We start from the raw sequence: 474,090 nt of genomic DNA, 5'->3' as shown, positions 1-474,090 counted from the left end.
AGGTCGTAGAACTCGGAATGCTGTAAATTTAGAATATGCACGGGAAAATCAGCAGCAATGAGATATACCTTACCATTCAATTCCCCAGCAAGGTGCATTCAACTATATCTAAAAATACAAAATGCTGTACAACTAGCACATAGAAAGTCCACATTGAGATATAAAATACTGATTGATGGATAATTTTCATAAAAATATAGTGCATCAGATTGAGCGAAGACTAAGCACACCTGAGGAGGCGCGGCTTGGTGATACAAAGTGTTGATCTTATGGAGATTGCTTTATCACACTGTTCCACGCTTTGTCCGAATCAGTGTGTGTGAGTTCTTCCATTCAAACAAATAAGCAAGAAGCACCTGGATGCAAAATGCCGCATCGCGCCTCCTCAGGTGTGCATCCAGCTAAAGTTTGTCATGAGATGCACTAACTGTTTGGCGTTACGAAGTTCGCCGGGCCAGCTAGTTTGGAATAACGCCAAAGATACGCTTAAAATTAGCGTTTTTTTGCGTTTTCTCAGTTCTTCCATCAAGTAATAGACAGAAAATGTTCAAATTTGGTACAGAGGTTAAGCTAGGGACTAAAAATTTAGTGATGTGGTGACTTTAATATTTCATCAAAGATACGCCCAAAATCAGCGTTTTCCAACGTTTTTCTCAGCTTTTCTGCATTTTTCCAGTACTTTGACTTTCTGATGGAATGAAGCATGCTCGAATGAAAAATGCAGGCGAGGGAAGCAAGCCCGCTGATTTCATTTTTGGGCGATCCAGTCGGGGGTCTAAGGGGCAGAGCCCCCTGGCTAGACGGATATGGCGAGCGAAGCGAGCCTGATGGCTACTTTATGATAACTGTAATGTAGGCCTAAAACACGCAGTGAAGTGGCTTTAGAAGATCAATACGATAATGTTCTCTATCACAATTTAATCATAGAAATGTTTAAGTGAAAACGTTGGGCGCAAACCTTCTGCCATGAGGAGACAAATAAGTTTATGAAAAGCTTGATAGCTTGGATAGTGATCTGATATTTGTTACACATTTTTATTCTAAGACATAATATGTCTTAGACTAATTTTTAATGTTTCTTCAATCGGCAGGAAAACTTTGGTTTTTCAAAGTTATCTTACTCCCATATTTTGGGGTATTTTCAGAAATCAAGATAGATAACCTACCAAATTTCCTACACGAATACAGTGTAAGTTGTATTATAATAGCTACTGTACTTATGTACTATATAGTACAGTACCTGTTCGTTTTTACCGCAATCGTCGGCGTAGTTGTTAGATCTGTCGGCTTATTTGTAAGATCCCCATGTGAAAGTACAGGAGAGCTGCAAAATATGAAATATGATCTTCCGTAATATGATATTCCAGGAGCGAGGTCTCTGCCGTGTGAAACTGGCCTGACTGTACAAAAGTGAGCAAACAATTCTCAGCAGCCATTTTTTTCTACATTGTATCAAAATACTTTAGTATACAAGTCATATAATTGATTTAAAATGTATTTTTGAAACAATGAAATAGTTTTTAGACATTACTGTATGAGAAACACAAATTAAAATACTTGAAATGACATTTTAAAAGTTGATAACTTACCATCCTAGACTTCATCCATCGATCCATGCTCTAGTTAGCCTACACATCATACGTTAGACCCACTTGTACCACCGGTATAGATAATATTGAAAGGTTATTTCAGAATTATTTTCATTAAAATTACTTATTTTGAAAGAGATTTATATTTTTCTATCATTTTTGAAAGAAATTGGAATAGAATACCAATAACCTAATAACTTAATTCCTTTTGTTTTGAAGTTCAGATTGGTGTATCACAGCTTTTCAAATCCGCCGCCATTTCAGGTTTGTGAATCTGATCTCAGTTATAAAAGCTTAGTTTAGAATCAAATTATGAAAAAAACTATTTTTTGATGAATTAAATCAATTTGAAATAAAATTGATCATTTTATCAAAGAAATTAAAATTGATTGAATGAAAAAGACTAAGAAATTGGGTCAAATTAAAATCAATATCAGATCAAATTTAATGGGATAAATTGAATAACAGCTGTGTACACTCAGTGGCAAAATTGAGTCAATTTGGCAATGTTATTCTCGTATCTTTCTTCACTGCCATTATAACGTGGACCTCACTATATAAGGAATTTGAAATAATGCCAAAGATATGCCCAAAATCTGCGTTTTTTTCACTTTCTCAGTTTTATCGAGAATAAATGAACAGAAAATGTTCAAATTCACTACAGGAGCTCAGCTGGGGTGTAATAATGTTGTGTTAGAAGGAATCTATATAATAAGAGAGAGTAGGGTTGTGTTTGTTTGTGTGTTCGTTTGTTCATTTGTTCACATCAAAACATGTCAACTTGTGGATTGCATACCGGAAAAACAGGAATGATTTAGATCTCCAAATTTTGAACATAGATTCTAAAAATATCAAAATCGTGCACCTCGAAGCCCAAATTTCAATTTTCTTTCTAGATTTTTCAGAATTAATGTTTAAATTTGATTCATGGAACATCATACAGCATACCTACATTGTTGTAGATGTGTTTGTATAAAGGAAGCTCATAGAAAAATTGATACACTGGTAACAATGTGTTGCAATATGTTTTTTGATACAGGAAGCTCATGTTTCGATACCAGAGTTTTGATACAAATTCTGTCAGCTTATAGCGATATTATAGCAATATCATTCTTATAGCTTATATTATTGTGAGTTGTTAAGTTTTGAATATCAACATTTTATTGATTCTCAATCTTTTAAATTTTCGAAATGCTGTTTTTGTCATCTTTAAATATGATATTAAACACTAAAAATCATCTACCATACAACACTACCGCTGCCGGTACGATCGGTGAGTTAAATTATGTGAGAGTTTTGATTTTAAATGAAATCAATACAATAATATAGCCAACATACTATATTATTTCACTGACAAATTCCTAAATCGGTGAAATATTGACAACTTTTTCTTAACATAAGAGATGTTTTCAAGTATGATGAAGGTTAGGTACGGTACCATATGTAGCCTACTGAGATCCATGAATCAGAAATGAAAATTTGTTGAACCCAATTGAAGAGCTATATTATTCAGCTTTTTGAACAAACATTTTAAATAATACGTGTCAGATTATTTTGAACAAAGTGCTATAAATAATCATTTTCTAGCTATTTTGGGGGCGAATTCAATTGCAATCCAAAATTTAACAGCATATTTGAATATTGCCGGCATTTTCTGAAATTTATTTGAATCACTTCATAAATAGATGCAAAAATTAATGGATATTGTATGATCTGGATGAAAAGAGCAGTGGACTTTGGTAATAAATTAATGAAACAACTAAGAGTTTTATTTCTGAATCTAACCCAATCATACATAAAGTTTAAAATGATTGTTGTACATTCAAAATTTTTTGAAAAAAATCGAAAGATCCTAGGTTTGAGTCCCGAAGAAGTTTCAATTTTTTTGTTCTCAATTTTTACCCTCGAAACATACTATTATCTATATAAATAAAAATCGAGCCTCAAATTTTGACGTTCAATAACTTTTTTATGTATGTACCAAATTTGATGTTTTTTTTTTTAGTTGTGTTCGTTATGTTTAGGACCAGGTTTATGACCTATCACATTTATAATCCGATTTAAGGCTCTTTCCTACGGTCCTTCAAAGTTTACATGTAATCCTTATGGGAGAAGATTTGTGAGCTGGCCTCACACAGAAATAAGAATCAGCTGTTATATTCATAGCGTCATCCAACAGCCGTCGGTAGATCTGTTTTTCTATTTTCTTTCTTTTTACTGATTCACAAAATTTTAATTCTAATAATAATTTTAACATGTTTAGAATTTTAACATGAGTATAGCCTACTTTGTGGATTAAAGTGAAATTTTTAATATTTTTTGTGATTGTGGAGGAAGATTTTGGTTTGGTTTTGTATTTTGAAATTAATTAATCTGATAAATCCAAAATTATTGTAATACATACATTTTTTGGACTCAAAACAGTGTGTGAATTAAGTTATTATTTACATAACCTCTAGACCGTGTATTCCAAATTAAGGTTTAAAGCAGTTCTGGGCGAATGCCTGTTGCTTTTACCTGCATTGTATCTATTGTCTATGAATAAATAAATGAAATAATGCCGCGGTGCGAATGACGTTCAAACTTAGGTCGTAGAACTCGGAATGCTGTAAATTTAGAATATGCACGGGAAAATCAGCAGCAATGAGATATACCTTACCATTCAATTCCCCAGCAAGGTGCATTCAACTATATCTAAAAATACAAAATGCTGTACAACTAGCACATAGAAAGTCCACATTGAGATATAAAATACTGATTGATGGATAATTTTCATAAAAATATAGTGCATCAGATTGAGCGAAGACTAAGCACACCTGAGGAGGCGCGGCTTGGTGATACAAAGTGTTGATCTTATGGAGATTGCTTTATCACACTGTTCCACGCTTTGTCCGAATCAGTGTGTGTGAGTTCTTCCATTCAAACAAATAAGCAAGAAGCACCTGGATGCAAAATGCCGCATCGCGCCTCCTCAGGTGTGCATCCAGCTAAAGTTTGTCATGAGATGCACTAACTGTTTGGCGTTACGAAGTTCGCCGGGCCAGCTAGTTTGGAATAACGCCAAAGATACGCTTAAAATTAGCGTTTTTTTGCGTTTTCTCAGTTCTTCCATCAAGTAATAGACAGAAAATGTTCAAATTTGGTACAGAGGTTAAGCTAGGGACTAAAAATTTAGTGATGTGGTGACTTTAATATTTCATCAAAGATACGCCCAAAATCAGCGTTTTCCAACGTTTTTCTCAGCTTTTCTGCATTTTTCCAGTACTTTGACTTTCTGATGGAATGAAGCATGCTCGAATGAAAAATGCAGGCGAGGGAAGCAAGCCCGCTGATTTCATTTTTGGGCGATCCAGTCGGGGGTCTAAGGGGCAGAGCCCCCTGGCTAGACGGATATGGCGAGCGAAGCGAGCCTGATGGCTACTTTATGATAACTGTAATGTAGGCCTAAAACACGCAGTGAAGTGGCTTAATAACGTCTTCATCGGCAGATCTGGAAATCTACTACGGGTACCGAAACCCAAAAATAACTGTATTTTTTTTAAAATTCTTGCAACACAACTTTATCTCCATCAAAATACTCTCTAATAAAACGAATACACTTGTTTTAACGGTTCTTCCACTATTTAACACATTTTTGAAGTCTCCTGTAGGATTGTTAGCTGCTAGTTCCTCCCTCATTTTTTTCTTGATCTATTTGATGTTGTCAAATCGTTGTCCTTTCAAGCATTCTTTCATACATGTGGTGTTGAACCTAAAATTAGTTTCTTTGCACGCTCCTAGATACTACAAAAGGCAGGCTCACGGCAGAGCAATCCCGGCTATTTTTGTGTACGCTACCCCATGTATGCCGTACCGAACCAAAAACATTGAAAAATAATCCAGATTGTAAGGACTGGAGAGACTACGATCAAAAATGATTTGAAAATAAGTATTAAAAATCATGCCTAAAATTGACGTTTTGTGTGAATTTACTATTATTTTTTTGGGAACGTCTAATTAACTTATGTCGATTTGTTATTTGTTGATTGGCGAGAGGGGGAGATCCAGTGGGTGGCGGAAATGGGCAACATCCAAAACATGGTGAATCGCTAAACATTAAAGGTTAAAAATCACTGTTTTACAATAACTCTTGTTCGAATTTGAATGCCTTAAGGACTGTTACAAGAATTGTAATTTCTCATGGATTCTATATATTGTATCTGGTGTAGCCCGTCGGCCAAAGATGAGAATTGACCCTCCTTCTGGAACCACCATCCGAAGAGGTTGGGATGTAACCCTCACCTGCAATGTGGAAGGTAGTTCAAAAGCAGACGTCAAATGGTTATTCAACAACGTTAGCATATCTGCAAAATATCCAAATGAGATGCAAATTTCAAGTATTGTAGGTGAGTGTGCATTATTTCCACTAAAGGCAACACTGAATTGCATTCTAACAACTACAGTAATCGAACCTCTTTAGTGTAGGACAAAAATCGAAAACTTCACAACTTTGATAACAATATACGGAAAATAATACAGAGAAACTATTATAGTACTTATCGCATGATAAGAGAGAAAATATTGAACCTGGGAGAAACATACAAAAAAGAGACATGTAATTTTCGTAAAACATTATAGAATCTGTATTGGATTATAGTGGATATACTCACACTTGTCACTTAGGTACTTGCCATAAGATCACAAAATTTAATCAAATTCATATTATGATTGATTACCTTGGAAAATATAAAATATTGTTGATATAAAAGTACCGTATGAAAATTAATAGAGTCATTGGTTGTGTAATATACAGAGTGTCCCACCAAGGTTGTAACAGCCGTTGACCATAGATTCTACTCGACATTTCTGACAAAATAAAAAATTGTAAACGTTTTTCCTATCGACCTTAGTTTTCGAGATATATTGATTTTTCGATATTTTCAGAATATGCCTACTTCCAGTCATTAAATACTCAATAACTCGAAAACTACTGGTCGAATTTCAATTTCAAGGGTGTTGTTGGAAAAAGAAAAACATTTATAACAAAAGTAATGTAATTTTATTTGCTGTTAGAAATTTTCTGGTTTTTTATTAGGGCTTGAGCTTAAAAAAATGCTATTCTTCAAATTCAAAGTGAAATTTCAAACAGTTTTTTCTCCATTTTTCTCCGGATAGTTATAGTGGTTCAATATTTCAAAAACTTCTCCATTTCATAAGCTCTCGAATGAGTATAAATTCGAAAAGGTAAGTTCCTCTCTTGAGTTGCATCCACACTCTCCATACACCAATAACATGTTCAAGTAGGCTACTCAATCAAGGTAAATCCAATGATAATGAACGCGAACACTTCTCTACTAGCCAAAGTTGATACATGTCATGCCAATTTGCCAATTAACTGTAAAGCACATTGAAAACTATACTGAAAATAGGCTGAAACATACACTTCTTGTTATTTTATTCAGGATTTATGGCACAGGATATAATGCAAGTTATTGAAAAATTCGTATCATTGTAGAATGTTGAAATATTGATTGAAACGTGTGAATATTGTCAGTGAGAAATCAGGTGATTTCACACTAGGATCATCACTTCTTGATGCATGCGCTGTTTGTGAATTTCCTCATTTTGAAGGTGTTCATTCCAGATATTAGCAGTTTTGAACACTTTATCATGGAGCTTACCTCTTCGAATTTATACTTATCCGAAAGCTTATGAACAAGTTTTTAAAATATTGAAACCGCTATAATCACCCGGAGAAAAACCAAGAAAAAAATTTGAAGGTTTGAAATTTCACTTTGAATTTGAAGAATAGCATTTTTTCAAGTTTAAGCCCTAATAAAAAACTATAAAATATCTAACAACAGATAATAGTATATTTCGCACCTAGGGTCGAAAATGTACGTTTTCCGGCTCGAGATCGCGGTTTTCAAGTCCGAGACAAAGTCGAGAACTTGAAGTGTTCGAGAGCCAGAAAAACATTTTTGCCTGAGTTGCGAACACTATTTTTCGCCACACCAAAAAAAAACTTCCCAATATATAAGAAATTGAAAAATAAATAAAATTCAAACAGCCTATTTTGATGGTTTGAATCTTGGTTATGACAACTTTTACTGTCAATTAATTTCAATATTACTAGTTAATAATTTACAATAGTGACCATATTTTTATACTATTAATATTTCGAATAATTGTTTGAATTTTTATAGCTCGTGCTTTGTGCCCGGTGCAATATCTCATGGATAGATGGATGAATAGAATTTTCATTACTATTTTGAAATAATGTGATGAAAAAGTTAATATAATTGCATATTTCACAGTTTTGTCTCAAAATATATCTAAAAAATTGATTGAAATTTAAATTACGGTAACTAATATAAAAAATAGCTAATAAAAGTCGAAATTCATCAACAAAAAAAATGTCAATGACCGGAGATTCGAACCTAAATCATGTTTGTTATTCACTGAACTTTGAGTTCTGATGTATTACGTCTTTATGCTCTTGGCCATTGCATATTGTTGAACATAGGGGCCTGACTGATAACACTTAGCATACACGTAATACTGTACTGTAAACTAGACTAACTTCTAAAAAAGTTTACTTCACTCCTAAAAAGCATACAACAGACTTTGGCTCATGACTCATATTATTAAAATTAATATTATTATCTGTCTCACAATAAAATTTTGACTCTGAATTAAGTCAGGTAAAGTATGTAGGCTAGGTCTACTATAATATAGTGTATAGCAGCAAATTTGAAGCCGGTTTGCTGGCATTTTCACAACAAAATATTGCTCTGAAAATAGTTAAATCATAGAGAAAATATTCGAAGATTCAATCTTGAATGGGCCTAATGTTTTCTCTATATGGTTTAATATTGAAGAAAAATTATCTAAAAGTTTTAATAATGAATTACGGAAAAAATACTAGGAATTTTCCAGTCAAGGCTGAGTTTCACCAGTAGGCTTACCTTAAACTTCAGATCTTTGCTGTATTTTCTTATTATTATTGTTGATTGTATTGCATTAAGAAGTGGAATTCGATAATAAAAAAGAAACAATTATTACTCTACCTCACTTTTAAATATTGATACAATTATTGTACTTTGATTTCAAATTCGATTCTTCACTTTTAAATACTTGCAATATGTACCTTTCTGACAATGGACAATGCAGCCAACATTATATTGTTGAGGCTATGGAGATATCATCGTATTCTATTGTTTGATATCAAAAACACAATAATAAATATTAAATTAGGAAACAGTAATTTATAAAATATATTATAGACATAATACCACGATTCACGATACATAATTATATAGATTATTACAGTCGTTATGAGATTATCTCTCTATGATTTTTGTGAGATCGAACACGATCAGCTGTTATTCAAGGTCATTTTACAGCCCTAGGGCCGTAAAGTTTTACCGGCCTGGTCAGAAAACAATCACTTTCAGCCTCCATATGACGCACGTAAACCAGCTCATTACATCCAAGTGTGGCAAAAAATTACATTAATCTTGTTTTTCTCTTTTCAACAATACCCTTGAAATTGGAACTCGACCAGAAGTTTTCGATTTATTGAGTATTCAATGACCGGAAGTAGGCATATTCTTAAAATATCGAAAAGTCGATATATCTCGAAAACTACGGTCCATAGAAAAAAAGTTTACAGAACATTTTTTGTCAGAAATGTCGAGTAGAATCTACGGTCAACGGCTGTTACAACCTTGGTGGGACATTCTGTATAATATATTCAAGATTTCTTGTGCCACAATTTCTACTCCAATTTCTACCCATTGATGATGTATGAACCATAAAAATAATAGCTGAATTGGAAATATTTTCAAAGTTATAATGAAGAAAGTTTTTTTTTCAACAGGAGAAGAAATGATATTCACTTTTCGAATTCGAGAAGCTCAACCTTCTGACAGTGGCATATACACGTGTCAAGCAGTTACCAAACTCGGAGAGAAAAATGAAGTTTCCACTTCTATAAGTGTACCATTTCAACAGTACAGCTATGATGTGCAAAGGGGCAGGATTGGAAGTTAACAATTATATCTATATTGGAATGGAGGTTTCTAACAGAAGAAAATAAGAATGGAATTCAATAGTTTTTTATTTCATAAATCCACAACTTGTTAGAGAATTATAGAACTAACGTTTATAGAGTCAGTGGAAATGATAGGAAGGCATGGTTGCCAAGTTTCTTTTTCCATCGCCTTAAACCAGGTAAGGTGTAAAGTATTGAAGATAGCTGTAATTCAAGTCATCCTGGTATGCATATCTAATATAGCCTAATATTGATTGTTGATTCCTGTTAACAATGATAAATTCCATCGCAATTATATTATATTCAATTATAAAATACCTATATTATTATTATTATTATATTGTAATTGACGTTTCCAATTGCCATTTTTATGTGCTCAAAGGAATAAAAGCATTCTTATTCTTATTCTTATTCTTATTCTTATTGAGAATTAATATTTTGGTAGTTCATTATATTCCTTCATAGCCTACAAACGATTTGGCAACAGTGTGGAGATAGAACACAATGAAGCCATCTCCTTTGTCTAATAAAATGGACAATTTAAGGATAGCTAGCAGACCTATCAGATGCTGACTTTATAAAGTGGATCTGTTCACTAATATATTATGAATTGTGCAGAATACCCGAATACTCTGCTCATAACAAGGTGATTGAATTAATCTGAAAACTCTTTTAAATTCAATTTCGTTGGTTTACTCCCTAGGGCTATATAATTTACTATCATCTAATATCGATACGAGATACAACAATGATGAATTATTTAAAACTAATATGAATAATTGACCGAGCGAAGTGAGGTCTAAGATTCGGGGGCGCGATAGTCAAGGCCTGCGACAGTTGAGGCCTGCGACCGTAGAAGACTGATTTTCAGTCCTCTACTGTCGCAGGTCTCAACTGTCGAGCCAGTGCAAAAATTAAAGAGTCCTCTACAGCCACCCGACGCAGGCAACATTTGAGGACTCTTTTCCAGGAGTCCTATAGGGTCATAGGTCTCAACTGTTGGGCTGTTCAAAAATTAAAGAGTCCCCTACGGTCGCAGGTCTCAACTGTCGGGCCTGTATAAAAATTGAAGAGTCCTCTACTGTCGCCTGGCGCAGGTGATATTTGAGGACTCTTTTCCAGGAGAACTCTACGGTCGCTGGCCTCAAATGTCGCAGGTCTCTACTGTCGCAGGCCTCTTCTGACGGTGGCCTCGTTTGACTTCGACCCGGCGTAATGGCGTGATTCCTGAAGCAATGCTACTCAGTTTGAACCCAGCCGCAGCCAATATCGTCTATCTATCTTCTACGTATTTTCAACTTTGATGATGATTATCCATTTATTTTTGACCGAGCGAAGTGAGGTCTAAGATTCAAGTCGACGTTTTTGCATTTCTCTTTATGTTTAAATGTTTATATTTTTGTTTATATAAGCTAAATAATGCGTTCCGCAAGATTTCTTTTTAAAAAGAAATCTTTATTTTTACAAAACACAAAATTTGGAATAAAACAATTTAAACAAGTGAATTTTGATAAAGTGAGTACCTCTCGCTTCGATGTTGTAAGCAGGACTGAAGCTCAATGCGTGAGAAAGCTGGCTCCAACAGTTCCAGGAGAGTTCCAAGAAGTTGTATAGAAACTTCTGACTGCTGTAGGTTCTCACGATGTAACTCCTCCCTCCCTAAAGAGAACTTCGGGGGTTGGTAGCGAAATTCTTGAAGAAGGTTGCTGTCCTCTTTTGGAGATTCTTTTGTACACGATGAAAATCACGCAAAGAACAATCACAATGTACTAAATCGTTGTGAAAACATTGATGTCGGTGGTTAAATATGATTTTCGGAAAACTGGAGACACTTGAATGTTTTTAAATTGGTTAAAATTGTCTAAATTTTTCAAATGAATTTGGAAATCTGGAATTTGATGATCTTGAAGTTCTAATTGGATGTTTTCTAGAAATTTTGGATGTCCTCTCGTTTGGGAAGAGTGGAACAGAGGTTTTCCTCGATAGTAAATTTTTCTTTCGGCTGTATTGATGAAATAAATTCTTTGAAGTGTTGTCACAGTAGTTTTGGTTTTCGTTTCGATGTGGAAGGTCTCCAATTTTGGTAAGACTGCCAAATATTGTTGTATTTCGGGAATCCATTTGATGAGGTTCTCTTCAATTTGGACGGTGGAGAATTTACAGTTGTCGGTGGAACCAGCAGATATGATAGTCGCTTCACATTGCAGTTGTTGATGGGAGATGGCTTCGGATTAGCACAGATAGCATTTGTTATCTCCTATCAATCTACATTCTTCATACAATCCTTCAATTTTTAAAGTATTAGAACTATCAGAAGATTCCAATAAATATTTGTTTTGTGGAAGTATTGTTACAAAATTTGATTCTACTTTACTTGGAATTAGTAATAATTCAAAAAGATCAAAAGTTACCGTACTTCTTCTACAATCGGAAATTCGAGAAAATAAATGATTTCGTTCTTAATTACCTTACAATCTACATTAATCAATTTTTTTATTTCTAACATCTTATTATACTTGATTTTCAATTGGAATTTTTTATCATAGAATTTTGAAATTTTTACAAGTTGTGATGAATTTTTTAAATAGACCTCATGAGAAGAGAGAAAAATTGTGATTACCCTTTTAAAATGAAAGAATTTGCTAAAGGAATAGTTAGCGACCGAGCGATAAAGCTTCCTTATCAGTAACTGTACATCAGATAAGAGTACCGTTCTGTACTGCATATTTTCTAGAGAATTATTTAATAAAATTATAATTATTCTGCAAATTGAGCACGAATCGTTTATTGAATTACTCATTGAATTTTGAGGTTACACTTTGTTTACTACTGATCAGATGTTTTAAAGCAGCTCAAACACAGCTGACTGATTCAACATATTGTAAAATGTCATGTCAGATTCATGCAGGCTATAATATTATTTCTAAAAAATTAAAAACTATCAATAAAGGACCAAGAATTTCGAATAAAAAATAAAATGTATGTATTATTGTTGAAATTATTTATTACTTAAAAAATTATATCATAATGTCAAGTATTATTGTAACTAACTAGGTCATAACATGAACATTATATTATTGATAAGAGCAGCAGAAATTAGTTATAATAGTCTCAAACATAATAAAAATTGTATAAGAATATTCAATTATTAATTATTGTTTCAACTGAACCACATGGTGATTGAATCTCTTTGGCAGGTCTAAGCCAATCATAGTGCATAGAAATAGCACCAAAAAGGTGATCGTTTGAAAACAACATATGTTAATCTGTTATCAGACAACAAACCTGCCTTATCACATATGCTAGCACATGTACATTGTATAAGATGAACTATGTCTAGGAGATTAAGCAGTTTTAAGAGTTATACAAATTGGATTATTACCATAATTAAAGGAATTATATTCTACTGCTTGCCACTGACGTCATGTCTACATCACAATCGTTCTACCAATGGCAAATTTTCATGCAAATTTATTACACCGAGATTCTCAGAAAGAAGGTTCTAGCCAAGAAGCTGAGAAAAAGACTTCACTTCCCTTTTCAAATCCTCACCGTTCAGACCTCGTTAAAGTTACCAAGACCTATTCGTAAGATTTTCGTTCGATTTTATATGTTTTTTATTTGTGAGCCAATATTTTTAGGCTATTCTATTTGTTATTCGTAAATCTATTTTCATCAATCGATAAATCAAAAGTTTAAAGTTAAATTATCCCTTAATTAATTTGGTGAAGGAAATATTATATTAAAATTCCCCACGTGCTGAGACCGAAGCCTGGACCCGCTGCCGATCAAACGATTTTTTGATCTAAAGAAGAAAACCACGACCGTCAAGGAGTTTCACGTGAGTTATAAGTTTAAAGGGGCCCCAATCTACGCTTCGAAAATTATTACAGTGCAGAAAATATAAATTTTTCTTCGTTAAATTATTGGCCACGCCGACAAGCGCTTATTAGTTATTAAGAGCCTAGAATTTATTCAATATAGAATTTATAAGAACTTGTAGTTGATTAACTATCCTCCGCTGCCAGAACCACGACCCCGAGCATTTTTTAAAACATTTTGTAATTTATTTTCACCATTTTTCATAAACTGTTAAATTTTATCAATTGTAAAATTCTGTCGAATCATGCATGGTGTCATGCAAGCACAAGAAAATTTCTAACTCTTTTGTTAATGCTAAATTATTACCAATCTGTAAATCAAATTCTGAATCTGCACTGTGTGATCATATATTTTATTATAATATATTTCAATTTTGTTAATTCGTCTTCTGAGTTCGATTATTTCGTAAGCCTGTCAATTATTGTGTCTGATACGTTCTATATTATCAAGAACCGATCGAATACGATCAGTAAAATAATTGAAGTGAGTTGGATTTTGGAACAGGTCTAAGTGGATGTAGTGAGTGGGGCCAGATCGAGATATTTATTCTCTGTCCTTACCTGCTCATATATCAGCTTTTATCTGTTACCAACCTCGACTTAGGAGCGAATACATCAACCGTACAGCAGATGCAGCCAGAGATCATATAATTTCCTACAATAGAGCTTAAAACCCGACAAGACTCTGTTCTCGAAATATATTCCGAACGATATCTGGTCCAAGTACCATATTTCAATCCTTCGGAACTTATTAGAGACGCAGTCCCGTAAATTATCTACATCGGGATTTTTGCTCGACCTGTATGATTTTGTATGTTGTTTCATCACAGGTAATAATTTTAAGGTATCCGTATTCAGTGTTTAGCGATCGCTACACTACTTATAAAAATTTCATCACCATACAATCTGTCATAAGAAGAATCAAGGGTGAGCGAGCGTTTAGGCCTCCTGCGATTCCGACAATTGTATTGAGTCTTGTAGTGAACCAATCAGTCTGGTGTATACTTAGCGTCCACGCACGCAGTTACAAACTTTATAACCTCAACACCGTTGATTCAGTACAAGATTCACTCTACGTATGTGAGGCGTGTAAAAAACCGCTTTACATGATTTGCCAACACAACGTGGGGCATTTGAATACAGCACTACATGATTTGGCCAGTAACGTGGGACTATTTACATTCCACATCTGATTCTTTATATGTGTATCGACTTATCCTTGGAGGTGAGAGTGACTCCCCCAGGAAAAGCTTTACAAAGTTCATTGAATAATTCTTTAGTAGACATTATACTAGGGTGCAGAACGCCTACTTTACAAAATGCAATAGAATTTTCAATGTCATGAACTACGTCTAATAAAATATTATAAGCTATAAGTAATTGATCTTTATTTTTTTCTAATTCCACGAAATCGTTTAAATCATTGTTAATTATCAAAAATTTATCTTTCAATTCATTGAAGTTTTAGTTCACAAGTTTAATATTGTTTCATTGAATTCTACAATAATGTTTTGACTGAGTGAATAATGGTTTGGAATTTGATTAGCTAAATTATCTTGATTATTATACAGTTCGAGAATCAACTTATCGTATCTTTGTTCGTCATATGAGTCCAAATTAACAGTGATAAATTTTAAAACAGATCCAAAACTATTGATTAAACCTCTTTTATTGCGTTTGACGTTTTCATTGTAAAACAAAATTATTTCCAATTTTTCTTCAATAACAGACTTTGTATGGTTGATGAATTTCAAATAGTTGATTGCATCTCTTAATTTACTACTGTTTTCTGTAACGAAATCGGTTTTTGAACTTATACTAATATTTTTCCAAAAATAGTGAGAGACCTTATCATAGTAATTATTAAAATTTTCAATTTCCGAATACATTGATTTCAAATCATAATTATGTACAAAAACGTGCAAGTTATATACAAGTTTGGCTTTGCCAAGGTTGATTGGTACAATTCCAGAATTGATAGTAACATTCTTAATGCCTATTGCTGTTCCTGATTTTGCTGCGTACAGGATGAAGAGGTGCCTGGAAAAGGATTGTCATTGTCAATAGTCAGTTGAGTGGGCACTGTCTTAGGTTTTTCAATGTCATTAGTTTTGATAATTTTTCTAGGTCTTTTAATTTTGGAAAGGTGTATTACAGATTTTGTGTTATGGTGTCTCGGTACGATTTTATCTGTTTTGAGGTCTCTGTTCACAGATTCGATTTTCTCTTTGTTATATTTGTTTTTTGTCTTACTCTGTTTCTGCATATTTTTAACGAAGATATCGGATGGAATTTCAGGCAATGGTTCTCTATTCTCGTTTACTTTCTCGATAACCTTTTCTTTAATTGCTTGATTCGTTTCTCTAATGTGTTCATAGAGCTTTTTGGTTTTTTTTTCTGTGTTGATTGACATAGTCGTTCATCATCTGTTTGCCAATGTCAATGTCAAATAAAGCATTTGCGTTTATGTGTCCGTTTAGAATTTCAAATGGAGTTAGTTTTGTTATAGAGTGAATACTATTATTGTTCGCTAAAATTGCATGTTCCACTTTTCTCTCGATAGAATCGTCTTTGAATTGAGCTAGATTATTAAGGAGTCTAATATGCTCGACAAGGGTTGAATGCAATTTTTCACACATGCCGTTTGACTGGGGATGCTGTGTGCTGATAAAGTGAATCTTTATCTTATGAAGTGCCATCAATAATTCTTTCACCACATTATTAGTGAACTCTGTGCCATTATCTGAAACTATAATTTCTGGAACACCGTGATGACTGAAGAAATCCAGTAGTTTATCAACTATTTCAATTCCTTGTGCACCAGCAAGTGGATAGGCTTGTGCATAACATGAAAAACTATCTATTATTGTCAAAAATTTCCTTTTTCAAAAGTAATGCTATCAATATGAATAGTTAGTAGTAAGATATTACAGGAACAGCGTACCCAAACAGGGGCATGGCCTTGCCCCCTGTGCCCGGGGACCAGCGCCAAGGCCAACAACCCCCCCCCCCAGAGGGGACCGGCTCTAAGCAGCAACCCCCCCTCCCGTCAACCAGAGGGGGAGGAGAACTAAACCAGTTCCCTCAAGAGCGAAACCAGTTCCCCCTCATCATAGTCATAGTCCCAAGCACATGCCCACTATCAACCATTTCCCACCTGAGGTAGTCTGCTATTTCAAAGGTATTGATGCTTTATCCGGTGAGTGCCTCCATCTAGCGGCAGAGATTCCAAACTGTTGCAGAATCAGTTATCGGTTATAGACAGTACCATAGATAAAGGTTAAGCATAAGATTTCTTGTCTTGTCTCTGACAGTACTGTCATAAACTGTACTGACATAATAATTCAGTTGTATTTATCAAATCAAACAAATTGCTATTGCTGAAGGAATTGCTTACACAATTATCTAATATTCTATAAGATTTATAAAAGCTGCAAACATTATCATGTAAGGAATTTAAACTATATAACCACTTTCTTGTTTCAAGTTCCAATGAGTAATTGTAATTATAATTCAGAGCTGATTTTAAACAGGAAACAAATATAAAAAATGTACTATCCTGCTCTGTTTGTGATAGATGATTTGAATATGCATCTGAATCTAAATTGTCCTTTTCAACTGAATCCACCATTTCCTCTTCAAATGGAAAATCATTTTCTATACTCTGATTGAGAGTCTTTGGATTAGCATTCTTTTGTAATGTAGAATTTTTATCAATTTTTCTAAAAGCATAGGTGTAATTATCATTATTCAAGATAACCTGCTCTGTTCGTGATAATTGATTTGAATTTACAATTTCCTTCTCAAGTGAAAAAAAAATTTATACACTCTGATTGAGAGTCATTAGAACAATATTATTATTTTTTTGTAATGTAGAATTGATGTTCACTCTTTTAAAAGTATAGGTGTAATTATCATTATCCAAACATGAATTGAACACTGTCAAAATAATAGTATAGTTTCCTTTTGATGGACTATAAGTCGAATGTAATAAGATCACAATCCAAAAACTGCAATTGAATATAATTAACCATATCAAACTTTCTGAAACCCTCCGCACACCTCTCTCCATTCTCTCTCTGCAACAGTTCATAATATACTAATCCACAATTGGAGTGGAGAAAACTAGTTTGCAAACTTATGCAGGTTCAAACATGAAAACTAAATTTCATTTTTACTTTTTGTAAGTGGCCTACTATAAAATAGACCAGCTTTTCCACTCAACCTTCAGTCTTCACCCAGTGTTCAATGTGAGATTCATACAGAACCACCTATCAAGTGAATCCAAGGAATAAGGTAAGGCCTTTCAAAAATATACAATAAATATAATATACATACATCAAATACTTATTTCGATTCAATTTCTGATCATCTTTTTCATATAAAATCATTCAAACTTGATTTGAGATGATTAAATGAGACTAATTCAACCTTCTCCATTTTAAATCTGATATTGTCAAAACTATTTTCAAGTTTTTCCTATTGTTTCTTCAAACTATCTTTGCATGTTACCAAATCTGCCTTTCCATTATCAAAGTCAGATCTTGTTAGAACCGTTTTCTTATGCTAACATAACTGATTTTCTGAATATTCCCTAGCATCTATCTCATTACTTTTACCATGTTAAACATGTACAAACCTGTCCACAGACATGATGTAACTGAAAGGCTAGATACAACACTAACTTTAACCTTCCCTTATACATTTTTACTCAACTAGATCAAAAATAACCTCCCACAATTGATTACTATCTGTGATTGTAATTATATGATGATCATTGCTACATCCATATTCCTCAATTACAATATATAAGAATTCATATACTTCAAATAAGATTGAATACTTTAAACTTGAATTCAACCATTTACTATCATCTGACAATTCTTTATCTTTATTATCTTTAACTTTACTATCATTCTCAATACATTATTATGTATAAGACAAATAGTTCAAAGTATTATTCTTGTACTGTTCCAGGATATCACCTTATTTTACAAACAAAAAATTCCAACTTTACCAATCAAAGCAAGCATCATCCCATCAGCAATAGTGATTATCAAAGAACATCATACATTTGCAGAGAACAGTGAACTTTTGATCATTACATCAGGGAGTCATCTTACAGCAAACTTTGACTATACTAGACAAGGTATTATCAAGGGATTCCCATCAAGAGCAAACACTCAACAGTAGAAAACACTGGACTGGTGAGATCCGATTATTATTTATTATAAGAGTATTATGGAATATACATTAGAAAAAACTACAGCTATTAATGAAAATGTTGTTAAATATAGATTTTCATTCATTGAAACCCAGTTGGATTTACAGTTGATTATAACAACTTTGAAAGAAACAATATTCAACATTTTAATCAATGATTCAGTGATTTTTGATGGGAACATACGTTGGTTTATTGCTGTAAAAGTTCATCTGATAAAAATAGCACCTTTACCACCAACATTGGATGGTCAAGAACAGACTATGAACGTGGAGACAATTGCAACATTTCATAGTGCATCTTATAATATTTTTAATATAAATCAAAATACTGATGAATTAATATATCAATTTGATTTAGCATCCAGTAAGTTAAATACAGGTTTGGAGCGATTTGTTTCTCATGGTTCTGGTTGGGTGGTGAATTGTATTTTAAATTTAGATGTCAATTCTATAAAATATATCCCATTTATGGTGGTGATTCAACATATATAGAAACACCGCCAGAACTTGTCAACAAGAGAGTTCTGATAAACATTAAAAATAATGATTCATATTGTTTTCTTTGGAGCATCTTGGCTTATTTTCATTATAGACGTAGTAATTTGAATGTTTAATACTTGAAACAATTTAAAAGTGAAATTAGAACCAATTCTATAAAATTTCCAATTTCTTCACATGATATTTTAAAATTTGAAGGATTAAACCCAAACATAAGCATAACTGTCATCGCCTATGACAGTGCCTGTAAGAAATTTTTCCCATACTGTGTGACTACACACAGAGAGAGAGAGAGTATAATATAGATTTGCTTCTGCTATTTAGAGAATGTTACCCAAACCGTTCGCATTACGTTCTTATAAACACAAGTCAGAATAAGAATGGACTTAGCCGTCTTTTATGTTATTTAACAAATGGTAGAAAATCTGTTCATATATGTCCTTTCTGTTTTCATCGGTTTACATCAAATGAGAGAACTAATATTGATGGCAAGTTAAATTCACAAAAACACATTGAAATTTGTAGCAAATCAGAACAGAAAGTCAGTCTTCCAAAGCCTGGGAAGAACATTCTTGAGTTTACAAACTATACATTTACATAAAATTGTAAGTATATAATATATGCAGATTTTGAGTCTTTTATAATACCAATAAATAATGAAGAAGAAGAGGAAGAAGTAGAAGAAGTCAGAGATAGCTCAGGTGAGGGTGAGTCACAAAGATTGAGGTCTTATACTGAAAAATGCGCCAGACTTTGCTAATAATAACAAAATTCTCAGGTTTGAGACCAAAGCTTTATTCTTTCTTATATGTGGATAAATCAAATGAAATCGCTAATAAGAATATAGCTAAAGGTGTGTCACGTTATATAATTGATAATAATTTGAAATTTTAAATATAAAAGGTTTACCACCTGAAGAGCTTATTGATATCAATGAAGATTTTAATATGAGGATTGTCTATTCAATAGGAAGATTCATTAGGAATCATCCAACATATTACGTTCATATCTGCATAATGTTTTTGAGATTAGGATATCAAAAATAGCTATTTCCCCACTTGATGACGAACACTTTATTCTACCCAATAATATCAATACACTAGCTTGGGGCCATAATCACATTGAACATCATATTAGACTTGAAAAAGAGTTGAATGTAGCTGAAGAAGATAATGATGGAAATGATACAGAAGAAGTGTTGGTACAGTAAATCCCAATGCAGTGAACAGGATAACCTCAACCATATTGATTGTAATTAATATGTGTATAGAAGAAGCATGGATATGATTGAGACTTTAGTATCCATCTGCTAGTTGAAGAGAGAACAGGATAAAATGAGCAATGTACGAGAGCAGTTGGCAAATGAGTTGCATAAACCTGTCCGTAAAAACTTTATGAAAAGGAGTTATATTCTAAAAGGGGTTGATAACATGTTACAGGCAGACCTTATAGAAATGGGGGATTTTGTTAAAATGAATTCGAACTATAAAAGTATTTTAACTGTTATAAATGCATTTACAAAGTTTGCCTATGCTGAAGACAAAAACAGCTTGTGAAGTGAGTGATGCTTTAAGACCAATATTTAAGAGAAATCTCGGCATCAAGCTATTTTGTACAGACAATGGGAAGGAATTTTATAATTCTCAAGTAAAGGCTCTACTACAACATTATAAGATACATCACTATAGTGTCTACTCCAATTCTCATGCAGCATTTATTGAACGTTTTAACAGAACTCTAAAGTCGCGCATATATCATTATTTCACTGCAACTGGCAATTATAAATGGGAATCTTGGTAAGACAAGATTGTTGATCAATATAATAATTCATTTCATTCAACTATCCAAATGAAACCAGCTGAAGTAACATTGGAACATGAGAAACAAATCATTGCTGAATTGAATAAAAAACACTTAAGAAAGAGTAATAAACTTATTCGTCCCAAATTCGGGTTAGGTGATATAGTGAGAATTTCTAAATACAAAAAATTCTTTGAAAAAGCCTATGAAATGAATTGGAGTTTAGAATTATTTGAAATAGTTGGAGTTCATGCTACAATACCACCAACATATTCATTAAAAGATCTGTCTGGTGAAAATATTATTGGAAGGTTTTATGAACAAGAATTACAAAGAACTCAATTAAATGAATCTGATAGAAATGTTTACTTAGTTGGAAAGGTATTGAGATGCAAGGGGCAAAAGGTTTTAGTTAAATGGTTTGGGTTTATAGAAGTTGGATTGATAAAAAAGATCTTATTTTGAATTAATAATAATAGATATGTATTTTTCAGATATGGAGTCACACATTCCCACGACAATGTTCAAAGAGGGTATTCTAGTAGAGCTTCTTAGTAATATTATAACTGAGGTGAAAAAATATATTGGACATGATTTCCTTCTCAATGAGCTTATCTGGAATTTGAATGATGTAAATAGGAAATTTGATCATTGGGGTTATTGCAAGAGAAATCAATGTGAATGCTCAAAACTATCTTCAGCAATGCAAAAGTTAATAGAATATCTGAGTGATGATATTTTTGAAGATCATCATGTGGGAAAAGAATTTGCAAGAAAACTTATTAAAGTTTGTGGTATAGATGTTGGATTATTTTATGATGAAGACTAGTTTTAAGATGATATGAAAAGATGAAATTTGAAGGTGAAATGTATATATATTATTTCAGATTATGACGTCTACTGCAAATTTCAAATTGGAAGCTCACCGTTGTAGTCTAACAGTGTTATTGGACAATCTTATTTATGGCTTAAAGGATTATGCAAATTCAGGTCTTACATTAAAGGACTATCTTTTGTTTTTAGATGGAAGGGCTAAAAGAAAGTTTGGACATTTAAGATTCTGTTATATGCCAAAAATAGATTTTGATAAGTTAAAATGTGAAGGGAAACGCTGTCCTGATGTAACAGATACATGTCCCTGTTCTTTTCTAGCTATGAAAGTATCTATCATACAAAAGCATATTAATGAAAATGAAACTTTAAAATCAGCTGGTGAAGATTTTTCTTACAATTTATTAGAACAGTGTGGTCTAGAAGCGGGATTAAAAAAAAAGTAATTGTCTGTAGCAATTATACCAATATTGTTATTATATTTTTTGCTTTCAGAGACATGGATATCATAGCTAGAATAATTCCACGCTATGAATGTTGTATGTTGACTGTCAGATTTCGCACTATGCATTGTGTTCTTGTCCCAACTTGTCGCATTAGTGCGCAAGTCACTTTGTCATCGGTCCACTTTCACTGTGTTTTCTGCAGTTCACGGATTACATCAATTTTTTGTCATGCTACATTTGTACATTAATTTTATTGTACATTTTGGTATTATTTAATATTATTTTGGAGTATTTCCTACCGTGTCTAGACGTTTTTTACGCATATCTTTTTCATCGACGTGGCTATGCGTGGCTTCTTGCAGCGCGGTTCGTGCATGCACTGTTTCCTTCTTCACACAGCAATGGCGTAACAGTTCACATCAGCTTTTTTCCATTCTTCAATTTTCGTCGCTTTCAATTCAAAATTTTCAATTCTCAAGTTTTAAATTCATGTTTATTCAACGTAGAATGTTTCTTCCAGTGCTTCGATAAAGTTTCAGTATTTTCGGTTCGTTAGTTTGTGAAATATCTTCAATCTCAGTATTTGGTATGTCAGAGCACGTTTCATTCGTCACGATTATTTCGAATTTTTATCTTCAATCCAAATTTATTCACTTCTCAGTGTGAGAACTCAAATCATTTTTATATTACTGATTATGAAAATCAAGTTTCCAGAACATTCAACATTCAGCAACAAGTTATATGATTGAACTGAACATTCATTTGCAGTAGGCATTTTGTGGTAGGGCTTGAGGCCCAATTTCGCATTCATTCGTTTCATTGAAGTAATTCTGGTCTCGCGGGACATTATTACTGGTGTGTTGCTTGCATTCCAAGATCACACTCTCATCATTTCACGGTGCAGTCAGACGTTCTGCTCTGTATCCGTTTTTGTTAGGTTAGTCAGCTAGCTACCTAATCATTCATTGCTAGATCAAAGTATTAGCAATTTTCATGTCTACCCCGTAGATGGTGTATCAGTTTCAATCAGTTCTTTTAGTGATCTACGAACATTTGTTACATTTCATTCACCATGCCAAGCATTTGGATGGTTGTCTATTCAGACATTCACTTAGCATCAGTGTTGTGATTTTTGGCCATAGCCAACTCAATTAGCTTTGCATTTCATTCACCGTGCCTAACTTTTGGACGGTTCATTCAATTCAAATTCAGTGAATCTTCAGCTATGTTACTTTCAAGTTTATGTGTTGCATATCTCAACTGTGTCACACCGTCATTGTGTCAGTCTTGCCCGTATTGCACTGACAATAGTTAACCTGACATTACCCACTCATCGCTGTGTCGCCGCCGTTCCTGTGTCGTCTCCACTGAGCCATCGCTGTTGGCTGTCCTGATTCGTCACCATTCCAGTCCGGAGTCTGTCGCTCGGATTGATTCTTGTCCTGCTTGCGGGTCATCCAAGTCGCCGCTCTTCATGGCTCGCTGTCCAGTCCAGCTCCGGTAGCTCGCTCCGGTCCGCTCCATTTCGTGGGTCCATCCAGGTCTCCACCATCGTCCGGTATCATCGAGGTGGTCTCGATGTACTGCCCATCCAATTCAAGATTGGATCTCATGCTCTTCATGCATTTGATAAGTATTCTGTATCAATTTTGAATCATTATCAGCATTTTTCATTATTTGTTCAATTGCCTTGTTTGTTTAATTATTATTTGACCTTTTCAGGGTTTACTTGGAATTATTTATTCTAAAGTCACGATTCCCATTTGTAGACACAACTTTTTACCAATATTTTTGGAAGTATTGCAAGTATTTGTACTTTACATTTTTCATATTGACTTATTTAAATATCGATCAACTTCCAATTAATTTTTTGTTGACTTATTATTCATATTTGACTTATTATATCAAGCATTAAGATTTAGTCTAGGCCATTGTCAATTACGTTCTTGAATACAGTGTCTGTATCATTTCACTGTACTACCTATTTTATATTGTCTTTAAAATTATTAATTACATTGAATATATGCTTTTCAATTGACGTTCAACTCATGATTATTTAGTGTATCTAATAAAACCTATCCAGAACTACAAAGGTTTTAATATGTCCTGAAAGCGTTTGTCTATTACTCAAGATTTAGTATTTATATTTAATTGTTCTTTATTGTCAAACTACATTTACCTTTTGTATTTTTTGCGATTACTCATTGACCTGACTTTTCTCTATTACTTATTGTCATTTGAAGGTTTATTTTCTCTTTGAATTTATGCACTAGCTCATTACGGAGCATTACATATAGTAGGTTTTTACTTGTTCATTAGTCACAAATTGTTTTGTTTACTAGGAATTTGGTCTAGTACCTAAATTAAATTTTCCTGTTAGCAATTCAACATTTATCAACTGACAATCTCAATTTTTTACTATGTATTTTTTATTGTTTTGTACCCATGATTATTGAGTCAATTTATCATATTTCAACTGATTGTCTCAATTTTTTATTATGTCATTTTTATTGTTTTGTACTCCTGACTATTGAGTCAATTATTCGTATCTCGTCAGTCAACTGCCCTGTGTGGCATTTCCTAAATCTAAGACAATATGTCACGTTTCTCAAAGTATACAATAAATCTATTGAACTGTTTTACTTAAACCTTACTTTTATTTGGCGTCTTTCCCAGCTACTAGTTTTATTATAAATTATCATTCATTTTTTGGCATGTTGGATTTGTGCAGTAGTACAATAAATATACAATTCATACATCTTAACAATTTTTATTTACAAAAGCATTTCTTACAGTCCACTATTATTTCATTCAGTGGCACAGATCACACAGTGACATTCTCATGCGTTTTTTTGATCCAATAGCGAATTACAGAAAAACCTATGTAGACCTTGATGAATTTCTATGGTTAGTGAGACCAGGAAAAAGTGATTTAGAAAGACAGCTACATTTGAGTGTATGTTATTCTGGTAGCAAATTACTAAGTGAAAGGATATGCAGGAAATCTGCCTATGAGCTTCCTGAACGATGTTTTTGTAATTCATTATCATATTCTGTTTATAAAATTAGGGAATTCATCAAAGAAAGAGCAAAACCAGATATGGATACAGATAAACTTTTTATGGAAACAATGATTAAATGTGCAAATCCAGCTTACATTAATTTTAAGACAAAATGAAAAAGCTTTTTCTAAAATCAACTGTTAGTACATTATAAATTGAAAAAATTTAGTAATTAAAAATTGAATATATGTAGTTAATTCGTTTGCTTGTAACAGTTATTAATATGTTTCAAACATGAACATAGAAAATTGTATCATTAGCAAGGGTAGCATGTTTTGTAAAATACTTTTTTACAGTAGAAGATGAGTGTATATTCTGGAATATTATGTGATTTTCTGAATGTAGTGTATGTAATTTTTTGAGAGGTAAATATAATAGCATTTCATCTTGATTTTGTATTATTTGTGAAAAACCTGAACTGTTAGTCGTAGGTGAAGTGTGTTCATGAACACATAAGACATGAATGATAAGCAGAATCTGAAGAAAGATGAAAATGTACATGGAGATGAAGTTGAAATTCCTATTTCAAATTTTGATGAACTAATTGTCACTACAAAAATGGCTGACATGAACAAAAGTAAGCATGGCATGCTTTTTCCAAATCATATCCGATCAATAATTGTTGGTGGTTCTTCTTCTGGCAAGACAAACATTCTCCTAAACCTTATTTTCCATAGAAAAACATTACATTTTCAAAGCTTATATTTGTTTAGTAAATCCTTATATCAGCCCAAGTATGTATTTTTGGAAAAAGTCTTCTCCAAACTAAAATTCATAAAGTTTTGTATGTCAAATGATATTTCAAGCAAACCAAATCCAAATGATTTAGAAAAGGATAGTTTGGTGATTTTTGATGACTTGCAATTGCAGAAAGTTGCACATATTCAAGATTATTTTAGCATGGGGAGACATATGAATATTGATGTGATATATCTAAACCAGTCCTATGCGACTATACCTGAGCATATAATGTCACGATGTATATCGTAACTAGTGAAAGGAATTGAGTTTAGGGCTCATTTATTTGACGCTCGGTTATCTATGATAGAATCACAGGGGTCAACGAGCAAGCCAGACGCTGGCCTACCGCTCAGCCGTGCTGCGCATCCTCTCTCCCCTCCCTCTCAGCCGCTGAGGGAGGCTCGAGAAAGGCTAGTAGGAGGCAGTCTAGTTCGGAAATCCAGTGCGAGCGGTCGAGAGAGGTGAGAAGGAAGCAGCGAGCAGCTAGCAATACAGTACGACTCGTAGTTGAGTGTACTCCGAATCCTTCGACGACCGGGAGTAGTGTTTGAGATTAGGGACGATTAATCTCAGACACTGTCAGCTCCACAGCTCAACATCCATTTGGACGAGTGTTGATCGACGTTTAAAATGTATTTAGACGACGGACTACCTGCTACAACCAACAGCGACATGTCAGGTTTTGGTCGAAACCTGACTACACATTGGTACATCACCAGCGGAGCCTCAAAGTGTAAGAGAACCTCAAGAAAGGATAGGAAAAGCCTTTCCGACAACCCCGAGACCGATCCGGACTCCAGGAGAACACCTAGTGCCCGAGAACTTAGACTTCGCGTCAGCAAGAGAAGTCCAGTGAGCAGGCCTCTGCAACATGTCGATTCCATCCGGAATCGGAAGAGGACCTCAAATAAGGCTAGGGAAAGCCTTTGCGAGAGCTCCGAGACCGATCCGGACCCCAGGAGGACACCTGATGCTCGAGGACTTAGACTTCGCGTCCGCGAGGGAAGTCTAGTGAGCGGGCCTCTGCAATGTGTTGATTCCATCCGGAATCGAAAGAGGACCTCAAGTAAGGCTAGGGAAAGCCTTTGCGAGAGCTCCGAGACCGATCCGGACCCCAGGAGGACACCTGGTGCTCGAGGACTTAGACTTCGCATCCGCGAGAGAAGTCTAGTGAGCGGGCCTCCGTAACGTGTTGATTTCATCCGGAATCGAAAGAGGACCTCAAGTAAGGCTAGGGAAAGCCTTTGCGAGAGCTCAGAGACCGATCCGGACCCCAGGAGGACACCTGGTGCTCGAGGACTTAGACTTCGCATCCGAGAGAGAAGTCTAGTGAGCGGGCCTCCGTAACGTGTTGATTTCATCCGGAATCGAAAGAGGACCTCAAGTAAGGCTAGGGAAAGCCTTTGCGAGAGCTCAGAGACCGATCCGGACCCCAGGAGGACACCTGGTGCTCAAGGACTTAGACTTCGCATTTGGAAGTCTAATGAGCGGGCCACCGCAAAGAGTCGATATCATCCGGAATCGAAAGAGGACCTCCAGAAAGGCCAGGGAAGGCCTTTGCGAGAACTCCGAGACCGATCCGGACCCCAGGAGGACACCCGGTGCCCGACGACTAGGACTTAGAGAAGTCTGAAGCGCGAGCTCCCGCAGCTTACTGATTCTATCCGGTATTAAAAGAGGACCTCCAGAAAGGCTAGGGAAAGCCTTTGCGAGAGCTCCGAGTTCGATCCGGACCTCGGGAAGACACCCGGTGCCTGAGGACTAGGACTTAGTCCCAACACAGAGTTCTTTTTCACTGCAGACACCGCAGCGTTCCTACTCCTTTCATTCCACTCCCAACCCTGTTTGGCAGTGCGAAAGCATGGCACCTCTTACCTGAAAGAGGGAAACATTTCTCTAAAGTACTCAAGACCCTGTTTCAACCCCCGACGCGAACGAGGGTGGTTGACGGATGCCCCACCAAGACTCCCATCCCCTGCCGCGGCCCACCCCAGTCGCCGACTGAGTTTAGCCGGCTCAGAGCGACACTGGGAACTCTAGTAGAGGATAGCAGCGATCCAGGAGTGTCCTGGGTTTACAAACTCCACCGGAATGAAGCAGTGGAACTAGCAGCATTAGCAGGGCTACCTACAACAGGTACAATGGCGGAGCTGAGGAAGGTTCTTGTGGAGCATCACAGGAAGGCAGCAGACGAAACCAGCAATCCGAACCAGGCTAGCAATGGAGCTAGTACAAGCTACCATGAGGCGGAAGGAGCAACGGCTCCGAGGCCTCCTGTAGAGGAGGATCATCAGGAGTCTTCTAGACTCAGAAAACTGCCCGAGGAGGCATCACCAGCTTCAGATGGCGAGTCATGCCATTCATGGGTGTATCAATTGTGGAGCAGAGAAGCTGTCGATTTCCTCCTAGACTCGGTGCCCATAGACAGCACCTGTTCCGAGTTGCAGAGGGCATTAATGGAGCAGTGGCAGCGATGTCTCACAATGCAACCACTGCCTCCAGCTGAAGAGACTGTGATACAACCAGCGCTGCCGAGGTCAATGCTGGCGCATGCTGATACTGGCCCACTGTATCATGCGAGACCTGCATTAGTGAGACCAGAGGCCTCATCGGCCCACCAGTACAGGCCCCCACACGCACCGCGCTCACCAATCCGCGCTGCAGCCCCTCATACTCCATTTATGGACCCAGGGACGGTATGTGATAAAGTTAGAGGATGGAGGTTGTCCTATGATGGCAACGGAGACGCTCCTAGTTTCCTAGAGTGTCTCAAGGAGTTACAACAAGCCTACGGGCTGACAGGGGAGCAGTTGTTCCCGGCGCTACCAGAAATGCTAGCAGGAAGGTGTTCCTTATGGATCCGGAACCGAAGAGGGTTCTGGCATCATTGGAACGATTTTGTAAGGGACTTTCGGTCTCGTTATTATCCAGCAACCTACAAGGAAGACCTGGATACTCAAATCCTGGGTCGACGGCAGCGTGAAGGCGAGGCTATCGACGACTACTTAGAAGAACTTCAGACCCTCATGAGAAGAAGAGGAGATTTTTCAATCAACCACCAGCTTCAGAGGCTATACAAGAATCTTCTACCCCAGTACAAGCTGTACATCAGGGAAGCCGAAGTCTATTCGGTGGACGATCTGCTCAGGCTGGCCAGGCAGTATGAGAGGATAAAGTCGGAGGAGAAAAGTGCTCAGCAGAGGCAGAGGGCTGCAAAGCAGGAGGAGGTTCGTAAACCTGTGAAATCGCGCCCCGAACCGGAGCCTACAACAACCCAACGACGAGTGGAGTCGAATCCAGTGGGACCTGTCTGTTGGCAGTGCAATAAAGCGGGTCACTGGAGGTCAGAATGCCCTGAGATTTCTCTCTGCGCGGGCTGTGGGAAACCTCGTTCCAGTTGCGCCTGTGAGAAGGTCCAGAAGAGGGCGACAGACAAAGCCACAGTGGTGAGAACTAGGAACCAGCTTCAACTGGAACCAGAGTCGCAGTTTGACAACAGACTGTATACCACAGTCGAGGTAGCTGGCCACCAATATCGAGCTCTACTCGATACAGGAGCTGAATCCAACTACTTGAGCTTGGCAACGTTTGCAAGCTTAGAAGCGGCTGGATGTTGTGATGAATTTTTCAAATAGATCTCATGAGAAGAGAGAAAATTGTGATTAACCTTCTTAAAAGGAAAGAATTTGCTAAAGGAGTAGTTGGTGACCGAGCGATAAAACTCACTTATCAGTAACTGTATATTAGATAAGACTACTGTTCTGTACTGAATATTTTCTAGAAAATTATTCAATAAAATTATAATTATTCTGCAAATAAAGCACGAATTATTTATGAATTGCTCATTGAATTTTGAGGTTACACTTTGTTTACTGCCGATCAGATGTTTAAAGCAGTTCGAACGCAGCTGACTGATTCAAAGTATTGTCAAATGTCATGCCGGTTTCATGCAAGGTATAATATCATTTCTAAAAATTATAAAAACTATCAATAAAGGACCAAGAATTTCGAATAAAAAATAAAAATGTATGTATTATCGTTGAAATTATTTATTATTTAAGAAATTATATTATAATGTCAAGTCTTATTGTAACTAACTAGGTCAGATCATGAACAGTATATTATTGATAAAGACAGAAGAAATTAATTATAACAATCTCAGACATAATAAAAATTGTATAAGAATATTAATTTATTAATTATTACTTCAACTGAACCACATGGTAATTAAATCTCTTTGGCAAGCCCAAGCCAATCATAGTGCATAGAAATAGCACCAAAAAGGTGATCGATTGAAAGCAACACATGTTAATCTACTATCAGACAACAAACCTGCCTTATCATATACGCTAGCACATATACATTGTATAAGAGGAACTATGTCGAGGAGCTTAAGTGGTTTTAAGAATTATATAAATTGAATTATTATTGTAATTAAAGGAATTATACTCTACTGCCTGCCACTGACGTCACGTCTACGTCACAATCGTTCTACCAATGGCAAATTTTTATGCAAATTTACTACACCGAGATTCTCAGAAGAAAGGTCTAGCCAAGAAGCTTGGAGAAAAAAGACTTCACTTCCCTTTTGAAATCCTCACCGTTCAGATCTCTTTATAGTTACCAAGACCTATTCGTAAAAAATTCTTGTTCGATTTTATATGTTTTATTTGTGAGCCAATATTTTAGGCCAATCTATTTGTTATTTGTAAATTTATTTCCATCAATTGATAAAATTAAAAGTTTAAAGTTAAATCATCCCTTAATTAATTTGGTGAAGGAAATATTAAATTAAAATTCCCCACGTGCTGAAATCGAAGCCTGGACCTGCTGCCGATCAAACGATTTTGATCTAAAGAAGAAAACCACGACCGTCAAGGAATTTCACGTGAGTTATAAGTTTAAAGGGGCCCCAATCTACGCTTCGAAAATATTTCAGTGCAGAAAGATATAAAATTTTCTTCGTTAAATTATTGGCCACGCCGACAAGCGCTTTAGCATTTAAGAGCCTAGAATTTATTCATATAGAATTTCTAAGAATTTGTAGTTGATTAGCTATCCTCTGCTGCCAGAACCACGACCCCGAGCATTTTAAAAAATATTTTATAATTCATTTTTCACTATTTTTTCAAAACTGTTAAATTTTATCAATTGTAAAATTCTGTCGAATCACGCATGAAATCATGCAAGCACAAGAACATTTTTAACTCTTTTTGTCAATGCTAAATTATTATCAATCTGTAAATCAAATTCTGAATCTGCACTGTATGATAATATATTTTACTATAATATATTTCAATTCTGTTAATTCGTTTTCTGAGTTCGATTATTTCTTAAGCCTGTCAATTATTGTGTCTGATACGTTCTATATCATCAAGAACCGATCGAATACGATCATTGGGATAATTGAATTAAGCTGGATATTGGAACAGGTCTAAGTGGATGTAGCGAGTGGGGTCAGATCGAGATATTTACTCTTTGTCCTTACCTGCTCATATATCAGCTTTTATCTGTTACCAACCTCGACTTGGGAGCGAATACATCAACAGTACTGCAGATGCAGCCAGAGATCATATAATTTCCCACAATAGAGCTTAAAACCTGACAAGACTCTGTTCTCGAAGTATATTCTGAACGATATTTGGTCCAAGTACCGTCTTTTAATCCTCAGAACTTATTAGAGACGCAGTCCCGTAAATTATCTACATCAGGATTTTAGCTCGACCTGTATGATTTTGTATGCTAATTCTTCACAGGTAATAATTTTAAGGTATCCATCTTCAGTGTTTAGCGGTCGCTACACTGCTTATAAAAATTCCATCACTATACAATCTGTCATTAGAAGAATCAAGGGTGAGCGAGCGTTTAGGCCTCCTGCGATTCCGACAGTTGTATTGAATCTTGTAGTGAATCAATCAGTCTGGTGTACGCTCAGCGTCCACGCCCGCAATTACAAAATTTATAACCTCAACACCGTTGATTTAGTACAAGATTCACTCTACATGTGTGAAGCCGTTAGAAAAACGCTCCACACGATTTGCCGGCCCAACGTGAGGCGATTTAAATACAGCTTTACAATGTGCAAGGAGAACTCCGACGGAGAGAGGCACGATTTTGGCAAATGGAACCGCAGCGCGGCTGTATGGGAAGGTGGAAATCGACGGGCCAGTTGGTGTATAAGAGGGATTATCATCTCTCATCCGGAGTGAATCAGTTTGCGGCTAAGCTAGCTCAGAAATTTTCTGGGCCCTATGAGGTAGAGAAAATGTTGAGCGCTTCTGTAGTGTTGCTAAAAGGAGCTGCCGGTAAAAGGCTGATTGTTCACGTGAAGGATATAAAGATCTTGCCGCCCCTTCCCGAGGAGGAAGAGGAGGAAGATGGAGAGGAGGGCAGCGGAATGCGAGCCGGCCGCGACGGCCGAGAGGGCAACAATGGAGGAGCCAGTGTGGAGGGGAGCGGTGACGGCAGGAGGAATCGTGTAAGCCGGGTGTCGCTGCCCACTCGGCTGATGGAGTACCGAGGAAGGGTAATTCAACAACAGTAATAAGGTGAGTGGCCGGAAGGAGAAATAGCACCAAAATTTTGAGGGAAATACATTTTCAAACATAGCTCGCTTAATTATGGGGTTTGAGATAATTAATAGTGTTGGAATAGTTGAAACTAGCCGTGATATTGGAGCATGAAAAAATTATTTCTCGGTTCAGAGAAATACATTGACATTAGGCCTATATTTGAAGGTAGCATTCATAACAATTTTTTTCGAGTAAATGGTCCTGTTTAATAAGAGTCAAAATTAAGCTGAGTGGCAACCCAACCACTTTAGTTCAATTAATCAGATAATCAGTCTCTGGGCTTTATCTGTTGAGTCGGAAAATTCTTGTTGCTTTTATTTCATCTCCAACAATATCGCCATTTCATTGTCTCAGAGCTCCTAATCGAATTCTCCTTACCAAGCACGGGTTAAAGAGATGGTATTTGTATTATTTCATTTTTCAGGTTGTCAATCACAGTCTGTGAACTGTATGACGATAGATAACATTGGAGAAAATTAATTATCAGATTTTTCTGAATGATATTATTTATCCATGAGGTTATGGATTAAATGTTTATTATGATCATAGAATGAAGCCGGCGATAATTGCTTGGGTCCGTGGTAATTAGTAAATTACAATGCAGTAAATAACAGGAGTTATTTTTCTGTGGATAGAAGTATATTATGTTGCAACCGATTATTCATGGTATTTGAATAAGTTGCATGTGATTGGGAGTCATGATGCACTACAATCGTATTTTGTTGGTTTCAAATTTGATTATTTTGCTCCAATATTTTATTGAAAATGAAAATGACCAGAAGGTGTTTTAACTGAAATAAAATTTTCATTATTTCCACTCGTTTAATTTCATCTCGTTTTGAAAGTCGCTGGAGCTGTATTGGTATTACAGTAGTCGATACTCTATTGTGCTATTGTTCTAATTGTGATTTAGTCAGATTCGGTAGACAGATCCGAGTTTCTCACGGCCTGTGCATGAAGACATTTTCAGTGGCTATATTTCTATCTTCAATAAATCAATTCTATTAAGGAATTTAATAAGAAAAGACTTTGTCATCTTCTCATATTAGAATTGGCATCAGGAAATAGCATTTAACCTATTCTACAGTTCTGCCAGTTTAATCTGAATTTTGGTGCTACGTGCCTGTTGAGCGGTCGTCGTTTGCGATAACATAAAATAATCAATTTATTTTGTCTATCAAACAGATTATTCTCGTCCGATCCTGCATTGTTTTTCATTTTATTCAAGCCAATAGTTCCAGTTTATTCCTGTTTTTCTCCCGTTTATTGTTGCTTCTCTGACTTCACTCGGTCAGTCTGTTGTGAGCTACCGTGTAGTTAACATCGGGATACCGGCTATTGTGAAGCATCTTTTTACAATTGGACATTGTGATTGCTCTACTACTTCTTTCAGTCTCTCATCTCTATACAGTGTCTCTGACTTCTAATACAAACTTTTTCTAGTTCCTGGTGTATTTTCTCGAGTTGTTGACTTGTATTTTCCTCCGAAATTGACAACGTCATTGTTGATTTCCTTTTCTTCAGTGCTACTCATCTCTCTGTTATTACCTTCCTCCCTATTTTTATTATTTCGTTTCCTTCCACAATCGATTCTTCGAAAATGCCGTCTTTCCGGACCTCTTTCACAGACCAGGTGCTTCGGGAGATGGAGCGGTTGTCTTTAACCGAGAAGGCAAGGTTCTCACCTTTCCAAGCCCTTCGCACTCGGCATGCGGGTCGCTCTCCAGAAGGACTCCGGGAATTGCTGAGAAATTTGAGGAGTGACACTCTCCTCAGTTTCCCCCTGATTCGGAGGGGAGGCATTGCCCTCGACATTGTAAATCGGAGGAAAGCTATTACCACCATTTTGGATCCTGGTCACAGGACCACTACCGAAGACTATGAGGCTATCCATGCCATCATTGCCAAGTTCTGCCAGGTAAAAAAGGCTGCGGCACGTACAAGGATGGGATGTACAATGTTACCAGCACACCCGAGAAGGCCTCACCCGCTGGCAGTCCGAGCAGATCATCGGGCAGCAGCTACTCCAGCTCCTCCAGCAACAAACCCCTCCTGTGGACACCTTGCTTCCAAGGAGTTGTTTGAAGTCCTTCCTGCTCTTCGAACAGGACGCGACTGCGAGATAGTGGTCACGGTGACCCAGTCTGCTTCCGAGCCCCCTGCCGACTTCGATAGAGCTGAGGTCCTTGTACCCTCGACCTCTGCCATCGCTGACACCCCCATGGAGATTCCGGAGGTCCCCTACTGAGGATGAGGATGCCTTGCTGGAAGGAGGAGGTGGCGATTTTTCCATTTCGCAGGCATATGGGACTCCTGAGGAGGCTGTACGACCCTCGACTCCTCCCTTCGCCGCGGCAAGGCCGGCAACCCCGACTCCCCCCACCCCATGCTGGATACAGGAGAGGGGACTCACCGAGGCTTGGGGAGCGGCCTCCACTGGACCTCGTGAACTACCTGAGAGTGCCAGCTGCCTACCAGTCTCCTGCAGCCAGCTGCCGACACCTCCCCATCCTTCCGCCACCGTCAGCCATGGAGGATCGGAGGTCCTGGAACTTTCCTCCGAGGACGAGGAGGAAGGCACATTGCTGTCGCCAGCAGTCCACCTGACTGCCGCCGACTACGGACGAGGCCTTGCCGTCATAACCATTGGGGACCGGCCTTCGGTCAAGAAGATCACTCACCAGTCTTTCCGCCCCAGGAAGCGCCCTCACTCCGGGCGCCCGAGGATCCGAGTGTGTCTCCCTGATGGACGTCGGGCTTGGGTAAAGCCGTAAGTGCATAAGCACAGCACACTTTGGCAGTGCGAAAGCACGGCCACACAGGGCACAAGCCTGGCAAATGCAGTGCGCAAGCACAGCGAAGTTAGGCAGTTGCAAGAGCATGGCCGCGCAGGGCGCAAGCCCGGCAAATGCAGTGTGCAAGCACGGCGAAGTTGGGCAGTTGCGAGAGCACGGCCGCGCAGGGCGCAAGCCCGGCAAATGCAGTGCGCGTGCACGGCACTCAGTGCACGAGCAAGGCACGCAGTGCGCAAGCACGGCATGCAGTGCGCAAGCACGGCAAGCAGTGCGCAAGCATGGCATGCAGTGCGCAAGCACGGCATGCAGGGCGAAAGCCGGGCCCGCAGGGCGAAAGCCCGGCAAAGGTAGTGCACGAGCTTGAACACAGCAGTGTGGGAACACTGCAGCCAGATTGTTAGCTCGTCCGAATGTCGTGCGCAAGCATGACACATCGGTCAGTGTGTGTCTGGATTGTCATTACGCGGACGCACACTTTCAGTGTGAAAACACGGCACGCAGTGCGCAAGCACAGCACGCAGTGCGCAAGCACAGCACGCAGTGCGCAAGCAAGGCAAGCAGTGCACAAGAACGGCACGCAGTGCGCAAGCACAGCATGCAGGGCGAAAGCACGGCCCGCAGGGCAAAAGCCTGGCAAAGGTAGTGCGCGAGCTTGACCACAGCAGTGTGGGAACACTGCAGCCAGATTGCTAGCTCGTCCGAACGTCATGCGCAAGCATGACACATCGGTCTTTGTGTGTCTGGATTGTCATTACGCGGACGCACACCTTTGCGGTGTGGGAACACTGCAGCAGTGTGAAATCACGGCACGCAGTGCACAAGCACAGCACACAGTGAGCAAGCACGGCCTGCAGGGTGGAAGCCCGGCTTTGTGTCCTGTGTTACCCTTTATCCTGCAGTGCACGAGCACGGCTTGTCCAGACTGGGAAAAAATCCTCATGCCTCGCTGTGTGCAAACACAGCCCTCCAGCAGAGCGCGAGCTCTGTTTCCTAGTGTAAAAGCAAGGGCCAGTTTCCCGGCAAGTCAGCGGGCGTGTTCACACCGCAACGACTGGAGCTCTCAGTGCCAGTCGGAGGTGCTGTTCACCTTTTATGTTTTGTGTGTTTCTGTGTTCTGTGTTACCCTTTAACCTGCAGTGCGCGAGCACAGCTTGTCCAGACAGGGCGAAAATCCTCATGCCTCACTGTGTGCAAACACAGCACTCCAGCAGAGCGCGAGATCTTTTTCCTAGTCTAAAAGCAGGGCCAGTTTCCCGGCAAGTCAGCGGGCATGTACACACCGCGGCGACTCGAGCTCTCAGGGCCAGTCGGAGGTGCTGTTCACCTTTTATGTTTTGTGTGTTTCTGTGTTCTGGGTTACCCACCCATCCTGGCAGTGCGAGAGCACCGCGACTCTCACCTGCAGTGCGGAAGCACGGCGTCCTGGGCAGTGTGGAAGCACGGCGACTCTGCAGTGCAACAGCACGGCGTCCCTTTTTGCAGTGCGAAAGCACGGCGATTCCTTGCAGTGCGGAAGCACGGTGTCTCCACGCAGTGCGGAAGCACGGCGCAGATCTTCATTATCTCTTTCGAAAGCTAGGCCGAGAACGTGGCCAGATAGCTTGCTGGTTTCCTCGGACGGTGCCAATGCACTGCCACCGGTTGGCAAGGAGCCAACCTGGCGCCCAGTTTGTGCTCGGTCTTCTACGACCGGCGGTGAGGCGCCAGAATGTACTCAGTCTCTTGGGACATTCTGTCAGCCGTTTACTCTTTCCATCCTCACCCCCCCCTCTCCTCCCAATTTCTTTCCCCCCCCTTCCCTTAGTAGGAACAGTGTGTCATGATGTATATCGTAACTAGTGAAAGGAATTGAGTTTAGGGCTCAATTTTTTGACGCTTGGTTATCTTTGATAGAATCACAGGGGTCAACGAGCAAGCCAGCCGCTGGCCTACTGCTCAGCCGTGCTGCGCATCCTCTCTCCCCTCCCTCTCGGCCACTGAGGGAGGCTCGAGAAAGGCTAGTAGGAGGCAGTCTAGTTCGGAAATCCAGTGCGAGCGGTTGAGAGAGGTGAGAAGGAAGCAGCGAGCAGCTAGCAATACAGTACGACTCATAGTTGAGTGTACTCCGAATCCTTCGACGACCAGGAGTTGTGTTTGAGATTAGGGACAATTAATCTCAGACACTGTCAGCTCCACAGCTCAACATCCATTTGGACGAGTGTTGATCGACGTTTAAAATGTATTTAGACGACAGACTACCTGTTACAACCAACAGCGACACGTCAGGTTTTGGTCGAAACCTGACTACACATTGGTACATCACCAGCGGAGCCTCGAAGTGTAAGAGGACCTCAAGAAAGGATAGGAAAAGCCTTTCCGACAACCCCGAGACCGATCCGGACTCCAGGAGGACACCTAGTGCCCGAGAACTTAGACTTTGTTCCCACAAGAGAAGTCCAGTGAGCGGGCCTCCGCAACGTGTCGATTCCATCCGGAATCAGAAGAGGACCTCAAATAAGGCTAGGGAAAGCCTTCGCGACAGCTTCGAGACCGATCCGGACCCCAGGAGGACACCCGATGCTCGAGGACTTAGACTTTGGGTCCGCGAGGGAAGTCTAGTGAGCGGGCCTCCGCAATGTGTCAATTCCTTCTGGAATCGAAAGAGGACCTCAAGTAAGGCTAGAGAAAGCCTTTGCGAGAGCTCCGAGACCAATCCGGACCCCAGGAGGACACCCGGTGCTCAAGGACTTAGACTTTGCGTCCACGAGAGAAGTCTAGTGAGCGGGCCTCCACAACATGTCGATTCCATCCTGAATCAAAAGAGGACCTCAAGTAAGGCTAGGAAAAGCCTTTGCGAGAGCTCCGAGACCGATCCGGACCCCAGCAGGACACCCGGTGCTCGAGGACTTAGACTTCGTGTCTGCGAGAGAAGTCTAGTGAGCGGGCCTCCGCAAAGAGTCGATATCATCCGGAATTGAAAGAGGACCTCCAGAAAGGCCAGAGAAGGCCTTTGCGAGAACTCCGAGATCGATCCAAACCCCAGGAGGACACCCGGAGCCCGACGACTAGGACTTAGAGAAGTCTGAAGCGCAAGCTCCCGCAGCTTACTGATTCCATCCGGAATCAAAAGAGGACCCTAGTTAAAGGCTAGGGAAAGCCTTTGCGAGAGCTCCGAGATCGATCCAGACCCCGGGAAGACACCCGGTGCCCGAGGACTACGTCTTAGTCCCGACACAGAGATCTTTTTCACTGCAGACACCGCAGCATTCCTACTCCTTTCATTCCACGCCCAACCCTGTTTGGCAGTGCGAAAGCACGGCCCCTCTTACCTAAAAGAGGGAAACATTTCTCTAAAGTACTCAAGACCCTGTTTCAACCCCCGACGCGAACGAGGGTGGTTGACGGACGCCCCACCAAGACTCCCGTCCCCTGCCGCGGCCCACCCCAGTCGCCGACTGAGTTTAGCCGGCCCAGAGCGACACTGGGAACTCTAGTAGAGGAAGGTGTGGGCAAAAATCTACTCAGAATAATCAGAGAAAATACAAATCTGATTTTGATTTTTCGAATAGACTTACTTTCTCTGAAGCTAGTCCATAGAGATTTTGCAGAGTCCGATATGAACTTTAACACTTTCAAAAATATGTGTTCAGATGTTTGAATGAAGGGTAATGGACATAATTTCATCACCATTTGTACTGATTATGAGTTGCATGATGGTAGGTATAGATTAAATTTGGACACATTCTTGGATCCAACAAAGTTCAGTGATAAACATGGAGAGTTAGTTTAGCAGAATAAATTATAATATCGAGTTAGTTGTCAAACAGTACTCTTATTGAGTGTTTGCTGTAAATATGGAAGTAAGTAAGATTGTTAATAGAGGAGGTGGGGGAAGGTGAAGAAGGAAAGAATAGGAAAGATTACAGATGTGAGGGATGGTAGAGATGTGTTAACAAATAAAATTCATGATTTGAGAAAATCAATTGTTGAAAAATATAATATTCTATGAGGTATGCAATCTGAATCAGAGTTGAATTTGAAGAGAAGATTAGCACCAATTATAAATCCTCTTCAAGAATTAAAAGAATCATCAATGAAAATTAAGAAACAAATCAAAAATGAAATAAATGATTCTGAAGGTAAATTCAATATTAAGAAAGAGGAAGACCCAACTGATGATGAAGATTCTGTAGATGATGATGATGATGATGATGATGAAGATGAAGATGAATATTTCAGTGATGAAGAAGGGAAGGCTGACAGAGGGCTAGATCCACCTCCTTTAAGCAAATCTTTTCTAATTAGGAAAACCATGTTACAGGATATACTTGACAGCTATTTGGATACTTTTCATTTGTTAAAAAAGAAGTCTATTTCATAAGGTATACAGTATGATTCTAAAACAAGTTCATACTTCATGGGGAAAAAAGTCATGATCACATTTTCAGATAAACATATTTTTGTTGGAAAAGGTAAATTCAAAATAACAAGAGGTTCACTAGAATTATTATTCAAGGCGCGACCAAATGAGGATTATTGTAGCATGAATGATTTTTGCAATTATAAAAAGATTCTAATTGCAACAGGTTCACATTTAAACAGACTGGGTTATGTAAAGAGGAATAATGGAATTAGTAGGATAAAAAGGACAGCGTAAGATTCAAATCAGCTGTTTTCCCCCCCCTCCCCCTCACCCCTCGCCCCCCCATCAGCTGACCAGTGACGTCACTTGACCTCATGACGTCATCAGCAGCTGTTCAGTGACGTCATTTGAGACCTTTTCCCGCCTAAAATTTCCCGCCTAAATTTCCCTCCATCTTTCCTAACCTCAAATAAGGAGTTCCCTCCATTTCTGTTGTTGTTCCCGCCATAAGCGCAGGGGTGCGCATGCACCCCGCCTCATTTTCCCTCCATTTTCTTCTCTATCCTCAAACTACTACTATAGAAGATTTTAGGCTAACCACCAAATCTTTTTTCCCACCCCCTGGTGCAGGGGTGCGCGTGCGCGTGCGCGCTCCAAGTATTGATTTTCACAGACATAATATGAAAATAGGCTATTGAAATTAAATATTTAGAAGTATAACCTCCAACTAGACTTTTCCACCTGAAAATCTTTTCTCCCGCCATAAGCAGACTGCTAAGGCGCGCACACACGCTCAGTGTCCAAGTATTGATTTTCACAGACACAATATTGTTGTACATCTAATAGGCTATTTGAAATTTAATAGCTATTGATTTCTACCTTACCTTCCCCAGTAAGGTTTGTGAGTGAACTCACACTACTTCTAGACCCAGAACACACACACACACTGAGAGTATTGATTTGCTGTACTGCAGGTTGCGTAATTTACCCCCAGTGTTTTTCTCACCTCTGTTACTTACCTTTGTAGTTATTGATTGGCTAACAAGAAGCCGTAAAAAAGGACGCTTGTCTGTCCCGCTGGCGCTCGTGCCAGAGTATTGATTTCACACACTGTTTGTGTTGTAATATGAAATAATACAGTAAGTGAAGATGGGTAAAGAAGAGTGAGAGAGAGGCAAATAAAATAATATATATTTTGGTTAACACACACACACAAGTACATTTATTTATTCAATTGGTATTACATAATCATTGTCAATTTCAACATTGATTTTGAGAGAGAGGCAAATAAAAATAATATATATTTTGGTTAACACACACACACACACAAAGTACATTTATTTATTCAATTGGTATTACATATTCATGGTCAATTTCAACATTGATTTTTTGATATAGCCATGCAAAGCATGGACAATCTGCAATGAACATCTATAGTTATGTCTATCGGCACCAACACTATTCTGCTGTTGTGCAAGAGATTCTTGTATACATAGACGTATTTCCTCCAATAATGTAAGTAAATAATGTTCTTCACAATAGACATGTGAAATTGAGCTACTACATTTCTTTAACAGTCCATCAAGGTTTGGTGGTCTAAAATCAGAAGCATACTCACACAAAATATCAATAATTCGAACATAATCGTGAACTACACCATCTAATTGTTTGTATAGGAGAGTCATTATGTCAAACCCATAAACATAGATTTCTATTCTATTCCCTTGTCTTTTGGTTGGATTGAACAACCACCCTTCAATTGCATCAACAATAACATGTTTAAAACATCTGTAGGGTAGTAATTGCTGTTGTCCCATTAGACCACACTCCCCCCACCTCAGCCCGTGTTTGGTTACTAAACCGTTATTGGCATTCATTGTACTCGTTGTCAAACAGGTATTTGGATACGGTTGTTCAAAAAAATATTGACTAGTCACTACACTTTGACATCCGCGATCTTCACTTGACTGAAGAATTACAAGTTCTTTAGCAACTAGTTCTCCATTATTGTCTTTAAATCCTTGAATGTCTATTATATAGACACTACTACAATTATTATTAGGAGAACTTCTAGATGCTGTATATGCAGGTTCAATTGGAATTGCAGGTGATGATGGTGACGATGATGATGATGATGCGTCGTTCATCAAATTTGGTGAGGATGAATCTTCCATTGTGCTTTGTGCAGTCACTTTCGTAATTAATTTCTCCAACATTATAATCTGTAGAGAACAAGAAAAAAAACACTGTTATGAACAATATAACTACTATCCTAAATACTCTCAACACACTTGGTATATGACTGTTGCTGGCTATTTTCAATTTAGATTTATTCCTTTGTTCTCGACTAAATATGACATGCGCACATGACTCATTTCCATTTATAGATCTTCATGAATCTGGATACATTAGTTCAGTTGTGAGTTGTGCTTCATACTGTCACGAAGAGGAGGTGTTGTTTAGCAATATTAGACGACAACGAGGTGTACACCTTATCTCCATCACACTCTACATCACCCTCAATAGCTTGCAGTAGTGCTAACCGGTTAACTTTCATCAGCTAACCATCATCTTACGAAAAAAAATGTGTCGCTCGTATTGGGGAAAAATGTCTAATTGTTTGAGTCAAAATTGTTGTCAATACACAAGTGGTACAAGGTGGATTGTAGAAGTTGTGTTTGATTTCAACAATACACATGTTAGAGAACCATTTGGTTCTGCAGAGAATTTCCTAGGCTTAATGAGCAATACTTTCTTTCATGCTACCAGCATTCTTGCTTTCAACAATGGCCAAGGATTAGTTATCGAATTTCCCACAAGTAGAACGTATTGTGAAATGGTAGAAGCCATTGACCCCGAACTACATGCTTGGGTTATTATAAATATTTACTGGATATAGTCTTATAAATATAAAGGTAATACCTATTTGTAAACCATTTTCATTTTTTGTGCGCTATTGGTGGTGGTGGTGGTGTTTCATAATGGAGATTGAGAATAAGAGTAAAAAAAAGATTGAAAATGAAAAAACTGTAATAGTCAAGGAACTACACAAACCAGCTTTGAAAAACTACCCTACAAGACAGGTGACATTAAAGGGGTTAAAAGATTTACTACAAGCCGACTTGGTTGAAATGATACCCTACTCGCGACACAACAAAGGCTACAAATACATTTTAACAATAATAAATTGTCTGAGCAAGTTTGCACACGCAGTACCAATTAAAAATAAATCTGCCAATGAGATAGTCGATGCGTTTATTCCTATACTCGATAGACATGGCAGCACACATAACCTTCAAACTGACAGTGGAAAAGAATTTATAAACTCCAAGTTTGCCAATCTAATGAAACGCTATAATATTAATCACTATACTTGCTATTCTGATAAGAAAGCCTCAATTATCGAAAGATTCAATAGGACATTAAAGCAGTCAATGTGGACTATGTTTACCGAACGAGGCTCTTATAAGTGGATAGACATAATCGATAGCTTAGTTAACAAATACAATGAAAAGGTGCATAGAACAATTGGTATGCGGCCCGTCGAAGTAAATGAAAAACATGAGCAACTACTTTTGGACCAAATCGCCGAAAATCGTCGTAAATTCTGTCAAAAACTGTCAACAAAGGTGGTAGTGCCAAATTTCTATCCAGGACACTGGCAGAAAATCGAGCCCGGTGACAGAGTTCGTATAAGCAAGTATAAAATGATATTTGACAAGGGCTACCTTCCGAATTGGACAAACGAACTGTTTACAGTCACACGTGTTAGACCAACACTCCCTGTAACCTACGAATTGGAAGACTACCGTAAACAACCTATAAAAGGAGGATTCTATGCTGAGGAGCTTTTAAAAACTACTGTGCCCGAAGTGTTTGAAATCGATAAAGTTATAAAGAGACAGGGTAATAAGTTGTTAGTCAGTTGGAAAGGTTATGATAATAGTTATAATTCTTGAATCAATTGTTCTGATCTGATCTGATAATGATGATAAGTGGAGGAGGAGGAGGAAGAGGAGGAGGAGGTGGAAAAAGTAGAAGAAGAAATATTGAAACTAAACAAAAGCTACCAGTTATCGATTTTGATTGTATTGTCAGTAGAACTTTGAAACAACAGGTGGGAGGGAAAAACAAAAGACACAGTTCTCTATTTCCGAATCATGTGAGATGCATTATATGTGGACCATCAGGCTGTGGTAAAACAAACGTACTATTCAACATACTATTCAATCCAAATGGTATTCGTTTCTCACATATCTACTTATTTTCCAAAACAACATTTCAAGATAAATACAATTTTTTACGTGCCGTTATGAGTGGTTTTTCGCCGGAACTCAGTTACACAGAGTGTGACGCAAGCGAAGAAATTCCCCCACCCCACGAACTGCCCCCCAACTCTATAATTATATTTGACGATGTAATTTGTGAACAACAAGATGCTAAACGACGTTACTTCACAACGGGAAGACACAGTAATGTGGATTGTTTTTATTTGGCACAAACCTACAGCCATATACCAAAACAATTGATACGAGACAATGCTAATTTTCTAATCGTGTTCCAACAGGACCAGTTGAATACAAAACACTTGTTCAGAGATCATGTGTGCAGTGGTGATATGTCACTGGACGAATTCCAAACCATGTGCGATAATGTATGGTCGTCATCCGCGCATGCGTTTCTAGTTATTGACTGTACATCAGACAAGGATAATGGACGCTACAGACAAGGATTCGATGCATTTTTAGTCAGTGCACAACCGAAATAACTTCAGTCTAGTGCTAGTTATTGCGATGGAGGGGAGTGGAGCACTTGGTGCTGGTGGTGGTGGTGGTAACAGCAACATAAGTAAGAAGACTAGGGAAAAGAAGAAGAAGAAGAAGAAAGAGAAAAAGAACAGTAAACTAAAGAATAAATTGACAACTACTACTGAGATAAGTAAGCTGAAACGTTATATAAAACAGAAACACAAAGCACTTACTCAAGATTTATCTTCGAGCGACGAACAAAACACTAAACGAATGCAACCGCTCTTGGATCCACTCAAGGATATTACAAATCTTATTCTCAACCGTAGCGATGACAACACTTCGTCAACATCAATACAGCATCATCATCAGCAATCACTATATCCTGAAACAAATTACTTTCATCAGCAACACTCTTCGTCTACACCGTTATCTCAATCCAGCCTTGGAAAACGGAAACACAGATAATCATCATCTACTACTACTACTTCTCTTCTACCTTCGATTTTGGAGAAAAGTGACAGTGCAAAGGAGAGTGGAGGAGGAGGAGGAGACAATAACGAACAAGTGAAAAAGGAAGAGAATAGGAGCGTGTCAGCTGCAGTTTCTTCAATAAAGAGACGTTTATTGCAAGATGATGATGATGATGTTGTTGATAAAACTAGGGAGGAGGAGGAGGAGGAGGAGGAGGAATAGGATGGAGATGAGGAGGAGGAGGAGGTGAAGGATGAAGAGGAAGAGGAAACTACGTTACCTGTATCACAAACGACACTATCCGAAAATACTATATTGGGCAGTTATATTTTGAGATGGTTGAAAAAAGAAAAGGAGATTGATCAACATTTTGGACCAAGAATCAAACCATTTAGTGGAAAATATTTTCTGGGTAGCAAAGTAATGACATTCGACAATGATGGTAGTGAAATAATTCTAAGTAATCCTAAAAGAGATGAACAAACTGGAGAATTAGGTGTACGCAAGTTTCCAGTTACACAAGGACTTTGCGAGCTGATTTTCATGAAAAATCCCTACATATTTCTAGTAACTGAAAAAGATAAACGCATTTACAGACGAATTTTTAATTGGACTAATGTTTATAGAAAAGGTTATCGTACCGATGGCAAAATTGCTAATTACAATCAAATCAAGTATAAGTCAATAATTAAAAAAATATTACAACTCGCCGATGAAGCTACTCCAAAGAAACCATCAACAACAACAACAGCTGATTATGATGACCTGCTGAAAAAATCATTATCACCAGCAGCGGCTCGTACACCATTGATGCAGCAGCAAAAGAAAGTACAAGGTCGAGGATTGAAAACTCTGTACAATATTGTTCCAGACAACAGTGACAATAATACATTCATCGACTACATTTAAACGGTGTACACACGTACGTTTGCCTCGGGTGAGCATACGTGTATGGGCTTGCATTCGCACGTGTGGACACTGTTTGCTGAGGCATGTGGGCGAACCGGAACCCTGTCGGTATTTTGGCGTGCTCAAAGGCGCCTCGGGCGAGCATTGAATGTACGTGTGGACGCGATTTTGCCATACGGGTGAGGCAAAACGTAAGCATTGAAGGCGTCATAACCTAATTCCATTGGAATTAGGTTAATGAATGACAAATCAAATTGTGATCCAATAACTAATTGTAAATTGTAGGATTTTTGTAATTTTGTAGGATAAGTGGATTGTCAAATATTTAAAGAGAAACATGCATGGAGTATATAATTTGTATCATGATTAACAAATTTAGAACTGCATAATTTAAGTGAAAAAAGCTTCTCTACAGGGTTCCTACAAGAAAGTATAGCTCAAATATTATTTTACTGTGGCTATCAAATCATCTTGTGTTTGTTTCATGTTATCAATCAGAGTTGTTAATTAAAATTGTAATCTTCAATATGATATTATACGTTTTAGATAGCTAGGCTATCTATAGAGAGATTTATTCAAACTTTGAACTAGTATTCCCTTGAAGGTAAATCTTGAAGCTAATCTATTGGAGAATCTTGTTTTGTCATGTGTATGAGCAGAGTCAGTTTAAAATGGGCAGCAATTTAGTATTTGATTCAATTTATGGCTAATTTCCTTAAAGAAGACTGTCAATTTTGTGAGACAGTGTTAAGTGCTTTGATTAGGTCATCAAAACTTCTGGAATTATTGTAGAATTTTTCTTTTTTTGAGATTCAGAATAGATATTGAAAACCAACAAATGAATCGCCTAATGCCAAGAATCTCAAAGTTAGAGCCAATCGTTCTTGTGGAGTTATTGCTTCCCTCATGATGATATCATTTTTTGTTTAGATAACCAGTTGAATTAGATTCAGTATATTAACAAGATAATGTTTTGACAACCTAAGAAAGTTTAAATTGACAATATTATGTCATGTAGCAATTTATTTCCTTACTTCAACCTACAATCGTTCAACCCACCAACATCGTTTGTCAAGTTTTATTTTTGATTTTATTATATAAGTCATTGAAATAAAATGATACTGCTGAAATTTGAGATAGCTATCTTCAATGATGGAATGACGCCATTGTTGTCATGTTGTGGAAAATCTACATCTACCATGTCTTCGTGTCGTCTGCAAATCAGATAGCTTTTTGAATGGTGAGGCATACGTGGATCGCGTCCACAAGGACGTACAGTGAATGTTGAGGCATATGTACATACGATTGTTCGCGCGAATCTGTATGGACGTGTGTACAAGGCTTTACTGGAATAACCCTAATGAGTTGGTTGATAGGCTCCACCTGCTTGATGAATCACACGCAGTTGGCAATACTGGTCATCAAAACGAAATCAATTCGATTTTAGAAGAACTAATTGAAAATGGATATATAGAGGGCATTGCTCCGGCACCAATTTAAGTGAGGCAGAGGAGGAGGAGGAGGAAAAATGTGATGGAAAGGGGTTTTAACAAAAAAAGAAAAGGACGCGATTAGGTAGAAATGTGTTCAGTTGGTTGGTGACTTTTATGGTGAAATGAGGTCTAGTGCTCTTCAGTATTATCGTTATTGTCGTAGCAACAACATCAGATGCAGAAGAAGAACAAGTAACCAACTGTTAACAGAAATGGATCCTGTTGGAAACATTAATATCCGTGGCAGACGAGTTACTAATGTTGGTAATCCACGTAACAATAGAGATGCTATCAATGTAAATACGTGTAAACAGTTGATTGAGCAAGCAATTAAAGAATTTACATCTTCGCCATCAACACAATTAACAGAAGAAGAGATGATTAAATCACTGTTGAATAGTGAAACACTAATTGAAAGAGTGAGAGAAATTACAGTGTCTGCGTTTGCAATTATTGCCAATGCAATTTCAAAGGAATTGTCACACGATACTCTACATCAAGAGCTTATAAAAGAAAGACTCATTAGCAGAATGCAATAAATACAGCACTTATCGATTGAAACAAACCATTTGATGGCTGTCTTTGGAAAGGGGAAGATATTGAGTACTTGTTCTTCTTCTTCAAGTGGTGGGGGGAAAAGTCACTCAAAAAAAAGGACGTGGAATTCTGAGTGATATTTCTGGTGCAGTTGGAAGTGTTATAAATTAATCCATTGACTTATTACCTGTGGAACTCCACATACCAGGTAAAAAAAATATTCTCAACAGTATAGTGCAAGATAAGCTGTAGTCAATCTAGATATAATAATAATTATGGCGATATGTTTTTTTTTTAATTTTGTAGGCTACTCGTACTGCGGACCAGGGACAAAATTAGCTAAAAGATTAGCAAGAATGACCCAGGTGTAAATAAATTGGACGAAGCTTGCAAGAAGCACGATATTGCATACGCGAACAGTAGCGACACAGCAAGCAGAGCAGTAGCTGATAGAGAGTTAGCAGAGCGTGCTTGGAGCAGAGTAACATCTTCAGACGCGGGTCTATTGGAAAAAGCAGCGGCATTAGCTGTAACCAATATTATGAAAGCAAAATCAACTTTTCGAGGCGGGATGAGACTGAGAAGAAGAAGAAGAAAGGCAAACAGACCAACAAAACTACACAGTACGATAAGGAGAAAATGGATGAGGGGGAGGGTAGTGTCAGGTCGAGGAATCTATTTGAGACATCAACCGCAGTTACAACCATACATGGTGAGAGGAAGAGGAGGATGAGGAGGAGGAGTGGGGAGGAGCAGCAGAAGGAGAAAATGTCATCATCCACATTAAAAACTTCGATAATAGCCTTACCAGATAGAGCACTTAGCGAAGCTGATCTCTACAAGTATGCTTGTATTTTACGATTGAAAAATTTTCGTGGTGTCTTTATGCGTAATACATTACCTCTTTGTGGACCACGAAGTCAAGAGTGCGCGTGTATAAATCTTGATATACTAGGTGGACAAGGAACACATTGGGTGTGCTATGTGAAGAAGGACAATGTTGTTCACTACTTTGACGCTTTTGGCAATCTTAGACCACCACATGAATTTATAGCCTACATGCGTCGTGGACAAACACCGGCCACAACAATAGAATACAATTTCGAACATAAACAAGAGAATGTTTACTCACACATTTGTGGACACTTATGTTTAAAATTTCTTGTAGATGAAATATATGGCACTCATTTTTTGTAATCTCAATATTATGTAAGTTTGAAAATGAATAACCACAATTTTATGTAAGTTTGAAAATGAATAAAATAAAGTGTGTGTGTGATTAACTTATCTTCTCAGTTTTTTTACAACTTACCTATTCTTTAGAATAAGAGAGAGAGAGAGAGAGACTATCCTCACTCACTATTGATTTTCCGCAAAATCTAGAATATAAAAACACAATGCATTAACAGGTGTTGTCATTGAGTGAGTCAACTTTGACATAACAAGATGCTTTGTTTTGGTGGTAACAAGCCTATTTTGGTAAGTGAGTTTTATCCGCCAATAGATACTAGAGATGATGAGGAAGGCAACAATGGAGGTTGGGAGCTAGGATTGCTCAGTTTTACATGCAATAACTCAATTCCAAATGTAGAAAATGGTTTCAACAATAGGTTGGAATTTTTGACCAAAAAACCAAAACAGAAACGAAGTAATAGTACTATTAATACTAATACTACTGCTAATCGATTAGAACTTACACATGACGAAATTCTCGGTATTGGCATGGTGGATAGTTATTCGCTGTGGAGTCTACCTTCAAAAACATCACCGTCCATAGGTGGTGGTGGTGGTGAGGAGAAGGAGAAGGAGAAGGGGGGGAAAAAGGAAAAAGTGACTAAGAATAAAGAACAAGATGAGATTAGCACAGGAGGAGGAGGAGAAGGAGAACAATGGCAAAGTATATTTCTTCCAGAAGGCAGTTTCGAATTTCAAACAATAAAAGATTTATTAGAGTCTAGATTGAAAGAGCATGGTGTTAAATTAAATCTTGCACTAGATCCCTCCACAATGAAATGTTCTTTCAAATGTGATTGTCAATTAAGATTTTCGTCGGACGACTCAATAGGTAAACTGTTGGGAGTTAAAAGTAATAGAATTATAGAACCTAATTTAGAAGCAAAGAGTGACGTAGCAATGAAATTGGATAGACCTAATGTTGTACGTGTACTGTGTGATATTGTTCACGGTTCATTCACAAACGGTGTACAGGACCATGTTCTCTACGAGTTTTACCCTATGATCGATCCTGGCTATAAAATAGCTATCGTAGCAAACACTGTAGTCTATTTGCCTGTGGACAGCAAACGCATAAGTTCTATCACATTGCAAATTGTAGACGAAAGTGGACGACTAGTTAATTTTCGTAACGAACAAATCAATATTACTCTTCATCTGAGAAAACAGCAATAATGGTACTATTGTTTGTTAAACGACTTGGTGGTAATTATAGGCGAGAAGGAAGAGAAGAAGAAGAAAGAAGAAGATTCTAGACAACTATTGGATTTGCCAAATATTAATAATACAGGAACAACTAACAAAAACGTCATTCGTCTGCCAGGCACTGCAGAGCTAACATCTAAAAGTATTAATTATCTACTAAACAGAGGACTACGCGTAATTAGTACAAAAAGAACAAAGTGAATAAGAAAAAAATGTCAATTTTGGATGTAAGGAGAAGCGGACCGTTTTCAGACGACAGCATTACCTCTTATGATTTTCACACTCATGCACCCTACAATAGAAGTTTTGCAGCCAATGACGAGATCAAATTATGTGTCCAGCAAACTAAAATATATATACTATCCCATCAGAGAGTTATCTTCACTTGGAATTTACACTTACCACAACAGATGGAAAGGCAATAAATACAGCAGCATGTGTACCAGGATTTTTCGCTTTTCTATTTTCTGAAATCCGTTATGAAATTAATGGGGCTGAGGTTGATAGTACTCGAAGTCCAGGCATAACTACACTTTTGAAAAATGCTGTCACTTTTGAAAAAGATGAACAGGAGAAAATGGAGAATTCCGGCTATTATTACGATTCTACCAACGGATTTAAACCATTTTCGGTGAATGGAACAGACACAAATATTCTCGATGTACCACTACGCTATCTGATGGGTTTTGCGGAAGACTATAGACGTATTATGCTGAATGTCAAACAAGAATTAGTGTTGAGACGAGCTGCCAACGATAATGATTGTCTTAATACCGAAGGTAAAATTGACATTAAACGCCTAGAGTGGAGGATACCGTACATTGAGGTTTCTGATGAAGCAAAACTTTCTCTATTGAAAATGGTTAGAGATGATACACCTATACAAATGTCATTCAGGCATTGGGAACTTTATGAGTATCCATCTGTACCATCAAGCACAAAGCATTCATGGAACGTGAAAACTGCATCACATATGGAAAAACCAAGGTATATTGTTGTTGCGTTGCAAACTGCAAGACGTGGTGTTACGACAAAGAATGCTTCTCATTTTGACAAGTGTAAAGTGAAAGATGTACGTGTTTATCTGAATACATGTTACTTTCCCTACGAAACTATTGACGGGGATGATTCTCGAATGTATAACATGTACACACAATTCAATGGAACCTATAATCACGGAGATACACGTGCCGGAATTCCACTCCTACCAAAGTCTGCTCTACAAAAGTTGCCGTTATTTGTTTTCGATTGTTCACGACAGACAGAAACGCTGAAAACCGGCAGTGTGGACATAAGGGTTGATTTTGAAGCCAGTGAAAATATCCCAGAATCTACACGTGCCTATTGTCTCATGATCTACGATGTAATTAAAGAATACCGCCCCTTAACTGGAACGGTTCATTCGGTCTGATAAAGTAGTAGTAAGATTAAAAAAACTTTTGAGATTATTTAAAAAATATAATGTGATTTGTAAACACAAACAATGTAATTTAAAAAAAAATGTGTAACTTTGTGTTGCTAATAAAAAAACAAAAAAGGCTATAAAGCCGAAAAATCTAATTGTCTTTTTATTTTGTCTAACCAGCTATTTAGTGTATGAAAAGTAGAAGGAGGTAAAGTGTGTTCAATTACATTATGATGATGAATCCTATTATCCAGGCCGCGCATTAGTGAAATTAGAATAGTGGGGTTCAATTCCATTTCTAAGATTTATAAGATCCCAATCAGGGAAGCCTTCAGGCGTTAGAGGATAGGGCACATCCTCTTGGCGCTCTGGGAGTCGTGGGGGTAATACGGGCATGTTGCGGGTATAATCGTCATCTTCTTCTTCATAATGGTGCACCTGCTGTCTATATGTGTTGAATGAGGTGCTGCCGCGACGTCTAGGGTGAAGGAGGATGAGGAGGAGGCGGAGGGTGGGGTCATGCCGCGACGTCTAGGGTGGAAGATGGAGTAGGAGGCGGAGGGTGAGGTGATGCCGTGACGTCTAGGGGTGTAATATCTGTTAGGGTGGGAGGTGGAGGTGTTAGTTTGTGTATCGATTGAAAAGAAGGGGGTGCCAGTTAGGTTTAGTGGAACCACCTTTTGAACGGTATTAAAGTAACGATTTTTTTCCCAACTAGTGCCATTAAAGTCGACTTGTACTCCAATATCTTTTACCCTCTTTTCTTCTTCTTCTTCTTCCACCACCAAATCATCTGCCTGTATTCCGTTTTCTTCTTCTTCCACCACCACAATTTCGTTTACTCTATTCATTTTTTCCCCTGAAAAAACAATGCATGTGAATCGTGAAGAACAACACACACATACACACACACACACACACACACACACACACACCCAAATAAAAGTAGTACTAGTAGGTGAGAACATATTATTAGTTTAATTACATGAGATGATGAAGGTGATGGTAAACTGCCTTCATCCAGGCAGGCCGCCGCCGCCGGCCACGATGAGGGGTGGGAGGGAGGGAGGGGAAAAGGAAAGGAAGAGCTTGTGCTATTAAGGCGATTGCCTGATGCTGAACCAGCCATCAATCGGCCTCTTGCAATACCTGCATTTTCGTGAACTTAGCAGGCATAATTTGCATGCTAAGTGCATGCAGGGGAGTAGGAGACATAAAAAGTTGTCAACTATCCTACACATTGAACACACACTAGTGACATGATGTCGATGGTCTGGCTCATCGGGGTCAACATCATCCAGACTATCTACATCATCATCATCATCATCGTCTTGTGTGTTTTCTGTGAATAGCTGACTCCTTATTTGCACGTTCCTTCTTAAAAAGGACATAATTCTCCTCTCCTCAAAGCTACTGGTGTCTGGTGCTGAGGAAGTGGTGGTGGTGGAGGTATGTGGTAGGTTGATTGGTGAGGAAGGCCATGAATCAACATCATATAGTGTTGTTGTATCACACCTGGTGTTTGGTGCTGAGGAAGTGGAGGTATGTGGTAGGTTAATGGGGGAGGAAGAAGGTCGGGGGCTGGAAGTCGGGGATGAAGGTCGGGAGCTATAGGGAGGAGGTGGGCCATACGGAGGAGGTGGAGAATGTGAATAGGGTGGGAGGTTGGATGGTGGCTGCTCCTCATTATTGTTCATGTCTGGAAAACGACATACACACACCTTCATCAAAATGCAACACCAGCAAAAAATCAATAAAAGTTGTTGACAGAGAGAGAGAGAGAGACTGGGTCAATGAGACACTTACTAGCAAAACAAAAGATCAATAAGATGACTTACTTTGTTTGGAGACGCAGAGAGTGACTGCTGGTTGTCTGTACTTTAAGTGATCGCTCACACACAAAGTAGCCGAGTGGTTGTCTGTACTTTAAGTGATCACTCACACACAAAGTAGCCGAGTGCTCAAGAGAAGAAGAAGAGATCACACATACAAAGTAGCCTACTGCTCAAGAGAAGAAGAAATTGAGTGTTTAACCCCTTTTATAAAATATTGCCAGAGATGAGGTGGTGACAGGGGGGGCGGGCGGGCGGCAGGCAACGTCACCACCAGTTAAAATCTTTTTAATTCTGTTGACGCGTACAGCTTTTTAATTCTGTTGACGCTTACAGCTTTTTAATTCTGTTGACATGTACACAGCTTTTTTTAATTCTGTTGATGTGTGTTCAGCTTTTAATTCTGTTGATGTGTACAGTTTTTAATTCTGATTACGTGTTCGGCTTTTTAATTCTGATGACATGTACAGCGTGTAATACCCATAATTGGCCGGGTGTGCGTAATTATCGCTGCCTGTTGCCTGTTGCCAGTAAACGGATTGAGTTAATGCATTTAGCAGAGAGAGAGAGAGAGACAGATTATGCATCAAGCAATTCACATAGTTGAGAGATGACTTACAATAATCATTATCCCCTTTGACCCTTGTGATGACTTACAAGATTGTCTACTAATCATTATCCGCCCCCCCCCTTTTGACCCTTGAGATGACTGGTCTACTAATCCCCTTCGACCCTCGCCATCCCACTACAGTTACCGCCTCCACCCCACCCGCACTTTCTCCTGTTTTGTTAATCACATAAAACAGTTTCAAGATGAGCGGAAGGGTTTATTGCCGCCTGAAGGCTTAGACAGAACACTTGTCTCTCTCTCTGTGACTTACCAGCCAGCCAGCCAGCAGCCTGTGTGTGCCATTGTTTTGAGAGAAGTTGACGTGTATAAGCAACTACCATTGTGATCACACACACACTTACAAGCCAGCCAGCCAGCAGCCTGTGTGCTATTATTTGATTGAGAGAGTCTTTGTTAACAAAAAACTTCTTCTTCTTCTTCAAAGGTATGTTTCACAACTATTTGTAACATCTTCTTCTTCTTCTTATCTCATTTCAAAGTAAAAACCTCTAGAGAGAGAGAGACACACACAAACATATTTTTTGTTTTTCTGTTTGCAGACATTCTCCTCTAAGAGAAGACACATGGCAAACAGTTTAATTATGGGTTTTAATGAGCTAAAATCACCACTTTCTTTACCAACTTTATCAAAAGAGGCCAGCATAAATGCTATATACTATGGAGCAGACATCAGCAGCATCCCAAAAGCAATGCAAACTCAGATTTTAGAATATGGTGAAAATTGTGCCTCTCGCAGCAGCAGCAGCAGACGTAATTGTGCATTACTTTCTAAATTGTATGTCATATGTAGGAGACTAGATATTAAAGACCTCATGAGTATGATTGCGGCTGAACACTTGTCCTGCGCGGATATAACAGAATTATATATGCATAATCTTGACTTTGGAGAAGAAGAAGAAGATGGTTTCGATTACATTACGTTTGACAAGCTACAGCATATAGATCTTACCAAAGATTACCATTTGCCATCATGTTTGGAGCACCAGGCTTTATGTCCCTTAAATACTCTAGCAACGTTCAAATGTCGTTGTCAGGAATTTTTCGATATTACATCGCATATGTTTAAAATTCGAAACAGGACTAGATATATCGACCCATTTATTTTAAGAGAGATTAACCCGGAGAAATATCGTTCATTTAATAGAAAACCCGAAGAGTATACTTTTGATTTTATTATGAGAAGCCTTATGTATTTTCACTACCGAAGTTAGTGCAGCAGACACACTAACGTGTAAATACTAAAGTAAAAAATATTATCATAGCATTTTTTTTTTCTAGTGTAAAATTGAAAAGAACATGACACCAAATGAACGATGGACCTGTGTCGAATTACGAAAAGATATGGAAAGTTTATGCAATTTAATTAGAGATATGAAAATAACCTACTCGTCATATAGTATAGCATTGAATAATGCTAGAAGGATTGCTGACAGTGGCTGGTATCTTCCATTGCGAACTTTGCACGTGGCTCCATGTACATACAAACGTATTCTTGCGATGGATGGTGAAATCTGGTATTGCAATTGCATCAAATTGACTTTCCGATTATACCACTTAAACTTATATTTCACTCAAAAGTATAGACTAAATACACCGTCGTTTGTGAATTTTAATTGGTGGGCAGGTCTTTTCCCAAGAAGCACACGCACAACAACAAATGGAAGAAACTACGAAAATTTACTCGCAGACATAGGTAAAGTCTATTGTTTGAAGGAAGAAGAACAAGTACAAGATCAAACGTTATCATTGTGTAATAATCTATTTTGTACAGAATAAAATACCATGACTTTCACAGATGTCAGCAGCAGCAGCAGCAGAAGAATTAGTCAGAGCGATTTCAGCAGAAAACGCATCACATAAATTTAGGAGCTTACAAGAACTGATACCTGATCAGAATTACCCCATGATCAGTGCCTCTCATTTGAAAACACAACATGGTGATAGAATTCTAGTGAAACTTGAAGTTGATGGCCACAACAAGTCATACGTTTTACCAGAACGCTACTTCAAAGAGAAAATGTTCAATTTAGACGAAAAAGATAATAAAATCGACATGACTGGTTATTCAATGTCTGTTCAACCATATGGTAGAACATTTAATATTAAAGTAAACCAGAGCGAGTGTACATCAACACAATAGAAATCAAAACCAAACAGGTAATAATCTTTTTTTAATCTATTGTTACTTTGTATGTAAATATTGTTGCTGTATTATGTTGTTTCTCCCGTAGGTAATTTGTAGTAGTAGTAACTACAAATATGGCGCCAATTAAACGGAGAAGATTGGCGCAAACTGCAGACGGAGAAGAAGAAGAAGAAGAGCAGCAGCAGACAACACCTGTTGTTGTTAGTGGAGCAGGAAAGGACCAAACAGCGCATAGATATAGTCCATTTAGATTATTAGAGAATGAATTTAGAGGCTGTTTAAAAACGTATTACTATAACAATTATGCACACAGTAGATCCGGTCACGAACCATTTATAGATTACAATCCAATGTTTAATGGTTTAAAAAATTATATTTACAATTTATTAGCACACGAGTTTCAGACAAGCGGCGCATTGAAGTTTAATATTGTGGTAGAATCTACATACCAGAAAATAAATAGAGACAGTCAAGTTGTTGATGAGATAGCCGATGTTGCTTTTAAAACAATTAATTTTATAGTTACATCATTAGACAATTTAGAAAAACAGATACGCGATTCATTTTTTAATTTACTTATAGAAGAGACAAATTACCAGGGTAAATCCAGTGGTTGGTCCTTAAGAAATATTGACGGGTTAATGCTGAGAATAAATAGATACAGACCATTGAAAGAACCAAATGGTTCTTCATATATTAAGCTTCCCAACAGTATAACGTCTAAACATTGTATCATAAACCCACAGAATCAAACAGATTCTAAGTGTTTTATGTATGCATTACTAGCGCGACACATTAAAGGTAGTTGTAAATTTCGCGTAGATAATCGTTATTTTCGTTTATTAAACAACCGCAATCCAATATATAATTTCAACAACATTGATTTCCCAACCCCATTAAGTCAACTGGATAGATTCGAAAAGAATAACCCGACAGTTTCTGTCAATGTATACGGTATTGATGATAAAAATCTAATTTATCCGCGACGAATTAGCGAATCAATAAGACAGGACCACTTTGATTTGTTACTACTCATTGAAAAGGCGGACACCGATGATGATGATGAGGAAGAGGGCGGGGATGAGGGAACAACTGATGTAGCTACATGTAAAGTAGAAACCAAATCACATTATTGTTTAATTACCGATTTTGAAAAACTTGTTAGGAAACAATTAACAAAACATGAAGGGAAAATAATAATCTGCCGTCGATGTTTCATGTATTATACCTGTAGTCGAGATGGAGAGAGACGAATGAAAGAACACGAAGAATTTTGTTCACGGCAGGAAGTAACCAGGGTTTCGATGCCAAAAATTCAAGAGGACGGTTCGCCGCCATATTTAGAATTTAAAAACCCATTGAAAAAGTATAAACTACCCCTAACCTGTTATGCTGATTTTGAATGTCTTCTCGTTAAACCAACTTCATCGTCACCAGCAAACTCAGAGTCTGATGATAATGAGGATGGTGATGGCGATGATGGAGAAATTTATAGCACTGCACAGAGAAGGTCAAAGGGGGGAGGAGGGGGGGCAACAAAAATAAAGCACAATCATGTCATCATGTCGTACTGTTTATATTTCGTAAGGGACCAAACACAAATACTGGACAGTTCGCCACTAACACAGAAAATACTGTCACGTCCTATACTGTATAGAGGAGATAATGCAGGCATTCATTTTCTAACCACTTTAACCGAATATGCTACCCAGGTCATACAGTCGTTAGATGAACATCATATTGGCATGTACCCATTGACAAGAGAACAAGAGCAAATGCATTCTGATGCAGAATTTTGTGATGCATGCGAGAAGCCTTTTGAGAACAATAAGGTTTATGATCATTGCCATCTCACTGGTTACTACAGGACTGCTCTTTGCAATGCATGTAACTTACAAAGACAACGCCAAACATACATCACAGTATTTCTACACAATTCAGCATCTTATGACACCCACCTAATTGTCTCTGCACTCGGTTCTATTTGTAGTAATAAATAAACCGTAATTCCTCAGTCAAGTGAAAAGTACATATCATTTACTATACAATTGTCCAATCAACTCCATCTCAGATTTCTTGATTCGTTCAAATTTCTACCCGATAGTTTGGATTCGTTAACCTCTAACCTTTTACAACCGGCTGGTCCTAAACCTTCTATTGAACAAATAGCTGCTATTCTCAAACACACATCGAAACATTTCGAACATCAAAGTTTACCTCTTGTATCACGTAAAGGAGTTTTTCCATACGAATACTGTGATTCTTGGGCTAAAATGGACGAGGAAAGTTTACCACCAATAGAAGAATTTTACAGTTCTCTTTGTGATAGTACAATAAGTGCAGACGATTATCGGCATGCACAAACGGTTTGGAACCACTTCAATTGTCGCACACTTGGACAATACAGTGACTTATATTTGAAAACAGACGTACTACTCCTAGCTGACATAATGGAATCTTTCCGCAACATTAGTCTCGAGACTTTCAAACTGGACCCGGCTCACTATTTTACACTTCCTGGTTTTTCTTTTGATGCTATGCTTAAATACACTAAAATTAAGTTGGAACTTTTAACAGATTACTCGATGTATGCATTTTTCCATTCCTCTATTAGGGGCGGAATAGTTACGTGTGTTCACAGACATGCAGTTGCAAATAATCACTATACTGGTGTACCTTACAATACCCAAGAACCCAACAGTTTTCTAGCTTTTCTTGACATTAACAATTTATACGGTTATTCTATGTGCGCGTCTTTACCGAGAGCAAATTTTGCTTGGATGAGTCGTCATGAAATAGACAATGCTGTTGCCAACATGAAAAATTGGAGCGAGGACCAAACAGTAGGCTATGTTTTAGAGGCAGACATAGAATACCCAAAAGACCTGCACGAAGCACACAACGAATTTCCTTTTCTGGCAAGAAATCAAAAAGTTTTCCCATCCAATCAGACTCGACTCATAACCTCACTTACAAATCACACAAATTATGTATGCCACTATTTACTGTTGAAACAAGCTATAGAACACGGTTTGAAATTGACAAACATTCGTAGAGGCATTTCTTTTGAACAAAGCAAATTTCTAGAACCATACATAAGTTTGAACACACAGCTAAGACAACAGTCTAAGAATAAATTTCAGAAAGATTTCCACAAATTACTCAACAATGTGATTTTCGGTAAATTGTATATGAATTTATGGAAACAAATGGATTTAAAGTTGGTTAATAACGAGAAATCGCTATTGAAATATATAGCTCGTCCCTCGTTCAAAGATCGTTTGATTTTTGGTAAGAACATATGTGGTATTACTCTACACAAGGAAAATATTTTGCTAAACAACCCTATTTACATTGGTTTTTCGATTTTAGATTTGAGTAAAACAGTAATGTATTCGTTCCATTATGATGTAATTAGAAAGATATATGGTCCCAGTGCCAAACTCCTGTATCAAGACATGGATAGTCTGATGTATCTGATTAAAACCGCCGACTTTTATTGGGACATAAGGACAAATGAAGATTTGAAACATTGGCTGAACACATCAAATTATCCTGTAGATCACCCAGCTTATTCAACACAGAACCGAATGGTGGTTGGAAAGATGAAAGATGAATTTGCTTCTAAAGCTCCTTATCAGTTTCTGGGTTTACGGTCAAAACTATGGGCGTGCAGATTGTATAATGAAATTATTGGTCAACAGCAACAGCAGCGGCAACAACATTTTGATAAAGAAACAGAAGATAGATTAGAAAATGAACGTAAAGTGGGTCTTATTAAAAAAGCAAAAGGCATAAAACGATGTATTTTGTCACGCGAATTAACAGCACAACATCCAAAGTCTAATCAATACATTTCATTTCAAGACTATTTTAATTGTCTATTCGAAGGTACAGAGATGTACAGAAGCCAGAATTTAATTAGATCGAAAAAACATAAAGTAATGACAATTTCACAAAATAGGAAAGCGCTTAGTTGCCAGGATGAGAAACGGTATATCTGTAGTGATAAAATTAGTACATTAGCTTTAGGTCACTATAAAATTCCATTATTAACAGAAGCAGAAGAAGAAGATGGAGATTTGTCTGTTGTGTCTTCTAGTAGTGAATAATTTTTTGTATTTGTTGTGTTGCAGATGATATCAAAAATTATTAGATTAAATGTTGATGCTGTCGAAGTAAGTTACAATATTGATCATCAGTGTATGAGAATAAGACACGCAGATTCCGCGATTGTATCAGCTTGTGTTCAACAAGAAAATTGTAGAACTTATTGTGTTAGATTCATATTTAAAATGAATATAAATAGGTTATGGTTTGAAGTTGAATTGACAGTGAGAAAAGCAGATTTTACATGTGTTGAAACAATTGTAAAGTCAAACAGTGCGTCATTTTACTTCTCATCATTTCTTTTGAAAGGTGCATAATTATTTTAAAGTACTCATCAACTTCAACATTATAAAGACTCTATAGTGTGTGTGTGTGTGTGTGTGTTTATTCATGTTTTATATATATAAATCTTTGCACTTATTGTTGTATGTTACTATATAGCACTGACACTATATTTGATTGTTACATTCAGATGAAGAAGAAAATCATAATGTTTTGAAAACAACAAAATGTATGTGTTTTTTGTCAAATCAAATTTGTGACTTGTATGTCACTAACACACTCTAGTGTTTCACATATAGGTTAATAGAACTCTTACAATACACTCAATCATGTTTGTTTATCAAAAAAAGAGTAATCGAAAAAGTTTTTGTGTGTGTGTGTTCATTACCATAATGTGTTAATAAAAGAAAAAAACATAACTGAATCACACTGGCTCTCTTTCTTTCTTACTTCTCTTTCCTTACTCAAACTAAACTAAAGACAATCAGTTGTAGAGGAAAATCAATATAGCAAGTTTGCTACTTGTGACAGTATTTTTAGATGCCCCCTTTACCCAATGGGTAAGGGGAGGGTGGTATCAATTATTCAGCTTCCATTCCTGCCGGGGCTTCTTGTTTGCCAATCAATAGCTACAAAGGTAAGTGCAACAGGTAAGGGAAGACGCAGCGGTGGGGTAAGTTATGCAACTCGCAGTACATCAAAACAAAACTCTCACTTCTGTGGGTCACGGGGTAAAGTATGCAACCTGCAGTACAGCAAATCAATAATCTCAGTGTGTGTTCTGGGTCTATGCCCCGTACAAAACCTTACTGGGAGGGGTATGGTGGAAATCAATAGCTATTATATTTCAATAGCCTATTAGATGTACAACAAATAAAACAGCTGATTTGAATCTTACGCTGTCCTTTTTATCCTACTGGAATTAAATTGATGTTAGTTCAGAAACTATTCCCATCAAAAACACGTAGAACTACACACTCAACAATGGGGAAAGAATTGAATTTCTTGAAGAATATAACAAATAATAGATCATATGTTTACTATGATGATCCAAATGAGTTGGTTACACATTTGCAAATGCTATTAAAATCGCATAAAGCTGGTAACAATTCTCATTCAATCGAAATAAATTCAATTTTAGAAGAACTAAGAGAATCACATATAATATATTGATAGGTGGGTGGGTAGCACAATTAAGTTAATGTTAGTATTCTAGAGATAGTCTAGATGGGAAGATGGTAAAGTTGCGCTGTCATACTAGTAAAAAGAAGACTTACACACACAGACAGAAAGGGGTGATGGGTAGTGGTTTATTATCCACATTGGGTAATATTGCTAAAGGTATTGTGAATAATGCGGGTAGCATTACTTCAGGCGTTCTGAATAGGACAATAGACTTCCTACCAATTGAGCTACACCTTCCAGGGGGCTACAATACTGCAGTCCTGGCACAAAGCTAGACAACCGGCTTAAGGGGGGTGATCAAGGAATTAATTCCTTGGATAAAGCTTGTCGTATTCATGATATAAGCTATTCACAATCTTCAGATAACTTACCACGTTCAAGAGCAGATAAAATTTTAGCAGATAGTGCTTGGGCGATATTCAAGGATCCCAAAACAGACTATAGTCAGAAGGTATTAGCATATTTAGTCACATTAGCGATGAAGACAAAGTTGGCAATTGGATCTGGAATGAAATTACCACATATTCGTAGAAAAAGGTCAACACAAAAGAAGTCCAGCAGGAAAGGGAGAAGTGAGGGTGTAACTAAAAGAAATAGTGAATATATATGGAGGGAGGTGATTAAACGTTTGATGAATCATGCTAAAGGAAAAGGTTATTATCTCAGGCCATACCCCATCTACTTTGGTGGTGGTAGCGGCGGTGGAAGAGTATTGGATTCTCCATCTGGATCAGTGCCACCTCATAATGTGCATGGTCTATTGATGAGGGAAAGTGAGAGGAGAAGGACATCAAAGCGATCAAAACATAGAGCAAGAGGAAGATCAAGGAAAGGTAGTAAAAAATGATTGCCAAACTCAGTAAAGCTATGTCTGGTCATGATCTAGAACAATGGGCGGGATTGTTAAAAATTCCGCTGCATGGTGTGTATATGCTTGATATGCTGCCCAACAAAATCCATCATGATAAGATGTCTATTGTTAATCTGGATTCTCATACCGGACCAGGTACACATTGGGTGGCCTATGACAAACAAGGTGATAATGTATACTATTTTGATCCCATAGGCAATCTACAGCCACCATTACAATTGGTGAAGTACTGGAAGAAGCAGAAAATTGTGAATGTATTTTATAATGCTGATGAGATACAAAAACCTAATACAAATATTTGTGGTCACCTATGTTTATTATTCTTGTCTGGTCAGTTGTAACTATTTTTAGGTGGAGGTAAGTACTACTACCGCGATTACTATGGTTGTGATATCACTTTCTGGAAAGAGTAGTGATTTATATGAAAATCTACCACAAGTTTTGGATTTAGATAATAATATGGAATATGAGATTGGATTAGTGAACCTGTGGACTTTTAATTCTATTCCAAATGTTATTAAAGGGAAAAATTCCAGTTTCAAATATGGTGATCAATTTATAATGCTTGAAACAGGTTCTTATGAAATTGATAATATTGTAAAAGCAATAACAGAAAAATTGAATGTAACTAGTAAAAGTCTAGTTATACGTGGGAATAATAATGCAATGAAAACTGAAATCTATTCTGATAGACCTATTGATTTAACTCAATTGGCGCAATACCAGGTTTTGAACATAAGGTGCTAAGTCCAAATATTTGGCATTATTCCAATAAACCTGTTCCAATATCAAACATCACATGTTTAGAAGTTTCATGTAATTTGGCTTGTGGGAGTTATAGCGATGGTGAGGAAAAACATACTATTTACAAGTTTCTTCCAAAGGTTCCTCCAGGATATTTAATTAATGAGACACCAAATCCGATTGTATATGTGGGTTTAAATACACACAAGTTTCAGTGCATTAATGTCAAAGTGACTGACCAGAATGAATCTTTAGTCGATTTCAGAGGAGATAGATTAACAGTTAAACTACATATACAAGAGAAGAAGTGAGATGGGATTCATTGTATTCAAATCACATACCTCAAATCATGATCCATGCAGAGGAGATGAAACTTTTGAGAGGTTGACGATGAGGAAAAAGAGGGAGTTGTAATAGGACGTTTAGTAGAGTTTCACATTCCAACGTGATAACATCTAAAAATGCAAGGATATTAGAAAAATTAGGATTTAGAGTAAATTGGGATAATGTCATCTTCAATAAGTGAGATCTTGGATGTTGAGAGGCAAATACATTTTTTCAATGAAATAAAGAGTCTGGAATATCACACCCACACTCCTTATGCAAATCAATGCTTAACAAAATCTGATGAAATTAGAATTCCAATAAATTCTCAAGATAATATTATAGCCTTCCATGTAAATCGTTCATTCTTATACAGGGTGATGTTACATGCAAGAAGAGTGTGAAAGATGACAAGGGAGAAACTAGTATTCAAAATGCGACATATAAACTAGTAAGTAATGCAATAGGATTTATGTTTGATGAAATCAGATATGAGTTGGCTGGTCATCCAATTGCAAAGTTGCGTCTTGTAGGAATCACAAGTACAATTAAAGGCTTACTCTTGAAAAATGTATTTGATAAAAATACATATCATCTAGCAGGTTTTGATCGGGAAGGATATACTTTGGACAATAACAAGTTCACTTTTTGTATTCCATTGAGGTTGCTTCTAGCCTTTTTTGAAGATTTTCAACAAATAATATTGAACTTGAAACAAGAACTTGTATTATTAAGATCATCAACAGATATAAATAGTATTACTACAACAGATGGTCAAAGTGTATCAATCAACATTACAAAATTGCAGTGGAAAGTACCATATATACAACTTGAGGATCATGTACAACTCAAGTTTTTACGTACAAGTTTATACTGGATAGTGATCATCCACTAAAATTAGCATTCCGCAAATGGGAAATACATGAATATCCCATATTACCCAAAACAAAGGTACATAGTTGGACAATTAAAACTGTGGCACATACAGATGCACCAAAATATTTAATTTTAGCTTTTCAAACAAATAGAAAATTGCTCTTGAAGACTACAATGGCAAATTTTGACTTGTGCAAGCTGTATAATGTGAAATTATATTTGAATAGCATTTATTACCCTTATGATAATCTATTAGGTAATAAACAGTTGATGAATAAATTGTTTATAGACTTTGCAGGTAGTTATTCAAATTCACCAGTGAGTTCTGAACATGGTAATGAAATTGATTATACAACATTTACAAAAGATACACCAATTTTGGTAATTGATTGTTTGCACCAACCAAGTACATTGAAAGGATCAATAGATGTGCGACTCAAATTTGAATTTGAGAGTGATGTGCCCACTTCAACCAGTGCTTATTGCATTTTAGTAAGTGATAATATTATAGAATATACCCCACTAACATCGATGGTTCGAGAGGTGCAGTAGTTTTACCAGTAGAGCGCGTGGTGAGAGCAGGTTGTATATAACCTAAGACTGATTGAAAAAGCTCTAGTAGGTGAAGAACCATGCTATTGAGCGGAACTTCAAAATCATCATCGCGCGACTCTCTTTCATCATCCTTACTTCAAACTGTGAAGGAAGAAGAGGAGGACCAGAAGGACTATAATAGTTTATTATCGCGCTATACTGGTGACTTATCATTTGGGTAGAAGATGGGAGGAAATTGTCATTCAAAACCATCAAGGAAAGTGGAATATGCAGATGTCAGTGTACAGTGCAACTTGGACAAGGAGGAGGAGGAAGAGCAGTTGATGGAGGAGGGAGGGGTTGCTGAGGGAGGAGATGATGGGGATTGCAGCACATTCAAACAGGTTAGAATTGATGATACATTTGCTGTTGTTGAGTTTCATGGATTCAAAGATGAGAATAATCAATTTATATTAAAGAAATTTGCAATGATTGATCCTAAAGATACTTATGTTATATTACATTTCAAACTGCCATTTCCAAAATCACAGCTACCATGGAGAACCTATAGAGATGTATGTTGGTTGGAGTTTTATCATCACAAGATAAAATGGGAATTGGGTGAAATAGATTATTCTGATGATCTAATAAAAGCTTGTCTCAAAAACTATGATCGAGTATATACAAAGGGTGGAGAAAAAGTGGAATTCCTAAAGAAATTTCACAATAATGTTGAAACAATACCTGATAATTTTGAAAGGCCTAATTATAGAAAGTTCTCTGATTGCTGGACTTATGATGTTTGCAAAATTCATAATAGTATTGTTGATGGTAGATGTGCTTTATTCAGCGCTAAACATTATATGTCATTGATGTTGTCCAAGGCAGAGAAAGTATTTGGTCGAAAAGTGGATTACTTATGTGAAGCAGAGCGAATGAAAAGTATGAAGATGTGTCCATTTTATACTAAGGAAAACAAACGCAAATATGCGAGACAAGGATTCTACTACAATGGGCAAGAGGTAATTTGTGTATGGTGTGGATATCAATTATACATGCACAAGGCGAGAATATGCAATCTTACAAGTGATGTTGCTAATCCAGTAAATTTTTCAGTTCTGTTACCACTCATATAAAAGCTCTGCTACAAACAGAATCCATTCCAGTGTGCTGTTATGAACAGATCTGATCAGTGTTGTAATGGATCCCAAATGTTGGTTGTATGCTGATATAGAATTGGAATCGAAATTACGTGATTACATAGACTGGTTTGATTTATGTGAAGAAGCTATTGCAAAAGCAAAATGTGAAAATCATGATGTTATGATTGCTGAACAATTAAAATTAATTTTTCTATACACAGTGAATGTTTGTGATATGATTTTTTTTTTTTTTTTTAGATTACGTCCTAGAGACTCCAGTCATGGAGTATAAGACAAGTCATGTTATTACATAATAATTCTAACACTAAATAGTTCAACCTAGTTTAGGTTTGAGAGGAATTCTTGTACACTATAAAAAGCTTTATCAACTAAATATTTTTTCATTTGTTTTTTGAAAATCTTCAAATCATCATTACTTTTCAAGATTTGAGGTAGCTTGTTATAAAATTTCCTACCAATATAATCTGGTTTTTGTTCAAATAACCTACTATTGTGACCCATTATATGATAATCTGCTCTGTTTCGCATATTATACTCATGAACATCTGAATTCTGGATCACACCACTCGTTTTCACATGCATTACAACTTCATATACATACAAAGATGGCACAGTTGATAGACCAAGCTTTTTAAATAAAGGCCTACAAGAGTCTAACCTATTCACTTTCTCTATACATCTGAGTGCCTTCTTTTGAATCTTAAACACTCTGTCCATATTTTGTTGAGATGAATTACCCCATACTAAAATAGCATACCTAATATGAGATAGTATAAGTCCATGGTAAGCAGTTAACAGTAGTTTTTTATCATTCAGCCTAGCAAGCTGCTGCAGGACAAATACCCCAGATGATATCTTATTACATATCCTCTCAATGTAAGGATGCCATGTTAATTTCCTGTCCAATAAAATTCCCAAGAATGCTACTTTCTCTTCTTGGTCTAATTCATTTTCCTCTACAAACACATTTATTTCTCTATCCTCTACTGAATTATATTTACATTTGAATTGTAGGAATTGACATTTCTTACTATTTATTGTTAATTGCCTTTGCTTCAAGAATTGGACAATTGACTGTACTCCAGTAAAAGCATTTATTTCTAGACTATCTAATAAATAATTGTTAAAGATAAGCGATGTGTCATCAGCAAACAAGAGAGCTCTGTGATCTTTTAACTCTTTTGGTAATTGGTTCAAATACAACAGAAACAGTAAGGAACCAGAATTGAGCCTTGAGGTACTCCAGCCTGGACCTCCAGTTTTTGAGATTTAATTTTTACTATTTCATTCCCATCCACCTTGGTAAGCTCAACACACTGGTTTCTACCTATGAGATATGATTCAAACCATTTTAGTTCTATACCATCCACACCTACAGTTTTTAGTATTTCCAATAATATTCTATGGTTCACACAATCAAAAGCTTTGGATAAATCAAGAAATATTGCGGCTGCCTTCTCACCTGAATCTATTATATCTATTAGTCTTTCAACAAGGGATACTATTGCAGTCTTAGTAGATTTCCCTTTCTGGAACCCATGCTGTTCATCACATATGAAATTAATTTCTTCCAGGTGCATCAATAGCCTATTTAAAACTACTCTTTCAAAAATTTTACTTATTACATTTAGAATACTAATGGGTCTATAATTTTCAACTCTTTCAGAATCAACGCTCTTGAAAATTGGCAAAATTTTTCCTTGTTTCAGATCATCAGGGAAAATACCCTGCTCTAGTGAAGTATTAAGGAGATGCAATAAAGGGTCCAGTAATTCATTTTCACATTCTTTTAAAATTTTGCTTGAGACCCCATCCAATCCTACTGTTTTTTTGTTATTCAAATTTTTTATTATTCTTGACAACTCATCTCTTGATAATGGATGAAATTTAAATACCTTTTCAATTGGCTCAGCATTTAATGTAGTTGTATTATAAGTATTAGTGTTCAGTGACTTTTGGAGATTATATGCAACCTGTTGATAATACTTATTGAAAAAGTTACAAATGTCTATACTATCATCCATATAATTTCCATGTTCATCGATTATCCTAGGGACATTAGTAACTGTATATTTTTGAGCTGCTCTCCTATTTCTATTAATTACCTCCCAAACAGCAGAGTTAAAATTGGTACTAGTTGTTAATATTTCAGCTGTTTTCTTACACTTAGCTTTCCTCACTTCTTTTGCATAGTTTTTCTTTAGACATTTGTATTTGACTTCACTCGGAACATCCCTCACTAATTTAAATTCCTCATAAGCTTCCCTAACAATATTTCTTTGAGTAAGTATATCTTCAGTTATCCATTCATCTACTTTGTTTAATTTACTTTTTACTTTGACTTTTTTTATCGGACAGCATACACTAATGTGAAATCTTAGAGTATCAATGAATTGCTTATATTTGTAATTTAGGTTACAACTGTTATAAACACTACTCCAATTTTCTTGAAGCAGTTCCTGCTTCAAACAATTTATATTTCCTAGCTCATATTGCTGAATTTCTTTCACAAAAGTTTTTTTTCTGCTTGGATTCTGGCCCTGCAACTTAACATCTAAAATTTGATAGTTATGATCTGATAGATCTGAGCTACCTAACCTGACATTACAACCTTCTATATTTGTGAGGATATTATCAATAGTTGTCTGTGAAGTTCAAGTTACTCTTGTATATTCGTGGACCTTAATTTCTAAATTATTCATATTAATAATATCTCTAATATCCTCTGTCATTTTATCCTGCCTGGCAAAATCGGTATTGAAATCTCCTACTACTATAACATTTGTGAAACGAGCGGTTGTAATTTCCAAAAGTGTATGGAGCAGCTCACAAAATTTTTGCCAGTCTCCATTTGGTGACCTATAGATACCTAACACTGCTACCTCAAATCGATCATCAATTTTTAACCTTAGTCCTGTCACCTCTAAATCCATCTCAACAGAAAATCTCTTAACAAAATCCAGTTCATAAGTTTGGGTATGTTTAGCATTGCTAGTGAATATACATACACCACCACTTCTATGAGCTATTCTACAAAATTCTGATCTCAGTGAATAGCCTGGAATCCTAACTTGATTTATTTCCTTTATTTTCAAGCCATAAATGATTACCTATGTTATTACAGACCTATGAAATTGAATGTTCAAAAACTAATCCAAATTGAGGATGAAGTGTTGCACAATATAAGTTCATCTAACAAAGAGGATCCTTAGGGTTATTGACATTTGCAACCATGTTCAATCATGTCTGACCTTGGGATGGAACAAAGAAGAATGGTCACAGTGATGGTGAACTGCAAACCGGTTTAAACATGAAAACCTTGATGAGTGGAGGGGGGAAAACAGTGTGATACCACATACAATAGTGAAGTGGCTTTCATTCCCAGTTTAAGAACAGTTGAGTGCAGAGACGTGCTATTCTACTCCTACATGATGCAGCAGCAGCAGTTCAATTTGACTAAATTCAATGAGACATCAAGGGAGAGTATTCCCATTGTGCAGGTACATGACTTGAAGTCTGACTCCAGCTATCCAGTATATAAGGCAAGAATAGTTTGTACACCATTCGGATTGAGAAGTGTGTTGCGATTATATGAGAAAAATAAGCAAGGACAACGTGTGTTTTTTGACGTATTTTTGCCAGAAAGGTTTTTATCAGACCTAAATGGACAAACTTTGGAAAGTTTTAATAATGGGAAGTATGTTATGAGATGAATTCACCGGGAGGATAAACCATCATTGGTACTTCTGGATGATGTAGCAAATTAGATGAGGAATAAAATGGAATAGGCCTATTTCTTAGCTGTATACAAATCAATTCTCTATATTAAACTATTATGAGTTTTTCATAGTGGTTTAGTATGGAATAGATATTAATGTTTCAGTTCTGAAATGGGGAACCGTTTTAAGCTAATGCCTGCGCTTCGTACAGCACAAAGATGGGGGTATATGAAGTTGAAAGTTGATGCAACTTTCAAGTTTATATACCTACATCCCCCTGTCAGGTGGAAAGCGAAGCATATATAATAGTAGGTAGGTATAAGATTTGATTTAGTATAAGCTTGTTAGAGCTGCAGTTCAGTTGTCCATAAGTACTTCTTGTTTAATAGAACATAACCTCAAATATGTCTCATTGTTTTAGTTATTCTAAATTCAAAAAGTTGTCCAGGTTATTAATGGGAATAACTTTGGACGAGTTTACAGAATTTGCTAATAGCATTAGATTCTCACAATATTGTGTTGAGAATGATAGTAGAGTTAAGGATAATGATGATAAAGAATTGTCTGATGATAGTAAATGGTCAAATTCAAGTTCAAAGTATTCAATCTTATCTGAAGTGTATGAACTCTTAGATATTGTAATTGAGGAACATGGCCATTTCCACTATGGATGTAGCAATGATCATCATATAACAACAATCACAGATAGTAATCAATTGTGGGAGGCTATTTTTGATCTGGCTGAGCAGAAATGTATTAGGAAAGGTTGAAGTTAGTGTCTTATTCACTCTTTCAGTTACAACATGTCTGTGGACAGGTTTGGACGTGTTTCACATGGTGAAAGTAATGAGATAGATGCTAAGGAATATTTAGAAAATCAGTTAAGTGAACATAAGAAAACAGTTCTAACTAGATCCGACTTTTATAAGTAAAAGGCGGATTTGATTACATCCAAAGATAGTTTGAAGAAACAATTAGAAGAACTTAAAAGAACAGTTTTGACAATATCAGATTTTAATAAGGAGAAGGCTAGACTAGTGTTATTTGATCATCTCAAATCAAGTTTGAAGATAATTACTGGAGGAGCAAAGATTAGTATTAATAATCTATTAACTAAAGATGAGTATGAAAAAGAAAAAGTTGAATTTGTTAGTTATTGTGATGATAAAACAGCTGTAATATTTATAATCTGTTATCTCTGTTACTAAGACACATATTTAATGTCGAATAAAGCTCGTGTTGAGTCCAATTCTATTACAATTTATTCGACATTAAATAAAATAAATGGGTCCGAAAAGAAAAACGAGTAAACGTCAAGATTTAGTCAGTGAAGGAGAAAACGATTCGCAAAACCAAATGCTTGGAAAAATACTGAAACCAACAGTTTTATCGATTGACCAAGACTCAGATGAAGCACCAAAAACGTGGAGACATTGGAAGGTAACATTTTTAAACTTCTTAAAAAAACAGTTCAATCCCGAAAAAGGATGAATTGAATGTTTTGATCAATTATGTGTCACCGAATATTTTTGAAAGTATTTGCAATTGTATATCATTTGAAGAAGCTATAACAACTCTTGAAGAAAGCTTCATAAAACCTCAAAATGTAGTACATGCACGTTACTGCTTATCTAAAGCAAAACAAACCCATGGAGAATCAATTGATCAATTCTATAATAAACTAAAACGGCTAAGTTTACCATGTAACTTTCAAGCAGTCATGGCTGACGATAACAAAAGTGAATATATCCGAGACGCGTTCATCTCCGGATTAGAATCATCGAAAATCAGACAACATCTTTTCGAAATGAAATCGCTAACTTTGCAAGACGCTATCTCACAAGCACGAATGTTAGAGAATGCTGAAAACATTGCTAAAGAATACGAAACCAGTTCAGAATATGTTAACACAGTCCTAGCAAACGAGAATAAAAATACCGAGAAAACGACTTTAGTCCGTAATTCTTACCAAAAGAAGATTCAATGCAGATTTTGTGGCTATAATAATCATACTGATAATAGCCAATGCCCAGCAAAAGGACAACCATGCCTAACTTGTAATCGAATAGGACATTTTTCAAAAGTATGCAGAGCACGAAACGATAAAAAAAACCAAATGGTATCTGCCACAGTAATTTCAGCAGCAAATACCAGCACTGACCTCTCAAAATGTCTTGTTCCTATACGTGTTAATGGAATAGATACATTGGCACTATTAGACACTGGGAGCACAGCAAGTTTTATAGATAAGAAACTAGTAGTACAATCGAAGATGAAAACTATGCCATATTCCAATTTGATTACATTTGCTTCAAGTGCCTGCAACACTAAAACAACTGAGTGCGCTTTGAGTGAAATATATTTCCAGAACGAAGAATATAATGATTTTCCTTTGATCGTATTGAACAAATGTTGCGCTAGTGTAATTTTGGGACACGATTTTCTAAAGAACTTTTCATCCATCACTTTTGATTTCGGTGGATCTAAAGCAGCACTACAACTGAATGAAGACGATGACGCAAGAAGGCCTACTTATGAAATTAAAAAGTGTGCTCTAGCCCAAGCTACAGTAGAACCTGTCTCATTGTTTCGTGATCTTCAACCAGACTGTCGGCCTATAATAACTAAATCGAGACGACATTCAGAAGAGGATTACTTGTTTATGATGAATGAAGTCAAACGGCTTAAAGATGCTGATATTATAGAAAATAGTCATTCTTCTTGGAGAGCTCAAGCATTTGTTACTTCAAGAGAGAACCAAAAGAAACGTATGGTGATTGACTATTCACAGACCATCAACAAATTCACAAATTTGGATGCCTATCCACTACCACTAATGGAAGAATTAGTCAATAAGGTAGCGCAATATAAAATATTCTCATCTATTGACCTGAAATCTGCCTATCACCAGATACCAATCTTGCCTGAGGAAAGGCATTTCACCGCATTTGAAGTTGGACACAAACTGTATCAATTCAAAAGAATTCCGTTCGGAGTCACGAATGGAGTAGCTGCTTTCCAGAAAGTGATTGATCAAATCATAGAACGAGAAAATTTGACATCATGTTATGCCTATTTAGATGATATTATTGTATGCGGAAGGACCCAAGAAGAACATGATAAAAATTTAGAAAATTTCTGGAGAGCAACAGAAAAATATGGCCTCACGATTAATGAAGAAAAGTGTAAAATATCTATGGAGAATTTAACCTTTCTGGGATTCGAAATTGGTCAGGGTATGATTAAGCCCGATCCAGATCGATTGAAACCACTCCTTGACTTACCAGCTCCAAAAAATCAGAAAGAATTGAAGCGTGTCCTTGGAATGCTTGCACACTACTCCAAATGGATAAAAGAATTTTCAAAAAAGATCCATCCACTTGTGCATAATACTCACTTCCCGTTGAATGAAGAATGCAGAAATATATTTGAATCATTAAAGAAAGAAATAGGATCTGCAGTTCTAGTGCACATTGATGAAAAAGTCCCGTTCACTTTGGAAACTGATGCCTCAGATTACGCTATTGGAGCAGTATTAACACAGAATGAGAGACCAGTGGCGTTTTTCTCAAGAACTCTTTCCACATCTGAAACTAGGCACTCTGCAGTGGAAAAAGAAGCTTATGCCATTGTGGAATCAATCAGGAAATGGCGACATTACTTACTTGGACGAGAATTTACACTTATCACAGACCAGAAATCAGTTTCATTCATGTTTAGTAATAAACAAACCAGCAAGATTAAGAATGACAAAATCCAACGATGGCGCCTTGAATTGTCAGAATATAAGTTCAATATAATTTATAGAGTTGGAAAAGAGAATATACCAGCAGATACACTATCAAGAGTCTGTGCCACTGTTGGATGCCATACAGATATAAAGAAACTGATAAAAATTCATGAGGACCTGTGTCATCCAGGAGTTACTCGACTCCATCATTGGACCAAAACAAAGAACTTACCATATTCAATAGATGATGTAAAAGAAGTATGTTCCAAATGTATTACATGTTCTGAAATGAAACCACGCTATGCCAAAGGAACTGGCCGCCTTATCAAAGCAACTCGACCATTTGAACGTCTTAATATGGATTTCAAAGGCCCACTACAATCAAGTTCAAGGAACAAGTATATTTTAGTTCTTATAGACGAATATTCCAGATTCCCATTTGCCTTCCCCTGTCCTGACATGACTACTAATACAGTAATAAAACACCTTACATCACTATTCTCTCTTTTTGGTGTACCGTCTTACATACATTCCGATAGAGGAACATCGTTTATGTCATCAGCTTTGAAAAATTTCCTACTATCAAAAGGAATTGCCAGCAGCAGAACATCGCCCTATAATCCAGCCGGTAATGGGCAAGTCGAACGGTACAATGGAGTTATATGGAAAAGTGTGATGCTAGCCCTAAAATCGAGAGGTTTGAACAACAGTCACTGGGAACAAGTTCTCCCCGATGCCCTTAACTCTATTCGTTCCCTATTATGCACAAGCACCAACTGCACACCACATGAGCGGATGTTTTTACATGCAAGAAACTCAAGTAATGGAAAACCATTACCAACCTGGCTATTGACACCTGGACCAGTATGGTTGAAGAAGATGACAAAAAACTCAAAACAAGAATTGCAAGTTGAAAAAGTTGAATTAATCGAGAGTAACCCTGAATATGTGTTTGTTCGCCACAACGACGGCAGAGAATCGACAGTCTCACTTCGCCAGCTCGCCCCATACCCCACGAGTGCTGATTGATATTAAGGGGGGAAGATTGTGATGATAAAACAGCTGTAATATTTATAATCTGTTATCTCTGTTACTAAGACACATATTTTATGTCGAATAAAGCTCGTGTTGAGTCCAATTCTATTACAGTTATGATAATCTTAAGACCGGAATTAGGTTATTAAAAGAGAGTATGATGGATTATGTGTACAATAATTCTGAATTCAAACAATATGTTCATGATGCAATGTACTGATACGCATATTATCTGATAGGAGAATGTGTAATGGCTTCAAGAACATTTGACTGGGCAGAGCTTGAAGGTTGTGGCTTCACATTAGAACATAGTGTAGAGGATTTTTTTCGAAGAATTAAAATGTCTAAACCAGAGATCCCATTCAATAAGGATGATTTTTTAATGCCAGGAGAACATCGATTAAAACATTGATATGATAGTTATATCCAAAAAAAAACCATCTGACTAGGATAAAAAGTTGGTTTTAAACAAAATGATAGATCTGGATGTGGAGGGGGATCAAACTGATGGATATGGGCAGAGATAAAAGGTTGATGACTTGAAGTGGGCGGAGATAAAAGGTTGATGACTTGAAGTGGGTGGAGGTAAAAGGTTAATGACCCCTGATGCTGGTCCCCGGGCCCGGGGGGCAAGGCCACGCCCCTGTTTGGGTACGCTGTTCCTGTAATATCTTACTACTATAGTTTGAAGTTGTTTTGAAGCAGTGGGGGTGAGATTCATTTCCAAGTTCAAGGGTACTCTTTCGTATTTTGCTTTTTAGCAAAGTTTACTGGTTCGTCAAGAGTTTGAATTCCAATCATTTCATTACCGTAATAGTCTGAATGCACTGTTTGATCGTCAGAGTCATGTTGTTCTTCTTGAATGTCAAGGTTATTGTCACGTACATAATTGTCGTCTACATTTCCTATCATAGATTGATCGTCAAGTTCAGAAAAATGCATTTGAATAGCTTCGTTTATTATCTTATCTACTTCTTCACCTGTATTTTGTCTTGAAGGTCCTGGAATAACATCATTATTTTTCAATTGGATCCTAGATAGAGCATCAGCATTCTGATTCAAAATTCCTTTTTTATAACAAATCTCGTAATCATGTTCTTCTAGTTTCAATCTTCAGCGGAGAAGTTTGGAATTTGGTTCTTTTATTGAGAATAGCCACTGCAATGGTTTGTGATCAGTATAAATTTTGAATTTTTGGCCATACAAGTAGGGACGAAAGTATTTGGTTGCCCAAACTATCGCTAATAATTCTTTTTCTATTGCTAAATATCTGGTTTCGCTTTCGTTCAGGGTTCTACTAGTATAAGCTTAAGGTAAATCAGCACCATTTTTCTTCTGACTCAGGATAGCTCCTACTGATAAGTTACTAGCGTCTGTTGTTATTAAAAATTTGGATGAAAAATCAGGATATTGTAAAATTGGGTCATTACACAAAAGGGTTTTGCAATATTCAAAGCATTTTACATAATCTTTATCTTCAACATTAATTTTGATTCCTTTCTTTAGGCGTTCTGTTAGTGGTTTGGTTACATCTGCGAAAATTTTTATGAATCTTCTGTCAGTAATAGCCTAACAGTCCTAGAAATCCTTTGATTTCTTTAGTAGTTTTTGGGATAGGAAATTGTTGTATTGCTCTTATCTTTTCTGGGTTTGGTTTTACTCCTTCTGGTGTGACTATGTGTCCTAGATAAGCTACTTCTTTCCTTAAAAACTCTGTTTTGTCTGGCTGAATTTTAAAGTTAGGATTTCGTGATCTATCAAATACTTCTCTCAATCTTTGGATGTGTTCTTGGAGACTGGTAGAATAGATTATTATATCATCTAGATAGACAAGACATTTTTCGTTCTGAATACCTCTCAATATATTGTTAAGTACTCTCTGAAATGTAGGTGGGCTGTTTTTTAATCCAAAAGGCATTCTTAGAAATTCATAGTGACCTGTATCTGTGGAAAAAGCTGTTTTCACAATACTATCGGGATGCATTTGAATCTGGTGGAAACCACTTGCCAAATAAAGAGTTGTAAAATATTCTATATCTTCCTAATTTATCCAGGATTTCAGCAATATTTGGCAATCTATCATCAATAGTTTTTGCATTTACTCCTCTAAAGTCCATCACAATTCTGTATTTTTGTTTTCCGAATGCATCACTTTTTTTGGGTACAATCCAAATTGGTGAGTTCCAAGCTGAATGACTGGGTCTGATAATTTTTTGATCTAGCATATCTTGGATTTGTCTATCAACTTCTGCTTTGTAAACAACAGGATATCGATAATTTCTTGAATAAACTGGAATTTCATTGGTTGTTCTGATAACATTTTTGACCTGATTTGTGAATGTCAATTTATTTCCGTCTACATGAAAAATGTCTGCATACTCTTTTATCAGTTCTAATATTGCTTCTTTTTCTTCGGAATTCATATGTTCGGTTCTAATTGTTGAAAGATCTAATCTAGTTTGGTCAACTTCAAAATTATTCAAGTTATTACTGTTAGGAGATGAGGTGAATTTTGAATGAGGGACTAGTTCATCGTTTTCCAAATTTTCAACTTCATAAGGTCGTGTGATTGTCAATTTATTATCTTCCATTGAATTTGTAATAAGACAGATTGCTTTATTGTTTTCAACTTTTAGGATAGATTGTGGAATTCCTAGTCCAGAGAGATTTTGGTATTTGAGAAAGCATTCTACGTTTGACACGTTTTTTATCGGAATTTATATTGTTTTCTGACTACGTGCTTCAATCAAGTAAGTCCATAGTTGACGAGGTTTATTGATTCTAGAAGGTTCATTGTGTTGCACAGTTGTATTTGTAATACAGTATTGGTACTTGTTTGTTGTTTCCATAGTAAAGTTTGTTACTAATGTAATCCAATCTTACTCTCAATTTATTGCTTTATAGCATCCATTTCTAACAATAGATCGAAATCTTTATGAAAATCAAATACGAAAAAATCAAATTTTCTTCCTAGGAATGGTATTTTAGCACTGAATTTTTCTTTTGATTTACCATGGGCTGTAGTAGCTTCAAATGGTGTTGGTTTCAAGGAATCTTTAAAACCTTCATGTGCAATTACTTTTCTTATAAAGGATTACATACTTCCGGGATCAATCAGTACTCGAAAGTTCGTTTGTGGGTCTAGAAAGTAAGAGAGTTCGTTATCTTTTGTTTGCAAGTTCATAATTGAAAATTTGTTCCGAAGCTCGTTACCCCTAAAAAATGATTTTGTTCTGTTTGGTCGGAAGTCATTTGATTATTGTAATCATCATTCAATTCCAAGTTTTCAAAAATTGTTCATGAGATTCCCAGTCATTTCGGGGTGATTGAACGGTTCAATTGAGAAATTGTCAGTCAGGAGTTCGTTTTCGTTAGTATTGAGTAAATTCGTCATTATTTGTAGTGAATTCGGTTATCAGTTGATTGAATCTGGGGTTCTTTTTCGGGGGTTCAAGTTCAGTGTTTCTGGTTGAAATACTCATTGGAGTTAGTTGCGATTGCATTTGTGGTCTGTGTTGTTGACCGAAAAATTGCCTATGAAACATTGGTCTCTGTTGGTTCATTGAACTGAAGTTGCGAAATTGTTGATTGCTATTTTGATGTGTAATCATTGATCTTTGTTGTGATTGGTTTTGGAAGTTCGGATAAGTCTTGTTTTGGGGAAAGTTTTGCATTGGTCTAGTCTGAGGAAAGTGTTGGATTTGTTTAGTTGGAGGAAGTTGTTGGAATGGTTGAGAGATTGGTCTCTTATTGAGATTGAAATTATAATTACTATTTCTATTTTTGTATTGCATTTCGTTTGTGATCATTTTGAATTCTCTCGTGAAAATGAAAAGGGCTTTCGCTACTTTCTTGTTCAATTCTGTCATTTCAATATTCAACGTGAAACAATCACGTTTGTCAAGATAGCCGTCGAGAAGTACTCTTCTCACTTCAGGCCAAGCATAAGTTTTTCCACTGGTTACGAGTTCTAAAGCTCTACCTTTGAGTCTAGAAATAATAGTAGAAAATAGATATTCATTTTGAAAATCATCGGGATTCGATTGTACAAAAAACTTGGCAACTACTTTATCGCAAATCGATACAAATCTGTTTAATAATAATGGCTCTCCAGAGAATTCTGGTATCATATCCAGGAATTCTTTTTTCAAAACAGGGGTAGCAGCAGAGGGTGCTGTATCTACTGATTTATTAGGCATTCTCAAATATTCAAATGTTTTGAGAATAACCAAACTAAAATATTACAATATTAAACTTAAAATTAAGACTTACACTAAAACAAAAGCTATGCTTATCTCTTCTGATGTTCTTTTAGCGTTGATGATGCACGTTCAATGAAGAAGATTTGGTGATGATGATATCAAAGTTTGATATCCACTGCACCTCACAATGTTGGTGTTTCGCAGCTTGATAATTCACCACACTTTTCGGATGTCTAAGGTCCTTAGATTAGGAACGATCATTAACAGTTTAAAAACTAAAGATTATGTTCATTAATTACGATCGTCCTACCGACTGCACCAGCTAAATAATGCGTTCTTCAAGATTTTTTTTAAAAGAAATCTTTATTTTTACAAAACACAAAATTTGGAATAGATCAATTTAAACAAGTGAATTTTGATAAAGTGAGTACCTCTTGCCTCGATGTTGTAAGCAGGACTGACGCTCAATGCGTGAGAAAGCTGGCTCCAACAGTTCCAGGAGAGTTCCAAGAAGTTGTATAGAAACTGCTGACTGCTGTAGGTTCTCACGATGTAACTTATATATTTATGCTCCGCATTTACAGCGAAACGTAGCAATAAATTTTCATGAAATTTGACAGGTACGTTCCGTTTTGAATTTTGCATCGACATATAAATAAAGATTTTTGAAAATTTGCATTTTAAGGATTATACAAAATTGAAAGGAGTCTCCTTTGAACGCCAATGTTACCATAAAAATCAGATTTTAGAATTATTCATCATAAATCAGCTGTCTAGTGGACTATAATACTACCCGTTCAAAAAAATTGTATCTTTCCATCAACGTTAGTAGAAAGTTGACTACTAGTAGTTCTGTGAACAGTGGACTTCACGCAGTATTCTCATCCACAAGTACCTGATTGAAACTATAGACCTTATGGAAATACAGCAATAGACTGGCTTCTCCACACATCTGTGTAATCACTTGTCAGCTGATTTATGATGAATAATTCTATAGTCTGATTTTTACTTTCCTTGCCCTATTACCATAGGTAAGGAAAGTTTTGCTTTCCGAAAAAAATTAAGGTACCCCAATTTCTACATTTCTATACGTTTCAAGGTCTCCTGAGTCCAAAAAAGTGGTTTTGGGTATTGGTCTGTATGTGTGTGTGTGTGTGTGTCTGTGTGTGTGTGTGTGTGTGTGTGTGTGTGTGTGTGTGTGTGTGTGTGTGTGTGTGTGTATGAGTGTATGTGCGTCTGTGTATATCTCATCTCCCAATTTACGGAATGACTTGAAATTTGGAACTTAAGGTCCTTACACTATAAGGATCTGACACGAACAATTTCGATCAAATGTAATTCAAAATGGCTGCTGAAATGGCAAAAATGTTGTCAAGAACAGGGTTTTTAGCGATATTCTCGAGAACGGCTCCAACGATTTTGATCAAATTCATACCTAGAAAAGTCATTGATAAGCTCTATCAACTGCCACAAGTCTCATATCTGTGAAAATTTCAGGAGCACTGCACCATCTATGCAAAGTTTGATTTTAGATTCCCAATTATCAGGCTCCAGATACCATTTAGACAAAAAATTTCAAGTGGAAAAGATTGAGCATAAAAATCTCTACAATTAATGTCCAGTAGTATTTTCACCTAAAATTGAAAATAAGCTCGAAATTAGAGAGAATAAGATTATTCAATTGCAAACTGTTGATTCTATTAAATCATTCACTATTAAGAGATAGCAGACTTCGTGTGTCTGCAGCGCTATTGTCCTGTCACCAGCTGGCTCAGATCTTAGAAAAGTGGACTTGAGATGCGCGGGAACACCAGCGTCAGTTGATCAAATTTCAAAGTGGCAAGGAATGTTGTGTGAGTGCACCACATCAGATTTTTACTCTAATATTGGCGTATGAAGGAGGCTCCTTTTTCCTTCTATATTATCCATGAAGTGCAAAATTTCCAAAAACCTTGTATATATATGTCGGCGCGCAATTGAAAAAGGAGCATACCTGTCAAATTTCATGAAAATCTATTACCGAGTTTCGCCATAAATGCGCAACATATTAACATTTAAACATTTAAACATTTAAACATTTAAACATTTAAACATTTAAACATTTAACATTTAAACATTTAAACATTTAAACATTTAAACATTTAAACATTTAAACATTTAACATTTAACATTTAAACATTTAACATTTAAACATTTAAACATTTAAACATTTAAACTTTAAACATTTAACATTTAAACATTTAAACATTTAACATTTAACATTTAAACATTTAAACATTAAACATTTAAACATTTAAACATTTAAACATTTAAACATTTAAACTTTAAACATTTAAACATTTAAACATTTAACATTTAAACTTTAAACATTTAAACATTTAACATTTAAACATTTAAACATTAAACATTTAAACATTTAAACATTTAAACATTTAAACATTTAAACATTTAAACATTAAACATTTAAACATTTAAACATTTAAACATTTAAACATTTAAACATTTAAACATTTAAACATTTAAACATTAAACATTTAAACATTAAACATTTAACATTTAAACATTTAACATTTAAACATTTAAACATTTAAACATTTAAACATTTAAACATTTAAACATTTAAACATTTAAATATTTACACATTTAAACATTTAAACATTTAAACATTTACACATTTAAACATTTAACATTTAACATTTGAACATTTAAACATTTAAACATTTAAACATTTAAACATTAAACATTTAAACATTTAAACATTTAAACATTTAAACATTTAACATTTAAACATTTAAACATTTAACATTTAAACATTTAAACATTTAAACATTTAAACATTTAAACATTTAAACATTTAAACATTTAAACATTTAAACATTTAAACATTTAAACATTTAAACATTTAAACATTTAAACATTTAAACATTTAAACATTTAAACATTTAAACATTAAACATTTAAACATTTAAACATTTAAACATTAACATTTAAACATTTAAACATTTAAACATTTAACATTTAAACATTTAAACATTTAAACATTTTTACATTTAAACATTTAAACATTTAAACATTTAACATTTAAACATTGTCACGTTATTCTTTATATTTAAATAACGATTAGCCTCCTGCTTGGCATCAGTCGGTAAAGCATGAGATTTGATATAATTATATAATTAGGTCGTGGTTTTCTAATAGTATTCAGTCTTAAAAAATCTTGATAGGCCTAGGTATGGGCTTCTCCTATAACTCTTGTAATTCAATAAAAAATAAATATATATAAATATGATACTCATACAATAGTGATGAGGAATAATAAATAAATTGCACACCATAAACGTTTCATACATATATTACACAAATAATGCAAAAAATAAATCGAGGCAAGAAATATATAAAGAGCGATAAAAAATATAATATAAAAATAGAACAATAATTGAAATCAATAAAATATCACAGGCTAAATTCTATATTCTAGATTTATGGCACGAATCATTACCATGTGCCTTTATATTAAAATCATATGCATTCTTTTGCATGTAGCTGCGATATGCGCTTGCTAATACTTGTCGACTTGGACAATTCAATTAAGAATATGTGCTTTAAGATCAGCTTGATAAATTAGCCACTAATAATCCAAATATATATATATTAAAATCTCTGGTGCTTAGCAGATTTCTTTGTATCGAATATATATTTTTATCTCAGGGTGCAAGATTCGGCACCTGATGGAATAGGTAGAGCCATTCATCTAGTGAATTAGAGCTATAACAAACTATCGCAAATTATACTGCAAAAAAATTAAATATCATATGCATATGTTTTAGTAGCCTAGATTTTATACTTCTTTGATTCAATAGAAAATTCTGAACTGTATTGATCTATCTTTTTCTTTCAATAAAATACCTTTAATACTAATGTTTACTTGCGCAAGTATTACTCTTATTAATTTCTTAATTTATAATAAAAACCCTTTCGGCGAGCTAGCTTTGATCATCAGATTAATTCGAAGCACTAGGGCGCCCATCACTAATTCAAATTTATCACTCACGTGTCGAAAATCTTCTTGTAAGCCGCCGATGTCGATCCAACTCCATGTGGTCCGGGAATATGGTAGCCGGAATCGTCTCTTCCCAGGGGTTATAAATTTATTTAAAAATGAAAATGATTTCTGCTTTATAATAGCATCACGAAATCCTTTAAGAAATTTAATAATTTAATTTAACTTGAACTTTTACAAAATCATTAGCAAGGTACTACGCTCTAAAATATTTGGGGTCCTCTTATGGTGGCATTTGGCTGGCGAGTGCTGGTTCTCCTTTCTCAATTTTACAAATCTTATTTCCGACTTTCAAATTAACATAAAATTTGAATATCTTAGTCCTCCGCCATTTAGGTTCAAATAGATCTTACAAAAAATACCAAAATATTGCTTAGATTGTATGATTAATAATTTCTTTGCATTCGAGCCATATCGATAACATAGACTATACAAAGTTTTAACACAAAATCTAGTACATTTATATAATATATAGAAATATTTTTGAATTGGCCTACAGTTGCCGCCTATTAACTGCCGTTTTACTATTGGTGCATGCAAATTTTATTCGGTATTCATGCGCCTGGTAACTCTTATTTCCTGAAAACACTTAATTATTTTTATTTGGTTTATTGTTATGCTCTTTACATGCTAGCTAATATTCTATACATTAATATTAATTTCATGCTACCTAATAATTAGCCACGTGAACAGGTGTTTTTTCACATTGCACACTATTTGATTGCAATAGAGCTCTGCCAAGGGGTTTTGGTCAGATTCTACGTTTCTCGATTTGATCGATCTCTAGGTCACCGATCCGTGAATACATGTACCTAACCTCAATCTTCAAAATATTTTATATAATATTCTATTTGTGAGCAACAAAATTCCTTCAAATCCTTTTTAGGTTTTTGTATCATTTAGCCAGAACAAGCTGATGCTATCTAATCTTAGTTATTATCTATTTGGCGATATTAGCCGGTTACTTTATTTTCAGACCTATTACTGTTTCGGTTAGGGATTTTTATCTACCCAAATTCGATACCTTACAACATTTAAACATTTAAACATTTAAGCATTTAAACATTTAAACATTTAAACATTTAAACATTTAAACATTTAAACATCTAAACATTTAAACATTTAAACATTTAAACATTTAAACATTTACACATTTAAACATTTAAACATTTAAACATTTAAACATTTAAACATTTACACATTTGAACATTTAAACATTTAAAAACATTTAAACATTTAAACATTCACACATTTAACATTTAAACATTTAAAACATTAAACATTTAAACATTTAAAATTTAAACATTTAAACATTTAACATTTAAAAACATTTAAACATTTAAACTTTAAACATTTAAAAACATTTAACATTAAACATTTAAAAATTTAAAAACATTTAAACTTTAAACATTAAACATTTAAACATTTAAACATTTAAAACATTTAACATTTAAACATTTACACATTTAAACATTTAAACATTTAAACATTTAAACATTTAAACATTTACACATTTAAACATTTAAACATTTAAAAACATTTAAACATTTAAACATTTACACATTTAACATTTAAACATTTAAAAACATTTAAACATTTAAACATTTAAACATTTAAACATTTAAACATTTAAAAACATTTAACATTTAAACATTTAAACATTTAAAAACATTTAAACATTTAAACTTTAAACATTTAAAAACATTTAAACATTTAAACATTTAAAAACATTTAAACATTAAACATTTAAAAATTTAAAAACATTTAAACATTTAAACTTTAACATTTAAACATTTAAACATTTAAACATTTAACATTAAACATTTAAACATTTACACATTTAAACATTAAACATTTAAACATTTAAACATTTAAACATTTACACTTTAAACATTTAAACATTTAAACATTTAAACATTTAACATTTACACATTTAAACATTTAAACATTTAAACATTTAAACATTTAAACATTTAAACATTTAAACATTTAAACATTTAAAAACATTTAAACATTTAAACATTTAAACATTTAAAAACATTTAACATTTAAACATTTAAAAATTTAAAACATTTAAACATTTAAACATTTAAACATTTAAACATTTAAACATTTAAACATTTAAACATTTAAACATTTAAACTTTAACATTTAAACATTTAAACATTAAACATTAAACATTTAAACATTTAAACATTTAAACATTTAAAACATTTGAACATTTAAACATTTAAACATTTAAACATTTAACATTAAACATTTAACATTTAAACATTAAACATTTAAACATTTAAAACATTTGAACATTTAAACATTTAAACATTTAAACATTTAACATTTAAACATTTAAAACATTTGAACATTTAAACATTTAAACATTTAAACATATCAACATTTAAACATTTAAACATTTAAACATTCAAACATTTAAACATTAAACATTTAAACATTTAAACATTTAAAACATTTGAACATTTAAACATTTAAACATTTAAACATTTAAACATTTAAACATTTAAACATTTAAACATTTAACATTTAAACATTTAAACATTTAAAACATTTGAACATTTAAACATACAAACATTTAAACATTTAAACATTTAAACATTTAAACATTTAAACATTTAACATTTAAACATTTAAACATTAAACATTTAAACATTTAAACATTTAAACATTTGAACATTTAAACATTTAAACATTTAAACATTTAAACATTAAACATTAAAACATTTGAACATTAAACATTTAAACATTTAAACATATCAACATTTAAACATTTAAACATTTAAACATTCAAACATTTAAACATTTAAACATTTAAACATTTAAACATTTAAACATTTGAACATTTAAACATTTAAACATTTAAACATTTAAACATTTGAACATTTAAACATTTAAACATTTAAACATTTAAACTTTAAACATTTAAACATTTGAACATTTAAACATACAAACATTTAAACATTTAAACATTTAAACATTTAACATTTAAACATTTAAACATTTAAACATTTAAACATTTAAACATTTAAACATTTAAACATTTAAACATTTAAACATTTAAACATTTAACATTTAAACATTTAAACATTTAAACATTTAAACATTTAAACATTTAACATTTAAACATTTAAACATTTAAACATTTAAACATTTAAACATTTAAACATTTAAACATTTAAACATTTAAACATTTAAACATTTAAACATTTAAACATTTAAACATTCAAACATCTAAACATTTAAACATTAAGAGAAATGCCAATCCGTCGACTTGAATCTTAGACCTCACTTCACTCGGTCAATAATACTACCCATTCAAAAACATCGAACATCTTGAAAATGTATCTTTCCATCAAAGTTGTAGACAGTTGCAGCCAGACCTGATAACAGTGCTAACACTCACATTCCGGGACAACAAGTCACGGTAAGATAGGACAGAAAGCTCTATGTTTATTTAGGCTTTTTTCTAGACATTTATAAATGATAAATTATTTATTAATTTCTGATAAAACATAACAGGTCAATGTAACTTACTGAGCGCGAGGTCTACTGTTCACAGAACTACTAGTTGTAATTTTGTGATTCTCAGCCATTGCGAAGCATGGGTTACGCCTGCTTGTAAATACAAAAAAAAATTGATTTTTCATGTACAATCACCTAGGTACCTAGCTCCTGAGACGAATTTTGAAATGCTATAATAATATAATAATACAGATGGAACATGTTCTAATGATTATATCGCTAGCAATTATATAATTTGAGAAAAAAACCTCAATGATCAAGACTCAAGTTTATTTGGCCAACGATAATTGAAGCAAGTTCTTTTTACCGAGCGAAGTGAGGTCTAAGATTCAAGTCGATGGTTTTGCATTTCTCTTCATGTTTAAATGTTTAAATGTTAATACAGAGTGGGTGAAAAGTCCGAGAACGGCTTAATATCTCATAAACAAAGATAATTTGACAGTGGGTGTGATTGGGTATCCTACTCAACTTGAAAAAACTACTTTACAATGAATTCAAAAATCAGCGTCCGCCATCTTGGATCCGCCATTTTGAATGCAACTTTACTTTTTCAAATAGGAAGGTGGTCATGTGATACATGATTTCGATACGGAATTTCAAGAAAAAATGAATGGCGAATACCGCACATCGATATCTCAAACCGTTTAGAAGATATTCACATTATTAATCAATACCATTCATGTATTTCATTTCTGATTTGTATGGTACTGATTGATAATGTAAATATCTTCTAAACGGTTTGTGATATCGATATGCGATTTTCGCCATTCATTTTCTCTTGAAATTCCGTATCGAAATCATGTATCACATGACCACCTTCCTATTTGAAAAAATAAAGTTGCATTCAAAATGGCGGACAAGATTTTTAAAGTCATAGTAAAGTAGTATTTTCAATTTGAGTAACATGCCCAATCACACCCACCTTGGAATCACTTCTTTTTATGAGATACTAAGCCGTTCTCATACTTTTTTCTCTCATTTCTGCTTTGAATAGTATTGATTAATAATGTGAATATTCCCAAAACGGTTTGAGATATTGATATGCGGTGTCCGCCATTCATTTTTTCTTGAAATTCCCTATCATGTATCAATTCAATTCAATTCAAAAAGTTATTTATTTCACAAGTCTTACAAGCAATCACAGTGGTAGCCTACATCATAAAATAATAATACACTTTACAATAAAAATAAGACAATGTTAGCACCACATAAATGATAGCGATATACAAATATATATTAAGAAATATTTACTCTCGCAGAGGCATTACTGCCTGTGTGTGAGAATGAGTCTAAGGTAGGAATAGGCATATATAAATATTTCGCAGTACTTGCACAGATCGGTTATGCTTGTTGACATTTCAATAATAGTGACACTAAACCCCCCCCCCTGAGAATGAAACTAAATTTCTCCCCCCTATCCCTACGCCACCCCCTAGAAACCCAGGAAACCCCTTCCCGCCCACCATAAGTGACGTTCCCCCCCTCCAAACCCAACAAACAGACGAAGAAACAGATCACCCACAAAGGCGTGAAAACGCCAACACACACACACACCACACACACACACACACACACACACACACACACACACACACACACACAACACACACACACACACCACACACACACCACACACACACACACACACACACACACCACACACACACACACACACACACACACACACACACCACACACACCACACACACACACACACACACACACACACACACACACACACACCTCAAAAAGAGAGAATCAGGAGATTCTGAAAAATAGCCAGTATAATGATTAAAATTTGTAATAGTGACCGGTGATAGAATGTGTAAAGAGTTAAAGACTTATGATTTTATTAGTTTTTTAGCTCATTTGAATCCAGTCCTAGAATCTAAACTCTGAAGTAATCAATCTTTCACAACTCTCGCCTCTACCGATACCCCAAATCCACCTTTTAATTGCTATTTTGAATGCAGATATTTTATAGTTAATGAAGTCTGTTACAGCTATAGGTAAGTTTTTTAACAGAACATGGGCTATGTAGTATGAATTAGTAGTGAAGATGGTTTTATTTACCCTTGGCATTTGGATATTGTTATGAATTACTCTCCTTGTTGTATAATTATGAGTGATGGTATTAAATATGCCAGAATAGTTTTTGAATATGTATGTTGCCAAAGTTCTAATGTATTATTGCCTGACATCAAGCACCTCCATCTCCGCGAAAACCGCCTCAGTCAAGTAGTCCCAACGCCTCCCAAGTGCAGCCTTTAGAATCATTTTTTGTGTAATGAATAGAGGATTCAAAGTAGATCTGAATCCTCCTCCATAAGCTAGGATCCCTCCTTCAATAATTGATTGAACAAATGCGTAATAAATTTTTAGGATTTCGTTCTTGTTCAAATATTCTCTAAGTTTCCTAAAAACATAAATCATTTTTCTTAGTCTGCTGTTCTGATAAGCAACATGTGCAGACCAGTTGCATCTATTATCAATAATCACACCTAGATATTTATAAGAGTCTACCCTTGCAATTAACTCACAGTTACAAGAGGTATTGTTAATGTTACCACATGTATGCAGTTTGACCTCTTCAACTGAGGTGTCGCTAGCATCTCTCAGGGAGACCGGCATGAACTTTGTCTTACTGACATTGAGTGTCAATAAATTATGGTCAAACCATGTTTTTAATGACGCCAAGTCTCTCTTTGCCCTATTCAGTACGGATTCCCAGTCAGGCCCCCGAACTAGAACAGCAGCGTCATCTGCAAAGAGATAGATCCTGCTATTTAAGTTCAATCTTGCAAGGCTATTTACGTAAATCAAGAATAATAATGGACCTAGGGTGCTTCCTTGAATTACCCCATATTCTACTTGTTTCATCTGGCTATTTCCTCCATTTATAACAGTAAACTGTTTACGGTTACTGAAATATGATTTAAACCAATTAAATGAGTCTCCCTCTATCCCAATCAGTTCCATTTTCTTGAGCAACTTTTTCCTATCCACAGAATCGAATGCCTTGGCCAGATCCAAGAATATCAATGCACTTTTTTCATTACTTCCCAAGGCAAAATTCACATCTCTGGTTATAGCAAAGAGGGCATCTGAAATATTTTTTGATTTTCTAAAACCATATCGAGAATTAGTTAGTAATCCATTACTTTAAAGGTATGTTGTTAATTGGTCTTTTATTACTTTTTCAAGAATTTTGGAAAATACGCTAAGTAGGCTGATTGGACGAAAGTTTGAACTCTCAGTTATGTCTCCTGATTTGAACAATGGAATCACCTTTGCAATTTTGAGGGCGTCAGGAAACTCGCCCGAAGCGATGCTCAAGTTGATGATATGCAGAAGTGGATCAGATAGGCTTTGAAAGTGGGATTTCAGGATATCAGCAGAAATACAATCATACCCAGGAGCCGAACCGCCGCGCAGGGAATTCACATAACTAAGCAACTCAGCCTTGTCGATAGTGTGTAGGATCAATCTAGAGTCTACTGCGTAATCTGAGTCATTTACTACCGGTGGGCCTATAGGGTTTATTTTATCAGCTAAGTTACTTCTCACATTGGAAAAATATTCATTGAATTCTTTAGCTACATGCATTCTTTTATCCCCCGGATATGTCTTTCCTGCCGCGTACTGGTCCAGTGGAAAGGGGTCTTTGTTTTTTCTTTTACCAGACAATTCATTCACAGTCTGCCAGAATAGTTTTGGATTATTTTTGGAATCGAAAATTTTTGTTTTGTAGTAGTGGGTCTTGGTTCTCCGTATCAATGAATTCAGTTTATTTCTGTAATTTATATAATAGTTTTTAAGTTGTTGATTGAAGGGCTGGTTCCTAAGCTGTTTACTTATATTGTCCCGTTTTCTAATTGAACGTATTAAACCTTCCGTCATCCAGGGCTTCAGTTTTACCTCCCTATTGCTGAATTCCTTGATTTTTGTAGATTTTTCTATAAAGTTTTTTAAAATGGAGAAGAAAATGTTACAGGATGAATTTAATTTTTGTTCATTAGTGACAGCCCTCCAATTGTAACAATATTTATTGTTACAATTGTGAGTGATGAGAATTATGCGAATTAGCCTGAGAAGTTAGCCTGTTGTGAAAATGGATTTTGCTGTTTTGCTTTTCGGCGTTGTGTTGTGTTTACTCTGTAAGTGTGTGCGTAGAAGCTATGATCCTAAGAATAACATCAATTTTCCTGGAGCAACAGCTTAGTTCATGAGCCTTGCTTTTTGCGTTGTGTAGTGTCGACTCTATAGGTGTGTGTGTAGAAGTTGTGGGAAGATCAACATTTTTCCTAGAATATAAGTCTGGTTCACGACCTTATAAGGCAAGGAATTTATAGCTGCCTAGGAAAAATAGCTGTCACTTGGTGGGAGAATGTATCTTAAATTGTAGTTGTAACGTCCCTTTCTATTGGTGGAAATTTTTCTAGAGAATAGTAACTGCCAATCACAGTTGGTGTTGGTTAGGTCTATTTAGTATGGACGATCTCACAGCTGTCCACCTCAAGACGAGAAAAGCGAAGTGGACTCACTCAGCGTCTGTCGACTGTCATAAGCAGTACTAAATGTAGTCTGTTCAGAACTTTGTATTAATCATGGCTTCCATGCCAGCTTTAGGCTTTTTTTAGTATTTGGCTCTGGAACCTTTTGTTCCAGCAGCATTTTAGTCTTTTTGCCTCTGTAGTCGCTTTAATTAAGAAGAGAGAGAGAGAGAGTATCAAATTGTCACCTCACAATGGAGATTTTCCTCCTATAACCGCTACTAAAGGTACGTCATAGATTTATAATATAATTAAGGAAATTATCTTCAATGAAAGCTTCCATCAAAGTATTTATTGTAATGTACCGTAATTAAAGTGTAAAAATTGAGAATAGTCCTTTTGATTTGAATGGAAGATGGTAATGGTAATTCAAACTGATAAATGTTGGAAGAAAATTAACGATATATGTTTTGCAGAAATTTAGAATACCTATTAGTAGGAATTAAGATATTTGTTTGATTTAAACTATTTTTGAAGAGGAAGCTATTAACCTAAATTTCAATTACTGTTGGTTAAATCCAAACCAACGGATGTTTACAGTATATTATTATGAGCTCTATCAGTATTTTTTGGTTATAGATTTTATTGGTCCTTTGATTCTAATGAAAAGCTTTCATGATTATTTAGGAAACACCTATCATGTAATTTATTCTTTTAAATTACACCATAAATGTGATTTATGTAAGAGAACGGACTAAACTAACAACAATACTCGAAATACCTTATTATGAAGTAATTCAATCAACTTGTGAATTATGTAGGCCTATTATGGAATACTATGTACTCATCGCTTTGTGTATAGGGCATAACCCTGATTACTAATAAATTCTATTCTATTAAATCAAGATATTGAAGTAGGTAATGCCTATTTACGTTTTAAAGTAATAATCTTGATTTGAGTTTATATAACCTAAAATAGGTTGATTTTATTATATAACTGATGTTAAGTTAATTTGTATTATCCTAGTTTATTTTTTTTATTCTAACAGCGGTGTAAGTACGGGAACATCAAGTATGGGATCAACGTACGAATCTATCATTTCATGGGTTCATGAACGTGTGTCTTTAAGCCGCTGAGACGCCTCTGAATCGATGGCCGTCCTAGAAGCTTGGGGTATGCTGTCTCCTGTCCATCTGGACGTGTAGAGCTCGATCACCGAGCCTAGATTCAAATTGAAGAAACGGCTATGAGGTAACAACTTTTTTCCAAATTAAACGAACGTCCCAGGAACTCCGGATGTGACAAAATGGGTTTTAGTGACGACAGACTTTCAATCAATTAAAACGTGCGGAATTAGACTTTTTGTTAAATCATAATTTTGAGATATTATTGGGGATAGATACATTATTAATTTTATTAATTTGGTTTGAGTAATAGATTTTCGGTTGTATCTTTACATTGAAAAGTGAGGCCATATTTTCTCTGTAAGGATCCAGCTGGGAATTTCAGTTTTCTTTAAATTTATAAATAATTATAATCTTCTAAACTTCTAAAAGTTGAATGAGTATATGAATTTTTAAAGGTCCCTTATTGATTAAATTAATGTTTTAAAATAATTCTCATCTTAAAGTTGTAAAGGATCAATGAAGTTTCAAGGACCCTAACCTTTCCTAAATTGTTTTGATGACATATATTTTTGAATAGTTTTTTTTAAGGTAGTATACCATGATGTGATACTTGAGGAATGTTTGTCCTTGCAGCGTTCATGATATAAAGATACTGAATAATTATTATTGGGGGGGATTATTAATATTTGATAATGTTTTGATGGTGTTTTAAAGTTTCCAAGTGTGTTCGAAATTTAATGTTCTAAGAATTTTATGAATTTTATGTGGATCTTTTCTTAACATATGTATGGTTATTTATGATTAACTTTTGAGATATATTAATGATGATTTTTAATTCTTCTTTCTGAAATTAGAGTCCTTTAAGCTTCTTATGATTCAATCTAAAACGTTTTCAATGTGGAGCATACGGAGTAGGTTATTACCGTATTATCTATTTCAGAGATAACCTTTAACTTTAGTAATTTTGTTTTCGATTTTCATAATGTAACTTCCTTTTGTTTTATTAATTGTTGAATTTAACTGTAAGAGGTGACAATATAATTGATACCTTCTCTCTATTTCGTTGTCTCTCTTGTCATTTCTGGTTTCCCGTTCTCTAGCACTAGGTATGTTTATCAAGCATCCCTTTTATTAAGTTATATTGTGTGTGCTTCTAAATTCAAAATTCAAAATTAACTTTCTAAATTCATAGCACGGCACACAATCACAATTGCTTATAAATTCATGTAAAGATTTTTTGTCAATGAATTCTTCGTATTTTTTTTACTGAATTGATTATTATTGGTTTAGAAATTTCTAGTGCAATACTGTAATGGTCAGTCACATCCGTCATTACAACCGCTGTTTTCAGGCAATTATAGTTGTCGTGTCTGATAAAAACATGGTCTATACATGATTTACTGTTCCCCTGCACCCTAGATATTTATCAATACCGCTCATAAATCCATTTTCAAACATCATGTCTATATATCTTTCAGTTTTATTATCTGACTGCAATATGTTAGCGTTAATGTCACCCACAAGAACACAAGTTTTATTCCTATTGATAGTCATGTAATAGTTGCGAAGTGCATTAGTAAAGTCATCCAGGTCACTGTCGTGAGTACGATAAACTGTAAGAAGGTTTATATTTTTCCATGATACGTTAATTCGATACTCAAACCATACACGTCGGCCAGCTCCATCTGTCTACATTCACTCACACTCACTCCCTCCCTCACATACACCAACACTCCGTCATTCTTGTTTCTCCATCTGTAAAGACTGTCTGTAAAGATATCCATCTTGTTTCTCCATCTGTAAAGATATCGCTTGACCACCTTCCCATTTAAAAAAATGAAGTTGCATTCAATATGGCGGATCCAAGATGGCAGACCAGATTTTCAAAGTCATTGTAAAGTAGTTTTTTTCTTCAATTTGAGTAGGATCCCCAATCACACCCACCGTCAAATTACCTTTGTGTAGGACTTTTCACCCACTCTGTATGTTGCGCATTTACAGCGAAACGCAGCAATAGATTTTCATGAAATTTGACAGGTATGTTCCTTTTTGAATTTTGCGTCGACGTATACATCAGTTTTTTTTTAATTTTGCATTTCAAGGATAATACAAAAGGAAAAGGAGTTTCCTTCGAACACCAATATTACCGTAAAAATCAGACTATAGAATTATTCATCATAAATCAGATGTCTAGTGAACTATAATACTACCCGTTCAAAAACATCAAACATCTTGAAAATGTATCTTTCCATCAACGTTATAGTCCAGGCAATGAATGCTCAAAAAAGGGTAAAGAGGGAAAAGTTTGGAAGACAATTTTTGACCCCACAGTTCGGTTTAGAGTAGTGAGGAGGTAAACATATCAAAATTCCCCACCCCTACCCCCTGTGCTAAGGGGGTGGGGGTGGTTCAAAGGTACTATTTTTTGGTTTCTCGCATATAACTCGAAAATTATGCATTTTACAGACATGACTATTCTATAAGAAATTGAAGCTTACATAATTTCCTAAAATATTGATTCAACAGCTTTTCCTATATCTCTTTCACTTTCGAGATATCTGCTCTAAAAGATGTGACATTTTTGAAAAAACACATTTTCCTTCTATTTTTTGCTTTTATAACTTTTTGAATATCGATGGGAAAAATCCATGCTGATCATGAGCTTATAGAACATCAAATTCTCTTCAATTTTTTGTATAATTTCACAAGTTTACACACATCCCCACGACTGTTGCAGCGGCTTCAGTGTTGAGTGTAAGATCTACAGTTACGCAAAAATAGATCAATTGACAAAGGAATTTGGAGAGAATGTTTCGAACACAATTTTTGACTTCGCAGCTTTGTTGGGACCAGTTTGACCCTTGTGCTAAAGGGATGAGGGTGGTTTAAAAGTTGCATTTTTCAATGTTTTACTTACACGCTCATATCTTGAGAAAAATGCGTTCAACCGACATGACTAACTATTCAGAAATGAAACTTGATAAATTTTCTACAATATTTGTTTCGTAGTGATTTGTTATATCTCCACTAGTTTTCGAGGTATACGCTCTTGAAAGTGTAAAATTGTTAAAATAACAGCTTTTAATCCTATTTTTTATGTTTCGGGGCCTACAACTCTCCAACAATGCATTGTAAAAATGAATGCTCACCGTAGATTTGTAGAACTTTTGATATGTTTACCTCCTCACTACTCTAAACAGAAGAACTGCGGGGTCAAAAATTGTCTTCCAAACTTTTCCCTCTATAACACTTCGTTGACTGGGCTATTAGTAGACCTCAGCTGTCAACTAACTTTCTGTTTCCATAAGCTGAGGCCGTGATTCCAGTTTGGAGTTTAGAGTTATTGATAGGAAACATTTTTCTTTTTCAATCTGATGATTAAGATTGCAACAAATATTATTGAAAAGAAATTGATTTCTAAAATCATGAAAAGTGAGAAATGAAGTTTGTAGGAAATCAGCATTATGGTAGTTTATTTTGTCAATTTCAACACACCGATTTTTCGCCAACACGACAGCACAGAATGTTCCCTGATGGGTTGATTGGATTGGCGTATCGACGGCAGCCAGACCTGATAACAGCGCTCACACTCACATTCCGGGACGACACGTCACGGTAAGATAGGACAGAAAGCTCTATGTTTATTCAGGTTTTTTTCTAGACATTTTAAATTGATAAATTATTTATTAATTTTTGAGAAAACATATAACAACAAGTCCTACTGAGCGCGAGGTCAACTGTTCACAGAACTACTAGTATAATAATTGCTTACTCACAAAGAACCATTTATCACATGATTCAAGGCCTTGATTTCTTCAAGAGTGAACAAAAAATATCTGTAACATACAAAATTTAAATTGTTCATTTGAAACAAAACAGGAAGTTTTGTGAGAAATTCCTTGAAAATATTATTAAAGTAATAGTTACAGTTTACATTTTCTGAGCATCTCAGGCCCATTATTATTAAAGCACATTAATTATAAGAGAATAAAACACTGATGCTGTCCATATACCACTTTGTTCAAAAACACTCACATCACAGCGGCACAACTAGGTGTGGCAAAACCTAGCACGAAACTTGGCTCTGTGATGTAAAGTGTTTTTGAACAGAATATAATGGCATTGTGTCTAATTCTTTCTATTATGGAGAAATACCACATAATCTCTTCCCATACAATCAAGTTTTCAAGAGCACAACTCCTTTAATATTCTACATGCATGTTGTTCACGTATCCTTTCTCGCCTATAGTTGGTCAATCTTACTTACAAAAGAACTGTATCTCTATAGGGGTTCAAAGAATATGTGTTGAAAAGGTAAAGTTTGTTTATGATCAAAATATATCGTCGAACGGTATCGGACAACGGCTTGAGCCTCATGTCAAAGGAGCTCAATTGAATGAAAGTGTAATATCTCTATGATGAGTGACTTTCGGACATTCTGTTGTCTGATACTGGAAATTTGTATTGGATGCTCATTTTGACAATACTTCTATCAAAAATACCCCCCCCCCTTTGAACAACTAAATAGTCTACTGTTATATATAACACTGTAGGCTATTTCATATTAGAAACGTCGAGCTTGATGAGTAGCCTAACAATTAAGATTACCATGAATATAGGCTACAATTAAGAAGATATGAGATTATAGAAATTAAGAAGATGGGAGATTATATTGGAGGTTTGATCTAAGATTTTCCAAAAGCATGCATTGCGGTAATATTGATAAAATAGTTGTATAAGAACATTTTAATTTGTAATCTTCCTGCTATTACAATTAATTGTAATAATTGTACTTTGAGCATTTTCGTGTTTGCCGTTTGAAATGGAGCATTTCAATAACGTTTCTTACAATTTAATAGTTGTGTCATTACATGCTAGGTTACATGTCCAATCCATTACTGGTAGAGTAGCTCATTCACGACCAGACTATCTCATTGGACTAATTTTGGGGATACAAGCCCGTTTTGTATACACGGGAACAGAAAACATGAGAACTTTACCTTCCAGCAGCCTGGAGAGCGATGATAGAGGATGTTTGAAGCCATTTCCTCACTAATAAATCTATGCATTGAGAAGTAGTGTGTTATGAGTAATTATGAGTAGTTGATTATTGAGTAATTCTCAATGCAAGAACATACTCCATAGGGAATGCAGTTTCGAAAGAATCCAATATCAGCCGAAATGAAACGGATATCCCTTGAGAGAGCTTGCAAGGAAATTGCATAATATCCAAGAATGTTTTATGTTTCGCGTAATCAGGGGCTCCACTGAATAAGGTAAAGTGGAGTAGATATTGAATTCTATATGCATAATTTAAAATTCAATGTATCAACTGCATTATATTGAAAATAATATAAAATATGAAGGTGTGCCAAGAATTGCTTGTATAACTTTTGTTATGTTATATAATTATATTAGCAGGATTTACTTTGAACTGTTGACATTGCTTGTATAAATAACGTCGTTTGAATAAATCTCAATATTCAATCTGAAGTTTGAATCACTGATAAGCGGTAGAGATTGTCAGTCAAAGATTTATCATTAAGCAGCATAAGATTGAAGATTAATATTGCTAAAAGTAGTCCTGGTAAGAACTACCTATCTTATTAATTTAACTCTTTATTATATTAGAACAAATTGTTCATTAGTCTTTCAGACTAGATTACAATATATTTTTTGAAAAATATTTATAAAAAAATAAAAATTATGTTATCAAGGATGGAAGGCCTTCTGTATGGGGAAAAGTTAACAATATTGTCGTCAGTTGAAAAAAGTTGAGAATAGTTTAAATGGGGATAAACTCCCCTATTGGATTGGAGTGTTACCTCGAGTATCATAGAGTAGCTTGAAAAAAATCTACTGGAACCTCTTTGGAGACGACTTATTCTCAACTGCAACAATTATAGTCAAAAATAATGATCATCAGAAATGCTTTCTGATAGAGCACTGATGACGACATTCTAGTAATCTTTGTAATAATTTCGAGAATCCAAGAATAAACCCAAGTATACAGGCGTTGGGAGTTTACCGAAGAAAACATCTCAATAATTGGCTCATTATGATGACAATCTCCATATAATCGCAGCAATTCGTCAGACTAATAGCAGCATAATAATAGTTTTTCAATCTCTCTCAACTACACAATCTCTGAAATCTTCGAGACCTATTTCAGGAAGATTGGTCACAATGTTGGAGATAATTTCCTTCGCAAGAGTGGGACTAATGAGGCTGTCATAATTATATAGAATTCAGTGGTGAATTGGATCTCAGTGAATCTGATAACAGGGTTCTTTTAACGATAATTGCGTGAGCTTCACATAAAAGGGGTGAAAATGTCGCGAGTTTTTTTAAAGAAGATTTGGTTGTATTTCTGTGCAAGGCTTGGATAATTATTTTGTTCCTAGGATATTCTCAGCTCAAACGAGAAGAGTTGAAAGGAAGAAAAATCTGTTTCAAACTGGTAATCAATTTGTAAGAGATATAACACATATTATTTTAAATAAATATTGTTAGAGGGGAGTGGTCCCAACAATTCCACAATGAATAGTAAAGAGGATGAAGAGGTAAGAGTTAATACTGAAGTGAATACTGAACATTCAGCTCATATCATTCCTGTTCTTTCATCTCAACAGCGAATTGAAACCAGAATATGATAATGTTCTTGAAGAATGTAAAAGTTTTAAAAACGGTGTACGTAACTAAGAAATTCAGCTATGAGAGGAGTCATATAAATTATAGTGACCATTCATATTTATGTAGAATGTGCCCAAGTTTTCAAAAAAATTACTCAATATTCTTCTCTTTTTTGAAGGTGTGTGCTTCAAAGAAAAGCTATAGAAGCTCTCGCGATATTCAGTCGTTTTCATACTTACCGATTATCGGTTGAAACTCAGAATTTTCCTCCGATTGGCTAAGAATCAGCTGTTTCAAGCTTTCAACCAATCAGGGGACAGATCAAAGTGTCGGCCGACAATCGTTAAGCGTTAAAACAGCCGTCAGCTGAATATCGCGAGAACTCATGTAAGCTACTGATGTTATTTTTCTGATAGTATTACAACAGTGATAAATATATTGTAATATTGTACAATACAATAAGTAAAATTACAAAAGTGGAATTGACAATAATATAGAATCAGTGTTTCTCAATTTTGGAAAAGTTCCACACTATCAATATGAATTCAACAAACTATATAGGCCTACCTATATAGTTATTCACATTAATATGTTATTGACTTTGACACATTTTCCAACAGGATTGCAAGAAAATAGAAGAGATCGTATCAAATATTCTAGAAAATCTTACCTTTCTGCAGTACTATCCACCAGACCAGGTGCGCTGGAGGGGAAACTGCTTATTCTACGCAATCCTCTACATCACCGTTCAACCAGTGATAGCAATCTACAAAAACTGGCAACAGTGGAGCTTCAATTCACGCGTATCCGCTGTCGACAACCTAATCCTATCGCTGGGGATCCTTTCGTTGTCAGTGGATGTATTTCTGATGTCAGACAGATTCACAACTCTCCTCAACCTCGCCATTTCTCCATACGGTGTTGCTGATTCAGCGAAAATAACTGCTGATTCTGCACTGAAGGGTGACACAAAACCGCAGGTGATAAAAGAAACACTCCTCAGAAATACAACTGTGGAAGGATGCAGACGGGCAAATGTGATCGCTAATGTGATGTTCTATTTTTTCACAAGCTTAACTCTAATTCCCTTAGCAGGATTCGTTTCCTACCTCCTACATCTGAAACCAATCGACCAGCTAACACTCCCCTTCTTACTCTATTCACCATTTTCATTCTCGTTGAAGATCACCAACTTCCCCGAGTACACATTGCTAACTGTCGTTGAGTTTTTCTATATCTACTGTGCCGCAGTGTTAGCTAGGAGTATCCAGATACTACAGTTTCTCTCCGTGAATAATATTGTGGGTGAGATGAGGCTGTTTCATTGAATGCTAGAGAAATGGATGGTTTGGTTGAGGATTGTGACGAAAGCAGAAAAGTTGCGGGAGATGTGTTTGAGACAGTTCTACAATCGGCTATGGGGAGACTGGTCGCTCATCATCAGAAAATATTTTGGTAAGATAATATTTTTGTGATTCAGAGAATAATTTGGTGAGTAAGAAGATATTTTTTGATGTATTACAAAGTATTTGGTTAGTCAGAAAGTATTTTAGTGGGTCAGGAAAAGTGTACGATTTCAAGTCAAAAGAGGATTTATTAGATAATATTTCATCAGCTAAACAAGTTGAACATGATAACAATCCTTAGGAGAACTAATCGATTGGATTAAAATATAAAGATTTATAAAGAAAAATAAGAAAATATGAAGAAATATAAAGATTGGTTTCAAATATAAAGATTGGTTTTAAATATAAAGATTAAAATATAAAAATCACGAGTGAAAAATATCACTTAAGAAATTAAAAGTAAGCATAATATAATTATAACAAATGGATAAAATCAACCTTGAAGGGACTCGATCGATATAGCCTTTAACTATTTATTATAACCATCAATCCTCTACTTCTTTTCAAGTTCAATTGAACTCTTTCAATCTTGACATGGCGGCATGGTGTGAAGTTGCTTCAAAGTGGAATGATAACGTTCGTGTCTGCATATATGATATTCTAATCAAAATATTCTCCATGGAAAACTCAAGTTTCGATTATCATGGTATCATTATCAACTTCCAAATATTAACGATGATACTGTGAACATTAAAAATCTTTATCATAAACAAAGCATATAGGTTTTGTGAGAATAAGAAAATGTAATATATGTATACACCATCTCAGTCCGAACTGAGATGAATCAGCTGTTGGTTTAAACTCATAATCCACAAATGTAACTTCATATATTATTATAATCATAAGTTAGCGTCAAGCGTGGACGGTACTTGTGGCCTGATACTAGAGAACAGAGGGAGTAAATCCCTCTCCTGGAGGCCTATAAAATCATTTTTCATTACTTAAAATTTTATCCTCTATGATTATATACTTCAAACTAAAAACTAAACTTCAAATACTGTTCAACTTCAAATGTATTTGTAATGTTATTCTACAGGAAAGTAAAGCAGCTAAACCATGCATCCAATATCAGGATACTTTTTGTCAACTCCTACATTTGTCTTCAGATTGTGTTTGGAATTTTCATATTTCTGGTGAGTTATAAAGCGATTTGGAAATTTATTTTCATAGTCTAGATGGAGTCTACAAGTATTTCACAGCATATAGGCCTACTACTATTTGTGACAATTCAATGAAGTGAAATGGAAGTGAGGATTAAGAATGATTGTAGAATACCGTACCAAAAAAGAGATTTTCACCAATAATTGGTATATTTTTAGTGATCATGTTTGAATTGAAAATCCAGACAAAATTCTCTACTCAAATTAAAAACGTTATATTCCTGGAGATTATATTCCTGATTATTGTGAAAGATAATGGAATCCATCAATAATTATCACATTTCAAGTGAATTCATAATTAATTGATTAATTATAATCAATCATTCGTGAACTGGAATATTTTCGAATTTTTGTTAACTCTACTGAGCTTTTGAATCATCAAATCGTATGGTTTTGATAGTCTTGTATTGGTTGTTTTATACTCTGCTTTTCTACGATCCAACTATTATTTGTCCGGCCTTGTATCATTTTCCATATTGTTACTCTTGCGATGGCCAAAAGAAACGTCTGGTGACTTTAACTTCTCACAAACATTTTAAACATTAATTATCCAACCATTTTAAGACCACAAACGGTATATTTGAAACAGCAGGGAAAATGCAAAGAAAAACTGAAAAGCCGCTGGGCGAGATTCCGAAACCCTCTAGTCCTAGACTATTACTTCCAGCACATCATTAAAAATAAACCTCTGTAGGTATGAACTATTGTAGTTCAGTCATTCTTGGAAGCATAGGAGAATCGCAATTAAATTCCGGAAAAATGCCGAATACTGGAGTGATTTTGAAGCTATTTCTAGTCCTCAGCTGAACTTATGTACCGAACTTCAACATTTTTCTGTCCCTTTAGTTCTCGAAGGAGGTTCGAAGAAGCTAAAAAGCTATGGAAAGTGCAGATATTGAAAGTATTTTTGTGAAATTTTTAAACCCTTTCTTAGTGAACGTTTACAGGTCCAACTGAACTATAAACTTACATCACCATAGTCCACCACACTAGTTCACAATTTAGTTTCAAACTTTCAATGACTACTGGAACGGATTATAGTGATTCTGGTTATAGAGTCAATGGAAATAATAGGACGGCGTAGCCACTTTTATTTTTCCACCTCCTTTCCTATAGTGATTCAATATAGCTGTGGTTCAAGCTGCTCCAGTGTATCTGATATACGGCAAATATTAATTGTTGTTGATTCTTGTTAATAACAATCAATTGTATCTCAAATATGTTATATTTCACAAGAAAATACCGTACCGTATTCCATTATACCTATACAGAGTGATTCATAGTTATGGTAAAATATTTTAATACGTGATAGTAGAGGTAAAAATAAGAAAAAAAGTTCATATAAACATATATCCATAAACGCTTCATTAGCGAGCTATACAGAGTGGAAGATTCAGCCCGGAATTCAGTTCCTCTGGTGAAATACACCGATGCTGAATTGTTTGGGGACTAGTTTATGAAAAACTTATGCTGGATTCATATGGAAAAATATCTGACAAATTGAATAAAACTAGTCTGGAAGCTGTAGTGTCAGTAGTTTTTGAGGAAAAAGTTGAAATATGCAAAAATCTAAGTAGAAAAACATAGACTTCTACGTTTGATGCCCAATAACTTTCTTTAATGACCAGTAAACAAATAATTTTTCGCAATAAAAATTGTAGAGAATTTAATTCTGAAAAGAATTATGTAAGCTGTGTAAACTAAATTCAAATAAAAGTTGAATAAAATGTATTCTTATGTAGTACATTACACCACAAAAATTTGCTGTTTTATGAGGAGAGAACTAATAACTCATAGGTTGTAGCTGATTGCAAATAAAACATGGATTTTAATAACAGCTATTCCAAAACAGCTGATTTATTATGTTTTAAATAAGAAAATATTTAAAAGAAATTATCAGCTGAAAATTATTTTCAGAAATATTCTAGCTCACTGTTGAACAGAAAAAAACAAACTGTAAGTTAGGCCTACTGTAACCGCGCTGTGTTTTTTGTTTAATCTATTAACCAGTTATTTGTAACCATTCCACTTTGCTTTTAAGTGTTAACTTTTGAAAAATGGCAGGTAATCTTAGACATTCATTATTCATACTCCGAATTAGCTGACATGCATTAAATGTATGGAATGGGACACAACTGTAATAGTACTGAAGCAAGACGTTTGTATCAAGAGAACTTTCCTAACCGAGTATGTCCAAGTTCAAGGTTTTTTGCCACTATTCATCAACGTCTGTCTGAAACAGATCCTTTGATATCCAAAGAGCACATTTATGCAGGCAGACCCTGATCTACTATGACTGTTGTGTTAGAAGAACAAGTTCTTCATGAAATTTATGAACAACCAGAGAAGAGCACGAGAGAATTGTCAGTGCAGTTTAATGTGAATCAATCCATTATTTGAAAGATACTAAAATAGCAACAATTACATCCATACCACCTCCAGAAAGTTCATACTCTATTGCCACGAGACTGTATTCCCTGTGCTGGTATTTGCCGATGGTTTTTAGTAAAACTTGTTTACCAAAACTTTTTAACAACCGTTTTATTTACTGACGAGGCACACTATACAAGAACAGCTATCGTTAACGTTCACAACCAACATATATTTGTGCAGCTGAGAATCCTCATGCCATCAATCCTAATCTTCCACAACATCAGTTTTCAGTAAACATTTGGGCAGGAATCATAGGAGATCATCTACTTCTGTTTGAGCTTCCTCCCAGGCTTAATGACATAATCAACTAGTCTTTTGGTATAAGTTTAATGTCATTTAGATATGCTACTTTCATATAAAAAAAAACTTTTCATAAAAAACCGAATATTTTATTTGCAATCAGCTACAACTTATGAGTTATCAGTCCTCTCCTCATAAAACAGCAAATTTTAGTAACTACATAAGAATACATTTTATTCAACTTTTATTTAAATTTAGTTAACACAGCTTACATAATTCTTTTCAGAATTAAATTCTCTACAATTTTTAGTGCGAAAAATTATTTGTTTACTGGTCATTAAAGAAAGTTATTGGGCATCAAACGCAGAAGTCTGTGTTTTTCTACATAGATTTTTTGCATATTTCAACTTTTATCTCAAAAACTACTCACACTACAGCTTCCAGACTAGTTTTATTCAATTTGTCAGATATTTTGCCATATGAATCCAGCATAAGTTTTTCATAAACTAGTCCCCAAACAATTCAGCATCGGTATATTTCACCAGAGGAACTGAATTCCGGGCTAAATCTTCCACTCTGTATAGCTCGCTAATGAAGCGTTTATGGATATATGTTTATATGAACTTTTTTTCTTATTTTTACCTCTACTATCACGTATTAAAATATTTTACCATAATTATGGATCACCCTGTATATTTTGATCCCATAAGAAGATAGGCAACTGTATAATTTATGGAATCAATCTTGTGATATTAATTATTGAAAATTAGTGGTCCCCTTATTATATTTTCTAGTAGCCCTATTAAAATACTTTATTACAAAGTTTTGAACAACCAAAACTTGTGATATTGATATTTTAATTTATATTTTCAGAAAGGCGAGTTCATTCTGAAAGTGAAGTATGGCCTGATTGTGATCACGGTGACTATGACCGAGTACATTTTCAGCGAAAACGGACAACGATTACAAGATGAGGTAAGAATCTGTCACATTTCTGTTCATTATTATTATTTCCACTGAGAAGGTGGTCATTTGTTTTGTTTGTAAGATTTCTTTTTATAAGTGTATTTTTCATTTTTGTTTGTAATATTTTCTATGATAATCTCCCTTCTTCTGGGGGTACCAGGACGAAGGAAAAAGGAAAAGGAATAATAATAATAATAATTTTTTTTTATTCAATTTTTTCTCACATTACATAATAATAATTATGATAGTTTACAATGTTCATGATAGATCATAAAATAATAACATCTTATATTTTATCACATAATTATGTCGTGAGAATCTATTTAGATCTTCATAATATAATAATAACAATAATAATGATAAATGTACGAACTGAAAGAATTATTTAGATCTCCTATTATTATTAAGATTTTGTGGCTACCCCATGAAGCTAATTTTAGCTTATATTGGGGTATTGTTTTAATACATTATTTATCAGACTTGCAAGAGTTCATAAACATAATATAATTCCTTCTTCTTCTTGTATTTATTAATAAATATTTTTTATGATGTTTACATTTATATGTTAAATTGAGTTATATGTTGATCTTCTATTCTTCTATTGATTTGTTATGAAATAGCTCTTTATTTCTCTTTTAACTTCTGCGTATGAATAATAATATAATAATAATAATAATAATAATAATAATAACAATAATAAGTCTTCTGAAGCTTCTTTCAGCCTAATTGAAAACAAATGGTTCTTCCTGAATTTTTCTGTTGGATAGTGTAAAGTCTTAAGAAGGCCACCATCACTATCCATAATTTCTTGTCCAACTATAGGTTGGGCCGGTACCTAGTGAGTCATATCTTTCACCACTCACGCTCCGATTGGTTGTTCGCACATTCGCACATTGTCACGTCGACATTCAGCTTTCACTCGCGATCGCGATCGACCTTCCTGTAACTGAAACACATTGCAGAGCATGCGTATGAACAGTAGTATGGTTAAGTCTCGATTTTCATCCAGCGAGATGACATTTAAACGTTTTTATCATAGCTGATTAGTGGTATCGATCGTAGCCGAAATCTAAACCGCGACTTAATCGTTCTGTTCGCGCCTTGATTTATGTCGTTGATGCGACAAAACCCAGCTCTCTCATAGGCCAGCTTGTGATTGCTTCAACTATTATTTTCTTGAGCTTCTATTATCTGTCTTCTCTCCCGCTAAAATACTCTTTGGCTGAATCAAGAGTGCCCACCCCCGCCACCAAGGCCAATGACGCACCACCCCCTAAATAACCAAAATTAATTATTTTTAACACTGCTGATCTTGTTTGGGAAACCCCCTCACCCTCCAAGGAATTTGAGGGTTGCAGTATCGCCCTCCCTCCCCCCTCCATATGTGGCACCGCTGGTTGATTCGTGAATGATACTCTCTCACACAACTACATCAATCAGTTAAAATTGGTTCAACTGTTGTCATGGTGACGAATATCCTGCTCTTTCTCTCTCATTGGTAAGCTTTTTAATTGTTAAATTATTATCTACTCAACTTTATTGGTGTCATAATGAACAAAAAATCACAACTTTTCAATTAGTTAGCTTGTTATTGGTGACTTCTTATTCCTAAACTCTATTTGGCTGTCGTAATTATAAAAAAAAATATATTTTCTATTGACTCTTTCATTGAATTGGTGAAGCTTATGATTATTTGGTGAAGCATCCTTCCTATCTCCTGTCGTCATGATGTCATAACAGAATCACTGCTCTTACTTATATTGTTTAGTTTGTGGTTGGCAAAGTTCTTTGTTATTCAACCATGACGACAAAAATCATTGTTCTCTCATTGGTTTTGGCTTGTAATTGGTCATATTCTCTGTTGAGTATCTCTCATTGGCTGTAATCGTGATGACGAAATTTTCACTCTATGATTGGTTAGTGTGTGATTGACAGAAGTTTTCTATCATTTTGACAACGAAATTGTTGCTAATTCAATCGTCTAGTTTGTATTTGATCAACTTATCAGTAGCCCAACTCAAAATACTTGCAATTATTGTCATTGTCTCGCACGGTGAAGTTTCTTCTTTAAAAAAATTTCCATTTGTACAGGGAGAAGAGTTGAGACTGGCTTTGTACGAATGCAACTGGATTGGCAAACGGTTATGGTACACAAGAGCTCTGCAGATTCTCATGATACGTTCCAATCACCTACCGAAGGTTGGCCTTCATAATGTGCTTACACTCAACAGAAACAATGTCACTGTGGTATGTATTCAATTAATCACGCTTCTCAATGTATTCGTTAATTCACTCATGTATTAAGGTGATCATAGAAAAGAACTGAAGCGACTTCTCAGGAAGACTTCAAAATATTTAAAAATTAATTTAGTTTTATGCCATCTCAAGCGACTATAGTTTCAACAAGCATTGAAAAGATCAATTTAAGTTCCTATGTACCTATATAATAAGTAGAAACTCAACAAGATTTATAAAGATACAAAATAGAAAGTGATTGATGGATAGAGCCGACAATTCAATAATAGGTATAAATAAATTTACAATGGACGAGTTGATGCTCCATTTTAATTTGTGTTAATGAACGTTTCAGAAACAAAATTTGTGCGTTAATAGTTGAATCATTTTAATGATTTATTTTCTATAGTGTAATTCACTTCTAACTATTAGCATTGATTGAATGTGAAGCATCAATGCTATTTATGAGGAATTCATACAAGACAGTGAAACTCACTATAGAAACCGACCAAAAGTTGTCAATTTTATTATTTATTTATGGAGCTTATTTCAAGCCTCAGCATAGACTGAGCTGCGGATCAAACTTTGATGAGTTGAACGATAGGATTCTCTGCTTGAACATAGCCTACATTAAACGGAAATTTTCGGAGACTGTGTCTCCTTTCTCAACCGAGAAGACTGCAGTTTTGACTGCAGACTGGGATGGATTCAAAACTGCAGTCTTCTCGGTTGAGAAAGAAATATATATATATATATATATATATATATGTGTGTATGTGTGTATGTGTGTATGTGTGTGTGTGTGTGTGTGTGTGTGTGTGTGTGTGTGGTGTGTGTGTGTGTTGTGTGTGTGTGTGTGTGCGTGTGCGTGCGTGCGTGCGTGCGTGCGTGCGTGTGCGTGCGTGCGTGTGCGTGCGTGCGCGTGTGTTTGTGTGTGTGGTGTGTGTGTGTGTGTGTGTGGGGGGGGGGGGGTGAGGACGACGAGAGGGAAATAATTTTTCAGTCGTAGATGGTTATTTAGAATCAACGGTCATCCGGTGTTCAGGATTCTATATATTTCAGCGTGATTCATAAAGAGTATAATCAGAGAATAGCCATATATTGCTTATTCTATAGTATAATAATAGGAATGTTCATGTTATGGTTTATATGTATGCTTTTCCATGATCTCTCTATGGTATAATTACCGTACCTTATGTGAATTATTGTAATTGAATGGATTGACTAATAACGACTCAATTGACTAAAAAATCTATTATATTGGGAATATGGTTTATTTCAGGTAATTCGTGGTGCCTATTCCTATTTCAGTCTACTGAACAAACTGTCTTCTTGATAACAGTTTGGAATGAACATTATTGGATATATATTGTTTAGGTTTTCAAAGTTTGAAATTTGCTATCTTCAAGTTCATCTTCTTTATTTAAAGCCTCAATGGTTGATTGTTATTTACTAAAAATATTACTCTCAAATCACATCTACACTCAAATTTTATTAATGTGTTTGAATATATTTGTAACAACTCAATTTTGTCTCAAAATTCCAATTCAAATAAAATTGTCTGATCGCACGAATCCTTTATAGTTTATTATTCCAAGTATGTTTCTAAATATTGGTCTGTCTGTCTCCTATGTTCTAAAGATCTGTTATCTAGCGATAAACTTGTATTAATAGGCCTACAGTTGTTTATAGATATCATTTGATTTAGAAGTTTGATTTTGATTTGATTTGATTATAATTATGATTGTAAATGATAATGGTGCATACAGTATGAACAAAATATAGCACAAGTGTTTCATTTCATGAAGATTGACTTGTACCATGTTATTTAGGTACTCAAAAAGAATTCAAATCCGAATTTATTTATTGGTAGTCTACTCGTATAAAAACTTGTACAAAATATTGTTGGAACCTAGGACGTGTTAATAAGGGCGCATATCACGTTTGCTTCTCATATGGAGCTTCAGATTTCTAATTCACTTGTGTTTCTCATATTATAGAGCTTTATTTCACTTCGGCTTCTTATAAAATTTGCGAACTCTAAAATTCTATGCCCTGAACGTAAGCCTTACGGTAAATACATAAGAGAGTAATGGAGTAATCATATTATTCGAAGAAAAGAAATAGAACTAGACATTATTTTCAAATCGAAAACCACAAAAAAACGATACCCGATTAAACAAAGTAAATTTTCAGGTAATAGGAGATATCGCACATCCTTTTCCTGAAATACTTAATACAGTTTCATATTATCTTCGAGGATTGATAAGCAGAATTCAAAACAGTATGTCTCGGTTGTGTTTGCTTTTTCCACATTTTCTTTTTCCTCTCATCCTGTTGTTCCTTCTTTCTCTATTAGTTTCTCTTCTTGTGCATCCTATACTTCCTCTCATTTGTGGTAATTCTTTGGAAAATTTGAAGGAAATGAATGAGGAAAATATCAACTTCGATTATTTAACACGTAGTAGTTATCAGTCTATTTGTTTGTACAAATTGAGGTGTGAGGAGTGTGAGTGAGCTTGGCTTTGAGGATGGTTCATAGAAATCAACTTTTCACTGTTTTCAAGGTAAATATAAATACTTCAAGAAAAACTACTCAGTCGTTATACTTATCTATATAATAGAATATAGAGATGTGTAGAAGCAACACATATTTATTTAACACGAGAAAAGTGAGATTCACTCACATGTTTCACACCAACCATTGATATACTATACGAATCTAAGATTATTCACATCTATCAAAGACATTGGCAAATACATGTTTGACAGCTCTTGGTAATTAAAAAATTCCAACTGGATATCAGAATGTATCAATTCGATTTAAGATTTTGATTCAGAATATATTCACTTAGGAGATATTTATAATTTTAGAAAATCAGGCTAAATGTCAATGTTGTACATCAAATAGCGTGATTAATTCTGAATTGTTTACCAAATAAAATAATCGTAATTAACATGAGCTATGAGCATATATTTATATCGCAATAATGCAATGTGATTTTTGCAATAAGAACTAGTCTACTCATATATTGTCTATTTTTCTTATGAGCCGTTACCATATATGAATATGTTGACCTACAATAATCAACATAATAATAATATGTGATAAAATACCAAACCGAAACAGACAGTCTATTATTTTTAATAAGAAAGAGAAGAAAAGATGTCACAACTGGCAGATTGGGAGCTGGGAGATGGGTGAATCAATCAATACAATTTCTGGAGGTTGCATTTTTTCTCAAGAGATAAGTTTGTTTTGTTCCCGAATTTCATCGCAAATTTAATAACGATAATAACGATACTTCTCTTATTTTCAAATAGCTGCGGTTTATACATACTGTCATAATCATATTGCTACTAAGTAGAAATCCCTGTTTGAAGGAGGCTGTACATGTAACGAAAAATCCAAAGGATTGCCTGAAGTCACCTAGCCTCAACGAAAAATCTCAACGTGTGTAAGGAAAAATCTCCACATTTTTCGATATTTATTGTGATCTAACGCCTTGAGAAAGGTCTTCGGATTCTCCGTTTCGTGTGTGTTCTAAACTATTTCAGATTTTCAAAAACCTGTTTCAGATATTCTATATTTTTGTTTTGATCTCATTGACTGCCACGTACGTCAGATGTCGAACTCGAATTAATAGTTCGTGAGTAGCACAATAACATTGATCTAATTTTTTTATAAATTTATAACGTATAGAAGATTTAATACAGACTGTGATAGTGACCTCAAGTACTAAATGCTTCACATAAAGAAACAAATATTTAGCATTATTATTCATTTTCACAAGTGCTTGGAGGAGCATAAAAAAAACCATTTACTTCATGCTTCAATTCATCAATCTAACCCCTATCAACATTAAACATCAGATTGAGAACTAATTTGTACCATATCTTGATAATCACAGGAGATACAAATGTACTGTATTTCTTTCACATTAAATGCTCCAGCAAGTTCTACATTAAGCGCCACCATTCCAAATTGTAAAAAATCAATCATACAACAAAAATGAATGACTATTTATATTGGAAAACAAAATGTTGATCACGTTAAGCGAAAGTCAAGGAAAGTTTACTTTTTTGAACTTTTAACTTGTATTAAAAGTTGACTCTTTTTAACTCACACTAATACCTCTAAAGCTGACAAGTCAATAAATTTTATGTACCGTAATTATAATATAATCAAGTATAAACTGAAGAATAATTGATCAATATATGGAAATAAAATAATACTAGAATCACGATAGTGTAATATTGTAAAGAATTTACATGAATCGGCGAAGTTTGAGGCATATATTCTTGAGAACATTTTCCACTAACACAAAAATCACTCAAGGAAGATTGTTTCGGATAAGCTGCTTTTTATTTTTCAGGAACAAATCTCCTCAGCAGCAGCAGCAAGTGCTGAATAGCTGTGTGGTGCCGAAATTCAACGGCACTGAGTACTACCTAGCTGGATGCGTCGGTGAGACATGTTCGCTTGAAGCAGGTCACAGAATACCTGGAAACGGATCAGTTCTCCGCCTCAAATGTGCTGAATCATTCATTTTACGTCAAAAACAGGTCGACATTACTGTCTGCTATGATGGTCACTGGTTTCCAAAAAGGCATTCTTGTCAGAGTGAGTAGCCTACACCTACACTGTAAAGATAAACCAATCTTCATTTTTTAATTAAAAAACTCGAAGTAGATGGAAAGCACACATTGACAGAATGCGAACCGGTAGAATCCCTGTGAAAGCTCTTTATTACACATTTCCCACACACTTCCAGACCTAGGTACACACTTCCACACTGGCCTACACACTTCCAGATCAGACCACAAACAGTCTATCTGAGTCTTTGGTCTGGTCTGGAAGTGTGTAGGGCTGTCTTCAGACCGATTAATGATTTTCAGACCGTCTGCCGGTCTGCTGACTTGAACCACCAACAACAGACTGTTTGTGCTTCCGGCAACACTATTTTGGTCTGGTCTTGAAGTGTGTAGCGCTGTCTTCAGACGGCAGACGATCTCCAGTAGCTCATCGGAAACTTAAATTGCCGAAAAATGAAGATAGAGAAATTGTGATTTCAGATTCGGATTCAGTGCCCTCAAATTAATAAAATGCTTCGCGAGTACTCAAAAATAATCAAAATTGAGAATTTTTTCGATTGCATATAAAAATCATTAAATCGCTATAAGGTTAGCAGATTTCTTTTTTTCATTACAAGTTATAAAAGTAATCAATATTAGCCGATGCCTTTACAATTTATCAATTTTTTCATTATTTTTTATAATTATAACTGACAGGGCACCCGTACTTCGCTATGGAAATTGAAAGATAGATTATTTTTGAGAGATATTTATAATCCAAATTCAATCAAATCGTTTTAAATCGCGTCTCAGATTCAGCATGCAATCAAAAGTTGTTTGCTAAATAGAACTGAATTAATAAATCGATAATACAGTTTCGTCACTGTCATAGAGCATTGTATCCGGAGAGGTGCTTTCCCTACATGAAAATTTTAACATATATGTTGTTATGGGAGACGGAAAGAATAATGTAGCCTACATTATAGGAGCCGAACTACACCTAGCTATAGGCCTATCCAAGCTACATTCAAATATATTTCTATAATACTTAGTTACCCAGGAATTTTATTTTAGATGAAAGAAGGATTCTCTTATTGATTCTCGTGGTATTTAGTCTGGATTAAGAGTTAACAGATCACCTAGGTGTGATCATTAATATAATGTTCTTCATCTGATCTAATGTGAATAAATTATAGTACATTTCACATCAATGTGTCAGCATATTGTTTGAATGTGGATCATTGATGCTATTGATAGCATGCTACTGACAGTTTGAAGTGAAAATCAACAAGCCATGCATATTCTCCATTATTTTTATCGAAAGCTAGGTACCTTCTATTTTCTTTGGTGAAACAATCAATTTTCGGGGATGATTGATTCAGGGTAGGAGCGCCTTACTTCTATAAAAGATAGAAGAAAAGATAAAAGATAAAGATATAGGTAATAGAATAGATATTTTTACATTTGGGAAAGCAACGAAAGCTATTTGTCGTTTTAATAAACAACCCTTTTATTTTCCCAAGTAAATTTTGACCAAATTTTCTCATTCTTTACACACAGATTCTGCCACGGACACTTCTGAAGTTTTAAAAAGATCCTCCATACATATTATACGGAATAATCGAAATTGTTGAAGAATTTTCCGAGATCTGTCGAATAAACAAACACAAGTACCGTAGTATTGATAGAATCGGATCAATTGATAAAAGCAACTCCCGTCATAAAATTTTGTTTCATGAAACATTGAGAAGTAATAAAAATTATCCGATCGAAGCAGCAGTGCCCAATCAAGTTTTTGCACAATACTCGCTCTAGATTATAGTTCTACTAACATATAGTATGAACATTTGAATTGTTTTATTTAAGAGATTGGAAAAATATGAATATACATGCTAAAAGACGAACTTCAAACCCTTAAAAACCATCCTTAGAGTTGAAATATCGCCAAAAGATTTCTTAGTGGGCACCTAGGACCTATAAGAAAGCTATACTCCAAGCTTTCTTGCAATCCATCCAGTAGTTTTTCAGAAATCGTGATCAGTGAGTGAGTGAGTAAGTCAGTGAGTCAGATAAGAATTTTATAAGTATAGATTTCAAATAAATGTTCTATCCAATTTGAATAGTGAACTCAAATAGTAATATTCATAAGGTATTCTACTTTATGCTTGTCTGGTCTGAGATCTGGTCTTAGAGTGTGTAGAGCCGTCTCAAACGGTTTGCCGTTTGCCAAACGGTCTTGGTCTGAGGTCTGGTCTGGAAGTGTGTAGGGAACTTAAGAGAGACTTTGGGAGACCGAAGAAAAGATGGTCTCAAAATTAAGCAGGCTTATTAATAAGATAAATTTACATTTGCAATAGTCTATTTCTAAGGAGGAAGAAGAAGAAGAAGAAGGAGGAGAAAAAGGGGACGAAAAAGAAGATGAAGAAGAAGAAAACAGCAGCTTTACATATGCTTTCTCATAATAATCAAGAATAGGCTACATTCTTTATTATGAATAATCAAACTTAATCTTTCAGAAATATATTGAATAAAGGACAACTAAAACATACAGCTACTGTACTTGAAAGATTTTTCATCGACAGAAATTAATTAATTACTATCAAGATGAGAATTAATAATAGTAACTTCTAGACAATTTGTTTCCACGTGGACTAGACTTCAACACAGTTATTATAAAGTTTTTGTCCTGGAAAACTTCATATTTCAATTGATAAGACTAGATAATTATTTATTTATTCATGTAGATCACAGTTCGGAATATAGGAGCGTATAGTTCAAGCAGGTCATTCACTATCAGTAGGACCAACTCGGATCGTTTCACCACTCACGCTCTGATTTGTTCTCCAACTTTAGTCCAGTCAATGGAAAACAAAGGCTAGTCGAACGAATGTTGGACCTCCGTGTTGGACCTCTAGCTGATTCAACTCGTCCGACAAGACTTCCAACATCCAACAACCCCATTCAGGGTCCGATGTCGGATCCAACATTGAATTCTTGACCACAAGTTTGAGAACAAATCGGATAGTGAATGGCGTGCTTAATGATAATCAACATTTCTATCATGATGAATAAGATTATATAGATCTGATTGGATGTCTTCATTCAGTTAAATTGAATTTTATGTAGGCTCGGATTTAAAAGTTAAAACATGATTGCTTTTTCAAATTGTACGATGCAAGGCAGTCATCCTTTGCTTTGATTTCGAAACTTTTCGCTACCCATTTTTTAGGAACATGTAAGGCCATAGATCTGAATACACTGGATGTGGCGTGCACGTACAAAGGACAGGCAGTGAGCTGTCTTGATGACGTCAGAGTAGGCACTCAGGCAGCCATCGCCTGCAAGCAGGGATTCATCACTGACCGAAACTATGAGATGCCCAATCACTGTCTCAAAACTGGCAAATGGAAATACGTCATGTATAAATGTGCTCCAAGTATGTATATCATTAATATCATCAGTGGTTAATATGAATATTTAATGTTCAAACTTGACAAATTTGTACATTAATCCATCATATATAGGCTGTTGACCATCTGAAAGCTTAAAACCTACAAATTTGTATTTGCATGACTCACTGGGTGGGCGGGCCTACAGTAGGCCTAGTAGAATGAGGAACAAAGATTTTTGTGAGATTTGATCTTTTATTTTTATGAAGCTTGCCATTATTCCAAGAGGTAGGGGCGTTAAGTTCAACTCTTCAGCTATGATCCATGAAATTCTGAAATGTTAATCCTACTCAGTTCTACTCAGGGTCAGCATTCAATTTTATTCTTCTTATCACCCAATATGTTGGAGCTTTATCAATGTAGACTATTGAATGTAAATGACTTGATGTTGTCAAAGCTATTGGCTTATTAGAACAAATTGAGATACTAGTTTCTAAAACCGAAACTAGTATTCAAAACTGTTTGAAAAAACAGTGGTTTTTACATTCAATATGGATATTTACCACTTTATCTTCAAAAAAAACAATATTATATATGGACTCATTTGTTCGATGGAATTTTCTATGATGTCATCAACCAGTCACTAGTCTAAGAGACTTGCCATCAATTTTCACTTCGAAAGGAGTTTTACTCCAACTTTTTATAATCATTAAGGTTTATAATCATTCCTTTCTTGCTTTCTTCTCCCCATCCACCCTTTATTCTCTCTCTTTTAGCCACAATCTTTTTGTTGATGTTGTGAATACTCTTTTATTGGAAATTTGCAATAATAGTTGTACAGTAACAATATTATTTTGCTCGTTTTGCTACTGGAGTATTGGAGCGTTTGATTGACACCTACTAATACCTGTAAATCATAATACCCAATGGCATCTTATTTTCGTTGATTGTATGTATTATTATGCATCTTACATTTTTTGTTAATTATTTTAGAGTTATATAGAATTATTATCTATGTATTATTATATCTCTTATTATTATGAGAATGTAATAAAATCATGTTAGGTAGCTGTGTTATCATTATTTAAGATGATTTGTAAAACTGTAATTTTGTAACCATGTTACCATAGGCGACAAGCCTAGTAACGATTGTAAAATAAAATCTATCTATCTTTCTTCCTCTCTTTTTTCTCCCTCTCTTACTCCAAATCTTTTCTCCTTATCTATACCCCTCTTTCTTTCTCTTTTTCCTTGTTTTTCCAGTTTGTGGAGAAATGGAGGGCGATAAGATTAAGCAGGAAGGATTGAGGAATGGAATTGATACAATTGACGCCAGACAGGCACCTTGGAATGCAGCCGTCTATTTGGCTGAAAATTCAACTTTCCGTATGATATGTGGAGGGACTTTGTTATCCGAAGAGTTTATTATCACAGGTTTGTAAGTGTTTGGATTATTCATAGATTTCTATAGTGAGATTTACGTATAGTACGTAAGTCAGTGAAAATAGTAGGAAGGTATTCTTTCCACTTTGCCTTCTCCACCTCTCTCTGTTGTAGATAGCTGTGATTCGAATTTTCTGATTTCAACTTGAAATTTTGCAGAAATATTCTTCATTTGCCGAGGATGGTTAAAGGGCTATTTCCATTATCGTCAATCAATTACGAGTAGATATAATATTATAATTTCAATAATCATAACAATAATTGATTCAATTTGTGAAACTGTAAAGTTTATGTAAGATAAAGGCCAATCATATCGTTTTTCTATTGTAAATTTTTATAGTTCATAAAAATATTTATTTATAAAAATATTTATATTATATATTTTTCTTACTATAAAACTGAATTCAATCTATATGTGCTTTATACAGTCCCTTGCGAAACACAGGTTACATGCTAGAATATAAAAACTAAAGCATTAATGAGAGAGACCGAGCGAGCTAGTAAATAGTAAATCTGAAAAGTGCTGGATTATAGGCAACTGATTGTTAGAGAGTCCGTCAATCTTTGTGAAATAGAAAATTTACTATAGTGTTCAAGTTTCAAAAATTCAGGTAATCTTTCTTCTCTGTCAGCTGCCAAGTGCGTTAAAAACGAATCGGGATTTGTGAGAGACTTGTCTGCTTTTGGCGTGGCTGTGGGAAAAACCTACAAGAATTGGGACGACTCAAGAGATTCTTCGGTTGCTCAAAAGTTTCAAGTAAGATCATGAGTTCAATTTTATTAATATATGCTCTCGAATATAAGGATTCTTTATGTATTTCATTCATACCCATTATAAGTACAATTCTATTTGCTGTTACCATACAAAACGTAACTGGACTTGCTAGATGATGGGTTCAAAGAGGATATGGTTCATTGACCCCCACTATCATCTTCTTCTGTCAAGTGTGATCACACTCATTCATCCATTTATATACTATTTTATTCTCTCATTTATGCAATGAATTCACTACTTCGACAATGAATTCAATTAATTATTTTTTCAACGACTTCAAGTACTCTTTCAATAAGTTCAATAAAACTCTAAAGCTTTCCAGTGATCCTAAAGGTGCGTACAGATATACGCGCCGCGAACATGAGCAATTCACTTTTAAACAGCTGGTGCCAAGCTTTTTATATCTGTATCTTACCGTTTCTGTAAAAATACAGATATAATCAGCTGATTAGAAGTGAATTGCTCATGTTCGCGGCGCGTATATCTGTACGCACCTTTAGATTGAATTTGATTACTGAATATAGGTATCAAAGTGAAAAATCGAGTCTTGAGATCTGTCTCATTCTTGCTCGATATTTTCAAGTATTGATTTTTCCAAGTTCAGATATAATATTTCATCGTTGCTTGTGTCATTGTAGATATCCATGTCTCAAATTTATTCTTATTATACAATATTCTACAAACTGCCGAAAGTATTTTACTGTTACAACTTTCTTATGCCATTTTTTTCAGTTTCTGAATTTAAGATTTTCTGCTGTTGCTGCTCTTTTTTATTTGAATTCTACAGTTCAAAGATTAACAAAACTCTAAATACTTCCGGAGTTGAAGTGCTGTTGAGGTAGATTCCCCTATAAATTGAAACGACATGGAATTGTCACAACCACTCTTATTTATTAGGAAATTGAGAAACTAGTTTTTAGCTGCTACATCATTATTGCTCTCTCTTGTAGAGTGGAACAAATTATTTGAATCTTATCAGAAATTTCATCCTCTTTACAATCATAATTATCATTGAAATTTTATTTCGACTGATAATTTTCTAGTAATTGATGTTTTTCAAAAATATCGATAAATCGATGTATCTGCATTGTTAAATGTTATTTGCATTGAAATATATACCGTGTTCCTTTAGCGAGTAATTTTGAGGCTTTCATAGAGACCCTTTTTGGCATGCTTGATGTTTTAAATAGCAATAATAGTACTAATGCTAGCATTATCCTCTGTGGGGATTTCAATGTAAATTTAATGATAGATTCTAACTACAGTATGGTCTTTAAAAATTAGCTATCAAGTTTCAATCTTAGCTTAAAAATCAATGAAGTTACTAGACCAGGTGAATCCACTCATTGTGAAGGAACGTGTATCGACAATATTGCTACATCAATTCATTTTGAAAGGATTATCTCAGCAGAGGTTGAGCCGATGATTGTCACGGATCATTTTGCTTTGATGTTTCGCTGCCAACTTGATGTGACTGATCATATGGTTTCAGAATCTTTTAGAGGTAATAATAAGTCTAGAAGAATTATCAGACCAATATTAATTATTCTAATATTGTTAGATTTGAGTCATTAATTGCAAAAACTAATTGGCTGGATGTTTATGCAATCAGTAGTATTGAGGATAAATTTGCCTACTTCTTCAATAAATTTCTTTGTATTGCTGATGCAGCTCTTCCCATCAGATGTGTAGAAAGTGGCAGATGTCCTCCAGTAAAACGTTTGTGGTACACTGAAGAGATTAAAAATATTAAGGAGCAACAATGTTTACTTATGTACGACCTCTTTAAGTTTTCCGGGTCTGCCACTCATAAAAGCATGTATAATCAGTTGAAAAGATCTTTTTAAAAAATGGTGAAAAAGTCTAAACTCGATTATAATAACAATCGTATTTTGCGTGCTAAAAATAAACCAACGGAATTGTGGTCGATAGTCAGAGAAAATTTGAATAGGAATGAAGTGGCTAAGGGTGATAAGATATCTAGTCATACACCAGATGGATTCAATGATTTTTTTATTGACAGTGTGGATGAAAAATTGCGCTCAATAGCAGATCCTGTCCATGATGTTTCTCATTATCTTGACAATTACAAATATTCATTGCCAAACTCTTCAAAACCCTCTTTCTCTTTTCATCTTACGAGTGTTGAGCAGGTTCATAGTGTAATACTGTCCTTGAAGAATAGTGCTTGCCTTGATGTATATTGCTTGAATTCTTACCTGTTGAAACTGTCTTCTTATATTTGTGAGGTACTTACCTCTCTGTTTAATGACTGTATTATTAATGGCGTTTTTCCTAATTGCTTAAAATTTGTCAAAGTAATTCCTCTTTTTAAGAAAGGTTCTGCAAGTGAGTATAATAATTTTAGACCCATTTCCATCATTCCAGTTATTTCTAAAATCTTTGAGGTAATTTTGTATTGTCAGATTGTTGAGTTTTTTGAAAATAATTCACTGTTCTCCGATAGTCAATTTGGGTTCAGACCTAATAGAAGCACTAATACAGCTATATCTGAATTTATGGAAAACTGTATCTATTCTATTTATGAGAAGTGTAATCTACCAGGCAGCTTTTATGACATGAGCTGAGCTTTTGATACGATATCTCATCCCACCCTATTAAAAAAGCTCAAATTTTATAGTTTTGATGATTTGTCAACCAATTTAATTGCCTTGTACTTGAGTGATAGATATCAAACTGTTTTTTATGATGACTGTTTTTCTAATTATTTAAAAGTATCATCAGGTGTTCCACAGGGTTCCACACTGGGCCCTATCCTCTTTATTATATATGTAAATGATCTTCCTGCAGCAATTAGTTGTAAAAATGTAAAACCATTTATGTTTGCTGATGATTTAGCTGTTCAAATAAAGAATAGTCTCTTTGGTAGCTTGCTTACAGTGAACGAGATAATTGAAGATTGGACAGCATCTAATTCATTGTGTCTTAATAAGGAGAAGACTCAACTCTTGGAATTTGGATTTAGATTACAACCTGACAATGCAAAATCTCTTGGTATAACAGTTCAAAGCAATTTAAAATGGGACTTACACATCAAAATATTATGTGACAAACTGTCGAAGGGAATTTTTATGTTAAATAGATTAAAGTTCATTGTTGATAAGAGTGTTTTAATTTCAGTGTATTTTGCTTATCTTCATTCTCATTTGTATTATGGTGTGGTTGCCTGGGGTAATGATACGAATATAAAAAAAGTGTGTTACAAAAACGGGCAGTAAGGGTCATTGCTGATGTGAATAGTCGGTTTCATTGTGTAGATTTATTCAAAAAATTCAAAATTCTGACTGTACCACCTATTTACATTCTTGAGTGTGTTATGTATGTAAGAACTAATTTAGCAAGTATTTCTGTAAATAGCAACGTTCACAACCATTACACTAGAAATTCTGAATTTCTTAGAGTTAACCAGTGCAATTATGCAAATACATTGAATTGCTTCAAGGAGTTTGGTATGAGAGCTTATAATAAGCTTCCTGAACATTTAAAAGAGCTAGATGTGAATAATTTTAAGAGAGCCATAAAAACTATTTTAATTCAAATATGTCCATATAGGAAAGAGGAGTTTCTAATTTGAGGGTATTTTGTGCTGTTTGTATGCTTGTGTTTTGAATTTTTATTTCTTTGGATGTAAATACTTTGTATTTATCATGTTTATTTTATGACGATGCTATGCATTTTGTACAAATGTTTTCCGCAATAAAGAAATCTTGAATCTTGAATCTTCTCGAAAACCAAGGTCGATATAAAAAAAATTTTACTGGACATTTTTTTTTTTAAATTTCATGTCAAATAACTTGATTAATAATTCAATAAGAAGTGATAATTAAGTGTTATATTTAAATATAGTTTGGTGTTTTAATTTCTCTAAATTCAAAATGTTCAGCTTATATTCATTTTTGGACGAAAATTGAACTAGCATCTTTTACAGTAGAAACATAACCTATTTTTTGGACATTTTATCAATTTATCAAAATTTGAGAATGGAATAGATTTGGGCCAAACCTGTTGTTCCTTCCTAATCATATTTATATGATTTGTGATTATGTCCACGAATAAATGATAAATAAATGATAAATCTATAGTTTTTGACTGTTGCACCTTTTGTGGAACACTGTATATTTTCATTTCATTTGAAATATCAATCGATTGCAGGTGACAGAAATACTAGACGAGGCATTTTTCAGACAATTTTTTAAAGAAGATTCGGAAATTATAGATTTTGCAAGACATATAGTTGTACTGAGAGTGAAGGGTGTGATTAATTTCGGTTCTCTTGTCTCACCCGTATGTCTGGATGTGGAAAGATTGAACGAGCGTGTACCAAATTTGGTTGGCACAGTGAGTACGAGTCTACAAGTCTAGACTTTATATTTCAAGTTCAGCTCCTGGTTACTCTTATGTTCATTCGATTTAGCTGTGATCAACAATAATGGTTAATATTACAAGATCAATATGGTTTCATATTACAATAATCTATGAGAAAACCATATAGTATCTTTAAATAAGCGATTATTATACATTTATACATTCAATTATACATTTATTTATTTATAAAACAATATTACACGTAAAAAATAATGAAGACAAATTCCCCAGGCAATCCAGTGTGCATGACTATAATACAAGAAATAGGAACAACTTTATTATCAAAGAACATAGTAAAGAGAAGTACAAACAAAGCCCGACCTATATGGGCATCAAATTAATCACTTACCTTCCTACTAAGATTAATCATGAAAAAGATATTACAAGGTTCAAAAACAAACTGAAAAAGTATATCGTGGAATTAGAATTATACAGTGATGAAGAATTTTATAGTGCCAACTCATTATGTATTTAGACTACCTATTGTTGATGTATTTTGCTTTTACTTGTATTGATTTTATTATTTTGAAAATAATAAAGAAAGACGCATTCATGTACATTTTGATGTATGTTTTGAATAAAGAGATTGATTGAAATGATTGAAATTGAAATATGTATTATTCACGGTTTAGTCTAATAAATGTACGTGAAACCACGCCCAAGTCTTGTGCAATGGGGTTGTATATAGTATTATATACTATTCAAGGATAGGACACAGGTTAGTATATAATATCCTTGAGACCCATCCCCCCAATATTTGGAAAATAATTTTATGTAGTATGCTATACAATTATCTTATTTAAGGCTACTAAAGAAATATTATTTTTTGAAACAATTGAATGACTAATAAGGTTCTATTCCATTTCATTCTATTTGTTATCCAATTCAAAAATCATTGTCTTATTATGAAATCTCCAAGGGAAAATCTAAATAAGTGGCCTATTGAACACAAAAAAAATTGAATGGAATGTTAGTTTTACGTAGAAATTGCGTAAAATCGCACCAAATTGAAGGTTTATTTTTAAAATTCTCCGGGGGTCCTCCCATACCCCCTACACACCTCCGGTGTCACCCCAAGTTTAGGTGTTTTCTCCGCTAATGCTATGTGATAAACCTATTTTGACATTTTATACTCTGAAATTGAATGTAATAATTATTCAAAGGTTATCGGCTGGAGTGTAAAAGATGATAACTCAATGAGACTCACACGATTTCGAAGGCCTGTTGAAAATAACTTTGCTTGTAGGCAGAGACTAAAACCGAATGAAACTATAGACAATCCTTCAAAATTCTGCACAGAACGTGAGTAACAGTTTCCAAAATTCTGCACAGAACGTGAGTAGCAGTTTCCTGTCTGAAACACTGAGCTAGATAACTTCTGCAGGGTATGAAATGATAGAGTATCGTAAAATGATAATTCAATTAGTTCATTTTTGCTTCAAATTGCATGCTTACCACAGTAGTCTTGCCAAACAAATAGAGATTAAACACTCTGTTAGAAATATATAGGTCTATCTATTTCATTGAATAATTCACTATTCAGTTAAGAATAATATCTCAAAATAGAAAATAATACTTATAGATATGTAAATGGAATGGAATTTGGGCTTACTTAATAGATATCTATAACTTTTTACAATTACAGCTTGAAGAATATACAAAATATACAATATCTTACAAAAGCGAAAATGTTATCTACATTTTCTGCCATTTCCCACAAGCTTTATGAATTGCAAAGAAATTGATTGGAAGTAGAAAAAAAACTACTGTCTGGAACTAACTATTATAGTTCGGAAAAGAATGATTCTGAGCTGTGCCTGTTAATAGTTTTTTTTTTACTTCTTTCTCAATCATTTTAATGCCTCATATTAATTAATGAATAGATCATCACAACATGTTTTCCGGTCACTTTTCTAGGCATACATCAACTGGGAAACTTTCTTGGAGCCGGATTAACATTCTGGGAAAATGAAACACGTAAGAATTACGTGATTGGCATACTGACCGATCATTTCGATGATGTCACCGTTTATTTGGGCTACAGAGATGAGTCGTCAGCTTTTATCATCGACCTGATGCGAATCTATTTTGCTAGAGCAACCGATGTCAAATCAGTACAATAAAATTGAAAAATCAAATGAAAATATTTTAGATGAATCTCTGAAAATTCCAAAAAAATATATATTATAAGATGGTGACTATAGTGTTATTTTTTTCAACTGGCAGCATTTTTATAGTGTGCCATTAATGCTTCATATTCATCCAATGCTGACAGTTTGAGTTGAATCTCACTATAAAAATACAGATATTTTAAGTTCTTATGTAGTCATATACCGTAATTGTTCATGATTCTAATCTATTGCATTTATAAATTATAATATTAACCAGTAATCACTGCTTCATTGTCTAACATACATTTAATAATTATCTAATATAGAGTTATAAGTAAGGAATCCAATTTCTATTGTCTATTTCATTCTTATGTATACACAATTTCTAGTACAAATCATTTTGAAGGAAAATTGTAATTAGAATTGGACAAGTGAAAACATTTATTTTTTTGGTCTGTAACTCAATTAATTCAAATTTTGGTAAGGAATAGTGATTGGATCGCTTGGTTTTCTAGTCACAATTATATTAATTCATTTAGTGAGTTTAATCAAAAGTGCTGTACCATAGATAAACAAAATAATGTCACAAAAATTTCCATATTATCATTCCTGATTTCACGCTTTTAATTAACAAGAAAATTTGTTGGGAATACATAATGAAAAATTAAAATGATCATTACTAAGAACTGTATTTTGATCATTTATTACAAATTCAAACTGTATTTTAATCATTCTCATTACAACACAAATAATTGTCAAATTGTGTTGACACTACTCAACTGAACAGGATCAGTCAAACTATTTTGATTGAATTCAATTCAATAATTCTTTATTGTCATATACTGCACAAGAATACATACATAAATGTTTTCAAGCTATATGACTATAAATCAGTTTACAAAAAATATATTGTATTATCAACCAAGAATATTATTGCTATGCTATACAAAATTTGCAAGTTTTGTAAAAAAATTTGTAAGTCCGTTATACAAAATCCCGAGCCATCGCCACTGCATCGCAACCATGTTCACCATATACTATTTAATAGCAAACAACCACTACACAGCCACCAACCGATGGCCCAAAACAAATATGAAAATATAGCCCACAAAATACATTATTGATTTGCACCGACACAACAACAAAGGAAATAGTCCCACATGAGTCTTAGACTTGTGTGTGGGACGAGTGCCATTATACATTTCCAAAATAGAGCTTATTTTATCTTGGTGTTATACTAGTCTTATTCTCATTAGAAACTACCTGTATATAAAGGTGATTCAATGTTGAACTACTGTGTTGTTTTGTGAACTATCTGCCTAGCTGTTTCGGCAATAAAAGTCTGTGTATCATCTCCGAAAAATAATGACTTAACACAATTCATAGGACACACCAAAACATAAATTATCTTTAAAGAGCACAAAAAACAGAGCTAATCTAAAACACAACAGAATTAGTTCTAAAAATGATGATGCATCTCATGCTCCGTTATTTTAAATATTGCCGCCTATCGACCATTCCGGATCTATCGATATTGAAACATCGATGTGTGCAACTATCGATTTGAAGATGTCAAACGTAATCAATATTGTTTTCATAATTATTCATAACCTAAACCGTCAATCTTCTGTTACTGTCATAATGTTCTATAAAATTTTGTCTTGTTTTTACTTCATACGTGTTCAAAAACTACTTTGATCTTTGATTGATGTCTACCATTGTACATCTAACGTTTTATTTCATGAATTATGATTTCTTGTAGAATAAAGGCTATAGGAATATGTTGTAGTGAAAGAAAGCTATAAAATAGTTTATTATTAGATAATTACTCTCTCTGCTGATCTTCATCAGTAAATTTGGTAAGTTTTAACATCCGTCAAATATGTATTCCTTAATATTCATTATGTCTAAACTTCAGTAGGCTAGTTATCTATGACCATAGACTATAGTGGTCTCCAAATTAAAAAATGGTTGAAGGTAGCCTAGTCCTATTTGATCAACCATCTTTGTTGGTATAATTTATTTATGGAGGTAGGAAGGGTAGCCCTATATGAATAAAACAAACTACAGCTCAATAATTTATCTCTTATCAAATAGCCTACAGTATCTGATAATCTAAAATTTTTCTTAAAAGCTGGTCAATAATCTTAGACCGTGTAACATATAATATTTTACTGTGTAATAAGGGTCAGAAGCAGTCTATGATGGCCCGGTTGCTAAAAAGTCGGTTAAATTTTAACCGTGGTTAACTTTTTTGAAAAGACTGCTTCTCTGGTTGGTTTCTGTTAAATTAATCACGGTTAAAACCGGCTTTTGTGCAACCGGGTCTATGAATGTTGGAAATGCTTTCAATATTGTTGAGCCATCATGGTATGTTGCCAGTTGTATGTCACCAACTGTGCGAATGAGTAGCGGACAATTAGTTCATTACACAAGGAACACCAGAATTGCCGCCCAGCCGCCAAATTTTGGCATCTCAATCGGGTTGAAATAGACGGCCACAGTCTAGCACTAATGCCAACACACCTGTCATTAATTTTTTTCAGAATCGATTTAGTAAGTTATTTTGATCAAAAAGTTAATTATTAAAAAAACAATATAAATGGCCACCGTTCAACGTTTGTAATCAAAATAACATACTAAATCGATTCCACCAAAAATTTGTTGACAGGTATGTCGGCATTAGGCCTAGACTATAACACAGAAATATTCTATCGAGCTCAGCCAGCTTGCTTTACACACCGTCACCCGTCTCCACTGGTGACTTCAATCCAGCATAATTTCTTAATTTAATACGGACCAAAAACTGGTATTCCGGCTGGTGACCTAATAAGCCTTATACCAGTAACTCCGTAAACAAAGCCATAAAAAATTGTTGATTTCAGCTGAACTATATCAGCTAGTGTTTTATCATTGGTGTAGGAGCCCTACCTGTGCTGAAGTCACCATAAACCACCTGTCATGCACTATGGCTTTGTTTACGGAGTTACTGGTATAAGGCTTATTAGGTCACCAGCCGGAATACCAGTTTTTGGTCCGTATTAAATGTATGCACTGATTGTTTGTGTGCTAGTTCTGATTTATTTTGAGACCTTATGTAACAACACTATTGTTTTCATTCATAAAATCATTTTTTTCAGATGAGCATTTGGCTTGAATTTGCGTAGTTTGAATAGCTTCAATTGTTTTTTTATCATGGTAAGTAGATTAATATAAACTTGTATTTTTAGAATTTAGGAAAAACAATTTGACGCATCAAAATAATCATCCAAGAAGCTTTGACCTTTTGGAAGTATTTCATGTCTCATCTCTAATGTGAGAATTTGAAGAAGTGATTACAAAACTTTTTCTAGACAATTAATATTGCTACAATACGAGAGGAAAATTTTTTTAAGATCAAAACTTTTGATCCCTCTTATCCATTGTTTAGTCAATATTATAATATTTAATACGTTTTATAAATAAATCTTCGAAGATTAGACAGCTCACTTCAATTATCTCTTATAACCAGGCTTCTATAAACAAGCACCATTTATTGCACAGTGAGATTCACTTCAAAGTGCCATCATTCTTGATAAATCAACCTGACAAATTTGACTAATCATTCAAGGAAGGATGACTATGATTGTGATGATATAAATTATTCTTATTCAGTACACTGTTTTATGCAAATTTTCTTTCTTTTTTGCGCCTTGTTTTTTGGCAAAATAACTTTCAAATAATAGTTATATGCATCATATAGATATAATTATAAAAAGTGAAGCATCTTTAAAAAAATACAATATTTTATATTATTAAACAAAAATCCCAATTAATTTTTGTTAGCAACCCCGAAGACTTCTGCTACTACAAATATTGACAAGGAGAATAGGTATTAAAAAGATTCGCAATTATTGACAAAACATTGGATTATTGTTAAGAATTATTATTATATGTATATCCATTAGCATTTCAATAAATGCAATATCTCATTACTGTACATCTATAGCAATTGAATAAAATGACTAAAACTATGTATTTTCCAGGCTTTTGTGTCCTCTACTGTCATGAAATTACAACTCTACGTACAACAAGTGAATAGTGCTCTTGAGGAAACAAGTCAGCAGGTATTGTGAAATTCAGTTTGAACTGTCAGCATTCCTTATAAATAACATGAATGTCTCCAACTCAAGCAATGGTGACAGTTGATTTACATTATCTAAAAACTGTTTTCTTCAATCATTAGATTTGAAGGTTTCGTTTCTCTTAAATTATTTGACATTTTAAATTTTCAATTTCTCAAAACTGTTTTCAAGTCTGTTTTCCTCTTCCAACTCATATACAACAGGTTCAAATTATGTAGGATAAGCTATTCATTGATTGAATTATTGAACAAAAATATTACACTTATTTAGAAAAGGAAAACAGACATTGCTAAAATCTTCTAAACTTGAATTAAAAAAAAAAACACTTTTGAAGTGAAAATACACTTACTTTTGTAGTAACGATCGTTTCGACCTGTTGTTGGTCATCATCAGGACTGTCTGATGATGATGATGACTGATCAGGCCAGTCTGATGATGACCAACAACAGGTCGAAACGATCGTCACTACAAAAGTAAGTGTATTTTCACTTCAAAAGTGTTTTTTTAAAATTCAAGTTTAATTTTAACAGTGAAAAAGTATGGATATACAACAGAGTAAAATCTTCTATTTATTTTTGTGACAGCACTCCATGTGATACAATGTAATATTGTTGGGGTGATATTCTCTTCGTTCCAATTTGTTATTTCATTTAAACATGCCTAAACTTGCCTCTATCGATTGATTTTTTGTTCCTTAATTTAAATTTATTGAATCACAAGTATCACGATATTGGAATTAAAAACCAGGTGCTAGCCTGAAAATTCTCCTAAATCCATTGCAATAATTTTTTTTAAAATAAGGTCTTGTTCAGCTTAGAATCCACAATTTTCAGTTGAAAATAATTGATCGAATTTTGCCTTGAATTTCATCTATCAATAGTTGTTTATCTTTGTTCGTTTTTTTCAAAAAGGTATTGCAAGGGCTGCCTAGAGTGATGCGTGATGCAAAAATGATTCATCAGGAGGCGCTGATGCTAAGGGAGAAAATGCAATCAATCAGGCATGAAATAGTTCAGGTAAATGAAATAACATTTTTTTAAATGTTGTCGGATATCTGTGATGGAATCCAGTTACTTAAACCCTGATTTTCAACGAAACTTTTCTTTCCCGGTCATATTCATATGATTTGTTATTAATATCGGGGCACCGAGCTTTGCTCGTTATTTATTTATTGATAAACAGAACTCAATTCTTTAAAATGATTGAGGAAGGACTAACAGGCACAGCCCAAAACTGTTTCTTCCCTAAATTTTGATTTATACACTATAAATATTCCAAAAAGTAGGTTATGCTCCATACACTTGAATTCAGGTGAAATTTTCAGTACAAATATTTGAAAACATAAAAGTTCTAATTTAGATTGTTTACATACCAAATTGAATACGCTAACAAAATAACTCTCACTAATCACTTAGAACTGTAAAATAATGATTAAATTTGAATATTATAATATATACCATCTCATGTCAACAAATTAGATTACTGTATTTTGATCGAGTCAATTAAAATTTCTAGATTTCTCGCGAGATACGGTAAGCTAATTGATTACATAGCTGATCTCCCACACAGGCACACGCATCTTCTGTTATCGACAGACGACGAAATCATCATCTGTTTTTCCAAGGATGAATTATCCTTCTCATGTCCTTCAGCGAGTTTTCCCAGGGATGATACCTAGTGCAATCGAATTTTTATATCATAAACCTACTATATTCAAAATTTCGTGAAAATCGTTAGAGCCGTTTTCGAGATCCGTGGAACATAAATAACCATATAACCAGATAGCCAGATATAAAAATAGAAAAATATAAACATATAATATATGTTATACAGAAATTGCTCGCTTAATATAATAGGATATCCACAAATAAATAAAATAAACTCTGTTCTACTGGGCATGTAGAAACAGAAACTGTGAAAAACCCATTGGTTCTCATCGGAGTGCTCACACATTGGCAGAATAATCTGTTAATATTTGATCATAAGAAACAATGGGCTTTCTCACTTATTATTTCTGCCTAGAACAAAAAATCATTAGAAAGCGGGATTAAAGACCCACTGAAAGCCAGTGGGACACCAGAGAGCCACCAGCGGTGACCGTGTGTAGAATAGAATAGAATTCTTTATTTTCATTAAACATATATTGCAACAAACATAATAATCAGGAAACAAAATGCATACAATAGTAACATAGACAAATGTATCACATGCTGTGATACCAGGTTTGGAGGCCGAGCTGGTGACGCGTGTGTGACACCAGCCGGCTGCCAAAATCTTGTGTTTCGGCTGGTGACTATAGTGTAACTCGCTTGGACACTTGGTGTCTCACTGGTGACTGAATGTAATACGAGCCTAAGACTCAACACTTACGCGACTCAGCTCGAGAAGAGACTCGACTCTAGTCGAGAGCATGTGTTTTCAAATGGTGACAGTCGCGGAGACTAGAGTCGACTGGTTTGAGTGTCACCATTTGAAAACACATGCTCTCGACTAGAGTCGAGTCTCTTCTCGACCTGAGTCGTGTAAGTGTGAGTTGAGCCCAAAAGTCTTCTCTGCCAATCAAGAATCCTGTTTGATCTTGATAATCCATCTATAATATAATAAAGGAAATAATTAATTGGCTTATATACGTACGGAATAGGAAATTCAGGAATGACGTATCGTCACGTCTGAAGTACTGGACTGATAAACTTGGATTTTCTTGCATATAGATTCTTAATTTACCGAGAATGGTTATAGGCATATTTTAAATTCTTCAAGTTTTCAGTTTGTCAAGTTTGTCAATATTAGGCCCTCTGTGGAGCACGGATTACCTGCTAGTTAGAAATGATTTTGTTACTGTATTGATTATTTTAAAATATTTCGTTTTTAATTATTATATTGAGTTTCCAACATTTTGTTTCAGGTTGAAAAGGCAACTGGCAATTCAATGGCAAGTTTGGAGAAAATCGACAGGATAAAGACAGATCTCCAAACAGCCAAAGAAGCTCTGCATGAAGCTGATAACTGGACTCTACTAGCCACTGACATCGAAGAGGTACGAAGATTACTATGCACAGATTACTATGTGTATTTAACTGTATTTTTTTTCAATTTACTCACTGTTTTGTCTTGTTTCTTGATTCTGAATTCTGCCCAGTTGGGCAGCATAGAATAACATTATCTCTTATGAGAGCGTTCACAAGCTAGGCAGAAAACATAAACCAGAGCGGGAAGTTTTGAATGTGAATTAGAGAAAGTGTTATTCTTATATTTTATAATTCATGTAAAGGAAGTCCTTTTTACTTATTTATTTCGTATCTCATTTGTTTGCAGAATACCATCCTGGTTTTGGATTTATCGTTTCAGGTACACTCCTTGGACCAACTCGTATACATGAGTACAATACACGAAACAGAGCTGATTATCATATAATGACTCACAATAGTAGATTATTTGAACAAAACCCAGATTATATTGGAAGTATCCCAATTTTTATTTTATAACAGGTTACCACAACTCCTTCAAAATAATGATGATTTGAAGATCTTTAAAACATTTGAAAAAATATTCAGTTGATAGAGTATTTTAGAGTGTACAAGAGTTCCTTTCAAACCAAGTCTAGGTTTGATTTTCATAGTGTCGAATTATGCAAACTTAGTGTTGATTATGTATTATGTAAAATTGTTGAAATTATTAACCTGACTTTTCTTATACTCCATAACTGGAGTCCTTAGGACATAATTAAAAAATAAAAACTCTGTACTTCTCCCAAATGTCATTAGTTTGCAGAATATCATGCTACTTTTGGGATTTCTCGTTCCAGATACACTCTGTACTTACAATTATTTTCACTTCTGTTTTATTATATTATTTCTATTTTGGCAGGTATTCGAAAGTAAGAATGTTGAGAAAATCGCTGGCAAACTAGTGAGCATGCAGCAATCTCTGAATATTCTGGCAAACTCGACTGACTACGAGGATCGGAAGATGCAGCTGGAAGGCTTGAAGAATCGGCTGGAGGCCATAGCTAGTCCGCAGCTGGTGCAGGCGTTCACCGCCGGTCATATAGGTCGGTACATCGCCGATCAATTTTCAACCGACGATCAACTACTGTTAGTGATTTAATTGGTCGATACTAACCAACCATCAGTTTTTGGTGACACCGATAAATTATTTATGGTTGAATTGTTGGTGATGTAGATAAGCTAATCGGAGATCAATTTTCAACCGATGATCAACTGTTAGTGATTGAACTGGTAGATTTTAACCAACCATCAACTTTTGTTGACACCGATATATTGTTTGTTGGCTAAATTGCTGACTAGATTGTTGCTTATATCGGAAAGCTTATCAGAGATCAATAATTGATCTCTAAACTATTTCAACAATCGTCTCTAATTATTATTATTATATTATTATTATTATTATTATTATTATTATTATTATTATTATTATATTATTATTATTATTAAACGTCTCCAATTATTATCAACCAACAATCATTTGTCATTGATCCAATTTTTTGGGCTTGGCTTTTATTCGAGGTGACTATGCTTTAAATCGTTTAAATCGTTCTAAATAGCATCAATGCTAATGAAATTCATAACAATTGAAATATTGAATCTTGCAAGCAAGACTATTTTTTTAGCACTAATTTCCAGTGTTGTCAATTTTTCGGGCATGACATTTGTTAGAGGTGACTATGCTTTAAATCGTTACCATGCCTGGCTAATTATTGCCATTGAACAAATGTTGATAGTCTGTAGTGAATGTGAGTGACTTCATTTTAGATAATAATTTGATAAAATTAAACTAACTAACCAACCATCAACTTTTGTTGACGCCGATTTATTGTTTGTTGGCTAAATTGCTGACTGGATTGTTGGTGATATCGGAAAGCTTGTCAGAGATCAATAATGCATTTCTAAATTGTTCTAATTTATTATAATAAAAATAAATTCATAAAAAAATTATATAATAAATATAATATTAGAATTATAATTATTCTAAAAATTGTTTTTAAATTAATTAAAAATAAATTGTGAATTTGACATTGTTTATTTATTAATTAATTTTATCTATTCATTTATGTATATTATTTATTTATTCATTCATCGATTTAGCGTGTGTTGAATTGCAGAGGAGTCGCGCGCGCTGGTGTCAATATTCGGAGGCATGGAGCGTGTGGGTCAGCTGATCAAGTACTACGACCGCTGCCAGAAGGGCGCTCTGTGCGAGATGTGGCGCTCCACAGTCGAGGGTGACCAGGACCACACTGTCCTAGAGTGGATCACTGCCTTCTACGACATGCTTCTCAACAACTGGCACAAACAGGTTCTAGTCAACTACAATCACAACATTCTAAAATTAGAAATTCTAAAATGAATAAATAATTCAGAACATCACCACACGGAACCATAAACCTTACCCTAATCTTTTCCTAACCCTAAGGCACTTTTCATACTAGCGCAGCTCAAATCATACGCGGATATCAGGCTTTCAACTTGAGTAATGTCAGAGACCCTGGAATTGTTAAGGTTCGACCTTAAAACTCTGACACCAGACCTGAGCCAGCCAGGTCTCTCGATATTATTATTATTATTATTATTATTATTATAACCTAAATTATTCAAAACTAGCAGGTAACCCGTGCTCCGCAAGGGTCTACTTTAAAACTTTAGACACTGAAAACTTGACGTGATCAAATATTGGAAAATTGAAAATAGGCCTATAACCATCCTCGGTTAATTAAGAATCTATATGCAAAATTTCAAGTTAGTCAGTTGAGTAGATTAGACGTGATGATGCGTCAAACATAATTTTCCTATTCCGTACGTATATAAGCCAATTAATTCTTTCCTTTATTATATTATTGATAGATTATCAAGATCAAACAGGATTCTTGATCGGCAGACAAGACTTTTGGGCTCAACTCACACTTACACGACTCAGGTCGAGAAGAGACTCGACTCTAGTCGAGAGCATGTGTTTTCAAATGGTGACACTCAGACCAGTCGACTCTAGTCTACGCGACTGACACCATTTGAAAACACATGCTCTCGACTAGAGTCGAGTCTCGTCTCGACCTGAGTCGTGTAATTGAACATAATTTCCAATAGAAATTGGCCATTTTTTGTGCATTGGAATATGGGCTGAACAACAATAAATTTTCCATTTTTGACCGAATTTGACTTATGATGCATGATTTTGGACCGCCTTGACGAGCCGAGAAAAATGAAGAGTAGTACGATGAAATCTGAGCATTGTGCCAAAAGTTATAACTGTTTGAAATGTTGATCCTTGAGGTGTCCTTAAGCGCGCTTCTCCACTAGGAAATACTGAAATGAAGTGCATCTAACGGGTGATTCTCATAGAACATGATCTCATGAACTTATGTCTTTGTGCAAAATATTATTAATGTGAGGACAATGTAGTTGGTGATGATGGTTGAAGCTGAAAATTGGTGTTTTTCACAATACAAGGATCATTGTTGTCAGGTGTACCTGGAAATATATATGAGATAGAGCGCTCTACCTGATCTCAGATTGTAGAGCACAAAAATACGCCCAGAAGGATTTTGAATTATACATCTAAATGATAACAATCGGAAGATATTGTTGATCAAAAACTAAAATTCATCAAAATTGATTTTTTTCTTCAAATTTCACTCATTTTTGAAAAATTATAACTCAGTACTCATGCGAGATAGAGAGTTCCGAATAATCTCATTTTATTCAAAATTTTATAATCTAAAAAAAGGCGAGAGCAAATTTTTCTGTCCGATTACGAGATTTGGCAGAAATAGCTGATAACTGGAAAATGAGCCGAAAATACGAGGTTTTTGGGTCACCCTGTATCTAGCACAAGGAAATTTTGCATGAAGAAATTGGTTCTGAACTTCTCTTATGTACCCAAATAATATATCAAAAAATCAGAACTACAATATAAATTGCATGCACCGATGTATATAGTGACTGGACTAGCTTACGTCAGCTATAAAAACAAAGTAAGGCCACAAAGGCGAATCAGCTGATGAAAAATCTTTAAAATACGTGAGAATTTTCTCCAGAAAATTGAAATTTGAACTTCCAGGTGCACGAGATTGATATTTTTAGAATCTATGTGCAAAATTTGAAGATCTAAATCATTCCCGTTTTCCTGGTATGCAATCCACAAGTTGACATGTTTTGATGCGAACAAACGAACAACGAACAAACAAACATACGAAGAAACAAAACCTCACTCTCTCTTATTAAATAGATTATGCAATAAATTGAAGGCTTATTTTTATCAAAACTTTTTCAGTTGTATAACATGATGATTTTTACCACTTTTAAAAGAATCTAATTGTAGTTTTCGTTCATATTCACGATATTCCACTTAAATTTTCATTTTATCGAACATATAGGATACTAAAGTCTCTCGTCTTTCGGCGACCATCATGTCGAGTCGCGAGTATCGAATGAATTGATCTGAAGTGCACGACTAAAAATCCAATCAGGGATTGTCTTATCATTGGATGTTAGGATTATGATTAGTGTTGATGATAAGTTAGTTAAAGTTTAGAGGTACGATTGGGGTTAGGTTTAAGTTTTAAAATGGTAATATGTTAGTATTGTTCAGAATTTCTCAATAGTTTTTAAATTTCGAATTATAAATCAAAACACACACACGTCGAGCGTTGATGTATGGAATCGCGGTAGTGTGAGAAGTGTCGAACCTCATCGCCCATCTAATATATATTGATCCCGGTTCGATTTTCAACTTTTTGTTACTGGGCTAAAACTGCAGGTTGTAACCAGCATAACCAATTCTATTCCCTCGCCGCATGACCTTGAGTTTGTTCCTTACTGCTGCAGTCTAATAATCGGGCGTCTAGCCACCTTACATTCCCGACAGTAGGATATATTCACTGCAGTTAACTACTGCCTGTGGAGCCAGAGCCTAAAGCTGGATAACAGTGACAGTGAATAGTGGAATAATACTGTATGATTACTATAAGCTCTGGGCCGGGCTGAATGGGAAAAGTCGAATTAGAACTTGTGTGAATTATATTTGCACTGTTGACGGTCGTGTGGGAATCCCAAAGGTGAAAGGTGCGAACAAGTGGGTCGCGGTTTAGCTTTCGGTGCCACTAATCAGTTGGCAATGATAAAACATTGGATGTCACCGTCCTGAAGCTGCGTTTTGTCGTCACTTTCTTTGTTTTGTTTTCACTCATTGTGCAACTCCATGTAGATCCATAGAGAAAGAATAGCACTAGAAGATATCCCATGGTATAGGGCGTTTATGTTTCAATTTTCAATGTTAACTGAAGCTGATAGTCCTAGTAGTTCTTTTACGTGGAGGTATGTGACGCTGGTAGTCTCTCATACTGACTGAGTCATTCTTACACTCTACCCGGCCAGAACAGTAATAATAGACAGTGGTCGACAGTAATCAGCTTCAGCTAACAAGAAATAGGCTTGGAAAATAAAATACCTATACCTATAAAGATATGGAATATCTTTTTATGCTATCTTTCCTGTATGGTAGATCTTACACTTTCCAATTGAGGTAGCTTGAAACTTACACTCTCACCTGGCCAATACAGTAATAATAGACCGTAATCAGCTTTAGTTAACAAGAAATCAGCTTGAAACTTGCAAAATAAACTGCATATACCATGGGATATCTTCCTATGCTATATTCCTCTATGGTAGATCTTACACTTTCCAATTAAGATAGCTTGAAACTGTAATGGAACTTTTTGAATTGAGAGTTTTTTTAAATGATGTGACTCTTGCCAACTTGTCATCGTATTGAGTGATTTTTGTCACTTTGATATCTTAATATTTGTTACAATGTAATGTATCAATGTAAATGTGACTCTGTATTTGATTGACTTGTGTCAATATTGTATTATTGTACAATGCATGACATCAAGAAAATTGAAATTGAAATACACTCTTACCTGGCCAATACAGTAATAATAGACAGTAATCAGCTTGAGTTGACAAGAAATCGGCTTGAAACTTGGAACATAAATTACCTACACCATGGGATAACTTTTTAGGCTAGCCATAAACCGTAGAACATGGTTGATTGTCATGCACATAAACACGTTCTAGAAGCATGCTCATCATCAGCGAGAGGCTTCTAACATCAAATAAACCACTGGAAAATTGATAATATAAAATTATAGTACCCTTTTCTGTAATTAATAAAAGAATAGATTGAAAATACAAAAAATATTTTATTAATTTCAAAAAAGGTACTATAATTCTATTTTATAAATAAAAATAAGTAGTCCTGAATTCATACATTTCAAGAACACTGGAAAATTATAAAAATTATAATAATAGAAAAATAATTTAACCTCAAATGGAGCAGCAAAGAAAAAATGAACAACAAAAATCGGAAATACAAAACCTAACCTCAAAAAAATTGCTTAAAGCGTTTTGCTGTGATAGCAGCTGTGATGACGCAACAATGCGGTTACCATGCAAGTTCCACCGTTAGTGGGCAGCCTTCTGCTATTTTTTCTCTACGGTAGCTGTTACTCTTTGCAATTATGATGGTTTGATTTGTGACAGGTGAAATGGTGCCAGAGCGTGTTCGGCGAGGCGAACAGCCTGGTGGACATCTACTGTGAGGTGCTGGCCAACCTGGAGCCGAGCCTCAACGACTGCATCGACCTAGCACTCAAGCAGCAGCCGCAGCAGCAACACCTCACCTTCCTCGCGCACCTCAAACGCATCACACAGACCTTCGCCAACAATCTGCACCTGGCAGTACAAGCGCACAGTCAGTTCACCTCACCATTCATTCATCTTTGCTTTTGATAGGCTGTCAAATTGAAAAACTATTTAGGGCCGGTTTCCGGTTCGGGATTTAGCTAAGTTCTAGACTTTAAACAGCTGGAGTCAGAAAATTGGCTTTCCGAAACGGGGTGTAGTCGCAGTCCACGTTTAAATTAAATTTCGAAAACCTAGAAAATTGAACGGATACTAATGAGGAACTCAAAGAACTTTGAAAACGTATCACTGCCGCTAACCGCTCATTTTTCTCTCTTATAAGCATATTTAAAGCTAGGAATGTACACTGTAATGCAAGATAAAACTATATAAAATCATTAGAATAGAATAGAATATCTTCATTAGCCTCAATAGTACATCACAATTTGACATATAGGCCAGTCAACACAATACAATACAGCACAATAAAAACGGGCAATAAACCACTACAATAAACAGTCACAGTAGTACATTGGATTGAAATTCAAATATACATTACATACAGTTCATAATATACAACAATACACATCATTCAAAAATATACATTATTTTTAATTCATTTCAAAATCCCTTGGATATAATTTTTTCTCCATATATTCTTTGACGGAGTAGAAGGGATAATCTAAGAGAAATTTTTCTAGCACATTTCTAAACCTTTTGTAATTAAGTTGTATTATTTCAAAGGGCAGTCTATTCATAATTTTGATTGCGGCATTAGTGGGGCTTTGATCTGTCTTGTGGAGTCTGCTTCTTGCTAAATTCAAAGATTGACTTGTTCGAGTATTATGTGTGTGTGTAGCACTTCTCAACTCCATTTTATCGGGATTAGCTTTCAAGAACAGTAAACATTGTAATATGTATAATGAAAAGAGTGTTGATATACGCAATCCCTTGTAAATGTCTCTACAATGTTCACGAAATGGAGCTTTGGCAATGACTCTGACAGCCTTTTTCTGCAACAAAAAGATATCATGCGCTTGTGCTGCACAACCTCAGACTATTAGGCCATATTGGATATGCGACTGAAAAATGCCAAAATAGGCCTGACGAATGCCATCCTGGTCCAGCTCACCACAAAGACGTTTGAGGGCAAATACACTGCTGCTCAACTTATTTTTCAGACTGGCAATGTGATGGGTCCAAGTTAGAGTAGGGTCTACAATGATTCCCAAAAATTTCTGAGCCTTATTATTTGTGCTATTGGAAGCAGATCTACTTTTAAGCCCAAACGTGATTGTTGTTGTTTTATCTGCATTGAGAAGCAGTTCATTCGCATTCAACCACGTTTGAACTACCTTCAAATTAGAATTATAAGAACAATCATAATTATAAGAACAGTGGTGTGCTACGGAAGTAGGACAGGGACAATTACAGCCAGAACAGCAGACCTGTTGAATGTATTTGAGAGAAAGATGCTGCGAAGAATATATGAACCCGTGTGTGAGGCAGGACAGTGGCGCACCCGTTCTAATGCAGAATTGGAAACACTATAGAGAACCCCCACTATCGGCCCACATAAGATTGAAGCGGCTCCGATGGGCAGGACATTTGCAACGGATGCCAGGTTTGCGTGTGCCAAGGAAGGTATTCATGGGACAGCATGGAGGAAGGAGACCTGTTGAAAGACCAAGAGAGTGATGGGAAGATAGAGTGGCAAAGGATGCTAGGGGAATGCTACTATGTGTGAGGAGATGGAAAGGTGCAGCAATGGATAGAGATGGCTGGAGGCAAAGTTTAATTGAGGCCAAAGCCCGATTTAGGTTGTAGCGCCATTGGATAGGGAGAGATTAGATTAGATTTCTTTATTTATGTATGTTACAATAATACTAGAGAGAGAGAGAGATTGATTGATTGATTGATTGATTATGTGCCTTTATTAGGGTGGAGTTAGGACTCCTGGTCCTCTCTGCCACACAACCCTTTACAAAAGAAGAAAAATTTACATAAGAAAACAGAAAAAATAGATGTATTACATAGATGTAGATTATTACATATTATTTAATAAGAATACATAAGATTAATATAAGTAAATAAAACTCTTAATCAAAATACAATTACATATAATAAAAGAGAATTTTAAACTTATAAATTTTAAACTAATACAATTGGAAACAATATTTCAAATTCCACTAGATAAATCCTATAGGAAAACCTATCAGAAATGAAGAAATGAAGATCTAATCAAGTTGCCATTCACTCACACATGCACACAAAACAACCCTAAAAACAAAGATTTACAAAGTATAATAACTATCATAAAACAATATAAGATGAAATATTTTTGTATCTGAGAGAGAGAGAGAGAGAGAGAGAGAGAGAGAGAGAGAGAGAGAGAGAGAGAGTAAATTAAACACAGAAGAATAAAGAGAAAATATTGTAAAGTTTCAGCTACTTTGAATTATTTAGGAATGTTTCATTCCGTCAAGGAAAAACGTTTCCAAATATAGAAATTAGAAAATAAAGATTATCATAAAAACTGCGACTACGCCCCGATTGGGAAAGCCAGCTTTCTGATTCCAGCTATTTAAAGTCTAGAATTTATCTAAATGCTGAGCTCGGAAACCGGCCCTTAGTAACCCGTAGAATGTGAATCGAATTATTCATCTATAAAGAGTTTCCCACAGAAGGTGTAACAGCCGAAAACCATAGATTCCACATGAAATTGGCAACAAAAAATGTCCAGTAAAATTGTCTTATATCGACCTTAGTTTTCAAGGTACAGTATATCGAGTTTTCGATATTTTTCAAAAACGTCAATAATTTATAAAAATATCAGTCGAAATCTAATTCTAAGGCTATGGTTGGAAAGAGGAAGAAATTTCCAATAAGATGAGCCTAATTTGTTCCTTTGTTTGAGTTTTTTATGTTTTTATGAGCGCTCAAAGTTGATAAATTAATGTAAATTTTTCGAGTTCAAAGCCAAATTTCAAACAGTTTGAAACGCTCATAAAAAGTTCAAAAACGTCAAACAATTCGTCAAATTAGACGAATCTTATTAGAGATTTCTTCCTCTTTCCAACCATATCCCTAAATATATTTTGATTGACATCTTTCAAAAATATAGAAAAATCTATATATCTCGAAAAATAAGGTCGATATAAGACAATTTTACTGGATTTTTTTGTTGCAAATTTATTGTAGAATCTATGGTCTTTGGCTGTTACAACTTTCGTGGGGCACTCTGTATATTTGTATAGTCCTTCCTGGGAGCCAAGACGATGTACATTATAGGCCTGATAGCGTATTGATGCTGTGTACCCCTTGTACATCGGTCCAGGGATCTTCTTCTGAGTCCTGAACTGTAAAAAGATAGATAGTGGATCTTCGAGCAGCAGGACCGATCCACAGTACCTTCTAACATCTTCAATGAGATTCTCTTTATTCATTCATTCATACAATAAATACACCATCAAAATGATAGGGAGGTAAAAAGTGAGGTAACCTTGTGCTATTACTCTCCCAAATTTAGATAGGGTTCCAAAATAGTTTAAGTCTTGTAGATCTTCACTTCACAAAATGTTCAGTCCTTGAATATGTTCACAAAGTAGATTTTCAAATTTAGATTCTTCAAATCAATCACAGTCTGTGATCCAGTGTGAATCGCAAAGCAATGTGAACTGGTATTTACGAGTCCAACAATCACCAGCTGATATATATCATTACTTTTATACAGTAGGGGTATTTAGGCATAAGTAGTATTAGGCATTAAAAGGTATTTTAGGCAGGGGTATTTACTTTAGGCAGGGGTACGAGCCTTAGTCCACGTATAGTGGATACAGTCAGTCCTCATATCGTCCGTCCTCAGTATCTCAGTCCTCATATCCTCCACGTTGTCGTATCCTCTGCCATTCTTCTCATATCTCGCATCGTCCTGCCTTTCTCTCCACCCAATCCCTCCAGATAACCCTCCCGGTTCACCCTCCTAGGTCCACCCCTCCGTCTCTTTCCCTCCCTTCTAGCCCTCACCACTTCCTTCACCGGGCGACATTGTTGCATTCTGGTGAGGTGCCCAAACCACTTGAGTTGCCTTTCTCTAATGTCCTTCATCAGAGCTCTTCTTCCCACTTCTCCTCTCACTCTCTCATTTTGCCATCTATCACGTCTTGTCTTCCTTATTGCTCTCTTATGGAGCCTCATTCCTGTTGCAGTAACCTTACTCCAGTGTTTTTTAAGGGTTACCCAGCTTTTACTCGCATATATGAGAGTTGGAGCAAACACTCAATTAAATATTCTTTTCTTTGTTGTAATAGAGAGCTCTCTTTTGCCAACCACAGTGCTGTTCATTTGGAAATATACATTCATTGCTTTTTTCACTCTGTTCACCACCAACTCTGTTGCCCCGTTTCACCAACCTTGGTCAAGGCATTTGAACATGGTTAAAGTCTATCAGCTGGTCAAATCAGTAATAGTTCGTTCCACCAACATCAATTAAGTTTAACCACGGTCAAACCAATGGTTAAGTTTGACTGCCGCCGAACGAGCGATCAAAATATTTGAATACGGTCAAAAGACTGGTTCAATCAATTTCCTTGCTTGTTTGTAGGTTACCATATGTTTTTGATGCAAAGAAAAATGTCAAAGTTTCTAGTGCGATTGTATTTAGTTTGTAGTAAGTTATTTATTATGTTTGTTCTCGGAATCTTTTAATTAGTAAATTATTATAGTATAGAAAATAAAGGAAGATTTTGAAAAAGATTTGCTTTACTCTTTTATGACACAGTGTAGGCCTATATTATTCAATCCTTAGATCAACCTTGCTGCATCAATGTATCTCATTAGAATTGGAATGTTCTTTTGTTCATAAAAAATTGTCAAAAATGATAGTGATTTGTAAATCTCTTTGTACGAAAGTATTCAATTAATATTTGAAATTTTGACTATGGTCTAATTGATCATGGCTAGGCTATATTTGATCAAGGTTGGTGAAACCGGGCATGTATGTATTAATTTATCTCATTGAAATACAAGCATAAATCATATTTGAGAGAGTATCCTTATCTATTACAAATGTGATATTGTTGGCAATATTGTAAAACTTACAATATCCAACTACACCTCCAAACACAATACTTAACACAAATACGAATTGCATTACCCATGCACAAGCTGCAAGCCCATGTGGGCATCATCCGCAATAAATTACAAAGTGTTACACCATTTCTATTATTTAATTATCCATTTTTTAGTTATAAGAGGATTGTTTCCTTTGAAAGTCATTGATTTGATATCAATTGTCGATTTATGAATCTAATGACTTTGATTAGCATCACAAAATATTGGCAGCACAATAATTGCATTAGCATGCAAAGTGTTTTTCAAGACCTGGCAATATATTGTAATTTGTGATAGAGAATCAATCAATAAATGCTGTGTGTGTTATATCAGCAAAGAGAAGGGACGCTTGGTCGAGTCTAGCAGCTGCCATCTACTCAGTGTACACGCCCTACATGGGTCGATACGCGGCCCTGGAGGAAGGACACATGGCGGGGCAGTTGGGGGCCCTCAAGGGCGGTGGCCATGACGACCTGATGGACGCCATTCAGGGGCTTGGCCAGTCCATTTCCAACGCCATCTCAATAGCACAGGACGCATGGAAGCGTTGTGCCACCTTCACTGAAGGCTGTGGCTTTGCTGGACTCATTAAGGCACTCAAGGTACCGTACGTTTACTAGAGTTTCACATTTGACAAATAATTCAAACAACTATCAATTAATATTGAACGACTAATTTTCTATGCTAGCAATTTCATGATACTATAGTGAGATCAATGTTTTTTAAAGTCTGCACCTGATTAACATTTTTTTGTTATTCTTGTATGTCATTAGACAAAGCATATAGCTCTATCCTTTTCCAGCAGTGTTTCCAGATTGTTTTTGGATCATTCAGAATTCAGATATATTATAATGAATTGCCAAAATATTTTATCTCAATTATGAAAATTTATATTAAAACATTGAAAAATAATTTCCGTGACGAATAAAAATAATCAACACATGATGAGCAATATTAATATCAGTTCATATATACTGGGATGTCTTGGATCATGCCATCTACTATAGAAGGCGTTGGAAATATCAACATCGGCAACACTGTAGTCATATCCAATGACTTTATTAAGAAAATCTCTCTATAGCTAGATGATTAATTATCTATGCTAGCAATGACATTAGACTAGCTAGTAATTCGAAGAATTGCGTATATGAAATTCATTTCTTGCATTATTTTTATGAAATGGTAATAAATTGAATTGAATTGATATTACATTGCATAATATAAATTACATTAATAATTATTGATGAATACAATTATTGGCTCATTGGGTCTAAAGATACAAGAGGCTAGTATGAAATGATTTGTCTTGGAGTGAAATTATCAACTCTTAGTTGAATTAAACGGAGCTATAATAGAACTCACTTTATGCTTGCTAGCGGGTTTGAATATGGAAGCGTATATTCCACGTGTGACGGGTATTTTCATTTTCACACGACAGGTAGTCTATACACATGTGTGAAATCTCAGAACCAGTTCGTAAAGCATCTATACAATGCAAAACCTAAACTGACTAGTGGCTACCCGGTAATCTATCTCAATTCCTATCATAATACATAACAGAATCCAATTTATTTTCTATTCCGGTTTTATCTCTATTTCAAATTCCATCTTTCATAAAAAATCTAAATCAATCAATTCATTCCTCAATATAATTGACGAAATAATATTTATACACCTAAAATCTACTAAAATATTAAAATAAAACCTTTTAAAATTTGCAGATAGAGGTAAAAAATATAACATTGTGTAATTTACATGATCTATTGCATATTACTCGTTTACACTGGTACAATCACTGCTAAAAATCCAAATGAAACATTGCAGGCAGTTTGGCAACGGATCCGAGTTGTAAAAAGAATAGCATATTATAGGATATGTCTAATGATAAATGACAGACAAGGATGAATGATGTTGATAGTATGAATTGAATCTTACTATAGTCGTTTAGGTTTTTTGGTGAAGATTCAAAATTATAAACATCATCGACTATTTGTAAAAAAATAGAATAATAGAGCATTTTATCCATCCCATAAGTCATACTATAAATGTCAACTATTTCTTAAATCAGGTTTACTTTTCATTTATGTCTGTTCATTTATGATTTGTTGGAACAGGTGTATTTCAGTAGCTACCTAGACTTGTACAGCTCTGTGCTACGTCAGCTAGAAGCGAATCGAGCCGAACATGAGACGTGGAACGTTTTTCAAATGTGCCTTACTCTCCTTCAAACTACTGGTGATTACATTCCATTTCTACTAACTTTTTAGAAAATATGCGTCAGAATTTAAAAATACATTATTTTCTATAGGAAAATACACTTTGATAACTATGAACAGTGTACAGTGACATTAACTTTGCAGCTATTACAATAACATATTATAAATGAATATTCAATTTGCATCCTGTTATATATTATAATAGTGAATACCTTTATTATTATCGAACTCACTTTATGCTTGCTAGCGGGTTTGAATATGGAAGCGTATATTCCACGTGTGACGGGTATTTTCATTTTCACACGACAGGTAGTCTATACACATGTGTGAAATCTCAGAACCAGTTCGTAAAGCATCTATACAATGCAAAACCTAAACTGACTAGTGGCTACCCGGTAATCTATCTCAATTCCTATCATAATACATAACAGAATCCAATTTATTTTCTATTCCGGTTTTATCTCTATTTCAAATTCCATCTTTCATAAAAAATCTAAATCAATCAATTCATTCCTCAATATAATTGACGAAATAATATTTATACACCTAAAATCTACTAAAATATTAAAATAAAACCTTTTAAAATTTGCTGATAGAGGTAAAAAATATAACATTGTGTAATTTACATGATCTATTGCATATTACTCGTTTACACTGGTACAATCACTGCTAAAAATCCAAATGAAACATTGCAGGCAGTTTGGCAACGGATCCGAGTTGTAAAAAGAATAGCATATTATAGGATATGTCTAATGATAAATGACAGACAAGGATGAATGATGTTGATAGTATGAATTGAATCTTACTATAGTCGTTTAGGTTTTTTGGTGAAGATTCAAAATTATAAACATCATCGACTATTTGTAAAAAAATAGAATAATAGAGCATTTTATCCATCCCATAAGTCATACTATAAATGTCAACTATTTCTTAAATCAGGTTTACTTTTCATTTATGTCTGTTCATTTATGATTTGTTGGAACAGGTGTATTTCAGTAGCTACCTAGACTTGTACAGCTCTGTGCTACGTCAGCTAGAAGCGAATCGAGCCGAACATGAGACGTGGAACGTTTTTCAAATGTGCCTTACTCTCCTTCAAACTACTGGTGATTACATTCCATTTCTACTAACTTTTTAGAAAATATGCGTCAGAATTTAAAAATACATTATTTTCTATAGGAAAATACACTTTGATAACTATGAACAGTGTACAGTGACATTAACTTTGCAGCTATTACAATAACATATTATAATAGTGAATACCTTTATTATTATCGAATATTTTTCCTTGTGATTTATAGTTTTTGGTTTAGTTGGTATAAATTGCTTACTAGGAAACAAGTACTATTCTAGTTAATTTATTTTTTGTACTCGTCTATCTATTGATCGATCTAATCATTCTCTACAAGCAAAATTAATTTTAATAGTCACGTGACAAGACCTTATACCCCTTTCACAAGAGGTCACTCAATAATAAAAATAAAATATATCAAATTGATCAATAATTTATTATCATCCACGGGCAGGTTTCTGCAATGAGTAGAAATTACATGGATGATCTTCATCAAAGCGAAAAAATATTGATTCTGGCTGGTATCGAACTATAAACCTTCAGTTGCAGAATCACACATGTTAGGACTCCACCATAAAAGTACTGGGCGAATTGACTATTTCATAGATATTTTCTATATGTAGGGCAAAAAAAAAATTAGTTTCAATCATTGAAATAAGAATCAATCGATCAATAAAAATGAAAATAGGCCTATAACTATCCTCCGAAAATTCAGAATGTCCAAGAAAAATTTAAAAATCAGATGTAATGATACGTCAAACAACATATTCCTACCTTTCCTTTATTACTAAATGTAAAGTCATTTTTATAAAGAGTATATGCCAAACCGTCGACTTGAATCTTAGATCTCCCTTCGCTCGGTCAATTAGATTGTACATCTTATCTTAACTAATAAATGTGGATGCGTCAAAAATAAAACTGGGTTTTTCCAATAATGATAAATATTTTACATTGAAAACTTGATCTATAGGATGATTTAGTGTTTGTAAAATATTTCACGTTCTGAAGATTTGCATAAATCGAAGAAGAAGCTTGTTTGCACATTGTCCTGTTGTTCTTTTCCAATAGTGAAAATAAGATTTCTGGTAGTATGTGTAATCAAACTCCTATAGATGGAGTGGAAACATGCGACATTATTTGTTGAATAAGAGTACTGTATATCTATATAAAATCTCGAGAAAAGAACAGTTCTACATCATTCATTTGTATAGTTTGTGTATTATACAGGGTGTATCAGAAGTAGTGTCGAACATTTTAGGGTATTGTTCCTGGATGATAGGAGACTACAAATGTTGTATTTTAAGTGTCCAAAACTCAGCGGTTATCCTTATAGCTGCCATTTTGTTTTTTTCACTTAGGAATTTTTATCTCAAGAACGAAATGATTTATTGATCTGAAATTTCGCATGAATATATGCTATAAAGATTCAACTCTAAGAAATAAAATAATGGAATTTCAAAGTAAATTTTTTAAATGGCGGCTATTTTAAAATTTTGATTGCAAATATCACGAAAACCATTCACTTTACAAAAACTTACAAGAGAAAATTTTATCAAGATTTCAAGGATACCTCATTTTTTAAGATTGGTCGGAGAATAAGAGAGAAATTAATTATTTTCGTATTGCATGCATGACCACTTTTCACAATTTAAACATCAATATATCCTTTTTAATTCCAATTGCATTTAAGATGAAGCTTTGAAACTCGGTATGGCACCATATGGCCATCCAGCTGATGTTACAATGTTTTTCAGATGATCTTGTTTGTTCATCATGAATGCTGTACGAAAATAATTATTAATTTCTCTGTTATTTTTTGACCAATCTCAATAAATGAGTTATCATTGAAATCTTGATAAAATTTGCTAACTTTTTTGTCTCTTGTAAATTTTCTGTAAAGTGAACGGTTTTCGTGAAATTTGCAATCAAAAGTTTAAAATAGCCGCCATTTTGAAAATTTACATAGAAATTATCTTATTTTATTTCTTAAAGTTGAGTCTATAGCATAAATAATATTCATGCCAAATTTCAGATCAATACATCATTTCGTTCTTGAGATAAAAATTCCTAAGTGAAAAAAAACAAAATGGCACCTATAAGGATAACCGCTAAGTTTTAGACAATTAAAATACAATATTTGTAGTCTCCTATCATCCAGAAACAATACTCTAAAATGTTTGACACTACTTCTGAAACATTCTGTAGAATGGTTGAATGCATGAATAAATCAATGTGTATGTTGCAGGTGAGTTTTTGAACGAATTGAAGAGACTGGATGAGGAGTTGGTGCAGAGTATACTGGAGTGCAGTCGCAAGGACTCATTCAATGCTTTCATCAACATTCTGCTGGAACCGCTAGCCCAGCAAGAATTACGCCAGTTGGTGTCAGCCGTACAAGATGGTCAGTTATTATTTCAAATCTTTTCTAGTTAATGAATTCAAAAATGATTTATTATAGGTGAAAAATAAAAATTTTAAGGTATAAATTTTTAGGGTATCTTTATTTTAGAAAGTTCAACGCATTCTGCCCGATAGCTTTTTCAACAGACAATCTAAGGTTGATATTTAATGTTCAAAGATTGGGAGAAAGGAGATCTGTCGGTTTCCTTTTGCTATTATCCTAAACAATCAAGTATTCATGCCAGAATTTATAAATATATTGCAACTTTATGTCCCGTTTAATAGACCAAGACCAAATATTCTGTTTCACATGCCATTCATCAGAACGACTCATCATTACAATTCTTACATATTATACAGAGCTGTACGTTTGTACAATAGAATAAGCCACTGCATCATTGATCCGTTTGCTAACCGTTTCCAAACCTTTAAGAAATCCTGTGAGCTAGCATATCGCTCTATAGCTGACTCATGATTGATAAATAATATTATACTATACTCCCTCAATTCTTTTTTTCTCTTCTCAAGTCCTATTTTTTCTCTATTAACTTTATTTTATTTTTATTTGTTTCTTTTTTATTGTACTAGTATCATTAGTTTATTTTTTTCATTTGACCTCATTTCGCCTCTTCTTATCATATTAGTATTCAAAAATTGTGTCCACTATTTTATTTTATTTTTTCATTTGTTGCTGTGTTGTTGTTGTGATTTATCTTCTCATTTATATTTGTATTATGGAATGAGTGCAGTGGTAGATCTTAGAAATATTCGTACAAAAGAATTGAATCTTAAAGAAGCGTTGTTTATAGCTCAGCAATATAGATTGTTTGTTCCCCCAAATGCGGATTTAGATTTTTTGAGATCTCATATTAGGATCTTGAAATTGTCGTTGTTACAACCTGACCAGCATTTACTTAGTCAAGAGAAAGCTCTGAATCATATAATAGAAGGGGTCAGGTTATCGAACGAATTAGCGTTACAGCATCCCAATCTTGTCTTTTTAGAGCAGACGTTGAGAAGAAAATTTATTCTGGATTCCTCAGAAGTTAGTAAAAGTGAACAACCTATATCTGGAGACGAGGATTCAAATATTCTTAATAAAACTTTTATTGAAAATAAAGATAGTGCGGTTCAGACAGACGTTATTATAAAATCGGATACAGTTGGTTCATTTGAAACATTGAATATGGCTGATAAAAAGCGACCTTTCTTAGCTCCACGGATATATGGAGGAAAGAAATCGGAGGATGTTATAGATTTTTTATTCGTTTTGAAAGAGTTTCAAATGCAAATTCGTGGGATGAAAAGGATAAATTACTATATCTACCATTTTACTTAGAAGGCAGTCCTTTGAAATATTTAGATATGATCCAACTCTCGTTGACGGAAGCGAATAGATGGGATTACAAAAATGTTCGATCTGAGCTCGAAAAGTATTATCAGCCTATTCACATGGATAGGTATGAAATGGAGTTGACAAACATAAGAATGAAACCGTGTGAAGCAGCTAGGGAATATATGGCCCAAGTTTTAGGATTGTGCTCAAAAGTTGACCCGCATATGTCGGAAGGTAGGAAAATAAAATATGTATTGAAAGGATTGTTACCTCATATTCAGGATAGGGTAATAATGCTGCCCAACGAATCCATCGATGAGTTAGAAAGAAATTTACAGCGTTTTGAATTTTCTCAATACATAGTGGAAGATAGAGTAGGTCAAGGCAAAGCTTCAATAGTTCAACGGGATTCATATGATCATCACATTATGCAGATAAGTAGAAATGTGGATAAACTTATTGCGGAAAAAGAATTATCGGGGAGAAGATTCAATGACAGCAATACGAGTGGCAACGAAAATAATAGGTCTTATGGGAGCAAATTCAACAATGGTATTGAGAAGGGTCAAAGGTTTAATAGAAATAGGTATGAAGGTAATAGGTTTGAAGGGAATAGGGTTGAAGGAAATAGGTTTGAAGGGAATAGGGTTGAAGGAAATAGGTTCGAAGGAAATAGATTTGAAGGGAATAGGTTTGATCGAAGAAATAGGAATGATAGAGAGGGAGATATTCATCACAAAGAAAATATCAAGTTTCAAAGAAGATGGTGTGCGATATGTGAGACCACTACGCATACGACAGCTGAATGCAGGTTTAATTTGAGAAACAAAAAAATGGAAGATGAATTTTTTAGTCATATATGCAATGCCAAAAATCATTCCACTATGTCGTGTAGGTACAATGGGAGAAAGAATGACTCAAAAAACTTGTAGCGGGGGCTCAGTTCTCGGCGACAGAGTATAGGGGCCCCTTTTCACGTAACAAACGTGATGAATTGCAAGAATCGGATGTAAAAGACATCGATGATAATAATAATAATAAGTTGAATACTCATGTACGTTTTTTTCCAAGATGAGATTAAATTAAAGTGCAATGTATATTAATGTGTATAATATTGAAAGTTAGTTTCATATATAATCAATGTTATTGTGCAGCATAGTTTCATTTTGAATTTGATTTGAATGTTTGTAATTTAGTTTGAGTAACCTACCTTTCTATGTAAATGTTTGATTTCAATGTATAGTAGCATTATCAAGTCAATCAGGCACACGTTTGTTTCCGGTGTATATTATTTTGTTTAATTTTTTTTTTTGTTGTTCCCCTCTTGACTACAGACTCAGGGACGAGTCTTTCAGCGGGATGGGTGATGTGTCACCTGGTCATATGGGACATATGGGACATATATATGAATCATATATTTATCTCATATTGATCAGGATTTTAGAGTTTTAATTTAGAAAAGTTTAATGAACGGTGTTTTTGCCTTTGAACAATTTGTGTCATCGACAGAAAGATTGTTTATTTCATTTGTTATCAAAATTATTGTAGCTTCTCTTTTGTTTTTGATAACAAACGTGCTCGCTTGTGCGACTGATAAAAATATGTATTTGAAATGGCTTCATGTTTGGCATTGACTGAGTTATATATTAATACCCAAAATTTTACTTTTGTGGTGTGTGAGCTCGTTCGATAGGACTGTGAGTAAGTCCGGCTGTTCTGGTGAAGGGGATAGATTTTGTTCTTGTTTTATAATACAGTTTTCCTGTCACAGTTCGGGCAGTTTAAAGAGAATTGTATTATTGAATAGGAGGGGATCTGAACCCACTTCATTAGATCAGTTTTTTTTATTTTTAATTAATAATTAACGTCGCGTTTCAACCAGTGGATGCCAAATTTGGGAAGCCCATTTTCATTAAGGTAGGTGACTACTGAGTCATTGTTTTAAATTTTTCATAACCACAACAAATGAATCTTCACTAGCAGCAAAGCGAGTAGCCCTTGAAATATTCATCTGTCTATTATTATTTCGTTATTTCTAATTATAATTCTAATTTTGTACAAATAATTTATTGTTTGTTTGAATTATCAAAAATCTGTACGTTCTTTTCTTGTTTTTCATTTTTCCACCCTTACATATTCAGTAAAGGCACATATTGCTTACAAAAGTGAAAACTCAAAGTTTGAAGTTACAACCTATGAAGCCCAACCAATGAAATTTGATCAATTTCGATTCAATTTGTGAAGATAGATTGCTCAACCTAGTACTACCTTATTTAGACTTTATTTCTCATTTTTGACCTACTTGAAATATTTTTTCAAAATGCTGAAAGAAAAAGCTCGAAAAATATCACGAACCGCATAGAATATAGCCTAATATTATAGCACTATCTGTCGGTCTGTTGTTGGTTTTGCAAAGGATATTAAAACACTTCTACATGGTGAGTTTCAGGTTTTCAAGTCAGCATCTGATTAACATTTGTTTGTTATCTTTGTCAGTTATTTGAAAAAGCAGATAGCTCTATTCTTCTCTAACTCTGCATCGTCGCCAAATTGTTTGTAGATTATTTATAAATTAAGGAACTACCAAAATATCTAATCAGAATTCAATTGCATGCTGTGTCGAGGCATGTCTTTTCAAATAGTGTCTCTCAGACTTGGCGATTGCAGTGTTAGTGACTCCATGAATGCGAGACTCAGTTGCTCGACGACTTGATAAGCTGGTCGCCAAGCGACTTGAGTATCGAGTATCTTCGAAAAAGTGAGGTTAGGGTTTTGAAGTGAAATAGCGCAACATAAATAAGCACACGTCCAATATCAAATTTGTTAAAAAAGTAGTAGAATTATGTATAATATACAACATTATCAACTTGAAAATCACAAAAAAAAACTTCTAGAAATAAGCCGATAATTGCAACTTCAAAAATAAGTCGTACGACTTCTGGCAAGTAGAGTAGGGTCAATGAGCAAGACAAGCGACTCAAACCGTATGGTCCGATAGACTGGAGTATCCGCGACTGGAGTTGTACGATTTGAGTCGCGCTAGTTTGAATGGAGCCTAAATCTTCGATTCAATAGATAAATGTGTTTTCTATTTGCAGGTGTAACAACCAGCTGCCTGGAATCGGTTACTCTGAACGTGGAGAAGTTCTGCCGCGATGTACACTACTCCACATACAAGGTAATCACAACTAACTGTCAACATTCCTTGTGTTTACATCAATTCTTTCCCATTCAACAAATACTCAGTGAGCATTGATATTCTACACAAGAAGTACCGGCAATTTAAAGTCAATTACACTACAAAAATTACAATTTCTATGTCTCTGGATCTAATAAAGCATGGCCTTTAAAACTATTACTTTAGCTTGCATCTAAGAATGTGCTTTTACTTTCACTTTTCTCTCTGGAAATTGCTTCTATAGTGAAATCCACTTTAAACTATCAGCATTCATTATAAACAATAGCAATGATTTTCATCCCATTAATGCTAATAGTCTAAAGTGAATTGAAATTTCAATTATGAAATTGATTTATTTCTTCTTCTTTTACAAAATACAATATATAAACAATATAAAATGTGAAGAAGGCTCCTCATATGGGCAAATGCCTGTGAGTGAGGAGCGAGTTCCAAATACAATAATTGAGTATTCTATACTTATAAGAATAAAGACAAATCATATAAAAGTAAAGATTTCAGCTTTTATTTATCACTCTATAGCAGATAGTGAGATAGTATAGTACCAGTGTATAGTACTGTATAGTTTATACGTAGCGGAATTCACCGTAAACTGTCAGCATCGGTTAAATGGAAAGCATTGATATTATACACAAGGCATACTGACATTTCGCAGTGAATCTGTGTACAATAATTCCATAAGAAAGAAAAACAGAATATAGAACATTTGAATTTTGAGCTGAATACTGTATATTCAGAATAAAATGTGTATTAAACTTTAGGTGATATCCAGCTGCTCTGTTAAGCTGGCCACCAACGACAGGACACACATGCTTTGTCATCAGTGAGGGGCTTTTAACATACAATAAACAATCAATCACAATAATTAAATAACTGAAAAATTACAAATTATAATGATACAAAAATAATTAGTAGTCAAGAAATTATAACAAGAAATCAAAGATGAAAAACCTAAAATAAAGTGATGACACAACAATGCATGACGTCATGTGTGTACACACATGTTCATCATGCATGTCCTGTCCTTAGTGGCCAGCCTTAGAAAGTGTTGCACTATAATCTCACTACAAACTGTCAGCATTGCTCAAAAATGATCCACAAAATACAGCAGTAAGGGGGATTCGAGTTTTGAGACAAAATAATTCAGAATAAAAGTGGAATTGAATTGTAGGTGATCTTCAGCCCGGTGGCGGCCCTGTTGGACAAAGGCGCCCAGTCGTGGATGAGCGCCGCGGCCTCGCCTACCAAAAGCGCCCACCACAATTTGCCCGACTACAGCTTTGCGCCCCAGGAGTACATTACCGAGGTAGGAACTCACCCACAGAGTATAATAGAACACATGTAGCTCGAATTTATGTGTAGCCCTTTAGAGTGAACAGAAACTACCCGATTTGTTAGTCAATAATCATCTATATTCAATAAAGTATTATTCTTTCATTCCAAATAATCATATATCATTGCTTGTGCTGCGCTGAAATCCCTTCATAGAATGAATTATCACTATTTCCATCATATACTAAACTGAGAGATATCCTAAACGATATTAATAAACGATAGATATCCTTGTATCTACTCTATGAACTCTAAAGAAATATCCACTCAAATATTATATCGGCCTAATACTTTGAAATCCAAACAGACATGCAAATGCTTTTTTTAATGTACATGAACGGAATGAATCCAATCTAACCTAACCCAACATTATTGCTGAGCTTGCATTTTATAAACTACTGATTAGAAAACATTTCATTTATTCACTCATGGGCCAAAAGACAAGTTACAAAGATATATATTTCGTTGTAATAATTTATTTGTTTAAATTCATTAGTGCAGTAGAACAGCTTTGAATTGCCTTAGGTGGCGCTGCATAGTGGAGCGGTGAAGGTAGAGTATATCAGAGAAGGTAGCTGAGAGTTTTGACAATAATGCATGAATTTAAATGTGTCAGATCATATTGATGCGGCGAAGTTAGGGTGGAAGGTAGCAGGAAGCTGACATACATGCATGCATTTTTAAGCACTCTCAGCTACAGTCTCTTAAACACTCACCTTCGCTGCTCCACTATGCTTTGATCATAGTATACTGCACACATCAGTACGGTAGTTGCGTTGAGGATGAGAATCCAATGCAGTTTAAGCTCTCCCGTAGGACATTCAGCGTCCTTGTAATATCCATTTGTGATGCAAAAAGCTCTATAGCTGGTGACAGCATTTTAGCAATCTCATTACATCTGCCGAATTTATTATTTTGACTTTCAATATGATAAGCAAGTGAACTGGTTTTTTGAATCTATTGAAACTTTTTTGTGTTAATTTTTCTGTGGCTCTCCTGTTGTGCCGTGCTATGAATTTGGAAAGTTAATTTTGGAATTTAGAATTTAGAAGCACACACAATATAACTTAATAAAAGGGATGCTTGATGAACATACCTAGTGCTAGAGAACGGGAAACCAGAAATGACAAGAGAGACAACGAAATAGAGAGAAGATATCAACTATATTGTCACCTCTTACAGTTAAATTCAACAGTTAATGTAACAAAAAGAAGTTACATCATGAAAACCGAAAATAAAATTACTAAATTTAGAAAGTTATCTCTGATATAGATAATTCGGTAATAACCTACTCTGTCTGCTCTACATTGAAAACGTTTTAGATTGAATCATAAGAAGCTTAAAGGACTCTAATTTCAGAAAGAAGAATTGAAAATTATCATAGATATTTCTCAGAAGTCAATCATAAATAACAATACATCTTTTAAAAGAAAGATCTACATAAAATTCTTAGAACATTTAGAACACACTTGGAAACTTTTAGAACAGTATCAAAACATTATCAAAATATTAATAATCCCCAATAATATCTATTCTGTATCTTTATATCATGAAAGCTGCAAAGACAAATATTCCTCAAGTATCACATCACGGAATTCTACATAGGAAGACTATTCAAAACATGTGATATCAAAACAAAATTTAGAAAAGCTAGGGTCCTTGAAACTTCTATTCGATCCTTTACAACTTTAAGACCAAAATTATTTTAAAACATTAATTTATCAATAAGGGACCTTTAAACATTTCATATACTAATTCAACTTTTAGTAGTTTAGTAGATTATAAAATATAAATTTAAAGAAAACTGAAATTCCCAGCTGGATCCTCACAGAGAAAATATGGCCTCACATTTCAATGTAAAGATACAACCGAAAATCTATCACTCAAACCAAATTGATAAAATTTGTAAACTATCCATCCCCAATAATATCTCAAAGTTACGATTTAACAAAAGTCTAATTCCGCACGTTTTAATTGATCGAATGGTTCACTTTTTACCTCCCCCCCCCTCCCTTTTTGAAAGTCTATAGTCACTAAAACCCATTCTGTCACATCCGGAGTTCCTTGGACGTTTGTTTAATTTGGAAAAAGTTGTTACCTCAAAGCTGTTTCTTCAATTTGAATCTAGGCTCGGTGATCGAGCTCTACACGTCCAGATGGATAGGAGACAGCATACCCCAAGCTTCTAGGACTGCCATCGATTCAGAGGCATCTCAGCGGCTAAGAGACACACGTTCACGAGACATTCATGAACCCGTAAATTGATGGACTCGTACATTGATGGACCCATACTTTGACCGCTGTTAGAATATAAAAAAAACTAGGATAATTCAAATTAACTCAACTTCAGTTATATCATAAAGCCAACCTACTTTAGGTTATATAAAACTCAAATCAATACTCATTACTTTAAAACACAAATAGACATTACCTACTTCAATATCTTGATTTAATAGAAAAGAATTTATTAGTAATCAGGGTCATGCCCTTTATACAAAGAGATGGGTGCATAATTATTATTCCATAATACCAAACTTTAATTCACTAGTTGATTGAACAACTTTTCATAACAAGGTCTTTCGAGTATTGTTGTTAGTTTGTTCAGTCTGCTCTCTTACATAAATTACACATATAGTGTAATTTTAAAAAATAAATTACATGATAGGTGTTTCCTTAAGAATCAAGAAAGCTTTTCATTAGAATCAGCAAAACAAATAAAATCTATATCACAAAATACGGTCATTTAAATTTAGGTTAATAGCTTCCTCTACAAAAATAATTTAAAATAAAAAAAATTACAATTCCTTCTAATAGGTACTCTAAATTTCTACAAAACATATACCGTTCATTTTCTTCCAGCATTTATCATTTTGAATATAAAAATACCACCTTCCATTACAAAAATAAAAATGACTATTCTCAACTATTATACTTTAATTACATTACAATAAATACATTGAAGGAAGCTTTCATCGATAATAATTTCCTTAATTATATTATAAATCTATGATGTACCTTTAGTAGTGGTTATAGGAGGGAAATCTCCATTTGTGAGGTGACAAATTTGATATCCTCTCTTCTTAAAGCATTTAAGAAGTATACTTGGTGTATCGATCACTATAATTTATTCGAAATTTGTTTTCTAATGTCTGGTTTGTACGTGGACAGATAGGTGAATACCTGATGACCCTCCCCCAGCACCTGGAGCCGTTCCTGGTTCGCGGGGGCGACAACCCGTCGCTGACAGGGGCCCTGCAGGTGGAAGGTGGAGGTGTGGGTCAGGGTGGAGGTGGATTCGCTGACCTACTGCTGGGCATGGTGGCAAGGGGGGCCTGTCAGACCTACCTCGACCATATACTCGCCACCACTCAACTCACTGCAACACAGAGCAAGCAGTTGGCTATCGATATCAGTGAGTTCATTCGGTCATTCATTCATCATCATCATCATATTTATTCATCAAATGTACAAGTACATTGAATATTGTCACATACACATGTTGTCACATTAAACAGAGAAAATTAAAAGAACAAAACATCACACAAATACAGTCAATGTCGAAATCGCATAAAATTACTCCTGAATAAATTCCTGAAAGGAGTACAAAGACACTCCCACCAGATAGTTCTTCAGATGAGCTTTGAAACATCTTATATTTTCTATAGACTTCAAATTACTAGGCAGCATGCTAAAGTATCTATCACCCATATAAGTTGTCCTCTTTTTAAAGATTTCCAAGTTATGTCTTTGAACAATTCCTCCTGATCGAGTGTTATGACTATGTGATTTACTATTTATTTAAATCGTATTTCAGTAACCGTAAACAGTTTACTGTTATAAATGGAGGAAATAGCCAGCTGAAACAAGTAGAATATGGGGTAATTCAAGGAAGCACCCTAGGTCCATTATTATTCTTGATTTATGTAAATAACCTTGCAATATTGAACTTAAATAGCAGGATCTATCTCTTTGCAGATGACGCTGCTATACTGGTTAGGGGGCCTGACTGGGAATCCGTACTGAATAGGGCAAAGAGAGACTTGGCGTCATTAAAAACATGGTTTGACCATAATTTATTGACACTCAATGTCAGTAAGACAAAGTTCATGCCGGTCTCCCTGAGAGATGCTAGCGACACCTCAGTTGAAGGGGTCAAACTGCATACATGTGGTAACATTAACAATACCTCTTGTAACTGTGAGTCAATTGCAAGGGTAGACTCTTATAAATATCTAGGTGTGATTATTGATAATAGATTCAACTGGTCTGCACATGTTGCTTATTAGAACAGCAGACTAAGAAAAATGATTTACGTTTTTAGGAAACTTGGAGAATATTTGAACAAGAACGAAATCCTAACAATTTATTACGCATTTGTTCAATCAATTATTGAAGGAGGGATCCTAGCTTATGGAGGAGGATTCAGATCTATTTTAAATCCTCCATTCATTACACATCCGATAACTCTGAAGAGAACTGGCTAAAACCTTTTGGTTATATCTCTAGGCTGCTAAACATTTTATCCACTTTCCCACGGATCACTGTATTTTGTGAATTTGCAATGATAAGAAATAGTAGTTGGCTATTTTCAGTACAAGACATTCATACGGGAAAATTAAGAGAATAATTGTCATTTTCCGTAATGGCAATGATTACTGTAAGTAGCTGAACATTTGACCTATCTAATTTGTGCTGATTTTTTTAAATATTTGAACGAAATTGTTGTGGCTTTTGCTGCAGAATACCTGGGCAACGTGCTGGAAGACCTCGGCTTCGGTCTGCTTGATTCGCTGCAACACGTGTCGGTGCTCTTGAAAGTTCCCGCCGACGAGTACCAATCACAGACGACCGGTGCTCCACCCAAGCTGGTAGCCGCCGTCAGGCAGATGCGCGACATTCCTTCCACTTGAAATAGCATTCCAGTAACAGTAAAGCGGCTCATAGACAAAACTGACATTTTCTCATTCTTCTATCAAACTCAAATCTTATTTTTCTAATGTGTAACTTGAATTTTGCCATTACAAATAAGTGGAATCATAGAGAAAAGATATCATAATAAGATAAATCATGGTATAAGGCATTATGCTTCAAATTTCTCTGTTAACTCAAGCTTATAGCTCTAGTAGTTATTTTTCGTGAAGCTATGTGATGCTAGTATTCTCTTATACTGTGATTTCTTAGACGCTCACAAAACGGTAATATTAGACAGTATTCGGCAGTAATCAGCTTGTTTCAACAAAAAATTCTGCTTGAAATTTGGAACATAATAAACCTATACCATGGGATCTTCTGATCATCTTTACTCCATCTTCTTTTGCTATATTTTCTCTATTATAGAATTGAGCGAATTCAGACATTGTTTATGAACAAAATATAACATTTGTCACAAGGCGACTAATTTCATAAACATCTTCCTGTAAACGTTGTGAGAAGTTGTCCAAATCATCTTACATGTCTTAAGCTCATATTATTTCTTGGAGTGGCCGTAACCGAGTGGTTCAGACGCTTGCTTTGTGAACCAGAGGAGCACTGGGTTCGAATCTTGGCAATAACATATATTTTTCTTGGGCCACTCCTGTGTTTCAGATGGACATGTTAAGTCGTTGGTTCCGGCTGCCTAAGAGCAGTTGTTAACTCATGTTAGAGGCCTTGAAATTGATCAGTTGTAACCTGAAAACTCTGATACCTTGTTACTCGTCATTTAGTTTAGCTCTTATGCTCAAAGTCATCCAAAGCAGGTTGTCTGAAGCATTTCACGAGAAACCACTCAATTTTTTATATATATTGAGGATCACCTGAGCTTTTTGCTTGTGCTTGGGTAATGGGAAGTGCGAGGGTGATCTGATGAGATGGTCAAAAGCCCATGCCTATTCGACGGAATCCGGCGGGATTCAAACCCGCAACCAGCTAGCACTAGCAGACTGAAGGGTGTCTCGGCTGTCCTGGCCGTCAATTTATTCTAATATTGCTCTATTAATGGCTTCAAGTGTTTATGGATTATCGATTTTCACTTGTGATTGCAAGGAAAATGCTGTAGAGGAGTATTGATAGACAACGTCTCTCATCCTGTACAGGAGTGTGTTGATGGAAATCATTGAGATAGAGTAATCATCGATTTCCATTTAAGCTCAGTGATGGATATATCCGCCATTTAACAGATACTATTTTTTGTTTATAATCAATGTTAAAATTTTCTCTGTTCTTATTTTAAATGGCAACATCTAAGCTAAAAAATGAAACAATAAAATTTAAGTTAGGTTAAAAATTAGTTGACAGTTATTTCAAATCTTCCATACATCCCTTCTCCCAAGAAGAAGAGGGAGAAGGAGAAGAATATGATGAAGAAGAAGAAGCATCTCTGTAAAAGTGAGATTCAGCTCAATGTATTGATTTTGTACATAAATATGTATTTATTGTTGAATAAATAGACTTTTCTCAGTCAAACTAATGGTTATTTGCTCTCACTTTCAAATATCCTGCGTTAAGTATCATCAAGCCCCCCTCCTGTACACAGGGAAATTAGGAACATCCGAGCCTCTTCGCTCAGGGACAATGGACTAAATTCTAGAAGCTGCCACTACTAACGGCAAAAGATGTAGTGGACGCCACTAGTACCCCTGTGTCCAGGTGGCTCTATTGTTAACCAGCTTACTAACATTTGACTAGAATTTTTCCAGAAAAATTGTAGTTTTGAAAAGTACATTTTAAATTCCAAAGTTCTTTAAACTAAAACAAATCTTCATTTTAATAAAACATTTTGAGTCATAATTTTCAAGTTTTATTCTGAAGTGAGATTCACTTCAAACTTTCAGCATTCCTTATAATATTATTAGCATCAATGTTTCTCATTCGACCAACGCTGTCAATCTTATGTAAATCACGCTGACAATCTTATGTAAATCACGCTGACAATCTTATGTAAATCACGCTGACAATCTTATGTAAATCACGCTGACAATCTTATGTAAATCACGCTGACAATCTTATGTAAATCACGCTGACAATCTTATGTAAATCACGCTGACAATCTTATGTAAATCACGCTGACAATCTTATGTAAATCACGCTGACAATCTTATGTAAATCACGCTACAATCTTATGTAAATCACGCTGACAATTTTATGTAAATCACGCTGACAATCTTATGTAAATCACGCTACAATCTTATGTAAATCACGCTGACAATCTTATGTAAATCACGCTGACAATCTTATGTAAATCACGCTGACTATCTTATGTAAATCACGCTGACTATCTTATGTAAATCACACTTAGTTACACAGCTCTTCATACACTTTTCAAACGCTCAAAGTTTTTCGAATTTGTATAATTTTGAACTAAATTACGGTACTTTTACTTATTCAATCTAATCCAACAATAACTTTTTTTATAAATGTCAACTAAGTGGACTTGTTTTATTATCGTGTTTATATTTTTCCATAAAATTATTCTAATACTCTGATAACAGTTTTCAATTCATTGATACCGAGTTTCATTTTAAACTGACATCATTCTACTGTAGTTTGAATGGAAAGCATTGATGATATTTGTGAGGTGTTTCAACGGTTTAAAGTGAATCTCTTTATACGAAGATACATAGAGACAAATGAAATATTCTTTTTAATTACTTTAATCACTATGTATACTGTGTATAAAATGCATAAATTTATTGAATTTGAAATTCAATTTTTAAAAGATATTTTATTTATTAACTCATGTCAAGACCACGGCTAAGAAACAAATGTCTGAGAAACTGTGCGCTCCCGCCTTGAATAAGATACAATACAATAGACAATGCATAATTCTGGCTCAGCTCTACTACAGTAACCATATATTACTATATATTGGTTATATAGTTACATTTGTAATGTTAAAGATGATTTGAAAATGTTTTTTTTCTGTGAAAATTCAAAATTGAGTTTTAACCTTCCTTAACCTCAAAATTGTTCCAGCAATCAGATTTTCAACTTAAATATGTGTAACGCTATTTCGCCTCCATGGTGCACATTGGTTAACGCTAAATGGACTAGCAAATAATGGCGGTCATACAAACTTATGTTCTCCTGACCAAAAACTACACAACATCTCAAAGAATTTGGAAATATACAGTGTATATCTAGGCATTTGAGACTCATGAGATATATATTTGTTGTGTATCTGCTATACGCTAAATGAATAGTTACTGTAAGCTCTACCTATTCTATACTATTAGGAGGGGAAACAACTGAAATATACGTATACTATATTAATATTTTATCCACTATAGCTAGTAGAGGTGAGCCTTATTTCCTTTTCTATTTCCTTCCATTTATCTTTATCTTTCTTATTTATTGTAACCAATTTTCCGTTATCTGAGGTCAAATTTATCAACCAGAAAAGAAATTTAACTCACATTTGGCTAAGCAGGATTGTGGAAATATCATCAGTAGATGTATTGATGAAAAGTGTATATTGGATAGAAATGGCTTACAGAAATCTACTCTTTTCTGTTTCTGAGGTGATCATTCAATCCTAGCTTCTAACTTTGTAACTTTTCATATCTTATCGCAAATTATGAGTAAACATAGTTTCTTCTTCACTTCATCCAACACTTTGATTCATTTTTCTTCCAATTTTACTTTTACTTCAAATAATGTTGAGAAACTTTACAAAAAGCTCTCATGCATGACTCACACTGTCTGCTTTTACCAGACTGATGTTCTAGTATATAATATGATACTTAATCCAGAATAGCTATAATGCAATGCAATAGATAATTATTATAACTTGTTGTATATTCATTAGTATTATGAATTAATAGTTACCGGTATGTTTATAGTGTATACCTACCTACTGTATTATCTATGTTAACTCTATTGTAGGAAAACATTATTTTTCCTTACCATGTTCTCTCTATTATTCTACAGCCATCACCAGTTCTTCAGTGTGCAATTAATACTCATTCAGTGAATTTTTTAATAAATTATTGTAAATATTTTGCAGATATTTTTCATTTTTGGTTTGATTATATCGAGAGCAAAATTCTCTAAATGTCAAACTCGGATCAATTCTTTGTGAGTAAGGTTATTCTTACTGAGCTTTACTATTTTTCAAAATAAAAAATTAAAATACAAGTTCGTATCAACTAATAATATACGGCAGACTACTTAATGTAATTTTTTCACATTATTTTCCTACTATTATATTTAAATTATATGTCATAGCCTACCTATTACAGTTCTTCCATTTTAATGGAATGTAATCTTGGTTCTATCTGTAGGCTACATTTTACCATTGTGAAGTACCTATATGATTTAGACTATTTTTATTTTCAGTTTATATCAGTTTTGAAGCCCATTGACGACTTGAATATTATATAATAAGCATTATACTTAGCATTCGAACTAAGTGGGACTTTCCCGTAAGGGTCTCTTATATTAATTTATATTAGATTTAGAATTGATTTAGACATAATTATTTTGCTATTTAATATTATTTATTTTATTTAAACCATTATTCAGTTTTAATCTTTGCATGATTTATTTAGGGATTGAAAGTACATATTTTCTCTCTTGAATTATTCAAATTCTCAGGGACGCAAAAACTCAGCAGCAAGTGCTGAAAGGTTGTGTGGTGCCTAAATACAACGGCACTGACTACTTGAAAGCTGGATGCGTCGGTGAGAAATGTTCGCTTGAAGCAGGTCACAGAATACCGGGAAACGGAACAGTTATTCGCCTTAAATGTGCTGATTTGTTCGTTTTACGCCAGAAACAGGTCGACATGACAGTCTGCTATGATGGCGTTTGGTATCCCAAGATACATTCTTGTCAGAGTGAGTAGTATACTTATGTATGTAAGTATATTGATAGAATATTATGTAATATTGCAATGTAATGCGCCCGCACCATCACCTGCCAAATGGTCTCAGCACACGTTTGTATTGTTCTCTCTCGCTCGTTCCATGTCCCCATTAGTTTGGGGGTTACATATTTACAGATATACAATAAAGATGGAGAAAATAAGCTGTTCAACATTCAAATATACTGCTTTTGTTTACTTCCTAATCATTTTACATTCACATTTCAAAATTGCAAGCACGGTGTAATATTTCGAGTTTTTAAAAGAAGAACAAATGGTATTATAGTGAAATTCACGCTTTAAAGTCAGTGGAAAATGGTGAGGCATAGTTGCCACGGTTGCACGGTTCCTTCTCCACTGCCTTTTATAGTAGATATGTGGCTCACTCCACTGCCTCCTATAGTAAATAGGTGTGATGCAGATCATCGAGGTATATCTGATATCTGATAATATATTCATTGTTGATTCTAGTTAATAATAATATCCATATAAATTATACTATATCCACCAAGAAAATATATTTTTTGTTATTTTCATGAACTAATAAATGCATTAATTATTATAATTCAACCTTCTCTCGTGACCCCAGGATCGTGTAAGGCCATAGATCTGAATACACTGGATTTGGAGTGCACCTATAAAGGACAGGCAGTGAGCTGTGTTGATGACGTCAGAGTAGGCACTCAGGCAGCCATTGCCTGCAAGCAGGGATTCATCACTGACCGAAACTACGAGATGCGCAATCACTGTCTCAAAACTGGCAAATGGAAATACGTCATGTACGATTGTGCTCCTAGTATGTACTCAAACCATTAGGCCTACTCGCTAGCTCTGAAACATTATTATCATTCATCACTCTAAAATCATACAATAGAGAGAATATGCTCACTTCACTCAAGGTACCAGACTATCTCCCGATTGCACATACGACTGTTGAATTTAACCGTGATTAAATTACAGTTGAACGCCACGAGAACCATTATTGAGATGAGCGGGAAATGTCTTCAATCAGCGTTCAATCGCGATTGAATTTAATGAACGTACGTGAATACGGACCTATAAAATTGACTCACCGTAATTAGCCTACTGTATCAAACTGCCACAAATGGAACTGCAATTTATGTTTTCAGAGAATTTCAGCTCTGCATTGAGTATAAGGACCATTGGTTATTACCATTTGTATTAGGTATCATTGTAATACCATTCGTTATTATGACAGTGTTCACACATTGGAAGTTTGCTCAAATGTGAGCAGAAAGAGAATTCTATTAGCTCTTACGAGAGTGTTCGCACAATTGCAGTTATGGATAAAGCTAGTGGTATTCTTCTGCTCAACAGAGCACTTGAATTCATGGCTTAAAAGTCTCGCAATAGAAAGGATGTACCCATATGAGCTCTAGAGGCTTGTGCAGAGGTAACGGAAGAACGAATTTTCCGATTATATTCTATCAATATTAGATCAAAAACTGGAATTAGATTTCCAATTTTATATAATTATTATTAAGTCGTGTTGTTTCACGATTCTAGAGTGAATTTACAAAGCTATATGTGCGCTACACAGAATTAGTCTAGTCCATTTTTATGTTCTTGAGGTTTGATCTGCTCTCAATAATTTATCAACAACTTTTTCATTTATCACAGTTTGTGGAGTGACTGAAAAAGGAAATGAAGAATTGGTCGATTCAACCGAATCAATTGATGCTGTGAAAGCACCCTGGAATGCGGCTATTTATCTTGCTGACAATGCAACTTTTACTTTGATGTGTGGCGGCGCTTTGATATCAGAACAATTCATTTTAACTGGTTTGTCTATTTATAATTAAAAAAAATAAACTATCTAAAATAGTAGGTCTACCTGATAATAATATAGTACAAAGTCATAAAAGCTTACTGGATGGTGGGGCAGAGAGAACTCAAAGTCCTACCTTTGCCAGATAATAAAATATTTCACTTCATCTTATAATTGTCATAAATAATCATCAAATTAATTAACTAACAAAAAAGAAAAAGAATTGATTAATAATTGGTTTACACTCTGTGAAATCAATGATAATGAGAAATGAATAATTAAGATTCAATACAAATTTTAATTTAAGTTGAATACTGAATTTGATTTATTCTATTGAAATAACGCCATAAGAATTAATAATTTATTTGGTGATTTATTTATTCATTCATCATTAGGAATTACACAATATACAGAAAAGTACCACAGGCTCGAGCCAAAAACCGTTCTAACTCTAATTTCTACATCACTCCATTTTTCCATATTAATAAATAACAAATTGAAAATGTAATAGTTTTTTCGAATTCTGACAGCTGCCAAATGTGTTAAAGATGAGAAGGGATCTCTGAGGAGTGCATCTTCATTGAGAGTGGCTCTGGCAAAAACCTACAGAGATTGGAACGATCCTCGAGATGCAGGGAAGACTCAGAGGTTTGAGGTGAGTACCATTTTTCAATTTCACATTCAACCTCTTTAAGCAGGACCTTATAAATACCTGTATCTTCATTGTTATCTGAGATTTGGTTTTAACCCATGAACCATTGAGCTAGAAATAATAAAATTATTAGCAGGAGAAGCCAATGACTGAGGCTCAGCAGTTTCCCGTTCAATTTTTCCGAGTACAGTTCTGTATCCAAATCAATAGGTATATTATAGAATATAACATCTGCTGAATTTATCGGATCTAGCTACCATAATAATTAATAGATACGGTAACCTAGTATTATCAACTGATCATTAATAAAAATCAGTTACATACTACAATCATTCTCAAAATATTTCTCTGAAATTACTTTTCTACATGAAAGTTCCAATACTTTCATTACTTAATAGTTTCAATCCACGGCTTAATTCTAGTTTCGGCTTACTATTCAATCTACCTAGGTACATTGACAATCATCATATCTTCATATTAATACTGAACTAAGTAAACTTGAGTTTATAAACTGCTTATTTTTGAGCATACGGGCCCTAATAATACCATAGAGAAATAATAGCGTGAGTAGATATCCCATGGTATAGGGAATTTATGTCGCAACTTTTACTGTTATCTCAAGCCGATTACTTTCGATTATTGTCAATTTTTACTGTTTTGTTGGGGTGATAGTGTATGAACGACACAATTTGAGAGACTACCAGCGTCACACAGCTGCATAGCAAAGAACTATGTGAACTATCGGCTTGGGATAACAGTAGAAGTTGCGACATAAACGCCCTATACCATGGGATATCTACTTATGCTATCGTTTCTCTATGATAATACTTAGTAGCCAATAATGCTTCAAGCCAAGCTAAATCCTAGTTTTGGTACGTCAATATCAATGGTTTGACCATTATTGTGTCAGTACATACTTATAATATCTAGAGGATGCCCTTGATGTTATCTGGATCTCTGGATATTACGTAAGTCTGACGCTATGAGATACGGTAGTGAAAATGTGAGATTCAATTCAAAGTGTCAGCATAGGATAGATGGGAAAAGAGTTAGACTCAGTTTCACTGAAGTTTGTTAAATTTAACCGTGATTAAATATCAAGAGAATCAATCATAGAAGACTTTATAACACTAGACTTTATAAACTAATAACACTAGGCCCAAATGCACAAAATCTTGTTAAATTTCAAAAATGATTTAATGCCATGAGAACCAATCAGAGAAGATTTTATCGAGAAGAAGGTTTCTCTAATTGGTTCTCATGGCATTAAATCATGATTGAAATTTAACAAGATTTTGTGCATCTGGGCCTAGTGTTATTTATAAGGAATGCTGACTGTTGAAAGTGAATTCCACTTTAGTGATGTTATTTTCGAGGAAATTTTCAATAGTGTAGCATTTTGAGTTTATAATTAAATTGGTAAATTTGATTGGATCCTCAATTTTCAGTTGCAAGGAATAACTAGTGACGACGTATTCGAGGAATTTTTCAAGGGAGGCTCGGAAATGATCTCATTTGTGAAGAATCTGGCTGTATTGAGACTCAAAGGAATGGTGGATTTCTGCACGTTTGTCAAGCCAATATGCATCGATTTGGCAAGACTCAATGAGCGGGTACCTGATTTGATAGGGACGGTGAGTGCAGTATCGCAGCCTATATAAATATATAAATTGGAAAATCAAACAAAAAAGTATAGCTACTTATCAAAAAACGTATAATAAACTTGCAAAAAATTTTAAAATTTCAACTTCATTTTGCCAAACTAACGTAAATGTAAATTATTATGGTTTTTTTTCGGTGAGGAGTCCCTTGCGGGAAGGTCCACTACCTCCGTAAACACCGAAGTAGTTTACGGAGGTAGTGGAAGGTCCCACCTCGCCTGATGGCCGTCGATCAGCCTTACGATTCATACTTCAGCCGGGAGGGACAGTTTTACGTGCCCATCCGATAACGCGATATTTTAATGAAAGTTAATGATGTGTCAAGTCTAGTTTACTTTTTATGATATATGTTACCTTTCAGAGTATTCCAATTCACATATTTTTCTTAACTGATAAAATTATTATCTCCGTACGGTTCATCTCTATTTCCTTCTCATTTTAATCTCTCAAATTTATAAATTTTTTCTCAGCTAAGTCCAGCTTCCGATGAATTTCTGTCTGCTGACCAGAAATAAAACACCATTGCTTCTTATGGGAGTGTTTACACATCATTAGTCTGAAATTTTGTAGATTCATTGGCATTATTTGTGCTCAATTCATATTAATCATTTCAGAGTTATTATTGTCTGGTTTTTTAAAACTGGCTACTCTGCTTTCCTAGTTGCTCTTCATCTTTATATGCCTGATTAGGCAGATATTGACAACCATAGAATATTACAATTAATCAACGAAAATGCAAATAAATATACTCAATAGCATTGATTACAATGGTATAGTGATGATTAGGTATAGTGATATTCATTTTTTTATACTATCAACATTGATTGATTGGAAAGCATTCATGTTGTTTCAAGGAATTCTAACCATTTTCAATGAATATTATCATAGGAAAAAATCCGATGAGCGCATTTAAACAAAAATTGTTTACCCTGCTCGTCATAAATGATTTTTTCATTGATTTCTCTAACTTTCATCTCTCTTTCCTCCCTTCTATTCATTTGAACAATTAGGTATTGCAACTTCAGTAATAAATTTTATTAATTTATTAAATTATTGGGAGAATAATAACAGACACATCCGAAAACTCTTCCCCCAAATTTTCATAAATATTGATTATCATCACAGGTTGTTGGCTGGAATCTGAATAAAGATAGCTCGACGCATCTCACAAGATTTCTGAGACCAATTGAAAATCATGCCGTTTGTAAGACGAAAGTGTACTCGCCAGAAAATGTTGACAATCCCAACAAATTTTGCACTGAACGTAAGTCACCATTTTGGTTTTTGTAATAATTATGATGCAAGAAGAATCAGTTTCATAAGCATAAGTAAAAAGAATAAGCTCCGTCGATTTTTAGATTTTTCAAAATTCTAGGAAAATTACCATATTCTCTGAATGGAAGTGAAACTGTCCAATTTTATGATTAATATTCAGTAATATGACAGTGATCGTCTCCTCAAGATTTATCATTTGGTACCAAGATTAAACAAATCTTATCAGTCGTTGAGAATTATTGATAAAAGTAGACTATACAAAAATTGACAAAAAACAAAATTATTACAGATTTGGTTGAAACTCACAGCCGATTACATAATCTATACCAATAGAGTTGAAACTGTTTAACAGTGTAAATTTGAAGTGCAGTTTCTAGGGGAAGTTTTAATGGTTGAGCATATTCGTTGACATTCTCATGACTCATTCTACATTTCCAGTTACCTGTAAAGATACTAGCGAATATGATCAAAATACCTATTGCATTTCAAGATCCTCCGATGTTCTTGTATTATTCCTACGATCCTCAAGATGTAAACCAGAAGACAGGGATTTTCGTCATGCTAGGCAATGAAGCAACACAGTATAAAAAATAGAATATTTCGTACTTACACATACATTGGTAGTTTTCTATTACAAATTCATTCTAATCAATGCTAGTACTTTTGAGTTTGTACTTAATGGTTAAGATTTGTACCTGCGAGTACTTCTGTAGATTATAATCAAATTCGTTGATGCAACCAAAATTTGACAAACTCTAGAATACGTTACCCTAACATTATTATTTTCTTAGTACCAGAACCTCAAGGAGAATGAGGATCTTGAACACCGACTGCCCTATGAGGGGGAGGGGATGGTTTTCAGGTCTTCTGGTGCTATCAATCGGCGGAAGGCTGCAAGCCAAAATCTTAAACACATGTGGGCTGCTATCCTCCCTCTAATAATAAATCTCAATTATGCAGATTTGAACAAGGCATTCACCCAGTGCCTGTGAGCCCTCACTCAGTGCCTGTAGTGAAGTCGTCACCCTGCCCTGTTCCCTGTCTGCTCCGTTATGGCCCGGGGTCACTGGCTCCACTGGCAAACATAAGTTACTCCTTCAATAATTCAACGGCGGATGTGAAATTCAAATGAACTTCTAGATCACGGCCTCCGATAGGCCTACCATCCGATTAGCTGATGCAATTAAACCGGGGAGCAACTCCAAATATCCAATTTGAATCGTATCCAAATTCTATCCTGAGAAATTAAAACAAATCATTCTGGACGAAGATTTATGAGGAAACATTGAATTGTTGTTGAATTGCTCAGTTCAGTGGATTTGGTTACCCTGCGATTGTCCTTAACCCCCATGCAACTCTAGTAACATATAGTGCTAGAGCTGAGGAATTTCGACGCCAAATTTGGTGCATCTTGTTACCATAATATAGAAAGAGTTATGCAGCTGCAAAAACTTTTCAAATACCAAATGTCTCCTAAACAAATAAATAAGAAAAAATAGATAATAAGAAATAATATTATTTCTAAACAAACTTCAGGAATCTGCTTGACATGAGACAAGTCAAGGCCAATGTATATATCTAACTCCTGAACCTTCTGGTAGATATGGCACATGGTAAATGGTTATTTCATTTTGTACATGAACGAAGTATGTATTTTCAAATTATTGATCGTTGGCAATATTTGTTGTTCTCCAGGAATGGACGAGCTTGTGAACTATCATGGTGCCGGAATCACATTCAAGGACACAGTCACTGATACGCATTACGTCATTGGTATACTGACCGATCATTTGGCGAACATCACAGTGTTTCTCGGCTACAGAGACGAGTCGTCGGCCATGATCGTCGATCTCATGCGCTTCTATTTCGAGAAGGCAAAAAATGTCAAATCAGTGCAATAGCAATCAGAAACAATATGAAGTGAATATTTCAAATTCAAATCAATTTATTTTCAATTTTTTCACAATAGATACAGAGCATGAAATTACCATAACTTAGTTACTGAAATAATTACCATACAACTAAAAAATCACAATCATACCCTGAAGAACATTACAAAGAATCATTGTATATGGAAAATAATCCCAAAGGTTACAAAAACCTGTTTGGGCAGAAAAAACTACTTAAGATGAAAGAGAAGTGTTACAGTTAACACAAAGCAAATTAAGGAAGAGAAAAAAAACTAAAAAGACAATAAAAAAGAATGAGAACTTCATTATCAGTTTAACATTATAAAGTCTACACAGTTTAAGTCTACACAGTCTGTTACAATTTAACAGGAAGCCTATTAAAAAACGTTGGTGCTAGAAAAGTGAAGAATTTTTTGAAAATATTAAGGTTGGGCTTAGGGACTTTCACATTTTGTTGATTCCTCCCAAATGAATCAACAAAGCACATTTTGTTGATTCCTCAGCGCATATGAATCAGCTGCATTTTGCCACTCCTATCAAAAAATAGCTGGGTTTACACCAAAGTTATTAACAAGATGTTAATAACTTTATCCTTATAGATTCTATTAGATTGAACGGAACTTGACAAACACATATGTTCATCATGTGTTTGCTAAGTTATGTTTAATCTAATAGAATCTATAAAGATCAAGTTATTAACATTTTATTGTTGATAAATTTGGTGTAAGCGCAGCTTTAGGGTTTTATAAATATATAAGTTCCTAATAGGCAGTATTCTGAGCTCTTCGAAAATTGGTGCATAGTGATCATATTTCGTTTTGTAAGACATTATTCTCATAAATGATATTTGTAGAATAATTAACGGATGTAAAGCAGCCTTATATGCTTCCCCCCCCCAAATTTCCAAGCCATACTCAAAATTGAAATTTATGTGAGCGAAGTAGATCTTTCTCATCAATTCTGAATTGCACATGAAACAATATAATACATATATTACATGTAGTACATGAAACAATATATTATATAGTGATAACTTCAGGCTGTCAGCACCCCTTTTCCCTTATAAATAGCACTAACGCTGACAGTTTATCTGAAATACATTGAAGAGTTACATACATGTCCATGAAGAGCCTAATTCACAAATTAATACGATTTATTATGACTCATAATACAGAAATACATTGAAGTGAATAAATGTAGAAGATGTCTTTTGACAAAAAAACAACTGGAATGCTTTGTTTGTCTCTCTATTGTTTACTTCGAATTTAAATTCATATTAAAATATTATTTATTCCAGAAAATGCATATATATAATAATAAATACAATTACAATAATTGTATGGAATACCCCTACAAAGACTATACATCTGAGTAGGGGTGAGTTCCGATCAGCCTGTCGAGGCCTGAATAAGCAATAAAGAAACAAAATGAGCAATAAAGATTTTAAAAATGCTACTAACTATACTCTAAGATAAATAACTAAAAATTACAAATAAAAATAATAACTAAAAATGAAGCAACTTGTGGTAGAATATCAAACTATGATACCAGCAAACTATGATAACGTGCGTTCGCCGTTGAGACGTACTTTTTGAGTGGCTGTTAAGTGATTGCAGCACAGTGGCATTTTTGGAATCGGTTCAATTCAACCCCGTTGGCCCGTGTTCCACACCGGAAAACAATATTTTTTCTTATGTTACTACCTTTAGAAAAACAGGCAGTACAACAATACTAAGATCTTAAGTTCCACGGCCCAATAGATCAAGTAAAACATTGAAACAGTGAAAGCTTGACTTTTGCAATCTCCAAGGCGTTCAGCACGCAAAAATTCGTCTGCCCTTGGACTTTCCGATCGTTCTGTGAGGAGGATTCTTCTCGAAGACCTTCATTTTCAACCATACAACATGGCTGTTTTAAAGGAACACTTTCCAGAATCCCTTATCCCAATTAGAGGCGATTTGCAATGGCCGGCTCGATATCTCCTTATTTGCCCGTGTAATTTTTTTGTGTGGGTTTTTCGGAGTCCCGTGTCTGTGTGAACCATCCAAAGACCCTTCAAGATTTATAGAACAGCATACAGGTGGAAATTGCTAAAATTACGCCTGAAATACTTGAAAGGGTGATATAAAATACTAGAAATAGGTACTCAAACTGTATCCGGAGTGTGGAACATCACATTCATGATATAATCTTCAAAACTACATGAAACAAAACTTTATACATACTTACATTCGGTTAATAGAATACAACTTTTCAGCCTCTTATAATGCGTTTTATTAAGTTTTGAAAAAAGGAAATAATAATACCGCACCTGTAGAAACACTGGAAATGAACTTCCAAACATAGAAACATTTCAGTTCCAGCATAAATATTTGAAACAAACAGGAAGTTTTTACAAAATTAGAAATGATTGGGATTAAACATACTGCATTACTACGGTATGGTTTAAGAGCTATTTTAAAGACAGAGTACAATATGTGCAGATAAATCAAGTTAGGTCTGATTGGAAAAAGTTGAATATGGCGTTGTACAGGGAAGTACCCTTTGGCCTATTCTATTTCTCATCTATGTAAACAATCTTACATTGCTGAGCATCAGTAGTAAAGTTTTTTATTTGCTGATGATACGGCTGTGATCTCAACAGGTAAAAACTGGGATGAATCATACAATAATGCAACTGCTGACTTGGCCAGAATCAAAAGCTGGTTTGATCATAATTGTTCGTCAATATAGATAAGACCAAGTACATGCCCTTGGTCACTCGTAACCAGCTAGATTCAGGACCCAGAGACCTTAAAATCCACTCATGTGGAGACTCAACTTTTACTGTATGTAACTGCAACCATATAGAACGAGTTGATAAATACAAGTACCTTGGCATAGTTTTTGATTATAGCTTAAGTTGGAATCCGCATATTCATTTTGTTAAACAGCGTCTTAGAAAGTTGTTGTACGCTTTTTCCCAGCTGAGTCAGGTGTTGAGTCAGAAACTCTGTAAAACCGTTTACTTCGCTTATGTACAATCTATTATTCAGTATGGTGCACTCGTTTGGGGTGGACTGCACTCCACCCTCCTGGAGCCGCTTGCGGTGTCGCAGAGGCAGATAATAAAAACTATTCTAAATAACGATTCAAAGAATTCCCAGTATTGAACATACGACAGTTGTTTATGAAATCCCTATAGATGTACAGTACCTTAAAAAAAATAGACTTAATATTCTGCCAGATATTATTCATACTTATCCCACAAGATATAGTTCGAGTTGTGGCTATGCGACGCCTCAGGTGGTTCATGGAGTTGAGCTCAGAACGCCTTTTTATCTAGCCCAAATGGTGAACAGGAATCTGTCTGCTGAGATGAGGGATATCATGGAGGCCAACAGAGTTAACGTGTGCAAGCGCAAGGTGCAAGGGTAGATTTACCGCTTGGGCTGGGAAAGGTCAGAAAGCCTGCGTCGGTCGATATATTGGCACTAACATCAGTCCTAACAAGTGTTTTTCTTTCCCTTTTTTCTCCCGCATTTCAGATTCTTGTGTAGTTTTTTCTCTTTTATCTCTTAGTTTCATTTTTCACTTTTCTTCAATAATAAATCACCGGGCTATCCGCTGGTCTTTATTATTAGGATGTTCCCTAACTTCGATTAACTTCAATTTTGGGTTTTATTACTGAGTTGCATTTGTTATTTATTTACACATTCTGTAATTCAACTACCTGGTATCATAGATGGCGACTGAACTGTGCAACAAAAAACTTTAAAACCACCCCTCTCGAAAGTGACTACTAGCACTCCGCTATGTCATCAACTAACTGAATACCGAACATTCCAAAGAAGGGAATTATTATGCCGTATCCTGTATATTCAGGCATTCTGGAAAAAAATTGGTTGTAAAGGAGAGATCTTGTATGATGTATACAGTACAATCACATATATAATGTCTTCATATTTCTAGTACGGTATTTTATTAAGCATCTTGTATGATGTATACAGTACAATCACATATATAATGTCTTCATATTTCTAGTACGGTATTTTATTTCTCATACCGTATTCATAAATATCATATCATTTTGGAAAGCAGGAGGAGAAATATTTGTATATGTATTCAATAATTATGTACGTTATTCTACAGCTTAATTGTTGGTGAATAATATTTATAATATAGTCTATTCATCCCATAATCAACTAATTTCAATCAATCATTTAAAATTACACAACTTCTAGAGAAGTGCCAAAACAGATCAAATTCTAATTTATGCAACATATAAACAGTATATTTTAAAATTTTGTTGTTTTATTTCATTAAGAGAAAGCACAAGCCTTATTCTTGTTATTTTTTAGATCTCTCACCACAAGGCCATCCTTCAGGTCATGGAATAGGAATAGCCATGATTTTAACAACTAATCATAATCGAACAACTTATATTCATGATGAAATAAAAACACAAATATATTGTCAAATTCTACCGTTTTATTGACCATGGTTTCGTGAACACACAGGTCACAGCGATTCTACAACATTGACAGTGTCTCAGTCGAATTTTTATATTCATGAATTCATTTCTCTGATATTCTCACAATATTTCTATCCAATTCGTTACAATTTTCAAGTTGTGTTCATATTTAGTAAATTCTCTGAAGGCTGCCCTTCCTTATATTTCATAGATTTTTTCTGTGACATTGTTATGGATGAGGCCTTTAGAAGAATGGCAGGAGACAAGGAGTTTCTAGTAAACAACACAGAGGTGGCAGGGGGGGGGGGCTTCTGGATAGTTCTAGATCATTCCCGTGAGTTCATATTGGTGCGACCAATGACAAGCGCGTTACAGATCCTTCGAATTACTGTGATTGGACGGGCGTGTTCGACACCTCCAGATCCTCCTCGATTGTTCTATAGAGCCTATATAAATGGCGCGTGTTGCAGTTGGCAGGCAGTTGACAAACTACAGTGGACTTGACGGACTAAGGTCTTATTGTTCGCTTCTTCTACATTGTGACAGACTAGTGATAAGTGTTAATAATCATGACAGACCAGTGATAAAGTGATATTAGGCTTTTGTAGTTGTTAATATCAAATACTGTTGAACAGTTATTATGCTTGGTGACAGTTATTCTTAAACAGTTATTTATATTAGTTAACATAAGCGTGTGATAATTCGGTGTAATTATTAGGTAGTTATCAGTTTAGAGTTGTTTCTGATTTACTTCCGTGTGTTAGTGTTGTAAGTAATAAATCTAATCAGTATAAATCACTTCAAGTGTTTTATTAGTGTAGAAACCCGTAACAATATCAAGTGATGATAGTTATTACACATCAATCATGAATTTCACAATTACAAATCATCATGAATTTATTGTTGTCTCATAATAGTAGGCCAATTTAATCTGTGTTACCACTTACCACTTGGTTGTGATGATGGAGTTCTGTGTGTCCTTAAGCGGAGACCTTGCAAGGAGAGTATCGAAAGCATGGCGCTTAACTTATCTATGCAACCTTAACTTACTTTAAACCACTTACTTTTCAACCAGCCTTAATGAATATTCCTTTTTCAATTATATCATCATCAAGACAAAATCAGTCAGTATTGTAAGCATTGAGTTATATTATAGGAGTATATTCTTATTTTATTTGAATAAATTCATTTGAATTTGGTTGGATTAAGCTAAATTTTTGACATGGTTAAATAAGAACAAGAGAGAACTCCGAATGAAATTTTCTTTATTCACATTTTGTACATTCAATAAATTACAGACTTTGTTTACTACCTTAAGTTCAGGTAAAAATATTTTTTTACACTATTCAATTTAGGAAGTAAAATAGGATAATAATTAGAGATAGCTAACTGTATTGTGGAATGACTCTTGAATTTTAATGAGTTGAAGGCCATAGCAAGTTACTTTACTCTGTAATGAATATAAATAAGAATAAATCTATAATTATTATGGTGACTTATCTCAATAGAGTTAAGAAAGAAGAAGTTTGTTTTGGATTAAACAGAGTAAATAAAATAGAAAATTTTCAAAACATAGGTTTCTGGATGTTAGAAACCTTGGATCTATATTACCAGTATTATAAAACATCCAAATCTCACAGATGCAGAACTGATATTACGATTGAAAAAAATCTTCTGACATTAAAAGTTGCATGAACAATTTTTAAGATATCCTGAATTTTTCAGCTTGAGCAATTTGTAAATACGTGATTGGGGCCAAGTTCATTAAAATTTTGAATCATAACAATTATCATCAATTGAAGTTGTTCTCATTATGAACATTTCCAATCATCATAATATGAATATATGTTACAGTAAGTGTGATATTGATAAACTCATCACATATCTATATACTACAATATAGAGCATACTCTGACAGATACATAATATATCAGATACATATGACAGATAGAACATCCACAGATACTCTGAATCAATTAAAAATACTAATTGAAAAACAATTGAATTAGATGAGACGTTAGTATAATACTTCTGAGCAGATTCAACTATATTGAGATTCACCTTGTAGTCGCGTCAGCATTGATGTAATCATTATGAGAGATGCTGATCAATTTTTTGAAGAAGTTTGTATTTGTTAAGAGTGTGGCCTATCCAGCCCCTCAAATAGTCTCAAAGGTTGGGTTGGTGAGGGTAGATTTGTAATGCGGGTAGCCTATTCAGTTCCTTCATATTGCACACAATAATATAATTCTCTATTATTTTTCAATACAGAAAATGAATACTATTTATAACATAATTAAAGAGATGCATTTCAAACCACCTGCATTGGTATAATGGGAGGCATTTATTTACAAGGAATTCTGCTAGTTTAGAGTGAGTGTCACAATAGAAAACTTGATGTTAGAGCAATATAGGTAGATAAATTCATCTATAGAGACTGTATAATCAGTCTATACAGTCTCTATAGATTTATCTACCTTGAGGTTAGGGTACTTCTATTTATCAGATGCTTCCTTGATTCATAACAGTTGTTCGAACTTCTAAAATAGAGTTTTTGAATAATTATTGTCCCATCGATTAGATTTGGATTTATTACACCATAAGAGATTTCAAATAATCTCAAAAAGAATTGGATTTACGATATTTTTAAAGAGATTTTCATAATTAGGAGGTATATATTAATAGAGTAGATTCCTATTAGAAATAGAAAATATTGTCAAAAAATCCTAGGAAATACAACAATTTTTGAATTAAAATTTTAATGAATCAACATGTCATCATCATGTCTAATCAGTCTTTCTCATCATTGAGAAAAAATATTAGTTGATAGCTTATGAAATCTAGATTTTTTGGAAATAACAGAATAAACTCAAGAATGCTTTGATTTTATGAGGATTTGTTGAAAACATTCATTTTGCACTTGAATAGCTCTTGCATTATTTTGCTGAGGGTGATGCATAATGCATGATGCTAGACTTGTACGTGAGTGACTGAGCAGTCACCTAATGAGAGTGAGAGCGACATTGATGAATTGATCTACAGTTTTAGTTATTTTTTGTGTGTGTTGATCGTTCATTTTTAGAACTATTTTAAATTCTTTTCATAATTTTAAACTTAAAAAAACTGTTGGATACTGGAACAAACGTATAAATATAAATAATAATATAAAATACCTAAACACACAATCTTGAAAAATATGGTAGATAACTACTTTAAAATTATAGAGCTTAAAATTAGCAATAGCATACACACTGACTCCATAAATCCACCTAGACATGACTAAATAATGTTTTAAAATATCCACAATTACACCAATATTATTCATATGGAGGGTAATACAATTATGTCATCAAATAAAAATATCTTCTTACACTCTATTCATCATAGTAAAACCTTATCAATCGGGATATAAAAATCATATAATATCATAGTTTTAAAATTGATTAAATAAGATTGAAATTGATTGATTTTTGATGGATATTTATTAATAATAACGGTAATTCTTGTTATTCCAATATATTTTTGATTGAGACAACTTCGAATAATTTTATACAATAGGTGTTATATATCCCGTACTGTAAAATTAATACTGTATTTCGAAATGTATAGACAGCTAATCGCTTATCCCAATTGGCAAGGTAAGGCTACGATGACTCCCAAAAAACATACCTACTTACATACAATACTAAATTGAGTCTACCATAAGAAATATACAATAAAAGTATCACACTTTGAAATTGTGATTATTTTATCAATTATAAGAAATATACAATACAAATATCACACTTTAAATTGTCAACGATTTTAGTGCTCGTTTCAAAGGGGGTGGTTTAGGGCGGGGGATTTCTGGAATGTGACGGAATACATATATTTATTGAAAATAGAAATTCTAATTTTATTAGAAAGAATAAAACTGGAAATACATTACAGCCACCATAGTGATTTTAATCTGGAAATACTTCGATTTTGATCGACTTTAAACACTTCGTCATCTATTATAACATCTTGCAATTCGAGTTCTAACCACAAGCTGATCCAATAAAGTTAGTAAATTAGACTGTGCATAGGCCTACAGTAATAAGAACTATTTTCAAAAGGACTGTTTAAAGTGAGTTTCACTATAGCTGGAGACAACCAAACCGTACTTGCTCAGAACGGTCTTATGAGTTGTTTATAATAACGGCCATTAAACCCCGCTATTGGTTTTATGGGAGTGTTCATATAATTGCAATCTGCTAATGTGTGAACACTCCGATAAAAAACAATAGTATTTTGTTTCTGTCCAGCCAAGCAGTAATTCATTCGAGAGCAGCGGTTTAGGGCCGTATTTACAAACGATTTAGAACGATGAAAACGTTCTTTGCGAAACATGCTTTGGTTTATGGAGCGTATTTGAATATGAAAGTTCCTGAGAATCACTTATAGATGTGGTTTTGGGTGACTATACTATATTTCGAGCCTTAAATTCATGCATAAAATATACTACCTGGACACATTCAACTGATATAGAACATGAGTCTAATCACTGATTTTTCATTATCCTCCTAAACGTGTTTCGTGTCTTAACTATGATTAAAATTTGACACTCGTTGAATTGTACCGTCGATACGGTTGAGTTTTCTCTTTATTTGGTAGAAAATGAGTCTCAACGTTGAGTGTCTATTACTTTCCCAAACATGTTTGGTATATTAACTATGATATCTTGACCATACATATCTTAACTATGTTGACGGCGGTTGAATGTACCACCGATCAACTCAAGGTTCAAGAATCAATAAAAGGGTGAAGTTTTCTCTTGATTTGGTAGAAAACACGTCTCAACGTTGAGTTTTCAACATTCTTCCAAACGTGTTTGGCATCTTAACTAAAAGTTGACTGCGGTTAAATTGCACTGTTACGTGACGCCGATGAGTTGTAGGGTGAAGATGAGAGCCAGCAGGAGAGAGAAGAGAGAAGGAGAGTAGGTGAGAGAGGCGGCACAAGTGAGAGAGTCCCACTGGTAGGTGACCTTCTTAGGCAGAGGACCGTCGGGTTTGCAACGGTCTCCGGCTTCTAACAGCTGATCCTGTGGAAAAGGACAGAGAATGACACGATTAACATATAAACATGCATAGCAATCACGATAAAATGCATTTGAATATTTTGAAAACTGTTCAGGGAACCAGGAAATGATTCTGTATTACAACTGTTCAAATAGTTGAACATTAACAAATGTATAGAAATCAGTTTTGAAATAGATTTGAAAAACTGTTTTAAGAATAAACATAGCAATCTGAACAACAAAACATGCATGATAATTAATTTAACATCATTTAACGTAGGTCTCGAACCGTTTTAGTCATAAGATTGAATTAACATCAAAATATGCACTGAGCTACGTGCACCACTGTAACTCTAAGATAACATTTATCCTAATCTATCTGGAACCATTCAAGGAGCTGAAGAATTGAGCTTTAGAAGTAGCTGAGGAAGAAATAAATGACACTTTTGAAAATGCATAGAAATAGGGATTCATTTGAATAGTTTTAGAATAATTCAAGTACTACAATATGATGTGAAAGCATGCATAAATGTTAAATATTCCCAGTATGAATTGTCAAAACAAGCAAAATGAAATTTTTTGGAAGATAATTATGTAATTTATATCAAAGCATAAAATTGGTTCAAATAGTTCTGGAAACGTTTAAACGAACCTGAATGAAACAGTATTGACATAAAACATTCATAGAAGTCAGCAAAACATTTAGTAACATTGGAAATGTTCAAGAACCTTCTTCAATAATGAAATCATAAGTTATAACAAATAAAATCATAGAATAAATCATTATTACACATGATAATAATAAAATCATGCAAAAATTTGGATAACATAAATTTACATAGTATGTATGGAGCTTACGAAGAAGTCACAACATTTTGTGGAAGGATAAGATCAAAACATGCATGAAAAACAGGATAACATTACATAGTTTTATAAACATTTGTGGACTAGAATATTTAAAGCATCAATTAAACACATCAAAACATGCAGAACATTATCATTTAGCCAAATTTCATTCCTGGTGATTCATATTCCAGTGAAGATTCTCATTTTGAAGAGGAAGAATCACAATAATGTATATAAAAATTTAGTGTTCAATTTTCCTAGAGGTTTGGCTGGTGAAAAAATTATTTTAGGTAGTTAGGGTAGTTCGAAAAATTGTATGAATCCTTTATAAACTGTTGAAATAAGCTGAACTGCAGTATCAAGTCAGTTGTTCAAACATATTTTTCAAATTTAGTTGATGTTTTTGGTTCTCAATTAACTCTAAATAATTTTTCCATAAAAATGTAATCCCCAACCAGAATAAGAACGGCATGCTTATGGACAAAAACAAAGCCAAATTTCAAAGAAGAGCTTTATTGGAAACAAACAATGAAATTAACAATAAATAATTAAAAAAACATCAAAATGTAAATGATTTATAATAACAGAATAACAGTCGTGAGTTTCAACTCGACATTTAGGAGTATCATATCATAGTATTGATCTGATTTGAATAAAAATATATAGAGCTTAATATTATAAAATAATATTATATTATTAACCTGATTCATTGAAATAGAAAATTTAATAACACTACAGGACTAGATAGAAACTCTAAAAATGTGACTGAATTGCTTTTACTGACCAGAAAGTGTTTCTAAATATAATTTATTTAAATAATCGCATCACAATTATTCTTAAAAATAGCAAGTATTTCATAAATAGCTTACATCGACTTCATTGGATAAAATGCAATGTGAATGTACCTATATTAAAAAAATGAAGTTTCCAAAAGCTATAGCAATCTACTAGCAAATGAACCAAAGTTATTTACAATATTGAGCAAGTTTTAATAATTTCAAACCAACAGTACCACCAAAATTATTTACAATAATAAGAAAATTAAATAATCAATGGTCAGTTATGTAAATTTCAAGTCGAAATCTGATCCTCGACCAACCGTGACCGAGGATTGAATTTGATTAAGATTCCACAACTGGCCCACTTGTAAAGCTACAGATTTGTGCTTTTTTTCATCTACATTAGATAGGAAATAGTGTTGGACTAGGTGCAATAATAGCAAAAAAGTAAACTTGACAAGGCAATTAAAAATCCAAACAAAGCACATAAGTGTAAAGCGAACAGATTAACCTAAATATGTTAGTTTTGAGCACAGAAATGCTATCACAACTTGGAATATTAAACCGAGGATTGAATTTGATTAAGATTCCACAACTGGCTCACTTGTAAAGCTAGAGATTTGTGCTTTTTTACATCTACAATAGATAGAAAATAGTGTTGGACTAGGTGCAACAATAACAAAAAAGTAAACTTGACAAGGCAATTGAAAATCCAAACAAAGCACAAAAGTGTAAAGCAAACAGATTAATATAAATATGTTAGTTTTGAACACAGAAATGCTACCACAAAAAATATACTTGGAATATTAAACTAGCATAAAGAATACAATAATAAATGGGATGTAAAAGGAAAATACAGTGAAACAGATTGACATTTAACAACAGTTGAATACACATACATAATATGACTATGAGGCTCACATGTACGACTGAGTAATTATTATGAGGCAAATTAATGTTACTAATTGATGGTACAGCAATATTATGAGGTATGAAGTACCTATCCAATGATTATGAAGGCTTATTTTCCGCAAATAGGCAACACGAATATATCAATTATTGTCACTTTCTCCAAATGGCTCGGATTTCAATTATATTTTTAAAATTCTTCAGTTTAGAGAGTTAAAATTATTCGAATCATTTTTGAAACGTGCAATACACTTTCACATAAATGAGTTTTGAACAGAAGTAGATTCATTTTAAATAATATGTATGATTGCTATGCTCTAGATGTCATGCCATGAGAATATTAAAAACACAAAATCAAGCATAAAGCATGAAACAATATTATCATGTTTTGGCATTATTTCAGAGTTATCTGGCACACAAAATTGAGTTTCAGCATGAAACATATATATTATGTTTAGGCATTATTTCAGAAACCTTTGCTGAACACAGAATGACTTTTCATTTACTGTACCATCATGTTTTAATGAGAGGAAATATATAGTTTAGTTTATCCCTGACGACGTTTAGTGCAATTGAGCTGATCCATATCATAAACTACATCGCTAGGCAATGCTATACCAGGCTCGCAGAATTCGTTAACTTCCTGGAACTTTTCCTGTAGTTAAGAAAAATAGAAAATAGAATTACACAACAAACTTAAAAATAAGATTTATACTCGTATTAATGAAACTTTTGTATTGTACCAGCGTCTGATTAGTTTATAATAATGTTCCGATACACTAACAAAATTTTAATTAATTTGAGTTGAGCTACCCCGTCTCCCTCATTAGAAGTGGATAGAAACATAATAAAATATGGAGAAATACCAGAACTCACAATAAAATCATCATGTTAATATCAAAACTCCCGGGTACCCTGCTATTAGCTGAATTCCATTCAAATAACAAGTAAATAAAAATACTTCATATGATAGAAATTGACAGAAAATATATCCACAGAGCAAACTTACAAATAAAATTTATACTATTATCAATGAACCTTTTGTATTGGAACAAGGGAGCTTTATGGTATGGTGTTTCAATACAATTGTGATTTATTAATACATTTCTAAGAATGTTTCAGCACTGTATTTACGGTGCAAAATATCATAAAAAAATATACCGTTAATATGTTAAGATACATGTATTATACTTTTCTGATAATATCATCACAGCATCCAAAAGTTCATAAGTACAAGTTTATTAAAGTAGTAGTATTGTTATAAGTTAAGTATAAGTACGAAAGCAGTCAAAATTATGAATAGGCTTCCCATTGGTATAAGGGAACTTGATTAAAAAAGGTTCAGAAATGTATTAAAAATATTCCTTGTAAATAATCAATTCTACTATGTCAAAGAATATAAAATAAAATTATGAAGAAAAATAAAATTAAAGGAATTTCGAAATAAATGAGAAATAATATATTATATCGTATATGAATATAAATTTGAGTTCAATGTACTGCGGATGTTTATTATTTGTTAATTTTGTTTTTATTGTGGTGTATTGTATTGTGTTGGTTGGCCTATATTTCAAAGTGAAGTGTTCTATTGAGGTTAAAGATATTCCATCCTAATCTTCAAAAGCTGAATAAACTCAAACCTAGAACGTTTTAGAAAAAAGTTAAGCCAAACACTCTATACATCACAAAATGAAATATATTTATAAATATTGAAACTTAATATTCCATAATAAAAGTGGAGTAATTACTCAAAATTATATTACAGATGGAAATAAATGAGAAACTGCATTTATAAGCAAATAATTTACAGCATTTAATTTGGATTTTCGTTTAATAATAATTAAAAATTATATTGGTTTGAATAGATTGTCTAGTAAGTAATAAAGAGCATGCGAGCTTGCAAAATGTATTTACATGGTAGAACTACAAATGCAATTCAAATGCACTTCAACCAAAAAAAAATGAATCTCTAATACAAAGGTACTATTCAAAACCCAAAATATGAGCCCTGACGTGTTTAGAGCCCCGAGAAATATTACACTTTGAGCATTATTATTCTACTATTACGAGGCGTTGAAATACTTCCGAGATTGTATTCTGTCCTTGTCTACTGTCAGTGATTGACACTCATCATCTTCTTTTCCTTCTTTCTTTCGTTTTCCGTTTACTACACCTCCTCATCTTTCAAATGATCGGTCAAACTCTTAATGATTAGAACTCCTGATCCGAACGAAATCTTTCTTCCAAATATTTGAAATGTTTACCTTTCCTCCCAAACATTCAATCTCTACAATCTCAATTTCTATTTTAACCTCCATAATTTTTGTAAACTTGATAATTCTATTGGCACAGACTTTCATCGTCTTGAGTTGTCTACTCCAATTCAGGAGAGCATAAGTCTTTTTGAAGTTTAGAATACAAGTTAGGCTACTGTAAGGGTACGTACAGATTTACGCGCCGCGAACATGAGCAATTTACTTTTAATCAGCTGATGCCAAGCTTTTTATATCTGTATCTTACCGTTTCTGTAAAAATACAGATATAGTCAGCTGATTAAAAGTGAATTGCTCATGTTCGCGGCGCGTATATCTATACGCACCTTTAGATTCACTATATAAGTCAACACATGCTTAACATTGGTTTGCTACCATTGAATGTAATTTGATGAGGCAGATACCTCCATCCTATTCTAGCTCAAAACCATTGCCAAATTGTTAGCAGGCTATGCAGAAATATAATGATCTACAGGAATATTAATTTCATCTGAATTATGAAATTTTTTCAAAAATGGAAAAACATATTTTCTTTGGTAATAAAATAAAGTAATATAGATAAAAATTATAAACAAGAAATCACGAATCAACAATTAATATTAGAACAGATATAACGCAATGACTTGAATAACAGCAGCTGCTATCTAGAATAGAAGACAATGGAAAAATGAAATTGGCAACTATTCCGATGTATCATTCCCACTGACTTCACAATATAGACACTCTCACACTAGACATTCTCACACACTCAGTACATTTTCTACTCGCGATAGCAAAATGATCTAGAGTGTGATTCACGTTTCAAAGTCAGTACCTAATCAACATTGGTTTACTTTCCTTGTATGTCAGTAGGCAGAGCTCTATCCTTTCCCAACTCCACAACGTTGCCAAGTTCTACTATTGTTTGTAGGTTATGAAGAAAGATCTACCGGAATATTTAATCCCAATTACGATTATGTGTTACTAAATAATGATTGGATAAATTTTCTTGGTGAATATATCTGAGATAAAATTGATCATTATTAAAAAGAATAAAAAATTGATATTAGATCAGATATACCGGTATGACTTGAATCACAGCTATCTACTATAGAAGGCAGAGGGAAATAAGACGTGGCAACTATGTCGTCCTATAATTTTCACTTACTTTAAAACGTGAATCTCTCAATATGGTTATCCAGAAGAGAATCCTATTTGAAATTCATAGTTACATGACCCTGATAGTTATCCAAATCATGCAGTACTACAATAGAATAAATGTCCCAAAATGATCGTTATTTTCGATTAGTTAATGAATAATTCAGGTAGTTTTTGTGAGGAATAGTTGGATAGCTTACCTGGCACATTTGCTGGCAGGAGGGACAGACGAGAGCCCCCTTGTGCAGCCATCCGTTCTGATGGATTCTGATGGGGAGCTGCTGTCCTTCATAGTAACACGTGTAAGAGTAGTTTGCCACCTGCAATACGAGTAATCCAATTCAATAAATCAAAAATTATTAAACAATTTCATATAAAAAAGAGCAATTTTTTATATAGTTTAGGGAAACTTGATGTTTTCTGTTTTTTTTTTTTTTGCTGAGGGTGATGCCCACATGAGCCTCAGGCTTGTGCGTCGGTAATGAGGCGGATGATAATGAGAGATGAGTGGATCTACAGATTTAGGTGGGTTTCGATCCACCGGGAAGGAATTAACAAACTCATGAATCATATTCAGAAGAGTTGACTTATCCAAACTAGTTTTAGATTCTTAAGTAATCTAAACTTTCTAGCTTATTAGCCCGGACACTGAGAACACTTTATTGAATCAACTACTACCCTTCTTCCTAATAATAAAACAGAGTTTTAAGGCCTTCTCAATAAATTTATTTAATCTTTTACCACAAAATATTTGCAATTCGACGGAAAAACAGAAAAAAATTGATAATTCTTTCATTTTTGTGTAGTTGAGAAGTTGATGTTGTGGTAATGATTCATATAAAAAAAGAAATTGTCAAAAACCAAAGATTTTATTGATAGTTAGAAAGACCGGTTTCGGTTGTTACACCATTGTCAATCTTAGTTTATCAGAGATTGACAATAGTTTAACAATCTTAGTTTATCAGAGATTGACAATGGTGTAACAACCGAAACCGGTCTTTCTAATTATCAATACAATCTGTGGTCTTTGACAATTTCTTAGTCTTTTTATTAGATAATTTTTAATAGTGCTTCTATAATATTAATTGATATTTAAATAATTGTAATTTTGACCCAATTTAACGTGATTTTTGATATTGCATCGTATTGTATTATGATATGTTGTCATTGTTTATTATTGATATTGACTGTACATTTTTGTATTATGACGTGGCTGCTACGAATTGTGTGGCAATGAAAAATATTTGAATTTGAGAAATATTTTTGAATATTGGATAGCTTTGGGTAGATGGATTTCAATGACGTTTCCTATTGAACTAATACTACCAGTTTGAAGTGAATCGCATTAGGTATACCTTGTTATTATCTCTGTCATACACTATACTCTGTTATATTTTGTATTCTACTCTATCAGATGCCAGACGTACAAGAGATGAACAGAGAATGACTGCTACAGATTGAATAAATTCATAATATAATGAAGGAAAGAATCGTCTTACACGCGATAGGGAATTCACGAATGACGCATCATAACATCTGAACTACTGAACTGATAAACTTCCTGTAATGTGTAATTTTACATAATGTGAGACAAATGACTCCGTAGCTTAGTTGATAGCACGCGCGCGGTTTATAAAAAGGTTGCGGACTCATTTTTTTGCTAGAAATTTTCAATTCTCATAAAGATTATCCACATAATTTAAAACAAAATAATAAATAATTATTCATTTCTTTTATATTTCCATTGGTCATTTTCACTTAAAAATTAATTAATAAAAGGGTAATTCAAGTTTTTATATTGTTACGGGTTTCTACACTAATGAAACACTTGAGGCGATTTATACTGATTAGATTCATCACTTACAGCACTATAACACACGGAGGTAAACTAGAAACGACTATAATCTGATAACTACCTAATAAATTACACAAGTTTACATTTACTAGTATAAGAACTGTAAAAGAATAACTGTCACCAAGAATAATAACTGTTTAAACAACTACAAAAGTCTATTATCACTTTGCTTCCCCACGACAACCCTGCTTCCGCTGTGCTGTCCACCAGATACCCCTCGCCTCCTGCCATCCTTCTAAAGGCTTCATCTATAACAATATTGTTTTTATTGATTTGAATAGAGTAGCCCATAGAAGTGAAGTGATTTTAATCTAGTCTTTCCAATCAAAGGCTAGACTTGCAAGCAATGAGTGTCTTGCAGAGAATGACTGCTACAAATTGAATGAATGCAGCAACTGACCATGATATGGAGTCGGCCGGCGGCGCAGTTGAACTGATAGCAGCCGCTGCCCCAGTGTTGCCACTGCCTCACTTGCCTGCAGCTGCGCTCCTCCCACATCTGGTCGGTGTGGTCGAAGCAGCGCGAGTCCGGCCCGTACTTCTCCAGCGCAAAGTTCTTGTCTTGGTCTAGCAAAGCACATCACAATCAAAAACAATCAACATCAATATAGCAGAATGAAATAAAATCAAATTGAAATTAAGTTTTATAGTACCGTTTTATAAAAACATTTTTTCTACAACCGCTCCTAAAGTTCTTCTTTACAAACTGAAAACTCATCATAAAACAGTTGTTTTGTGGGGAGCGAGCGATAGTCTACTTTACGCTCGCCAGCTGCTTTTTACGCTCGCTAACCGCAGCGCATGTGTCGCATTTTATGCTCTTAATACATAAATAACTATTAATGACTAGTTTCGACCTACATTGACTATTTTCAAGTTAAACTGTACAAGTAAACAAGTTGATACTATATAATATCATTATGCTCATATGCTTATTTTTATATGATTGATTTTTTTCTTATTCATTATTTCTTTTGGTTGAAGTTATTTAATTTCAATCATATTCACTTTTAATTTTATCAAAAATAGGATTGTTTAAGGCAAATCGAATTATATTTATTAAATTATTCCTATTTAATTTTGCAGTTTTATAGATATAAAATTCTTCTTATTATTAGAGTTTATCATATTAGATATCATATTAGAGTTTATATCGATATAATTATGATTAGTTTCAATTGAATGTTTAGCAAACGCCGATTTTTGAGTAGAATTTTCTATTTTAAAGCCTTAATATGTTCATTGAACCTTTTTTGAAAACATCTACGTGTTTGACCAATTTAAAACTTTTCACAAGTATACATTCCAGTTTATAAACGCCTGATTTTTTAAATTGTTCTTGATGTATTTTTCATTAGAATTTTTAATTTTTTTTAATCAAATTGAGATTTGTGTGAATGAAACAAAGTATAAAATACAACATTCTATGTTCATATTTCATTATAAATTTTTAACATTTCTGAATTTGAGGTCTTGTGAACTACACGACTGCAACAGTGTCAAATTTCTGAGTATTCAATAATTGAGTTTCTTGAAGAGAGTACAATTAGATGATAATGATTGGTACTTACGTGGATTATTTTCGGGGTACTGGCAATGAGACCCCCTGACCACGACGTTCTTGGACCGCCATGTGAACTCCTGGATGTAGGGACAGTAGTCGGCCAGGCTGACCGATCCACCGAACCGCGACTCTTCCCCAGCTGTCACGTGCGGGATTTTGTCGAAATTCTGAACAAAAAACAAATTTCATTAAAATTTAGCACATAAGTCTCTTACCAGTATGATTTATTATAATCCCGTACTTACCTACTCATGAGTCCATGAGTAGAGAGTATGAGGTGCATCTTAATTTTTTGTTAATCATTTATTTATTATTAGAAACACAAATTATCAACTAACGATCGGAAGACATCAGGTTGAGCTCAAAGCGCATTAAATCTTTTGCAAAGTGTCGTGGTATAATTTTTCATAGGTCCGGTTTCTGGGACACTTATGAAATCTAATCCATCATTAAATCTCTATTGAATCTATATCATTATAGGTAAAAAAAGATAATTAACTCTATTAAGTGATCCAGTGCTCTCCCATAAAATCCACTCACTTAAAGAGGTGAATCTCACTATAGGGTATAATCAGCCTGCAATTAAACTACACGGGTGATTAAAAAAGGACTTGACAACTTTGAAAATTCATATAAATCTTATTAAACAAGGTAAAGAGCTGGTTTTGGTGTTGTTTTGAAGGAAAACACTCCAAGTTTTGACTCGCGTAGTCCCCTAGTGCCTGGTCACGCCGCACAAGCACTACCGGCTGCCTTCTCTGTACCCGAGCGTGCTAGCTGTGTGTTTTGGTTTGAAAATCGGCATAGTGTACCTTGATATGTTGCAAAATTTTTTGATACCACAGATCAATGAGGATGACCGAGAACAGAATGTTTTCTTTATGGAAATGGCGCACCATCACACTATCTGACTGACATCCAGGATCTTCATAATGACCGCTTTCCAAATCAGTGAATTGGCCGTAATGCGCCAATTGCATGGCCCCTCGTTCCTCAGACTAACAACGCTGGATTTTTTCTTGTGAGGTTTGATAAAAGATCCATGCAACCTCCATTGCAAGCCACTCTACCCGAATTTAGAGCAAGGATTTGCGCTGCTGTTGAGCAAGTTACACCTGAAATGCTAGTGCGAGTCTGGGAAGAAATCGACTATCGATGGGATGTCTGCAGGATAACCAACAGAAGTCACATAGAATATCTTTAGTTCAAGGTAAAAAAAACTTGCAGTGTTTTCGTTTAGAACAACACCAAAACCAGCTGTGTACCTTGTTTAATAAGATTCATATGAATTTTCAAAGTTGTAAAGTCCTTATTGAATCACCCGGTAAAATTTAAACTACAGTCTTCTATGAATCCACAAATAATATCTGCCATAAATCTACAACTAATAATAACTCTTATTATTATTATCTGGAAATTGAAAAATCATGTTGTGAATAAAAGTATCAGAAAAAGGTTACTATGATTTTTTAATTTCCAGATATCTAAAACTAATCTAAAACTTAACTAAACTAAACTAAAGTAAAGTGTGACTTACCTGATACATAGGTGGCAGACTGTGTGTATGCTCGACTAGGTTGCAGAGGGCTACTGAGCTGCGGTCATCAGTGCACTCTGTCTCCAGAGGGTCTCGCTTCACCTTGTCACAGAACGGGTGGATTGATTTGCCTCTGAAATTCCCAAATTTGGCGTCAGTTTCAACAACTATCTCAAATCAAAACTTACTCGTAATACACTAATAAAAACATAGTTCACAAAAATAAAAAAATCATATCAGTTTCTATTCTACAATGCAATATAAAAAATTTCATAATCAAAATTTGTTGATTACGTATTGATATTGTTGATTTTAGAAACAGGTCTGTGTTTAGGGTGAATAACACCCTGTGCTTCAAACAGAATTGCACCCCACCCTCTCCTTCCGAGAAGTCCAGTGGTATAGAATAGAAAAACAAAAGATCATCTTTTTTTGCTGCGCTTCAAAGGTTTATATCAACTTGAAACATATCAATAAGTATTATAGTAATGAGCTCAACTTAGTAGCTCAGTAAGTAGTGTGATTTTTATAAATATGTGGTATTGATTCAAGAATTATAAATATGAGCTTTGCGTGGCAAATCTGTTCTCAATACAACTTTCCAGTCGATGAGGAGAGCATAAACCAGTACCTGGTTTATGTATTTCCATTGATGAGAAGCAAAGTGAGTTTTTGATCGACATAAACGCGCTCAAGCTTCTGCGCATAAGTATTTTAGGAGATTTTCAACAATATTTTCAATAATAACAAGACTGTCACAAGTTCTCCAAGTGATAGGTTCTTCAAGTACAGATTCATTAGACAACAAGTTTACAGTATCTGGAACTAGATTGGATTGTTCAGTACAAAGCTCCTTATTTATCACTGTGATTGAGCAGACTCATCAGGATCAGACATAAGTTAAGTGATTGGACGACACGACTCATAGACTACATCAGACTTTGGCTACAATAAACCATTCAACCAGAACTCATTTACTTCAACCAAAGTCGTTGATGATTCAGATTCATAGAGGGGTTGAGTAACATCCTTACTGTAAACAAAGGGTACTTGAACTACTTTCAGACTAGCATGAATTCGTTTGATAGATGGATTTGAGTAATCTCCTACTTCATCAATCTGGATGGATGGCATTGAATAAACGTTTGATAGCTTGCACCAGACGGTAATAAATCTCTTGAATTTGTTTCAACTATGTTATTTACCAGAGTCTATTTACTTCAACAAAAGCCTATTTCAACCAAAGTTGATGATGATTTAGTTTATTAGGAGCCTGTTAGCAGAGGGTACTTGAACTACTTTGAAGACTAGCATGAATTCATTGAATAGGGGGACTTTAGTTACCCTATACTTTATCAATCTGGATGGATGGCATTGAATAAGCGTATTATAGGTTGCACCAGACGGTAATAAATATATTGCATTTTAATTGATTTGTATTGTAGCAATGATTGAACCTAACCTGGCACGATGCTCGTCCATCCATGTCTTGCATGACTTGGTGACAAAGTCGCAGCCGAGGTTGCGGCCCCAGGCCAGCGGCTGGGCCATGCTGTAGTTTGCCGTGTACCAGCCGGTGTCCTCCATCAGAGCCAGCGTCAGGCGCGAATACACCGGATTCTGGGTGTGAGTGCCCGTCATCGCTTCGTTCTGCAACATACACATACTATTAGTTCAGTCTCAAACATTCTATTCGTTCAGCTACTTATCGAAAATAAAAATGTTCTAAACAAGTCACATACACAATTCGTTCAGTCTCAAAAGCTGCGTACACATATACGCGCCTCCAACCCGCACCGAGCACGCTCCGCCCTCGTACCGCCCTTGTTCCTCCATCGCACCACAGTCGCTCCGCCCCCGCTCTGCAGTCGCACCCATCATGAACGTTACGGAAGATGTTAGATCTTCTCGCGTTCCCCGGTCGAACCACTGTTGCTCCCCGGTCGATCATCAATCGCTCTGCTGGAGTTACGTTCGGTTGCGGAGCAGAACGAAAGTCTGTACGCACCTTAACACTTCATTCGTTCATCTACTTCTAAAAAAGGAAGAACGATGAATGACCACCAAGGGTGGAAAAATAGTGGAGCATCAAAGTTGGCTTCAAGCTTGAGAGTGTTCAATGAAATGCATGTATTTGAATGGGTCAAAAGCATCGCCACGTTCTAGACGTGCGGCGGCGAAAGTAGCTTCAAGCTTGAGAGTGTTCAATGAAATGCATGTATTTGAATGGGTCAAAAGCATCGCCACGTTCTAGACGTGCGGCGGCGAAAGTAGCTTCAAGCTTGAGAGTGTTCAATGAAATGCATGTATTTGAATGGGTCAAAAGCATCGCCACGTTCTAGACGTGCGGCGGCGAAAGTAGCTTCAAGCTTGAGAGTGTTCAATGAAATGCATGTATTTGAATGGGTCAAAAGCATCGCCACGTTCTAGACGTGCGGCGGCGAAAGTAGCTTCAAGCTTGAGAGTGTTCAATGAAATGCATGTATTTGAATGGGTCAAAAGCATCGCCACGTTCTAGACGTGCGGCGGCGAAAGTAGCTTCAAGCTTGAGAGTGTTCAATGAAATGCATGTATTTGAATGGGTCAAAAGCATCGCCACGTTCTAGACGTGCGGCGGCGAAAGTAGCTTCAAGCTTGAGAGTGTTCAATGAAATGCATGTATTTGAATGGGTCAAAAGCATCGCCACGTTCTAGACGTGCGGCGGCGAAAGTAGCTTCAAGCTTGAGAGTGTTCAATGAAATGCATGTATTTGAATGGGTCAAAAGCATCGCCACGTTCTAGACGTGCGGCGGCGAAAGTAGCTTCAAGCTTGAGAGTGTTCAATGAAATGCATGTATTTGAATGGGTCAAAAGCATCGCCACGTTCTAGACGTGCGGCGGCGAAAGTAGCTTCAAGCTTGAGAGTGTTCAATGTAATGTATATATTTAAATGGGTCAAAAGGTACCGCTCCACTATGTGCAATACCATTTGTACACATGCATTACATTCAACACTCTGAAGCTTGAGCTTCGTCGCTCCACTATATGTTTTCACCCAAAAACAGCCTACAAAACTTTAAAAGGAAGGTGGAATAAGATGAACGACGTTCGGTCATTTCTTTGCTAAGCCAAATCAAGATAATCAATTATTCATAATTTATTGTATAAAACATTATACTCATATCCATATACTTTATTCAAAGTGCGGTGATATTAAGTGCAAAATTTGACTATAATTTGGTATTTCAATCATTCTAAATTCAAAATTTCTAGCTAATATATATTCTTGGACAGAACTTTGAACTTTAAATTTCCTCAGTGAGAACATAACCTATTTTTTCGGACAATTTTATTATTTATCAAAATTTGGGAACAGAATAGTTTTGGGCTATGCCTGTTGTTCTATCCCAATCATATTCATATGATTTGTAATTATATCAACGAATAAATAAATAAATAAATAATAATAATGACCATGGGTTAACGTAAATGGTTATGCTATCTTCTCTGTGTGGTGTTACCAACCTCAAAGACGCGTTTCTCCCAATGCGTGAGTGCTGTGCCCTCCTCGCCCTGGTCCTCCAGCTCGGCGCCCTCAAGCGTGGAGCAGTTGAAGTGCTGCCTGACCTCGGCCACGACCCGCGGGGTCACCATCACCTGCACCTGTCGCCGCACCGCCCCCCCGAACACTGTCCAATTGTCCCGCGTCACCTTGCGAATCACGCGATCGCTCCATTGTCGGGCTTGCAGGCTAAATGTGACAAACAACACATCCGTCAGTTAATATAGAAACAGATTAATTAGTGGATCAAGAGATGAATGATCGAATACATTAATGTATGAATGAACAGATGATTGCTTGAGAATCATTAGAAAATGTGATTTTAAAAAAAGTTTTATATTTTGATGTATGATAAATAATAATAATTTGAAAAGAATACTAGTACCTCGTTTCACCAAGTTCTGTCAAGACATTTGAATAAGGCCGTAACGCCTACGCTTTACAACGGGTGCACTGCAACTTATGATTCTATGGAGATAACTTCTATATTCTTCATAGAGTTATCGATAGTGATAGCTCCATTGCAGAGTGCACACATATAAAGCAGTTTGACCATGTTCTAATGTCTTGACCGAGTTTGGTGGAACTAGACTCTAGTATTCTACAGAGTTCAGATCATGATTATTTGACTACACTAACATCATCTACTAACCATAATCAAGTGAAACTTGAAATTTTCATAAGTTGTTCACAACTAAGTGGATTTCAGTTTTAACTCCAGCTTCTGCCTAAAATTCCCATCGATATTTATTATATAACCGTCCCATCTAACTAAATACTCATTTACATACAGTATAATTAATTGATTTAAACAATAATCATCCCAACCTATTGGAAATTTCAAACTGGATTTTCAATATTTGCACATCTATCATTATAGAAAACATAAATGCGTTCATTTCAAAATTGGAACAGGATATCTGCTAGAAAAATCATAGGTACTATTCAGTTGTTTCTGAATACATTGAAGAGCATCCATTCCAACATTTGAGGCATTGAGATTCTAATGCACTTCACTTTACGCCTGAAGTATTCTCATTCCAGGACACCCTGCATGAAAGCACTACGAGTTAAAAGCATGATTGTTGAAGTTGAATAGAAACTCTCAACTACTCAAATATTGCAATTAATTTGTAGATTTTCTAGAAAGAGAGTAAGAGTTTTAAGTTACAAGATTGTGAAGTTGAATATTGTAGATACTTGATCCCAATTGATTTGTTGGTTATAGAAATTCGGAAAAAGTCTAATAAAGATCTTGACGATTCCCCAGTCTAAAAATATGAAGAATGTTCGACAAAATGATTGACTCACAACTCATTGAGCAGCGGCTTGCCGTTATCCTCCCTGGGCGTGAGGGGCTGGCCGTCCTTATCGCGGTAGAAGGCGAACAGACTGACAGAGAATCCCAGGGCATGTAGAATCTCGTGCTTCACCGTCGATAGGAGGATCTCCAGCTCTTGCGGCTTGGTGCTGATGCTCTCTGGGCACAGGTTGGCGTGGCCTGCTATTGGCCTAGATAGACACAGAAAAGAGAATTGAGAATAGTAGTTTATATAACGTTTTCTAATAAATCTTAAATATCTCACAAGTGATTCAAAGATTGGATGAAACCGTTACATTCACTAATATATCTGAGACTTCCTTGCAACCAAAGCAGACGGTTTGGAAATTAGTCTTCAAAGCACGAGATACGACATGAGAGAGCAAAGCAAGCGAGTGTCTGAAATATCTCATGAGTGATTTAAAGACCAAATAAAACCGTTGCATATATGTACTATTTTATCTACGACCTCCATTGAACCAATGCTGACAAATTGGAGTGAGTCTCAGTAAAGGTGTATTCCGAGCCCAACTACCAAACAAACACCTTGCCTGAACATAGTTAGCTACTAATTTATGATCAACGTGTATTCCAAATTCACCACCAAGCAAACTTTCTCTGAATATGATTAACTAATAACTTGCAATTGAGGTGTACTCTAAACTCACCTATACATAGATAGTTCAGTCACAACAATAAGCTCAAAATTGCTGTGACATAAATGCATCCGACCTTATTGGATATCAGCGCCTACCAATAGCTATTTATTTATTTGTGAATACAATTGAAGATTATATGAATTTGATTGGGATGGAACAACAGGCTTGGCTCAAACTATTCTACTCCTAAATTTTGATAATGAATAACGTCCAAAAACATAGTTTATGTTTTATAAAGCTTTTAGTGAGGCTACTCTTATTCATCAGAAAATGAAAATCTAAGTACCATTCTATTAAAAACTTTCATATACAACATATTCAGATTTTTCATTTCCTGATATGTTTCTACTATTGAAAAATATAAGCATAATCCGAAAAAAATAAATAAGTTGAAAACGAGTAATAGAGGTTACTCTATGGTATAACTAATGTCCAGGTATTGCTTATGTCTAATTACTAATCATCATAGTTACTAATTGATTTATTATGAGTAGTCCGAACCCACCTATCCAAGGCGGCCTCCTGTTGACAGTGAGCCGCATAGGCGACAGTCAATCCCTTGTGACATCGCTCCGTCTCCATTGCGCTCACGTAGAACACAAAGTCAGCCCCTCTGATCCCCTCACCCACACCTCCTCCGCCCCCTGCCACTGTCGCATTGTTCTCCCCACAGAACATGCCGAACGAGTTGCATGTTCTGCATACCTGTAAACATGTCAAAATGTAAACAACAGTTCAAAATATTTCATAGATATATCAAAAAATAATTGTGGTCCATGAAATTTGATCTTTCATTGCCCTCAAGCTCTCTATTGCAAAAAATGTTCTGTTGTGTCCTGGAGACTGGGGTTTCCCCTTATATATGTTTGCATCAACATGGAATACTAGTGTGGAACAGATTTGAAGTTTATAATAATAAAAACAAAAATTTATTGATTCTTCTTCACTTTCACAACAATTGCAAAAAACATACAATAATTATTTGTATACACCATAAATATATAAAAAGAATCAAATTCTAAGAAAAATACAATGCATAAAATTACAAAAAAATAAAACACATATTATAAGCAATTGAAGAAAGTAGAACAAGAGGTTTGAAAAACTAAAGAAACTATAAACAATTATAGATGTCAACAAAAGACTACTGGATTGTCGACAGATGAACAGAACAATGATACATTAGCCTATAGCCTACTAATTAGGAGAGTTTAGAGAAAGACTTCGTTGTTTTTGAGACTCCAGAATTTACAGAGTTTTCAGAATAAAGTTTCACAAAAAAGAGCTGTGAGGGTTATGTAAATATAACGCAACTATAGGTTCTTGTAGATGATATTTTGTGTCTACCCTCTACATATTTGAAGTGATTATATGATTACACGCATGAATATGATATAATAAGTAAAATTAATATCCGTCACAATACCAATGACTACTCGGAATGAGAAGAAACAAGAAACCATCATACAGTATAAAGGTATAGGTCTAAAAAAAATATTGAGTTGAAACGCAAATTTATAATTCTTATTTTTTGAAAAAATCCCATACCCTATACATAATTGAAACGAGAGAATGAACAGGAACATACATACAACATAGGAACTAGTTTGTTAATAGAGAAATCTATATTATATCAGTTTATTTATTTATTGGATAGAGCAAACAATACAATAGTCGGAAAATAAATTATTATTGAGAAATAAATTATTGTAAACCATGAGTAAACAATGTAATTCTGAATGTGAACTTACAAGGCTGGTGCGATACTTGAATAGGTGTACTGCTTACAGGCGTAGAGGTAGAAGAAGTAGAGTCAGACTTCAATTTTTTGCAATTTCCAAGTATCTTATGCTCTAAGAAACGTTTCATTACTCATCTTGGGCAAAATTGAAGTTAGCCGGTGAACAATCACACCCGACAATAATGTTATAACTGGAGATACGTTGTCTAAGTCTATATTGATAATTTCGCATTGGAATTGTTTTTGCATACCTCTAAATGCTCTTCAGGAACCTGCACCTCTCCACACATAGTCTTCGCCTCACACGCCTCCTTACAGTAGGACAAGTTGTCCCCTCTCCTATAGAATACTTGGTTATTCACACACTTCCTGCAATAACAACATATCAATCTATCAATAAGCATTATTCAACAATACAATACAGATCTTGTAGTAGCATTTGATAAGAAACACTCAATTTGAATGGAAAATATTAATTATATGTGAGAAAATTTAATACTACTGAAGGAAATGTTGTAGAATATAGTTCATAATAAATTCCTTAATATTCTACACCACCAAGTTCGATAAAGTATGTTGAATGAGAATTGATATTATGAAATTTTTCCATAATTGAAAAACACAGTTTTATTCTTGTCATATTCACATTTATTATACTTTTGTATAAAACGTACAATGTTGTGACATTTTTGTCACATCCACATTTATTATAGTTTTGTATAAGAAATGTACAAAAGTATAATAAATGTGGATGTATCAAAAATAAAACTGTGCTTTTCGATAAAGTAGTAGTTTGTGAAAACAATTATTCAATTTTTTGTTCTATAAAATGTTATTCTATTAGCATTAAATTGATACAATACATCCCGTTCTTTCCATCTTCAGTTGTAGTCCAGTCACTTTATACATTGGTGCATGCAATTTATATTGTAGTTCTGATTTTTTAATAGATTATTTGGGTACATAAGAGAAGTTCAGAACCAATTTCTTCATGCAAAATTTCCTTGTGCTAGATACAGAGTGGCCCAAAAACCTTGTATTTTCGGCTCATTTTCGAGTTTTCAGCTATTTCTGCCAAATCTCGTAATCGAGCAGAGAAATTTGCTCTCGCCTTTTTTTTTAGATCATAAAATTCTGAATAAAATGAGATCGTTTGGAACTCTCTATCTCCTATGAGTACTGAGTTATGTTTTTTCAAAAATGAGTGAAATTTGAAGGAAAAATCAATTTTGATGAATTTTAGTTTTTGATCAACAATATCATCCGATTGTTAACATTTAGATGTATAATTCAAAATCCCTCTGGGCGTATTTTTGTGCTCTACAATCTGAGATCAGGGAGAGCGCTCTATCTCAAATAGATTTTCAGGTACACCTGGCAACAATGCTCCTTGTATTGTGAAAAACACCTAATTTTCAGCTTCAATCATCATCACCAACTACATTGTCTTCACATTGATATTTCGCACAATGACATAAGTTCATGAGATCATGTTCTATGAAAATCACCCGCTAGATGCACTTCATTTCAGTATTTCCTAGTGGAGAGGCACGCTTAAGGACACCTCAAGGATCAACATTTCAAACACCTATAACTTTTGACACAATGCTCAGATTTCATCGTACTACACTCCATTCTTCTCGGTTCGTCAAGGCGGTCCAAAATTATGCATCATAAGCCAAATTCGGTCGAAAAATGAAACATTTATTGTTGAGTGTACTTGAGCCCATATTCCAATACAAAAAAATGGCCAATTTCTATATTCAAAATTCACTCATTTTTGAAAAAACATAACTCAGTACTCATTGGAGATAGAGAGTTCCCATTGATCTCATTTTATTCAGAATTAATTTATGATCTAAAAAAAAGGCGAGAGCAAATTTTTCTGTCCGATCACGAGATTTGGCAGAAATAACTGAAAACTCGAAAATGAGCCGAAAATACAAGGTTTTTGGGCCGCCCTTTATCTAGCACAAGAAAATTTTGCATGAAGAAATTGGTTCTGGACTTCTCTTATGTACCGAAATAATATATTAAAAAATCAGAACTACAATATAAATTGCCAGCACACCCCCTTTTTTATGTCCATATTGACTGGACTATTGTAGTTTTCGGTTAAATAGAGTACAGGGAATATACAGTATTTATTTTCATTATTAAATGTTCAATCAACAATTTATTGTAAGAATTTATATTTTATGTTGAGTGTAAATAAATCTATTTCAAATGAATAAAACTAATTCAAGATAAGAATTGCTACAACTAACCAATAACATGAATGAAGTGATATAGCTGCAATACAAAAATAGAGCACTTTTATTAAGAAATGAGTTGAAGTGACTCACCTACTTAACCTAATTACTTTTTCAGTTCTTCTAACGAACAGCGCCTGCTCCCAAAAACGTACCGCTTCTGGCAGAACTGTATCCTGTCAAAAATACCAGACATATTAGATTAATTGATGGAAACTTCAATAATTGAAAGTTTAGACAATTCACAATACAATAACAATTGTAATATATATCACGAAGAGAGGTTATCAAAATTGGTGCTCAATTACAAGCCAGAAGGCAAGAGAGACCGAGGACGTCCAGGATAACTATTGATGGATAATATTATGAGGTTCGGAACAGGAAGAAATGCTTAATCCCTGAGAGGAAGAATCAGAAGATAGGCTATATATCACTATATATCACATATATTAGGCCTTTACTCCCATAGCCTTTGCCTCATATGAAACTCAAAAAACAAAACAGTAAGATATGCTTCTGAATTGGCTAATCCGCTACGGTACTTGAAGAATCACAGAATTTCATTCATCCATGAATGAACGACGTAACATTCACTATTATTTTTTAGATTGAATTATGGGATTGAATCGGCACTGTGTGGATGAGGAAACCAACATTCTATTCAACACTATTATTTACTGTTATTGACTCACTGCTCAAACATTTCTTGGTCATCGCCTTTTTCAAAAATTTCTTTTAAGTTTTTCTATTCTTCAATAACTCCTTATTTTTCTACTCATGCTACTGTTCCCAATCGAGAGCGAAAGTGGACCAAGTGTTGACTATTGTTGAGCAATTCTCAATATTGTACTAATCTCTAGCATAATTTTGCATATTCTCAATAGACGATGATGTAGTGTTGACAATGTTCTGAACTAATACTAATACTGCTAGAGAATACAGAACGTTGGTAAATACTTTGTGACATACTTCTTCTTTTCAGTCTAAATAATTTCTTCTTCTTGTTCTTCTTCTCCACCTGCTCCTTCATGTCTTTCTGTTGTGTCACTTCTCCAAATCGTCTTCAACTTCAACTCCCTCGACGTTCCATATTTAAAATGAATTATCCTACTCCAACATCATGTATTCTTCTGCCTCTTCTCATTTTTCTGCATCTTCTCCTCCACCCTTTTCGTCTAACCTCTATTCTGCGTCTTATTCTTTTACTCCTCTTTTGTGTCACATCTGAGCTTCAAGTATTTAAGATCAAGTTTTTGTGTCACCTATACTGATGTAGGCTATACTAATATTTCTGTCACGACCAATATTATAACGACTGTACAACACCTCTTTTGAAAAGGAGACACTTTTTCAGTAGGAGACAGAGTATTACTGTTATTTGAAGAGTACAGTGTACCTGTGTACAGTAGGCTACAGAATAAGTATGCTCTGGTTGTTTCTCAATCTTCTCCTTCATTACTTCTGCTTCTCTCTCCTCTTCATACCTTTTCCAACTCCTCGTTCTCGTCCACCTTCTCCTTCTCCTCCTTCTTCTCTTTCTACTCTCCTTATCTACTCATTCTATCTCATTCTACTTCTTTATAGTATTCAATTTCCAGATTCATTATCACAGAATACAATATTCTGTGCATATACAATATGCTGTATTCTGTGGTACTATGCAGTACAAATGTTTTCTCTTATTATTATTAATTATTCTAACCTTTTTACTTTTTTATTATTTTTCCTAGTACCTTCTGTTCACTTTTTATTCTAATTAATTTTTCTGTTTCTCTTCTTCTACCGCCTCCTCCTTCACCTCTTCCATCTCTTCTTCCTTTCCACTATTTTCTTCTCCTTCACCTTCTCAATCTTCTTCTTATCCTCTTTACTCTAAATCTTGCTTCTCTTTTCTTCTACAGTGTGACCAACTTTGAACTATCTATATTGCTTGAAAATACATCAATGCTTCTTATTTAACCGATTGGACCGATTCTGACAGTTCTAATTGAATCTGTACTAACTGAATGGTGAATTAGCAAGTAGGATACACTATTATTACATCACGAAGTTGGCCTAAATGCTTCTTTTTGTCCAGTTGGTGATGACGTACCAGACAAGAACCAAATAGTTAATGACATTAGCAATAGTCACTCTATCGTGACATAACTATCACACCAACATTGCACACAGTATTACTATAGATACTGTATTCTATATTCTGAATACATATATATTGCTTTCTATACTTATCTATGATGTTTTCCATACCTGGTAAAGACATGATTGTATTTACGTGAATAGTACTATGACTATACTGGTATGGTATTTATATTAGTATAAAATATTACACCTATACTTTCCACCTGCTCAAGTCACAAAAATATTCAGGCTATCATCGGTAAACTAAAAATAGCTTACAAAGTCCTTAGACACGTAGATGTATTACTGTATAGACAACATAGCAATCATACTAAATGTCTTTGTTATTGAATATTATTGATATCATATCTATTTTCCCCTTTTTCAATTATGCTTTCTTGTAATAATAAATAGAGAATAAAGAGAAAGAGCCAGAATTAGAGTGGAGAGGAAGAGAAGTAGATTGAGGAGGATGGAAAGAGGAGGTGAAGGAAATAGATTAATTAAGAAGGAAACAAAAATGGAAGAGGTGGAGGAGAAGGTGATGGAAGAGGAGAAACATGAGTAAAATAAAAAGTACACAAAAGGTACTAGGATCAGAGAGCAGGAAAAAAGGAAAGGAGTAAGAGGAAGAAGAAACTTTATATAGAGGACAAAACTTTCGCAGTGTACAGTATCTATAGTTAGTATAAAAAAGCCTACATCCATATTTTGCACCTGATCAAGTTGTGACAATAATGTACATAGGAAGGACATATAGTTGAACCGGAGGGGCATCATATTTTATATTTATAGATAGATGAAATCTATGGTGATATTTAATTGAAATTGTCAGCATTCTTCATGAATGACATCAATGCTTCCCATTTAACTAGTGCTGACAGTTCAACAGTGAATCTCACTGCACTATTATGATTAAAAAGTGGATGACTAAAATCACAGCAGTCGATGTGTGTCAATAGTCGACTGTTCGTTATTTGCATGATCAGTTATGACACTGTAGGCCTACTCTGTCAGCTATCAACAGATTCGTCAATCATGATTCAATTAGGCCTATTTGTTGTTGACTCATTCATGTTGCATACAGACAGTTTTTTGTAGCAGGTGACTCTATTATAATAGTTTATAAAGTTTCTTGACACCAATAGATTTTGGAGTATGTGAGTTCATTGTTAACAGATTATGTAATGGTATTAAGGTGTAAACAGAACACAGCCTAATACTGTAGTATAGAATATGGAATCAAATCTTTGATAAAAGTTGTCAAAGATATTTTCTGAACTATTTGATCACTTAATGGGCATCTTGGGTGACATACTTTGGTAATTCACATTATTAGTACAGCTGAGGCATGTTATATTGAAACTGTTATTGTTATATGCGCAGGGTTGGGAGGAATCAACAAAATGTGCAAGTCCCTAAGCCCAACCTTACAATTTTCAAAAAATTCTTCACTTTTCTAGCACCAACGTTTTTCAATAGGCTTCCTGTGGACATAAAAAGGTGTAGGCAGAAGACAACTTTCTGCAGATTATTACATAGACATCTGATACATGAAGATGTTTCTGGTTATTATGAAAATATTGTTTGAACTGCATGCCTGCACAGTAGTACACTTTTTTACAACTGGTAAGCGCGACATTTTTTTTAGTTTGTAATGTTATTGTGTATAATGTATTATGTTTGTATTTTAATAATGTTAAACTGATACTGAAGTTCTTTTTCCTTTTTTCTTGTCTTTTTAGTTTTTTTTACTCTTTCTCAATTTGCTTTGTTAACTGTAACACTTATTTTTATTTTAAGTAGTTTTTTCTGCCCAAACAGGTTTTTGTAACCTTTGGGATTATTTTCCATATATATTTGATTTTTAGTAATGTTCTTCTGGGTATGATTGTGATTTTTTAGTTACATGGTAATTGTTTCAGTAACTAGGGTAATTTCATGCTCTGTATATATTGAAAACATGGAAAATAAATTGATTTGATTTGAAACTAAGATGCCATTTGTAAAATTTCAAGAATGCTCTTAAACAATGAGAATATATAATATCAAATTATAACACAAAACAGTTGAGTACTTTCCAAGATCAGGATGAAAGAGCTTCCTCCCATAGGTCTATTATTTTTTCCCATTTATTCGAAAAACAGTAAATAGGAAATTACAAGAAATCTTTAATTCTAGGCTTATAAGCATATCACAAAATTCACTTTCACTCAATCAAATCACTGAATAGTATGAAAAATACACTCAAATAAATAGAAAGCTTGTTTGTCTCAGGTACAAGGAAATTATACAGCATATGAGGAATGGAAATAAGAATTGACTAAAATTAAGAACTGATAAAGAGTGAAACCACTGTTTAATTGGTTAAGTAGTTATAGTTTGTAGTTCGCAGTTGGAAAACCAAACGAATATAATGAACCTTAATAAATCAAACATGATAAATTTATCAACAGCTTTAAATCAGACATATGCACTATAGGCACACATATACACTAGAGTTTCTATTGATGAGCCAATAGAAAAACAGGCGAAAATTGATTTTACAGTATAGCTGAATAGAAGGTCTAGAGGCTATAATATTTTTAAGGAGGCCTCAGTTGTGATAATATCCCATATTTAAAAAATATTTTTATGAAAAAACTACAAACTTTGTAGAGAGGAGATTTTACTTCACACAGGCGGAATTTTCTAATAATCGGACTTATTTATGTTAGGTAAAACGTTTATAGCTTCAGATTAGGTTTACATCTTCAGTTTATGAGGTTTACAATTTCATAGCCTAACACAGATGGAATTTTAGAATAATAATTATCAATCCTATACCTTGAAAAAGTCTCATTTTACAATCAATTAAAAAAATCCCAGCAAATCATAAAACATGTCCAGATCAAACAAGTGAGATTAGCTTCAGACTTTCAGCATTGGATGAATGGAAAGCGCTAATGTTATTTTGTAGAAAGAATTGTGTCACTTTATAGTGAATCTAACTACAGAATGAACTAGAAACTTAACAGCAACCACTCAAGTGAAACTCAGTTGAAAATTTCAGCATTTGAGGAATGGGGAGCTCTGATATTACAGAATAAACAAGGAATGCTAACCGTTTCAGACTATAACTGAAAATTTATAGCCCACATCAATCAAACATGGAACAGGTTTCTCAAGTATATAAGGCGATTGATTTGTGTAGTATAAACTTTTATTACTCAGATCGTCCAACATATTACTAATCATTTTACAGGTTTTTTACCAACACAGATGAAAATAGCATGAATATTTATGCCATAAAATTGCTAAGAATTTGTAGGTTTTTCCAAACAGTTGATGATAGAGCAGGGCTGTACAAATTTAAGCCATAAACCAGAAGAGACAATTTTATATGTTTGTCAAAGACTCATTTCAAAGTACACATTCGAATTCTTTCGGTTTTTATCAATTTATTTTTGTTCAAAGAAGAATCTATGTCAAGTACTAATTTATTAAATTTTATCGAAAGAAGACACACATTTGACCAGATTCGTTTAGTGGCTGTCAGATATAGCAAACATCCAAATCTCAAACTTGACCTTGAAAAATTGAATATATAGAAGGTGAGAGTAGAGCTTTGGGAGTAGCCTAGACGATTAGAAGAGGAAAGGTTAAGAGCCTCAAGGCAAAGGCTCAGCAGAAATAATCGAGCAAATTATGTGCTGATATACTGAGACTCACTTTGAACTGTCAGCATTGTTTGAATGGGAAGCATTGATGTGACTTATGAGGAATGCTGACAGTATGAAGTCAGAGCAGATTGAGAGGCTTAGTTAGTAGCGATGATGTGGTCAAGACAGTCACGATTTATTAATCATTATAAGCCATAACAAACGAGTATATTTGGATGCAAATTGGAGAGCTTTAAAATGAGAATAGGCTAAACTCTGAACACATCCAATAATAATAATAATAATAATAACTAGTAGTTCTGTGAACAGTAGACCTCACGCAGTATTCTCATCCACAAGTACCTTATTGAAACTATAGACCTTATGGAAATACAGCAATAGACTGGCTTCTCCACACTACTGTGTAATCACTTGTCAGCTGATTTATGATGAATAATTCTATAGTCTGATTTTTACTCTAATATTGGCGTATGAAGGAGGCTCCTTTTTCCTTTTATATCATCCTTGACATGCACAATTTCCAAAAACCTTGTATATACGTCGACGCGCAATTTAAAAAGGAACATACCTGTCAAATTTCATGAAAATCTATCACCGCGTTTCGCCGTAAATGCGCAACATATAAACATTAAGAGAAATGCCAAACCGTTGACTTGAATGTTAGACCTCACTTCGCTCGGTCAATAATATCGTGTGACCTGGTTGGCTCAGGTCTGGTGTCAGAGTTTTCAGGTCGCAACTGATCAATTTCAGGGCCTCTGACATGACCTAACGACTGCTTTTTAGGCAGCCGGGACCGACGGCTTAACGTGTCCATCCGAAACACGGGAGTGGCCCGAGATAAATATCTTGCCCGGGCCGGGATTTGAACACGGGCCTCTGAATCATAAATTCTGGACCAGCATCTGATCCACTCGACTACGGCCACTCCTAAACATCCAATGATTTTGATAGATTATTGAACGATGAACTTGTTTATGAAGATATTGACCATCAATCATATTATCCATTCATTCATTTATCCAACCATACAGGTACAACAAGCAAAACTCTAGATTATGATTGGGGAGAAAAACAACAGTCCAAACCCGATTTCTCTCCCTCCAGAATAAAATGTTGTGTTGAGATTAAAAATAAGCTTCAAACATGATTGCATGTTACTACTTGTAAGTAGTAATAGTCAATTTTATGAAGAACAAGGATCGCATAATAACTCTAGAATTGTAGATGAGACAGAGTTTGACTCGAACTGAATTTTATTAGAACAGAATAATTTTGGATATTATTTTAATCAACAACCAAGTACAACAAACTGCTGTTTCTGTAGAGAACGATATTACATACATTTTTCATCAATTGTAAAGGTATGAAGTCAATTTTGTTTGATGTTCAGGAATTGAAATAAAACACAGTGTTTCTTGAGTGTTTCACTAATGAATGCGTCAAATGTCTAACAACCAACTTTTTTACTTCAATTTTCAAAATATTGCACTATCTTCTGACACAGTATAAAGGAAATTGAATATTTGATATTTGAACACAATAGACCAACACAGTATGGTGTTATCTCTAGGAATTAAAATTCTTAGGAATACAGAAATACTTAATTGGTATCTCAATTTAATAGTAAGTCACTGCAGTAGAAATAAATTAATGAACACTTTTTTAATAGCGCTACCATTTTTTCAATAATAGCTGTAGACCAAATTGCAAATTCTGAAAGACTACACTGCACTTTCTGAATCTTTTCAGAAAGATTTTCACTGAAAACAAAACCAGTAATGCTGTAACTGTCGTCATTGTGAACAGCTCTAATGACGCATAAAATAGAGGCTCACTTCCTGAAGACTAGTGACATAATATTGACGATTTGGAATCCCCATCCAATGGCTCTTTTCTCAAACATTCAAGATTGGAAAATACTTTTAATGGACTTTGCATCCCCATCAGACGAAAACCAATCTTCAAAGAAGAGTGGACTTTATGAAAGTATCCAAACTGTCATCAAGCTGAGACAGCTTCGTACAAACTTGTACATCAAAAACAGAAAAATGCATGCTGGAGGAGTTGTTATTATGAACTGAGCTTTTTAAAGACCTTCTGATGTGATAAATATTCAGGAAGTACTGTTACAAGTAAATATGCAGTGATTTTAACAAATAATAAATCTTTATAGCTTCCTTCCATTGTTCTATAATGAGAAAAAATCAATTAGTATTTCAATGAAACTAGTTCTTCAGTTTATATTCCAATTCCTCAAAACAGGAAGTGGGAAGCAATAGAATAATGCATTTTTCTTTAAACCAGAGAAAAACTTATCCTCTTTCAACGATCTTCAAAAAATTTCAATAGTTCATTGCTAACAATGAATTAATAGAATTTTCAATTAAGAACAGTATAGTCCGATCTGTATATTATCTTTCGTTTCTTTCTAATTTTGTCTCTGTATTTCTTTGATTGCTGAAAAATTTATTTCTGAGAGCAATGAGCTTCGATTTGTATGGGCTATGTAGGGGCTTAATTAAAAGGATACAGAGAATGGAATGTTAATACATTACTCAGCAATTTTATGCTTCAGGAATTCAATTCAACAAGTAATTAATGGAGGAAATTTAATCAAAACATTCATTCATAGTGAATAATTGATTCAATTTTAGACCACCGTGAATGTATAATGAAATTTTATTGCTGATATAATTCTAGGACTCTTATAATTTATTTCACCTGGACTACAATAAAATTCCACTTACTACAATACTATTGAGGTCATTCATCTTTAGAGTTTAGTGGTGGGTAAGCGAAGAAAGTTGGAATGAAAGGGTTTTTAGTCAGCGGTCGAGTATGTAATTTTTCATTCTATTAATAGGAAAAGTTTATTCAATCGTTGAAAAGATCTGGAGAGTACATGTCATAAATTATCGACTTTTCAGTTCCATAATGGCAAAAGAGTCGATAAAAATTTATAAAACTTTTTTAAAAGAAAGACCATTAGTGATAATTGAGCTCCAATGCAGGAGAATTCTAAGAAAGTTGATCATCTATTATTTAGAACAATAATTACATTCGAGAAGTTGAGATTAGTTCAAGATTTTATGATAATACAATCTTTAATCATGAGTATTACAGAACTTTTGAGCTCCGGGTCCTGAATTTCCTAACAATTGAAATTTTCAGATTCATCATTTTACTTTATTCATGATTACAAAACTCAATATTTGGTGCAGCTCTAGAGCATTGATTGAAAAATTAAGTAAATGTCAGCCAATTGAGTCTACAAACATGCCAACAATTTCAATATAATTTGTTTTGAACCGTTAAAAAATTAATTTAATCAAGAAGATGTAATAGAAGGATTTTAGCTTTTCGAGCACAAACAACGCGTTTAAACAATAGATTACAAATAACTGTTCCCTTGCTTTAAAAAAAAGGATCAGAGACTTAAAAATTCCACATCCTTGAAAAAAGCATCGAAACCTATCGAAACTTCCAACCCCATCATTGGTATTCAAGGGTCAAATAACTTCTGGCACCAATTCTAGTTTTTCACGAATTTCATCCCCTCTTTACGACCTGACCGGTTGCGGGTTCCCCCCTCTTAAAACCCTACCCCGACATACCCTTCAACTACTCCCCTTGTGCCCCAACCCATTCCAAATCCCCTAAACCTGAACTATTCACCGTTCGCAAAGGCAGAGAGCAGCGCCAAAATGAAAATGAAAAAAGGCGCGAGCGTCGTTTGAATTTTTCATTCCCAAGAGTCGAAGTGAATCCTGAATAGTTTATAGAAACCGAAACGCCAAGAAAACTCAGGGTAGCTGCAAAAACAAGGTCTGAGATGCGCGAAATGGAAAGACTGTCGACAGACTCTGGGCAGAGCAGACAGAATAAGTGTGGCGTGTAACTGCAAGCAGACAAGTGATATTGAAATATTCAACAACGACACCATAAGAAGGTAAGTGACTTGATAATTATAAGTATAATAGCTTATTTCCAAAGATATTAACTTTTTCAATCCATGACGTATATTCGATGAGAAATTATTGGTTCATTTATTCATTAATTGCTAGTTCCATTAATTACTTTCTGAATGAAATGTCTTCCGTCCTAAGTAAGACTACGCTTAGTTAAACGCTGGCAGCATGTATCATGTGTTAGAGATAGTGGCCAGATATTTCCAAGATAATATTTTTGAAATTTATATTATTAAAATTTATTAAATTCACAATTATAATCTACAAATCATGCTAGTAACAATTTAATTATTGATGGGCAGAAAAGCTCCACAAATTGAAATAAACTGAAGGCTACTCACATTTATTAGCTGGAATTTCTCCTGGTCCAACCTGTAAAAAAAATATTATTTTAAAAATAGGGTAGAATAGAGTATTATAATAGACTAGCCCACGTTGGGACACTTCAAGTTGTGGGAAATTAGAGAGTGTTAGGTTGGCAACAACTTCATTGTTTTATTAGCTGTTCTTAGCCTTATTTACAGACATAATAATTTTAGCTGTAGCACCAGTCGTTATTAAGAAAAATTTGAAAACATATTTTTGTAACCTCAAATTTTCTTAAGGAGAGGAATTTTAATTTTCACTCTGAAATTCACCATTCAAGGGAAGTCTCACAGCTAATATGCCTTCTGTATTATTTTATGCATTTTTTGACATATAGAACATTATTGTACTCTTATTTTTAATCCAGTTATTCTGTCTAAAACAAAGCCATGACCATCTGCCCACCTAGGGAGACTGCAATCATTAAGCTCGTATTATAGTGATGAGCATTGCTTCTAAATCTTATTTTACTTGAAGTAGGCTACATATCAATGAAATAAATTTATATATGATTATAGCCTGTAATGTAGCTTCAGAGGCAGCCTAATTCAAACACACTTTGAAATTTCAAATGAAAAAAATCAAATTATGTATTTATACTATTAAAATTTATAATTAAATTAACAAAAAATGAATTGCTTATCTCTTTAATCTATGTTCCAACCTGGACAAGGGATGTCCTATCGTGGGCCAGTCTTTAATCAATGTTGAGAGAGATATTATTCACATTAGTAATTTATGTACAGTGATAAATTGGCACAATGCAAGTCATTGAGCTTTAAAAATAATAATTTATTGTCTATCACAGTATTGTGTAATAATCATAATAATTGTTTTGGAGTTGCCCCATACTTGAGAAGGCAAATTATTTAGTCAAATAATTTGACTATGTAATTAGTTGTTTCAATTATGTTCCACAACATCATTTAATAGTGTTATAAATCTTAATATCAAGCTACAGTGCTTCTCAAGAGAACAGGCCTACTTATTGTAAAATGTAATTTACATGTATTATTATATGGGTCAATGACAGTGTAATGTTAAATAAATTCTGAAATTTGAATGTAATTGTTCAAATCCATTCTCAACTTTTTAATTTGATTCACAACAATCAAATGTTCACGTTGGAGTGCTGATGAGATGATGACAGATGGAAAGGTAGCAAGGAAAATAAGAATTCAATTTTGAACCATTATTATCATAGAAAAATCACAAAATGAAATACAGATCACAGTGAAAGAACATAATCATCGACCTATAATAAGTACAGTTGTTATGCTCTTCGTTGATATAGGATATGCAACAATAATGAGACAAGATCAAAATGGAATACATACGATACATATTATAAAACATGATGAAATTTAACATAAATTTCATATTTTTCTTATAAATTTTCATAAATATACATAAATTTATTATTAAAGAGTTTAGAGACATTGTAATGCATCCATATAATTTTCTATCTACAAATAAGAGAAAAGTAAAAAAAATATATCATAGTAAACTCATAAATAAAGCTTAGAAGTATTATGTAGAAGCCTCGATGCCAGAAAGACGAGGAGGTGAAACTAAAGAAAAGGATGATGACAAAAAGGATCACAACAAGGACACCAATTATTGTAGTCGTTTTATAAGCAAGTTTTTCAAGTGTTTTTCCAATAATAGCCTACCGTACTTGTAAAGGATGATGAGATAAACTTGCGCACATCCCAGTAAAGGCAAAACAGTTTAACAGTGCTCCAACAACTTCAACATGGCAATTTGAAGCCTTCCACTTTCGTTTCAACTTGGATGTCAGATAACAGAGCTGTGTAGTAGGCTTGCGTGTGAGTTAAGCTTCTTCCAGTTTCACATATTTCCTGACTGTTTTAAATACGTTTTCGTTAGTATGAACTTCATTAATGACGAAAAGTTGAATTACAAGTTGAAACTGAACAACATCATGAGCCGAAATTCTGATAACTTCATCAACAGATAACCACCTTACTAGAACAGTAACTAGTACACATAGCTCATCATTATAGACCACCAACAGTACGTAATTTGCTATGATTTTTCCGTGAAACCTTCAATTTATCATTGGTATGATCGACTATTTCTGACAATTGAACAAAAGTATCACAAAAATTACAATTACTTGATTAGCAACCATTATAATTAGTATCCATAGTTTATTATTAGACCACTAATTTGCAACAATTTTTTCCGTTCTATTTGCTATGGGGTCGTGTATCTGGCAGTCTATTGTGGGTTGGAAATAATTTCAAAGTACAAAGTCGTGGATTGATTTGATCTCTGAGATGCTTTCACAACCGTTGCTTGGCCCCACAATTCGTGACCTATCGGCTGTATTACATGCCCAGTATATCTGTACGTTAACATGCAAAGTGCACTATATATAAAGTTGGGCATTCGATGCCCAGTATACATATACATGTAAGGTGTACTATATGCGTGGTTGAATATTGCATGCTCTCTATACCTGTATATTAACATGTAAAGTGCACTGAATAGTTGGGTGTGTGGTATCAACAACCTTTAGTCTCTGATATTCTATTCTTCTTGCAAGGTTCTGTTATGATTCTTATTCACCAATAACGATTGCTAATATTATAATCGGTTTAATGTCATGATATAAATTCAGTAAATACAGTTCAAAGTGAGCTATCATTACCCTATCTTTATGAAAAGGGGATATTCCTTAGTATATTATTTGTATTATCTCTTGAACAGAATTCCTAACCAGTTTAAGCTACTATCCTACTTGAAATTTACCAATTAAAAATTACCACGTAAACTCCCTATTTACGTTTCATGGGCATATTATGCTTTCAAAGCTTCACCGTGGCATTCATGATTTTAGGATTATTCTCATCACAATAATCAATTTTTTTTTGCAAATGTCAAGTGATCACAAATAATTGTGATCTATTGACGAGTATCAGTGAGAAATATATTTTCTCATATTCAACATACAGCAAACGTCTTCTATTCAACGAATCATACTACAACTTAGATATTAGTACTATATATGTTGAGATTAACTTTCAACTTTCAGCATTGGTTGAATATGCTATTCGTAAAGAATGATTTTCAAAGTTAATTACAGGCAAAGCACAGCTAGAAATATGAAGCTCCGCCCACGAGGCTTGTCTCGACCAATGACAGCTTTCTTTCAGGGTGATGCCCACTTAAGCTCCAGGCTTGTAAAAGGGTAATGATGCAGGTAATGTTGAGAGAAGAGTGGACCTACTGCTTCAGGTGGATTCCGAAGCACTAGTAAGTAATCTTCAAACTCATAGATTGTATGTAAATAAATCAGCCCTTCAAGTGGCCACCCTCACAACGGCCATGAATCTTGACTTATCTAAACGATAGCTTATCATCGCGACCACGGAGCCAACCAACCGCTCCACTCCTTGATAGGTCAGATGGCTCCATTTATAGTGAATACTCTGAGACATCTTTGAGATTCTTGTTAGGTACTAGAGATTTATAATGGTATAACAATTGAAACTAGTTTCTCACATTTAGAATAATAAGTGGTTGCGACAACTTTGTACACTTAATGAATGTTCAAGTTAATCAACCCTCGGTGGAGATTTGTAACTCTGCTATAAATTTATAGATGAGACTATTTTTTCCGAGAATTATCTTTGACTGGGAATAAATTATAATAAACTGCTGAATAATACATTTTGATAACATCATGAATGAAATAATATAATATAAATATAGTACGATATACATTCTACACACTTTCTGTTCATCACAACAATATTACAGTAATAATTTTATTTTATTACTTTGATTGAATTTAACAATACTATAAATCAATCATTTCATATCGAGCATTATGGAGATTTTAAGTTGATTTGATTTGGCGTATGACTAAACTTTTTACACATAATTAACATTAATATATTACATGTAACATATATGTATACATGTAACATATATGTATACATTGTAAAGTATCGGAAATTTGGGTAGATAAAAATCCCTAACCGAAGTATTAATAGGTCTGAATAAAGTAACTGGCTAATATCGCCAAATAGATAACAATTAAGATTAGATAGCATCAGCTTGTTCTGGCTAAACGGTACAAAAAACCTAAAAAGGATTTGAAAGAATTGTTGCTAATAAATATATTATTATATAAAATATTTTGAAGATTGAGGTTAGGTATATACATTCAGTGATCGGCGACCTAACGATCGACCGAATCGAGCAACGTAGAATCTGACCAAACCCCTTGGCAGAGCTCTATTGTAACAAAACGGTATGCAATTTGAAAGAACACATGGTCACGTGGCTAACTATTAGGAAGCATGAAATAAATATTAGTATATAGAATATTAGCTAGCATGTAGAGAGCATAAGTAAAAAACCTAATAAAAATAATTAAGTGTATTCAGGAAATAGGAGGTACCAGGCGCATGAATACTGAATCAATTTGCATGCACCAATAGCACAATAGCAGTTAATAGGCGGCAATAGTATGCCAATTCAAAAATATTTATATATATTTCTATAAATGTTTGGGATTTATGTTAAATTATTGTATAGTCTATGTTATAGATATGGCCCGAAGGCAAAGAAATTATTAAACACACAACCTAAGTAATAATTTGATATTTTTTGTACGATCTATTTGAACCTTAAATGGCGGAGGACTAAGATATTCAAATTTTATGTTAATTTGAAAGTCGGAAATAAGAATTGTAAAATTGAGAAAGGAGAACCATCACTCGCCAGCCAAATGCCACCATGAGAGGACCCTAAATATTTTAGAGCGTAATACCTTGCTATAAATTGTAAAAGCTAAAGTTAGATCAAATTATTAAATTTCTTAAAGGACTTTGTGATGCTCTTGTAAAGCAGAAGTCATTTTCAATTTCAAATATTTTTGTAACCCCTTGGAAGAGACGATTCCGGCTACCATATTCCAGGACCACCAGGAGTTGGATCGACATCGGCGGCTTATAAGAAGATTTTCGACACGTGAGTGAGAAATATTGAATTAGTGATGGGCGCCCTAGTGCTTCGAATTTATCTAATAATCAAAGCTAGCTCGTCGAAAGGGTTTTATTATAAATTAAGAATTTAATAAAAAAATACTTGCGCAAGTAAATATAGTATTAAAGGTATTTTATTAAAGGAGTAAATGGATCAATACATTTCAGAAAATTCTATCGAATCAAAGAAGTATAAAATCTAGGCTATTAAAACATATTCATATGATCTTTAATTTTGGCAATATAATTTGCGATAGTTTGTTATAGCTCTAATTCACTAGATGAATTGCTCTACCTATTCCATCAGGTGCCGAATCTTGCACCCTGAGATAAAATATATATTCAATGCAAAGAAATCTACTAAGTACTAGAGAATTTAATATATATATATTTGGATTATTAGTTGCCAATTTATCAAGTTGATCTTAAAGAACCTATTTTTAATTGAATTGTCCAAGTCGACAAGTATTAGCAAGCTCATATCGCAGCTACATGCAAAAGGATGCATATGATTTTAAGATAAAGGCACATGGTAATGATTCGTGCCATAAATCTAGAGTATAAAGTTTAGCCTGTGATATTTTACTGATTTCAATTATTGTTCTATCTTTATTTATATTACATTTATCGCTCTTTATATATTTTTGCCTCGATCCATTTTTTGCATTATTTGTTTAATATATGTATCAAATTGTTTATGGTGTGCAATTTATTTTAATTCCTCAACACTATAGTATAAGTATCGTATTTATATATATATTTATTTTTTAATGAATTACAAGAGTTATAGGGGAAGCTCATATCTGGGCCTATAAAGATTTTAATGAGACTGTATTCTATAAATAAAAAAAAAAACCACGACCTAATTTTATAATTATATCAAATATTCATGCTCTACCGACTGATGCCAAGCAGGAGGCTACTCGTTATTTAAATATAAAGAATAACGTCACAACATGTAACATATATGTATACATGTAACACTCAGTAACAAGAAACAATTGAATCAACACAGATTTCATCTCCTTGTATTGGTTACAGAAACATTTTCTGTCCAGTAAATCTCCAGCTGTAATCCCACCTCCAGAGCCTCAATCCATGCCACAAATACGAGTGAAACTTCAAACACATCTTGCCAATTATTATCACAAAGCCTCCTATTTTGACACTCAAACACGATATGCTGTATAATCTGGGCTGGGCCACTACCTACGTAGACAAAGCCATAGTGCATGACAGGTGGTTGATGGTAACGTCAGCACGGGTAGGGTTCCTATACCAATAAAAACACTAGCTGATATAGATCAGCTGAAATCAACAAATTTTGATTGGTCTAGGAGCCCTACCAGTGCTAACGTCACCAGAATGCACTATGGCTTTGTTTACGGAGGTAGTGGCTGGGCTGCCACTGTCACAACGTGGATCATCAGAAAGTCCCCAGTTAAGAATCATATCCCTACATTATTGAATTTGAATGATAAAATATAACTTAATATTTTTATAATTTCTGAAAACAAACTTGAAAATACCTGCTCGTGGCATGAAATATAATAATTCGACCACACCCCACACCAACAAACAATACATCACATCAATAAGCAAGATTGTGGTCAATTAATCTAATTCAATTTCAAGAATCGTGCTCTGAACGTGGATATGAATTTGGACAGATATGAGGATAAATAAGGTAAAAGGTGAAGGCTATTGTTCGAAAGTAAACTGCTGAGATTCACTCCCAACTCTCAGCATTGCTCAGATATAACAACAATGCTTCCCATTGAACGAGCCAATGCTGACAGTTTGTAGTGAATCTCTCTAAAGAGTGCATGCTATTTACTAGAGACTACAGGTTATCCCCAAGGTTGGACAATTCAAGTATCAGTTGCCTCTTCCAACTTCTTATTATAATAGGACTTGATACTGTGCTGTGTACTTTATAACCCATCATTCTTGGCAATCTCTTATTATAATTTAATAAAATTTACCGTGTATCTGTATAGTAATTGAATCATTGTTATACTAAAGTTATCATGAGACAGATAACAAACCAATGTAAATAAAATGCTGACTTAAAAACGTGAGTCTCACTGCAGTGAGTTATGCGATGAATGGAAAAGTCTGAACAATTAGTGAACATGATTAAGTACTTTTGTTCCAATTATTGAGTTACACTTCAATAAGCAAAACAACTGAACTGGAAACCAGCTGATTTATCCAAATAAATGGAGGAATCTCAAAAAAAAAATCCTCGAGAAGGCGTTAATGATGACACACCGTTTTTGGCCATTCATCTCTTTCTACTTTCACTGCAGCAAAAAAGGGGTGAAACTGAAGAAGATAACAAAAAACCAGATGAAAAAGGGAAACAAAAACAAGAGGAGATGAGAAGGAGAAGGAGGGGAACATTACATGCAAGTAGTAAGAGAGAGGAGAAAAAAATTAATCATGTCAAGAGATAGAATGTAGAAACCTTTGCTACAAGGTTTCCAAAGTTTGACTGTAAAACAAAAGGATGACTTTGGGACTATGGATCAAAAAAATTAGAGGACGAAGAGGAAGAAGAAATCCTTTGACATAAAAATTAAAAAACACGAGTGAGATACTAGAGAAGTATCCTTCATATTTCCAAAATAATGGAAAACTCTCTGAGTAATAATGCTTATTACATTCAAATGAAAAATAATTTGATACTAATTATTTCTTTCGGAGCTTGTTGATAGAATTCTTTTCTCTCCGAATGTTTCAGAGACTTCATTTGATTTAAACAGAAATGTTGATGGATTTCCAAAATTATTTTCCTATTTGTTACCTTGGAACAAAATATCTTCTTCAATCTAGCAGATTAGAATCAAGATCATGTACTAATGAGATAATATAATAATTTCAGAATAATATATTTTTGTCAAGTTCTTGTACTCATGAACTTAACAAAAATATATTATTCTCCAACTCGGCTATATAAGATAACTTTCAATACTAATTTTAGGTTTCATTTTCATTTAAAATTTGATGATTAGGGTTATTCAGTATTATTATAGAGTAAGCTTATATAAAAAAAAGCATATATTTTCTCTATGTGATCCATCATTCCAGAAAATGAAGGACAGTGACAACTTATTAATTTTCAATAGTTTAATAAGATATATTCCTTATGGAAAAAAATCTAATCAAACAATAACATATTTTAAGCAGAAAACAAATTTTCTGGCTTTAAAAATTAGAAATTGGATCTCATAATTGATAAAAATCATAAACTCATCTTGAAATCAGAAAATCTGAATTAACATAAATAACATTGATTAATAATTTTTTTAGAGCAGAAAACAAATTTCAAGCTAACAATAAATAACGTAAATCGAGTGTTATGATAGAAATAAATGGTGAACACATATTGGAATAGAATATCAAACACTAAAAAATATCCGATATTTTTTTTAGAGCAGAAAACTAAAATTTAGATCGTCAAAAAAATGACGCTGCGGACAGGATTCGAACCTGTGCGGGTAGAACCCATTGGATTTCAAGTCCAACTCCTTAACCACTCGGACACCGCAGCTTGATGATAACGGAAGTGGCTCATCAGATCATAGCAGCGCGGTGTCATCTTCAAACAGGTTTCATCAAATTCAACACAGACCACAATGTACCGAAGTACTATTAGTATAATGAATTCTAGTTTCTTGGCACTCATTCTAGGTATAAATTGACACATATACATTAAAAAAAGTCAAAGAATATACAAGACAAGGAAAAATAAGGCATTATGGAAAATAAGGAACCAACATATTGTTCCTTGCTCCGTGGTAAAAGTCAAGGTTTTTTGGTTGGGCATTACATGAATGGTTTACAATGCAATATTTCAATAGAATAAATAATTACCTATTATTTTTAAAATTTAAAAATGTTTTATTCTTCATTATTTTTTAATTAAACTCAAGAATGAATATCATATAATTCATAATATATAGCATTCAATGGAAAAAGATTGAAAATGAATGAATAAATGGTTGAAAAATAAATGGATGAATTGATGAATGATCGGAGGATGGGATGGATTAATGAGTGGATGTAAAAATGAATAAATGATTGATATAGGCCTACTTAAAATGATATACCGGTAGCCTAATGTCTGAATGATTATAAAGATGTCGAAGAGTGTTGAATTATTTCATTATGGTATTATTTTGTTCCATTGGTTTTCTAGGAAAATTGTGGATACATAAGTTAACAGCCGAATGTACTAGTAGTAGTACGGTATGTTATTGGAGTTATTCATTGACTGCTACTCCTCTTCGACATTTCAAACAATATCTCTATAATAACAATAAAATCCAGACATATAAGGGCAATGCTCTTTCAGAGCCTGAAATGCGTGATTTTTCACATCAAGGTAAACTGCCTCTTTGAGATTGGAGCCCCCTGCTAAGAGCGTCTTGTAAGCTAAATTGCTCGTAAAAAATTAACAAGCCAACAGAATTCTGGAAGGATAACTATTACTATAACATTACAACATAACTTGTAGAATTAATAGGCAAAAAGTACATGTCAAGATAAAAATGCATTTACTTCATTATCAATATGGGAAAAATTAATTATCTAAGAAGGAGACAAATTGAAAAGACAGCAAGAGAAATAGAAGGAAGTGAAATGAAAAAGAAGGGCACAATAACCCCACGTGGCTCTTTCCGGCAATGGATCAAAATCTTCTCCTTTTTCTTCTATCACTCCTCCAAACTTTTCTTCTTATTTTGCTTCTTAATCTTTTTCTGCTTTTTTTTCTTCTTCTTCTCTTTCTCATCATCCTCCCCCTCTCCATCACCTTATTTTTCTTCTTGTTATTCTACTGAACATTCGTCTCCACCTCCTCCTCTTCCTTATCCTCAAAACATAACATTCCTCTTCTCTAACTCCTCCGCTGCCGCAACCTATTCACCATTAACATATTCTCCTTCTATCCTTTTTCCTCATTTTTTTCTTAATCTTTTTCATCATCTTCTTCTACTTATTTTTCTTCTTCTTCTTCTTCTTCTTCCTTTTTTCTTCTCATTTCTCTTCTTCTCCTCCTCCTTCTACTGAAGATTCTCCTCATCTTCATCTTCCTTCAGTAAATTTTGATCTCTCTCTACTTTTCATCCCTGTTCCAAAGTTTTCTTTTCACAATTCTAATTAAATGCTGTACAGTCTACACTACTGCTGAATTACTCGAATAATAATGTATTTTCTGATTTGAAAATTGAAATAGCCAGCGGGAGTAGAAGACAAGTGAAGATTTAATGACTTTTTGCTGGTAGGGGTCTCTATTCTTCAAGGGTATGATAATAGATTGTCATCAGATATTAGATGAAAGTTAAAGTGGAAAATGGTGGAGAAATAAAGTGGAAACGGGAGAAGAAACGTGGAAGGACTTATAAGATGACAAAGAAGAAGAAGAGAAGGAGGAAGAGGAGGAGGAGAAGGAAGAAGAAGAAGAAGAATCAGAAGGAGACGACGAAGAAGAAGAAGAAGAAAAAAGTTAGGAAGATAAAGAGAATTGAGAAGTATATAAGAGCGGTAGGAAAAGTCAAAAGAGGAAGAGTATTTGAAAGGACATAGAGAATAATTAAGTGGATGCTGGAGAAGACAAAATATCTTTACAAAAGATGGCAATCCTTTTCCTCAGAAGTAATTAAACTGGCTTTAAATTCAAAAGGATGGGCTTATATTTCAGACAGTGCCTTGCAGAATACTAAAAGAATATACCTTTATGTGTAGATAATATTACACCTACATACATACCATTCTGCATGTACAGTAATAATAGTAGTCATTAAAGGGAAATGCATTGTGTGTATTGTGAATACTTATTCCTGTATTATTTTTGTTATACTGGGTCTTCCATCAACTGCAAAATTACATACCAGATAGACTGCAATTTAATCAACTGCCTCAGTCATACAGTCAACAGTCAAATAGTCACAGAATACGTAGAGGAGTAATATAACTGATCAGCAGTTGAGTTTCATACTTCAATTGGTTTCAAAAATATTCAGGCATTCTGGGACTTTTTGGACTACCGGTAGCCTATATCACATATCACTAAATTATCATACATACATTCAATAATAACATTCTTGCAGTGGGTATTATATCTTGAATAGAATATATTGGAGAAATATAATGGTGAATATTAAAAACTAATTTATTTTCTGATTTGTATTTTGGATGAATCTACGAATTTCAGCATGATTTTCGACATTTGTATCATGGATATTATTGGATTCTGGAACGAATATAGTATCTTACGTCACATGGACGGGAAGGGGCCTTTTGCAGGCGAGAATGATGTTTCTAGTCGAGGCGTTACCCAAGACTAGTATTTTATTCGAGCACTGCAAAAGACTTTCACGTCCAAGTAACGTACACTATTTGTTATCCTAATAATCTAAAGAAGAATAATTGAGAAATAGAAAACATTACCTGATTGTGCTGGAGTTACTACATGTATTCTAAAAACATAACATACCCATAACCATCTTCAGCGCTCCAGGTGAAAGTTTTATCAACTTCCACAAAATTCCTGATACCGGATTTGTAAACTAGGTTATTTTTATAGAATGCATGTAGTAACTTCAGCACAAGCAGGTAATATTTTCTATTTCCCAATTATTCTTCTTTAGATTATTATGACAGAAAATAGTGTACGTTTCTTGGATGTGAATGTCTCTTGCAGGGCTCCAATGAAATTCTAGTCTCGGCTAACGCCTCGACTAGAAACATCAGTCTTGCCCTGAAAAAGGGCCCTTCCCGTCCACGTGACGTAAAATACTATAATGCTATTAACGGAATATAATGATTTATTGTACTGTGATATGTTAGTTGACTCACCTATACATGCTATCATCATAGTACAATAGCATTCTTAGAGGTTGATCTGCATTTCTTTTCATTATCACATGGTGAGGTTCTAGCTGGACACCATGTAAAACCTGCAACACAAAATTGATATTAAATACTTCTCCAACATAAATTTAACTTTTTAACAATATAATCGAGATCGCACATCTTAAAAATAATTCTGTGCATCACTGAGATTTCCAACACCTCTAATATGATATTAATATAAACTGATTTGTATTTTAGATTAATAAAGAGGCAAAATTGGATTGAATTTTACAAATCAGAGGTATATAATCTTCCCTTATTCAAATAAGGCACTAAGACAGACATAGTAAATGAGACCTTCAGGTCTCAACAGTGTATAAGAATATAAAATAACCACAGTAACACGAATATAATAATGTTATCAGTACTGAGATATGAAACATGGAGGTACAACTCACGACCTTTCAGTATATACTGTAAATATGTAAATATTCGAGCCCTAATTGTTCGATCAACCATAAATCAAATAATGAAACAGTGATATTTCACAAACAATTAAAATCATATCAAATTGAGCTTCCCGTATATTATTTAGAGCAGTTCTCTATTTGAATCAGAAGCCTCATAAATATTCATAACTCTCATAAATAATTTTCCAATTCATCTGTTTTAATTTGATATTTGCTTTCAGATAAATAATTCACGCTGTTCAATCTCACATATCTAAACCGGCTCCTCCCATACAATTTTATCTTCTATTTGTTATCCATTTATTCTATTGTAATTTATTACATTACTGTGTCACAGCAAACGTGATATAGTGGTGCACGAGTTCTTATATTTTCTCTACAATACATTGAATATATTTGAAAATATTTTATTCTATTTATTAATATTCTATTACAACCCTGTGATTTTAGAAAATATTATATTTTGGTAAACTTTGTTTAATTGCAATACATCCATTTTTTCATTCAATCTTATCTTGTGCAATCTATTCCTTTAGTAAGATTTACTAATGATTCGCTTCCAACTTTCAGCATTTGTTTAATAAGCATTGATTTTTGAAGAATGCTAACAGTTGAGATGGATTTCACTATATATTATATCACGATATTCATACCACCTATCTTACTTAATGATTTATCAGTTTTTGATCGTTTATTCGACAATAAATCTTACCATCTTCCAAAAAGTCGACTTCTTAGAAATAGTAAACCTAACCCATATATCTTGTACATTTCTATGGTGAACTTACTACGAAGAAGTTCAGAACATGTGCTATACATTATGTATATACTTTATAAGTTCACGATACACACATATAGTGACCATGCTGTTTGCAATATAATACTCTTCCTTTTCTGAAGCCTAGTGCCCTTGCTCTGAATTTACACAACCACTAAAATGATAGATCGATTTCGTTCCGCTACATCTTACATTTCACTCTATTCTTTACTCTTTCTCACATTCTTCTTTTTCTTCTTCTCCTTCTTCTTCTTCTTCTTTTACCCTCTTTTCCACTTTCTTCCAATTTTATATATTTTTTCAGAACATTTATCATTTTCTTGAATCCATTATAAATTTTTGTGTTGACAATTTCTGAACCATTTCTATATCCTATGAAGAGTGGAAATTTGTATGAACATATCTAGATGGTATTCGTGCTTTTTTTGCTTCTTCCTCACAATCACTATCCTTTTATCTCCTTCCAGTTAGTTCACTTCTGCTCCTTTTTTTCTCTCCTCATCCTGTTCATAGGGACTCTCCACGAATTATTTTATATCTTTCATCTCCATCCTCTTCTTCCTCTAACACATAATTCACATTATTCCTCTTCAACATTACACTACTAACTACCAAATACATATTTCACGCCTCAATGAACATGACAAATATAAAATACCTACTAAGTAAACTGATCAAGGAGAAAGGTATGTATCGTATTTTTTATATTCCTCTCTCGAGATTTTGATATATATAGCATTAATCATTATGCTATCACGATTCATATGCTCTTTTCAGATTTTTAAAAGATTCATCCTTCTGAAAGCGTACGGCTTTTCTTCTCTTTTTATCCTTGCTCTTATTCCATTTCTTTTCCTCCTCCTCATTCAAAGTGTTTGAATGTATAAGAGGGGTTTCTACTCCTCCTGCTCCTCCACTCATTTATCGTCTAGTCATTTTCCTTCTACTTTCTTATCTTCTATTTTTACTTCTTCCAGATACCTGAAACATCTTCTTGACATTTGAATTAATAGCCGGCAACAGGCAACAACTCTACTATTTGTGTGCTAAATCTGGATTGATTGGCGTTTATTTTCTGTTCCATTTTTTTGCAGTCGTTGTTGTTTCAATCGGATCGGCTCGATTGATTTTCGATTGTCGAAAAAGCGAAAGTCTCTTGTCAAATCGCGAGTGAAATATTTGATGGGAAAAGTATCGGCTGGTGATTTATTTACTGAGCGTTTTCATTGCTAGGAAACATTAAAATATTGGATTATTTCTTCTGATGAGAGAAATATCGGACGATTTCTATCACGTTTTCATCAAGTTACCAGCAAATGAAATATTATTTCTGAAACTTCGTTGTTCCAACAATCGAATTCATACAGAGGAATGTTAGATGACTTTCAAACTGTTCACTTTCTGTGTTTTAGTGCTGAAGTTGATATTGTGATAAAGACTTGTTTTCACAACCACTTATTTATTTTTGATTCTTGAGTATGGCATAAGTAGTGCATAAAACTAGTCGTGTTTGATGAATGATAACAAGTGTACTAGTGATTCTCTATAATATTGAAAATACTTCAACTTATTGAAATAATATACTTTCTAACAGTCATTTATTTGATGCTCCACTGCAAGATTTTGTTTACTCTTTATTGATTCATCTCAGCTGTGGTCCATGAATGCTCCGACAACAATGTTCGTGTCTTGTCTGACTAATCACAGCCTCACACCTTATTTGTTCAACCAACTACCAATCACATGGATTCATATACAGTATATCACCACTCCTTGTTAAAGATTTAAGCTTTCTGGATATTGATATCTATGTAACAAGCCATCTAGTTTCTCGCATTTCCAATACATGGAAAATAATGATAATTGTTTATGCAAACAACTCTTAGTCCAGGCGCTGGCTTACATTGAGCATACATGAGAGAGGCAGAGAATTTTACGATCATAGATGCGGCGGTGGGAGGGGGATAAGTAGCACTGCTACGCTGCGGCGCGGTCCTCCCCCATGATTAATGCGCGTAATGGCCTGTCTATCGCATCGCTCCTACTAGTCTATGCATTCAAATTATGTATTTCAGGAACGCTATCTTATGTATTTTCGGTCGCTGAACACGATTTTTCAACTCTCAAGCCTTAATAATTGATAATTCTCATCATAATATACTAATTATGGTCAAAATTACAAACTTCATCTCATTATCATTATTTATGATTACATTGTAATGATAAACCATCCTGTTAGGAATCCTATATGTGTTTCTCAATCGATAAAAAACTGATATTCCATTAAGAGAAAATAATAATTATCCGATTTAGTTCAATGATCACTTTGGAATTGCGAAAGTCAAGTAATGGAGTAAGTTAAACAAATAATATAGGCTACCCAATATAGAGCACCGTGTAACAGGAGTAAAATATTTTCTCAATATAAATTTACAGTTGAAACACAAATAATACCAATTACTCCCATGTGATATGACTAAATATTTGATTACAAAGGAAATACAACTCTAAAGCTGAGTTTACACCAAAGTTATTAAGGAGATGTTAATATAACTTAATCTTTATAGATTCTATTAGATTGAACATAACTTATCATACATATGATAGACATATGTGTTTGCCAAGTTCCGTTCAATCTAATACAATCTATAAATATTAAGTTATTAACATTTTGTTAATAACTTTGGTGTAAACGCAGCTTTATCAACTGATTTCTGTAACTTATATCTACTCATGTGGCTGATTTTGACTGATTGTCTTGGGGTGGTACTTGAATGAAAGTGGAATGAGAGATATCTTTGTTGAATTTGAAATATTTGGAGAGAATACTGTTGGAAATCTATTGAGGGGAGATCAGTATAATTAAGGTGTGAGAGCAAGCAATCAATTCAATGAAACAACTACAAGGACTCATGAACGGTTCAAATATGAGAGATTGTCAAAGTATATTTGAAAGAAGTCAGGAGCTATTTGTAGAGTTTTTTTAGAATCAAAATCAATGACTACTTGAAATATTTATGACTGATTATTGTAACATAGTTTAAATTATCTTAAATTGTATTCATGCTCATAAGGATGGACTCTGGTATTGCACGTAGAAACTGTTCGAGAAAAGATCCCATAATTTTTTCATTCAATCACAAAAACTATGTTATAAAGTCTGTGTCATATCTAGAAAATATAAAAAAAATACCCATAGAAGTGAAAAATAATTTCCAATAAGGAAACATTAACTCTATACAGTCAATACATTGACTCTCTGTCAAATGAAACCTTGAAAATTTAATAAATGTGACAACCGATCATGCTTTAGAGCATTGATGCTCATTAGATAATCCAAAACTGAGTGATTGGAATAGCTAGTTCTTCAAAGGCTTTCCTAAAATGGCTGCTACTACATAAATAAATCTTCCATCAAAGATATTCTGTTCAAGTATGTTGACATCATTATGGATATCACTGGAGTTTGTGAAGAAAGTCATCTAATGAAGTAAAACAAGAATAATGAGAGATGAGAATGATTTCCAGAAGCATAATCTTCTCAAGAGAACTTAACATTTTTCTTCAAGACTCTGATGGACAACAGAATCTGCATAATGTTATCAATGGTTTGGAAGCAAGTGAAGAAGTGTGTGATTCTCTTTTGAACGTATAGAAAGAAATAGTTATTCGGTCTCCAACGATTTTTATCTGAACATAGTTGTGGCAAATTGTAAAAGTGTATTCTCACCTATAAAAATAAACAGAGTTCTTTCATTCTCCACGATGCAATCAAACAAAAATCCTAGTCTTAGTTAATTCTAGAACAAGAAGATCTGATCTCTGTATTTTTACTAGGTAGCTGTTTAAAGATAATTCAGCATTGAAGTTTTAGTGCAGCATGCATTTCTACAATAGCCGCAATCTCTGTCAACATCTGATGGATATTTAAAAAAAAACTCTTAATCTCACTTGGCCTATGAAATTGTAAGTGAAACTAGTTGTGGATTTGACTAAATCCCTAAATATCGTTGACAAATTCGCATAATGATGACATGGCTCTCCTGAATTCAACTCCTACTTCACTTTTCAAAACTTCAATACGCTGCAAGATTATGGAAACTTTGTGATGAGAAGAGTTATGAAAATTCTCAATAAAGATGGAGTGATACAGGTGGACATAGCTTTTCATGTCTATGGTCTAAAATCAAACAAAGGTAGTGAACATATTAGAAGCAGCAGAGTAAAAGAATCACTCCAATAATATGCTCTCCAAACCATCGAGACTTGATTTCTAAATCTGTGGCAGAGATTTATTAATGTGATATGCAAGAATCTATAAAGGAATTATCCATACGTTAGCTACGTGCAGGAATACATACATTCATTCATTCATTTGTGGATAAAATTACAAATCATATAAATATGTTTGGGAAAGAATAGCAGGCATGGCCCATAACTATTCGAATCCCAAATTTTGATACTGAATAACTTGTTACCATTTCAAAACAGTCTGAACGGGAATACCATAATGGATGAATCAATCAAAAGTTAGTGAAATATTATTATAATAATACTGTTGGAAATAATATGAATGAATATTTAAATTTTCATTTCATTTTGATTTGACACATATCTATTATTATATTGGATATAATTTCTCAAAAGTCCACGACAAACTGAAGATTCACGAAAGATTAACATTTTCATACTGAACATAATCATTATGATAATGAATGAATGATGAATTCCATTTCCACCATGAAGAACTAAGAAATTCCACAAATATTTCTTGGAAACTAACTGACCACTATCAAGTAAGCGTGGCCAGTGTGCAATTAATAATATAATTTAGCCTGCAGCGCATCACAATAAATTAATTTGAAATAAAAGCAATAGAACATAAACATATATAAATATTAACTTTATTCTATCCTAATATATTTCTTGAAACCCAAGTTTCGTTTATTTCAAACAGTCATTTCTTAGTTTCCTTGCAGAATGAGATGAAGTTTGTAATTTTGAACATAATTAGTATATTATGATGAGAATTATCAATTATTAAGGCTTGAGAGTTGAAAAATCGTGTTCAGCGACCGAAAATACATAAGATAGCGTTCCTGAAATACATAATTTGAATGCATAGACTAGTAGGAGCGATGCGATAGACAGGCCATTACGCGCATTAATCATGGGGGAGGACCGCGCCGCAGCGTAGCAGTGCTACTTATCCACCTCCCACCGCCGCATCTATGATCGTAACCCCCAAACTATATATATCATTGGATTCAGCAAGAAATGGCCTACAACGTTTATTGGGAGCCTTTTCCTCTAAGTCGGCTAATTACTTGAATATTCGAGAAATAACAAAAAGTCCATAATAAAAAAATACATTTTTCGAGATATTTTATTTTTTTACGGAAAAACTATGCGGTTTATCGCAAAAAAGTATAGGACCACATTGAAAGCCAGTTATGTGTACATAATATTGAGAAAAAATTAAAAGCTGTACTTTGAATAGTAACTGCAGGACAGGCGATTTTATAAACGCGCGTTTTTTACAACTTACCCCCCTCCCCCCCAAGCTGTCGACCACCCTGGGACGTGACGACATCGAGTTTCATATACACTAAACACCCCCTAACAATAATCCGAAGTCAAATTCTCTGCCTCTCTCATGTATGCTCAATGTAAGCCAGCGCCTGGACTATCTTGTTTTATTCATACAACTATAACTTGAATTACAACAGGAAAAGCCTAAACAATTGATTGTTTATTTTATGGTTACAGTCTCTAAAAGTTTGATTTCATCCTCTCACAGTTATTTGATAACAATTCAGAGTCAACACAGAGGATGGTTTGGAAGGCCGCTCAAGAAAATATATCAATCTCCTTATTTCTCCAATGTTCAATATTTTATAGCATGAGATTTTCTTATATATTTTACACATAAAACTATTTTTGACCTTCTATTGTGAATGCTATAACTATAATAATAAATATGAATAATCTCCTAAGTTGCAGCCTTTAATAGCAGAAACGTAGACACCTCTTCATTGAAATAGTGAACAATCCCGATCACATTTTTGAAGCCATTAACTAAAATGTTCGAAGCGAAGATGTTACCTTGACATTTCCTCGTATCACATAATGTATTCAAGTTCATGAATATCTTCATATGTGGAATAATATTTTTATATGAATGGAATGTTAGTATTCAATTGATGTGATGTTGATTGTTATATGAATATGTTTCGATGATAATAAGCAAAGCATAAAGTCTTCGAAATCGTTTAAGTTCTCTGTGCAATGAGCCAACTGGATTGACTGATCTTTTCAGAAATATTTTATACGGACTTTCAACAGTAGGAAATAGTTCTAACTTGAAAATGATCCACTCCCCATAATTTTCCATTTACAATAATGATTACATTTTTCCATGTACTATTTTTCGGTTGATCTAATTCTCAATCATCTAATACAATAATCATGTACGTCATAATGGAATGAATATTGATAAGCTAAGACTCTCAATGTATTTCTGCTCTGCTGGACAGAAAGACAATACCGATGACTCTTATTGGAGTACTTACACATTTTTTTAAATATGTGAACACTCCCATAAAAGCGATTGCAATTCTTTTCCCGTCCAACAGAGCATATACTCGTATTAATTGGAAAGCAGGGATATAGATTTTAGAATTCGTGGTGCAACTCTGCATTCTCAAAAAGGATACAATATTTGAGGAAGATGAAAGTGACGAACATCGCTAATACTGATACATCCAGTTATAGCCATCATTCAGATGTGAGAATGAGTTCTCATTAAACAGAGATTGTAAATACAAATCACATAAGACTGGATTCAACCTAAGGGTTGTATATATAGCGTATGAACACGGTTCAAACCTTGATTCAAGCCAAGGCTGAAGTAGACCTCTTCGCTAGAGCGAGTCGTGACTAAGTGCAGACTCGATAACGCAGACAAATCAACTCAATCTCAACAAATGGAGCTCTTCACATACAGAGTAAGTGGAGCATGGATGCCTCTAATGCATCTTTATTTGATGTGGGACTCGATTGGATCTAATGAAGGGCTCCCGTGAAGGACTACTATGCTCTTAGCTACCTCGCTGAGAAGTGAGAAGCCAGATCTGCCAAGAGTTGGTGGAAGTAGAATGGATAATATTGTTATATCATAATATAGTAATATGGTTCTATCAAACCATACAAGATTTACGAAAACGTTTTTTATAGCAGAGGTTGGAATATAATAGGATAGATTAGAATACAAAAGTATAGAATTACTTCTTTATATGGAATTGGTTTGTAGATTAGGAAGTTTATAATACAGTGAGAAACAGATTTTAGATTTCAAATTAATTTTTATACAGTATTATCTAACAAAAACTGTAATAACAAAATAGAATATAGTCAAGCTACAGCAAGGAATCAATTGATAAATTACATTGAATCTCATTAATTGTTGAAAGTTTTAACTTATCTCCAAACCAAATATGAGTGATTTCGCTGATGATATAAATGTATTTACACTAGATATACAAGCCTTAATATATTGATAATCAATTAATTCTTGAAAACCATCAACTTGTAAGCTTGGAATGTATTAATTATTCTTCAATTATTTTCTTGAATTCTCTCAATTAACAAATAACATTCTTTTGATGTTGAAGATGATACTCACATAATCTTATGGCTTCTGGGTGATGTAAGGGAATGAATTTTCTTGAAAGTGAGTTTAATGTAGCTTGCCACAAGTCAACCTTGGTCTTCCAACGGGAGAACCGAAAGCCATAACAATATAAGAATAATGTATTAGTAATAGAAATACATTCTTGTATTATCTTTTTTCTTTAGGGATACTTGTAATAATATAAATAGAAATACAAATCTCAGTACCCTTTTAAATTATTTTATCAGAACACGTTTCGTACATTAATGCCATTTTCAAGACTTGAAATTAACTTGAAGTCTTGAAATTGAATTATCAAGACTTGAAAATGGCATTAATGTCCGAAACTTGTGATGAAATAATTTGAAAAGGTACTGAGATTTATATTTCTATTTTGAGATTTGTATTTCTATTTATATTTTTGTATTACTATGCCGAGAGCATCATCCAGACTAGCTCACTAGATATCACTCCAACCATAGGGATTACTCAACATGAAAATTGAACACCTAAAGAAATCTCTCAAGTCCCTCTCTAATCTCTCCCTGGAGCACAACCTCTCATGCCCACAAACATTACTTTCAGGGAAGGCCTTTCATCGAACCTAATTGTGAAACTTTAAAATATTCACGGTCATTTAATCCAGAAACGCTGAATAGAACTGAAAAGTAAGCAGCTTCCGGTTCTGCCCAATTAAATTAGAACACAGCAACCGCCGGTGAATTCAATGCAGATTGCTGATATTCATTCTCAACTGTCATAATTGGTTGAATGGGGAGCATCAACGTTATTCATAGGTAATGCTGACAGTTTGAAGTGGATAACGCTGTATCGCTGCAGTCTGCAGTAATTATTTCGAAACACGCATTTCACACAAGCTGTACGTACGAGTAGTTAGCACACAAGCATACAGTCGCCAAATAACAAAGCAAAGATTTCTGTCTTCATGATGATAATCATGAGTTTTATAATGATTATTATTTATGATGATGATGATGATGATGAAAATAAAGATTACTACGATTTTTTATTATAAAAACGATGATTGAAAAAAAATGAGTAGAATCATGACGTCCCATAGTTTATGACATTCTGTCTCGTAAATATTTTTAAAGGAGGTGATACAATGATGAAAATTAACAATTCAAGAAAATTTTTCGCACTGAAAAATTGAAGGTGTTCTTCTCATTCCTCATTGATTGATTTGATACCCCATTGATTCTAACATGAACACCAAGGTATCTAGATTACAATGTATTCTAGGTACATTGATGAACACCATATATTCCTTGTAAATACGTCATTGTAATTCATGTTTATCCATTCACTGAATTCCATCCAACTTGATTAATTGAAACTCACCGATAGATGAGTAAATATCCAAGTTATCAGTCCAATTTATTTCTTCTCAACGGACAGATAGGCGCTTAGAGGTGAAATCACTTGGTGTTGATTCGGAACCCAACTAATCCTTTAGGGCTATTCACCTCTTCTAAATATCTCTCGAATTACACATCCAAAATTCTAAAACGTATGTGCGCCTCCTACTCAGCGAAAAATTAATTTGATTAGAGAAGATCAATTCATCCCATATCAACTCAGCTTGAATAGTTTCACCAGAAATAATATTTTCAATTTGTTAAATATAATAACATCAAGGGGGCTGAGTACAGTACTATTGAGAAATGTACCACAGAACAGACGAACGTAGATAATAGAAGTGAATATGCATTTCTTGTTTGTGAGTGTTTGCTCAGAAAAATAGACACAAGACGAATGAATATTTAAATGAATAAATGAATGAACAAATGAATAAATAAAATATGAGAGTATTCTCGTAATAAGGCAAGACACTTATTTATAAGGCAAGAAACAAATATATTATTTGCTGTGTCTCTGGTGATACAGAAATACATTCAAGAATAGAGGAGCGAATGTATGAACCACAGAGAGTGCAATTAATGACGAGACATTTGAGTGGTTAGCTACAGCAGCACTCTTCACTTCAATTAGCATACAGAGGAACACGGGTCGATGCTCCACGCTCCCGTCAGAGCAGACACTGACAAATTGTGCAAATCAACATACAGCAAATTGAACAACGGAGATTCAGAAGTTTGTTGAACTGAATTATACAGGTTAAAATTTGACTGTAACAACTGAATTTTCTGCAGCTTTGGAAATGTGATGAGTTCCTGCTATCTATCGCTGAGATGAGTTATGGGGCATGCATCTGCCTATCCCGTTGGACGGATGAGAAGCTAATTATTATAATGAGCCTAGAAATTGCCGTTGGTTCGAAATGCACTTGACAGTTGTCGGTACATTCATCTCTCATTGTAAACTTTACCTTACTCAAGTATAATGAGATGATAATTATGGATTACTTGGAGATCTTTTTTTTTCTCTCAGCAATGCCAATAACTGTGTGTAAAAGACTTTTGAGAGTAGAGTTTCCTAACTCATTTTTCAAGATTTATCAACGATTCTCAATCAGACCTCATCGCTTCACCGATGAACAAACAGCTTCATTATTTATTCCTTTTCTGAAAGGCCTACTTATCGTGCACTGCAGTTTTGAAATAAAATATAGGAACTGTTTATAATATTTATGACGCTGTTACAATTGATCACAAACTCGCAGACCGAGAACAACCGATGAATTCAGTTTCAAGTCGCCGGCTCATACAATATCTTGATCGTGAAAGAATTCTAATTCTATTCCAAATCGCCGGTTCAAAACCGACCAATATCTTGATCGTGAAAGTGCCCAGAGGAAATTACAATAAACTGTGTTTGAAGTTGTACAGTGTGCAACGGCCTTGAGCTGTGCATTGTGTAGCTATTATATCCATATATTACAATATTTATCTATATATCACTCTGCATTAGACTCGTGACTGACGTAACATAACTGCTCCCGAAGGCAAAGAATGAAGAATAAAACCTGACCTAACCTGACCTCATGTCTCAGGGCTCAGGTCAACATCTTTCAGGTTTGGCGGTAGCTGGAGATAGCGGTAGAACAAAAGTGAATCTATCTTGTGGAAAGATCGGATGAATAAAGATTATAGGAGGGAGGTGAATAGAAGGTGGAAAAAAGGGAGATAAAAGGGAAATTTTGAAAAGGAAGAGGCGGGAAGAAAGGGACAGATGGCGGAATAGGATGAGAATGGGAAGGACGACAAGAAGAAGAAGAAGATGAAGAATGAGATACAGGATGATGAGATAAGGAAGAAGAAAGGATCAGATGGGTGTTATTTATTCATTTGATATAATAAATTCTGGCTTACTAATAGACTAATTACTAATTTACAATAAATTACAGTATAGCTTATTATTAATTGAATTATTCAAAATATGAGAAAATATTGAAAATTTGTATAGAGAAGATAGATGGAAGATTGGCATAAGAGAGAGAAAACACAAATGAGAAGAGAGATGAAGTTACTGGTGTAGAACAAAATTCCAAACACTAAAACACAGTATTCAATATAATAGTAATAACAAACTCTTCAATCTCTTGAGTAGATAAGTTGTCGATCCAAGTTCCTTTTTCCAATTTTCGTTGAAGTAAAAGTGTTCCAAATGAGTGTCGTTTGGAATACCTTGAACCAAAACCGTTGACGGCTGATCTAAAAGTGCAAGTCATGATTATTAATTGATCATGGATCAAGTAGGCTACTACTGCGATGAATAGGTTGATTTCTAGAGTGAAATAGTCCGGTTACGTGTCAACAGCTCGTTATTGTTAGGGCTGCAGTGTCCACATTCATAACCACCATTTAAACCAAACTCAGCAAATATTGGAGAAATCCAAATACTAGTATCACAATGAACAAAACCAACCCTTCTCATTCATATTATTCTTTGTTGACTGCTTTGAGATGGATCAAACTGTTAAGTTCACTTCAAACGATACCAAAAACGTTTCTGATGATTTCAATTCAAAAAACTCTACAAGTATCGTATGTCATCGGTCATTAAAATAAGTTGATGAGTCGAGAATCGGTATCGCCATTATTTGCAACAGTTCCGACACAAATCGAGCAACAAACTGTGACACTGGTACGCAATCAAGGATCAAATTGTGACACACTGTGAGACAAATCTGTTGTGAAGATGTTTTATGTGGGTTGCAACGATCGAGTATTGTATTTCTAATTGGAAATTCTACTCTGGCCTACGCTCGCAAATCGTCATTTCGCAAGGAAAGAAAATGATGTCGCTATCGTTAAAAGTCGGTGCATTGTTAGACAAGTTTTATCGGAAATGAGGGAATCTCTCTTCAGATTTTTGCAAGAGGTGTTCTGTTATATTCTAGCCTCATCTGGAGAAATCTCATCTTTTCAAGTCCTTTGCAGTTTCTCAAAATCATTTGTTATGCACTGATCTGCTTGGATCTTGAAAAAGTAAGTTCTTTGGGCATCACAAAACAAAGACATTACAGTCTCTAGTTTTCGTTAAGAAGGTTCAAGTTTTAGTTCCGGTTGCACAAAAGCCGGTAAAGTTTCAACCGTTAATAATTCTACGAGAATCATATAGAGAAGCCGACTTTTCGAAAAACATTATCTGATTGGTTCTCGTAAAATTAATCACGGTTAAAATTTAACCGGCTTTTGTGCAACCGAGCCTTAGTCTCCCTCTCATTATTTAGGGGTCACTTCTTTCCTTGATATTATTTGTAATTCCTCTCTATAAATGACTCTGTTTGCAGTTTACTCCTACATAACTTCCTCTGGTGATTGGTTTCGTTCAGTAAGATTTGAATTTCCTTGACTATTTCTCTGATTTTCTTACTGTATAGTGTCTATAGCCTTCTTAATATTTTTTTTAATTTATGTTTGAATCTATCTGACTTTAATCTAAATTGGATTCTATTGAATCAAAACTAATTATTCTCATTATAATTATCCTCGAATCGGTTCAACTCTATAGTATCTATACATTATTTATAGTCAATCAGCTTGTTCTTGTTGTGACCTGTTTTTCGTACACTCGTATTACAGTACTGGTATTTGAAGTAATAAAGATATGATATTGATATTACATTGCAAAATTTGTTAGAAATGAGCAGAGCATCCAAGCAGAGCTGGAATATACAATTTGAATGAAAAAATACAGAATACCGGATTAAATGAAGGAACATGAAGTGAATGTCTGCAGAAAGGTATCCCATAGATAGATGACTTTTATTTACACTTTACAATAAAAGTGATGTGGGCGAAATTGAGGCAATAAAAGCCCCCTCTTTAAAGGGTATTAAAAAATGAACCAGAAGTCATAAGATCAAAAATTGGAAGCCCACGTAAGAGATAGCAATGATGATGATGACTCTAAAAAAACATTTGTGACCATCTTTGACTAATAATTTACTAAATTAAATAAAAAAGTGCTTGTGTCATGTTGATCTCATAAACAAATCTGAGTATACGTCTAGGGATTAAAATAAAATCCTGAAGTCTATCTAAACGAGAGAAAAAGATTAAAACTTCCGAATTTTAATCAGAATACCCATATTCTTTCAATAACCTTCGTTCAGGGAGGAAGGAAATGCAACTTACAGAAAAAAACAATGAATTGTAAGGAGGATAATTAACAGAGAAACAAGGAGACAGACTTCACACGCTAGCCGGGCATCGTTTCACACAAACGGAAGTGAAGTAAGAAGACTGACAGACAGAAGAGAGCACGAAGAAATTAAGAGAAACATGAAGAAGACGAAAAAGAAGAGGAAAAAGAAAAAGAAGAGGAAAAAGAAAAAGAAGAAAAAGAAAAAGAAGTAGAAGAAGAAGAAGTAGAGGAGCATTAGATGGAGGAGGGAAGAAGACGAGTGCGGAAGTACAGTGTCCTTTCAAGGCCATCAGTCAGCTGATTAGACAGAGAAGAGCATCTTCGCTAGGTGCAGACTTTCTCCAGGTTCGTCACGGTCATCACGTCAGCTGATCAGCTGATTAACTCTGTGACATGATCTATGTGCGTGGTAGCGTTTACGGTAAAGGAAGGAAAGTGACATGCTCATATTATCAGAGTGGACAGTGAAGCCCAGAAATGGTTTGTTGATTGCCAACACTGTGTGATTCACGTTCAACAACATTAACATTTGCTCACGTTTTTTTTACATTGGTTTACTATTCTCGTCAGCCATTAGACAAATCAGATATCTTTATCCAATTTTAAATACGCCGTTATCAAATTGTTAAAAATATAATATGTAAAGATATGATGAACTACTAGAATTAACACCATATTATATAATTATTCATTATAAGAAGTTAAGTATAATTATAAAAGTATATGTAGGCATTTGAGACTAATGAGCTTCATAAATTTTGTGTATATGCCAAACGCTGAATGAATAAATATCAAACGTTCTAATTAAATCATGGAAAGATTTAATTTAAATATAATAAAGAATATATTGTTGAATAAAGTTATAAAGATATTATATTGTTGAATAAAATATATTCATCATATATAATTGATAATTATCAACAAGGATGATCAATTAATATCATATCAGATATAATGGGATGACTTGAATCACAGCTATCCACTATAGATGGCGGAGTGAAAAAGAAACTTGGCTAGAATGCCATCCTATCATTTCTACTAATCTAATAAGATTGATAAGGTCCCAGAATATTCTTCTTTATCAATTCTAACCAGTTGATTCTATGGTAGATATTATAGAGAAATATCTGCCTTGTAACCAACTCTATTCGTAAAACGAGATATTTTATAACACATATTAATGACCCTACATCCTTTGGGTGTTGTTCGATTAAATCAAACGCATACCGGGTGCATTCTAACAACGTATTTCAAGTGAAGACTGAAGACACCTGTAACAAATTTAGATAGAACAAAACATACTTGTCTCTGTAGTGAGATTCACTTAAAACTATCAGAATTTTATACACAATAACATCAATGCTTCTCATTAAACCAATACTGGCAGTTGGAAGTGAACCTCACAATAGTTTCAAGTCGTGTTATTTCGTTATTCTCCTTTTTGTGTCCATAAATCATAATCAGTCCATTTTGTAGGTGAGAACAGTACAGTAAATTTGTAACCCAATACCGCTACAGTTGAATACTCTTTCTGAATTCTCAATTTGTTACTGTTAATTCGTCACACCACTGATTATTATCATTGTCCTCTCTACGCTTTTAACACATTCTCCTTCTATGTATTTCCATTATTTTTTCTTCAGCTGCACTTATTCTCAAGTCTCAAATCATGTCTCATTGTCTTCTCCTATCCTTCACCTCTTCCTCCACCTCCTCCTCCTCCTATTCGTGCCTCTCCTCAGGCTCCCTTAGTCCTTCTTCTTATTCTTCTCCTTATCCTCTATTTCTCAAGTTCTCCTTTCATTTCCTCTCATGTGTCTTTTCATTCTCATTTCCTTTGGAATTCCGATTGAGACACCGAGCTGAACGGTCGCTTAGTTTGCTCTCTTATCAGTGTTTACCGGTCAAGACTTACGTTTTTGCGGCGTGAAATTGCTGGTTCTTTTCTCTGCTAACCTATTAATTTCATGAGTTCAGGTGTTTATTAGAATTATAATTAGTGAGTTAATATTGAATTAAATCCTGTGGTTAACGAGTGTTAACGGGAGGCAGATGAGCTCATCCAGTTCAGAAAGTAAGAAGCGTTCAAGAAATTCACCAGAAGTGCATCAGAATCTTGCTAAACGTCAACAGATTGCAAATATGGGTGAGCAAAAGGTCGGAAATATGTCACTTACACAATTAATGGACTCTTTTAAAAATATTCTAGAGGAAAACATTTCTAAACTTGCTACTAAGGAAGACATTCAAACGCTTAACGCGAAAATTACGGTGTTAGAGGAGGAAAATAAATCGCTTAAAGGAGAGTTAGAAAAAATGCGCCGTATGGGTGAAAAAAGTGAGGAGAGGCTTATTGAGCTCGAAACTAGATCACGAAGAAATAATGTGATTTTCAAAGGATTACGAAACGTGGAAAACAATAAATGTGTTGAGAAAGTGAAAGAATTTTGTTCGGAAGTTTTAGGTGTAACAAGTGAAATCGAAGTAAATAGGGCTCATTTGTTGGGCAGAGGACCTTCAGTAATCGCGCATATACCAAAAGATGAACATATCAATAGAATTTTCAAAAATGTTCGGAAGTTGAAAAATACAAATTATGTGGTCCATCGGGATTATCCAAAGGACATTCGTGTTATCCGTGCTAGACTGTTGGCATTGAAGAAAGCTATTGATAGGATGACAAACGGAATTAAAACTTATATAGGATTCGATTTCATGTTGGTGGAAGAAATTAAATTCCAATGGTCGAAAGATGGCAACAGGCTGATGGCTGGTACGGAGGACGGAGCGGAAAAACTGAAGGAGATGCTGAGGATGGACTTCACCGAGCAGATACAAGCAATTACGAGGGGAGATCGACGTCGACGACCCGACGCCCAAGTAGCTGGCAACGAGGATGGCGACTCGCCTCATAACGAATGAGGCCGACCCGCGCCCACGGCTCAATCACCACACGGTCGAGGTGAAAACTCTATTCTGTCTATTTTGTATTATAATGTTTGTGGTCTGAAAAGTAAACTTAATGAGAACAGTTTCTTCAATATCCTAAGAGAATACGACGTAATATGTTTAAGTGAAACTTTTGTGTTGGAGAAAGATGCTGGTTATTTTAATTCGTATCTCTCAGATTTTATAGTTGTATGGAATTGGGGTGTGAGAGTTTCTCATTACGGCAGAGCTAGTGGGGGTTTATTGTTGGGTTTGAATAAAAACTCTATTTTTAAAGATAGTATTAGAGTAGAGAGAGTGAGAGGTAGACCAGTGGCGATTGTCAAGATTAGTGAAAATAAGGATGTTCATTTATTACCTGTATATATTAATCCCAATAATTGGCAGACAGATTTTGAACAGCTGTATGATTTCCTATTGGAGAATTCAGATTTAGAAATAGCGTTGATAGGTGATAAGAATGTTAGAATAGGCAATATGCAAGGAATGAGAGTAACTGATTATACTGATTATGATTTAGGAGGATTGTACTTATTAAGAACCTCAAAAGACTTGACTATAAATTCAAGAGGAAGAAAGTATTTAGAAATGTGTGATAATCTGGGTTATATTGTTGTTAATGGGAGAACAGAAGGAGATAAGGAGGGTGAGATGACGTTTGTTGGGGCAAGTGGTGCGTCAGTTAATGATATAGCAGCCGTGCCATTGAGTCTTACTTGCTATGTTCACAATTTTAGAGTAATACCGTGTGCGTATTCCGATCATATGCCCATAAAATTAGAATTATACATGGCACGCGAAGATAAGCAACATGATTGTCTGCCTCTGTTGCCCAAACTAGTATTAAGGTGTGGTATTGAGAATTATAAAAATAGAGTCACTGATATTGTTCAAAGCATGGTTGTAGAAGGCAGTGATAATCGTCAATTATTGGACAGTATAAAAAATTGTATAATAGAGGCGTCAGGAAGCAGTCAGATAAAGGAGCCTGGACAAAAAAATATAAAATTTGAGCAACCATGGTTTGACTGGGAATGTTGGAATACGAGAAAATTAGTCATGTCTCTTTTGAAATTTTACAGAAACAACCACTCTGAATATAATAGGATAAATTATCTTGAAGTGAAACGTTCATTCAAAAGTTTATGCGAGAGAAAGCGAAAAGAGTTCAACTGCAGACTTATTGATAATTTAAATTCAGCAAGAGATACAAAAAACTTCTGGGATGGATTAAATAAGTTTAAAAATAGGAATAAATTTGTTTCGAATTCTATAAATGCTCAAGATTGGGTGAATTACTTTTTCAAATTATGGAATCCTCAATTGATAAGTAATCCAGTACAGTATGCAGTCCCTATAGTGGAGAACTTAGAGATGGATAGGAATTTTGAAATGAGAGAGTTGTTGTTAGTTATAAAGGAAGCTAAAAATAATAAAGCACCAGGAGTGGATCGCATTTCCTATGAATTTTACAAAAATGCTCCGTCGAGTCTAATTGATAAGATTATAATTCTATTTGATAGAATTTTCAACTCGGGTGACGTGCCAGACAGTTTCAAGTTATCGATCGTGTTCCCACTCTACAAGAAAGGAGAGAGAGAAAATGTAGAGAGCTATAGAGGTATAAGACTTATGGACGTTATCGCAAAACTGTTTTGTGGATGTTTGTTGAAACGAATTGATAAATGGGTCAAGAACAGAAATATTCTCAATGAATATCAGGCCGGCTTCAGAAAAGGTTATTCAACTGTCGATAATATTTTCACTCTTTCATCTATTATTCAATTAAAATTGCAGATTAGAAAAAATAAAGTTTACTGTTTCTTCGTCGATTACCGAGCCGCGTTCGACTCTATTGATAGAAGCGCTCTCTTCTACAAGTTATCCTGCCTAGGTTTATCCACAAAAATGATTAATATACTAAAAGCTTTGAATAGTGAAACAATTGCTAGTGTATGGTGTAAAGATGGCCTGACAAAGAGCTTTGCTACAGAGATGGGCTTAAGGCAGGGATGCGTGATCAGCCCGTTATTATTCTCAATCTTTTTGAATGATTTAGATGATGCTCTAGAGGGAGGCATACTAGTGGCAAACAAACGAATAAGGGTACTAATGTACGCCGATGATATTGTACTCTTGTCAGACTCTCCTGTTAGCTTACAAAGGATGATAAATAATATGAAACTGTATTGCGAGCAGTGGAATCTAACTGTCAACCTGGAAAAATCAAAAATTTTAGTTTTCAGAAACGGTGGAAGAATGGGTAGAAATGAACGCTGGTTTTTTGGAGGCAATGAAGTGGAACAAGTTAACAGTTATAAATATTTGGGGGTGACATTCACACCAAAAATGAGCATGGAGCAGCACATGAAGGAGAGGTTACAGATTGCAAAATTGAGTTTGAATGTTGGTTGGAACAGAGTGATAAATGACAATAAAATCAATCTTGAAGCTAAATCGGTATTATTTAATGCATGTAGTAGAGCAATAATCTGTTACGCGGCACAAGTGTGGGGGTTTCAGAAATTTGATAGCATTGAGAAACTAAAACGATTGTATATTAAAAGATTGTTCGCTTTGCCAAATAACACACCAAATTACATGTTGTTTCTTGAAACGGATGAAAGGCTGATTTTCGAGTATACATTGAAGCTTCATTTTCAATACATCAATAAAGTTTTGAAAATGGAAAATGATAGATTACCAAAGATTATGGCTGTGGAGGTAATAAGGAAGAAATGTTTTTGGTACAAGGCATGGATACAAATGGCAACAGAGTGCAATGTTAATTTGGATTTTTCCGCTCAGAATATGGGTAACTGGAAGAGAGAAATGTTGAAATTGTTGGATGGGGTGAGAGAGAATTTCAGGGAGGATCTTTTGAGAGGTGCAACGGCGGCAAATTTTCATATTCATTACAGAGCACTGAAATTGGGTCTAGGATCTGCGAGCTATATAAAGGAGCTGAGTAGCCATGCGCTTATAAAATGGGTGATGAAGGCAAGATGTGGATTGATAGATTTGAACTACAAGCCGTGGTTGGAAAATAGAGACATGCGCTGTTCATTATGTAACAGAGGGGATAACGAGGATATTTTCCATTTCCTAGCAGTATGCCCCATTCTATCAGAGTGGAGATGTAGATATTTGGGAGCTATTGAGCTTAACCAGGAAGCATTTATTGATTTTTTGAACGGCAAGGATTGGGTAAAGCTGGCATTATTTTGTAGAGATGCTTGGCGCTATAGATGGCAATTAATTCAAGAGTTTAATTACTGAGGTATTTCAATAATTTAATAGTTTGGTTTGATATTAAAATACTAATGAACCCCCATTATTATTGTTGTTATTATTATACATCATCTCAATAGTTGTCAATGTTTGTAATTGAGGCCAAGTTGGTGCTGTTTCGTTCTCATCTAGATCATTTCCACTCAAAGGTAATAGGCCTATATACTTTTGAAAAAGAAAGAATTAATCCAATCTAAATTAAGAAATGAAATAGCGTAACATGGATATTTCCTTCTTACGCATATTTGGTTAGTGCCATAGTAAGTTGTATATTTTGTAATTTAGTCATTGGGTACTCTTTTCCGACTTTTTTCTACTCAGGTTGTTTAATTTAATTTGTGTATTATCAAGAAATTTGATCATTATGTATTATTTGGACTTTATTATTATTTTTTTTCCATTTAAAAAAATGAAGAAAGAAATTGGATCACATTAGAAATATAAAATGTCAGAATGCTTCTGTTTTATCCAAAGAGACTCATTTATTTATTTTATTTTGTTTGAAGTATCAAGAAATTCGAATATTTCCGTTAGTATCACTTCGTTCTCGGATTCTAATTTCTTTCTTCGCACTGGATTCATCTGTTGATAAACTATTCACTTTTACTCAATTTTTTTATTGAGGTTAGAGCAAGTAATAATAATGTTGATCTGATGTAATTAGATACATGTTTTAAAGTCAGCACTAGATTAACATTGAATTGAATTTATTTATTCGCCAAAAAAAAATACAAAAAAAACTTTACAAAAAATAATTATAAGCCTCTGAACTTGACTGAAATACATGCATTGCTTTGCTATCTTTTTCTGTTAGTAGACGAAGCATATAGCTCTATCCAATGTACCAAGAATACATTCTAGAATGTATTCCAGGTGCATTGGCTCTATCCTTATCCTAGTCCGCACAGTTGAATCGTTTGTCAGCGATGAATTAAAATGAACTACCAGAATATTTAACTTAATTGTGTTAATTTATCACTAAATCATGATGGGATATATTTTCTTGCTGAATACAATACATTTGGGATAGAACTGATCATAATCAAGAATAATCAGAAATAATATTATTATTTACAGATATTATATTATTATATAATAAAATATATACCTGGATGAATTAAATCACAGCTATATTCTATGAAAGGTGGAACGAGAAATGTCGCAGCCATGTCTTCCTATAATTTTCTCTAACCTTTAACATTAATCTCACTATAAGCTAGATGCCAATCATCATTACAACTATTTCCTTTACAGTAACCATAGATAATAATTTATTGAATGGTCAATCAAGAGCAATGTGACGACCTGATAAGGAATTATTGACAAACTGGAGCGAAAACATTGCCTACTTGAAGTTCTATATTGAGTTCTTTTTGTACTATATTTTGTCTCATTTTCTGATACGTAAGCTTATCGAAAGATGCCGTGAAGCTTCTATAAAATGCTTCATTGCTTGAAGTATGTATTTCATTGTTTCATGGATGTTTGAACTCTATTTCAAGGAAAATATTTGTTTGATATGATGGTATTATGGTCATAACATGAGAAATACTTTGTGGTTACCGTACTTAGTTTCTTCTTTTCCAACCAATTTAATGATAGGTATTATTGTGAAGTGACCATAGGCTAGTGAGCTTACATAGTAGCCTAAAGGTCCCGGGTTCGAGCATGACTATAGAGAGAAGCCGGAAGACTACCAAACAATAAAAACATGCATCACAATAATTTTGTTGTACAAAGAAGAATAAGCAGAGGAAGAACAGTAGCCTTGGACCTCGAACGTGAAAGTCTGCTGTAAGTTTGGCAAAGGCAGAGGTATTTGGTCGGCCATTGTCACAAATTTGACAGCACATTGTTCAATTTAATGAATTTACTTTCGCTGTCAAAAACGTGACAAAACATTGGGAGTTGTCGTGTCTGGCCAATAATGCAGTCTTAATCAAAATAATGAATGAAATAAAGCACGTGACATTTTGTGAAAAGCATCTAAAAAAAAGGATGAGTAGATGGAGGAGGATGTGGAGGAGATGCAGGAAAAGGGATGAGAATAGGAAAGAATGAGAGAAAGAAATAAGTGAAGGAGGAGGATGAGAAAGAGGGAAGGAGGAGGAGAATACTGAGTGAGGAGGAGGAGGAGGGATGGATGGATGGAGGAGGATGAGAATGGGGGAACAGGATTTGGATGATTGGATAAGAATGAGGGAAGAGAATGGAGAGCAGTAGTTGAGGAAGATGAGGTGGAGGAGTAGGAGGAGGAGGAGAAAGGGAGAAAGGAATGTGGAAATTGAAGAAATGAATAGAAATACTTTTGTTCTCATGAGAAAGAATTATAATAATCTACTGTTTTAGAATAGAACTAGTGTGCAATAGAAAACTTCAACGATTCACATAGAAGAAATAATGAGAAATAAGAGGGATGGAGGACGGGAGAAAGAGTAAAGTATGATGGGAAAGAGTAGAAAGAAACAGAATAGTTAGGAGAAATAGTTAAAAGACACTGCGAAGGAATGAGAAAAATATGGAGAGTTGCGACAGGTAGCTGGTAAGGGGTAGAAAAGTTAGTGAAGATCGGAGAATTATGAAAAGTGCAACGAGTAGAAGAAAAGGATGAAAAAAGGATAGTTAGCGAATGAAGTGAAAAAAGGACTGACTGTAAAGAAGTGAGATAAATGAGGTGATGGAGGAGAAACAGAAGAACAAGAAAGCTGATGATAGTCATACAACAGTCGATAAATCACTTCATAAGGAAGACACCAATTATCACAATTATCATTTCCTTACCCAAATTATAGCTCTCTCTCTCTCTTTTTCTCTCTCTCTCTCTCTCTCTCTATGACATTCACTGCAACATTCTTCATCTTACTTCATCACTTTCTCCTCCCGTAGTTATGACCATGTAAAGAATTTGTCAACTACCAACAAAGATGTTCATGTTTTCTGCTTCTTTTCTTCTTTTTTTCCTTCTTGCCGGTGATGAAAGGAAATTTTAGCCACCATTATCACTTGCAGCACGTTGCTAACGATGTTACATCCTTCTGCGACAATACTGACATCATCCTGAATTTTTTTGGATCAGCTCCTGGAAAGCATCAAATTCCTGCACGACTTTACTGCGAGAAGAGCTAGTTTGCTGAGGAGAATGAGGTTATGGAGCTGGGAAAATGAAATGTGCACTTACAATCCTATATCCATGGTTTTAAATAGAGGCAGCTAATCAATCAATCCATGAAAATGTAGCGAAGAAGTTGATAAAACGATGCTGTTGTTCTAATGAAATGGAATATCAACAAATTTAAAAAGATTAAAATTAAATTTTTTCTTGTTCTAATAATCAACAACAGGATACCATGCACACTTCCAGAAACGATTTTTCATCATCATCATATTACGCACAAGTCTGTGGTTCATGCAGGTATCATTCTCAAAATTCGGAATAGTTCAACTCGATTGGTGTAACCATAGAGTAAAGCTACTGGTTAATATATTTTCATATATTTTTGTCTATTTAATATTGTCTCTGGTGCAACCAAGCAAAAAATGTTCCTTTTCGAAAGTTCTTGGAGATTATTTGTATTAAATTCACTATACTCACTTCATCTTTGAAACAAATAAATTATGTTTAAACAAATCATGTTGAAACACTCTGTATCAGTAGATCAGATCCAATAAGTTTCTGAAACTGAATAACTCTCTCAACGATGAGCATGTCACCTGTTAGTGGATATCTTGCGTTAATAAATCATTCATTTGATTGCTCTCATTTAGCTCAGAAGTTTTCGTAGGAACTCAATCCAATGACAACTTCGAAGTTTCTCACTTTATTGGATGAGTTTCATTACTAAGTTCGGTATACTTTTGCAGTGCTGATTTCCATTCCAGTAGGATTGAAATATCCCACTATAATCAATCTACAGCTATTACAACAAAATCAGAATATGTTAAACCAATAATCAATAAATTCATGGTAACGTACAATAAAAATGCAATTGTATTTGAAATTCAAAATAATTCTCATCGCTAAATTTTTATAATTTAGAAAAACCAATAAAAATAAATAGAACCATATCTATTCGGAAAAAAAATTATACACACAATCGTATTTTCCTCGCTGAACATACATAGCAATGGACTCATGCCATTCAGCATTGGATAGCAATATTTATTAATTACTAGCTTACCCGGCGAGCTTCGTACCGGCAAAAATTCAATGTATCTCATGTCACACTTGACTTTATTTGGTGAATTATGGAATTTTTCTGACAACCAACATTTTCATTTACATCTCAATACGGACTTCCTATGAGCTTAGTCATGCAGCATTTATTATTCTGAAAAAATATTTTTCTCAATCAGTTGGTATATATATTTTGTGTAAAATAAGTTGAGACTTGGCCCTCCATCCGAATAAATTAGAGGGTTGCCAAATCTTGTAAAATTGCAACTTTCTCAAATTTCCAATTTAACGTCAAAATTGGATGTACAGTATCATCCCCGATATCCTAGTAGTACTAAAAAGCTACAGGGTTAAAGGATTAAATGGAAATTTAACTTTCATGATAAAATTAGAAACATCGAGAAGATTTGTTTTTCTTTTGAATGTCACTTCAAAAGAAGTTTTGTTTTTCTTTGAATCATGGGGCGTCGTAATGCGTAATAATTTTATATCAAATTAACGGGGAAAATGTCTCCTGTTGGTGTTTGGATCATTTTTATCCGACTAATAGTTATTTTTTAAATGAATGATTATGTTTGTCAATATCGAGACATTTCGAGCAGAAAACATGAAATTTTCGACATGCTAGAAACTTTTTTGTTGCAAAAAATAAGTAGGTGGTGAAAGCGAGAAAGTTTCTCAGAAATAATTAATATTATTTTTTCAATTGGCAAGAGAAGATCGTATTTTGGTCTCCAAGGGGGATATTAAAGTTAGGAGAGAGGCTGCATGGTATGCATTGTGTACCAAATTATTGTATGCTGAAGGCTGGCAATTTACAAGATATTTGACTGAATTATTTCAAACGCAAGAAGCTGATTGCCTCCAGAAAGGCTGAAATGGAACACTGCTTGGATTATTCGAGGTGAGGTTGTCATTTTCACTATGTATAATCATGTGGCTTGCAGTTGCTGAATTTTTCAATCGTTCTGTATTACTTTCCTTGTTCTAATTACCATAGGTAAGGAAAGTATTGTGTGTATGTGTGTGTGTGCGTGTGTGTGTGTGTGTGTGTGTGTGTGTGTGGTGTGTGTGTGTGTGTTGTGTGTGTGTGTGTTGTGTGTGTGTGTGTGTGTGTGTGTGTGTGTGTGTGTGTGTGTGTGTGTGTGTGTGTGTGTGTGTGTGTGTGTGTGTGTGTGTGTGTGCGTGCGTCTTTGTACACGATATCTCATTTCCCAATAAATGGAATGACTTGAAATTTGGAACTTAAGGTCCTTACAATATAAGGATCCGACACGAACAATTTCGATCGGATGCAAAAAAAAGATGCATTTCAAGATGGCGGCTAAAATGGAGATAATGTTGTCAAAAACAGGGTTTTCGCGATATTCTGGAAAACGGCTCCAACGATTTTGATTAAATTCATACCTAAAATAGTAATTGATAAGCTCTATTAACTGCCACGAGTCATAAAAAAAATTCATGACAAATCTGTAAAAATTTCAGGAGCACCGCCCCATCTATGCAAAGTTTGTTTTTAGATTCCCAATTATCAGGCTTCAGATACAATTAAACAAAAAAAATCGAGTGGAAAAGATTGAGCATGAAAATCTCTACAAGTAATGTTCAGTAACTTTTTCACCTAAAATTGAAAATAACCTCGAAATTTGAGAAAACGTGATTATCCAATAATTGCAAACTGTTGGCAACTGTTGATTCTATTAAATGATTCACTATGAAGAGTTAGCAGACCTCGTATGTCTCCAGCGTTATTGTCCTGTCACCAGCTGGCTCAGATCTTTGTTTATAAGTAGACTTGAGATGCGCGTGAACACTAGCATCAGGTGATCAATTCTCATAACGGCAAGGAAAGTTGTGTTAGTGCGCCACACCAGATTTTTTTGTTTTTGTTGATCCCAGCTATTGATAGCATAAAATGGTGGCACACCATTCAGCCCCTATCCTTGACTTTGAAACTCCTGAGAGGCCAAAATACGCTCTTCCGAGTACGTTTGATAATTATTGGAAAAATAATTTGATCTGAAGTTTGGCATGAATATTAAATTTATACTCTAAAGACTCAACTCAAAAAAATAAAATAGAAAATTTTCGATATAATTACATATTTAAAATGGCTGCCATTTTGAATATTTACATCGAACATTTTTTTTTATTTTTTTAAGTTGAGTCTTTATAGGATAAATATTCATGACAAATTTTAGATCAATACAACATAAAAATTCCCAAGTGAAAAAAAACAAAATGGCAGCTTTAAGGATAACCGCTTTAAGGAGTTTTGGACACTTCGAATATAGGCAATAGAATTTACTAAAAAAAAGTTATTGCTGTAACATTTTTGTAAAACCAACGGTTTCTGAGTTATTCAAGAAACAAAGTTTTAAATGGCCGCCATGTTGTTTTATGAATTAAAAAAAAATTGTAGCTTTGTGTAGGCCTAGTTGTTAGAAATGATTGTGTAAAGTGTCAATTTTGTATGTTAAACCATTATTTAGAAAAAATATAATTAGTGAAAAAATCAAAATGGCCGCAGTGTGAGTAACTGAAGACTTCCGGACAATTTAAATATGATATTCAGATATGCGTTTTGCCCTAGAGTATTGGTGGGGAGTTCGTAAATACCCTGTATTTACAGATTTTCTATAGCGATTGAATTTGATGATCAAAAAAATGACGCTGCGGACAGGATTCGAACCTGTGCGGGTAGAACCCATTGGATTTCAAGTCCAACTCCTTAACCACTCGGACACCGCAGCTTGATGATAACAATGATATAGAAATTTCACACTCGTTGCATTATTGTATCAGTAAAGAGCATTCGGCTATTTGCAATTCTTATTCGTGGCTTTACAAGCTAATGTCTTTCTACTTTCGAGAATTGAGTTGAAAATAATATTAAGAGACATCCAAATAAAGCTAAATACATGGAAAGCCACAAGAAAAATAAATTATACTCAACAAGTGATGAGCATAGAGTATTTTTGTAACATAATTTGCCTGCTTGCTTGAGGTGTGAAATATTATCAACTATTTTCATTTGGAGATATTGTAAATAACTGCAATTCATATGCTGGTATTCATTGAAGAAAAATAATTCTAATTAATACCTCCAGGAGGTTTTACTTTGAGTTTTAACATTTGGAACTTATTTATGACAGAGATTGAAAATTTTCTTTGAACTAGAACATGTAAATGAATAAATTGAATAAATCAAATCAATTGCTAGCATTCAACGATGAAAATATTAATATGAGAACCGTCAAAAATGACATTTTTAAACAGTGATGATATTTGAAACATACAGAGAAAATAGTTCAAACAGATCTTCTTACTTCAACATTTTACATGAGAATGGCTTTCAACACTGTCACAAAACACAAATTATCTTAACTTTATCATGTAAGCGGGATATTAGAATTATAATAAGAAGAGATTTGGAAGTTTCTCGGTTTCTGAAGCTTTGTGTAGAACCGTAGAAGCTGTTACACGAGTAAAGCTTATGAGTAAATCTTCAAAGCACATTAGCAATTTGTTTCGAAACACTGTACACGCAGTTATAAAGTCATTACAGTATTCAATCATACAATTTATTCAACTAGTACTCCTAGTTGGATAACTGGTCACTTGCATATATAGTGATTTTATAATCAAGTTATAAAGTTACTACAGTATTCAATCTTACATATTATCCAACTAGTACTCCAGTATGGTACTCGGGTATAATATACACACATGTGTATTATGAAGATGTCGAAATACTGTTAGTAATTATTATGCTATCAAGTTGACAGTCTCTGTAACTTTATTCCGGGACTTCGCATACACAAATATTGGCAACTTGATTACGAATCTCAAGCTAATGGAGTCAGTAAATAACCTGCGGTTATGCTTTCAGCGAGTTGTCGCAATGAGATTCACTCCAAACTATCAGCATTGGTCGAATGGGAAGCATAGGTTTTAACTGTGAGGAATACTGACAGTTCATAGTGATTTCACAGTAGTGCATATGATGTAAATGTAAATTCAATGTAAATGTGAATGCTCAACTCTGTAAATGTAACTAATGCCCTTTGACAAAGTTCGTTTGGAAGCTCTCCACCGCAAATTCAATTAATCTAATGGATTCTGTTGGTTCAAAAATACATTTAATCAGAATTCAGCTTCTGGATTTGGTTTTTTTGACCGAGCGAAGTGAGGTCTAAGATTCAAGTCGACGGTTTGGCATTTCTCTTAATGTTTAAATGTTTGAATGTTTATATGTTTTTATGTTGCGCATGAAATTTGACAGGTATGTTCTTTTTTAAATTGCGCGTCGACGTGTATACAAGGTTTTTGGAAATTTTGGATTTCAAGGATAATATAAAGGAAAAAGGAGCCTCCTTCATACGCCAATATTACCGAAAAAATCAGACTATAGAATAATTATTCATCATAAATCAGCTGTCTAGTGGACTATAATACCACCCGTTCAAAAACATCGAACATCTTGAAAATGCATCTTTCCGTTAACGTTAGTAGACAGTTGACTATAATACTACCCGTTCAAAAACATCGAAAATCTTGAAAATTGTATCTTTCCATCAAGGTTGTGGACAGTTGCAGCCAGACCAGATAACAGCGCTCACACTCACATTCCGGGACGACACGTCACGGTACGATATAGGACAGAAAGCTCTATGTTTATTTAGGATTTTCTCTAGACATTTTTAATTGATAAATTATTCATTAATTTTTCAGAAAACATAACAACAGGTCAATGTAACTCACTGAGCGCGAGGTCTACTGTTCACAGAACTACTAGTATAAGATTAAAATCAAACAGACAGCATTCTTCGCATAGACCATTAATGTTTCTAATTAAATATTGAAACAATGTTAATAGTAAGAAATGAATTTCACTTTACCAGAATAATTCATCAGAACTGCACCAGAGTACACAGGAAAGTCTATTCTACAACAGAATTATTCATTAGAAAGCATCTTGTAGAATAATATAACTCGATTTTTTAACCAAACTGAAAATAATTGATTTGGTTGAATTTTACTCAAATTCATATGTTTTATTTATGCAAAAAGTTTATGATCAATAAATCATATTATGAGCACTACAGTTTTATTTTGCTTCAACTCAATTAATTTCAATTATTCATCAAAAATGACAACGTAGTTCAATTCAACGATAATTGATATCATCAACTGATGCAAAATCGTACGATATCCACCCCGGTTTCCTCAAACAACATTGCATTAATTTGTAATGGATTGATTGATTCAAATAAAGAAATAGAAAAACATTGATGAGAATATTAAGTAAAAAACAAGTAATGAAGTATAGTAGTTCGTTTAAGTAAGTCCCCCCTCTCTATTGGTCGGCTAATTGCGAAGTCCCCCAATCGCGTTCAAAATATTCTCCCACGTATTTCATCAATAATCAACATCCATTAAAAACTTGTGCAACAGAGAAAGACTCCTTCATTAATTTGAACCAGCACCTCTTGAAATATTCAAACGAGCATTGACGTGAGAGGCATGCAAGTCTATTATGAATTTACAAACTTTCTTCTCAGCTGAAGTCCGCGGGCTTTTAAAGGAGCAGCAAACGTAATTAACCTGTAGGCACTAATGTGATCCTGCTCTGCTTTTCATCTTGTATTTTTTGTTGGTTGGTTCCATTCTATTTTTTATAAATCTCCTCATCTCTTTTCTTACACACTCACTCACTGTGAGATGTGATGTCACTCACTCACTCGCTCTTTCTCGTTGGGTGTCCCATTCTTTCTCACTTTTCCTCTGGCTTTCAACAAAACGCCTCCAGTGTTCAAAGCATATTTTTTTCTCAATTTCTAATCAAAGACCTACGCGAAATTTCACCTGCTGTTCTTCAGTTTGTTCGACATTTTTCATTATCTATTTCTCCTTCCTTGTCCTTCTTCTTCTTCTTCAACACAAAATGACTCAGACTTATTTTTCTTTTTCTTCTTCTTTTCCTCCTCCTATTTCTCTTCTTCTTCTTCTCCTCCTCCTCCTCTTCCTCCTACTCCTCCTCCTCCTATTTCTCCTTTTTTCTTCTTCTTTTTCTTCTCCTCCTCCTTTTTTTCAATAATTAGAGACAATTTCCAATCTTGTTTACTTATCTTGTCTGTTGCTCTCAATCACTTTAATTTGGTTGAAATTTCTTTCAGACAGTGAACATCACTTCCCAAACAACCAGACAATTCAATTTCTTCTCTTTGTTCAGGGTGATTTCCAAGTTTATTAGATTAGTTAATTTGTGTTAACTACAATACATGATGAGATATGAATTAATTGACATACTATATCCAAATGGGTCACAAACCACTAAAATGGTAGTTCTGAGGACATGTATTCTTAATATCTCCTTCTGGTATTCATGTTCTTGAGAATATTATCATGTTCTTGAAAATAATGGGAGAAGCCATTGGAGTCCATAGCAAGCTTCATGTTGGTGATGTACTAAGGATTGTTTTTTTTCGAATCTCTACTACCCTGTATCACAGATAACAGACAGAGGTTGTATCTGTGCCTGTACACTTCCAATGCAATTAAGCAATCAATTACAAAATTCTGCCCAGTCTAGTTATCACAAAGTCCGTTGGGAGCGCTGTTTTCCAAATGTCAACACGTCATGAAATAATGTTGACTTTGTTGAGTACAGAACATGCAACGTTAGTAGACAGACTACTAGCTTTGCAGAACATGTTACTCCACAAACGTTATTTACTGTGTCATTATTCATCAACCTATTTACTCTATTAAAACTTTGAAACGTGACGTTATCGACTCGATACTCAGTTTCCCCATCATCAGTAATAGTAAATATATTCACATATCATCAGAGCCGAGGCGTCCGGTCATCTCTGGATTCGCCGTTGACTGGACAGAAATTGATATGTAATGTGTATATTATTAAATTGAAAATATTTAAAATAAATACACTAAAAAGTAAAGAAACCAAAGAGAAACGTTTTTTTGCGAGCGCGACAAGCTTGAATAAAGTAGACTACTGCATCCGTTCCATCCGTTCAATGTGATTCTCAAAAATATGCGATTCCAGTAATGCTATTTAGCATTCGTTATCACAACTCTTCTGCATCATCACTCTCCCTCTCCCCGTAAACGATGGTCAAATTACGATAAGACATCGCTATTTCTGCGATTCCACTGTTCTGCACCAGTGTTGCAAACCCTACGATAATTATTTTGTTTGCAATTTGTTATTGATAATTATTATTATAATTTCTTCTATGTTTGGTTTTGAAGCATCTAAATTTGAAAATCTACTATGTGAAAATAATTAAGAACTGAAAATTTAGTGAAGTAAACAACTACAAGACAACCAATTTCGGACTAAGTGTAACCTTATCTAAATTTGGGAGAGGAATAGCACAAGGTTACCTTATTTTTTCTCTCCCTGTCATTTTTGATGATGTACTTGTTGTATGAAACAATAAAGAATAAATAATAACATTTCAATTTTTTAAATTAATTTGAGGGGCAGTTTCCGAGCTTGAGATTTAGCAAAGTTCTAGACATTTCAACTCTAGGATTTTGAATAGTAAGCTTATCTTACACTAGATGTCATCTTCCCCGATAAATAATCGTCCAAAATGAAATATTATCCTTAAAGTAGGGGAAGGGGTGCAGCTTTCATTCAAACTCTCAACTGAATTGTTCCAGGAGATGACTGAGCCAAAAAGTCACGCCTCGCCACTGCATATCATATAATATCAGTAACAGTCTCATCAGAAACAGTAAATAATATAGTTAGACTCACCTCAAAGTTACAGGATTGGTTGAATGGAAGTAATGATGTTATTCATGAGAAATTCCGAAGTTTGATAGTTTGCTACAGCTTCTCATTGCAATATCCATTAGCTTTTCCTAGAATAAGGTTCAGTTGAAACTGATGATTTCGTTCAATGTTACTACTGTATTTCAATGGTTAATTAATATGAGTTTGTTCGGTGAGAGAGTTTCCAAGGATTGCGTATTTGTAAAGAATCATTGACTGACATTCATTGATAAGACTGTACGGTTTTAATGTTTGAATAGGTGACGGTATGTATAGTGAGATTCACTTTAAACTGTCAGCATTGGTTGAATGAGAGGCATTGATGTAATTTATGGGGAATGCTGGAAGTATGGAGTGAATCTAACAAAAGAAAACAGTTTGGGTAGAGATGTGTATGCGTAGTGGCTTTACAGTACTTACATGACGTCGTCACCTCCACCAATCAATGTTTGAAACTCAAAATCTATCAGAATAAATAAAATAGATAAATTCGTAAGGCTTTTTGTTGAAAGTCCTTTTCGGGAAGGTCCTAAATCGCCTGAGGAATCAAATGAAAGTTTAGTGGAAAACAATTGATTAAATGTATGAAATAAGAAAACCCAAAAGTCTAGACCTGATCTCTTCCTTTTACCATCGCTTTCTTGGATGAGGTATTTCACTATTTTACTTTATTTATTTTTAAATTTGTATTGCAAGAACTTATCAATAACAATGATTGGGAGAGGCAAACAGGCGAATCCTTTTCCTGATTCTCTCCCAAATTTAGTCTAATAATAAGATATAAGATCAAGTTACTAACTTTTCACCTATTCTCTTTCAAGTTAATTACAATTTTCAAGCCAAGGAGGATTTTTTTAGAAATCTTGAAATTAAGAAAGATTTAAATGAAGACTGGTTGATTCTTGAATAAGAATGTGTAATAATTCATCCTAAATTAATACAAAGGACAAGACTCCATAATAATATAAATAAAAAAAATAAATCTCAGTACCCACAACATGTTTCTGACATCAATGCCATTTTTAAGTCGGAAACATGTTGTGATAAAATAATTTAAAAAGGTACTTAGATTTATATTTATATTTATACTAAAAGTAGCCCTAACGAAAAAATCTGGTGTGGAACACTCACACAACTTTCCTTGCTCATTGAACTATTTAAAATTTTACATCTATTTTCGCTTAAAAACCTTTCCCCTTATTTTGATCAAATATTTCTCTTGTAAAAAAAACATCCACGGAACAAAGTGCCCTTTTTATAACCCTACCTTCAAATTTCCAATATAGTTTGCTAAATAAACCTAAGCCTCAATATGAAACGAGAATAATTTAGGAGAAAAACATAATGACGATTGACGGCAACATATTCGCAACTACGATCAGACTACTGTATATTATGTGTATATACAATTGTTTTCAGAGTACTTTTTCCTTTATTTAAATATTGTGAAATTCGATGTTTTTTTTTTGAAATTCGTCAAAACAGCTGTTCTACAGATGAAATATCTTGACTATGACTGTGTTCTTTTTATAAACTGCTCTACCTACCCACGGTATATGGAAGAAGAAAAAGTAAAAACCGTGTTCCTACCTACCTCATGCACGAGAAGGAGGTTACAAAGTCCATTTCTCAAGGATTGGGTGGACCCCCCATTAGTACCCCAGGAAAAAGACTCATGTCAGTTGATAGAGCTAATAAATAACTATACAGGGTATGGATTTGAAAAAATCGTTAGAGCCGTTTTTGAGAGAATCGTGAAAAACATGGTTTTTTAGTAACTGTCATTTTTCTCAAGAATATTACGGAGCTCCTGCAATTTTCCCAGAAATGAGACTCATGCCAGTTGATAGGGCTTATGAATAGCTATCTATGGTATAAATTTGAAGAAAATCGTTGGAGCCGTTTTCGAGAAAACCGTGAAAAACATGGTTTTTTAGTCATTATCCGCCATTTTTCTCAATAATATTACGGAGCTCCTGAAATTTTCCCTGAAATGAGACTCATTTCAGTTTATAGGGCTTATAAATAGCTATCCATGGTATAAATTTGAAGAAAATCGTTAGAGCCATTTTCGAGAAAAACGTGAAAAACATGGTTTTTTAGTAATTATCCGCCATTTTTTCCGCCATCTTGAATTGAATTTTATTGAATTTCTTATTGTCGGGTCCTCATGGTATAAGGACCTTGAGTTTAAAATTTCAAGTCAATCGGTTAATTAGGAATGGAGTTATCCTGTTCACAGACATACACACATACACACACACACACACACACATACACACACACATACACACACACAGACCAATACCCAAAAATCATGTTTTTGGACTAAGGGGACCTTGAAACGTATAGAAAACTTGAAATTGGGGTACCTTAATTTTTTTTGGAAAGCAATACTTTCCTTACCTATGGTAGTAGGGCAAGGAAAGTAAAAAGACACTCCATAATAATATTAAATGGAAAAGACTAAGAAATTAACAAGAAAACACAGATTTATTGATACTTGGAAAGACCGGTTTCGGTTAATACACCATTGTCAATCTCTGATTAACTGATATTTTGTTTAATAACGAGTAATAACGGTGAGTTTAATAATGGTGTAATAACCGAAACCGGTCTTTCTAAGTATCAATAAATCTGTGTTTTTTGACAATTTCTTAATCTTTTTCATCTAATATGAATAATTAACACAATATCAACTTCTCAACTACACAAAAAGTCCATAATAATATTTACTTATTACAATATTAGTAGAATGGCTTCATAATAATATTTACTAATTACCAGATTAGAATGGAATGACAGCAATTTTTCAGCACTACTTGGGTGAATTCAGGACGCAGTCATGTATTACTCTTAATAAGCCAGCTCATTTCACAAGAAAGCACGAAGTTAAGAGTGGTTACAACATCCAATTACTTATGACGTGAAACCCCTGTTACTGTAATGCTCACACCTAGTGAGATTCACATTGTACTGTCAGCATTCCTTATGAATAATATCAATGCTTCCCATTCAAACAATGCTGAAAGATTAGAGTGAATATCATCATAGTAAACCTTACGTTTTGACAAAAAAATCTCCATAACTTTCCATTTCATCTCATCAACTCAAACAACAGATAACTTTCCGAAGCCTTCTCTGGTACTTTTGATGTTAATAAACAGGAGGAGAAAAGCCATCATAATTGAGATGAAAATCCCTTTCGGCTTAGGAAAAACTGGTGAACAAACTTTATCACTTAGAAGTTGTGAAAAAGTTCAGCCCAGCTGTCATTTTCGCTGCAGAAAATATTCAAAATGTGGCCAAAGTCGAGAGGAAGAAAGGTTTTGAACTTTATGGAAATAGTGTACTATGTAACACTACTTGAAATGTTTTTTGCATTGCAGATAGTGCGAAGGGTGTTGTAAAAATTGCATATACTTGAAATGTTAGAGTGTCTGTTCATTTTAAAATGTGATATTCGAACAAGTAATTCATCAAAGGTCCATAATGGCACAGTAGAACAATTACTTGCAATAAACAATATGAGAACCGAGTATATCAATCGTATAATGAAACAGTATACGAGGAAATCTGGAAATTGAATCAAACCTAATGTATTTCAGAACCTCATGCCTTACCGAGTTATAAAACCTCATGCCTTACCGTAACTCCAAAACCTCATGCCTTATAGCATTGTCATATTTCAGGATAGAATAACCCTGAATAATCTGAATTTCATATATTTTGGTGGAATACTTTTTGTATACTCCCATAGTATTGAATATCCTTCAAGAAAATCATAGTTGAGGAGACCTTGGAGATACGAGTACTATGCTCTATGATATAAAACGAAAGAGCTGAACTGCAAATCTGAGTTTGAGTAGCTGAAGGCTTTAAAACACACAATATAAATAGCATCAATAGGTATATAACATACATGGCCATACATAGATGAACAGTATGGATCTGATAGGAAAAAGCCTTGGCTTGAATTCAGGTGAACACGTTTTATTCACAAGAATAATGTTTTAAACAGAAGAGGGATTATCAATTTCTCCGGCAAGGTTGAATTGACTCGTCACATGAGCGTACTTCAGAAATTTACAGGGAGGATTATTATTACACACATTCCTGTCATGTTTTTAACAATAATAATAAATAGCACGAAGCTTCACCTGATACGCCCCATTTCATCCGATACATTATTGGAATTCCGATACATCAACTCGCCGTAATGTATACTCTGATAAATTTCCAAAAATATTTGTATTAGATATCAACGAAAATAGGTTCAAGTCAACCAGTCAACGTTTTGATATGGAATTTTTGTACTTTTCCTGATCAAATAAATTCATGAAATTGAAATAGTACAGATGATGAAAGATACCCTGTTTTGTTAGGAGCATCTATCAATTTCAATATATAAGATCCAATATAAGATACATTTGTTATAGAAGAATGATATGAAATAGTTCATTTTTATATTTTCCCAATGATCAACCAATAAATATGAGCTTCACAACATTATTTTACACTGTACCATTAAGCATTAACCCACTCAAGGACTTCAAGCTCAATATGACCTCAAGTTCAACTAACATAATAATTATTCAAATTAGTGTTCAAGAGTTAAACTTGGAAATATTATTGATGTAATTGAATAATAATAATTGTTGTTCAAATTTACACGTAGTATCATCATTTGAATATTACTGCTATGGCTCACAATAGCACTAAGATTCACTTAAATCTGTCAGCATTCCTCACCAATGAAATCAATTAAATGCTTCCCAATAAAAAAATGCACACAATTTGAAGTGAATTTCAATGTAACTATGAACTTTGAATACTGATAAATTTATAATAATACGTGGAACTTTTGTGGGTGTGTATTTCAATAAACTGATAATCAAATAAATTATTGAGTCATATTGATATACTGTATTACTTGGGAAACATTCTGCTTCGTATCTTACAGTATTTGTAGAATATATATTATAGTGAAATTCACATATTGAGATGCAACGCGACGTGACCAGAGAGAATAGAATGAGATATACATTCTATAGTGTAATATATATTAATATACTGTCTGGACGTGACATGGCGTGACCTGAGTCAGCTAGATGAGTTATTATTATATTACAGTATAATGTTCACAAGGGCTTTCTTCGTCTCAATGTAAACATCAAAGTATGAGCACAGAATACAGCAATTATTATAGTAGTTTTCTCTATGATATCAACTCCTCTTGAAGTTTCCGGTTATGTGGTGTCACGTCGCATTTACATCTCAATATGCGACTAATCTATCACCAACGCTTCGCATTCAACCAATGCTGAGAGTGCAAAGTAAATATCACTATAAAACTTGAGAGGTTCGTCCAATGTAACTAATTTATTAACAACTCACACATGAGACTGAAAACTAAATACGATGTCAAGGTCAACCACCTATTATGTCAGAAATCCTTGTTTGCAATGCACCTAAAAGACTTATCACTTGTGATATTTTTAGAGGGAGCTTCCTGACAATGATTGGCTCTGCAATATTGATTGACAATACAATATTGGCTTTGAGCCTCAACTCAACGACGATTATATTGATGGAGAATTATATCAGAACCTGTATCATCACACTTCCCGTATTATTGGCTATTTCAATCCACTTAGGCTGGCCACTAACGGTGGAACATGCCTGATACACAGTCGTCATACATTCTTGTATCATCACAGCTGTGATCAAAGCGAAACGCATCAAGAAACATTTTTTGAGGTTCTTACATCTCCGACTTTTAGCTCATTTTTTATTCGCTTATTTTTTATTTGAGGTTAAATTATTCTTCTATCAATATCATTTGTAATTTTCCAGTGGTGTTTTTATTGTTATTGGTTGTTTATTTCATGTTAGAAGCCTCTCGCTGACGATTAACATGCTGTGTATGTGTATATGTGTATGTGAATGTGATGTGTATTTGTATGTGCATCATGCATGTTCTCAACCGTTAGTAATAACATGTTCAACCAGCCTAATAATATGAGACTCCTAGAAGGTAGGATAATAGCATACGCTTATTCATCTCTTCTTTATCGTAATAGTTACGAGAGTTTACGAGACTTCAACTGTTTATATCTCTAAAATGAGAATGTACTCATATTCATTTTATTGAATGTTTTGTTAATAATATTAGTACCTACTCTTACGTAAAATAATTGTGCAAACTTTTGTAACTTGCTGGATATAAGGTGATCAGAGTATGCTCGTACTCGCTTCAGATCCGAGAAGGATTCTTATAGTTTTTTCATAACTAGTGACGTACCTGGAAAAGAAAGGAATGATATAAATGAGAATAATGTTGAATCGAATAGCTATATTTGAGGAATTACAAGATATATAAAATAAAATATATTACAATCTGGAACTATATCAAGATACATTTTATTGGTTATAATAAAAGAGTTCATTGAAACCAAAGACACTTTACTTTTATTTTTATGATTATGATGATGATGATGATGCTAAAATTAGTACTAGGCTTGTGCATGTGTCATGTGAAGAATGCGTTCCCTGAGCAATGAACGAGTTTATCAGCTAAACGTTTTAACATAGGTAGGTTATAGTGTATAATTTTAAATAGGTTAGGACCAGACTGAAGAGTAGTTTTCTGCTCTCAAGTTATTTACTTTCAGTAGAATCAACAATTATTGTTTATTTATTGGGAAAAAATTCACTTGTAGGCTATTACACGCTACTCACGTACCTGATATTATTTGTATTCTATTTATCCTTTTGCATGACACATCTTGAAATTTACTGGATTTGAGGATTCTTGGATTTCAAAGCAACAAATTTATCAATGTCTAAACAATACTTAGTTACTATAACATATAATACAACTTGATAGATATTAAATTTTGATAAAGGTCAACATGAATTAAAAATTATCAATATGTAAACGATCCTCGGCTACTATAACATGTTAGTATTACGGTAGGAGCTATAAGATACATGCTATATAACTGCAGCAAACTACACAAGTACTTGAAAAACCACTAGAGGAATTGAGGCTGTAGGTGAACAGCCGGGGCCATAGGTCATATCTATTAATAGGCTTTATACCGGCGCTCGTGTGTGGGAGAAAGGAATTACGATTATCCAATCTCCGGTAATCGTAAATAGAATCGGAATTATATGTTAACGAGTGAAAGTGAACGAAAGTAACATTATTACATAAATATGTCACGAGTCGTGCTGGCAAGTCAAGGGCAAGTTATACATATGAGTTCACATGTTGGAGGAATTATGTTAAACAGTTCACATACTCGTACATGACAAGAATCTGATTTTCGGGTTTTCGTTTGTGCGTAAATGCCGTCGTCAACCACGACAGAGTGAGGATCTCAGATTGGGTAGATTTAAATTTGTCTACATAACCTAAAAGATTATGTTCAATTATGTTTTAATGGGGCAGGTTGAGCTTATACTTGTTTATACTTTTAATGCCAATATGTTTATATTATTAGAAATGTTTAAGTCTTTAATGATAAAGACAAATAATGAAAAATTATTTGATCAGCTGTTTTAGCATAATTGAAATTTGGACAATATGAATGTCAACAATGCTTGTCGTCGTCGACTACGGAAATTTACGCACAAACGAACATGCGCCTTAACATAATTCTGTGCTGATCTGGGTTAAATGAGGTCTGAACTCTGAGATTAGATAGGCTCTCGGTTAAAGTTGGAAGGGTGGTTGCATGAAGCCATTTCCATTGAATAGTGTCAAGTATCTGCTTCACTACTTAAATTAGTGCTTCAAAACTGTAATTAAACAGTGGATGCAATTATTTGTGATCATAATCCCTCCCATTATCCACACACATACTGAAGGCTTATAGCCCAGTCAACGAATTGTTATAGAGGGAAAAGTTTAGAAAACAATCCATGCTGATCATGAGCTTATAGAGCATCAAATTCTCTTCAATTTGATGTATGATTTCACAAGTTTACGCACATCCCCACGACTATTGCAGCAGCTTCAGTGTTGAGTGTGATATCTTCAGACCAATATTGACAAAGGATTTTGGAGAGAATGCTTTGAACACACTTTTTGACTTTGCAGCTTTGTTGGGACCAGTTGGGGGGTGAACATATCAAAAGTCCAAAACCATCCCTACCCCTTGTGCTAAAAGGATGAGGGTGGTTTAAAAGTTGAATTTTTCAATGTTTTGCTTACACGCTCATATCTTGAGAAAAAAGCGTTCAACCTACATGACTAACTAACCAGAAATGAAGCTTGATAAATTTCCTACAATATTTGTTCCTTGGTGATTCGTGATATCTCCCAACAGTTTTCGAGATATACGCTCTTAGAAGTGTAAAATTCTTAAAATAACAGCTTTTAATCCTATTTTTTGATGTTTCAGGGCCTACAACTCTCCAACAATGCATCGTAAAAATGAATGCTCACCGTAGATCAGTAGAGCTTTGTTTTCTCTTCAATTTGATGTTTTATTTCACTACTTAATATTTTCCTTCTATTGTTATAGCAGATTCAATGTGGGAGGTAAAATTTTAATTTTGTAGCAATTGATCACTTGACAATGAAATTTGAGTCTGGAACATCTGGTACACAATTTTCGACTTTGTAGCTTAATGAAGACTAGTTGGAAGGTGAACATAGCAAGAATACGCATCTCTAGCCCGTCTATTGAAGGTGTGGAACTGTTAAGTTGACACTTGTTGCAGAGTTAAAAATTTCACCCCCCACATTGAATCTGCTATAACAATAGAAGGAAAACATTGAGAAGTGTGATAATACATCAAATTGAAATTTCTTACTATCTATATTCCGCCAACTATCCCAACTAGCACCGTTCTCCTAATTTTCTTTCTAATTCTTCTCCTTGTTCTATGCTCTTCCTTGTCACTCTCCTCCTCTCACTCCTCATCCTTTACCTCCTCTTCCTCTTGCACACCATTCATCATTTCCTACATATCATTGCTTTCACGATATAGAAATTAATTTTGGAGAAATAATTTCGAAGTTCTGTATTTAAACGACAAAAAAACTCATCAGGGTTTCCAGTCAATCAAACATCGTATCACTGTAGATTGGGAATTTGAAAAATCATCAGTCATTAACAGTATAGGAATGGGTATTCTACTTTTTCTTCACCGTCTTGTTCATCATCATTATCATCATGATGAGTGTTAGTGGAAGAAATCACAAGTAGCAAGTGGGAGCATCAGGAGTATTCATTCAGTATTTCACCAACTAAGCCATCAGAGCACAAGAATCGGTCACATACATTCCTTTCAACCCCCTCCCACAAATACCACAGACAACAATCAAAATCGAATGTGAACTTCTACAAAGTCAGACTGAAACAGAAAGAGCCACAGAGAACAAATGAAGGCAGAAACAAATGGAACATCAATCACAATCACAAAAATAGCACAGAGACCGATATGAAAAGGAAAATGAAAACCCCTTTCCCAGCATTCATTCATTACTGATTCGTTGTCATTCCATTCAAAATTCTTTGTCATGGAAAAACATTTTCCCCCAGAGTTGAAAAGCATGTCGATGATTTCAATATCTGTAGCCAGGAGGTTGGAAGGCTGTGAATGATTTTCTATTTTGAAAATTGATAAAATGAAGTCAACTGGAATAGCGATGCTTTCATAAATTTGATCCATTGATACTGTGTGTTGTGTTATTGGTAGATCTTCTACCATGTAGATGTAGTTCAAAAGCTATATGGACAATCTGTTTGAGAGAATCTAATAACAGACGCTTGGACATTGGAGAATTTTTCAATAAACGTATTGTTTTCAAAATCAAATTTTCATTCTTTCAAGTGAATGAAACAGCACCATACAGAGGGGCAAAAACTATTTTTTACCGTGAGATACAGATTTCATGAAAATATTTATTTAGAAAACGATTTTCTAGAAATAACTACGACAATTATTGTTTAAAATTATACATAACAAATAGAAAAATTAGTATGAAAAGCAGAATTGTTATGAACTTATATCATTGTGCAAAATATCAATGTGATATTAATGGAGTTAATGATGATTAAAGCTAAAAAAAGTTGTTCTTCAAAACACAAGGAACATTGGTGTCAGGTTGTTACTGTCTACATGAGATAGAGCGCTCTACCTGGTCTCAGATTGTAGAGCACAGAATTACGAAAATATTTTTCTTAAAATTTTACTCATTTTTGAAAAATTGTTTCTTAGTACTCATTGTAGATAGAGAGTTCCAAATGATCTCATTTTATTGAAAATTTCATAATCTAGAAAAAGGAGGAAGCGAATTTTTCTGTCCGATTACAGGATTCGGAGGAAATAGCTGAAAACTGGAAAGTGAACCGAAAATACGTGGCTTTTGGGCAATTATTTTGGTAAATAGCACAAGGAAATTTTGCATGGAAAAATTGTTTGTGGACTTCTCTTATGTATCCAAAATCATTAAAAAACAGAACTACAATATAAATTGCAAGCTCCAATGTATACAGTGTGGAATATAGTGACTGGACTATTCCGTTGTCATGGTGATGGAACCAGCCAATAGAATAATAATTTATTCAAGTAGGAGGGAGCTTGAGCAATTACAAAGCTAATCAATAAGAGAAATAACCAATTATAAGTGAAGTAGTTGAAAATTCTACCTATTACGAGATAACCAATGAGACATTTACCAGATGGTAATTTAAAATGAGTGTAAAATTGCAATTGTGATTAAATTCGACCCAATAACCAGTTACCCCACACTTATAACAGAACAACTTGAAGAGAAATAAAGTTCACCCAATTAATCATGATGTTGCTTCAATGGAAGCTGAGACAATTTTCTACCTTCGATACAAAACCACAGTATACTGAGGCTTGGAATAACTGTTTTATAAAAGAATTCATCGCACGCAGCCCAACAGCCACACAACATAAATGATTTATCTACTAATTATTATTAAACGAAAATCCAAATTAAATGCTGTAATTCACCTCGAATACTTCTGCTACCGCTGATATTGACAACAGCTAGATGGAAATTCGATGAGCACTACTATCTAAAAATTATTTGTCAGGCCGGGAATCGAACAAGATATCGGGAAGGAAGAAAATGGGAGAAAGGGGTGAAGAGCATGGGAAATGAAAAAAGGACAAGAGAGGAGATATAGAAAACAGGAAAAAATAGGATGGAGGAGAGAAGGTAATGGAAAAGAGAAAAATTTCAAGAGAACGTGTTTACAAAGTTGGAATATCAATTTGAGTCACGTTGAGTTCCGACTTAACTTCAATATTTGTGACTAATTCTACAGCGTGTGAAAAATAAAGTACACAAAAACAGAGAAGAAAAATGGGAAGGAAAGAGATGAAGGAGAAGAAGAGGAAGGAGAGATAGACACTAACGAAGAAGAGAGTTGAATCGCAACATAATCATTCTTAATTTGGACATAGTCTCAAACTTTGTATTATTCTGATTAGATTGTTTTCCATTGATTGATATGGTAGGCCTACCTGAGTCTTTCTAATGAGCAATAGTACGGTATAGTATTTGTATTGAAATTTTTGTTTTCAGCTTTTATTCAATTATTCTCAATACCTATTCTCAATAGAGTACAAGCAACAGACTTTCATCATAGAGAAAAAATACCGTTTGCTTTTATTAATTGACATTTCATTATTCGTCTGTGCTTGTACTCTAAATTTCAAACCATCACGAGAAGGACATCTTCTTAGCGAAGGACATCTTCTACAAAATGTGAACAGTTCTCAAATTCAAGTTCAACCAGATTTATTTGTGTTAAAGACAACGTCAACCTTTCTCAAGGTGACTCGCAGAGAGAAATACAGCAAGAAGAAATTGCCTGGAGATCGCTGAAGATTCACACAAATTGAAAAGCGACAAAAAACCGAACTGGCAATCATTTGCACACAGAACTTGGTGAGGCTAGCAGGCGACTGGAGAGAAAGAAGAAGAAGAAGAAGAAAAAATACAAGAGGAGGAGGAGAAGAAGAAGACGAACAGAAAAAAAAATCAAGGAGATGAAGATGATCCTTCTAAATTGATTTCAAGTCCAAGCAGAGTGAAACTCGTTTATCGTTGTCTTGTATCTAAAATTAGGAATAGCATTAAAGGATGATAGCACATTCAGAAATTTCATTACCATAACCTCGTTTTTCTGAAAACGAAATAATGTTGTTGATCGCTGCTTCAGCCTAGAGGTTTTCGATTTTGTTCTGTTCATTTTTTGAGAAAACGTTGAGCATTCAAGTTTAGTTGCTGGCAAGTTTTTTACTACTATTACAGTATGAAGTGAGATTCACTTCATAGTGTCAGCATTGGTTGAATGCAGAGCATGGTGCTATCTATAAGGAATGTTGACAGTTTGGAGTCAATCTCACTAATAACATAGTATTTTTTTATTCATTATACTGTCTTATTAGCTATACCAGATATCTATAAACAGTAGAGTTGACTGAAGATGGACCTCAAGACAAATTGGTTGTATCACCGACTTCTTCAACGACTTCTTCAACCTCTAATTTTTATTTTTCTACTTCTACTTATTCTTCATCTTCTTATTCTCCATCTTCTTCTTCTTCATCATCATCTTCTTCTTCGCTCTTCTTCTTTTTTTTCTTCTTCTTCTTCTTCTTCTTCTTCTTCTTCTTCTTCTTCTTCTTCTTCTCCTTCTACTCCTCCTCCTTCTCTTCTTCAATTCCAATTCTTGTTCTTCATCTTCACTTTCTTCTCGTTCTCCAGGTTCTACAACTTACTTGTTATTCACCTCCTTCTTTGTCATCTTAACAATAATCATCTCCAGCTGAGAAATACACTTTTACTTTCTCAGAAACTTTCGTTGTCAATTGGTTACTTCACCAAACTATTCATTGTGACATTGTGACTAAAAACCGTTTATTCTCTTCAGATTTTCTTGACTAATTGAAACAAGTCATTGTGCTATTGAGACTAAAAACTGTTTAATCAATTTCAAGATACAATTTCAAACTCTAGAAGTGAAGATACACTGCCAGAATGCATATTCTCCAGAACCTTCAATCTTAAGTCTATGTTGAATGTTTATCAATCCGGATGATATCGCTGTATGAATAAAATGAATTTATGACCAAAACAATTATTCGTGATATGGTTGCTTATCCTATTATATTAAGCGAGCAATTTCTGTATATCTGGTTATCTGGTTATTTATGTTGAACGGATCTCGAAAACGGCTCTAACGATTTTCACGAAATTTGGAACATAGTAGGTTTATGATTTAAAAATTCGATTGTACTAGGTCTCATCCTTGGGAAAACTCGCTGAACGACATTAAAAGGATAATTCATCCTTGGCTGAGACTTTCGTCGTCTGTGGATAGTAAAAAGTGAGCGAGTGATTCTTTCAAACTGAAAACTTGACTTAATTAAGTTTGTAGTGTTAATGTTGATGTTGTGGAACTTTTCCATAATTGAATAGACTTAGAACGTTGTCAAAAATCCACTTTAATTAAATAAGAATTAAAAATTAATATTTTACAGGAGCATGCTTTCGTGTGTACTCACACATCATCAGCTGTAAGTTACAGTAAAGTTAAAGGAAGTAGAAAGATTCCAACTTAACAAAAACAAAAGCAAGAGCTACTTGATCATTCTGACTAATTATCATTCCTATTTTTAATTTATGATTTTAATTTTAATTCTAATTTATATTCTTAATTCTAACAAAATTATTAGAAATTATATGATTTCGGCCTACTTCTTATGAAAAACTTTTTACTTATTATAAAACTAACAAAAAGAAAAGCAAGAGCCACTTGATCATTGTAATTGATTGTTAATTCTAATTTTCTTAATTCCAACAAATTATTTTAAATTACATGAATATTTCATATGAAAAAATATAATAAAATAAATAGGTGTAAGGCAGTAAAATAGGTTATCTAAGTTAAAAAGATTTCAGAGTGGAAATTTGTAATAAAATGACGAAATTGTGAAATATCATCATCACTGTTGGAAATACTTATCAAGAATCCTACAAAACTACTGAAATTGGGTTAACAACCTAGTCTAAATTTTTTTCCTTAAATGTTCAATAAACTATATTTTTTCAACATGTTTAGATTTGGTTTGGTTTATTCTAGATGGCCTTAAACTAACGTACTTATATTACAGGGCAATATGTTAATATGATCATTAAGGCTTGTTATTGAACTGTCTTTTTCTATTTTTTGAATTTCTACTGTTTCTAAAATATTCAATAGCCTGCTTTTAGGACAAAAGTGCAGTATGTCGGTATTGTTTTTTGGGTCAAAACTGTGTCCATTCAGTTTAATATAATAGATGGTCTGCAAAATTTGAATTAATATTACCCGTTTTCCAGGCTGTGGTATGCTCTGCACTTTTGTCCTAAAAGCAGGCTATTGAATATTTTAGAAACAGTAGAGATTCAAAAAATAGAAAAAGATTTACATCATTGCTAGGGGTGAAGATACATTTTTCAACTACCTCAGAATCTCCATCAGAAATTTTGATGAGTTATTTCGAGCTTGTATCACCATTGGGAATATTTGCTGTCAATTTAAGCTACGGATCAAATAAATGTAGATAATATTAAAAATATATGATTTTTTCAATAAAAAATTTAGAAATGATTGAAGAAATGTATAGAAAAACTCTGAATTCAAATATGACACTATTAATTGAATTCATTCATTATGCTATTCAATTGAATATCAGCTGATTGTCGGGCAGAGGTAACATTAGTTATGTTGCGATCGGGCTACTGATCAGTACAGCTCTGAAAGATTCTGTTTGTTTCAATAGCGGGCCAGTCGACCGATGGAACGGATGCGCACGAGCTCGACCGATGGTATTCGTACGCTGTATAAAACGCGATCGAATGGTCCTGATGGTCATGGTCCTGACCGTGCGCGTGCGTGCCGTCAGTCCTGCTCTGTACGGATACATGAAAACTCTATGTAAAAGACAAGCGCGACTGACGTACGCACTGACGGTCGGTCGAGCTCTGTAACCGGCCTAATAGATGTTCATGAAATTTGACAGGTATGTTCCTTTTTTAATTGCGCGTCGACGTATATACAAGGTTTTTGGAAATTTTGCATTTCAAGGATAATATAAAAGGAAAAAGGAGCCTTCTTCATACGCCAATATTAGATAAAAATCAGACTATAGAATTATTCATCATAAATCAGCTGACAAGTGATTACACAGATGTGTGGAGAAGCCAGTCTATTTTCATAAGGTCTATAGTTTCAATCAGGTACTTGTGGATGAGAATACTGCGTGAGGTATACTGTTCACAGAACTACTAGTCTATTTAGGTTGATTTATTATACTAAAATCATTGCAAACCTGTCATATTATTCATCCTATCTACGCTCCAATTCAAATCTGGATGCTATACAACAATAATATTACCAAATAAGACATCCGACCTAAATTTCAACACAATCATCATCATCATTATGATATTATCATAACTTAATCCGCAACTAGTTCATTCTCTTGCATTTATGCAATATTGAAGAGTACGGAAAAAGAGCCTAAAGATACGAATATACAGCTCAGTAGTTCATTCAGGCTTGAGCCTTCAAATCCGGAGCCTAAAAAGCCTGAAATAAAAGACAAGTGCACAGATTTGACTAACAGCCTGCGACCTCTACTTAACTGTAGGCTATTCGTTTCTGCTATATACTTTCGTTTACATACTTATGTATAGAATAGTGAGTATATAGGTGAGCTATTTAGAATTTCCTTTCGCGTAAAACGCGGTGACTGAATATCGTTCTATATAGCTATAGAAACTATACTGTAAAAACTACTATAATTACTAAATTTCAGACCGGATCTACGCAACTGGATCCCAGCGTTCATTATTTATTCATTATGCAAGATTTTGTAAAATACTGTTTCAAATTAGGCTGAAAATCGCAGTAAAATAACGGTAACGCACAAAGGCCGATACCAATACACAATAGGAAGCTCTGATGGGATCATTGCATGGTTTAATCAGCTTTCTCATTACACTATATGTACAACTACATACTGTACAGGTATACCTGTAGTGGCAAGAGTTCACAGACGCCACTGGATAAGTGAGGGATTATTGAGACAAAAGCTTGGATGAAAGTAAAACTATTAAATTCGAACTATGATTAATCATTGATCAAAGAACGTCATACGCTTCTTCCATTGGTTCTTTTTGCATTTCACCGTCATTTAATCACGGTTGAATTGAATGTGTAACTGAGATTAGTCCTCTAGCACTGCATTCCAGATCAAGAATAATTTTTTGTTAGTTGTTATGAACAACAAATAAAATATTATATTAATTCATTAACATTGAAAATTCAGTTGAGATATTCTAAATTATATTCATTAGTTCTTGTTGCATTTCACTGTCATTTAATCACGGTTAAATTGAATGTGTAAGTGAGATTAGTGGTGCCCTCTAGCACTACAATTCAGATCAAGAATACTTTTTTGTTATTTGTTATGAACAACAAATAAAATATTATATTAATTCATTAACATTGAAAATTCAGTTGAGATATTCTAAATTATATTCATTAGTTCTTGTTGCATTTCACCGTCATTTAATCACGGTTAAATTGAATGTGTAAGTGAGATTAGTGGTGCCCTCTAGCACTACAATTCAGATCAAGAATACTTTTTTGTTATTTGTTATGAACAACAAATAAAATATTATATTAATTCATTAACATTGAAAATTCAGTTGAGATATTCTAAATTATAAACTTTTGAACAAGTATATAAATTATTTACTGAATATATAATTATACTAAATTATATTTTCAAATACAGTTTATTTATCCAAACGTATCAGTCCAGCCTTTAGTTGGAATATGTGGCTCTCACCGGTACAGGTGAGTCGTATTACCCATTAACACCATCAGATCTACATGTCCACGCAAGTTGAAGTAAATTATACTCCATACAAAATTACTTTGGACTTGGGAGGGACATGCGCAGCAGAGAAGGCATACAGAGGTAGGGATACAACGGCGGCGAAGTTGCCGTTCTGAACAAGCAACATTATCTAATTTATAGTGAGTATTTAAGCGCTCAAGTTGAACTCACGGAGTTTCCTCTCTGGAAGCATCCAGTCGACTGACACTAATAGACAAATTAGCAACTGCGCTTTCACATATGACTCTATCCTTCACTATGATTGGCAGATCTCCCATAATTTCTCTGCGCCGCATATTCCTCCAAGTCAAAAGATATTTTGTACTGAGTATAGTTACAATTTTTCTTTGGTCATCGATGCCGTAGTCTATCGATTATTCCAAAGTTGAGTTATTCTTTGTTCATCTATTTCACTTATCATGTAGAAACGTTCACATGTTCTCTGTTAACCTTTATTCCTTATTTCTTACAAGTACATCATTAAAATGGGAGAGGAAAGGTAAAGGTAACGTTGTGCTATTCCTCCCCTTTATTTAGATAAGGTTAAATTCATAGTCCGAAATACATTGTCTTGTAGTTCTTTAGTTCACAAAATGTTCATTAGTTCAAAAATATTTTCAGAAAGTAGATTTTTAAATTTGGATGTTTCAAAACCAAATATATAAGAAATATTCACATTCGGACGGTAGGTCCATATTGTCAAAAATGATTTTATTCTTTCAATTATCAAGCCTAAATTTCTAAAAACCATAAAAATTATATTTTCATATCCAATGAGAGTTGAGTTGGAGAGAGTTTAACCAATCATAAGCTGCAAGCCAATGTGAGAGGAGGACACTGGTTGATATGGTGATAGTCTATGAAAGTTGAATGAAAGAGAACCTATAAGAGAGTAGCGATTTCGCCGTCATGATGACAGCCAATGGTAGTTCAGTTAGAGGATACTTAACCATCTCGAGCTGCAAGCCAATGGAAGGGCAGTACTTTTGTTGCTATGCTAAAGTTAATGGAAAATCAGTATCGTAGAATTTCACTTATCACAATTTGAAGACTTATGAGCGCATATAGCGATTTCTTTGCATGATGAGAGCCAATGGGAGTTGATTTTGAAATATTCTGACAAATCACCAATTAATAAAATATTGCTAACACGTGTTTTCACAATGTGAATCCCAATCAATATGAAGTCTGCTATCATATTCTGTAATAATATCAAATACCTTCAAGGAGAGAAAAAACATGGAAAAAAGGTCATTTCAGCTAAAGCGAGATTCCGTTTGAACTGACAGGAGTCCTCTTAATCTAGACAACCAATTCTCACAGATGACAGTGAAGTTTCTACAATCTTTGTTTTAGTGATTCAGTTAATTGTATCCTGTTATTTTCAAGTTATCAAATCTTGAACATGGATATTTTTCTGTTCCCAGCATGGAAGGGAAACAAACCTCCAAATATAACGTAACGATAAAGTCAGTAAGCCGCAGCAACTTAGATTCAGCTGTTGTGGCTTGGATCAAGTCCCGAAGTTGAGTAAACTCAACGTTTAGAATATTAATCGTAGCCCTCATCTTTTGCTCATGTTTACCGATGAACTTCAACTAGGATGAAAGCCACACTTGTGGCAAATGATGTATTAAAATTATGACAGAGGTGTCACAATTGTGCCGAAAATAGCCTGCTGAAAGTCAAACTTGGAAAATTGATACACGTGGAAATTCCGAACTACGGTATGTCTTAATAAATATGTGAAGAATTCAATTCCAACATTTCAAAAACGTGACATAACATGAGAGGAATTTAACACTTTCTCCACTATGAAAACTTTTGAAACGCTAAGATATTAAATTTTGGAAAGCAGATCTTATTTGGAGTATATTTCACTAGCATCACTCAAGGTAGCTCAATAAACTATAGATATCAGACTGATTTCAAGAAATAAAAATATTTCTTAGCTTTTTCTTTTAGTGTTCTACGAAGCGAAATTTGAAAAAAATCTGCATTTTCTAAAAACTCATCTCTTTCTTATCATTCAACGATTGAACAAACTACTTCAACAGAAAGTTTGGAGTGAGCTACAGCAAAGATAATATGAGAATAATAAGACTTGTAATTGATTCAGCCAGTAGCTAATTAACTGAGAACATTTCGATGATACCGTTGAATAAATCAAAATGAAAAAACAATTCTCGGAGAACTGAGAGATTCAAGAGATGATACCGAATTCCAGAGAGAGCACCCTATTCTGTGAATGAAGCATATGGACATTGAGTTTTGACGAAAAAAAATTGCCATATTAACTCTTAACATTACTAAGAATCTAAAATAAATGTGAATAATTTCAATGTAAATTGAGTTTTGTGTAGCAGAAGTGAATAAGTAGTATATTATTTGATTCTGAGAATACCTCAAAATTATCCACACTAATTTCAGTGACTAAAGTCACTTCACATTAGCATTATTGAGATAATTACACTGAGATTGATTACAATGCGAATAAAGCTATGGAGGGCAGCATGAAAAGTTTGGAGTATTTCTTACTGGGAAAAATGCCTTTGAAATGGAATCTTGTGAGGCAGAAGTTGATTTGATTATTCACGATGCCTTTGGAAATTAAGTTATGGAACGTCATTGAAGTTGTATTTCATGCAGCAGGGATTTTTGGTTACCAGCTTACTCTGAAAATAGAAGCTTGAGAATTTCTTTTCTCCTGAAAAACAATTCACTCAAAGGCCTTTCGACATCAAGTATTCTGGGAATGAAATGGAGGAGAAACTGCCTCTTTTTCAAAGCATGAGTACCAATTTGTGTAGCGTTTGACAGGGTTTTCACAGAAATGGAGACATGAGGGAGTTGTCAATCTGAGGAAGACGAGTAGCGTTTTCAGATATTCTCAAGAGTTCCAGAATATTTGTCATCTCTTGAAAATGATTGTTTTCAGGAATACATTTGTTTAGCTCACTCTCACTATATACCAGATGGCAAAGTCGAAAATGAATAGGAATTACTTGAATGTTAAATTTTAGTTCTACTTAACAAGAATAGTGTATCTAACACAACATCACCTACACACAGCACACATTAAAAAAAGTTAAATCCTTAAGGAAATAAAATGTACGCATACTGAATACCCATTTCCATATATTAAATTAATTTTAAAAAATACGAATCTATATATATGCAAGCGAAATGGCACTCACTCACTGACTGACTGACTGACTGACTCACTCACTCACTCACTCACTCACTCACTCACTCACTCGCAGAACTAAAAATCTACCGGACCAAAAACGTTCAAATTTGGTAGGTATGTTCAGTTGGCCCTTTAGAGGCGCACTAAGAAATCTTTTGGCAATATTTCAACTCTAAGGGTTGTTTTCAAGGGTTTAAAGTTCGTCTTTTAGCATGTATATTCTTCTTCTCCCAATCTCTTAATTATAATTGAAATTTCCATATCATATGTTACTATGGAACTATAATCTAGAAAGAGTACCTCTTCGAAACAGTTGTTAACTGGTAACTAAATTAATAATTTTGTCAGGTTGGCATTAAGTTGAGTTGACTGTTAGGTTGGCACCAAGTTGAAGATTTAAATGCATTTATCGCGGAAAAATTGATTGGGCACTGCTACTTCAATCCTGGGAATATTATATTACTAGCCGTCAGGCTCGCTTCGCTCGCCATATCCGTTTAGCCAGACGTTTAGTCTGGACCCCCGACTAGATTGTCCTAACATATGATAAAAATACTCAAATGAAAAATGCAGGCAGGTGAAGCGAGCCTGCTGATCTCATCTTTGACGATCCAGTCGGTGGTCCAGGGGGCGGAGCCCCCTGGGTAGACGGATATGGCGAGCGAAGCGAGCCTGACGGCTAGTTATATTATAATATAACTCACCCCAGTATTATTGGCTAATATTGGCTATTTCAATTCACTATAATTTTATGTATAAGACAATTGAGAAATAGCTGGAGGTACCCCGAATTGTTCCCCTATAAATGTTAGTTATAGTTTAGTGTCATTTGTACAATTAATAAATAAATTCTTGATAAGAGAATGTCTAAACTTTTCTCGTGGTAATCTGAGGCATTCGAGGTGATCCAAGTCTTAAATAGAGTGTATTGACTGCATTCACAAGGAAGAAAATTATAGGTAAAGCAGGCACACTAATTTCACAATCTGCCTGATGTGAACATTAGACACTAGATTGTGAATTAAGAAAAAAATTTCAATACTGCAGAGAAGTCGTGAAAACCTTTGTAGCCTGCTTATGTTTTCAGAGTATTAAAAAATTCCGAAACTTACTTCAGACTTTGAGTGATATTCTCATAGTTGATTGATCACTAGTGACATACCTGGAAAATAAAAATAATATTATTGATAGAGATGATTGAAGTCTTCACAGAACACAATATAACGAATATCAAGATATCTTTACTACGGTATGTTTTTCATAGTTACAAACTATAGCTTTACATAACTTAGCTTTCTCTCAATGATGAAGGTCGATACTATTCTATAATAACTTTTGTTGAATTAAGACTTTTTCAACGATTCTAAACTGTATGCCTGTAGAAGAATATTTTCTGCATCCATCATGGAAATTTTATCATGAGTTTGATTAGTATATAGATTTTAGATACAGTAGTAACTAGAAATCTTTCAATTTGCAAAACAATTACTTTCCCGGATTATCTTCTCGTACAATCACTGTAAAAAATTAATAATGATTATTTGTAATAGTAGGAAACAAGGAATTTCACAATGAAATTTAGTAGGAAACATGAAATTTCCACTGAGAGATAATGAACCAGAATCAGAACTTTTCTTTTTACTGTGAATGAAGAACAGGAATTTTCTAATAGAAATAGTTTGTCATCGGGGAATAGCTTGGTTAAGTTTTGTTTCCTCAAATAACAATAATATTGTTTCCATCTTTACTTTTTTCCTGAATGGAGTTGACAAACATTCAAAGAAAAAACTAGTCTATTATAATTTTATGTGATGACTAACTTTCGTGAAACCAATTTTACTCTTTACAATTTATTATCCTTGTAGATTAAACTTGAAGTATAGTAAAATGTCTAGTAAAAAATCACTCATCAGGGAGAGAAATCATTCATAATTTATTCAAATACATAGCAACTGTGGAGACCTTTTCAGAACTCATCCTACAAAGTCAATGTACATGACACAATGTAGGCCTAGATGGAACAAGTTCATTTGCACATTTTCCTGATCACAAAAGAATAGACGTTTATCGAATCAAACAGGCGGAAAATTGACATTACAGGAACACTGAGCTTGAAGATATAACAAATTTCCTCATTTTTCTATCAAAGAATCAAAGTAATTCCATTCTTCTTTGAGCTTCTTCATGTCCTAGATGAAGGTTATTGGAGAATCACACAAAAAACAGGTCCTTGAATTTAGAATATAATAAAGTAAAATTGTTTTTCCTAACGCTGTGGTCGACTGGATGAAAATTATCCGGTAAGGTGACCTTCAAAGCTACAATAATCCATTTCTTTTTCAAGCCACAAGGTCTGCTGAGTTGAATGACTTCACAGAAATTAAGCACAAAAGCACAACTGAACTGAAATCCTGATGTTTTAATGTGAAGTTTTGTGTTCTTCATTACATTTATTGAATTTATCGAGAATACTTCTTCACTATAAAATTTAAGTTTCATTGACCACTGTTGAATTTTTTTCATACTCACTCTAAAATTCCCGAGTATCATTAAACCCTGTAATGCTCTGTAGTCTATAGGTTAATCGAAATAAATTATCATGCCCAAAGTATAACTTGTTATCACTTAGTTGAAACTTTAAACATTACCATGCTAACAAGATTTTAATTAGTCAAGATATCTGAATGACAATAACCCAAATGCCGTCAAAGGTTAGCTAATTACCTAGCTACTATTATAGTACAATAATATTGATGTCCATACACGAAGAAGGATTGATGATCCTACGAACATTAATAATCTTTGATCACTTGATAACTTTTACTTACTCTCAATTGCTTTTACTAATCTAAAAAATCACTTTTTCGGACTCAGGGGACCTTAAAACGTATAGAAATTTAGAAATTGGGGTACCTTAATTTTTTTCGGAAAGCAATACTTTCCTTACCTATGGTAATAGGGCAAGGAAAGTAAAAAATCTGGTGTGGCGCACTCACACAACTTTCCTTGCCGTTATGAAAATTGATCACCTGACACGCATAGTGTTCACGCGCATCTCAAGTCTACTATTCAAAGATCTGAGCCAGCTGGTGACAGGACAATAACGCTGGAGACACACGAGGTCTGCTATCCCTTCATAGTAAATGATTTAATAGAATTAACAGTTTGCAACTGAATAATCACATTTTTTCGAATTTCGAGTTTATTTTCAATTTTAGGTGAAAATGTTACTGAACATAAATTTTAGAGATTTTCATGCTCAATGTTATTATCCACTATAATTTTTTTGTTTATATTGTATTTGAAGCCTGATAATAGAGAATCTAAAATCAAACTTTGCATAGATGAGGCGGAGCTCCTGAAATTTTTACGGATTATGGCAGTTGATCTTGATAGAGCTTACCAATAACTATTTTAGGTATGAGTTTGATCAAAATCGTTGGAGCCGTTTTTGAGAAGATCGCGAAAAACCCTGTTTTTGACACCATTTTAGCCGCCATCTTGAAATGCATTCGATCGAAATTGTTAGTGTCGGATCCTTATATGGGTAGGACCCTAAGTTCCAAATTTCAAGTCATTCCGTTAATTGGGAGATGAGATATCGTGTACACAGACGCACATACACTCATACACACATACATAGCCTACAGACCAATACCCAAAAACCACTTTCATGGACTCAGGGGACCTTGAAACGTATAGAAATTTAAAAATTGGGGTACCTTAATTTTTTCGGAAAGCAATACTTTCCTTACCTATGGCAATAGCGCAATAGTAATAATCTATTCGTAGTACAGTACGTCCAAGTACCTTCTACCATATAATGAACTATTTTTTACTCTATGCTTCTACTCATTTCCCAAGTATTCGAATCAACATCCATATTACAATAATGCTCCACACATGAATCGTATACATGACATGTATACATTAAATAAATCCTACATTGTTATGAATGTCGGTAATCTTCTCATAGCTTAACTGCTACATTGCATCAGGCAAAACAATTTTTATGTAACAATCATACAATGCTAACTCTTGCAGTAACCCAAGATTGATTAAGGAGATAATTTGATATCATGTTTGTAATTGTAATTAAGAAGAACAATTTATGTTTGTTGTCATATTGCGTACGATGGACTTGTGAAAGGGGAACCTTGTCATAATTGATTATGGCGTAAATGATATTCGAGACAATCTCATTTCAATTTGGGTAATTAGGTGAATGGATATCAAATTGGAATAGAATGGAAATCAAGTGAATGAATACAGTATTTCATTACTCTTTATCTATTTATGGTAAGGTTATATCATTAATTTTAGAGATGTAGACACCTCGATGACGTAGATGATATTTAGAACAATGAACTTGTGAAATGGCAACTAAATTAATAATTTTGTCAGGTTGGCATTAAGTTGAGTTGACTGTTAGGTTGGCACCAAGTTGAAGATTTAAATGCATTTATCGCGGAAAAATTGATTGGGCACTGCTACTTCAATCCTGGGAATATTATATTACTAGCCGTCAGGCTCGCTTCGCTCGCCATATCCGTTTAGCCAGACGTTTAGTCTGGACCCCGACTAGATTGTCCTAACATATGATAAAAATACTCAAATGAAAAATGCAGGCGAGTGAAGCGAGCCTGCTGATCTCATCTTTGACGATCCAGTTGGTGGTCCAGGGGGCGGAGCCCCCTGGGTAGACGGATATGGCGAGCGAAGCGAGCCTGACGGCTAGTCATATTATAATATAACTCACCCCAGTATTATTGGCTAATATTGGCTATTTCAATTCACTATAATTTTATATATAAGACAATTGAGAAATAGCTGGAGGTACGCCGAATTGTTCCCCTATAAATGTTAGTTATAGTTTAGTGTCATTTGTACAATTAATAAATAAATTCTTGATAAGAGAATGTCTAAACTTTTCTCGTGGTAATCTGAGGCATTCGAGGTGATCCAAGTCTTAAATAGAGTGTATTGACTGCATTCACAAGGAAGAAAATTATAGGTAAAGCAGGCACACTAATTTCACAATCTGCCTGATGTGAACATTAGACACTAGATTGTGAATTCAGAAAAAAATTTCAATACTGCAGAGAAGTCGTGAAAACCTTTGTAGCCTGCTTATGTTTTCAGAGTATTAAGAAATTCCGAAACTTACTTCAGACTTCGAGTGATATTCTCATAGTTGATTGATCACTAGTGACATACCTGGAAAATAAAAATAATATTATTAATAAAGATGATTGAAGTCTTCACAGAACAAAATTAACGAATATCAAGACTACAATTACTACGGTATGTTTTTCATAGTTACAAACTATAGCTTTACATAGCTCAGCTTTCTTTCAATGATGAAGGTCGATACTATTCTATAATAACTTTTGTTGAATTAAGACTTTTTCAATGATTTAAAACTGTATTGCCTGTAGAAGAATATTTGTTTGCATCCATCATGTAAATTTTATCATGAGTTTGATTAGTATAAAGATTTTAGATACAGTAGTAACTAGAAATCTTTCAATTTGCAAAACAATTACTTTCCCGGATTATCTTCTCGTACAATCACTGTAAAAATTAATAATGATTATTTGTAGTAGTAGGAAACAAGGAATTTCACAATGAAATTTAGTAGGAAACATGAAATTTCCACTGATAGATAATGAACCAGTTTCGAACTTTTCTTTTTACTGTGAATGAAGAACAGGAATTTTCTAATAGAAATAGTTTGTCATCGGGGAATAGCTTGGTTTAGTTTTGTTTCCTCAAATAACAATAAAATTGTTTCCTTCTTTACTTTTTTCCTGAATGGAGTTGACAAACATTCAAAGAAAAAACTAGTCTATTATAATTTTATGTGATGACTAACTTTCGTGAAACCAATTTTACTCTTTACAATTTATTATCCTTGTAGATTAAACTTGAAGTATAGTAAAATGTCTAGTAAAAAATCACTCATCAGGGAGAGAAATCATTCATAATTTATTCAAATACATAGCAACTGTGGAGACCTTTTCAGAACTCATCCTACAAAGTCAATGTACATGACACAATGTAGGCCTAGATGGAACAAGTTCATTTGCACATTTTCCTGATCACAAAAGAATAGACGTTTATCGAATCAAACAGGCGGAAAATTGACATTACAGGAACACTGAGCTTGAAGATATAACAAATTTCCTCATTTTTCTATCAAAGAATCCAAGTAATTCCATTCTTCTTTGAGCTTCTTCATGTCCTAGATGAAGGTTATTGGAGAATCACACAAAAACAGGTCCTTGAATTTAGAATATAATAAAGTAAAATTGTTTTTCCTAACGCTGTGGTCGACTGGATGAAATTATCCGGTAAGGTGACCTTCAAAGCTACAATAATCCATTTCTTTTTCAAGCCACAAGGTCTGCTGAGTTGAATGACTTCACAGAAATTAAGCACAAAAGCACAACTGAACTGAAATCCTGATGTTTTAATGTGAAGTTTTGTGTTCTTCATAACATTTATTGAATTTATCGAGAATACTTCTTCACTATAAAATTTAAGTTTCATTGACCACTGTTGAATTTTTTTCATACTCACTCTAAAATTCCCGAGTATCATTAAACCCTGTAATGCTCTGTAGTCTATAGGTTAATCGAAATAAATTATCATGCCCAAAGTATAACTTGTTATCACTTAGTTGAAACTTTAAACATTACCATGCTAACAAGATTTTAATTAGTCAAGATATCTGAATGACAATAACCCAAATGCCGTCAAAGGTTAGCTAATTACCTAGCTACTATTATAGTACAATAATATTGATGTCCATACACGAAGAAGGATTGATGATCCTACGAACATTAATAATCTTTGATCACTTGATAACTTTTACTTACTCTCAATTGCTTTTACTAATCTAAAAAATCACTTTTTCGGACTCAGGGGACCTTAAAACGTATAGAAATTTAGAAATTGGGGTACCTTGATTTTTTTCGAAAAGCAATACTTTCCTTACCTATGGTAATAGGGCAAGGAAAGTAAAAAATCTGGTGTGGCGCACTCACACAACTTTCCTTGCCGTTATGAAAATTGATCACCTGACACGCATAGTGTTCACGCGCATCTCAAGTCTACTATTCAAAGATCTGAGCCAGCTGGTGACAGGACAATAACGCTGGAGACACACGAGGTCTGCTATCCCTTCATAGTAAATGATTTAATAGAATTAACAGTTGCCAAAAGTTTGCAACTAAATAATCACATTTTCTCGAATTTCGAGTTTATTTTCAATTTTAGGTGAAAATGTTACTGAACATAAATTTTAGAGATTTTCATGCTCAATGTTATTATCCACTAGAAATTTTTTGTTTATATTGTATTTGAAGCCTGATAATCGGGAATCTAAAATCAAACTTTGCATAGATGAGGCGGAGCTCCTGAAATTTTTACGGATATGGGACTTATGGCAGTTGATCTTGATAGAGCTTACCAATAACTATTTTAGGTATGAGTTTCATCAAAATCGTTGGAGCCGTTTTTGAGAAAATCGTGAAAAACCCTGTTTTTGACACCATTTTCGTCATTTTAGCCGCCATCTTGAATTGCATTTGATCGAAATTGTTCGTGTCGGATCCTTATAGGGTTGGACCTTAAGTTCCAAATTTCAAGTCATTCCGTTAATTGGGAGATGAGATATCGTGTACATGGCCGCACATACACTCATACACACACACATAGCCTACAGACCAATACCCAAAACCACTTTTATGGATTCAGGGGACCTTGGAACGTATAGAAATTTAGAAATTGGGGTACCTCAATTTTTTTTCGAAAAGCAATACTTTCCTTACCTATGGTAATAGGGCAAGGAAAGTAAAAAATCTGGTGTGGCGCACTCACACAACTTTCCTTGCCGTTATGAAAATTGATCACCTGACACGCATAGTGTTCACGCGCATCTCAAGTCTACTATTCAAAGATCTGAGCCAGCTGGTGACAGGACAATAACGCTGGAGACACACGAGGTCTGCTATCCCTTCATAGTAAATGATTTAATAGAATTAACAGTTGCCAAAAGTTTGCAACTAAATAATCACATTTTCTCGAATTTCGAGTTTATTTTCAATTTTAGGTGAAAATGTTACTGAACATAAATTTTAGAGATTTTCATGCTCAATGTTATTATCCACTAGAAATTTTTTGTTTATATTGTATTTGAAGCCTGATAATCGGGAATCTAAAATCAAACTTTGCATAGATGAGGCGGAGCTCCTGAAATTTTTACGGATATGGGACTTATGGCAGTTGATCTTGATAGAGCTTACCAATAACTATTTTAGGTATGAGTTTCATCAAAATCGTTGGAGCCGTTTTTGAGAAAATCGTGAAAAACCCTGTTTTTGACACCATTTTCGTCATTTTAGCCGCCATCTTGAATTGCATTTGATCGAAATTGTTCGTGTCGGATCCTTATAGGGTTGGACCTTAAGTTCCAAATTTCAAGTCATTCCGTTAATTGGGAGATGAGATATCGTGTACATGGCCGCACATACACTCATACACACACACATAGCCTACAGACCAATACCCAAAAACCACTTTTATGGATTCAGGGGACCTTGGAACGTATAGAAATTTAGAAATTGGGGTACCTCAATTTTTTCGGAAAGCAATACTTTCCTTACCTAAGGCAATAGCGCAATAGTAATAATCTATTCGTAGTACAGTACGTCCAAGTACCTTCTACCATATAATGAACTATTTTTTACTCTATGCTTCTACTCATTTCCCAAGTATTCAAATCAACATCCATATTACAATAATGCTCCACACATGAATCGTATACATGACATGTATACATTAAATAAATCCTACATTGTTATGAATGTCGGTAATCTTCTCATAGCTTAACTGCTACATTGATTGCATCAGGCAAAACAATTTTTATGTAACAATCATACAATGCTATCTCTTGCAGTAACCCAAGATTGATTAAGGAGATAATTTGATATCATGTTTGTAATTGTAATTAAGAAGAACAATTTATGTTTGTTGTCATATTGCGTACGATGGACTTGTGAAAGGGGAACCTTGTCATAATTGATTATGGCGTAAATGATATTCGAGACAATCTCATTTCAATTTGGGTAATTAGGTGAATGGATATCAAATTGAAATCAAATGGAGATCAAGCGAATGAATACAGTATTTCATTACTCTTTATCTATTTATGGTAAGGTTTTGTCATTAATTTTAGAGATGTAGACACCTCGATGACGTAGATGATATTTAGAACAATGAACTTGTGAAATGATTGAAATCTAATTAGGAAAATTAGGTAACTGATTGATAATTGATTTACCCATTGTTAATTAGTGACTAAAATTGGATTGTATAATTATACGATATTCCTTGTACTTGGCTCTCTTGCAGTCGAGAAGATCTTTTGCAGATCAAATTCCTTATATTCCAGTTGATAACTGATAACAATTTTGGTTCGATTTTATAATTTTCCAATATCAGTAAAATTATAAACAACTCTTCTAATCAAGTTTAATAATAATCTCAAACTTCATCGTGAGGTTCCCACTACCCAATTTTATTCTCCCATTTTTATCAAATATACTGACGATATCCAAGCACTTTTCCACTTCGAATACTCTGACAATATCCAAGCACTATTCCACTAATATACTAGGAAAATTTACTCTAATCCAAAAAAATTCTCAACTAACTCACATACATTCCCTAGATTGAGCCATTTTCTAGCCAACTAGTTCTCTCACCAATTTCTTTCTCTGGTCTCTTTTTCTCATTACAAGGAAATTACTTTTTCTTTGTCACTTCTCAAGAGCCTCGAAACAAGCAACTATGATGACACATTGTCAACATTTCTCATGAATAGGATCAATGCTTCTCATGAAACTAATGCTGACAGTTATCAGTGAATCGCACTATAAAACAAGTGCACCTCTGAACCGTGATTCCTTTTTCTAATTGGAGTGGCTGACTGTACCGCCAAATCATTTGGACTTACCTCCAGTTCTTCTTTTCATAGAACAGATCAGATTCAACCAATTTACAAAACTCTCCTTCATCCTACCTTCTTCCTTCTCATTCTCCACTCATCCTCTTCCAATTCTTTGCTATTTCATTACATCTGAACATTCCGAAAAAGAGTCATTTGTCAAACGCTTTTCCAAAATTGGTTTTCTGCCTAAAAAGTTTCCATTGCCTGTCTTTATCTTTCTCATGGTCCTCCCATCACCTTGCCTTTTTCTTTTCCATCTTCTCCTATTTCTTTCTATCACCCTGTTCACATCCTCTCTTGTTTTTGTTGTTAAGGAATGAATGACATTCACCTCTCTCACTAAATGTAGAATCACACTCACTTTCATTGGGCAAAAAGTCGTCTTGATGATGATTGATCACAAATCTGTGATTGTAACTGAGTTTTTTTTCGTTTTTCTTTCTCTTTTTTCCTTTTTTCAGGATCTCGAAGTGCACTTCACTTCAGAGAATGTCGTACGGTTCTCTACTGGTAGTAGTCAGGTTGATAAACTCATGTAATGTTAATATGATTTGAAAGTTAAAAACTATTTACAAAAAAATGAATAATAATTCATCACTGAATCTTACCGTATTTATTGGGGTACGATATTAATTGAAGTGGAGTCCTGCATTGACTTTTTGGTGATGTCTATATTTCTCATTACCGTATATTGTATACAATATTACAGTAATATATTCATATTTATTTCATATATCTGGTGGGACAATCAAATAGCAGATAGCCTACCTATGTAACAATTGTAAACTAGTTTTTCACTTTCCCAAAAAATGATTCTGACGGATTACAGAAGTTTTTTGAAAATTTCAAAGTTAAGAATGTTTGAGGTTTGACGATTTATTGATCGTTTGACTTATTAATATTGACTTATTTCTTTGGAAATACTAATGTAACCTTTATAAGTAACATTTATTGTAATGATAAGAATATAAAAATAATCACTAATAAAATAATAACAAATGTAATCAATATGTAATCTTAATTGTTTACTCTATGTTCAGTGTATTTGGCATTTGGTTTGGCTTGTCCTTCCTTGACTGCCTGACAATAGAATTTAATTTACTTGTTTAATTTATTTATTCAGTTACGGTGATATCATGATAGATATCCATTGAGAAACACTTCAATGTTTGTAAAGGAAAAAGAAATAATTGTAAAAAAAGAAATTCCCTGGCCAGGGAACAGCGATTTCTTTTTCTTTTACAAACATTGAAGTGTTTCTCAATGGATATCTATCATGATATCACCGTAACTGAATAGTTACGAACGGAATACGGTAAATATGTAACAAATTCAGGTTTGTCCATCATTATTCTCATAACAGGGTCCCAATAAAAAGGGCTGGAAAACTTTTTCTAAACTATTGCTCACAACAAACTGTTATTAGATATTCAGTCCAATAACAGGTGAAACCATTGAAACTGTCCATTGTAATCATAGAAAAATATTATATATATTGAAACTAAATTAGTAAATTGGAAAAGTTTTAGGCAATAGTCTGTTTCTTCTTTTTCGATTATTGTATTGTTTGTGCTAACCAAATAAATGAATAAACCTACTATGAACAATAATAGCATGCAAATTAGAATTCCTAATTCTCTTTGATTGTAACTATCAGTAGATAGAAAATCCTATTCATTTAATAACTAAAAGAACTGTCGGAACTCAAAAAGACATTTTTGTCAGATACTTTGAGACACTCAACACTGTTTGCACAGTAAAAACTTGAACTACATTGACTCACCTGGTGGCTCATAGTCAAAATGAACCATATTACAACAAACGAGACTGTCTAAGGATTCTATTTAAGGATTAAATCCAGTTCAAAGATAGATTCCGTTGAATCTGGCACTGTGCAAACGGCCTCAATAGTCATTGTGAAGTAAAATATGAATGGGAAGAAATAAAGACATCCATCTGTCAGAAAGAAGTGAATGGAACAAAAAATGATGATAAGTTGCAGACATCACTCTGTTATGGTTGTTCAAGCATGACTGGCAGATTTCGGAAATCGTGCGTTACAAAATATTCTACTGTAATCGGCCTCCTCTTTAGCGAAATATAACTACTATCGAAATAGGCCTACTCAATGGTGAGATTCACTATGAACTGTCATAATTGGTTGAATTCTTCTTATAGATGTTATTTATATGGAATGCTAATAGTTTACAGTGAATCTTCCCATAGGACTTTTACTAGACATATTTGTGCACAGTCCATTTAATTGCTAGAGCTGTTCAATTTTTATTGGACGCTAAAAATGTTTTGAATCTGTTTTTTTCTTATAATGATAATACATCTACTATCTGGAACTAATCAGTTCTTTGTAGAAATTGGAAACGATTCATCATTAATATATTAGTGACAAAGAGTTCCATTCATAATTTCCTTGATAAGCACTAGAAGAAAATAACTTGTTTCCACAATATTTTACAGACCTCTCACAAAAACCTAATCCTTGAATTCCTTCCTATTCTTGGATTCCTTATCATTCAAGTTTTTACCCATCCCTTATTCCTTCATTGAATCCTTATTCATTTTTTTATTCCTCCATCACTTGATGCCGTAAGCTTTGAATTCTTATTCCTCCTTAAATTCTTATTCATTCTCCAACTATCCTCCGGAAATCTTCACTTTTATTCCACTCACTTTACCAAATAGGTTTTACAAAGTCATTTCATATTTATAAACCACTTCTTTCCCATCCTCACACCTTCTCTATCCTTTCTCCTCCTCTTTGATCCTTCCTTTCTTCTTTATCTTATGTTCTTTTCTCCAGCTCTCTTTTCCCTCTCGAATACAGTTTTCTCCCAGTCAACGACAATTTCCAATAAGCTGTTGCCACAGGTCTGTGAATGAATGAAGTAAATTACTAGACTTATGAAATGCTTCAGTTATAAATCAGGCTGCTGTTTTAATGCTTCTTTACGACTCAGTTTTGTTACTCACATTGTAGCAAATACAGTAACAAGCTACTCGATTTATATCTCGTATATGATATAGATCTATATTTGAAGACTGTATTTCGATCTCCGTTCACATTTACTTGTTGACTGTACAAACTCGATCTCCAATGGTGGTTTATGACTGTGATTTTTCCGATAGCTGGGATTAAATGTCGGCTGTGTAACAGGAATGAAAATTTATGTTTCCTGCAAGGTACAAACGTACAAGGGATCTATTTACTGACTTTTTGGATTTACAGTGTGAATAACAACGTATATCAAAATGGTTTTGTTTTGTGTATAACTGGAGGTCATAGTTGATTGTTTTTAGTCATAGTGACGTTTTTCAAGAGATGGAGAAATGCAATTTAATAAACAAATACATACGATTTGCAATAGAAGGGACAAGTCTGCAAGTGGAACTTTTCCAGAGATTGAAATGAGAAGTTTGGAATTCAGAAGAATTTCATCCAGTGATTCACTGAGCAATGCAGATTCCAATTTTATCACGAGCAGATCCAGATATTGCATTTTCAGCGACGTTTCCAAAAATCGCGAACATGTGCAGATTGATGTGAACGTGTGATCCAACTCTACCGTTTATAACCTCTCAATCCTCTTATTGCGTTCTGTATTGACAGGGAAGTGTGAGAAAAATTCATTTTGAACACATCCAAGTTTCAGTTATCAAGTGTGTTGTGCTAAGCTTCTTTATTACGATTCATTCCTATTGGCAGTATGGAGAGAATTTATATACGTTTCAAATTTGAACCTGTCAATTGACAAATTGTTTGAAAAAAAATAAAGTTTGAAAGTATATTTTGTTCTTGGATGATAAGGAATCAAGTCTCCGTGAGAAAAACTCTGTTGGAAAAATTGAAGTAGTTATAGGTACTCAGTTTGTTTTGTCTGAATAAATCTTGTTATATCTTCATTATATTTCGATTGTGGGATGGCAGATTCTCTCCAGTAAATATTCATATTAAAATTACTTATTTTTATTCACATAATATTTACAATGATTAGATAATAATAATAATTGATGAAGCTTCACTTTCACTTCTATCACTTCTATTTATTAAACGTATTTGGCTACTTGTCTCTGCAGTCATGAAATACTTCAAAATGATTGCAGCATAATTGAAGTATAATTACAGAATCATGAAGATAGAAGTTTCAGAGCACAAGATTTTCCTATTTCCCATTAATGTTTATTCTGTCATTTTCAATTATTCACAGAATGAAATGGTTGGATTTTGCTCCAGTTCCAAGCAAAGCAGTTGGGGAATACTAATAAAGTAATACGCTATATTTTTCAAATTAATATTCTGGTGTGGATGTTCTCAATTAGGGAAAATAGCCAATGAAATACATTGTTTGCATTTCGAGCTCCATTTCACGTTCTCATCCTGTGTAGAACGATTTTTCTCTTCCCTCCTCTAACAAACACCCACGCTGAGCACAAGAGAATTTTCCAAACAAAAATGTTTTCAAACAGAATTTTGGATCTCGCGCTTGAGTAAAGTTGAACAAAATGGCATCGCTGCGTAGAACAACGTTGTAAAAATATTGTGGAAGCTTCCAGAATGGGATTTGCATTTAATTTTTCTGTCAGGAAAATGTGCTTGAAAAGAGCTGTCTGCTGTTTCAATATTTGAAAAAGCATTATAATTTTAACATTGTGCGGGAAGGCTGATGTAGTTTTATTCATAAGAGTGGTGCATTTGATGATGGAAGAAAGCTCTCGGCTATGAATAAAGTGGATGTTGTTGACTAATGGAAAAGAATAACTTTTGATTTGGATGCAATGTTCATATAATGACGAGAGGAGAGAAGTAGAAATAGTGACAGTGTAGGAAATAGAGGAGGTGGAGCCAATATTATAGAGATGAAAAAGGGAGGATATAAAGTAGAGAGAGGATGAGGAGTTGATAATGATAATGAGAAAAGAGAAACATAATTTTTATACCTACTTGATACTAGAAAATTTTGATCTTGATACTAAACGGGGACAGATTGGTCAATATCAACTTGGTTTGTGTTGTCTTGTAATATTTTTCGTTGTATTCGGTTGAATCTGTGTCTTAATTTTACAGTATTTAACTGATTATTTGTGTTATGTCAAGTTGAATTGTGTTGTGTATTGATAAGCTGTGCTGTGGTGTTCTTGTGACACTAGGTTCATTCGCCATGAGCTGAGTGGTCTACTGATTTTGAATTGACTGAATGGTTTCTTGAATATAATCGAGAAGAGTTGTAATGTATCATACTCTACCATAGTGTCTCTACTATAGTTCAGTCAGCATTCCTCATAAATACTGTACTATGAAAGCTTCCCATTCAGCTAATGCTGAAAAAGAAATTCTCACAATGGTGATGTCCAAGGAATCAAGAATACGTAGTCTATTTTATGAATATAAATTTGTATTCTAGATTCCTCGGTGATGTCTAACAACACATTTTGTTATTGAAGCAACTCTAATCAGAACAATCACATAATTCAAATCGATTTGAAGTGAGATTGCGTTGAATTGTTTCACTTGAACGCATCATTGAGCGCAATCAGATGAGCTTCAATTGAGTCTATTTCCTTCTTCATCTTCCTTCTTCACTCAGAAGACCAATGAAACGGAAAGCACGTCTGAACTGAGTTTTCCAGGAAAAGGACAATTGACAATGATTTAGTAATACAATACTAGTGATAACGTAGTTTGTACCAAACTTTTGAGCAAATTTTTATTTTGAACATTTTCTTTTTGCCGAACGACGCGAATTATCTTTTTGCCGAACGACGCGAATTAGAGTGGAACTGATTACATAGATGCTCAGATGCATTACATGGATTGCTCAGAATATCTGTCTTATATCTAGTCTGTGACCTGAGAGTCGAATGACAAATAAGCAACTTATTGTAGATAATTATTCAAGATGTGGAATTTCCAGATTAATTGATTGGTTTTTAAAATTAAAATGGACATCACCTATTTGCACTATTTGAGTTTTGACTACTTGTTTTTTCTTTTCTGAATATTGTATTTGTTTGCGTCATTCAATAAATGGATGGATACACAACAACTAATCCTATTCGTTAGATCATTCAGTTAACACGATTTGAAAAATATTCACTGTAATTCGATCATTACAATAATTCATATTATTTCGCATTCATTTTTTTTCTCTATTTGTGTTGTAGCGAACGTGATACACTGTAAGTATGCATATTGAATAAAATGAATACAATTTGTCAAAAGTTATTTATTTATTTAAAATATTAGAATACATACCGGTAGTGATTGAATACTCATATTAAGAATTTCAAGTAAACTAGTGAGGTTTTCACAGAGCTCTAGTCAGTAATACTGTAACTGGTAAATGGTGAAGAAACAAACCGTGACTAACTCTTAGATTTCAATAAGTTGAGGTTGTGACAATTTCAAGACGTTCTGGAATAATGTGCAATTTACTTTTACAATTGAATTGAAACATGTTATCAAATAACATTGTAAGGAATTACAATAATATAATACTCAAAAATCAATCACATACAATAGTGTGATAAATAATAACCTACGAGAACCTAATGAGTATTGCCATCAAGTACCTTTTGAATACCCATTCAATACCCTTGTAAACCATTACATTTATTCTCATTGAATTGAGTTTGATTCATCTGAACATACATGACATCAAATTATATTTCAATGCTCATGAACTCAATTAGAAGATATTCTTGACGGTTCCTCTCAAAGGTTCTTCTCTGTTATCAACGAATTTCTATTCAAAGGTACTTAAATCCCAACTCACATTTCTGTCAAAATTGTATTCTGATTGCAAGTCAAAACAGAAACTCTACAATGAGACTCGCGTTATACTGTCAGCTTTCCTTATCACATTAATACTTCCCATCAAATGAATGCTAACAGTCAAAAGGAAATCTCACCAGTTGCACATCAATGGAAGAACTTACTTCGCTCTTGAACGACGTGTCTCTTCAAAACATTTTCACCTTGATGGCCACATTCCCCTCTATATTATATTAGCAGCTATAAATAGGCTGCCCAACTCATGTCTACTAATGAGTTTCTGATTGGCGTCCTGCATTCAATGAACTTCAAATTTTACAACCTCAATTCAACGAGTTTAAGTAGGTAATTGTTTGGTGGATAGCCACAATTACCTTTACTTGAGTTTTGAATAGGTGTTTGGAGATTAGTTCTCAATCATTTGTATTATACACTGAAGAGTTTTGATAGCTCTGTGAACGCTCTTGTCGTGAATGGAAGTTCAAGAATTGAATTTCAATATACTTTGATTAGTATAATACTTTTGATTAGTTTTTGATCACTTTCAACTCAATAGCATATTTAGTGCTGTGATTCCGTTACAGGAACCTTTTCAAATGCCCCAAAAAAGTTGACATTCAACTTCATCACGAAATCCTGTGAACAGATTTTAAAGTATTACTTCATCAGAATCTCATGGAATCTCTGAATCAGCCATGAATTTGTGTAGAATTGTATTTTTGTGTAACAAGCCCTTTCCTTACTTTTCTTCCAATCCTATTCCTGGAACCTGATTCCTCAGCTCGTACCTCACAAACAGCCAGCATTGTTTCTCTTTCTTCATTTCCCACTTAACTTCCGTTGTTGACTTTGTCAATCGTTACTGTTTTCTCGACAAAAAGCCTGTAGACCAGACTTAGTTTTCCTTTGACTTGCCTAGAAACTTTCCCAAGTAAATGTAATTGTTTGTGGATACGTCCCTTTTGTAGTCAGGTCGCAAATTAAAAAAGTTGTTTTTTCCACTTCTAGCTTGTTAAACGTGAAATAATATTCATGATATAAAAATATTCTATGGTGAGATTCTCTTTAAACTGTAATTATTCCTTGGAAATAACATCATATCTTCCTATTTAACTTAAAATAACAGTAAATCTCATTACACTACCCCAGGGAGTTCTCATCTTTTGTCTATTCTTCTCTCAACGTCTACTTTTCCTCTCTGTTCTCACTCCACCCACATTTTGCAATAATCATCCTTTTTCTCTTTCTCACTTCAATATTGTAAATTATTTTGAAAATTAGCAAATACCTATTAAATTTAAATCAACAAACTGCCACAGCAGAACTATACAAAACGCTTCAGATCAGGACAAAGCAAAGCAACACATTGGCCTAGTTGAACGTACTTCTATTCAATTTAACGGCAATTATTACGGTTTTTAGCTCTGATTACAGACATCATCTGACATCAACTACTTTTTTACTTTCCTTGCCCTATTACCATAGGTAAGGAAAGTATTGCTTTCCGAAAAAAATTAAGGTATCCCAATTTCTAAATTTCTATACGTTTCAAGGTCCCCTGAGTCCAAAAAAGTGGTTTTTGGGTATTGGTCTGTATGTGTGTGTGTGTGTATGAGTGTATGTGCGCCTGTGTACACGATATCTCATCTCCCAATTAACGGAATGTCTTGAAATTTGGAACTTAAGGTCCTTTAACTATAAGGATCCGATACGAACAATTTCGATCAAATACAATTCAAGATGGCGGCTAAAATGGAGAAAATGTCAAAAACAGGGCTTTTCGTGATTTTCTCGGAAACGGCTCCAACGATTTTGATCAAATTCATACCTAAAATAGTCATCAATAAGCTCTATCAACTGCCAAGTCCCATATCTGTAAAAATTTCGGGAGCTCCGCCCCATCAATGCAAAGTTCGATTTTAGATTCCCAATTATCAGGCTTCAGATACAATTTAAACAAAAAAAATCAAGTGGAGTAGATTGAGCATGAAAATCTCTACAATTAATGTTTAGTAACATTTTCACCTAAAATTGAAAATAAGCTGTAAATTCGAGAAAATGTGATTATTCAATTGCAAATTATTGTTGATTCTATTAAATCATTCACTATACGTGTGTCTCCAGCTTTATTACCCTGTCACCAGCTGGCTCACATCTTTGAATAGTAGACTTGAGATGCGCGGGAACACTAGCGTCAGGTGATCAATTTTCATAACGGCAAGGAAAGTTGAGTGAGTGCGCCACACCAGATTTTTCCCATTGGTCATAGTGGCACTTGGACTTCATATAATCTCGTTGAAGTCAATAGAAGTAAGTGCAACCGGGAGTTTGAAACTGAACGTGAATATTAAAAAATTACAAAATATGTTGATGGAGCCTTTGACTTTCATGCCATTTAAATTGTTTTTGTGAATGAATGATTTCGTTCATTCACATACAACAAGTATGGTGCATATTGCAAGCCAATCGGCCTGAAGATTTCAGGCTAGAATGAGAGTAAGGTGAGAATCACTCCAATGCTTCCTATTCTACGAATGCTGATAATTTTAATCACACTACTGAACATCTAACCATAATATACATGGACCAATCTTACCATAGAGCGTAAAGATCATAGATCATTAGATTGGCCATAGAGTCATTTATCACGTTCAACTACGGAACCTTTTATTCTATTGCTCTTTTCAACAGTTTTTCAGTGTATTCGTGTGAGAGTGCCAACTTGACCATATGACAGAGCATACATAGCAGGCAGAAGGCAGTAGGTCGGAAGTAGCAGAGCGTGGCATAATATGTAATATACCGGTACATGGCACACTTCCACTACTTTTGCCAAAACCTGAAACCGGTAAGACCGCTACCATACTGTTCACTACTACATACAGAACGGGCATCTCTCCATGTAATACACTACCAACTCAACAAACCAGCCATTCACATAACTCATTCACTTCTTCTTCTTCTTCTTCTTCTACTACTACTACTACTTCTTCTTCTTCTTCTTCTTCTTCTTCCTCTCTTCTTCTTCTACTTCATCTTCTTCAAGTTTATGCTTCTACTTCTTTTACCTCCTATTCACTTTATTCTCTCGCTGCTCTTTCTCCTTCTCGATGATCTTCTTGCTCTTCTTTGTTCGTCTTCTTTCTCCCTCTTCTTCTCTTCCTTCTTCTTATTTTTTCTGAGTCAAAATTCAGTGGTGTGCCAGGAAAAAAATTTGATCCAATTGATATGTCCAGATTCTTTTTTTTATGTTGTTGAAATAACTTTAGAAAGAATACCTTAAAACATTTTATAATTTGATTTTCCAACTCTATTAGTGCCTTGATAGAGGATAAGCCTGTAGAAGATTCTACAAAGTTTTAGAGAATTAATGATTGATAGCTGCAAAGTTTGGCCCTTTTCAGACAATTAACACACCCCTTCAAGCTAATGCACAAATGCTCAAAATTCGATTTGAAAGTGATAAGAGATCACAATCTCTTAAACAATGGGAACAATAAGAGACAATCTGAAACTATTCGTGATTCTTCAGGTGATTCGACCTGTGTCAAGATGATCTTGAGATCTATCTCTCAGTTCACGGTGGCTGGGCGTTGAATACAGTCCGCGGTGCAACAGATGTAACATTCTTTAGTCCGGTGTCACAGATAAAACATTCTATAGTCCGGTGTCACAGATGGGCTTCTATTCTATTTGGTAAATCGATGCAAACTATTCTATCAGTTCAATTATATGCTAGGATACTATTCTTGTGAACCAAGTCACATTCACGGTTATTATGAAAATTCATCAAATGTGGGTGTGACACGTATACTCAAGAACTAAGAATATTCAAGGAGTAATGTGGGAGGAACATACTACGGTATTAAGTTTCCAGAGTTCATTGTGTTTCCCTGTTTAAAAAATTGTGATTTTTTATCACAATTGAAGAATTCAACATTCTAGCTACATTATTCCTTAATTTTGAATGTAATAGCTATGGTATAAAGCTGAAACTTAAGTCACCAAAAACTACATTCGAGCGGATAGCTCTGTTCCAGGTAAATCACCTTTCAAGTAAGATGATCTAAAAAGAGTTACAAGCTTCTTGAACTAATGAACAAAAACTGGCCATCTATAACCATCACTAAATTACGCTCAACTACCACGTTAACTACCAATAATCACCTTCTATTTCAAGTGATGTTCCACCGATTTAGATATATGTTCATGTGTTATGAAATGTCACGGCATGTAACAGGGCAGGTTATTACAGTCGAGTCATGAATGCAAGTTGCATTGACACGTTTTTAACTCGTGATTGAATGTCTCTGAGTGACACACGTTTAAGCTACTGTCTTGAATGCCTAATTGAGTTAACGTTATCAGATAGCAGCTGTCACATTTAGTTCAACATCATTACATTGCTTCATGCAAGAATTTGAAGAGGCATGACCCATTGCATGCCCCCTTTCCTTGTTCGTATTTATATTCTGGAAGATATATTATCAACTTATTCAATCTTTGAGAATTACACAACATACAGAAAAGTAACACAGGTTCATGTCCAAAACAGTTTCAATTCTAACAATTTTACAATAATCCAAATTCAACTTGCTTATGTGTCTTGTCACATAATTGAAATACACCCAAATTTACATTCCAAGACAAGGCAAAGTAAAAAATCATGTTTTTGGACTCAGGGGACCTTGAAACTTATAGAAAAATAGAAATTGTGGTACCTTATTTTTTTTTTGGACGCAATACTTTCCTTACCTATGGTTATAATAGTACAAGGAAAGTAAAAAGGATCGATTCAAATGGTAATTTATTTTGAAGAGAATCTGCAGAAATAGAGGAAGAATAAAGCAACTTGGAAGAGTCATTTTTAGAGAATCTGCAAGATTAGGATAGATAAGAATGGGTACTGCAGAATAAAGATTGCATAAGAGAGGAATGAAAATAAGGCAAGTGGAAAGACATGTGTAGCAATAGTGCGGACAAAGTACATGCTTAATTGCTTTTGACTTAATTACCTCTCAATATTAGTTTGACTAATTAATTCTGCCACTTAATTATCAGCACCCTGAATTTCAGTTTGTCATAACCAATTTCGGTTGAAGTACAGTATTAATGAAGTTTAAAATACTGCTTTGTAATATGGCGTTGTTAGTTGAGCAAATTAAGATGAATGTCTAGAGTCTAGAGTATATTGGATTCGAGTTGGCAGTTTGGTGTAGTTAATCAAACTTCTCTTTAAATTCAAACTCAGTTTGATCGTTTTTCACATAAATTAGAAAAGTGATTTACTGTTTAAATCTTTTTGTTGAAGAATTGATTGAGGAATTAGACGACTCTTTTCAGATGTATAAGATGTAATTCTGTCTAACAGAATTCAGTAAATTATGAGTGGATTCAACCAGATACAACTAATACAAGTAGGCTATATCAAGTCATTTTTTCTCTATGATTCTAGGGATGATTGAGAATGTGGAATGATTTTTCAATTCAGGGGAAATGAAGAGATTGTGGTCAGATGTGAGTAAATCAGTCAGTTGGTGCGTGAATGAGTGAGTGAGAAAGCACTGAATGTGTAGAATAGAGTGAGAGAGAGCGCGAATTGAGTAAAAAGAGCATTTTGTCACAGCAGCTGTTGCGCTGGAAATTGATTACAATGAATCTATGACCACCAGCCGGAACCAATAACGAGAACATAACGATATTAAATCAGTAAATCAGTTCTCCAAAGTTCTTCATCCTTGCAGAGCAAATTAGTAGCATTTGGTGCTTTTCTATTATTGGAGTGAATATTATTGGCATTGGAAGGTATGAGATATCTTGACAGATCATTTACTTGTATTACCAGCTTTAAATAAATTTCAGGTCAAAGGATTTGTTTATATAAACGAGTAAAATGTAGACCACATTTGAATTATAAACGCCTCATTCCATGAATTGCTTCTGAGAATAGTTCTGATTTATCAAGCAGATTATACATCTCAACTATGTAATTTTCGTTCTTTTTTCCAGACAGGCGATAAATAGATAAATAATATTGCTCTATTCCCTTTAGTTTCTACATATATTTCCAACAACCGCGCAAATCTTTTTCACAACTTTTTCACAGACTGAGAATAGTATTGATTTACTCACTTTTAGGACAACATATAGCCAACAAGTATGTAAATCTCGTCCACTTTTTAAAAAACTGAAAATAATATTGATTTTCTCACGTCGAGTGCAACATATTCCCAAATAATATGTAAGACTTGTACAACTTTTTTCGTTCACTGAAAATAATGTTGATGCATGTGTAACATATTCTCAGCAACTAAGTTGAAATATCGATCAGCTTTATCAAAGACCTGTTCTCCTAATTTTTAGGTTATGTTTAGGTAGGTTTAGCTGCAGTTCCTACCAGTTTCCCATGCAATTAAGAGCCGTTTGTCCGCATTATTATTCATACGATCTGCTTGTTTTCATTTAATGGGTCTGTGGGATAGGCACAGGTTATTCAGATTTGGTATAGTCACCTTTCAGTGAAAGTGCAAGCAGCGCTCCGTTTCCTTCCGATTGGATGGCACACTCACACTGTTGCACAACTATCATGTAATGTTTGTCCCAGGCCACCAAAATTATAAGCTGTCGATTATAATTGGGTTAGAGTTGATTGAAAGCTGTTCTAATTCATTATAGAAATCTATTTCATATATTTTATTAATGGTCACTGTATCTACTGAAAGCTACATCTATTTGGTTTGTGGGTGATTGAATGCTGGCTTGAACGAATAAAATATATTTTTGAGATAAAACATAGAATTGATTTAACAAGAATCAAAGATTAATCTTAAATTTCTTGATTCATCACGAACGGTTATGAGTTTTCATGAAATATTTTTCCACAATTATTTTTGTCTGAGAGTCGTCATTTTAGCATTAAAATTTAAAAAAATTGATCATGTATACCAGAATAACTTCACAGCTTTTTACTATAAAGGGCGGTGAAGAAGGAAAGTAACAACAATGGCTTCCTATCATTTACACTGACTTCAAAAAGTGGGAATTTATAAGATTCGATTTTGTCTGAGAACTGTCCAAGAAGATGGGCTTCTACACCAGTGTACTTTCCATTGAATTTAGTGTTCAGGAAGTACTCAAGTTTGATGGCATGTGGAATTTTCAAGGTTGGATGTTGGAAGTTGGAAGCTATAAAATGAAATGACACTCACTTCGATGTTATGTGATTGATAGATGACTAGTGTGATGAGTGTGGAAGAAGAAGTACCTTGTTGTCTCTTGTCTGACAAAAAATTATCAGGTTTGATTTCTATAAAGATCGTTGCCTTTCCAGGAGAGAAGCCAGATTCGGGACAGACTTGCTGTGTGTCAATGGATTGCTTATTGGAAACACCGTTCTTCCTATTTGTTACATTGCCTCCAACAACTAATGATTTTGATGTAAAGGTCATATTCAGTATACAGTCGAACCTCTGTATAACGAAGTCGATTATCCCGAGAAAAAATTCGCTGCCGAGAGGTATTCGTTATTGAGAGGTTCTGTCAAGAAAACTGCCACGATCCTATGGATCTTATAATATCGTATCACGGCGGTAAATAAATGAATACCGTATGGTACATAAAACATATCATCGCGAACGTAGTAGGTAAGGTAATATTAGGCCAATATTAATATGGAGATTTGAAAATTCATGCTGTTAAAAAAAACATGTTTTTTGAATATTTGTAGAACGTAATTAAGTGAACTCACCAATTTATTTCCAGGAAGCTTGATTTGTACTATTAGTAGAGTTTAATCAAAGTACATACTCTGTAGCAATATTTTTCAACTTTTTACACTACTATTAGATGGAACGCAAAATACGGTTATTTTGTCAATATCTTCACTATAAATACTATAATAACTCAAATTTCCTATTTTTTTGTTTTATATTTGAAAAAGTGAGTAATATCGGTTGAATTTTGCATTTGAATAAAACATCATGTTCGATAAACGACTCACATTTTTTCAAACAGTCGGACATGTCTGGTACACTATTTTTCAGTTTCAATCCTTGCCTGATAATTTTGAAAGCCTCTAGAACTTCTTGATCTGACGGATTCTTCTCCTCAGGTACGTCACAGTCATTATCATCATCATAGTCAGTTCAAAGAATTGAAATGTGTGACAAAAGCAAGAATTGGAAAGTCCAGTCGTTCACCTGCCTGGTCTACAATAATGACAAGCTCTTGGAATTCAATTTCCAGTAACTTGCATTCAATTTCCGACTGTGTTTCACCCTATCAGACCTATAGAAAGGTCTATTGGCCTTTCTGCTGAAACTGAAGAATTCCTTGAAAATGCGGTCTGCTTCCTATACACACTACACTTTGTATGTTGAAGTAAAGAGAAAACTTTGTTGTTGAGAGGTCCGAAATTCGTTAAATAGAAGTAAATAAGCAGCAAAAACTCTAAAATGTCATGGGACCAGGTAAAAATTCGTTGTGCAGAGGATTTCGCCAAGTGGAGGTTCGTTATAGAGAGGTTCGACTGTAGTTGAAGGGAACTTGTGAATTTTAAAACAAGAGACGTATTGAACCTTAAACCCCCTTCCAACCACGAAAAAATATTTTTATTTAAATTGATATTATTCTTGAGAATGGTGGTAAGTGTGCAAGTTACATCCTATGAAACAGGAACAGGTGTGTACGCCTAATCCTGGAGAGAAGCACAAAAAGAGAAAAAGATGAATCTTGATAATCTACTCAAATCCCAGTACTGCTATTCATTTTAAATTGAAACACATACATCATAATTCAAACAATAATAATAATCTATAGTAGCATCAAACAATACCACACATTTTTATCAGTATCAAGACATCTTTCATCATGTAATCCAGTTCCAAATAGCCCAGTCAATAAAGGTTTTGTGTCGGAACTAATGAGTGAAAAGCTGAAACTTTACCCAATGTTATATTGGTATAAGAGAAGTTTGTACACAAAAGTCCCCAAAGTTCCCCTCTTGCTTCCCCCCCCACCACCCTTTGAAGTTGCTATACTAGCCACGCGTGGCTACCGTTCGCTCTCTGAGCGATCTTTTCAAACGTGTCCGGCCACGTTTTGGTCCGAGCATGCGCAGAACGTATACTAGACGTATACTATCGTACATAACGTATACCATCATTGAAAGCCTCAAGGACGCGCATTAAATGATGGAATTCACCATAGGTCTTCCTTTTTTTATCGATTGGATGTAACCACTGGTCCCGTGCTGTCACCGAATACAATAGAACCAGCTCATTATCATTACTACTGCTGCTGTTGGAGTCATCAAACCAAGGTAAGCCACAAGAAAATCCAGATTCACACCACGGGACCGTCGGAGTTGACATCTCCCTGCATACTGACGGGAAACGTGGCCGGTGTAGCATCGCAACAGTCGTGGCGGTGTGAATTGGCATGTGGCTAGCATGGCCGGCGTGGCGTGCGTCCAGCCACGCACGCCACGTGATGTGTGGAATGGCCTTTAGTAAGTGAACTCACCAATTTATTTCCAGGAAGCTTGATTTGTACTATTAGTAGAGTTTAATCAAAGTACATACTCTGTAGCAATTTTTTCAACTTTTTACACTACTATTAGATGGAACGCAAAATACGGTTATTTTGTCAATATCTTCACTATAAATACTATAATAACTCAAATTTCCTATTTTTTTGTTTTTTCCTATATATTTGAAAAAGTAGGTAATATCGGTTGAATTTTGCATTTGAATAAAACATCATGTTCGATAAACGACTCACATTTTTTTAAACAGTCGGACATGTCTGGTACACTATTTTTCAGTTTCAATCCTTGCCTGATAATTTTGAAAGCCTCTAGAACTTCTTGATCTGACGGATTCTTCTCCTCAGGTACGTCACAGTCATTATCATCATCATAGTCAGTTCAAAGAATTGAAATGTGTGACAAAAGCAAGAATGGGAAAGTCCAGTCGTTCACCTGCCTGGTCTACAATAATGACAAGCTCTTGAAATTCAATTTCCAGTAACTTGCATTCAATTTCCGACTGTGTTTCACCCTATCCGACCTATAGAAAGGTCTATTGACCTTTCTGCTGAAACTGAAGAATTCCTTGAAAATGCGGTCTGCTTCCTATACACACTACACTTTGTATGTTGAAGTAAAGAGAAAACTTTGTTGTTGAGATGTCCGAAATTCGTTAAATAGAAGTAAATAAGCAGCAAAAACTCTAAAATGTCATGGGACCAGGTAAAAATTCGTTGTGCAGAGGATTTCGTCTAGTGGAGGTTCGTTATAGAGAGGTTCGACTGTAGTTGAAGGGAACTTGTGAATTTTAAAACAAGAGACGTATTGAACCTTAAACCCCCTTCCAACCACGAAAAAATATTTTTATTTAAATTGATATTATTCTTGAGAATGGTGGTAAGTGTGCAAGTTACATCCTATGAAACCGGAACAGGTGTGTACGCCTAATCCTGGAGAGAAGCACAAAAAGAGAAAAAGATGAATCTTGAGAATCTACTCAAATCCCAGTACTGCTATTCATTTTAAATTGAAACACATACATCATAATTCAAACAATAATAATTATCTATAGTAGCATCAAACAATACCACACATTTTTATCAGTATCAAGACATCTTTCATCATGTAATCCAGTTCCAAATGGTGCCTGGAAATCTCTAAAACCACCTAGCTTCAGCAGCAAATGTGACAAGAGCCCATGTTTGGCTCAGTTTCAACTACACAGTGATATTTACATTCAACTGCCAGCATTCCTGATGAATATCATCAAAGCTTCCCATTCAAGCAATGCTGACAGTTTGCAGTGAATTTCACTGTACCAATTCCCAAGTTACAGCTTCCGATACGAGGGCCTTGCGCTTATCAGCAAGTGTGCTGTGCTAAACTCACCTCACTCAACAGCACATTTGAGCGCATGCGCAGTGCAGTGTGTGTGTTACAAGTTGGTGTATGTGTATGTCTAGATGTTTGTGTTAGGCTGGGTTTGTGGTCTGGTACAACATATGATCCAACCTGACCCAGAGGATTAATAAAGTGACCTAGGCCTACTGGTCTCCATCTCGATACATTGTTGTATAGCGCTTCCCAACAACTATATAAGACTTTGGTCAGTTTCTCTTCAAACTGTTAGTATAGGTTGAGTGGGAAGCATTGGTGTAATTTAGAAGCGATGCTGACAGTTCAAAGTAACAGCTCACAGTACAGCATATTATGCGATACAGCTATACTATAGGCTACCCTGTGGGATCGGTACAAGAGTTTGGCAGACATCCAAAATCAGCTGTTCTATCCCTTTTTGTCACCCCTCCTTGCTGACTTTCGATGACTGCATATTATTTCCTTTCCTTTTCTTTTTCTCCTTCACCACTTTCTCTTCGTCCTTCTCCTATGTTTCCTCTTCCTTTTCATCCCGTTTCTTCTTCTTCTGCTTCTGCTTCTCCTTTTTACCATTTTCACCAACCCTTCGAGTACTTTCCCTTCCTGACTTTCGCTGGATACCCTCTTCCGCTAACTTTTGCTGAATGATTAACATTGTGGCGGCTCTTCTGTAGTGATATTCAGTTCAATCTGTCAGCATTCCTGAACACTCCAATCAAATCTCTCAATTTAACCAATGCTGACAGCTTATGATGAATCACACCAGCGACTCTGTGTCTGTTTCGCTCTGCTAAGTGTTTTACAGCCTACGCCATTTATCAAGCTGTGGGACTCTGTTGGTTTTCGGTGATTTAACTGGTGTCATGTTGGGTGGGGAATAAGGGGTGAATAGAGAGAGATAGAGATAGGGAGTGAGTGTATGGGGATGAGAGAAAAGTGATGAGGATAATGCTAAAGTAGGGAGGAAACAGGGAGTGATATATGGAGGGAAAATGTTGATGAGTTTGATTTTGAATGTTTGTGTAATTGTATGGTAATTGGTTGTGTGGTTGAAAATTTGTTTCAGACATGATTTCAGCTAAATTTAGATAGTTTCCCTTACAAGAATTGAAGTGCTTTTCTTAAAGGATGAATGATATTGAGTGATTTATTTAATTGTGGCAGATTGATAGAAAATAAAACCCCAAACTATTTAGTATTGGAATCTTCATTCATAAGATTGTTTTCAATAAGGTTATTAATATATTATCAATGCCTAAAATATAGATGTTATAATTATTATTTGGCTTTATAGAAGAGTGTTGAGAATTTCATGGATGGACAGAGTAACCAACAAAGCTGTATTGGAGCGAATGAATAAGGATTTGGAAGTGATGAACACCATCAAGAGCAGGAAGCTTGCATATTTCGGCCGTATCATGCGCAATGAAGAAAAATACGGCCTGCTGAGATCTGTTCTCCAAGGAAAGATCTATGGCAGAAGAGGACCAGGAAGAAGGAGAATATCATGGCTGAAAAACCTGCGTACCTGTTTCTCCAAGACTACAACAGAACTTTTAAGGATGACTGTAAATAAGATATCCATAGTCAGGCTGATCGCCAATATTTGGAACGAATAGGTACCAGCAGAAGAAGATCATTATTATTATTGATACAGGAGTTGTTCCCTCCACGGTATGTAGTGTGGGTGGTTCCCTTCAACTTTGGAGATGATCTTGTGAGACTTCCACTTAATTTGTGATTTATTAATTGGGGAACAAGGATTTTCCATTTAAAACTGATTGATATTAAAAATTTAACAAGGAAAAACAATTGAGTCTTTTCAAGTTTAGAAATTCCAGGTAGCCCTGACTGTCATGCACATAAATGTGATTTCTCTCCAACTATTTTTACTCATTCAAATTGGAAAATAAAAGAATTTATATAACTAGTAGTAGTTCATGTGAAAAGCTATAATTCTTTATTTCTTATTGATTCTACAACAAGTATATCATCAAAATCATTTGCAAGAATCAAAACAGTATTACCGTATGAACTCAATATGCTTGTTGGTATGTATTTGAATTGAAAAACTGAACAGTTTTATCAATCAATGTGTTATACTAGTCTGAAGCAGAATTTCTCAATTGCTAAATGATTAGAAAATACTTTTAATTCCTTCCCTATTCTACCATTCCCTGATTTGATAGTCGAATGTGTCAAATCATATCTCGTTAAAACTCAGTTTTGACATTCTACTTATATTCATTGTGTTAATACTATTCATGTTGCAGTTGCTTCCCTTCAGCAGGATTAAAACTTCGGCAGAATGTAATAAATATGACTTATTCTGTATTATCATAAAGTTTCTAATCCGAAGCAGATTCATCTACATTATACTTCAACAGCATGCGTCAAAGCTGTTTTCATTCCATAACTCAATCGTCAAAGTTATTAAACTCATACATGCTGCAATCAAACTTATCCCAGTGAATGTCTCTCCGAATTTCCATCGAGAACCCTGTCACTCCACACAGTTACTAAGTTCGTTCGCGTGAAATGTAATAATTTATTTTCGCATTTCTTCAAAGTAGGTCAACCGTACTCCAGAGTGGCAGCTACAGAATCTGTGGTTATGAAATGCAACGTTGATGGCCCTTCAAAGAATTGTAACGAGTGTTATTGCAAAATGATGGAGAAAAATTGTAGAAGAAAGATTTGCTAATGATTACAGATTCTCACACATACTCACGCAACTTACTCCGGGCACGCGAGTGTAATGATAAAGTATCTATATAACATACATGTCTAGACATATCTACGACGTTATGTTATTACTATAGCTTGTGTATGTCAGTGTACTTACACTATATGTTATAACCATAGATCTCCACAATGTAAGTATATTACTATGTCTATTGTTTGTGATAGTGAGTATACTTACATGCTATAAAACAATACCTGGCAGGATACAGAGTGTACTTAGGCCAATAAACGTGGTAGCAATAGTGAAGAAAGCAATGACCTAAAAATGGCGTTTACAAGAAGACTGTTGCGAGACTGTGTGGAGACTAGGCCTAGAAAAAACGTGCATGGAATCAAGTTTGAACTCTAAAAAAATTACAATCCGGAAAAAGTAGTTCTTATTAACTCGACCATGTTATATCGCCGGATAAATCAACATTTTTTTCTAAAGCAAGTTTATGAGCTGGCTCGACATAACTAGGCTATTCACTTTAAACTGTCAGCATTGATTAAATGAGTATAGGTGATGCTGAAAGTTTAAGGTGAATCTCACTGTAGCAGGTGGAATAAATCAATATTTTTTCAGTGATGTAAAAAACTTGATAACTTACAAATCGACTTCACAGCTAGTTGTAGATTGGTACAGGCATGAATTTGATCAGCCACAGTACTATTAATTACCTTTCCACATTCAACTTTCAACAATAGTTCAACGTCTTATTCATCTTTCCACGCGTTTCAACAGCTGTGCAACAATCATTCCACGTTTGATATTTCCAAAGAGAACAAGAAATAAACGTCTTATTCCAATTGTTTATCTTATTCTCCTTATCCTATTCGATACTACTGGAGAACTCGACAATTGAATATGAAGCAAAAGTTCGATTGGTGAATTCTGAGGTTATTGTTCAAATCCAATAGTCCATGTTTTACAAGGATCTTTCAACATTTGGTTCTACCCAATAACTCAAGAATTGTAATGCATTGGTAGGGTTTTGTTCAATTTTTAAAATGTTATACTTTGTCAACAAATGTTCAACATTAGTTACCGATTCCAGAAATATAAGGACTGTTACCTAAATATTCAATTATACTATTGATCAATTTCTAGGGTTCTTTAAAATAATATGCTTTTTCAACAATAGCTCAACATTAATTTAGTACCTAGTCAGGGAAATTTTATTTCTGGAGAAAAGTGCTCTTCTTTTACTGATGATTTTTATGTTACAAGCGATGTAAACAATGGATTTGAAAATTCGACTGAGTCACTGTCATGATCACGAAATCATGGTCCTGTACCAAATAAAACTGTAGAATTTGACGAAATTATGTGTGTTTTTATTTCAAGATTGATTTGAACTATATGAAATTCAATGCAAAAATCCAACAATTCTATTTATTTTCAACTTGCATACAACTTATTCAAGATTCGAAGATCACTTGTAGACCGACACTTAATTTGCAAACAGAGAGGCGAGAATATAATAAAAATAATGAATACAAAGATCAATTGCAGAGAAATTCAGTTGATTATGATCTGTTTGAATGAGTGTTTGCATGAATGTTTCTTGTTACCAACAGCTCAAATTAATAGGTGTTTTTATCGACTATGACTACCTAGCTACAATACAGATCAAATCAATATTTTTGGGGTGCTCTGACATGAATCTTATTAGCAGATAATGAGCTTGTTATGTGATCAAGCTTGAACTTCGGATAAAAAACATGACAACGAAAAAAGTTGACAAACTACTTATAAACAGCTTCATGGCTGATAATGTTGGACGAGGTGGAATTAAGATGAACTTTTAGATAAGCACCTGATTTTGATTACTTCTAGTTACAGGAAGAAAGAATATAGATAGATTTCCATTTTGATGATATTGATAGTATTGATATTCCAAAGATCAAGAATATGAGTTCGTGAGTCAATTTTTCAACATAGTCAAACTCGTTCTTTAGAGAGCTACCAAACTATTAGCATTGATTGAATAAGAATCGTTAAAGTCATTTATAAATAATGCTGACGGTTTCAAGTGAATCTCACAATATAAAAAAAAACTCGGAAGTCATATAACTATCAATCTCTATCTGTAGGCTAACTGGAACATTCGGCATTCTTGAAATCGTTGTACTGTTATTGGGCTCTAGTTATTGTGGTTTAGAAGTTGATATTTCTCAAAAGCTAATATAGAACATGATATCATATTCAAGAAGGATGCTGCTTGAATGTAGAAAACTATTTGATTATATCAATATTCCATTATGTTTCGTAACAATGCTACATTGCTTTTCATAAATATAGTGCAAGTAATAAATATAACCTATTTTTGGACAATTTCTATCCAAATTTGGGAAAGGAACAGTTTTGGGCTTTAAGCCTGTTGTTCCTCTCCCAATCATTCATAGTTGAAAATGATATTGTATCTATCAAATGTATAAATAATGAATGTGGTTTAAGCTTATCCAATTCAACACAGAATGCCCCTAGCAAAAGACAAACCCAGTAGAATTAGGGAGTGTTTTTGGCGATTGATTCATACAAGATTCGATCTTCATAATTCATTGAATAATATTGAATTGGTTAACTACACTGGATCTCTATACATTATTGGGTCACTTAATCCGGATACTATTTAAATCTGTAGAAATATCACCTACATTCATACACTCTACAACTATTATGACTTAACCATAGTTAAAGAAAGATGGTGAGATTCAATCCAGCATTTCTCATAAATATATATCAACAATCCATCCAAGTCAACTAATGTTGACGGTCTAGAATGAATCTCACTGTAGCCAGACCTGCATGCGACAAGGAGAACTTATATTCCCTAATTAGGAAAACAGGAGCGAACTTTCCTAATTTCGTTAATCGCTTTTTGCGTTGACAACGATCAATCAACAGTTTCCCAACTTGAAGAGTAATTAACCCGAGTAAACACATTAACCGCAGTCAACGTATATTCTTCATCAAAAGGTTATAACCGGAGACATCGTAGATATTCCCTTTCCGTATGCCTCTTATAACCTTTAAACAGATTCTTACTAGGACGTATACTAGAATAACTTGATTCGATTGTAGCAAAATTTGAATACCAGTTCGGTATTCATTCATTTACATGGATAAATCTGGTTCATGGATGTATCAGAGCCATTTTGCTTCGATATGAATGGATAACTTGTATGAATTCTTTAGGGGGTTGAACAAGAGGGTATATTATGTATAGGTACATACTATATACTAGCCTTGGGGTTGAACCTGGTTATAAACGAGCACACAGTAGCATCAAACTATACTCCAGCATACAGAAATAGCTCTATGATGAGATTCATGTTCCAAAGTCAGCATATTAAGACTAACATTCATTTGTCATTCTTTTCTGTCATAAGACGAAACAGAAAGCTCTATCCTTCTCTCCTTACCATTACCAAATTGATTGTAGACTACGTAGAAATATAGTAGACTACTGAAATATAGTAGACTACTAAAATATACAATTTCAATAATTATAAAAATACATTCTGAAATCATGAAATGAATGAGATATATTCGAGGTAGGATTGATAATTATCAACAAGAATTAAACATTATTATTGAATGAGATATAACGGGATGAACTGAATCACAGCTATCTACTTTACAAGCGGCGGAAAAAGAAACATGACAACTTTGCCATCCTATCATTTCCACTGACGGGTGAATCTCACAACAGATAGAATACATTAGATACAGCTAACTACAGATGCATTTGCATGCGGTCTATTAAGTCAACATCATACCGAAAATTAAGCAAATCATTTCTCAGCTATCATTAACTTTCGCAAATGTACTTCAGTTAATTGTTCAAGTTGCAAAGAGAACAACCAACCAACATGCATTCAAAGCACCAACAGTCATGTTACATGACCAAGTAGTAAGTTAAGCATTCAAAGCACCAACAGCCAAGTGACGTGACCAAGTAGTAAGTTTAGAGTTGGCTCCAGCCATACTTGAAAACAATGTGCAGCATAATTTTCAATCGTTTACTTTCCCCCTCATTAGCGCTGAACTCTATAGAGAGATTCTGTTCTAACAGTCAGCAAAGCAGCATCTATACTTTCCATTCAATCAATGCTGAGAATTCGAAGTGAATATCACATTCACCAATCATAACATCCTACTACCGGCATACAAATGATTGCGATTTACAACTTGTGAGTACAAATTACTAACTTCTTACAACTTTCGACTTACAAAGTACAATTTGCTGATGACTAACTACATGAGTTTATCTTAAGTACTAACTATTCATTCTGGATTGTACAACAAAAGTTTGCTATAAATAAAATGTTTCAAATCTAGAACTCTTCCACTTCAAACTTTCTATTAGCAGTTGATATGATATTATTGTAGACATCTTATTGAGGAACTGTCACAACCAACTATTTAACTACACATCTTATATATCCATATCTGCTCATTTACAAGACATACGTTGTGTATTACGGCGAGGCAGAACATCTGAATGGATCTCTCAGCTTAAAAATAACGATAATAATGATTTAATGGTGAACGGTAGACTTATTTCTAAAAATGTGTACACATCATATGTGGACAGACTTGTTTGCCTGGGTAGGGATGTTCATAGGAGATGAATGTGCCCACAGTTTCAAGTGGGTTCTAAACCCCCGTGGAGTGATTTTGAAGTGACTTCCTTTAGACTCATTTATAAATCGGGTCCTTGAAAAAACCTCTTCCACTAGCTGACTAATCGATAACAAACTCCACATCCACTTCTGTAATATAATTTATCCTCTAATTGATCAAAATTGAACCACTGATTCTAGATCATAAGTGATCCTTGACAGTGATCTAGGATCAAAAGTTGACCGTCGTTAGTGCGACCGGTGCAACTAATAGAACGCAACAGCCCGCAAAAGAGATGTGAACCAATTTAGTGGTGAACTGGCTTCGTAACCTTTCAAAAACTGTTACACAATCCATTTCTCATGACTCGGCTGTTACCTGTTATTATTACCTATTATTATTAATAACAGCCGACTCACTTTCACGCTATCTCTCTCTTTTGCTTTTTCGCTCTCTCACACTTTCTCTCTCGTCTTTTAAGACACTGTCGCACTATAACCGAAACTTACGTTAACGATGCGTTATACTATTATAGGCCGGTTGTTGTTTATAAGAAGGTTATAGAACACAGGAAGTAAAGCAGGCACCTATAGTCTAGAATTGATGGTATTAATTACTAGATGAAAGAAATGTTAGGAACATTTTGGAACGCGAGAAAGCAGTTGAATTTATTGAGGAATGGAAGGTACAAAATCTCTTACTTATATGAGTGGTCTGTGAACTTGCGTTCTTCTCAATTATCAATGAATTTGATGTATGTATTTGTTGATTTAAAATGATATGAACTACATACAGAATGGAAGAGAGTCACTTTTTATGTGAAGACGTGGTGAAGTTTGAACAATAATGTACACTCTACTAGACAGCCATAAATGATACGGTTACATATTTCCAAGGGATGCCTTCACACATGTCCTAGTTCCGATATGTTTGTACTTGACAGTCAATTCAGATTTTTCTATAATATTTGATAAGTGATGTGTGATGAGTGCTAACGATGTCCACTCGAAGCACACTTGATGTTCTACCGGGAACCGTCCCTCTGTTTTTAATGCTCTATAAAAATTCAGAGATATCATCTTCAACCTTCAGGCTTTATATCTGTATTTCGATTTGGGCTCCAGTATATTGTAGATACTGAATCCAACTTTCATTCCTCGTATATTTAATTTCCAATTTCCATCGCATCCTTCTTCCATGACAAAGGTCAGTATTGGATTTGAGTTATAAAGTAAATTTAGTTATCTTATGACGGATATACATGAGTAATTGATGAGCTTCTGATATGAATATCAATTCACCTTCGGGGAACTTCTATTAACAAAGAGTTGTTCGTATAAAGCCGGTTCCAGACATGTATCATTCGGCAAACACCGAGCAGCGACTCGCCGAATCGCTAGTAGTGTGGATGGATGTTTGTCTATTCAGCAAGCAGCGAACATTCGTGCTCGTTGTTTCAGCCGTCTCCAAACATGTGCCATTCGGCGAACACCGAGCATACTCGCCGAATCACGAGTAGTGTGGATGGATGTTTGTTATTCGGCAAGCAGTGAACATTCGTGCTCGTTTTCCCGGTCGGTGAGGGACTTTTGCAGACATCAAAGTGGACGAATGTTCATGTGAAATGTACATACCATATGTTAATATAGATGTATTAACATAAAAAACTTTGTAAAATGTACAACAAGTCTAACATATCAGATTATAATTATCTTAAACTATATTATAACTGTGTTTAAACTATGACTATAGGAATCATCAGTTTAATTGGAATATTTGAAGAATAACTTACTGATTCAAATACCTGATAAAGCATCGTAATTTATTTATTTACAATGTAAATGACACTAATGTAATAAAATTGTAAAATAAAATAATAAGGTAGTCCTTGTGTTATTTTTCTTCCAAATTTATGGGTGACAAGTCCAAGAAAAGGTTAGAACTATAATCTAGAGATACTAACTCTCCGAAACAGATGGTTAAAATTGGTAACTAAATTAATACCCAGTCCAATTTTGTAAGGTTGGCATTAAGTTGAGGAAGATTTTAAACAAGATTTGAGTTCTGTTACTTTATTATCATGGGCGTACAAGGAAAATGCACTATGTGCAATTTTTCCAAGCTTTGATTTTTCATTATTAATTTTTCAATTAATTCTATAAACTATGAATGTTGAGTTATATTTTTCCATTCAAAATACAGTTCACAAACATAAATATAAATTACATTTCATGGAAAGATAAGCATCCGCAATGAAAGAATCTTAGCGCGGATGCGAGTTATGCTATTTCATAAAATTAAAAAGAAATAATATAATTTAAGTCTATTCTAAAAAAAAAAATACAATAATACTAATAATTGACATATTACTAAATATGAATAACAAAAGAAACCTATTGGAAAATTTCTCCAGGTACAGCAATTTGTATTACTACTATTTATGTTTTATTTTGTCTGATTTTTTCTGTTTTGATTATTACTATTAGTTTTTTACTTTTCTTGCCCTATTACCATAGGTAAGGAAAGTATTGCTTTCCGAAAAAAATTAAGGTACCCCAATTTCTAAATTTCTATACCTTTCAAGGTCCCCTGAGTCCAAAAACTGGTTTTTGGGTATTGGTCTGGATGTGTGTGTGTGTGTGGTGTGTGTGTGTGTGGTTGTGTGTGTGTGTTGTGTGTGTGTGTGGTGTGTGTGTGGTGTGTTGTGTGTGTGTGGTGTGTTGTGTGTGTGTGTGTTGTGTGTGTGTGTGTGTGTGTGTGTGTGTATGAGTGTATGTGCGTCTGTGTACACGATATCTCATCTCCCAATTAACGGAATGACTTGAAATTTGGAACTTAAGGTCCTTTCACTATGAGGATCCGACTTCTCGAAAACGGCTCCAACGATTTTGATCAAATTCATACCTAAAATAGTTATCGATAAGCTATATCAACTGCCACAAGTCCCATATCTGTAAAAATTCCAGGAGCTCCGCCCCATCAATGCAGGTAGATTCCCAATTATCAGGCTTCAGATACAATTTAAACAAAAAAAAATCAAGTGTAGTAGATTGTGCATGAAAATCTCTACAATTAATGTTCAGTAACATTTTCACCTAAAATTGAAAATAAGCTTTAAATCCGAGAAAATGTGATTATTCAATTGCAAATTATAGTTGATTCTATTAAATCATTCACTATGAAGAGATAGCAGACCTCATGTGTGTCTCCAGCGTTATTGCCCTGTCACCAGCTGGCTCAAATATTTGAATAGTAGACTTGAGATGCGCGGGAACACTAGCGTCAGGTGATCAATTTTCATAACGGCAAGGAAAGTTGTGTGAGTGCGCCACACCAGATTTTTATGTTTTATTATTATTATTTAGTTAGATTATTACTATTTCGATTTGTTCTTATTATTTTTATTACGGTTTTTTGTATGATTATTTCGGTTTTGGGGTAAACAACTATTATTTAAGATCATCAAAAAGATTCCAGTATATCACCATTTTCCCTCAACCAGTGATCTATTTCTTTAGAATGATATTTTTGCAGCTGATTTCTAGGATCCTCGCTGGGATCAATTTTGTATTTTAATTGTTGCCTGCACACATTTAGATCCATGCCAACCTGGTTTATGGTCATTGTTCTTAGGTTGTATGGTGTGTCTCTCATGTTGAACCTCAAAGTTTGTTATCAAATCAAATAATTGATTATCAAACAAATGAGGAATATTTAATTTCTTGCAGTATGATATTATTTTGTGAAAAATCACTATGAGGAAATTATGATTGATGATAGAAATTAGAAATTGATTTCCTGAAAAATTTACTTTTATGGACTTAGTGGATTTTCCTTGTATGCACACGTATGTTAGTACCTACCATGTTGAAGAACTTATCTATATTATAATAAAGGAAAAACACGTGTCTTATACACGTATACGGGATAGGAAAATTATGTTTGATGCATCATCATGCCTCAACTACTGGACTGAAATTAACTTGAAATTTTGCATATAATTAACCGAAGATGGTTTCTAGGCCTACTTCAAGCTCTTCAAGATTCTACTTGCTCAAGTTTTCAGTTTGTCAACTTTTAAAATAGACCCTTGCGGAGCACGGGTTACCTGCTAGTTAATGAATAATTCAAAACTTGATGAAAACTAGATAATAGCCAGTCCAGTCCAGGTTACTGAATTATTTAAATGTTTTAAAAATGTCTACAAATATTTATTTTTAATCAATTGAAATTAAAATTCTAGGGCTTTTATATTCTATAAGTTATTGACCGGGGTATACATAGGTTAGTTTTGTTTATTTATAAAATCAGGATAAGCAAGAAGAGCATCTTCAATATAGAGATCCATGTTGACAGTAGATGACATTTAGTTGACGGGTACGTATTTGCTAATCCGAAAACGAGCAAGTGCTCGGGAAACCACGCATGTGTGTAGATGTGTGCTCCTTAATCGGCAAATAGCAAGACGGATAGTTCGCCGAACGCCGAACATTCGCTGCTTGCCGAATGACACATGTCTAGAGCCGGCTTTAACCACATTCATAAATTATAGCTTATTAAATAAAGATGAGATCTAATGTGATATTGAAGCTTGAAACCGGCAGTGGAGGAGTATTTAACTATTGATGACTTATTATTGAAAACGTCTACTCATTTCTACAAATATAGATAAATCATTGGTTATTTATCATATTGCCAATAGTTTCATCTTAGTTTCAGAATTCGAATTATGATCATTTACTAACTTTCTCCAACTTCCGCAACAAATAATTTAAGGTGGCAAATTCAAGCAAGTCCTATCAGCTGTCATCACCAGTATACTTTTGAAACATAAATAATGTATGATTGCAATGTTCCTAGTTGACCTTCCGGAAATCTTCAGAGAAGGGTGTGTTCGTATAATACATAGTAGATGCACTACAAACAGTCAGCAATACTTCTAAATAACATCAACGCTATCCATTCAAACTATGCTGGGAATCTGAAAGGAACCTCACTGTAGGAGGTCTCCTCTCATTGTTAGACACGTGGATGAATGGAGGATGGGAAGGAGTGAGGACAATACTGTAGTTTGAGTTCGCCTCAAATTTATGCTCAAGTTCCTTCACCGTCTTCAATTTGCATACAGATGAAACAGAAACATTGAAATGTCATGTCCAATCCACGAGTAAAGTTGACCTAGTCTTCAGTTTTGAACAGGTGTTATTGTGGATCTAGTCCACTTTTTATATAGGTTCAAGCAAGGAATGCTGAATAGATAAATTGGGTTCAAGTGTATCAATAGTGGTTCAATAACCCATTAACATACCGTATTCAGTATTCAGTAGTTCACATTTACTTGTTTAGTAGCGAGTGGGTAGATCAATTAATTTTTCTGTCTAGAGTTATAGAGTGATAAAGATGTCTAGAGCAATTGAATAATGGTGTCATTTTTACTTTCCTTGCCCTATTACCATAGGTAAGGAAAGTATTGCTTTCCAAAAAAAATTAAGGTACCCTAATTTCAAGTTTTTACTTTCCTTGCCCTATTATCATAGGTAAGGGAAGTATTGCTTTCCAAAAAAATTAAGGTACCCTAATTTCAAGTTTTCTATACGTTTCAAGGTCCCCTGGGTCCAAAAACATGATTTTTGGGTGTTGGTCTGTGTGTGTGTGTGTATGTCTGTGAACACGATAACTCCATTCCTAATTAACCGATTCACTGGAAATTTTAAACTTAAGGTTCTTATACCATGAGGATCCGACAATAAGAAATTCAATAGAATTCAATTCAAGATGGCAGAAAGCATGGCGGATAATTACTAAAAAACAATGTTTTTCATGGTTCTCTCGAAAACGGCTCTAACGATCGGCTCTATCAACTGGTATGAGTCTCCTTCCTGGGAAACTAATGGGTGGTCCACGCCATCTTTGAGAAATGGACTTTGTAACCTCCCTCTCGTGCTTGAGGTAGGTAGGTAGAGCAGTTTATAAAAAGAACACATAGTCGAGATATTTCATCTGTAGAACAGCTGTTTTGACGACTTTTAAAAAATCATCTAATTTTACAATTTACACAAAGGAAAAAGTACTCTGAAAACCAAAGACCTTAAAGATGCATAGACTCACATGCAGCGCTAGTGTCGTACTTGGAATTGAAATCCGCCATTGAGGGGGCAACCCATAAGATTATTACATACCAATGCCACCAATGCCTTTGTGATGTATAGTATTACAAATAAATAGTATATAATATCTCGTGCTAAAATACCCCAATGGCGGCCTTCAATTTCAAGTAAGATCTATCATTGGGAAGGCATAAGCATTGTGGGTCTATATCTCTTTAAGGTCTTTGCTGAAAACAATTATATACACACATAAACAGTAGTCTGATCGTAGTTTCAAATATGTTGCCGCCAATCGTCATTAACGTTATTCCCCTAAATTATTCTCGTTCAAGAATGAGGCTTACAGTTCAATGAGCAAGGAAAGTTGTGTGAGTATACCACACCAGATTTTTTACTTTGATGTTGAAATTGTAGACACGGCCTACTGTTTCCAAGTAAAATTCAATGGCTTTATAGAGTCAGTTAATATTAATGAAATATTTGGCACAAAAGCCAAAATGTATCAGAGATTAAGCGACGTTCTCCTGGTATCCGATGAAGATAGATAAATGTATTTTATTTTCACTTTTCAAGGGGAGACTTCTAGAGGCAGCTCCACTGTAATTATGAGCAGAATTTTCAGCTACATTACTCAAACATTGGTTCGGAAACCTCCCAGAACTAACACTAATATTCATTTCTATGATTACATCATCATCCCTTCCGTCACCCACGCTCAAGTCTAGGATTCATGTGGCCATCAACCTTTGCAAAAAATACCTCACCTAACCTCACTAAGGAACCCATAGCCAATAACCCACGAAGCACCTTCCGAAGAGAAAGGACAATATATATTCACTATAAGCAACACACACCTGACTCCTGTCACCATCTTTTCTAGACTAGTATTATCACTATATTTCAACAGTAGATCTCATACACCACAATATATCTATATCGTCAGCATTTCAGTCCTGTCACCATATTTCAAACCACACTAATACTATCACTATAGATACAACTTATCCACATCAATTCTCAGAGCCTTTAAAACTCCATTAGTACTATCACTATACATACTGTAGTATAGATGCAACTTCTACACCACAGTACATCTATATACCAATGTATCTATCTATATACGAGTAATGTTCATGATTCTATTCACCGATATCGATTTATGTTATAGTGAGATTCACTTGAATCTGTCAGCATTCCTTACGAATTACATAAATGCTTCTCATTCGAACAATGCTGGGAATCTGAAGGGAACCTCACTGTAGGAGGTCTCCTCTGATTGTTAGACACGTGGATGAATGGAGAATGGGAAGGAGTGAGGACAATACTGTAGTTTGAGTTCGCCTCAAATTTATGCTCAAGTTCCTTCACCGTCTTCAATTTGCATACAGATGAAACAGAAACATTGAAATGTCATGTCCAATTGACGAGTAAAGTTGACCTAGTCTTCAGTTTTGAACAGGTGTTATTGTGGATCTAGTCCACTTTTTATATAGGTTCAAGCAAGGAATGCTGAATAGATAAATTGGGTTCAAGTGTATCAATAGTGGTTCAATAACCCATTAACATACCGTATTCAGTATTCAGTAGTTCACATTTATTGTTTAGTAGCGAGTGGGTAGATCAATTAATTTTTCTGTCTAAAGTTATAGAGTGATAAAGATGTCTAGAGTAATTGAAAAATGGTGTCATTTTCACTTTCCTTGCCCTATTACCATAGGTAAGGAAAGTATTGCTTTCCAAAAAAAATTAAGGTACCCTAATTTCAAGTTTTTACTTTCCTTGCCCTATTATCATAGGTAAGGGAAGTATTGCTTTCCAAAAAAATTAAGGTACCCTAATTTCAAGTTTTCTATACCAAAGAAAGAGTCCAAAAACATGATTTTTGGGTGTTGGTCTGTGTGTGTATGTGTGTATGTCTGTGAACACGATAACTCCATTCCTAATTAACCGATTCACTGGAAATTTTAAACTTAAGGTCCTTATACCATGAGGATCCGACAATAAGAAATTCAATAAAATTCAATTCAAGATGGCGGATGATTACTAAAAAACAATGTTTTTCACCGTTTTCTCGAAAACAGCTCTAACGATCGGCTCTATCAACTGGCATGAGTCTCCTTCCTGGGAAACTAATGGGGGGTCCACGCCATCTTTGAGAAATGGACTTCGTAACCTCCCTCTCGTGCTTGAGGTAGGTAGGTAGAGCAGTTTATAAAAAGAACACATAGTCGAGATATTTCATCTGTAGAACAGCTGTTTTGACGACTTTTAAAAAATCATCTAATTTCACAATTTACACAAAGGAAAAAGTACTCTGAAAACCAAAGACCTTAAAGATGCATAGACTCACATGCAGCGCTAGTGTCGTACTTGGAATTGAAATCCGCCATTGAGGAGGCAACCCATAAGATTATTACATACCAATGCCACCAATGCCTTTGTGATGTATAGTATTACAAATAAATAGTATATAATATCTCGTGCTAAAATACCCCAATGGCGGCCTTCAATTTCAAGTAAGATCTATCATTGGGAAGGCATAGGCATTGTGGGTCTATATCTCTTTAAGGTCTTTGCTGAAAACAATTATATACACACATAAACAGTAGTCTGATCGTAGTTTCAAATATGTTGCCGCCAATCGTCATTACGTTATTCACCTAAATTATTCTCGTTTAAGAATGAGGCTTACAGTTCAATGAGCAAGGAAAGTTGTGTGAGTGTACCACACCAGATTTTTTACTTTGATGTTGAAATTGTAGACACGGCCTACTGTTTCCAAGTTAAATTCAATGGCTTTATAAAGTCAGTTAATATTGGTGAAATATTTGGCTCAAAAGCCAAAATGTATCGGAGATTAAGCGACGTTCTCCTGGTATCCGATGAAGATAGATAGATAGATAAATGTCTTTTATTCTCACTTTCCAAGGGGGCGACTTCTAGAGGCCAGCTCCACTGTAATTATGAACAGAATATTCAGCTACATTACTCAAACATTGGTTCGGAAACCTCCTAGAACTAGCACTAATATTCATTTCTATGATTACATCATCATCCCTCCCGTCACCCACGCTCAAGTCTAGGATTCATGAGTGGCCATCAACCTTTGCAAAAAATACCTCACCTCACTAAGGAACCCATAGCCAATAACCCACGAAGCACCTACCGAAGAGAAAGGACAATATATTCACTATAAGCAACTCACACCTGACTCCTGTCACCATCTTTCCAACTACACTAGCACTATCACTATTTTCAACATTAGATCTCATACACCACAATATATCTATATCTATATCGTCAGCATTTCAGTCCTGTCACCATATTTCAAAGCACACTAATACTATCACTATAGATACAACTTATCCACATCAATTCTCAGAGCCTTTAAAACTTCATTAGTACTATGACTATACATACTGTAGTATAGATGCAACTTCTACACCACAGTACATCTATATACCAATGTATCTATCTATATACGAGTAATGTTCATGATTCTATTCACCGATATCGATTTATGTTATAGTGAGATTCACTTGAATCTGTCAGCATTCCTTACGAATTACATAAATGCTTCTCATTCGAACAATGCTGACAGTTTGAAGTGATTTTTAGTTGCACCGCACACTTCGATATTGTTCATTGATTTTGAAAGTTTCTCTTTCTGTTTTCAGATGCATATTTATTGTCAAAAGTTGTTACCTTCGTCTGACTGCTCTGTACTCTGCGCAATGGCGGAAACAAACCAAATCGAAATTTACTTCCCATTGTTAAATATTATGTTACATCGAAATCGTATTCTTCAATAACCTGTCAATTGGAGGAATAAAAATTTGCTCCGTATTGTTGAATATGTTTTATCGAAATTGTATTCTCCAGTAACCTATTAATTGGAGAAATAGAAGAATTGCTTCCTATTAATTGTTAAATACTACAATTCATTGATATGGTTTCTCATGAGTTGAGAGATGAGTTTGAGATTATGCCATGAATAGAAAGAAATATGTCATTATCAGGTCAATTTCACGCTAAAGAATGTTTACAACACAAGAAAGTAAATGTGTGAAATTGTGTCAAAAAGAAATGCAAAGTCCATCCAGTCCTCCAATCGGAAAACTTTGGAAAATATCACCAGTAGAAAGTTTATCTTTAGCCTCCTCGAAAATAGCAGTACAACCCATACATGGTAATCAATTCCCTCTCTTCTGAGCTACTACATACATTGAGCATACATTTACTGACATAACACATATTCAGTTAGCAGAGACTCGTAGAATAGGTAAATGAATTGTACAGCTACTGTGAGATCGAGTTTAGACTGTAAGCATTGGTTGAATGAGCATTAAAACTATATGGGCAATAGATAGCACCTGGCGGGTTTGAAGTAAAACTCAGCATATAATAGACTACCCATTTGGTCACTACACACATCTTTATCGATATTCACTTTAAACTATTAGCATTCCTTTTCGATAGCACCACCAACGTTTCCCATTCAACCCATGCTAACAGTTAGCATTGAAATTGTCAAAAACCACAGATTTTATTGATAGAAACTATTAAGGCTGTTCGGTACACTTTTTTATTATTTAAATTGGATAATCTCTTTCAATATAATTGTTAAGATCATTATAATAAGAGTGAGGAAAACTGGCAACTGAAATTTTCAAGTGGTCTAATAAGCGAGTTATGGGTTGTTGAAGTGCTAAACTCCGTTTTCCTTTTAGATCATAAACCTAAATAGATCATATTATTAGAACTTCTCTTAAAAATTCCAAAAATATCTCTTTCCAAACTGAAACATTTTATTACCCGTATCGTTCATAAATAAAAAGTAACATTTTTTGTGAATTCGATAACTTGTTTATTTCGACATTAATCGAGAAAAAACGCTTATTATGTGGTGGTAGCTTGTGTATCAGTTTCAGTTTTGTTCTTGTAACTAGGAATCCGTACCATGCGTTGGGATTAATCTATATAACTGGATTAATCTATAGACTATTTAAACTAAGAATGAAACAAACAATAACAAACGAGACTTGATACGGATTTAATCCAGTTTAAAATGGAATTTAGTTTAAACTGTCACTGTGCAAATGGCCCTTAATCGTTAAAATGTCCATTAAGAATGAGACTGCTCGAATCACATTTCAATTTCAAACACGAAAGCGCGTTAAATTAACTGGAATAATATATGTTAAGTTATATTTCATCAGGCGAAGTTTAGACTTGAAAGTTTCTCTACTCGACCTTGAAGCATAAAGTTTGAAATTGAAGTACTGAATCCAGGAATATTACGAATGCTACTAGGAGTTGATAGCGAGCGATTTATCTGCATCAGGCATAGTCTGAAAAATCTTTTGAAAAGAGAATGAGAATAGAGCCCGTTGTTTATGGGATTCTCTTTGAATCAGCATTACTTGTGAATAACATTCATAGCTTCCTAATTGGCCAATGCTGTCAGCTTCAAGTTAAACTCACTAGAGCAACTATTGTAACGATTTGCTTATAGTCAATCAAATAAATAAATCAAACTTTTACTTTTTTCGACCAACCCATTCACAATATTCAAATCACGATTAGACCAATCACCTTGATAAATACTTCTCATTCTTTTATTCTCTCATCCTCTTCCTAGTACCTTCCGCGTTTATTTTTCTTTTTGATCTCTTAAATAATGAAATTGATTCATCATACTTGCTATCTAAAATGAATATTTATATCTCACCTGTGGCTCGTCGATCTGAATTTTCTTTTCTGGTTCCTCGTTCCAGAACACTTAGAAATTACAATTCTCCTCTCAACAGAATTCAGAGAAGCTACAATAGTTTGTCCGGGCACCTAGATCTCTTCTGGTTCTCTCGCGCTAGATTCCGAAAAGCTCTATACAATGGTCTGGTCTGAGCATTGATATTGTGATCTGGTCTACATCGATCATTTTTTCATTTATGTGTGGATGTGCATATGTTTTGGGTCTTGGAACTCATTAATAAGTTATAGTTTTGGTTATTTCATTCTTTTAATACTTGTGTTATTAGAATTTTATATTCTCCATTTTTGGACCTTTTATGAGTAGTATTTTGATGCTTTGTATTCATCTCATCTTTTCATATTATTTATTTTTTTTAAATTATTGTATTTTTCCATATTATCATTTTGTACCTTATTACCATATGTAATAGGATAAATATTACCTACCATTTGTACCTTATTTCTTTTTATGATTTTTTATAAGTTTTCTATACATTATATATTAAGATTTTGAATTTTCTTGTAAAGGAGACATGTTTGGGGAAACCCGTTGTCTCCATTGTAAATGAATAAATAAATAAATAAATAAACTCCCTCAGTGCTCACTTCATTTTTATTTTCGTATTATTATTATTAAGGATTTGAAACCTGCTGATTCTCTCATGCATCTAACTCAGAGATCACTACAGATTGATAATAGTGTGAGAACCGTAACTGGTTTCCCGTATGTCAAGTATATTTTTATTCAATGTGAATTAAGGTTCTTTTTAATACAGCCCAGACTCAACTATTTATTTCTGACAAAAAGTGTCATATCACTTGAAGTCATAATTCTATTCCACCTCCATGCTTCAATTTTCCTTTCTTAACCAATCTAAATCTACTCATTGAGTCTGGACTGAATAATTGCTCCTTGTAAATCAATTTAACACCTGTATGTGATGTTTCATTTAATCGCGGTTAAATGAAGTCATTCAACACCGCTAGAGCCAATGAACGAATCTAAGAAATATACGATGGCATCATTTAACCACGATTGAATGAGTTACAAGTACATATAATGACTGTGTAACTCTATATAGTCACATAAAGTATGAATATTCTTCCTTGATAAGTTAATTAAACACACCCTTTCAAACAAATCTAGTCTAATTGTTTATGAACTTAACAATGAACGCGAAATCCAATTTGTAGCTCTCAGTTCCCTTCAAATCAATCCAAATACTCTTTGTTTCAGCTCTGAACAAAACAATCTAATCGATTCTAGGGGAAATCTAAGCCCAAGTCCCTGAGACGGACTTAGCCACACGACTTGTGGAGCTTAGTGACTGGCACTGGCATCGAAAGTAAGTTGCACACGTAAGTCCCTGATGATAGAAAGTAATCGTGCTAAGTTCAAGTTAAGCATCTCTGCTCTGCAGTTAAGCACGGTGTATCGGTTAGTCGGTAGCAGATAGTGGCATTCAATTAACAGCATTGGTTGAATGGGAAGCGTTGAGTTTGTTTAAGAGAAATGCTGACAGTTTAAAGTGGATCTCACTATACTAACTGTCGTTCACCCTTCCTGTCTTTCCTTTGTGGGGTGAAAACTAGAAAGAAAAGTAAAGTCGGAAAGAAAAAGTCACACAGGAAGGTGAAAAGGGAGCCAAAACATTCGCGGATTCTGAAGTTACTTTTCATGTTCTTTTCCCCTTGTTTTTCACTTCTTTCTGTTACACTTCGACATCTTCTCCCTATCGTCTTACCATTTCGTCTAATTATCATTCTTCTTCTCATGTATCATTCTTTTCCCACATTATTCCTTAATTTGATTGTATAGTAAGAGATGTTGTTTTCTACATAATTGAAAGAATAAGACATTGATATTGACACCATCAACGTCTTAGTCCTTATCCTTCCTTTCCTATACTTCAATTTTTAACCTTCAATTTCCCTACACGTTTTTTCCACGTATCATCTTCCTATTTCTTTTCATAGATGGACTTTTCATTGTAGGGTTAATTCTTTTTCATGAAGCTATAGGCTACTTAGTCTCTAACTCCTCTACACCTTACCATAAACTTCTTCAAATCTTGTTCATTTATGTGACTTTTACTTTACTTCTCAATAAGAACTTCACATGATCACATTCACATATATCACATTCCTCCATCATTTTTCGTAAGTTACCACCCCATTTTCTACTTCTTCCTACTTCTTCTCGCAACTCCTTCTAATTCGGTCCTAATCCTAATCGCATTTTCATACTATTATTCTTATAACTCTATTTTTTTCGCACCTTCATTTTCCTGCCCTTCCTTCTTCTTCTAGTTTCTACTACAGATCTAACTGCTTAGTTAGTCAATGCTTCTACTCTCTCTTGTTTATACTACTCCTTCTTCTACATGTTTTCCTTTTGGAATACAATCATGAACAATGCTGGAGTTGTTATCAGTTCCCTCCCCTACATAATATCACTGCTTCCGATCACTGCTCCACGTTTTCCTTCTCCCACCTCTTTTTGTTTTTATTTTTCTCCTCCTTCTTCTCGTTGTATTCGATATCACGATCGAACACTGTAGCCATGTATCGTGAGCATTGTCGCGACGAAGGATGAGCAAAAGGGAACGGAATAAAGTTATTCGAAAGAAAGAGAGAGAGCCCTACGAATGTACTAAACAAATGAAGTAAATAACCTGAACTCAACCACTACCTCCGTAAACATAGCAGTAGTGCATTCGTGTGACGTCAGCACAGGTGGGGCTCCTCCACCAATAAAAATTCGTTGATTTCAGCTGATCTACATCAGCTAGTGTCCTTTATTGGTGTAGGAGCCCTACCTGTGCTGACGTCAGACGAATGCACTATGGCTTTGATTACGGAGGTAGTGACTCAACGTACTTGAGCTTTTCTTGTATAATACGTTCTAATACTAGAAATTCGTCTCACATTCATGTAGTGTTAAGAGCCCACAATTGCAAGATCTGAAGATGCCTTCTAAAAATGAATTTCTTTGGATTAAATCAATTTCAAATTCCTTTCAAGAAAAATGAGATAAAGATAATAAGTAAGAGAGGGGAGGAAGAAGATGGAGAGAGGATGAGGAAATAATAATAATTAGGAGAGTAAGAAGAGAGATGAAGAGTAAGATAGAGTGAGAATGGAGGAAATATGGACGATATAATAAATTAGATATGAGGAGAGAAAGTAATACTGTTCATGAAAGGTAGCGAGGTCCTTAACACATGATGTACTGGAATTATTTGAAATGTGAGAAATTGTGAGGGGAAAAGAAAGAGAGGAACAGAGAAATAAAAAGGGAGATATTGAGTGACACAAAACACAGAAATAGAAACAGAAGTAACATACGGAGGGAGAGAGTGAGAGCGAGAAAGAGAGGGAAATAAGAAAGAGAAAAATGATGAGAATATTCTCGTGTGGCTCAAATCATTTGAATTACTAGATTAGGAGATTAATGATGAGAGACACAGAGAGAAAAAGAGTATAGTGAAGAGAGAGAAAAAAATTGGAAGAGAGAAAGAGTGTGAGAGAGTGTGTGATACAGCCCCTTAACTCGTGCTCTACAGCAAGGACAAGTGTACTTCCTGAATCGTAGCATTACTGGCCGGTACTCGTAATTGAAGGTAGAGTACTCCAGCGTTAACTGTAAATTCCAGCATCACTAAAAACACAATCGACCAATCCTTCTCATTCAGCCAATGCTGAAAGTCTAAAGAGAAACACAGCATAAACTACTCAAGCGACCACATCAGTTAATGGACAGATTGCTAGCTTGCTAGTTATTACGACTGATTACAGCTGGACCAACCAATGACTGGACAATTTCATCAACCAACTTTGGATTAGTGAGCCATGCAACAATGTATAAGGAAGGCCACTATTATAAGTACCACAGTTTCACTATCAATCTATTATTACTAGATAGTGAGGCATGCCTCTAGTTACAAGAAATGCATATTGCAAATAATGTATTATGAATTCACCTATATACCTATAAAGGCTACACTCGCATCAATATCCTGTTTCAATTCTCTGGAAGCATGCCTTACGCTAAATAAACCGACATACAACTTAGTGAGACAGGTATGAAAAAGGGATACGGCAAATATATCAATTTAACAATTCACTGGATGGTGAGAAATGCGTCAAGCTCTGGGGAACGCATATTTCAAGTACAATAGGCCTAATATACCATTTATCTATTATTTAATGGTTAATGTGGTATGCAGCAAGGTACGAGGAAAATATACATGGTAAGGTTAAATAGAGTGAGTAGAGTATCACGATTTAACTTATCACTGAATCAATCTAATGCATCTGACGTGAAAGGCGAAATTTGGCAGTCCTCAAATCAAAATCAAATTCAACTGCCAAAGTCCCCGATAAAAACTTGAAAGAGGCTTGACTCTCTTGAAACTTGAGGAACGAGGATTTGGAAATGACTGGCAAGTTTGAAATGTAGTTATAGAGTCTTGAGAGAAATTTTGTAGGAAGTAAGTGAGTTTTAAACTACAAGCCTGGACTCGATAACCAATCTGATAACAAACTCCAAGATCTATTCGTACACTGATCTTCAATTTTCACCCAGTTGATCCAAAATCAACTCGATTGAATTCAAATGAACTCTAACTACATGGCTGCAAATGATACTTTTGAAAATAATACATTATAATAATGATAATATTAATATTACAACAGTACTGATAGAAGTTGATACAAATTAATTGGAATCAATTAATGATAAATCTCACCACGATATGGGTTTATTCAGGTTTGTGCGAATCCAGTGAATCGACTCAATTTACCTGCAACAACAAAAACAAGGCAATTCATTTCGAGTTCCAGGTGGTATAATGAACAGTAAAACCAATTAAACCACATTTAGGTCGCTTTCTCCAAAAAAGTTGAACTCAAATTATAGTTTAAATCATCAGCTAACTCAATTGAAATACATGCATTCATTATTTAACCTGATTATACAGGTTAAATAGTCTAACCAACTTTGGAAAAAGCGACCCTTGATGAAACATCAAGTCTCCAGATACAAATAAATCAAAAATTGAGCAAAGCATTTTCATTAAAACATAACAAATCACTCACATCAATCAGCAATTAAATCTTCAATATCGGGGATCGAGCTTCGCTCTGGAGTACAAAAGCATAAACAGTTTATTACGAAAGAAGAAATTGTAAAAATATTCATAGTTCATACAGAAATTTTCTATCTAATCACAATGAATTGAGATTAATTCCCAGAGGAATGCAAAAATTTCCCTTACAAAGACCCGGTTGCACAAAAGCCGGTTGAATTTTAATCCTGATTAATTTCATGTGAATCAAATCAGAGAAGACTATTTCAAAAAGATGGTTCTACTGGAATCAATCAGGATTAAAAATAGCCCGGATTTTTGCAAACGGCACTAAGTACCTGATTGAATGATTACAAAAGTTCAACAGCTGAGTCATAATTTTGACACAGTCCCACACACATGAACTCGCTCATTCACTTCCATCATCAACAGACGATGAAATAATTATCATCAGTTGTTTTTCCAAGGATGAATAATAATCGTCCTTTTAATGTCCTTCAGCGAGTTTTCCCAGGGAGGAGACCTAGTGCAATCGATTTTTTTATATTATAAACCTACTATGTTCTAAATTTTGTGAGAATCGTTAGAGCCGTTTTCGAGATCCGTTGAAATACAAACATATAAACAGAAATTGCTCGTTTAATAGTATATCACATAATTATCGATCACATAATATTATATCGTCTGCATGTCATACTGCAGTTTCAACATTCATCGTAACTAGTTGGTAATTGAATACCACAAGTTAATTCAACGAGTACCTACCTATTCCAGAAAACTATCCCAGTCTACTCAAATTATCGTCAAACTACGTTCACTCGAACGTTAAGTCGTATCGTTGAAGACGTAAATGTTGAGTCAATAAGATGACGTACTGGTAAATAGTGAAAGGAAGGCAGTTGATTCCTCTATTCGAAGAACTAACCTTCTCAAGGTTTTCTGCGGCAGACCACAGAGTACACAGAGCGAGACACAAATCGCGAGAAGTGTCTACATTTTAAGATTATCCATTACAGGCAACTTTAATCCTCGATATATTATAGAACACTAGAAGAAGAGGAATTGCGAATTTGAAGTAGAGTATTTGCACTTGGATTATTTTCCTACTAATTTTCGTTATTCTCTCCCATGGTAGACTTGCAATTTCTAAGGATTTGAAAACTATATGACTCACTCTTATTACTCTATGTAGCAGACAATCATAATGGTCTGTTTATGCCATCATACCAATAATTACATAATAACAGCAGAAGATACTATTTCCTATCGTAGTTTCTCACGATATCGTCTAAGAAACTTGGATGTTATTCACGATTGGTGAAGAAATCCGAACTGTCACCCTTTCTTTTCTAAACGAAACTTGAGAAATAGTCCTCTTATTTCATAAAGATACTTTTTGATCACCAATACAAAAGCGTTAGAAGGATGACTGCTTCGACATTTATATTGGAGTCAATAGCATATTTATCGGTAGTTCGAAGCCCACCTAGAACTGTGTCTATTCGAAGCGCATCACATGCTCAATTGTTAATGGAAATATCAAATTTAAATACATATTCAAGTCCATAGCTAGTTTCATCGTATTTCATTATGAAATTAATTGATAATATATTGAACTATTTTATTTATTGGAAAGTGTAACTCCTGTTAATGTGTACATGCAAATGTTTCGTATTGTATGTAGGTCGGAATAGTTACTCAAGAAATTCAAAGTACTGTAACTGTGGACCCCCACCACACATATGAGTATACATCAGTCTGATGATTAATGGGTGATTTATGTTCTTGATGAATGGTATTCATGAAGTATATAGTTGTGATAATCGATGATAAATGAGAAAGAATAATTATTAGAGCACAATATCCAAAAACAACTCTGTGTACTCTTCATACATTTGCATACAATATTATAAGCATGTTATAGCTTCATCCAATACGAATCTCAAACAAGTTATGCGCCAATATGATTCTCGATTACATCATCATTATCATCACTACACAGATTACACGACTGAGGAAATCACTGTTAATTGGTTGCACAATATTATTTTATAAGACTGCTTACCGATTCTATTACATAATTACTAACTTATATTGGATTGGATTCAGTTCACAGTAAACTAAAGAGATATTATTGTGACAAAACAAGTGTGAATTCATTGGTTGATACAGAAACACGTTTAAATTCCCTCAGAAGATACGAAAGGAATTGTTACGAATAGAACTTCGGAGAATATCTCATATAGATAAATATGACATGAGATGAAATGAAGTAATGTATTATAGCAAATTAGAACCAATACCTCACTCGAGGGGCGTGATAACATCAGATCAAGGCTAATTCGTGAATATAAAGATACAGGAGCAAGAGTTCCGAATGAAATTTATTCACAACTCGAATAATATCTTATAGGAATAAATAGAATATCCGAAAATAAAATATATTATATAATATCTCGACCGAAACCCACTCAAGTGACATGATGAGATCAGATATGTGGAGTGTGATTTCACATTTTTTCTGTCGAAATTCGACGAGTCAGTTGGGATTTAATCAGTGAAGAATGTTCCACCAGTGAAGCAAGTTTGGGTGATATGGAAACATTCTTCGCAGAAATATAGAGCAAACGAGAGGGGAGTTGGAGCTTCAAATGTGGCTCTTGTTGTTGACATTTCCTTGAAGCAGAAAAACATTCCTGGGAGTTTTCAGAACGCATGAATGAGTCCAATTATTGCTCTTGCTGAAAAAACATGAAATTCCATAATTAGGTGACTTTTTCAAGCTAATTTTCCAGTGAATAATATTATTTACTCCGTATTCGATCATGTCACCGTCAAATATCAATGGTCGACAGAGTCTGTTAGTTTTAATGTGGAGGAAAGCTCTTTTAGTATTGTATCATTTTTTGGTAAGAATGAGTCTATAACGACTAGTGAGCATAGAATGTATACTCTAATTACATTCTATACTCACTGATAACGACTCGATCGTTGAACGATTTGGTCAGCATTGGTTAGATAAGAATCATTGATGCTATGTACAAGAATGCTGACAGCTGTACAGTGAATCTCACTATACGAAACCGTCTGGTATGTATCGGCTCTTTCCCGCCATGATTGCGCTCGTGAAATTGACAATTTTCCGAGAACTGAATCGGATACCACATCAAACTGCGCATCGAAACTAGAATTCTCGCTTTATAGGGGCTATTTTTTGTAGCTACACCTCCCCCCCCCCTTCATGTCAATATTGAAACTTTTTTCATCTCGAAATATGGAATTGACAGGACTTAACTGTTTTTATCATTATTTTTCTCTTTAACATTATTTTTTTGAACTTTTTAACTGTTATTATATCATCGTTTCTTCTGTCTCCTCTTGCCTGTCTCCTCATTTTTTTCTCATGAATATTGAAAGTCCAAAGTAGGTACAGGAGGTTTGAAAACTTTGTATAAAAAAGGTTTGGAAGTATAAAAAAATAATCAAATACGTAAGAGCTGTACAATTCAGACATATAGATAGATTGGAATATGAAGACAGCGAAAAAGAGAAAAGAGTCGCCAACGACTAGCCAATCACAAACAAGATAGATTGGAACCACACCTAAACTACTCTGCCCATTTTCTCCTGATTGGTCAAATTTGGAACTAGCGTTTGTGAACTCTACCGGTGGATGACAGAGGGAACTAGATTAGACCAAACAATGGAGTTGGTGCTTCAGAGATACAACGAAGCTCCGCCCACTGTCTCCTGATTGGTCAACTACTATGCAAAAATTGTTAGTAAATTCTGCAGGCTGCAGGTACTGAGTGAACTGAAGCTCCTCCTCCACGTTAGGCCTTATTCATATAATTGTATTGATTCTGACAGCTGGATAAATTTCTTCCTCGAATATAAGATTATTATTAAAACTAATGAACTAATACTAGAAAACGTTTGTTATTAATAAGTAATGGATTGAATGTTACCCCAAGCAGAATGCTGTAGTGTAAAATAACTAGTAATTGATTTATAGTTACTATTTACTGAGTCATGATTGAGAAATTAGTGTAACTTGATTTATTGATACTTATTTATTACTATTGATACTTATTTATTGGAACAGCTGAAAAGAATAATTATTCTCTTAAGCTGTTGCAAGTTTCACTACACAATTTCCTCGAAGCTAGAGTTTTGAGTTTAAAGTTCTCTCAAACAAATACATGAGTTCTCTCCAAGAACTACATCAGTTTTCTCCAAAAATTACATCAGCTCTCTCCAAGAAGTACATCAGTTCTTTCCAAGAAAAACATCAGTTATTTCCAAGAAATATATCAGTTCTCTTCAAAAAAATACATTATTTCTCTCCCAAATTTTGATGAATGCCTCTACAATATCAAAATTGATCGTTAGAGTACTTGAACATTGAAACAGCAAAAGAGGTTGTAATTGATTATGCTATTACAATACACGAAATCCATCAAAATAGCAAGAAGACACTAGATATCAATTTTGTAAATTCATACATCAACCAACATGTACATTCATTCATAAATTCCAATCCGGAATTCACTCCACAGCCGAAGTTCAGGCGTAAATATCAATCACAGGGTGACAGAAATATGATTTATGAATGGAACCGTGGGAGGTCTGCTACTATAAATACTACTACTACAACTACTCAGTCTCTTTTCGAACACAACGTCATACATAACGAATAATAATTTATTCCAGGAGCCGTCAATTTATTCACGCTTTGCCCCCCGAAATACAGTGGAAAGTTATTCACTTTCAGTTTGGAATACATTAAAAATGACAGTTTGAAATGCATTACAACAGTATGCAGTGGGAGTGTGTACCAAATATGGTCTTCAGGTGGGTCTAGGAATGTCATTCAAGTATTTATAGTTTGATGAACTATTCTGACATCTTAGAACTGTACATGATGGTCTATCAATTTAAAAAAATTTGTGATTGAAAGTGACTAAAATAGTTTGTCTAGATTAGACAAAATCACTAAAAATGGAGATTGAATATAGTTTTCAGCTACATACTCGAAGGAGAGGCTTTTACAAGAAAAGAAGACGTGAGAGAGTTTTGGAATACTATATATTCCAAAGAATGACATATACTGTGAAAGTTCTGTATCTGTACGAAAATTTACTATCTCAAAAAAAATAATCCGGAACTAGTTTTTGGGAAATTATGAGTCAGGACTCAATGAAGAAGAGAGTTCCGAATTATTTTATTCTGTTCAAGATTTTATTATATAAAAAATGACAAGAGTATTTTTTTCTGTCCTACGGGTCAATTGTGCGAAAATCACAGAAAAGTGGAGAAGGAACCAAAATCCGTGGTTCTCAGGACACCCTGAAAAAAGCTCCAGGGCAAGAAGATGAACATTTTATATTCATCTATCTATATTGTACTGGTCTAGATTATATTTTAAAGTGTTGTATTATTTCTGAAATCATGTTAACTAAAGACAGAAAGTCGTGGCTAGAGCACAATATATCTTTTTTTAGCCACGCCAATTAACAAAAAATCATTTATTCATTTTCTTGTAACACTGTTGTTAATTGGTGAATAAATTTGATTTGGCCCATTACTCCAGAATCATTGCACGAAGAAATTCAGCGTGCTCCGGGTTTTTTCCAGGAAAAAGTACCTGGTGACTGGACTAGACTATCTATTTTTAGGAAATTGAAATGTGTTGCTGAATCTAATAGGAGACTGAATGTGAATAATAATTCAACTATGAGAGCACTATAACAGCCAGTATCAAATATAATGATAAACATTGAAGCATAGATTCCAAGTGTCATACATCCAATATAAACATTTGAAGATAGCCGTCCAGTATAATTACTGAGGTGCATTTCATGGCTGAAGCCAGATTATAATCACCAGTTAGCCAGACGATCTTGGCCATGGAATGCACTATAGTTTGGATTGTTTATATGGTACACTGCATAGTAAAACCAACATCCTACATAATATTACAATCCATAAAAGTATAATGAGCTCGAGAAGAGTAGACTAGTATTTATGTGTTCGTTATTGCAATAGTCGTATGCTTGTTAAATTGATTACTGCAGCTGCAGGATTAAAATCTTATTTCAAAAATTGGTGATTATGCTAGTACAGAGAATGCCGATGAAGGCAGAAAATGAGCAGAATGAATGGAATAAGAGAGGAGGGGAAGAGGAGAGGGAGCATGAAAAGGAGAGGTAGCATGGGATGCGGAAAGAATAGAAGGAGTAGGAGAAGAGCAATAAGAAGGTTGATAATAAATGAAGAAGGTAACGAAGAAGAAATGAATATGAATGGAATAAGGATCAGAGAGATGACGACGAGGAGTGGAAAAAGAAGTGGCAAGGGTTCAATATGAAAGAGAATAAAATATGCAGAAGGAGGAGAGGAAGAAGCAAAAATATGATAATGAGGAAGGAAGAATAAGAACGAATGCATATTTAACATGCCAGACGAATGCACCGGTATGACATTGCTTTGAAAATCAATTACTATTGACTTGTACCGTAGGGGAAAACATGGAGATAATTTTGAGAGAAGCCTATTTTGCTATTCGAATGTGCTTCAGCTCATACCATAAATTGGTGTGGTAATTCCCATTCTACAGCACAGGGTTTAAAATTCTCATATGTCTGTTTCCTATTGAATTCAATGACCCCACAAGTTGAAAATTGTGAATGTACCCTGGGGACTAGGAAAGAATGTTCATTTGAATCCAATATTTTAAATCTTTGGAGAGATCCATATGCCTTATTTTTATCAAGATTATGTGTGTTGTGCTATTTTTGTATTGTGTTTCTGGTGAATTGAATGCAGTTTTTCTAAGGGATGATTTGAGTTAATTTGTTTTTGTTATATAGGATTTTCATAAAAGATTTTCCAACTTTGACAGTTGATTGCAGCCGTATAGTTCCAGCTTAAAATGGCGAATTAGTTCTCATTTATTCAGTGAATGTCTAAATTAATAGTGTCCAAAAAATGAAATTCTTCCATAAAATGTTTTTGTGCAATAAATGTTATAAAGAGCCTTGCCCATTCTACGGTCGCAATAATCATTTATCCTACTCTCTATGAAGATACTGTAGTATTCACTTTAAACTGTTAGCATTGTTGAATCATTGATGTCATTTATTAGGAATTTTGAAAGTTTGAAGAGAATCTCAGTATAACAACTTTTTAAATAATCTTTGAGGTTTTGAACAATTCACATCACGTAATAATTCACATTACAAACAAGTATGCTGCAATAAGATAAGAGATAAGAATGTGAAATGAACCAACAGATGGTCAACGGTAAGAGATTAGAAAGGTAATTGCAATTATTCAATTAAAATCAGTTACGTTCAAAGTAGGATCAAAAAGGAATTATAACTGTTTGATACTTCTGGAGAAACTCAGTCATCAATGGACATCACAACATTTAAAAGATTCCATTGAAATCTTATTGAATAGAATGATACAGAACATTAGATAGTCCATAACAAATTATTTAACAACCCAATGAGAGACAGAAAGTCCTGATATTGGTTAGATTTTCAATTTAATAAAATCAATAGCTACAGTAAACAGCACATAGTTCAATGTCACCAGAAACGTCAATGTTCAATTAAAATCGTGCATCTTGTATTTTCTATAGTAAAATTCACTTTAACTGATAGCATTCCTAAAAAATAGTACAATGCATCCCATCCAATCAATGTTAAAAAAGAATCTCACTTTAACAAATTAAAATTTCCTGTCTTCGTTAAGTTGCGGATACTACTTGGGGTATTAAAGTAATATAATTAATTTCATATGAATGGACCTAGTATTTGATAAAGCCAATTTTGATTCACTGTTTGTGAAAATGGGTTATATCAGAATAGAAATTAATCTCATTCCAAATCCAACGAGAGAAATTGAAAACGTCACGAAGTGAATTGAACTTTAAAATGTTTTCCAATGATTTTGATTCATTGATTCAATCACAATAATTGACAAGATTACGGAGTACGGACTCTTTTATATTCATAGATGACATGGTTCTGATTCAAGTAGAATCTACTCTGTTCGTGGAGAAACTTTACAATGTCATCTGGGAAATGAAACAGAAAATTGATTTTCAATAACTGTCTATCATTGTCTTGACTCAATGTCAAAGATCAATGAAATAATTGACTGTTTGGGAGTTAAAGTGTATGTCATAGTCTTCCAGAATAGAAACCAGCCTCTTAATTCTATAATGTCAGAGATAAAATAGGTACTACAATATAAGGCTGGCCACTAACGTCAGGACATGCATGATGTGTGTACAAAATTTTTTGCAGTTATGACACAACAATGTATGACGGCATGTGTGTAGACACATGCTCTTAATGCATGTCCTGTCGTTAGGGGTCAGTCTAAGATTTGAGTAGGAGAGATTTGAACCAATCACAAGATAACCAATGAGAGAGCAGCGATTTAGTCATCATGGCAAGAGCCAATGAGAGGTGAGTAGGAGTACAACCAACCACTACCAAATGAGAGTGCAGCGATTTTGTCGTCTCGACAGCTCAGAAAAAAATTCTATCAATGAGAATTCGAGCAATCACAAGATGAGCAATAAGCTGAAAACAATCTCAACGTCGCAATGGTGTTGAAGTTGTTACTCTCTCTTTGGTTATTTAAAAGATCACACACTGCCTCTCGAGAGATCATTGTGTCATAAGAAATTATGAATAACCTTTTTGGGATACATCTCTAACGATATTATTCCTATTTAGTCCAGTCAAGGAAAAGTTATAGGGGGAAAAGTTGGGAAGACAATTTTTGACCCCGCAGTTCTATCAAGGTTAGTAAGGAGGTAAACATATCAAAAGTCCCCACCCCTAACCCCTGTGCTAAGGGGGTGAAGGTGGTTTAAAGGTATCATTTTTTGGTTTCTTGCTTAAAACTCAAAAAACTATGTATCCTAAGGACTTGACTGTCATATAACAGATTAAAGATTACATAATTTCCTACAATATTCATTTTACAACTTTTTTTTATATCTTCTCTAGTTTTCGAGATATCCGTTCTTGAAGGTGTGACATTTTTGAAAAAACACGTTTGCCACCAATTTTTTTCTATTTTTGCTCTTATAACTTTTTGAAAATCGATGGGAAATATCCATGCTGATTATGAGCTTATAGAGCATCAAATTATCTTCAATTTGATGTATAATTTCACACGTTTACGAGTTTCCTTACACCTTTTGCAGCATTTTTAGTGTTGAGTGTGAAATCTCCATTTTTGCAACACAAGACTAATTAACAAAGGAATTTGAAGGGAATGTTTTAAACAAAACACTGAAAAATGCAACTTTTAAACAACCCTAATCCGCTTAGCACATGAGTTAGGAATGGGGGACTTTTAGTATGTTATCCTCCTAACTAGTCTCAACAAAGCTGCCAAGTCAAATATTTTGTTTAAAACATTCCCTCCAAATCCCTTTGTCCTTTCTCAACACTGAAAATGCTGCAAAAGGTGTAAGGAAACTCGTAAAAGTGTGAAATTATACATCAAATTGAAGATAATTTGATGCTCTATAAGCTCATAATCAGCATGGATATTCCCCATCGATTTTAAAAAAGTTATAAGAGCAAAAATAAAAAAAATGGTGGCAAACACATTTTTTGCAAAAATCTCACACCTTCAAGAACGGATATCTCGAAAACTAGAGGAGATATAAAAAAAGTTGTAAAATGAATATTGTAGGAAATTATGTAAGCTTTAATCAGTTATATGACAGTCAAGTCCTTAGGATACATAGTTTTTTGAGTTTTAAGCGAGAAACCAAAAAATGGTACCTTTAAACCACCCTCACCCCCTTAGCACAGGGGTTAGGGGTTGAGACTTTTGATATGTTTACCTCCTTACTACCCTTGATAGAACTGCGGGGTCACAAATGGTCTTCAAAACCTTTCCCTCTATACCCTTTTTTGAGCATTCATTGCCTGGACTAATAATATTGTAGTCAATCATAATAGAGAAATGAAAGAGCTCATTGAAATATTGCAGTGATGAATATTATTGAAAGGAGCTTGACAAAAAGAGAATAACAGAGATAAAACAAACTTGAAGACTTGATACCAGAAAATTAAAACTAGAGACTGAGTAAGATTATTGATACAAGCTAATCTTGATAAAAAAGAGTAAATTATATAATATCATTAAAGGAATAAGTTCAGATCTCATCGAAATTAGCACATCATACTACTGAATTCAACAAATGCGGAAACTAAGATCATCAAAGTGATAGCATACTGTATACTGCAATACTGAATGGGAAAACAAGTAGTAGTATCGTCCAACACAAGACCACAGACAAAATCCCACGCGGGACTCAACCAACGCACAAGCCAAAAATTAATTAGTAAATTCATTATTAGCGTATAGTTCACACTTTCTCTTTCACTCATTCATTCATAATCACTCTCCTTGTTCTGTACTTATGAACAACTGTCTTTCTCTCCGGTTTTTATTTTCCACTAATCTTGTCTTCACATTTCACATAATGTATCACAAGTACTTAGTTTTTCGTATTTGTAATTAGCTACAACCAGTGCCCCGTTGCATGCGAAAATACAAGCTAATATTATCTCAGTTATTTCCTATTCTAATAACCAGCTAATTCTTCCTCTCCTTTCTTCTTCTTCTCCTTTTTCTTCTTCTACTTCTTCTTCAAAACACAATAAGAAACAACACGAGTAAGTAATTATGACTTCAAATTCAAAGTAAAACAACCAAATAAAATAGGGATAAACTGCTAAAAGTTCAGGATACAAAAATAGGATTATTGAATACGACATCACACTGACGTTTCACAAGATCCACCTTCTATCGAATATCTCTGACATCACTCTCTCCCGCTCTACTCTCTGCTGTTCTCTGCTGCAAGTGCTTGTTCATCTATTCTCTTTCATGTACTCTATTCTATCTACACTCTCTTATGTATTCCGTTTCATCTATTCTGTTATCCAATTGGAAATTTATCATGTTCGTGAATTTTACTTTTATTCGCTTCGACGTATCCAAATTGAAAAGTGGATTATTCAATCTGTCGATTGCTATTACTGATAGCCAGGGAAGTTTCAATGCGTCAATTATATTGCTAATGCTATTAGTAATAGAAAATAAAGTACCAGAGTTATCACTATATGAATTTTTCCATTACTGATGCATGCATTACGAACCATGACTAGAATTTTTCTAGAATTATTGTATTATAAATGGATGAATATTACATGTTCTATTTCTAGCAAGTACAATTTTTCAGTTGAGGGAAGTGCCATAATTATCATTGATCATCCGAACCTTTATTATTTAGTTGATAGCTATTATAGAAAGGGAAGTTTTAGATCTGATTTGAGATTTTTTTTATTTACTCCATCGTCAGATAAACGGAAGAACTTCAATATGTAGGTTCTAATTTCATAGCGCTTATGATGCCTCAATTTTACATCAATTACGGCAACATTGATTAATCGAATTCTACGTCTCAATTTATTTTCTTATCTACTAGTAGAACTAGTAGTGTAGCTCCAATAACAATTTATTTACCTTGGCAAATAACAACTTTGCTTTTCACAATTTATTTCCCATGTTAAAATACAATATTTTAACTTAGATGATTTTCCTCCTTCAATTCATCTCCTTTCATCTTTTCCAATTTTAGCTACCAATTTCTAATTTTTCCTCTCCAATAAATACTGTAATAACATTCTCTCCCTCATGACATGATGCTGCAATAGTTTTATTTTAAATTTTACATCTCAACCAATCGCTAAAATGTTTTACACCTTGAGCTTCATATTTTAAAATACAATATTGAAGTTCACATAACGCCTCAATGATTTTCCTTTCCAATGTTCAAACATATACGAACACACTATTTACCAAGCTTAATTTTAACTTTAAAATGCTACAATATCCAGTTCGTATGACGCCTTAATAATTTTTCATCTCCAATTTTCCAACTCAACCAATCACAGCAAAGCAATACACAAGCTTATTTTTCACATTTAAATGATACAATATTCAAGCTCACATAATGCTTGGATGATTTTTCGTCTCCAATTTCCATCTCGACCAATAACTGCAAAATATTTCCCAGCTCTCTACTATTTATTTCAATTTTGAAAGCTATTCATCTAGCTCATCCATGGTGTCTGTTTAGAAATTTTCCACCTCAACCAATAACTGCGCAGTTTTCCCAGAAATGTCTTAATTTTTCCATTTTCCATTTTAACCAATTACTGTTTCATTTTCGTCGCTTTCCAACCGACACATTCACTTCACACTCTTTGCGCTCTGAAACGTTTTCAGTGCACATTGTGCGCCAACACTATTATCACTGGACCATGCGCACTAATTATAGCACTGTTTTCACTCAAAACTACACCTCTTCACTTTCGTGTTCAACTGATAACACTTGCTCTACCTCTACACCATACTCTAGTATAACATCATCAACACTATACAGTGAGATTCAAGTCTAACACAAAGCATTAGCTGAATGGGAGGCATTGATATTATTCACATTACAGATAACATACTGAAATACAGGGATAAGATTTTTTTCATTTATTTGTTATTCATTGTGAACAAATATTGCTCATAGTTTTCAATTTGTTTACCAACCTTAGATTGACAAGTATTGAGAATTTTGTCGCATATAATGAATATTTCAAGAAAATCTATGAAATTGAAGTTTTCATTAATAACAATTATTATATTTGCTCATTGCAATAAAAATAATATGGGAAATGTGACGATATGTCAATAGATCACAGATTGCCATCAACTGTTTAACCTTCAAGTAGAACTTCTGCTGAGTAATCTTTCATGCTCAATTGATACCGCATTTGCTATTTTTGATAATAATCTACAAGACAAATTCTCAAAATAATTTCAATTCATTATTAAATCTCTGATATTGACATGTACCGGTATTGACAATTTTTACAGTTCACTGCTCAAAAAGTATCAAGTTCATGATGTGCTTGCATACGTCCACTTCAAAATAGTTATCAATACCTTATACTTCCTCTAATCCTCTAACTAAATTGAAATGTTGTAACTGTTCATGAATTTGAAAAGTAATTTGAAGTTTCATAAATACGTGAAGAGGAAGATTGCTGGAAAGATAATTCTAGGTTACGCTAGGCTTCACTCAATTTATCAAATTTTCGAATTTGACCTCTCATTGAAATATATTTAAAATTTCGTTTACAGTTGGGATTTAAATTACAATGATCCTTAACGTGAAACATTTGAATTCCCTCTTAATTTGAAAGCATTGTTCGCTTATTGAGTTACTGCATTATCCAATTGATTAGCCTAGTACTCTTCACCAGCTTTGTTTCACCTCCTAGAACAGCATTATTCAATTGATGATTTTTTCAAAGTAGAATTTCAAATGTGAATATCAGATATGTCAAAGTATTGGCAATCATTATATTCTGTTTGCAGATCAGAAAATTTGATTCTGTTCACAAAAATCATGATGTTAGTCATGGTTTGTGATTGCAATGAGTTTTCTTCGACTATTTCAAGAACTGTATCCATAACTTCATCAAGATATTTACTGTCATGCATAATATAATTGTTATTAATCCGCAGCAGTAAACTTATGTAACTCAATTACTAGTCAACCCCCAGAGTCAGGACAGTCAATTAGTCTGCAAGCCCAGTGGATCCAATCGATCAGTATTGTTGCCTTATTTGCTGTACAACAATAACTATAATTATATTTTTTCTTGTAATATTTTTTTAGGAATAACAACCAAATGTAACCAAAGATGATTGGAGTTTCGTACTTGAAGTACAAAGATTTTTTTATTTGTAACCAAGGCTCAATGAATCACGCTACTATTATCACCTTATGATAATTCAGGAGCAGAGAATCTTCTTTTTTCTTTCGTCTCCCTCCTTCTTCCTCTGCTCCTTCTCTACATCCTCTTATTCACCATCCTCCTCCTCCTCCTTCTCCTCCTCCTTCAGATCATTCTCGATCCTACTCCTCTTTGTCTTCCACGTGTTCATTTGACTATACTCTTCTAATCTTCTTCATTTTCTTTCAAATTTGAAGATCGTGAGAATCTCGTCTGTTTACTCTTTAGAATAACTCAGTTGGTTCTGCATTATTAGGAGATTTCTGTTGGTAATCTTGCAAATTTTCACTCATCCTCTAATTTTTTTTTCTTCTTCTTCTTCTTCTTCCCAGCGTGACTAATTTGTGTCTGCGGTTTGTCCTTCATGTATTTCCCTTACCCACGCATTCTGATTATTCGTTTTTCATCACTTTCAATTCCTTTCTTTTTCTTCTCCTATTTTTCTTGTTCTTCTTTTCTATCTTCTTCTTCTTTCAATCCTCCTCCTCCCCCTCCCTCTCCTCGTCAACGTCCTTCTTCTTCACACTCTCACTTTTTGAAGAAGAAGTATCATTGCAAATGATGCAAACACGTGAAATTGAAGCAGAAAAACGTTCAACAGAGGAATATGATTTGAATGCAAATCCAGTGTTCGTGGATGAATGAAAAGATTAGAAATAGATTCTTCAATTTTGACAAAGGCCGGAAATTCAACAAATCAAATACTAAATTACTAACAGAAGACTGAAGTGTACATAAATATTCAATACGTTCATTAGTTGCACAAACAACATAATTATAACAGCTTTGCGATTCACCTCAAACTTTATTTTTTATATGTTTTCTGGTGTTCAATCTACATTAGATAATACCTAACTCCAAGTATTGATAGGTGGAGAAAGATTAAACGCTTTTCCATGATAAATGAATCTATTTTATATCGACCATCTATCCTGAAAGACCCTGCATCTTCTTCTTCCCGCTCCTTAATACCGCACCAATTTCCTTCTTCCTCTTCTTCATACCTCGCTCCTGATTTTCTTCTATCACCTTCCTCTTCGTTTTTCTTCAGTCCTCTCTCTATTCCATATTCCTCACATACTCTCTCTCTCTATCTTTCTATTTTCAACGACTTGTCTATTAGCGGAAGCTTCAACAAAATTAGATCTGAGCAACGCGAATCTCACTGTATAGATATAGATATACAGGAATGAAGTCACCCACTACTCATCATAACTAGACCATGAGAACAAACGCATTGTTCTAAGATGAAGATATCCATCCATAGATAGTCTGCAGGTGGGTGCAAGATAAGGAAATATTCCTGGCTATGGATATAATTAAGCGTTACAACGTTACCGGTTTCACACCCAAGTAAAGGCAGGGCACTATAACACTATAATTACTCTGTGAGGTTGTGTTGTGATTATAGTTTATCAGTTTGATTGACAAGAAGAATGCACATGGGTGATGAGTGGGTAGATGAGACGGTGCACTTTGAAGTAGTCAGCATTGATTGGAAGGTGAGTATTGATTTTATCTACTAGGTGTGCTGACAATTGAAAGTGAATGTGGCTATGATAGAAATATCCTTTATTAGTTGGGGTTATGACTTGAAAGGACTCTCAACTATTCAATAATGTATCCTCATTGTTTCAATAACATAGATAGTAATGCACTGTGATGGGATTGGTCAAATAGGTAGATCTTCCCATACATTAATGAAATGCATTTCTATGTTTCACCTCCTATGATCCTGTTACAATGATACGAGAACTATAGAAACCTGAAAACAATAACACGATTATTTCTAAAGTAGCACTATGGTCGTTGTATGGCTGTGAGGTTTCCCTTAGGAAATTAGAAAATTGAAATAATAGGAGCTCTGCTATCACATTGCATCGATCGTGGGTTCCAATCCTGCTAGGGTATGGGTTTTTATGGAAGAAGATGGAGAAGGAGAAGATAGAGGAGGGATAAGGAAGAAGATGAATAATAAGGGGGAGGAATGAGAGAAGGAGCTGGAGAAAGAGGAAGTAGGAGGATGAGTAGGAGGAGAAGAAGAAGAAAACACGAAAAGAAAAGGAAGAAGAAAAAGACACGGGAAGAAGAGGAAGAGACGAGATGTTGAATAAATAGGACATTATAGGGAACCTTTGACGAGAAAACAACAACGTAATTGATATTGAACCATCCAATTCAGTTAAGTAGTGCCACACTGAAACGGTTAAGGTCAGAGGGTCAAGATAAGGAAGAAGAAAGACACACATGTGGGATAAGGAAGAAGAACGGAAAGAAGGGAGGAAAGACAGAGATCAGAAAAGAAGATGAGCAAGCGCAAAAAAGAACAGCAGAAAAGACACACGTGGACAGCAAAATTGAACTTTCTTTTTTCGGAATCACATTACCATGCATTGATTGAATTACTGCAGTGAATTGGATAGAAAATTGGACATTTTTGTCAAGTTCAACAAGTGGGAGATACTCGAGATTGAGTTTCATTGATAAAAATACTGCATTTCATTGATAAAATACAGAGTCTCATTGTAAACTCACTGGCCTACTTTACAACACTGGTTAGTTGAAGACATCAATGAAACAAGAAGAAGAATCTTCACTTCATTGTGAATATCTTGAATTATTATATTATTGACCTGGGTTACTAGAGATTATATAATTATACTACAGTTAAGATTGAAATGTTCAGTCTATTTTGAGTTTACTCACACGTTTGGAATTCAAACTAATAGCCTCACCTGCAAAAGAATGAAACAAAAATCAGAATTCATAATATTATCAGGATTATCATATTTATGAATTAACACACAGAGAGTTTCTAAGAGTAACACAATATTTCTAAGAGACTATAATTATGTTTCATAGAGAGGACTTGAATAAAAAGCTTCAAACCTTTCAAAGATTTCATGCTTCCTAAACCCGTAAAGCTCATAAAGGAAAGCAATTGGTTGATATTGATTAACTGAGTATAAGTTGCACACTCAAAGAGAATCTACATTTTAACAAGGGTGCAAAAGAGGAAGCAAGAGAATGAGAGAAAAAGGGAGAGAGAGATTGAGAGAGACGGGGGGAGAGAGATTGGAAGAGACGGAGGGAGAAACAGAGAGAGTGTGTGAAAGAGAGAAAGTGCGAGAGAGAGGGAGGGAGAGTGATTAAATGATTGACAGCCATGAGACTATTCAGACAAGCCACGACAAGCTGTGTTCAAAGCCCTTTATTATGTTTATCCAAAATACCCTTTCAGTGTAGCAAGTGATCACTTCATTTCAATAGCTCATTGTACTCTGGTTATTGTTTGAGAATTCATTGAAGGATGAACAATATTACAGATAATCAATGTTCATATTATTTATCACTCATTCATGAGAACCACGTCTTTATTTTCATTTCAGAATTGATAAATTTTGGCTAAACTTGAGATCCAATGTGATAGTTGATCGTACACAATGATTATTCAATAACATATTATTATATTATTTTACTTTCAGAATATCTTCCAAACGCTTTACTCGAATCTAATTTCAGCAATGATTTTTTCGTATTGAAACAGCTAAAGGAGGAGTAGCTCCTATCGGCCTATGCTACAAGTTTCATTGAATCGTTTACAGAATACGCTTTTTATCGTGTTTCTCATAATAAAAAACTTGACAATTCTGCAACCAGTTTCATGATAACCAATACTAATACAACCCTAACAACTCAAACTATAATCAACATTACTTTCATTCTAAGCCAACCAACAAAAATTAAGACATTACTCGATTACCTTCCATATTCAAAATCCAATTATCAAAACATTGACTGCACCCCACAGAGTTACATGTCTAACCGACATAAAAATCCGATACAGTTGTAGTGTAGTGAGATACATTTCGAACATTCAGCAATGCAGTCAGCACAGTCATGAATGGGAAGCATTAATGTTTATAACATACGCAGAGCTGACAGAAGTGTACCTCACCACAGAATACGTGAGCTTAGAGCAAGCACATAATAGAGAAATAAAACTGATCAAAGAGAATGTGAGTGACCTCCAGCTGCTGCAAGTACCTCTGTACGAAGCAATAATCAAGGTCGGCGAATTCTTACTGTGCTATAACTATAGATAACACATATATTATATACTATTACATAGACTAGACGAGATTCAATACGGTGGGTGTATTCCAGAGATCTATAAATAGAGTTGGCTGCAATAAAACTCACTCAAGAGGCTTTGAAATTATTGGCTAGAAATGTATAAGACAGGAGATTTCCTCAAGATAGCCAACAATTTCATTGAGCTAGTAGAAATTGGATTTTCAAATTGTTTTAAATGAAGAGAATAATGTGGTTAAATAGATATTTCAATTGTATAGAATGAGATTTGGATGTTATGAATATTAATTAATCTTGAATGAATTATGTAGCCCACCCCTACCTTCTATTGATAAAACTGTAGATTATGAATCGAAGTACTATTTCTATTCTAAAAAAAAATTGAAGATGACCAACAATTTTACTGAGCAAGGAATGGAGATTCAATATTCAAATTGTGTTTTATAAGAACTCTAGGAAAGAGTAATTGATCTGGATTGAAATTAATAATTGATGCTTGGACAGAAGTAATTATTTATTTCATATGTAATGGTTGAAATACAATTTGAAGAAAAGAATACGCGTTGGGAAGAACATCTATTGATGATTGGTGTAACTCCACTGAACTAAGGTTATTCCATGGTTCTTTTAGATGGCCATGATTGAACTAATAGATTGATGAATGATTGAAATAAATTGATATGTTCATACATGGGTAAAAATTCATTCTAATACTTCATAACAGAGTACCGTATGCAGTTTGAATGGAGTGTATATTGGGATGCAGTGTAAATGAAGTGCTTACTCAGGATAAGACCTTGTTGAGCGGAAAGCCTACCCGCCAATTACAAGGGGTTTTATGATTAATAGGAGTATTATTGCATAGAAGTATTTTTCATATTAAGCATAAATCATGTCCTAACTGAACTTTTATCAGGATTTGTGGTGATCGATAGAAATTAACATACATAACCTTGTTCTCTTCAGCAACAAGTTCAGGAATATCTCATACATGTTTCAAGTAAACTTGTCATGCAAGTGAACATGCTTCAAGTAAAGGATTTGCGATAAAACATTCTGACAATAACTAAAAGTAGGTACAAATAACGAAAAATATTCCTGGAATATCCTTGAAATGTAGGTGGAATACTCCACGAAATCAGATATTTGAACTGATAATCCTGTATGTAACAAGCTTACCGTATCGACTGTCAGTCAATGATTATTAATAATTCAATCCGTCTGTCAAATTAGACCCTAGACGATACAAATTCCCAAAATCGCCACACTGTTCTCAGAACAGAGAATTGAATCAGAATTGAGAATAGTCTGTCTGTTAACAAGCTTCCACTAGACTTCAAAATGTCAGCATTCAGTATAGATAAAATTGATGCTTCTCATCCATCAAATACTGATAGTTTTAAATGAATTATACTGTAGATACCGACATCATAATGGAGAATCTGAATCTCTGTACATTATTACAATACATGACGAGGATCATGATTATTAATAACAATGTGCATGACGTAGGTAGCCGGTCTATTGTTATATTTTCTCCACGCGTCTGATCCATGGATTGTAGCTGTATTATTCAGGGATGCCTGGCAACCCATGTTGTACCACTCCATGGATTTCAGAGTCTAGAATCCAGAGTGGGTGGATGGCAGCTGTATGTAATACAAATGCAGAGTACATGTAGGTTGGTTTTGTATCGCAGTGGACGGAGGCTCTGCTAATTAAAGTGCCAATCAATGTTAACGGGATTATTCGCAAGGTTCAAATGTACTCCCGCCATTTGAAATGCTTGTGACAGATAAGGGTATCTCTGCCTATATTGCGGTATTTTCGGATTAATTGTATTCAGTTGAACTTCGCTGCATTGGATAGATTTTTGGGAGGAAATTTGTATGCAAAATATGGTAAGGTTCACTTCACTACTAGTAGTTCTGTGAACAGTAGACTTCGCGCAGTTATAAACCACAGCCTCCTCTTATACTGTCCATCAGAGTAAATCCTGTATGTATGTAGTGTCGGCGACATATCGGTGTGAAAACTGCTAATGGCTGTTGGGGTTGGTGTATCAAAAATGCCAACATCAAAAGCTAATTTCCTTCAAGACATACTGGCAACAGGTCAGCCCGAGTTCAAAGCAGAGAAAGGTCGAGAGACAACACTAAGTTATTTTAGTTATTAATTGCATGCGTTATTGCATGCTATCGATAGTTCATTTAATAGTGTATAAAAATTGCATTCAATGAGGCATGCAATTAATAGTTCACACAGCAGCTGATTTTTTACTAAGATACATTGAGATATTAATTGCATGCAATTAATAATCCACTGATGATTATGACAATAACTATGAAGAATAATATTCCATAGTCTGATTTTTAAAGACTTTTTGGCGTTAGAAGGAGACTCCTTTTCCTTTTGTATTATCCTTAAAACGCAAAATTTCAAAAAACCCTATATATACGTCGACGCGAAGTTCAAAAAGGAACATAGATATTAAATTTCATGAAAATGTATTGCTGCGTTTCGCCGTAAATGCGGAACATGAATATAAACATATAAACAGAAATATAAACATAAAGAGGAATAATTTGATTGTATGGTATGAGATGTTGTGGTATTTCTCAATAATTGAATGAATAAGACGTTGATGTTGTCAATACCACTTCAATTTATTCGAAAATTAATTCATCTTACAGAACCAGGTTTCATGGTAACACCTACCACATCTTCAGCTGAACTGATGTGTTTTGTTATTGTTGAAGGAACAGGACATTCAAGTTGATCCGTTGACTTGAATCTTAGGCCTCACTTCGCTCGGTCAAAAAAGTTTGGGAATTCATTAGAATTTTTATTTATCTAGTCACACAAAGGCAACTCTCCACAAGTATTTTGAGCCCAGGTGATGAAGGGATGAATGATAATACAGTACAAATGTTTCTATTTGTGATGATTTCATGAATGGAACAATAGAGAGATGATGAATGAGACTTGTAGCATCAATGCTTCCCATTCAACCAATTGAATCTCACTATAATAATTTCAGCCAATGGTAAAACATAGTGCTCTGCATGATAACACACCTATAGTAGGATTCACTTACAACTGTATGTATTCGATGAATGAGAAACATTGATCTTATTTTATAAGAAATTTTAACAGTCTGAAATAAATCTCAGTGTAGGACATTAAACCTTAAAATTAGAATGTATAACAGAAAACTATAGAAAGATAGAACACGATCATAGAATTGAACCAACTATGAGTACAGCTTCTAAATAGTTGAAATGTTTTAAATTTTATTAAACTAACAATATGAATCGGAGGACTATTTTCTTGTAACAAAGCTGTTCTTAGAATCTGAGTTGAGTTTCAGGTATATCCATGTTATCGTGACTAAAATGGTCACAATCTTTTAATTGACACATCTGAATAATTCATTTCAATCAAATTGAAAGCAAAGTCTGAAGAAGCTCATTTGTTATTGTTTCATGGATTCCAATAGAATTGAGTGGATTGAATGAAATGTTGTATAATTCTTATAATAATTGAATTTCTTATCACAGAGTAAATATTTTTAGCTACATTCCTCGATAGACAGTTACATTCTCTCACATACTGCAGCCTGTATTTTAATCCCATAGTTAACGAAAATGAAATTATTGAGAAACATTCTTTATTTGTCTGATTATATCGTAAGAGAACGTTCTGTTTTTGTACAAATAGCATTATCTGCAAGCATTAAAAGTATTCTTTAACTACTAATAATAGAATAATGTCTAAAGATAACAATTTTAGTCATCAACAGCTGTAAGCCATGATAACAGTGCATTCAAATAGAAACAATACATTTTTTGTAAGGAAAAGTTAAAAGTCGAAATATTCTCATCGGGGAAACGTATGATTTCATAATTTATTGCTTTCATATTAATGTATCGTTATACATTAATAAAAAACAAACACATGAGGACATGATACCTCAACTAATGTGCTTTTGAAAGTTTTATATCGGGACGAATTGTGAAAAACCCATAAAAATTATATAATAGGAGTCTTGAAAAGTTTATACGACTTGAGAAACCAAACGTGAGTTGGAGAATTTTCAGAAAGGAAGAGTGGATTCGAGATAAGATGAGATTTAATGTCGATGAATGTTGAACTTTACTGCTGAATGAACTTTCTAACAGTGGTAATCTGCTCGGTTTATGGCGCGTTATAGTTGCTTTTATGACAGATTCTATGAAATTCAGGCTACTGATGTTAGTAAACGTTTCATTCACATTCATGATGATTTTATGAATTCTACTAATTTAGGCTACTATGGTAGAGAACGTGCCATCCACCATATGCAAACATCAAAGTGATAGCTTGGGATCTATTAGGATGAATACTGTACAATCTGTAGACAGAGTCACTTGAATCTGACAGCATTACTCTTAAATAACATAAATGTTTTATTCATAAAATAGAATCAATATGCTGGCTGTTTGAAGTGAATCTCAGTATATTTCATTGTTTCTATACTTACATATTATTTTAAATCAAACCTACTTACAATAGTGTTGATACCAGATTGGAAGTTATGTCTCTTGGTGCAATCCACAATGAAAGCTTTCCACAAAAATTGTTAACAATTATTCAAGTCTTAACTAAAATGGGAAAGCTGCTCATGATTTAATATAAACTATTCAGCAAATTATAACAATTGATAGAGCATTGCTTGTTTTCATCCACCAGGGGTTCAGATTTTTGGTTGAAACTTACAACGTGTAAGAGACATTGAATCAAAATGAATTTATTCAAATTTGATTAGAACTCACAGTGTGAAACCGGCCCTAGGAGCGTGAAAGCGGCCATAAAATTAAACTTTACATTCGCTGCTCGTTGAGAGCTACAGTGAAATTCACTTGAAACTTTCAGGGTTGGTTGAATGGTCTGCGTTGACGTTATTTATAAGGAATGCTGACACGTTGAAGTGAGTTAGACAAGATGACATGTGATATGGACATCGGAAGTAGCTGTCTAGTCTAGTCCGAGCCTTATCTAGTTTGTCTAGTACCAGCCTAACACCGTCGTTTGTCTAGCCCAAGCCTTATGTAGTTCATCTGTCGAGCCTTAAAATCTATCAGTTCTGCACCAGATTCCTTTAAATAATTCAGCAGTAATCGGTGATTTCTCCTGTGAATTCAACATGCAGGTTGTTAAGTGTAGATAGAATGTAGATCTTGAATCTACAATCAGTCTGATTTCTCTCCTGACTCTATCCTTGTACATGATTTCTTCTTCGTATCTTCTATTTCTTACTTCATCCATAAGTCTATTGTAATTCATCGATAAACACAAGTTTATTCATAAGTTATAAGTTTAAATAAGCAAGATTAAACTTGCTTATTAAAACTAACTTATTATAAGTTAATCGTCGTCATTCATTCTGTACCTTCCACAAACTTTGATTTCATGGGCTAGTTTATAAGTTTATGCATCAAATACTTTTTAATCACTCTTTTTCTCTCAATTCTACCCTTATCTTCTCTACAACTAACACTATATTTTGTCTCTTAGCTGACTTTCTTTCAAGATTCTATTATTCTATCTTAATTAATTATTATACTATCCTCTTCTATTATAGTATTCTTTATCCATCCCTCTAAAATCACTATCTTCTATATTTCTTCAGTCTAAATGGTGAAATTCACTTCAAACTGTCAACATTAGTTGAATGAAGAGCATTGATGCAATTCTGAATGAATCCTGGCATTTTTCAGTCAATCTCACTATACTAACATTATCTTGTGTCTCAGTTTAATTTCTCACTTAAAATTATTCTATTCTTGTCAGTAACCTTAACACACTATCTTCTTCTATGTCTCGTATAGTTAGGTTACTCTCTCAACTCAATCTTTATCATCTATTCCTCAATGAAATGTCAGCATTCTTCAACTTTTAACATCAAAGCTCTATATTTAACCAATTCTGACAGTTGAACTGAATCCTAGTAGAGAATCAGAATCACTTACTTTGGGCTTTGGCGCTCTCTCTCTCTCTCTCTCTCTCTCTCTCTCTCTCTCTCTCTCTCTCTCAGTTAAGTTACTCTCTCAATTTTTCTATATTTGTCACCCCGTCTGCCAACACTATCTTCTGTCTCTCGGTGAAGTTTCTCTCCTTTTGTGACTATACGGGATTGATTTGTAAGTAGTAGACTGGTGTGACATGTGAAAGATGGATAATCTTGTATGTGAATTGAAATGAATTCTTGAGCAAAACTGCAATGATTTAATTGCGCATCAACTACTGCTGTTCAAGTGTACAAACCGGTTGGTGACTGCCTTACGTGTTTGTATTACTAAATTGTTTAACTTGGGTTCAGACTAACTTAGACTGGGGTTAACTTGAGTTTACTTCTCTCGAGCTTCAGTTACTGTTTGTTGTTTGTATACAGAGTGTTTACCAACTCCCTACCAATATACTGTAGGGCTCTAGGGCATTGTTCCTGGGTGAAAAACATATCTTTTAATACAGTAGATGCACAGGCCTGCCACACGCTTCATGGAGAGAGTCAGGTTGCCCAGACCTAGAAGCACTTTTTTCCAGAAGTCGTTCCTGTTTCTTGAGGGTAAATTTCATAATAGTTTACCAGATGAAATTAAACACTGTGACTCATTCTCTCTATTCAAGAGATCTGTTAAAAAATACATTATGTCATTAACTGAGGATGAAATTGAAAGAATGTATTTTGTAATAATTTGAATCCTTATTCTTTTTCATCCAGTTTGAAAAATAAGGATGGTAAATGGTAGGCTACTATATTAATTCTTAACTCTTAATTCTTGGGTTGTTCATTCAAAGAGTTTCTGTGCAGTGTATAGAGCTGCATTTGGTTGAGAAAGGAGAAAAAATGTTTCATTAGGTACGGTATTTTAATTTTTTCCTTTTTGTGTCATTGAGTGATGTGAAATTTCATTTTGTTTTGTTATTCGATTTATTTTTTTCATTCATTTATTTTATTTCTTATTAATTGAATATTGTCATTAAAGGATTTAATCATAATGTATTTACAGGGATAGTTCAGTTGTTTCTTGATAAGTTAGTTGATTGTTCGGTTTTTTGAATCTATTACTTCTTATTTTAATTTAAATATAATCAGTGTAATATCATTAGTACTGTGCTCCCATATGCGGACAAGCTCCTTGAGCTTTGCATATGTGTATTATTTTTCAGTTAAAAACTTGTTTCTATTTGTATGAAGATGTTTTATGTTATGTATTTTCTTTGACTGAGAATAAACATTTTATTTATTTATTTATTTATATCTAAATATCATATTTAAATTGTCCGGAAATCTTCAGTTACTCACACAGCGGCCATTTTGCTTTTTTCACTTACTATTTTTTTCTAAATAATGGTTGAACATACGAAATTGAAACTTTGCAAAATCATTTATAAGAACTAGCCAAAGCTACAAAGAAACTATGGTAATTTTTCTCGCTTATGGCAGCCATTTAAAATTGTGTTTCTTAAATAACTCGGAAACCGTTGAGTTTACAAAAAATTACAAGAATAATTATTTTAGTAAATTTAATTACCTATTGATTGGTTCGTGATTGTTTAGGATTGGACCAATATTAACTGAGATATGGCAGCTTTAGTGACAGGTGACCGCTGGAGGTTAGTTGCAGTGCATGCCAAGGTTTGCGGCTAAAGTCTGCCACAACAATGCGACATTCTTTGTCTGCTTTGCATGTCATTTGTAAGCTACAGTATTTTAGATCATTTCAAACAATATTAATGTTACATAACCGGTCACTTATCACTAAAGCATCCATATATCAGTTAATATTGGTCCAATCGTGAACAATCAGGTACCAATCAATAGGTAATTGAATTAAATTTACTAAAAAAAGTTATTCTTGTAATTTTTTATTCAAGAAACAAAATTTTAAATGTCCGCCATTTTGTTTTTTGAATTTGAAAAATTATCATAATTTTCTTCTAGCTTTGTCTATTTGTTATAAATGATTGTGCAAAGTTTCAATTTCGTTTGTTAAACCATTATTTAGAAAAAAATGAAAAGTGAAAAAAGCAAAATGGCCGCTGTGTGAGTAACTGAAGACTTCCGGACAATTTAAATATGATATTTAGATATTTTTTTACCCAGGAACAATACCCTAGAGCTCTAGAGTAGGTTCCTACCTACTATGTTCGTACACATCCTGTATAGTTGTTTAATGGTTGTTCTTGTGTTGTTTGGTGAAATGTGGAGCATTTTAAATGAAAACACAATATATTACGGTAATATGAGTGTTGCATTTTCTACTAAGAAAGCATTATTTGCAGATTAATAACGGTTCGATGCTTAGTGCTCTCAATAATATTCAATATATACTATACTATAATAATATTCAATCAATATACAGTTCAATATGGTAATTATTTTCTTAGTCTATATTATGTAAATTAATCTATGATTTTGCTGTATTGTAAGCTATTTTATATAAGTGTATAAGCCAGTATATATTGTAATCTACATAAATAAAGTACTCAATCAATCAATCAAGAGTAGGTTTATCAAACCAAACGCAGTAATAGTTTTGATGGAGTTGAAGTTTTGTGTAGAGAGCACAATATTTTGTTAACCTAAATCTAATCCTTTCCTAATCAAGCTTGATTCCCGCAATCTCTGGAGTGAAGTAACTCCATTCTCCAGAAAGTATCTTATAAACCAGAAATTTAGAACCAAAACCCTGTTTTATTAGAACAGTGAGTAATCTCCAACAAAACTAGAAAATTATTACAAAAACTATACGAAAACAAAGAGGTAATACTGTGAGAACACCTCAATACCCCGGTAATAGTATATTAGGCTTACAACTTGAATCATTACTCCATATTGTAACACTGAGTCCAAGGTTATTGTTATGACTTATTGCCGGTTTTCAAGTAGTAATACTGTAGTTATCAACAGATACAGATATATCTACAGTTTAGTAGCAGGTAGCTAGCTGACTCACTGCGGTTTTTGTTTTCAATTCCAACACTGAAAGATAAGTGGTGAACATGTCAGAGAGATGGAAAAACCTCAAATAATTATTGAATTATTCTATCTCACATTAATCATGTCATAACAAAAATTGAACGGGATCTTTGTTAGATGCGAAGTTTTGCAGTATTCAAGGTATTTGTTTGAAGTATTCATCACATTAACGCAGAGCATGCACTTGAAAAATCATTACAAATAATAATTTATCTGGATGTTGGACGACAAATCCAGAGTAGTTTATTAATAAATTCAGGAACATTACTCATAAATTCAGGAGTCATTACAAAAGAATATTAATAGTTAATTAAAATAAGTTTGAATGAGTTATCGATTAAAAGTGTCAATTAGTGAACCTCATTTTGACCAAAATAGGTTTGGTAACATTAAAAACGTTCTACAAGTACCTAATATTACAAACTGGGGGAAAAATTATTCCAAGAGTGTGAATGTTTCTTTTAGAGTCTACATTAGACTATTTACTGATTCAGGAGTTTTTTGCTCTCCTTTGAATTGGAGGTAATTGAGATCTCATACCTGATGAAGATATATCATCCTCAGCATAAAAATAGATTAATTTGAAACTGAACACTTCAGAATAACCTATCCTTGAGCGATTTGGAGTGAACTTTTTTAAAATTTGAAACTTCTGAAATCAAATAACCGCTCCTTGAACGGTATTAAAAGCTGAATCATCATCATCAAAACTATAAAAATAAAGATAGCCTTACTACTTTTAACATCCAAATATAGATAACACACACAACATAACCTTGTAAAACCAACCAAAAAAATATAATTAAGAATAATGTGAAGGTAATACCCGTAACGGTTTCAAAGCGAAACGCACGTATCGAAGACAAAATGAATTTAAATTAAAAAAAAGTGAAATGGAAATAAACAAAGTCCTTGGTGGTAAGTGGAGTGAAACCCGAACAACAATGGAAACAGCCATCAAGGTTACCAGTGTTTACACAATTACATATAATTAAAACTTAACATAAAAGAGTGGTTTTAATAATTATTATTTTCGATACGCATCGGTTCTGGAAAACACAATAGGACGCACTCAATAGGATTCACTTCAAACTGTCTCCATAGGTTGAATGGGAAGGATTGCTATTACCATCAATGAATGCAGAGAGACAGTTTGGAGTGAAGCTCTCTCTAGCTAGTAATTGAAGATTTAAATATTTCTTGGTTGATTTTATTGATAAGTCTGCGTCAGTGAGTGTGATGGTCATTCAATGAGAATTGTTCCAAACAATACAATATTACAATTACTGGTTATATTCTATTTATTTCAATAAAAGGTCACTGCGTGGTACAGGAACTTTGATTGTTGAGTTCTTAACAACTATGACATGAAGATCATGAACTATATGACTAATTACTAAGTCAGTTCTACTACTGATTAGTACTAAGTAGTCAGTACCACTTGATCATTACTACTTATTAATTAATTGGATAGAGCAAACAATACAATCGTCGGAAAAGAAAAAAAACAGGCTATTGCCCAAAACTTGATCTATTTCATAATTTTGTCTTAAATCGCCCAAATATTATGTAGGTTGTGTCCATTTCAATTGAACACGGGATGATGGTTTGCACAGATCTTGTGGTAGGTCTGGCACCCATCCCGCGTTGGTGTGTATCAGTGTGCAGGATGGAGAACTGATTTGAAGTTGTAGAAATATGTTTAAACTTGATAATTTCCAAACATAATTCGTGGAATTGGTGGTTTGAATTGAACATATAGATTCCAAATAAAGAAAAACTTGATTTGGTCTCATCTTTTACCTAATTAATGATATCTACGTAGTAAGTCCTATAGGAGACAGGCTGTTACCGTCTATGTTGTTCTATCATTAATCAAAGGTATGGGAGGATTATGTAAGAAAAAGATAGATGCTAAATCTTCAAAGGATATTATCTTCTTATTCCCTCCAATATATTATATGGATGTAATAAGCATTAGATTTTAGATATGAGTATGAAGTATAGATATATATCCATTTTCCATCTTAACCTCGTGTCATTTTCATAAAAATCATTTCATTCCGCGCGAGTAGAGAAATTCATTGATAAAAGAGCGTTCGTCATTAAGCTCCTAACGTCTTTTGCGATCAAAAAAGCATTCATTTAATCGTCTTGCTGTCATTCAATACAGGTTGACATGATCAACCCACGTACTTGCCGAGAAGATGACGAGGAACGAGATTCACTTTCAACTGCCAGTATTCGTCATTAAAACATCGATGCTCTCCAATGAAGCAATATTGACTATTTAAAGCGAATCTCACTTTATCAAAGAAATTCTGGGACCAATTTCTTTCAGTGGATATTTTATGGAACATGTAATGTACTAGCACATCATTAAATTTTGAGCTTTTGTTGAAGTGGGAGTTTTTAATAAAGTGGGAGGACTCTTTGATGGTATATTTTCTAATGAAGATGTAAAATTCTTCAGGCAAAAGATGATTAGCTTCAAATTCGAAATCGTGTAAGGGTTTTATGGATAATAAGTCATTTTGATGGATTCTTTAAGAATTAGATGAGAGGTGGACTATAAATTTATATATTAAATTAATTTTATATAATTTATAGTTTTCATTGCCAATCACTTTTTTTGTCTTCTCTCACACATTTCCCTGTTATTTGCATCAAGGTTGCACCACGACTCTTTTCTCACTCAAATTATTATGTTTTCGATTATTCGCCAATTTGATTTTAATACACCTATTCTCCAATTAGGTTAGCGATATATGTATTCTGTCGAGTTATCGATTGTATATTGAATATTGTTATCATAAGATAAAGAAACTGGTACAACATTCAACTTCACGCCTTTCACTAATAATCTTCGAAAAATCGTAAATGTAATGTAATCGTAGATGTAATATTACATCTTTATTAAATTTATAAATTGTATTCAATGTTACTTGTTAGTTGTTTGAAGAAAGTAAATGTGAAATTTTAAAGGGGGATAAGCATAACGTCAAATCATTCAATTATGACCATGCAAGTGCAATGAGGCTTAGGCTACAATTTCAATTCAAGAATTAATCTGAATTTGAGAACTTTGGAATCGTCTAGTGCCAAACTATGCACTGAGCTTCACCAGAAAACTATTCTCCAACGAAATTAAACTGATTTAAAACAGAAAACAACAAAGAATGTCGCCAATGAAATCGTGTAACAAAGACGAAACGTTGTCCAGGAATGTTGAAACTATTCGGAATAACATTACTGAAGCATGAAGCTACTGTGCTCAGTTTCACATCAAACTGACAGCATTGGTTGGATGGAAAGCATTCAAGTTATTAATTGGATGCAGACAACATTCCCTAAATCAATGCTGACATTTACTTATTTTATTTTCACAAGAATCACATCATTCAAATTGAATTCATTTCACGTTAGGTACTTATGGAGGAACTACTGTTCTGGACATGGCGTGGGTTGAATGGTATAAAGTCAAATCGTTTCGTTACAGAGAGCAGTGACTGCTAATGAAATTGTTCCTGTCATTTCAAACAAAACCCTTTGATGTTTATAAACGTCTCACTCATTCATCCTCACTGTTACAATTTCTCTCTCACAACACTCACTAGTTGCATGTCTCTTCCACTGCTGTATCCAACTAGTATCCTGATCATCTCACTTTGTTAGCTCTCACATTCGCTCTTGAACACACCATTTTCCACTCGTATGTCTCTCTCCCTTCCTCTTGTCTCTTTGTATGAATTCATCATCTTATTTTCCTATCTTCTATGATTAAATATTTTTCTCTTCCTTTTAATCCTCTCATCACTTATTTGTCATATGAGATTCAATTTGTAAAGTCAGCATTAATCAAATAGGAAGAATTGATGCTATTTACGTGGAATGCTGACAGTTTGAAGTAATCTCACTCTCGTAAAATATCTCTCATATTTATTTTGCCTTCACTTTGTATAAATTCATCATCTTCTGTCACAACTTCTCTATCTTCTGTGATCTGTATTATCTGGCCTTTGTATTTTTTCTAATTTTCAATTACTATGTTCTATTTATTCTGAACAATACTATCTTCTATGATCAGCATCTGTATTCACTTCATTTTTTAATGGTATACAATCTTTTTTTATTGGAGTTCATGTTGTAATAAATATCCATAATTATCGAATAAAACAAACTGGAATTTGTCACAATCACTTGTTCGAAAACATGTTCGGGAATCTAATTCTGGTGGAGCAGCAGAATATAATGTAAATGGAGCCATATGATTAATGATTGGTTGGTAGTTTGTTGATTTTGTTGGTTGGTAGTAGGTTGATTTTTCAAGGATGAGGAGTACGATTGGCCTACAAGGCACATTGGGCGGGGCGATCGAAATACGGTCGCTCACTAAATGGTCTCGACCAATGGCAGACTGGTTTTATCGCCCCTTAGGGCAGACTGATTTTATCGTCCGTTCTGTTTACATGATATTATATTCTGCTGCTCGATCTTCTCGAATTTTCAGTAGTTCACTGGAGATTAATAATGGTGTTCCAACGGAAACTAAGTTTCAATTGTTTTAATAGATGAGTGACAGTGACAATTTCAATAAAAACATCTCTACCACAACAACACTTCCACCACAACACAAAATGAGATAGAAACAAGATGTAAATGTATATAGTGAGGTGCACGTTACAATGGCAGTGGATAAAGACAGAAGAATAGCGATGCCGATTCTCTTCATTAATTAATTATATTTCTACACTGTCAATTGGCATCATTGTGGATCTAGAAAAGGTTAGTACCATCGGATTTGTCGAATAATACACAAGGATAGCAAAACCAAAGTTGATCCTGTCATTATAACGTGGACCTCACTATAGAACTATTCCTTCCATGTGAATTCAAACTTCTCTCAAGTTTCCATTCAATTCTCTCATATGCATCTGAGATATTAAATATCAAATTATTTGCTAATTAAATGCAAGCTTATCATACACACAAGACCTCTCATGAAATACAAGACATCAAAGGATCGAAGTACTCATTTGACTCTCATTCAATGTGCAGAAAGCAAACAATTATTGAAGTTACGGTTGGAGTTCATCATATTCATCATTAATTAAGTTGAATGATTACAGGCAAAGGAATCACGTTCATCTCATCTTGCTACAATAATAATTATACAGTCTTCAGTAGAGTAAATTTGATATTTTCTTCAATAAAGGTTCAAATAATTCAGGATAATATTCTACTCATCTTACTAAAATAAACATTCACTATTCGTTAGCGTGTATTTGATATTCTCTTTAATATTGGATCAAATCATTCAGTAATAAGTATCATCATCATCCATCATGGACTAGGCTTATAAAACCTGTTCTGGTGTCCACCGCTTCCTCGGTCTTCCGACGTCTCTTTTCCCAACTCTTCCAAGCTTCCAAGCTTGTAGTGGAAGACGAATTGGTGGCATACGACGCAGGTGATTTGTCCACTTCAATCTGTATTTTTTATGATTTCTGTTAGTGGTTGCACATTGCACTCACTTCGATTCATTGTTTCATTGCTTATGTTGTCCCGTCTTGAGTATCCTAGAATGCTGCACAGAAACCTCATCTCTGATGCCTGAATTCGTGAGTCCTGATTATTGGTCTTTGTTCATAACTCACTACCGTATGTCATTAAACCATTAAAGGGATGGCCATTGCCCTATAGAACTCAATCTCTGTCTCTTTTAATAAGTAATAAGTATACAAACAAGTTTATTTGGGAATACTGTCCTATAGGATACATTTAGTGATGAGTTCCTCAAAGGTGTTTTTCATTTGTGCAACAACAATTCAAGGTTTTACAAAAGAACCAACATATTCCAAGTATATGAATATTCTTGAAATCCCAATATTGATTTTGATTTGATTTTAGCCTATAAATATCATAATGAAAAAAACACGTGAAATTACTCACAAGATGCTACTAGAGTTTACGAAAATTATCAATATAACATCTAGAAACAAGGTGATTCAATTTAATACACTCTGGATAGAATAATGAATTCATTATTCATTCATTCACTCTGAATATTGTACAAGTAGGATTATTTTCAACTCGTGATTTGAGAGAGCGATAATCAGTTTACCTTGTCTAAAGGGGCATCCTTCAACTGAGTGAATATTTGCACTTCAAATTTAATATTTGTGTTGGAATATTCAGCGTAAACGAAATTCGGCTCATAAAATTTGTAATATTAATCAGTTTCAGTATAGCCTACATGAAACTTCTAACCCTATACTATTAAAATTTCAGTTGATTGATCTTGGAACAATATTATCCCAAACTTTCAATTTGAAAAGTTAAATGAGGTGTTGTTATTTCGTAAAGTTTCAGGTAAACATCACCCAGAAAGTAAACTACGTTATAATACTTTGAATTAATTATACTGTATGTACCTCAGAAGAAAGATTGTGGACTTTGGACTGACTAAATGAGGATAACTAACTTCATAAGTTGACTTCACACTAACAAATGTAAATATGGGAATACATGTACATTATCCCAACTAAACAATTTTGAATCTGCTTGAAATGATAAAAGGCTAGTTACCTTGGGCTTTGTGGACTCACCTTGTTAGTTTAGGAACTTTCAGAGTCCATTACTCAGAGAAAAACAAAATTTGAATAATTTCCCGATCTGAATAATACCAGAATTCAAATAGGTTCGTGAATTTTACTTAGCTGGATTGGAAGTGTCTCATTCACATTCAATTACCGAGGAGGTGGGAAGTGGGAAGGAGAAGTGGCTGAAATGAGAGAATGAGAATATAGGGTTGAAAAAAGAAGCTGGAATATATATGTAGAATTTTTAGGATTAGGTGGAATAAGAAAAAAGAGAAGAAGATGAAAAAGGAGGAGCAGGAGAAGAAAAACAGATAGATCGTGGAGAATATCGAGTAGGAGGAGCGAGAAGAGAAAGAGAAGAGGGAAGAAGGATAGGAGAAGGAGAACGAGAAGGAGCGGGAGGAAGAGGAGAAGGAAGACAGAAAATTGCAGGAGAAAAGGAAGAGAAAAAGAAGAAAAAAGAAATCGGAAGAGGAAGAAATCGGAGAATGAGGGAATCCGAAAAGAGAGAAAATGGAGATGAAAATAAAAAAAAAGATCAGGTCTAATTGAAAATGAAAGAAAATCTTCAAGAAAGGGAAGAAAAGTAGAATAGAAATGATGGAATAAGAATGGAAGAAAATCAGAAGATCTCAAGAAACAGAAAAAGCAGGAATTGAGAGTGAGAAGGATGGAATAAAGAGCGAGATACAACAAGGAGCGGACAATGATGAATAATGAAAAGAAGATATCAAGACGAAGCATGAAAAGAAGGAATCGAAGAAAAAGATATGAATTAAAAAGACCAAATTTACATAATATGAGCCTCATTGGGAGGTCTAAACCTCATATAGAATATAGCATTTTGGTACATAGCTATACTATTTTATATTCTAGGACTATTCCACTGCAATTCAGAGGCCTGAAGAACACAACATAAATTCAAAATAGTCATCCGAGAAACATACTTTTTTTGGCTAGATTGGAAAATAGAATTGAAACCTTGCAGGCTTGGTCGTTTAGGTTGTTTATGGATACACTTGGATCCAGCAGTTATTTATGACACTCATTTCTCAGGCTTATGGCCTACAAATTGTATGGAGACCCTTGTGAAGTCTGTCATTGGTCATGTGGGACACTAAATTACTGCTGTTCCTCTGTTAAACCATACTTTAGTACACTATAATAGTGCATGGAAACTATAGTTTCCATGGATGTTATAGTTACTACAGTTGGAATAGCTGTGTTATAACTTGATAACAATAACGAGCGATAACTATAACTATAATGATATTCATTTCAGACTCAGACAGAGCTTGAATTGGTTGAATGGGAAGCATAGATGTTATTTATAAAGAATGCTGAGAGTTCAAAGTGAATGTCACTACAGAACATTTCCTTAAAAGGGTATCTGCTTATATTATTAACATAGAATATTAGGAGCTACCAAAACACTTCACGGAGGTTGAAAACCACCTGAAACTCTAGGATCTCTTCCATTACCCAGGCACAAGCCTGGGGCTTACGTGGGAATCAGCAAAAAAAATTAATATGAAAAAACGTATCAAGCACTATTGAGCTATAGAAGGCAGTGAATCGGCAACACTGATCTTCCATTTTTCTCCAGTGCAATTATAACGTGGACGTCACTATAGCATGTGTGTAAGCTCTTGCCTATGCAGCTATATCGAACAGAAACGAATGTTCCTGTATACTACCTTTAGAAAAGAAAACTATACCTTGGAGTAAAGAAAACTATTATTCTGTCATCTCTGATACTACTTAGGTATACCTGCACAGATGAACTTCTCTGGTTGGCAGACGCGATCTATATTCTACCTTTAAAATAACCGTCCATTTAATAATCTATAAATATAGGCTAACCTTTAAAATAATCCAAAAAATAACCTTTCAAGCGTTCGGCGATTTGCCCGCCCATTCACTTCAAACTGTCAGGATTCCTTACTCCTTAGAATAAAATCATTGCTCGACTCATTTAACCAATGCTGACAGTTTCAAGTGAATCTCATTACTATCTATATATATAAAAGCGAAATGGCACTCACTCACTGACTGACTGACTCACTCACTCACTCACTCACTCACTCACTCACTCACTCACTCGCATAACTAAAAATCTACTGGACCAAAAACGTTCAAATTTGGTAGGTATATTCAGTTGGCCCTTTAGAGGCGCACTAAGAAATCTTTTGGCAATATTTTAACTCTAAGGGTTGTTTTAAGGGTTTAAAGTTCGTCTTTTAGCATGTATATTCTTCTTCTCCCAATCTCGTAATATTATAATTGAAATTTCCATATCATATGTTACTATAGAACTATAATCTAGAGAGAGTATCTCTTCAAAACAGTTGTTAACTGGTAACTAAATTAATAATTTTGTCAGGTTGGCATTAAGTTGAGTTGACTTAGTTAGGTTGGCACCAAGTTGAAGATTGAAATGCATTTATCGCGGAAAAATTGATTGGGCACTGCTACTATTCAATCAGAGCTATTCCTGGGAATATTATATTACTAGCCGTCAGGTTCGCTTCGCTCGCCATATCCGTTTATCCAGACGTTTAGTTTGGACCCCCGACTGGATCGTCCTAACATATGATCGTCCTACAAATGAAAAATGCAGGCGAGCGAAGCGAGCCTGCTTATCTCACTCTTGGACGGTCCAGTCGGGGGTCCAGGGGGCGGAGCCCCCTGGGTAGACGGATATGGCGAGCGAAGCGAGCCTGACGGCTAGTACTGTATAAAACGAAATTTCAGAGAGCACGTAATAGTCCGGGCGCAAACGTCATTCCGTGGTCATTTTTGAGTAACAGCCGTGGAAGATGTCTCAATTTCTTCGTTAGGTCTAGCATAATGAGGATCGTGATGATAATAAGTCGAAATCACAGGCAAACACCTCGGAAATAAGATGGCCTCCAAAATTTTCAGAGTTTTGCTATATCGCTTGTATTTCAATAACCGTTCAAAATATTCAACATTTTTTCAGACGAAAATATTTTTAAAATCTTCCTCTACAATTTTTGTTTCATAAAAATTTCCTCTAAGATTCATATCTTTTTAGTTATAACCTTCAAAAGCCAAAAAAACTGTTTTTCTAAATATCTTCAAATTTCATTCAATTAAAAACTTCTTTTGTGCAAGAGATGCAGAGAAATTTTAAATCTATGAAATTTAGAGCTTTTTTTCAACTTTGGAACGTGAACTCTTTCCACTGTCGGTCTTTGTTTAGAGTGGGGTTTCGAACTCCCTCCCTCTATACGGTATTTTGCCCGGCGCCAATCAATTACTATGAATTGATAAAATTGATTACTTTACTGTAACTTCATTCACTGTGTGGATACTTATATTTCACTGAACTAATAATAGTATTGAAGAAAAAGATAAAGATAGATAGATCAGGGTCGTGTTTAAGGGAATGTACGAAGTGAAAGGCAAAACAAAGGTTAATTATGCATTTATTATTGAACTTTAAATTTATATGAATTTATAAAAAATTGATCAAAAATATAGTAATGATTAGATATAAATACAAGATGATTAAGTTTTTGAAAGTACAACAGTTCAAGTTTAATTTTAAACAACAAAATTTAACAAACAGTTCTTATTACTTTTATCAGGTTACTTGAACCATAAGCTATAAAATCAAAGTAAGTATTGAACAACTCTAGTAAAAAATACGATTATAGTCAAAAATAAGAGAATTGATAAATTTTAAAGAATGAATCTGATTAGGGGAGCCTTGCTCTAATAAACTATTATTCGTGCTTAGAAGAAAATTTCAACTATAAGCTTCAAGAAATTAATTAAGATTGTGTCTTTAGATATGAGTTTAAAGAGAAGTAATAATTAAGTTTGCTCTTTACTATGATGCTATGAAATTTTATATACTTATTTGGGCTTTTTAGGGTGGGGTGGTGTGGATTTTAAATGAGAAAAATTGAAAATTCTAAATACAATCTTTACCTGGCTCAGTCAATTCCCTATAGGATAATTGAAGTCTGAAACCAAAAACTCACTCCTACAACTAACAGCAACTCACTGCAACTCAACTGCCACTAACTGCCACTCAAATGCCACTAACTTGCAAGGCATGGTCTGCCTGCATATATACTAGCACCACGATTTTCCACCCCTCATCACCCTTCGCCCTCTAGCTCCGCCTACCCTCAAACTCATCAGCTAATATTCTGCTTACAAATTGAATTCAAATATCAATTTGAATTCACTATAATGTTTATTATGTTATATCATTTTAAAATATGGCTCCCCTTCAATATTAAAACAAATGATATCATATATTTTATCAATATTTAAACTCTAAAGTTTGGATACTGACAATTGAATGCATTGATTTGATTAATACAGTGATCAATCTTATAAATCTAATATTGAAAATACTTCAATAATAAATACATGAAATGAACAAAATACTAAGTCATACAGTACATCATTACAATCGAGTTGAATAAATCAAATTAATAAGATACCCATTAATTACTACTTAATTAATTAAGCAGGTTTCTCATACTCATTGTCAACATGTTTCAATCAAATATACCTAATTTATTCTATTTACAAATTTGTCCTTAGCCTATGAATTCGGATTCAACTAACTTAATTAGCTTATAATAATTATTAAATTATAATTTATTATATAACATTATTTGTTGAGTACTTTATACATATAGCCTAATCTACTTCATGACCTAATTTATAAATACATCTACTCATATATCATGTTCATTGTTTTATGTGATCACCATTCAAATAACTGATCATCAAATAATTGCTTTAATAATATTCATATGCTGACCACGTGGTAAAATTGTAGCATATGCTAACCACGTGGTTACATTGTAAACTAACTTAAATATCTATATTTACTTCTCTCCTAACTATATATCTATATCGCTATTCACAATCTTCATTACCTGCCATCAACTTATGCTATAGATATATACAAGGGTTGACACAAAGCACAGTGGGCCATGTGGTTTCTATTGTAAACGTGTCTGTGACTGACGTTAGGAATGCTGTTAGCAAATTTCTAGGAAAGAATGATTTTGTCTCAAACTATTTTCAAAAGAATAATGCCCCAGCGTCTGTCTAGGTGTGCTATTCAAATGGATTCTCAATAGTTTTGAGAAACGGTTCTTCTTATTATTCTAGCTCTTCGAGCGTTCATATTCTTAAATACAATATGTTCAGAGCACGTGTTGCAACAAATAACATATATCTACAATTTTTAAATTTTAGGAGAGCACATGGTCGCCATTTGTGGCTCAAAACCCCCCTCTCAAGAGCAAATACTAAATGAAACATGAGTTTAGTCTTTGCGACATTAACACTAAAAGGATGGTTATTAAGAGTAAACTACGTAATGCAATCAATGTTCTCACACTTCAGACACCACAACATGAGCTCATATGGACGGTCTAGAAGTTTGAAGATCACTGTAGTTCTCCATCGCTGTACAACCGGATCATTGGATGCTGCATGTTATGTTGAATTCTGACTGGCCGTTAGCCTAGTGACTCTCGTAAGCTGATGATGTCCACTTGTCCGCTGCTCCATTTTCTTCCGTCTCCCTTGTTTCTATCTTCCTACGATCTCTTCACTATACAATCAATACTACGAACTATACATATTTACAGTTGAGTTTTTCAGCATGGTGCATCCTTCACACAATAAGGCTACTCAATCCACCCCTTGTGTGAACTCCGCACAATGCTTACTGGCTTGTTTACTCTGTGAACAATACATTCTCCATCTCACTCCTTCTCATGTCGCTCGCTTATTTCACAGGTGTTACCACTTTCTCTTTCTACGCTATCCTTTACACTTTCATTCTGTCCTTCTTGTGAGTCATTTGTTGTCCTCCCTTCATTGTTTATTAATTGTTCACAGGCTACTGTCCATTTCCTCATTATTATGATTTCTTTAATACTATCTATTCACACTAATGCACTTATTATATAATATTATTTACATACTTTCTCAACTAGAAAATTGCTCCATTTTATAATAAGTTCTGGGGATTGTCACGTCGTTCCATATTTTTCATCTCGTTGTTCATCTCTCCTCCAATTATTATCTGAAAACGATCTTCTTCCTTGGTAGTCATTCCGTTCTCCTCTATTCCAGTTTGTATTCCGTTCAAAGGTGTTTCCATTGTCATCAGCATTACGTCTCTGCAAGTAGTTATCATGATTGATTGCTCCCCTTGATCTGAAATTATCATTACCATATCGTCTTCTCTTCATTTGTGGATTCCTTTCTTCAAACTGTTGACTCTGTTTTCCTTCATGAAACTCCTCCATAGCATTTTCGTGTTTATGATACCGTTTTTCTCCTTTCTCTCCTGTTGGACTCTGCTGACTGCGTGGCTGTGGCTGATTCACGTCTCTCCTCCTCCAATTCACATTTGGTGACGAATTGGTGTTCTGCCAATTAGCATTCTGGTCGCTATTCCATTTTCCATCTCGAATGAAACCTCCTCTTCCCTTATCGCCGTTGAAAGTCAGATTGTTGTCCCGATGCTGCTGTCCGTTACCACTCTCCTGCTCTCTCCTTTGCATTTGCGGACTTTTTCTCTCTTCTCTTTTTACCCATACATTCTTCTCTTTTTGTTCTTGCTTCTCCCTTAATTCATTTTTCTCAACATCGATATTCTGCAAGCTCCATTCTTCCAATAGTTTTTCCATCTCGGGCACTGTCTTAACATTCCTATTGAATCTAGCTGCTTCCAGTCCAGTTCCATAGTGTTTGACTAGTTTTATTATGATTTCTTCATCCGAGAGTGCCGGTGTCAAATTCCTTGCAATGAGCATCTGCTTTATGAAGTACTCACTTGCGTTTAATCTCCTCCCTCTAATAAATTTTCCGGTTCTTAATCTCTCTCGCATTGAATCTTGAATGTGTTGGCTCCAGAATTTATTAGTGAAACGCTCCTCAAATTGTTCTAGAGAGTCAATGCTAGCCTGAATGATCATCCACCATGCTGAGTGTTGACTATCAAATGACTTTTCAATGATGCTCGATTGCTCACTCCAGTTAATTTTCCCACTACGCCGCAAATACTCTTTCAACTTAATCAAAAATTGCATAGGATTCTCCAGATATTTCTCAAATTTTGGCACTTCATCCAATCCCCTACAGCTGGTGTTGACGATAATCGGTTGTGTCCTGGCCTTCTCGAATTCCGTTTTCATCCTCTCCTTCTCTCTGTAAAATTCCGCGAGCTGCTCCTCAAATTTTATAAAGGCTGCATTATCCATTCCACCTGATTTCTCTGATAGCTCCTTTCTCACCGATGCGATCTCTGTTGAAAGTCTCTTATCTATTCTCTCGACGTTTTTCTCAACTGCTGTTATTTTTATTGCTATCTCACCACAAATCTCTTTAGTTTTTTCCTCCATTTTCTTCTCAAATCTTCTCTCCAGCTGTTCTACATTGCTACTTAACTTTTCTAACTTTTCATTCATTTCTTTCTTATTCTCTTCCAATTTCTTACTGTTTTCTTCGAATTGCTTGCTCATACTTGTCCGGCTTTCTTCGAAACTAGCACCCATATTTTCCCTCATACTTGTTAATAAGTTGAAAATCTTGTCCATTTCGTTCCCTGATAGTCCTACTTTACCGCTTTTTTCACTCGGAATTTGCTCTTGGTCGTCATGAGAGTCACCAGGTTGATTTACCATGTCAGAATTCGGTAACATCTCCGGTGAATATTGCTCCTGTCTCTCACTGGTCTCGATGGTGTTGTCTGTGCTTCCCTCACTGCTTTCGAAATTTGTTGTGGTGCTCTCATTTGTTGCCATTGTGTCTGATTGAAGTGTGTTCACAACCCTATTTCTAAGAAAATATCCTGACATAGGTAATCTATACTTCGAACCTGTTACTAGTCCTACCTATACATGACCCAAATAATGTTCATACAGAAAAATGAAATACTGTTTAATGAACTACACCCACAAATAAATAATTAAAATTTAACTTTCTATGATGCTTGACTGGATAAAATAATATACAAAAGATATAAATGATACTATACTCAGGGCTTCCTATTCTCTATTTCTATACCCAAAAATTATATTAAAATAATATAACCCAAAATTATATTCACATACTAAATGATTGATTAAACCCAAATAACAGACTTTTGAAATAAAGCTACCCCTAAAGTAATGTTGAATGAGAATGAATAATATCAACTTTCCTATAACCAATATAAAAATCTACATATAGTTGAGCGCACCAAATACGAATTCAAAAATTAATATACAAAATAATCAAGTGAATAGGTTAAACCCTGAGAATTTGAAGAATTTAAATGGATAACTTTCCTACCTGGCAATACTAATAACAATAATTATCACACTTCTGTAGCACACTCAATAAGAATTTCACACAAATGAAGATGATTATGTATACCAATTCACTATTATGCACTTTCACTTGATACACTTCAACAGATTAACTCAGAATCTGGCCCCTAGTTGCGGCGACATTTTGAACTCTTTCCACTGTCGGTCTTTGTTTAGAGTGGGTTTCGAACTCCCTCCCTCTATACGGTATTTTGCCCGGCGCCAATCAATTACTATGAATTGATAAAATTGATTACTTTACTGTAACTTCATTCACTGTGTGGATACTTATATTTCACTCACTGAACTAATAATAGTATTGAAGAAAAAGATAAAGATAGATAGATCAGGGTCGTGTTTAAGAAAAAGTACGAAGTGAAAGGCAAAACAAAGGTTAATTATGCATTTATTATTGAACTTTAAATTTATATGAATTTATAAAAAATTGATCAAAAATATAGTAATGATTAGATATAAATACAAGATGATTAAGTTTTTGAAAGTACAACAGTTCAAGTTTAATTTTAAACAACAAAATTTAACAAACAGTTCTTATTACTTTTATCAGGTTACTTGAACCATAAGCTATAAAATCAAAGTAAGTATTGAACAACTCTAGTAAAAAATACGATTATAGTCAAAAATAAGAGAATTGATAAATTTTAAAGAATGAATCTGATTAGGGGAGCCTTGCTCTAATAAACTATTATTCGTGCTTAGAAGAAAATTTCAACTATAAGCTTCAAGAAATTAATTAAGATTGTGTCTTTAGATATGAGTTTAAAGAGAAGTAATAATTAAGTTTGCTCTTTACTATGATGCTATGAAATTTTATATACTTATTTGGGCTTTTTAGGGTGGGGTGGTGTGGATTTTAAATGAGAAAAATTGAAAATTCTAAATACAATCTTTACCTGGCTCAGTCAATTCCCTATAGGATAATTGAAGTCTGAAACCAAAAACTCACTCCTACAACTAACAGCAACTCACTGCAACTCAACTGCCACTAACTGCCACTCAAATGCCACTAACTTGCAAGGCATGGTCTGCCTGCATATATACTAGCACCACGATTTTCCACCCCTCATCACCCTTCGCCCTCTAGCTCCGCCTACCCTCAAACTCATCAGCTAATATTCTGCTTACAAATTGAATTCAAATATCAATTTGAATTCACTATAATGTTTATTATGTTATATCATTTTAAAATATGGCTCCCCTTCAATATTAAAACAAATGATATCATATATTTTATCAATATTTAAACTCTAAAGTTTGGATACTGACAATTGAATGCATTGATTTGATTAATACAGTGATCAATCTTATAAATCTAATATTGAAAATACTTCAATAATAAATACATGAAATGAACAAAATACTAAGTCATACAGTACATCATTACAATCGAGTTGAATAAATCAAATTAATAAGATACCCATTAATTACTACTTAATTAATTAAGCAGGTTTCTCATACTCATTGTCAACATGTTTCAATCAAATATACCTAATTTATTCTATTTACAAATTTGTCCTTAGCCTATGAATTCGGATTCAACTAACTTAATTAGCTTATAATAATTATTAAATTATAATTTATTATATAACATTATTTGTTGAGTACTTTATACATATAGCCTAATCTACTTCATGACCTAATTTATAAATACATCTACTCATATATCATGTTCATTGTTTTATGTGATCACCATTCAAATAACTGATCATCAAATAATTGCTTTAATAATATTCATATGCTGACCACGTGGTAAAATTGTAGCATATGCTAACCACGTGGTTACATTGTAAACTAACTTAAATATCTATATTTACTTCTCTCCTAACTATATATCTATATCGCTATTCACAATCTTCATTTACCTGCCATCAACTTATGCTATAGATATATACAAGGGTTGACACAAAGCACAGTGGGCCATGTGGTTTCTATTGTAAACGTGTCTGTGACTGACGTTAGGAATGCTGTTAGCAAATTTCTAGGAAAGAATGATTTTGTCTCAAACTATTTTCAAAAGAATAATGCCCCAGCGTCTGTCTAGGTGTGCTATTCAAATGGATTCTCAATAGTTTTGAGAAACGGTTCTTCTTATTATTCTAGCTCTTCGAGCGTTCATATTCTTAAATACAATATGTTCAGAGCACGTGTTGCAACAAATAACATATATCTACAATTTTTAAATTTTAGGAGAGCACATGGTCGCCATTTGTGGCTCAAACGATATATCTTCATGCGCTGTACGTCAAAAAATGAGTTTTCTCCAACGCCCTCCAAAGCAAACCCTGCATGATTTCTGGTGCGTTTTTCCATAAGCATGAGGTAACAAGCTAGATCATGGATAAAATCTATTTTTCATGACTACTTCAAGATAGAGACTTGCAAATGGTCTCAATCTCTTCGTTACAACAAGACTAATAAGAATATTGATAATGGAAACAACAAAAATATTCGACATCATTGAAAAATACAAGATGGCGATCATTATTGAAAGAAATTGTTATAGCCTATCGCTTGTTATTCAGTTATTGTGAGTGATATCGGATTGGTTTTACCACCAAAGTGTTTAGAATTAACCAAACAATGATGTTCGAGAGAATCATCTCATTTTAACCACTCTTCCAATTATTTATTCAACTTCAAAAATTTTAAACATACATTTTACGAATTATGTTGACTACTGTACGATTTGTCAGTATAGTAGTGGTGAAGTGATTTTGGTAGATATCCAGATTAATTGAAATTGGAAAGACTTGACATTGTCTAAACCACTAATAATTAGGAATTAAGAGGCAAGTTTCGTTCGTTAGGTACAGCATTATTAATCTCTAGTGAGAACGGAATTGATATTGTTTACTAGATATTGAACTGAAACTTGTGTTTTCAAGTTGTTGATGATCAAAATGTATCAATTTTCGATCGAATCTATAGGACTACATAATTCAGATTCACTAGAGATTGAGTACTATCTAAAGTGAGGAAAAAGTGCACCAGATAGTTTTGTGTAATGTTGTAGAAACAAAAAATATACTCCAAATTGATGTAATTCCTGATTGTAATACATTGTATTCCCTATCTTTTAATTTGCATTAAATAAGAAGGCTAGTTGTGAAAATTTCAAATTACTATATTCAGGTAGTTAGATAGGCCTACAATACATTTTGAAACATCAGAAACATCCGAAGCGGACTTTTAGTTGTGCAAAAGTGAAGAAAGTTTTGAGCATTTAACACGGGAAAGAATTGGGAAACTAAATTTGCTTAAAATAATTAATTCAAGTTATGAATATGAAAATAAATAAATTAAGCTGTTGAGAAGCTCAAGAATTTATAAATATTCTAAAAAATGTTTTATGGCATTAAAAAAATACAAAACTGGAAAAATTAGATCATTGAACAAGACAAAATATTACACCATTTTGAGATGATCTCTTAAAGACGAACAGCATATATCAAACGAACAGCATAGTCCAGGCAATGAATACTCATAAAAGGTATAGAGGGAAAGGTTTGGAACACAATTTTTGACCCCGCAGCTCTGTTTAGGATAGTAAGGGGGTAAACAAATCAAAAGTACTCACTCCTACCCCCTGCGTTAAGGGGGTGGGAGTGGTTTGAAAGTACCATATTTTGTTTTTTTGCGTATATCTCGAACATAAATATGCGCCTTTCGGAAATTTTTGTAGAATACAAAATTAAAGCTTACAAATTAGCCTACAAGTCTCATCTGTAACATTTTTTCATACCTCTCATAGTTTTGTAGGTATGAGCTCTCGAAAATGTCACATTTTGAAGAAAACCCCTTCCGGCTCAGATTCTTTATCTTTTTGGCCTTTTAACTTTTTAACGATTGATTGAAAAAATCCGTGCTAATCATGGGGCATCATATTCTCTTCAATTTCATGTATTATTTCATTATTTTACGCATCTCCCTACGATTTTTGCAGCCGTTATAGTGTTGAGTGTAATATATTCAGTTCAACAACAATACATCAATTGACAGGGGAATTTGGAGGGAATGTTTGGAGCACAATATTTGACTTCGCAGCTTTGTTTGGACTACCTTTGAAGGTTAACATATGAAAAGTCCTCATCCCTACCCCTTGTGCTTAAGGGATGAGGGTGGTTTAAAAGTTGAGTTTTTTCGTATCTGGCTTACACGCATGTATCTTGGAAACAATGCATTTCAGCGACATGACTGACCTGAGCAAAAAATGAAGCTAGATAAATTTCCTACAAGTTTTGTGATATCGCTTTTAGTTTTCGAGATATTCACTTTTAAAAGTGTAAAATCTTTGAAAAGACAGTTTTTCTTCCAACTTTCAGGGCTTATTACTCAACAACAATGCATAAAAAATGAGTACTAAACGTTGGGATGTAGAGCATTTAATTATTTTCAATTTGATGTATTATTTCACCATTTTATGCTTTCCATCAATTGTTATAGCAGATGTAGTGTTGAGTGTGAAATTCTCAATACAGCAACAAGTGTCAATTTGTCGCGGTACTCCACCTTTAGCACAGGGGTTAGGAATGAGGTTTCCCAATATGTTCAGCTCCTAATTACTCTTAATGAAGCTGCTGAGTCAAAAAATTGTGTTCCAGATATTGTGACCAAATTACATTGTTGAATGATGTATTGTTGCTGTATTGAGAATTTCACATTCAACAAATAAATACAAGAAAGGCATAGTTGAAATTCAGATGTTATGGAAAGAACATGAAGCAAAAAGAAATTGGGGAACTAATCGAAGTCGCAAGAAAATATAAAAAATGTATTATGATTTAATGGTGCAAATCAATGAGTATTGGATACAATTACGACCAAAGATGGAGCTCAGGATATAATATTTCAGCTCTATTAAACTGATTTCTTTCTGCTGGATTGAATCAGAATAAATTATCTAAAAGGTGAAGAAATAGAGGAGAGACTTCAACAGAGCAGAAAAGGATTAGGCAACAGAACAGAAAAATGTAGAAAGAATTATGGCAAGCCTTATTAGAGGAAAGAGCTTTTCCAGTAGACTCACTGAGTTACAGTACGCCTTTTTTTCAGCACGAAATGAATTTCCCAGAGCTATTACAACAAGGGAAATTTGGCGGAAAGTTGAAATACTTTTTATTTGAGATTTTATTTTTCATGCCTCGGTTAACCCACATAATAATTCAGTTTTAGTTCCAAGCCAATTATGAATAAATCAGTTAATGAGCTACTACCAGATTATTTCGAAATATTCTGATTTTCTTAAACTTATTATTATAGACAGATATATTATTTTCATAAAATTTTCTTTTCTTCATTCTATTTCGGCAAAAATGTTCGCCTTATTTTGAATAATTGTTAAACTGATTAGACTATTTTCTATTCATTGTAAAAAATTCCAAAAACTAATTTGTCTCTAAATAGAGAATAATGTTTCTGAAAAGGAAAAAGTGAAGTATGGGTTTTAGTTAGATTCTATAAGACAATTCAAATTACAACTTATTTTAGAAACAAAGTTAAGAAATGAAAGAAGTTTTGACGACACCTGTACTCATTCCCTAGATAATGTTTGATTCCTTTAATAAATCAATTTTTCAATACCTGTACAAAAGATTTTCTGAACAGTCTACACTGTACAAATTCGTTCATTTCTCCCCCTTAGTTCTGTTTTTTCAATCACCATCACACTTGTTTGAAGGTAATGAGTATTTGATCATCTCGATAAGAAAACTAATACCTAAACTGATTTTTAAATCAATGGAAATAAGCAGGACATGAAAAGCCGTATTTGAATATGAAAAAGAAATAAGGATATTTAAAATATGCCTCAGAATACTGTAATTAGAATGAAATAATGAAGGCTTTCAGCCTATCTGTTAATTTAATATACAATAATTTTTAGATAGAAATTAATGAGAAATTGCATATATTCAATTTTTTAATTAATGGATAATATACAATTGTACATTTAAATTGCATATATTCAATTTTTTAATTAATGGATAATATACAATTGTACAATAAACTCCAAAGTAACGATATGGTACTCAACTTACTGGTTTTAATTTTAGTACGGGTTTTAAAACAATAAGTAGCTCACTCACTAATATTATCATAGTAACTTATTGTTTTTAGAAATCAATGTATTAGTATTTGACAAGCACGATACCTTATTAAATATATTTTATGAGTATTGCTGATCATTTTAATACCCAAAATTTTACTAAAAGCATTATATTTTTTAGAGTTTAACATCGTTTAGTTAATAGTTATTGAACATTACTTACTTCACCATACATACAATATTGACTGGATACTACCCTCATGAATGGAGCTGGATTTCATTTGAAAAATAAATATATATTTAAATTGACATTTAAGCTACAAACCGTTACAATTTAAATACCATGTGACCAGTAAGAAGCATTCCTAACCTAACAATGTTTTTGTAGCGTTTTAGGCAAATCAATAGCAATTGAATTAAGAGTAAACCCACAAACCTCGTTTGGTTTTGGATGATGATGATTGCAGTGCCTGTGTTCGAACATTCCATTCACAAAACTAGCATACACTATCACAAAAACAACACAAACACATTTCCATTTCACTTTAACCGACATTTTAGCACCGCAACCTAAAATCAACTGAATTCCGAATCTGACAGCAGAGAGCAGACAGCAACCAGCTGCTCAGAAACAAGCAGGCTGCCAGATAGCTTGCGGCAGTAATACCAACATTGCCGGCAAAAACTATTGTAGCCCGCCAAGTGTTCGAAAAGTTTGCAGAACAGGTTTTTGCAAACAAGTGGACTTGAAATAGTTACCGTTATTTTACAACACAATACTGCAGATAGCACTGCAAAATCATAAATCAGAGAGATTAAGTTCATATGGTAATGTAAAGCTTTTCTATTCAAACAGTTTCATATGTAAGAAACTGTTTCGTAGACAAATATGTTTAAAAAAGATTTAGCCTATTTTTCAGAACTATGATAAACACAACAATATGCCCATAATATAATATGTAAGGATCTTATCTGTGTATAATTTTTAGCAGTAAAAATACTGAATACAAGTGATAGCATAAGCACAGAATAAATAGTCATTATAGAAGTTTTCTCTGGCGCTATAGTGAGGTCCACGTTATAATGACAGTATTTGCTCAACTTTTGAATTGCTATCCTTGTCTATCATTCGACAAAGCCGGTGGTACTATCCTTTTCTAGGTCCACAACGATGCCAATTATGTTTTTGACCGTGTAGAAATATAATTAATTACCGGTAATGCAGAGAATCGGCATCGCTATTCTCCTATCTTTATCCACTGTCATTATAACGTGGACCTCACTATAGGAGAAAGATTGTAGGTTGGCCGCAATATTTGATATGGTACGGTAGTCATGATTTGACTGTTTTACATATCAGTGGAGTATCCAGGTGGGGGGAGGGGTTATGGGGATGTATCCCCCCGAAATGGAACCTGAATTTTTTGTGGCTGGATCAGCCACAAAAATAAGCATCCAATACCATATTTCCGTTATATTGTACTATGTAAGTCAAGAAATATATAAGTAGTCCAGGCAATGAATGTTAAAAAAGGGTATAGAGGGAAATGTTTGGAAGACAATTTTTGATCCCACAGTTCTGTTGAGGGTAGTAAGGAAGTAAACATATCAAAAGTCCCCACCCCCACCAACTGTGCTAAGGGGGTGGGGGTGGTTTAAAGGTACCATTTTTTGGTTTCTCGCATAAAACTCGAAAACTATGTATCCTAAGAACTTGACTGTCATATAATAAATTGAAGCCTACTTAATTTCCTACAATATTCATCCTAAAACTTTTTCTATATCTCCTCTAGTTTTCGAGATATCCGCTCTTGAAGGTGTGACATTTTTGAAAAAACCTCGTTAGCCACCAAATTTTTTTCTATGTTTTTTCTTATAACTTTTTAAAAATCGATTGGAAAAATCCATGTTGATTATGAGCTTATAGAGCATTAAATTTTCTTCAATTTGATGTATAATTTCACACTTTTACGAATTTCCCTACACCTTTTGCAGCAGCTTTAGTGTTGAGTGTGAAATCTCTATTTTTGCAACAACAGACCAATTGACAAAAGAATTTGGAGCAAATGTTTTAAACAAAATTTTTGACTTGGCAGGTATGTTGATACTAGTTAGGAAGAGAACATATCAAAAGTCCCCAATCCTAACTCATGTGCTAAGGGGAAGAGGGTGGTTTAAAAGTTGCATTTTTAAGCGTTTTGCTTCCACGCTCATATCTTGAGAACAATGCTTTCAACCAAAATAACTAACCATTCAAAAATGAAGCTGCAACAAGTTTCAACTCCGCGGTTCCATACCTTCAACAGAGGGGATAAGCATGATGCGCACTTTTGCTATGTTCACCTACTAACTAGTCCAAATCAAGCTGCAAAATAAAAAATTGTGTCACATATACCCCCTTCAAATGTTATTGTCAAACGATCAATATTGTTGCAGCTATAAAAATTTCACCCCTTACATTGAAGCTGTGATGTTGTATGTTCTCCTCCTAACTAGTCTCAATATAGCTGCAAAGTCAAAAATTTTGTTTAAAACATTCGCTCCAAATTCTTTTGTCAATTGGTCTATTGTTGCAAAAATAGAGATTTCACACTCAACACTTTAGCTGCTGCAAAAGGTATAGGGAAATTCATAAAGCTCATAATCAATATGGATTTTTCCAATCGATTTTTAAAAAGTTATAAGAACAAAAATAGAAAAAATTGGTGACTAACGTGTTTTTTCAAGAATGTCACACCTTCAAGAGCGGATATCACGTAAACTAGAGGAGATATAGAAAAAGTTGTAGGATGAATATTGTAGGAAATTATGTAGGCTTTAATTTGTTATATGACAGTCAAGTTCTTAGGATATATTGTTTTCGAGTTTTATGCGAGAAACCAAAAAATGGTACCTTTAAACCACCCCCACCCCCTTAGCACAGTTGGTGGGGGTGGGGACTTTTGATATGTTTACCTCCCTACTACCCTCAACAGAACTGCGGGGACAAACATTGTCTTCCCAACTTTTCCCTCTATAACCTTTCCTTGACTGCACTAAAGGGATTATACAGAGTGTTTCAGAAGTAGTGTTGAACATTTTAGGGTATTGTTCCTAGATGATGAGAGACTACAAATGTCGTATTTGAAGTGTCCAAAACTCAGCGATTATCCTTATAACTGCCATTTTGATTTTTCACTTGTGAATTTTTATCTCAAGAACGGAATAATGTATTGATCTGAAATTTGGATTGAATATTTATGCTACAAAGACTTAACTTGAAAAAAAATTCAATGTACTGTAACGAATTGAAATTCGGATGGATAAATAAAAATTCCTACTTGAAGAAATTTATAGGTCTAAGTGGAATAATAGGCTAATATCGCCAAAAATATAAAGCTTAGATAATATCAGGCATCATGGCTAAATTTATAACGGCCGAATAGAAATGAAAATAATTTTGCTACCCATATAATATTATATAAAATATTGAAAATTTGAGGTTAGGTGTAAAATATCTATTGATCGGCGACCTAATGATCGACTGAGTCGCATAACGTAGAATCTAGCCAGACACCTTGGCAGAAATTTATTGTAACTAAATGGTATGCAACTAGAGGAACCAAAAATTCACATGGCTAATTGTTATAATACGAGAAACAACCTATAATCTTTAGAAAAATACTTTGCATGTAAAAAACCCAGACAAAAATAATTTAATGTATTAAGGAAGTAGGAGGTTCCTAGGTGCATGTATACTATAATAATTTGCATGCACCAATCAAATGTTAGCAATTGATGGGCGGTAATAGTGAGCCGATTCAAATATATTTGTATATATTTCTATAAATGATAAGAGTTTATGAATTATTGTTGTTCAGTTTATGTTTTGGATACGGCCTGAAGGCAGATAAATTATCAGAGGTTCAATATAAGTAATAATTTAATAGATTGGCACGAACTATTTGAGCCTTGAATGGCAGAGGAACAGATTATTTAAATTTCATGTAAATTTGCAAGTCAGAAGTGAGAATTGTGAAAAAGAAAGAAGAACTTGCCCACTTGCCTGCCAACCACTACCATGAGATATCACCAAAAATTGTAGAGCGCAATATCTTACTGTACCTTTTAATAACTTAAAGTTAAATCGAATTTTTTCATAAGACTTAGTGATGCTATTGTAAAGCAAAAGTCATTTAAATATTTTTAATCCCTTGGAAGAGACGACTTCGGCCACCAATAATCCAGGACCACCAGGAGTTTGGATCACCATCAGCAGCTTATAGAAAATCCAGCATGTGAGTGAATAATATTTGAAATAGTGATAGGGCGCCCTCAGTGCTTCAAAAAGGTTTTAAAAATTAAGAAATTGGTAAAAATACTTGTGCAAGTTTTAAAATGGTATAAGAGATATTTTATTTAATAGTAACGAGTCAATTCATATATCAAAAGATACACCAATCAAAAAGAATACTAAGTTCTAAGCTGATAATACAAATGTTCATATGATCATTAATTTTATAATATAATTTGCAATAATATAATGTAGCTCTGGTTCATTAGATGAATTGATCTATCTATTTCTGTCAGGTGCCGAATCTTGCACCCTGAGATAAATATATTTATTATAAAGAAATTTATTGGAAACCGTAGAAACTAATATATATTTTGATTATTGATTTGTCAATTTATCATGCTCTGATTTGGGAAGTTAATATATAAATAGGATTATCCAAATCGACAAGCAACAGCAAGTTGATGTCAAAGCTACATGCAGATAAATGCATATGATCATGAAGTGAAAGCACATGGTAGAGTTTCGTGCTATAGAACTCAAAAATAGTATTAATCTGTGATACTTTATTTGATTTTGTTTCTTGTTTTATTATATATTTTTTGTCGCTCTATATATTTTTGCTTTGATCTATTTTTGAGATATTTGTTAATATATGTATCAAATTTTTCATGGTGTACTATTCATTTTATTCCTCAATACTATAGGATATAAGTTATATTTATATATTTTATGAATTATCAGTATTATATTATTGCAAAAGCTCATGTCTGAGCCTATAAAGACTTTAGTGAGATTATATCCTAGGAAAACCACGACCAGATTTTATAATTATTAAAATAACTTTCATGCTCTACCGATTGACGCCAAGCAAGAGGCTAAGCGTTATTCCACCAAAAGTAACGTGACAGTACATATTCAAAATGGCGGTCATTTTTAATTTTTGCTTCCCAGTTTTACAAAAACCGTTCACTTTACAGAAAATTTACAAGAGACAAAAAGTATGCAAATTTTATCAAGATTTCAAGATACCTCATTTATTAAGATTGGTCAGAGAATGACAAAGAAATTAATTATTTTCGTACAGCATAAATGATCTTGAATAGAAAAGATCATCTGAAAAACATTGTAAAATCAGCTGGATGACCGTATGGAGCCATACCGAGTTTCAAAGCTTCATATTAAATACAATATTGTAATTAAAAATGTAATACTGATGTTTAAATTGTGAAAAGTGATTATGCATACAATACGAAAATAATAAATTTCTCTGTTATTCATTGACCAATCTTAATAAATGAGATATCTTTGAAATTGTGATAGAATTTGCTAAATTTTTTGTCCCTTGTGAATATTCTGTAAAGTGAACGGTTTTCGTGAAATTAGTAATCAAAAATGTTAAATGGCCATAATTTTGAAAATTCACACCAAAAAGTTTTTATTCTATCTTTTGAAGTTGAGTCTTCATAGCATAAATATTCATGCCAAATTTCAGATCAAAACATCATTAGGTTCTTGAGATAAAAATTCCTAAGTGAAAAAAACAAAATAGCAGCTATAAGGATAACCACTGAGTTTAGGACACTTGAAATTATGACATTTGTAGTCTCCTATCATCCAGGAACAATACCCTAAAATGTTCGACACTACTTCTGAAACACTTTGTAGAATAGCACTGCAATAGCATAGCAATGATGATAATAATGAGTTATTTTCTTATAGACAGTGATGAGTAATGTAGTGAGGTCCACGTTATAATGGCAATGTGTGATTTGCAATGGTGTAGCTATCTCTGTCTATTGTTCAACAAAGCAGATGGCACTATCTCTTTCACGCATTGCGATGTTGCCACATCGTTTATCAACAATGTAAAACTTACATCAACAATGTTCAACTAATTGACAAAATATTTAATCTCAATCATGAAAATTTATTATCACATCTTCAAAAAATATATTTTCTTGACAAATAAAATATGATTAACTATTTTCAACAAAAATGAACTTCATCAGATATACCAGTATAAGCTGTTTGGGTGGCAAGGCTGAGAGATCTGGAAACCCTTTTCTCCTATCTTCCTAAACTGCCATTATAACGTGGACCTGACTATAGTGCCTAGGGACTAGATAGCAAGGGATAGAGAAACATACAGATAGCACTTCAAAGTTAGATCACTTTTCACCATCTTTTTTATTATAAGTAGATTCAATATAGCTTATATTGCTCTAGTAGATTAAAGCTTATTCAGTTTTATCCATATCTTTTTGAACAAAGCTCCAGCAGCTTTTTCTAGAGAGTACACCAAAAAATTTCACAGTTATGATGAAGGGGCGTAGTTTCTACCGTGGACAGGATGGACACACCCCTCTAATATTTGAAAAAATGTTTTATTCCCTCCCCCCAAAAAAATGTAATTTTGAATACTGTACTCAAGTAAGAATCGAAATTTCAAAAAAAAAAATTAATCAAGTTTGTGAGAGCAAAAGGACTATTATTGATATTGTTTAATGAAATGCCTGTTTTCTTCAAACTCTGGAAGTACTTTCCAAGTTTGAGCAATAAGTGTATGGGCCAGCCATTTGAATTGACCACGCTCACCCACAGCCATCTAGCTTGCCACTGCCATCAGCCGCTCTGATATTGCCTAGTTCTATTTTATGTAGATGCCACTGTTCTCCCTCTGGCTTCCCCCGCCTTTGCTTCTTGAGGAAGCTTGCTGTCCTGACGCTACACAGTTGTTTCTCTTTTTAAAGAAGTTATAAATGTATTACCCCTTCACTTGTTTGAATTTAAACTACTACTGCGACTAGTTAGGAAAAGTTATTGTGTGAGTACTCTGCTAAATATCTAGATTTGGATCTTCTTTGTGTAACCTCTTCACTGTGACATGGGCCCATGTATTCATCATCACCAGCGCAAGTGAGTCCTGATTATCTGAACGTGCTACCGCCTACCAGAACGAGGAGACCGCTCTTACAGTCCACTGTGAACCCGCCCTACCCGAACGAGACGCTTTTAAAGGTAACAATTTTATTTTCTGAGCTACTAAGTAACGTGTTTAGAAGCCCATCTCATTGGCTCTAACAATAAGTACTGAAACTAAGGCTATAAAATTGGTTGGAATAGTGCCTGCTTTATTGGAGCCAAAATTCAAGCATCCTTGCTTTTTATCAGAACAATAATAATGAGTAGGCCTTCTACAAAATCACCATTTTTTTGAACAATAATTGATTGACAAATAAAATTATACTCCATTCCATTCTATTTGTTATTAAATCAAAAACCAAAAGGCCTATAACATTTTCGAGGAAAAATCGAAATAATAAGTGGCCTACCGATCACCAAAAAAACTTGAATGGAATGTTTGTTCTTCAATGTTGTTTTCCATCACAAACTGCTTATTATTAAATCACTTTTTGCTATTAGAAAAAACGACTAGCAGTCAGATATTTTACAATAAATGAATTTATCATTCACTGTGACAATGAGATCTTTCGGCAGGTCCGCCATCTTCTTGGTTGTACTCATAGACAAGTAGAAGGATAGGATGGCAATTTTTAGTGTGCTGTTGAAGTCTATTGGATCAGTGTCTGTTGGTGTCTATTGGGTTTGTTGTGGCTGAGAAGGTAATCAAAGAGGATGTGGGATTTGAAGTTGGTTTGTTCGTTTAATATACATTGTCTATTGCTTTTAAATTGGGTGTATATTTCAAATTGTTCTATTGTGTCTAATTCTGGTCCTTTGTTTTTTATGTGTATGATTTGTAGATCAGTATTTATGTTTGTGATTTTCTTGAATTAGGTGGTTGGCAAATGCAGATTCTGTTTTTGTTTTTAGTCCCTGGATATGTTCCTTGTATCTTTGATTGAAAGAACGGCCTGTCTGTCTGATATACAATTTATCAAATTCAGAGCATTTTAGCTTGTATACTCCTGGGAGTTTGAGTTTTTTGTTGTCTTGAATCTTTTCTCTTTTATTGATTTGCTTGTAGATTTTGTTTTTTGTTCTAAATGCCACTTTATACCCAGATTTTCGAAACATACTTCCTATTCTGTTGGATTTGTTGTTTATGTATGTCAGTGTTATGAACTTTTCAGTTTTGTCCTTCTCTTGTTTTTTATTTTTGATTTTATGGAGTAGCTTGTCGATTAGGTTGTGTTGGTATCCGTTCTGTTGTGCTAGATATTTTATGATATTAAGTTCTGCTTTGTAGTGTTCAGGTGAGAGGGGCATGTTTTGAAGTCTGTGTAGCATAGATAGGAAAGCTGAGTGTTTGTGTTGAACAGGATGATTTGAGGAGTTATATACAGTATATATAGCACATAATAGAAGACACTTTAAAGTTTGTAATATGAATTAAAACAGGATACACTAGACATAAATAGATTGAAAACACTTCAAAACTTACATTATAATAGGATTTTTTTGTGAAATGAGTTCCTTTTCTCAACCGAGCAGAGTGACACAGTTTGAAATCCAATGGTTAGGACCACAGAGCACGGAGAGAGTCTGCTCTGACTGACAGAGAGTCTGACTCTTTGTCTGACTTTGGATTTCCTTTCCAAACAAACCCTATCCCCCCTGATATGGCTCAGTTTCATTGACGACATATTCCTCATATGGCCTCATGGACATGATACCCTCTCCCACTTGCTCAATCAACTCAACTCCAACTACTCTGTCTCCTTCACCTGGAATATTTCTGAATCCTCCATCAACTTCCTAGATGTCAATGTAATCCTTTCCAACTCCAATACCTCATCCACCAATACTTTCACCAAATCCTCCCACACTCAACAGTTCCTACACTTTGAGAGTTGCCATCCCTACCACATCAAAAGATCCCTCCCACGTTCCCTCTCAATCTGAGGCCAAAAACTTTGCAGTGATCCCCACCATCTTGACCAGTACCTCAAAAATCTCCACCAATCCCTCCTGAAATGTAACTATCCAGAAAGGTTGTTACAGAAACAAATCTCCAAAACTGGTACTAATCCAACCACAAATAAATCCCAAATCCCACAAACTCGAAAGCTCTGTACCACCTACTTCCCTGGAATCGAAGACCTCAAACCTGTCCTTAAAGATCTGTTCTGTCGGCTCCTCCAATCCCTCTACCAAACACCTTTTCCAGCAACCACCCACCCTCATTTATAAGCAACCTCCCAACCTCAAGAAAATTTTCAGTAAAAACAAATCACTCACCTCTGATGAAATCCCAACACCACCTGGTACCCTACCTTGCAAACGCCCCTGCTGTAAAACCTGTCCTATCACTGATTCTTCCATCTCCTTTACCAGTCCTATCACCAACTACACCCACCAAATCTATCAATCCAGTAATTGCATCTCCAAAATTTGCATCTACCTCATTTCCTGCATTTTCTGTTCTGCCTTCTACATAGGTGAAACCACCACTTCCCTAAACCTCCGGATCAACAATCACAGGGCTTCCTTTAAAAATAATACATCCCTACCCATGGCTCTGAGCACAACAAGAACTTTGACCAATGCTTCAAAGTCAAAGTCAATCTATTTATGTCTTGTGTCTCATGTTTTAATTCATATTACAAACTTTAAAGTGTTTTCTGTTATGTGATACAAATGATCTAGTGATTTTTCCTCTTCATTCATGTGTAAACTTCCTACTACCAACTGTCAATTTCCAAACCCTTTCTCTTCTGTTTTGTACTCTTATAATGATAAATTCTCTATGAACTCCTTTCAACTATCTCAATTGAAGGGCTGAGAAACCAAGAGGTATAAGTGCACATAAGTGAGTTTTGAGAAAAGCTAGTTCAAAGTTTAAGTGTTATAATAAATTCCAAGAAAACTCATGATCATTCAAACTAGTATATTTCGAATTAATATGGTCTCAACTGATACTATCAGGAGAATAAATACAATTTTCCTACTCTTATTCTATTTTATCAGTCAATATTTGATGAAAGTCATCACTTTTACCCCTTGGCTTGTAACATAAATTAGAAGATATATCTATGCACAGGTGGGTTGAAAAAAATGCAATTTCACAAAATCAATATATTCGTTTGAAAAATATATAAGTTGGGTAAATATATAGGTTAGTATTTATTGAGAATGATTGAATCCGAAAAGAAAATTTCCACACAATTTGAAATGCATTAGGTGTATTTTTATTCAGAGTCGCTGCTGTAGACATTATCATTTGGAAGCTGGTCCTCTTGATCATTCAAAATTTGTACATTTTGTGCTTGCTTTGTTTTTCTGGTCACTGTACTACCTTCATGGCTCAATGCTTTGTAGAATCTGTGATGTACTGGTGGAATGTATGGTAAAAGATCAACAAGATCTCTATACTTAGATGCCTTTATTTCCTTCTTGATCAATTTTGGAGTCAGTGAGGGCATTACTGTTGGAATTGTGCCAATAGTTTTTGCTCTCATTTTGTACTCACAAAAAGCAAGTCTTCATTGAAAGAGGACTTATGGAATAAACTCCATGGTTCTTCTTTCCTGAACTGGAGCCACTGCATATTCCTAATTCCTTTCACCCCTCTTACAAAGTAATCATTCATTGGATCCAGTGTAAGAAAGTCTTCATCCAACATCTTCTTCACTACAAACTTCTTGCTGGTTGCAGCTATAATATCCACCCAGTCGTCGGGGACAAAAATACCTCTCTTCATGCTTCTCTTTGTATTTTCAACCTTACCAAAAGAATGACCAGCAAGTAAAAATTTAATGTCAGCCGTCTCAATGTGTGTTGTGTTAACAACATACAACCAAAACTTAACTGTAAATTGGCTCTTGTTTTGTCCCCCACAATTATCACAAAAAGCAGTAATTTGGGTGATTGTTGAGGGCAGAGATTTAATGTACCTACTGCATCAAACATGAAATCATTTCTTCATATCCTCTTGATGCCTGTCCTTCATGCCAAAGATACATGAATGCATCATCTGTTCCAATGTCATGGACATTGAAATTGTATGTCCATAACTGCCTTGAATAATAGACTTTTGTACACGTCATGACCGGAATTTGTCTTGAAAAATGAAAGTAGTTCCTTTTAATTCACAAAAGCAAACAATGGCTACATATTTAGTTTGATGCTTTCTATGTTGGGATCGTAATAACATGTAACTTATAACAATAACATATTATATTGACTTGTAGAATGATTGGACAATGAGTGCAAAGTGCAAGAGCTAGACCTAGGCAAGGATGGTGCAACCAGGTTAAGGCTGACTATAGTGAGGTTCATGTTGTCATGGCAGTGAAGAAAGATAGTAGAACAGCGTCACCGATTCTCTGCCCTGCCCTGTGTCACTGGTTTCTATGGAGGATAGCTGATACCGGTATATCTCGTGTAATATTAACTGGTCATTCTTGTTTAGAGTGATCAATTATATATTATTCCTCAGAAAATTATATTTTTCAAAGATTAAATACTAAATTTTCATATTATTGAGATTGAATATTTTGTTAATTGCATTATATTTCTACATTGTTTGAAAATGATCTGGCAATGTTGCAGAGCTAGAAAAGGATAGCACTTTCTTCCTTGAAGAATGATACACAGGGGAAGCAACACCAATGTTAATCAAATACTGCCATTATAACGTGGACCTCACTATAGGAGAGCTATTGAGGGAGAAGCAGAGGAACAAGCTGCATGACGTTGAGTTGATGGTGGGGCATAATATCAATATGATACTATTAATCAAATGACTTGATAATGTTATTGTGGATGATGACCATGTGAGCAGGTAATGCTTGTGAGTAGGTAATGGAAAGTGCAAGGTTGATTTCATAAGGCTGGCCACTTACGGTGAGACATGCATGATACAAATGTGTAGTCATAGATTGTTGTGTCATCACAGCGAAAGGCTTCCAGCAAAATTTGTTGAGGTTATGGTTTTCTATATCCAAATTTATGCGGTTTATTTTTTCTTTGCTGCACTATTCAAGATTGAATTATTTATTTATTGAGAAAAAAACAGGTCAGGTGTCCTGTTGCGACCCGTAGTGGTCCCTAAGAGGACGAACCGAACACCACTTGATCTGGAGGCAGACCGGAATCAGTCAGAGAGTTTCAGTCTTGTGAGATGACAACCGTGGTGTATCCGGAGGACACTGAAAACCGCGAGGAGACCAGCCGTCTCCAAGAGGCCGCTCACCTGGCTGTTCCAACCATCGGCCGGCACTTACCACACTGTGAGCAGCATCTCCTACTCCACCCCTCCCCAGACGCCAGCCCAGGGCCCTGGCAGTTTGAATAGAGGAATGTGTGGGCCAATACTTACTCAGAACCTCAAAAATTGTTGTGTGAAGCCTTTAGCTGTAATAACAAAACAAGGTATGACGACATGTGTGTACACACATGTTCAACACACTTGTCCTGTCATTAGTGGCCACCGTACCATAAAACACAGTAAAATGAATTTGAATGAGAACATGCAAATTAACAAATTTTCAGCTGGAAGTTGTTTCTCCTGTATGTGTTCTGATATGTTCTTTCAAAGTACCAGATTGAGTACATTTATAGTCACAATACTCGCAGCTGAAAGGTGTTTCTCCTATATGTGTTCTAATATGTGCTTTCACACTACCAGATTGAGTACATTTATAGTCACAATACTCGCAGCTGAAAGGTGTTTCTCCTATATGTGTTCTAATATGTGCTTTCACACTACCAGATTGAGCACATTTATAGTCACAATACTCGCAGCTGAAAGGTGTTTCTCCTATATGTGTTCTAATATGTGCTTTCAAAGTACCAGATTGAGTACATTTATAGTCACAATACTCGCAGCTGAAAGGTGTTTCTCCTATATGTGTTCTAATATGTGCTTTCACACTACCAGATTGAGTACATTTATAGTCACAATACTCGCAGCTGAAAGGTTTTCTCCTATATGTGTTCTAATATGTGCTTTCAAAGTACCAGATTGAGTACATTTATAGTCACATACTCGCAGCTGAAAGGTGTTTCTCCTATATGTGTCTAATATGTGCTTTCACACTACCAGATTGAGTACATTTATAGTCACAATACTCGCAGCTGAAAGGTGTTCTCCTATATGTGTTCTAATATGTGCTTTCACACTACCAGATTGAGCACATTTATAGTCACAATACTCGCAGCTGAAAGGTGTTTCTCCTATATGTGTTCTAATATGTGCTTTCAAACTACCAGATTGAGCACATTTATAGTCACAATACTCACAGCTGAAAGGTGTTTCTCCTGTATGTGTTCTAATATGTGCTTTCACACTACCAGATTGAGCACATTTATAGTCACAATACTTGCAGCTGAAAGGTGTTTCTCCTATATGTGTTCTAATATGTGCTTTCACACTACCAGATTGAGTACATTATAGTCACAATACTCGCAGCTGAAAGGTGTTTCTCCTATATGTGTTCTAATATGTCTTTCAAATTATTTGATCGAGCACATTTATAGTCACAATACTCGCAGCTGAAAGGTGTTTCTCCTGTATGTGTTCTAATATGTCTCTTCAAAGTACTTGATAGAGCACATTTATAGTCACAATACTCGCAGCTGAAAGGTGTTTCTCCTATATGTGTTCTAATATGTGCTTTCACACTACCAGATTGAGTACATTTATAGTCACAATACTCGCAGCTGAAAGGTGTTTCTCCTATATGTGTTCTAATATGTGCTTTCAAAGTACCAGATTGAGTACATTTATAGTCACAATACTCAAGCTGAAAGGTGTTTCTCCTATATGTGTTCTAATATGTGCTTTCACACTACCAGATTGAGTACATTTATAGTCACAATACTCGCAGCTGAAAGGTGTTTCTCCTATATGTGTTCTAATATGTGCTTTCACACTACCAGATTGAGCACATTTATAGTCACATACTCGCAGCTGAAGGTGTTTCTCCTATATGTGTTCTAATATGTGCTTCAAAGTACCAGATTGAGCACATTTATAGTCACAATACTCACAGCTGAAAGGTGTTTCTCCTGTATGTGTTCTAATATGTGCTTTCACACTACCAGATTGAGCACATTTATAGTCACAATACTTGCAGCTGAAAGGTGTTTCTCCTATATGTGTTCTAATATGTGCTTTCACACTACCAGATTGAGCACATTTATAGTCACAATACTCGCAGCTGAAAGGTGTTTCTCCTATATGTGTTCTAATATGTGCTTTCAAACTACCAGATTGAGCACATTTATAGTCACAATACTCGCAGCTGAAAGGTGTTTCTCCTATATGTGTTCTAATATGTGCTTTCAAACTACCAGATTGAGCACATTTATAGTCACAATACTCGCAGCTGAAAGGTGTTTCTCCTGTATGTGTTCTAATATGTGCTTTCACACTACCAGATTGAGCACATTTATAGTCACAATACTCAAGCTGAAAGGTGTTTCTCCTATATGTGTTCTAATATGTGCTTTCAAACTACCAGATTGAGCACATTTATAGTCACAATACTCGCAGCTGAAAGGTGTTTCTCCTGTATGTGTTCTAATATGTGCTTTCAAAGTACCAGATTGAGTACATTTATAGTCACAATACTCGCAGCTGAAAGGTGTTTCTCCTATATGTGTTCTAATATGTCTCTTCAAAGTACTTGATAGAGCACATTTATAGTCACAATACTCGCAGCTGAAAGGTGTTTCTCCTGTATGTGTTCTAATATGTGCTTTCAAAGTACCAGATTGAGTACATTTATAGTCACAATACTCGCAGCTGAAAGGTGTTTCTCCTATATGTGTTCTAATATGTCTCTTCAAAGTACTTGATAGAGCACATTTATAGTCACAATACTCGCAGCTGAAAGGTGTTTCTCCTGTATGTGTTCTGATATGTCTCTTCAAATCACTTGATTGAGCAAATTTATTGTCACATAACTCACAACTGAAAGGCTTTTTCCCAGTGTGTTTTCTCATAATATGTCTCTTCAAATGACTGATCCGTGTTGTTTCATAGCTGCAATCAGCACAGCTGTAGTTTTTGGTATTATTGCCAGCCTCAGTTGGCTCAGTGCACTCGTCCACTGTAGAGATTGAATGCTCATTCAGTCTACCCACTTCTGTTGCATTGGCAGTTTCAGATGTGCTGCAGTTTGAGGACCACATCTCTGTTTCACTCCCCATTGAACTTCCTTCTGTCTCTTGCTCAACTGCAAACATCAATAATGAAACTTGTAAATGATTAAAGCAGAATAAAGACAATAAAGCAATGATAAAATCTAGTATGGAACACTTAGGCTCAACTCACACTTACGCGACTCAGGTTGAGAAGAGACTCGACTCTAGTCGAGAGCATGTGTTTTCAAATGGTGACAGTCGCGGAGACTAGAATCGTCTGGTCTGAGTGTCACCATTTGAAAACACATGCTCTCGACTAGAGTCTAGTCTCTTCTCGACCTGAGTCGCGTAAGTGTGAGTTGAGCCTTACACAATTTTCCTTGCCTTACCTCAATAATACCTCATTAATTATTATAATAAAATAATTATTCACCAATTGATACTATAGTTTGTACAAACTAAGAGTCTTACAACCGGATGTAGAAGTAGAACATCAAACAAATTAAAGTTTAATATTTTGTTAGATCGTGGACAGACAGAGGAACTGAGAATTGAATGATAATAAAAAAAGTAATAAACACATTTTTCCATGAGCAATTTTTTTATTGATATGTGAGAGAAATTATTTATAGTTTTTGGTTTAGACCATGGTATTCTCTCAATTGGCTTACAAATAGATCAAATTAAAATAGATTGAATTGTTTAAAATGCTGCACATAACCACACTTGCCCTTATGGATTGGAAACATTAGAATACCCTCAAATATATAGGAAACTTCGCCAGTGTTTTGTCACAAACTGTAAGTAATGAACATCAAAACCAAAATAATAAACTGACATGAAATTGTGAGCACTAGTTCGAAGAGTGGGGTCTCCATTATCTCATCAACTACTCAGAACAGCAACATGACCACAATTGGCAAACACAGCACATAATCGCATATCAGTTTTGCTGGAAATGGAATTATAGTCTGTAGTGAACACAAGTAATCGAGTGAAGGGCAATTTATTGAAAGAATGAAAGAATAAGATGTTAATGTAGTCAATACCACTATGTATATTATTGACCAAACGTAGTGAGGTCTATGTTTTAACTCGGATTTTATTTTGTCTGTCTGTATGTTTGTCTGCCACAATTACGGCCAAATGCGTTGATAGAATTTTATGAGATTTGGCAGGAATATTCCTTTTTCAACAGCGCGTCGATGTATACACAAGGTTTTTTGAAATTTTGCATTTTAAGAATAAGATGAAAAGAAAAGGAATACCTCCATACTCCGATATCACTATACAGAGTGTTTCAGAAGTAGTGTCGAGAATTTTAGGGTATTGTACCTGGATGCTAGGAGACTACAAATGTCATATTTGAAGTGTCCAAAACTCAGCGGTTATCCTTATAGCTGCCATTTTGTTTTTTTCACTTAAAAATGTTTATCTCAAGAACGAAATGTTGTATTGATCTGAAATTTGGCATGAATATTTATGCTATAAAGACTCAACTATAAAAAATAAAAAAAAAAAATTTTTCGTTGAAATTTTTCAAAATGGCGGCCATTTTAAATTTTTGATGGCGAATATCTCGAAAACCGTCCATTTTACAGAAAATTTACAAGAGACAAAAAAGTTAGCAAATTTTTTCACGATACTAATGCAGCAATTGCTCAAAATGCCGTCCTTCAACTTGATTACACAGTCTGCACCTTTCAATCATGGACCGTCGAACTGCTATAAAAGCATTTTCATCATCTTGAATGGCACCTGCTGCAGCAACCACTCTTGCCACAAGGTCTTCTTCGTTTTCTACTGGCGTGCTGTAAACAAGGTCTTTCATATGGCCCCAGAAAAAAAATCTAAAGGGTTGAGGTCAGGTGAACGTGCGGGCCACGGTACTGGTCCACCCCGCCCAATCCACCGCTGACGATAGGTCATGTTCAGAAAGTCCGTAACAACATTTCCGAAATGAGCAGGGGCACCATCATGTTGAAACCAAATATTATATCTGTTTGCAAGAGGCACATCTTCCAAAAGTTCTGGTAGTATGTCTCTTAAAAAAGTAATGTACGTGGGAGAATTCAGACGATTAGGAAGAATGTATGGTCCAATCACGCGATTACCTAAGATACCCGCCCAAACATTCAGCGAAAATCTATGCTGATAACCACGCACTTTGACCTCATGAGGATTGTCTAAGGCCCAGACGTGACTGTTGCGAGAGTTGAAGATTCCTTCTCTTGTAAAGCTGGACTCATCGGTAAATAAAACATTTTCTAGAAAATTTGGTTGGATAATGTCTTGCTGAAGAAACCAACGGGCACAGTTTACTCTTGGCTCATAGTCGCGTTCAACCAATGAGTGAACTTTTTGAAAGCGGAAGGGGTGAAGTCTTTCCTTGTTTAGTACACGCCACACAGAAGAAGCACTTGAATTGATTTGCTTTGCAACTGCTCTCGTACTCGTTCTAGGATTGAAATCGAATTTCTGCAATACTTCCTCTTCAAAAGCAACATTTCGAACTGCTCGAGGCCTACCATCAATTACCCTGTTCCGTTCAAATGAACCAACTTCTCTCAGCCGATTGTGAGTTCTTGTGAACACCTTGTCGGAAGGGAGACGGCGGTTTGGAAATGCAGCTGCATACATTCTTCTTGCTTCGGTCGCATTGCCAAGAGCTGCTCCATACATGAAGTGAATATCGGTGTACTCCAGCGAACTAAATTCCATTACAATAATTAAATATTTGTGTAGAAGCAACGTAAGAAAATATTGAAACTGGAAATTTAAGATAGAAATAAGACCTAGGAAACGTGAGACTAAGAAATAGGAAGCACTACATCTGGTTCTTTACTTTTAATGAAACAACAATACTTTTACAAGACAAACATTATCATCTGAAAACCATTGTAAAATCATCTGTTTGCCCATATGGAGCCATACCGAGTTTCAAAGCTTCATCTTAAATACATCTGGAATTAAAAAATTAATATTGATCTTTAAATGGTGAAAAGTGGTCATGCATGCAGTACGAAAAAAATTAATTTCTCTGTTATTCTTCGACCAATCTTAATAAATTAGGTATCATTGGAATCGTGAAAAAATTTGCTAACTTTTTTGTCTCTTGTAAATTTTCTGTAAAATGAACGGTTTTCGAGATATTCGCCATCAAAAATTTAAAATGGCCGCCATTTTGAAAAATTTCAACGAAAATTTTTTTTTTTTTTTTTATAGTTGAGTCTTTATAGCATAAATATTCATGCCAAATTTCAGATCAATACAACATTTCGTTCTTGAGATAAACATTTTTAAGTGAAAAAACAAAATGGCAGCTATAAGGATAACCGCTGAGTTTTGGACACTTCAAATATGACATTTGTAGTCTCCTAGCATCCAGGTACAATACCCTAAAATTCTCGACACTACTTCTGAAACACCCTGTATATATCATCTACTCTGAAGATATGATTAATCAAACGATAGAATTATTCATAATCAATAAGCTGACAAATGATTACACAGATGTCTGGAGAAGCCAGTCTATTTCTGTATTTCTATAAGGTCTATAGTTTCAATCAGACCTTAAAGAGGTATGCATCTTTAAGGTATTTTGGTTTCAATATTTTGTTTTGCAGCCATGGTATTATTATGCGTGCCCATCAGTATCAATATTCTCACATTTGAAAAAACTAATTTAACGGATGATTAAAAATAACCAAATGAACTAAGCAATGCTGAAGAAGTTATAATATTTTTGATTGTGAAAAATTATTTTTCATCAGATGGGAAGATTACCACGGAACTGGATGAATTATATCATATGGAATACAAATTCAAACGTGAACTGAGTTTGTTAACATTTAAAACAGGTGACATCAGGTACTTGTGGATGAGAATACTGCGTGAGGTCTACTGTTCACAGAACTACCAGTGAAGTGGTATATAATATACTACTATATCTCCTCACATACGATCAAATTATTGAAGGAATATGTATAAATGCAACTTATAACTGTTGCTATGGCAATCACATCTGATAGGCATTACCCTGCATAATAAATTATTCCTTAATTTCCTATCTTTTACTTTCCTTGCCCTACTACCTTAGGTAAGGAAAGTATTGCTTTCCAAAAAAAATTAAGGTACCCCAATTTCAAGTTTTCTATACGTTTCAAGGTCCCCTGAGTCCAAAAACATGATTTTTGGGTATTGGTCTGTGTGTGTGTGTGTATGTGTGTATGTCTGTGAACACGATAACTCCATTCCTAATTAACCGATCGACTTGAAATTTTAAACTTAAGGTCCTTATACCATGAGGACCCGACAATAAGAAATTCAATAAATTTCAACTCAAGATGGCGGAAAAAATGGCGGATAATTACTAAAAAACCATGTTTTTCACGTTTTTCTCGAAAATGGCTCTAACGATTTTCCTCAAATTTATATCATGTATAGCTATTTATAAGCCCTATCAACTGGAATAAGTCTCATTTCAGGGAAAATTTCAGGAGCTCCGTAATATTCTTGAGAAAAATGGCGGAAAATGACTAAAAAACCATGTTTTTCACGGTTTTCTTGAAAACGGCTCCAACGATTTTCTTCAAATTTATACCATGGATAGCTAGCTATTCATAAGCCCTATCAACTGGCATGAGTCTCATTTCTGGGAAAATTCCAGGAGCTCCGTAATATTCTTGAGAAAAATGGCGGATAATGACTAAAAAGCCATGTTTTTCACGGTTTTCTCGAAAACGGCTCTAACGATTTTCTTCAAATTTTTACCATGGATAGCTATTTATAAGCCCTATCAACTGACATGAGTCTCATTTCTGAGAAAATTGCAGGAGCTCCGTAATATTCTTGAGAAAAATTACAGTTACTAAAAAAACATGTTTTTCACTATTTTCTCAAAAACGGCTCTAACGTTTTTTTTTCAAATCCATACCCTGAATAGTTATTTATTAGCTCTATCAACTGACATGAGCTTTTTCCTGGGGTACTAATGGGGGGTCCACCCAATCCTTGAGAAATGGACTTTGTAACCTCCTTCTCGTGCATGAGATAGGTAGGTACATGGTTTTTACTTTTTCTTCTTCCATATACCGTGGATACGGTAGGTAGAGCAGTTTATAAAAAGAACACAGTCATAGTCAAGATATTTCATCTGTAGAACAGCTGTTTTGACGAATTTCAAAAAAATCATCGAATTTCATAATTTACATAAAGGAAAAAGTACTCTGAAAACAATTGTATATACACATATACAGTAGTCTGATCGTAGTTGCAAATATGTTGCCGTCAATCGTCATTATGTTATTCCCCTAAATTATTCTCGTTTGATAATGAGGCTTATAGTTCAATGAGCAAGGAAAGTTGTGTGAGTGCGCCACACCAGATTTTTTCATTTATAAATGAAAATGTGTTATGTGTTATTATCATTGATGAATGAAATAATAACATGAATCTCACCATATTTTTCCTCTTTTATGAATATAAGATTATAGCCAGGGATTAGATAATGTTGTTGGCATGCAGTGCTGCACTCTGGCGCTGGTTCTTGGCTGCTATCATTCTCCTGCTTGACTCTCGCCATCTGCAATATTGACATCACAAACAATGAGAAGACAATCGATTATTGTTACACTTCATGTAAAAGACACAAATATTGTAAAAGACACAAATATTGGTGAAGGAACAGCAGCTACTGAATTTGACTGCTGACTTGAATTATGAATCCAGTTTAATTATAATTCCAGTTTAATTATAGTAATTGTAATGTTTTTCAAAGATTATGAAATTACAAGCTAAGGCCAGCCATTCACGTTAAGGTTTGCCAAAGAGCTATAACTGTACAGATATTCGTCTGCACTTTGCAGTACACCTGGTCAGGTAAGAGGTACTACTGCGCACTGGGTGAGTGAGGGGCAGTTGAAGTTGTAGTGGAATAGGAGCCATCAACTTCTACTCTCTAGATCTAGATAAACTGATTGCTAGTTCAACAGAAAACAGATAAGAACGCAAGTCAAAATACTTACAAGTTCTTGTATAATAATAAAGTATAGACTCACTTTTTTACACTAAACTTATAAGTTCAGATTTGATGATACGTCATTTGTGTATTTTCTATCCCTACGTGTATAAGCCGATCCTTCCCTTTATTATATGGATTAAATTCCTCGCTTCGCTCGCCTTATTCGTCTAGTCAGAACCCTGCCTGAATCTAGATAGAGATTCAGGCAGATTCTATCAGATTCTATCTTGATAGAGAATCTGGATCATCCAGATAGAGGATCAGCAGGCTCGTTTTGCTCGTCTGCATTTTCCATTTGAGCTTACTTTCTCTCATAAAAAGTCAAAAGAGACTTTCAGACTCGATCCAATCACCCGTTTTCTTTGAATTATGTAGTGCAGAGTTGCACAGATCTTTATTTTTATCAGATTCAATGAATGTTCAGTTATTTCGCAATTAGAGGTTGAGAGACTTGATTAGGATATTATAAGAATTATTTTATTTCAGTCTAATAGTTCTTTGAGATTTGAAACAGAAGTGATATGGAGAGCAGCCATTCATATCTAACTCTCTCAAGAATGAATGAATTTGCTTGCGAAATGTAGAAGAATGCATTGAAAAAAATTGAGAAAAGAAACCCTCTAAGAAAACGCAGTATATATATAATAAGAGAGAGTAGGGTTGTGTTTGTTCGCATCAAAACATGTCAACTTGTGGATTTCATACCGGAAAAACGGGAATGATTCAGATCTCCAAATTTTGCACATAGATTCTAAAAAATATAAATCTCGTGCACCTGGAAACCCAAATTTCAATTTTCCTTCTAGATTTTTCAGAATTAATGTTCAAATTTCATCAATGGTACATACGATTTCATAAAAAAATCACCAAATCATATGGTCGAAATTAAAAAAGGAACATCTGTTTCTATTATTGCTTTCTACCTGATACCACTTAACCTCAATAATTTTGTTTTGATAATTGATAAATATTTTTAATAATAATGATAATATTTTTATCATAAATATAATATAGTATTGTTTTTGATAATTAATAAATATTTTCATTTTCATAAACTCTAAAATAATATGGTGAATGTGAAACAGCTGCATCAAAGAAATTATCTCAAAAACATCTGTTTAGAAAAAACTTTCCCCAGTTGCACATACGTTTAATCGCGATAAAATGCTATACTTTCATTGAGATTAGCGCTAACCGATGCATTTTGGTTGCACAAAATAGAAATTTCAAGCGATAACGCTGATTAAACTAATCAACGTGAAAATTTTTTTTCGCCCCACTTGGATGTAATGAGCTGGTTTACATGCGTCATATGGAGGCCGAAAGTGATTGTTTTCTGACCAGGCCGGTAAAATTTTTACGGCCCTAGGGCTGTAAAATAACCTTGAAGTCAGCTGATTCTGATTTGATGTGAACGTGTTTACAAAATAGTTTATGAAACGGAATCAGTTTATGCTTCTAGAATTGAATAAAGTTTTTGCAATAAGATACTATCATTTTATTTGGATGAATGAAATACAAATGAGATATTATAAACTATTCAAATTCAATTTTCAGAGTATAATAGAATCTAACCTCAAACCTCCTAGTAAAGCATTTATCACGGAACATGGTGGATAAACGGAATCATTTTATGCTTCTAGAATTCAATAAAGTATTCTGTAATAATATACTATCATTTTATTTAAATGAATAAAATACAGATAAGATATATATTATAAACTATTCAAATGCTTCGATTTTCATAGAAGGATAGAACTTCTAACCTAAACTTCCATTGACATTCAGATCACATCAGATTGGCCAAAACTCAAGTGTGCTAAAACAGCTGATCAAAAACTTTTTCAAGTGTGATAAACCAGCTGATCAAAAACTTTTTCAAGTGTGATAAACCAGCTGATCAAAAACTTTCCATTATTTGTGTTTATCATTCAATAATTAAAACATTCATAATAATATCATCTTATTGTCACTTGGAAGAATAAAAAGTATAAACTCAACCTCTTACATAATTGAACATAATCTTTTAGGTTATTTAGACAAATCAGAATAAAAAATAAAAATACTTGGACAATTTCTTGATATTCAGATTTGCTAGAGCTATGACCTTCCACTTTTGCTTTCGGAAGTGCTTATAATAGACAATGAGAATAATTATTATTCTCATATATATATTGTTTATTTTTCTGTGTGGTGAAAAATTACGTTCTCACCATGGGCAAAAATGTTTTTCCGGCTCTCAATCTTTTCTAGTCCTCGGCCTACGGCCTCGGACTTGAAAACCGATTTCGAGCCAGAAAAGTCTCATTTTCGGCCCTAGGTGCGAAATATACTATTTCGCCACACTTGGATGTAATGAGCTAGTTTACGTTCGTCATATGGAGGCCGAAAGTGATTGTTTTGCGACCAGGCCGGTAAAACTTTACTTCCCTAGGGCTGTAAAATGACCTTGAATAACAGCTGATCGTGTCCGATCTCACAAAAATCATAGAGAGATAATCTCATAACGACTGTAATAATCTATATAATTATGTATTGTGAATCGCGGTATTATGTCTATAATATATTTTATAAATTACTGTTTCATAATTTAATATTTATTATTGTGTTTTTGATATTAAACAATGAATACGATGATATCTCCATAGCCTCAACAATATAATGTTGGCTGCATTGTCCATTGTCAGAAAGGTACGTATCGCAAGTATTTAAAAGTGAAGAATCGAATTTGAAATCAAAGTACAATAATTGTATCAATATTTAAAAGTGAGGTAGAGTAATAATTGTTTCTTTTTTATTATCGAATTCCACTTCTTAATGCAATACAATCAACTATAATAATAAGAAAATACAGCAGAGATCTGAAGTTTAAGGTAAGCCTACTGGTGAAACTCAGCCTTGACTAAAAAATTCCTAGTAATTTTTCCGTAATTCATTATTAAAACTTTTAGATAATTTTTCTTCAATATTAAACCATATAGAGAAAACATTAGGCCCACTCAAGATTGAATCTTCGAATGTTTTCTCTATGATTTCAGAGCAATATTTTGTTGTGAAAATGCCGGCAAACCGGCTTCAAATTTGCCGCTATACACTATATTATAGTAGCCTACATACGTTACCTGACTTAATTCAGAGTGAAAATTTTATTGTGAAACCGATAATAATATTAATTTTAATAATATAAGTCATGAGCCAAAGTCTGTTGTACACTTTTTAGGAGTGAAGTAAACATTTACAGTACAGTACAGTATCACGTGTATGCTAAGTGTTATCAGTCAGGCCTCTACGTTCAACAATACGCAATGGCCGAGAGCGTAAAGGCACAGTATACATACAGTATGGAAACTTGGCTATACCCTGAAGCCAAAATCCGCCATCTTGTTAGGAAGTGCCGCATTGTAATAGTATTGATGCTAGGTTTGGATCACTTTAATGATCCGGATCAATTGATCTCGTTCACTGCCACGAGCCAATCAGAAGACCAGGATTGGCAAAGTTAGTAGACAGAAGGTTGGTCACTCATCTATAGTATTTTAGTTGAAATGCAATTGGAGTGGGGGAATTGCAGTCGTGACGTAGGCTGTAGTACAGAGTAGGCAGAATATCGCATTCTTGAAAATCATACGATGACCTATAGCAAATTATATAACACAAACATTTTCTGACACGCAAGCTTTCTGTTTCTGCTTTACAATAATTATCAAAACATTTGAATAATACAAGCATTTTGCAATATAAAAGCAAAAAACCCACCTCCTAACCATCCCTTTCAAACCCTTAAGGTTTCTTTATCTTCTAGGTCGTATTTATATTTTGTAGTTTGGCTATACATCAGCTTGTGAATTTCGGGGATGAGATATTTTGATTCTTGTAGAACATGTGCTCCATACCTGCATGATTGTGTTCAGTGCATTTATATGAATGAAATTCATTGGATTTATCGGGATCGGTTTATTGTTTTATTGCAATGCATTGGTTTTTCAAGCTTTTTTATGGGTTGATCTGAAATTATAATAGTATAACTTTGTCTACTAACGCTTTTCCAGCTTATTAACTTTTTCGTGTCACGTGTTTAGGTTCTTGAAAAACGTTCAACTTCATTTTATTCATACAAGTTGAATGAACTTGAAATATTAATCAACATCATTAGAATCGGTGATTGATTCGCTATAAGTATGGAGAATTTTCAAATTCTAGGTCAATCTTGAGGGGATTAAACGACGATGTATTTGAAGATACAGTGAATAAACTGTATGCTCTGTGTGGTTACTCATCACTTTTTTACTACACGTGACGTCACGCTGGCATTTCCCCCACCACTTCGAATCTTACACCTGTGAGTGATCAACCTTCTGTCTACTAACGTTGCAGGATTGGAACTTCCCAAGGTTACGTGACGTGTTTAGTATTGGGGTCATGTAAATAGCATTGGTTAGATAGGCGTTTGATTACAAGTTTCCATTCTGTACCTATTCTGTGGTAAAGGCGTAATAAATCAGAACTCTCAAAGCTCAGTGAATAACAAACATGATCTAGGTTCGAATCTCGGTCAATGACATTTTTTTTGTTGATGAATTTCGACTTTTATTAGCTATTTTTATATTAGTTACCATCATTTAAATTTCAATCAATTTTTTAGATATATTTTGAGACAAAACTGTGAAATATGCAATTATATTGATTTTTTCATCACATTATTTCAAAATAGTAATGAAAATTCTATTCATCCATCTATCCATGAGATATTGCACCGGGCGCAAAGCGCGAGCTATAAAAATTCAAACAATTATTCGAAATATTAATAGTATAAAAATATGGTCACTATTGTAAATTATTATATTATTATTAGTAATATTGAAATTAATTGACAGTAAAAGTTGTCATAACCAAGATTCAAACTATCAAAATAGGCTGTTATTGTTAAAATATTTTATTTATTTTTCAATTTCTTATAAATATTGGGAAGTTTTTTTTTTGGTGTGGCGAAAAATAGCGTTCGCAACACACAAAAATGTTTTTCCGGCTCTCGAACGCTTCAAGTTCTTGACTTCGTCTCGAACTTGAAAACCGCGATCTCGAGCCGGAAAACGTACATTTTCGACCCTAGGTGCGAAATATACTATAACGGGCCATTCACGGGGAATTAAATCCAACTAACGCCGATTAGGTACCTACTAATAGCTGTCTTCCAAAATTAGTTTTTGGTAAAAAAACTACAGAATTCAAAGTATCAGCTAAATATATGAATGAATTTCATCCGTTAATAAAATAGAAAAGAGTATTTAGCTGATATTAACATTCAAAATTAGATTCTGATTTTTTAAGGTTAGTTTTTGATCTTGTTTGTTTGGTGACAGACAGAACATTTTTATGGCGCATGCGTAATGAATAGTCAACACTTTAATAACATAACCTCACATTTTTGCCATTTGTTTAGAATAATAATTTTAATAACATCACTGTTGGATAAATTACAGTGTTGCCGGATTGTGAAACCGTTAAAATCTTGGTTATTTAACCGTAAAACTTAATCGGAATTAAAAACTAACCGATCTTTGTGGAACAGAAATGAATCCGTAAAACTAACACTGATCTGTTAATCGGCGTTAATGTCCATATTTAACAGACGTACGTGCAACTGGCCCATAGTTTTGAAACGTCATTTTCCTGATGCAATGCTTAAGCTGCGTACACATTCGCGCTTCCAACCAGCACCGAGCACGCTCCTCCCTCGTACCGCCCTCGTACCACCATCGAACCACAGTCGCTCCGCCCACGCACCCATCATGAACGTTACGGAAGATGTTAGATCTTCTCGCATTCCCCGGTCGAACCACTCTTGCTCGCCGGCCGATCATCAATCGCTCTGCTGGAGTGACGTTCGGTTGCGGAGCAGAGCGAAAGTCTGTACGCACCTTTAGGCCTACATGTGGAATGCATTATTAATTTTTCAGCTAGAACAGCTTTTTGAGACAAAGTGCTAAATAAACGTCTACAGTTTCATCAATGCTGTATCGGCAATATGAAAACGCATGCAGTTAATATGTCTTTGAATAAAGGTGTTGATATTTACATAAAGAAATAATTCTCTTCCATTTTTATTCAATTGCAATTTCAAAATTATTCGAGCCCTGATAGAATGACTGACTCACTGTACAGTCAGTCGAAAATTTTAATATTGGAATGAGGGGTATATTGGCAAGCTGAGCAAAAAATAAGGTCATATGCACCTTTTCGTTATATCTTCAAATGAAAAATGAGTTTTGTGGGTTGTCAAAACTCTCTCTGAAAGGGAAACTATTCAACTTATTCTATCTTTTAGTAAAATAACAATGATCATCCACCCATCTATTATCTTCTATACTATAATAAAGGGAAGAACTGGATTATACACGTATACAGGTGTAAAGTATAGGAAAATTATGTTTGACGCATCATCACGTCTGAACAACTGGACTGATTAACTGGAAATTTTGCATATAGATTCTTGCTTAACCGAGGATGATAAACCTATTTTGATTTCTTCAATATTTGATTACATCGAGTTTTCAATTATTTGTCATGCTTTCAGTTTTTGTAAGGAAGCAGCAGAACATTTCTCTTAAAAGGGAAATTAGAAGATAGGGGATCCTTTTGGAATGATAAAAACAGGTTTTCCGTCGCACCCAAATTTCTTTCGCCATTTTGAATCCAACTTTTTTTTAATTGAAAGGTGGTCATATAATACATGATTCCGGTACAGGATTTCCAGAGAAAAGGTATGGTGAAAACCGCACATCGATATCTCAAACCTTTCAAAATGTATTCTCATTCATTTCCTTTATTATAGTATAGAAGATGATAGATGGATGGATGATATATCCATCCATCTATCATCTTCTATACAATAATGAAGGAAAGAACTGGCTTAAACACGTATATACGTGTAGAGGATAGGAAAATTATGTTTGACGCATCATCACGTCTCAACTACTGGACTGATTTACTTGAAATGCTGCTTATAAATTCTTAATCAACCGAGGATTCTTATTAGCCTATTTTGAATTCTTCTAGATTTCATTACATCAAGTTTTAAAATAGACCCTTGCGAAGCACGGGTTACCTGCTAGTAGCGCCTATATTTGGCAAAATTTCATAGTCCTCTCAAGACAAAATTTCTAGACCATAGTTGAACTTCTGTAGCAAGTTTGTACATTTTCTGTCAATTGATTCTTGAACAATGTGAGAAAACGCACAAAAACGCTAGGGAACGCAGTAAAACCGCCCATAATGGGCGTATCTTTGACGTAATTCTGTATTTCTAGACCCTTGCTGAACTTCTTTAACAAATCTGAACATGATCAATTACTCCTTGAGAAGGCCTAGAAAACGCAGGAAAAACGCTCAAAACCGCTGATTTTGGGCGGAAATTAGGCATCTTAACTTTGGGCGAAGCTTAACTTCCAAAACAAAATTTCTATACCTGAGCTAAGCCTATGTACCAAGTTTGAACATTTATTGCCAATTAGTTTTTGAAAAATCGCAGATTTTGGGCGTTTCTTTGGACATTTTTTCAAATCCGTTCTTAGTGCGCCTCTAGATGGCCAACTGAACAAACCTGCCAAATTTGAATGTATTTGGTCCAGTAGATATTTAGTTCTGATGATTATGAATGAGTGAGTGAATCAGTGCCATTTCCCTTCTATACAGAATGAGTCATATTATGTATGGGAACACTTCAATATTATGAATGTGTAAACCTATTGTATACATTGAATACTTGTATCCAAAATGGCGGCTGATTGAAGTTTTAGTTTTCAAGGAAATGAGGGGTTGTAACTCAAATATTTTGAATGTAAACACCCATTGTGTGATACATCATTTCAAAGGCCTTTTCAAAACGAGAAATATGACACCAATAAAAAATGTTTATGATACTTTTACCCAAAATGGCGGCTGATTAGACTTTATCAATTATTTATTGAAAACCCTAAATTTCAATCAGCCGCCATTTTGGATACAATTATCATAGAAAATTTTTATTGACGTCATATTTCTTGTTTCAGTAAGGCCTTGAAAATGCTTTATCACACAATGGGTGTTAAAATTCACAGTATTTGAGTTACAACCCCTCATTTCCTTGAAAACTAAAACTTCAATCAGCCGCCATTTTGGATACAAGTATCATAGAACATTTGTATTGATTTCATCTTTCTTGTTTTAAAAATGCCTTAAGAATGATGTACTACACAATGTGTGTTTACATTTAAAATATACGAGATACAACCACTAAGTCACCCCTTATGAGGGGTTGAAATTCAGTTGTACGTCAAAAGGTAGAGTATTCGACCAATAACTTATCCTGAAAGTTACAGTATTATAACTACAACAGTCTTCAACTTATTGAGGGGTTCCCATACATTTGACTCACTCTGTATATATATTATAATATAATATTAGATTTATTTGATAGAACTTTTCACAATTTTGAATTTCTATACTGTTCTCCGGCCAAATCTAGAAGAAAGGTTTCCATTAAGCAATAAGAAATTGAATGACAAGAAACTCAACTGAATTACTTATTTATTCTAGTCAAGATAGAATACATGCCTGATTGGAAGCTGAATTATTGTGTGAGGATGACTCATCTTTGACGTTGCTAGTTGCAAATTCACATTCTCCAAATTCATCCTCCTGCTTCTCGATCTTGATCTGTGAAGATAAGAAAAGGCTTGTGTCACTTGAAAACTAGACGAATATCAAACTCAGCAAGTAATAGTGCTCAGTATTGACATATGGGTTATAGTAGTTGAATAATGATGTTTTTGCTGCTACATAACGGAGCTCTCAAGCAACAGACCCCCATTTTACACATTGCATTGCATAAGAGAGTACAGAGTACTGAACTGTAGATGAGTGGACAGGACGTAGGTTGCCTTTGCCTACACCAGACAGGCAGCACGGTAAGTTTGCAGATATTCAATCAATCATTATAGTTGTCATCAAACATTACAAATGTAATTCTCCTGGTAAACTATCAGATCAGGACATACAATCAAATTCAACCACTATCAAGAGATGTCATCTAACAAAATCAATCCCACATCAACCAATGAGCAAATAGACTGCAATGCAATGACATAACATCAGTTATCAACGTTCAGTTGTGTTTAATTCAATAATATCGGGGCACCGAGCTCCGCTCTGGAGTACAAAAGCGTATAAAATTTATTACGAAAGAAGAAATTATAATATATTTATAGTTCATACAGAAAGGTTCTATCTAATAACAGTGGATTTAGATTAATTCCCAGAGGAATGCAAAAATTTCTCTCACAAAAGCATGTTAAATTTTAATCCTAATCAGAGAAGACCATTTCAAAAAGATAGATTATCAGATTGGTTCTATTGGAATTAATCAGGATTAAAATTTAACCGGCTCTTGTACAACCGGCACTGATTGAATTATTACAAAAGTTCAACAGTTGAGTCATAGTTTTGTCTCAGTTCCACACACATGCACTCGCTCACTCACTTCCATCATCAAGAGACAACAAAAATTCCAGCTGTTTTCCCAAAGGACGTATTTATCCTTTTAAGTCCTTCAGCGAGTTATCCCAGGGTTGATACCTGGTTCAATCGAATGTTTATATCCTAAACCTACTTTCTTCCAAATTTCGTGAGAATCTTTAGAGCCGTTTTCGAGATCCGGTCACATACAGATATAAACATCTAAACAGAAATTGCTCGTTTAATATAGTATAGGATAGGATAGATGTATTTACAACCATTTCAAGGATTTAAAAATCTCACAATTTACCCCTCTTTGGAAATATTTACATCCATTAGTATTCTCTAAAAATGTTTTTTTTTCTCGACATTAATGGAAATAATTGTACAAATCAATATTAATTTCCTTGGCTAGAGTTGAATATTTTACATATACAACACCAACACATGCTAGGCTTGGAATATATCTATTACCTCTAACCTGATCCAATGAATATTCAAATATTTGATGTATTTTTGAAAATATTTTTTACCTGGACTTTGATTTGTGGTCTAGTTGTTGATATATCTTCCAGTTTATTAACAATTACTTTTGCAATTTTCCCACCTGAAATAAATGTGAATGATTGAAGGAAAATTATGAGAAAAAATAGAATAGGTGATATATTTATTGAATTTTTCAAGTTGGTATTTGATAAATGACCTGAAATATTTTCAAGTTGAATAGTTGCAAGAAATTCTACTTTTGATCAAACACAGTCATGAGAAAGCTATTGCTAAAATATTTCACTTTGGATATATTATTTTTCATACTTAAAGCATTCAGTAAGTGAAATCATTCAAGGTAATAAACGTTCTTTTAACTGAAGAACACAGCTTTTCAACATAAGAAATCACCTTCTTTTGTTCACAAAACCTTTTAATGAGGTCATTCCTTTCAAAAACAGTCTAATCCCGAACACTGTTTGGCTTTGATCAGAACCGCCTTATTCAGAACTCTATCTAGCGATCAACTTCAACCAGTAACGTAATATAAATAACACTTTATTCAATCAAAAGCTAAATTTTGTTCCATTAATAAATATTATTCAATGGATCAACATAATTTTCTATAACTTCAATGTTAAGCCTGCACATATAGTATTGCATGCTCATAGATTCAGTGTAGTTTATAAGCTCATGAGTTTACAGTGTCTGTTATTGCACAATGTTTGTTAAGCACAATTTTTTTAGTAAAAGAATTGGGATTTCATATCAGATGCAAGTTTGAACTCAAAACAACTATTGAGATGCTTGGGAATACAACTATTGAGATGCTTGGGAATCAAGGGAAGAAAAATGTGTATACTTACAAACATGGTACTCCATACTCTGGAAAGCAGTTTGACTCTGAAAACAATACAGAGAGTTCATTTTTCAATTGTTCATCTATAGTACAGCAGCTTTATTAATTGAATTTCTCTAGATCTATCAATATTTTATAACAATGAACATTTTCAGCTGCTTAGAAGCACTCAAATAGTCAACTCTATAGAGCTTCATTAGTTTTTAACAGAAAAACAGTATTAGTTGAATACTCAAACTATTGATCAGTTGACTTGTAAGTAGAGCACTTTTAACATTTTTCGAATTACAGTTAGTCTGAAATGTATGCTGGCGAAATTGATAGAAAATCAGTAACAATACCGTAAAATATTATTGTTTTGTCATTGTATGTATAGCACAATAAATTGTTTCTTCTCTTTCAATCCTAGATCATACAGTAACTTGAAGAGCTGAATTGAATTTAATAACTTTTTCTATTCCATACAATTATTATTGGCATAGCTTCGAATTTTGGCAAAAAGGAAAGCTCATTTGTGTTTCAATGACGGAGATTTATGACATGAGTTATGCAATTTTTATATCTGATCTTGGAATTTGTAAAACTAGACTTATTATATTTTTTAAAATGAGAAATTAAGAAAAATAATAAAACTTACTGAACACGCAATAACATTTTAAGAATTCAATTGTGGCCAGTCAAGACCATGTCTAAAGCACACTGCACACAGGGGACAGGGACATTTTTAGCAGCTGGTAACTACTAGCAGAAATGTGGAATTAGAAATTTCATGAGTTCAAAATGTTCATGACATTTCCAATCCTACATTCACATAGTAGGTAGCTAGTGGATGCTAGCTAAGACCACCAACTATGATTTTTTTCTAGGCTCAGGTCCGGTAGTATATAGGAGGACGTGATCAGATTTTAACGGAGAAAAACTATTTAATATTGTATTTTTATACATAGCTCTCCCTCTCACCAATCAGATTACTGAAGTTAGCTCAAATGTTGGTCTACCCATCTACTGAATAAACTGTATATTGTATAAACAATGCGCATGAATGCAAATGCAATCTTGGTTATGCATGAACACCAAGCGTGTAGATACTCACTTTCCGTGTCCAAGGTCACCATTATGCTATTATTATTTTATATATTTCCCTCCCGAAATCTAGTCACCCGAAGGGCTTTGTCATTGCATTTTAGGTCGTAATAAGAGCAGTTTGTGTGCACATAAAATCTGGAAAGTCACTCACTCACTTTCTAGTTGCGTTTAGTGTGAGCAATAACATGCAAACAAGTCACAAAGTGCTTATTTAAAAGACATTTTTCAAATTTTGCTTTTTGGCTTATGCACTTGCACACATTCTAATTCAATGTGATCACAACCTGAAATAGACAAGTCAATAATAATAATATATGAATTCTGAAAAACTCATTTCCAAATATTTTTATGGGATCAGATACCCAATAACTGTATACATTTTATGGATGTTTTGTAAATCATTGCTAGGCTTCTCTATACATCTTTGTAATGATAATAATACATGCAATGAATAATCCACTTGTCAGTTGATTGATTATGAATAATTCCATAGCAATGGTTTACAAAACATCCCATGACGAGGGTTGCTTTTCGTTGATTAGCGTGGGTCTACTTTGCGGCGGGTTTTAGGCCACACGAGGCGTTCTTTAGAAGAGACTGGGGGACTGGAAGCTCTCTGATTGGTTGATTCTCTATCAGTCTGCTAATGCCAACTCAATCAGCCAATCAGAGAGCTTCCTGCCCTATCAATTCATCTCAACACCGCTTTGTGTGGCTTGGCCCTTAGGCCTACCAATCACTATACTTACTAGAATCAAAATACTAGAATAAAAATATAAATTAGACACAAAAATTCTTTAAAGGTGATGAATGATAATAGTTTGATTTTTTCACGAAAAAAAAAACAATTGAAAATGTGGAGTGGGCAACATCTAATTCATTCATCACCTCAATAAAACTATACAGTTAGTGAAGCTGTGTTTTTCATGTTTTTCCTGCAATTGAAATAATATAATGTTGATCCAGCAGTTAATTATCGACACAAGTTATCAAATAGATTAACCAAGCTGGATGAATCTAAGATAGTGAATATTTTATAGTATATTTTTATCAAGGTCACCTCTGACAGAAATGTGCACTATCATATCACCAATGTCATAGACATCAATTACCGTACTACAGTTTATTGTTTCTAATACTATAAGTGATCAGAGAATTAAGCAAAAATGTGAGTGTCTTAAAATATGTGTTATAATCGTTAAGCACACTAATAACCCTTTATAAAACTACAGTACTGTCAAGTAACAGATAATAATAAGCAAATGAAGTAAGAATTATGTCAAATATTGATATAATTATTGTGTCAAGTACACAACAAGAATGAAGTTAAGATTAGAAGTGATAACTGACTTTAGCTTTTCGAAATTGATATGACTTATTTAAAATATTATATCATTTGATGGTGACATGTCTTTTGCTCAAGTCTCTGATCAAGTTGAATATAGAGAAATGCTGTAAAAGAAAACACAAGTGAGTATCAACTATGTATCTATATTGTTATATTATAAAAACGAATAACAAAAATAGAACTAGGGACTATTGTAAGTCTTCTTGTGATTCAATAACTTCTTCATGTTCTACTGTCAACAACTCGTCAGTAAATTGGCTATGTGGAAGCTTTAATTCCTCTTCAATTTTTAAAATTTGAAGTTTTTTGTGATGAACTTGGTGTTCTAACAAAGAGTTCTGCAAGAACACCCTCCGATCTTTGGCATCTTCGACATCCTGAGGGGAATACCCCCTCCTTCTCTGCAGAGGGCTGATTCTGCTCCGCCTGCGCCTGCTCCGGCCGACCAAAGAGGCCCGGGCCCGTGTTGAGGTGGCGGTGAAGGGTGTTGAAGATGCGGATGAGGTGGAGGCGGTGGCGGCCGAAGTTGTTGTAGCCTCAGGTACAGCTGGGGCAACCACATTGCCAGCTGGCACTTCAACTTCAAATGAGCTGTGTTCAGCCTGCTCAGGAGGGTCCTGTTCAATACTCCAGGTTTCAGCTACTCCCAAATCAGTGAGCACTGAGCTGTCCCTCCCAATAATATCAAGTACGATATTATCCAGAGTATTTAATCTCCATTCTGGCCCTCCTGCCGACCCGGTCTCTTTTTGATTGTCGACCTTTTTCTGTGAAAAAAGTACTCAATCTCAGAATACAAGTAACAATTATTACAATTTTTTTATAATCTTCCAATATTTATCTCATGTTGTATTTTATATTCTGAAGAAAATAAAACATTTTTCTTAATATTGTTGGAATTATTATCCATAACTTAATCATTTCCAATTTTTGAATGTGTCATAGAGTCCCATCACACAGTTGAATATTTAATCACATAGCCTATCTTTGATGGTGGATTAAATAGAATGTCTGAGAATGATTTGTCAATAACCTTTGATCAAATACTTGACCGTGTAGTGGGGAGCTCATATGATTTTTCAAGCACTGGGTCATAATAGACTCTATGACATACTAGCATAGCCACCTCTAATACAAGGCCCCGGCCTACGATATTGCAACGTTGGAGTGTAGGCCTAGAATATCGTTTTTAAAAGGCCTTCAAAATGATGTATCACACAATGGGTGTTTACATTCAGAATATTTGATCTACAACCCCTCATTTCTATGAAAAATAACACTTCATTCAAGTTACAACACCTAAGTCACCCCCTTATAAGGGGTTGAAATATCAAAAGGTAGAGTACCGTATCCTGAAAGTTACAGTATTATATCTACAATAGTCTCCAACTTATTGAAGGGTTCCCATACATATGACTTACTCGGTACCGTATTATTATACTGGAACCTTATAAGCAACGTTCACGTGGTAGTGCATCATTCCAGCCCAACCTGGAATTGGTATCTTTGTAATTCGTCGCCTTCTTATAGCCTCAATTGGATTTTTCACCGTTATTCATGTTCTACCTTTCAAGTATACTTTTATATATATTAAATGAAAATATAATTATTTAATTCCAGACTAACTACCTATTTTAAATTGTGAAAATGACTACATGTAGGCTAGTAGAAAATATGTATGTTATACTTAGAAAAATAAAATTATTTAAAGAGGTTATGTTTACTATTTTCAGAACACTGATGGAACACTTGTAGAATTGTAAAATTGTAAATCTTAAATTTTTGTGAAACGTGAGTACTTGTGAACTTGTAACTACAAGTACTTGTCCGTAACCATGGTTGGTAAAAATGCTTGTAGCTTTGAGAAACAGGCCCCTGATCTCAGTTATGGAAGCAAATTTTTGAATCAAATTATGAAAAAATATATATTCTTGATTGATTTGACATCAAATTGATTATTTTATCGAGGAAATTATAATAATTATTAGATCAAATTTAATGGGATGAATTGAGTAACAGCTGTGTTCACTCAGTGGCAAAATGGAGAGACTTGGCAACGTTTCTCTATCTTTCTTCTTGCCATTATAACGTGGACCTCACTATAGTATTTGCGCCATGTATTAAATGCATTGGTTGAATAAGCGTTTGATTGACAGTTTCCATTCCGTACCTATTCTGTGGTACTAGCTTAGACCAGTTATAGAATAGACACGGCCAATTGTAAATTCATACTAAAAGTCAATGAAGCCAACATCTACTGCCAAATTCGCCCACCTTGACGTCACAACAGTGACGTCACGCATCGTATAGACATTGTTAAACAATGTATTGTTGTTAAAAATAGCTTGTTCTCCATAGCAGATTATCATTTATTCATGTAATTATAATTTATGAAAATGGTAATCTCCTGCGCAGCATATAATTGCACTGGAATTTTTAGGAAAAAAGTGGAATATCTTTTCATGTGTAAGTTGAAATTTATAGTCTACACATAAATATTGTGAGTTGTAACTGTTATATTATCCTTGGTTATGATGAAAGTAAACTCATTGCAGCATGAAGAAATTAGTTTTGTAGGCTACCGTACCTTATTATTTTCAAAACACATTATAACTTTGAAGCCGATATCACATAACACATCATAAATTAACATAAATCGTTTTTGCTCGTAGCTAGAAATAACCTAAAAACACCATGAATCTGAAATAGACACAATCTGAAAGTTTTCAATATGATGCATGACGTCACTGCTGTGACGTCAACGTGGGCGAATTTGGCAGTAGATGTTGGCTTCAGATACTAGACTTCTCAGCGTGTCTATTCTATAACTGGTCTAAGGGTACTAGTCACCTGTGAAAGAATTTAGAATTGAGGTTATGTTGCCTTGTTCATCTTGTCATGAGCATGAGTTACTTCTTGATTTTACAAGTGAATGAACTTTAAAGATATTTCTGAAATCTCAAATAGAAAAGCTCTTTTATTATTTCTGATCAATGAATGTTGTTTTTGATAGTTCAAAATGTTGTATATAATTGGTCTAGGTCTGGGAGATGAGAAAGACATTACTTACAAAGGACTAGAAGCTGTGAAGAAAGCAAATCGAGTTTATTTAGAAGAATACACATCGATTCTCACCGTTGGAAAACGTGCTCTGGTTTGTAAATTGCAATTTTAAAGCTTATTCCATAAACTAATAATCTTTTATAGATTACTATTGTATTCTATTCATATAATTTAATCGTATTACCTTACTGTAGTTATTAGAAGCCCGTTCACACTTCCCAACTGCTTATCAACAAAGACCAGATTCGTCCGATCCAACGGTCGAACGGATCGGTTGAATACGGTTCCAGTGGACGGTCACCCTTAGGGTATTCAACCGATCCGTTCGGCCGTTGCATCATACAAATCCTGCCGGCCTTTAATTCTGCCAAATATGGTCGTCCATTGGAACCGTTTACGTAATAATAATAATAAATCAATTTATTTGTTTATGAAAAACATAGGTACAAATAGAGTTGAGCTTATATGAGTAATTCTTGTGCTTGATAAAATTTCACATCATCATACAATAACTAAATTTTAAGGAACAATTACAAGGAGAAACAAGGAGACAAATTGAAAACAAGTACTGTACTGTATATATGTACATGGTTGGAACAAAACAATCAAGAATTGAATAAGGAGAAGTGGTAGTAGTCTATTTAGTAGTGGACACCAATTATTAACCTTATTATCTTACATTATATCACATAGAAGAAAAATATCATAGAATTACATGTCACATATCATTTCTCTTATCTCTAAAGAACCGTTTACGTCAGTCCAGTTGCCAATTATTGAATTAACTTCCCTCATAGCCACCAAAATGTTTCATAAACAATGATTAAATGTTAGATTTTGAAAATTTTATAAACAAATATCAACTAAATTAGTTATTCTTTACAATAATCTGACCCTCAAAAAATATCCAATAAATTAGTTATTCATTACTATAATCTTATTCGTTTAGAAATTTTTGATCACAGATTCCTTTGAACATCACAACGATGATATCTTTTGTCTCGCATATCCTACAATGGAACATGCTCTTGAACCAAACTTATCAACTTTTCATTGTCCATAGTTACAACTTTATAAAACAGAATAACTTCAAAAAAGAATAACAAACAAGACTGTGAAACAATTTTAGGTTATAAAAGCACTTTGTTGTCTGAGTTTGACTAGTTAGTTCGGCTGGATAGAGCCGGAAAATCCCATTCAATTTGGATCGTAAATTTGATCGGCCGGAGACGGCCGTGCACGGCCGTATGAATCTATTGCAATGGGTAGCATCTATTCCTTTCTTTGTTGGGGGATCGTTCGGTAGTTTTCGGCCAATTTTAGTTCGGACGAAAAAGGCTCTAGTGGACGGCCACCCAAAGGGTAACCGTCCACTGGAACCTTATTTAACTAATACATTCAGCCGAGGGATCGGACGAATCTGCCGGCCGAAGACGGCCGTTCATTGGAACAGTTTTCGTCAGTCTAGTTCAGTAGTTGGCTGGTTGGCTAGTTCAGTAGTTGGCTGGTTGCCAATTATTGAATTAACTACTATCATAGCCACCAAAACTTTTCATAAACAATGATTATATTAAACTCCCAAGTGACTCTACAGATGGCAGCACACTACAGATCATCATAAAATATGTACATTGTGATGCCCAAACGTACTCAACCGAGTAAAAATGAGTTTGAAGTTGATTATAGAGCTGCTAAATGTATGGCCACTGGGATGGACATGGGTAGTGAAAGGGTTAAAATTTTAAAAATTGAATAAACAAATATCCACTAAATTAGTTATTTATTACAATAATCTTACCTTCAGATCGTATTTGTTCAGCAATATTTGTCCACACCACAGACTCCTTTGAACATCACGACGATGATATCTTTTGTCTCGCATATCCCACAATGGAAAATGCTCTTCAAACAAACTTATCAACTTTTCATTGTCCATAGTTAAAACTTTATAAAACAGAACAAGTTCGAAAAACAAAAACAGATAAGACTGTAAAGCAATTTTGAGGTTAGGATGATGTTGTCTCAGCTCGACTTCGGCCGGATAGAGCCGGAAAATCCCATTCAATTCGGATCGAAAACTTTATCGGCCGAAGACGGCCGTGCACGGACGTATGAACCTGTTGCAATGGACGAGCATCTATAGCTTTTAGTCCAGTCAAATGGTCGTTTTTCAGGAAACAGCCCTTAAAGAATTTTTCTCGACGGTTCTATATGTATTTTGGGGCGCTGAATTCGAATCTGAAATTTACCGACCCGCCAAAGGTCGGCTTCACCCCCAAAACCCCTAAAATTTCGGGCTTTTTTTAATTTTTCCACTCGAAAACTTCGAGTTTTTGGAGATAAATCATTCTCTACAAAATTAAAGATAACATTCCCAATAAATTGAGTGGTCGCGCAGGATTCTACCATTTTTGGTTCCGGAGCTAGGAATTTTCAAAAAAGGGTATTTTTAAGAGGATTTTCAAAATTATGCAAACTTACCACTTCTACCCTATACAACTTGAATATTTTTCTAGTATTGATAAAAAACCACACATCACGAGAAAGAACAATATTAATTCTGAACAGGATTCCTTAGAATTTTCGAATTTAGTAGTGATGGGAAGGAGTAATAAACCCAAAAATAGAAAATCATGTCCTACAGCTACAAATTTATCATTATAATACCTTTATGCCTTCCTAACAGAACAAAATATATATCGGCTGAAATCATCACCCGAGGGTTATTTTCTATCAGAATCACCCGTTAGAAACATTCATTTTCAGTATTTTGAAATAGTTAATTTTTTAGTACCATTTCTTAGTATTTAGAAAATAAATTCTTTGAAATAGGATTGGTTCAATCCTACTTGTATCAATTTTCAAGAATTCTATGCGATTGATTGTAACAAATGTTAAATTATTGGTATGTTGGTGGTTGTGATTGACAGGAGGCGTTCTACGAGCGAGACGATCTGATAGTGGCGGATCGAGAGCTGGTGGAGCAAGGAGATGAGATTTTGCGCGACGCCGATTGTGCCGACGTGGCGCTTCTGGTGGTCGGTGACCCGTTTGGCGCCACCACTCACACAGACCTTGCCCTCCGCGCCAAAAAGGCCGGCATACGCTGTCAGATCATTCACAATGCATCAATCATGAATGCAATCGGATGCACTGGTTTACAGGTGCATTTCAATTACAGCTTCATTACAGTATCACACTTAATTTGTATGGATTTTTATTAATGGGGACTACAAGTGCGTTTCCATCGCACTATCAATTATCGTGTTACAGAAACATTTACAGCTTCATTACAGTATCACATCATTGAAATAAATTTGTATGGATTTCTTGTTGGTGGTGACCACAGGTCAATTTCAATAATTATAGTGTTATGCTGGCCACTAACGGATATGCATGAAAATACATAGTCGATCTACGTTGATTACAGCTGTCATCAGCGAGAGGCTTCTAACATAAAATAAACAACCAATAATTCTAAATAAACCACTAGAAAAATAATAATGACAGAGAAATAATTCAACCTCAAATAGAGCAGTAAAAAACAAAAATGAGAGTTACAAAAACCTAACTTGAAAAAATTTTTCCCGAAGCGTTCCGTTGCGATCACAGCTGTGATGAGACAACAATTATTAATTTAATTCATTAGAGGCGTGTCGAGGCGCGCACGGCTATAAGCAAGCTGCTCGAGAAGCGTCGTTATAGCCGTCACGGCTAGAGCACATAACCCATAAATTTAGATTCGATGACTCATTGAATCTTTTTTTTGTATGAACGTTAAGGCGACAGATGAATTGTTGGCTATTATATTGCTTTAACGATTTTTATCTAATGAATCATCGAATTTAATGAACTTACAGGTTATGTGCTCTAGCCGTGACGGCTCTAACTAGGCGTCTCGAAACGCCGGACCATGCGACTCGACACGCCTGCTTATAACCGCGCGTCTCGAGACGCCTCTAAGGAATTGCACTCTACATCGACTATGAATGTGGATGCATGTTCTACCGTTAGTGACCAGCCTTACAGGAACATTTACAATTTCATTACAGTATCAACAGTAAAATACATTTGTGTGGATTTTTGTTGGTGGAGAGTCCCTGGCGGGTAGGTCTCACCCGACCTGGATATATCATTTGGGCCTTACGGCTTTTATAATTCACCTGGGACCAACAGTTTAACGTGCCCATCCGATATGACAACAGTGCGGCCAACGCGAGTCTTGTTTTCCATTGGCTGATCGCTTTGGCAGCCTTTGTGGTTACTGATTTGAATATTTTCTCCATGTTGAAACAGTGGAGCAAGCTGTGAAGGTGATTTTATGCTAAATGTCCATATTGAATGAAAACTACTTGATTTTGCCAATACCATTGATTTTTTAAAATAAATTTGAAATCAAATCGTTCTCATTGCATTAGAATAAGGCTTATCAACAAATTGTCCACTCATTCAAGTTATAAAATGATTTAATGGATGCGTATAATAAAGCCGAATGAGGCTGAGTGGGAATAGTCCTATTAGATCTCATGGAAAGAATATTTTTACTGAACCGAATATGGACTCAAATACTGTAAATTCAAAAAACACTATGTGTAGTAAAAATACAATTTCCTTTAAGTTTTCATTTTACAACGTTATTCCGACTGTAAAAATAGATCCCTCCAGTTTCTTCATGATTCATTAAAATTTTCTAAATGCAGTCGTGCACCGATTATCCGGACTAATTGATGCATGATAGCTCTTAGCGCATGATATCGCATAGATAGCTCTTGCCTTTGGACGTAATTAAAAACTGCATTCTCGCCTACAGTACCATACAGTAAAGATACCGTTTAATTATTGAATTATTTGTCTATGACAGTACTTGATAGTCATGTTGTACGAGTAAGTAATATGACTTGTTTACAATTATCTTCCATTTACATTCTAGTTAGAATAGACTCCATGCAGTTTAATTCAATAGGTTATAGTAACTCAAATCTTTTCAAGTTATATAAATATTGTACTGCCCCTTGATTGCGGAGGACCAATTGACCGCATTAAATGCAGATTGGGGTTTTAAGGATTTCAATTCGTATACCACCCTACAGACTTCCGGATAACCGATGGCCGAATCGGTACTCTTTTGTGTTTGTATTCTTCTGAAATATCTCAATTAATCCTTGAAAATTAACCACTATTATAAAATGTCCATTCATGAATTCTTCCATCCTTAATGTCTCAGATGATTCTTGGAAATAATTAATTACTGTGTTGAATGATGTTCACTACAGCTCCTTTAGTTTAATGATTATTCTGAATAATTATCATCTTACTAAATGATACAATTGATGATCAATTTACATGATTAAGTAAGTTGAATGATTGATTTTATATTTTCCAGTACAACATTAAAATTGTTTCAGTTATACAGTTTTGGGGAAACAGTGTCCATACCCTTTTGGACAGAGACTTGGCAGCCGGACAGTTTTTACGATAAAATAATAGGAAATCTGAGTAGAGGTCTTCACACCTTGTGTCTCCTTGGTAAGTTGTATTAATAGGTAATCACCATATGAATCAAGTTGAATATTCAGTAGTAACCATTTATTTTCTCAATGTCTGTAAAGATTCAAGTTCAGGTTGACTATACATTATAACACTTTTGAGAGCTGAGCCAACAATTAATTAGTTATATCATGATAATTTTAACTGTCGAGTAAATTCTTGTAAAAATAAAGTTCACTGATATATGTATATTTATATTTTAATTTACATGTTTCATATATGGTACCTTGTCAAGCAGCCTCTTTGAGGCTCGCCCAAGGTAGCTCATATATTCAATAAAAGTTTTTTCTATTCTATTCTATGTTGAATATGTCATTGATTTATAACATTCACATTGGAAGATTAAATTCCTAAGGCAATCCTTGTCTTATTTTTCTTAAACATTTTAAGGTTCGTAAAATAAGGTTAGTTTTTAAGCATAATATTCTGATAGAACTTAATTCCAAAATAAACTTGCAAACTATAAATATTATGAATTTGGATGGACTAATTCAAATAATTTAGGTTCAATGACATTTATTTAGCTATTCATCAACTCCAAAACAATAGCTGAATTGTGTTTGCTCAGTCAAGTCTAGAACTTAATTTGAACCCTACCCCAGTCGAGGGTTTAAAATCACGCTGTTTTAAATTCAGGACTTGACAATTTTTGATAAACCATCGACTCGGAAAGAGAGGAGAATCTAATTCAAGTCCTGGACTTATAAGCCCTTCACTCAGAAAGCGAAATTATAAACTTCTATTTAAGTCCTCGACTATGACTGTTGAAGCCCTGACTCGGAAAGTCAATTTTCTGACTCCAGAGTTTAAAGCCGGTTAAAGTCTAGAACTTAGCTATTTCCCGAGTTCGGAAACCGGTCCTTAGTTATTTTTAGGAATGGGATGGGTTTTAATATTACTTATGTTTCCCAATTATATAGGCCTGCGCAGCCTTTCTGCTACAGTCGTTCTTATCAGATTGCCTTGATCGGTTGATGCTACACATTCATAATTACTATTTTTTATTCATACTTATTGTTTTTTATTTTTTATTCCCTACTAATTCGATGTGAAATATTTTGCATTTTCAGATATTAAAGTGAAAGAGCCAACTCTGGAGAGTTTAGTGAAGAAGAAGAGGGAGTACGAGCCACCTCGTTTTATGACTGTCAACCAGGCTGCGAGTCAGCTGCTGCAAATTATTCAACGCAAAGAATCGTCACAATTGTCACCGGAAAAATGTGAGTCTAAAATCGATCCTATAGTGAAATCTACTTTAATCTGTGTAACCGGCTAAATAAACTTTTGCTACACAGCTTAGAAAACGTACAATTTCTGGACAGTCTCTAGATTAGGAAGATAGCATTTTACTAACAGTGTAAATAAAAACAGCTGATCTCAATTTGAGCCCGGTAAAGTCAAGGTCAGTCGTGATACCCGTCCCAAAAGTGGTCACTTTCTGATTACTTCCAGTTTCCGTGTATTTTAAATAGGACTATTAATTGTGCACGACGAGAGGGACACAGGTCTTTAGGCTAGGCGCACACCAGTTAGTCAAGACAAGACAAGACATGATAAGACACGTTTAGTCAGAATACTTCACATAGTTACTTATGACGCAACTCACACTGATTAGTCATTGCAATTGGACATGTCTACATAAGCAACTATATGAAGTATTGTGACTAATCGTGTCTGATCATGTCTTGACTAACTGGTGTGCGCCTATCCTTACAGTTTTCTCGTCGTGCGCTACTTAGAGATTGCTGATTATCATATAATGACTTACAATAGTCGATTATTTGAACGAAAACCAGATTATATTGGAAGGAAACTTTATAACAGGTTACTACAACTCCTTAAAAGTAATGATGATTTGAGGATCTTCAAAAAGATTTTGAAGAAAATATTTAGTTAATAGAGTATTCTATAGTGTACAAGAGTTTCTTTCAAACCAAGACTAGGGTTGATTCACTTAATTTACTTAGTGTTGATTATTTATTATGTAAAATTATTGCCTGACTTGTCTTATACTCCATAACTGGAGTCCTTAGGACGTAATCTTAAAAAAAAAAATGAATAAAAAGAGTAGAGAAGTCAAATCACACAATTAATATCGCCTCGCCACCAAATTACCATTTATGGAAATCGTACATCCAGAATGTAATTTGTTCAGTGCGCTGTCTGGCACATTGTAAAATTGGCGAAGCTCTTGAAACACTGCTTGCACATAAAATTACTTTCTTGATTAAACAATATCATCATTTGCTTGTAATGATTATTGTACGTTATAACTTTCCATTATAATGTGGCAAGACATACTGAATAGATGAGAACCAATTTGGCACATGTAGTTTCAACTATATGGCCGCAATCAGTTGTCAAAGATAGGAAACTCTATTGTAAAGATTGAAACTCTTTAGATGAAAACCCGTATTTATATTGCTGGCTACATCACAGCGCACTATAGTTTGGGTAGGTAGCAACATTACAGTTGGGAACTGTATTTTTTTTATTCTAAATTATCATTCCTCAATATAGTAGTAGTCGTCTAATTGATCCGTGTTCTAGTGGATACAAAAATTGTGTAGCGGTCTAAAGCCCGGGACGTTCGAACACAGATATGTTATGTAATTTGAGGAGGAAATAAATTAATTTGTTCATTCATTCATTCATTATCCATTTAAGAGCCAGGTCTCTCGGGCTTCAGGTATTTCCGTAAGGCGTAAGGGACTCCCCACCAACAAAACGCCGTACGAATTTAGGTACTTTTTAATGCTAGATATTAACTTTTTGGTGAGGGCTTCTCGACCTGGAAATTGAAAAATCCTAGTACTCTTTTTTAAAACTATCATTCACAACATGTTTCAACATATTAATCTAATTAATATTTTGAAAACTTAAAAAAATGGTACTTGGATTTTTGATTTCAATATTAATGCTATATTTCTTTTTTCTACAATAATATTCATGTATTCAAGGTTTTCTGTTATTCTGTATCCTGCTTTAAGTTTTTCCTTGAAACTCAATAGTATTAATAATTATGTACATAATAATTTCTATGTAATGCTTTTTAAATACTGCCCAGTGTGCGTTATGAGGGCAATAGTGGGATTGAGTTTCTGGTGCTTTCAAATATGTATAATATCAAATAAATAAATTATGCCTGAAAAATTCCAGCATTACATCATTACTAATGATGTACTTTCCAAAAACTTTGTACGTGTAGATTTCGTAAATTATATTGGAATTTTCCTCGCATCACACCTTTATCACAAACTGGTATTCTCTGGCCACTCCCGTGTTATGGTACATATTATGTCCATGATGTGTATTATTCTATGTTTATAGTTTATGTGTTTGTATTAACTATTCAAAAATACACACATTAAGATAGACACCACGAAGCTCAAGAATGTCAACCTGGAAGCAAGACTTTCTCAGGAAATTAATGGAAAGTTGGAATCTATAAATAATGAGATATGTGGAGAGGTCGAGCCTGAAACAATATGGAGGGATTTTAAGACGGCTTTACCGCAGCCAAGTAGGAATTATCTCAACTGCCAAAGGACAAATAGGAGCAGACAGTGGATGACATAGGATATACTCAATCTTATGGAAAAACGTCGGAAATTCAAAACTGGTGACAAGCAAAAATACAAGACGAACGAGAACAAGAACATAACGAAATTCGATAGAAATGTAGAAAAGAGAAGGAAGCTACAAGAATATGATGAAATTTAAAACTTAGAACGCTTAAATGACTCTCATAACATGCATAAGAAAATGAAACAATTCACTGGAATGCAAAATAAAAGCAGATACTTTTCAACTGATGATAATGGGAAGATAGTTCTAGATGTGAAAGATCAATTGAAGTCTTCGGAAGTATACATACAGAAACGCTTTAATGACGAAAGGGAGCTCCTCAGCTGTGATAATAGTGAAGACCCTGGACCAGATATATTAGAAAGTGAAATTGAATTTGCCATAAAAAACATCAAAAGTGGAAGGGCTGTAGGTCCAGACGAACTCCCTGGAGAAATTCTTAAACTCATTGATGATGAATATGTGAAAATACTCACACATTTATTACATCAGGTTTACTAAACTGGTATGATTCCCACTGAATGGCTGAAGTCAATTTTTATACCTCTCCCAAAAAAGACAAATGCTAGAAAGTGTCAAGATTATCGCATTATAAGCCTCATGAGTCACACAATGAAGACATTCCTCAAAATAATACACCAGAGAATTTCCAAAAGGCTAGAAGAGAACTTATCAGATATGCAATTCGGCTTCAGGAATGGTTTGGGTACCGAAGAGGCTCTTTTCGCTTTTAACGTCATTTTGCAGCGATGCCTGGATGTAAATCAGCCAGTATTTGCTTGTTTTATTGATTATAACAAGGCGTTTGATAAGGTACAACATAACAAGCTACTAGATATCCTCAAAGAAATGCAATTGGATGCTCGTGACTCCCGCCTGATAAGGAACCTGTATTATAACCAAAAGGCCACAGTACGGATGGAATCTGAGTTGAGTGAAGAGCTCGAAGTCAAACGAGGGTTTCGTCAGGGCTGTTGTGTGCTTTCCCAATGCTTTTCAACATTTATTCCGAAAGAATTATCTGCAAAGCCCTAGAAGATGAGACTGAAGATATAAGAGTTGAGGTATAATGGCACACCTATACACAACCTAAGGTATGCAGATGACACTGTACTGCTAGCAGAAAACATGGAAGATCTCCAGAGGATGCTGAACAGTGTCATTATTGCAAGCAAAGAAGGTGGTTTGAGTCTGAATTCTAAAAAGACAAAGTACATGATAATCACCAAAGACCAACCTCCTATCGGGGATCTATTCGCTGAAGGAATCCGTTTGGAGCGGGTGGATTCCTACACATGCCTTGGGACTTGGGTAACTTCCAATGCTGATAACTGCTCAGAACTCAAGATAAGAATAAGAGAAAGCACGTTCCACATTCATCAGGATCAAGAATTTACTTACATCAAGCTTGAACTCCGAATGCGTATCCTTAAATGTTTCGTGTTTCCTGTATTTTCATATGGTGTGGAAGCATGGACATTGATGGGGTGAATAGATGGGGTGAGAAGAAAATACAAGCCTTCAAAATGTGGACCTATCGCAGAATGCTGAGAATCTCTTACACCAATTATGTTACAATGAAGAGGAGAATGGGTAAGAAACTGCAACTCATTGGTTAAATTAAGGAGAGAAAATTAAGGTACCTGGGTCACATAATGAGAGGACTCAAGTCCTTAGAATATTGCACCTCATTATGGAAGGAAAAATAACAGGTAGGAGGTCAGTGGGGAGAAGAATGATATCTTGGTTGCGCAATTTAAGGAATTGGTTTACAAGTCGGCTGTAAGCAGGGTGAAAATTGCCGTCATGATGGCCAACCTCCGCCATGGAGACGGCCCATAAAGAAGAAGATTAACTATCCATATGACTACTGGTACAATATTTGCACGCCTAAATAATATTTATTCTGACTTTGCCTTCTTTTTACAATTTGTGTTGTTGGCTGTGAATAAATTGAATTTGAATTCAGGATAGACACGTTGAATCATCGGTCCGGGCGCCTAAAAACAGTCATTAAGTCACTTTAGAGGCTATAGCATAATATATTTTTCCTTCACAAATATCAAAGTATCAAAATATCAAACATAAATACAAGTCATTAATATAATAAATCAGTAGATTTTATAGTTTCAAATGAGTTTTTATTTTTGCAGGTCTAAGTGCTGATAGCATTTGTATAGCAGTGTGCAGAGTTGGGAGCAGTGATCAGAAAATGACGTCTACAACCCTGCAAAAGGTCACAGCCCTTGAGATGGGACCTCCTCTTCACTCTTTGGTCATTGCTGGCACTCTACATCCTCTAGAAGAAGAGTATATTTCTGAATTTTCATTGTGACAAATTGAATAAAACTTTATTCTTTGAAAAATTCCTTCCTTTCATTCATTGATAACAATCCTTATATAGATCCAATTAAATTATTTTTGTAGAAAATTAGATTTTCCAACGGTTGTGAACCTAATTTATTTTTTAAAATCAGTTCTGAGAAAGGTTTATCAAACTTTAAAAAAGTAAATTCTTGTGGGAAGAATTTACTTTAAAACCAATCACAAGAATTTGCTGATTTTGGTTGATAACTTCTCAACCGTGCATTCTACCCAAATTAATGTCAAACATTTATATAGAGAATCAAATTCTATACAATATGCTTACAGTAGCTACCTATCTTTGTATTTATTATACATGATGATAATAATAATTGAGCTGTATTATATACTGATTCACTTCAAACTGTCAGCATTAAATATCCTATAAATAGCAACAATGCTTCTCACTAAACTATGCCAACTGCAGTTTGAAGTGAATCTCACTATTTTAATAGACTTTATCCCGGTTGCACAAAAGACTGTTGAATTTTAATCATGATTGTCGGGAGAACAATTTAGAAAAGCCTTCTTTTCGAAAAAGCCTCCTCTGATAAAGTGATTACACAAAAATATGGAAGATGATGACGTTGAAACTCGAGTCTGGTTAACTGAGATGTGAGGTGAACTTCTTTTTGTGGATTTGACAATATTTGTGTAATCACTTTTTCACCTCATCATGGAGAAGTTACACAACATTTCTGAAGATAGTGATAGATAGTTAAAGCCTCCTCTGATTAGTTCTCGTAAATTCAAATTTAACAGGCTTTTGTGCAATTGGGCTGGCCTTGGAGTTACTAGGCTCACAAACTCATAGAATAGAGTTTGTATTATAAATAGCAAAACCGGAACCCTTTATTCGTTAGTTGAAGAATAATAACACAAGAAACTTGACAAATTCGAATAATAATAGTTATCTGAATATATTTCAATTTTATTTTACCGATTACATCAATTATTGAAAAATACATTTGAATCAGATTTCTAGTCCAATCTTTGGTTATTGTAGCATACACAGATGGCAAATTCCATACAATATGACAACAATTAAATTGCAAAAGATAGTAAAAATTATCATGGAATCTCTTTATAATTAGAAAAAGTTATTATTCAAAAATATGTCGATATGAGATGGAATGTGAAACGTGAAATTTTTATTACATTTTTTTCATAATAATTTTATACCCAGTACCGATACGAAAATAGTTCAATGGAAAGTGGGATTGATAATTTTAATGCTGCCAAATAAAATCGTTGATGAATTGGCAACGTCTTTGGGCTCTGAGTGAGAGGGGTAAGTGAGGGCTCATCTCTTCCAATTCCCATCGGACTATTTTCGTGCGGTTGACAAGAATTACTAATTTTGTTATCATAGGTTTTTGCTTTGATAAGTTGAGGTTCAAGTAACGTTCATGAATACGGCCCTGCAACATTGTTAAACGAGCGTAGCGAGTTCCTACTGATGTTTAGAGACTCGAATCGGTGTTCGCTTTCATAACTTCCTATTGCTCCGTTTGCTCTCATCAATCAACTTGAAATTATCATAATCACTCGTACATATTTTCTGATCCATCATACAGATCGAGTTGGTTGGTCAACGAAATTGACTCACTCCCTCATACTTTTTAATAATAGGATAAGCCCCCAGGCTGGAGAACTCGCTCAAAATTCTGCTGATATTTTGTCTTTTGACAGCGGTGGACAGTCAAGAGAAATAGCTGAAGCTGACAGTTAATTTGTGGTTTGTGATAATTTAATCACTAAAATGTTTTTTTACTTATGAACATTCAATGTTATCCTGTTGTATCCTCAAAAATCATCATAGACTCTATTTTTGCTGGCCAACGAACTCGATTTGTTCAATAATTGAAAGAAAATGTATTGAAAATTGGAAGTTGATTGATGAAAACTTTCGAAAGTTATAGTCGAACAATCTGCAAACCTACCAACTTACAAACGATTCGAGCTTCGAGTAGGAACTCGCTACGCTCGTCCAATAATATATCATTAAGACTACAGTCTGTGTACTTGTCACAATGTTACTTGTCCTCTCTCCTTCTTTATCCTCTTCTATCTCTTCATCATCTCCTTCCTCTTTCTCTTGATCTATAATAATTTCTACCCCTCTTACTACTATCTTTCCTCCCCATTCTCCTTATCATCCTCTCCTTTCCACTTGTCGTACTAATATTGAGTACGTATCATGTCTCCTATTCCTTGTTTTTTTCCTGTTCTACTACTTCTCTCTCTTTTCCTCTACTTCTTTCCTTCTTCTCTTCTTCTTCTCGTCTCCTTTATATTGTTCTTGTTGCTCTTCTTCTTCATCTCCTACTCCAAATCCACTTTCATCCTATTCTTACTCTCAATCTTCAATATTTTCTCCTAAGACACATCATCCTCCTTGTCGTTCCCTATCCTTTTCCTCTCTCATGCTCCTTCGCCTTCTCCCTCACCTCGCCTCGCCACTCTTCTTCTTCTTCTTCTCGACGCCACCCTTGAACTGTTGTTGTGGTAACTAAAATATCTTCAAATTTCTAAAATATTCAAGAAAATCTAAAATATGAGGACATTTTTCTCTCAAATGACCTTTGATGCAGAGAGATGATTTTTCTCATCTCTGTTCAAAAAAGTCCACGTTTCGGCCTCATAGGTAAAGCAAACAATACTCGTAAGTTAGATTGTGTCCTCACTTCTCACAATACTGTACATGTTGTACGATATCCAGTTCAACAGCCGGTCAAAAATCTCAGGCAAATAATCTGATACAGTAGTAGTCTACCATTTCACTCAATCAGAATGTTATAAGGCCCGTTTGAAGTAGACCGACGACGAAGACAGCGAGTTTCGTGTCATCATCATGTGCTGCTGCTGGCTGTGATGATGATGGTGATGATGGCAACAGCTGCACAGCAGGCCGAGGAAGGCTCTTCGCAGCTCCCGACAGCTGCACGCGTAGATCACCGGGTTCAGACAGCTGTTGAAGTAGCCCAGCCAGAAGGCCAGGTTGAACAGCGTGCCCGCTGACAGGTTGCATGAGCTGCACGCTGCGTCTGAAACGTACATTGCAACTACTATCAATGATTCATTTATTTTTTTCAAACTTTTATTAAAACTAGTCAAAACTAAAACCATTAATTTCACTCTACTTAAGAAGTAAAACACATTTAAAAATACTAAAGTCTTCCACTGAATCCTTCAGATATTCATTCATGAAATATATACTATACTCACAATAGGAAACAAGAAACAGACAGAAACCTAGATGGGAAATCAAATTTTGATAATTTTTAGAGGTTATGCTTTTTGTTCTCTGCCTCTCCCAAGTGTACCATTACAGCGTTGGGGTAGCCTCAGTCCTTTTCTTCCATAATTCCCCATCCATCGCCATTATCTTCATCCCTGGAACAGTCTTTCCTCTTCACCGTTCTATCAACTCATAGGTCTACGAATACCTTGGACGTCCCACTGCTCTCCTTCCTTGCATTCTCATTAACTGTGGAGATAGAGTAATTGTTATCATTATTTCACCGAAGATTTTGCGACGCACAAGGATTGAATTATAGGCTGTAATGATTATAATATGATCTGAAGAAAGAAAATCAAAATATCGCATCCAGGAAAATCATAAACTGACTGATAGTCAAACTGTATGAGTATAAACATAGAGAAAAGTTGGCATAAGACGATATCCCATGGTATATGGCGTTTATGTACCAAATTTCAATGTTAACTCAAGCCAATATTCCTAGTAATTCTTTTTCGTGAAGCTATGTGACGCTGGTAGTGTCTCATACTTGCAGTGACTATTAGTATGATTCTATAGTCACTGTATTCATACTGTGCCGTTCTTACACTCTCACTCGGCTAAAACAGTAATAATAGACAGTAGACGACAGTAAATGGCTTGAGTTAACAAAATATCGGCTTTTAATTTGGAATCTATACAATAGGATATTTTCTTAGGCTTCATGGTACAAACATAACATTTAGTTACATTGGGAGACCAGGAATGAGGAGAACGCTAACTTCAGAAACTTACTCTTTTCAAAGAAATCACTTTTTGGTTGTGATTCAGACTTGTAGAGGCTATCTCATCATCAATTTTCATAAAAGAGCGCATTTAGGGATATTGAATGTATATTTGTAATTTGAATAAATTCATGGTTTATACTATTTGTTACAAATCAATTGCAATTGGAATCTTATCACCTTGGTTCATATTTTCTCCCGACCATGCTGTCAATGATACTCCCGTTAAAACCAACTGTATCATTTTCCTGCACGACTAAGCAGAGTTCATTTGAAAGCATGACCCACGTTAGGGTCGAAACTAGTCGTTGAAATATTTTTAAGTTTTTAATAAACAAGGTTTTCATATGGTTTCTATTAACTTGTACAAAAGTAGCCAATGTAAGTGAAGTGTTTTGCGACGAGTGATGGAGCGTCGAAGGTAGATAATACATAAGAGATAGGTAGAGAAGGTGGAGTATCAGAGAAGGGAGCTGAGAGTGCATGTATATCAATGTCTACGCTTCCCCTACCTTCTACCCTATCATCGCGTATCCACTATATTCTGACACACATAAATTCTTTCATCAATAATTGTCAACACTCCCTTCGCTATCCACTACCAGAGAGTGAAGAATGATAAAACTACTGAATTTATACTCTCTATACTATGTACACTATATAAATTCTATACTTTCTTCCCGCCACTTCGCCGTTCTACTACTAGTCCAGTCAATATGGACACAAAAATAAAATATAATATATTGAAAGCACACACCCTACAACATAAAAACACTTCACTTACATGGGCTACTTTTGTACAAGTTAATAAAAACCGTATAGAAACCTTGTTTATTAAAAACATTAAAATATTTCAACGACTAGTTTCGACCTTAACGTGGGTCATTTTCAAGGGTACTACAAGGTTTTTATATTGTTTTTACTAACCCTACAATATATTACATTTAATGTAATAAATAGTTACAATAGTTCTGATTTTTTAATATATTGTTCGAATACCTGAGAGAAGTCCCTAACCAATATTTCCAAGAAAAATTTCCTTGTGCTAGATACAGAGTGGCCCAAAAACCTCTTATCATTCTCCAGTTTATTCCGCCAAAGCTAGTAATCGGACATAAAAAAATTGCTCTCGCCTTTTTTTTAGATTATAGAATTCTGAATGAAATGAGATCATTCAGAACTCCTTAGTAGGATTCCCATGAGAATCAACGGTATCCTTTTTCTGCTCGACTGAGGAAAATTCATTCTGAGCTTATGTGTGAACATTGCCATAAGAATAATGTTTCTTCTGCTTGACGTAATGAGCAGAATTCGACTCACTGAGGGCCTTGGAACAGCTGACCAATAATTTTTTCCCCAAAAAAATTTTATTGTTTTTTCTTATTCTTCATTATTTTCTGTACAATTTGATGTATAATACATAAATATTCTATCAAGGGCAAGATGTTTTCAAACATTTTTTAAAAATATATTACATGCCTAAAATTTAATTTTTTCCGGAATTTGCGTTTTGCTCCACAAAGCTAATCCTAGCTTGATTTCCTTGCTCATTCGTTCTCACTGCAGTGCTATTTTTTATTTTATGTTGGTACTACTGTGATAATTCACTTGAATCACAGCTGAATATTGAGCTCTCTAGACTAATATTGCTCTATGTCTATGTTGTCAAGAGCTGCAAACAAAATTAGTCATAACCAAAAAGTTACAGAAGTTGAGAAATTGTATTGTGAAAAGTATTATTGTAGCAGTCGTATATTTACTTGATTTGTTATAAAACAGATTGTTATTTCAAGTGGAGTGCAATTTATTTTATTAACAATGCCGAGGTCATCCAGAATATTCAAAAAAAGGAAAGTTCATAAGCCTCTCCCTCTACCAGAAACACCAGCTAGGGAGCCACAAGTGAACACTCAAAATAAAGTTGAAAGTTCTTCTGCTAAGAAACTGAAAGACAATTTGAATTCTTATAGTGATCTAGTGACAAGTGAATGCCAATATTTACTCATAGATTTGAAACAACTGAATTCAATGTTACTGGATGTTGCTGTTTGTAAAAATTGTAGTGGTAAACTGAATGTGAATTGTGATAAAAATGTAGGTCTAGCTTCCAAACTTTCTTTTAATTGTGACAAATGTTTTCATGTATTTCCTGGACAGTATTCATCAGTGAGAGTTCCACATCAAACTAATAAATCTCTTTTTGATATCAGCCTAAGATTCATGTATGCAATTCGAGTGATGGGGAAGGGTGATAGTGCTGCTAGAATGTTTTGTGGGTTGATGAATCTTCCAAACTCTCCCAATTTGAAGCGCTGTGTAGATTTGCTTGCCAATGCAGCAACAAGTGTGTGTTTGGATTCAATGAAGGGGGCTGTTGAAGAAGCTGTGGAACTGAATGAGGGTAGTAGAGACCTGTGCATTGCTCTAGATGGTTCCTGGCAGCGCAGAGGCCATACTTCACTCAATGGGGTGGTAACTGCAACATCTATAGACAATGGGAAGGTAGTGGACTATGAAGTGATGTCAAAATATTGTAGGTGTCCCAACAGGTTTAATAATGAGCATACAGACACTTGTTCAGCTAATTACTTTGGTGTGAGTGGGGGCATGGAAGTACAAGGTGTATCAGAAATCTATAAGAGATCGCAAGAAAGGTACAATGTGAGGTACACTCAATATTTAGGGGATGGAGATTCAAAGGCTTTCATGAATGTAGCTGGAATGAAAGTTTATGGAGATGAGTGTACCATCTCAAAACTAGAGTGCATTGGTCATGTCCAGAAGCGGATGGGGACCCGATTGAGAAATTTGAAATCCAAATCCTCTGGGAAAAAACTTGCTGATGGGAAATCCATTTCTGGAAAAGGAAGATTGACTGACAGTGCCATAAAGTCACTCACAACTTATTATGGCCTGGCCATAAAACGGAACAGTAATGAGAAGTCAACTGTAGCAGATATGCGCAAGGCAGTTTGGGCATTGTATTTTCATGTTGGCTCATCTGATGAAAAGCCATCACATGGCTTATGCCCCATTGGACCTAACAGCTGGTGCAAATACAGGAAAGCTGAAGAGGAAGATAAGACATATTCCCCATCAAAAACACTTTCACCTCCCTGAAGCTATTATGCTGGAGTTGAAACCCATCTTCAGAGATTTGAGCAATCCAAATTTATTGGAAAAGTGTCTTCATGGAAAAACGCAGAACCCTAATGAGTCAGTGAATGCTCTGATTTGGACAAGAATTCCTAAAACAGTGTTTGTTAGGCTCCAAACATTGAGATTTTGGTGTTGCTGAGGCTGTTGCTTCATTCAATGAAGGAGCAATCACCAAGTGCCGGATTCTGAAAGCACTTGGACTTGACGTGGGAGAGAACTGTATCACAACAATGATGGCGATTGATGCTGAAAGGATCAGGAATGCTGACAAAGGCCTTGAAGAGATCACCAAAAAAGCCCAGAAGAAGGTTCAGGCAGCCAAAAGAAAGCTGGAAGAGAACATCCAGGAAGCAGATGAAGAAGCAGGACCATCCTATGCCTCTGGAGCCTACTAGTTTTGGTTAGTTCAACTTTGAATGCGATTTACACAAAACTTTGTTTTCTTAACTTCATGTACCTTTTTCTCAGAAACTACTAGAGATAGAGGGCTGAATTTTTTTGTGTATATTCCTTGAGATAAAATACAACTTTAGACGAGAGATTTTTCAAAAATATAGTTTAGTTCAAGAGAAAAAAAATTAAAAGTGTGTAAATTTCTGTAAAAAAACATGATATTAGAAAAAAAATGTTTTTTTATATTTAAAAGTGGAAAATGAGAAAACCCTCTCGTCTAATCCAAGAGGAGATATGCTAGAACACTCCTGCAAAGTTTCAGCTTTGTAGTCCTAACAGTTTCTGAGAAAAAGGAACATGAAAGTGGCCAATTTAACATGGGCAAGATAGGACTGTTCCAACCCCCTTACAAGGGTACTACAAGGTTTTTATATTGTTTTTACTAACCCTACAATATATTACATTTAATGTAATAAATAGTTACAATAGTTCTGATTTTTTAATATATTGTTCGAATACCTGAGAGAAGTCCCAAACCAATATTTCCAAGAAAAATTTCCTTGTGCTAGATACAGAGTGGCCCAAAAACCTCTTATCATTCTCCAGTTTATTCCGCCAAAGCTAGTAATCGGACATAAAAAAATTGCTCTCGCCTTTTTTTTAGATTATAGAATTCTGAATGAAATGAGATCATTCAGAACTCCTTAGTAGGATTCCCATGAGAATCAACGGTATCCTTTTTCTGCTCGACTGAGGAAAATTCATTCTGAGCTTATGTGTGAACATTGCCATAAGAATAATGTTTCTTCTGCTTGACGTAATGAGCAGAATTCGACTCACCGATGGGCAAAATGATGAAAAACGGAAACCAGCAGAGCAGGAATCCGCCCACCACAATGCCGAGGGTCTTGGCCGCCTTCTTTTGTCGCTGGAACTTGACGACGCGGCCGTCTAGCGCCGAAGACTGGTGCAGGTTGCGGGACGCATCACTGCCGCGGCCACCCATCCCGACGCCGCCCAGGCTGCCGTTACTGCTGATCGCTGACAGACGTGACGGTGAGATACGTTCTTCCTAACAAACACATAATTTGAGAAGACTAAAGTGAGAGGCATATCATTTGAGAAGAAATTAAGCACACAGAAATAAAGAAAGAGATTCAAGAAACATCAGAAGAATAACGACTCTGAGAACTAGTCTGTTAGTACTGATAGGCCCGTATCAATAGCTGCTTATTTTGAGTTTAATTCTTTTAGGATTGAGTCTAGCTATGATCGCATTTATCATATGGTGTTCAATTCAGATAAAATCTGTTCAAAGTTTGATGGAGCACACAAGCTTAAGGTTGATAGAGACACAGAATATTGAATATTGGAGACACAGGAAATGCGTGAGAAAAGTTGATTGCACAGGAAGATTGAAAATTGATCGATATACAGTATCAATAACAAGTCTTCAAGCTCTGCTGTCCATTGAATTTTTGTTCCACTGGTCAGAAAAAGTAAAGCATTCGCTAGTTCTTATGAGGATTTCCAATTCTTTGTAAAAACTATTTTACAAATTATCTTTCCTCTGCTGGGCAGAAAAACAAAAACCATTGGTTCTTATGGGAGTGTTCATTCTTTGAAACAAACTGTTTGAAAACTTTTAAAAAATCAATGGAATTCTCCTGCCCAGCGGTGCAGAAATTGATTGGGAAGTAGGGCTGGAGCCCACAGCGTCAAACGGCGCTTGCTTTGTTCAATTTGATCTCCGCTCTATCCAATAGGCTCTATAATCCACACTTCTAAATTTCAACGCTGTGATATGACGTTATCACATTTTAACCGATTCATTAATAGACTTCCTGCGTTAAATAAACCTAGTTATGTTTCGGCTCAATTGCTTGCAGCGAGAATTGAGAGCAGTGTAGACTGGAGTAAATTCGAGAGAGATAATTTATCAAAAAAATCGATGTAAATATTCAATTCGATGTTCACGTTCCAAACAAGAATTAAACTTGATGTATCTCCGATAGCAATGCAATCCGATGATACTCGCTCTCAACAATTAAAATTGATATATGTGACATTTCGAAATACTTGTAGCATCTTTTGTACGGAATTTATTATTAACGGACCTACCTTTAAATATAAATAGTAATACTTTGCAGCTAAGATTGTGATCTTGAGTAATTGACTAATCGTGACACATGTTGCTTGAGTTGCATCAGTTATTATATGAGTACATATATATGTATGTATGTATGTGTGAGTGTGTCGAATGTGTGGGTTCAAGGCCGCCACTTGACCATAAATTTGAGATCGCTATGGTTATTATAGATTTCTATATTACTATATAGTTTTACCACACTGTTATTGAGGTGATACATTAGTCATATATACTGAGATTGACTTCAAACTGTCAGCGTTCCCTAGAAATGACTTCAAAGTTCACCATTCAACTAATGCTGACAATTTGGAATGAAGCTCACTGTAGCCGAATACAGGTTTCGAATACAGGACTTGATAACCTATTGCAAACATTATAAATATATGCTTTGAAAAGAAGATAGGTGATTGCACAAAAAATGTATGCTTTAGGTAGGATATAACCAATTGCACAAAAAGTATATGGTTCATATATGAATAGGATGTAACCTATTGCAGATATAATTTATAGGGGCTCTGAAGTGAAGATTCCTTTTTAATTTGAACATAATATTAGAAAAAGTGGAACGTAGTAATAGATCGAGTGTCACTACATGCTTCACATTATTCAATCTGTGATGCACTCGAAGTGCAAGAGAGTGAGGGGAAGAGGGGAGAGAGATAGAAGGATTAGAGAGAAAGACAGTTGTGTGAAGCAGATACCAGAAAAAAGATGAAGGAAAGGATTTGAAGGAGGTACAGTTAAACAGAGGAAGGAGATAGAAGGAAAACTGATAAAAAAGCCTTATCTTACTTTCATTTTCCTGTAGCTCCCTTGCATTTTTCTTTCCTTCTTGCGTCTTCTTCTTCTTCTTTCTATCCTTTTTAAACTGTCTTTCTGTTCGCATTTCTTGAATTTTGAGCTTCTTCTTCTCCTTTTCCTCCTTTCTACAATTTCTAGCTCTTCGATCTTATTCGTCATCACTTATTCATATCACATCTAAATAAAAATCAATCAATCAATCGATCTTCTCTATCACCTTTTTCGGTATCTACTTCTAGTTTTCCTCCCCCTTCTTCTCATTTATCAACCTCTTCCCGTTCAGCTCCTCCTGCGCTCCTCCTTCACCTATTCATTCTCCTCACCCTCTTTCTTAAACTATAACACTACATTTAAATACAGTTGAATTACATTTAAATACAGTTGAATTACATTTAACTACAGTTACATTAACTGTTACATTACAGTTACTGTTTAAATTACAGTTACATTACATTGAGTTACATTTAACTACAGTTTTTCATCCTCTATTTTCCTCGTTAATTTGATAATTCCTCTCACTTTTACTCTTTTATTATTTTCTCTCCACCTTTTACAACTTTCTTCAATGTACTTTATCTACTTTCTTGATGTTGTTGTTCTACTCCTTATTCTCATTCTTTCTCCTCTTCTTTCCCTCTTCAACTTCCTCCTGCTTCTCCTCCATTTCAACGTCCTCCTCCTCCTCTCGCCCTTCTATACCTCCTTCTCCTCGTTTTCCCCTTCCCTCCAAAAGCTTGTTTCTATTTTTCTCGTTCCTCTTCTACTTCTTCTTCCCATTTCTTCCTTTTCTTCTCCCCATCCTCTCCATCTCCTGCTTTTCTCTTGTCGCCTCCTCTACATCTTCATTCCAGACACAGAGACAGACACAGTCTGAAAGAAAGTCATGGCAAACAAGTAGCCTATGGCCCAGCCTATGTATGGGTCAGTGGACCACATTTGTAGCCAATAAATTAGCCAACCGCGTTGAACTTTGCCCATTACCTATTGGAACATCCTCTGGCCGCCACCATTCATAAACAATGTGTCGCTATGAAAAAGTTGCGAAATAACTCATTGACAGGAAACTTGGACCCTGAAAGTTGCAGCTAAGTTGGACATGAGTTATGGAGAAGACATGTTATGTGTGTGTGATGGACATAAAGATGGCGCAATTGGAGAAGATGAATGTAGCTTGCTGTTCTTAAGCCATGTTGGGATGGTGAAGATGTCCCTGGACCGAGATAGAAATGTCCGGTTGACATTTTTGGACTTTTGAAATCAGTACTGTACTACACTAGACTTATCCCCTGCGAATAAACTAATAGCATTAATTGAAGACTATAATAGTTAATTCATCAACACATGAATTATTAAGGTGCATACAGACTTAAGTGCCACAAAAACGCGCATTCCAGTGAAATGCGCGTATTCGTGGCTCATAAGTCTGTACGCACCTTTATACACTAGTAACTATAGCTGTTCTATCGGTAGCAGTGGAAAATGAAGGAAAATAGTTAATGTTGCATTGGTTTATTGATTGCATATTATATCATTGCATAGAATTGAAAATTAAGCTGACGGTTGATATGCGATTTGTAATGGTCAATTAATACAAAACGTTTTACTAGAGGGACTTTTTAACCGAACAATAAGGTCTAAGTTCAGTAAGGTCTAAGTTTTAACTCGGATTCTCTTTTGTCTGTCTGTCAGTATGTAACGAGATTACGGCCAAACGCGTTGATATAATTCGATGAGATTTTGCAGGAATATTCCTCTTTCAACTGCGCGTCGATGTATACACAAGGTTTTTTGAAATTTTTCATTTTGAGGATAATATGAAAAGAAAAGGTATTCCTCCGTACTCTGATATCACTATGTATATAATCTACTTTGAAGATAGGATTAATCAGACTATAGAATTATTCATAATCAATCAGCTGAATAGTGGATTATTCAGTCTGGCCGTGTCGATTTCTACAAGGTAGGGTTTCAATATTTTTTATGATGCGTGCCCATCAGTATCAATATTCTCACATTTGAAAAGCAAAGTTGATAGGTTATTGAAAATAAAATAGTAAATGATTAAATGAACTGAATAATGCTGAAGAAATTATAATATTCTTGATTGATAAAAAATTAATTTTAAAATAGTTGACGAATATTTTTATCAGATGGAATGATTATCACGGAACTGGATAAATTATCATACGGGTAACAAATTCAAACGTGAACTGAGTTTATCAACATAAGTGAGTTTTCGATCTTGGAGAACGCAAATAACAGTTTCTGAAAGTAAATTATGATTCAACTGTTAATTGTGATTCAACTAGAACAGGTGACATCAGATACTTGTGAATGAGAGAACTGCGTGAGGTCTACTGTTCACAGAACTACTAGTACTGCGTGAGGTCTACTGTTCACAGAACTACTAGTAATGTTAACCTTCAATATCCTGTGAAAGGATGAAGTATTGAGTCAATTTCTTTGGCCAATAACCAATACCTGAATAATGTTCGAAGAATATGTATTAAAAATGTGAAGTTCATTGATGGAAGCAATCGTAAGTTACCATCAAACATACAAACAAAAAATCCACAAGCCCACCGACGAACGAATAAAGTCTCTAGTTGAAAATTAATATCTAGAGTGAGATTCACATTAATCTGTCACCATTGTTTTAATAATTTAAATCATTGACGCTATCCTTTAGGAACGATGACACTACATAGTCACTAGTGTACAGCTTATCATTACAGATAAAAGATCTTCCTCCAGTAATGAAATTTATTACAAGAGGTAGCCTCAGTAGGTCCTCTGTGAGTTTTAATTTATTAAATACATTCAAAATCAATACAATCGATACAAGTTCGAATAGATTTTAAATTTGATAGAATGCTACATTTGTGGACTAATACTGATCTAATTAACTCTTGCGTGAGCTAATATGAATGGGAAATGTTGATAGAGAATGCAATAAGAATGTTTATGAATATAATAGCAATGACGTTGAATATTTTTATTCAATTATTAATGTACTATTGAGAAAAACTGCAAAAACAGTCAGAATATGGTGAAAAATTGAAATGAACTGGTACGTTGGTGTTCGTTGGTATTGGTGGAGTTCATTATACAGAAAAAAGTTAATTTAGTCAAAGTTAGGGAAGGGAATTCAAATTATGAATAAATATCGGGGCACCCAGCTTTGCTCGTTATTTATTTATAAACTATTGATAAACAGAACACAATTATTTAAAATAATTGGGGAAGGACTAACAGTCACAGCCCAAAACTGTTTCTTCCCCGAATTTTTATTTTTCACTATAAATAGTCCAGAAAGTAGGTTATGTTCCATACGCTTGAATTCAGGTTCAATTTTCAGTCAAACATTTTGAAACAAAACCGTTCTAATTTAGATTATTCACAAACCAAATTGAATAACAAAATAACACTTACTAATCACTTAAAATTGTCAAATAATGATTAACAATGAAAATTATTATATACTCTAGTTTAGAATGATTATCATGTCATGTCAACAAAACGGATTATTTTAATCAAGTCGATTAAAATTTCTAGGGTTTATCGCTGATTCATTACACAGCTGGAAATAATATTCTGTTTCTATCCCACACACGCATCTTCTGTTTCGACAGACAACGAAATTGTCATCTGTTTTTCCAAGGATGAATAATTGTTATCCTTTTCATGTCCTTCAGCGAGTTTTCCCAGGGATGAGACCAGGTGCAACCGAATTTCTACATCACAAACCTACTATGTTCCAAATTTCGTGAAAATCGTTAGAGCCGTTTTCAAGATCCATTGAACATAAATAACTAGATATAAAAATATAAACAGATATACAGAAATTGCTCGCTCAATATAATAGGATAATCACAAAATGTAATCTTTTTACTTGAGAGAAGAAGAGAGAGCAATGCTTAGAAATCGGATTGAAGAAGAAGAAGAAGAAGAAGAAGAACAAGAAGAAGAAGAAGAAAAGAAGAAGAAGAACAAGAAGAAGAAGAAGAAGAAGAAGAAGAAGAAGAAGAAGAAGAAGAAGAAGATGTAGTGGTAGACCTTCCCAGTTTGTTATATCTTTGAAATGATCACCCAGAGGCGCGATCAGTTATTGGTGGAAGATGACTGAGAAGAGTAATTAGGTAGGCTGTCCATGCCCAAATTGGGAGAAAGAAGAAAAGAAGGAAAAAGAAATAGAAGAAGTATGCCCATGAAAGCATTGAATGCCCATTACGCAGCATACATGACCCGAGCAAAGTAGCTCCCTCATTAGACATAACACTGAGAAGAGATGATAATCATACATCATTGATGACCTTCCCAAAATTATTACTGCTCTTCTAGAGTCCACTCTTGTCGGCAATCCTATTAAATAACATGGGTGCTTCCCATGCAACCAATGTTGACAGTTTGCAGTGAATCTCACTACAGACTTTGCGTGATGTTCCAAAAAAGACAAGAACTGATGTGATGTGATGGACAAGGTCCACGAAAATTATGTTACGAAATAATTTTGTTTAAGTGGTAATTTCGGCAAGTGTAAAACGCGAGCTGAGTAAGATTCGAAGGATGGTCTCTAGGTAAAATGTTCAATAAAGTCAGCTTCTGCGAAATTTTGAGTTTTAATCATTCCTTTGTGGGTTTTTATTGTTGAAAAAATTTTATTTTATTTAGAAGAATTGCTTTTGTGCACCACATCTTATTGGATGTGTCGGCAGCACATACCATTGGATGAGGAGGATAGTAAGAATTGGAATGTTAAGTAATTGATTTTTGCAATATATTTATAGCTCATTGTGAAGTCTATTAATATCGCATCATGTTGAACTCATTCATTTACATTGATAAAACATATAAATCAAATAAGTAACATACTTGAATTTTTTTTCAAAATTTTTATTACGAACATAAATTACACAGTAACCCTAGTGGATTGTGAAACTCTGTACGGATTCGCTTTGTGTTTCCTAGGTAAGAATTCAGATACAGAATGTTTCATGAACACATTCATCAATTTCCTAAAGTCTCATTCGTTTCCATAATCATAGATCATGTCCTCATGCTATTATAGCTAAGCTACGACAATTTGTATTGTTTCATCTTTCTTATCTATGAAACCAATATAAAAATGTGATTCAGATACATCTATTCTTCAAAGTCACTATATTTTATAATCACACTCCTTTCCTCTTTGCTAAGAATTTTAGGGAAGGATGACTCAAAAGTGTAAATCCATTTTCGACTGCTGAGTAGAGGTTGTTGAAATCAATAATAATTAGTATTATTATTCATAATTATTACTCTTATTATTAGAGTAATCAGATTCATCTTTCTTTTGAATATATCACTATTCTTCTCCAAATTGTACATATTTTCTTCCCCTTGCTAAGAATACTCCGAAGAACATTTCAGAGCTATTAAAAAATACCTATTCCGTCCCAGAACGGACGGACCAACAAAACTAAACCGAAAACATATAACGCTCATCATTACTACTTCCAGCTTCACTTTCCTACGAGGTCTTCCCTTTTTCTCTCTCTATCTCTCTCTCTCTCTCTGACAAAATTGGACTCAAACATTCCCAATCGATCATTGCGCGTAGACAAGGTAGAAATGCAGCTATGGAGAGACTCACTTCAAACGGTCAGCATTTCTTATACTGCTTCCCATCCAAATAATGCTGACAGATTGAAGAAGCTGCCCGTTTGACGAATCGTGCAATCCTCACCGTCAAATCCGACTGGAACGAGCATCTACAAATCACCGGACCACATAATGTATAGTAATATACACCTATGAACAGGATTACATGTACAAATACATGTAAATGTACACCAAACATGAAAATGTACCTATAGTAACTATTCAATGTCAGTGGATGGAGTATAGTATAAAAAGTTAAATACTCAATAATACATCGATGGTTCGGTACTGTAGGTACATCAGTAGGTACTGTAGGTTTTTAGGAATATGGGTCTGACATAGTATAGTTCTATGGTTCAATCTCACAACCATTGTTAGTATCCTCAGGTATTCACAAGGCCTCACACACTTGCAGCACTGATAATTGCGAGAGGACTCTCTGTAGTAGCCTACTCGGGTAGGGGTTAACAAGCAGTCAGAGCCATATATATCTAGTCTCTGAAAATTCCGCTATTATTACGAGATGAAGCGGTATTTCCAATATAGCAGGACCCAAAACTATACATAGTATTTTCGTTATCATTTGAAATCTGATTTATGAAAATTTATTCTTTTATTTTTTTTATTGGTATTTTCATTGATATCACATTTTCGGGATCAATGAGTATTATTCAGTAGGTACTGAAACAACTCCTAGTTCTAGACTCTAGATCTTTAGACTCTTAGAATTTTAGACTTCTAGACTCTAGCTATTCAATAACCTGAGAAATGACTTTCCGATTATTTGTATCCTACTCATAACAATACCTCCAATCATCTCTCAACACCATCCATCCTATTACTCACGCACAGGCATATGGGGGCACCACTCACAGCAGAGAAAAAACATTGAACCAATCATGTTTATTGTGTCCGTATAGTACGGGGAAATTCATTTCAAACTGTGAGCACTGGTTGAAATAGGAAGTATTGTTGTCATCTCCAAGTGATATTGACATTATGAAGTAAGCTTTAATATAGCAGAATAGTATAGAGATCCCTTAGTGAAGATCTAGAATACATAACCCTTTACAGACTAAGTAGTCTTTCTAAATTCGGGAGAAAAATAGCACAAAATATTGTTATTTTTCTCTCCCGATCATTCTAATCATGTGGTTTTTTTGTGTGAAATAATAATAATGAAGAACTTACTCTGAAGAATAAAGAGAATGCAACTCTCGAATTAGAATCACACTTGCTGTCCAACGTGTAATAATAATTAGAGTTACCCTGGTGGGCGTCTCTGTTCAAAAATATCAATCCACTCTCCATCATTATTTCTCGTCGAAGAGGCATTTGGTCACTCTGGTATCAAATTATCAACAAAACATAAAGAGACCACAGATAATACGAACGGCTTAGAATCGACACGAGTTTGTATGAGTAGCAAGCTGAATTCATTGAGTGTGTGTTGTTTCTTAAAGCGACTACTAACAGTTTGAGTAGCTCGAGGCTCACGGTTGATAGATACACAGACCTAGGAAAGATTTATTGTCATGCTCGGGTTTAAAACCATCTTAATGACGAGTTCAAATCTTGATGGGCCAACTGGTGTGCTTCGAATGATTGATGAGTTTGGTGAGAAAATACTAGGATATTTTTTAACCTTGCAAGATTATTCAAATAGAGCAAATCTATGAGTTAAACTCGAGCAAGGCTCAACTGGACGGCAAGGCGTCTAATGACTGAACAGCCAAGGACGGGCGTTCGATAGAAGAAGATGATGAGTTAAACTCTCATTTTTCATGTTGAAAATTCATAGTAGAAACATAAATTTTGTGCATTCTCTCTATACTGCTTATAATCATATTATTTCTTATTAAAGAATACATTAATGGATAATTGATGTTACATTAATGAATGTCATTGCTGATACTATTTATTCATTACATTTATCATGATTATAAGCTGGATCTTACGTATAATTGCTATCTTTTCTCTATGGTATTAGTGTTACAACCATTTAATCAAATTTGAAAAATGTATACCAAATCGGAAAGTAAAACCCAATTGCGGAAACCCAAGCGAAAATCCCAAGTGATCAAGTTGAGTTCTATAATTAAATTCCCAAGTTCACTCATGGGAAGGCATATACAGTGAGGCGGAACATCCGAGAAAATCTCTTCTCATCCCCTATAACATTGTTTGCTTGAAATTTGCATTATTTACACTACAACACATACGATCTGACACTCAATAACATTGTTCCCCATGACGTTGAATCCCTACATGCATCTGATGATATTCACGAACATGAAGTGAGTTCCACTCATAAGTAAGTTCTACTTACTTCCAAGTTCCAGAGAAGGCCTACTTATTAATGCCTATTGAAACGCAATCCACGACTAAATCGAATCAGCAACCAGTTTTTTTAACCGGTTACAACTCAGTTACCGGTTACCGGTCACCAGTTCCACGCACTAAAGCATTTTCATTATTGGTATTATTTCAGACAGTTGCACACGATTTTGTAACAGCTTTTACAACTGTTACACTCCTCTTGAATGAGTGGTAACTGGTTTTGGCATTTTCACTGTCGCCATGCCTGATCTTTGTAACTTTTTATGACATTGACCGAAACATTCGCTTTAGATTTCACTTTTTTGGCACCGTTTTCCGTTCGTTCAAGGTCGTTTCCTGGGGGTTCTATTGTGAGATCTACATTAAATTGTTGAAATTGGTTGAATTGGAAGGTTAAATGTTATAATATGAAAAAACGCAACCAGTTTGAAGTGAGGATACGAAAAACATGTTTGACGCATCATGACGTTTGAACTACTGAGATTATTAACTTGAAATTTCGCATACATTCTCAATTTACTTAGGTTATAGGCCTATTTTCATTTCCATTAACCAATTAATTATAATTTGAAAAATTAAGACATTCATTCTAATTTGTGATACAAAGTTCAAGTTGGATAAAAGCCCAATTTAATAGTGTTTCTATTGTATAAGTTATCACAGTTGTTGATACTTTTAATATCAGCATGGTACTATGAAACTAAATTCAACTTATTTGATGAGTTTTGAACATACTCGTATAAAAAACCAATCAACACAAAACCTTCAACAAAAAGCAAAGGTAAAAAATTGATATGAAGATAGAAGCCAAAAGTGAAATAAGAAGGAACCGAAATCTGTTATCACCGTTTTTAAAACTACTGTTCTAAGATATTGTTATTATACGTTGTAGATCTTTCAATCTCATCAACTTAGCTCAGAAAATCCTTGTATTTCGGGCTTGACCCAATGAGAAACCATTATTCAAAATCTCGAAGACGAAGTATTCTGATAATATTCTTAAATTATCTTGCAAGTCTCTACTTTCCTTGGTAGGAGCTGAGTGGAATTTTGATTCACGAGATGAATAATAATTATGAAGCATTTTTCCAGAACAGTGAAGCCTTAATTGAAGCTGGAATAGTTTTTCATGTTTAATTAAATTCTTCACAGTTCAACTTGCTTCTCTAGACAAGCTTCTCCCAGCATCTGATGTACCCACGTACTTTTTGAAAAAATCAATTTCTGTTGAAATTGTTGAATGTTCATTTCAAATCGTTTGCTCCAACATTTCAATTCCAAGTCAAAGGACTCATATCCAGATGAAAAATCTGATAACTAAATTTTATTGACATTATATTGCTGCAATATCATTGAACCGTTATGGCTGTTTCAACCAAGGGTAGCATCAGAAGCCCTCATAAACTCGCCTTATATTATGTAAGAGAACCTTCTCATTATATGCCAACACTAAAAACCAATCTGTTAATTATTTAATATGATGCAGCACACTTGACTAAATAGAATAATATTTTCAAATTGTAGATAATAAAACAGAACAGCATCACAACTTATACTAGTCTTAATTTAAAAAAAAACCCTTAGCACCATACACTAGTTCTGCATTTTGTTATTCATATTTTTAAATATTAACTATTTATGTCTTGATACTCCTGTGCGCGGACAGAAATTTATCTCTTTGTGCACAGTAGATTTGTCACATTTATATTTTTATTATAGTTCTTTTTCCTATTTTTATTTTGTATTTGTATGTATTACAAAATATATTGTTTGTGTTTATGTGACAAATAAAGTTTCTATTTCTATTCATATTTATCATAATTGAGTAATTGATGAAAGCACAAATTTAATTGAAATGTGTTTTTCTCATTGGAATCGAACTGGAACAAAAACATTAAAGCTGCATATTTGTCATATATTTGTACAAAAATCCAATCACATTATTAAACCACCCTAAAATGATGTCATCCATTAAAACAAAGAATGTAACTTGAACGAGTGAACGAATATGATCGATGTAGCAATCGATTTATGTCATTTCACGGCGTTTAATTCACAAGCAAATAAAGTTTAGAATATAATTCCGAACTTCAATACATTAGTCTCTCAGAGAAGTGTTTCTTTCATTGAAGCTTGAAACTCCAAGGGTGGTCTCACCTTTCAACTACCAAGTAGCCTACTGCAATTAACAAGAATTTCCTTAAAACTGGACTTTTTCTTCTCAGTTTTCCCAATGATAATTTACGAGCAAATTCAGCATTATCAATTATGTTCTCTGTGTCAGCAGAGAAACTAATGCAACTTCTTTGTAGAACAGCCTAGAACAAAGGGTTCACTACCTGTATACTACAAGAGTGTTGAAGAAAGGTGGTAATGCACAAGACCAAGTTAATTGGCTCGAAGAACTTGACACATTTCGAATCCACAGTCAACTATGTTATTATTTATTAATTAATTATTGGTTTAACTGAATCTTTTCCTTGTTCTGATCTGCATGCTCTACGTGAGAAGGATTTAATCGACCTCCTATCCATCACACGCATATCCGCCAATCACACTTTATCATGCTGCTCATTCTTCCTCTCTTATCTATCTTCCCAATTATCACACCCAGTACTCTGGTCTCTTCTTCCTCCTCCTCTCTCTCCGTTTTTATTCGTCTTATCATCCGTTTTTCTATCTTTCTGGATATCTGAGTATATAAAAGAACCGGTTGTCCCTCTCACTCTTTGCTCTCAGTCCTCTCTCTCTTTTTTTCTCTTTTGATCCTTCTACTCATTCCTTCTTCCTCAAGATATCGGTCAGTCAGGTCTTGTCAGATCGTAAACAAAGTGCTCAACAAGGGCTAATTACCTGATTCTCGACTCACTTATCAGCTACCGTTCACGTCAGCGCTTTTAATTTGCCACTGGAACTCGCAAATAGAAGTAGAGAGTTCTTATCTCATTAATTCTTATTCTTTTCACTTATCAGATGGATATCAATTGTCATTGAAAAAACTTGCAATCAACCTGAATAATCTCAATGTAACTCAACTTAGCATCAAAAACAACGAATTCAATTTTGTTTGTTAGTTTTATTCACATTGCGTTATTTTTTGTGATGTGTTGAATCATGGAGGAACCATATAATATGACGTAGTTCATCTCTGGTTGAATGTTAAACACATACATCTCAGACATAACAACTTTTCTCTTGAATATATCAATAAAATTGCCATAAAACTGGATATTTTCTCACGTAATTCTGATATCACAATTATCACAATCTTGAGAAAAGGATTTCATAGCCAAAAAAGGACTCGCCTTCAACAAGCGTTGAATTTGTGATTATTAAAGCTCACTACAAATTACCCTACAGCAAGGTCAATGAACTAATGACAGATCATCAGAACAAAAAAACATTTCAGTTCTACCTGTCATTAACTAATCATGTGCACTTATAACTGGGCAAATTATCACCATTGAAGAATCCAGGTCACTTTTTGAGAGAGGACAATATTTGAGAGAGAAGTGAGTGAGTGAGTGTGGAAGGGGGTGACATAGTGAGAAAGAAAGAGTGAGAGAGAGAGAGATGATTATTGAGTTTTAGAGAGACACAATGACCTTGTTTGAATTCAGGTGACGGGGAAGAGGTCCTGTGGACGATAATCATCAGCAGAATTCCAAATGTTGATTATAGTTATTGAAGTTCTTTAGTCTCAAAATAAATGGCAGACCATAAGTTATGAGATGGTATTTCAGATGGATAGCCTTCATCAGTCTGGACTAGATAGTTATAATGTGAAGGTTTGTTTCTGAACGAGAGCTAGCGGGCTCTGATAGTATGATCTAGAGTTTAGACTCTGGACAAACCTAGATGTGTCAAACTTGTAGGATTGTTTTCTATAGAGCTACAGATGTCTCGTAGAATGCTCTCAAGTTCGCGCAAAAATATTAATGCATATCAATAGCACTTATTTGGATTTTTGATTGATGGCAACGATAGAAAACCTAACGTATTTCGAACGCATAGGAATGAATCGGCACATGATACAATTTGCATGCGAACTACTCATGCCACACTTCCTGTTGACGAGACATCGAAATAGAATACCAAAAGGAATGCCCAAGTTGCTGGTCCGTCGTGACTGACGGCTGGAAGTCCGGCTGGCCGTCCGTCGTGACGCGGGTGGTCATTTTCTCGCCTGCGCCACGTTTCTCTGCCGTATTCCGTGGCCTACAAGGACGGGCCACTTGTTCACATTATTGAGAACCAACAGAAAACTATTGAATTGAATAAAATGGAATCAAAGTGACACTATTTCGCACGTCTGGTGTATAGTGTGCATTGCATACTGCAAACTGTAACAACTGCTTGTGCGTTACCAAGATATGCATTGTCAAAGAGTGTTTGCATTTTTTTGGACTCACCTGTATTATATCAACATTCTTCATTCTAGTTTTATGTAGATAGAACCATGAAGTTAATATATCTTGATTATTTGTCTCTGATAAAACAAAATATCTCACTATCTTCTTCATATTTTTTTTTGAATGATATTTTCCAGGTCATGTGCTGTAGAATTTGATATACTGGTTATTCTCTCAATTTTAGTTTCAAACTAGGAAATAATATAGCATAATCCACATGAACATTGAACTGATTGAACTATACCAAATGAAATGACTAAATATAAATAATCAATTTGGTACCCGAAACTAACTTCTTAATTCCACCGTTCATCATCCATCCGATAATTTATTTGTACTAGTTTCTGTGTGTTTGTAAAACCAACAGTGAACAGCGTTGTGTCTACTGAATTTCTTGATCAGTCGGCCAGACAACGATTGAACCTTAATGTTTTGTTCGACAGCTCTCACAGCGCAATAAACTACGAAATTAGTACCAGAACGCCTGAAAATATTGCTTGCAATTATAGCTTTTGGAATCAAGTTGGTAAATCACTATTTCACAAGCCAACATTGGCTGGGATATGCCCTCAATACGGCCAATCAGAATATGAATAATCAACATTGATTGCAAAGCCTGAAAATATTCACATTCAATTCAAGAGCTGCAATAAATGCCTGGAAATATCCTCATACAATTGAAGAGCTGATTCAACTAGTCCTAGTTGTTAGCATGTGAACATTTTTGTTGTGCTAATAATTGCTCGTTTGAGAGTTTCGTCTGAATATCTTGTTTGTGTTGTTATTGTAGGTTTAATTTACACGACCTAGCTATCAGGTTGTGTTCTTTCTACAGAATTTCCATGTTCTATCAACTATTCAAAATAGTATAGATCGATCTCGAAAGCAGGGTTATTTTACACAAAGATAATATGTAGCATGTACCTATTTAGTATAGTTAGTGGTAAAGTAACCATTCTGGTCCCCCCCCCCAAAAAGGACCAGAATTATTTTTGAAGCTGGATAAGCCACAAAAATTATAGCTTCTAATGCCATATTCTCTTTATATTGTACTTTATAAAGGGAAAATATATAAGGGGTAAGAGAATAGCATTGCAATAGTGATGATAATAATATTATTATGAGCTATTTTCTTATAGAAAGTGAGTCGTCTAGTGCGTAGGGAATAGATAGCAGGGAGTTAGGAAGGTAGTAGGAAACTACTGAAAGCAATTTAAAGTTGATTCAATTTATGCCATATATAATATTATAAAGAAATTCAATGCAGCTCATAGTGCTCTAGTTGTTTGTAGTTTATTTAGTTCAATGCATGTGATTGAAAAGTGTGACTGACTTTAGTTTATATTGTAATGTACGGTTACGAGGACGGGACCTGGAACTATCTAAAGCAGATAATCGGGCCCGGCTTTAACCCTCTGTTAAGAGACACCATTTTTCAGTCCAATTTTACTTGTCATGAATTTTCACCGTCGTCGACACTTTTAATTTTTAAACAATGGATGCTCTCGAATTGTGAAAATTCATGTTAAATAATCGGCTACATTACAATATCCTCAAACAATGCTCCAGCAGTGTACCTCCCACATTTTCCCAATTATTATCAACGGGTGTAGTTTCTACCGCGGACAGGTGATGCACTTCAAACTGTCGACAGGGGTGAACAACCCACCCCCGCCCAATCTCATAGACGCACCCCTCCTAAATTCAGCTCCTACCGCACCCCACCAATAAATTGAGCACAAAAAAGTTGTCAGTAGTCATTTTAAACACTGCTGACCCTTTTTCCAAATCCACCATTACTGTCAGGGCTCCTTATAAATAACCACAATGCTTTCTGCTTTCCAACCTAGTATGCTAAAAGTGTGAAGTGAAGCTACTTCAGCATATCAACTGGTTCACTCAATTTTTTGTATTGGTGGTTCTTGTATTATGCTCAATTTCCAAATTGAATTCCGTTGAAGAATAAGTTCATTCCTTTTATGTTGGAAGGAACTGAACGAATGATCCTATCTTGACTGAACTCTGGAAATGCATCCTATCAGAACCACATTCCAAATCCAGATTTAAAAATAGAATGCAGTCATTGCCCTCAGCCATCTGACTAATCCTCACGAACATCTCAAATTTCTTCCATAAAGTTGACAGGATTCTAGTGTGAATGCACAAAAGAAAGTTGTGGAACGATTTCAACTGAGGGAATTGAGAAGGATAGTGGAACAAAATAGACTTAAACTTTTCCCCTCAGAGGCTTAGTTTGCTGAGATCTTACATTGAGGGAAAAAGTGGGAAAAGTAATCCTTAATCCAAGTAGAACTTCAATTAATCCTGGAAGAAAGTTTATTTAGGAGGTCATGAAAAGTTCAATTACTAAACATACTCTGCAAGTTTTTAAAAGTTGTTAAACATCTGATGTTTTGTTGGTTCACCTGCTTAAAGATTCGGCTAGGCTTTGATACTTTTACCACAAAAGTACTTTGTTTCAGTATTCTACATCGCAGCTATTACTATTTTTGACATGAAATAATTATATTTGAGTAACGATCCTAATGCGTTGCTGTTGCAACCGATATAAAAAATTGAAGCCTGGTTGCACAAAAGTCTGTTAAATTATAATCTTGGTTAAATCCAAGAGAGCCAATCGGAAAAGACTATTTTGTAAAGAAGACTCCTCTGATTGGTTCTATTGGAATTAATCACGGTTGAAATTTAACAGGCTTTAGTGCAACTGGCACTAGCTGTGTCATAAATCAACTGATCACATTTCACTGAAAGTAGAGCTGATCTTTGATCGAAATGATCTTGATTGAAAGTTGAACGTTCAATTAACATTAATAGAGAGTGATCAGCTCGAATTGGCAATATTTAATGCTATAATGCATTATAATATATGATGCATTATTCAAATGCATCCTTGTATCCTATTAACTTGTAATAATTTGTCTTTCAAGTTGCCTCGCAGACAGAATCTATCAAAACATATTTGTTGAAAGCTATCGATTCTCTCGATACAGTAGTTATGAACTCAAAAATCACTCCTAAATGTTTCAGCATTCAACTCGAAATTTCTAGTTCAATTCCTTTATTATCAAAAACTCACGCATGTCTGCCGTTCATGTGGGCATCATCCTCTATTAACTTTCCTCAAACTTTTGCAAGTATTATCTTTCAAATAATTATCGACCAGAAGCAAAGTTCTGGTGAATCAGCTATTTGATAAACCTGGTAAATCAGTTTCAAAATTCACTCCGAACTCGCAGCGTAGGTTGAATGAGATTGCATTGCTACTACTTATAACGAATGCTGACAGTTTACAGGGATTCTTACAACAGCAGTCTACTGTAAAACTGTTGAAAGCTGATATGTAAAGTGTAAAGCAGAGCTTGAAGTCATCCACTGACATGCTTTGCGAAGCACCGCTTTACAAAGCACAAAGCCCCGATCAAGTTGAAGTTGAAGTATAAACTTTGAAAACTAAACTCAACTGCTCCTTCTCTCTATTATTTCACCATCTCTTCCCTCCTGGGGCCTATTAAACTACTAATAGATACAAACTAATAGTATTAGTGATCGACTGCTTATCAGAATAGCAATTTACTATTAAAAAATATAAATCTATTTATAATATTAGCTTGTAGTTTCTCATGTAACACGGCCCTGGTCTCCCTTTTTCCTTCTTACTCCTCCGAATGCTTTTCATCTATTATAACTAATTTACCTTAACCATATTCTACAATCAATAACATAATATTCCTCATCTACCTTTACATCTGCCTCCTCAACATAATATCGTCTTCTTCTTCCTTCCCCACCTTCTCTTCTAGTTCTTTATCTCCTTCATCTTCCTTCATCAACGATCAACTTTTTTCTCTAATTTATTCTTCTATTTATTTGACCTCTCACTTTCCATTACGTTCAACAATCACCATCATCTTATCCAACCTCTGTTTTTCTGATTTTTCTTGTTCTTTTTCTCCGTTATTCACTTATTATTTTTCTCCTTCATCTGCTCTCCTATTCTTTGATTTGTGTACATATTCTTCATTCACTGCCTTCTCCAATTACCATCTTTATCATCCCCTTCTTCTCCTTCATCATAATCATCACATCACCTGTAGAGTGCATTATTAACAGAAGATACCGGTACTCATTTCTCTGAAGGAAATTTGTCAAACTTGAGTTGGTTGATGACGAATTCTCTGTTCCGAGCAAGTGGACTGTATTTTAGAGGTGAAGAGAGCTAATATTCTAAGCTCAGTAAAAGGCGCTAAATTCAATTGAAAGAAAATTAATGACAAACTTAAAGTGGAAGATGTGATTGGAAATTCAACAGTTGGCTTTCAAAAGCATTCCTCAAATCACTCAATGATGAATTATAATGTGAGTTGGTTCGAATGTGTGTTGGTGGGTGAGTGTAGCAAGTGTGGATATGAAGATGGATAAAACAAGTCTATAAGTTAGTGTAAATGTAGCGGAAAGGTAGCACTGTACGTTGTTAGAGTGGATGGAGGAGAAAGAGGTTGGGATTCACTTCAATCTGTCAGCATTCCCCATGAATGTTTCCCAGTCAGTCAACACTCAATCAGCTCAATCAATGCTTCCCATTCAACCGAGGCAGACGGTTTATAGTGAATTCCTTTCTGGCTGACAATACTTACATGTAGCCTACTTGTGGTATGTAAGTAAACTCCTTTGCTTTGTCACACGTACAATGGTGGATCAACTAAGTTTGAGATATCCATTGTTTCTGCAGAATGGAGTGATTTTGAAGGGTGCTAGTGCGCTGGAAAGTTGGAGATGATAGAGTTGCCAGGAATTGATTGATCAATAATTTTAGAATAGGGTTTCCTGTATGTACTTACATGTTTTCATTTCGGAGAAATCTATGTCGAATTTGAGGAATAAGAAATTATACTAATCATATTATTGTAGCCAATCTATTCACATTGGAAATTTCGAGTTTCAGACTAGAATGATGAAAAAAAATTGTAAATGCTGAAAATGGCAGGAAAATGGTTTTAAGTTGAGTCAGTTCTTCCCCTTCCAATAATGATGATGATCTATACCCTATAGTAAGACTCACGTTCTAAAGTCCGTGTAAATGATAGGGAAACGATGTTGTGACGCTTTTTTTAATACCCTCCATAGTAGATATCTGTGATTCAAATTATTCCGGACTTTCTGAACTCATATTATTAACTATTGATTCTGGTATAAATGATATATCTCAAATAAATCATATTTATCAAGAAAATGATAAAATAATACATGTTCATAATGGAGATTAAATATTTGAATAATATATTTCGAAACCCAATTCACAAACAATTTCACAACGGCGTGGATTTGGAAAAGGAGAGAGCTGAGTGTTTTGTCTGATGACAGAAAAGGATAACAAACCAATGTTTATCGGATGCTGAATTTAGAACGTGAATCACACTAAACGCTTGTTGAGTAATTGAATTGATTTAAAGACAAAATATAATGTAGAAAGATGAAAGTTGATGGGGATACATTGAAGGATGAGAAGGTAAAGAGGAAATGAGAGGGAAAACAAGTGAGCCGAGTGGAGGGAAAAATACTATTACTATTGATATAACAACCCACGAGACGTCACAAGAGAAGATGAGAAGATATCGAAGAAATTAGGTGATGGAGAGAAGAGAAATGAGGAGAGAGAATAAGGAAGTTCAAGTAAAGTAGAAGAGTGCAGAAATATGAGAAAAAAGGAGTAGAGAAGAGAATTGGACACCAAAATGGAGAGCCGAAATGAACAGAACAAAACAGCGGCAAATGAACCATGATGAACGGGGGAGATGATGGAATAGAGAAATGGGAGAAGAGGAAGAAGTAGAAGAAGAAGATACAGATGAAGAAGAGAGCAGAAGCGAGGAGAGGGCTGAGTTTAAATGAAAACACAACCACCCCTAGTACTGTACCACGACTTATCGTATCGATATAGTGAGATTCACATCAAACGATCAGCATTCCTTGCAGAAAACACCATATCTCACTACTCAACTAATGCTGTCAGTTTGAAGTGATTCTCACCACAGTGCACTGATAAGAGCACAACAACAAGGCAGCCAACTGGAAGTGGCAACGACCTTGAAACAACAACTTCCACTACAAGAACGGTACCAGCAGTGGAAAACTGAAACGAAAGGGAGAGGAAGAAGCGTGAAAGAAGAGAGAGAGAGAGAGAGTGTGTGATAGTTGAGAGGCAGAGCTACCTCAACAGGTGATGGCGGTTCGACTCGCCGCTTCAGTCGTAATGCGTTCGCGGTCCGTATCACACCTGGTTGGGTGGTCAGTGAATCCGCGATGACCGCACACACGCACTTTTGCGCACAATTTGTGCGTTGCGTTGCGCTCATACTCCTCCTTGCACACTCCAGCACACCGCAGAGCACACTGTTCCAGTCGGTTCTCCAGTACTACCGCAATTCACTGCGTCTACCCATTGGAGCCACAACAGACTCCAACAAGTTCCAGAAGGAGTATGACTTTGTGGTTGTGGGAGCCGGGTCTGGGGGTTCAGTAGTCGCTAACCGTCTCACAGAAAACCCAGATTGGTCTGTCTTGCTACTAGAGGCAGGCAAAGAAGAATTGATTCTAACCGACGTACCTCTTCTAGTCTCCTACATTCTGGCCACAGACTTCAACTGGGGCTACCGAACAGAACCCAACGAAGGAATATGTTTAAGTATGGTGGAAAAACGGTGCAAATGGCACAGAGGAAAAGCAATGGGTGGGACAAGTGTCATAAACTACATGGTTTACAGTCGAGGTGTGCCACGAGATTATAACAACTGGGCTTCTCTAGGAAACTACGGGTGGAGCTTCAGAGACGTGCTACCCTACTTCCGAAAATCGGAGGATATGGTTGTTCCCGAGCTACGGAATTCCCCCTACCATGGAACTGGAGGGTATCTCACTGTGGACCGTCCCAAGTGGAGAACCCCGTTAGTGTCAGCGTTCATGAAGGCTGGGGTGCAGATGGGGTACCCGTTGTTGGATGTGAACGGAGAAAACCCGTTGGGATTCGACTATATTTTAGCCACCACCCGGCGTGGGGCTCGACTTAGTGCATCGAAAGCCTTCTTGCGTCCAATAAGAACGCGGAAAAACTTCACAGTGGGAAAACAAGCGAGAGTTACACGTATCATCATAGACCCCGTGACAAACAGGACGATTGGGGTTGAGTTTTTAAAGAATCGGAAAATTCATGTTGTGAGGGCTAGGAAGGAAGTGGTGTTGTGTGCGGGGGCGTTGAACAGTCCCCAACTGTTGATGTTGTCAGGGGTGGGTCCTAGAGATCATTTAGAGGAAATGGGGATACCTGTGATAAAGGATCTCAGGGTGGGATACAATCTACAAGACCATGTATCCATGGGGGGGCTGGCGTTCCTTGTGAATGATACAGTGTCCATCATTGAGTCGAGGTACCAGGGACCCCAGTACATGTTGGACTACTTGTTGAACGGGGCGGGACCTCTGACTCTGCCCGGGGGAGCCGAGGCGTTGGCTCTGTTCCGGACGGGTTTGGTGGATGGTCCCGAGGATCATCCCGACATGGAACTGGTTTTCGGCCCAGGGGCGCTCACAGGGGACACGGGAGCATCGCTGAGGCGGAGTTTCGCCATTCGAGAGGACTTTTACGACAAAGTGTATCGTGCGCATGAAGGGGAGGATGCGTTCAGTATTGTGCCAGTTCTGCTGCAGCCGTTGAGTCGCGGCAGGGTCAAACTTAAATCGAGGAATCCGTTCCACTGGCCGCTGTTGTATCCCAATTACTACGACCATCCCCGGGACTTGAAGATTGTTGTGGAGGGAATCAAAATGGTGAGTTTGATATACATCTAAAAATTATAAATTATAATTTGTTTTCATTCTTATGAGGGAAGCTAATAGTGGGATGAGTGGAGGTGTCTTTCAAACTAGAACAAGCATTAACAGATTAAAAAATAAATATCTCAGTATGGAGTTCACTTTGCCACTATCACTTGCATAATTGCTGTAAAGCACTATGTTATGATCAAGTATCGGTTCCAATGTTTCGTTGGAGAATGGGACGATGAGTTGAATGTTTCCAAATATCTACACATTCCAAGTATAAGAAATCAAACTCTTCAACCCCAGATCTCCCATTATTCATTGAAACTCTTTATTCGAAGAGTTTCTGTAATATTTGTTGGTTTCAATTAGTCAGTGAGAAATAAACTGATATACACCAGTTACTTCTCTGCTGTTGGGATAGTAGCCAAAAAATCCACTCATTTATGAACTAACAGATAAGTAAAAAACATAACACCGTCTTTTTCTAAGAGTCATCGTCTCAATTAGAGAATATCCTGATAAGAATCAAGTTTAATAATTAATTCGTAATTAGAATCCAATGGTAGGCACAGTGTGAAACAATACTATAGCTGTAGGGCTGATCATTCTTAGAACAAAAACTTGAAAAGACTTGCATTGCATAATGATGAATCGAAAACAACTAGCAAAAAAATGTGGGACAAATTCTCAGAGTATCGAGTTTCAACCAAAATACATTTCCATGAGAAAATTGAAAGTGTTCTGGATAATTCAAAGATAATAGAACCTGAATGAATATGTAATGCTATGAATACAATTTAGAATAAAAAATTATATAATTCAAATTGACAATTATTTATCATTTGCAAATTTTCAATTAGCCTATGTGTCAATGTTATATTACAAACTCTCTGAATAGAGATCAAATATTACTTCAGAGTATTACTAACTTACTACAGTATATGGAATTTTCTTCTCCTAATGATAAAACATAGTCTGTTTTCGTTTCAATCAGTATGATTTCTCATTGGAATGTTGATCCTTCTTAAGAAATCTCTGCGTTTAGTCTTTTAATAAATAAGTGACACTTATTTGAAATTCAAAACTAAGAGTCACTAAAATTCCAATAAATTGGATTAAACTACTTGAAATTATGACAAGTAATTGAAATCTGAATTCTTTAATGATTCCCGTTCCGTTGGTTCCGTTGGATGATGCCATTATTCTACGTCGGTTACATGCGATTAGATCTCGTGAAACTTGTCGTAGTACTTCAAAAATCTGTTCAAGTTCCAAGAAAACATAAACATTGAAATCTCTGATCTGGGCTACAAAGTTCTCATCTTCTTCTACGTTGTCAATAATTAATAATTCTCATTTATTCATTCATTTATTACATCGAGTACATATTTAGATGAGATCGGCATTCACTTTTTTTCAGGCTCCTTCTCCTCAGCAGTCTACCCATTGCCTTCTCTCTCCTCCACTTACTCTCCTGTAAATCATCCTTAATTCTGTCCTTTGGTCTCCCAAAGTTTCGATGCTACAAAACTCTGCTGAACCTCTATGAATGAATGAGAAATCTTCTGTAAAAATCAACTTTTTATTATATAATACAATTTGAATCTACTTCTTACAATATCCTCACATTGGCTATAGAAATCACTTCTGAAGAATAGAAAATCGAATTCTACTGTGAAATACTGATATGGAATGCCTTTCAATAAAAGTTATTCAGGCTACGTCAAATTCATCAAGCTACATTCATTCTAAGAGCTGCAAATTCATTAGGTTCCATGCAGGATAGTATTCGCTGAGAAAATTCAGGCTACAACGTCAAATTCTATATTCCAATTGATATCATTTTAAAAGAACTGAGATTCAGAGCTCTTAAACACAACACTCAGCATTGCATCAGAATAATAAACTTTGTACAAAAAACTCAGACAGAATTACTGACCGCTTTTTTAGAACGAAACTAATGAATTCAGTTCCGGTGTTCGATAACTGTGCAACATTCAGGAAGCAAAAGAAAAGCGAATTTCGAATGAGAAACAAAAGAGAAAGAAAAGATGGAAAATAGAATTGGCCGGTTTTGATGAACGGAAGCTGTCAGCTGAACTCAACTGACCGTGGAGGCATGAAGACTGTGCTTTATTGCTATCAACCAATCATAATAAAGATCTTATTTTATTACACCATATTTTATCAATTAGGAAGTACTAATTAGAGACGCTGCCGATCGTAAAGCATTATAATTAAATACAGATGGAATTTTTTCATTGTTTTATGGCAGTAGTAGAATATGAAATTGTTTCAACTACTATTGCGAAGCAAGTTTGGTTTGATATGCACTCCGGGTAATCATGATTTATTCCATGATCATCAATGATTGACTGAATTCAAAGATAAATAGTTTGCTATTCATAGTTTTGGATAATGAGAGTAATGATGTGAAGTGCATACCATAATAATAATTAATGCTTCGAAAGGAACGAGAACATAATTTTTCGTACTGTATTTAAATATTCATCCCATTCTATATGGAAAATAATTATTAAAACTGGATCTGGATAGATTTAGTTAGTATATAAATATGTTGTAATATAGTTGAAAATCTTGAGTAGCTAGATGAACGATTGAATCTTTCTGAACGAGTAAAACGTATACAGTAAGAATCGTGTGTTTTCATATGTATAAGAATAGGTTATTTATTCAAGAATAATTTTCATGGAGAGTGATTTTGGTATTTGATTGCTTATTACTCATTAAAATCGAGTGGCTTCTCCCAATAAATTTGATGAATTGAAGAAATAATAGACCCACATTGCGAATAAGGTTTAGTTTTTTAGTTTTTAAGCTTAGTGTGATTCTTGAATGGAAAATATTCTGTACATACCAATAATTTAGATAATAGCACACTCTTTTTCCAAAGATTATTTTATTTTTAATGACTATGGAATAACAGAGGTATTTTAGGAATAATTTAAACTATTATTGACGAAGAGAAGTGCTTTTGGGCTTCTTGGGTGCTCAATTTGAAACATTATTTGGTTTACAAATGAACAAATCATTAGTAATTATTAAGTTAACTAATAGCTTTCACTTGACGGAAGCTTTAATTTCAAAAATATCAAACGTAATTAACAAAAATAGCTTTTGAAGGTACAGTATTTTGTTAGGGGAATAGAATTTATATATTATCATTTTTAGTGATTCAATAAGGATGGACAGAGAAGGCAAACATCAAGAGTTTTCTGAATAGAAAACAATCTTCGACCAAATGATTCATTTAATGAACGTACAATACAGAAATTCTAATGAAAAAATTTTTTTCCAACAGTAATTTATTATGAATTGGTAAATTCTTATGATACTCTTCACAATGAGTATGAATGCTTCGCCCACGATGGGCATGCCTTGTCTCAGCCAATAATAGCATTTATTGGTCAGCAAACTACCAATCACATGCCACTATTTCCAGTATCCATTCTCCTGCACCATATTTAAAGTTTCAGTTTACTAGAGATCTGTAATTACTTTATAACAATCAAAGTGGATTTGATAAAATTTATCGAATGATTTATTGTATCAACAATATCATTAATATTCATTTATGTGGTTCCAATTTAAAGTTTTTTTGTTCAAGAAAATAGTATAAATCAAACCCATTCCTTTAATGTCATTCATTTCCATCAACGTAGCATTTATTAACTTTATTGACATAAAATGACATATTAAGGTGCAATACCGAGTTTAATATCCCGTCTCATGACTTAATGTGAAGTTGGGACTATCAACTTAGAGCTGCAGTAACAGCTTTTATGAGACCAAGAACTATTCAGATCACTAGCACAAGCCTTCTAAGACAAAAGCTATCTCAGTATGGGGTTTATGATGGTACTCTCTCCTAACATAATTACTGTATTAAAATACGTTATGACCAAGCAAAGGTCAGAACGTTTAATTAGAAAATAATATGAAGACAATATGATATCTATTTGAATTGAAGTCTAGATACTCTCTCTACTATGTCAATATAATAAAGAAGTTTAGTAAAAGTTTATACAATGACAATATACAACAATACGCTTTATTCCATGAGCAGTTATTTTAATGAAGATCGCCAACTATTATTAGATAACAAGCATAATGTGGATGCATTGAAGAGCTGCAGTTTAAATAAGCATTGTAGAGCTGCTTAAATGCATTCTGAGAAGCCCCAATGAGACGCATTGAGTCGCCTTGTATGCGGTATGCATTGAATTACTGTCCATGTATCTATTATACAGTCAATTGATGTATCAGAGTAGACTACAATGAACAATATATTCTAAGATCAAGATCATCTAGTACTACCCAATTTTACTGGTCATTGTTTGATGTTGATTTGCATTTTTCATTTTCTAGTGATTAAATGGGTGGTTGTTGATATAAAGCCTTCGTGCAATAACAAATACACAATAACAATAAAGGATGATTCATTTTGAACACTCTCCACACAGCATGCGAAAAATTAGTCCAACTCATACTCTTCCTAAATAGTAATTCAGTATGCAATTATTAAGGCATCAGCAAATAATCCCTGAGTTGAGAAGGATAATAATTCAGATCTTTGGTATGCTCTGTACTGTCAAGCTCTTCCCCGCTAAAAGGAGAGACTTCTGAATTCTCCCATCTCACAAAATTAAAAATCAACATCCCATCCCTCTTCGTCTCCGTTTGCCAACAAAAATGGGTTCAAAAGGAAAGCAAGATGAGGAGGAAGATTGAGAGAATACATGAGAATGTCAACTGGAATCTGAGTGAAGAGAGTGATAAGTTGAATTTGAATAACTCAGCATCGTCAGAGCTCGAACTCTGCTGCCGTTTCTGTTTCAATTTGTAACATGAATAAAATCAAACGTCTATTATTGCAAGGAGCCTAAACTTACAAATTTGAACTTAAACTTTGAAGCTCAATAGACTAAATTTGGAAAGTTCTTATGTGGAATCGGAATTTCGTTCATCCACTGCATCGTATTATGTATTCTACCTTGAACTATGATTGATTATTACAATAATGATCAGGTCTATTCATCTAGTATTCTCTCTTATTATTCTGATTCTGATCATTTAATAAAAATTACATTTTTGATACATATCTGCCAATTTGAAGTGAATCTCACTGTAGTCTTCTTCTCATCACATAAACAAATTCGATCGAACACTGGTAACTTCATATTTAAAATAATTGTATTTTTACCGAAGTAAGGATAAGTAGCTAAGTATTGTATCTTGATCGCGACAGTGTATTAATGCATTTGAAAGCATTGTATATATTCAGATATGTATTGTGAATAATGTATTGTTTTCTAATGTATTGTTATCTTGAGTAGTGTTGTAGTAGTAGATCCAATGCATCTTCGATTTGTATCGACTTTTATGACCAGTAGCTACTGAACTCAAATATTCTCAACACACTGGATTGCCATGAGGAAGCCGTCTCCACTACTTACAGTTTAGAGAATCGAAAATACAATAAAATACAAGAATGTATTGATTTTCAACATCACAACATTCAATATGGCTTTCATTCCCCTACATTTTATTTCTATTATAACTTCCTCACTATTTTTTCTTTCACGTTTCTCAGACGTTTCAGACTCACTTTCAATACATTCTTCATTCAACATCTCACATTTCATGAGGAGAATCACTTTTCAATCTTGCGATTCATTTTATGAGGAAAACAATTTTGATATTCCATTGCAATCCCGCTATTATCAACGAGAGTGACAACTGAGAATCAGACGAAACCAATCTTGCAACGCTTTTTTTATTCAGGGACAGTGTCAAGATCGGTTCTCTCACTCACGCTCCCACACACTCACTCACTCTCTTTCTCTATCCCTCTCTTCTTCTCTCTTACTCTCTCACACACACGCAACAAAACTGTGACCATGATTGGAAGAAAGTGTCATTGACTTCAGAAATGCTTCCGTGCCAAAAAATCGGAATGTCTGTTCTCCTGATGTCAGTTATAGTTTTTTCTCCACAATACTAGAACCTATAAAAACTATAGTGAAGTACTTTAGTTATAGTTTACTGTAGTGACTATAGTACAGTAATAGTTGTAGAACAGTCACCATTGTACAACCGTGTCAAATTGCCAGTCAATTGCTGTCTGCCAGAGCATGTTCGTTTTCTGGTGAAAATTATCGCTTACAAAAAGGGATTCAACATTCTCTAATGGGAAAATCGCTAAAAAGTGATAGTTGGACTCACTTCAAACAGTCAGTATTGTTTGAACGGGAAGCATTTATGTTGTTTATGAGGAGTACTGATAGCAGTGAATATTACTATGATACAGTAGTTTCTTTTGTGTTAGCAGATGATTGAGAACATGAATGAATTAAATGATGGTTATAATAATTTAGATGGAAGATAAATGGATTCTAAAGGTATAGTGGTTTCATGAGTTTTGGCAAGGTTTGTTATCCATTATAGCTTGTTTCATATTCTTTATTCATTTATACAATAAGTACATTATCAAAACTATTGTTTGCTAGTTGATCTATTGAGTTTGGATGAAGGAAAGATTATCGTACCTTTATTTTTGTACTTTGATCCACTTTAAAATATATCAACTTTGAACAATTAGGCATACATGCCTTCAAAAAAATAGTTACCATATAAATCAATCAATCATTCATTTATTTCACAAACAAGCACAATACAAAATACGAGTAATGAAGAAAAAGGATAAAAAGGTAAAATAAAAGTAGAAAACCTTAGGCATAAGCCCGAGTGGCGTGTACTACTCCTAATAAAACAAATAGAAATACCCAAATGTCCCTCTGCTCTATAAATAGACCTAGCATAATTAATTATAACATAAGAGAAAATACATTTCATTCTGTTACGGTAGCCTATCAGATGAAAACAATGATGAAATAATTACAATTACATTATGTTGAACAAAACAATCAATATCAATAATTCATATTAATTGTATATTATAATAGATAAACAATAGCATAAGCTATTGTTACTTATGCTATTATGTTACTATTATGTTATATTGTTACTTATGCTATTGTGTTACTATTATGTTATATTATTGTTACTTATGCTATTATTTCTCTATGATATTATGATTTAATTACTGTTCTTCAAGAATATGTGATAAAAAATTACTATAGTAAACCTCTTCTCAGCAATCTAACAATTTCTACCTATTTTTAAGTTCCCGCTCATTTTCGATAATCCCCATCGAGGAAACCGTATAACTAAGCCACTCTGCAACGGTCATCTTTCAAATCCATCCACGTCTTGTGAAGCCTCTTATCAATACATCCTTTCCTCCCTTATGTATAGTGAAAATCACTTCAAACTGACAGCATCCATAATGAATATAATGAACGCTTCCCATTCAACCAATGCTGTCAGTTTAAGGTGAATCTCACTATAACTTGGAAGATCTTTCTCCTTGACATAAGCAGCCCTCTAGTGTCAAAGCATTGTCATGATAAGTGTGTGTCATGATATCCTTTCTTTATCATTGTATGTAGAGCCGCCTGAATGGGATGGTCATGTACCACTTCCCCCTAACCCACTCTAAACCACCCCCGACCATCACTGAACCCCCTTACAGCCCCAGAACCCCATAATTGATGATCTGCTGCTTCCTCTGAGGGCGTTGATGGATTGTGAAACAGTTAGTTGTGGAGTCCATCACATTGTGCATACAGTGTTTATGTATAGCTTGCGTTTAGACCTGGTTTCCGTGCAACTATAGTTCGTTTAAATTAACTTCCGACTTGAGATGGGTAAAAGGCGGCAGGGATACAACGGCTGCTATGTTACCGTTGTGTATCGGCCAGCGTTCTCTAATTTCCAATGAGTATTCAAGCGCTAATGTTAAACTCTCTAAACGCTAATGTTAGTTTCCTCACTGCAATCACAGTCTCGATTGACTCTATTCGACAAATTGACACTACGTTTCCACCTATGACTCAAACCATCACTGCAATTGGCTGATCTCCCTCCATTTCTCTGCGCCGCAAATTCCTCCAAGTCTGAAGAAGATTTACACGAAGTATTATCTGAGGGAAACTGAAACCTCATACTGATGGGAAAATAGGAAACTACTAGGCAGGGTTTCGTGCAGGAAGATCCACAGTGGACCAAATATTCTGCTTGCGACTTCTAATGGAGAAGATGTTGGAGAACAATGTCAACTCTTTCCATATGTTTGTGGATTTTAAGGCTGCACATATCAGTGTAAAAAAGGCAGAAACTGTATGATGCCATGTATGAGCTTGAAATAGCTCATAAACTTATAAGGCTTGTTAAAATGACTATGAGTGCAGTCCAATGCCAGGTAAGAGTACAGAATCTTCTATCGGATCCATTTCAGTCTCACAATGGTCCTAGACAGGGTGATGCTTTAGCATGTCTGCTTTTTAATGTGGCATTGGAGAAAGTAATACGAGACTCCAAAATTGACACTAGAGGAATCCTGCTCAATAAGACAATTCGATTACTGGCTTATGCTGACGACATTGACAATGCAGCCAGTTCAGTCCCCTATATGATGGAGGCATATAATAGCATGAGAGGGGCAGCAAAAATAGTATGGGACTGATTGTAAACAAGCAGAAAACAAAGATCATGGTCTCATCAAGGTCCAATGCTCATAGATTGAATGCTGCTCAGTCTGACCTGATAGCTAATTGTGGTTTGGAGGTGGTTGATGAGTTCGTCTACCTTGGGTCTTCAGTAAACTCAAATAATGAAACAACACATGAGATCAGGCGAAGAATCCTACTTGCAAGTAGGTCATACTTCGGTTCAGCCAAATACTTCAGATCAAGGAATTTGAGCCGAGAAACAAAGATAAGAATCTACCGCTCACTGATTCTGCCTGTGCTAACCTATGCCAGTGAGGCATGGACCCTAACAAAACTGGATGAGAATATGATCAACATTTTCGAACGAAAGATTCTACGCCGAATTTTTGGTGGTGTGCAAATTAATGGAGTGTGGCACAGAAGAAAGAATAGGGATCTGTATGAACCGCCACACCAATGCACTGGCTATTATCAGAGTAGGGAGACTCAAGTGGGCAGGTCATGTTGAAAGAGCTGATGACTCATATCCGCCTGAAATAATCATGAATTACAACATGGAAGGAAGAAGACGCCTGGTCGACCAAGACTGAGATGGATGGACTCAGTCACTGAAGATGCAAGGAGGCTTGGTGTAAGACATTGGAGACGAGCTGCCATGGACAGAGTAGAATGGAGGCGATTGCTGGAGGAGGCCAAGATCCGTTTTGAATTGTAGAGCCGTGGATGATGATGATGATGATAATCTGAGGGGTTTGCTGCATAACTCAGGGTCACTTACTTCAAATTTGTTTCAACTGTTTAATCCGTTAAATCAATGTTTGACTGCATTATTTATTAGAGTGTATTTCAATTAAGTCATCTGATGCCTGATGGCTTGAGCTAGAATTTCAGTTCAACTTTATTGAGGAATCGGCCCTTATCAGCTCGACCCGTATTCAGGGTCATGAAAACAGGTTTTCAGTACAGCTAATCTATGGTAGAAGTTTGATAACTTATCAGCTATCTAGAGAAACAACTAGAACAGCTGATTGCAAAGATGCGCTGGAACAATATCGAGGACCGAGCTTCGCTCTGGAGTACAAAAGCATAATAAATTTATTACGGAAGAAGAAATTATAATAACATTCATAGTTCATACAGAAATGCTCTATCTAATCACAGTGAATTGAGATTAATTCCCAGAGGAATGCAAAAATTTCCCTCACAAAGGCCCGGATGCACAAAAGCCAAAACTTTAATCCTGATTAATTTCACGTGAACCAGATTAGAGAAGACCATTTCAAAAAGATGGATCTACTGGAATTAATCAGGATTGAAGATAACCCGGTTTTTTTGCAACCGGCACTAAGTACCTGATTGAATGATTACAAAAGTTCAACAGCTGAGTTATAATTTTGACACAGTACCACACACATGAACTCGCTCACTCACTTCCATCATCAACAGACGACGAAATAATTATTATCAGCTCTTTTTCTAAGGATGAGACCTAGAAGTGCAATCGAAGTTTTATATTATAAACCTACTATGTTCTAAATTTCGTGAGAATCATTAGAGCCGTTTTCGAGATTCGGTGAAATACAAACATCTAATAATCTGAACATATAAACATATGAACAGAAATCGTTCGTTTAATAGTATAGGATATTATCGAGATACATATTTGAGCCATTACAACTTGTTAACACCACATCTTGTCATGGGACAAGCAGCACATTATTCCATGTTTTTTGTATGGAATAAAAATCTGGTGTGGTACACTCACACAACTTTCCTTGCTCATTGAACTGTAAGCCTCATTCTTAAACGAGAATAATTTAGGGGAATAACATAATGACGATTGGCGGCAACTTATTTGAAACTACGATCAGACTACTGTAGATGTGCATATATAATTGTTTTCAGAGTACTTCTTTCTTTGTGTAGATATTGTGGAATTCGATGATTTTTTAAAAGTCGTCAAAACAGCTGTTCTACAGATGAAATATCTCGACTATGTGTTCTCTTTATAAACTGCTCTACCTACCTATCTCATGCACGAGAGGGAGTTTACAAAGTCCATTTCTCAAGGATGAGGTGGACCCCATTAGTTTCCCAGGAAAAAGACTCATGCCAGATGATAGAGCTGATAAATGAGTATAGAGGGTATGAATTTGAAATAAATCGGTCGAGTCATTTTTGAGAAAATCGTGAAAAACATGGTTTTTTAGTAACTATCCGCCATTTTTCTCAAGAATATTACAGAGCTCCTGCAATTTTCCCAGGAATGAGACTCATGTCAGTTGATAGGGCTTATAAATAGCTATCCATGGTAAAAATTTAAAGGAAATCGTTGGAGCCGTTTTCGAGAAAACCGTGAAAAACATGTATTTTTAGAAATTATCCGCCATTTCTCTCAAGAATATTACGGAGCTCCTGGAATTTTTCCAGAAATGAGACTTATGTCAGTTGATAGGGGTTATAAATAGCTATATATGGTATAAATTTGAAGAAAATCGTTAGAGCCGTTTTCGAGAAAACCGTGAAAAACATGGTTTTTGAGTAATTATCCGCCATTTTTCTCAAGAATATTACGAAGCTCTTGCAATTTTCCCAGAGATGAGACTCATGTCAGTTTATCCTATAGGACTTATAGATAGCTATCCATGGTATGGATTTGAAGAAAATCGTTAGAGCCGTTTTTGAGAAAATCGTGAAAAACATGGTTTTTGAGTAATTATCCGCCAAAAATGTGAAAAACATGGTTTTTGAGTAATTATCCGCCATTTTTTCCGCCATCTTGAATTGAATTTTTTTGAATTTCTTACTGTCGGGTCCTCATGGTTTTAGGACCTTGAGTTTAAAATTTCAAGTGAATCGGTTAATTAGGAAAGGAGTTATCGTGTACACACATACACACATACACACATACACACACACACATACAAACACACACACACACAGACCAACACCCAAAAATCATGTTTTTGGACTCAGGGGACTTTGAAACGTATAGAAAACTTGAAATTGGGGTACCTTAATTTTTTTTGGAAAGCAATACTTTCCTTACCTATGGTAGTAGTGCAAGGAAAGTAAAAATGATAGGATTGGAATATTACAACATGTTGTAATAGAGTTTGCAAAACTGTGGACATTGTAATATATATTACATGTACAACATATTCACTGAGAAGCAGCACGAATACTCAGAAAAAATTCTATTTCTGAATTTTGGAGGATAGAAACATGAGAGTAGAAAGATGACAAAGAAACTAGATGAGTTTTGCCTAGTACATATTTTTGTTAATTTTTTTCTGATAAAAATTGAGTCTATAAATATAGAATATGCTACTATTGAAGAATTCAGAGGCTTGTGAATTGAGTTCAGTTGAGGAATTCAATAGGAATGAATTTGATACATAAAGAGATTAAAGATTAAAGAATCTGATACATAAAAGGTCTTCGATCTGGAATATGAATATAAAAACATTATTCGAGTGACTGCTTTGAAGTACTAGACTTAACATCATAGAGTCATAATTTCATTATTATATTAGAATAATTAGGAATCTGAACAAATTTATGAACAAGAATTTACAGATATGAATGTGATCTCAACAATCAGCACTGCTTTATTCGTGTTGTATTAATCGAATGCATTGAGGTTAAGAGAACGGAAGACTATAAGTACCTTGCAGTAGTTAAACATGTAATTAGCATGGTACATCCCATAACAAATCACTTCACCGAGCAAGAAGTCACTGAATTGTGACCATTGACCAACAGAGAGATTGATTACTGTTTAGCATACAGCAAATAATCGAAAAATTTAAAATCTTATCTGTTTTAGGACGTCCATCACTTGGAGTTCCAAGTTTGATTGCTTTTGAAAGGTTTTTAATTAGATGAGAGACCTTGGGAGAGAGGACAATAGGAAAGATATCTCCACACCTTAGATACCTGCTTATTGATGTGTCTTATTGTCAAGTAAATTAAAAGATTACAAGATTATCAATGCAGTCTCCGTAAGTTTTTGCTTCTACTGTCGATACTATTTTACAGTTTTGGAGCTTAGAGGTTTCAGTGGTTTTCTAGAGTTTTACTGAAAGCTATGTTTTTGCTGTATAATTCTCTCACTACATGTATATTCACTTATGCGGGGATAATGAAATGATCAAGAACAAAAACCATCGCCCTTCTTCAATATAAATAGTTTTCATAATTCTTCAAAATATTCATCAAGAACTACAATTTTTCAATCCCAATCGATGATTGAACTTTAGTGGTATTATGGGACCTCTTGTCAATTTTCTCTTAGCTCACTCAAGTTCTTTACCACAACTTGGTTATGCAAAAATATGTTTTGAAAACAATTATTGTATTTTAGGGATTTTCCTACATAGTTTTTCAACAATACAGAAGTTTTGGTTATTGTGACGCAAATAATGGTATGAATACTATATACGCGTCCTTGTTTCTCAGGAAAAATAAAGTAGAGAATCAATATATTCCAGCAATATATATCAATATATTATCGATATATTGATATTTTTCCAGTTCATCATCTTCAAAAAGATTGAAATAAGATATGGCAAATCAAAATCGACAGTCAATTCCCACATATAATAATATTCTGTTGCACTTCAAAAAATTCTCCTCCCACTTCCAGTTTTAAGCTCAGCTGAAAGCTACACATATGAATAATCTGTAGTGAGGTTCCCTTCACCATGTCATTATTGGACGAATGAAAAGCATTAATTTTCTAGATTTGGAATGCTGACAGACTGAAGTAAATTTCACAGCAGCTTCCAGAACATTGAGCAGATTTCTATGACGTTTTCAAAGAACAAACCTTATTTCCAATCGTGATTCCAGTATTCGACTCCCACACGAAATTCAGCACTGTTGATCAGACTACTCTTGTCTCCTTTCAATTTCTCTTCCCTTCTCCTTTCACACATTCTATTTCCTCCCCCATAACTCCCTCCCTTCCTCCTCATACTTATTCAATTCACTCTCTCTTCCTTCAAATTTCTCTTCTCTTTCCATCTTCACACACTTTTCTGAACCCTTCTTCTATGAGCTTGGCACCAGCCATCTCTAAATACCTTTTCTAACACATTCGTTTTCTTTCTCAATCTCTCTTCTCTTTCCTCCTCACACACCTCCTCTAAATCGAACCCTTCTCCGATGAACACTTTTCAAACCCTCTCACACCTGATCCCCTGAATGGAATTTCAAAATTATGCAAGCATGACATTTCCGAGAACGCTCACACTCGTATGAATATCTTAGCCGCATATATGTTTGCTATATCATATCCTTTTATATGTGTATATATGAATATTATAGTATGGAACCTATATATGTTAATGAACTGTATGTTATAACCGCGTCGAAATTCAATATTGCACAGCTCAGCAGTGTTTGGTGAAACTGTCTGTTGAAGTTGAAAGCGATCGAATTATGTGCAGCTGGACGATTCTGTCTGTGACCTTGCATTCAATAGTATGTAGCAGTCAATTATAATTGACAATTACTGTAGCTCTGGTGTATCATGGCATAACTTGAGGATTTAGAAGAGTTGATGGTTTGTTGGTTTACTGCTTCATTTTGGAAAGTCGCTGAGATGATATCGGTATATCTTCAAGGACACAGTTTATTTGAATATCGATACTGCTGCTGAAAATCTCGTCCTAATTAATACGATTCTCAACCACTAGACTTTCAATAATGAGATATTGAACAATTGGAAGATACAGTAGTTCCATTCGGTATTGAGTGATTATTTATGGAATATTCTGATTGAAACGTCTTGGAGTGAGACGTCACAACCACAAATTTATTAGAATAACGAGATACCGGTTGCGATACCCGATACCAATATCTAGTTAAACTCATACTAAAGAGCATAGCAGCAAAATATATTGGTAAAAGCAAGCGGTAGATGATTGGCAGACATTCACCACTCAAGATGAACGTATACCATTGGTATGGACAAGCCATTCCCACAATTAGCGATTTATTAAAACGTCACAGCAATGTCGGTTTTCACAAAACAAACATAGTATTCAGAATCATTCACTAGTAACAAATTGAAGGATAGAAGTGTTGAGGGATAACAACGTGGTAAACATGATACCAATAAAATTCATTAACAAAAACTTGAACCTATGATAAAGCAATCTAGGTTTGTAGCAAGGACAAATTTCAAAAATCTTATAGTTTATTCATTTATTTGATCATTCTGAATTAAACAAATGACAGTAAAATACCACAGGCTTACGCCCGAAACGGTTCCAATTCTAATTTATACAACAGTCCTAATATGTAGCTAGGTTATGTGTCACTTCAAAATTCTTCAATTACACACTCAATTTACAATTCAAAACACACAAAAATTATTTTTTAATTAAAAAATACTTTCAAATTGAATTAAATTAATTACAAATAGTTGGAAAGATCAATACTTTGAAAAAACTATAAAGTTTTGAGACCGAAAAGACAAACACACTTTTTAGAACTTTTTAATGACAAAATCTCCCCAGTCCTCACATTTTCTCTGGTGAAGAATGGTGAATTTTTTATTTTTGCTATACTAGGAACTGAACTCATTTCTCCTGTACTCAGTACTCTTGTTCGGAAGTGTCCTACAAAAATATTATAGCTCTATAATTGACTGAATCTCCTCTCATACATTGGTGAAAATATAGGATTCATTGCAGTAAGAGGTTATAAGCCCAGTACTTCTGCTTACACCAGTTGGCAAATGTTCAAATGGAGACATTTTCTAGTAATCTTCCACTTATTTTCGGATTTGGGAGGGCCAGAACGCTCCATAGCTTTTCATCACAAGCACCCCACCGCAGCATCATGTAGTGGAGAGTCTAGATCCGTAGTGTGAAATTCACTTCACAATGCCAGCATTGTTCGAACGGCAAGCATTGGTAATATTTGTGAGGAAGCCTGACTATTTGAAATGACTCCCACTTTAAATCCCTAGATCTCATAACTCACTGTCTAACTTACTATGAGAGAGAGCAGGATGGATGTGAAAAATAGTCCATAATTTTTCTGCAATTATTCAAAGAGCATTTCCGATTCATTCTTTTTCTTCTTCTTCTTCCACTTCTTCTTCTTCTTCTTCTTCTTCTTCTTCTTCTCTTCTTCTTCTTCTTCTTCTTCTTCTTCTTCTTCTTCTTCTTCTTCTTCTTCTTCTTCTTCTTCTTCTTCTTCTTCTTCTTCTTCTTCTTCTTCTTCTCTTTTCGTCTCCTGCACCTCATCATCATTCAACTAGTCTACTTCACTTTATCTATTTTTCAAACTTATATCTATTAGTCCGGGCGCAAATGTCATGAATAAGGCACTTCGTAGTCATTTATGAGTAACAGCCATGGAAGATGTCTCACATTCCTCGTTAGGTCTAGCATAATAAGGATCGTGATGATGATAAGTCGAAATCACAGGCAAACACCTCAGAAACAAGATGGCCGCCAAAATTTTCAGGGTTTTGCTATATCGCTTGTATTTCAATAACCGTTCAAGATATTCAACCGTTTTTCTAGACGAAAATATTTCAAAAATCTTCCTATACAATTTTTGTCTCATAAGAGTTCCCTCTAAAACGCATATCTTTTTAGTAGTTATAACCTTCAAAAGCCTAAAAAAACATTTTTTATAGATTTGTTCAAATTTCATTATATTATAACTTTTTTGTGCATAAGATACAGAGAAATTTTAAAACTATGAAATTTTGAGCATTATTTCAACTTTGAAACGATATATCTTTATGCGCTATACGTCAAGGAATAAGATTTTTGTCTCATAAGACAATTTTTCTTATGAGACATGACTACTTTAAGATAGAGACTTGCAAATAGTCCCAATCTCTTCGTTACAACAAGACAAATAAGAATATTGATGATGGAAACAACGAAAATATTCGACATCATTTAAAATCCAATATGGCGGTCATTATTGACAGACATTTCTATATTGCTTGTTATTCAGTTATTGTGACAGATATCGGATTGGTTCTACCACCAAAGTGTTTAGAATTAACCAAACAATGATGTTCTAGAGGATCATCCAATTTCGACCACTCTTTCCATTATTGATTCAACTTCAAAAACTTGAAACATACATTTTTCGGGGACAATATTTCACTTTCCACTCTGTATATGTATTCGCAGTGAACAAAAACTGGTATTATTGGCACAGGGTTGTAGAATATTCCCAAAGCTTCAAAATGACATCTGATTGGAGGCTGTAAGTCCATATTTTACGGCTGGAGCGTCATCGGAAAAAGAGTAAAAAGTACTGTTTGCAGCGGAAAACACGCTTTTTCCACCAAATGCCAATCCCAACAATTAGAAACCCGTGTACATCATGACTCCTTGAAGGTACAGACTTGGGAATGGTATCAATCTCTTTATAATGATGTGGAGAAAGAGATTATCCATGATGACAATCTCAAAAATGTTTGTCATCATGAAAAAAACAAGATGCCGGCAAAAATATGTCGATTTTCAAGAAATCGTCTGTAATTCTGATAATTCCGAGGATATCGGATCAATTCAGCCCTCAGCAAGCTCCAAAATAATCATACTACGATATCCGAAAGATTTACTCAATTCCACCAACTTTTACTATGGTGAATATAACTTTAAACTCTCTTCAAACGCTAGACCTCACGAAGAAATTGAGACATCTTCCATGGCTGTTACTCAAAAATGACCACGGAATGACATTTGCGCCCGGACTATATGGAGATGTTCTAGTAATGTTTATATGTTTGTATTTCACCGGATCTCGTAGACGACTCTAACGATTCAAACGAAATTCAGAACATAGTAGGTTTATAATATAAAGATTCGATTGCACTAGGTCTCATCCCTGGAAAAACTCTCTGAAGGACATTAAAAGGATAATTCATCCTTGGAAGAACAG

At 34.5% G+C, this 474,090-nt stretch overlaps 9 protein-coding genes, 1 long non-coding RNA gene and 2 other non-coding genes across 23 annotated transcripts in view; 7 read left to right on the top strand and 5 right to left on the bottom strand.

Annotated features, from left to right (window-relative positions):
- LOC111047981 (hemicentin-1) overlaps positions 1–10,046 on the top strand; it is an 86,057-nt gene extending 76,011 nt beyond the window's left edge. For 2 of the 5 annotated variants that reach the window (XM_039425872.1, XM_039425871.1), the window contains exons 11-12: positions 5,798–5,974; positions 9,451–10,045. In XM_039425872.1, coding sequence (XP_039281806.1) covers positions 5,798–5,974; positions 9,451–9,623 — 350 coding nt within the window. In that variant the 3' untranslated portion in view covers positions 9,624–10,045. Of the gene's footprint in view, positions 1–5,797; positions 5,975–9,450 lie in introns of all 5 variants that reach the window. The other 3 variants (XM_039425875.1, XM_039425874.1, XM_039425873.1) reach the window with 2 other exon arrangements.
- A 90,356-nt stretch (positions 10,047–100,402) lies between these two features.
- On the top strand, positions 100,403–109,002 carry LOC120350857. Its single transcript, XM_039425870.1, has 5 exons — positions 100,403–100,507; positions 101,495–101,591; positions 105,165–105,266; positions 107,349–107,504; positions 108,775–109,002. Exons 1-5 carry the CDS (start codon positions 100,470–100,472, stop codon positions 108,826–108,828), a joined length of 447 nt encoding a protein of 148 aa, XP_039281804.1. The 5' UTR covers positions 100,403–100,469; the 3' UTR covers positions 108,829–109,002.
- A 957-nt stretch (positions 109,003–109,959) lies between these two features.
- LOC111056299 (modular serine protease) lies at positions 109,960–124,854 on the top strand. 2 transcript variants are annotated; one of them, XM_022343652.2, is made up of 9 exons: positions 109,960–110,059; positions 111,072–111,142; positions 111,869–112,116; positions 115,297–115,503; positions 116,720–116,890; positions 117,532–117,656; positions 121,848–122,033; positions 123,224–123,362; positions 123,978–124,854. In XM_022343652.2, exons 1-9 carry the CDS (start codon positions 110,024–110,026, stop codon positions 124,181–124,183), a joined length of 1,389 nt encoding a protein of 462 aa, XP_022199344.2. In that variant the 5' UTR covers positions 109,960–110,023; the 3' UTR covers positions 124,184–124,854. The 2 variants fall into 2 exon arrangements, with proteins under 2 accessions (XP_022199344.2, XP_039281803.1); XM_039425869.1 differs by lacking the exon at positions 123,224–123,362.
- A 910-nt stretch (positions 124,855–125,764) lies between these two features.
- LOC111056304 (conserved oligomeric Golgi complex subunit 7) lies at positions 125,765–161,101 on the top strand. 2 transcript variants are annotated; one of them, XM_039425867.1, is made up of 15 exons: positions 125,766–126,030; positions 127,312–127,369; positions 128,197–128,277; positions 129,207–129,311; positions 131,201–131,332; positions 132,163–132,346; positions 133,418–133,611; positions 137,853–138,063; positions 143,439–143,707; positions 145,220–145,340; positions 148,639–148,794; positions 153,228–153,307; positions 154,497–154,631; positions 157,826–158,069; positions 159,398–161,101. In XM_039425867.1, exons 2-15 carry the CDS (start codon positions 127,367–127,369, stop codon positions 159,565–159,567), a joined length of 2,085 nt encoding a protein of 694 aa, XP_039281801.1. In that variant the 5' UTR covers positions 125,766–126,030; positions 127,312–127,366; the 3' UTR covers positions 159,568–161,101. The 2 variants fall into 2 exon arrangements, with proteins under 2 accessions (XP_039281802.1, XP_039281801.1); XM_039425868.1 differs by lacking the exon at positions 157,826–158,069 and having other exon boundaries at positions 125,765–126,030.
- A 1,641-nt stretch (positions 161,102–162,742) lies between these two features.
- LOC111056300 (modular serine protease) lies at positions 162,743–173,910 on the top strand. Of its 4 annotated transcripts, none has more exons than XM_022343654.2 (9): positions 162,745–163,155; positions 163,641–163,711; positions 164,231–164,472; positions 165,088–165,294; positions 166,140–166,301; positions 166,818–166,942; positions 168,388–168,573; positions 169,726–169,864; positions 171,571–173,910. In XM_022343654.2, the coding sequence occupies exons 1-9, from the start codon at positions 163,096–163,098 to the stop codon at positions 171,774–171,776; spliced, it is 1,398 nt and encodes a 465-aa protein (XP_022199346.2). In that variant the 5' UTR covers positions 162,745–163,095; the 3' UTR covers positions 171,777–173,910. The 4 variants fall into 4 exon arrangements, with proteins under 4 accessions (XP_039281798.1, XP_022199346.2, XP_039281799.1 ...); XM_039425865.1 differs by having other exon boundaries at positions 162,749–163,155; positions 163,641–163,715; XM_039425864.1 differs by lacking the exon at positions 166,140–166,301 and having other exon boundaries at positions 162,743–163,155.
- Positions 173,911–177,486: 3,576 nt separating this feature from the next.
- LOC111056302 (leishmanolysin-like peptidase) lies at positions 177,487–377,206 on the bottom strand. Of its 2 annotated transcripts, XM_039425863.1 has the most exons (15): positions 377,063–377,206; positions 223,700–223,800; positions 211,790–211,820; positions 201,788–201,870; positions 199,694–199,811; positions 198,207–198,406; positions 197,033–197,233; positions 195,685–195,910; positions 193,642–193,829; positions 192,180–192,312; positions 190,650–190,809; positions 189,479–189,645; positions 187,424–187,543; positions 184,325–184,468; positions 181,166–181,303 (listed from the first exon to the last, which is right to left on the bottom strand). In XM_039425863.1, the coding sequence occupies exons 1-14, from the start codon at positions 377,180–377,182 to the stop codon at positions 184,361–184,363; spliced, it is 1,956 nt and encodes a 651-aa protein (XP_039281797.1). In that variant the 5' UTR covers positions 377,183–377,206; the 3' UTR covers positions 181,166–181,303; positions 184,325–184,360. The 2 variants fall into 2 exon arrangements, with proteins under 2 accessions (XP_039281796.1, XP_039281797.1); XM_039425862.1 differs by lacking the exon at positions 184,325–184,468 and having other exon boundaries at positions 177,487–181,303.
- On the bottom strand, positions 220,310–220,391 carry Trnas-uga. Its single transcript has one exon. It is a non-coding gene; the product is annotated as a tRNA-Ser (tRNA).
- Positions 251,276–251,357, bottom strand: Trnas-uga. The gene has a single exon. It is a non-coding gene; the product is annotated as a tRNA-Ser (tRNA).
- On the bottom strand, positions 261,787–377,049 carry LOC120350856. 2 transcript variants are annotated; one of them, XR_005571061.1, is made up of 4 exons: positions 376,850–377,049; positions 345,184–345,212; positions 328,232–328,285; positions 261,787–262,718 (listed from the first exon to the last, which is right to left on the bottom strand). It is a non-coding gene; the product is annotated as an uncharacterized LOC120350856 (long non-coding RNA). The 2 variants fall into 2 exon arrangements; XR_005571062.1 differs by lacking the exon at positions 261,787–262,718 and adding an exon at positions 281,723–281,774.
- Positions 377,207–414,099: 36,893 nt separating the features above from the next.
- Positions 414,100–425,817, top strand: LOC111061408 (diphthine methyl ester synthase). The gene is made up of 5 exons (XM_039425861.1): positions 414,100–414,404; positions 417,244–417,477; positions 419,719–419,839; positions 420,931–421,080; positions 425,602–425,817. The coding sequence occupies exons 1-5, from the start codon at positions 414,270–414,272 to the stop codon at positions 425,781–425,783; spliced, it is 822 nt and encodes a 273-aa protein (XP_039281795.1). The 5' UTR covers positions 414,100–414,269; the 3' UTR covers positions 425,784–425,817.
- A 1,363-nt stretch (positions 425,818–427,180) lies between these two features.
- LOC120351071 (alpha-1A adrenergic receptor-like) overlaps positions 427,181–474,090 on the bottom strand; it is an 86,245-nt gene continuing 39,335 nt past the window's right edge. The window contains exons 3-4 of the mRNA XM_039427027.1: positions 434,231–434,462; positions 427,181–428,859 (exon numbers count right to left, since the gene is read on the bottom strand). Of these exons, the coding sequence (XP_039282961.1) occupies positions 428,609–428,859; positions 434,231–434,462 (483 nt within the window). The 3' untranslated portion in view covers positions 427,181–428,608. The remainder of the gene's footprint in view (positions 428,860–434,230; positions 434,463–474,090) is intronic.
- The window catches only part of LOC111063031 (glucose dehydrogenase [FAD, quinone]-like), a 42,539-nt gene continuing 23,437 nt past the window's right edge, over positions 454,989–474,090 (top strand). Inside the window, exon 1 of the mRNA XM_039425860.1 lies at positions 454,989–456,574. Coding sequence (XP_039281794.1) covers positions 455,054–456,574 — 1,521 coding nt within the window. The 5' untranslated portion in view covers positions 454,989–455,053. The remainder of the gene's footprint in view (positions 456,575–474,090) is intronic.

The sequence above is a fragment of the Nilaparvata lugens genome, chromosome 4 (genome assembly GCF_014356525.2).
Source record: "Nilaparvata lugens isolate BPH chromosome 4, ASM1435652v1, whole genome shotgun sequence".
NCBI classification, from domain to species: domain Eukaryota; kingdom Metazoa; phylum Arthropoda; class Insecta; order Hemiptera; family Delphacidae; genus Nilaparvata; species Nilaparvata lugens.
This window is presented reverse-complemented; position numbering and strand designations above follow the sequence as displayed.

What these genes read in the sequence shown, in the direction of transcription:
- LOC120350857 (XM_039425870.1), top strand. Translation starts at nt 100,470, where the DNA reads ATGGGGAGACTGGTCGCTCATCATCAGAAAATATTTTG. An exon ending in CATCATCAGAAAATATTTTG is followed by an intron (nt 100,508 to 101,494) that starts GTAAGATAATAT and finishes GTTATTCTACAG; the next exon opens with GAAAGTAAAGCAGCTAAACC. An exon ending in GACAACGATTACAAGATGAG is followed by an intron (nt 105,267 to 107,348) that starts GTAAGAATCTGT and finishes CCATTTGTACAG; the next exon opens with GGAGAAGAGTTGAGACTGGC.
- LOC111056299 (XM_022343652.2), top strand. Translation starts at nt 110,024, where the DNA reads ATGGTTCATAGAAATCAACTTTTCACTGTTTTCAAG. An exon ending in CGGTTGCTCAAAAGTTTCAA is followed by an intron (nt 117,657 to 121,847) that starts GTAAGATCATGA and finishes AATCGATTGCAG; the next exon opens with GTGACAGAAATACTAGACGA. An exon ending in TTCAAAATTCTGCACAGAAC is followed by an intron (nt 123,363 to 123,977) that starts GTGAGTAACAGT and finishes TCACTTTTCTAG; the next exon opens with GCATACATCAACTGGGAAAC.
- LOC111056304 (XM_039425867.1), top strand. An exon ending in TAGCCACTGACATCGAAGAG is followed by an intron (nt 131,333 to 132,162) that starts GTACGAAGATTA and finishes CTATTTTGGCAG; the next exon opens with GTATTCGAAAGTAAGAATGT. An exon ending in CCCAGGAGTACATTACCGAG is followed by an intron (nt 154,632 to 157,825) that starts GTAGGAACTCAC and finishes GTACGTGGACAG; the next exon opens with ATAGGTGAATACCTGATGAC.
- LOC111056300 (XM_022343654.2), top strand. Translation starts at nt 163,096, where the DNA reads ATGAAAAGTGTATATTGGATAGAAATGGCTTACAGAAATCTACTCTTT. An exon ending in TACTCTTTTCTGTTTCTGAG is followed by an intron (nt 163,156 to 163,640) that starts GTGATCATTCAA and finishes AATATTTTGCAG; the next exon opens with ATATTTTTCATTTTTGGTTT. An exon ending in GGAAGACTCAGAGGTTTGAG is followed by an intron (nt 166,943 to 168,387) that starts GTGAGTACCATT and finishes CTCAATTTTCAG; the next exon opens with TTGCAAGGAATAACTAGTGA.
- LOC111056302 (XM_039425862.1), bottom strand. Translation starts at nt 377,182, where the DNA reads ATGTCGGTTAAAGTGAAATGGAAATGTGTTTGTGTTGTTTTTGTGATA. An exon ending in GTACCCCGAAAATAATCCAC is followed by an intron (nt 189,646 to 190,649) that starts GTAAGTACCAAT and finishes GTGCTTTGCTAG; the next exon opens with ACCAAGACAAGAACTTTGCG. An exon ending in CCTGCCAGCAAATGTGCCAG is followed by an intron (nt 181,304 to 187,423) that starts GTAAGCTATCCA and finishes CCTTTTCCACAG; the next exon opens with GATCAGCTGTTAGAAGCCGG.
- LOC111061408 (XM_039425861.1), top strand. Translation starts at nt 414,270, where the DNA reads ATGTTGTATATAATTGGTCTAGGTCTGGGAGATGAGAAAGACATTACT. An exon ending in TCGGATGCACTGGTTTACAG is followed by an intron (nt 417,478 to 419,718) that starts GTGCATTTCAAT and finishes AAATTGTTTCAG; the next exon opens with TTATACAGTTTTGGGGAAAC. An exon ending in ACAATTGTCACCGGAAAAAT is followed by an intron (nt 421,081 to 425,601) that starts GTGAGTCTAAAA and finishes TTATTTTTGCAG; the next exon opens with GTCTAAGTGCTGATAGCATT.